This window comes from Crinia signifera, chromosome 2, assembly GCF_055691185.1.
Source record: "Crinia signifera chromosome 2, ASM5569118v1, whole genome shotgun sequence".
NCBI classification, from domain to species: domain Eukaryota; kingdom Metazoa; phylum Chordata; class Amphibia; order Anura; family Myobatrachidae; genus Crinia; species Crinia signifera.
Window position 1 is genome coordinate 117,653,191 of NC_139218.1, and position 576,716 is coordinate 118,229,906.

The 576,716-nt window shown below is 42.7% G+C and overlaps 2 protein-coding genes and 1 long non-coding RNA gene across 5 annotated transcripts; 1 reads left to right on the forward strand and 2 right to left on the reverse strand.

Moving 5' to 3' along the window:
• Window positions 1-18,311: 18,311 nt before the first annotated feature.
• On the forward strand, window positions 18,312-418,342 carry SYT6 (synaptotagmin 6). Of its 2 annotated transcripts, none has more exons than XM_083172753.1 (7): window positions 18,312-18,861; window positions 246,737-247,088; window positions 288,060-288,618; window positions 376,197-376,317; window positions 398,166-398,337; window positions 401,570-401,720; window positions 408,602-418,342. In XM_083172753.1, exons 1-7 carry the CDS (start codon window positions 18,702-18,704, stop codon window positions 408,671-408,673), a joined length of 1,587 nt encoding a protein of 528 aa, XP_083028879.1. In that variant the 5' UTR covers window positions 18,312-18,701; the 3' UTR covers window positions 408,674-418,342. The 2 variants fall into 2 exon arrangements, with proteins under 2 accessions (XP_083028879.1, XP_083028880.1); XM_083172754.1 differs by having other exon boundaries at window positions 246,797-247,088.
• Window positions 418,343-474,005: 55,663 nt separating this feature from the next.
• Window positions 474,006-478,075, reverse strand: LOC146058848 (uncharacterized). Its single transcript, XR_014470001.1, has 3 exons — window positions 477,646-478,075; window positions 475,361-475,480; window positions 474,006-474,478 (listed from the first exon to the last, which is right to left on the reverse strand). It is a non-coding gene; the product is annotated as an uncharacterized LOC146058848 (long non-coding RNA).
• An 83,998-nt stretch (window positions 478,076-562,073) lies between these two features.
• Window positions 562,074-576,591, reverse strand: OLFML3 (olfactomedin like 3). 2 transcript variants are annotated; one of them, XM_083172755.1, is made up of 4 exons: window positions 576,354-576,591; window positions 569,280-569,559; window positions 566,688-566,756; window positions 562,074-563,841 (listed from the first exon to the last, which is right to left on the reverse strand). In XM_083172755.1, exons 1-4 carry the CDS (start codon window positions 576,459-576,461, stop codon window positions 563,054-563,056), a joined length of 1,245 nt encoding a protein of 414 aa, XP_083028881.1. In that variant the 5' UTR covers window positions 576,462-576,591; the 3' UTR covers window positions 562,074-563,053. The 2 variants fall into 2 exon arrangements, with proteins under 2 accessions (XP_083028881.1, XP_083028882.1); XM_083172756.1 differs by lacking the exon at window positions 566,688-566,756 and having other exon boundaries at window positions 576,354-576,590.
• Window positions 576,592-576,716: the final 125 nt, after the last annotated feature.

Genomic DNA, 576,716 nt, shown 5'->3' on the forward strand with positions numbered 1-576,716 from the left:
TGTTCATGGTTCTGAAAGTCCAAGTATGGGCTTTGAGCTGCACTGTGCATGTGTGAAGCAGAAAGCCTGGTTACGTGCACATATTCCCTGAGAAGATTCTGGAAAAGCTGGAAGAGAAACCTTACTGCTGCCAGTATAATTTTCCTGCAGCCATCATAATCAAGGCGACTGTGTATCACCTATTATCACCATCATTTATCAACTAATATATTGGTTATATCTTAATATTAATACTGCAATGTGGTTGCTGTGGTCGGGAACCCTATACAAACAACTAAGATGGTTACATTACATAAGCGGTCTTGCAGCGATGCCATCAAAGGGAAATATTGGGGACAAATGTGTACTGCAAATGTTATGCACTATGTACATTTTGAATACATGCTAAGGCCATGTCTGGTTACTGCGCCACCAAGGAAGTTAATTCTCAACGCTGCACACTTTCATTATTTGGAAAATACTAGAAAATGTTGGGAATTGTTTTATTGTTTTTAATGGGATACGGTCATTGGGTTACCATCAAGTAGGTCGACACCATGAGGTCAAAATGCAGGTAGGTCGACAGGATTTTAAGTGGACATGCAGAAAGGTCAACATGCCTTTAGCTCAACATGGGTTAGGTCTACAGGGTCATTAGGTCGGCAGGGTCATTAGGTTGACACCGGGATGGTTGACATGGGGATGGTCTACACTCAAAAGGTTGACATGGGGGTTTGTACTGTTTTTTGAGCTGACTTGCCGACAGGCAGTATTTCATGCCCTACCATCCACTAGGGCGTGGTGGGAAAAAAAATAGTGCGCTGAGTGTAGCGAGGCACCGTGCCCAAAGCATGACGAGCGTAGCGAGCCATGCAAGGGGACGCGGTGCTACGTTTTAGTTTTTATGTTGACTGTGTCCACATTCGGGTGAAAAAACAAAGCCACATCGACTTTTTCACTGTCGACCTTACCCATGTCGACCTAATGACCCTGTCGGCCTAATGACCCTGTTGACCTAACCCATGTTGACATTTAGTCATGTCGACCTTAAGCCATGTCAGCCTAGTGGTATCAACCTAATGTTGTCGACCTACTTGCTGGTGACCTAATGATCCATACCCGCTTTTATATTTAATGTTTGTTTCTTCTGAAATGGAACAGTTTTGTTTCATACCCAGAAGTAAGCAGTGCGGGTGCAAGTGTAGAAGACTGGGGTAAGTGGTTCTTAATGCCGGTCTAGGAGCCTGATGGAGAAAGCGAGTTACCCACCTACAACGCAGTGTGAGAAATTAGAATCTATATGGCATAAGATGAAATAAGCTCACTCAGGTTGCTCTAGGAAGCGCAAACCTAGGTGAAATCTGTGATCACCTTGTAGAGTGAGGTCAGCCAATAACAGCAGAGATAACAGACTTCTAGCCACTTTGACAAGTGATGACAAACAATCATCAAGGCTTTTTAATAAATAAGCCAATAAGGAGGACATTTTAGATTTCAATCACAAACTGGCTACACTCCTGTTACATCAATTATTGTAAATAGACCATAATTTATTTAAATCAATTCCCATAAAAAGTTATTTGGTTCTGTAGTTTTAATTAAACTCAAAAGGGTTACACCTTAAGGCTGTCATGTTAATTTGTAAGTCATCTGTAGGCATTTAACTTATTGATGTGCAACGGGCTTATGTACTTGTTTACTATCATGGACTGCCCTGGGGACTTTGTAAACTGGGAACATGGAAAACGAAACATGGAAAAGTGTGCATGTCTTCCGGATATGGCCTTAACCACCATCCAGCCAGCCACTTTCTGAGTGATGCAGGTAAACCAGACCAACAGTGACACAATTTGTGCCAAAACACATTATCATAGCGGCTTTTCAACGCTGGAAATATCCCCCAACTCTGCCTCCTTTGCCGCATCATGCTCCCACCTGTCTCCTTTACCAAGCCACACACCCCACACCACCGCTAGTCGCTCCCAGAAATTCGACAATCAACTAAGCCTCATTGTTTGTTTTTTTCCCCACACTTCCAACCTTATTTTTATGTCTCTGTCTTGTTTTTTTGTCAGTCCATGAGCTATATTATGAACCTGATGCGCTCACCTACGTTAAATGATAATTTGCAGTGTCACCACCCTTACAGGTCTGTAGGCAAGGTAGAAAGTTGAGTTGGATACCTTCGTTATGTTGTTGTAGCTTTAAGCATCCATAGGCGATATGCATATTGTTGTTGATGTTCGTGCATGGATGGATTAGTGACACAATACAGGGTCCCTTTATAACTAACATTGAATGCCAAAATTTATGTTTTTGAGTCTTCATCGATTCATTTACATAGTACTAGTTTAACATGAAACTAAACTTGTCATAAGCAGATAGAAGGTTTACATACAGAACACATAGCACTGTAAATCACACCAGGCAACAGGGTTATGTCGGAGTAATGTTGCCGGTCTATTCCCAGCAAGAATAGAAAGGTTGCTTTATTTCTTGAAGATTCAATTGTAATAGCCACTGCCAGCAGTTTTGTAATTGGTTAGAAATGAAGAATAGGGAGTGTATTGTACAAAGCTGATCGTCCTTCCCATGGGCAAGGAGTGAGGTGGATTTTTCTCGGTCTCCGAGAAATTTAAAATGAATTAGGTTAAAAACCTAATAAGTGATGGCATGTCCATAACACAGTTTGCAGAATACAGAGCTTTATGACTGCTGACAGTTCTAGACTAGTACCATTGGGAAGTACTGGACTCAAGGCCGTATCGCATCAATTATTTTCTTTATATGGTGGAGGGTCCCTAGTGACTCATTGTAAGTGAACAAACTGTAATGAGAAATGTGTGAGGGTAAATAGAAAAAAATAGTTTTACATTGATTTTATGATACATTTTGTTTTTTTTTCTTAATATTACTTTCAGAGGTTTATTGTAATACTTGGTAATACAGGAGCATAAGCCGTTTTAGACACCAAGTAAGGACTGATCTCATGGCATGTACAAATTCCTGTGGGCAGCATTGACCACCAGAGTACCCGATGAAAGCAATATACTGTACAGTATTTCAGTGTGCTGGGCTGCTTCACATTATTGTTGCTTATTGTAATGTGGGGAGTGGAAACCCTGACTGTCTCCACTTCAGGGAGATGGGCAGGGTTAGGGGGGTTCGAGAAGATGGCGGGGACCAACGGGGAGGTGGCGGAGAGCTCAGTTGGAACGGGGTGCACAAGCATGTCATGCACATGTGCCCCCTTCCGGCAGATTGTGGGGCCTGGCAGCTGGTGATTCTATCTCCAGCCCCTGGCTGAATAAGCTGTGCTACATCGTAGCCACCTAATGCGGTACACATAACATGCATGTAAAATAGACATTGTGTACCAGGGGGTAGCAGTCAATTTACTGTACCAACGGACATTTAACCAATGGTCATCATACCGACAACCATTGACCGACAGTCAAAATATCAACATGTTCAATATACCAATATTCGTTATTATTATTCATGTTCAAGTGACTGACCTAGTCAAAATACCGTCATTTAACATGCCGACACCCATTTAATTTTTAAATTTTAGTAAATGTGTGTTTTAGCCCTGAAGACCAACATCAATAAAGATTGATGTGAAATTAATGAAAATTGGCTGCTTGAAACAAAAATCTGGTAATTTCTGGGAACAATTTACAATCGACCATTTGCTCCCAAAAGTTGGAAAATGGACAAAAATACAGTCATTTGCATAAATGAATTTAACCAATTTGTGGCGGTTTTCCATGTTTGGGAGCAAACGGTCATTTGCTATTTGCTCCCAGAAATGACCAAATTTTCATTCAGATTACAAAGATATTATAGGGTGTATTATCTCGGTCGTCAGGAGGGCTGTGAGTGGGGACTATATATTCATGTGTGTTATAATGACAGAAATCCCACTAACATGATTGGACACACCAGATCACAAAACTGTGTATTTTTCAGCACAGTTGATCTCATTTTAACTTCCAACTAGGGGTGTGCACCGGCCACTTTTCGTGTTTGGTGTTTTGGTTCTGTATCTCTGGCCGTGTTTTGGATCGGGATCTCTTCCAAAACACCACCCTTCCCTGTTTCATGGTTTGGATTTCTTTAAAAAAAAACATAAAACCCGATAAAAAACGCAGAATTTGGAGAGGGTTTTTTTTTGTGCTCCTATGCTATTATTAACCACAATAACATGTATTATAACTCATTACCAGTCTATTCTGAACACCTTATTTTGTTTTTAGGTCAAAAGGTTGCACCGAGGTAGATGGATGACTATGCACAGCAACACAATTAGGCTGCACAAATACATAGCCCATCTAGTAGTGGCACTGCAGCAGCACACAGGATGGTAGTTTTAAAAACTGTGCCATAAAATACTCCAAAGAGCACATAATGCACAGGAAATGGCTACACGATGGAATTGTCCTTGGGCCCTTCCACCCATACTTATGTTGCATAAATATGACATGCACACTTTAACAAACCCATCATTTCAGAGACAGTGTCTGCCACATGACCGTGGCTGAAATGATTGGTTTGTTTGGTCCCCCACAAAAAAAGAAGCCTTTTCATCAATCCAATGATGGTCTCCACCATTTGCTGTATGTCTTTTCTCTCATCACTCTCTCTTCTCTAACCCTGGAATATGCAGATTTCTGTCTGTTAGTGGGCAAGAGGCAGTTGCCATGTCCTCTGATTGCCCTTTTTTCAAACATAAAGATTATATAGCACAGGGAGAATCACTTTCAGTACCAACCAATTTTTAGACAATCTCCCTGAAGAAGGCCCTAAGGGCTGACACGAGTTGGAGGACACCTTACACTCGAGTCACCATCTGCTCTCAAACACCAAGTCTCCTCGCTTATAGAGGAGTTGAGCACATGGCACCCAGCAGAGGTCGTGGGCACACGTTATCCTGCAATACCAATCTGCTATATGGCCACACCTAAGCCCTGAGGCTCTGTGGGGACATGGAAGCACGTGCAGCGCACACCGCTGAAAGAGGACACCGAGGGACGCAGGAAGACAGGTAAGCATGTACCGCGAGCAAGACGGGATGCCAGCCTCTCGCGACACGGATACCTGCTGCTGTAAGAGACTCAGTGACATTATCCCCCACTCAGCCACACTGCCCCACCACCAGTCCCATCCCACTCATGCGCCCCATACTCCCAATTACCCCTTCCCCTATCCAGCATTTTAGCTTTCGTTATTAGAGAATAAGGATCGTTCTACAAAACCACATATTATATTTTGTTATTTCACGGATCAAAGAGGCGGGATCCCAGGGCCATTCAGTGGAGCCAGCTGGGGGTGGCTTGCAGAGACTTTCTGTTCTCCTGCTGTCACCTGCACAAGTAAGGTAGTCATTTTTCAATATATATGGTTCTATTTATTTTTATGTGTGTATATATATATATATATATATATAAAATGTGTGTGCGCATATATGTAGAATTTGTGTGTGTGTGTGTGTATATATATATATATATATATATATATATAATGTTTGTGCACATACTGTATATGTAGAACGTGTGTGTGTGTGTGTGTGTGTGTGTGTGTGTGTGTATGTATGTATGTATGTATGAATGTGTATATATATATATATATATATATATATATATATATATATATATCATACCGCTGCACATCTGTATATCGTTGGAACCCGCCGACTTGGTGAGGGATACTGCACACTGTGTGCATGGCCACAGTGGACTGTATTCAATGCTCTTTTGTGAGCGGTGACGGCAAGCAGTGCTGACTGCTTGTTGTCACAGCTGCACAGTCAGTATTAAACTGACCCCCTGCACACGCCGTCTCTACCTTGCTGGGTTTTTACAGCGATGTGGAAACACTGTGTGCGACTGCCAAAACAGCAAGTCTCACAGCTAAATGCAGAGGGCTCCCTGCATTAACCATGAACCTCGCCATTTGGTGTATTAGAAGAAATTGCCAAATATGAAGTGGAGCACCTCCAACTCAAGACACGAGCCAGGACTGGCTGGCAAAACTCAGTTATCGGAGGGATCTGGTTAAATTCAAATGAAACAAACTCTAAATGGTGACAGAGGATTACGAGCGGAACCAGGTCTATCGGTGGCTTAACGGTGGAGAGGACAAGTGCAGACCAGCTGCTAGATCTTCCCAAAGCTGGCGCAGGAGAAGAAAAGCCAATTTAGGCCCTGGCGTATCCTCCAACAGCGACACAGATACCACACACATGGACTCCGAAGAGGCTTCCATTGCCAGAGAACTTCCTATAGGGACCTCGTAGAAACAAGCAAGGCATACAAAAAAGGCAGGCTGGCCACCGTAGGGGAGGCCAGAACAAGAGGGTATACCAAAAGCCCAGAAGCCCTAGTCTATAACCTATCGCACAAACATCTTACAGATATCGAACTGTCAGTCCTTGATTAAGGACTCTCTTTTGTCCCCACCACTGGATTCAACGACCTAGGTTGGCAAATAGAGCTCCACCGTTTCTCTAGAAAGCTCAGACTAGGGGAGTACTTTCAAGACAAACCGGACCTTAGACCACCAGAAGCACACCAGCAGTTTATCAACTCCAGGTCCGCTTCCCAATTTGATCCAGTATCCCAGAACCCCTCCATTAAGTCCTTTACCCACCTACTGGATGACTCAGTCAATAAGTATGCAAAGGCAAAAACTAATACACACTACAATCTTACAAACTCCGAATGGACTGCCTTGAAACGTCTGAGCAATTCCAAAGAAGTGATTATCCGCCCTGCCGACAAAGGTGGGGGGGGGTAGTGGTCCTAGATTTCGACTACTACAAAACAGAGATACAGAACCAATTGGCAGACACCAACACATATGCCAACCTACCCAAAGATCCAATGCAAGTGTATAAGAAAGAGTTAGATCTTCTTTTGGAGCAAAGTCCAACACAACGGCATTATCATGACCCAGCCCAAGAAAGCCTATATTTTTCACAGTGCCAAAAATTCACAAGAACGCGAGGGCTCCACCAGGCAGGTCTATCATCTCGGCCCAGGGCTCCATATACCAACCTGTATCACAGTTCCTGGACTCCATCCTCCAGCCGCTAGTAATGAGGCAGTCGGTTTTTATCAAAGACTATGCAATATAACGCAGGTATGTAGAGATAACTGGGGAAATTTACCAATATGAAAAACCTAGTTTCCCCTACGGTTGCATACGACTGTTTAAGTCGTATGCAAACTCGTGTTCCGGAGGGTCAGTAACAAAGCAGTCAGATACGACTGCTTTGTAACCCTCCGATGGTGTAACCATCCGTATTAGCGGCCGTATATACGGCTGCTAATACGAATTATTTCTAGCAGTCTGCACGGATCAGTCAGATCCGTGCAGGCTGCAGTGTTTAAAAAAAAATAGAAAAATAAATAAATGAAAAAAAAAAACCGGCGTGGGGTCCCCCCCACAGCTGTAACCAGCACCAGGCTGAAGGAGCCGGGGCCGGTAATTAAAAATCAGGGAACCCGACAAATAGGGGATCCCCGATTTTTAACAACCAGCCCCAGGCTCCAGGTCCGGGGCTGGTTCCCAAAATACACGGGACAAAATGACTAGGGGTCCCCCGTATTTTAAGAACCAGTCCCAGGCACAACCAGCCAGCAGGGTAATGCCACAGCCGGGGGGAGACTTTTTATACAAGTCCCCCTGGCCAAAACATTAATCCCCTGACCGGTCAGCCTGGCCAGGGGCCCTGGGGGAGTGGGGACCCCCCCAATAAAGGGGTCCCCCCCCTCCAGGACTTACCTGACCAGGCTGAAGCCTGGTACTGTCCCCGATGCCCCTGGGCGGTGGGCATCGGGCTGATAAATGGTGTAAAAATAAGGATAAACTATTGTTTTTTACTGTGGCACTACAAGTGCCAGCAAGCTGGGACTTGGAGAACCACAAGTCCCAGCCTGCTGGGCATTAAAGGGCCCGCTAGCACTTGTAGTTCCACAGTTAAAAAAAAAAACAAAAAAAAAACCAAACACACCGAAACCAGCCGGACACGGAGACGCACGGTGTTTGTTTACATCGTGCTGCTCCGCCTCCCGAATGCCGCTATTGGCCGCCTTGCGGCCTAGCGGCTCCTGATTGGCCGCTAGGCCGCAAGGCGGCCAATAGCGGCATTCGGGAGGCGGAGCCGCACGATGTAAACACCGTGCGGCTCTCTGTCCGGCTGGATTCGGGGTGTTCGGTTTGTTTTTTTGACAAGACCCTTACCTGGACTACGTCGCGCTGGGACAGGTGAGTATGGTTTCCTTCCACAGCTTCCTCCATGGATTTCGTCGGACCCGGACGCCATCACCGACAGGGACGTCGACTTCAAGAAGGACGTCGACATGAAGAGGAACGCCGACACAGGACCGGAGGACATCAGGACCAGGGCTACCTACGGGAAGAAGATAGGTAAGTATTAGTATGTGTGTAATGGATGTATTAAAGTTTTATTTTAAAAGTGTGTCTGTGTGTTTTGTGCACTATTTTTTTAACTGTGGAACTACAAGTGCCAGCGGGCCCTTTAATGCCCAGCAGGCTGGGACTTGTGGTTCTCCAAGTCCCAGCTTGCTGGGGAGGCTTGCTGGCACTTGTAGTGCCACAGTAAAAAACAATAGATTCATCTATTTTTTACACCATAATCAGCCCGATGCCCACCGCCCAGGGGCATCGGGGACAGTACCAGGCTTCAGCCTGGTCAGGTAAGTCCTGGAGGGGGGGACCCCTCCATTGGGGGGGTCCCCACCTCCCCAGGGCCCCTGGCCAGGCTGACTGGTCGGTAGGGCTGAATGCTTTGGCCGGGGGGACTTGTATAAAAAGTCTCCCCCCAGCTGTGGCATTACCCTGCTGGCTGGTTGTGCCTGGGACTGGTTCTTGAAATACGGGGGACCCCTAGTCATTTTGTCCCCCGTATTTTGGGAACCAGCCCCGGACCTGGAGCCTGGGGCTGGTTGTTAAAAATCGGGGATCCCCTATTTGTCGGGTTCCCTGATTTTTAATTACCGGCCCCGGCTCCTTCCGCCTGGTGCTGGTTTCGGCTGTGGGGGGGACCCCATGCCGTTTTTTTATTTTTTTTTATTTAATTTTTCTATTTTTTTTACACTGAAGCCTGCACGGATCTGACTGATCCGTGCAGGCTAAAACGCAAATAGAACAGGAAAATGGTGTTCTATTTTCCTGTCGTATTTGCGTGGGTGTTTCACACCACTTAGCAGCCGTATTGTCAGTACGGCTGCTTAGTAAATCAGGAATCACCATTCTTTTTAATGGTGATTTCTGTCGTATCCTATCGATGGTGTAGGACATTCGTATTTGTAAATACAAATACGAATGTTCCATCTTTAGGACTACGAATTGTTGTATTTTTGGGATTGTAAATCCCGAAAATACAAATTCGTAAAAAAAAGGTGTATTTCTCCCTACGAATACACCTTTTTTCTACGAATCCATTTTGGTAAATGTCCCCCAACGTTTCAAGGCCCTTTTAATGCCTCTTCATCAGATCACAAAAAAACACACACAAATCCAGCATATTTATACTTACATACCATCAGCGAAAGTGCATCCAGTGCAGGATGGAGTCTTCCGCATCCATCATCACAGGGCGTCGTAGTGCTTCACTCCGCACGGACGTAGATGTGGGGCGACGTCCTGGCAGCCCCGTTGCCAAGGTGCACTATAAACAAAGCAGAAAATCACAATTGTATTACATATAAAGCACCACACATAATATATCAATATGAAATATAAAAACAGCAGAAATCTGATAACTAGAAGATAGCAGACTACATAAGAAAGAGTTACTAGCTAGTTATAGCATCACATCTAATACACTTCTAATGCACTGACAACGGACTCGTCACTAGGCAACGGGGATGCCAACCTCGGATAGGCGATACACGTCCCAGCCGTCACTAGGCAACAGGGATGCCCATAGAGAAAACAGGTCTCAGCTGACCGCCACTTCCGGATGTGACATCAGACGCCGGCCGCCCGCTCTGTGACCGGGACTCCCTCCCCCCCACGGTACTCCACGGCACTTGATACAGGTATTTAGGTATGTTGTTTTATTCACTTCTGTTGCACCTTGACAAAGGGGTTAGCGAACCCCGAAACATTGGATTTTATTCTCTGCCACTTAAAGTTTTTTCAAAAGTCCTCCTGAGTGCTTCTGCCTGTTTCTTGGACCATCTAGTATGCACTTCCCGAGAGGGAACCGGGGCAGTTGTTTTATTTAGGGATTGAGTGCCGGGCTGAAATATATATATATATATATATATATATATATATATATATATATATATAAGTATATATATAAGTATATATTTTTTTCTTTTTAATTAACCTCTGTTACTGTGATGATTGCTTTCTCATGCACCCTAGATAAGCTCATTTACCTGAAACCTGTGACAGCTGCCCCTTTAATAATTCAGGTGCAGTGTTTGGGATTGTCTCACCTTTAAAAGCCATAAGGTACTTGGCAGTTGAGCTTTAACCCAAGAAAAAAAACACATGTTCATTTTAACTATGATGTGTCAGTAGTTGCCAGGTTCCTACCGTAAGTAAACCAGTTGTTAGTGTAGGACTTGCAGTGAAATGGGGTCCCTGGGCGATGGGCTGCAAGCTTAAATGCATTGATCAATTCATGAACTAAAACCCCATTATTTATTTAATTGATTATTTGAATGTTAAGGTGAGTTAGTTTGTTGTAGTGAGTGCTGGGCCCCCTGTGTTTGTGCGTATATATATATATCTATATATATATCTATATATATAGATATATATATAGATATATATATAGATATATATATAGATATATATATAGTCCAGAAATCCACTAATGGAAATGAGCACTCCCCTCCAAGTTTTTAAGATAAAAAAAACTTTTTCATTTATTCATCAACAGAAAAAAGATTTTTAGGTTTAACACATACCAAGTGAGTTGTCAGTTTTTCCAAAAACTGTCCCAACGTTTCGATCCTCATCTAGGATCTTTATCAAGGTGAAGTCAACAGGATATCACAGCCTTTGAAGGGAAAAAACGGAGTCAGCAGTCCAGAGGTCCTTCTGCTACAGTGAGCAGAGACCTACTGAGTAGCCGCCCTGTCCCGGGTTTATATGCACAGTTAATTGACAATCATTGTTGCAAACCTCCTCCCCGCGCCGACAGGTGTATTAACTCTAGAATCAGAGGCGCTTCCTGCCCGTGACCCGCATGCTCCACCCAGCCCTGTGGCTGGTGGAACGCATGCCGTGTCACTCAGTTTCAGTGTTACGATAGGTGCTGGGCTCTGGCTGGGGGCGGTGTTTGCTATCCGTACTGACGGACTGCTCACTGCGTGAGGCTGTCAGATCCTTACCGTGCGGGTGTCTATACACAAATAGCGTGTTGATCGCCAGGTGATGCGGGGTCTCTGAGACCCTCAGTGTCTTGCTGCGCAGCGGTGGCTTACTGCGCAGCGGTGATTAAACTGCTGGTGCCGTGGAGTGGGGTTACTGTGACCCTTGGTGTCATGTTCATGTGACGATATTCTATACAAGTGGTGCCGTGCGTCCTCACTTCTAAGTGAAAAAGCAAGGTGCGCTAAAATGGTGAGAGATAAATTGTGCTCAGTGCAAAAAAACTGTGAGGAAATAAGGAACCATGGTGTATTATCCACACCTAGGGTGTCTATTAAAAGTGTGTGTTATATACATGTGTGACAGCCCTACAGTGGAGGAAATTTTATCATTGGTGCAAATGTATAATGCATGAAGCCATTACGGCTATCATGTATTCGTGCAAGACCGGGACCTAGGCATGCACACATCTGTGTCCACTATAGTGCTGGGTCGGCTAAAGCCGTGCAATTTCTAATAAATGTTCATGATGATGGTTTCTCATGCCCGCTATAGACATGGAGCATCAGTATCACAGACACCTTATCGTGTCATCGTGCTATAGTTCCGTAAATCAATGTGAAGAAATAACATTTACATCAACAATCGATACAACAATTAGGTGGGGAAATCGATGTCCCTTCCTATGTAAGCATGTGCCATCCTCGTCCAATGTCATATTATCCATAGTCCAAGTATGTATCCTCCTCTGGATTTCAAAAGTCACTCTGTGTTCAAGGTGGTACTCTTGGCTCATAGATATATATATATATATTATGGTACTTCCTCATCTTTGCACCCACCGCTTATGCCAGTTACGTTAGTTGCTACGTGAATCGCTATAAAAGGCTTTGCACAGCCCATTTTCTTAGGGGGTGCACTATTTGAGGTATGTGTTCATCACTGCCTACTAGGCATATCCATCACCGCCTATTGGGCATCAATGCAAACTAAATTGCACAGATCTCTCAGCACACATTGTCGGTGCATCCCTTACGTGCCACGATATGTGTTGAGTGATCTGTCGCTCAACGCGGAGGCAAGCGTCATCCCATGTGTACAGGGCTTTAGAGTTAGACTTAGGGGCAGAGGGTTAGGCCCTAGTGGGGAGGGTAAGGGTGAGGCTGCAGGGTGAGGTGGGGGGTAAGTATATTCACCTCATCCTTTTGGATGCCAGCATCAGCATTATAATTGCCAGTCATCCATAAGGAAACCAGTACACACAAATATATAGCATGCTGTAATGACTGGCACTCCCAACTGGGGAAGAGATACTGGGCCATAGTAAATGCGGGGGTTAAACTGCGAGGATCTCCAAAAACCAGTGACCCTCGCCGTTTAACCCCCCACGCCGGCCGCTCTATTCAACATTTCGGGGGAATCCTTGCTGTCAGAGGAATGTGCATGCTATAGGTTTTTTTATGTTCTTCGTAAATTATTTGTGTTGTTTTTTTTTATTTATGTGTGTGTGTGTGTGGGCCGAATTGCCAAGAAACAGTCCTGTTTGTTTTACGAAAAATGGGAGGGGGCGCCAGATTTTTTTTTTGTAGTTACGCAGGTTTCCACTGCCTTTTGTTCAAATTTATAGACAAAGAGTACAATCACAAACCTGTGAAACAAATACTGTATGTATAGATGTTGTACAGCCAAAATAAACAGATGACTTTTCTCATCAAAAGATCATATGCAAGTAAAAGACATGCTGTACTTAGTTTAGGAGAGAAAGGGATTGGCCTTAGGTGTTGAGCCTTTGAAAAAGCTACTGAGTGAAATGCGCATCAGGCATTCACTCTGTGACTCTGTAGCAATTGCTTAAATCTGTATTTATCTGTCTGTCTGTTTGGTGTAATTTATCATGTGTAAATAGCCTAAATTGTGTACTAGATACGGGTGCGTAGCGCACGCTAGCTGAAGGGACTTAGTCTCTGGTATAAGAGCAAGAGACACGGACTGCCGTGACTGTATATTGTGGCAAACAGCCGCTATCACGGTACACGGTGTAACTGCAAACCCCGATATAGAAGGAGGGTATAGCACACGGTGCAAGACACCACTGCCCTAGATAGCAGCGGCCGCAGCATATAAAAGTGAATATACACTGTAGCAGAGAGCTGCCGTTATAAGTACGCAGTGCGGGACATCACAGTGTGCATCCAAAACAGAGCACACGTTACTAACAAATCCCCACTGCCTAACTACTAAAGTGCCTGTAAGCGTGGTCTAATGTACCAAAACATCCGCAAATCTAAGTATTCTGACACCTCGCGGCTATTGTTTAAAAGGTGTGGAAACACTGTGTTGTATTTAACCACCACCATTTCCAAGCTACCCTATATACAGGCAGTGGAAATAACCATTGCTTAAAAACAAGTCCAATTTAGGAACCAATTTCAGGATTGCCCTGTGTGTACGCAAGATGTGATGAAATTAATAACATTTACAAAGTGAATCATACTGATCAATGTGCATATGTGAGGGGAATTAATCACAAAGCAGATACCAGTACTAATAAGACCTGCACAAATATATGACACATAACCGCGATCCAATCTAGTGATCTCCTTGTGTGTATGCAGAAAAATTCACACTTTTTTGCAATAATTAATAAAAATATCTAATATTGATATGTGATATACCTTTGAGAATATGACTCATCTATAGATTGCAATAAAAGTATCTAGTCCTAGCGTCTACACACATGTACATCCCTGAATAAAATCGCAGCCGTGCACCATATTGTACTACCACTTATACACACAAGCAGCTGTGACCCTCACACACTGTGCGCACCCCCATGGGAATCTTCCCTGATCTTAAACATTAAATAGAAGAAGAGTGCCAGGCTGAATGGCAAGCACCCCTCTCACATGATGTTTGGGATGCACTATTGTATCTGAGGATACTAGGCATATAGAGACTTTTGATGTGTAGGTGAAAATACAAACGCACACCTGGAGACCAAATAAATACACCAAAGCTTGAACAGAAATAAGACGATTTATACACAATTAAATACTCCAATGAATATTACATTTTTTTGACATAAAGGGTCAAAGGAGGAATGTAAAAATCGAATCTAAACAAGAAACACAGCAGACTTGGAAATTCACTTTATTATAAAGTAAATACAGATTTGGATACATTTGCAACAAACCTAGCAAACTCAATACAGCAACAAACAGATCACAGAGGCACTTTTAAATCTTTATTAAACCCTTTCTTCTATATCTTTACTTTGTTTTTAATAATTTCGCTACTTATTATCCCCTGCAAAGGGAACATATATATAAAGGTTACATACAATTAATAAAATTGAGAACCTCGAAAATAAATGATGACCGGTCAGGTCAATGTGTTAATTTACACTAATAAAGTATACACCTAATTGTAGGTATGTTTTTATAAAAAGTCTAAACAGACATTGTGGGTGAGGAGTGCGTCCCGTTTAAACTGATTTCTTTTCTTTCTCTTTGTTTCAAGTCTGTACTTAGTTTAACAAGCCACAATCATACAAATTGTGATTACAATATAGGAATATACTACTTTAGGTCCAGGATCTCAAAAAGATCCTTAACAACAAACCAGATGTGTCACACCTCATGATGCTAACCAGTACCCAGACGAGAAGAGAGGCGCAAAGTGAAAAGGCACTGGGGGTTTTCACCAGGGCGCCCTAAAAGAAAGTTTGGGCTTTGCTGTGCCTGTTACGCATGTCTCAGCCCTCTGTATAAGCTCCTAAGAATAGGGTGGGTAATTTACCGTGAGGTGAATAGTCGCTGGGTTGGCACTGAATAGGAAACTCAAGAACAGTGAAAGTAGCTTGGAACAAAATGCAAGAGTAGCAGGGATAGGAATAGAACACAGGGATGGCAGGAACCAGGAACGGGACACAGGAGAACCAGGAATCCGGAGCAATACACAGAGGGTTGGCAGGAAACGATAACAGAACATCAAGATCATTTGCATAGGGTTGGCCTAGGCTGTAACAATGAGGTCATATTTTTGAGACTAGTCTCTGACACATGTCAATTCTCAGAGACTCCCTTTAATTGGAAAGAGATACAAATTTTACATCAAACCACACATTTGGCATGTATACCCCTTTACAGTTTAAACCAGTCAGGCAATGTCCTATGTGAGCTGTTGCAAACTGACACACAGCAAGTAAATATACCAAAATAGAGAAAGCCTGCCACCACCATTCACTGCGGTGGGAGCCGATGGAACAGCGTGCTGTAAAAAGATGTCATATTTAAAAATAATAAACTTATTAAGAACCACATGAAACCCAGACAACTGACACAGACCACACTAACCGAGAATAAACTGAGAAGATGTTTCTACTTTTATGGAAGAAGCTCAGGTTGAAATCCACTACCTAAGACTAATACTAAGAGCAAAAAATAAATTTTGATCCACTTACATAGGCCAAACATTCAAAACTAAACAGGATATACATTATCCTGCAAGATTGTTGGGTACTTATGTAATATCTGGGCTCCCGTTTTCTTATGAGGCCGCGTCCCCTCGCCACCCTTCGGGCGCGGTGGCTCGCTGCGCTCGCCACACTATATAAAAACAACTCCATGCGTAGTTGGATAGTAGGGGTATGAAAAAATGGGGTGCATTTAACATGGGAGCCCAGATAATACATAAGTACCGATTGTTGTTTACTTACTAAGGGGCCAATGCCGACTAGATTGCATAGGAAAGCCAACCATCCATTCAAAAATAGACTATATGAGAATATTAGGAACATAAAGATTGGCCACAATAGTGCATCAAGGCATTATGAAGAGATACACAGATCAGAGACAATCTTTTGGGACTTTCCAGATATAGAGCAAGCAAATTGGTATCTTGAAATCCCAAATGATGAATGTAAATGGATACACACCTTCAAAACCTTGACATCACGAGGACTGAATATATAGTATACTATGGGTACTTTAATGAGACATCTGACGATGACTTGTGACCTTGAACACAATGAACTTCTCTCTATTACTGTATATCTCAAATGACCCTCAGTTATATCCTGATCACTTCCGCATGAAGTCAGTGCCCCTGAACTTCAATATATGATTTGCAGCATGGTATAGCAGGACTGGGATATTACACATTTCCCACCTTGCCCCAGGTCACTCCCCAAAGGTACCTCAAATTCTTACACATGATTATGAAAAGAGTCGGCAAGCATGTATCACATTTTGCCTGTATTTACATGACATGGCAACAATCTTTAAAAGAGACACATCCCAAGTCAAACTTTACATTCCAAGGAGCATTAAATGCCTGCTTTTAGCAGCTGAATAAATGCTACGTTTAACCGCTGTATTTTACAGAATACAATAACAACCTTTGAAATGCATAGAATAATAGCTGTATGATTTAAAAGGTAAAGCCTACCTCACATTTTATAGCTAGAAAAGGGTGAAACAAAAGATACATTTAAACTTCAGATCACTGAAACATAGGAGTTATTTTGGTTCACTATTTCTGACAAATTCCTTCTTAGATGGACAAAACAATGTGCACTGCAGGTGGGGCAGATGTAAAATGTGCAGATAGAATTAGATTTAGGTGGGGTTTTACCTCAAAGTGAGATCTATTTTGCAGTGTAAACATAAAGCAGTCAGTATTTTCCTTGCACAGAAACAAAATAACTCACCCAAATCTAATTCTCTCTGCACATGTTACATCTGCCCCACCTGCAATGCACATGGTTTTGTCCATCTAAGAAGGAATTTGTCAGAAAGAGTAAACATAAATAACCCCCAAATTTCTGTCTGCACTTTTCAGTACTTAATCCTTTTTAAAATTGTACATAGCACTTCAATCACTCTATAGAGAAATAAAATAAATGTATTTTTATACCAGCTATTTTATCACCTTTGATGTATTATGCCTACATAAGCCATGTATTACAGGAATTTCAAATACTTAGAACATAGTGAAATCCTTATAGGAGTCATTTGCTTATTTGAACCTTTTTAGCTGGAGTGTATGCTACCACAGGGCAGTATATAGTTGCTTCATAAGTCATCACAGGCAGTGGCCATTATTCAGATCTGATCGCAGTACAAATTTGTTCTCAAAATGGGCAAAACCATGTGCACTGCAGGTGGCACAGAGAGTTAAATTTGGGTGGGGGGTGTTGAAACTGAAATCTAAATTGGTGTGTAAAAATAATGCTGTCAGTATTTACCCTGCACAGAAACAAAATAACTCACACAAATCTAAAGGTGGCCATACATCTACAGATCGATTGTCAGATTGGGCCGGTTGGAACAAATACCTGGTAATATCTGAATGACAGTTTTTGTCCGGTTTCCAGCAATTCAAAGCAAATGGTCAACTGTCATTGGCTCTCATCCATTACCAGGATTTTGTTCCAACCAGCCCAAACTGACAATCGATCTGTAGATGTATGGCCACCTTTACTCTCTCTATACATGTTACATCTGCCCCACCTGCAGTGCACATGGTTTTGCCCATGTCGAGAACAAATTTGTACTGCGATCAGATCTGAATAAGGGCTAGCGTCAGAGGGGAACCTGCCCTTGCAATTCACACATTTCATGGAGCGTGGGAAATGCCATAGAAATTAATGGTTTGCATAATAGTCAATAAAATATGACATTGTAAAAGTGATTCGCATATATTATTTTTAAAAGCAGCGCAGGCAATATAATTAGGACATTATGGAAGACAACACACAGATTGTAAGCTATTTATTCCTAATGCCACGTGTAATTATTCTTTAGTGTTGTACTACCCTAATCAGATAGACAGAGCATCAGTAATTGCAGAATATTACTGTTCCCTCTCACTGTGCAGCCCTGTTATCTCGCTGCCCAGCACAAACCAACAGAAGAAGAAATAGCTTAGTAAAGGATTCATAAGCCTGGTTTGTGCACAGCTGTAAATGGTCCATGTGAAGCCAGCAGAAACATCTGGGGGTAATAAGAGGTTAACAACTCTTTGCTTTGCTGCTTCAGAAAAAAAATGAAGCATTATAGAATCAAACAATATAATATAGTAGGAGGATCTCATGTGAGAACCGCCTCAGCAGTAAATGAGATATCTGATCTCAGGCAATAAGACAATCAGGCTCTCTGTGAACTCCAATAAACGCTTCAATAGCTGAATTCCCTGTGGATGTTGCAGCCATACAGTGCAGTATTTGAAAACCCTGACACTAGTATGTTCTATTTTTTTCATACTGTGAATTGTTGATTTTTTTTTTCTCCCGTTATCTTTTGGTTGGTTTGGAAAAAACAGAGGGAGAAGCCAGAGAAGAGAAGGATGCTTTGTGGGAAATGAATACGGCAACAGGAGAAGATGCAAACTTGTGTCACAAGGCTATCCACATTATCAAAGACCTCTGCAAGAAACAAGTGGCAGACTTGGAACAGAGAACTTGCTCAGAGTTTCTCTTACTCTTACCAACGGACCAAAAGCTTCATATAACTGACCCAGGTAAAGGGAAATCTGTTTGTTACTGTATACAGTATGTGTTTGTGTATAGTAGAGTAAGCTGAGAGAGGGTTGTGAGATATATTGCAGTGGTGTGCTTACATTAAGACAATAATAAGCAATCTATGTCACTAAAGCTGAGAGAGAACTAAAATCTCCTGTGGTGCTGAGGCTGGACGGATAACTTACAAGTAGTAGTTCAGCAACAGCAAAACAATATGTATACAGTACATTGCTAGAAGACTAAAGTAAAATTGTCTAGCAGTTCATTAATTTGCATGTGGTTCAGATATAAAATATGCACAGATTTCAAATGAATATATTAAAGCAATGAATTATTCCAACACTGTGGTAGGATGACTTGTATTATCCTTGGGGAATATGGTGTCCATGATTATCCATATTTCTGCATTACTATCCGGCAAATCAGGCATTCCCAACCTTTATCCTCAAGGCATACTGATACCGCTTTTAAACTTGAATGCCCACGTCTTGGGATTTTTGTATACGTGTTCAACCTGGGTGAGACCCAGATAAAACCCCTTTAAAAGTGGTGGCTGGACCTGGCTTATTGAGATCATTTCATAACGCCGCCACTTGCTATGTACTAAACTGGTCCTGGGTCGCATCAACCCAGCTTAACCGTTTACACTGCACTGCAACAAGGGTCTTCCTTGGGACTAACCCTGCAAGTTAGCCGTGTTAGATTGCCAGGTCACTGGACCAGGGTTAGCTCTTTTCCAATTAACCTCTTCCAGGTTATCGCAGCAATAACCCTGTTTATAGCGGCTGTGAGAAAGGTATATAGCAGTGCAGGCTTACTGCTATACAGGCTTCAGCACAGATGGTTTAATCAGAATCATTGAGGTAACTAAGTGCTCAAGGCTGGATATTAGTAAAACCCGAACTGTTAGTGTGCTTGGGGACTTGGGTTGGGAACGACTGCTGCAAATATTGCAAACACGTGTCCAGGGATTTTTTCTTTCATGCTTGGCACCTATTCACACAAGTGTCTTTTAATGCAACTGCAATTTACCAATATATTGTGCTAGACATTTGCAATGTGAGAAAGATAGATAGATAGATAGATAGATAGATAGATAGATAGATAGATAGATAGATAGATAGATAGATAGATGTGTAAATAGAATATAGCCCATGCAAACACTTACATGTGTCTTCTAGTTAATAAGTTGCAGACTAATGCTGGGTACACAATGGGCAATATATTGCTGGTCCATCGGCCAGTGTGTACCAGCAATACGTCTGTGAACTAAGTCATTCACAGACATAAGTGCGCCGGCTGTGTATCTAATGATATATCGGCGCATCATGCTGTGTGTACTAGCAATCTGGTGACCGCATGTACTGTACACCTTCTGCACAAGCTGGCGAGGATTGATTGTGCAACTGGGTGGGTATATGTCCGCAGAGTCATGACGCCAGCATTGCGTATGCAGAACACACTGCCCGATCTGTCTACAGATATATTTGCAGATCAAGTGATCTGCATATACATCTTTAGGTGTGTATCTAGCTTAAAGCCCCATACACAATAGACAATTTTTAAACTCACTTTGGCCATTATCCTTTAAAAAATCGTTTAGTGTGTATGTTCAATATCTTTAACAATGTGTCCTCCCGCATATCGGTAATGCCCACATCATCTGTACTGCATGCTTAATGTTGACTATATCGTCAACAGGGCATGGTGTCAGTGTGGGTTGGGTGACACAACTGACGATATCGGTTACCGCTATTAATCAGTGTACGCACAATATAATTTGCCCATATCGTTCGCTCGTAGGTCTAGTGTGTATGTGGCATAAATTTCACAGTGATTCCTCATGATATTGGAGCATGTACAGAACTTGGTTGGATATTGATCTGACTGAAACCTGAACTAATGTCTATATGAATTGCATGGGGATTTACCATGCAACACAATTGTAATTTGCAGTTGCTTAGAAATCATCTGTGTGAACAAGGACTAAACAGAAATGCCTGAAAAAAACACTTTTATTGCCCAATTGTTATTTTATGGACCCACAACCTAATTCCAAATGCAGATGTTAGCAATATTAAATCTACACTGTAAATTATGATATTGTCTCATTATTGTTTTGTCAATGACAAGGTAGAGAACAGTTACAGCAGATTAAGCATACGTCTTGCATGATTAAACAATCAACAAATGGGAGCATTGGAGTAAGAAGAGACGACTACTAGACTGTTTATGCAACCTATGTATATACAGTATATAGTATATACAGTATACCACTTCCCACTGTCATTAGTTCAATTCAGTCATGCTGCAGAATTTAATAGTCACATCTAGGATTGCACTGCCATTTTTATTTTATCTCATTTTCTATTTGTTTTGAGCCCTTTATTTTATATCAATTTTATAACATGCCGTGCCACAGATTTGTCTGTTACTCTATACATGTTAACCCAACACATACTAGGGACAGGACAAGTAATAATTGTAATAGTAAATAGTCAATAATAATAGATTAATGGGTACTTATGTAGTATCTGGACGCCCGATTAAAAAATCGGGTCCATCGCATCACATCGCATGCGACCAAATCGCATGCGATGCGATGGACCCGATTTTTCCATAGGATTCAATGGGAAAAAGGGTCCTTTTCATTTCCCCACTATCCAACTATGCATGGAGTTGGATATAAACCTGTGGCGAGCCCGAAGCGTGGTGAGCGCAGCGAACCCAGCGAGGGGATGCAGAATACTTTTTAACGAATCCGCGTGCGCTCGCCACTCTTCGGGCTCGGTGGCTCGCTACGCTCGCCAAAGGTTTATATCCAACTCCATGCGTAGTTGGATAGTGGGGAAATGAAAAGGACCCTTTTTCCCATAGAATCCTATGGAAAATCGGGTCCATCGCATCGCATCTCATGCGATTTGGTCGGATGCGATGCGATAATCGGGCGTCCAGATACTACATAAGTACCGATTAATGTATTGTGATTGGAAACAGTGGCATATCTGTCTTTACTGGTGTAGGATTAGCATATTGCCCAGAACACTTCTTACCTTTTTTATTTTTTTATTTGATGCTATTATGTATCTTTCATTTTATTAGTAAGGACATACACTGCTGCCCCAGAGTATTGTGGGCAAAAGCAAATTCAATAGTTTTTCATTTAGAAAATAAACCTTATGGTAAAAGGTATTTATAAGCATACCCTAATAGATAAAGCACCCATGTTTATAGGTCTGTAGTGTCATAAGGTGCTATCAAAGCAAGATTTTGATAGGATGTTAGCACATAGTGGTGGCAGCCATTTTATGGGATGAACCAATATTGATGAGACTGCAATCATTTCACAGGAACTAAGGCCTTGTGAACAATTGGTTATGACATGGCTACAGTAACATATGTCACTGATAATTTGAAGCAGATTCATCAAAGCTTCGAGAGAGAGAGAGAGAGAGAGAGAGAGAGAGACATTTGTCGGGATGTAATACAGTCCAAGGTTTTTTTAAAGTGCTAATAATTTATAAGGCAGGGATAGTCCAAGTCCAGCCACATTCCACATCTCCCGCGAATTTGGACAGCATTACATGCTGCCGATAAAGTGAAGAGAGATAAAGTGCCAACCAATCCGTTTTTACCTGTTATTTTTCAAACTCAACCTGTAAAATGATAGAATCTGATTGGTTGGTATGTCATCTCTCTCCACATTATCATTCTCCACAGCTTGATACATTCCCCCCAATATCTCTGCAAGCTTTGCTAAATCTCCCCTCTAATGTATTGCTAGACTGCAGTTTCTAACTAAATGGAAAATCTTGGAAAATATACTGCTGATGGGTTTGCTTTAATCATGCAACTGTGTCACTAGTACTTATCCTGCAAGCTCTCTCATTAGGAAATTCTAAAACAGACTTTTTGGTAGCGTCAGTGAAAGTGTAGGATAAGAGAGAGGGCTGTCACACATAGCACATTAGAATGGGTAAATTTACTAAAATAGGAGCTCCACTAAAGATGGTATGTTGAGGATCAGATTTTATTTATTTATTTAGCACCTTCTAGAAGATATTAGATTGAATCTAACAGTGGCGTAACTATAGACCCGCCGCCCCCGCGGTGGTGGGGAGGCGCTAGGCAGGTGTGGGCGCCTGGGTGGTCTGCGGGACTATAGTTACCACCTGGTCCCCAGCTCCCGACTCCTGCCCTCCCCCTCCTTACCCCATTGCCGCCGGCGCCGCTGCCTTTAACCCGACACGCAGATCTGTGTCGGGTGACGGGCGGTCCCCGGCTGCAGTGCTAATATAATAAGAGACACTCGGAAAATGGCTGCCCCCATAATGCTGTATGGGGGCAGCCATTTTCCGAGTGTCTGTTATTATATTAGCACTGCAGCCGGAGCCGGGGACCGCCCGTCACCCGACACAGATCTGCGTGTTGGGTTAGAGGCAGAAGCGCCGGCGGCAATGGGGACGGGTAAGGAGGGGGTTAATATTTCGGGGGGCGCCCGAAATGTCCGGCGGGGGGTCGCAAAAAAAGTAGTTACGCCTCTGGAATCTAAATAGTTGCTATGGGCAACTCCCCATCTTCGATAGAACTACCATCTTAGTAGATTTATCCCACAATGTTTTGTCTCACTATGGGCGGGATGTACTAAAGGAAAAATGCGGTAGCCGGGCTCTTCTTTGCTGGCGAATCGCCAGAACGTCACCGACGGCGATCCGCCAGCAGCCCGGCTTGCCATCTAACTGAGACGCGTGTGCGTCTCACGCGCACGCACGTCTCAGTGTCCGTGCGCCAGGGAAACGGGATCCTGTCCGTCTCTGCTTCAGGGAGAAGGACAGGGTTGGGGGGGGGGGGGTGCGGGGAGGTGGTGGGGACCCCGGGTGACCGGCGACAAGCCAGCGGGGACCCGGGGGAAGCCGTTGGAAGGGGACGCGTGCGCATCTCGTGTGCGCGTGTCCCCTTTCGCAAAAACAGATGGCGGGTGGTCGGGGATGGCGTCACCATCGCCATCCCCTGCAAAGAAGAGCCCGGCTCCATCTGTATGTATCTTTACCCGTCTGTCCCGTCTCCGCCGGGCAGGGTTTCGCCACCTCTGGGTGGCGATACCCTATAGAAGCCTATGGGCTTCTATCGCCGCCCGCTGCCTGCCGCCCGCTGCCTGCCGTCCGCGCGACCCCCCCTCCCATCCTCCATCGATCTCCTCGGGGGGAGGAGGAGACGCCAGGGACACTGACAGCCGCCGGGATGTGACGGAGACCCCCTCACACCACATTACAGGTATCACGGGGGTCTCCGTCACTGCACCCCGATGCTAGCGGCAAATGTTAGTACATATGCGGTAGCATCACGGCGAGGGGCGGCGATGTATATTAATACATTCCGCCCACTATGAGAACATTGCAGTGCTCCAGATCGGGATGTAGTCAAATCTGAACAGTCAGGATGCCACCAGTCACAATATCAGCAGCGGCATACCAGAATCCAGACACATTACACCGGTAAGTATTACAGCTATCAATATGGTTAGTCTGCTGGGGGAGAAAGGGAAAATGTTAGGGTTAGGCCCCTTGATGGCTAACCTTGACACTAGATGTTGTTGAACTACACATCCCAGCATGTTCTGCATCAGATTTAGCATGGTCAAATAGCAAAAGTGAAGCAGAGCATGCTGGGATGTGTAGTTCAACAACATCTGGAGTGTCAAGGTTAGCCATCAAGGGTTTAGGCTGTGGGAGGGGTAGGATTTGGTAAGGCTGCAGGAGGGGTGGGTTGAGGATACCTATATTTTTAATCACAGTTGAAATGCATTTGTTTGTCACTAGCAGAGAGATCAACCATTGCCACAATGGTAGCTTTATGGTGTGTACACCAGGGGTGCCGATTTCCTTTTTTACCGGTGGGTGCTCCCACAGACTATCACCCCCCTCCCCCCCCCCTCAGGGTGGGTCCTGGCAGCGACAGCGCCGCAGTGGTGTCCCAGCAGCGTATATGCCGTCAGCAGCAGGGTCCCTTCGGAAGATGGGAACTAGCAGCGGTATTAACCCCTTGAGTGGTGGGTTTTGCTGGGGCAGGACAAACCTATCAGGGCAGGTTTGTCCTGCCCCAGCAAAACTCACCACATAAAGTTGTAACACCCCCCCCCCTCACCTCCGCTCCGGTGTTAGTACGCCAGAGCTTCCCTGCAGTGCTGCCGCTGTCCCCCCTGCCTAAGCCGCCTGTCACATTCAGCAGTGACGTCGGCGGCAGGCTGGGGGATGTTCGCGGCGGCTCGGTAGGACTCGGGAGGACACTAGAGACGCTGCGCCAGTAGTGCACACCTGGACACCGCTGGCGCACACCTTTTCTATATTAGTAATATACCCGGAAATTTTCCGGGACAGCCCGCTGCGGCAGCGCAGCTGAGCCCATAAAATTTCCGGCCATACCACTCAAGGGGTTAATACGGATACTAGTTCCCATCCACCGCAGTGACCCCCGCTGCTGACGTCATATCCGCTGCTGGGACCCCGCTGCTGTGGCCCGTGCCATGGGTGCTCCTCACTTTCCGTGGGTGCTCGGGCCCTGGAGCACCCAGGGTTTCGGCGCCTATGGTGTACACACGGTACAATCCAGCATGAGATTTTGACTATATAGTCAAAATCGCATGCAGATTGCATGCCGATCGCACATCAACTCACATTACAATAATGAAAATTACCTTTTACATTTAGTAGTGATAGGGAATCTGCAAAAATCTTCCACAAAAGTTCTGTGTAGGTGCAAGGATGGAAGCAAAGTGATAGCATCTTCAAAAATCACTTCAAAATGCTGTCTTCTTTCCTGGGCAGATGATAACATCAAGCATGCGGCATCCATGGCATTTTCCCAGTGAATTTTGCTACTGCACTTCTGGCGCCGGACCGTCAGTGAGAGCCCCCTGAACCTAGGGTCCCATGTACATTCTACATTGCACCCCATGCGACCATTATTTAGATAAGCCAGTGGTCAAAGTATACTATGCTTAACTTGCATAACCTTATTTGTGCACAATATAACACCTGATGAATTGGCACTCAATACAGTTATTAATAAATCAAAAGTCTAAGTATCCATATAAATTGTAAACTCCACACCTGTCACCACTTTTAAATAAAAAAGTATTTTCCTGCAGTAATCCAAATATAAATGTCAAGTCATGCAAATACTGTACATTTATGGGACTTATATTTGGATTATGTGCCCATGGCAGATTGTAGTTTAAGACTGTGTCTAACTACTTTAGTTTTAACAAAGATGTATTGTTTTTTTTATATATTACTAGTTATGCAGTTGAAACTACCTTCATTACAGTATCATACCCTCCAACATGACCCATTCCATTAGGTACAAAATGCTCTGTTTCTGGACTTCCCTGCCAGTGGCAGTTACACAAGTGGGACTGCACCACTGTCCAATATTCAAAAGGGAAGCCACACCTACTGCCACCTCAAACATCACTGTCCTGGACTGACTGGCAGTTGAAGTGAAACTCCCCCTCTTTGAATTTTGGACTGTGCTGTAGTCCAACCTCTGTAACTGCCTCTGGCAGGGAAGTCCAGGAATAGAGCATTTTGTACCTAATGAAATGGAGGGTATGCAGTATCTCAGTAGCACCAGTGAACTACTTTACAGGGTACCACAACATTGTTGTAATAAACTAAAAACTAAAGCCCTATACACATTAGAAGATAAAGTGAAAGATATCTTGCAGAATGCCTGTTTTATCTTCTGGTGTGTTCCCTTGATTTTGTTAACAATGCGCGTCATTAACAACCCCCTCCCTTGTCCAGCATGTCCAGATGAGGGAGGTCCTCGTTAATGATGGCCATGCCATCATTATGGCCATATCTCTGCCGGGGTCGCCTAGCATGTGTGGAGCTTTACAGTAGTTGTGTCTGTCTGCCAAGACCAATGGTAGTGAATTAGGAGGAAGGAGAATGTCATAGTGGTGCGTGATACAAGTTTTTGGTGGCTTGGTTTTCTTAGTCAGGTGCTGGTTATTATACAGAATATCATTAGATCCAACCTATTGAGTATATTGAAATAAAACAAAAGTTTTAGAATGAAAAGTATTTTGGTGTGCCTGTAATATATTTGATACATTTGAAAACAAGAAACGGATTCACTGCGGTGCCATAGTAGTGTGTAAGGCTGCATGAGCTATATAGAGCAAACACTAGAGGGAAATGCTAGCTCACACACAGGCTGCTCCAGATGTCACTGTTGCTTCTGTTTGTAAAGAGCAAAGACCATGTGGGCAGCTTTACTGCTACAATATTTACAGTGTCACTAACTCACGCTGCTTGCTGTATTAAAGTGTAATATGTCTCTGCTGTATATTGTACAGACGTCTAGTATGGCTCTGCAGTATACTGCACTGAAATATTTTGTACTGTTAGATGTTGAATCAAGTTTGAACAGTTTGAATCAAGCTGCAAGTTCAAAATCAGAAAAATATAAAATATTTAGATTTATTGTTTGCATAGTTTGGTGTGCTTAACCCAGGCATGTCCAAACTATGGCCCTCCTGCTGTTTTGAAATTTCACATCCCAGCATGCCTTGCCATAGTTTTAGCATTAATACCAAAACTATGGCAAGGTATGATGGGACTTATAGTTTCACAACAGCTGGAGGGCCATAGTTTGGACATGTCTGGCTTAACCCTACTGCCCTTTCTTCAAAGCCATGTGCCTTCATGCAGTCTAAACTGAGCTGCAAGCTCAAACAAGAAAAAAAAATATAGATCTATTGTTTGCACTGCTCTGTGCGCAGTACCTCAGTAAGCTGTGGCAACATTTCATAGATGTACTTTTATGTGTTTGTGCCGCTGCTATGTCGCTTAGTAACCAGACAGCTTGCTGCAACCTTTGGGCAATATTGGTGAAAACAATATTGTGAGCTGTGAGGTGATCAGAATTGACCTGAATTAACTGAAAATTATTATCATTGAGGTTAATATTACTCAAGAAACAATAAAATGCCCAAATTATGTGTTTCTAGTTTTTTTGCCATTTAAAAAAAATCCAAAAGCCGTCACAGTTGTTTAGCAAATCCAAAACTGGATAAGGGATCAGCAAAAAAGATGCACATCTGTAGTATAAAGTGCGTTGTCATTACTACTGTACATGGAGAAAAAGGTTGCAAGAGAAAGGGATAGAGGTGCTCAGAAAAGACATCAGGGGGAGCTGTGGGGATCAGATTCCTGAGGCTGGGCAGACAAAGGGTTCCTGGGGGTCAGCAGTGTGCATAGGCACCGATGGGTGCTTCCGGTCCCAAGCATCCTTGGAAAATGTCCAGCACCCATAAGCGGGCCAAACCCACCCATGCACTTACAGTTGCGGCAGCACAGATCTACTGATGTAATCTCAGGAGCAGTGTACAGGATTCCTCTGCACCACAGGCCTGCCACTGTCCTCCAGGTCAGTACATTTTAATGGATTTAGGGCCACATCAGCATGTCTGCCTAGAGTGTGTGCTGCGCCACTGCTACCTTAATTTGAAGGAGGTGGGGCAGCAGCAGACACCTCCTCCCTTCACATGTCCACATCCCCGTCAAATGATTTTTAGCTTCTACTGTGCGATGTAATGTGTTTTTTAGCTCCTACTGTGCAGCATTATGTGATTTTTGGCTCCCACTGTGTGGCATAATGTGATTTTTGGCTCCTACTGTGCAGCATTGTGTGAATTTTGGCTCCTACTGTGTGGTATAATGTGACTTTTGGCTCCTACTGTGCGTTGTAATGTGACTTTGGCTCATACTGTGTGGTTTAAGGTAACTTTTGGCCCATACTGTGTGGCATGATGTGTTTTTTGGCTCCTACTGAGCGGCATAATGTGAATTCTGGCCCATTCCATGGTAATTGTGGCTCATTCCATGTGGCATAATGTGATTTTTGGCTCATACTGTGCTGCATAATGTGGCATAATTGAAAACACATTTTAAAGAATGTTCCCTGGGAGTGCATCTATACATTTCCCTGTATCCCTTCTGGGACAATCCGACCCTGAGCAGATGTAAATCCAATTTCAGGACCACACCCCCTCCCCAAAGGACACATCTCCTTTCACAAGGTCACACCTCATTTCAACAGGCTTGAGCACCCACCAGCAAAAACATAAACTGGCACCTCTGGGCGTGTGCATCGTCAGCGGGCATCCTTGGAAACAGCCAGCCGGACTCCCAGGATGCACATGCAGACAGGATTTCTTGGCAGGTTCAACTCATATTGCCATAGCAGAGCTTTTGTGCTTTGCGTTCCGCTGCAGAATGCAATCCGGAGGCTGTCAGCTGCTCTGGCTAGTTGGCACATCCTGGTGTCGGCCGCTAGCCAGGAGCAGCACTGAAGCAGCAGTGATTATGCACTAATTGATACCCACTACATTGTAGCAATTCCCACCACTGGCCCTCACCTTCCATCTATGCTCCCTGGGAGAGGGGGGGCCCTGACAGTTTTCTGATGGCAGACCTGGAGCTGCTCCTACTTACCTATACTCCATGGTCCAATTTAACCCCTGTGCCATTCAGTAACTCACAATGAATGCTGCAACAGGTAACCAGTGACAGGAAGGTGGTGGCACCTCTATAATTAGCTTTTAGAGGAAATTGTATGTGGGCACCTTTAATACTGTGTTTCTGTGCTGTTAATGTGTACTAAACTCCTCAGAACACTTTCTTGGGCTAACTAAAATGATCATGAACTCAAGACAATCTCATTAAACATTTAGAAAACCCTATATTTACAAACAAGGGCCTGCTAGAGGAGAATTTTATGTGCACCTACGAGACCAGTCTTTCAGATTTCATTATTGGCTGTTAAGCAATTAATACATGGATTAAAAAGGAACTAATGTTCATCTGGACAGTACGGATGGTTTTATGGTTAGCATTACTGCCTCACAGCACTGAGGTCATGGGTTCAATTCCCACCATGGCTCTAACTGTGCAGACTTTGTATATTTTCCCTGTGCTTGCACGGGTTTCCTCCCACAATCCAAATATATATTGGTAAGTTATTTGTCTCCCAACAAAAAAATTTACTCTAGAATGTTTGTATGTGTATGTGGTAGGGAATATAGGGGCAGATGTATTAAGCCTGGCAAAGAGATAAACTGGAGATAAAGTGGAGAAAAAGTGGAACGAGATAACGCACCAGCCAATCAACTTCCAACTGTCCTATGTTAAACACTGCTGATTGGCTGGTGCGTTATCTCCTTCCACTTTTTCTCCACTTTATCTCCAGTTTATCTCTTCGCCAGGCTTAATACATCTGACCCTTAGATTGCAATAGATATAGATTGTAGGCTCCACTGCGGCAGATACTGTGAATGTTCAAATATCCTCTGTAAAGCGCTGCGGAATATGTGCCCTCTATACTATATAAATAACTGTTCATAAATAAATAATACTTTAATTACCTTTAAATAGGTAAATAATAACCATACTGTGAACAAGTACATGAAGTCGTGGTTGTTAAGAGTGATGTCATTAAGTTATAGGGGTATCCTATTATACTGTATGCTGTACTTTCCGCACGGAAAATGTGGGCTTTTTAACCCTATAGTACTACTGGTTATCCAATTACAGCTTATATTTATGTGCAGTGAATGACTGGTATCTGGTGATAACACATAGGATCTGGGATAAGTTTCTGGACACATGTTTTTGGCAGAAAAACTGGTCTCCTGGGGCTGCTTATTGGGGATCACCGATAAGTGCAGGCCTACAGGACTAATTGAATAGCCATTATGGGAACCATTAACATAGAGGAGTAACTCTGGGAGGCAATGGAGTTATCTGCCGCCGGGTTCCTGGTCCCAAGGGGGCACCTCTCCCCTACAGCAAATTTGAATCTGTTATTACAAAGCTTCCTTATTGCTTCATTGGCTGACTCCCCCTCCTAGCAGGACCATAAATGTCATACTCTCTTTATTTTAAACATAATATCCATAACATACATATATTTATATAAGGTGGTGTGTGTCTGAGGGAGGGGGGGGGGGGGGGGGGCACTCATTTTTATCTTGCCTCCGGGCAACTGGGACAAACTTACGCCACTGCATCAACAGCAGTAACAAAACGCAACTAATAGGATACTGCCTTAAGGTTTATTGCTGGGATTTTTATGTGATAATAAACCTTCTTTTAAACTACATCCTGGGAAATTGTATGGCTTAATTGTAACTTTATAGATGTATGTATCTATACTTGTCCAAAACATTATTTGGTTATACTTCAATATTCAACCTCAGCCATAGTATATGTTATCCTTCTTTGAAAAAAAAAAATTAAATTGATATTTCTCTTGAAACAGAGTTACTGTAATGACACTGGAAATGTATTTGTGCATTTATGGTTAGACGGTCAATTGTTCCAGAACAGTCCTTATAAATATAGACCACTTTGCATTGTGAGCTAATTAAACTTCAGTCATATTCTTCCACATACTTGCTTATACTTTTAATTCTTGTTGAGGGATAAATAGGGGGGACCTTCCTATGTTGTAAAAGAGACCCGAGGAAGAGGGTATAAAGGAGAGTAATAAGAGTGCAGAAAAAAATATCTTCCTCATTTTCCACTTTCAGGTAACGTTTCACGGAACCTGTGATAAACAATACATCAAGGAGGACTGTATTACACTTATGTTGATAATAATGGAAATAAAGTAAGTGGATGCAAAGCAAATGAAGAGGGAGTAACTGAAAGGAAAGAGAGGGTGCCAGGAGCCAGGGGTGGGCTGGGCGCCATGTGCCCCCTTGGCCGCTTTACCAGCTACTCCTGCAGGCCGCGCTGGATCCAGCGCATTGTCAACCTTCTCCAGCCCTCCTCCTGTAGTAGATGCTGACTGTGTGCCCACAGGGTAAATGTGCTGTGGGCTAAGCATCGTCTGCATAGTATTTTGTATTGTAGTGTTCCTGAGAACCACTAATAAGCTTTGCTTTGCAAATGTTGTTAAATTTCACACTTGTTAAAATATACAGCTTGAACCAAGTCATGACTGAGAGCTATTCCATAATAAGGAATATTTATTTGATGAGATGTAATCATTTTCTAAATAATTAAAATTAAGTGTGTCAGAAGGGTTTAATAAATGATCCCCTGTGTTTTTAGAAATTAATTGCAATACAGCAAGCTGTTACTTTAATTAAATGTACCCTAAGTACCCTTAGTTCCAACATTAAACCCCAGGATAAATATAACCTGGGGTTTCCTAATCTTTTTCTTTCCAATACCCCCCATGATTTGAATTGTTTACTGAGCTCTAACTGATAAGATGTAAAAATATATTTTCTGTGGCTTATGAAAACAAAATACAAATGTGTCTGCTTATATCACTACTGCAGTCACCCCAAACAGGTCCCATGAGACTCTGCTAGCGCTTCACATTATTATGGCAAAAATGCATCTTAAGCTGGCCATACACTTACTGTATGTGGCCTCTCACATGGAGAAGTAGTATAAGATTTCCCTTGAACCGCCCGGCAACTTCCCAGTCAGATCAGAGCTTAAATACATCTGCATTGCCAGTTTTCATCTGGTTTATCAGTCTGATGAAGTTGTTCTGATGAAACGTGTTGGGTTGGTTTTTAATAAAGAGCTACGTCTTTTGAACGAAATGTACATTTTTATTCAGAGACTCAACAGAAGTCTATGATCATAATTGTGACAATTTGATGATGTGTTTATTTGTATTAATTTGTGTAGGCTTGGTGATTCCCATTAGAGCGCACTCCGATAACCCCCTTATTTGCTTTCTCTATCTTTGGTCTCTCACTAACAGGAGAGTCTCATCGGAGGTGAAGCTTAGTAATCGGTGGACACCCTGATCAGCTCCTATGGTTTTCATTACCACCTTTATGCTGATGATACCCTAATCTATCTCTCCTCCCCCGACCTATCCCCATCACTCCTGTCCAAGGTCTCAGAATGCCTCATGGCCATCTCAGCCTGGATGACCCAACGCTTCCTGAAACTAAACATGGCTAAAACTGAACTTCTAATCTTCCATCCCCCGAACATCCCCTCTTCTCCCACTATCTCCATCAGCATTGGTGAAACCGAGATCACCTCAACCGACCAAACGCGCTGCCTCTGTGTCATCATTGACTCTCCCTCTCTTTCACCCCCCACATTCGTGCTCTCTCACAGTCTTGCCGCTTTCACCTATGCAACATCTCACGCATCAGATTATTCCTCTCCACTGACGCGACCAAAATTCTCATTCATTCTCTTGTCAACTCCCGCCTTGACTACTGCAACATCCTTCTCTCTGGGCTACCTCTCACCCGCCTCGCACCTCTCCAATCCATTCTTAACACTGCTGCTAGGCTCACCTTCCTCTCCCACCGCTCTACCTCCGCCTCCCCCCTCTGTCTATCTCTTCACTGGCTCCCCATTCCTTTCCGAGTTCTCTTTAAACTCCTCACCACCACCTACAAGGCTCTCTCCTCCTCCACCACTCCTTACCTCTCTTCACTGATCTCTATCCACACTGCCTCCCGTCCTCTTCACTCCATCGCTGACCGCCGACTGACCTCTCACCTAATCACCTCCTCCCACTCCCGTGCCCAAGACTTCTCTCGCGCTGCCCCCCTGCACTGGAACAACCTCCCGCCACCCATCAGGCTTTCTGATTCCCTTACCTCCTTCAAGCGCTCCCTCAAAACCCACTTTTTTCGACTAGCCTATCCCTCCTCCTAACCTCTTTTGATCCTCCTATCCTGCCTCCGTTCCTACTTATCCTATTGTTTTTCGTTCGTCCACCCACCTATTTTTAGTATGTTAACTCTTATGAGTAGGGTCCTCCTTCCTCACGTACTCACCCTACCTCTTTACCTCACCTGTGCTCCTGTCCTGTTCTTCCCTTCCTCTACTTCATCTTCAGTGTTCTCGACAACTTTGACACCTACTTCTGAACTGATGCTGATTTTAGTTCTACCAGCTATACCCCTATTCATACTGTATTTTTCAACACACCCTGTACGTTACCTTGTAATTTGTTTTTTGTTTGCTATGTACGGCGCTGCGGACACTTTGCGGCGCCTTATAAATAAACGTACTACTACTACTACTGAATAGGGCACAATGGAGGCCACACTCCTTTTATTAATGTATCTGTGTCAATATTTTGCCTGTTGGCATTGCGGTTGCATCAGTGTTTTGTAAATGTCGGTATTTTGATTGTCAGTATTTTGATGTTGTCGGTAATTCAATTGTGGCGTTCTGTACCTGTCAGTATTTTGTCCATCGGTAATTGGTTGTGAGGATTTTGTCAATTGGTATTTTGTCCGTCGGCAAATTAACTACATACTGATACACCAGGAGACTCTATATTGTATGTGTGCAACTGAGTTTCTAAATCTGCAGCTTTTTTCCCTACCAAATTCTGTTGTGTTTCGTATACAAACTCATTTGAATACAAATATACAAGTGTTGCATATTAAATTAATCAGCATAATCTCCTGGTGTGTCCTAGTAACATCATGCTGCTCACTTACAGTAGGCATATTGCACTGAGTTGCATATTGAGGCTTGATATATGAGGACACATCTGTATGTACAGCATGTGCTGTCTGTTGGTAGAAATAAAGCACATGACTTTGTTTAATGCATACATTTATCTTCGCGAGCATCTTGAGATCTTTTATCAAGCAAATGTGAAAAAGTCTGATTTCATAGCCAGTCTTCCTTATTCTAGTTGTGGCCAGAATTCTACTCTATTCCCTACACTACCATTTATTCATGAAGTTAAACCAATATTTTAGAAACTCTGTATTTTTACTGTCAGTACACAATTTATTTAATTTACAGATTTATTTATTAACAATCTCAGTGATTGAGAATAGAGTTGAAAAGTTCTAGAATAAATGGGTGTGGGGGGGGGGGGTGTTATTGGAACACTAGCTACGGAGACACAATATTATGTCATGAGATTCTTTGAGGCAACTGGCTGGTACTTATATAGACAACTTGATGAAGATTAATGACAAATACTACTGTAGGTTTCATCCTTTTCAAGATTTGAGGAACTTTAATATAGATTGTACTGATTTGAAGACACTGTATCTTTATTATATGCCTTATTTTTTTACACTATTTCCTGCTCCCTGGGGTCTACCTAAGCTTTTTTTCTACGCACACACACACACACACACACACACAGCGGTCCCAGGCCCTGGCCTCTGGAAAGGCCTGGGGGAACTCATTATGCCCAACCCAAACCCCCCCACCCCCCCAACTGCCTCCGCTGTGCTGCCTGCGCTGCACTCAGTGCACTGAACAAAGCACAGGCATCTTCAATGTAGGACGCCGGTGGCCAATTGAAATACTGCACCAGCTTTTGAGACAATCAGAGCTCGTGTACCGTTAGCTAATGAGAGCGGCTGCCAGTACACAAGCTCTAAATTGGCTCACCATCCAGTTCCATTTTAATTGGCCACAGGCATCCGGCATTGAGGAAGCCTGTGCTTCGGGACCTGAAGGGCCAGGAGTTGGGCGGTAAGTGAAGGGAGGCTGTGGGGAAGTGGGGAAGGGGAGATAAGGGAGGAGTCTGGACTGGAAATTAGTCCCGGACCACAAAATTCCTAGTGGCAGCCCTGCACACACGCACACATACACATATATAACCCTGGTCAGATCTGGGTTTTTTGTGTGGTGTGAAAGGTGTAGAAGTAAGAATTTGGTAAAATTGATGGTGTCATAGTTAGCATTACTGCCTCACAGAACTGAGGTCATGGGTTTGATTCTCACCAATGCCCTAACAGTGTGAAGTATTTTATATTCTCCATGTGCTTACATGGGATTTCTTCAGGTACTCCGGTTTTCTCTCACACTCTGATGTGAATGGCCAAATAGTCTCTGTTAAGCGCTGTGTAATATATGTGTGCGCTATATAAATAAATGATATACATGAATTATTGGCTAACAATTATCACATCAAAGAAAACAGTGTATCGTCACATTACAGATAGATTTAATTTGATTTGCAAATGGCTAACTAAAAATCAATATATTCAGTTAAGCTTTGTATCCATTCACCCATAATCGTAACACTGAAATTATACCAGCGCTTCCACTGAGCATTGACTATTGAAAAATGGTTATAGCTTTATATTCTACATCTACGTTCTATGGGAACAATTTTAGCAATTATTTCAGCGAGCTAAAAGGAAGGACTTGGAGCCAACATTGAGTGATCACAGCTTTAGTCAAAATTAGGATATAACCGATTATTATTTATTCATATTTTATTTATTGACAGTTTCTTATATAGCGCAGCAGATTCGGTTGTGTTTGACAATTGTAAACAAAGATAAAACAAACTGGGTAACAACAGACAGACTTGGAGGTAAGAGGGCCCTGCTGCAAGCTTACAATCTGTAGGGATAGATATAATACATACCTATGTATTATATGTAAGATATCAGGTGATTAATGTAACAAAGTAAATCATAATACAAATTTGAAATAAAGGAGGAAAGTGTATGGTAATATCAAGGGTGGAATATAAGCTATGAATTATTTTAATAAAAATTTCAGTATGTGCTGAAGTATATGCATTGTATGCCCCATTTGAATAACAGCAGGCTATCAGAAGTATGGATGGTCTTAAGTCACGAGACTGGGGGCAGTCTTGACCGATGGTCACCGATTATGCCATTACTAATAGTGATTTTTGTGGATTGTGGTGTTATTTAATACCATGTCTTCAGGCCTCAGACGCCCTTCACTGATTTCTCACACTCTCTAATTTTTTTTTGAGGTTGTACTTGTTAATTATTTTGTTGGGAAAGTATGCCTAATCTTCAGTACAGAAGTAAGAAGCTTAGTGGGTGCATTATCCTTCATTGGGATTGTTTGGAGTGTCTGGATCACCCTCAAAGGTACAGGAAATTCACCTTGAGCAGAATACGTGTTGAAAGGTTAAGTTGGATCTCCTACTTTTTCACATAAGACACTCCTTTGCTATGCAATTGTTTTTGTTGGCTTTTCTTTATATATTCATTATAAATAAATAGGTTAGTTTTTTAGCTCACCATTGTTTCTTTATATCTAAGTTTAATTAGGAGTAAACATACCTACACAAGACACACCTTAGTGGGAGTGGCATATCCATAATTGGTGCAGTGTGTCCAGTACACACAAGCCCCTAATTCAAGGGGTGCCTACATCACACAGTCTGCACCCATTGTTGCAATACTCCTCTGTATGGAGCCCTCAGTTGCCAGCAGCACCTCTCTACAAATCAACAGGAGAATGGTGATCTGGCCATTTCCACAGGGGATCTGCACATGCATTAAAAAGGCTGTGCCCCCTAGTGTTCAGACTCTTTTGTGTTCTCGAGGCCCGGCTAGAGGGGAAGGGGCCCAGATAGATCTCTCTGCAAATCTAACTCTCTCTGCACATGTTACATTTGCCCCACCTGCAGTACACTATGGTTTTGTCCATTTGAGAAAAATGGGTGTCTTGGGATCAGGTCAGATTTACAGTGGGCCACAGGTCTGCATATCCTGAATTTGCATCAATTCCCTAATTGAATGTTGCTTGCATGAAAATGCTCCATTACAAAGAAGTGGCATCAAAAGTATAGATACAATACATGTGCAATCTGCATTTAAGTGCACCCATTGCTAAAGCATGCAAAATGTAAAGTCACATAATTTACCCTTTGTTTATGGGTATATGTTCAACTTTGCATCAGTCTCAATATTTATTAGAAAAAGACTACCTACCCCCCAACCAGCCCCAGAAATAAGTTGATAGCATTCCTATTTAGTAACGGTATATTAGTTGACATTCAAAATGTTGATAAGGGAATGTGCAAATCATCATTATGTCTACATTGATCATATCTGCATCAAACGTAGGAAACCACTCACCTCTCTCGCAAGGCCATAATCTGGCTATTTTACAAGTACAACTATATTTATACAATCCTTATATGTATGTTCTCTCACAAGTGGGAAGTAACAGTGAGTTTGCCAGAGGTGCAGGATGCTGGGATGAACATGGACGTTATTTTTGAATTAGCAATTATTTACTAGGCAAAACAATGCAGATTGACGCTTACATTTTTTTAAAAAAATTTCATTGTGGCCAACATACCGTACCTTTGTTGAACTCAGACGCTATAACATTATATATATCTAACCAACGAGATGAAATTCTGTGGAATGTGCATGTGTTATCTAAAGTAATTACTTACTTTTCTGGCCTATTGAAAGTTATTTTCTAAGAAAACAATTTGCTTTATGTTATCCCTTTGAGTGCCAAGTGAATTTGTTGAAATTGGTGTGATAATTGCCAAGAAAACATTTGTATTTATCATAATGACCTGTAATGTTACCTTATATAAGAAATACAACCTTTTTTTACATAACATTTTTATTTGCATTTATATAACAAATGTGAGCGACGCTGGCACTTTTAGCCAATATTTTGCGTATCTCTCACAGACCAGTTGGCAGTTTTAGTGGATATTTTGTGCATCTCTCACAGCGATGTTGGCATTGAAAGGATTAATAAAGCTGAATCATCTACCATGCATAAGGAAATACCTTATAGACTTTACATTGGGGGAGGTATACTAAGCCCTGGAGACTCATAAAGTGGAGTGAGTAAAACAGCCAATCAACCTCTAACTGTCATGTTACATTCTGTGGGCTAGATGTACTAAGCTTCAAAAGTGATAAAATGGAGAGTGATAAACAGCCAGCCAATCAGCTGTGGCCACACCCCCATTCCTATCCTGAGCACCTCAAACACACACACTATATATATATATATATATATATATATATATATATTTATAGACCAATATAATAATATATAGTGGGCTATAGAATGGGTATAACAACCCCCTGTGCAGAGAACCCTCTCCCAGTTATGCATTGCTGAGGGTCTCACCGGCTCACCACAGCCCGCAACCCCCCCTCCTTTGGTCTCCCTGGACTCCTCTCCCCTAGCTCCCTCGCTGCAGCATTTAGATCCTGGCTCAGCTCTTCCATATCCAGCGGTGCGCAGTGCATGTGTACAGCCTGGCCAGCATGTGAGCAGCCATCGCCTCGGAGTCCTCCTATTACCGGGACGGGGGGGGGGGGGGGGGACAGTGACACTGACCAACCATTATACAGCAGTCAGTGCTGTTGTCACCGGGACTGTCCAATCAGAGGCAGCAGCACTGTGACTGACACAGCACCGGCCAATCACACGGACAGATTCACTGCTTCAGGGACTCCGACTGCCTGCTGGATGGAACCTAATTAGTACAAAAAAAGGTACATTGGTTTTAGCCGGTACAGACCATAAAAAAATGGTACTGTACCGTCTAAAATGGTACAGTTGGAGGGTATGTAGTCATCATCATATGGTGATCTAATCTTTATGCATCAAGGTGAATCTCTGTCATATGAAGGGAGCACAGTAAATTGGCTCCTTAATTTACTGCTACGGTTGTACCACATGAAGAACCCATGCATGTCGTCAAATCACACTTCCTGCTGATGACAGAGAAAAGAAGTTAAAAGGTATTGCTTATATTGTGCTAATCTATAGTATGTCATCCTCTCACTAGTTGTCCCAGTGTCTGGGCAATGAGTGGACCTAAGTGATTGTAGGATAGTTATACCCTATATAAATGAATTCATCTCATGTTACCTTTGAAGTGTGCTCTTTGCTGGAGAAACCTTCTGAATCACTTAAGGCTTTTCTAGATTCTAGTGCTAATGGTAATTTCATTACGGCAAGAAAGTTCAGAGACACGTAATCTCTAATATGACCACTCTCTCTGTATAATTGTTGTGAATAGGAATATAAATCATACAGACACCATTCTTTATCAAACGCAGAATCTAAACATGCAGGTTGGCACTCTGTTTATGGAGGTAATCTGCTTCTACAGTATGTGCTCCCATCAGCTATTATCTTGGGCATAACATGTTACATTTACACTGGGGTGAACAAAGGAGGCTCTTAGAATGGAGCAAGCTTATTAATTTAGAAAATGCCTCCTTGGGAAAGAGTCCCTATAATTTCCAGTGATCTATCTGAATATGTAAAAAAATATATAAAGAAATATCTCAAATGAGGGTTTATCAGGGAGTCTATCTAAGTCATCAGCTGAAGCTGGACACTTTTTAGTTAAGAAGGTCAAGGTGCTTAGAACCTTTTATGCTTACCAGGGCCTGAATGCCGGTACCATAGAAGACCAATGACCCTGATCTCTGAGCTCTTAGATAGTATAAAAGGATCAAAGGTCTTCACCAAACTGATCCTTCACATGGCCTATAACTCAATCCGGTGACATATGAGGGCTGATGTAACATGTGCATATGGTTTTGTCCGTTAGAGAGTGATTGTGCCTTTGCAAGTGAACCAGAATAACCCCCCTAGTCTATGGATGGATCCAGAGAAGCTTTGTGCCATTTCCAAATGGCCTCTTTAAAATTGACTGCAACTTAATCGTTTTTAGGATTCTGCAACTTCTATAAACAGCTCATCAGAAAATAGTAATTGTTATTACTGTGCTTACCCGAATGGTCAAAATACCCAGGTTTGTCCTCCTGAAGCTAAAGATATGTTCTCCCATATAAAAGTGTTTAAGTCCAGAACCTATTCTTAGGCAAATCAATTTCGATCAGCTGTTCTTCCTGGATGTAGTCTAGGGTCGACTATGATTGGGCCTCCTCCTCTCATGTGACATGTGCTGGTCTCCGGGAACATGGTGTCCATAGCCATGTCCCTTGGCCCTTTCCCCAGTAATAATTAAATGGCTGGAGGGTTTGAGGTGTAGGTCTTCTGGGTCCAGTGGCCCGTATAACTTGCATCCATTATAGATACGCCAGTGACATTCACATTTCATAAATATGCCTATAAGTCAAATACTAGATTAATAGATTAATAAATACTGTAGGTGTGTTTCCCCTAAGCCACCTTTAATATTCAGCTAATGACATTCACACTTCCCCATACGAACAACAAAATTAATTTATTATTACTCTCATATATCAGAAACCCATTTGCATTAATAACCCCCACAACATATTTCTACCCACAAAATCACAGTGTATCAATAGTGCATATCAGCCACACACACACGTGTTACCAACCCTCTCTAGGGGCCAGATGCACTAAGCTTCAAAGTGATAAAATGGAGAGTGATAAACAGCCAGCCAGTCATCTCCTACTGTACCTGCCATGTCTCAGACTGTGTTTAAAAATGTCACACAGGAGCTGATTGATTGATTGTTTATCACTCTCTATTTGATGGCTTTTGAAGCTTAGTGCATCTGGCCCTAGTTCTGTTAGTATGTGGCTGTGGGTAATATATTATAGGTACAGCAGTTTTGCCAGCCAGCACACTTCTTGGGTCCGATTTGTGGGAGTGTGCGCATGTGCATAGTTGCTCATGCGCATGTGAAAACCCCCAGTGCGAATGCCTTTAGCAAGTTTTTCACTCGCCGGGGTGTTTGCAAATTGAGTGACTGGCAAGGGGATTTTGCTGGGGTCCGCCCAGTGTTTCGTGGGCGAGCGCACAAAACGGTGGGTGCTCCCATGAAAATGTTGGGCGGACACCTGCAAACATAGGCGTGGCCCAGCCTAGGGGCGAGTGATAACATCACATGACATCAGCGCCCGCCACAAATTCATTCAGAAGTGTCCATCAGAAAAGTAAGTCTAGGCTTACTTTACATTACGAACATAAGTGTAAGTGTACACATCTGCTCGCAATCGTTGTGAGGGGATGCGGGTGGCGGGGTGGATGTGCATTTTAGAGGGGCAGAGTTTGCCTGCTCACTAGGCAGTGAATATTCGCAGCTTAGTGAGCAGGCTGAATTACCCCCTTTATTCACTGAAATGGAAGGAAAGGTAAGGGCAGGCCGAGAAAAGAGAGGATGGGGAGAGGTAAGAAAGAGTGAGGGGAGAGGGAGCAGGGATAAGTGAAGCATTGTTTAGTGTATAACAGTGCCATGATGCGTTGATTCATTGCAAAATGCATATTCATGCCCAGGGCAGCCAATAGGGGGGTGCTGTGGGTACAGCTGTCCCTGCCCCCGGCCTCTGGAAGGGCCCGGGCAGCTCATTTTGCCCACCGCAACCCCCTGACTGCCTCCGCTGTGCTCCACTCAATGCGCTGAACAAAGCAGGTCCCAGAGCGCAGGCTTATTCAACCCAGAACGATAGCGGCCACACCGGCTTTTGAGCCAATCAGAGCTTGCGTACTGGCAGCCAATCAGAGCGGATGCCGGTACGCAAGCTTTGATTGGCTCACTGGCTGGTGCTGCATTCTAATTGGCCGCCGGCATCCTGAGTTGAAGAAGCCTGCGCTCCAGAACTGGCTGCAGCTCAGGCTACACGGGCTGCAGCTCAGTGGATGAGGAGATGAGGGGGCGGGACAAGACTGGAAATGAGTCCCAGGCCCGAAAATTCCTGATGGTAGCCCTGTTCATGCCACACTTCACTGGAAAGTGGACATTAATCAGGAGGAACGTCTTCTCTAACAGAAAATTGGGATTCCCCACGGCTCCCCAAAAGAGTGCCCATAGTATCCTTGTATTTAAAGGCAAGGGCACAGATAACCAATAAATGCCATAGCTTTTTGTTTAATTGTAAATTGTAAATACCTATTGCTATTGACAATAGTATTCATCAGCATTAGAATTTTTTTTTTCATAACACCCTATATAACAAATGTTTACCTCCTGTGATAATATTTAAATGACTGTTTAAACTGGTAATGGCTTCCGATGCCAAGATTTGAAGGGCTCCAATATTTCACTTCTGTTGTCTGTATCTGTAATAATAGACAAAACTTTTTTTTAAATAGTTATAATTTGAATAAAACTTAATTTATTATCTAAAGGGTTTTACATTAAGGGTAAAATGTAATAGGATGAGAGATTCAGAAAGTGAGAGATTTAGTAAAAAATCTCCAGTTTTTTTTAAAGCGGCAATCATTTACATGGCACAACCAGTTTGATTTTGCAGTGTAAATGATTGCTGCTTTAGAAATACCAGAGATTTCTTACTAAATCTTTATCTTTCTGATTTTCTCATCCTATTACATTTCACCTTATATTTTATATAATCTTAAAATATATTAAGATTTTTTTTTAATAGCCCAAGTATGCACAGTCAGATCTTCTGTGAATGAATGAAAAGGCTAAAAGGGTTACAAATGTACATATTTGCAGAAACTACTAACCCTTATTTGTTGGCGCCATTATCTACTTGTCTTCCCCAGAAATCTTTAAACAAACTGCTGTGATGAAGAATTCCTTTAATTTTATTTATTGTTTACATCAGCCTTATCCTAAAATTGGGCACCTACTGATAAATAGGAGATATGTGTGCTTGTTTAGAATTGACAAAACCCTGTGAGCTAATACTGTAGGTGACCTTATCAAAGGCATTTTCAGTACATACAGATATCTATTGCTTTATGTTGTTCTGCATAATATGAGAAAGATGAGTGATAGAAGGAGGAGGGGGGGGGGAGACAAACCTATGTACTTCAAAGGCGTTAAAGGCCCCATACACTTGTCTGACTTGTCCTAAGGACAAGGCGGGCCCGATTTCCCCTGAGCTCCCAGTCAGCTCCCCGCTGACACTTGATGTGCCATTTTTCCTAGGTAGCTAAAAGCGGGAGGCAGGAGAATTAAAAAAACACATTCAAAAGAATGGACGGCCACTGATTGGCTGAGAGTCCTCTAAGTCACTAAATAGCCACCCAATCTTTTGAATGAATTTTTTTAAAATTCTACTGCCACTCGCCACCAGCTGCAGAGCAGGGCATTTCCATGCTCAGGGATTGCTAAAAGTCAGGCAAGTGTATGGGCACCTCTAGACTGCTGTAGAATTCATTCCTCTTCTACATGTGGTCACTCCCACCACTGACCATGTCCATGTCCTGATCTCCAAAATTAGGAGCAGATTGAATTGCAAAAAGTGGACTTCTGTGACACAGGAGTTCTCCAGCAGTTAAAGCACTACTGTACATTATTAACTCTAAAGGGCATCTGTGTGATAAACAATTGTAGCATGCATTGGTATTGTATTTGTAATTGTAGCTTACTATGGTAGAGATGTATCAAGCCTTGGAGAGAGATCAAGTGCAGAACTCATCAACCACTAAGCATCCGCAAGCTTACACAGTGGTCTGTGTATAGTGTATAGTTACACCTACTGTATGACCCATTCCCTACACATTGTGCTATTGAAGGTGAGAATAGTCACTTTTTACGTATGCATTGCGGGTAAGCTGAGCTATCCTGCATCTGTAGTGAAGATATGGACAATATTAATGCCCTAGTTCATGTTATATCACATTGTAGGGCTGCCAGTATACATTACAGTATGCAACTCAGTTTTCCAAATTCACATTATGTGATACAGTGGGGCAGATGTATTAAGTCTGGAGAAGAGATAAACTGGAGATAAAGTGAAAGGAGAAAAAGCACCAGCCAATCAACTGTGTATTAAAATGACAGTTGGTAGTTGATTGGCTGGTGCTTTATCTCCTTTCACTTTATCTCCACTTTATCTCCAGTTTATCTCTTCCCCAGACTTAATACATCTGCCTCATTGTTCCTAGTTCATAATGTGCCATCTTACAGTACCCTGCTTCATATTATGCCACATTACAATGTGCAGGGCTAGGGGCATAAATAGATATATTGCAGGCCCCCCAAGGCAAGGTTTATAAGTGCCCCTATGTATCACCCAATGGTATAAAAAGGAATACAATCTTGTGGGATCCATACCACTTGCACTCCTGGCACATATGGTAGCACTTGTTTATTAGTCTACGGAATAACAGAAGCTGATTGGTTGATTTGGGTAACTTGTCCACTTTATCTCACTTCAAATTTTGATACAGCTCCTCCCATATGAGCAGAAACCCCAATCCCCTTTTTACGTGGTTGGAATTCATGAACTGATGATGTTATGTAATACTGTAGATTACTGCACACAAGCACTTTATTAGGATGTACCCTGAATAGTCTGCTTCTTTCTAAGACCTTACATCAGTAGGGAATCACTATAGCAATTCCAACTTTCAGTATATGAGGAATAACTATGCAGCGAAAGAGCTGTACAAAATGACAAAATTTGTATGTTTCACTGAACACGTACAGAAAGAAATTTGAAAAAAATAACTCTACTGTATTTGTAAATAGGGCATATTTTCCCTTTCTGGATAATGATGGAGGTCGTACCAGTGGCCAAATGCATTAATGTTCTGAGTGAAGTAACCCAATGCTTTAACAGAAACATCTGCCTTTGAATGCAGGCAGTAAACTCTGAGGCCACGTGTTATGCTTTATTTAAGCTTACTGTAGCAGATTTAACTCCCTCAGAAGCTTTTTGTTACTGGCTATCGCAAAGCTTTCTTTCTTTCTCTGTGCTGGAAATGAAAATATGACTGGGATTCCTTATGGCGGGTAAGTGACCATGATGAAATATTTAATTTATGTTGGTATTAATGCAGAAGCAGATCAGTTGTAAGAGTTGATTATGTGCCTGAGACAATATGATGGATGGGGGTGATGCTGAGGTAATGAGGTGAGGTGTTTCGTTTTTCTCTTATTCGAAATGACACACACTCACAGGCACACACACCAACACACACAAATATATGAACTCTTGTTACACAGTAAGGGGCTGTGGCATTGTTTGAGTTAATTCTAAGTGACTAAAAGAAAACGTAACAGATCTCATGATGACATGTATTGTGTAGATGAAACTGAATGAGTGATTCTCATTTGGAAAATGGGAGCTGGATATTGTTTGCAATTACCTACTAGAAAAAAAATAGCTTTTCAATATTTTTACAATACATTCTATTAACAACACATGTTATGCAACAGTACAGTACAGCATCTATAAATCATGAGTTAGTGTGTTTGCTTTCATTTGTGTATTCTACAAAATACACAGACCATTCACATTCTCCTTGCTGATTGTATTTTGTTTACAATTACATGTCATTAGTGCAATGTTTTTTTTTTAATTGTATCAGTTTAATTGATTTAGAAAAAAGTTAGGTTAGCTTGTGGTCTGTGAAAGGGATGTCTATTCATCCCTGGGGTGCTATTAACTATAAGAATGTTCTTAGACTGAGAGACGTGTCTAGTGGTGGTTTAAGATCGGTAATAATTACACAGAAAACTTAAGATTGAGAGGATAATGTAATGTTATATTTTATAACTCTGAATTATGTACTCTCCATATGTAAATCTAGCACAATCACTTACATATTTATAAACATAACCGGCCTTAAGTATTTATGGTTCAAATAAATTTCTTATAGGTGTAAAACACAAGAAAATTAAATTGTGTCATTATAGATGGCTGCACTTCCCTTGAGAGTTTACAAATGTCTCCTCTCAATGTCTGACACTAAGATATTGTCATGTGTCTGTTTGTCCACAAGTGGGTAAAAATTTCCCTTAATAACCTATGGTAACCGAATCCAGTTGATGAAAATGCGTTACGACAAAACTGTGGAAAATAAATGTAAAATAATAGTAATTTAAAGGCAAATTGCTAAAATCTCTTGGCTGATGCCATTTGTAGGTTACTACCCTTGCCTCTTCCCCTGTGATCTGGTTCTGCAGCATACAATGTCTACACCTGCCAGCCTAAAAAATATGTTCAAAAAGTGATAAATGAAAAGTTTAGGGCAAATCATACCTCCCTGGGGTAAACTAACAACCCATAGAGCATTGTAGTCAGAATGTAGTGCTACACTGAAAATACACCATAAGAATTGTATACAGTATAACAATCCACTTTTCCAGCATAATATTTAGTCTCCTGTACATTGTCAGATCCAAAAAGTAATTTGCAAAGAATGGAACCATTATGCAGCCCACACACGCGCCGATGCCGGCGGTGCGATGCTGTACGATGGGGTGCGCGCTCCCGCGGCACCTCATCGTACAGTACAAAAAGTATGTGCTGCACATACTTTTTGTACTAGCTTTTTCTAGCACAGCATCGCATCGCATCGCATGCACATCGTATGCACAAGGCATACGATGCGATGCTGTGTGTGCTAGTTAAGCCCACAACGCACGCTGGAATCGGTGCGTGTGTGGGCTGCATTAGTTCTCCATGGACCTCTATTTAAACAAAAATAAATAACTTTCCAAAAAATGTAGGACATAATAATCTTCCTTTCCTATGCCCCCTTGATCTGTTGGGCATTGAGATGCCCACAATGGTCCAAGATGAAGATCATGTTTCCTAATAAAAGTAGTTTTTTATAGATCTGTACTGTAGGTTGGAATTTAATTGAGAGCGAATCCCATTGCCAAACCGAAGATAGCAACACTTTGGGCAAATTTAGCATTTAGCTGGGTAAAGGGGGTATGATGGGGTGTCATTGCTGATGTTTAAATTCACACCCTTTGCGTTCATGTAAACCTTCCCTTCGAGCTGCATTGTGTTTAACATTTGTAATCCTATGAGAAGGACCACTGAGAACGCTGATAATTAATTTAATAAATCCCATAAGGATAAATTGCTTGGTCAGTGTCTGACATCACAAGCACTGTCTGATAGGAAAAGCTCATAAAAAGTATGTACAGTATTTTTTAAAATTTACCTCACCAGTTCCATCTAGATCAGTTTTCCATTTTAGGTAGAGGTATCCATTAAAAATAATGCCCTTGAGGCATTTTGCTACTTATCATATTTTAGACCCTATCATTATAATTTTGTATCGCTGCTGTTCGTAGCAATAAGAAATTAAGGATCATCTGAATGTATTATTAATCACAACTAGAGATTGGGGCTCTGAAAAAATGTGTAATGCAGTTGTTTTATTACTCAATCAGGACCCCAGTGCGCCACTCTGTATGGATGGACTGCATGTGTAGCATCCATTATTAACCTGTTACCTATATTCTACATCAGCTGACACAATCTTGAGCTTGGTAAATCCAAAAGTCTAGCAGCCGCTGCTGTCTGATATTGAGTCCCCACCTTACATTCCACTTATCCATAATCATTATGGATAGGCCCCTAACATTAATCTTGTATTTAATTCCTTACATACAAATTAATATGACATGCGAAACACAAATATTAACATTGGCTATTTGGTTAGATAGTTTGGGTGTGGTGTATTTTATTTAACTTCACACTGTCAACATTCATTAGATCAACATGTGAACGACGACACTGATCAGCATATTAGCACTGATGTAATGTTGATATTGTTGAAATGTCAACAATGTCTTTTGATTCTAATTCTATCCCTAACACTGCATGACCTTAAACCTTTCAAGGTCTACATTTTACAGATGCCGCTGTTAATTACAGTATGTTAACATTTTAACCATGTTAACATCATGTATGTTGACTTTCTGCTGTCGACATTCGGAATGTGGACATTTAAAATGGAGACTTATAGTTTGCATAATTGTTCATTGTTGTGCGGATTCATGTGATGAGAACTAATGCAAGGTATAAGACAAGAATATGGAAAATATAATCTGAATTCACAAGAATAACCTAAAGCAAAACACATTTAGCATAATCGTTCATGCCAAAATAAGCCCTTGCATTAACATTGCAAATTGTAGAATAAATTAAACGTATGTTACTGTATTTAGAGGCTGTATTCGATAAAATGTAAATGTCTTGCTAGATACTGTAGTGCTGTGTTTATTGTTCTGCATTCTCGTGAAACGCAATACTACAGAATAAAGTAAATAATAAAATGCAGTGACATGTATTGCTCATAATTTAGTTATCTGTTAGGCTGAGTCTAGACTAGCTGAGAACATGAGAGAGGTTGGCGTAGCTGCCAATATAATGTCTTATGTCAAGTTCCAGGACAGAGTTTGCCAGTCATGCAATCTAGAAAGTAAGCAGTGAAGGATTTTACTCTCACTGCCTTTAGGCCGCAGTCTTGTGAGAAATGATAAACCCTGGTATTATTCCAACAAAGTTCCATGCCCTATATTCCAAGTTGGATAGACAAAAAAAAAAGTCAGTGAGAGATCTCCCTGGCTATATATAATGAATTACCCAGTTGGCATCCCCTGTTAGGAGAATCGCGCTAGATGCAATCTGCATTGCCCTTGTTGTACTCACACCAGCTGTTCAGTAGCACAGTGAGAAAACTTATACAATTACTTTTACCCATTCCTTTATTGTGCCCATCTGAGTTCTGGGTGCAGATCGGTAACATAAATATAATGGTAGAAAATGACTTAACTTTACCAGCAAGATCAGAAAAATTGCTGTTGCACATATACTGTAAGTAATAGCTTCCATTTTTGCACAGGCGATTCCTTTCAATGGAACTACAGTAGCCCCTAAACCTAAATTTCAAAGGGTGTAGTTTAAATAGAGATTAACTAAACAATTAACCCTTTGAGTGCCATCATCTCTGTGAGAGATCTTCAAAATATCTCCAACAAATGTCAGCATCGCTAAGATTTGTTAAATAAATTCAAATAACAAAGGTTGTGTAAAAATAGATTATATTTCCGGCATCAGGTCAACATGCAGGTCATTACGGTGCATAAAAATGTTTGCTTGCCAATTTTCACACTTATTTTGACAAATTCACTTGGCGCTCAAAGAGTCAAACATCAGAAAAATATTTTATAACAAAATCATATGAAAATCTATTATTATTGTTATTATTTCAAACTTTAAAATAACTCAATTTGACAGTATTGAATATGATTAAAACGACAGTATTTGGTGCTTGTGTATTATCACGGCGCCCATCGCATCACATACCACTAAATAGGGTATGCGATGCGATGCGATTTTCACGTGAAAAAGGCAAAATGTACAATTAAATATTGCATCGCTCACTGCGTTCGCTGAGCTCGCCACGCTTCGGGTTGGCGTTGATAGTGGGGGTGGCGTCGACAATGGGGGTGCATTTAACATTGTAAGCACCCATCAGGGTGCTTGTACAATTAAAAACTGGATTGCATCGCATGAAGCTATATCGCATGCGATGCAATGCATGCGATGTACTAAGATCAACATCTTGTGCGCCGTGATAATACACAAGTACCATCTATTTTCATAAACTGAACAAACTTATCTCCTGATTTAATACTATTTTTTTCTGATGATTATTGCAAGAGAATGATGCTTAAATGTTTGCTACTGTATCTGTTAGCAATGTCTCCCTGATTATCATGTAGGAGATTTTTAAGAGTCACCTGGCTGCTTTCCAAGTCTTGCTGTCCGTAGTAGCATTTTTTTCCCTGAGAGCTTAACAAAGAATAAGCTTTTACAAATCCAGCGGAAATCACATTTACATCCTCCACTGAAATATTTGGATTTGTAAAACATGATATTTCATCAGTGAGACACATTATCAAATTTGATGGAGAGCGATGTGTTTATTTACTGTTTGCAGGGAGTTTACTGTTGGGAAAATAATTTGTGAGTTTAAGTTCTGTTACAAAAGAATTTCAAAAGATATTCAATTAACAAGGTACTGTAGATAAGTCATTAGTTAACTAAATGCACATGATTTCATGTATTGGGAATGATGCAGGGTTGGTAGTAAATGGCTATAATTTATGCTAAAGATAAACATACAGTAAATATAGCTTAAGTACACACACATGCTGAGAACAAAGCCACAACCAATATGTGTATTTTAGCCCCTGTAACAAATAATCTCTTTACATCAGGTTTATATCGCATATGTCTACTAACGCCATTGTTGTAACCATTTATTTTGCTTGCAATATATACATTTGCTATTAAGCATCAAAATACCTGCGTTTCGCATCAAAAAACAACTCTCCGTCTCATGCGTTAATTAAAAAATATTGCAAAGATACACAAAACAAAAACCAGAATCACCCTTCCCTCCTCTTCAGGTTTGTTTTTAGTTCATGTATGTGTTAGTTAAAATGTGTGACTGATGGATATGAGAAAACACTATTTTGTAGTTTTTTTTTTTAAACAATGTGATCACAAACAACTGCATTTGTTCTATTTACATTTGGGCAATACGTAATTAGCTGTGGCAATTTACCATGGCTAATGGATTTGCCGGGTCTATCCTATTAGCCCTGATGTTGGCACTTATCCCCCAATGCCTCGGAGTGTGGTTGCGTCTGCCTTGGGCAAAATACATCTTTTTTTTGCGGCTCTTATGAGATAAGGGGAAATATTTTAGTCACACAAATGGGGCCCTAATTGTATATGGCAAAACAATAAATTGTAGATTAAAAAAGAAAAACACCCTGTGTTTTGCAGTGTAATATTTTTTGGGACTTATTGGACATCAGTCATAATTATTCTTCCATATTGTTTTGATAGTTTTAGCTGTTTAAGATCCTTCTATGCCTTACTTCAGAGATCTTTAAAAGATTATACTGATAAGGGAAATCTATAAGTGTTTCTTTCATTGTTAAGCAGAACATGAAACCTTTAGTCATTTAATAATGATGTGGCCCAAGAGCATCTCATGCAGGTATAATAAATCTGCCGTTTCCCATGTATTTCAATGACTTCTGGATTCCAGAATAATCTCCTATGCAGCCCGCCCCAGACACAACAGCAATGAAAGCAAACACATCATGCATTATGTATTAAACAATATAAATAAAAATGTCCGAATGACACATGAACACTATTCCTTGAAATGTCTGTTATAAATTACATACTGAAATCTACAATGAATGAAACACTACAAAGATATTTATAAAAAGGCCTTTTACAATGGTGTGGGTCATGTATTGCATAGGCAAATAACATCCAAACATAGTTAGTGTCAAGTATAAAAATGCTGGACACCTCAGAGTGTTTATAATTATGACATAGGTACAAGAGAAGACCTCACTGACTTTAGAATGATTGTTGAGGCCCGTTTTCCTAGAGCTCAACTTGTGAATGTTTCACAAATAAAAGGTTCTCAGATGATATTGTCATTGGAACTCTAAGAAAAATAAACCATTAGCAAAAGGGCAACATTGGACTAAAGAACACACAAAATGAAAACCACAGGATTGTGACATCCAAAAGTACAAAGTAAGAAAAAAGTGCAGATCATCTCCATCGACTGACAATTTGTGGCGCAAGCAGCCAGTTTCCTCCAGAAACGGCTCAACAAGGAGACCATTGAGCCAGATGTTATTGTTGTGTAGAAGATAAATACTGTACATTGGCAGTGCATACAGTGTAGGAAAGTTTGGTGGTGTGGAAAACAACGACTGAGCAATGGTTTGTGCTATATCACAATGAAAAAAGAACAAACACTAGAGATGATGATTATTAGTTCCTGATTTCTTATTTTACTGTTACTTTGTGAAATTAATTGTCTTTTCTTTTAAATAAACTCTATAGACTCAGTACTTGTTTCCAATAATTTATGGCCCTGGTGGTTCCAGGTGCATTTTCCTGGCATGGTTCTATCTATCAACCAACCAACCGATCAATCAATCAATAAATTGATGGATCTATTATATTAGATAGATAGATAGATAGATAGATAGATAGATAGATAGATAGATAGATAGATAGATAGATACTGTATACAGATAAGTCTGAAAATATTCCAGAGTGGTTACTTACCTGACTAGAATGTTTTAATTTCAGTTTTTGTGCCACTCTGTAGATAGAGGTTTTTTTTGTGTTGCTTTGCTTTCATCTGCAGTAAGAGCTCACTTCAGTTTATCTATCTGTGTGGCCAGAGGGTAGTGTAGTCTGAAAAATGGTATGGTGCTTTGAATTCAGTGCCATCTTAATGACTCTATCATGGCAACTCCTTCGCCTTAGCAATCATGTGAGCTAATTTGTTTCACTGCTGTGTACAAATATCCTTCTTTCCATTCAGCAGTTGAAAGTTTTTGAATCCCCCCAAGAAATTTATATTTATTGAACCAGAACACACAAGCTATGGTAACTACTTTATACACTTCTGTAAATAATGTCTGTATAAATAGTGAGCTCTGAAGTCATCATTTCATTGTTTACTGAGAAAATGTGTATAACAGTGGAATTAAGATATTCAGTTTTTTTTTTTAAATGTTTACTTTTGGGCGTCATTTTTTCCCACCTCAAATTCGCTATCTGACATCTTTTGTGATGGTCGAGTGTGCTATTCAAATGTTTTTTCTATAGACGTCTAATCTGTTGTAGTTAATTATCACCCCCATTTATTCCCCTATTTCAATCTCACACCCATTGAATCCCTTTTTTTGTTAATATCACAGATTGCATATATTGGGGGAGTATTCAAATGTTCATTTTTGGATGACAGTTTTTTCACACCTTGGAGTGATGATTGGGTGCGCTATTCATTTGTTTGTTTGTTTTTCCTTTGGTCGTCTAATGTGGTGTTGGTGGGCTGAAATATCACACCAGACAAAAACATATAAAATTGCGTTGGGAACAGGTTTATCACATCCTGAATTTATTATTCAAATTATTCACTGGCCAGTGAGATTTCTAAAAAAAAAAAAAAAAACATAAAAAATAATGACAAATGTATATACAATATATTAGTAATTTGTTAGTAGTTTTTTTATGAAGAAAAAAGTTTTTTGTTTTTTTCTAGTGTCTGATAAAACATGTTAAAGTAAGTAGTATTTCCATTTTTTTCCTATTTACTTAAGGCCCCCATACATTATGCGATTTTCGTCCGATTTCACCCGATTTCGGCACTTTGGGCCGATAAATCGGGTGAAATCGGACCAAAATCGCATGTTTGTGACATCTGATCCAATCTGATGCGCGTTCCCGTGCTCATCAGATTGGATCAGGTGGTCGTACCTGCAGAACATAAGATATATCGGAATCTGAGCCATCGTGGGTGCTTTTTAGCACCCACGATGTTTCAGATGCGATATATCTATATGTAGAACTCTAGGTACCTCCTTTAGGTGCGCGGCCATCCCCCAACAGTGTCAGTGACAGTAGCAGCAGCCGGCGTCACAGGAAGGGGCAGGCGCGATTGGAGGGAAGAGGGCTGAGGGGGCGGCAGTGACACACTCTTCGTTCTCTGCTTCAAGCTGGAATGACAGTGCCCGGACTCTCTCTCCTTTCTCCTGATTGTCTGCACGGGCTTTAGAGCCCGGACCTCTCCCCTGCTGCTGGACGAATGATACCACGGGCAGCAGAGCAGAGCCCAGACCCCCGTCTCCCCTGCTGAATGAATGAATGACACCACAGGCAGCAGAGCAGAGCCCGGACCGCCCTCCTCCTTTCCCCTGCTCGTGTAAAAGTAAATAAACTTTAGCTTGTGAGAAGTGTCAGACAGTGGTGTCTGTTATCTAGTACCTGTTTGGGGGGTGACACTGTCACTTTCTCCACACTGCCGCTGCCCATGTGTCCGTGTGTATAATGCCCACATGTATGTGCCACTGCCCATGTGTCTGTATGTATAATGCCCACATGTATGTGCCGCTGCCCATGTGTCCGTATGTATAATGCCCACATGTATATGCCGCTGCCCGTGTGTACAATGCCCACATGTCTGTGCCGCTGCCCATGTGTATAATGCCCACATGTATGTGCCACTGCCCATGTGTATAATGCCCACATGTATATATCGCTGCCTGTGTGTATAATGCCCACATGCATATACTGCTGCCCGTGTGTCCATATGTATAATGCCCGTGTGTACAATGCCCACATGTATGTGCCGCTGCCCATGTGTATAATGCCCACATGTATGTGCCGCTGCCCATGTGTATAATGCCCGCATGTATATATCACTGCCTGTGTGTATAATGCCCACATGTATATGCCACTGCCCATGTGTTTAATGCCCGCATGTATATACCGATGCCCGTGTATATAATGCCCACATGTATATATCGCTGCCTGTGTGTATAATGCCCACATGTATATGCCGCTGCCTGTGTGTATAATGCCCACATGTGTATATACCGCTGCCCGTGTGTGTAATACCCGCATGAATATATTGATAATTTTTATATGGCCCCCGAAGGATTTTATAAATATCGAAATGGCCCTTGGTAGAAAAAAGGTTCCCCACCCCTGCTCTATGCTCTTTTTGTACGAGTGACGACACCCCCGAACTACATATAAATATACCGCCATTCTCCTTTCCTCAGAACAGTAATACCTGCAAGGTATAGCCCTGTTCAGGCCACTCCCTAGGGCCACCCCATCAGATAAATCTCATGGCACATCCAATTTGCGTCAGATAAATCACGTGATTAATCACATGTGATAAATCATATGTGATTTATCTGACACAAATTTGATGTAAAAAATGGCACATCAAGTGTCAAATTGTATGTAGGCCTCCTGGGAAGCTGCCAGGGAAATTCAAGGGAAATCAGATGCAATTTTACAGGTCAGATAAATCTCATAGTGTATGGGGGCCTTTAGTTTTATGAGGCAGGCATTTGTTAGTAATAGTCATTTGTTAAAATGAAAAAGAGAGAGAGAAAAAAAAACTTGTAAGTCTCTTACTCAGATCGTCTGGCCAGACAGCTAAAGGTCCTCTCTGGGTCCTGGTTAGTGGTGTCCTTTAGCCATTTTGTATATTACAGTTGTGGTGCAAAAAATCTGTTTCCCTGGCTGGGACTTTTCTTTATAGCATAGAAATATAGAATTTGACGGCAGATAAGAACCACTTGGCCCATCTTGTCTGCCCCTTTTTTAAACATGTTACCTCAAACCATATTTTATCCTTATGGTATATTTTAACCATTTACCTATGGTCTCTGCATACAAGCACAAATATTGGCATCACCGAACAGTTACATTATATGGTAACAGTATTGTACAACATTTATTAATAACTTACGTCTATTCACATATTGGTACTAGCCCTACTGTAGTACTATGTCCAGCAGAGAACATAATGCCAAAGAACAATACTGAGTGCAGATACTCAGAGCTATCACACAACCACTTGTACAAATGCAGCACACAAGCTAAACCTCCAGAATCAGAAGAGAAAGGATGTCCACTTAACATGGCCAACCGACCTCCTAATCTGACTGCGGCAGAAGCATTTTATGCCATTTATAAACTAATGCTCCTCTAATGTATCACACTATACAATTATAGTGCCAAATAGAGACATGCCTGTTCTGACTGATTATTGTATAGTGTGTATCCACCTTTTAAATAGAGCTGTGCATTTTAGTTCACCAGAAATCTAAATAAACTAGAATTTTGTCTGGATCCATTAAGAAGATACAATACGAACATAGGAGCTGATTCAGACCTGATCAGCTAGCCCCCTCCCCGCCACAGCGGAATCTCTTCAAAGTCATGCGAAGAGGCGGAAATCCATTCGCAATCATCCACCATTGAAATTTGAGTATGCACATACAGTTTCCTCAACACCAGTTACAAATTGTATTCTGATACCTTATGTGTCAAAGGTCCCTCACAACTCGTAATATCATTATATAATAGGCTCATATGTGATAGACCACCTTTACCTTGTTTCATGTCATTGTACATTTACAGTATCCTATAATCAAGGATAATAAATAATAATTATTTTTTTCCCTCTAGTTTTGATATAGTACATAGTACTTTGCTATAAATATTCAATATGATGACAAAGCCTCTCAGTGTGTCTGCTGGGCTACATAAATATTATATATACCATATAAATAATATAAATACATAAAGATGGGCTGTGCGATTTATTTCAGTTTTGTTCAGTCAATTATACTTTCTACATGTATGCCAGCTACTGGGATTTTAAAATGCATTTGAAATTTTACTGACTTTGTAATAGAGAATATTTTCAGTGTTTATTTTTACAACAATTCTGGTTTTATTAGTCCTGTTTCTGTTTATTTATGTTTATTTTTTATGTCACATTTGGTGTTTTTCCATACTTTCCTACTCTAACCGAATTCCCAGCAACCTTTTGATATTTATGGAGCTTTCCCTACTCTTGGAAGAGTGGGTCAGCCTCTATGATGATCATGGTGCAAATTACATCATTATGACTTGACCTCCCCTGCTCGATGATCCAAATAATGTAACCACCATGCCCTCTCATTTGCCCTTGGGACCTCCTCTCCCTTACTGTTTGGAGAAGAGGGACAAAAACTTGGACAGTCTGCATTATTTTTATTTTTTTTGTATTTAGCAATGAAGACAAGAGAATGCCTAGGAAGTGGTTACAGCTGGGTACCAAGGAGGACAGAAAGGAGTCAGAGTACAGAATCCCAGGGGAGCAAAGAAAGAATCCAAGGGAGGAAGCAAAGCTGAGTAGAGGCCTACGCCCACTGTGCTACTCTCAGACAATTTTCATATGATCCTTGAATTTTCCTCTTTTTTTACACCAGAGTTTTTCACCTCTCTAAAATCCCAGGTTTTGCTCAAGGCCTACATCTGATTGGACATTCCTGGGCCATCCCTTTTCATACATTAGCCTGGTATTCTTCAAGCCATGGCTGTCTGGCTGCTCTCAAATGCACACATATGTGCCCCCCCCCCCCCCCCCACACACACACACACACACATGGCCACTTGTGAAACCTTTGTTTCTGTAAAGTCCTCCCTTTATAATAGAATTGTATAATAAAATCCCTTCGTCCTGGAGTGTTCTTCACTTTGATCGATGTTGTGTGTTCTTTTCTTGCCAATGGAAAGGATCCTGTGATCATCCACTACTGTTGTCTTCCATGTATATTCAGGGATTTTTATGTTGCCAAGCTCAGCAATAAGTTTTTTCTTTCTCAGAATGTACCAAACCGTTTATTTGGAAACGTCTAAGGTTCCCACTATTTCTCTGATTGATTCCTCTGTTTTTGCTAACTAATGGGTCAATCAAACTGTCTGCGATCATCTAGAAGGTGTAAGTCATCGTAGCAGCAGCCACACTTTATGGCTGCCCAAATTCGCACAAAAGTCCTCCCTTTCACATAATGCAGCATCAGCACTTGCCCCTTTTGCACACAATAGGAGCGACCCCAAGTATAACATGTAGCACTAGCATTAAGAGCTTCTATGACCACATATTGTGCATTCACAGCACTAACTTCCAAATGCAATGCCACACTTTTGAATGTTTTTGTGTGCATATTTGATGATGAAATAACGAGGGAATAGGCCAGACCCCATGATAGTTTTTTACTCAGTTGTCATATTTACTTATAGTTCCTTAAAAAGAGTTGGCTACACATCAAATGTAATTCCTAAATACTTCTACCAATTTAGATGCAAATAGCCTCAAATTAAAGCTGCATCTTTAAACCATATTTATTATATAACTGTAACTTAAATATATTTTGGTAAAATAAATTGTGTAAATGTCCAAATATGTGTGGACCAAAAAAAAAAAAAAAAAAAACAACATTTTTTGCCTTTTTTTTAATAAAAACTAAAAAGTAATCTCTGTGTATAAATACTATTTTCATAATAATATCAAAAAACACAAATGTAAGAAAGAAAAAATAGTGGCACATTATCCTTGTAGATAACTTATTTGTCAGTAAAAGAAATATACCAATGATCTACTTGTATATATAAAATCAAATACCAGCGGATAAAGCATCTTTTATAAATCATGTTTTTTTACCCCAGACTACTCATTCCTCTTGCTGAAGGTATCTTTCCTATTGGAGAAAACCTTTGATAATTTTATTAAGTTGAACAGTTTAGCTTTATTGAATTGCTGTCCTCTGATGACACATGGCAGTTATCAGCTGGGCAAATACAATAAGAGCAAAGTTCTGCCATAGATTCAGTATGTAGTATGTAGTAGTCCGAGCACTAGCAGCACAGGACTCAGGAGCTATTGTGCATGCAATTCACTCCAGAAAAATGTTGCAGCAGACATTTTCCCAGAGACTTCTTTACTACACATGCGCAAAAAACCATTGGGAAAATAGCCAAGGCATCTTTTCCCAGGTGATTTGTGGAGAGGGTCTGCCACTGATGGTAGACTTCAGAGAGGTGATAATTGAAAGGACTGAAAGTAGGGAGTGTTGTGTGGGCCCTATTGCACTTAGGGGCCCATGTGCACTGTACATACTGCACCCACTATATATATAAACCACTGTCTAGCTTGTCTGTATGTTTTTCTGGACAAGTTTACACTGAGAAGAGATTTATTTGAATCTACTGTGACTGTCCATGTTTTTGCTAAGAAAGCAAAGTGATTGTACAAATGTGACTACAGAATGAAAATAATAAATAAAATGTACAACTTGGATATGCACGTGGTTAGATTGGAATAGTAAATAGTGAATACAGTACATGGCCTTATTCTGGTTCACTTGCAAAGGCAAATTCCTTCTTAAATGGACAAAACTATGTGCACTGCAGGTGGGGCAGATGTAACATGTGCAGAGAGAATTCGATTTGGTTGAGGTTTTAGTTCAAATTGAGATCTATATTACAGTGTAAAAATAAAGCAGTCAGTATTTTCTCTGCACAGAAACAAAATAACTCACCCAAATCTAAATCTCTCTGTACATCTGCCCCACCTGCAGTACACATGGTTTTGTCCATTTGAGAAGGAATTTGCCTTTGCGAGTGAACCAGAGTGACAAGGAGAAAAGTGCCAGCAGGGCCTAATTCAGTGAATCTGTCAGAGGGAGTGCAATGCTTGTATAAGCAGGGCTATTTTTCAGCAGGCTCCAGCAGGAATTGAGGCCCTTATTCTAGTTCACACTGCAGTGCACATGGTTTTGTCCATCTAAGAAATATTTTGTCAGAAAGAGTGAACTAGAATAAGGGCCACAGTTCCTGCTGGAGCCTGCTGAAAAATAGCCATGTCTATAAGTAACATATTTATTCCATAAAATAGCTCTACTGAAGTCCAGAAAGTTGGTGCAATGCACCTATGCACATACCTCCCAACTGTCCTGATTATAGTGGGACAGTCCCACTATTTGGAGACTGTCCCACTGTCTCTCCCGTGGGCAGGGGGCAGTTGGGGGGGGGGAGCCGTAGATCAACGCTGTTCTGCAGAGCAGCAAGTGATCGATACTGTGCACAAGAACACGGCATCTCTTCAAAGCAGGGAAGGAGGGACTGAAATGAGGTAGCTTGGGGCCGCAGCAGGTCCCGAACTGAAAATGACAAAAGTTTGGAGGTATGTATACAGTCTTACATGATTCTGCCACTTACACCCTCTTGTATCTCACAAGGCAGGAAAGCAATGGAAGTAGTTCTTATACAGGCCAAATATAGAAAATGTGTATTTATTATTTATTTTTTTATTTATCAATTTCTACAGAAATATGCATAAAAATTTGTTACATATTGTTTGCAGCTGCGATAGGGCAGGTACAAATACACCTTATACCCCTTTTCCACTGATTTCAAAATGAACATGAATTTGCAAAACTGGGAATTTTAGTTAGTATAAAATGCAAATGTCCCAGGTCCCCATCCCTTTTCCTGACCAGAGTCACATAATGGAAACCCAGAATCTCTTGAAATGAGAGATATTCGTTTTTAAATGTTAGTAAATGTGTTTGTAGCCCTGGTACCACAACATCAATTTTGATTGATAGCTTGGACCTGGGATCTCAGCACTTTCATATTAAACCCGGGTCGCCCATCCCGGGTTGAACTGCGGGGTTGGTCAACATGGGATATAAGGTTTGCGCTTTCACACCGCACATTAACCCGGTTTTGAGTTGTGGTATGAAAGGTGTATAATTTTTATTTATTTGAAATGGATATAAAACAACGGAGGAAAAAGTAAATAAATGTAAAAAAAAAAAAAAAAACTATATATAGCCCCAATGGTAATGACGTATGTGATACTAATGCGGAAGCAAGTGTATCCGTATAAGGACAACTCTATGTACAGAAACACTATTTTATTTTTTCTTTCTTTTCTATCTTTCTTTCCTATTATTATTCACTATATTTAGTCACCGGCCCAAAACAAGCTTTTAATTACAATACACCACGGCATTATTATGTCTTGAAGACCATCAATATGCACTTTTGTTCTATTCTGTGCTGTGACAAGAATGTTAACATGCATTTTTATTACACAACTTGATAAAGCAATATTCTCCCTTTCTATCAATATCCACTAAGGTGATTGCAAACACTATAATCTTGGGCTTATTTACAATGGACAATAAATAGTCGGCCGCAGTAAACACCACACAAAATTAAAACTATTTCCATTTTAGCACTTTGAGCAATTTATATCTGGCTTCACCGATTTGCAACTGACCCTCTGGGAGTTAAAATATGTACAGGAGATGCGGGAGGACAGGAAATAGATTTATCAAATGACTGGAGATATCAACGTTCCCCTCTGTCACTGGTATAAATTTATCATCACCTTTACACTAGTCAAGAGATGGCAAACACTGGAACCTTGATTGAAATTCTCACCACAATCCAATATCATTGCCGTCATCTGATTAGAATGTGGGGGAACTATTGCTCACTTGTGGGCATCTCATAGTGCAGCTGCACTTCCCTCACAAACAGTCACTGCAGAACTCCATAGAAACAAGCAAATACATTGCTGTCTCTGATAACTGTGCGCAGAACAAGCAGAGAACAGAAGGAAAGAGGCAGGGGGACAGTAAACTGCAGGGTAAGCCTTGTTTAGGAAACTTCTCTTTATAAATGCAGTAATATTGAGTTGTGTTGCAAAGATTAGCTCGTGTAAGCTGCTTATTGCTCAGTATTTTTCAGTGCAGAGCATCTGTAAGATTTGAGCTCTGCACCATTAAATCTCCTACTAGCATGTGTAGCTGAAGCTTTTACCTGTCATGCTGTCATTATTCTTACAGGTAGCTGCAAGCGATATCTGTAATCATTTTTTTCATCTGGAATTTTAGCATTAAGGGGCTTAACTTCTAAAAACATATGTTGCTTTTTCTTTCAGTTTTCAGTATAGAACTAAAATGTGATGTATCTGTGTTCTGTGATAAACTATGTATTTGTAAACTATCATTATCTGTTAAACTATTAGTTTAAAAAAAAATATTATGCAATAATGTTATTGCTGTAATGTATATAGTTTATAAACTGTATTTTGAAAGTTTTGAGGAAAAATGTTACTCAAGGCAAAGTCACTCGCTTCAGTAGCCCATAGCATGCAAGCCTGTTTGGGGTCCTGCATGTTACAACTTTGGTGAAGGGTTGAAAAGTATCTATATTAACAAATAATAATCCAGCACACAGCAGTTTTAGCTGTCAATGGATAAGAGGCTATCTTTGATAGGACAGCAGCTTGTAGCTTTGTTCCCAATTATTCTCTGTGCTTTGAAACTATCCCTTGTACACTCTCCACAGAACCTCTCCATCACCCTGGAAATTACAGTCCTCCTAACACTTGTTTCCGCATTATTCTCCTCACATCTCTTTGCCTTTGTTCCTTTTCTCATTAGTCTCTCCTCCCCGTTCATCTCTGCACTACAGTATGTCTCCTACTCATAGGTTTACATTAACTAAAGCTTGCAAAAATGAAAAGAGGTGATGTAGCCCATACCAACTTATCAGATTATGTCATTTTCTAGGATACAATAGCAAAATGATAGACAGAATTGGCTGATTGGCTGCTATAGGCCACACTACATATTTTGCATTTTAGGAAGTTTAGTACATTTACCTCATGGTGTGCCTCCAATTTGAAAAAGAGATTGTCACTTTGTCACTAATGGCCAGATGTATTAAGCTTCAAAAAATGATAAAGTGATATATTTTTCAGTTCCATATGCATAACCCTCTGAGGCACTTATGTATCATATAGCTTCCCTTCTGGACCTACAAGCTATGCTATTACTGGTGCCTGTCCTTGTGTTTCCCTCCTATATCCCTATAGATTGTAAGCTTGCAGCAGGGCCCTCCTACCTCCAAGTCTGTCTGTTGTTACCAAGTTTGTTTTATCTCTATGTACAATTGTAAATGGCAACTGAATCTGCTGCACTATATAAGAAACTGTAAATAAATAGATAAATAAGTGGAGAGTGATAAACAACCAGCCAATCAGCTCCTAATTGCCATGTTACAGATTGGGTTTGAAAAATGGGAGTTAAGAGCTGATTAGCTGGTTGTTTATCACACTTCACTTTACCACTTTCTAAAGCTTGATAGGCATCTGGCCCTATGTACTCTGTTGAGCTCACTCAGAACTCAGCTGCCCATCATATAATCTGGAGTTGGTAAAGACTTCCTTTATGCTATCACAATACTTTGCCTTCATGGTCACTCACTACTCTGTTGTGCATTATCTGTTATGCACTAGTGTGTCAGCAGTGCAGCAGTGCAGCTGTACAGTGCATGAAACAAATCCACACTGCCAGCCGTCATTTATAATAACCGGTGTTTTCTTCTGTGAAATAGGATGCTGCCGGTACTCGGAAAAATGTGTCAGTACCCATCTAAGGTTACAGTTGATACAAGTGTTATAGTAGCTTCCACACTCTCGACAAGGCATCCATTGTATTATAAACCGATTTCTTGCTGTTTACAGAAATAGTTAAAGGATTTAAAAGTTATCTGCAAGAAATAAAAGTGCCCCAAAATATACTCCATATTTTGCCCACAATACAAAACATAATTGTTAATTGGCTTTTGACAAAACTGGACCTAATGAGGTTTTCTGCGTGCTAAAGAATGTAATTTATATGACTGATTCAGTATTAGCTGAAAAAACAATAACAATAAGGATGATGATAAATAATAATAATAATAATAATAATAATAATAATAATAATAATAATAATAATAATAATAAATGCATTTGCAGTCTATACAAGAACATCGGACATCTGAGTAACCCTCAGGTATCAGTGAGGCTGGTGTGATCACACAACTGAAACTGGGAATTCTGAGTCCGAAGTTGCAGGCCCTAGTCTCAGCATGCCTGCAAAATAGGTGCTATATGCCCGAATTTAGTAAGATGGCCTGGTCGCTGCCCTCTCTCCACCCTGACATGGTTGCAGTATGTCATTGTGGTTTATTTACTAAGATGGGAGTTCTATTGAAGATGGGATGTTGCTATGGGCAACAAATCTATTATCTTTTATAAAGTGCTAAACAAATAGGAAGTAGATTCTAATTTGTTTCCCATAACAACATCCCATCTTCTATAGAAATCCCATATTAGTAAAAAAGCCCCACTGAGTCACATGTAAATGTGCATACAGTGACATCTATGGTGGTCACCTGACTGCGAGTTTATGAAAATGGTCTAATTCTTCCCTTGTGTATGTCCAATACATCTGTTATTCCAATGGGTGCATCCTATCCAGTGCCTTCTTCATTGAAGCTTTTTTCCATTGCCTCTATGCATCTGAGAATGCAGTCACTTGCACTGACAGGCAGATGACACTAATAATCACCTCATAAGCACTTTCAAGGATTTCCCACCTTTTTGCCACCACCTCTCTCATCTGAATGGTCTACAGAAGTACCTATGTGAGTACACTATATATACACATGCACCATGCCAGCTTTCAGAAAATACTGTGCAATAGCAAAAGATTGATAACATCGATCAACTCATTCTGAAACTTTTAGTAAAATGGTTCCTAAGATTTCGCTCCAGATCCTTCCATTGGGAAACATAGGATGTTGCCATGGGCACACATATCTGAGAGGTGCCTAAAAAACAGAATTCATTTTCACTCAAACAATGATTTTATTGCCCCGTGACTCCGCGCATGGAATTCCCAATACTAACAGGGAGAAAAAGCTTCTTCTGATCTGTCTATGGCTATTACTGTATGTCACAACAAGAGGAGATTAAGGTAAACCACAGGGGCCTCCATTTCTGAGTGAGGTGGGTTGCTGCCTAGTACTGGCACAAACTTATTCTTTATCACGTATCCCTGTAATATTGAAGCATGACCAGACACCAGATGGGGATAAATCCTAATGGGTGATGCAGAAGGGTTTCAAGCCATGAATCATGCCCCAGCACTCAATGCACAGTGATGTTTTTCCTAGAATTTCACAATTTGGGGTGCAGCCATTTTGATGCAATGCATTGAAGATAACTTAATGAAGCACTGAAATGCCCACTTCATTGGGAAAGTATTTTAATTCGGAAGGCTGGTCTATATTTCAGGGACTTTATATGGACGCCCCAAAACTCATAAGCTGACATTTTGGGAGAGCCATCAGGTGTTGCTAACATTTCTGAAGTTTAAATACATATGAACATGGAAGTCCTATGACTGGAGATTATCATATTTAACAATAATTTCCTAAAGCTAAGGATGAAGTCTGTCTTGTCGGTAAGAAGTACAGTTATACAGTATGCACTTTAAATGACATGCAAAGCATATACCAAGTGCAAGTATGCCATGCACACAATGGGTTAATACCTTCCCTAGTTTCCTGTCACATCATTAATTATATAATAATTTATTTTATTTGCTGGGGGAGAAACTTGACAGGATAAAGGCTGTGCTTACATTACACTCAGACAATACGGTGTAATGAAGGCATCTGTGTGTGAGCAGATAGCGCTACCTTTTCTCCAGAAGAGCCCAGTGCTCAATTACATTCATAGATTTCATTATTGCTGCATGCAGGGATCAGAGAGAGAAACATTCTGTCCTCTGTGAATAGAATTTGACATGAGACTTGTGCAGGATGACTGCACAGGTTATACATATTAATACTGCGGCTGCCCAAAATACATGCTCCCTGTTAGACACTGACATTTTTCTTTGCTCACAATTAATCATCAGCTTGGCTACCCTATTCACCCACATACACATGTTTTATTCAAGTAAATGCGCAGTCCAATATATCCTATGTGAAAAAAAGCATTGAAAAGAAAAACCTTGCAGTTATGCAAAGGAGAGTGATTATTTGGATACATAAGTAACTTCATTCCTATGACTTCCCTGTGGTATTTGGGAATGGAATAAATACTGTAACTACAGTGGTTAATTTGTATATAGTTTTTGTTATACTAGGAGTTATTTCTGTATCTTTAGATGTCCAGTGCAAATAGCTAGTGCTCCTTAGACCGGTCGGTACTTGTTTCCTAGCATGGTGCCCAGATTTCCTACATATGTTAACTCATAGTTGCCGACCCTCCCGCATATCGCGGGAGTATCCCGCTTTTTGATTCTTTCTCCCGGTCTCCCGGGAATCTACTGGATCCTCCCGGTTTTTAGGCAAAAAAATCAGTGACTGCCATGCGCAAGTCACAAAGCGCAGCTCCGCCGGTAACCTCTGTGCGCCGCGGCTGTCCTATTAAATGACAGCCGGGGGCCGGATGTGGTCACCATTATAGCGGCAAGCCGGCAGCAGCAGCACAGCATGGGGCAGACGCGGGATCATCACCAGCGCACCAGCGCACAAGCGAGCAGCAGAGGAGAGGAGGCTACAGGACTCAGGAGCAGCAGAGGAAGGCCGGCAGCACCGCAGATGACAGTAAGGTAGCGGCTGGCTGCTTCGGCACTTCCCTCCTGCTTCTCTCCCACTGCTCCCCGCTGCGCTGTTTACAGAATTAGGCTGTATCCCAAACCCCCGCCCCCCTCAATACAGACACCAACGCTTCATAAAAATTGTTCCCCTCCCCACTGCCTTATAACTTTTTATGAAGCAGTAATGAGGGTGCAGGAGGAGAGGAACAATTATTTTTATAAAGCAGCAGCAGCGTGGAGGGAGGGAGGGAGGAAACGAAGGATTCCAAGTTGGAAAAATTTAAATAGCGTACCATCTGAAATGTACTTTGGATAGCTCCGCCCCATTTACATGCCGTAAATGGGGTGGGGCCATGGGCGGAGCTATCCAAATTACAATTGAGTGCTCCCACGCCCCCACTCTCCCGCAAAGACCAGCTAAGAAGTCGGCAAGTATGTGTTAACTTAGTGAAATCGCATCGCATCGCATGGGCTATTTTAGTGCTGTGCGATGCGATTTTTTAATGTAATCTATTCACTGCTCTGCATGCTCCAGGGAATCGCATCGGATCTCCCGCAAAATCTCATGTGATCGCATGCGATTTTATAGGTTGTGCGATGCCATTACATTAGATATACAATAATATGATTGTATGACACACAATGATGTTTTACGCACCCCCCCCCCACTATCCACGTGTCCTCTGACGTTTTCATACCCCCACTATCCACGTCGGCGTGGAGTTGATTTTATATAGTGTGTCGAGCGCAGCGAGCCACCACGCCCGAAGCGTGGCGAGCGCAGCGGATTACTTTACATGTATTCCGCGTCCCCTTTGGGCTCGCTGCACTCGCCACGCTTCGGGCTCGGTGGCTTGCTGCGCTCACCACACTATATTAAATCAACTCCACGCCGACGAGGATAGTGGGGGTATGGAAACGTCAGAGGACGCGTTCCGCCACCCCTTGGGGGGCTCGCTGCGCTCGCCATGCTTCAGGGTGGCGTGGATAGTGGGGGGGTGCCTAAAACCTCTTTGTGTGTCTTGCAATCATATTATTCTATACCTAATGTAGTGGCATAGCACACCCTATAAAATCGCATGCGATTTTGCGGGATGTGCGATCCGATCCCCTAGGGCATACAAAGCAGTGAATAAATGACATTACAAAATCACATCGCACGGCACTAAAATGGCCCATGCGATGCGATGCGATTTTCCTATGCAGAATAGCCCACTAAGCAATTAGCTTAGTGGGTGCCATTCTAGGAAACAAGTACCGACTGGTCTCTATTAAAGCTGCTGCCGGTTGAACTGATGTGTTGTATGTTCTGTCCTTTATGATCAATTGTTATTACAGTAGTGCATGTATTTTAATAAATGTGCAAAGGCTCCTTTTTCAACTGGTTGTTACAAAGACACAAAATTGTGTTTATGGACCACTCGACTGATGCCAAATTGATCGCAAATCAATTTTTTTCAGCTATCTATATGCGATAATCCTAGAAGACAGGATCTGTGAGGTAATATTGAGGTCTTCCATAGCCATGTAGAAATGAACTCTACGTATCCAATGGGATCAGGGCCATATTAACGTATGGGCTTACTGGGCAGCTGCCCTAGGGCCCCACAGTTCTTTGGGCCTTCGAGCATGGGGTTTGCTTGTGCCTCCAGAGTTTCTTGTGAGGCTAATAGAGATTGCTGCCCGGCTGCTTTGGCTGTGAATTAAACAAAATCAGAGCTGCTGGGAAACATGCTATACCTGCCTGCAGCCAAAACGTTACTGGCTGTAAGCATGCTAATTGCGGATGGCTGATAGCAGGTGGAGAGAAACTGCAGGAAGTTATGATTTTTTTTTTATTTAAGCAGGGGCCCTAGTGCATTGTTTTGCCTAGGGCCCACAATGTGGGATATCGACAAAAGCAAGGTATGGCTGCCCTAGCTGCATTCACTAAATGTTGTAGCAATTACTTTTTATATTGGGAAAGTGGTATATCCATTAAACTAAGGAGCCAGAACTCAGGAGTTTCTGGAACTGGGAATCCAGTGAGCTCACGATCAATCTTGTGGACTTGTTGCCAAAAAGCAGTCACTATACCGCTGTGCCACCAAATGTGAAGAGGAGTGCCCTGCGATTTTTCACAATACCAGCAGAGGGCAGGTGTCAAAGTTTCTTTGTGTTGAGAGGACTGAAGCCAGTCCACCTTAAATAGCAAGATTAGACAAGAAGTAGTTGTACAAATAATTTTATTTTGTAATTGAAAATATTGTTTCCTTTAGATGCAAAGTTCAAGGGGGTTTAAGCTTGCTCTAGCTGGTAAATGTGAAAACGATGTACAGCACCTTTGTGTTGCTTTTCTCAGGTCATCCTTTGCATAGTTAAAATAACTAATTATGGGAAATTGATTTTGACAAGCTGGTGGGTAGAGTGAAATGTGTTTAATTTACCTTCCAGAAAAGTTCTGTTTTCTAAGACAATAATTTTAAAATGAAGGTGGCTGCACAGTATTGTGTGTATTATGTATATGGAATTGCTTATCAAATCTAAAATTAATAACTTAGCTCAGTAGAGAGAACAAAGCATATTTTATTACCTTATTTTTGCTCTTGTGATTATAATACATGTTTTTGAGAGAATTTATTATAGAAGCTAAACTAAACTTAAGAGTTTCCTCACTTATACAATATTATATGTATAATCAGATGTCTGGTTCATAGGGGAATTTTAAGAACAGTGATTTTGGCAGTGGGATTTAAAGCAATGACTTCTTTTTATAGAAAAGCTGGCCTGATTCTTCCATTAAATAACCCATTCATTATGGGTCACTGTAACTGTGTATACTTAGGTTTGTTAACGTTACTTTGTTAACGTTTCAAGTTCTTATAAAACTTGTGGAGAAGTTTCTTTTATGTCCTGTCCTTGACATGAAATGGCCCAATTGGTAAAAATTGCAGAGATATAGGGTACAGCAAAGCCATATAGGAACTGCATGCAAACCAGCATGGAGCATGCTGGTTTGCATGCAGTTCCTATATGGCTTTGCTGTACCCTATATCTCACCTGAAAACGCTCCTTGATAAAGGTCCATTATTGACGGACCGAAACGTCGGAGTTTGGTGATGTGTCTAACCTCTTTGACCTGCTGGCTCATTTGAGAAATAAACTTTATTTGTTTTTTACCAAAAATTTGAGTTATTTTTGGATAAAGTGGCGAGTGCCTGTGTCTCTGCTTTAGAGAAACCACTTTCTCTATATATATATATATATAATATAAAAAGTCCACCCACCACTTATGCTATTGGTGCAGTGTGTCATATATACTGTATATCCAAATCCTCCATAACGGCAATCAAACTATAAAAACACTGGTGCTGATTTGCTAATGCACTCCTGTTAGCAATGATAGTAATGTTGCTATTAAAGAAGCCATAGAGTATAACCGAATTTAAGAGTGTGAGGTTTATGTAACAGTATATAGCCATCTACTGTATATTGATTTAATGAATTTGCACTGGTCAAGTGCCCAGATAAGTTTGTTATTTTTAAGTATTATACAGTATGTTTGCATTTATAAGTATTCCCTCAGTTCTAAATCACATGGCTGATTCAGAGTCTGGGCCAGATGCACTAAGATCAAAAGTGATAAAATGGAGAATCATAAACAACTAGCCAATCAGCTCCTGCCTGCCATGTCACAGACTGTGTTTGAAAAATGTCAGGTAGAAGCTGATTGGCTGTCTGTTTATCACTCTCAATGTTATCACCTTTGAAGGTTAGTGCATCTGGGCCTTTATGTGATATGTCTCTTCTTATATATAGCTTGGAAGACTACTGATTTTGCAGAAAGTCCATAATTGGCAGAAAATATTGAATTGAAAGAAAGCTGTCATTTGAACTTGTATTGCTCAGTCCAAACTCCTACATATGTTGCAGTGAAGAATCTGACTATTAATTAAACAATTAATATAAGGTCAGACTCTCGTAAACTATATGTTCAGCTATGCGTAACATGCAATGCAGATTAACCAAAAATAAATGTTTAGATTAAGACAAATATAGGTAGCAACATTCTGTAAATGTATAAGTTACAGACCATTACACCACTTCACAAATGTATTCTAACAGGACACCTTCGACCTGCAGCATATACAGTGGCCATTTTTCAAATAGAATTTTCTTGATGCTCTTGAGGAGCTGCATTACATAAGGGGGATGTACTAAGACTAGGAGAGTGATACAGTTAAGAGAGATAAACTACAAACCAATCAGCCCCTTACTGCCATGTTACAGGCTGTGTTTGAAAAAAGGACAATTATGAGCTTATTGGTTTTGAGTAAGAAACTTTTAACAGAATACAAGACCAAAGAAAGTTGCCAAAGTTTTCTAGTCATTAACCAGGATCTTTAGAAAGAAGCCTGTACCTACATTATACTTGGACCAGATGTAGATGTAAAAGTTGACAGGACTGAGGTACAGTATGAACTGTGTGAGGTCAGTACTGAAGGATTTTTTATGTTATGGTGAGATTTATGAAATGTAGTCTTTGGACTACACAGAGATTTACTATTCGCACAGGATCCTCATCTGTTGGAGGAAATAGGATGGACCCCCAATTGGTACAATGACTTATTGAATGTCAGTTATTGTCGGAGGTGTGCTACCACTGGACATCGAAGTTGAACATGTACAGTAAAGAAAAAGTATGTCCAAATGTGATGCACCTACTTGAACTCACACGAGTAAAATGTAACTTCATCATTAGACTGGTTTAAATTTATCTGTGGTTATTTAAGGTGTTTTGGGTAGACTGCAAATTATTACTGACAGTCCACACCTCAGGTTGTCACCCCAAACTAGGCTTATTGGTGACAGGCGCACATATATTTAGCGCATTGTGACAATCACCAGCCTCTACATATTTGTTTGGGAATCAACACTCTTTAAGTGACGATTTCATTGTCGATACTTGTAAGGGTTATTCACTGTGATATACAGCAGTCTAGGCAGACTTCCAATCATTTATTGAAACTTCTAGTACTATCTGTCAACCTACATATCCAATTATTTTATCTAGGATTACTACACTGTGCACCTCTACATAGGGAATGTGGCCAACAATACAGTGATACTACACTGAGATACTTTATTACATTAAAAAGTTATTGTGGCCACTCATTCCTGTATCTGAACTTATGGTTAATTAGTACCGTTGATAGGATCAGAGAGCCACCGCCTTTTAACACATTGTGTATTTGTTGTATGTGTGTTTTTATATTTCGCTTTCTTAAATTGTCAATAAAAGTTACATTTTACTCGTGTGAGTTCAAGTAGGTGCATCACATACGGACATACTTTTTCTTTACTGTACATAGTCTTTGGACTAGCATATACATTTGGAAGTACATTATTTTCTTTCTTTATGTTTGAATAAATTTTATTGGTGAGAAGTCATTGAATACAAATTAGAAGCATTTCAATTTTACTAAATTTAGATAAGCTGACAATCAGAAATAATATTTTATGGACACCTTGAAAACTATCATATTCAGATATGTCTAATGTCTTCTTAAAATTCAAGCATATACTTTAAATGCAACAAATCCATGTTCAGTACAGACAACTCATTGAGTTATTATATAAAAATGTAGAAGAAATAAAAATAGAGAAGAAAAGAAAAAGAAAAGTAGGTGAAAGGGAAGGAAGAGATAGGAGACCAACCTGGCTGGTGCTTGAAATTCTTTCTTTAATCTGAATATGTATTACTTCATTTGAAAAGCAGTCCCTCATCAAGATTAGCTTCCAGAGCATCAAGTGTAGAATTTGGGACTCTTGCTTGGGTCTAGGCTAATGGATAGCTTGTGTGGAAGGGCCCCTGGATTACTCAGTAACTGTTTAAGGCTAATATGAAGCAATAATTAAAACAGTATTTGTTTCCCTCTATATCTGACCGTTTTTGTAGAAAAACACTTGCCTATTCATATTTTCATATTCTTGAAAATGGTCTCTGACTATCCATTCCTGTATGTAGCAGTCCCACTTTTTAGGGCATATGGGTAGGAAGACCTCAGGATTGAACTCCCAGTTGTGTTGACATAGAACATTGCTGCATAAAATTAACTTATACATTTTATACATTTGATTGGAAATTGGACTGCCGTAAGAGAACTAGATGTTCCTCTGTACTATTAAAAATGTATCAGGTAACACTATGGTATTTATTTGTTTCCCAATCTAGTTATACAGCATAACATTAACATATTGTCCATGAACAACTAAATGCATTTGGCAAATTATATAAATTTAAATTCGCTAAAAGAATCTCAGCAGCTTTGGACTAAAGATAAATATTTTTTAGAGAGACCATTGGCTGTGAACAGGGAGTTTTAGTGAATGTATCCATATAATGACCCATGATAACTTCATAGTAAGATAAACATTTCACATCCTGAATTACCCACAAATATTTGCTCTGGAAGGAAAACTACACATTAGTTTTGTTTCCCAGATAACAATGAGATTATATCTAGCGAATTGCAATATCTGCTTCTTAAGACACTGGGCAAGTTCCATGCAACAGGCAGATAACTGTTAGGATAACTGTATATAACAGTATTCAAGCTGTGCATTTGTAATGCCGCTATGTGGGGCACCACAGCCTTTAGATCAGACAAAAAGGCTAAATTAAAGCCACATGAAGTGACAATGACACAAAAATAATGGTACAGTACTTGTTTCCTAGCACGGCGCCCATAACATACCGTACTTAATGGTGTGCGATGCGATGCAATGTGATATTCCCATTAAATTAACAGGAGTGCTTGTACAATGAAATATCGCATAGCATTGCATGCCAGAAAATGGCATGCGATGCAATGTGATTTTTAATTGTACAAGCACCCTGATGAGTGCTTACAATGCACCCCCTTGTCAACGTCACCCCCACTATGATTGCCAACCCGAAGCGTGGCGAGCGTAGCGAGGGTATGCGTACTCCGACCTTTTCATACCCTCACTATCCATGTTGGCGTGGAGTTGATTTTAGATAGTTGGAAGCGCAGTGAGCCACCAAGCCCGAAGCATGTCGAGAGGACATGGAATACGAGCCCGAAGCATGGCGAGCGCAGCGAGCACCGCGAGGGGACATGGAATACATGTAAAGTAATCCATGTACCCTCGTGGGGCTCGCTTCGCTCGCCACGCTTCGGGCTTGGTGGCTCGCTGCGCTCGCCACACTATCTAAAATCAACTCCACACCAACGTGGATAGTGGGGGTATGAAAAGGATGGAGGGCGCGTACCGCCACCCCTCGCAGGCTTGCTGCACTCGCCATGCTTCGGGTTGGCATTGATAGTGGGGGTGGCGTTGACAATGGGGGTGCATTTAACATTGTAAGCACCCATTAGTCTGCTTGTACAATTAAATATCGCATAGCATGCATCGCATGCCGCTATATTGCATGCAATGCGATTGTATAAGATGCACTTCGAACAAAATCGGGGGCGCCGTGCTAGGAAACAAGTACCAAAATAATACTGTATGCCACTTACACACAGGGTGACTGAGCATCTGTGCTCAGAGATACACCACCGATGTGTACTGAGGGATCTGTCACAGCCAGTGTTCTCTGGTGAGAGAACATTGGCGATTACTAGATATATACTGCATGCAGCAATAGCGACGCAAGGGACCGCGCATCGCCATCACCATGAGCCATACACATGGAGTGATCCGTGCTTCATTTCTAACCGATCTTGTAAGATCGCTTAGAAATGGGGCTTTAAATCTCCCAGTATGTATGTCCAATTGTAATTGATGATTTTCAGTTTTCAGGTTGATTTTTAGGAGGTGGGTTTTCTCTTTCATTTCTTCTCACCAGAAATTTAAATCCAAGACAGACCTCCTGAAGCTTTGTAAAGTGTAAATGTATTTTGAAGTGGTACCAGATCAAATGGCTTTCAGGTCTAAAGTATTGCAGAAGTATATCAGTCTCTTTCATTTACAAAGGGAGCTTTGAACAGACATGTATCGTCATTCTTAATCCTTTGAATGACAAGCTAATTTGTCAAAATAGGTGTGAAAAACATATATATTATTTCTAGAAGGTGATTTTTGCTGATGATTCCTTTTTGTCCCTTCATACTTGATAAGTGAGGTACCATTTTAAAGATTAGGTTCTCCACTTCTGATGAATTGTAAATTTAGAATTGCACATTGTATTGTTTGTTTTAAAATTAACTTTTGGCCCTAGGGTTCTTTCCCTGGATGGGTCCATACGGCATGGCTAATTAATAGGGCCTACACATTTAGCCATTTAGGAGCATTTTCTAAGTGATCTCACTAGATTGCCTAGAAAATGCCCCTACATCGCTACATGTATAGGGGCCATAGCGATAGTGATGCACTTCTGTTGCCTGGTGATTAATATCCAGCATACTGGATATTAATCGGTCAGGGCCAGTGTTATCACCAGACAGATCGCTCAGCACGCATTGTTGAGACATCGCTGTGTGCTGAGCGATCTTGCTGAAGCATTCTCCACTCCTGACTAATTGCTCATTTAGAATTTCACATTGTATTGTTTGTTTAAAAATCAAAGTTAAAAATTCACTTTTTGCCCTAGAGTTCTATCCGTAGATGCGATATGGCATGGCTAAGATGATCAGTTTTATTTGCATGCAGCATTCCTTTGGACAAGTACTGTATAATGTCACCTCCCTAGGATGCAGGTGTAGCCTATTCTTTGATATACAGTAGTAGGAACAGCTGTGTGCAAAACAAAAATTTAATATCAATTGTGCATTGTTCTAATAAATGTGTCTGTTTTTACCACATCACTGGCTAATATTTTTTTAAGTAAACACTCAGATCCCAACAACTGGTCATTTCTGCAGGGTTGGGGTGGAGGTGCCACCAGGGCACCTGATCAGCAACACGGCAGGCACTGAGGGGGAGGAAACAGGAAGCAGGGGGAAGGGAGGTCCCTCTCACAGTGGCAGCTGCTGGGTGTTTCTGATTGGTTGCATCAGATGTAGCCGTGTCAGGAAAAGCCCAGTCTGGTTTGGTTGCATTTGATGTGTTGAAATTTTTGTGACACATTGTAATGTACCCCTACATCACTCCGTGTGTATGGGCCACAGCGATATGTGGCCGTGCGCATCGATATCGCCCGGCGAGTAATATCCAGCATGCAAAACTACTTAATCGCCGGTAAGGGCCATTGTTCTCATGGCAGAACACTGGCCCTGACAGACCGCTCAGCACAAAGGGCTAACACATCACTGTGCAGCGCTGTGTGCTGAGCGATCCTCATTGCTCAGACAGCTCAGCAGTCGCCCCATGTGTAGTCCCGTTCAGTCTCAATATTCTTTATTAAATGTATACAACCTTGAAATCTAAAATTATCAGAAGCAAAACTTTTGAGCTGCTCCCTGCCTTTCAGCATGTATAATCTGTTACCTCAGAGAGAGGTCAGCATGCTGGGCTATTCAGGAACTGGTTTTAGTTCTGCAGACATTTTGACAGTTTTTAAAAACCAAATGAAATTCTCTGGATCAAAGCCTCCAACAGCCGGCTATTCCAGTTTATCCTCTGGATAACGGAAAACATCAGGATCAATTCTTATCTCATGCTCTGAATCTGAAAAGACAATAGGCAAATTATGCATGCTTGTCAGAGAGTGGCCTCTTTTATGAGAGGAGCCTTGCAGAAAATCTTTAGTCACAGGTTCAGAAATCAGAGCAATCATTTCAGAAGATCAAGAAGGGTAAAAGCTAGCTGCTTCTCTTATGCAACCGTCACACATCCTTATTGCATATTATTACCTTCTGCTAAGACACAACATGTTTGTGCATGATTTATGATTATGCTAGTTATCTTTCTTCCTCTTTGTGTACAGTATGTAATGTCTTTCCTCACTAATAAGGAAAGAAATGGAAAACGTATCCATATACATAGAAATGAGAAAATGACCACATTTAAAAAAAAACCCTCCCCTGTGACTTCCAGGCTGGGGCAATGATCTCATACCACAATTCATATACTGTCGGGAGTGTCTTTGGTCTTCAGACGCCACCTACAGCTTTAGAATATTTACTCATCTTTGTAGCGTCCAAAGATACAGCAGCAATGAGAATAGCATCCAAATCTAAGTCTCAGTCAGACTGCCAATAGCCAAAGCCATGTCCACCTCTGACTCAGGCCTACAGAACAATGGGGCAGATGTATTAAGCCTGGAGAAGAGATAAACTGGAGATAAAGTGGAGAGAAAATGATCTCCAGGCTTAATACATCTGCTCCAATGTCACCAGTACAGACAAACCAAATGTTACCATAAATATCTAAAACGCGGTAAAATGGAATTAGCCCAGTGATCCTAATTTTTTTGAGCGCAATGGAATATACTGCCATTATAGATGCCATTATATAATACATTTAATTATTAATAATCATGATATGTCCAATAAAAATGGTATGTGTTGTATCTAGAATGATGTTCTCAAATTGCCCAGAATAATGCACCTGGATGAGTCCAGTTTGTGCTATATGCAAAAAGAGGCCCTCAAGTCACTTCCTACTGACTAATGCTGGGTATACACTGAAGCAGATGTACTTAACTATATCGGCAGTGCCGCTGGTATAACGATATCGGCCAGTGACATCACCCATCCCCTGCTCCGTACATGCAATCGCTGACCAGATTGAGCTGCATGTACAGATGACGGAGTGAAGGGGTTGGTACAGTGCCATCAGCCCCGTGACTCATACATGATTTTATCATTTACCCCCACTCTCATGGAGACAAATGTGGTGGATTTTACTTTTAATATTATAACGAATGTTGTAGATCTTTGGGCTTTCTGGTACTAAACTATAATAATAATAATAATAATAATAATAATAATAATAATAATAATAATAATAATAATGATAGTCTAATATAACAGAAGTATCATCTTTAATGAAATATTTTTATTTCATTGTTGTCATTGTTGTGTCTAGGAAATGGAATTGGTTATGTAACTAGAAGACTGTAAATTGTCATGGAAATACCGCTAAGTGAGCTGGTTTTCTGGCATATCATGTCAATTAAACATGTGCACAGCGATTGCTCTGACAGCTCATTAAGTTGAAAGTACAACCACTCTTTCTCTCTTACTATCATAGGAAAAACAGAGCATTATCTGAACTCTCCAATGAGACATTACTCTTCCATCAGTTTCTCTAAAAGGTCACATCTCATTCCTGGAGTGGGCAGACATAACACAGTGGTTGTCACAAAACACCAAGGGTGTTCGCTGTATTGATTAATACATCCAGGCATATTTTGTGGGGTTTGATGGTAGTGCTTAGCTACAAATCATTGTAATCATGGTGGTGGCATAATTACCCACTACAGAAACAAAAGCAGAATGCAGCTGTGAAGAAATGCATTCACTATGGCACAAAAAGTTCTCTAAAGACAGAAATAAAACAATGGTTTCAGATTTATGGTGTACCTACCATACAAAAATCATTATTTCTATACAGTTGTGATATCTTATCAGAAGATTTATTTTTCTTCAACTGCATGACACTCAAAGGTGCTCTATATAGGTTATGTCTGGCCAGGATAGTTAAATGCAGCCAATGTAATATAAAACCAGATCACTCCCAGAACTCTAATATTGCATCTAGTAATAATTAGCTCCCAAACTTTCAAGTGTTCACATAAACTTACCACTTCATGGAAGCTTATTATATTCAGGAACTTCCAGAATGTTTAGAAGAACACACTTAACTTTTTCTGTCTGTCCAGCCCAACTGCCACCTCTCTACACAGTTTACACAAAACTTATGTGTTCTTTTTCTATACTTCCTATATTCTCCCTATACTCTCGGGACAACCCAATGACCCTGTGGGTAAAATCGAGATTATTGCCTGACTGGATCATATATCACACTAAACAGTTTTTACACTGGCTGGAACAATATACCTTATATAACACCTGGGCTCATGTATTAAACCCCTATTGTTCTTGAGATTATACATTTGTACTTTAAGCCCTTTTACCCAGTCTACTTTTTTTACTGAGTTTTTTCCCCAATTTTTTTAAATTGGTGTAAAGCACTACAAAATATACATACATAAATGTTAATACATATAGATTGACTTCGTGGTAAATGGACTGTTGCTGTTTTTAATGTAATGTCCCAAGTATTTCATACACAAAAAATGGAATTAGTATATTTGTTACACTAAATTACAATGCATTATTTTGACGGCCCTGAAGTATTTGATATAATACTGTATTTCCCAACTTGATTTGCTAAAAATGTCTCTTAATAAAGTCTTCTGCTCACCATTGCACATCTCCAGCATTAGCATTAGACCTGTGTAACTATTTCCTTGGTAAGAATTATTAATATTAGTTTTTTCTTTAGCTTGATCTATATAACGTCTAAAAAATACTTGCTGACTAGCTTAGGGCACCATTTAAGCATTACTGATAAGGGTAGAGTGGAAATATGTTTTCCACATCATATATTTTCTTTAAGACCAGTGTGAGGTAACCTTCGGCCCAGCGGCTATGGCTGAACTGTTGCTGAACTACAGATTTTATCACCTCCAAGCATATCATACTGTTATTAAATAAATATATAATTAACAATATAACAGTTCCCTTGCTGGAGTGATAGCAGCTTTACGTTTTGTAAAGTGCAGGTAATTACATCATAAATGACAGCCTAAATAAAATATTACTTTTTGTTACTTAGCAGTGTTTAGCTATAAGAGCCCAATTAATTTTAATTGTTGATTTATTTATTATTTATCTGCTTAATTATATATTTCTTAAGATTTATTTAAATAGTGCTGGCATAATTTGCCTATTGTCTGTTGCACTTTCCATTTCAGAATATAAATACTGATTTGAAAATTAATCAGCATAAGTATAATTGAATAATGTTTGTGTGTGTGTGTGTGTGTGTGTGTGTATGGATGTTTCACGATAACTCCCGAACGCTTTAATTAATCGTCTTCACATTTATACACTATTTTATCATCTTAATGGACAATCTAAGTTCGAAGATGGGTTTAATCGGACGACCCCTTTAGGGTGCTGTCATAAGGGTCAATGCTATTTCTGTTGTTTTCAAGCATTGTGATATGTCATTGAAATTCTTATGACTTTCTGAATAAAACAAGGTGAAAGCGCCACCGGGCCCCGGAAAAAATGGGCATGGTCAATAGGGGGGGCATGACCAACAAAAATTTGCAGGGGATGTTGGCTGTGTGCTGGCTCCCAGGCTGCTGCTGCTGCAACTGCACCTGGCACTGAGCAGTATGTGCTGAGCAGGTGAGAGAGGCTGTGCTGCTGTGACAGCCTCTGCTCTACTCCTACTGCACAGTCTCTGCAGTGGGGGAAGGGGGCATGGGACCCAGGGCCTCCATCAGATCTGGCCTGGATAAAAAGTACCCGGCCCCTTATCCCCCTTTCGACAGCACTAAATACAACACAATAAAGTCTCCTTTAAGTGGACCCTTAACCCCTTGAGTGGTGGGATATTTGGGGGCTGTACAAACCAACCAGGGCAGCTCACAGTAAAGTACCTCAGCCTAGTTTAATCAGATGTTGTTAGGCTGTTAAAACTATTTATCTGAAAGCACTCCCCCCCCCCTCCCCACTCATCCCAAGTCCCCCGCTCCCATTCCACCCCCCCTCCCCCTCCCCCTCCACCTGACACATTACACCAATACTGTGAATGAAAATAGAGTGTGCTATCCATATCTCTGTATAAAATACTAACAAAAGGGTTTTTCTGGACAAACCCTAGGATAAGCAGCACCACGTACACATCAGGTAGAGCGCGATATATCCAACATTTTGAAAGCAAATAAACCAGATACAAAAAGTCCTAAAACTGAAACAATTGCAGCATATATGTATCCAAAATTCATGAACAATAATTCAGCTTAGTAATTTGACTCAACCATGTGAATGGTAGTAATGTCTGGACAGGGACAGATACACGTAATATGGTTAAGTAAGTTGCATAGCTCATATGAGACAAGGAGTCCGTTTTTAATGCTAGATGTTAATAATGTGTCAAACCTCAGTGTCAAATTGTGATACCTGTGTATCTCTCATCGACCTTATATATTGTCAGGTTCTGATTGATCAACACATGATGTGACCTCCTCCTAACAATTGCTCTTGTTTACAGTGATGTAAATTATATAATTTAGGAGCAATATGTACTGTATGTTCCTAATATCATCCTAAAGATATGAGTAAATAAATATGATAATTATAATGGCACTTGATATGCACCCTGATAATCCGCAGCCTGGTATAATGTCAGAAAAGAGCAGGTAAGTATTGAGAGTATCAATGTGGTTGGTTCAGGATATAAATTGTAATCTCCCCTAGAGCCAGTGGAGATTGTATGGTATAATGGGGCAGATGTATTAAGCCTGGTGAAGAGATAAACTGGAGATAAAGTGGAAGGAGATAACGCACCAGCCAATCAGATCCCAACTGTCATATTTCAAACACAGCTGATTGGCTGGTGCGTTATCTCTTCCATGTTATCTCCACTTTAACTCCAGTTTATCTCTTCTCCAGGCTTAATACATCTGCCCCAATGTATCACTGAATTGTCTTAGCTAGACTGCTACTGCCCACTTTATCTACCATATGCAAGGAATGGACGTAGGTTTTCCAGAATGGTCACCCCTTTTGTTACTCACTGAGACCAATACATGCCAGCTGCCATTAAAAAGTGATGGACTTGAAGGTATTGAGGGTGAGAGTGTCTTTTTTGCATAGACGTCATGGATATTAGAGAAATGAGCATTGGCTGTCCCGACTAGACCGGGGTAACCCTGAATAGATAGATGAGTTCCACAGTGATCCCCTAAAATTGCCGGAATGAGAGTACTCAAGGGGGAGTGAAAAAAGGGTGGGAGAGTAAAGCAACAGTCACTTGTCAGTAATGGATGTGCTGCTGTCCTCCACATACAAAAGTTTGCCCAGGTGGAGGGTAATCAGCAGTGAAGCTTTTAAAGTGCAGATGAGGTCAGAGGCATTACCTGTTCCCCTTGGCGCTCTGCTGTGGTAGTGAATGCCTTGTGAAAGGGTTAGAGGGAGGTGAGATGGTACCTTCCTTGGTCAGGGGGATACTCTGTGTGTGTCTCTGCTGTAAGGTGCTGCTGCAGGGTCCGCTGCCAAGTGGAAGCTGCTTTCAGATGATCGTTTCATAATTGCTTCCTCAGTGTGCGTGTCACTACATTACAGCACTAATATATATATATATCTACACCCTCAGGTGAGGGCACCGGGTCAAAGAAAAATTACTACTATGCCGGGTGAGTGCCAGATACCCTACACGTCTATATATATATATATATATATATATATATATATATATATATATATATATATATATATATATATATTTAACTTGTATTTATCTTATATACAGAGTTGTCCTCATATACCTAGCATACTACTCTATCTTGTTTCAGTATAGGGTGCTTTAGTGATGAGGGTTTTTTAATTTGGTAAATTATGCCTCATGTGTCTTAAGTAGCTTAAGTTTATTAGAGCAATATGTCAGACTTCTCACTGACAAAAAATGTCTGCGAGCTGGAAGGGAATTAGGAGTATTTATGTCATACAGGGGGCCTGTGGGGTGTTTGTGGGCTGGTGAAGCATACAGTAGCCTGTCATTGCTCTGATTAAAGAGTTTAAGAAGGTCTGTACAGTACCAGAGATGTCTCAGATAGAACCATTGCCAATTACATGACTTAACTGGGTGGCAATTTCAAAACTTCCAGACGTTTAGGAGTCTACATCCTCATCTATGTCTGGCAGTTTAGGTTTTCCTAATCATAATGTCTGTGGAAGGTGAATGTGGATACTGAATGAAATGGATGTTGTGAGTGCGAGGGATGAGAAGCCAGTACAGAGTGGAATGGGTGTGCCACATAACTGCTACGGCCTTCAGTGTGTATTCCAGGGAGCACACAAAAGTCTGTGAATTAGCATCTGCACCATTTTGAGTAGCATCCATGAGTCCTGCATCTGCATGCAAGCACAGGGTGTGATGGCGTACCTTGTGTATATACACTGCTGTTTCCTTCTACAGCCTTGCTGTGCAGCATAAGCAGCAAAACTGCCACCTGAGATTCACAGGTGCAAGCGTACGCACGCACAATCCATTCACCTCTATATGAAAGCTGTGGCTGCAGCCTCATAGTGCTCCCACAATTCATGCACATCACAGCAGCAACCGCTGCAAGGCAACTGCAGTGATATCACAAGGGCTGCACCCAAGTGTCACCCAATGATGGGTGACCCAACGTACCGACTCATGCTCAATGACAGGAGCTAGGTGCTGCACATAATGTCATAGTATAACATCTGGGGCTTAGTTATAAAGCTACAGTACCTGTTATTTGATCCTTGGTCTGTTATTATTAGTCTTTGGTATCCTGAAACAGGACATTTTGCTATCAGTTTCCTATCCTAAATGCCTGATACCAGTATTCTAACATACAGTACTGTATGTTCTAGACATTCTGTTACCCAAGTGCAATAAGAGTTAATGACATTATGCTACCCATGTGCAATGCTGAGTTATTGGTGCTTTGCAATCTGTTTGCTATCCTGAGTTCCTGCCACTCCACTATCATATACCCCTGCTACCCAAAAGCAATGCCTGACATTATTATTCTGCCATTTTACATTTAAATGTAACTTTTAAACATCATTTCTGATGTCTCTTGACAAAGCTTATGCCTGATACACTATGCCGTAATGGATCTATCTAACAGTAACATAACTGAAGGAAGAGGTGTTATTTGACAGATCTATCCTCCAAGTAATCTATGTGTAAAAAGTTGACAAATGCTGTATACTTAAAGCTTATACTTTGGTAGCTCTTCCCCCACCTATGTTATTGTCAAAGTACAGTTGATTATGATTTATACTGTGTAATTATTTTCTATCTTTAGCAGTAGAGTTACACAAATGTATTATGCACTGTACCTGTGTGGTAACTGTCAGTCATTTACTTCACAAGGTGTTTACATGAGTCACTTTGTCTTCCCAGTGAAGTTCTTGTTACTGTCCTTTCTGATTATTTGTTATAAATTAGAGACAGTCTAGAAAGATGTTTCTGCAGTAACGTGCTTTATGAAAAGAAAATAGAGTGCATACATTAGAGATTTAGCAATATATTGAGTAAGATAGTGTTGTGTTTATGATATGTTTTGTAGATGTATGTAACATGATTTAGATACAGATTGAATGTGGAGAACAAAGGTCAGTTCAGAGTCGAGGATGACCTCTAGGCAGCGAGCTTGTGGGGTAGGGTAGATTGTTGAGTTGTCAATAGTTATGGAGATACTGTATCAGGATGGTAACTGTTCTTGGCTCGTGGGAATATAATTAATTATGTTTTGGAACTGTTGAGTTTAAGGTAATGAGAATACATCCAAGATGAAATGACAGAGAGGCATTCAGAGACTGAACTAAAACCACTGGTAACAACTCTGGGGTTGATAGAAAGATTGATTGAAAGATGAAATGACAGAGAGGCATTCAGAGACTGACCTAAAACCACTGGTAACAACTCTGGGGTTGATAGAAAGATTGATTGAGTATTGTCCACATATAAAAGTGATACTGAAATCCGAAAGAGCTGATTAGTTTGCCAAGAGATGAGATTTTAGCCCTGTATACATGCATACATTTTTTCCCGATTTTCGATTCGATTTTGGTTATAGAAGCAAAATCGAATTGAATCCTAAATGAAATCGAATGGTTTTTGTGTCACTTTCGATCTACATTCGGTCTGATGCGCGCTCCCGTTTTCACAAAATCGAACAGAAAAATCTACTGTGCAGCCAAGGAAATATCAAATTCGATCTAGTAAATCAAATGTGTACAGTACAATGTACCATGAATGTATATCGAATTCAATATCGAATTCAATATCTAATGCAAAAGTACAGATCTAATGCCAAATCGAATGGAAAGATCTAATGCCAGATCTAATAGAAAATCGAATCTAACATCGAATCAAAAGCAAATCGATGTGTGTGTACAGGGCTTTAGACTTTTCAGTGACTTAGCATGAATGATATGGTGGCCGACCAAGGAGTTCAGAGGGGATCGCTAGGCACATATATACATACATGTTGTCATGTATGTAATATATATGATTGAGCTATCGCTCAGCGATCGCCATCTCTGATTGCATTATTATAAATTCCCAATTATTGGGAAATTGATAATGTGCAGGACCCATTCTGCCCCAAATCATGTTGTTGTTACAGATCTAGCGCGGGAGGCTCTTTCCTTCCTCTAAAAAAATGTGATTAATCTTCCCCTCTGAATACAAGTTGCTTAATTTGCAAGGCAAAAAGCTATGATTGGACTGTGAAACGGGGAGGATACGATTTCTTATTGCAATTAACCTGGAAGGAAATCACAGTTATATCTGGACTCTGCCGCTCTGGTTAAATCAGTCACTGGTTACATTGCTCACCCTCTCAGTACTACTGCACTGTATGGCAGCAAAGTAAAATGTCTTAGCTTCAAATTCTCTCAATTATTCTAAATCATTCCCTCAATAATCACACTAAAATATGTCTATCTCATCTTAACAAGCTCTGTCCAAAGTTGTTCAACCCTTTGAGTGCCAAGGGAATTTGTCAAAATAGGTGTGAAAATTGGCAAGCAAACGTTTTTTTTTTCATTAACCATTTGAGTGCCAACTTTGCTGTGAGAGATCCTCAAAATATCAATTAAACATTACAGTGCCGCTCACAGCGATTGTATTTTTGGGTGCAATATTTAACTTAACCAATTAATTGACTTGGCTGTATTTGTATTTATTTATATAAAAAGAACAGTCGCTGTGGCATTTTTAGCAAATATTTTGAGGATCACTCACCGCAACGATGGCACTGAAAGGGTTTAATTTATGCAGCAAAACATCTTTTAGATTTTCAGTTCTACCAGGTGTATTCCGGATCTGTAGGTTATTGCATTGGGCTTATTATCAATATCCTCCAGTTACTCTTAGGGCTGTCAGCAGATACTCTGTAATTCATGTATATGTCCGTGAGTCTCCGAAACACTGTCATCTGCTGGCAGAGAGTGAAACTACATCCCTTTCTCACACATGTACAAACACAGAAGGTAGTAAACTAGTTTTTAAAGCTTTTGTTTTGAGCAGGGTTACTAGTTTTACATGTCGAGAGATGTGTGAGACCATGGCCATAATGCTGCTATTAATTAGATGCAGTCAAAACTTTACCTTTTAAAATAACTTAAAGGCAGTTTTTACCTTTATAGAAATGTAAATCCAAGACATAGGGCCTGATTCAGGTTTGGATGCAATTTTGCTTAAAAAAAAGGCATGTAAAGTAGCACTCTGTGATGCGTTCACATTCTAATGGCCACCGATACCTGGCTGAGAAGGCAGATGGAGTGCCTCCATTTTTAGGTTCACAGCTGCGGCGTGTGACATCACACAGATGCCCTAACAGCCCCAAAAATGGTCGATCACACCTGCGTTGTCCAGACTGTACCCCTTCCGGGATGCCACTGCAATCTGATACAGAGGTGCAAAAATCGATTCCACCTTGAACCCCCAAACTGATTCCAAAGTGGGACTAAATTCGATTTAGATCCCCAAGGTATAGATAATGCACAACTCTAGCATACTGTACACAGTACTAGCCTTTTTGTATGTGCAGTTTCAGGATCCTAAAGCTATAAGGAGAAGGGTAAGTGACCTGAGCACCACTTATGAATCTACTAAGTTGATATACTGTATACAATTTTACCATTGTACCAGGAGACATTGCTGGAAATTTGGAGGGACATCATCAAGCCCCACCCCACTTGCAATGCAAATGATTTGTGGGTATGTGTCTTTATAGCTTTTCCTGCAGACCTGCACTTGCCAGTAATTATCTCTCCATCCTGCCTGCATCACTAGGATGTGGGCAGGGTGAGGGAGAACTGCATGCCCTTCTGGGGCTGTGAGGGCCTACCCGAAAAAATCCGTGAGGCTTCCACAACCAGGAGGGGAGACAAGTATGAATAAGTGTAGCAAGGTACCAACATACTGTAACACATCACAAAGCTTAAAACATTGATAAAGTGGAGAGTGATAAACATCCAGCAAATCAGCTCCTAACTGTCATTTTACATGTTCTGTTTGCAAAATGGGGTATGTGTCATTAAGTAGACAGTGTCTAGGTCGACAGTGAAAAGGTCAGCCACTATTGGTCGACAGTCAAAATGTCGACATACATTAGGTCAACATCGTCAAAAGGTGAACATGGCCAAACAGTCGACATGGAAAAAGTCGAGATAGAAAAAGGTCTACATGAATATTTCATTTTTTTTTGTTTGTGTATATGCTGACATAAGTCCTTCAGGGTGTGTGCAGCTCTACATATGGTAAATATACTTTATGTGCTTTTTCTGAGGGTGCTTCATTTGTGCAGTATACTGAGGATTTACCCCCAGCTCTATATCATGCCACTAGATCAGTGGTTCTCAAACTCGGTCCTCAGGACCCCACACAGTTGACGTTTTCCAGGTCACCCAGCAGTAATGAATGCACCTTCACCCGACAGTAATGAATGCACCATTCATTACTCAGTGACACATTTTAAAAGATACACAGGTGGACCTAATTATTTCACTTAATGATTCTGTAAAAAGACCTGCAAAACATGCACTGTGTGGGGTCCTGAGGACAGAGTTTGAGAACCTGTGTACTAGATCTTATTCTAGACTCAAAACACAAATGATGCTCCATCTAACAAAGAAATTAAGACTAACCTGGAAAAAGGTTACTGTATATACGAATGAGAAGCCATGGATGAATAGGGAGGTTCGGCTTCTGCTAAGGGCTCGTAATATTGTCTTTAGGAAAAGGGATGCAGCAGCCTATGGTATAGCTAGGGCGAATCTGAAGAAAGGCATTATTGGGGCTAAACGTTGCTATAAGCTAAAGATAGAGGAGCATTTGCTAAGATCTGACCCTCGCTGTATGTGGTAAGGCATCCGGGTTATCAGCAACCATAAGGCAGATAAAGCTAGCTCAGTACTTTCTATGGATGTCTCTTCTCTAAATGAGCTGAACCATTTCTATGCACGGTTCGATAGAAATGCCCTCTACAGGCCAAACTCTTGTATTAAACTCTACAGGCCAAACTCTTGTATTAACATACTAGACTGCCCTCTACAGGCCAAACTCTTATATTAACATCTACAGAGGTCCTAGCTGTATTGAGCCAATTAATGCAAATAAGTCGGCTGGGCCAGATGGTCTACCGGGACGGGTACTGAAGGCATGTGCTGGGCAGCTGACAGGGGTCTTTACTGACATCTTTAATCTGTCCCTATCTGAGTCGACTGTCCCTGCATGCTTTAAGAGTACTACTATTATCCCGGTGCCAAAAAATTCCAGGCCGATGAATTTGAATGATTATCGTCCTGTGACTTGCACACCGATAATTATGAAATGTTTTGAATTGTTGGTGTTAGTATATCTATAGGCTGGTCTTTCACTGACCTTGGATCCATTTCAATTTGCTTATCGCAGCAATAGAAGCATTGATGATGCAGTCTCTTTGCTGATGCATTCTGTATTGTCACATCTGGATAAAAATAATATGTATGTCCGACTGTTGTTTGTCGACTTCAGTTCGGCGTTAAATACGGTGATACCAGCTAAACTAGTTTCCAAACTTCTGGACCTGGGGATTGATAAATATATGTGTAACTGGATTGGGGACTTTTTAAGTGACAGGCCACAAGTGGTTAGAGCAGGGACAGACAGTTCAGGCTCAGTTACGTTGAATACAGGGGTACCGCAAGGTTATGTATTGAGCCCTTTCCTTTATTCTATTTTTACATCTGACTGCAACCCGGTTCATAATTCCAATATCATTGTTAAGTTTGCTGACGATACAACGGTAATAGACCTCATTGATAATAATGACGAGACGGCATATAGGGAGGAGATTCAGCACTTGGCTGAGTGGTGTGGTGCCAACAATGGGCCTTATTTTGGTTCATTCTTTCTGACAAAATCCTTCTTAGATGGGCAAAACCATGTGCACTGCAGGTGGGGCAGATGTAACATGTGCAGAGAGAATTAGATTTGGGTGGGGTTTTACTTCAAAGTGAGATCTATATTGCAGTGTAAAAATAAAGCAGTCAGTATTTTCCCTGCACAGAAACAAAATTACTCACCCAAATCTAATTCTCTCTGCACATGTTACATCTGCCCCCCCCTGCAGTGCACATGGTTTTGTCCATCTAAGAAGGATTCTGTCAGAAAGAATGAACCAAAATAAGGCCCAAACTCTTTCTTAATGCCAGTAAGATGAAAGAGATTGTTGTGGATTTTCATAGGAAAAAAAAACAACCTGGTTATGCCGCTACAGATCAGTGGAACAAATGTTTATCGTGTCCCTAGTTTTAAATTCCTTGGTACTTATATTTCTGAGGACCTAACATGGTCAATACATATTCAGTGTCTTGTAAAGAAGGCCCGTCAACGCCTTTATTTTCTTAGGATACTGAAGAGACAACAACTGCCATTACGTATATTGTTAAACTTTTATCGTTGTGCAATTGAATGCATTGTGACTAGTTGTATCTATGTTTGGTATGGGAACTGTACCTCTGTGGAGCAGAAGTCAATACAGAGGGTAATTAAATTGGCACAACGGATAATAGGTACTTCTCTTCCAGCCGCTGATGATATCCAGAGGAAGCATTGTTTGCGTAGGGCGCACAATATCATAAAGGATAGGACTCATCAGGCCAATGCATTGTTTGTGTTACTACCTTCAGGTAGACATTTTACTTGTATGAGGAGTAGGACCAATAGGATGAGGAACAGTTTTTTTCATAGGGCTATTTTAGAATTAAATACTACTTTGGATCATTTAGGTTTTATTGCTGTTTACTGTATTTTGGATGATGCAAAACTTGAATTTTGTTACCATTATCTTAGGGTGATGACAATAAAGTTGAATCTAAAAAATAAAAAAAGTTAATAGAGATTGGATCAGTTGTCTGTAGACACCACAGCAGCCATTCCATTATTTTGTGTGCTTGCTTGCGGGATTTTCAATTAATACAATATATAATTTATATTTGTGCACTCTTATATTTTCAGACTGGGATTCTTTGTAGCAGAGTAATGCTGGGCATTTGTTATGTTATTCAGCTTAGTGCCTCTCTGAAATGTTATATATAATTTTTGCAGCTAGAGGGAGAGGTTAGAGGGTTATATAAATATTCTATGTTGACAAGCCGCACAAATCTCTAAACAGCGCTTGCTATTAAATCTTATACCTAGCTGGAGTTGAAACGTTCTTGGTAATTATCAGAATGGACAGTGTGCTGCATGCAGGCATATTTTATGTTATACTGTACATAGCACACAGATATTTCTATCTGCAAAATATCTATATCTATACTTTTCTGAACATATGTGGAAGATCTAGCCTGATTCCTCACAGGATACTTATATAATTAATGCGAATTGTACTCATAGGAATTCAATGCCTCTGAAAAAGCTGTATGATACATGGAAATGTGTTAGCCTGGTGTCCACTGCTCCTGGATGAACACTCTCATTTGGCTGTAATTATTTTCTGCTGCTAAAATATTGGATTTTCCAATTATCCTCATAGAACTTTTTCTGGCTCCACAAATTCTTCATGGGGATTTTCAAACACCAGCATGGGACTGTACATAGCTGCAGGGAAGTGTCCACCTCATCTGGTATCCCCATTTCATGGTTTGTAAACACGGAACTCTTAATTAACTGTAACGTTCTCTAACAAAGGAACTTTATTTTCCAGAGACTATTTTATATGACACACAGCCTCCTAGCTCATTGAACTCTACCACAAGAGATTGTCTATATTACCATAACTATGGAGTTATGGGTTTAATATACATAAAATTATAGTAATGTTTGTCCTTAGATTTTTTTATATCTTGTATAAATTCTAATTAATTATAATGAGTATATATTACTTTTTCTGTTTGCACAGCAATTATACTGATATTGTTGCCTTTCTAATAGAACTTTAAAGCATGATTTGTGTGTGTGTTTGTGTGTGTGTGTGTGTGTGTGTGTGTGTGTGAATGGGTGAAGTAAGTGAGCAGAGTGGAATAGAATGGAATAACAGAGATATTTTGAGAAGGGAATGTAGTCAGCATTCCGGCTGTCACAATATTGGCAATGAGAAATTGAAGTGGCAAGAACGAGGAGCATGGTTAGGTTGCCGAAGGGGTCAGGCTGTGGGAAGGGAGCGTTAGGCTGCAAGGCTGAAGAGATTAGGATTAAGCTACTGAAGAGGACAGTTAAGATTAGTCTGCAGGGGTGGGGATGGTCAGGGTTGGGATGCAGGAGGGGTAAGTGATGGTTGGGTATAGCTGTAGAATACTTACCAAATGTTGCTATCATTTCACTGTCAGTATCCTGATTCTGGCACTCTGACGGTTTGGATTCTGACTGCCAGGGTTCCATACCCAACCCATAAGAAGAGTAGAGATGCAGGCAGTTCGAGAAATCGGAAGATGTGAGGTTCTTGATTAGGAGCTACATTTGCAGGGAGATGGCTTGAATACAATGGAAGGGCATGTATTTACTGTATATAGCGCGTACATGTACTCCAATAAAAATTCTTGGGAGATGTAAAGTAAATGAAAATGTTACTCTAAAGATGCTAAATCAATTAAACAATAAAAGTATTTAACTAAAGATTTCAAAACAATCACTTTATATATCATTATTGATATACTGTATGCCATAAAATAGGTGATGATTCCACTTTCAAAGGCATTACATATTGATGAACTAATTCCAATCTAATTTAGCCCAAAACAAATTCAATATAAATCCATATTTACATAAAAAGCAATATATGAAATAATATGTTTACTAAAATAGCCAAATTAAGTGTAAAGAGTTAGAAAGATACTAAGACAAAAATAATAGTCATTATATTATCCAGTTGAAGTTTTCAAGTGTAATGGCTAATTCTACAAGACATGAGTGATTCTTAGATCTACCAAAGTGGAACCAGTCATAAGGAAAGAGTCATGTGAGCCACAAGGCAGAAGGAGAATGTTAGGCACTCATGCAAGTCTGAGAAAATGTGTATTGGGAAGGATAGCTAGAGCTTGTAATTAACAATTATGCAGCTGTTGTCTTCTCCATACATTATTTTCATTCTGTGGGGTTATATTTTTCAAGAGATTGTTTTGGTTTAATTACATTCATTATTTTATTCTCCTTTATATTCTTACCTCCATGGCTCGTATTTAAAATATTTATTCATAATACTTATATTATATTATTATATTTTCTTTATACTTTTCTATAAGGACTTATTTAGTAACCTGTATCTAGGCTAGCAAATTGGAGAGTGACTAGTAACCAAAAGCATTACCAGGAGGAGATGTCATAACCGACTGTTCATGCACCTCTTTATTATTCCTCAAATACAACCATGGTTGACTTAATGAGATATTTTACTGTCGGAATGTCCCAACAGACAGAATCACAGGCCATTTTTAGCCAGCTCGCCTGAAACTCGTCATGCGGAATTAAATTTTCCGCTTGTAGAGTTGCAAAAAGTGGGTGTGCCTAACAAAACGGTCGTGAATTGTCAAGAAACAACCGTGAATTCAACAATCCATGGCCATTTCCGACAAAATAGATACGATTTGTTTTTGTGTTAATGTCGAAATCTGCCTTCAAGGCTGTCACAAATGGCTGCATTGAATAGGCGGCGAATGCTATTTCCCCTGTCGTAATGGGTGGGTAGGCTTAGGCTGTGGGAGGGGATTGTTAGGGTTAGGCTGTGGGAGGAGATGGTAAGGGTTAGGCTGCCGGAAGGATGGTAAACTGTGGGAGGGGTTGGTTAGGGCTAGAGTTAAAATACTAACTGTGATCCATCAGCATTATGACCATTGAAATTCTGACCATCAGTTTTGTGATACTAACCCATATCTGAGTAACAGCATTTGTCATTTAGCATCAGTGTGATACTTATCAAAATGCTGTAGGCATTTAAGATGACTTACCTGTCTGTGAGGTCCACTGGTATTCACTCCCTTGGCAGTGTCTTCTGCCAAGTTGCTGGCAGCCTACCCCTAATGGTTATGGGACACTGAGAACTGTGGATGCATTTCGAACATCTGCACATTATCCCAGCTTGTACACAAAAAAGCCTGTAAGGTTTTTCTGGTGTCTGTACCGCTAACTTCATCTATATATGTTTGGTGTAAGTGTTACAGTCAGAAACAGTGGTAAACAAGCTAAGGGGTTATTATGACTGGATGGAGGTCTGTTAGCGATGGCAGATCAGGATCTGTGAAGTACACATTTGTAAATTTGAGGGTCATTGGAACAAAGATGATAATTAAATCCCAGATCTGATTGATATTATAAATTATTTAGAGGAGAGAAAATAATAAAATGGACTTGACAGTACAATGAAATAAGGTAAAGAGGACACTAGGAGGCTGATTCTGAAGTGGATGCACTGCCAATGCCATATGTAGTGGGGGCATGTTTTGCTACTGTGCATGCATCTAATTCATTCTGATTATGCTTCCCAATTGTATCCATATAGTGTTGCACTTAAAGTTTCAGACAAACGCATGGAGATGGTACATCTTATGGGTGTGTTATGGTAGTGTCAATTGTGTGTCAGTGGAAGAGTACACTGATGCTCATCAGCTTACATAAGAGTATGAGTATGTAACCCTATGAAAGGGTTAATAAATCAAATACTGAGTATCCCTTGTCTGAAATGCTAGGGACCACAAGCATTTTGGATAAGGGATTTTGGCGGATTTCTGAATTTTTTTTCATGCATACCTGGTCCCTTGGAGGTGCCCCAATGGTCCCCCAACATCCACGGTGTCCCCTAGCATCCACAGCAGCCATCGGAATCCTCTTCAGGGCAATGGCGTAGCTATAATATAAGAGCCCCCGCTGATAATTTGGGAGTGCCCCCCCCAGCCGCCCATGCCCACAACCCCTCTGTGCCCTCTGTGCTTTACCTCTGTGCGGGGTGCCAAGCAGCAGGCACCCGCAGATCTTGTCTGCGGTGCGGTCTGGCTCCCCTTCTGGCTTCTGCTATGAAAAACGGAGCATCACAAAATGTCCGCCTCCATACATCAGACAGTTTCATAGAACTGTCTGCTACGTATATGGGGGAGGACATTTTGTGATGGTCCGTCTCCATAGCACCAAAAGAAGCCAGGAGAGGAGCCGGGACCGCAGCGACAATTAAATCTGCGGGTATGAGGCGGTATTACAATAGCCCCGCAGCCCCCCAGCACCCGCTCTTACACAGCGCTTCCCTGCAGGGCTATTGTTACCCCACTGGTCCAGCGCCAGTCCAAAGGATGCATTGTGCAGGTGTGCCGGTGACATCACCAACGCGCTCGCGTAATGCATCCTTGGGACCAGGGATGATGCTGAAGGATGCCACTGAAGAGGGTTCCGATGGCCGCCATGGACACCGGGGGACGAGGTAAGTATGAAATAAGGTGCGAAAAAAAACAACCTCATAAATACTCAATATTTAGGTTTTTCGATGTACGGATAAGGGAGACTCAACCTTCAGTTGAAAAATATATGCACTTTTTTTTTTAGGTAATTACCCATTGTAAAGTCATATATATACACATAGGTAAAATGAGTGGATGTATGTCAGAAAATGTATATTTAATTCATATATGTATATTATAAAGTTAATATATATTTAATAACACATTACATTTCTGTATTTAATTAAACAACACTTGATGTTATGTACACATTGGTGGTGCAGGGGATAAGACTTAGGGCTAGATGTACTAAGCTTAAAAAGTGATATAATGGAGAGTGATAAACAGACAGCCAATCAGCTCCTATCTGTCATATCACAGACTGTGTTTGAAAAATGTCAGACAAAGGCTGATTGGCTGGTTGTTTATCACTCTCCATTTTATCACTTTTGAAGCTTAGTGCATCTGACCCATATACTGTATGTTTATTAAATGCAAGATATAGGTGCTAAACAGTGGTGGCCAGTGTAGTAAAGAAAGTTATGGAATCCCCGCCCTCCTTCACAGCTGGCAATCTCCACAGCTGACAGAAGAGTGTCAGTGGGTGTGTTTTCAGATCAGACCCCTTCCGCCAGAGGAAGGGGTCAAGTGACACTGCTCTACAGGAGGAGCGCATCAGCATTTTATAATCCTTACTGAGTACATGATATAAAACGCTAAAGGCTCCCATACACTAGTGTGAGTTATTGCATGTATGCCTTACATCATGCATTACCATGGTAACTTACTCTGCACTCCTAGGCGATTTGATCGCATGCGATACATTGTATGTGGTTCTTTCGCATATAATCCCATTCACTTTCACTGCTACTGGATGTGACAAATCCTTACTGCAGCCATGACAATATCCGTATCGGATGTGCACAACTCTTTTCACGCAATTTATATGCCCGATGCATCGATAGCGTGTGAAAAGGGCCCAAATCGCACTAGTGTCTGGGGGCCTTAAGTGCATAGGAAACACTTTTACCCTTCAAATCCCACCACAATAGCCCTAAGCATCTTCATATTGTTTTATACCATCCATTCGTGTACTATGAGATGTCCTTCATCATCTAAAGGTATGCATTAGTCTTATGCCTAACTCTTCATAACATGCCTAAAGGAAGTGAAATGGTCTAGAAAGCTTTAATCTTACTATTCCCACTTATCCAGTAAATGTGTTTATTACACACTTATTTCGTATTTTATCTACCGCTTATGTTGTGCTACACTTGTTTTCTATGCAATCTATTAAAGAAAACATTATCATAAAAGACGATATCTGCATAGTAAATCTGATATGTCTGAAAAATATTTCCATACCTTTCTAGAGTAACTTATTGATATTCACGATTAATCAAAAATGTAGGAGAGTTTTAAGTATCAAATTTATTTTCGTATTTAAAAAAATATATTTGTAAGCTTTATTCTATTTTTGCATGATAATTACACTATACAGTATTGCTAATCTTAATTGCTTGTATAATCTAAGTAATGTAATGGCGACCTCATAGAAAACCAAAAATGCTATGGATCTGAAATAAAGATCTATTTATAAATGGCTCTAAGATTAGGCTAGCGGGGTAGGGAGGGTTAGGGAGCGCATCAGTGTAATAACGTGCAGGCCGTGGGTGAAGAGCATGTCGGTGTGATAGACTAGCAGGGTAAAGGAGGGCACCAAGGGCACAAGCCGCAGGGTGTGGGAGTGCGCAGGTATGATAGAACACAGGCCGCATGTGACAGAGAGCGTCGGTGTGATATATATCACACGTACAAATATACACTAGATGTATCCTGATGAGGGACACGGACATGGGGAACATATATTTACTGAGCTGCACAGCACCCAGGCAGCCATTCACCGGCGCCACTTGGTGATTGCACCAGCCAGATAAGTAGACAAGTAAAAAACAGTACAGATATAGGACACATAGAGAAATGCACTATATGTATCCTGATGAGGGGCACGGACATGGGGAACATGTATTTACTGAGCTGTACAGCACCCAGGCGATGATGGGGGGAGAGTCAGTGAGGCCTGGGAGAGTCATTGATGCCTATGGCCGAAGTTAAGCCCTCTCTGGCGCAATTTCTGGAGTCATACCTCCTCCATGGGGGTCCTCCCGGGCAGCTGAGTTCACCCGGAGATGGGACATTCCGTGGGGCCGAACGGGCTTCCCAGTCCACCCTAGAGCTTTCAGCCAGGGCCTGCATGCCGGGAGCTTCCACTGCAGTGCAGGCCAGCATTATCCTCCTCTGTAGGCTGGGATCCTCCACTGTAGGCCAGGATCCTCCACTGTAGGCTAGGATTCTCCTCTCTGCATCGGCGGTGTAGCGGCCGGTGTCCTGGTGGCACAAGGTGTTCCCAAGGACCAGCAGCGGTTCCTCAGGCCGATGCTATCACTGCATCAGACGGTCGTCCTGGGGCCGCGGCTGTGGTGCTGCTTGTCTCCACCTCCATCCTCTCCATCACCAGTCAGGGGACGCCGTAACCAGCGCTGGGGGAACACAGCGCTCCTCTGCACTCTCCATCTCTCCGTCTCCCCCACCATTCTCCCTCGGCATCCATGCTGAGCTCCCCTTTCTCCGTGGGATGTGCATCAGGGGTTATAGTGTGCAGGCTGCATGGTAAGGGTGTACAGCAGTGTGATAGAGCCCAAGCCAAGGTTTGAGGGAGCGCATCAGTGGGACAGATCACTGTCCGTGGGTGAGGGAGGGCATAAGTATGATAAAAAAGCAGGGTGAGGTAGTACGTCGGTGTGATAGAACGCAGGCTGCATGATGAGGGAGTGCATCGGTGTTATAGGGCCCAAGCTGTGGGGTAAGGGGGCGCGTCAGTACTATAGAGTGCATATTCCGCAGCTCTTTACAGAGGATATATGCAAACTCGCATCAGTCCCTGCCTCAGTGGATCTTACAATCTATATTCCCTACCACATGTACTAACACACACACACACACACACACATTAATTCCAGGGTTAATTTTGTTGGGAGCCAATTAACCTACCAGTATATTTTTGTTTTGCGGGAAGAAAAAGGAGTACCCAAAGGAAGCCCACGCATGGATGGGGAGAATATACAAACTCCACACAGTTAGGACCATGGTGGGAATCAAACCCATGTCCTCAGTGTTGTGAGGCAATAAAGCTAACCATTGGACCATCCATGCTGCCCCAATGTATTGCCCCCCACCCATGACCCAGGGCTCCAGGTAGCAGCCTTTCAGCTTTTGCTTAATCGGGGCCAGCTCCACCTCCCGATGGCATTACCCACTAGCAGCCTATGGGTAACTTATTCACATTTGTTATAGAGCATGAGCTAACAGCAGTGCATTTGCAGGGTGTGCCAGGGACCGGAAGCAGGCAGGAGTGTGATAATGTATATTTCACTTTGTTAATAAACCAGAATGAAAGCTCACGGCAATATGCCGAAAGGTGAGGTGCGCAGTAGTCTACGGAGACCTTCACTTGACCTTAAGGAATTATGGAAAGCATTAGGCACCTCTAGCCTCTTGGCAACAGCAGAATTCACTGTATTAAAAACAACTTTTAAATTAAGGCAGTCATTTCTATAAAAATAAAATTTGACATTAAAATGATTAAGAATAGACTGCCTATTATTATTTAATTCAGTCATATCACAGTTTGTGCTTCTGACCATTGAAATTGACCTCTTTTTATGCAGTTGCTCTCAAATTATATTTTTGTCTTCCTAAGGAAATTGGAAAAATTAAATAATTTGTACTGTAAATTAAAGCTGCTTTGACATTCAGTAGGGTGCAAAAATGAAAAGTATGTTCAAACTTTCGAGTCAAAACAGTGCAGTCTGCTGCTTGAAATGATACCTATCTACTGTTCATACGTTGACCTCATCTCTATATCCCCTTGGCTCGCCTTGACAGCCAGAAACACTGTAAATGCCTGCTGGTAGTATCTGAACGCACCACAGATAATTGGATTTTCTGATCTTTGGCAAATAATCTTTATGCTAACATTAGCTCTCTATAGTTTTCCTGTTGGAGAGGAAATTAATCTGTGCACTTTATCTGTTACAGTACTGTCTGACAGGCTAGTAGTCCTGTCTTTATCTTCCTGGATTCATTTATTTTTAAAACGCTAATGAGTTTTCAGGCTGGGTGACCCTTTATTTTGGATAAATTATAACTGATTGTTACATTGAAATCTACCAGGTACTTGTCCAGGATATAACAAATCATTAGCAGTCTACTATAAATGTTACTTATTTATTAAATATTAAACTCTTTTTTTTTATTGAACATAATGGCAAGGACAGTGGCAGCTCGAAGGTGGGGCAGTAGAACAGTTCAAATTCAAAAGGGGGAGTGGCACCAACTGCCACCAGTTTCCATTACTAACTGACTGACTGGCAGTTGGTGCGGATCCCCTATTTGAATTTTGAAATGTGCTGCAGCTCCACCTCTGGAGTCGCCACTGGCGGGGAGCCACTGTAATATAAAAGTGGAGATCTGGGCTTTTCCTTTACCTTCTAGCCATGCACGCTCAGCAGAAACTTACTTTATAACCCCAAAGGAAGAGATGTAAATCAAGGATTTCAGGGCCCTACTCATTGTCCAGCAACACTGCTGCACTAGGGAGATATTCTGCAGATCATTATATACAGAAAACCTTAAAATATACTACAGTATATTATTTATAAAATATTAAATAGGCCATGAATAGCGTTGGACTGGGGCTATAAAAGACCCACGAGGAATGAAGTTCTAGAGGCCCACTTTAGTAGTAGTAGTAGTAGTAGTACGTTTATTTATAAGGCGCCACAAAGTGTCCGCAGCGCCGTACATAGCAAAGAAAAAAAAAAAAAAATTACAAGGCAACGTACAGGGTGTGTAGAAAGATACAGTATAAATAGGGGTATAGCTGGTAGAACTAAAATCAGCATCAGTTCAGAAGTAGGTGTCAAAATAGTCAAGGAGACCAAAGATGAAGTAGAGGAAGGGAAGAACAGGACAGGAGCACAGGTGAGGTAATGAGGTAGGGTGAGTACGTGAGGAAGGAGGGCCCTGCTCATAAGAGTTAACATACTAAAAATAGGTGGGTGGACGAACGAAATACAATAGGATAAGTAGGAACGGAGGGGAACGGAGGCAGGATAGGAGGATCAAAAGAGGTTAGGAGGAGGGATAGGCTAGTCGAAAAAAGTGGGTTTTGAGGGAGCGCTTGAAGGAGGTAAGGGAATCAGATAGCCTGATGGGTGGCGGGAGGTTGTTCCAGTGCAGGGGGGCAGCGCGAGAGAAATCTTGGACACGGGAGTGGGAGGAGGTGATTAGGTGAGAGGTCAGTCGGCGGTCAGCGATGGAGCGAAGAGGACGGGAGGGAGTGTGGATAGAGATCAGTGAAGAGAGGTAGGGAGCTGTGGAGGAGGAGAGAGCCTTGTAGGTGGTGGTGAGGAGTTTAAAGAGAACTCGGAAAGGAATGGGGAGCCAGTGAAGAGATAAACAGAGGGGGGAGGCGGAGGTAGAGCGGCGGGAGAGGAAGATGAGCCTAGCAGCAGCGTTAAGAATGGATTGGAGAGGTGCGAGGCGGGTGAGAGGTAGCCCAGAGAGAAGGATGTTGCAGTAGTCAAGGCGGGAGATGACAAGAGAGTGAATGAGAATTTTGGTCGCGTCAGTGGAGAGGAATGGTCTGATGCGTGAGATGTTGCGTAGGTGAAAGCGGCAAGACTGTGAGAGAGCACGAATGTGGGGGGTGAAAGAGAGGGAGGAGTCAATGATGACACCGAGGCAGCGCGTTTGGTCGGTGGACGTGATCTCGGTTTCACCAATGCTGATGGAGATAGTGGGAGAAGAGGGGATGTTCGGGGGATGGAAGATTAGAAGTTCAGTTTTAGCCATGTTTAGTTTCAGGAAGCGTTGGGTCATCCAGGCTGAGATGGCCGTGAGGCATTCGGAGACCTTGGACAGAAGTGATGGGGATAAGTCGGGGGAGGAGAGATAGATTAGGGTATCATCAGCATAAAGGTGGTAATGAAAACCATAGGAGCTGATGAGGGTGCCCAGAGAGGTGGTGTAGAGGGAGAAGAGGAGAGGGCCAAGGACTGACCCTTGGGGAACACCGACTGGCTGGGGGGTAGTAGGAGAGGAGGAGCTCGGAGTGGATACGGAGAAGGAGCGATCGGAGAGGTATGAGGTGAACCAGGAGAAGACCGTGCCAGTGATGCCAAAGGAGCGGAGGGTGTTGAGCAGGAGAGGGTGGTCAACAGTGTCAAAGGCAGCCGACAGATCAAGCTGGATGAGGATAGAGAAGAGGCCTTTGGATTTAGCCGATAGTAGATCGTTAGTGACTTTGGTCAGGGCAGTTTCAGTGGAATGTAAAGGGCGGAACCCGGATTGGAGGGGGTCTAGAATGGAGTTAGCAGTAAGGTGGCTTAGGAGACGATTATAGGTCAGACGTTCTAGGAGTTTGGAGGCAAAAGGGAGGAGGGAGATGGGCCTGTAGTTGGATGGAGAGTTGGGGTCCAGATTTGTTTTTTTGAGAATTGGGGAGACAAGAGCGTGTTTGAAGGAGGAAGGGAAGATCCCAGAGGATAGGGAAAGATTAAAGAGGTGAGCCAGGTGAGAGCAGACTGATGGACTGAGACGACGGATAATATTGGAGGGGATAGGATCAAGCGGGCAGGTGGAGGGAGAAGCGGATTGAAGGATAGAGTGGACTTCAGCAGCAGTGGTGGGGTAAAATGAGGACAGGGGTTGGAAGGAGGGGAGTGGAGATGTAGGAGGGGAGGAGGGAGAGGGTGAGGTCATGGCAGCAGTGATGGCAGTCCTGAGAGAGGAGATTTTGGTTGAAAAGTAGGTAGCAAAATCAGCGGCTACGATGGAGGATGGAAGAGCTGGAGGAGGGGGGGAGAGCAAGGAGTTGAAGGTGGCGAAGAGCCTGCGGGGATTGGATGATTGGGAAAGGATGAGGGACTTAAAGTAGGATTCCTTGGCCAGAGCAAGGGCAGAGCTGAAGGAGGAAAGAATGAATTTGAAATGGAGATAATCCGCAAGGGAGCGTGATTTCTTCCAGAAGCGCTCAGCAGTGCGAGAGCACTTTTTAAGGAATCGGGTGATAGGTGAGTGCCACGGTTGGGGGTTGGAGCATCGAAGGGGGATAGAGGAGGGAGGGCAGGCAGAGTCCAATGCCGAAGATAGGGTGTCATTATAGAGGGAGGCAGCGAGGTTCGGGCAGGACATGAGGGCGATTGGGGCGAGAAGAGGACACAGCGTGTTTGAGAAGGCAGCAAGATCAAGTGTGTTGACGTTATGCCGTGAGACAATGCGCTTGGGAGGGGGGGTGGGAGAGGGGGAAGCAGTGAGGGAGAAGGAGATGAGGTGATGGTCAGAAAGAGGAAAAGCTGAGATAGTGTAGTCAGTAAGGGAACAAGAGCGAGAGAAGACGAGATCGAGGGAGTGTCCTTGGATGTGGGTGGGAGAGGTAGTCCACTGAGATAGGCCAAGAGAGGAGCAGAGAGAGAGGAGTTTGGAGGTGCCAGGATCAGCGGGGTTATCCAAGGGGATGTTAAAGTCACCAAGAATGACAGATGGCAGGTCAGAGGAGAGGAAGTGTGGAAGCCAGGCGGCGAAGTTGTCAAGAAATTGGGAGATAGGGCCAGGGGGGCGGTAGATTACAGCGACACGGAGGTGGTAGGGGTAGTATAGACGGATAGAGTGAGACTCAAAGGAGGAGAAAAGGAGAGAGGGTTCAGGGTGAATGACACTTTAGAGGTGTTGCCAGTCTCCACAGGGGATGTGGCCAGCTGCCACAGAAGTTTGGCTAACCATTAGAGAGTAAATTGTACAGTATAGTAAATATTGCTAGTGCAGATATGATAATGTATCAGATAAATCACAGTAATGCACTGTAGAAGATACACAATAGTCCAGTGTGCTGTAATATAATATATGTACAATGCATAATTCATGTGCACAGCCTGCAACCTGATCCCCATTAAGCCCTGTGAAAACACTGGGCGTTCCCATGTAAATGTGCCCATAATGCGGGTGCAGGGGCAGGCAACTGCCCGCTCGCTTCCCCTATAGAGCGCCTGCTGATGTAAGACACCAGAGAGGTGTCTTACATCTGCAAGTGCCTGCAAAATCATTTGATAGTCATCGATTTTTTCCCCACAACAAGGCTGCTTTATGCTAAACATCCATTCCCATGTGTGCAGGGATATTCGGCGTGGGGGCATGTCAACCAGAATTACCCCTAAGTGCGGTGATGCTTGTGTGTACAGTAAGTCAGGTTTGCAGATACCGTGTTTGGGCCAGGCTCCTATGGAAGTTCAGAAGAGTGGGTACTCTTAGAGGACAGGGGTACATGTATTAAGACTGATGAAGTGATAAAGTGGAAGGTGATAACGCACCAGCCAATCAGCCCCTAACTGTCAAGTAACCACCAGAATTTGAAAAATTACATTTATGAGCTGATTGGCTGGTGCTTTTCACCTTCCACTTTCTCATCACTTCACCAGGCTAAATACATCTGACCCATGGACTTGATTCATTGCCACAAGCAGCCTCAGATTTTGCTATGGTGTCCAATGATTGTGTGATACACTGGTTATGTGGTCATAAAGGATCTAAAGGAGCTAAGTTACATACTGTAGCTTTCAGGCCACTGAACGTTTTCTTATTCACAGGTTTATGTAATGTTTACTGTATGTTTGTTATAAGAGGCCCTGAAATTAGCATGAGTCCTAACAGCTAATCCTTGGTAATTTCTTGCACCCCAGTGGGACATCTCGGGATATAGGTAGTAATTCAGTAAGGATGCAAAGCAGAAAACTTTCTCTGATGGGCAAAGCCATGTACACTGCAGTTAGGGCAGATGTACCATGTTCAGAGAGAGTTCGATTTGGGTGGGGTGTGTTCTGTGTACTGAAATCTAAATTGTAGTATAAAAATAAAGCAGCCTGTATTTACCTTGCACAGAAACAAAATAACAAAATCTAACTCTCTCTGCACATGAGAGAAAGATTTTGCTCTGTGATCCTTACTGAATTACCTCCATAATGTGTCTAATAAGTTGCCTTGTGCAATACATTCCAGAACACTCTATACTTCATCCAGAGAGATTCTGTAGCATTTTCAGTTTTACCTCTAGTGGTCCTCATGATTCTAGCAGCAGATGTAGGAAGTGGTATTACTGAATTTGTATTTTCATGCACACGTCATGTGAACAGTTACACCGCTGCCTTGCATGTAATAATGCAGGGAAGTTATAAGAATGACAGGGGTTGTAAATCAATTTATAGTACATGCAAGTGGTTCTGTATCTCAACCTTCACCAAGATAATTGGTAAAGCAGGTCCAGTCATTAAACGTTCTGTAGCCACATGAAATCAGGGGCGTAACTAGATATTCATAGGCCCCATAGCAAAAGTTTGTAAGGGCCCCTATTTAGCAACTGATGGTTATAAATATATGTAAAACATATTACTTAAACAGCAAAGATGGGCTCCCTACAGCTCCGGGCCCCATTGCAGCTGCAGCCCTTGCACCTATTGTAGTTACGCCCTTGCACATGATAATACATGTCCCAGTAGTCATTGATGAGGAGGCTTATGTTCCTTCACTTAGACCTCTACCATGATGAACTCCATTCAGCTATCACCAGAATGTGTGCCTAAAAGCCTCCACTCCTTATGGGTTGATGGTTAAAAAGTATAAGATTCTGTATCACAACATACTGTAAGTCTATTGGCTTTATGTACTTCACATTGTTGTAACTCCATTTATTGCTCAGTCTTCTCCCCATCCTACAGTAGTGGCCAGGCTTTACAGACATTTGTAGTGGTGAAGATATTTGTCTTATGCAGATGATCTTTTGCTATTCTGTACATTATTTTTTTGATCTGGTAAATGTCCTTTTGCTTGTGTTGAGAGTGACAGATCAATTATTTTGATTAAGAACTGAAAGTGTGTGGCCTGTATATGGTCTCCTGCTCATCATGGGGTGACTTTCCAAGCAGAGGGTTGATATCAAGCTAGCTTTATTGAAATTATGTCCTTGCCAGACTTACTATATATATTGTCATGTTGGTTCTATGCCAACAAGTTTCTTCTACACTATCAATATAGTCTCATTGTTGCATCTTCCTGACCTCAATGTTCCTTACAATGCTAGTTATAACTCTTATCTCCAGACACCTCATAGAGTGTATCACATACTTTGGCACACTCCTAAATATGTTGCCAAGTCCTTGCACCTTACTCTGGACAGCTCTTTCGAAATTCAGGTAGGCATGGCAGCTCCCCTCTTTGTGACATGGGATTTATTCAGTTGCCTGTTTTATACAGTAATTTAATAGCAGTTTTTATTAACCTGTTTTCTTTTGTCAACCATATAATCTGACCATTTTATGCACTTTTGTTAGCACATTCTGGGCCTTATTCTGGTCGATGCGTAATTTTCCGAATTCTTTCGGATGTTGTTTTTAAGCCGTCTGCGCATGCGTAGGCAACGCAATGCGCATGTGCCACGCACGGTCTCTGTACTCGTTCTCACTAATACCGTACAGAAATGTGCACCGGATTCACTCTGGAAATATGGGCGTAATATGGGCGTCATTCGGAACTACACAAGGGCGTAGGTTCAAAGTGGGCTAAACTGGGCGTAAATATGGGCGTACACGAGGGAGTGCACTAACTCTGGTAGGCGTGCATTCGGACAGAACACCGACTGCAAATGAACCAACAGTCAGGAAATATGCGGTCTTCATAAGCAAGTATTACTTTGCGGACACCACTCGGTCATGCGCTAGGCATTCGGATCGCCCAATTAGTATGGCCGCACCTGAACCACTGTCAGCTGAACACAATACAATCCACTCCCCTACTCATTACTCATTAATTACACTCTTTTCATTGCTTCAATTGGAACCATTGCAGCCTAAATGGACCATTACAAAACACAAAAATATATGCTAAAAGAATGGTAGCTTCCCGTCCGTTCTGACGCTGTAAGACCGTGCAGTATTTGTGTGTGGCCACCGCACACGCACGGTTTGGATGTAGTCCGTAAACACACCCTCTTCTTAAAGAGTGAGTCCGTCCGAATGCGGAGGACCTGTGGGCGTTTCTTCTTACGATGTCCACACAGCGTGGCGTGCGGTCCGCTCCGAAAGATTTCGGAACGGACCGCACCAACCAGAATAACCTCCTCTGTGTAGATATTTTGTAATAAACATGCTCTTATATGTTAATGCACCAGTCCGTTGCCTTTTTTTGTAGCGGCTGTTAGGAAACATAACAAGATAATGGGGAAATTTACTAAGATGTGTATTCTACCCAGTCAGAAGTGACTTCTTATTTTTGCACCGTCTAGACGATAGTAGACAGGCTATTATTGGTTGCCCATAGCAACATTACATGTGAAGTAGATTGTCTCTTGTACTTACACACACACACACACACACACACACACACACACACACATATATTTTCTCCTTTACACCTACACATTTTATATATTTGCATGCACCACATAGATATCTATAGGTATTAAGCAACAGGAACAGTTTGCAGTTAACTTGCTTCTCTAAGGCTGATATTATATGCGGGTCTTCGCAATACATTCCCATGGATACGGGGTATCTGTGCTTTACAGCCCTAAAGCAGTCCTTATTTTCTTTATTTTTCTGGACTATTGTATAATCTCCTTAATGTGCAGTTTCTATGACAATACAAGAGTGTTTCTACCTTATCATTCCGCTGGCTATTGCTTCAGAGATCTAGTTCACAGGCGAGAACAAAACATGTCACCATATGGCTGACAAGATAGTCTCTAGTCTGAAATTGATTTTTTTCCCCCTACTGCATAAAATTATATTCCTGTCCTATAGGCACACAGAATCATTGTGACATCCATCTTACATATTACCATGTTCTGCATGAATGAATGTATTAAACACTTTAAACTTAAACACTTGTTACCTATATTGCGATAAAACAAGTTATCCAGATTGTAGTAAATACTTTATTGTTTTTACGGTTCCAAAGGAAAGCACCATTTTTCTACAGTGAAAAATCCACCTAGCCCAACAAGTAAATCGAGGAAGACCTCTGTTCAGGTATTACGGTGAGGTCCTGAGAAAGAAGTGAATGACATATTGACAATTTACAAAGATGGGAGTTATTTTGAAAATAGGATGTTTCCCATAGCAACTAGATCCTACTTCTTAATTATTTAGCACCTTCTAGAAGATAATAGACTATGATTGGTTGCTATATACCTTTAATAGAACACCCATTTTAGTAAATTTACTCCATTCTGTCCAATTACATCCGCATAACGGGTGTGGTATAAATCCCTTACAGTCGGGATTACAACAGTCTTTTCTCCGACATCAGAATCCAGACTGTCAGAAGCCTGACAGTGGGGCGAGTGCATTGAAGCCCCTTGCAGGCTGGGTGGCGAGCTGGGATAGCCACCTGTTCTATTCTAACCCTATATGGGAAAATAGCCTGTGTAAGTCAGAATTCTGAATGTCGGGCTCCTGACAGTAGGGATTCTGATGTCGGAGAAACGACCCCCAGAATCCTGACGGTTGGTCACTCATCCAGCACCCCTGATGACATACTGTAGCTGCTATTTTTTTATTTCATTTCAAAAGATTGTAGGAATGAGAGGAAGTTCCTTCTCTGTGGTAGGATAGTTACATTATGCTGGATGAAGCTTTAAGCCATGCAGTACAAACCTAGCAGTGTAAAAATGCTGCTCATTTTGGCAAAATGCCTTAATTGTATCTACTTATTCACTAACTACATCAAGAAGCTGGTTGGAGGTTGAGTACACAATTGTCTTTTAACTCGTGTTCCCTTTGATCCATGTTTTTGACACTGAGAGCATGGGGGATGCGGCTTCCATGTACAATGCTGATTAAGCATCCTTGTTCCATTATCCGCTTTAGTGAATCAGGTGTGCATACGTAAATTGGGAATGGCTGATGCTTACTTCTATGTAACATGCTGCCTGGCACGGACATTATACTTATCTGGCAAATGTAAAAAAAATCAGATGGAGGGGATGTTGATAGATATATGTCTAAGGTCAATATATGCTTTATCTGTCTAGGCAAGTAGTATAAAAGTTCTTCAGAATGAATTATTGTAAAACAAAATAATTAAAAGTAAAAAATTCGACCGAAAGGCCCTTTATTTTATTTTATTGAATTGCACGATAGATAAATGGATGTGAGCAGTACACTGGAGATAGCAGAGACAATAAGGGTACATTTACTAAGATGAGAGTTCGCCATAGCAACCAATCAGATTCTACTTCTTATTCATGTAACACATTTTAAAAGATAATAGATATCATTGGTTGCTATGGGCAACATCCAATTTTCAATAGAACTCTCATCTTAGTAAATTTCCCCCTAGGTGTGTGTTAAATTCCCTGTAAAATCTATAGAGTGGTTGTATTAAGTATCTGAACAATACAGAACGAAATTGCATTGTGGAATATCAGGCACAATAGAAACAAATGACCATTTGCATATTAGTTTCCTGAAAAACACTACTCTGCATTTTCCTACTTCTAAGTCACTCCCAGAGGTCAAACAAAAAATGCGGTAAAACCCCCTTTTCTGGGTTTTTACCACACTTTTGAACTCACTAAAGCCCCTCTAGGCGGGGCATTGCTGCGTGGGGGTTATGCCAGCTTTAGCTGGCGGAACCCCTTAGAGGCCTATGGGCTTCTTTTCGCAGCGCTGCTGTGTGAGGGACCCAACACGGATCCCTCCCAGCATGCCCCGGAGTAGCGAGGTACTCTGCGTGTGCGCAGTGTGACTTCCCCGTTAGAAACAAGGAAGGCCAGGCTGCACATCACATCTGTCAGTACATATGCGATGGGTGCGATGGGCAGCGGGAAGTATCGCCGCTGCTCGGTACATCCCGCCCAGAGTCATCTATGTTTAAAAAAATACATGCTGTTTAATATGGCTTTAATAATACAGTGGTTGGTGCTTTTCTTTATTTCCAGACCTGGAGGTTTATGTAATAGGGCACGAGGTGCAGTATGCTGGCTGATCCTGGACGTTTTTTTTTAAAAAGTGAACTCATTCACAAGGCAAAATAATTCATTGTAAATGATTGCAGCTTTAAAAAAAAAAAGTCAGAGATCGACCTGCAACTCACATCTCCATTACCTATGCCCCCGGTGGGCCATGATTACAGGGCCCTTTACCCATCATGACAAAAGGTTTGCATAATATCCAGTGCCCAAACAAACTGTAATTATTACATTACTTCCCATAATTACTGGTATAAGTACATTTATGACACACATGCTATTACAATAAATAAATGTCTTCATCTCTGCTTTGTAAATACAGTACCTGGTTATACTTAGCACTGTTTTGCTGGTTCATGCCATTTACTGTATGAATTGAACAAGTTGTAGTGAGCCTGAGAGTAATGTCCCTCATAGGACCATATGAGCTGTTGTTCTGCTTCAAGTTTCTAATTTAAAAGCTGAGAAACATTTGTCATGTGGTATATATTGCAGCATCGTCTAACAACCACACTGGTTTAGCATGACTTTGCACCCTATGGGTTTATGCAGAGTTGAATGCAAGTCAGCCGTAATTGCTTATGCATTGGGTGCTTGGAAGTAACTGCTTTTGTATGCAGAGCTGTGTGCATCTTTGCAAGCATACCTTTAATGCCTGCTGTCATAACACTGTCACCAGAGTCTCTGAGAACTGTGCAATAAAAGCCAATCTATCTAACCTTTCTAAAATCAAAAAATGTTGCCAATTAATATCCAATACAGTACGTACCTTTATGTATACTATTATGCCAATACTGAGCAAACCTCCCAACTTGTCCCAGAAGTCCTAATGAAAGGGGGTGCCACCTCATGTCCAATAAGTAACACCCGCCATGCATGACATTTTAGGGGTGTGACCAAAATGTCACACCCCCATTGATACTAATGCTGGGGGCTTTAACAGAATATTGACATCTGCTGGGCTGCCTCCAGCTTCTCTCGACACTGAATTGACGCCAGGTGTGTGCCATTCATTCAACACTGCCCTCTACCTCCTCTTAGGTCTTGGCTGATGCATTTATTCACTTAATGCATAGGTTCTCAAACTTGGTCCTCGGGACCCCAAGCAGTGCATGTTTTCCAGGTATCCTCACCAGGGCCACCGATAAGGGGGTGCTATGGGTACAACTGTCCCGGGCCCGGCCGCTTTGACAGAGGGTTGGGCCCGGGCAGCACCCTGCTAGCACCCCCATACACTGCAGCCACCATCCCCCACTACACAGTGGCGGACATAGATAGTCCCCAGGCCCGGCTGGATCCTCCTACTGCCCACTGCCCAGGGGCATTTACAGGCAGTGCAGTGGGCAGCAGGAATGCTGGGCGCCCGCACTGTAAGCCATGTGTGGTGTGACGTCATTGTGTGGCTTACAGTGCGGGTGCCAAGCATGCCAGATGCCAGAGGAGGATGAGCCTGAGAAGCCGCTGCCACCACTGCAGTTATCATTTAGGATTTTTTCAGCCCAGGGCCCCACAATTTCTGATGGCAGCCCTGTGAAGTAGTGAAATAATCAGCTCGACCTGGGGGATCTTTTTAAACGGGTCAGTGAGTAATAAAAACATGATCTGTTTGGGGTCCTGGGGATCCCAAAAATCACTCCCTTGGAATATATTAGCAAGTTCCTTTTAAGATTTTACAAAAGCAATGTAATGTCAAGCAGCTTTGATTATAGAGTGTTATACAATACTTAATTATATTGTATAACTAGATTGTAACAGTCTTCTTGACAAATAAGTACAATAAGATGTTGATCATTCCATGCACATTATGCTAACAAGTGAAACCATCACCTTAAGTAATCTATTTATCATGCCTACAGGTTTGGGTTATTTGATTTTAGTATATTTTGATGATGTTTTTAAATAGGAGTGGGGACCTATTAATGTGATCTTAGTGGCTCTGATTACAATAATCATTACCAATCAATCACATTTATAATAAGTAGAATATTATTTTGATCATACACCTACAGTAGTATACATAGCGGCATTAGAAACATATTAACTTACTAATGGAACTTAATAAAGCTAACTATTTAGTATGATGTTATTAAAACATATTTTTAGTTAAGACCATTTTAAGTTAAGCTAATTTTAGAGTATTTTTATCAATATACTTTATATTATACTTTATATTACTTTGTTAAACACCTCTCTCTCTCTACTGTATTTTGCGGGTCTTTACAGAGCATATTTCATCATTTTCAGTGGTCCATGCCCCAATTGGGCCCACAATGTATGTCCCTAGCTTCAAAAAAACCTAAACAAAGATAGGCCCTAGATCAGAGTATTGGAATAGTCACACTTTGTCAAACACAAATAGACATTCATTGTCTAACTTACATAAGCAGCCTACTCAAACCTGTTGGATGACAACCTTTCTATGCACTTTACCTGCATTGAAGCAAATTCTATGAATTTTGTTTTATACATATTGAATTAGTGGATAAAAAAAAATATTATCAATAAAATCTGTGAAGTCAAATATTGGGGTAGATTTATGAAGCAGTGATAAGGGAGGAGAAGTGATACAGTGCATGGCAATTTATCACCGGCCAATCAGCTCCTATTTAAACCCAGCCTGTAACTTAACAGTCAGAAGCTGATTGGCCAGTGATAAAGTACCAGGCACTGTATCACTTCTCCTCCCTTATCACTGCTTCATAAATCTACCCCATTGTTTCTCAGGGATTTTAACTGTGAAGCAGATCTAACTAGTGCTGCCTACTTTTATAGGGATTGCATCACGACCCTAACAGATCCCCAAATTGAGTATGAGAGTCTGGGTTAGGGTCAGGCATTATAGGGAGAGATAGAGTTAGGAGGCAGAGGGGTTAGGCGGTGGAGGGGGTAGTTAGGGTTAAGTGTCTAGAAGGAATGGTAAGGGTTAGGGTGCGGGAGGAGATTATTAGGCTAGGGAGGGTTGGTATAGGAGGATTAAGATTAGGATCCCAACCCCTTCCACAAGCATTATTCATTCTACATATTGGAAACAGTTGCATGTTACCTCCTCTAAATAAACATCTCCTTCTACCAATGCTATCTGTAGGGTCTCAAATTCAAATACAGTTCAAAGGAATTTTAGGCTGCCTCTGTATACAGCGTCCTCTACCTCCAGCCAGCCCAGCAGCACCCTGTTACTCTCACTGCAATGAGAGGCAGCTGCCGGCAGCCAAACAGTCTGCTTGGGGCTGTGTTTTAAAAAAAAAAATTGTCAGCTGCAGCAATTGATCGGTGGGCAGAAGGGTTTCTAGATACATGGAAAGCCCCCTGCATGCGCGGGTGGAGGGACAGTAGCCGCCACTGCTCACAGTGGACTAGCGATACTGGGATGCTACTTTAACTACATTGAAATTGACTTTAAACACCTACAAAGTCGCAGACAGTATGAAGCATAATGGAACTTAGAATGAGGAGAAGCTGTTAGCATCGGAGCCCTTTTTTCATAGATTCAGACAAATTTGCAAACAAATATACAAATGTTGCAAACCACAGTGATCAATGTTTTCTTTATGGACATACGGTCAGCACGGAAGGTCTAATGGTTAGTATTCTGCCTCACAGCACTGAGGTCATGGGTTCAAATCCCACAATCCCCACTCTGTAGAGTTTGTATATTCTCCCTATACTTGAGTGGGTTTCCTCCGGGTACTTCTTCCCACAATCCAAAACTATATTGGTAAGTTATTTGGCTCCAAACAACAATTAACCCTAGAATGTCTGTGTGTGCGTGTAAATGTGGTAGGGAATATAGATTGAATGCTCCACTGGGGCAGGGGCTGATGTGATTGTTCAAATATTCTCTGTAAAGAGCTGTGGAATATGTTTGCGCTGTATAATTAACTGGTAGTAAACTAAACTATCTATGGGAATCTATGGACTAAGACTGGGGAGGAATGTAATGCCATCAGAGTTTGGCGGCAGTGCAGGATGCCAGCCCAACTCGGATGTTTTTTTAAAGGATCAATCACTTACAAGGCCACACCATGCTTGTAAGTGATTGCTCATTTAAAATAACGTCCGAGTTTGGCCGGCATCCCGCCTTTGAAAAGAGATAAAGTGGACAGAGATAAAGTGCCAGCCAATCGGTTCCTAACTGTCATGTTGCAGGCTGTGTTTGGAAAATGGCATGATCTGGTTGGTCGGTACTTTATCTCTCTCTAAAGCTTAGTACATAGTCCCCCTAGTCTTTGGCAGGTTAGCAAGCAGAGAAAATGACAAGTAAACTGCAGACCATCCAGACACAGTATGAAAAAGCAAAACTTCCAATAAAACATAAAGTGAATTATGCAGGGAGTTACAATCTAAACTGTCTGCCCTAAGCTCAGATAACTTAATTTCAGGTAATAGCTTTCTCGTAATGTCATCAGGCATTCCCTTTTCTATGTTATAATAGTACATAAGATGATTTGGCAATCAGCAATATCTGTCAGCATTCTGTTATTAACCCACATTGACAGAAATGTAAATTAACCTTTGAAAATTGCCAGAATTGTCTCATTATAGATACACTGTAACAAGACTATTGTAAATGTTCTTCTAGTATTATAGATTTTTTTTTACAAAAAGAGGTATTAGTACCATATGTTGGCCAAAGCATATAAGCTGATAAAGTCTCCAATGCTGTGGTCTACTTCTGTATATTATACCACTGTTCCACCAAAATCCTGGGTCAAACCCGAGATGTTTGACTACGGATTTTTTCTGGTCTCCACACTGGGGTCCCCGTTTCCACTGCATTGTTTTCCCAGGTTTATCCCAGGTAGACATGGTTTCTACTTAAGGGAAAACCTGGGAAAGCAGGGGAGTGGGCAAGGATCTGTAGGCATCGTGGGCATTGGCGGGGACCAGAGGGTGTGCAGTGGGCATCAGTGGTGATCAGTGGGTGGGGCCAGCAGGAATCGGCGGGCAGCGGGGACCGTCGGGTAAGCAGCAGCAGCCAGTGGGCAGCAGATGGTGGCTACACAATGGCCAGCCTCAATGCCCTGGTCAAAAATTGCATATAAGAGACATTTCTACAGGTCCAGTATGGGATTGTATGTCCTTACTGCCACAGTGCTTGCCCCACTACGGGTACTATTTTATTTTCCCTCTATAGGTGTCGTGGACACCTATAGAGGGAGAATATGTTGGGATTGTGGCGGTCAGGATTGTGCTGTCTGTATTTTGACCACCGGGATCTTGACCACATCCCATTTCTACTGCTCGTTAACCGGGTTCTACCTACTAAATGCCCTGCTTGGTTCCCTGTTAAGAATCACATTTCACCATACACGGGATATTTACCTTGTACCCGTTTCCACTGACAAAAATCCAGGATAGGTGAGCATTCATGTGCAAAAACCCGAGATTTTTATGTCACTGTAAAACGGTATTAGAAAGCTGACTGCATGACACTTTTTAGTAAAAATAGTATTTAAATATATATAATTAGTAATGCAAAACCTATATTTTATTGTTTTAATGTAACATATAAAGAGCCTGATTCAAACCTGATCGCAGGGCATTTATTCTCAAAATGGGTAATACCATGTGCACTGAAGGTGGGGCAAATGTAACGTGCAGAGAGAGTTAGATTTGGATGGGGTGTGTTCACACTGAAATCTAAATTGCAGTGTAATGGGTGATTTAAAACCTACTCACAAGATCGTTTAGATTATTTTTAGGCCAAAAGGTTGCACCGAGGCTGGATAACTATGATAAGTGTGCGGCACAAACACTAGACTGATATGGCACACTTAGCATCACCCCTGGACTGATACGGAACACTTAGGATCACCCCTGGACTGATACCGAATACTTAGAATCACCCCTGGACTGATACGGAACACTTAGCATCAGAGCTGGACTGATATGGAACACTTAGCATCACCCCTGGACTAATACAGCACACTTGGTAGCGCTCCATGAATTATACGGCAGACTTGGCTCACCCCTGGAATTATACGGCACACAAGCGAGCACCTTTAGACTGATGTGGGACACATGCGGGCACCCCTGGACTGATACGGCACACATGGCGGCAGACATGGAAATATACGGCAGACATGGCAACATTCCTGCAGTAAAAAAAATAAAAACTTTTATTCTTTTAATGTAAAAAAAGAGCAGCACACCTGCAATTATACGTCAGACTTAGCAACACCACTTGAATTATACTGCACTCTTGGCTCACCCCTGGACTGATACAGCACATTTAATAGCCCTTGCAGTAAAAATAAAAAAACTTTTTTTTATTTCATAAAAAAATACGGTACACATGGGGGCACCCCTGGACTGATACGGGACACATGGGGGCACCCATATAATTATACAGCACACATGGGGGCACCCGTGGACTGATATGGCACTAGCAGACAGGTAGTGTATATAGAGAATGAGATACGGCAGTACTAGGCACCAGACAGGTAGATATGGCAGTACTAGGCACCAGACAGGTTGATATGGCAGTACTAGGCACCAGACAGGTAGATACGGCATTACTAGGCACCAGACAGGTAGATACGGCAGTAGTAGGTACCAGCCGGTAGATACGGCCATACTAGGCACCAGCAGAATGATTTTATAATAATTATATTGCAGTAGGTACTGGTTGGCAGGGCACCAGCAGCCTGGAATTAATTACAGTTACAGCACTGCAGGACAGGTATTATTTAGTAATTAAATATAATGGCCTAGTAGGCAGGTACTACTAGGTAGGCAGTAGCACTGGCAGTGGCACCAGTGGACTGAGTAGGTACTGGCAGCCTCTATTCAGTGCAGGCACTAGCAGGCAGCACAAGTGGACTATATATATATATATATATATATATATATATATATATATATATATATATATATATGTATATAATAGTATTATATGATATTATATATATATATATATAATATATAATATAATATAGCACAGCACCAGAGGTAGGCCCAAGCACAGAGGAGACAGTAGTACTACAAGTACACAGTTACACACACAGCAGAATCAGTTATTATCACTTTTACACAGCTGACTGTCCTTGCTGGGGTGATCCCACCCTAAGCAGAGAGGAGGTAAGAGTACACAGCAGCACTGTGGTGGGAGCGGGAGCTGCTATTTAAAGACTCGTGAAATCTGGTGCCGGGCGATAACATTTTGCCCGCGCGCCCGGATCCGAGTCAGGTGGGAAACTCCGAGCGCTGCTCGGAACCGGGCTCGGATTGATGGCGTGCGTGGGGGCTTGGATCTCCGGAATCCAAGTCCACACATCTCTATTAGAAATAGTGCTAAAATTGCCCATACATGTAGGCCCCATAAAAATAAAGCAGCTAGTATTTACCCTGCACATAAACAAAATAACTCAAAACTTACTATTAGTGTGTACACACGGTGCGATATGGCTTCCGATGTTGCCGATATAATGAACATCGTATCGGGACTCGCATAGCGTGGCATATCTACCGTGTGTACACACCTTATCTCTGCACGTGTTACATTTGCCCCACCTGCAGTGCACCATGGTTTTGCCCATTTTGAGAACAAATTTGCCCTGGCAATGTATGAAATAGGCCCAAAAGCATGCATTTTTATGCATTTTATATCATAGCTATTAGATAACATATATTTTGAATATATATGATATTAGAATAATTCCAAATTCTATTTACATTGTTATCAGTGATTAATACTATATTAAGTATGCTATATGTATAGTACATAAATTAAATATGAATGCCCAGCTGCTTTAATCAAGAGTAACAAATGTTTGACTATAAGCTCATTATGTTTAATGTCTTTAAAATTACTGATAGGTCCCATAAACACTAAGTGATATTGTGGACAGAATCACTGAGGAACGGCTTTCTGAGCGATATTGTTTATAATATTGTCTAGTGTGTACACTCAATATTGTTAACAACGGTCAAACGAGGGAGATCCTCATTAATTGTGGACATGATGCAGCTGCAGCATGGTCATCGCACCACGCACCCCCCAGCCATTGCTAGCTTCCCTGCCGGCCCTGGCAAGTGTGTATGTACCTCACACGGTTCCCGTTGCCGCCAATATCAAGGTCGGCAGGGAGTCGGCTAGTGTGTAGGGGGCTTTAGAGAAATGATTGGCCCACTCTGAAAGTAAAGAACTGCTTTGGTGCAACTTTGAAATGCTAATGCAGGCCATATATCTACGACCCCTATCCACCATGCTGCTGATCCAGTCTGTCGGGGTGTCAGGCAAATTCAACATGGTAAAATTCCCAAATTTGGTGATCCTGACCATTTCTTTGGTCGGAATCAGTGAGAGGGTGCAATCCAACATGTTCGATTTCTCCAATTTCTGTAGAACGCATGATTGCAGTGATCAGTGGCAGACCCTGTAAGATGTGAAAGAGATGTTGGTTACTGGATTTCAGCACAAGGTGTGTGTCATGTGTGAGTTACACTATTACACTACAGAATAAAGAGTAAAAGTAGCCGCATATCGCAAATTCCTTCTTTCTTATTCTCTAGAAGTACAAGTACATGTATATTGCAACTCAACTTCCTTGAGTTAAACTTGTATTAACTGGGAAATCTCTGAAGCTAGGGACTTGGGGCACTCCCACCAGCCCAAAGAGTATGCAGAAAATAAGCGGTATGGCTTGCAGGCACGCATTTTAAGTGAGGCCACACCCTTGCTGCATGGCCCCCTCTTCCGCAAAGTTTGCATACGGTCACTAGGTCTACAAACATTAGGTTGACACCATTAGGTCGACATGCATTAAGGTCCACATGGGTTGACAGGGTCATTAGGTCGACACATGCCTTATGTCGACATTGGGTTTTTCACCTTTTTTCAAGCCGACATGTGCCGACAGGCGGTATTTCATGCCCTACCATCCACTAGGGTGTGGAGGGAGAATAAAATAGTGTGCCGAGCGTAGCTAAGTATCAGTATCCATGTCGACTGTGTCGAAATGCGGGACAACATTTTTTGAAAAACCCACATCGACCTTTTGACTGTGAACTTTCCTCATGTCGATGCTTGTGTCGACCTAAAGACCCTGTCCACCTATCCCATGTCGACCATCGGTCATGTCGACCTTCCTGCACGTTGACCTTAATGCATGTCAACCTAATGTGTCGGCCTACTGCTTGTCGACCAACATGCTGTATACCCAATGATCCCAACCCACCCACCTCAATGAAACCTCGGGATGCAGGGTTTTTGGGGGCTTTGGATGTTTAGTGTATACCTATTGTGAAAGTACACTGTATGTGCACAGCAATTTGGACATATTTTACATATTGGACCTTATTCTGGTTGACAAGCAGAGCTGCAAAGTTTGCAGCGCTGCATGGCTTTTTAAGCCCGCCCACCATTCGCATTGCTGCCCGCCCCCCTTTGCAGGGCGAATTTGCGAACCAACCCGCACAGCTGAACATGGATGTTTTGCATAAACATCCATTCGCCGCCATGAGTGCGTGGACCAAATCATTTCTTGGTCACCGACCATCGAATAATGTGGAACATGCACGCAAAACGAAGACACTCTCAGGTGTATTAGCTTTGCCTGTGTCCTGTACGTGGACAGGGCGGGCAGGTGACATCCGGTGATGCCAGCTGCCCGCCCCCAGCACCCGTGTCATTGGGGCATTATCATGAGAAAGCCCAGCATTTTCATTGGAATGCCCATGAAACACTGGGCGTTCCCATGGGTGCATACCCTGGCCTGACGCCCCCCCTCACCCACACTGTTGTGTGCAAGGGCCCAGTGAACTCTGTTTGCCATGGCCGCTCGCAGAAATGCGCATGCACAGAATAAAAACATAGTGCTCCCTTGCGAATTTGCATGGGATCATAGACCTGAATAAGGTCCTTAAGGTGTAGTTTTTTACCTTTTCATTGATTTGCTAACAATAAACTTATTTTTTATGTTTTCAAATGACTATTTTTGCTTTTCCTCTGAGCGAAATTTCCCTTCCCTTCATGAGTGTTCCGATACAGTGTTGTCAGTGTAGATAAACAGTTATGCAGCTGGACTTATTAATAATGCATGGACCTGTTATCAGTCCGAGCACACTTGGCCGTTAACAATGTAAGATCAGTGTTGATATAAAAAGACAAGGGGGTGAGATGTAACCTTTTGTTTAATGCTTAGATGGATGATACTCATATTCACATTGATTCTGATGTACCATCCCTGTCCTGGAAATGCATTATCTATGCTCTTAGTAGATCAGTCCAGTTTTGAACTAATTTAAATGAATGAAAATTGTATGTATCCTGTAGTTAACTGTGAAAGTACTTCATGTTTTTGTAACAATGGGTATCATATATGTGACCGGTTAGAAATAATGTTTTGGTTCAAATTGAGCGCTCCAGGATGCTGCTCTTTTATAAAAAGTCTAACCCTTAAGACAGGGGTGGGGAACCTTTTTTGTGCAGAGGGCCATTTGTATGGGGAAAAAATCCTTTGGGGGCCATATACTATAGATTGTAAGCTTGCGAGCAGGGCCCTCCTACATTTTGACTGTCTGTAAATACCCTGTTTTGTTGTATCACTGTCCCCTTTGTAAAGCGCAACGGAATATGCTGCGCTATATAAGAAACTGTAAATAAATAAATAAATATGTAAAAATTTCCCTTACAAATTGTCCTGCTGTAGCCGTCCCACACTCCGGCAGCTGCCGTTGAATAGGACTGACAGTCTCCGGCTGCTGTTGATTAAGAGGAATCTTGCTAGAGCTACCGACCGTTGCGAGAATTCCCCTGTACTTGACTACCGGCAAAGCCGCCAGGTGGGTGGGAGGGCCACTCAGACCGGCTACGGGGGCCGCATACGACCCCCGGGCCTGAGGTTCCCCACCCCTGCCTTAAGACGTAAATGCAATACGTGTGATAAGAGGGGGTTATCTGACACAGTGGGCGCATCCTTTGTTATGGACAGAAAGGGGGGAATAGAGAATTGCGGTGATGGAAGAGAGGGTACTCTAGGACAGTGCTCAAACTCTCCGTCACTTCACTCTGACGGTTTCCTCAGGAAACTGTCAGAGTAAAGTGAGCACTGTCCTAGAGTACCCAGCGATACACCTCTCTTGCATCACCCCAATTCTAAAGGAGGCTGACCACCGCATCACACCTATGTTATCTTCATCCCTCCACCAACCTAAATTGGGACTGCGCCAACCTCCATCCGGTACCCATCAGGTAACTGGCGTGCGGGGACAAGGTCCGCGATTTGCAAAGCGGTTCACGGAGGTAGATCCATCTGTGCCACCATCATCCACCTCCACCTCCTCTCTCTGTGCGACCAGAATCATTGAGCTTCAATAAGAACTGCTCTGATTACCATTCTACACCTGGGGGGCAGAGCAGAGGGAGACCAGTGTTGTGGAACTACAGGTACAATAATGCCACATGCAGCTGCTTGACATAATTTAAAGTTTTGGATTGCACTGTTTATGAAAAAAAAATACATTGTATTGAGACTATTATCTAAAGCAGGGGTTCCCAAACTTTTTGAAATCACGGCACCCTGGAGTATCAAAATTTTTATCGTGGCACCCCAAAGCCAAAAGTTTCTTATTGATTACTTAAAAATATATATAAATTGTGTTTATATGTGATCCTTAAGTCCTGTTATGTTGTGAGGGACCGTATTCACTCTGGTCTGTTCACATATTTTATGATTGGAAGCCACAAGCAATGATTTTCCCTATTACATTGACCATAAATAAAATGAATTCTCCCTAGACCACCATCCCAGGGCACCCCTGCAAGTGCTCTGAGGCACCCCAGGGTGCCACGGCACACAGTTTGGGAACCACTGATCTAAAGTGTAATACTCACTTCACTTGGATACAAATTAATTATTATATACTAAATGGACACAATTGCTTCAATTGATTAGAGAGGTGAATACGCCACCTGTGAGTATAATTCAGATATATCACAGAGATTGGTACATAAGGACTATGCTCATAAGTATTGTTTATGTGTATGAAATATATGTGTCACCCTGAATATTTTTTAAGTTGTCATTTATTATAAATTAGATTTTACAAATACATTTTTATAAATGGACTAGTAGAAATGTGCTCTCTTTAATTGTGTCTTTAAAAGAATCACTGGTGAGGGAAATGGAGGCAGGAGGATAAAATTGCTTTGGTAACAGGGATAGTGCTGGGAAGAGAAAGAATGAGGAAAGAGGGTCTCTGCCCAGATATAAATATATACTTTTACAGTATTATTATTATTATTATTATTATTATTATGCAATTCTGTTTATTATTATTGTGTTGTTTTTTTTGTGTAACTATTTATTATAATGTCTATATACAAATACCGTATTCAGACCGCAAATGCCAGGTCACACCCGGGATTAGGACACGGGTCCCATCCCCTGAGCGACACGGCATTTGCAGTCTGAAAGCACCGCGTCCTACTAGGCTTATTGAGCCGTGGCGCATCATCGGGTGCTTGGGAGGAGGCAGTACTTGGAGCTGACAGCTCTGCCTCCTCCATCTTGTGAACGGGACCCAGGCACCGGTTCACACTGCACTTGACAGGGGTCAGAGCCATGTCCAACCCTGGTCATTACCAGGGTTAAACACCCATGTTGCTCGACTCAAGGTGGCCCTTTCAGACTGGACCTTTACCCATGTTGGGGCCACAAAGACACGGCAATAACCCAGGTCTAGAGTGTGGTCTGAAAGCGGTATTAGTTAACTGAATCCAAAGACTCCATAATTCCCCAAACATCATAAAATTCAAAGAGGGTAAATAAAAAAAGGAAAAAATAATTTGGCTTATTGGTAATACGCTTATCGGTTTATAAGGTACGGTACTGTAACTAAACATTCCATTACCCTGTGTGAGAGGGAATACCTGTGTCAACTCGCCCTCACCATTTCTCCTCCTGACCTGGGACCAAAAAAATATTGTTGATTGCTAAATTTATATTACCAATATGTAAGCAGAAATAATAAAAATATTTAGAACTAATCTATATTAGAGTCGGACTCATGCGGTGATGGTGTGTTTATTTAGCTGATGGGATATCTGGAGAGGATAGGTATCAAATAAATGGCCTAAGCTGAACCACATAATGACAGTTAAGGTGCATCTGAAAAGTTTTCATTTTACATAAGGAGCAGATGGGGGGATTATTGCACATAAAGTACAACTGAAGTGGTCTGATGGCACATAATGTGTATCAGGTACCACACAAGAGGCATCTGGAGGTGACCGATGACATAAAAGTGTCATGTGGGAAGGTCTGAGGGTCAGAAAGAGATGTAAAGTCTGATCGGCCACAAAATAACTAAAGAAGCCCACACACGCACCGATCCCGGCGTGTGTTGTGGGCTTAATTAGCACACATAGCATCGCATCGTATGCCTTGTGCATACGATGTGCATGCGATGCGATGCGATGCTATGCTAGAAAAAGCTAGTACAAAAAGTATGTGCAGCACATACTTTTTGTACTGTACGATGAGGTGCCGCGGGAGCGCGCACCCCATCGTACAGCATCGCACCGCCGGCAACGGCGCGTGTGTGGGCTGCATTAGGCAGAAACCCATATTGTTAAACTTTATTAAGAAATACATAACAAACATAAACCCTGAAAGAAAACAAAGTACGATTTCACTCTGACATCTCTGCGCTTTGTGGAATTGATCTGCTTCCTCAGGCAGTTAGCATTAGTTATGGTCCATGATTATGAAAATCATTTCTCCAGGATATTTATCATGTCATGTATCTGAGGATTAGATTTTCAAATCCATATATTGTTTTAATACTCAAAATAAAATAATTTTACTGTTGCTATATTACATTGTCATTCTTTCAGCTCATTTATGAGGGGACGTACTATGCTCAAAAATCTAGTCAACCCTCCCTCAAACTACAGTTTTTTCAGATTGGCTGCAATCCCCATATACAGACGTACATACATACAGAGATATCCACTGCGGACCACCGGCACTGCGGTCCCATACAGTACTATATGGTTTTGAATGGCGTTATGCATAAAGCTTTGGGATGCAAAACTTAACCAAGATTGTTCTCAATACAACTCTATCTATGCACTGGCAGACAGATTACCTTGGGGCCACCCAAACTTCATCCATGCTACATGAGTAGAAACAATTTCAATAAATTAACATCATATACTATGTTTTAGAATTGCTTCCTACATTTTAATGAAGCTATATGTTTCTGTTGCAAAGTTTGGCCTCTGACTGACATAATGGGTGAGATTTAATAGGATGAGAGATTCAGAAAGTGAGAGATTTGGGAAGAAATCTCCAGTTTTTTTAAAGTGGCAATCATTTACACTGCAAAACCAGTTTGATTTTGCAGTGTAAATGATTGCCGCTTTAAAAAAACCTGGAGATTTCTTCCCAAATCTCTCACTTTCTGAATCTCTCATCCTATTAAATCTCAACCAATGAGTTCTTATTTATGAAGCTGTGAAAAGTCCTTTATTAATTCTGACCTGTGATATCAAGGGCTGTTCTCAGCTTTGGGCATAGCAGGCTACTTCAGAGAAATCTCATATTTATTCCATGGTCACCTTATTTTTGGCTTATTTTGCTTAGTTTTGTGAAACCAATTTAGATGAGCAAATCTCGGTAAGATTGATTTCTTCCAGCTTCCTTGCCATTCTCAGCGTGTTGTTCCATTCCATTCAGGGCACAGTGGCCAGTGACTATTGCTGTACAATGATGTTCCTTCTAATCCTCTCTGTTGTGTGCTGATCATTGTACATTAATAAACCATTATCAATAAACAAATTAATAAACCATATTAAACTAATAAGCCCAAATATGTTGGAGAAGATAGGGGATAAGCATTAACAATGTCCACTAATGGAAAAAAATGCTAATGTTATTGAATTTGTCCTGCATGTGTGTCCAAGCAAACCACAGAAATACTGCATTTTCATACTTTAGTGTACTTGCATGCTCTATGTCTCTATTCTCCAGTCTGTATTAGCATCCCTGTATTGCAGTGTTTGGGATAAGAAAAATATGTTATATCAGAGGCATCCAGGGACGGGATGCGGTCAATATGCCGGCGGTCGGAATCCCGATGGACAAAATATCGACGCCGGAATCCCGACCACTGCAATGCACTTTGTCCCTCTATGGGTTTCCACGACACCCATAGAGGGAGAATAAAATAGTGTGTCGAGCGTAGCGAGGCACCTGGCCCGCTGTGTGGCCTGCACGACCCCCCCCCCTTGTCGGCATTTCGGCGGTGGAGATTCCGGCCGCCGGCATTTCATACCGAATTCCCAGGGACAATATAGAGAAATAGAAATAATTCCAACTCTCCCAATGGGCCAGATGTATTAAGCTTTAACAAGAGATAAATCTAAGGATGATAAGAAGAGATAAACGTCCAGCCAATCACCTGCTAACTGCCATGTTACAGGCTGTGTTTGAAAAAAGTCAGTAAGGAGCTGATTGGCTGGACGTTTATCTCTCCTTATCACCCTTGCATTTATCTCTTGTTAAGGCTTAATACATCTACTCCACAGTGCTTTGACCACCAATACAGAGCAAAGCTATTTGTGGAGGCACCAAGGCAACTAGTCTGTGGGGACCCCTACCAATAAAATAGCATTATTGATGACACACTGTGCCCTCATTGTGCACATTTTTCCACAGCGTCCAAGTATAAACATAATACCCCCAGTATTTCAGCATTTCACATAGTGCCCACAGTATATCACACAATGCTTCCAGTATTAATATTATGCAGCACAATGCCCCCAGTTGGTCACATAATGACCCAGCATTATGAAATAATATTTGACCCCATTTTTCAATATAATGCCGAAAATTGCCCCCTCCGGTGCAAATATTATGCCCCCCGTGACAGAGTGACAGAGCCCCCAAGTACTTATCTTTTGTGTAGTGCTCCATTCTTGATGATTGCCAGATATCCAGATAGGGTTATGGCTGTGCACCAGATAGGGTCTGGCTGAGTACACAGCCCCGGACATTAATGGGCTGTTCTGTGTGCACTACACATTCAGAGGCATGGTGGCAGCCCTATGACCTTCTGGGAGCAGGTGATGCTGGGCACCTGTTCTTGGCTTTTGTTAATCGGTCAGGCATCTGCCCCTGACATCACACAGTTAAACCTACCCCTGGAGGCAAATCAAGCTCCCACTGTGCAGAAATGGTCATATAAGTATCTGGCACATAAGAATCAATGGAGGAGGTAGGGACACCCCCTTTCATAATTGGCACCCTTAGGGCAACCATCTCCATTATCTCCGATATTTCTGCCATTGTGTTGTGTATCACTGTCTATAATTGTAATTTATGAACAGCTCCAAAGAAGGGAAAAATATATTTCCCATGGTTCTATATCATAGTACAAGGAAAGTGTGATCTCTATGTACTCTGCATTATGGGAAGCAGCAGCTGCAGTATGCTGGGAGGTCTTTGGGAGCTCTCTGTTAATACCAATTGAAGGAACTTTTAGCCTCTGTCTCAAGAGAAGGCAGCACCAGCTTCCAGGCCATGAATTTAATTACAATGTTATGTAGTCCATATTGCATGAGACCTTGGATGAGGATACCAGGGAAGTAACTAATGTAGTTAAGAAGCATTCAATAAACAAGAATTTATGTGAGCAATTATTTAAGATGTTGTATCAGCTGAATACAGAGTATGTATTAACGTTTATACAGTATATGCCTTAACTAGCTGCTATCCGGGATGTGATGAATCAGGAACTTCAAGTACCTGCTGCTTCTGCAATGTGGGGACGCATAATGATTGTAATTAGAAAAATAAATTGGCTACAAAGAAACACGTTCTATATTTTCCAGAACAATTTCTTCATTTTCCAAACAGTGAGAAGATAGGTGCATAGCTTATTAAGCCAAAAGAATATTCTCTCACTATAAGGTATATTTACACGTGCAGCATTTGGGTACATTTGCCTTCTGTCATGCTGTGATATAGTAGATAGGACTTTTGTTCTATAGAGAGCACATTAGCAATGCTGGTTAAAGGATACAGGAAGCCTTATATAGGGTAGTAGTAGTAGTTTGTTTATTTATAAGGCGCCACAAAGTGTTCGCAGCGCCGTACAAACAAAAAAAACAAATGACAAGGTAACGTACAGGGTGTGTTGATAAAATACAGCATACATAGGGGTAGAACTAAATTCAGCATCAGTTCTGAAGTAGGTGTGGAAATTGTCGAGGAGACTGAAGATGAGTACACAGCAGAACGGTCATGATCAGATCGTATGATGTGTTGAGGAACACGATCCGATCACGATCTATACCCAGTTGAAGGGATTGTTTTCAAATCCTGACTGCAGCAGGTAGGAACTGCAAAATGACCAAACGACCAGCGGGGACACTCATCGGATCAGAATCGGATCTCAAACATGACAAAACATGCCCAATTTACATACAATCAGTCAAGATTGTATCGATATTTGGGAAATTGAGGCCAAATCTACCCTAATAAATAACCCTTCACAGGCTCAGAGCAATAGGTCCTATACATGGGGAGATTGACCTGAGCAATGCTAAATTGTTTAGATCACTCGGCAAGATAGCTCAGCACACAGCAATGTGTCAGCGCTGTGTGCTGAGCGATCTGTCAGGGCCAGTGTTCTCTGGGGAGAACACTGGCCATGACCGGCGATCTACCTAGATTTATCCAGCATGCTGGATCTTAATCGCCGGGTGATAGCGACACACAGGGATGTGCATCACACATGGAGCAATGTAGCAGCATTTCCGAAGCGATCTAGTCTAATTAAGTCAAATCGCATAGAAAATGCACTGAAATTGCCCTGTGTATAAGTTGCACAAGGCTCTGCATCTTCCTATACACTGTGTGCAGCAGAGTATGGGTGGGGCAGACTGTGATGTCATAGTCAGTGCTGCTGCTGATTCTGCAGTTGCTGCTCCTCCATGTCAGAGACTAGTTAGAAAGGTTGCTGTGATATCATTGTGCAGCATCAAACTATCAGCATATCGCTAATACAAATGGTCAGCAGTTGGCAGCATCCCATACAAGATTGGGAGCATCAAGGTTGCGCCCACATTCAACCAAATACACATTTCGATTCCCAACAGTGCAGAGGCAATGAAAAATTCCCACCAAAAGAGAGAGCAGAGCAGCAGCAGGCAGGGGGACTACACTGCAGTAAACTGACATCTGGGCAGGATGCGGGACAGTCCCAAAAGATATGTTTTTTTCCCCCCAAGAAAATTGTGACAGTTGGGACATTGGGCCGGCTTGGGCAGAACCCGCTGATGTCTGCAGTTCTCATACGATTATATTGACCCCTTAATTTTCACTGGACCTACATTCATACCACTAACATCATTCATTCTCTGGAAACATATTATTTTTACAGATACAATGCCTTTTCCCATTTTATGTACTTCAAACAAAACAAAATTGCTTTTACTGGCCTGATTTGGCTTTTTACTTGTGCACAGTACTATTTTAGTTCCTAAATAGTATAGCTTGATGTCCTAGAGAGCCTTCCATTCAAGAAGAAGCTTTTTTATAGAGAAAAGTGCCATGAGCGGTCTCAGCACACGCTGCAACTTCCATACATTTAGGTTTACTGCATATTACTGTACTAGTACTTTTTGCTCTTTCATATGTTATTTTTAGCTTTGCAGTTGCTTTTATTCTCCCTCTGTTGGAAATTGCCCAGAGAGGGAATAAAACAGCCTGCAGCAGTCTGAATGTTGAATTGTGCTCTATTATTCATAAATGTGACATCATACTCATAAATATTTTAAGAAAAAGTATTAATCACGGATGACATCACAGACAATAGGGTTGTAATCCACCAGTTATTATGAATTTCCAGATGTGTACATCTACACATCAACACGAGGATTAGAGAAATAGGAACACAACAGACCACTTGCCAGTTCATAAAATAAGGACTGGTACACTGGGAAAGCATACTGAGGATTAAAATTCTGTCCCAGAAACAAACTGTTAATGGGGGTTATGTATAAAAGAGGCTTAGATTTAATAATGTAAATGAAAAAAAAAAAGAGTTGCTTATCTACCAAAATAGTGAAAGATTTACATACTGGACAGCGAGTAAATGAATCACATTGTACAGTATTGATCATTCATTTAGAGGTGGTTTATGCCTTCATATTGTGCAACTAGCACCCGTTAAAGGATAAAGAGGTCTCTGCTATGCCCTAAAGTGGATGGAGATAAAGTCCCGGCCAATCACCTCCTAACTGCCATGTTATGGGCTGTGTTAGAAAAAGCTGGTTGGTACTTTATCTACATCACCTTTATCTTTCTCCAAGTATTAGTACATATGGTTTTATTCACTAAGATGGAAGTTCTAGTTTAGATGGGATGTTGCCCATAGCAGCCAATCAGAATCTACTTGAGTTTATAGCACCTTCTAGAAGATAATAGGTCAATTCTGATTGGTTGCCCATAGCAACATTCCATCTTCAATAGAACCTCTTAGTAAATTAACCCCATTGACCCTGAATGTATTTTTCTCTAAGGCTTAGTAAATAGACACCAAAAAAGACTAACAGTAAAGCTGCATACACGCTGTGCGATAAAGGAAGCAAACAATAGTCATAGGCAAAACTCTACTGTATGTACAGAGGAGGAAGGAGGAAGACAGCAACCCACGGGGTGCGCATTGTTATCTTTATCATTCATACACCCTGAACAATATGCACAAAAACATCATTAAAGACATCATTATCTCGTATATTGTCTGCCTTTATCGCATAGTGGGTGATGTATACTAAGCCTTGCAAAGTGATAAAATAGAGAGCTATAAACCACCAACAATTAGCCCCCAACTGTCATTTTGGACACACCCCGTGGTATGACAGTTAGGGGCTGGTTGGCGGTGGTTTACAATTACATTTGATCACCTTTTAAGCTTCAGTACAGTACATCTGGCCCCGTGTGTACAGGGCTTAAAGCCATTAAGCTTGCTGCATTCAATAATACAGGCATGGCCAACCATTGTTGTGAAACCACTAGTCTCAGCATGCCCTGTCACAATTTTTCTATTAGGGAACGCTAAAACTATGCTAGGGCATTTTGAGATGTGTAGTTCTACAGGTTGGCCAGGCCTGCTCTAATATGAATTTTTTTTTTACAATTTACTACAATAATAGTACAAGTAGGGGTGTATTAGGAGAGGAAGAGGCCACCTGGCAGTGCTAAGCACTAGTAGAATACACCTGAAAATGGAGCAGTGGCCATTTTTTGAGAATATGTCGATAAATGTCTGATATGTACCTTGAAAAATGACATTTGTTATTTTCTCCCCTCCTGCTATCCATCTTTCTGCAAGGAACATCTCACTTTAGATTGGTAATCATTGATTTTACAGTCAAGAGAAACATTTACTATTTCTTAATTTGTTATACAGCATGTTGTATCTGCTGTAAGCCTACAATTCTTCTGAAGTCTTTAACAAAAGTAACAACTGTTATTGTACACAAACAAAATTTATTTAATACGGATTCCAGTACTGCAGATTATTTTTTATTGTTATTGAACAATCAGACAGGTTTTGACAATAAGGGTCTTTTGCTGTTATCATAATAGGCTTATAAATCTTTTCACCTAAGATCTCATATTACAAATGCAGTATTCTGCTGTTAGGAAAACACACACAACTATTACATATCCCAAAACTGGAGAATTATACTGTACAATAAACAGTTCTGACGGTAGTGACATTTTATATTTCTTCTGTCAGAATGGATATTTTGAATACACGTTTTATATTAGTATTGACATTTCTTTGCTGTCTTTGCCTACAGTACATTCATAGGCAAACACAGGTAGGGGTTTCTGGTTGCCCAGAAACCCCCCTCCTCGTGGGAAGTACTTTAAATTATGACAATAGCATTGATATATAATATGATCAATAGAGTTGCCACCACATCATGCAGTGGGGCAGATGTACTAACTTTTTTACGTTTTGGTGAAATGTATGAAAGGGGCTTTTAACCTCCCCCTGAGGCAGCCCTGAACTTAACGTTCAGGCGCTGTCCTCTGGCTTTTAGTTATTGCTTTTTACGTCTCAGGCAATGTTTATTGCCTTGGGGGAGGGGCCCTAAACTGCACACCCTGGACATATGAGGTGCTACCTGCTGAGACCTGTAGTGCAGCAAGCAAGAGGAGGAGTTTGCAGGTGCACACTAAATATAAATGCTAGACCTTTTAATATCATTGCTATAATTGCATATATTAGCATAATGATGGCCATTATTATGGGCTTGTCCACCACGTCCAGGTTACCTCAATAGGATAAGTCCCTAACACTACTCTGAGACAGGTCCAGGGCACAGGACCCCCCAGGCCAGCCCAGCAGAACCACCCCATGGCATCACATTAGTGTGAAATTGAAGTGATAGTAAAAGGGATAGGGGAAATTATATGTGATAAGACTTACCTAGGTAAGAGGTAATAATAAATGTGGAGGGTGCTACATATATACTAAACAAACTAAAGGGGTGATGAAAAGTGTACGATATGATGCCATGGAGCAGCCCAGCAACAGCAGCCCAAAGAGCCCTGCGCCCCAAATACATGTTTATTGCCTTCCCAGACGTAAAGCCCACTCTGTCGTTTTTGCCAGCCCTGGGATGGCGTTGCATTGATTTTGATTTTTTTAAGTGTTTTTTTGCTTTTTAATTAAAGAGTTAATTAAAGAGTCCCCCTTCAGGGGAACGGGTGGCGGCTGCTGTGGGCATGGGAACGGGGGTGGCTGCCGTGAGCAGGGGGATGGGGGCAGCTGGCGTGAGCAGGTGGACGGGCACAGCTACAGCTACCGCGTCTGGGGGAAAGTGTAGGACAAGATAGATGGAGTTACTTGCCTTGGAAAGTGTGGGAGATGCTGCGGGCAAGGGGGGGAGGAGATGCAGCAGCATCGGCCAGGGGGCTCGGGAAGCTGATAGCTAATGTGTATTGAACTGTGGCGCTCTTTATTTGTACTCTATTTTTGTTATTTATTCTTTGTTATGCCAAGTTTTGTCTCCCTGTCTTGTTCCTTTGTACGGCGCTGCAAAACACTTGTGGCGCCTTATAAATAAAATGATAATAATAATAATAATAATAGCAGAGAGACGTCCCTGCGGTGCTGTGTATTAACTCGGCGGGTCCCTGCACTGCATTGGAACTAACTAGTGCTATCCAGCGGTAGCAGCTTCTTCTATCACATTTACTACAGTATATGTGTGGATCTGAGCCCTTAAATATCGCAATGGACCAGAGAGTAGCTGCCAGGAGGAAGAGACAGGAGCTTTACCATGAAGTGGAGGATTGTGAGCTTAGAAAGTGCAGTACTGTTTCTATTATGTTTGTGTATTTATTTATATATTTTTTACCTTTTCCTGACCACTTATCTTATTTAAATGTTTGAAACAACCAATACTACAGACCATCTGTACTGTTAAATATTAATACTCTATTCCATACAGTATCCAGTGTATAAAAAGACAAATTTTCAGGTCTGTTATTGCTTGCCCAGACTCCCGTACTTACTCCAATGCCCTGCAGAGTGGGAGATTATAGGTTACATTTGGAAACCCCCCTCTAAAAATCCTGCGTTTGCCACTGACATTGGGGATGATTCAGAGGGGAACGCTAAATTGATCTTCATGCTATTCTTCAATGGCTTTTGTTTGCACATTAGTGGGAGCTGCACAGCACATGTGCATATCTGGTCATGCAATGACAGTTGCAGTGCTTGGAAAATGGCAGTATGATTGATAAGTTACTGCCATTTTAAGGAGCAAAGCAGAAAAGGGGAGGAGTGTGTTTCACTAGCTCCAGCATTGTGGTTTTGCTGGACATCCTTAAAATGTCGACATGGGTTTTCATGTTCTTTTGACCCAAATGTCGTCACAGTCGACATGGACACTGTATCGGTGCACCGCTTCCCCTTGCATGGTTCACTGTGATTGCCATGCTTGGGGCATGATGAACAGACAAGGGACAGTCACTGGTGTCCACCTGAGAACACAGGCGTGGCCCTGTCTGTTGGGGGGGGGGTGGATGATGTCACATGACATTAGTGCCCATCCCGAATTCAGACAAGAGCGGCCATCATAAAAGTAAGACTAGGCTTACTTTTGTGTGAAGAGAGAAAAAATCATTTGATGGCGTGTAACCATCAAATGATTTTCCTCTGTGCGGCCGCATGCGAGCTGATGTATAAGTGTACAAATCCGCTTGCATTGTATCCTGGGGATTCGATTGGTGGGGGGGGGGGGTGCATTCGGCGTGATGGCTTTTACCTTCTCATTAGGCAGTAAATATATGAAGCCTAGCGATCAGGTCTGAATTACCTCATAAATCAGATTGTGCTTTTGCTATACAAATGGTTGGTGTGGCTCTGAGTGTAGATATCCTCTGACTATGATAGGGGAATACCTATCTGCAGGGGCGGATCCAGGATAAAATGACAGGGGGGCACCATGATAAAAGAGGGTTTGGGTGGGGGAGGGGCAGTGTTAGTGGTGCCAGTGTACATGCTAAGAGAGCGGCAGAGAGAGGGTGGGAAAAGGATTAAAAATAGGCCCTGGCATTTAAAGTACGCATGCTCACCATGGCAACAAAAGTGAAGGACGTAGTTGTGGCGCGCCGAAGGCACAACACCATATACAACTTCTACACATTATGCAACAAAATACTAGACGCACTTATACTTGCCCATTACACATGATGCCAAATGGATTGAGCCAAAATTCACATAATGCCACACGGATTGAGCCAGAATTCACATAATGCCACACAGATTAATCCAAAATTCACATAATGCCACATGGATTGAGCAAGAATTCACATAATGCCACACAGATTAAGCCAAAATTCACAATATGCTTCATAAACAGGGACATTGTCCACCAAAGGCACACATTAAACATTTACACCATAATGTCCATTACACGTTAAATTACACACCATTATGTCCATTATGTATTATGCCAAACACCATAATGCCTACTAAAAATTATGCTACATAAGTGCTGCTTATCTACATGCTCATTGCCAAGGGTTCCATGCCCATTGCCTGAGGTTCCATGCTCATTGCCAAGGGGGAATACATGCTCGCGGTAAATGGGTGACATCCGCCGCCAGGCAGAAGTGATAGCCACTGACAGTGGCAGGTCCCGGCTATTTGAAATAATACCACTTTCACACCAGAAAATGTATTCCCAGGTTGGCCCCATTTTACACCAGCCTAAGCCCTGCATTTTCTGGTGTGAGGGGGAGAGAAAACCACCCCTCCCCCCCCTTTAACCAGTTATCTCATTTAACCGGCTATATCTTCGGAACCAACAGACCCATTCACATGAGACAAGTATCATATTGAAGAACTTTTGAGTGGGCTTTGAATGATTTTGGTCCAGTGAAACTGGAACATTTGGTTCCAGAGTAATCTGCCCTCAAAGAACATGAACAGCTATGAAATTACATTTCAAAAATAAAAAAATCGGTTTATCCGCAATATCTCTGGAACCGATTGACCGAAATTACAGGGGGGCATGTGCCCGGGTGCCCCCCCCCCCATAATCCGCCACTTCCTATCTGTATAACTGCCGGTATCCCGACGACAAGTCTAGGTCAACAGTCATGAGGTTAAACACTAATGGTCAATAGTGATTGAATTGACACCTAAAAATGGTAATCAAAGGTATTTATAGACAGTAGTTTGACACAAGCAAAAGATCAACGTGAATATGGTTGACATAAGATAAGATCGCCAAGGTTTTTACACGGTTTTTGATGTCAACCATATAAGTGCACCTTATTGACTTAGAGACTATCGACCTAGACACTGTCAACTATCATACAGATAGTGGTAGATGCTCAATTAGTTCAGTAATATTACTCAGATGCATGAGGGAGGGGTTAATACTGAGTAAGTAAAAATATTTCCCCCCCCCCCCAGCTCACTGAGCAGTATTAGTAACCAATCTTGAACACTACATGATAATAGTATTCAAAGATATTGGTTACATATACCAGCGCAGGTGTATGATATGCCCCCAAGCCACGTCAAGGCTTCTTCTTCCAAAACTAGGTGCCAACCTTGATTCTGAACTGTCCTTGGTTCCACCACATTCAACCTGTCTCAAAATCATACTACATGCATCTAAAAACATATCCATAAATATGCCTTAAAACAACAAGACACTGCTAACACTCTAATTCCTGCTTCATTATCTCCCACATTGATTACTGCAATATACTCCTTATACTGTATATACTCTCGGATGCAGCTATAAAGCTAGTCTTCCTCACTAGATGTTCATCATCTGCAGAACCATTCTTTCAAGCCCTTCATTGGATATCTGTATTCTACCATATTCAACTTAAAAAACTTTTACTTACACACAATGCAATTAACCAAACTACATCAACATATATCTCTTGTTTTTTCTTAAAATATCTCTCAACCTGACCTCTTTGTGCTTTACAAGATCTACATCTCTCATCCACACTCTTTATACTCCCATTCATGACTGCAGGACTTTCTTCAGGCTGCACCCACTCTGTGGAAATCCCTCTAATGCACAATAAGAGTCTCCTCTATTCTTCAAACCTTCAAGCATTCCCTAAAAACTCCTATATTCAGGCAAGCAAGTAGCCACCCACATAACTTTCATAAACCCTTCCTATATAATGTATTCCCACTTTACAGTCAAAACATACTGTATACTCACCTATCTTTACTTTCTCATTCTCCCAACCTTAGTTCAATATTGCTGGATGACCATATCATACAGATCACCAAGAACTTTTGCAAGCTGGCAGACCATTATGCAATATATAACACCTATACTTGTGTATCAATGCCTACAGTATATCAATATAGATTGTAAGCTTGTGAGCAGGGCCTTTTTACCTCTCACTGTCTGTAATTACTAAATTGGTCTAATCACTGTTTCCAATTATAAAGTGCAATGATATTTGCTGTGCTATACAAGAAACTGTTAATAAAAATAAAATACTTCTGTAACACCTGCATTCTGTGAATATAGACAGGGAGAGAAAAGGAGAAATAGAGAGGTAGAGAGAAGAAGAAAGAGACAGGGGTAGAGAGAGAAGTAGAAGGAGACGGGTAGTGCGAGAAGGAGAAAGAGACAGAGGAAGTGAGATAGGGAGAAAGAGACAGTGAGAAGGAGAAAGAGACAGGTAGAGAAGGAAAAAGAGACAAGGAGACAATTAGTGTAAGTATGATCCCCATTGACGCTCTTACCACAGCGGCAGTGAGTCTCGACTCCTCACTCTCCGGTGCAAAGATGGCCGCGTCTGGGCCTCTCCTCTCTTAAAACACCCCTGCACGAACTGATTGGTTATTACTTTATCTCTATACACTTTATCACTCTCCAAGGCTTAATAATTTTTACCCATATTGTGGCATGTACATATTGTAAAAATCCCATAAAATAGGCAAACTTTAATACATGATTGCCCTATTTCATTGAAAATTTACCATAGCAAAATAAATATATTATTTTACCTTACTTTGTAAGTTTTTAGAAAAATCCAATATCCAATAGTCAGTAATTAAATTTTAAAAAGGATATTACAGTACATTGGCATTCTTGGTTCAAATTACAGTAGTTCTCTCTGTACAACATTACAGTCATTATTCAACATTTGGCACTGTCAGTAACACATTAAGTTGTGTTTTGTGCAATCTCTGCCTTGGACCTTTTTTATTAAACAATGTTAATATTCCCGGGAACTGCTGGTGCTTGCACTACAGGCTGCTGCCAGAGCAGAACAACTGTACCTACATCAAATATTTAGTAACATGACTGCTTGCCCTCATTGTAATTCTGTCTGGTTTATTCATAAACAGATATTTAAATACTTGATGAATAAGCTGTACAGTCTATAGCAGGTATACATCTTACTTAATTTGAAACCAATTCATAGGAACATTTAAAAAAAATATATTTCAATATTGTGTGAAGTGTATATATTATTGTCAAAATTATGATTAACACAGCAATCCAATAAAACAATGAAGGAAGGAAACAACATAAATCTCTGTAGCAGGTTGTAAAAATAATGTTTGTATTTAACATGTTTTCCAGAGTTTGCTTCTACAGGTTGCTATGAATGATTTATGATTCAACAGTGTCATGAACTACCATGGAAACCTCAGACACATGGCATTTATTATAGTTAAAAGGGTCTCACCAGTACTGGATATTGGGTGAAATTTAATAGAATGGGAGATTCAGAAAGTGAGTGATTTGGTAAGAAATCTCCAGGTTTTTTTTTTTTAAAGCAGCAATCATTTACACTGCAAAACCAGTTTGATTGTGAAGTTTAAATGATTGCCACTTTAAAAAAAATCATACCATATCTCTCTCTTTCTGAATCTCCCATATCCTATTAAATTTTACCCTAAGTGTCAGGCCACCCCCAGGCACCACATTTTTGACCCTCCCCCTGTACCTATTTTTGGATTTTCATTATTAAGTTATAATCCCTAACTTGGCAATTGCCAGTAAACTGTATCAGTAAAATAAATCTATCAAGAGAGAGAAAGGGAAGTAGAGAAAGAGAGAGAGAAAAGGAGGGAGAGAAATAAAGGGAAAGGGAGAGAGAGAGAGAAAGAGAGAGAAAGGGAGAGGAAGGAAGAGAGAGAGAGAAAAGAAGGTAGAGATACAGAAAGGGGAATGAGGAGAGAGAGAGGGAAGGAGAAAGAAGGAGTTATGGAGAGAGAGAGAGAGAAGGGGAGAAAGAAGGAGAAGGATAAAGAGAGTGAGAGAGAGAAGGGGTGGGAAAGAGATAAAAAGGGAGAAAAGGAGATAAAAGGAGGGCGACGAGAGAAAGAAAAGCAGATTGGAGAGAGAGAGAGGCAGCACAGAGAGGGAGAGAGAGAGAGAGAGAGAAAGAGGCAGTGCAGAGAGCATAGAGAGAGATGCAGTGCAGAGAGTGAGGGAGCACAGAGAGAGAGAGAAGGAACAGAGAGAGAGAGAGTGCCTAGAGCGAGAGAATGCAGAGAAAGGGAGCACAGAAATAGAGCAAGGCAGCCCAGAGAGAGAGAGAGAGAGAGAGAGAGAGAGAGAGAGAGAAGGAGCCTAGTGGGGAGTCTGTCGCTCTCTAGGGTTGGCCATTGATCATCAATGATATAGCAAGCCCCAGTAGTCTGATGGCAATTGTTAGTGGATTAACCATCAATGGCCAGCTACTGATGATAAAATATTGATTGAACACTCGCCATGGGAGCTGGCTGCGCATGTGCACACGAAAGCCATTGGTAGCTCAATCATCATTGGTTTCTACCCAATAGTTGAAAACCATCAGTGATGCTAAGAACTCTGAGCCTGTGGACTAAACTTAGTGTGTCAATATCAATAATAGACAGTGATGCAACCTGCTGCAGATAGACTTATTATTCAATCTAAAGAGCTGCAACCTTTGCCTTTTTTTCTAAAGGATTCAATTAAATGGAAGAAATGTTAATAAAACATGTCACCCCATCCTCAATGGCAACCAGCACTAGCACTGCTAGCCAAAGATGGTAGCATCAAAATTGGTGGGGCAAAAGGACTGGGGTTTTACAAAAAAGCTACTACTACCAGAACTAGCCTAAACCTTTCAGGGCTGTTGGTGCTATAGCAGGGTGAGAAAAAGTACCTAATTCAGTGGCAGACTCTATGGCGGTGTTTGTGGAGCTGAGTGCTTTTCGTTATCTGTGCAGTTTAGCTACAAATAGTGGTGAGAGAGTGAACATGGATGCAGGTTTATTGACAATTATTGTGCATTTGTGGGAGGTAATGGAGAGGGGGTGGCTAGTCATAAGGCATTCAGCATCTGCATCAGTGTATTCAATTATACTGGCCATAGTGCTTAGTTCATATGGACTTTGTAAGCAATCAGAGTTGCTCAGACATTCAATGGTGCACCCTTTGTGCACCCGGTGTTGCCAATGGTGCATCTTCATATGCAAGCAGCGGACTAGAGACATTAGACACTAGTGGCATTAGTATATTTTTTTACAATATTATTTATCATTTATTTATTCATTAACAGTTTCTTATGTAGCGCATACATATTCCACAGCGCTTTACAGAGAGAATATTTGAACATTCACATCAGTCCCTGCCCCAGTGGAGCTTACAATCTATATTCCCTACTACATGTACACGCACATTCAGACATTCTAGGGTTAAGTTGTTGGGAGCCAATTAGCCTACCAGTATATTTTTGGATTGTGGGAGGAAACCGGAGTACCCAGAGGAATCCCATGCAAGTACGGGGAGAATATACAAACTCTGCACAGTTAGGGCCATGGTGGAAATCAAACCCATGACCTCAGTGCTGTGAGGCAGTAATGCTAACCATTACACCATCCGTACTGCCCCATATTACTGTGTACAAATATGCACATGTGATCGTAGCTTACACCAGGTTCTGGCTGGCAACTTTCTCCTTGGGGAGCAAAGCAAGGAAGTGGCCCTGACTTTACAAAAAATAAAATGTTAAAAAAATGGGCTGTGTGTGTGTATGTGTGTATGTATGTATGTATGTATGTATGTGTGTGTGTGTGTGTGTGTGTGTGTGTGTGTGTGTGTGTGTGTGTGTGTGTGTGAGAACTAGCTCTATATTAACCCTCCTCTTCCTCTCAAAAAATAAATAAAGTGAATAAAAAATTGTGCACAATATGTACAACACCTTTCAACCACTATTTGCTCCACCCACTGCAAGAGTTAACTTACTTGTCTTGTAGCTGCAAATGCAGTAGGAGGCTCCTCCTGTCCATCTCACTTTAGCCAGAACAGATTCCTACAGGCAACACCAGGCAAACATGATGTTGTCTTACATGATGTCCCTGCATACGTATAACTAGGGCTGATGGCACCAGGGGCAAATCCAAAAATGGCACCCCTTGAAAACTGTTCTTCAAAATTCTCATAGGTAAGGCTATTGTGGTGGGGTTTCATGATCTATTTCTATTAACATATGTTGTCACAGAAGTATGATGATGTACAGAAATAAAGCAGTTGACGCTATCAGGTTATCAATCAAATCATTGTCCAATTTGCGGCTGGCCCTGCATGTTCACTCAGAGTCGGACCTAGCGTATTAATGAAAGGAAAATTACTCATATTAGAAATGGTATAACTCCACACTGTGACCAGCCAACTATATAAGTATTTGTGTCTGCATTGTCTCACTCATGCTGGGAGTAAGGGACAGTCTGCAAACTGCTTGCCACCATACAAGTATATTTAAAAGTATTTGGACAAACTTGTTAAGTGTTAAGTAGCTTGTAGATCATCCCTTACTGCATGTGCTGTGGGGGGTTCTGGGAGTGATCAGATTGATCCATCTAAGTGAGGAGTCACATTAGAAGTCAGTAGGCTAGTATAGGGCATCACCTTCTAAAGATAGTGGCTCCCACCTCATTCAAGCTCCAGAATCTATCTCATTCTGGCCACATATTTCAGCATGGTGCATCTTACTCTTAATGTAGAATGTTTTTAGTTAACAAGATGGTATGTCAGCTAAACAGTGCATTGAGATGCTGTAGGCAGACCTGCAGCTTGAGGAGTGCTGGGCATGTCCCCATAGTGATGACAAACTGGGACATGGTATATGGACACACCACCGTGACAGAAGACCATGGGGCACATTTATCAATGAATGATAAAACTTGCTGTAAATGATAAATGGTGTCCCTCGTGATTTTAACATATCCCCGGCATGAGTTTTGTGTTCTGGGCTTACTCTCCCAAATGTTGGGAGGTATGAGTATTCCTTATCTTTCATCCTGAATATTATAACTTCTTATTCCATACAGCATTTTGTCTGTCTTTAGTTTTCCAGTTACAAGAACTTATATTTTGCATGTTGCTGTTTGTGATAAGTTCCATGTACTGTAAGTGTAAAATGGTTTATTATGGACAAGACACAGCTAAACCACACATATGACATTGTACTAGCAGAGCTACAATTATGGGGCTATACAGAACAGACAACATTGTAATGTATATATGGCTAAGCTGCTTCCTTTGCAAAAAGATTATAGGTTCCATTTTTCATTACACCTAACAGCTGTATCATTTTACGGGTAATTGTTTTCTTTGTTTTAAATCTTAACCCACCACTATCCCACTGACAGGCTAGCTTTGCAGCCCTTCTCTAATTATAGTTTTGCTGTTTATCTTATTCTCTAACAAAAAAAACACGTAAGAGACTTTACAGTAGCAACAGAACCCAAACCTCCCATTCCTTTGTAAAATATTGTACTTGTGAGCTTAGCATAGTTACTCAGACTGCACTAGTAATACATGGAATCTCTGGGAGTATACAGTAGGTCAAGAACTCTACAATATGATGCTACACGCAAAAGTACAAAGCTGCAGAAGGCAGCACAAACAACAGTTTGAAAAATCATACCTCTAGCATCCAAGAGGGCCATATTACCATAAAGCTGACCAGACTGAAGCATAGTGGCCCTACAGGGACTAGGGGCCCTTCAATTTTTAGAGGCAGTTGACCAATAGCACAGCAGACTTTATTTCAACTGGGTATCAATGTCCATGTGAATACTGCAAGCTCTAGCTCGGCAGCTCAAGTGAGGTGAAAGAAGTACCTGAAATACAAGTGTCCTGGCTATTGGTTAATACAGCCCTGACATCTAGACTCCCCATACTGAGTATATCATGTACAGTATTGTCTACTGTTCTGCTATGCATAGCAGTGGTGACAGAGCACAGCACAGTAGTGTGAGGCCTGCAGATCCCCCTTGGGACTGTATGTTTTATGAATTTTTCCACTATTCTTTTCTGGGTGTAGTGTGGAAAGTGCTTTGCTGCAACAACCTAAAACATGTATAATCAATTATACATATCAGTAGAGCCTGAGCTACTGGGTGCTATACCAAAAAAGTGCTCCTCAAAGCCCTGAGCCTGGTTCCTGTGATGCCACTGGAAGTAACAATATATATATATATATATATATATATATATATATATATATATATATATACACATATATATATATATATATATATATATATATATATACATACACACACACACACATGAGCTTGTTTTTGTTTGTATCCTTCTTCTGTAAATATGCTTGTACTGTACATATCAGCTTGAACACATAACTTCAAATTGTATTTCTTGAGTGAGAACTATACTATATCTGATAACATGCAACTATACCTCTCCTGACCTCTCTCCCACTGCCATCTCCTGAGTATCCAGGTGCCTCTCTGCCATCTGCGCCTGGATAGCTGAAGCTCATCTTGGACAAAACTCATCATTTTTCCTTCATCAAAAGTCTCTGCCACCCCACTAAATGTCTCCATCACTGTTGAAAACACCATCATCTCTCCCGTCTACCAACTCTGCTTATTGGGTGTCATTCTTGACTCCTCCCTCACCTTTGTCCCCCAAATCCATTCTCTGGCTCAATCCTGTCAGTTACAGCAATTCAACATCAAGCTGGTCCTCTAACAGAGTGTTACTAAATGCATTATTCACTCACAGGTCATCTCATGAATCAACAACTGCAACATTATCCTCACTGGCCTTCCTCACTCCCAGCTTGCACCCCTGCAGTCTGTTCTTATCTCTTCAGATAAACTTAGCTTCTACTTGCACTGCTCTACTGGCTCCCATTCCCCTACATAATCCTCTTGAATCACCTCACTCTTACATACAAGGCCTTCTCTAACTCAACTGCTCCATACTTCTCCAACCTCATTTCCAAACATACTCCCTTTTACCCACTCCAATTGTTCAATGAAAGTCACCTCTCCTCTACCCTGTTCAATGCATCCCATGTATCCAAGATTTTGCCTGTTCTGTCCCCTACACTGGAATGAGGTCCCTCGCTTTATTAGACTCCACCCATCATTACAAAGATAGGAACTAAAAACTCACCTGTTCATCAAAACGTACCCTTCCACATTACCTGGTACCAAGACCAATCATCCTCCCTGCCACCTCATGTCCTGGCCATCCCTGCCATGCTCACTTCCTGCCTTCAGGCCTCCTTGCCTGCAACTCATGTCACCTCTCTGTTTCTTCCTGCCTCTAGATTGTAAACATCTTGGAGCAGGGCCCTCTTCCCTCCTATTCTCACAGTCCTATTCTATTGCACTTCAATTACAGCACACTCATACTCAGTGACCATCTTTAAATGCAGCTATTCTAACTCAGAATAATTAGTCCAACAGCAACCTGGCCCAGGTGGTACGTGGACAACTGATTGCTTCCCTACATGTCAGCTGTATTTTGTACTGAGAGTGGTGATAATTGCCACCTGTGCTCTGTTGTAGTTTCTCAGGTACAGTAATGTTTAGTTCTATGTAGCTTGTATTCTTGTAATGTGTGCCAAATGTACGGCAATGCCAACCACTTGTGGTGCCTTATGTGTAAAATATAATAATAATTCTTAGAAAACACCCCATACTGTACCCTAATATACAACAATATAACATCAGAAAGAGTCGAGTGGAAAACAGTTTTTTTGAGTATAATATTACATTGCAGCCATTACTTGTTTTATGGGGGTCTCTCAACTTTGATGGTGGGTTGCATAAGTTAGAAGTATAATCCAACCTACTGTTACATTCATGATCACAGCAAAAATGTTTAAAGTATGTTTCTGTTCCCTCCCCTGGCATGTTGTTGGGCTGATTGGCACAACTACGAGAGCAGATGTCAGAGCCAACAGTGCCTGAGCTCTTCTTGCATACTCACAAATCAGTTCCTCTGTTCCCAACAGTATGCTGTACATATACTCACATTGTAAGCCAGTTTCAGACTGTGGTAGAAAGAGAGCAGGTGTGTATGTGAATGGGGGCGGGTGTTTGGTGGGGTGGCAGGCGGTGTTTAACGCAGGCAGGCGTATATGGCAGGCGAATATATGCACACTAGCATACAGGTTAAAACCAGGCCCATTGTGTTTAAATGAATTAATTTCATTCAGATATATTGAAGTCTCAATTTGGAATCTTAAATAGTATTACAAAGCTATAAATGTGCCAATTGTGTTGGAACATTTATTGCCAAATCTACAGCATTTTCTGAATGTTAATGAGAAACATTAAAAACACATTAAGTTGTTTTGTAAACATATCACATTGCTTTGATTCTCGATAGACCAGCTATGTTCCTGTGCAGTTTATGGCTTAAAACAGTAAAATGAGCAAAACTACAGTATAGTCTGCATTTTATATACAAATTGTTTCATGACATACAGTATGTGTAGAATTATTATGTATTATAATCATCAGGGGCGGATTGGGATGTAAAAACAGCCCGGGAAATTTATGGAAGCAGCCCTGGGAGGGGGCTGCTGAGGGGGTGGAGTCTGTTAAGAGGGGGCGGCCCCTAATAATAGAATCTGATTTATAGTTGCATGCAGTTGCAGCCTGCCTTGTATCTTTTATGCAGTTGCATATGCAACTTTATGCTAATGCTGTTACACTGCCACCATTGGCTGAATTTTTGAAACTTTCACCAGCAACCGCAACAGGTAACAAACATACTGGCCCCCAATATAAAACCCCACAGAAAACAAAAACATATGCCCCCACACAACTAAAAAAACACACTGGCCCCCGAAGAAAAAATAAACATTGTCCCAAACAGAAAACAATACACATTGGTGGCCCCAACAGGAGAAAAACTCATGACACCAGACAAAAAAAAAAAAAAATTAAACGCTAGCCCCCTGTAAGGCTTCTCAGCACCCTAGGCAAAACATCAACCTACTGTACCCCCCCCTCCCCTTCCTTCTATACTGCCAATACCCACTTTTCAACCCTTTAAGGCAGTGGTTCCCAAACTGTGTGCCGTGGCTCCCTGGGGTGCATCGGGACACTTGCAGGGGTGCCACGGGTTGGTGGTCCAGGACCAATTCAAATTATTTATGATCAATTATTTATGGACAAAACCAGTGCTGGTGGCTGCCAATCATAAACTATGTGTACAATCAGAAGCAAATCCTGCCCTTTACCACATAACTGAACCTAACAAGTACATATAAACACAATCTACTTAATTTTATATATATTTTTGGGGGACTAAGGGTGTCGTGGAAAAATTCTGATACTCTAGGGTGCCATGATTCGAAAAAGATTGGGAACCCCTGCTTTAAGGCATACTTGCTTAACGATCCGGAATAGATGCTCCCAAAACTCGGGTGGTCCTCCCAGCCCCCTGGGAAGGTCGGCACGTTCCCTGGAGGCCGTCAGGAGAGGGCAGCAAAGTAGGAAAGTATGCCCCAAGGGAAAGTATGGAGGCTAGGCCTTAGAAGTTCCACAGCCATCACCTGAATTAAGTACAACAAGGATCCTCATAGACATCCTTGATTTATGATAGGCAGAATTGGTGGTGCCCCTCCAGATTCCAGCGCCCTAGGCAGCTGCCTAAAGCTGCCTAATGGTTGAGCCAGCCGTGAACCCTGGTCATATGCTTGGCTCTAAAAAAATAGTTCAATATCTATATCTATCAATCTATATCTATATATCTATCTATCCATATATGTGTGTGTGTAAGACAAGAACAGGCGCTCCTTGGTGCAATTACGCTTTTTCAAAAACTTTTATTCCATTTAAAAGACACCGATAAAGCTGCGAGCTTTGCAGCTTACCGGGTTGGCTACAATGAGGGCCAATATGCCGTAATGCCCATTACACATTATGCCACACATTGGCCCTTATTCTGATCTGTGCGGAAATTCCCGCATTCTTACGGAGCGGTCCGCACGCCACGGTGTTTTGCCGCATGCGGCCATCGTCCGTAGAAACGCCCACGTGTCCTCCGCATTCGGACGGACTCACTCTTTAAGAACAGGGCGTGTTTACGGACGACATACAAAGCATGCGAAACACTCCGATTCGGCACGGTATTACTGAGTATTACAGAGTATGCTCGGGAATACCGCATCCGAACGGGAGCCAAGCGGTGCTACCGCACGTAAGCGGAGTATTTACGCCAAACAACCCACTATGAAGTCTCTTCTGCAATACATCACATGACCCACTTATTCAATTACCTATCCTCATAAAAAATTTATTAATCTAATAATATAATCATATTATTTATTTTGCAGCATTCCTGCCATGTTGTTTATTGTTTGTATGTATTATTTTATGGTCTTTGCATCACACTGGCATTGAGTGTGACATGAATATAAATAAATGTGTTTACTTTACCCAAAATGTGTGGTTTCATGAGTACATGTCGAATACACATGTGTATTGATAGTATTAATATTCAGTCATGTCCATTGTTAGCAGTTTTTAAGTTTTTAAGTTTTTAAGTGTGGGACAAGTACAGCATATGTGGGGGATTACTAAGGTTTCCTTGAAGCAGCAATGGTTTCAATTAAAGCACTGACAAGCGGCCTATTAGTGAGTAATGAGTAAAGGAGTAGATTCTATTGGGTTCAGGTGTTAATGCTTGTAGTCATTAGGCGTACGTTCGCCTCCCGCATGAACGAGTGGTGTCCGCAAAGCAATAGTACACTTGTGGACACCGCACATTTCTGCCCTTTTTGATCGCGTGCATTCGGAGTGGTTTCCGAATGTACGCCCCCCAACATAAGTGTACTCCCCCGTGTCCGCCCATGTTTCCGCCCCGTTTTGCCCACTTTGAAACTACGCCCATGTGTCATTCCGCATGACGCCCATAATACGCCCCTATTTCCCGAATGATAGCGGTGAACAGTTCTGGACGGGATTTGGCCGAACTGGTACCGAGTCAATGCGTGGCACATGCGCGTAGCGTTCTCCACGCATGTGCAGACGCCGTAAAGACGCGATCCGAAAGTACGCGGTAAAGTCCGCGTCAATCAGAATAAGGGCCATTATGCTATGCGTAATGCCCCAAGTACTGTATATACACATAATGCCACAAGTAGTGCTCCTTACACAATGCCCATTATTGTCCCTTACAAATTACACCCAGTAGTGTCTATTATACATAATGCCAACAGTAGTGCATCTTACACAATGCCTGGAGTAGTGCCCATTGCAGTATGCCCCCATTACTGCAAACTGTGTAATCTAGTCTAGTCCAGCCCAGAGCCCAGCATTTGGCATCCCACCACCACCGCTGATGCTACTGAAGACGGGGAGGAGAGTACAGCCTGCAGAGGCGCTGAATTGATTTTTAAATATGGTGCCGGCTCCTGAGCCAATTGAAGCTTGTGATCTGACAGCCAATCAATAACTGCTGCAGCTGGACCACAAGCTCTGAGAGCAGTGGTGGCTGACAATCAGCAGTGAGTGGTCATGTAGGTGGTGTACCCACAGTGCAAATGGGCAAGGCACCACTGGCACACACCTAGTTAAGGTCCTGCACATCACTTAGTGCCCCCTATTCACATTACGCTTCACAGTAGTGTCCCTTACACTGAATGTCCACAGTAGTAGCACTGCTTATATATAGGGCCTTATTCTAGTTCACTCTTTCTGACCAAAATCCTTCTTTGATGGACAAAACCATGTGCACAGCATGTGGGGCAGATGTTACTTGTGCTGAGAGAATTAGATTTGGGTGGGGTTTTACTTCAAAGTGAGATCTACACAAAATAACTCACCCAAATCTAATTCTCTCTGCACATGTTACATCTGCCCCACCTGCAGTGCACATGGTTTTGTCCATCTAAGAAGGATTTTGTCAGAAAGAGTGAACTAGAATAAGGCCCATAATGCCCAGAGTAGTAGAACCCTTACACTTACATAATGTCTACAGTAGTGGTGCGGTTTACACATAATCCCCACTGTTAGCCACAGTAGTAGACAGTAGTAGTGCTGTGTAACGCCCGCACCAGTTGTGGACAGTAGTAGTGCTGCATAATGCCCGCACCAGTTTCTGACAGTTGCAGCACTGCGTAACGGCCACACCAGTTGCTGACAATAGTAACGCTGTGTAACGCCCACACCAGTTGCTGACAGTAGCAGCGCTGCATAACGCCTGCACCATTTGCCAACAGTAGTAGCGCTGCGTAACGCCCGCACCAGTTTCTGACAGTAGCAGCACTGCATAACGCCTGCACCATTTGCCAACAGTAGTAACGCTGCCTAATGCCCAAACCAGTTGCTGACAGGAGTAGTGCTGTGTAGCGCTTGTGCCAGTTGACGACAGTAGTGACACTGTGTAACACCCTCACCAGTTGCTGACAATAGTAGCGCTCACGCCAGTTGCCGACAGTAGTAGCGATGCGTAATTTCGATACCAGTTGCTGACAGTATTAGCGCTGCATAACACCAGCACCAGTTGCTGACAGTAGTGACACTGCATAACATCCTCACCAGTTGCCGACAGTAGTAGCGCTGTGTAACGCCCACACCAGTTGCCAACAGTAGCAGCGCTGTGTAACGCCCACACCAGCTGCCGACAGTAGCAGAGCTGTGTAACGCCCACACCAGTTGCCGACAGTAGCAGCGCTGTGTAACGCCCACACCAGTTGCTGACAGTAGCAGCGCTGTATAACGCCCACACCAGTTGCCGACAGTAGCAGCGCTGTGTAACGCCCGCACCAGTTGCTGACAGTAGCAGCGCTGCGTAACGCCTGCATAGTGGCGCCGGAACGGGGGGGAGCGAGGGGGCAGCTTGCCCCCCCCAAAATTACTGAGGCGCTAAAGCAGCTGTGCGGGCGGGCGGCTGATTAATCAGTAATATAGGCGGGCGGGCGGTGGGCTGATTAAGCTTGATCCAGCCTCCCGCCCGTCCGCCTATATTACTGATTAATCGCAGCCGCCCGCCCGCACAGCTGCTTTAGCGCCTCAGCAAGAATCCGATTCCTATTCGCAGCCGTCCGCCCACATGGATGACTGCTGCGGGGAGATGTTGAGAACCAGCGCCCGCCAATCACAGTGGCTGTGGATGTGATGCGTCCACAGTGATTGGCGGGCGTGATGCGGGCCGTAGGGAGGGAGACTGGTCGCGTGGATCAGTGCATGGGCGGGAGCCGCGGGAGCATCCTACAACAGCCGCAGCAGCAGCCATCACGCTGTGCTGCCACAACTAAAACTTAAAGGTAAATGCTGCTCCTCTCACCCTCCCTTCTCCAGTGACTGACAGATCCAGGGGTTGTCATTTACCCCTGGATTCACACCCAAACAGGTTTATGTAATTATGTCTGATTATCATAATCAGACATAATCACATAAATCTGTTTGGGGGTGACACTGCCACTTTTTCCACTTTTTACGAGTAAATGACAACCCCTGGATTAATGTCAGTCCTGGTGTCTCTGGCCACATGTATATGCCGCTGCCCAGTGTATAATGCCCACGTGTATATGCCGCTGCCCTGTGTATAATGCCCATGCGTAAATGCCGCTGCCTTGTGTATAATGCCCACGCATATATGCCGCTGCCCTGTGTATAATGCCCATGCATATATGCCGCTGCCCTGTGTATAATGCCCACGTGTATATGCCGCTGCCAGTGTGTATAGTGCCCGGGGGTAACATATAGTAATTTAGGGGGCGCCAAAATGAGATCCCTGTATCCCTGCGTAATGCCCGCACCAGTTGCCGACCGTAGTGACACTGCATAATGCCCTCATGGTGAGGGCCTCACCAGTTGGCGACAGTAGTGGCACTGCGTAATGCAATCACCAGTTGCCGACAGTAGTATCCCTGCATAATGCCCACACCAGTTGCCGACAATAGTGACACTGCATAATACCCTCACCAGTGGCCGACAGTAGTGACACTGCATAATGCCTTCACGGTGAGGGTCTCACCAGTTGGCGACAGTAGTGACACTGCGTAACGCCCTCACCAGTTGCCGAAAGTAGTGACACTGCATAAATGCCCGCACCAGTTGCCAACAGTAGTATCCCTGCGTAATGCCCGCACCAGTTGCCGACAGTAGTGACACTGCATAATGCCCTCACCAGTTGCCGACAGTAGTGACACAGCATAACGCCCACACCAGTTGGCGACAGTAGTGACACTGCGTAACACCCTCACTGGTTGCCGACAGTAGTATCCCTGCGTAATGCCCACACCAGTTGCTGACAATGGTGACACTGCATAATGGCCTCACCAGTTGCCGACAGTAGTGACACTGCATAAAACCCTCACCAGATGCCGACAGTACTATCCCTGCGTAATGCCAGCACCAGTTGCCGACAGTAGTGACACTGCGTAACGCCCTCACCAGTTGCCGACAGTAGTATCCCTGCGTAATGCTCACACCAGTTGCCGACAGTAGTGACACTGCATAATGGCCTCACCAGTTGCCGACAGTAGTGACACTGCATAAAGCCCACACCAGTTGCCGACAGTAGTGACGCTGCATAACACCCTCACCAGATGCCGACAGTAGTATCCCTGCGTAATGCCAGCACCAGTTGCTGACAGTAGTGGCACTGCGTAACGCCCTCACCAGTTGCCGACAGTAGTATCCCTGCGTAATGCCCACACCAGTTGCCCACAATAGTGACACTGCATAATGGCCTCACCAGTTGCCGACAGAAGTGACGCTGCATAATGCCATCACACCAGTTGCTGACAGTAGTAGTGCATAATGCCTGCACCAGTTGCTGACAGTAGTAGTGCATAATGCCCGCACCAGTAGTAGTGCTGTGTAACGCCAGCACCACCACCACTTTTTTTTACCTTAAGGCTGGCTGGCTGGCAGTGGACCTGCTTCTTCTTTCTTTCATTAACTGTGCTCCTGTGTAGCTCCACCCCCTTACACGTGTGTAGCTCCGCCCCTTTCACTCGTGTAGCTCCGCCCCTTCCACGATCTTCTGTCATCATGACTGAGTGATGATGAGTGACATTAAAGGGGGTTGGGGGACAGAAGGGAGCTCAGCTCTGTGCTGCCGGCGCTGCTGTCTCATGCAGTCAGTGTGACTGTGACAGTGAACTGGCAGCCGGCATCCACAGAGACTGACTGAGGGCAGCAGCGGCGGGGATATACAGCAGGGAGAGCTCCCTGCTCCATCCTCACACAGACGGCCGGTGAGGTGACAGTGCAGACTGCAGAGACAGAACTGCGGGAGCAGCTGCGTGCGCACCAGCCCTCCCGCGGACATCTTTACTCCAGTAAGAGCAGGCGCAGCCATTTTTGTTTGGGGAAAAGTCCGCGGCCAAGCCAGGGAGGGGGTGAGCAGCCCCTTAATGACTATTTTGGGCCGGCCCACCGGGAAACGGCCCGGTTTCCCGCTAGGCCAATCCGCCCCTGATAATCATTATTATTATTAATAATAATGTTGATTTTTAATAAGGTTTTATTTTTTTATCGAGCTTCGAAAACTAAACAATTACCAAGAGCGCACAGGTATGTAGACTATAGCTTGAGAAGATAGGTCAACTGTAAATCACCAGCAGGAAATTCAGCACATAACACAATGGGGTAAACCTTGGGGAGAGAGATAAAGTGGCCCAATTTAAAGTATCAGCCAATCGTCTCTTTATTGTTTGGTTGGTATTTTTCCCCCGTCCACTTTATCTCTCTCCAAGACTTAGTAAATAGACCCCTATATGCAGGGGGAAATTGGCCATAGACCTTAAAGATTCCCGGTAGGCTGATGCATTTATTAGGCCACCAGTAACCCAGTGACTTTTTTGTTAAGATGTTGCCCTGTGAAGAGTAGTGGCCCTGTCATCCTCCTGTCTCCCACACAAGTTACCTTTGCCTGTTCACAGAGCAGAGTACCCAACACTTCAAATACACATCTAAGTCGGGCACTCATCTATATCCATTGTGACATATATCCATTGTGACATCTGTTAAAGGGACAGGAGTGGGAGCATTCTTGTGGTGTAACAAATTCTGGAATAGGAGGGGAATATTTTGTATTGTTGAGTTTTTTGTCTGTGTTCAGTCACAGTGGAAGGTTAGGTATTATGTGAAATGTGGAGGTTTGTGGTATGTCACAGCAGCTTAAAGGTCTCTGGGCCTCTAGACTACCAAGCATATTGAAACCAATGGCTTCCACACAGGTGTAGTGATGTATCAGTCCCACCTATTTTGCTGTTGATTCTGCCTTGATTTGGTGCCAGCCACCTGAGGCCTCTTCTCAAAAAAAATTTCCAGGGCCACTTTTAGTTCCCTATCCGCCGCTGCCTATACATTTATAGCTTTCTCATTCCTTCATAGAGCAGTTGGAGGGGAAGAGAGACATTAACAGAGTTACTAAAAAGCGGTCACCCCAACAGCTTCAGACCGGCGCTGTAATGCATAGTTTGAGGTCATCCAATGGGATTTAATTTTAATAATATTTACTGTAAGTATACAGTAGTTTGTCTTTTCCTGTTAGTAAACCCTCTTGATCAATTGTATCATTCATGAGTGCCTGACTACCATTATGACTATTATCGTTTTACCAAGCCAGTTAATTTTCTATGTACTGTTTGCAAGAGTAGCAAGGCCTGATCAAGGGACATCCCAAAAATACACGTTTTCTGCTAATATTGTGAATACCCTTCATCACTGTAGAGAAACTAACAAATGAACTCTGGTGTAATCCCTTAAGATGTATGAGTCCCATACACACTGCATTTGGCATCTACAGTACCCTATCGAAGTGGCACAAGTTAGCGTCTACTCCTGGAGGTTGTGTCATAAGCGCCACTAAGCAAGATGTTCTATTTTTCATCAGTCCTTATACACTTAGTATTTGGCTCTAAGGGAATGGAGGTTGTCAGAATTAATAAATGGAAACATTTCTGCATCAATTAATATGGAAACAACAGTAATGTAAATTTCCATTTAATTTTAGAATTAGGACAGTTAATTAATATGTGCATTGAAATGGTAAAAATCTAAATATTTATTTTTTTGTAAACAGAGGCGACAACAGATATTTGTATATAAATAAATTCAATGTGTGCTTTATTTGTATTTGTGTCAATATTTCATTTAATTTTACATTGTACGTGTAACTTTTATTATTAGTTTATTTTTGTTTTAATTACACTGTCCAGATTGTATATTTTGCACATATTGAGAAATCGCATCTTTAAACTTTTTAACTTGTCATCATCAAAGCACATTTGCTACTGGCGCACATGCTGTTGTAGATGTGGGTGCAAATAGAGCAAACTGTATACATGTAATTGCTTTTTTCTTTCTTTTTTTTACAATTCAAGCTTGTATTCTTTGCTTCAAATTCATTGGGATAGGCCCGCCATTTTGCAATCAGAACATTTGTTCCAGTTTGAGGTAACTTGGGAAATATTTACATAAAAAAGCGACGCCCACATGGTATATGGCTCTACCCACTAAGAAGTAGTCATTCCTCCACCATGTTGAATCCATGTTTTGCTTCTTGACATACCATCAGACAATGGGCTCAATTCAGGCCTACTCGCTGGGCTGTGACCTTGCAGACCGAGCGTTTATCAAACAACCACGCAGGCACGTAGTCCGCAGTGTGGATTCGTAAATGAACCGAGCAATGGCTTCTTGACAGGTGCTAGGATTTTGGGAGCGAAACATCCGATTTTCTGGGAGTGCCCCGGAAAATGCAGTCATTGCTGACATCAGCAGCATCCTCTTCTTCCTACGGTGTTCGCATTGCGCTAAGTATAGACACTCAGCAGCTGCAAACAGGGGCACATCTATTCGATGGTGAGTGATTAAGAATGGATTCCCAATTGTGCAAGGCTGTGAATGCACTTGGGCAGGATTTTGCATGTTGCGGGGTGGCGTGGAGTATACCTGATCTCTGGTGATTAGATCTGAATCGGGCCCAATGTTGTGATATACAGATGGAGCGCAATTCATCTTCGCCCCCGGCAGCCACCAGCCCCAGCCAGGGGTGTGCACAAGACGGTTGCGTGACCCATGGCGATGGAGCTCCCCTCCACCGTCCGCTGCCACCGATGGTCCCCATCACTGCCCCGACCCCAACCCTGCCCATCTCCCTAAAGCGGAGACTAGCAGGGTCCCGCTGGCCAGCTGCCGAGAGACTGGGATGCGTGTGTGCGTGAGATGCACTCACATCCCAGTCTGATGGAGTCAGTCTCCGCCGGCTCTCACCAGCGGGAAAACGTTCTGGCGAGAGCCAAGCAAGAATAAGAGGAGCTCCATCTGAATGCACTAACTCCAATGATAAAATGCTCAGATGAAGCACAGCGCAACATTCCTACTATAGAAAAAAAATTGTCTTTAATGTACAGTATTTGTTATATATCTGGTGTATAGCTCTTTTCTTCTCTCATCTAAGCTGGATACAATAGCATCATCCTAACTGGCAATGAGATGCTTTATCATGCTGGAGAATTTATATGTACTGTATTTCTGATTAATTCTGGCAGAATGTTGTTAGTTTATTGTTACTGCCAGATACCAGGTCCCAGTAGAGGAGCCTGGCAGATGTTATAGTGCTTGAAGTCACGTTCACCACAAGTCAATGCCATTGGGAAAAACAGGTAGCCACATAGTGTAATCAACATCTGTGCTTGTCGGTATAAATTATTAGTGTTTTTAATGAGGTATTTGATATATGGCTTTAATTTTCAACCAAAGGATAGTAAAGAGGACCTTGGAAGAGACCTTTGGTAGAATCCAGGAGCTAAACTATGATGTATAATAGAAAATGAATGCTTAAAGGCTTAGTAAACCTTTCAGATATTCTTTAAAGTAGATTATGTTATAGATAAAGTTTTGGTAGTGATAGGAGATTTTCTTTCCCTGTTAACATCCAGTTGTGTAATCTCAGTGCAGGACACTGCAATCAGTCTTTAGAGAAAATGGCTAACAAAAGAAAATAGCCGTTTTCTTTCATCTCTTAACTGTACAGCAGCAACTGTAAGTGTATAAGTATTCTCCCATTCTGGCCAAGGTATGGGCACTTTCAATAAATACTTATTTACTGTATTTAACATGAAATTGTATTTTATTTTTAGTGATTATGCACACAGTTCAACAAAAATGTATTACTAAGGCAGTTGAGCAATAATCAGAGGCCCAGAGCAACATAATTAATTTACTGAGCCAGTTTTTACAAAAAGAGGATAATTCTTTTAAATATAGTTTAAAGAGGGATTGTAGCTTTATTTTTTAAATATTTTGTACTGTTACAGTATCTGATCTAATGATAACAGATAAGTTATAGTGGAGGTAATTATTAAGTAGTCTTCCCCATTGAAAAAGTTTGCCATTGACAGGATTAATATTGGAGAAACAACGTTCTTGCAGGGCAAAATATAAATAAGCCATATTGCAATTGAGAATACAAAGGTTTTGTTTGAATGGGTATGGGTTATTAGGTAGACATTATTAAGGCCAACATTTAAAAGGTCGATCCCTATTGGTCGACAGTCAAAAGGTTGACACAAGCAAAAGGGCAACATAAAAAAATTCAACATGGAAAAAGGTTGACATGAGTGAGTTTTTGTTAATGTTTTTTGGTGTCTATGCCTACATAGATCTTCCTGGATACCTTCTAAGTGTACCATGTCCTATCTCTACGCTTGGTTTGCATTCGGTCACAGAGCTTTGCACACACTATTATATTCTCCCTCTATGCCCACGTAGATGGTAGCATGAACAAAATTACTTTTTTTTTAATGAAAAACGCATGTTGACCTTTTTTCCATGTCAGCATTTTACTTGTGCGAACATTTTGACCTTGTCAACCTAATGCAGGTCATCCTTATTTATGTGTGACCTTTTGACTGTTGACCAATAGTGGTCAACATTTTGACTGTCGACCTAGACACTGGTGACCTAATAACCGCATACCAGTTTTGTCAAATACCAAAAATATATATATATATATATATCACTAATTGTAATCACATATGATAAAACACAAATGTAGTGTACTCAGCGTGATTCTGACTTTCTATTTAATTTTAACCACATATTCAAAATAAGAATAAGAATTGAATCAAAATCAAATGGTTTTCAGCCTCATTCAGTGTCAATTCGATCCTGATTCGCTACAATTTAGTGGACATCGAACAGAAAAATAGACCGTGCTGACTATGGGCGGTATTCAAGGGTGAGGTTTGTGTAGCGAGGATGGCTTGTTTTCGGCAAGTATTCAATATTCATTGGAAATCCTTGCCATGGGAGGACGGCGAGTATTCCCCTAAACGGCAATGTTTGCCACAAATGTAACAAGCCTGCTGCATTTTGTGATGAGCCCAGCCATTATGGTGGCCGCACTTGCCATTTCCACCTTGCTGAAATAAAACCAGTGAGGTGTAAATGGCGAGTGAAAAGGGGGCAGTTATATACTAACGGTGAACAATAATGGTGAGCTATCGGCACTGCTCATCATCATAGCTCGCCTTAAGGGCATGGACAGATCTGTACTATATAGTCAAAATCAAATGGGTTTTGTGCTATTCGATCCCAATTCAATCCCGATTGAATCAGGGTTGAATCAGGATCAAATCTCAAGGTAATCGCACCGTGTGTACCCACCTAATGTTTTAGCAAGTCCTTAGCAGACTGGACAGAGAGATTCTAGAATTTTGAAAAGTAGTTGGAAGTTGCAAATTTCTAGAGTTCATGGGTGGAATGAAATATAAATTGTACCCTACAAAAAAAATTGTAGCCACTGCAATGACTGGCTGTTTATTTACCTAACCATAAAAAAGTTATAATTCAAAGAGAAACTTAAAAAAAAAAAGGCTTTTTTTAAAGCAAATTCATGTTTTTTTTTTCTATGTAGTCATTATTTTATCATCTCAAAAAAGATGTTATTAATCACAGTTTCATTTAAAAAAAAACTCATATCCACGACTTCATTGGATTTAGAAATCTAATTAGAAATATGACAACAGCAAAATACCTAGTCAGACTGAAGGCAGCTACTGTATAGGAGCTTTAGCCAAACTCTGATTAATATTGTATTTCTTTTTGAGATACAGTATTAAACAATGACCACATAGAAATTATTTTTATTATATAACTTATCGCTAATAAATGTATTACTATTTGACTTCCGGTTACTCCCCTGGAAGATGCGGTAGTGGGAGAGTGGAGCTCCGCTAACCAGGCACCCCACACCGCTAACCACACGGCTTGAAAACCTCCAGATTGCCCGCCTGCCACCCCAAACCTCCGCACAAGCCTCCGCTGCATGAAGCGCTACCTCAGCGCTATGCCCAGCAGCACCAGCCGCCAGAAAAGAGACAAGACGCCGGGACCCAAGATGGCGCAGGACGCCATTCCCCGGAGAACAGCACCTGCCTCCCCAAGCGCCTCCAGCACAAACAGAGGAGCGCTGACCACTAGCAGCACTGATACACCCATGGAAGCTGACCTGAACCCCCACAGTGAGTACCTGTCCCCTGGGACACACCTGCCACCCTCAACTGCCCCTGTGACCTATGGAGACATGGTAGAAGCCATTAGAACTGCCATAGGACCCCTCCTAAAGGCACAAACAGCAGATATTAATAAGCAAATAGCGCAGTTGCAGCAGAGGGTACAATCCACTGAACAAACTGTGGGAGCTAACTTTGCAGACATCAGTGAACTTAAAGATTCCCTGCAAGCCTCACAGAAAGAAATAACATATTTGCACAACAAGGTGCAAGATTTAGAAAATCGCTCGCGCAGATGTAACCTGAGAATCATCGGTCTACCAGAAGCAGTCAGAGGGCAAGAATTATTTGATTTTATCCGAATTACCCTGCCTGAAATACTACAAGTCTCTGATAAATGTGAAGACTTAATCATAGAAAGAGCACACAGATTAGGCTCAATTCGCCCACAAGATGGGGCTAGACCCCGGGCAGTGATTTTCAAAACCCTCAATTTCCTACATAAGGAGCTGCTGTGGTCGGCGTCAAGAAAAATCAAGGACATAACATGGCAGGGAACAAAAATTCTACTCTTCCAAGACTTCTCGGCGGAATTATCCAAAGCTAGGAGATACTTTGCTCCCATATGTGCCAAGCTGATTAGCGACGGAACCAAATTTGCTATGCTATACCCAGCTAGGCTGCGGGTCTTCAAAGATAACACCTTTAAAGACTTTACCTCCCACCTAGACGCAGAAGCATTCTTGCAGGATGAAGCTGAATCCTGCCGAACACCCCATGACTGGGCTGATGAACAATCCTAAGGAGACGCGCAAAAGCTCCATTCAATGTTTTTCCTCATTGTGGAAACCCCCCCCCCCCCCATTCTCTATTTTCCCTGATAACCTAAAGCGAAAACTGCTTCTGTGAGAGGAAAACATCCCCCTCGTCAACCATTTTCCCACTCCTCACCTTACCCCCCCCACTTTCTACTCATCACAGATCCTTCCTTCGTGAAGACCAGCTCATAACTCTAATCGAATCCATATACTAAACTGGATTACACCCATTACTCCTCCTCCCTATAACCCACACTACTCAACTCCATAAGCTACCCGAGAACTTTAACCGTGAGGACAGAAGAGACGACATACCTCTCTCACCTCCCAATCCCCCCCTCCTATTTGGACCCTATTCCCTCCCCTCCCACAGAAGCAAAGGCATCTGAATCAATACACGGAGAAATGAAGCACACAGACTGCCTCCCGAATTAGAGACCTTAAGACCCATGGTCATTGGAACAACGACTTTTCTCTCCATCACCCCCCCCCCCCCCCCCCTTTACAGTTCTATTGTTGCCTGTGGCGGGCGATATGCTCAAGTTAACGTTAAGTTCAAGTTACTTGTTATATTTATTTGATGTTACACTATAATGTGTGTGTGGGGAAAGCACCTGGGTGGTGGTGTTGCCCCTAGTCTCCCCAACCCCCCCTGCCTGAGTGCCTTGGCTGATGGTCGAGACCCTCAGAATGTCTTTCTGGAAGTCATTGTTTACATGTTATCACCACCCCCCCCTTACTCTTCCCCCTCAAGCAGCAATGTTGTTGTTATAAAATGCTGTCCGCCAGGACATAAAACCTCGATGTATGTACCTTACCGACTACCCATTCCCAGTATGGACTCATGTCTGAGCTGACAATTGGTAGTTGGAATGTAGGCGGGATAAATTCGCCGCAAAAAAGAAAACGCATATTACTGTATCTTAATAAGTTGCATCTTGATGTTGTGTGCCTGCAGGAGACTCACCTTACCCAGCCTGAATCGGCCAAACTCTGGATGCTAGGATGGCATATTCTTTCTTCAGCATCCTTCAACTCAAAAGCCCGGGGAGTAGCAATCATAGCTCGAAGACAGCTACCCATCACAGCAGAAATACTCCAAACAGATCCGGAAGGTAGATATACCTTATGCCGCATCACCCACACACAATCTCAATACATAATAATCAATATTTATGCCCCTAACACATACTCCAGACAATTCTTCTTAAATATAATCAAAAATCTTACCCCCTTATTACATTTACCCATCATTCTCTGCGGAGACCTTAATCTAGTATCGGACCCACAACTTGACAAACAATTCCCCACTCCAAGAAACCTCCCTAAGTTAGGTGTCCCGGCACTGGCGAAAAGACTCAACTTGATAGATGTATGGAGAATTTTCCATCCCACTGAACGCGATTTTACATGCCTGTCCGCCTCTACCGGAACACTCTCCCGTATAGACCACATTTTGTTATCAGAAAACCTATTCCCAAATATTCTTTCCTCTTTCATAGAGCCCATCTCCCTCTCGGACCACGCTGTTATATGGGTTAAAATACGCCTATCCCACGAAAAAAGCCCCATAATAACGTGGAGATGCCCCTCATACCTGCCTGCCTCAGCCTCTTTAAAACAGGCGGTAAATGCAGCATGGGATGATTTCGCTCTACATAACAAACCCACTGAACAAACCAACCCCGCCCTTTACTGGCAGGCCTCAAAGGCCACCATCAGAGGAACCATGATCGCCCACACCGCATATCAAAAGAAAAATATTGCTCGCGAATTTGTACAAGCCCAAACCTCCCTGTCCGCCAAATATATCCTCTTTAAAAATTCCCCCTCACCCTTCACCAAAACAGAATACCAAAAGGCAAAATCCACATTCGAAGGTCTCTTCATTAAATCTGAATCCCTATACACTTTTAAATCAAATGCACGATTCCACAAATTTGGAAACAAATCCAGTAAGCTCCTAACTAACATGCTTAAGGGACACCAATCCCCTTCACTAATTCACCCCCTCAAGAGACCAGATGGATCCTTGACAACCTCAAACAAACAAATAGCCCAAACCCTACACACTTTCTATAGCTCCCTATACGGCCCCCCAGATTCAGACTTACGACAAGCCCAGCAATTCTGGGAGGGTCTACCCATCCCACAATTACCCCGGACCCTAACAGACACCCTCACGGCCCCTTTCACCTCAGAAGAAGTAACAAAAATAATATCGGGACTACAATCTGGCAAAGCCCCAGGCCCAGATGGCCTAACCTCAGATTACTATAAACTCCTTGCCCCGAAAATTGCCCCCACCCTAGCAGCAGTCTACAATCAAATTCTGCAAACCAATAGTGCCCCCCCCACTTTTTAATCTAGCCACCATCAAGGTCCTCCCAAAAGCAGGTCGAGACCTCACAGACCCGGGTTCCTACAGGCCAATATCCTTGTTAGATATAGATTACAAAATCCTCACTAAAATACTTGCAGAGAGACTAAAACCCCTGCTCCCTTCCCTGATCCATACAAACCAGACAGGTTTTATAACAGGAAGGAACCCAGTGACTAACATTAGGAAGGTCCTGACAGCCCTGCATGTATCCCAGTGGGCGGTGTCGGACGCCCCGCTGGCAGTTCTGTCTCTTGATGCGGAAAAGGCGTTCGACATGGTCCACTGGGATCATCTATATGAAACTATGCAAAGATTCTCCCTCCCCGAAAAATTCATCAATATTCTTCAAACCCTATACAGAAATTCAGCCTCTAGATTAATGTGTAATGGCCAGTTATCAGACCCCTTCCCAATAGCCCGAGGCACAAGACAAGGATGTCCACTATCCCCGTTACTCTTTGCACTAGCCCTCGAACCTCTTGCAATTGCACTACGACAAACCCCCTCCTTTACAGGCATAAAAGTGGAGAGTGTGGACCTCAGGGTCTCGCTCTTCACGGATGACATGTTACTATTTTTAACGGCACCAGAACACTCCCTACCTGAAGCCCTAAAGATTATCCAAACATTCAGTTCCTTTTCAGGTTATAAAATCAACATCTCAAAATCAGAACTTATGATGCTAAAAGGCCCCCCTCCGCTCTTTCAGGCAGGGACTGAGATGCAATCTATAAGAATGCAAACATCCCAATTAAAATATTTGAGAGTCCAAATCCCACCTAAATTGGAAAGATTATATCCATGCAACTTTGATCCCTTATTCACATCCATAAATAAGACCATGGATTCATGGACAGACTTACCGCTGTCCCTGCTAGGGAGAGCGGAGGTAATAAAATCAATCATAATGCCCAGGTTATTTTATGTCATGCAAATGATCCCCATAAAAATTAAGAACTCAGATGTGAGAAAATTCAATTCCAGAATAACAAAATTTCTCTGGGATGGGAAAAAAACTAAAATAGCCCTTCACAAATTACAACTTCCCAAAACAATGGGAGGCCTTAATATCCCCGATCTTAAGCAATACTCCAAATCTCTCCTATGTCGTTTTGCAGTAGGCTGGCTAACAGAATCTAATAATTACTCAGATTACTCCCTAGACTGCGCCCTCTTATCCCCTTTCTCGCCTAGCGCCCTATTACACACACCAAAACACAAAATCCCAAAACACATATTACAGAACACACTCTTCTCAGACATTCATGCGGCATGGTGGTCTGTCTCCCAAACGATGAATCTGGATCCCACGATATCCCCATGGATTCCCCTCTGGGGCAACCCATTATTCCCCCCAGGACTAGACAGTGCGGGCACCCAAAGAATCTTTCTTAAGGGACTGAAAAAGATCTCCCAGGTGTTTGACCCGGGAGGCAATCTACACTCCATCTCAACCCTACAGAACCAATATGGGCTACCCCCCGGCTCTCTTTTCCCCCTCCTCCAGATTTTTCACTATGTGCGCTCTCTCCCCTTGCCTAAACTCAAGGAGCCTGCCATGCTGAAGTTATCCGGAGTGGCCTCCAAATTCACGCAGGGTAAGTTCAAATCTAAAATGTTTTATGAAATTCTTGCTACCACACCTGCTCAGAAATATATGACTCAGACCAGTGGTCGAAGTGGGGCGGTATACGGGGGTATGGCATACCCCCACTTTAATCTGAAGATAAAAAAAAAAAGTTTTTTCCCCCCCTCAGGATGCTCTCTGATCACTCAGCAGCACATATTGTGCTTTTGTAATACCCCTGTACAACGGGGCAGTCTGGCAGGGGACGTTGATGGACAGGGGGGTGTCCGAAGGTGCGCACTATATTCACTCTTTACTTTTCCATACCCCCACTTCAAAATTTCCATACCCCCACTTCAAAATTTCCACTTCGACCACTGACTCAGACTATGTGCTCGTGGAAGAGGGACATTCCTTTATTGAACGATTCAAACGAAATCTTTAAATATCACAGCAAAATTATAAAAATACTGAAATCCTCTGTACTGCAAGAGGTACACACAAAATTTCTACATAGAGCATATATTTCCCAGCACCAGAGGAGTTTCTTTGTGCTGGAGGAGGATGGCTCATGCCCGAAATGTAGATCACAAGGGGCTTCCTTCTTCCACAATTTCTGGTCCTGCAGGCACATAACAAGGTTCTGGAATAAATTAATATGCCATATTAGATACACATATAATTTCCCTGCACAGCTAGCCCCCCTCCCACTCCTGTTCGACAATTTTGAATCTTGGAACATCCCTCCCTCCTCTAACAACCTTATACCCATACTTACGCTCACAGTCACTGTTGCAAAAAAAGTCATCCTCAACTCATGGATAAAACCCCATATCCCAACAGTGAATGAGGTCGATTCCCTATTATTGAAGTACCTATATTACGAAAGGTATGACATTATAAGAAACTCCCTCCCCTTCTCCCACGAGAAATTTTACAGAACCTGGGGACCTTTCATCAAGAGCCGCCCCCAAGAACAAATATTGGAAATATGCAAATTGATAGAACTACCCCTTGAAGCCTCATGAGTCAACTATAAGCTACCATAAAATCACCTTGACTCAACAAACAACAGCTGCCCCCCTTTCCCCCCCCTCCCCTCTTTACCCCCCCCCCTCCTTATATCCAACAGTTTACCTTTTACAAATAGAAAAATTGGTTTGACATTGTGAATTAATCTCCGCTATATGAAGGCTGCGATCACATACAATTTAGCTGCAAGACGGTATTACAGCAAGAATAAGCTAATATTTATCAGCCTCCTGGAAGGTCTACGTTTGTAAACCTCATACTTTTATGATGATGTTATGTTTTGTATTTTCTATACCCACCTCCCAGGTGGAAGTGATGTTAATATTTATAACCACTTGTCAAAACCTTAATAAAAACAATTTAAAAAAAAAAAAAATGTATTACTATTTTGTCAATTTTTATATATATATTTTTAAACAACTGTATCTGTGCAGAGTTTTCTACAGGTTTTTGTGCATTAACTCAGGGGGAAAAAATGCCTAAGCAGTAACTTGTGAATCAGAGAACCACTAAGTGCAAAATTATGGGACAAAACCATTTAATTGCAGAAGTTCCAATGGCCATACATACTGCAGAGTGGAAATTCCACATACTGTAGTTACTGACTGAAGGGTTAATTGTGAATGACTTTAAAGTGCTCACAAAATGAAGCTGTTCACAAAGTTGTATTTTTAAAAACGAATGCTGCCAGTACCAGATTACCTTAATATGAGTGAATCTTGAACCAGTTAACATCTAAGTGACCATTGTAGTGTCCAGTAACATGGGTGGCTTTAACTGTTGGGGACTTACCCTTGACGGAACTATGGAACAAAGGAAGCATTCATTGATCTTTAATGCTCTATGAAGTTGGTTGGGGAGTTTGATGTTACACCCAAACCAACAAGCTCTATAAGCTGTAATGTCTCGAAAATGAAACTTGGTGCGCAAACACTAATACATGATTCAAAGTCGTTAATTCATTTGCTTTATCAAGTGGAAGTTTGCAAATTAAATATGCATTTTCTGCCTCAATTTCCAATTTGAAGAAAATCTTTAAAGACATTGCTATGCAGAAAAACAGACCGTCACTGTGAAATGGTTCCAGGAGCTCTACATGAATATGTAACAATTCCCTGAAGTTCCAAATTAATTTTTTTGCATGAATATAGATGCAAATTGAACTTTCAGTTGAACATTGTAGTTCACACCTAGCAGTGTTTGTATTAATGTTTATTTAATTGGAGCTAAAACAGATGTTTTAAACAATTGAGGTTCGAAAAGGTTAAAGGAATGAATCTAAGATTACAAGTAAACTCAGACTAATATTTAAACATATTGACTACAATTTATAGATAACTTCATAGATTAGTTGTCATGGGTCAAAAAACAAACAGTTAATTCAATTGTTTATGCCGACCTGCACGCAACATCAGTTCTACTCACATCCCCCTGATGTGGTAAGTAAAAATGTTCTAAAAGCGTCCTGTTTGGGCTCCCAAATGGTATTTTTCACATCACGCCCAGTATTTTGCAAAGGGTTTAGCCATTAAGTGGTTAAGTAGAGAAATTCTGGGCATGACAATTGTATACCACCCCACCTAAATAATGGGGTAAATGCAGTTAGGGGCACCATTAAATTATTGAATTGCCCATACAAAATTGTTAACCCTATTAAAAAACCTGTAAGATGAAAAATACAGTATTGAATCAAATCATGTTTTGTTATTGCTCTGCAATTTATAAAAAAAGCATAATATTTTGTGTGGAATAATTAAAAATACGTCTGAACTAGAAAGTTGTGAACTGGTGAGGAAAAAAAGCAAATGAAAAATAAATTTAACATAGATATAAGCTATGGTAAATTTATTTTTAATTTGCTTTTTTCCTCACCAGTTCACAACTAGCTGGGTCATGTAAACACATATGTATCCGTTACAAAGCAAAACGTCAATCTTTGTCTAACATTGTGGTTTATGTCCTCACAATTCTGCATTGTTGTTTCACCGGTTTGAGTTACAGCTTGAGAGATTGGGCAAGTTGTAAATTTCAATTCAATTTTATTTCCTGTAACACTGGGAAGAGTGACACTACAGAACCCTTATATTAAACCCTCCCGTCCTTCCCTCAATCAGCCACTGAAAAGAAAGCTGGCACTAGTATGCCAAAAATAACTGCAGGGTAAAATCAATGTGATTAAGCAATTACTGCTCTCAAACAAGTCAGCAGGATGATAAGGAGAAGGAATAATGCAAAACATTTTTATTCACAACAAGAAATATTTTATTGCTGTAAAACATTTTCTCCAATTTGCCCTGAAACTAGATTTAAACATTTCTTCTGTGGATTACAAGTAGTACCATCAAATTGAACATTGTAGCAGATTTGTTGTTGTTTATTAATGTAATTTTCATGACAAAAAAAAGACATTAAAAATGTCCTTCAAAACTCTATTTTATAGACAAAAGTGCAGATATATCAAGAACATTTTCCTTACACGTTTAAGAAATTACTTATCTCATAGTTTTCATGCTAACTTGTTTTACTTGATATGTATTAATCTGTTCATGTAGTGGTTCTTAAACTCGATCCACAGGGCCCTACACAGGCCATGTTTTCCATATTTCTCTTGTAAGCATAGACCTACAAGTGAAACAACCCAATCAGCAGAAACGGGATACAGTCACTAGGTCACCAAGCATTACTGTAGGTCAGCATGCATGAAGTTCGACATGACTTAAGGTCGATATACATGAAGTTCGACATGGGTTATGTTGACAGGGTCATTAGGTCGACACAAGCATTAGTTTGACATGGTAAAGGTCAACAGTCAAAAGGTTGACATGGGGTTTTTCACTTTTTTTGAGCTGACATTTGCCAACAGCATGCCCTACCATCCACTAGGGCATGGTGGGAGAATAAAATTGTGTGCCCGAAGCATGGGGAGTGTAGCGAGCCATGCGAGGGGACCCGGTGACCTTTCTTAGTGTCTACAATTGGGACAAAAAAAGGTAAAAAAACCCATGTCGACCTTTAGGCAGTTGACCTTCTTGTGTCAACCTAATAACTCTGTCAACCTCACCCATGTCAACCTCCCCATGTAAATTATTATACAGGGGGAGCAGCCTGTGGTGTCATGGCATTACTTATATTATACAGGGAGAATAATGCCCCCTGTAGCGGCCTGTGGTGTCATGGCATTATTATATGGCATTATTATTAATAATGCCATGACATCACAGGCTGCTTCCCCTGCATAATAACATGATGTCCACACCCAGCATTTGAGGCATCAGAGGGAACCTCCTCCACATAGACCTGGAGGCAGGCGGCCATGTTCCTGTAGCCGCGGCCATGTTTTAAAAGCCTACAGGAACATGGCCGCCGACAGTGGAGGAGAAGGTGAGGGACCACGGCCCGCAGCACTCCTTTTAGAGCTGCTTCCGGTCTGATTTTGCCATAACCCAACGGGCCGCATAAACATCCTCGGCGTGCCGCATAAACGTCCTCAGAGGGCCGCATCTGGCCCGCGGGCCGTAGTTTGAGGACCCCTGGATTAGACCATGACAGATGGCTCTCTCAGCCAATCAGCAGCTGCCCACTGATTTCAATAGGATTTTTTAAACTGGCGAATGAATAATTCCTTATGAATAAGGGGACTATTGTTTATCTTTAACACAGTTTGCCAAGTGGCAAATGTAGTCTAAAATGATCTTTAGGACTGTTTCCATATATTTCCCTGACAATAACAGTCATTAAATTATTATGTTCCTTCTTGTGTGACACACTTACTGTGTAATTGTGTAACAATTATGGAATGAGTACTGTATATTCTTTGTGTGGCACAACAAAAAATATTTATGCAAATTCTCCCTTTAATTTATATTTTATTGTACAAAGTTTGTTATTTACAGTATCTTATTGTATGTCTTGTATATTTCACGTTAAGCAGTTTTAACATATAAGAAATAAAAGGTATATTTTATCTTAAGCCCACTTTGCTACAGATATTTCTCATTTCTAGTGTGCCAACAAAGAGACAATCCTTTTCTTTCTTCTTTGCATTTGATCTAACTTATTGTCCATGGCGGCATCCCCTCTTTTGAAATTATATTGATCTACAGTTTATAATCTGGGCATTTTATCTGATATCCTATCATTTATACTAGTGCAGAAGTCTCCCATTCCCCTTTTACTTTTACAAATACAATTTCATAAAAACACCTTGACTGAAAGCTGGCAAGAAAGATTATCTTACTTTATCAGATAAACTGCTTTTGGATTTTTCAAATGTACAGGCAATAAATATTTTTTATTTGAGTTTAATTAAAACTTATTGAAATATATCACACTGTGGGTGTATATTTTCTTGATACTGTAGTTGTCTCCTTGCATAAATAACCTTTCATAGTAAAATCTAGAAAAGATCAGTAGATTAATGAGTTTATCCCAGTTCAAAGTTGGTATGCAGTAAAGGTGCAGCCACTTTTACCCAGATCTTTCACTACAGTAAATGATCTTCCTCACTGCATCGATGGTGCCTTTTTTCTTTTTTTTATACGCTAATATAGAGTATATTTACCTTCTTGTGAAATTTCTCTTTCATATTAAGATGGGAAACAACAGTAAAACAATTAGTTATTAATAATGATTCATCATTTTATATCTTGCTTTGTAAGTTTCACTATCTTTAGAAAACCAGACCTAAGCTTTTCAATACATAGCTGGGTAATTACCAGAAGCCTATTGACACATGTAGAACAATGGCATAAAATATGTGCTTTAGTCATTGTAATTATACAAATGCATTGATCAGCATACTGTAATTAAAACTAACCTCATAGTTGCCGTTCATTTGTTAACAGTGAAGACAAAGAAGAACGTGGGAAATCAGAATGCTTGGAAATAACTAAATATGGCATCATGGGTAGGACGGACTGGCTCATTGATATGTACTGTACTGACAGTGTGCAGGCTGGCAAAAATCAAACGTATTATTGTAAGACATCAGTCAAAACAATATTCCCCCAAACTGTGAATGTGATTCATGGAACTATTGTTTGGAAAAATGCTACCATTTAAACATTAAACTTGCAGTATCCATGAGAACCATATTTGGTTGGTTGGCCATGACCTTTATGTATTTGTTAATAAACCAATAGCACATTCGGTACTTATGAGTTATCTGGGCGCCCGATTTTTTGATTGTATGCCTTAAGTTAAGGCATACAATCAGATGCGATGCGATGCGATATCGCATCGCATCGCATGCGATCATCGGATGCGATGACCCGATTTTTCCATAGGAATCAATGTTAAAATTGACGGAGTCCATTTTAACATGGAATTCAATGGGAAAAAGGGGTCCTTTTCATACCCCTACTATCCAAGTGGGCATGGAGTTGGATATAAACCTGTGGCGAGCGTAGCGAGCCACCAAGCCCGAAGCGTGGCGAGCGAAGCGACGGTATTCTGTGTCCCCTCGCGGGGCTCGCTACGCTCGCCACGCTTCGGGCTCGGTGGCTCGCTACGCTCGCCACAGGTTTATATCCAACTCCATGCCCACTTGGATAGTAGGGGTATGAAAAGGACCCCTTTTTCCCATTGAATTCCATGTTAAAATGGACTCAGTCCATTTTAACATTGATTCCTATGGAAAAATCGGGTCATCGCATCGCATCGCATCCGATGGTCGCATGCGATGCGATGCGATGTGCCCGATCCGACCCGATTTAGAAATCGGGCGCCCAGATAACTCATAAGTACCGCACATTCTTATGTAATGGTCATTTCTGTCTATATAATGGGCTTGATTCAGATGTGGCTGCTTATATATATATATATATATATATATATATATATATATATATATATATATATATATATATATATAAAAGCAGCATCAATAGCACACACCTTCTGTTGCATTAATTATCCGGTGCAGCATTAGATAGTCTATGACACCATCAGCCAGCTGCATGACCCATGGGGATGCACAAGCCAGCTGTTGCAGGTCTTACCAAGAGGCCAATGGAGACACTGGCCTTGTTCTACCCCAACAATGGTGGAGACATGTCTCCGTCTTTGGAAACAGAGCCCAATGCTGCCCACTTCCCTCCAGCAAATGGCATCAAACTGTCAATCAATGGCAATCTGCTGCAGATCTGCATACTACAGTATATCACAGACCTGTTCTGCACATGGTTACATCAGTACTTTGCAGTATGCGATGCTATTCCAGTGGAATGTTAATCAGTCCCAATGTCAGGTTGCTTGCCTCATTGAAATAAGTAAGGCGGGGTAATGCTTTTTAAACTACTGGCATTTCTTCAGCTATTGCGATGGAATGCATATTTTAAGCATGATAAAGATATTCTGTAATCTTCCAGCTCACTCAAAGCAAGGTTTATATGCAAATGGGAGGAGATGGATTTCACTTCGCTATAAAACATAGATAAATCTGCAGAGAATCTTTAGATTATAGACTACATGCAGCAGAATTTGGAGAAAGTAGTCAGAGCATACAGATGGAGCGGCTCTTGCTCAGTGCCGGGGCTGGCTAGACCGCTCCCTCTGGCGAACCGGCACTCCATCTGACTGGGATGCGCAAGCCTCCCACACGCTCCCGCGCTGCCCAGTTAGCATGCGGGCTGTGACGCGAACCCTGCCCATCTCTGCTTCAGGGAGATGGGCAGGATTAGGGGGAGAGCGTGGAGGTGGGGGACAGCGATGGGGGACGGTGATGAGGTGGTGGGGATCTGGGGGGAGCTCTGGTCGAAGGGGATGCACGTGCGTCTTGTGCAAGCGATCCCCTTCTGGCGGCTGGCAGGGCCTGACGGCTGGCGACTCCACCACCAGCCCCCCCTTATCCAAAATGCTTGGGACCAGAAGAGTTTTGGATAATTATTCTGTATTTCAAAATATTTTTATATTTCAATGAGGTATTTGAGGTATCTTGCATTTATGTTGTACAAACACATCAAACACATGAAATACACATAATTATATTTTATTTGTGCATAAAACAAGGTTTCAAAACATGTAGCAAAGTTTGTGTACTATCTTAGATACTGAAATTAAAGCCAATCAATAATTTTTCTTGTACATATTTAGTGCCAGTTACATATCATGTTCTCAGTAGTGCTGTTACAAATAGTGGTTTTAGCAACCTTTCTGGTATGTATGGTTTTTCGAATAATTTGGATAAGGGATGTTTGGATAAGGGATACTCAACCTGTAGTTTACAAAATTATAGATAGTAGAAATCCATAAAGAACAAAATAAAAAGAAATCCTCTATGTAAAAAATAATAATAATAATAGCTAAACAGCTCAAAGATCATATAGCAAAGGCGTTTCTATAATCAGTGCAATGTGTCTGGTGGCCCAAACCACCTACACTGCATACATGTTTTAATACTTACCTCTGTGGAGTTTGGCATCGCGTGCTGCAGCTGCGCCAAAAAATGCATCCAAAATGCATGTGCAATAGTACAATTGCCTTCTGGAACATGGCATGCGCCATGTTTCCAGACACCTGCGCATGCGCAGTAGAACTACTAAACCGTTGAATGGAGGTGATCCCTATGGGCTTCTTTTCGCCTCCTCCGCCGCAACCCTGCCGCCTCGCCGACCCCCCCTCTCCCCCTCCCTTGGGCTTACCTTCCTGAAAGGTCCTCCCGGAACCCGGAAGGTAAAGCCCTCCTCCCCCTAGCAACACATCCAGACATCCTTCCGGCTGCAGGGGGGAGGAAGAGGCTCCGGGGACAGCCATGCTGAGCTGTCCCAGCAGCAGTGGAGAAGTCGGTGGCTGGGAGGTGACAGAGTCCCCCCCCCGCACACCACAGTACAGGTATCACGGGGGGCCTCCGTCACTGCACCGCGATGCCAGACGCATATGTTAGTACAAATGCGTTGGCATCACGGGGGGGCATGGTGAAGGGCGGCGATGTATATTAATACATTCCGCCCATAATCATTTTGTAGTAAAATTTCAAACAATACATCTGCTAAACTCAATAAACTATCGTAATGTTTTCAGAAGTTCTAGCTTCCAAAAGAATTGGACAAGAAGAAATTTGGTAGGAAATGTTTTTCATGCATATACTGTATAATATACTGAATACCTTAGTATGTATAAAGTATATCTTATTTCACCTTAAATGTCAAAACAAATGTCATAAGGTCTTCTCTGATCCTACATTTAGATGCAGAGATTACTATACATTATGTAGTGGATGTTAAATATCATATATTTCATTTAGTGAAAACTTTTCATAGATTTGATTTGACAGGTGTATTTATCAAGCTGTTATTACAGGTCTGACCCATTAATCAAATCTATAAACCAGAGTCGCATGAATTGTTTTCTTAATCTGTCCTTTTCATATGATCAGTGGGACAAAGCAAGATTCCCATTGTCACCTTTGACCTCTGACCCGGATATTGAACCATTTACTCAGGATATTAGAAAGACAAAGAAGAATGAGAGTTGAGTTATTGGAGGAAGACAATACAATGCATTATCTACACTCTCCCACACTTTTACAAATGAATACAGTAGGTACGGTTTTGGGCAATATACAGTTGCAATTACACACAAATATAGGCATGACACATAACATTGTACGTGACTGTATGTGAATACTAAATAATGTTTGACTGACAAACACTGTAGCAGAAAAAATTGTATGCAGATACAATCGCTGTAACATACAGAATATAGGCATCTGCATCTAGTTACCATATTGATGCACATAAGTTACATTTAATGGGGAAAAATTCAATCTATAAATGATATGTAAAGTACATGAGCTATTTTTAAGTATATTTTACATTTTTAAGGTTAGAAATATATTTTTTTAAAATGTAATTGGGGCAGATTTATTAAGCTTGGAGAAGAGATAAACTGGAGATAAAGTGGAGAAAAGGTAAAAGGAGATAAAGCACCAGCCAATCAACTCCCAACTGTCTTTTTCAAACACAGCTGATTGGCTGGTGCTTTATCTCCTTTTACCTTTTCTCCGCTTTATCTCCAGTTTATCTCTTCTCCAAGCTTAATAAATCTGCCTCTTTGTCACAAATGCTGTAATTGTGTACTTGTAAGTGGGGGGCATTCAAAGGCAGACACCCTACATTTCCTAGGCATACCCATGAAAATGCTGGGTGCCTCCAAGAAAACTCTGGGCATCCCCCTGGCTTCCCGGGGGCAGGTGGCTAACGTAACTAGATGTCAGCTGCCCGCCCAGTTCTGAGAGCATTATGCCGCAAATCTAAGTCAGCTGAGACATTGTGAGCACTGTAGAAATGATTCCATGGTCGGCGACCATTGAATGATTTTGGGGCCACATGCTGGCCTGCCAATGGAACTATATGCAAATCATCCATTTGCACTGCGATGCGTAGATTTGCTAGGCGGCGTGCATTCGTACGCCCGGCAGATGGTGTTACACGGCTCACTAAGCAGCGAACTAAAGCTTGCTTGCCAACCATAATGCCCTCCCTAGTTCAAAACATATATTTATATATTGTATTGTAAATAAATATTGTATTAAAAGTGGCCTCCATTACATCCCGGCAATGGTGTGGACAAGTGTAAATAGAGTTTGTGTACATTTGGCAAAACCATATCAAATGATAACAAAGGAATAGAGGAGTGTCAATGTACCGCTAGTCTGATTGTAGTGGGAAAACAATGATTGATCAGAGAGAATGTAAAATACAACTGCATGGAAGTTTGATTTCTCTGCAGTTTCCTAGATTCATGCAGTGATCTGATTAATGCTCTGGAAACCAGGCCTGAGGCAGATCTATGGTTAGAGGCAAGCTCATAGGTGAATTCCAGTACAGATAGGAAAAATGTCTGCAGACAACAGAAAACTCAACACAGAAAGTGACAGATCGCACAAGAAGGAAACCATAGCAGGTTTCAAATACACCAAGAGAAATACAGGATGTACAGAAAGACTATTTCATATGGAGAAAAGACAATTAGAGACTTTCCATACACCTGCTTGCACTCTTAGGTACATTGAACTGATACTCTTGCAGTTAGGAAAAACATCATCTTTAACGCTGAAAATACCAAAGATTGGTAGTAGTATTGCTTTAAAAATTAGCTTCTCAAGATGCAGGACCAGGGTGGAACTGGTAGGGGGAACTGAGTTCCACCACTAGCACAGCCCTGAACAGTAATTCCAACTGAAAAGCTTGTCCCAGTGGTGGCTTCTTGCACGGCGTAAGTGATGTCATGTCATGGACAGTGAGCTGCTGGAGTGTATAAGCAGCACAACTGTGGGCATTATGTGTGTAAAGGGCACTACTGTGTGATTTAATGGGGTGTAATATGTATATGGTTATGCTACTGTGCGTTGTAATTTTTATTGGAGTTACTATTGTGTGACCACACTCCTTCCTTGTGGGACCATTATGCCTTTATGGGTGGAAGGGCACAAATTCCCTGGCACTGGTCTAGGCTCTACCTAATGAGGTGGTGGGTGGGGGAGGTGGGGGAGGTGTTAGGGGAAAGGGAGTTCCACCACCTCTCCAGGACCACTTTAAGCCCTGACTAAGGGGTATATTTACTAGGGTGTGGGTGTAAATGTTACCCATAGCTACAAATCGGACTCTAGATTCTATTATTTTCTAGAAGATGCTAGATAAATAATAAATATAATCTGATTGGCTCCACTATTATATGCCTGCACTTTAGTAAATATGACCGGGTACTAAGGATATAAATGCTTGAACACAAGTGACTTCATTAGCATCTCAGCTATATCCTTATAACATGGACTGTTGTGTGTGCCTTGAGGACAGAGTTTTAGAACCCCATGTAAACAATAAGGGTTAAATCAGACCTTGTGTTATCTATTTACTAAGCATTTGAAAGAGATAAAGTGAATAGAGATAAAGGGGGAAATTTACTAAAGGAAATTTGTAAAAAAAATAGGTGTATTTGTATCCAAAAATACACTTATTTTTGAGATTTACTATCCCGAAAATACGGCAATTCGTAGTCGTATTGATGTGCTATCAATACGAATACGAATTGCCGTATTTTCGGGATAGTAAATGTCAAAAATAAGTGTATTTCTGGATACAAAAACACCTATTTTTTACAAATTTCCTTTAGTAAATTTCCCCCAAAGTAACAACCAGTTTAAGCACAGCCAAAAAATGGAGCTGATTGGCTGGCACTTTGGGCATGATTCTGGTTCACTCGCAAAAAAGCAAATTCTCTCTCTAATTGGCAAAACCATGTGCACTGCAGTTGGGGCAGATGGAACATGTGCAGAGAGAGTTAGATTTGGGTGTTATTTTGTTTCTGTGCAGAGTAAATACTGTCTGGAGAGACAATTAGCTTTTGCTAGTGAACCTGAATCAGGCCCTTTATCTCAATCCACTTCATCTCTCTTCAAGGCGATGACTACTCAGATGCACAGAGAGTAGTACATCTAATGGGTGTGCTCTAGGAGTGTCACTGAACTCTTTGCATACAGAGGCATTTAATTGCACACATTGGAGGCTACTGTGTATTAAGATGGAAATCTGTAGTTGCCATTGGACTGGTAAAAGTTTAATGATGCATCCAATTATACAACCTAAAGGCCCACCAACTGGTATTACATCACCTATAGATAAACAAAGTGGGCATCTTAGTCCTTGCACATTGACACACGCGCTGGTACATCAGGGGAGGGGCTGATACTAGCTTTAGCATGTAATGTAGTTGCAGATGCAACTATTGCAAAGGGTATTTTCTATTAAAATCGATATGTCATCCTACTTTAAAGCAATATAATGATAAACTGGGGTTATGATATTCAGACTGTAACAAATTAATATTGAAGCATTATAATAATAAATACGTCTTATATTTATAAAAGATTATAAAATGTAATCATACAGTACCTAGGGGGTATCCAATTACTGCCCATTAAAACATTGGCTAGTTTTCCTGATGGTTCACAGTTTTTTTTTAATCAGGCTATCTGATTGGATCGCATCCTGTTTTTTGGCAAAAAACCTCACATGTTCAGTGAAACCTGTGTGTTTTGTTTTGCCTGGGCAGCTTTTTGCCAATTTTGCCTCACCTGTCTGAGGCAGGAGAACAAAACCCATATGGTGCATCGTGTGCTGGCTTACCGGTACTAAATAGACAGCTTTGAGGAAGTCTATTACCCGTCATCAGCAATCACAGGATATCAGCCCTAAGCTGCAAAAAGAAATGTCAGGACCCTGGACAGTAACATTTTGAAGCTTATACTGTACATTAAAAAGAGGATATTGAGGAATGAAGTGCAGATGCTTTAACTCAAGAACGGTTTTACTAGATAAACAGCAGTTTAAACAGTAACTCAGACATCTGTGATTCTTTTATTTAAATTCTGAAGAAAATTACAGGATTAGTCTGCATGTTTGATTCTTCTGAAGTACACCTGTGTTGGGCAATCAAAGCTAAGTTGGATGTTTTCATCTGTAGAAAAAAAGGGACTTTCTTCAGATATAGTTGAAAGATTGTCAAGATGTTTTTCTGCTTATCTGTTTTGCTTGCTGTATATTAGACGGTTTTGAGTAGCTGATGACGACAAAGCAAATCTATTTAAATAAACTGTAAACATATCAATTTATTCTGAGCATAGAATTTGTCCAAATGCTAAGGCTACTGCTGCACCAAGAAGTCTGTAATTGGTTATGTCTAGATCCACTTCTGTTTCTTGAGGAAACTGTGACATTAGGTGATGGCAGACTTTGGTATATGCCCTGACTGCATTTTTTTTGTTATTTGTAATTTCCGTAGGTGTAGGTTTTTTCTTTTATTGCAGCTGGATTGTACAATTGCCATGCACCATGCACTTAGCTTGCCACAGATTTATATTCCCCCTCCAGGTATACTGTACATGGACCCAGTGCATGATGGCTAAGCTCAAGAAACAGAAGTGGATCTAGCCGTAGTGTCTGTAATTGTCGAGGGATGTGGCTCTAGGGTATGATGTCATAAACAGCGCCACATTCACCAAAAGATGCAAACCTAAGCTATGTGGGAACAAGGTCACACAAGTAGTGGTGGATGGTTGTCACCCTCCCACTGCACAGCAGCCATTAAAGAAAAATCCTTTGTAAAACAATACTCCCATCATATATTAAATCTTACTGGGAGTTGGCTGTCATGATCCCCACTGTGTTGCCGCTGCTGCTGCCACTGATCCTTTACACTGCTCCTACTGAGCCTCCCCGCCACTGCACAGCCCTCTTACCAGCACTGAGCACCACACGCCGACTTGCTTAAACTGGCTAAGATGAGCTCTTCACTAGCAGTGTTCAGTGACCCGTGTACCAGCTGCAATACATTTCTGGGACCACTGCAGCTGCAGCAGGTAATTAAAGTCTTCATCTTCAGAAGTTGGTTGCGATCTATTGGCGGGAGCTGTCATGTAGACTGTTTCAAAGATTTATATATATATATATATATATATATATATGTTGTAACACTGTAGGGGAACTAGATGCCTTTTCCTGGGGTAGAAGGCAGCAAGCAGCAGCTGAAAAATCCTACAAGTCCAGTCTTTGGGGTGCAACTGGCCACAACCAGTTTTATTAGAAAATAAAAATAAACAACAAAAGAAAATACCTTGCTTGTCTGGCACTAACTAAACACAGGATATTCCTAACTATCTATAAACAAAACACCAAGTTTTCCGGTCACTACTGGATAGCTTACTTGCATCAGAAAGCTTGTTCCTTTCACAGAGATTCTGCAGCCTCCCCAGGCAGTCTGCACACACTGATCAGTCCAGCAGCTCTACATGGGCCTTGCACAGCTGCAAGTGCTGATTAGCCCTCTGTAAGTCCAAACACCTGAGCTGGGCCTTTACTCAGCTTTAACAAAAAATAAACATTCTCATGGAAGTTTTCCTGTTTCTAAAAGGTGTAAGACAAAAACCTGGGGCAAATATACCTGCCCTCAAATACTATTCCAGTATTTGAGGAGCTCCAGCCACCACTGGAGTTTTTCTCCTTCACGCCGATGATTATACTGAACCTTTGCTGACTAAGCTCCTTGAAAAAGGTCCATGTAGGACCGAAACGTCGGGGCATAAACTATATCTACTGGTGATTAATACCTGCTTGAAAAGGATTGAAAAATAAACCACCATTTGGATTTTATTACACCTCTCTCTCTGGAATTATTAATAGGCGAGTGCCTGACAATCCACAACTTAACGGAAGTGGATACCCCCTGGACTGTGATTGAATGCATGCTTACTGCATGCACTCTTTGTCTAGGCACCCCGTGCTACCTAACAAATTAAGTGTGAGTGCGATCTTTGCACAGAACTATATATATATATATATATATATATATATATATATTACCCCATTGTACCTTTTTTTTTAAGGGAAACCTAGGGTACCCTATCTGCTCTTATAGCTGCAATGTATAGGAGTACATGGGATGAATTTTTGTTGCTCTGCCAGCTCTATTGTTTTTTTTTTTTTTACTTTTTATGACATTTTCAATGCAATTTTCCAACATGAAGTTTTCCAACAAGAAATTTGTGTACGTTAATACTTAACACTCATTTAGCTATTGAACTTTAGTAAATTCCTTTTCCATAAGCATACATTGCCAATCAGTCTTGAAGGGAGGCAATTACATCGGAGGCAATTACATCAACAACAAAGTAGATTACGGAAAGAAGCACACATATGGGGAATGTGGGGGTGGGTGGGAAGGGGGAGATTGCTACGGTCATCTTTGCTGGGCAGCAGAGCATACAATATCCTGATTATCTTGTTCTGCTCTGTGAGCTTCTAGTATATATTGAGCCATAATGAAAATATGGTATATCGGTTTACTGGGGTTTTTAATCTGCATCACATTTCGGGACAATGAACTTTAATCTGGTCCTGGACCATCCGGGGAAGACGTAACGGGACTTGCACAGTGGCGTGGTGATATCCGGAAGGCTGTCTGTCACTCCAGGTGCATCCCCAGAACAGTGCTTTGCATTCCGGGTGGCACCAAAGACAGAGGTCGGTCGGAGGTGGTAGAAGCACGGCAGCAGGTGTTAAGTCTGTTAACCCTTCCACTGCCAAACTCTGCATAGTAACCCCACCCCTATGAGAACACTGCATAGAAACCCTTACCCTGACAGAACTCTGCATAGTAACCCCTCTGCTGTCAGAACTCTTCATGGTAACCCTTACCTTGCCAGATGTCTGAATAGTAACCCCTCTGCTGCAAGAACTCTGCATGTTAACCCATACCCTGTTAGAAGCCAGGTCGCAGATGTCACACAGGGCAGAGCAGTGGCACGCCATTGAGGGTCAGGGGAGGAGGCAGTGCTTGAAGCTAATGTAGTGTCCTCCCTATAATGTAAATTGGACTTCTGTTGTTCAACCCGGGTTACCCATCTACACTGCCACACAACCCGGGTCTGACTCGGGTAAAACCTTTCTTTTAACCCAGATCAGAATGCCGGGATGCTGGACCCAGGTTTTTTTTTTTATGAGAAGAAAAAAGGGAATAAGCTAAAATGCAAAACAATTTAATATAATTGATCAATGTAAATCTACAGTAATCAACAATAAATCAAACAAACAGAAAGAATGTTGTCTTGTCACTTTCACAATGCACAGAGCCCGGGTCGGACTAAGGTTATTTGTGTGGTGTGAAAGGGGTATAATAGAGGGCTGATACTATTTTGGGAGGATGGGTTAATTCTCTAGTATTAAAAAAACTTTTAAACCACTTGGTTCTTTATATGAAGATAACTTCAGAAATATTACTTAAAATGACTTGAGTGTCAGTAAAAGAACAGCAAAGAAACATTAAAGTGCAGACACGCATAGGATAGTAATATCGAGACAGATTCCTTGTTCTTTTAGAGCATAAAGTGGGATGACAGCTTATCATAGTTTCCATAAATCTCTTGCAGCTCACAGGCTTTATACACCTAAGTCACAGAATCTGATATAATTAGTTGGTTCTAGGCATTATCCTGTTGAAACCATGAAAGAATAAAATCAGCTGCAGTATTTGCTGATCTGCAGGGGATCCCCAGCATGAAACCCACATTTCTGCTAGATAGAAGGAGGACGAATATTTGTTAATATGACATTTTAGGTGCAGTTAGCATTCAACAGGAGTGGAACAAAGAAAAACTGGACTTGTTTGAAATTCTAAAACAAAGAAAAGTGTTTGTACTGTATGTCCTATTTGGGAGGTGTCCCATGGCCAGATTAAGGGGGTAGGGCATAGGGGATACTGTACCCCAGGGGCCCCTCTAGCAGAGGAGCCCAGGCCAGAGCATACTGAAATCAATAGGACTCCCAGTGTGTAAGTATTACAGAGATATTCTGCTATTCTTTGTCTTTGTTCCACTACAAGCAAACTTTATAAAATAGTTATCTCTCAACTAGTCGGAGCTACAGTATAAACAGTAACCTGGCATTAATAAACTATTAGTTTAAATGTAATTTACTGAAAGAGTTCAAATTTAATATACATAATCTATACCTCTCAACATGACCCATCAAGGAGGGATAAAACCCTCTCTACCTGCCATGGGTCATGTTGAAAGGTGGGGGTCATGCACAATCTTGACTCATATACACCCCCCACCCCACGCCCAGGCCTTAATCCAGTTATGCTTGGATGCCCATAATTGTATAGGTTAGACATTTACTAAATATTGTAATTCATTTTATATGTTGTCTGCTTGTAGGATAACCATCAGGTTAAGCTTGAAAAATGTCAAAAATGTCAAAGTCAGCTACAAACAAATTAATATAACAAATATTACAAAACACTCATAATGCAATGTTTTTATCCAATAACTTCAACATTTTATAATACATGCAACCATGGGCGTACAGTAACTATATATTTTTAGTCCCCATAGCAAAAGTTTCTAAGGGCTCCCAAATTTTAGAAAATATTGGAAAAATGATGTACACATGTAACTTTGATAAGGAATATGGGCCCCTTTCTGGTCTGGACCCCAGAGCAGTTGCACTACTTGCGCATATGTTAGTTGTGCCAATGAATGGAACCAGGGGCTGGCTGGCAACTTTTAGCCTGGGGGCAAGTCCAGCGCACTGGCCCATAAGTAACAGCGTTAAATGGAGGTTTTTCACATTAATAAAAAAATATTAGGACTGGAGATGATTAGACCGAATGGAGTGTGATATATATAGAAATAGATAGACAGATAGACAGACAGATAGATAGATAGATAGATAGATAGATAGATAGAGAGAGAGAGAGAGAGAGAGAGAGAGAGAGAGAGAGAGAGATAGATAGATAGATAGATAGATAGATAGATAGATAGATAGATAGATCTATCAGTCCGATGAAGAAGGCACACTGATAAGCAAAGTAGTTTTAACGATGAATTGTATTGGGCATTGCTCAGATAGCTTAAATACCAAGTGTTTTCGGGGTAATCCTCCCAATCATCAGGATAGTAGCCCATCAACAACAAGAAATTAACACACAGTGTGCATTATATATATATATATACACATATATATATATATATATATATATATACACATATATATATATATATATACACAGTCCAGTTTCCCTGAATAGGGAAAAATGGAGCACTCTCCGGTTTTTCAAAAAAACTTTTGTATTTTATTCATGAAAGAATTACATACCAAGCGATGCTTATCAGGAAAAAACAATCCTATAGCTCCTCCGACGTTTCGATCCACCACCGTGGATCTTTATCAAGGAGATTGTCACCATAAGAATAAGGAAAAAAGCAGTCAATCAGCAATATAGTCACCAGTTCAGGAGGTCTATCCGCGTCAGCAGCCAGAGACCTACTGGTCCGCCTCCCCGTCCCGGGTTTATATACCCAAAATGCGCGCCAATTCAAATGTGTACTAATGGGAACTCCCCCGCAGCGTCAGGCTGTACGGCACAGCCGGCGTCACTGTCAGTCTGTACTTTCCGGTCTGTGGAGCGCAAGCGGTGACCCGGCTTCCGCCGGGTGACACGCAAGCAGTCTCCACAGTAACCAGTCATCCAGCTGATCGTGCGTCCGTCGCCGTGTCAGCCTGGAGCGGAGTTACCTCATTCCAGCCTCAGCTATCACCATCCACTGCTACGCTATGTGCGCCAGATAGCGTGGCTGCTTTGTGTTATAAATTCTGTCAGGATATGCGATGTGCTGTCCTTTGACTTTTATGTGAGAAGCGTGGGCTGTACGTGATGTTTGCAGGCTATATGGAAGAGGCTATCTAATATATATATATATCAGTGTATTTTGAATGCGTGGGTAATACCGGGGGGCTCGAGTGGCATAGTCTAGGAAAGCACAAAAAATGTTACAGAAACTGACAAAAATGAGTCAGTGAAAATTGTCTATAGGGGTGTGTCCACTGTTATAGTGGATGCTCATTCGTTGAGTCAAATATCACATATGGGCATCTATGGACAGTCACTGAATAATCAACAGTCTTAAATGCGGAAAATAAGGGGAAAAAAGGAGGAAAAAAAAGGAGGAAAAAAGGGGGGGATTTAAACTGTTCTGTACATTTGAGCAGAAAAAATAGAAATGATAAATAAACATATATGAAAAATCATTGCAGGTGTCTTGACACCAAAAATGTATCTGTCCAGTGGCTCAATGTAGGGCCAAACAGCTAAGTACAGTGATATATACATGTATGGAAAAACATACTGAAAATAAATATGAATCAATGTGAAACAATTTAAGAAGAATCTTTTCATCTGTACAAAAACCGTTCGTCCATAAGTTCACACATGGTCCATAGGTCCAAAGTCCATACAAATGGTGGCGGACAATAATTGGGTGGATCAGGAAAGTCAAACAAATGAATGAAAAATGAAAAATTGTGAAAAATGTAGAACAATGCAAAAATTGCAAGAAAGACGCATTAGGGATGTCCAGAGATATATATCATGGGTTTATTTCAAAAAAATGGATAGCGGATTGTTTTCGTTCATCCCTCTCGGGGAGATGGTGTCTAGCTGGTGTATCCACCTGCTTTCACATTTGCGCAGTTGTAGTACCCGGTCACCTCCTCTTATGGGTGGTGGGACCCAGTCAATTAGGCGGCACCTTAGTGTGGAGGTTTGGTGACCCGCTTGCAGAAAATGTCGGGGGACGGGCTGGGCTGCTGACGCGGATAGACCTCCTGAACTGGTGACTATATTGCTGATTGACTGCTTTTTTCCTTATTCTTATGGTGACAATCTCCTTGATAAAGATCCACGGTGGTGGATCGAAACGTCGGAGGAGCTATAGGATTGTTTTTTCCTGATAAGCATCGCTTGGTATGTAATTCTTTCATGAATAAAATACAAAAGTTTTTTTGAAAAACCGGAGAGTGCTCCATTTTTCCCTATTCAGGGAAACTGGACTGTGTATATTTGACACACTAAGGTGTGTCTTTGGGGCACCCCAACATTGGCTACTTGTGTGAGTGCGAGTGCAGGTATTCCTTCGCTTATATATATATATATATATTATCAGATGCTGCTCCCCGTGTATAATAAAAAGAACAGGCCAGCGCAGGCTGCTCACCCTGTATAATAACACCACAGGATGCGCCACTTGTATTATAATAATAACAAGACATCACAGGCTCCGACCTCCTGTATGATAACAGGACCCCACAGGCTGCTCCCCCTGTATAATAACAGGATACCAAAGGCTGCTCCCCTGTATAATAATAATAATACCAGGACACCAAAGGCCTGCTCCCCCATCATAATAACAGGAGGACACCACAGGTTGCTCCTCCAGCATAATAATACCAGTACACCACAGTCCTGCTTCCCCTGCATAATAATAAGAGGACACCACAGGCTGCTCCCCCTGTATAATAATAATAATAATGGGACACCAAAGGCCTTCTTCTCCTGTCTAATAATAACAGGAAGACACCACAAGCTGCTCCCCCTGTAAAATAATAACAGGAGGACACAACAGGCTGCTTCCATCCCACCCCCCACCCCCCTGAATAGTAACAGGAGGACACCACAGGCTGCTCCCCCTGTAAAATAGCAATACCAGCACACCACAGGCCTGCTCCACCTGCATAATATTAACACATGCCTTTGAACTTTTGCGGGCCTCCGAATCCAGGTCCGTGTGTGCTACAATGCCACTGCTGCGGCTCACGGCTTTCCCGCGAAGCTGCCACAGCCTGGCTCAACCTCCATCGTCTGCCCGCCATCTCTTTCTCCGCAAGTCCACAGCAGATGCAGGGGTCGGTGTCATGACATCACCCGCACATCAACAGTCACTGCCAGGAGGAGTTAATTTAACACACAGGGACGTCCCCTATTTATCCTGGTCTGTTCTCAGGCATGTTACTGTAGCTGCGGCCATGTTCTGAAAGCCGCGGCTACAGGAGGAAAACAAGCAGTACCTGATAGAGTCTGAAACTGAATAATTGAACTAAATCAATCTCACATACACGTATTTCATTTCTTCCAGTTATATCCTCAAGATGATTTCTATCAAATCCATAATGTTCACAGTAACAAAGGCAGAATATGCACATGAATGAGACAGCTTAAAGCACAAAGCTTCACATTACAATATAGAAATGAAATGCCTAATGTCCTTTCTGAACTGCCTGGTTCTCCAGCTTATTGCTAAATGAGGTGCAATAATAGGCATTATTAATATTAAAGCTTTCTATGGGGCAAATAGCAGCAACATTCCACTTCAGAGGCAGCTCAATTCTAGAGAAAAAGAAACACTTTTTCGATGTAACATTGCATTTGTAGTTATTAAGGACCCCCTTCACTAATAGTGTAATACGGAGTTTGCTGTCATAAAATATATCAGTTATTTTTTATTATTGTTTATTTTCTAGATTGTTCATTGGTTAAATTTGCAAACAGTAAACAAGAAATGACCAAACTAAGTTGTTTCAGTGGCTGAATAATCGATTTAGCATCACCAGGAACAGTTTGGTATAAAACGATAAAAATGTGAATTCATGTGCTGTGAGGGGTTAGGGTTAGCACTAAATAGCTCTGGGGCATTTGCTGAAGAATAAAATAAGCAGTAATCCAGCTTGTGACCATGTGTTCTTTCTATCACTCTTTGGTCTGGGGAATTCATTAGCCACGCACTAGCTTATAAAATAGGTTAAATGCTGGTAAAATTGACAATTTGGGGCATACCCATGGGGCGATTTAAGGCCAATACTTACCAATCTGACTAGATTGCTTAGAAATGAAGCACAAATCTCTGTGTGTATGCCCCATAGAGATAGTAATGTGCGGTGCTATGGCTAGATATTACAAGCATGCCAGAAATATCTAGTGATCGCTCGTGTTCTCTCCATTGAGAACATGGGCAGTGACAGATCGCTCAGCACACAGCTCTGGTGCAGCTCAGTGTGCTGAGTGATACGTGCTGAGCCATATGAGCATATACAGTAAAGTATATGAGGCATACTGTATACAGACGTGTATAATGTGCATTAGAAAGATATTTGTGAAAGAATAGAAAGGTTAAGAACATTTAGGTGCAATTGTAATATCTAGTGGTTGTGGTCTTCCGACCTTTTCATACCCCCACTATCCACGTCGGCGTGGAGTTGATTTTATAAAGTGTGGCAAGCGCAGCGAGCCACCGAGCCCAAAGCGCAGTTAGCGCAGCGAGCCCCGCGAGGGGACGTGCATTACTTCACAGGTATATGCGTCCCCTCGTGGGGCTCGCTGCGCTCGCCCCGCTTTGGGCTCGGTGGCTCGCTGCGCTCGCCACACTTTATAAAATCAACTCCATGCCGACGTGGATAGTGGGGGTATGAAAAGATTGGAGGACGCGTACCGCCACCCCTCGCGGGCTCGCTGCGCTCGCCATGCTTCGGGTTGGCGTTTATAGTGGGGTGGCGTTAACAATGGGGACATTTCACATACTCATGACCCATAAGGGTGGGTATACAATTAAAAATCAGGTCTGGGGGGGGGGGGGCATTTAACATGGTAATAAGGCATCTGGGTGCCTGTACAATTAAAAATCGGGTGAAATTGCGTCGCATCGCATGCAATGCGACGCAATTTTTTATCGTACAATGCCCTGCGATGGAAAACGGGGGCGCCATGATAATACACAAGTACCATTTTGATTTAAATAATAGTTATTTTTAATGCCAAATCTTTTTGAAGTTTGAATATAATATTTAGAACTAAATAGGTCAAAACCACCTGTTAAATGGTGTTTTTGGGCAGGATGTACTAAAGAAAAAATGTGTTTTCAAGGTTTTTACTGCATTTTTAAATGTACTAAAGCCCCTCCTGGTGGATCTTGGCAAAATCCCATAGAAGTATTGTGAGGTATCAAACACGGATCTCTCAAAGCATTCCCTACGTCCACCAACATCTCTGCACATGCGCAGAGGGATTCCAGGGTCACAGACCCGGAAGTCCAGACAGCCGCAGGGATCACAAAGGGCAGATCTTATCAGGAGAGCTACCCTTTGCATTGCTAATCCCATATGTCAGTACATACAGATGGAGCCCCTCTCTTCTTTGCCCGGCTCTCGCCAGACCGGACAGGGTTAGGGGGGGTTAGGGGGGGTTCAGGGCGGCGGTGGGGTCCGGCGCTGGCAGTGGGGAAGGCTTCGGACGGCGGCTGGGAGCTCCGTCTCCATGGAGCACGCGAGCGCCTCGTGCGCGCCCGCCCCTGGTGGCGGGTGGCATCAGCCTCTGCAAAAATGAAATGTGCTCCATCTTTATGCAATGAGCATCGCGACGATGGGCAGCAGGATGTACCGCTGGTGCTTGTTACATCCCGCCCATTGTGTCTTTCATTTTGTGAAGATATTCTGGTTATCCAAAACGTACCCAGAGTCGCATTGCATGACCATAGTGTGACATCACGACATCACATGGACCTGCCCACGTTCCCAAAGTCATGTTCTTTGATAGTATACAAAATCTTTCGACACACATAATGATTTCATCCACTGTATGTTGGCAGTCCATTTACTTTAAATATGACACAGGTATTAAGGCTACTTCCCATAGACCCATATTTGTTTGCAATGCCGATTGTTGTAAACACACATTCCTTTTTTTGTTTTTGCTTGACCGTATATCCAGCGCATGAATACATAGAACACATCTAAGTGCTTTTGCAAGCCAAGCTTACTTATGTTATGGAGCTAATGGGCTAGGGATTATACATAGATCTTTAATGCTTATGTAATTTGTTATTTTGCGACTCAAAATAATGAAAGATGACATGCAGGGGATAGATGTAGGAAGGAATACGGAGAAGCTTTAATTAAGATGTTTGTTTTGCAACCGCCATACTAACTACAGTATTTTCATAAAGGTAATAAAAAGACAAAGGTACACACATCTGCGAACTCCAGAAAATGGAAAGAGAAGAGAAAATTAAGAATTTCATGTTCCACCTAGTTAGCTACTGATTTTTGTAGTTATAAAACTGAAATAAGACCAGTCATAGGACCAGTCAACTACCATATATTCGGGCAGAGGTTATATGCAGCCCTGCTAAGTCAAGCAATTTTGACTAGATCATAAACTATCATTAGTTAGACAAAATCACTTAGTCAAAATCTTCAATGCATTTAGCCAAAATTGCTTAGTCAAAATTGGACATTTAGCCAATATCTAACCATGTGTATATGGCTTAACTCTCTCTGCACATGTTACATCTGCCCCATCTGTAGTGCAACATGGTTTGCCCATTTGAGAAAGATTTAGCTTTTTCGATAGCCCATAGTTTCAATTGTCACAACATTTGTTAAGCTGACCAGTGCTACAGTCTTCCTTATCGGGCCAGTCCTACTACAAAAGCACTAGACAGTAGTTGAGATAAACGAGTTGCATAAGAAGATGTGCTCAAAAGATTCATTGAAAAAGAAATCAAATAAACAAAAGTTTCTCAAACCATCTTGAATGTTTCCAAATCCCATGTTTTTTGCACCCCTGATACTTAGCATTGTTCAGCAAGATCTTCCCACAATCTGAAGACTGTGTCGGCCATTCAAATAACCTCCATAAAGCATAATGTTTTGTTGTTGTTCTTGTAGATAGGTCTGACATAGCCTGGAGCAGGGCCATAACTAATATTCCGGTGTGGATTAATAGGTTGACAGTGTCTAGGTCAACACATGAAAATGTTCAACATAGTCTAGTACTCGGCATGGACAAAAGGTTGACACAAACAAAAGGTTGACACAGAAAAAGGGTCAACATGAGTTTTTCATGTTTATGGTCTCTATGTTGACCTTGGGCACCGTATTAATGTACCTCATCCACCTTGCATGGCTCACTGCGCTCTCGACAAGCGTCAGACCTGGTGCCTCGCTGCACTCATTACACTATTATATTCTTCCTATATGCGCACATGGACTGTGAAGTTAGAACAAGTCGGTTTAGGGAAAAAAATCATGAAAACTCATGTCGAGCTTTTTAACATGTAAACATTTTGCTTGTGTCAACCTTTTGTCAAAGTCGACCTAGACCATGTTGACATTTTCCATGTGTCAACCTATTGCCTGCCGACCAATAATAGTTGACCTTTTAACTGTCAACATAGATGCTGTTGATCTATCAACCGGATACCGCTTCATTCATGGTCCAGGCTAGCCTCCTGTTATTTTTACAGAACAGCTGTAAATTTCTAGCCCAATACTTGTTCCCTTGAAAAAGATAAATTAAATTTACATTCTTATTTCAATTATTGTAGCAGTTCATCACGTACCCTTGAATTGATTATATTTCAATAAGAAAATGGGGCTGTTATAAAACTTTTAGGGGGGTATTCAATCCCTGCCACTATTTCCGACGGGGGAAATAGTGGCGGGCGTCTATTCAATGCTGTCTTGCCTGACTTTAAAAGCTGTCAGGCCCATTTTGTCAATGTGATCAGGACAATCCACGGCCATTTATGTGGACACAACCCCTTTTCGACGATCACCAGGCAGGACATTGAATACCGCCTGGCGATATGGGGTCGTGCAAAATGAAAACGGGTCAGGGTCACGCCTGTCGGGACAGATCAACAGTTGTGACCCGGGATTGAATACCTCCCTTAATCGGTATTGTACAGTATTAATGATTTATTATTATTTCACGTTCTACTGTGTTCCTTCTTGTTGCGCATGATGCGTACAACTCATAGCATAGTGGGGTATGAGCTTCTGTATGTCTATGCGCTGCTGTACGTTGAAGTGAATATTGTAAAGGGTCACATCTGGATGTTGCTTGCAATGTAAGGATTTATTAGTAGCCCTTTGATTCAGGGCAACTTTGACATGTTTGACACAAGGCAGTCTAATATTGATGTCCAACATGTATTTTTAGTATTCCTTCCTGGTGCGTTTGCCTTATGTTGTGAGGCAGACGACCTCTTGTGAGAGAGACAGACACAGCTAGCAAGTCAGTTTTCCTGAAGCATGTTTAAGTACATTAAGGTCTAGCTTTAAATGTAAGAGGCGAAATAGCTCAAAAACTACTGTCAAACCATTTCCACACCCGAAGCAGTACATGAGCACTTAGAAAACGTGTGCCCTTTATTATGCCTCCAGAAAACGTGTGCCCTTTATTATGCCTCCAGAAAATGTGTGCCCTTTCTTATGCCTCAAGAACGGATCTGTGTTAACACCGGTGTTAAAACACTAATGAGATATTGCACTTAAACCGGTAACAAGTTTGTGCCAATCAAAACAACGCCTCTGGCTTCATTCTGGGAATATTAGAGGAACCCCTCCAGCTTTCAAACCAAACATTCCCTTCAAAACATGCATAATGTATTACCACACAAAAGCTGCATTATGTTGTTAAACAAAGATCCTGCCACTGCCTATTACAATGTACTCCAGAGCCTTAATTAGTTACACAGTTGTAATGTAGAGGACTCATGGGCCTTCATTACAGTCTAACTTTGATAACAGTTTTAAGAAAACTGTGATCACATTTCTTTTGCAAGAGAACTGGCTGAAGGTAAGCACTCATAAGTTCATATGTTGTTTCACTTGTCTTTTCAGTAAGCAAGCAAACGTTATCAAAAACACACTGGTTTCAGGTTCTGCAATTGTTTTGTTGTTGCTTTTTTTTTAATACTTAACATGTGTGTTAATAAGGGTGTTTTATATAGTATAGTATATTATAGTATAGTATGTGTTGTGAATTCACACAAAGTAAACACAAGTTAAGGTGCTACAAATTATTCTACACATTTTGTATCTTATTTTGTTTTGGCCTTATTTTTCATTGCAATTGCTGTTGTTTTTCCTGTTTATGTGAACTGTGAGTATGTTGTGGTGGTGTTGTAGTGAATAGGAAATTTTTTTAAAAGCATCATTCATAGGAAACTATAAAAATAATACTACTTCAGATGTTGGGTATCGTTTTGTAACTACACAAATTTTGGACAAGTGTCACATTGTAGTTTTTTTCATTATTACTTCCAGCAAAGTATTATAAAATAATATGTACACTTTAATGCAGTGGTTCCGAAACTGTGTGCCGTGGAACCCTGGGGTGCCAAAGAACACTTGCTGAGGTACCCTGGGTTGATGGTCTAGGATCAAAGCAAATTATTTATGGCCAATATAATAGGCAAAAGCAATGCTGGGGGCTTCCAATCTTGAAATATGTTTACAAACAAAAGAAGATCCTGTTCCTCAAACATTACTGAACCTTGGGATGAACCAACTTATTTAAATTAATGTTTTCTGAATTTCTCTGTAACAAACTTTTGGCCTAGGGGTGCTGTGAATTTTTTTTTGATACTCTGGGGTGCCTGGATTCAGAAAAGTTTGGGAACAACTGCTATATTGTAAAAAGAAGTCTAAACTGACAAATAAGCTATTTACTGTATATTCATACAGTAGGAAAAAAAACACATGATGGTGACTTCTCACCTTAGTAACTCCTGGGTCACTATGCCGGTGTGATATTGTAGCCTGTTGTAGCAGGCAGAGATGTCCTTTTCGTATATACAGTATTGAAAAGTGATATGTAGAGGGATTTTCTCAGTCTTTTTGTTTGGTTCCTTTATCTTCACCCAAAATCTCCATATAATAATAATTCACATTGGGTGCAGCAGGGTTTCAGAAAGTCGGTCCTCCACTTTCCTGTGACATTTTCGGGAATATCGAACTTCACAGTGAAAGCAAAGGCTCTAGCACTATACCAGAGTCTTTACTGTCTTTTACACCTGCACTATCCTCTCAAATATCACTGGGAAGATGGCGCTGCAGAGGAGGAATGCCCCATTTACCAGCATAAAGTAATATGCACTAATCAGAGGAGGGGACCTGCTGCAAATGGGTCCCCTTTAGAGTTAATACTGTATGGGGCTGACAATATCAGTTGTTTTGTGCGTGGTTATTATAGTCTCAGAAAATATTTTAACTTACAGAATGGAGAACAATTATGTAAATGCAAATGAGTCCATGTTTTTCTCATACTAGACTAGATGTATCAAGCTTCAAAAAGTGATAAAATGGAGAGTGATAAAAAGCCAGCCAATCAGCTCCTACCAGCCATGTTACAGGCTGGGTTTGAAAAAAAGCCAGCTAGGAGCTGACTGGCTGGTTGTTTATCACTCTCCATTTTATTGCTTGCTGAAACTTGATACATCTGGCCCACTGTAAGCTAGTATGATGACATAGTTATGAAATATAATTTTTTAATTGTAAAATCATATTGCTAGACCATCTCTCCTTGGAATTAACTGTAATACATGGCTCCAGACATTTAGGGCCTAATTTACATTTGTGTGCAGAGGCTTTTGCTACTAGCTAGCAGTCATGTTTCCATACCTCCCAACATGACCCATTCCAGGAAGGACACAATTCTCTGCTCCTGGACTTCCCTCTAAATGTATGATTGCCATCCCCTGTGTTGAACAAGTTCATTGATAAGAAAGGAGTTTCACCACACATTACAGCAATCATAAATTAAGAGGGAAGTCCAGAGGCAGCGCATTGTGCCCCTCCTGGAGACGGACATGTTAGGAGGTATGCAACTGTCAGTGCTGTTTCTGTGAATGAATTGTGACACCTGCTTTTGTCTGCAGATGTGTGATTGTATGAATGAAGTAGAAATAGATTTAATATTCTTGTATCAAATGTTGAAAAGTTGTTAGTAAGCAAATAAAAAGAAAAACGTGAATGGGAAGATTGTACTCCCAGGTACTGGAGTGCTAGTTTTTGACACTGGGGGCCAAATGTAATACTGTAGGTTGTAAAAGAGAGATTTTGGGAGAGTTTTAACATTGTCTTTAAAGCGGCAATCAATTACATAGCTGTTATTGACCTCCCAGTTTGTACCATTTGGACAAATTTAAGGATTTTTTTTTCCGAAGCTGTGCAGAGAGAATTCGATTTGGGTGAATTATTTTGTTTCTGTGCAGGGTAAATACTGGCTGCTTTATTTTTACACTGCAATATATATCTCACTTTGAAGTAAAACCCCACCCAAATCTAATTATCTCTGCACAAGTAACATCTGCCCCACCTGCAGTGCACATGGTTTTGTCCATCTAAGAAGGATTTTGTCAGAAAGAGTGAACTAGAATAAGGCCCCTTGTCCCTGTCTTTATTCCTATCAGATGCTGCACTCTGCAGAGGTGGGCTAATTTGTTACTACACCCCTTCTGTGCAGCGCAGCTTGTGCTCTACGTCTGCTTTGCTTTGCATGTCTTCAGATGTCTTACCTTATCGTTCTGAAATACTTGAATTCTTGTCACATAAATGTTGTAGTGAAAGATTATAGTTAAGTGAAGTACAGTATACCCTAAAAAACAAGCGCCCTATCTGTGGTATCTATACTAATATACATCTATCATTACAAGAAGACCATTGATCTTACCTGCTGGTGAGCCTAAACTTGCTAAGATTACTAACAAATAACCGTAATTACTGATGATATCAATGTAAGCCATGTAATGATCACAGATATAATTATTTTACTTAATGAGTTTCAATATTAAATATGCGGAGATACAGAACTAAAGCTTATGGGGCTTAGGCACTCACTTAATATTTCCATAGCGCCACTTCAAACATTCAACTTTGACTCCTGCGTATAGCAATATCTATAATAAGTATCTGCAGAGCAGCGACTGGCAGAGAATAAGGGAAGAGATAGGGAAATAAAACAGGGCCCCAAGCTACTGACTGTTGGCAATGTAGTAATGTGGGTCTATTTCTGGCTTTATGTTTGTTTTTAACACAAAATTGGATTCAGTGCTTCTGTTGACATCAACGATTTTTGTTTATCTGAGAACTGTCTGTTGTGTTTAATTGTAACTGGATTCAATAGATAGGATTTTGCACTTCCTTTTCTCGCCATCAATACCAGCTATGTTGTAGTCTATTTAAATGGAAAGTATTAAAAGAGAATTATAATTTAACTGAATCATTTTGTATCTCACGACCTCTGACTTTGAGGGTTATGCAACCCTAATGGGGCATCATGGATGGTGTAATGGTTAGCATTACTGCCTCACAGCGCTGAGGTCATGGGTTCGATTTGCACCATGGCTCTAACTGCTCAGATATACTGTATGTATATAACTGCTGTATATATATATATATACTCCGGGTGCTCCGGTTTCCTTCCATTATCCAAAAATATGGTAGGTCAATTGGCTTCCAACAAAATTAACCCTAGAATGTCTGTGTGTGCATGTACATGTAGTAGGGAACATAGATTTTAAGCTCCACTGGGGCAGGGTCTGATGTGAATGTGTTTGCGCTATATAAGAAACGGTACTTGTTTAGTTTCACAGCAGCAGCGTGCGCACACTATGAATCTTGGCAGCTTGCCAAACTTCCATCAGCTACGTTATCAGCGTAGCGCGTGTTTGAATTCTTGCAGCTTACCAGCTGCCTTACATCTGTATTCTATGTTATCAGCAGCGCATGCGGGAGACCAGCGCTGACAGGTCATTGTCGGACTTGTAGTTCCACAGTGAAATAGACACCCCGGCACACCGCTAACAACGGGGGCATCTCAAGTAAACACCCTGGCTCACCGCTAACAAAGGGGGCATCTGAACTAGACACTAAAGCGTCTAAATTTAGACTCCATGTAAACCGCTAAGAAGGGTGAACCTAAATTTTGATGCTAAAGCGTCTAAATTTAGTTGGGTATAGGGGTACATAGGGGTGCAGTGTGCAAAACACTATTAAACCTGTTCACAGTGACACTAGTCGACGTAACAGCTGTCGACCTTGTTTATTCCACCATCCACGCCATCCCGAAGCGTGGCTAGCGGATGCGGTACGCGTCCTCCCGACCTTTTCATACCCCCACTTTCCACGTCGGCGTGGAGTTGATTTTATATAGTGTGAAGTTATCCGTGAAGTTTATATGTGAAGTTATCCATGGCCCCTCGCTGGGCTTGCTGCGCTAGCCACACTTCGGGATCGGTGGCTCTCTGCGCTCGCCACACTATATAAAATCAACTCCACATCGACGTGGATAGTGGGGGTATGAAAAGGTCGGGAGGACGCATACCGCGTACCCTCACAGGGCTCTCCACGCTCCGGGATGGCGTGGATGGTGGGATTGTTTCAGGAACACATTCACACCTGACTGTTTTTTAGTGAAAGATAAATAAGTTGAATGAGGAAAAAAATGATTACATAACAATACAATTAATTTGAAGAACAATAAAAGACACAAAAAAGAAGAAAATCTAGTAAAAAAGTAATTATTCCAGAACTGCAGTGCTATCATCAGCACTTGAAGTGGAAGCATCTGCTGACGTGGACGCTGTCAACTCAGGCTCTGTGGTGTCGACTTTGTCGGCCTGGGGGAGCAGGGTCAGCGCGTGCAGAATGTGCTTAAAGGGGTCCTCCGCACCAAGAGTCTTCCTCCAGATAATCTCCTTGAGGTACGAGTCCAGGTGATGGCGCGCGGTCCCCCTTTGGCACTTATTCCGCCACTTACAGGATCCTCACAGCCGCTCCACAAAAAGGCTCTAATCGACCTCCACTATGGTGCCTGGGCAAGTCATCCTTAATTTTGGGCCGACCTTCTGTCAATGCCGACCTATGGTATGCCTACCATTTCCAAGTGTCAACCAGGTCATTAGTGGTCGACCTAGTGACTGTTGACCCAGGGACCGTATACCAGCAAATAAATCAGACTGGAGTCTATCAAATATAATTTGTGAGAAACAAAGTTCACATCTACCTTAAGGCAATGTAGAGGTTGAGTAGTGCGGTCAATGCTGCAAACACAGGGGAGGTCTCACCAGGTATACTGGAGGTTCAGGAAGGGGAAAGGAGGCCCTGCATATTTTTTAAATCCAGGGCCCCACAATTTCTGCGCACTGCGTCACAGTTTGGAATCACTTTGGGGTTTCCAGTAAAACTAATCCCAGCTCGAGTATTGTTTTGGTTTGAAAGTTCGGATATAAAATCCAAACTTTGGTTTTGGATTGGAAATCTTTTTGTACTGGGAGTTTTAGCTGTGTTATTGATTTTTTTTCTTTAATCTTTATAATTTTATTTTACATTTTTAAAGGAATCCAAAATGACTGAGTTAAGACGCAAATCTGTACTAAAACACTTAAAGGGATGTTTTGCCAAAAATAAAACACGACAATGAATTAGAACCAACACAAAAACCAAAAGACAAGGCCTGCGCACATCTCTAATGTACAGTACAGTATCTAGAAAACACAGATAGAATATGATTACACATTAAACAATAATGTATTTGAACAAGACCTCACTTGACTTCCATCTGTCTCTATAGATTATGTAGCTGCTTGATTTTGTGTGCAATAATTGCTTGGTCTCTGATCTCACTGCTCTTACCAAACACTTGTCCCTTTCACCTTTTGATTTTAACATGACCAGATTTGGTGGCCGTCAAGTGATCCAGACATACATGTTTTTAGCACGCAATAAAGCCTGTTTATCCATGGCTGGAAATTCGTCAGAGGTCATTTTTAGTTCATATCTTTGAAAATGTATTTATTAACAGTTTCTTATATAGCGCATACATATTCACTTTACAGAGAATAGTTGAACATTCAAATCAGTCCCTGCCCCAGTGGTGCTTACAATCTATATTCCCTACCACATGTACACGCACACAAACAGACATTCTAGGGTAAATTTGTTTGTTGGAAGCCAAATGACCTACCAGTATAGTTTTGGATTGTGGGAGGAAACCGGAGTACACGGATAGACTCTATGCTAATATAGACAGTCAATTAACATATTTAGAACTTCATAACTTATTTAATGAGCAACTCAAAAGCAACTCAAAACTATTGAGAAACAAATGGTATTACAGTATTGAGTTAAAGCAACAGAGCAAATGTAGTAGTTTCGTACAACAAAATACAAAGGAACATGTTTCATATTTTTGCAAATGCTGTCTGGCAGAATGTGCTTCAAAAAGGAACTACTGTATTCTGCTCCCTGATAATGTAATATAACTTATAAGTAGGGCGTGTACCCGGCCATTTTTCGTCTTTTGTGTTTTGGCTTTGGATTGTCATCTCCTTCGTATTTTGGATCTGGATTGGTTTTGCCAAAACCCCACTTGTAGGTTTTGGTTTTGGGTTTGGATCTTGATTTTTTTCTTAAATCATAAAAAATAACTAAATCACAGAATTTTTATTTTTTGTTCTTATGCTATTATTAACCTCAATAGTATTCATTTCCAATATTTTCCAGTCTATTCTGAACAGCTCACATCATTGTTTTTAGGCCACAGGGTTGAACTGTGGTAGCTGGATGTCTAACCTAAGTGACAGAAGTGGGTGGCACAAACACCTGGCACATCAAGGAGTGGCACTGCAGTGGCAGTCAAGATGGCAGTTTTAAAAACTAGGCGCCAAAGAGCACATTATGCAAAAGAAAAGAGGTCTGAGATGGAATTGTCCTTGGGCCCTCCCACCCACTCTTATGTTGTATAAACAAGACATGCACAGTTTAACAAAGCAATCATTTCAGCGGCCTGTGTTTATGACTGATTGTGGATTGCAAAATTTTGGCAATTCTCTCTTCGATTTACACAGGGCGAGTTTTCACTCTGTCCTAGCATTAGCTAACCACTTGCAGTCATCGTAAATTTGTAAATGAGAGATCAAGTCTGAATCAGGCCCCTGACCGAATTTGCATGAGCCCTTGTGGCGATATCTAGTTTAGACTGCAAACATCCTTTAAGGTATCTATAGTGTTGTGTGAATCATATGACTTCAGTGAGTGACTTTAGCATACGTCTCAACATTCTTGTATCCAGAGTCGGGACTCCTGCGCGGCCTTGCTATAAACATTTCAGAAAAGGTGGAGTGGCCAAGCGGGACTGTCCATGATTATGAGACCACTCCCACTTGTCGCTGTGCGGGTATGGGCAGTGCATAAAATTGTGTCTCATGATAATCGAGACAGTTGGGAGCTATACTTTAGCAACAATGCTTGCTTTGGGTAATAACAGCCCTGTTAAGATTATTCATTGGTGCAAGCTCTGCAGGTGCTGTAGCTGCGTGAGCAATACCACTGTTTTCCTCTGTATACTGTTCCTCTATGCAGATATGCTACAATATTTTTGATGCCACTAATTATTTGTCTGCATGACATTTATAAGGAGGTATTACTTGGGCACACCATCAATTATTATTATTTTTTTTTAAACTGACTTCAATGTTCCATATTACCCCAAATTAAAAATGAGCGCACCAGTTGATTGGTTACTATAAATCAAAGTGCATTTTCTTTTTCTTTTTTTTTTAAATAAGCCAATATTTGTAATTATAACCAAGTTTTACAATATCATTCGTTCCATGATTTTACATTGGTTTTAAATTGAATTAAAGTGAAGCCATTATTTGACATAAACATATACAGTAGCAAGGTTGGAATTTCTGTGATGAAATACTGTAGCCAAAATATTTAATGCCCAAAGATGAGGGGGATCTGCAGCTGTCAGTGATAAAGTAGGAAAATAGGCCCTTATTCTGGTTGGTGCGGTAATGTCCGCGTGCGGTCGGTCCGCCGATGCTTTGTGTCTGCGCATGTGCAGAGGCGTCTCTGCGCATGTGCGAACGGGGCGCACGTCCAAATTCCGCATGAAATGTGTACACTACGAACAGGGGGTGGAGAGGGGCGTGAAGGGCTGTTTGGGCTCATTACCATATGTTTACACCCCGCGTTTCATGGGCGTTCCCATGAAAACGCTGGGCGTACGTATGGTAATGCGGCCGTGACGCACGTGTAGGGGGCGGACATATGACATTGCCGGATGTCAGCTGCCCGCCCAGATACCTGCTTTTGCACGGAGAAATGCCCGTGTGGTCTGAGGTTGCAGGAGCTGCCTGACCACTCGGTCCTGCATTCGATGGTCTGCGACCAATGAATGATGGGGGAGGTTCCCTGAGATGGAGGAGGTGTATTCATGAGAAATACACTTGCGGTCCGTTCGGACAGCTTCTTACCGCATTCGGACGGAGTGAGCGATCCGTACGAAAGGCAGGGTTTAGTACGCACGGTCCTGGCCGCATATTCGGCTCCGTCCGCACAGACCAGAATAAGGCCCATAATGTTCATTTTAACAGATTTGCAGTTGTGTCAAGATAACACTAAAAGATGGTATTCTGCCTGTGTGATTCATATGGTATTCATGTGTGGAGGGTAACTGGATCTTTATGACTAGATGTAAAATAAAAAGGTCTAGCTAGCTGATGCTGATGCAGCATTGTACGGATGCATGTCAGTGGAGTATACTTTGCATGTCTTCAAACTGTGTATGCTCCAGACTGGAACGTACACATGCAGATTCCTACTCGTATAAGCCTACAGTACCTGCACACATATAGATGACAAATTGGAATAAACATCCTAATTTCTCTTTGTGATAATATAAAAACAAAAGTAAAATGAATGTGCCAACTTTCTGGCTGTGTGGCGCTGGGCATTGCCGTAGGTGGGTGGTACGGGGGCGTGGATGCGCAACAGTGTTAATACTGACAATGCCAGGATTGTAAATTGGGGAAGGGCCTATGATGACATGATACAGCATGAACTGCAGCATCACCAGGAATGCTGGGTGTGCGTGCCGATGAGGGAGGAAATAAGGAGGGTCTGGGCGGCTGACCTGCTCTGAGAGATTTGCTTTCTTTTGCAGGTGGCCAGAAGTGCCACACGATATTCAGGAGCCTCACAACCATTTTGGGATAGTAGGCAAGTATGAAACAATGCAGATAACTAAAACCATAAACAACAAAAATTCTATGATGATCGAACTCTCTCTGCACATGTTACATCAGCCTCACCTGCAGTGCAACATGGTTTTGTCTATTTGAGAATAAAGGTGCCTTGTGAAAAGGTGTGAATTAAGCCCATAGTAACGATTAAATAACTAGTATCAAATTTTCCAAACATATGTTTGCATGAGCAAAGGAATTAACTCTCAATTACTAAGCTAAATAACAAAGCTAAATAATAAAAACAAATTATGAAGGAAAATCAACATTTTAGCAGTTCTCAGCAAAAATAAAGTTTAATCAATCTTTCAAGGAATAGAAATCACTAAACTATGGATTTTCTTTAATTAACTGGATGTTTGTTAGTTACACTAATTGAGTCACGACTTACAAATCCTTTTTTAGGCCATGGGCATTTCAACTGCCACCACAGACAAACCCCTAGTGAATACAGTGGTTGCTGTTAAAAAAAGTAGCACAGTTTATTAGTAGAACAATGATTTTAAAGTTCGCAAGCAGAACCGTCAAACCTGTACAACAGACATAAAGATATACTTCCCAATTAGTTCCTGAAAAGGATATTAGGTGCACTGAGCACTAGAACTGGAGAATCAAAGAAGAACATTGACTAAAGCGTCTATCATTTTCTAGGATACGATCGAAAAATAATAGACAGAATCTGATTGGTTACTAGGGGCAACATCACCTCTTTTCATCTCTAGATACTTTAGTAAACTGAACCCAAAGCATTAGTCCTTTAAACAAGAGATGTGCAGGTTTGGATTTACCCAGATCTGAAAACGGGATCTTATTGGCTATCCGGCTGTCACCTGTTTTGGAGCCAAAACAGGTGACAGCCAATAGCCACAGTGGCGTAACTATAAATTATGCTCCCCCAAGCCGAAATATTTTTAGGCGCCCCCCCATAATGCCCCATACACATTACCTCTCTGTGGCTACCCATGTCCCTTGAAAAAGACTGGCCAGGCCGGAAGCTTCCTGTGGGGCCGGGCCGGAAGCTTCCCGCCCCACAGCCCCCCTATATTACATTATACACAGCCCTCCCCATATTACATAATACACAGGCCACCCTATATTACATTATACACAGCCCCCCCTATATTACATTATACACAGCCCACCCCATATTACATTATACACAGCCCACCCCATATTACATTATACACAGCCCACCCCATATTACATTATACACAGCCCTCCCCATATTACATTATACACAGCCCTCCCCATATTACATAATACACAGGCCACCCTATATTACATTATACACAGCCCCCCTATATTACATTATACACAGCCCACCCCATATTACATTATACACAGCCCACCCCATATTACATTATACACAGCCCACCCCATATTCCATTATACACAGCCCACCCCATATTGCATTATACACAGCCCACCCCATATTACATTATACACAGCCCACCCCATATTACAATATACACAGCCCACCCCATATTACATTATACACAGCCCCCCCATATTGCATTATACACAGTCCACCCTATATTACATTATACACAGCCCACCCCATATTACATTATACACAGCCCACCCCATATTACATTATACACAGCCCACCCCATATTACATTATACACAGCCCCCCCATATTGCATTATACACAGTCCACCCTATATTACATTATACACAGCCCACCCCATATTACATTATACACAGCCCCCCCATATTGCATTATACACAGTCCACCCTATATTACATTATACACAGCCCCCCCCCCCCACATATTACATTATACACAGCCCATTCCACATGATAAACAGCCCCCACACACACTAAAGTACAGATTCCCATCATATTACAGACCCCACTCCCCCAGAACACACACAGCACCACAGTATGACAAGGCACACATTACAGTAGATAAAACACAGCCCCCTCACTCCCCCACTATACAACACTCACCTGGCTTGCCCATTCCTTGGAGGTGCAGGGAGCTAGTAGTGTGGTGAGTGTTTGGGACCAGCATCAGGGCGGCAGCAGCAGCAGGTTACAGGAGCACTGTGCAGGGAGCCCAGCAGTATGGTAGGTGGGGCCAGCATCAGGGCAGCCGGAGAGCAGGGCTGAGCAGGGAGCAGGGCTGAGCAGGAGCAGGGAGAGCAGGGCTGAGGCCTGCTGCACGGAGCCCATCAGTGTGGTGGGCGGGGCCAGCATCAGGAAGCCCTGACTGAGTGACGGCTCTCCTGCTCCTCAAGCTGCACGGACTTCCTCTCACAGCGCGGTGGCCGGCTGTGTATAATTATCATGAGGACTGCTCAGCTTCCCAACTTCTCTGTCTGGCCTCTCCGTGCGGGAGCAGGCGCCCACGCAGCCCCCGCTCCCCCAAGCAGTGGCGGGGGCTGCCTTACACAAGCTACGCCACTGAATAGCCAGTAAGATCCCTTTTTGAGATCTTAGAAAATGCGGGTAAATCCGGACCTGCACATCTTTACTTCAACCTGTACCATTAAAACTTTATACAGCTTGGTTTGGCTTCAGAAGGTAAAGATTAGCGAAACTGCTGCTTAAGATCACACATATCAAGTTAATTTTGCAGAGTGTAAAAGTTTTGGTTATAGAACCTGAGGAGGACACTGGAGGGAATGAAGTGTGGGTTTTAACTTTCGTTCGTTCGTTCGTTCGTTCGTTCCCATGTGTCAAGAAGACTCATGAGTTTCAGGGAGTTCTCCCAGGTTGGAGAATAGACAACAAACCTCCAAGAATCTGGACACTTTGTAAGTGATGTAGTTGGAATACTGATCCCATAATTTGCAGTGAATTTTATTATCATGCCTTTATCTCCCACTGCACTATGGGCCTGATTTAGATGTGGACAGAAGTGCTATCACTGTTGCTTCCTTGCTATCCAGTGATAGCGCTGTATGGTAATGCAGCAGGAGGCATCTATTACAGAAGCCTTCTACTGCAGTGATCCAGCCTCGCACCTTAGGACACCCATGATGCTCCACAAAATGCCTGTTGCAGAGGCCAGTTAACCCATAACTCCAAACATACATAATGTGGCCTGTGAAACCAAAGGCACATGCCTGAAATTTCGGGGCATGGACTAGAGGCCAAATCACATCACTCCTGTGAGGCTGCACCCCCATTTTCAACACTGAGGAGGCATGGCCAACACTCTGAGAGCTGATGGCCATGCCCCCAGGCCACCTGTCTCCTGGAATAGAAGGTGTGCTCATGAGCACAGTGTCTATTCACTGCTGCTCTGCTCTACAGAGCAGCAGGGGGGACTCCCAACTGCCTCCGCCCTACCACGAGACATTGCCTGCCCCAGGCGGGATGCAAGACTGCCCCCCAAAAAGGATACAATCTCTGGAAAATCAGGACAGTTGGGAGGTATGGGTAACCTTCATCCAATGACGGAGATCCCTTGCTTCTTCCTTCCCCCTAAACTAAACTTTTCTTTAACATACGGAGGCTATCACCGACTACCCACGAAATAGCATCAGGCTGTCAATCACAAACAGTTTGATACCAGCTTCCTTACTACATCACAAGACCTATTTGGACACATGCAGAATGGGTCATACTGATCAGTACTTTTCGCATCCAATAGCAATAAGTACAGGATCTGAATAACCCACAATTCCTGATTCATTATATTGTACAGTGGGTGGAAAGGTAATTGGTATGTATTGCGCTGCTGAACCCAATTTATTGTATATATACTCTAAAATAGAGGGAATGACCAACGTGCAGTGAATGACACGGACACACTGCTAAAAAAAGTATAAATTTAATATATTATATCAAATAATACATAAAACATTAAGGGAAATAATCAGGAACATAAAAATTACATATATAAGGAAAATAAAAAACACACTAAATAATGACACTCTATTAAAAAATCTTTCATAGGATAAATATATCAGCTGGGTGGTTGTAGCCTGATAGATAGTAGTCCTTAAATGGGGCTAGAAATGGACGTTTGTTAAATTGGAGGCACTCCGCTGTTAGTAAGCCACATAAAAAATGATGAAATTTGTTAGATGGATTTTATGCGTCTCAGAAATGCTGTTAGTAGAAATAAGTTAATATGAATAATGGAATAAATGTCAGATGAAAAGTTATTATTTGGTAGGATGAAATGAATAAAGGTAACAGTCACTCTGGCGTGTAAGTGGCACGCACTATAGCAAGCAGATGGTTGATTTTGCAAATAGCAGGCAGTAGGTATGCAGCAGTGATGGTATGCAGTGATTGGAAACAGGGGGTTAATGGTTTTATCTCACCCACAGATAGCGTTTGCCAAGTCTGATGGTTGCTCCGTTCACCGTAAGGAGGAAAATGTTAGGGGCCGGTAGTTTTCCTCTGTGGGTCGCCAGATGCACTGGCGCCGGCGGGTGGTGTTGCTCTCCTGAAAGGACGGAGCGTCCTAATGTTCAGACGGCGATACTGCTGCTAACGATGATTGCGCTGTTCTTCCGTGTAGCGCTAAAAGGCTGTGTATACAGCGGGACAATAGGTGGCGGCGGGCGGCTCCAAACGTCTCAGTGGTATGACGTCAATGCGTTTCGTCTCCTACGTGGTAATGGAGACTTTTTCAAGACGGAACTCAATCTCTGGAAAATCAGGACAGTTGGGAGGTATGGGTAACCTTCATCCAATGACGGAGATCCCTTGCTTCTTCCTTCCCCCTAAACTAAACTTTTCTTTAACATACGGAGGCTATCACCGACTACCCACGAAATAGCATCAGGCTGTCAATCACAAACAGTTTGATTCCGGCTTCCTTACTACTTCACAAGACCTATTTGGACACATGCAGAATGGGTCATACTGATCAGTACTTTTCGCATCCAATAGCAATAAGTACAGGATCTGAATAACCCACAATTCCTGATTCATTATATTGTACAGTGGGTGACTCTGTTGTCCCCTCCTCAAAGTCCCCTCCTCTCCCAGAAGGAACATATACTGTATAGTAAAATCTGAGTATGAGGACAATCTAGACAGCACAGACTCATATTACAGGATCTGTTCACACAGATGAAGCAGAGTTTATTATATTGAAGAGAAGGCCTGATTTAGCTTGGATTGATAATTAGAGATGTTTCAGTTGACTGAGTAAAAAGCCACCACCCAGACAGAAAGTGTAACCTCCCATGCAAATTTTCAAATTAATTGCAAATGGATCACTAACCACTATTCACTTGCAGATCCATACGCAAACCCCGGAACATCGAAGAGACTTTGCCGCCTGTGCAACTCTGAGAAGGTCTGAAGCTCCTACTAATTTGCGACTGAAACGGGCTAGAAGTGGTCAGTACTGACACCAGAGACTATCCTCAAATCCCCCCTGGGCATGCCTGTGTTTTTTTCAGACACACCCTAAAAATTGTCAGGTTCCAGCCCACAAATTCTTGTCAGTCCTGTCAGTCAAACCGTGGCTACATTGCATTTACGATCCATGCGCTTTTTAGTCACTATTTCACCTTGCCGATGTGCCAATCTATCGGTACTCATGTGCAGTTAACCTCTCAGTTTGAGAACTTTCTAATTACTGATCCATCTGTGAATTAGGCCGAGAGCCAAAACGCAATTACTCTACATGATAAATACCACAATATTTACAGCTAATCCACCAGATATTAGTTTCTAGATGAAAACATGACACGTAGCATAAAAAAAACCATAAGTATATTCAATTATTTTTACACTCCTTAATGAAGTTTCAATAAAGATGGGAGAATATGTAAGACTTTTATTACTGTACATCTACCTCAGCAGCACCTTGCTGAGTAATGCTGTGGAATAATAATAACCAGTGAGTAGTGTTACTATCTTGCTGATGATTGGCTCCCCATCCTTATGTCATTCTGCCATTTACTCCTTGATCCAGTTTGGACTAATAATCATTCCTGTGAATTTACATGTTGCATACCAAGGCTTGTTTTTCTTTGACACCAATTATCTCTTGTGTGTAGAGACAGTTCAGCTTTTCAGTAAATAACAATTCTCTCCAGGGACTGTAATTTAACCATATCCATGTAACATCTGTGTCTCTGCTATATTCCCCAGTAGGCCTCAGCTGCGGTCTTTTATCCTTGGCTTATACAGTATAATGCACCTTCTTTTGCATTTTCACTATAACTTTTTAGGGACCTAGGAATTATTCATGGTTATGCTCAGGGCTATATTTCTGCCGGAACGGTCCGGAACGCCGTTCCTGAAGTTCGGATAACAAATGACGTCATCAGGAACGGGGTTCCGGAACCTCTAGACTTCGGCATAAATGCAGAGAGCTCAGCCTCAGACTACTACACACCTGTCTAGCCGAACCACAGCCTCTCTGGGAACAACCCCTTCACCATTACACGAGCAGCGCCTGTCCTGATAGGCTACACGGAGCCTGGCTGCGCCCCCTCACCGCAGCAACCAAGTTGATGGACAGACAGTCTCTTTAAGTTCTCACCCCTCTGTGGTGAGCTGCGCTCTGCTCCCTCCTCCTTCCAAGCAGGACTTGCACGGCACAGAGAACACATGTTGCTGCCTCTGCCCCCTCCTTCCGTCGGAGCAGGTAGAGGGGGATTGTAAATCATTCTGGAAGGATCTTTAAACACTGGCTGTTCCTTCCATGTAGCGTGCAGGCAGCCCTCCCCCCCTTCCTGGGAGAGAGCACACAGGTGGGGACTGGCCTGTCGTAAAATGTGGCCTGCATCCACAGTGCACAGTATCACACAGTGCACAGTATTTAACTTGCGTGATTTGTGCACAGTGGGGTCCTGGCAGTGCAGCAGTGAGATAGAGTAGGGTAGGGGGTTGGCATCATGTTGAACTACACCTTCCATCATGCACTGCCACACATTTGCTGTTCGAGTATGCTAAAATGGTGGCAGGGCATGGAGATGTAGTCCCTCAGCAGCTGGAGTGGCACACCGTACCTACCCCAGAGAATGGGTCATTGTATAATGCCACAGACTAGGGAGCATAGGTGAATCTAGGGGGTGGTCCGGGGGTGCACCGGACCACCCATTAGATCAGGGCTGGGCAACACCGGCCCTCCAGCTGTTAATGAACTACACATCCCAGGATGCTTTGCATTAGTTTTGCTATGTGGCCATGCTGAAACTGATACAAGGCATGCTGGGATGTGTAGTTCATCAACATCTGGAGGGCCGGTGTTGCCCAGCCCTGCATTAGATTGTCGGCAGCCGCAATTTAAAGAAATGACAGCCGGGCAGAAAAGTAATCACTGGCTAACTAGCAAACCAGCAGCTCTGTCCCTGTCTATACCGCTGGATCGCAAGCCAATAGGAGTTCGCGGTCCGGCAGCCAATCAGGAGAGGCCACCAATACTACTAATACCGCTCCAGATTGGCTGCCGGCCGCGAGCTCCTGGCTCGCGGGAGTATTGAATAAAGATAGCGACGGGGACAGAGCCAGTGGCGTGCTGGTGCAGCGTGCCACATCATGCACCCCGGGCCAGTATGTATTCGGTATGTACAGTGTTATCATCAACTCCCGTGCATGCTTGAGTACCCTGGTTGGTTGTCTGCTTTCACATCCAGGCGACACTCTGAACTGATCCGGCGGCAGCCGTGTCCCCTTGATGCCCAGTGGACAATTCCGTGGGAGACAGCGGCTCATATACATTAACGGTAACAACCTCAGTACCAGCTATGTGTGAGTGACCCCTGACATAATAATTGGAATTTTACAATCTGTTGGTTCTTTGATGTCCCATAACACTGGATAACTTTGTTTCCCCTCTTTTTCTACATATACAAGGCACCATATCCCATAATATTTACTATCAATTTAAGTGCTGGCCTGCCGAAAATATAAGGGAATATTAAGCCATTATCAATTAACTGAAAGAGGATCGATTGCTTACTTCTGGTGGAGATAGTGGTTGTTTTTAATTATATGTATATGTATTTTTATCTTTGTCCTTTATGAGGTGGTGTTTTATTTATTTTTATTTATTCTGATCTTTAATTAAAATAAATTAGCAATAATTATCCATTGCGCTCTCTGAGGGATATGTCTCCTAATTTTTTTGTGTCGGTATGTATTTGGACTGGCCTGGCCAGGGCCGTAACTAGGGGGGAGCTGGGCGCTGAGAGACCCGGACGCTGGAAGCCGCTGCAGCAGCCGGCAGCCACAGACTGAGTTGCATTATGTTTAATTGGAATTATGGTGTGTGGAATTATGTTTAATTGGCATTACGGTGTTGGCATTATGTGTATTGGGCATTACAGTGTGTGGCATTACGTTTAATTGTCACTACGGTGTGTGGCATTATGTGTAATTGTCATTACGGCGTGTTGCTTTTTGTAATGGGTATTATGGAGTTTGCTAAAATGTGTAATGGGCATTACGGTGTGTGGTCTAATGTGTAATACCACGCACCTTTTTGTGATGGCACGCTTCCTTTCCATGAGGACACACACCTTTTTCGCCGCGCGGCTTCGCCACGCAAAGGTCCGCACTGCTGCATTGTTTGGATCTGGGACCACCCATTACCATATTTCTAGATTCGCCTATGCTAGGGAGCACTGGCTGGGGTGCATTGTTTATCTGGCACTGCTGTGGGGCATTGTGTAGCTAGCACTGCTGGTCGGTATATAGGGCATTACTGGTGGCATTATGTGTATATATGGCACTGCTATATAGGGCATTATGTGTTAAAAAAAAGTTTAAGCACCAATTTATGCCCCGCCCCTTTGGTAGCTCCACCCACATCACTGCCCACTTCTGTCCCGCCCACAGTTCCTGAACCTCTTTTACTACAAAAATAGCACTGGTTATGCTTTATAATTACATTATTATTAATTCATAGATTCTGGCCTACTTTGGGGTGTATTCAATGCTTTTTGTGAGCTGTGACAGCGAGCAGTGCTGACTGCTCGCTGTCACAGCTGGCACGGTCAGTATTCAGCTGACCTCCTGCACACTCCGTTTCCACCTCGCTGGGTTTTTACAGCGACATGAAAAAAACGTTTGCGGCCGCCAGAACAGTGAGGCTTGCGGCTAAATGCGGCGGGCTCCCTGCGTTAGCCACGAACCTCGCTGTTTGGGGGAATCCTTGTTGTCATCTTACAGCGAAGGTTCCCCCGGAACATTGAATACGGTGAGCAGCTGGCGAGGGGGGTTAAAAGGCGAAGGTCACTTGTTTTCGGCGATCCCTGCCGTTTAACCCCCCTCACCAGCCACATGGATTATTGCCCTTTATGTTGCACACATTTTAAAACCAGACAGTCACATTTTTTCACAGTTCATCGAGCTGTCCAGACACTCAGGCCTCCTACCTAGTTACTAACAATAGTTACTCCTATCACACTGTGACGGCAGCCAACACTGCAGATCAGACAGACCAACAATGGTGATTTTGGCCATGAGGCCACACCGCTACCCGCAGGGCCACACAGACAACTTTTGACAGCATCTTTTTTAGGTATACAGTCATTAGATCTAGTGTCTAGGTTAACAGTCAAAAGGTTGACAACTATTTGTTGTCAGAATGTTGACATGTTATAAAGGTTGGCATGGAAAAGATCTACATGAAAAAGGTCGACAGGGGTTTTTACTTTTTTTTTGAGCTGGCATGTGTCGACAGGCGGTATTTCATACCACTATGGTTTGGTGGGAAAATATAATTGTGTGCCCGAAGCATGACAAGTGGACGCAGTACACTTAGACAGTGTCCATACCTACCTATGTTGACATAGACACCAAAAAAACACGAAAAACTCATGTCGACCTTTTCCATGTCAATCTTTTGCATTTTGACCTTGTGACCATGACGATCTTTTGAATGTCGACCTTGTGACCAGGTCAACCTTTTGAATGTCGACATTTTGACCGTGTCAACCTTATGACTGTCAAACTATTGACCTTGTCGACCTTTTAATTGTTGAACTTTTGACCCTGTCGACCAATAGTGGTCGACCTTTTGACTGTAGATCTAGACATTGTAGGTCTAATATACCTTGACCCTTTTTTTTATTGTTCTACTGACACCCTCCCGCTTTGGTTGTAAAACCGGCTAGGGACACCACTGACAATGACTCTTACTAAATGCGCCACGTACCGTAAATGTACCACACACAGTAAATGTACCACATACAGGGCCATCTTAACAGCAGTGTGGGCCCCTGGGCAACGCAATGCACTGGGGCCCTTACCCATTCTCCCCTCCTAGGAGTGGGGGGTGCTATCATGTCCCACGGGTGGCAGGGGGTGCTCTATCTTCCATTCAACATGTAGGACCTGGAGCAGTAACTTCTGCTAATTACTCCTTTACTGCAGAGGTAGCGGGAGGGAGAACACTAACGTGTGGAAGGGGGCACTGAGCTGAATGAAGGGTCCCTTGTAAATGACTTCCAGGGAGGTAGGGGGTGTTTTATACGCAGGGGAGGGTTGGATAATGGAGTGGACTTAATATTCGTTATTTTCTGGTAGAAGGGCAGCTTGTTTGACTGCAGATATCGCCATTATCAGGAAATAGATTTCTTAGCCTTCAATAGTATAAAAACCTAGAGTCCCAACTTTCAGGAGGTGCTGGGAACTTGGGGATCAGAGATCAGGAGCCAGAGCAAAAATAACAAAAATATAAAACTGCACACCAGACGTTTGGAGCTGGAGCAGGGACCAGCTGCTGGAAAGCTGATATCTCTGGTTCTGGGCATGACAGACACAAGCCCCTAGTGTCGACAGAAAGGGGAGAGTCCGAGCTTTTGGAATATACTCTCAGAAAAACTCTAAGTCAGAGAGAATCTGAGAAATATGACTGGGAATTGCATTTAACAGGTCGGATGTGGACTGCTGCTTTGAAGTTGGATATCTCCAGTTCCCCAGGGCCCATTTTCAAAATTCTGGTATCCTTGGAAAAAGGGGATCCTCAGCTATCAGCATAGGGCCCTAATACACCTGGGGCCCCTGGGTAAGTGCCCATTAAGCCCATACGAAAAGACGGCCCTGACCACATACAGTAAATGTAACACATACATTACCATCCTTGCCTAGATCTCCTGCATGCTCAGACAGTCTATCAGCCTCTCGGGTCAGTTTCCCAGTGAAGTGAGCAGTCTGGGATCCTGAAAGGGCAATCTGTTTAATATGCAGCAAAGAGTGTTGCCACAAGAGTGCAATTCTTGGTGCCACGCTTCCCTCTTATTCCCTACCTAGACCGCCTCCTTCATCTTATATGGCAATACCATCCCCTTGAAGAACAGAACAGCTGAGACTAATCCCTATGTTGTTAGCCCTATTGCAAAATCACTCAAGATGACATCAGCTTTACAGTGGCTTATAGCAGGGTATGTAATAAGAGAGAGACACCCAGATTTATCATTAGCAAAAAGATAATATTACAGTACCTGGCATTCTACTTACAGAGTACAGTATTTTAAGTGAGCAGATATATACATCCCTTACTGTATGTCAGCAGTAGTTATATGCTTGATAATAACATAACTGTTAAGTATAAAATAAAATAAAAACAAGCTAGAGGTACTGATGCTGGAATTTCTAAACCATCATAACCAGACACTGGGGCAGATGTATTAAGCTTTAACAAGAGATAAATTCAAGTGTGATAAGGAGAGATAACATCCAGCCAATCAGCTCCTTACTGACTTTTTGGTACTTATGTAATATCTGGACTCCCGTTTTTCTTATGAGACCGCGTCCCCTCGCGGGGCTCGCTGCGCTCACCACGCTTCGGGCACGGTGGCTCGCTGCGCTCGCCACACTATATAAAATCAACTCCATGCGTAGTTGGATAATAGGGGTATGAAAAAATGGGGTGCATTTAACATGGGAGTCCAGATAATACATAAGTACCGACTTTTTTCAAACACAGCCTGTAACATGGCAGTTGGCAGGTGATTGGCTGGGCGTTTATCTCTCCTTATCACTCTTGCATTTATCTCTTGTTAAGGCTTAATACACCTGCCCCACTGTCCTTTAAGCCCTGTGGTTCATAGCCCTTCATGTGTTACGATGACACGCCAACATTTTTTTTCTTACCATACCTGTATTAAAATAGTGCAATTCATGTGTTTATAAAGCAAACAAAACAGCTTTCCTGTGTCATTTACAACTAACATACACTGCACATACAGTTTTACAGATTTCCTCCATTACCATACTTACTCATACTGTTTCCAACCCAGTATTGTGTTGTGACACACTGATGGTTGTGAATCACTACCACACCATGAACCGAGCAGTCATTATTCACTATATTTGTATTTGCAGCATACTGTATCCTATTATTATTTATTACACACTACACAGTGCATTGATTTGGAAACAATTAATGTTTTCCTTCATCATAGCTATAAAGAAATAAATCATTCCAATGCTGCCTATGTGACAAGTAACAAACTGCCCCAGTTTTGTCTTTGTTTAGTAGCAGCCCTGACAGTAATGACCAGATAAAGTGAGCATCACAGATTAAGGACCTTTGTAATTATTGACTGAGTGTAAATCAATAATCCCTTCTGCTGCACAAAAAAACATCTGTGTTTAAATTGTAGTGTTAATGCTGACATTTCTAACGTTCATTTGGTAGGATATCAGTTTAAATGTATCTCTTGCTTAAAATTCACCAGTGCCAATGACTTGGTCTAGAAAATGTAATTATTTACAATAATTTTTAGCATGTAACATAGGGATGACCGGGTTCGGATCTCTGAGATCCGAGCCCTCCCCAACTTCACGATCTCATGCGGGATCCGAGCCCGGCTCCAGTTTTCCTGCCAGACTTGGATCCCAGATCAAGACAAAACATCATCATCCTGCTTTTTGGATCCTATCGAATCGGCGCCATCTTCACTCCAGCATTGTAGAGGGTAGTGGAAGGAGCTGTGTGTCTGCAAACTTCTGCATATACAGTAGGTCCAGTGGTTCTGCTGTATAAGTCCAGCGGTGGTGTCCTGTGCTGTGCTGGCCTATGCTGCTGTATAAGTCCAGCGGTGGTGTCCTGTGTTGTGCTTCCCTTTGCTGCTGTATAAGTCCAGCAGTGGTGTCCTGTACTGTGCTGCCCTATGCTGCTGTAGAAGCCCAGCGGTGGTGTCCTGTGCTGTGCTTCCCTATGCTGCTGTATAAGTCCAGCGGGGGTGTCCTGTGCTGTGCTGGCCTATGCTGCTGTATAAGTCCAGCGATGGTGTCCTGTGCTGTGCTGCCCTATGCTGCAGTATAAGTCCAGTGGTGGTGTCCTGTGCTGTGCTTCCCTATGCTGCTGTATAAGTCCAACAATGGTGTCCAGTGCTATACTGGCCTATGCTGCTGTATAAATCCATTGGTGGTGTCCTGTGCTGTGCTGCCTTATGCTGCTGTATAAATCCAGCGGTGGTGTCCTGCGCTGTGCTTCCCTATGCTGCTGTATAAGTCCAGCGGGGGTGTCCTGTGCTGTGCTGGCCTATGCTGCTGTATAAGTCCAGAGATGGTGTCCTGTGCTGTGCTGGCCTATGTTGCTGTATAAGTTCAGCGGTGGTGTCCTGTGCTGTGCTGCCCTATGCTGCTGTATAAGTCCATTGGTGGTGTCCTGTGCTGTGCTGGCCTACGCTGCTGAATAAGTCCAGTGGTGGTGTCCTGTGCTGTGCTGGCCTATGCTGCTGTATAAGTTCAGCTGTGGTGTCCTGTGCTGTGCTTCCCAATGCTGCTGTATAAGCCCAGCGGTGTTGTTCTGTGCTGTGTTGGCCTATGCTGCTGTATAAGTTCAGCGGTGGTGTCCTGTGCGGTGCTGCCCTATGCTGCTGTATAAGTCCATTGGTGGTGTCCTGTGCTGTGCTGGCCTACGCTGCTGAATAAGTCCAGTGGTGGTGTCCTGTGCTGTGCTGCCCTATGCTGCTGTATAAGTCCAGCGGTGGTGTCCTCTGCTGTGCTGGCCTACGCTTCTGAATAAGTCCAGTGGTGGTGTCCTGTGCTGTGCTGCTCTATGCTGCTGTATAAGTTTAGCGGTGGTGTCCTGTGCTGTGTTGCCCTATGCTGCTGCATAAGTCCAGTGGTGGTGTCCTGTGCTGTGCTGGCCTACGCTGCTGAATAAGTCCAGTGGTGGTGTTCTGTGCTGTGCTGCTCTATGCTGCTGTATAAGTCCAGCGGTGGTGTCCTGTGCTGTGCTGCCCTATGCTGCTGTATAAGTCCAGCGGTGGTGTCCTGTGCTGTGCTGCCCTATGCTGCTGTATAAGTCCAGCGGTGGTGTCCTCTGCAAATAGAAGTCAGTGTGTATGCACGCCTCCGCTGTTGGGGATTCTTCTTTTTTCCCCAACACTGAGGAGAGCGCGGCGCGCGTATGTGCACCACTTATGTCAGTGCACCATGGGAGAATAAACGGAGGGTGTTCCAGGGGCCATGGGAGAATGAACAGAGGGCGCTACAGGGCCAGACAATGCAGCCCACCCAAAGTAAACCAGTAGGAGCCACGACTTTTTATACATAAAAGAAGTACAATGGTACATAGGGGGGTCATTCAGACCTGCTAGCTAGTCTGCATATCTTCGTAGCATACGAGCAGGCACACGCCACCCCACCGAAAGCACTCACCCCGTCGCCCGAATTTCCACACCACAATGCAAAACACATATCCCCTCGCATGTGTCCGCACATATGAAAAATCATTCAATGGTTGATCAACATCCAATGCTTTTTCCTCCCTTCTCATATAAAATAAGATTGGACTTTTATACTGCACAATGATGGCTGAATTGAGGGCAGGCGCTGGCATCATGTGATGCCTTCCGCCTGCTCCGACCAGGCTTGGTCATGCCTGTGTTCGCAGGGGTACACCCAGTGTGCCCACCATTTTTGTGTATTGCTTTTTGTACACCATTAGTATACTGTATATTTGTTTAATAAAAATTTTGGACATAATCGTAAGGTATCATTCATCTCTATTTATGTCAATAGTAATTCTATAAAAGCACATTCTAACCTTACATTTATTCCTGAGTATATTAATTTGATATAACTTTTATAAGTCCTTGATATAACTTTTATAAGTCCTAATGATGTGCTACTTTTATTTACCAAGAACATGAGGCCCCTATACACTTACAGTATATGATATGGCCCTTTTCACATGATTTCAACCCATCGGGCCAATAAATAGTGTAAAAAGTGCTATATGTGTTTTATATGTGCGCAACAGATCTGGAGATCATCATAGCTGCCTTAAGGATTTCTCTGACCCCACAGCCATGACTGGGATCACATATGATACACCGTATGCAAAATGTTGTATCCTATGCGATCCAGCTGAGCAGGTACAAATGTTAACAAGTGGAATGGGAACCGTTCTGCAGCGCTGGACAATATGAATAAATTTACTGGAAATCCCAAAGAGAAGCAGTCCACTCCGTAGTTTCAAGGTAAAAAAAATACTGAATGCTTTATTAAATAAAAAGTCACATAAAAGGAAGAAACTTTCCTTAAAAATCACACAAAAAACAGTCTAAAAGTATATTTAAAAAAAAGGATTCAGGGGCAGATTTATTAAGCTTGGAGAAGAGATAAACTGGAGATCAGGCAAAAGGAGATAAAGTGCCAGCCAATGAACTGTGTTTGAAAATGACAGTTGGGAGTTGATTGGCTGGTGCTTTATCTCCTTTTGCCTTATCTCCAGTTTATCTCTTCTCCAAGCTTAATAAATCTGCCCCTCACTCTCTTCTTTGCATAGGAGAGAAAACAATTTAAAGGTAGCTCACCAGATTCTTGGAGATGCAAGTATCCCTGTATGATCCAGACTGCACTATAGGTCCTTATGGTGGGTACACCTATCTGGGTGTATGGGGTGTTTCAGGGCTGGGAGGCCGTTCTGCCACTACGGTTACCTCTCTAGTCCTTATGGATTCCCCAGATCTCAGCTCCACCCGGACTCACGGTATTGCGCTTTGGGTTCTGGAAGCCGCACTGCCACTACGGTTATTCCTTCCTACTTCTGCGCTCACCTGCAGATCTTTACTGTGCAGTGTATCTGGATGGGTACTTTCAGGACAAAGGAACCGTACAGCCACTTGGGTCCTAAGTCCTTACTCTTCCCCAAAAGGGATCCCCGGTGTCTGGTATAACACGGAATGGAGGGCCGCACTGCCACTGCGGTTTATTTCCCTTGCGTGGTTCCCCGTCCCGGGTCCCGTTTAAAGAGTGTCCGGCTTTGATGTAAAGTGCCGGCACACTCCTCCGCCTCTGCTGCCTGCGCTTGCAGCGTTTGGCGGGCACACAGGTCCAAAAGTTCTTAGCTGGATACTGTGTGATAATACAGGGGACTCTGGTCTGTTTGGAGTCTGGTCTTTCTCCTTCTCTCCACGAGCAATATCGTCAAGCTGCTCACCAACTAGTTTCTACCAATTATGGTCTTTGTCAAGGTAGTTGCCGGGGTATAACGTGAGGAGTTAATTCAATACCTTGCAGTAGAATATGGGGCCTTTAGCCATAATCTTATCATGCTGCCAATCCATGTTGTTTTTGAGGAGTTAAAAAAAGTGAAGACATTGCTTATTTACTTGCATTTGGCAGGCTCTGTGCAGAGCACTACTTAATATGAAAATGAATATAACTACCAAATTTCCTAAATTCTTCATTACAACCACTTAAACTTAATGAAGACATTACAGGAAAAAAAACAGCAAGTACTTGCAATAGATTATTTTGTTTTTGTACTTACTTTTCATAACCACTGGAGAATATCCAATTTTCATGCACACATTAATTGTGTTCTAATCAAAACATAAGGTCTTTGTGTAATATAAGCGATGGCTTTATTTTTGTTTCCATGACGAGCTGCAATAATTATCCTGTGCAAAACAGAATAATCTGTAGCACAAACAATGACTCTTGTTCATAAATTTCAGCATCTTTGATGCTGTTTAACAATTTTAAAGCTCATGTCGTCCCTAATTAAGCATCACTGTATAATTATACTGTAGGTTTTATATTCATGGTCATTCATTAATTTATTAGCTTAGAAAGATATACCATATTTATACTGACACCTGGCATGCCATACATCTAATCGTGATTTTTTCTTCACATTATTTGATTAAGTATCCCAAAATCATTATTTTTAACTTGTAGTACTAGTATGAGCCACTAGGGGGACACCTATCAAACAGTGCAAAAGTGATTCTTTCATAAAGCTCAGCAATATTCTTAATTTCTGGGATTTTTTATTTGGTTCAGTATTTTAGATTAAACAAATTACTGTAGGGTGACATTCAGGAAGTATAATAGGGATTGCAGTGCCACAAAATCCACTGAGACAATGGGCCTGAGACGCACACAAATCGCAAACAATGCCAATGTTCACATGAATGAATGATTGTTTGCCACTGCGTATGCATAAAAACACAGGAAATCCCTGTTGTGCATGTGTTACTTTGAGTGTTTGTACAAAGGTGCTATTATGATCAATTCAGACAGTGGGCCATATGCACTTGAAAAGTGATAAATTGGAGAGTGATAAACAACCACCAATAAGCTCCTGCATGACATTATTCAAACACAGTCTGTGACATGGCAGGTAGTAGCTGATTGGCTGGCTGCTTATCACTATCAGAAAAGTGTCATGTGGGTATACTGGGGTGGTGATTGTGAGGTGGCCAGATATTAGCACAAAAAAAGGCTGTTTCCTGGGGTGTTATAGGAGTGCTGGGGGAGGGGAGGGGGTGTCTGTGGAATCGGCTGTGTTGTCAGATGCATATGGCAGCTGGCACCTGGGGACACCCCCCCCCCCCCCCCCAGCACACCCCCTCGTTACCATATGCTGGTCCACTGCTGTGAAGAGATCCAAAGATTGTGAAAAGCAGCCACTTACCTCTTTGATGTTTTACTTTTATCTCTTTTAACGCCAGGTCTTCTCTTTAGTTTTTCTTCTGCCTGCACCTCAAGGCTATTATGTACAGGATGACTTGGAGGATGTCTTGTTACAACATCCAATGTTTAGGGGCAGATTTATTAAGCTTGGAGAAGAGATAAACTGGAGATAAAGCGGAGAAAAGGGTAAAAGGAGATAAAGCACCAGCCAATCAACTCCCAACTGTCTTTTTCAAACACAGCTGATTGGCTGTGCTTTATCTCCTTTTACCTTTTCTCCGCTTTATCTCCAGTTTATCTCTTCTCCAAGCTTAACAAATCTGCCCCAAAGGGGCAGATTTATTAAGCTTGGAGAAGAGATAAACTGGAGATAAAACGGAGAAAAGGTAAAAGGAGAAAAAGCACAGCCAATCAGCTGTGTTTGAAAAAGACAGTTGGGAGCTGATTGGCTGCGATTTATCTCCTTTTACCTTTTCTCCACTTTATCTCCAGTTTATCTCTTCTCCAAGCTTAATAAATCTGCCCCTTAGTCTTGTTATGGCTTTCAGCCATAAAACAGGCACCAGCTCATAGTGTGGCAGCGCGTTGCAGTGCACACTTCGATATCATTGCGACAGCCAGACTTCCAATGTCTCCAGTATAGAGCTTGGCTATAATACACAATTCAGATGTATACACACCAGCCTCTGTTTCATATAAATAAGCACAAACAATATTAAATTGATTTGTGCCCCGGAGTCCGTCAGTTCACTGCAGTGCACCTTTTAGAGCAGATCAGGGTTTGGGCTGATATACTGAGGTGCACACCATATACAATCAAAATCTTTGTTTTAAGTGATAGCAGTGCACATTATATAAAAATGCAATCAATCTACAAAAGTAATCCAGCAGTGGACAGGGAGTAAATCACTTCAAGGTATCTAATTATACAGTAGATACATTGTATTTTAGTGTACAAATAGAACTTAAAAAGCAACATTGTTCAATTTTGGAAGCTGACTGAAAATAAACCAGACAAGATTGGATGGAACAACTTCTATTGTGTGCCATTAACATCCTACTTCTAAGGCAGACATAACATAATAGTTGGCTAACAATTCCTGTGATAACATACATTTATGGAGGAAGGAATAGAATAAACTACAAACACAGTGCAATATATTTTAACCACATTATTTCCATTTCCTTGCACTTATATATGTTTGTCTATACTTCGCTGGCTTTCAGCAATTTTAGATAATGCTAATAATAATTTGTCTGTGGATACTCTCCACGGGATCTACTACAATATATCAGTCGTGAGAGGGCCCTGAATTGGGAATCTTTTTTTCTTCCTTTTTTTGTACCAGTAACAATTATTCCTGGGAGCACCTCCAGAATATAATAACGAGTATAATTTAGAAAATCTGGAAAAGACTGATCTTAAATAAGATAATAAAAGTCTTTGCGGATACCTACAATCTCTCCTAAAAAACAGAGTGATGCAGGGAGCTCAGGGTCTTAGGGGTTTATATACTAAGATAGGAATTCTATTGAAGATGGGATGTTGCTATGGGCAACCAATCAGATTATATCTATGATCTTCAAGAAGATGATAAAGAAGTAAATAAACAAGAAGTAGATTCTGATTGGTTGCCCTAAAAACATGCCATCTTTAATATAACTCCCATCTTAGTAAATATACCCATACATCTCTTTCCATTTCCCCCTGCAGCTCCAGTCAGAATGATCTGATCAGAAGCAGCATTTAATAAATATCCAATTACTCCACATTGATATTAGCTTGAGCATGTCCAGGTGCCCCTAGGCATTTGCCTGTATTGCCTATGGCTATGGCTGGCTCTGACTGCATGCAAATTGGAACCAGGCCCAGATTAAAAAGTGATAAAATGGAGAGTGATAAACAGCCAACCAATCAGCTCCTCCTCCTCCTCCAGATGTATGTTCAGCTCCTCCAAGCCGTATACTAACCAATTTAGGAAATATTTTCATGGTAGAAGGTTTTTTTCTTTATTTTTCTCATACTCCAGTGTGAATTACACATATTTTAGAAGGAAAGGGGTTAAGCTAATGGATCATCTCCACTAAATGATATTGAAGAGCAGATGTGCAGGATTGTAACTTCTCTGCTAATAAGTACAGCGGCATGGGATAGAGGCCTCCGAGACTGGATATGTTGTGCTTTATTTGATTTAAGCTCATTTCATTATCTTCATTTTCATCCCATCTGCCTCTGAAAACTTGTATTTTGCTTGATGCAATATGGGTAACATAAGGTAACAAAGTGATGACTGCACTGCCCTATTTTAATTAATTACTGAGCTCATTGATAACATAACACACCTCAATCACTTTGCTGATGGTATTGCAGGGCACCTTTACGGCATAAACAGTAAGCTCCAGATTATGATGTGTAATGTTTAATAATTGGATAACGCAAAACACAGAACAATATAAAATACTATTCAAATGTAAAATAGTTTTGAGGTTTTAAAACTGCATTGCTCTTATGGCCACCTGCTATTTCAGATAAGTAATAAATGTACAAGTTTATCTTGTTCAGATAAGAATTGTCCTCTACCTTGGCGGGATGCAGAATCATACACATGTTTTGGTGTGGGGCGGCGGGGATTGCGAAAACAAGCCCATAGGCTTCTATGGGGTATCACACTTTTATTGGCAAGCTGCACAATCAGAGGTAATGTCATTCAGGTGCCAACAGGGAGGGGTAAATCTGGTTAGGACAAAAAACAGTTTGTATCCCAATTGCACACTGAATGAGAAATATCTATGGGGTATCACCAGCTTTTGCTGGCGATACCCCCCCCCCCCCCCCCCAGCGAAAACCCGTGGGTTTTACTGCATATCAAAATGCCGTAAAAACCCAGATAACAGGGTTTTTACCGCATTTTTCGCATAGAAAAAAAGGGGATTTGAGACCGCGCTCGCTAGAAATGCATGCAACAGGTGTAGTTAAAACATTTATTAATGAAAAAATACATATAAAAACTGTATAATAAAATATCAAATAAAAGAAATGAAATTATCACAGATAAATATAGAGAGCAGGGATATTCACCCACAGTCCGGTTGGAAAATTGTCCTGTATCCGTTCCTGGGTTGCCTCCAGGTGAGTGTCCTGTACAGAGGATACCGGTATTGGGGGTGTAAGTTGGGAGAGGTGGTTGTCTCCAAACCAGGGAGCTCCAGATGTTGAGTGGTGCTCTACCTGGTGGGAGCTCCCTGGTCAGGAGATAGATATCCTTCCTACAAGGCATCCAAGCGGCTACAACACCAAGCCCACCAGGTAGAGCACCACCCACCAACAGGAGCTCCCTGGTCAGGAGACCAACATCCTCCTCTCTAAGGAACCCAAGCGGCAATAACATCAAAGCCCACCAGGTAGAGCACCACTCAACATCTGGAGCTCCCTGGTTTGGAGACAACCACCTCTCCCAACTTACACCCCCAATACCGGTATCCTCTGTACAGGACACTCACCTGGAGGCAACCCAGGAACGGATACAGGACAATTTTCCAACCGGACTGTGGGTGAATATCCCTGCTCTCTATATTTATCTGTGATAATTTCATTTCTTTTATTTGATATTTTATTATACAGTTTTTATATGTATTTTTTCATTAATAAATGTTTTAACTACACCTGTTGCATGCATTTCTAGCGAGCGCGGTCTCAAATCCCCTTTTTTTCTATTTACCTTTCCTTGGGTCAGACTTCCCAAGTTTCGAGACCGCTGCTCCAGCCAAACAACTCCTCTCAGGCGCCCTTGGGCCACCTTGGTGACCCTCCCAATTTTTCGCATAGAGCATACCGCCCCCTGTAACAGGGGCATAATAAGAGAGGAGATGCCCATTTGCACGCACCATGTGGCCAACATCTTTCTGAGCGCAGCAGACTCTGTGCATGGGCAGGTCTCAGGAAACATGGGTTTACATTTACTAAAGCTTCTAAAAATGAAAAGAGGCGATGTTGCCCATAGCAACAATCAGATTATGTCAATTAGTGTCAACAGATAGTAGTGCAATAAGTATGCAACAGATAGAAGATAGACAGAATCATTTTGGATCACTGCTTTGTCCATCATATTCCTGTGACAAATCTCTTCTGTGCAGGATTCAGTTAAACAATGAAAATACTCTTAGTAATGTACGTTACACATTATGCCACAAGTAGTCAAGCAGTAGTGCCCCTTATAAATTATGCCATACAGTAGTAATTCCCCTTAAACAGTATGCCACACAGTAGTAATGCACTTTACATCATGCTAGACAGTAGTAATGAACCTTACACATTATGCCCACAGTAATAATGCCTCTTACACATTATGCCACACAGTAGTAATGCACCTTAAACATTATGCCACATAGTAGTAGTGCTTTTAACACAATATGCCACAGTAGTAATGCCCCTTACACATTATGCTGCAGACTAGTACAGGTTGAGTATCCCTTATCCAAAATGCTCGGGACCAGGAGAATTTTGGATAACGGATTATTCCGTATTTCGGAATATTTTAATATTTCAATGATGTATCTTGCATTTATGTTGTACATACTGTATACTTCAAACACATGAAATAAACACAAATCTATTTTATTTGTGCATAAAACAAGGTTTCAAAACATGAAACAAAGTTTGTGTACAATCTCAGGCAATGAATTTGAATGCCAAGCAATCATTGTCTTGCACATATTTAGTGGCAGTTACATATCATGCCCTCAGTAGTGCTGTTGCAGATGTCCCCAGTAGTGCCAGTTACATATCATGCCCTCAGTAGTGCTGTTACAGATGTCCCGAGTAGTGCCAGTTACATATCATGTCCTCAGTAGTGCTGTTACAGATGTCCCCAGTAAGTTTTTATCAAAAGAAAAAAATTTTGTTCACTTTCTGGAATGTCTGGTTTTCGGAATAATTCGGATAATGGATATTCGGATACGGGATACTCAACCTGTAATGCTCCTTACACATTATGGAGGTTATTCTGATCGTAGCGGCCAAACGTGCGTACGTTCACTATTAACGTACGCTATACGTACGCGGCCGTTGGGGTTAAGTCCACCCACAAATCAGCGCATACGTACGGGCATAAACAACGTAGAAGGGGAGTGGCGTACAAATGAGCGTACGCCAACGTACACGGACGGCCCAGCCCTTACACTCCGACAACTGGCGTACAATTGAGCGTACACCACCGTTTACGGACGTCTCTCGGCCGTCTTCCCACTGACTTCTTGCGGCTATCTGAGCGTACGCCAGCTTGCTCGGACGGGTCCCTATTGTTTTCAATAGAAAAGTCAGCTTATGTCACCGCTCGTGAGAGTGAGCGTACGTCCGTGTACGCTGACATACCCTTCATATATATGGACCTGAAAATCTTGCCTTTCAACTATAATTATGAAAATTAATTAATTGATTGAATTAATTCATGTGCAAAATAGTGGCCATGGGCTTAAAACATTGCTGAAACATCCTTTGTAGGTGTTACATGTGGTTTATGTTATTGTATCATAAATACAAAACCTATGTTTGTATTAGAGTGAACACGTTGACACATGTCGACTTGTGTAGATTGAGTGTGCTACTGTGTAAAGTCTATGAAAGCACGTAGTGAATGTGTCTAACTGTTTAACAAATACCTACCTTAGCATATATAAGCAGGTCTTACAAAGATTCTTACCTTAAATTAAACAAACCTTTAAATGTAGAGAAGTATAGAAAGATAAGCTTCCAATGTGTTAGAGTGCTGTGTGTGGCTTGCAGGTAGTGAAATAATGGTTTGGACTTAATAGACTGCAGCATTGGTTATTACATTCAGGTGTATGTGTTTGGTAGTAATCCGCGTAAATTAGCTAACCCAGGCGCACGCTGGCATGCGGTATCTGTAGGGGTGGTTTGAGATGGCGGTTGGCGGACGCCTGTTTTGTGTCCGAAATGAACGGTGCTTTAGTCGATCGTGCGGTAGTAGCACCGCTCATTTTTGGTGCACACCCCCGTGTACGCCCATATTTACGCCAATTTTCCCTCATTATTTCGGCCGCTCCCCTCATCACGCCCCTATGCCGCCCCCAATGCCCGTACACTCGCGTATAGGTTTTTTCGCACGTAGAGACCCGTCCGTAAGCGTTGTGGAGTGCTCGCGCCTGCGCATTAGCGAATGTACGCATGCGCAGATCATAAAAAACCCCGGGACGTACGCGTACGGCCCGGCCGCTCCAACCAGAATAAGGCCCAATGTCACATAGTAGGAATGCACAGTAGTAATGCTCCTTACACATTATGCTTCAGACTTCAGGCCCTAATAATCGTGACTGTCCCGCTAAAATCGTGACTGTTGGAAGGTATGTCACTAGGTTGTCTGTTTAGCATTTTGGGTGGTAAAAATCCAAGTCATGTCATAAATAATCCCTATGTCACAAGATGCTGCAAACCATTTATAATTGCTTACAGCTATTGAAGATTTTTTGTAGACCAACTTGCCGGACATTATTAATGAACCTGCTTATGCAAAACCAGAGGAAATGTACTGGAAACAGTGTACAGTGTTTTCTACAGTACATGGGCCCTTATTCTGGTCGGTGCGGATATATCCGCGTGCGTTCGGCCCGCCGATGTTTTGTGTCTGCGCATGTGCAGAGGCGTCTCTGCGCATGTGCGAGCGGGGAGTACGGCCAAATCCCGCATGATATGTGAACACTCCGAACAGGGGGTGGAGAGGGGCGTGAAGGGCTATTTGGGCTCATTACCATATGCATACGCCCCGCGTTTCATGGGCGTTCCCATGCAAACGCTGGGCGTACGTATGGTAATGCGGCCGTGACGCACGTGTAGGGGGCGGACATATGACATCGCCGGATGTCAGCTGCCCGCCCAGATCCCGGCTTTTGCACGGAAAAATGTCCGTGTGGTCTGAGGTTGCGGGAGCTGGTGGAGCACTCGGTCCTGCATTCGATGGTTTGCAACAATCGAATGATGGGGGAGGTTCCCTGAGATGGAGGAGGCGTATTCCGTGAAAAATACACGTGCGGTCCGTTCGGCCAGCTTCTTACCGCGTACGGACGGAGTTGGCGATCCGTATGGAAGGCGGGGTTTCGCACGCACGGTCCTGGCCGCATAATCGGATCCGGCCGCACCGATCAGAATAAGGGCCATGATTATCAAGGGTATGGATCATTGGGTCACCAGCAAGAAGGTTGACAAGCACTAGGTCGACATGCAGGAAGGTCGACATGGCTTAAGGTCGACAAGACTGAAGATCAACATGGGTTAGGTCGACAGGGTCATTAGGTCGACATGGGGAAGGTCGACAGTTAAAAGGTCGACATGGGGTTTTGCACTGTTTTTTTACCCGAATGTCGACACAGTTCACATGGACACTGATAATTAGCACCACGTTCCCTTGCATGGCTTGCTGCGCTCGCCATGCTTAGGGCACGGTGTCTGCTCAAAAAACAGTCAAAAACCCCATGCTGACCTTTTGACTGTCGACCATCAACATGGTGACCTAATGGCCCTGTCGACTTTCAGCCAAGTCTACATTCCTGCATGTCGACCTTAAGTCATGTCGACCTTCCTGCATGTTGACCTAATGCTTGTCGACCTAGTTGGTGGTGACCCAATAACTATCCCGATTATCAGCACACATTTGCTACCTTACACACTATAAACCTACAGTATGTTAACATCGTATTAACCTACAGTTTGAACAGCTCCAACTCAGATTTGTACATCTGTTAAAACATGTGTTAGTTACTTCTCTTAATTATATATATTATATACTGTACTTGTTTTATATATAAATTCATATATCTATCTATCTATCTATCTATCTATCTATCTATCTATCTATATATCTATCTATCTATCTATCTATATATCTATCTATCTTTTACTTGCCTACTTTTAGTGCTCATATACACTACTGTACAACATTGCAAGTAACATGCTCTCACAACGTGATATACTGTAGCATAATAAAACCAAATCAATTTATTTTACACATTAATGCATATAATTAAAACCATACAAGAAATACAAATACAGATGTAGCTGCTCTTGTACTACTAAAGGTGCTATACAGTACTGTGATGTATGGCAGCAGTGTATGGGCAATCCGACCCCCTTAAGCCACCCGGGATCGTCTCGGTAGCAGGATCGCATGCAATACATCTTGCAGTCTGTGCATAGCCCAGGAATTTCTTGGTGGCTACAATAGAATAAGCTAGAAGGAGCTGACGTCAACCACATTTTCCCTGACACTCCTAGAAAATGGCCAGTTACCACATCCAAAAAGCCGATTGATTCTGCCAACCAACTTGTGCTTGGCCAGTGACCAAAAAAAAGTAGCAGGATTTTATAGCAGAGTGACCTCACACATGCGTACTACAGGCCATACACATGCGCAGTCTATCAATAATCACTGGCCCTGCGAATCTGCTGCCCTGCAATCAGGTCTGAATTAGGCCCAATGTCTTTAATGTTGTTGTTTACAGCAAGACCACAAAACGTCAAGGATCAGAGCCTTACCTTCTCTCTGGGCCTTAAATAATCCAACACATCCTAATACTCACTGCCTCCTCCACCAACCCCTTGGTTCCCTTCTGCATCACCAATTCCACCTTCAGATGATCTAGAAATTTTAATTACAAAGGCATTTATTATGATTGTCCGTCTCAGCCATATTCGCCTTCAATTTAGCTCAAGACAGTACACTCTTGCCTAATAATATGCTTTTCTTTTGAACTTTAACTGAGATACATTAGCAATGATGATCCTTCCGATTAATAATATCAAAGTAATAGCCTAGAATGTAGAAAATCTTCTCATTAAGAGCAATTATGATAAATCGATGAGAACAATTTATGATTGCACTAACATACTCTACTGCATAAGGGTGGACTGAAAATACAAATGGCTGCAAATACATATAAAGGTCTTAATTGGTACAGTAGGCAGAACATAACTGTAGTACCAATTATCTATACAAGTATGCCATGTAGTGATCAGTAAACAGCAGCTACCTTTTACTAATGGCAATTATACTATCTCATTATCACGAGATCCCAGCTTTTCAGCTTCTTGCACTTGGATAATAAAGTCATTACTCTATATTATCTAACAGTACTTTAGCTTTTGCATAAAACATCTTTGTAACCTCATGAGCTATATCTTAGAGGTGATGAAGGACAGGCAGGAATATATTTAAGAGAATGATGGAGCTTTTTTACATAATGCTAAATCTTTTCTTGCACAGATAATTTTGGACCCAGTCCAATCCCCCTGAATGAAATAAAAATAATCATATCATTTAACATTATGTATACATCATCCACAAGGTATAGACAGACATATTAAATACAGTATTCACCTAATCTCCCAGGATTTCTTGGACATTCTGGGGAACTCTCGCGGGTTCCTGAAAGAGTAGGTGTTCCTACCTTCTTTGTGAATTTGGTAGGAAGGATAGAATAACACTGTCAATTATGGGTCTATGGGTAGGAGGTTTGGCCAATATCATGTCATAATGATAATTGTGTTATTTTGACCTAGCCCTCTCTTCACTGAGCTCTGATTTGTGGCATTATGCCACAAGTAGGTAGAGTCTAACGATGGAAATAGTCCAGTCTAGTCTCTATAAGATGCCAAGTCTAACTATGTTAGACTTAGATGGAGTCTAACGATGGAAATAGTCCAGTCTAGTCTCTATAAGATGCCAAGTCTAACGATGTTAGACTTTGATGGAGTCTAACGATGGAAATAGTCCAGTCTAGTCTCTATAAGATGCCAAGTCTAACGATGTTAGACTTAGATGGAGTCTAACGATGGAAATAGTACAGTCTAGTCTCTGTTAATTGCCAAGTGACTTCGCTAGGAGAGATCACTAAAGTAGGCAATAATTATGCACCATATACCTACAATTTTCACCTGTGCTCACTCCCCATCTGTTTTGCGTTTAAGCTTTTAAACAAATATATTTACAGATGTTTATCATAGGTATAGATGGAACATGATTTATTAAAAATAAAAATAAAAACTTATCATTTTTTCCCTCTTGGAATTGTAACTGCTTTCACATAACATAGGAGGTTATTCAGATTGGTGCGTAAATTTCCGAATTCTTTCGGAGCGGTCCGCATGCCACGCTGTGCGGACATCGTACGAAGAAACGCCCACCGGACCTCCGCATACGGACGGACTCACACTTTAAGAACAGGGCGTGTTTACGGACGACATCCAAACCTTGCGTGTGGTGGACACACACATATTCTGCACGGTCTTACAGCGTTTGCACGGTCTTACCGCGTCAGAACGGACGGGAACCTGCCCGTACGCACCGATCTGGTTTATTTTCGCAAAACTCACCACTATTATCTGAACTCCGAAATGACCCACTTATGCAATTAGGCAACCTCATTAAAAAGTATTTGTTTGGAATTGAAATCAATTAAATCCTAATACATACTTAAACACATTACTACCACATTCATTACAGACATTAACCCTTACATCATGTGAAGTGCTATTTATTCATTGTCACCCCTTTATCTAGGTTTTATGTATGCATATTATATCATAATTGCACGTGAAATGCAATATTATACAATGTACTAATTATTACTAACACATACTAAAGGAAACTTAACAACAGTTATGAACACAGTGTGTGTGTGTGTATTTTGTTGTTTGGATAATGTTAATTGCTCTACAATTATAGTACATTTGTGTATTGCAAGGATCTGCACACTACAATAACATACATCTATATACAGTATGTACCTTTTGCTACTTAAAAATATTCTAAACAATTTACACATATACTGTTTAATGTAAAAAAAAACACACAGACAACTTCTAACTGTAATCAACTATTTATTTTTTAAACAAAATATTTAAATGTAAAAATGGGAAAAAAAAATTCAAAGCAGCAGGTCAGTTAGGTCCTGTAGATCTGCCAGGACCAGGTGCAGGTGTTCCCTGAGTCTCAGGAGGGCCCCACGTACACCCTCATCTGCTTGGGTAGGCTCATCTGTGGGTATGCTAAAGGGGGTAAAATTAGTAATGATAATCATGAATACATTTAACATAGTCATACATAAATCTAATAAATGCAAGGTGACGTGTGAATATATATATATATATATAGACATATATAAATATATATGACACATACATCTATACATACATGCATACATACTAAATGTAAAGCCTGTTTTTGTCCCTCTACCCTTTACTCTGTAGAACACCTCACAGTCATAGTGCTCCTTCTGAATCCCAACCCACCCATGACTAAGCTATGAGAAGCATGTAATGAGCTCCACCAATAACAACTCATCAAAAACCGCTCAGTGTCTGTTCTCTGATGCAACGTGGCATGGGACTTAGTCAACTCTCAGGAATGCACAGTACATTTGTGCAATCATGGATGGCTTGGCTGCTGATGGTCTGCTCCATAAATCATTGTCATAATGGGGTTTATTCTAGTTCATTCTTTCTGACAAAATCCTTCTTAGATGGACAAAACCATGTGCACTTCAGGGGGGCAGATGTAACATGTGCAGAGAGAATTAGATTTGGGTGAGTTTTTTGTTTTTGTGCAGGGAAAAAACTGACTGCATGATTTTACACTGCAATATAGATCTCACTTTGAAGAAAAACCCGACCCAAATCTAATTCTCTCTGCACAAGTTACATCTGCCCCACCCGCAGTGCACATGGTTTTGTCCATCTAAGAAGGATTTTGTCAGAAAGAATGAACTAGAATAACCCCCAATGCCAGGTAGGTGAAGCTGCAGCACTAACCCACTCCCATGCACAAAATCATTATTAAGACAAAATCAACCAACAATTATGTTTGCAAAAATACATGCAAACCACAGGGGGTGGCTAGCTAGAGGAGGGCCCAGGGGCACTGACCACTTGTGACTCCATTCTAAGCCACGCCTGTCCATACTCCATTTATGCCATACTTAATCTAGTTTAGAAATATCAATCAACTGTAAACTCTATTCACCTATATGAGGCTACAGATTGTACGCTTGCAGCAGGGACATGTAACCCTTAGATGAGCACGTCATCCCTTTAATCCAGGATACAGATTAACTTCACAGGTTCAGTGGCAGTTAAAATCGAGCTGAAAGCCATCCCCAGAACCTGTGTAATTAAGATGTGTCCAGGATGAAAGGGATGACTTTGACACCCTATCTAACCCCTAAGTGTGTCTGTTGGTACCCAGTTTGTTTTATGACTTTATACTATAGTAAAACACAATTGAATCACCAGTGCTACATAGCAAATAGTAGTCTAAAAAATGAATAATGATGCATTATGTATACATACCACTTTCTTCCGCCTGCACCACCTCACAGGCCTCCTCCAGCTCCACCTCCTCCACTTCATCCCTGGCCTCCTCCACCGCCACCACCTCCTCCTCCACTTCCTCCACTTCCTCTGCCACCACCTCCTCCTCCACTTCCTCCGGCACCTCCTCCGCCTCCACTTCCTCCGGCACCACCTCCTCCTCCACCATCTCCTCCAGCACCTCCTCCCGGGCCTGCCCCGCCTCTGCCTCCTCCCGGGCCTGTCATGCTCGATCCCGTGCTGTGTTGGAGAAAATAAACATTAGTGCCAATTAGGGGTCATTGGGGCAGATGTATTAAGCCTTAACAAGCGATAAATGTGAGGGTGATAAGTAGAGATAAATGTCCAGCCAATCAGCTCCTTACTGACTTTTATCAAACACAGCCTGTGACATGGCAGTTATGATGTGACATCTGGCCCATTGTATGCATCACAATCAATAATCCTATAGAATTACATATTATATCCACATGACTGCATGTCAAAGAGGTTAAAATCGAGCTGAAAGCCATCCCCAGAACCTGTGTAATTAAGATGTGTCCAGGATGAAAGGGATGACTTTGACACCCTATCTAACCCCTAAGTGTGTCTGTTGGTACCCAGTTTGTTTTATGACTTTATACTATAGTAAAACACAATTGAATCACCAGTGCTACATAGCAAATAGTAGTCTAAAAAATGAATAATGATGCATTATGTATACATACCACTTTCTTCCGCCTGCACCACCTCACAGGCCTCCTCCGGCTCCACCTCCTCCACTTCATCCCTGGCCTCCTCCACCGCCACCACCTCCTCCTCCACTTCCTCCACTTCCTCTGCCACCACCTCCTCCTCCACTTCCTCCGGCACCTCCTCCGCCTCCACTTCCTCCGGCACCACCTCCTCCTCCACCATCTCCTCCAGCACCTCCTCCCGGGCCTGCCCCGCCTCTGCCTCCTCCCGGGCCTGTCATGCTCGATCCCGTGCTGTGTTGGAGAAAATAAACATTAGTGCCAATTAGGGGTCATTGGGGCAGATGTATTAAGCCTTAACAAGCGATAAATGTGAGGGTGATAAGTAGAGATAAATGTCCAGCCAATCAGCTCCTTACTGACTTTTATCAAACACAGCCTGTGACATGGCAGTTATGATGTGACATCTGGCCCATTGTATGCATCACAATCAATAATCCTATAGAATTACATATTATATCCACATGACTGCATGTCAAAGAGGAAGTAGCACACATATAGTGTATGGCATGTTAAACTCATGATCAGCCAGTTTACCTTATTGACTTAAAAAAGTTCATGTAAGCAATCATGTAAAAATGTCCATTTATTGTGTAAACACTCACATTGAGCAATCCTGCCCCTGATTTGCTGGAGCAAATCTGGCTGTCGCCTCCGGAGGTCTGACCATCGCCGCTCCAGCTGGGCGATGCTCCTCCGCACCTGGGTGCGGGCGAATATTTGGCGGCGGGCCGCTGCATAAGCATTACGCTTCTGCCTATTTGTGATGAAAGGCCCCGCACGGCCCAGCCTTCTCTCCATAACGGAGACCAGTGTCCTGAGCTCCGCAGCTGAAAATGGGGCTGCTCTGCAATAGGCCGCCATCTTAGCAATGGCACAATACAACCAATCATGTCCTGTAATTGGTTGTTCACAGTGAAATTTTATAATAACTTTATTGATCATTTTAACATTAACAGCGTGTATGCGCCAGTAACAAACGGCTAAAACATTGCATAGCCAAACAACACTTGCTGTAGGTTGGCATCGCTGAGCTAACCTTGGCAGTACTTAGTATATTCAAAACAGACAGGGTGAAAGAAGTTTGAAAACCAATGTAATCACCAAACATGGCAGAAAACAACAGGTGAAATAGTGTGCCACAATATACAGTTACACATATCTGTAAAAGGTACTACATTAGTCAGCCTTAGTGGTCAGAAAGCAATACACCACTAACATACAAAACAGTGCTTTACCTTTTCCCTTTCCCATGGTGCCATTTATGTACCTAGCATCAAGACAATATTTATAGGCCTATCACATGTGATTTGGATGCAAGCAGTGATTACTAATGCATGAGTTGTGGACTGGATGAACATATGGAATGGGTTAGTGTCATTTGTTGTACATACCAAACAAGTGCACAGTAGAAATAAACATTCACATATAGATTTTATGTCTGGCCAAAGTTGTAGGTGTTTATTGGTGTTCAAATCTGCCAAGTACAAAATCAGACTTTGAAAGTATGCCTGGTTTTGTACTTTTGTTTGTCCGCTGGTATGGGCGTGGCCTAAGCGCCGCACGGTGTACACTGCCGTACGGAACGCTGCCGTACGGAACGCTGCCGTACGGAACGCTGCCGCAAAGAATGCAGGGTGTGGCTGATGTACGCCAATGACAGAAATTTGTATATAAAGGTGTGCTAGAAAAACAAAATGGTGTTGCAAACATGTCTGATTCTCAATCAGAGGGAGAACAGGAGTATCAGGGCCTCCTAGCTCGCCTGGACTCCAGCACCTCCTATGTGCCCCTCACCAGAGACCAGCCATTGGGAGGTGAGCAGGCAGCTGGGCCATCAACAGCAGGCCAATCGACAGATGCCCAATCTGCAGCTGGCCCGTCTTCTGCCTCAGCAGAATCATTGGGAACACAGCAGGTGGCTTCCCAAGAGAGTAGCCTGGCCAGCACTTCAAGTACAGCGACTGGTGGCCGTGGGCGTGGCCTAAAGAGGCCAACAGAGGAACCAAGCAGCAGGAACATGGCATTCGAACCACAGGAGCTTGCCATACTGGTTCCCCGTGCACGGGATTGGATAGAGTGTCCACAGGAGAGGTTGACACACACAAGGAGATGGAAGATTTGGGAGGACATAACTGTCGAGATTAATGCGGTAGCTCCACAAGTGTGTGAGGTGGAGCATGTGAAGAAAAGGCAAGTTCAAGTGTGTTACATTTGAGCAGAACAAGACCAGTAATGTTTTTAATAGATGTTAGATGGAGTTGGTAAATGGTCGGTCACGTTGCTAGGAGCAACAGACATGATTGCCATGTCACTTAGTCTATAGTTATTGTAGGGTGAGTGTGAATGTATCTTCTAAGGGTTGGTTTTATAGTTTAACATAATGTAAGTTATGTGGAATGAAGCACATGTTGTAATCTGTAGCAGATTGCAATGGCTGCTACATCAAACATCAGGAGTGACATATAGTAATATGTAAACTTTGGTTGCAGGTGGCATGACTTCAAAACCAACCTCAAGAAGAAAATGACCAAATGGTGGGAACACAGCCACACCTCTGGGGCTGGCCCCATGCCAGGCCACCTGAAGCTCACCCCCCTGGAGGAGATGGCTGAGGGCTGTATAGCAATTGAGGAGGTCCGGGGGGGGGTGAGCAACATGGATAGTGAGGCCCCAGTGAGGCCCCAACATGGATAGTGAGGCCCCAGTGAGGCCCCAGTTTTTGCTGCTGTTTTAGAAGTTAATTTGTTTGCATGGCATAAGTAGTTTGTACTAGTTTTCAAGGAATGTGTTGTAATTGTAAGTTTCTCTTTCAGCAGCATCCCCACCGTTTGGTCGTGAATCTCTTGAGGAGGCGGAGGAGTCAGTGCCACCTGCCACCAGTGGCAGCCATGTGCAGCAGCAGCAGCCAACGGCCCTCCGGATTTGGACAGGTGGGTGCAGATGCTTGGGCAGATTCGCCAGCAGGGAGAGTTAGCATCAGAGCGGCTGCGTAGGACCGAGGAGGTCATGCAGGGTATTGTCAGCACCCAGCAGGCAATTGCTGACACCCAGCAGGCCATGGCTGGCACCCAGCAGGCCATAGCTGCCAGCCTGCAGGTGCTGGCAGATCAAGCCCTGCGCCAAAATGACCTCCTCCTCCACCATAATGAGCTTATGGTGGAGCTAGTTACCACCAATAGGGCCCTATTGTCAGTCGTTTCTGGTGCATTTCCAACACCAGCACTCCCTGCTGGCAGAAGGGGAACACCATCCCCCCCTTCAACAGCATCTGCTCCACCTGCCCCACCATCCCAACGTGGCCGTGGCCGAGGAGCTGCTGCACGTGGCAAGGGCCCTACCACGGCCAAAAAGTCCCGCAAATTAACTTGTGTCCGCATTAATCTCCACCCTTATGTCTTCCCAAATCTTTCATTTAGCTGTGTGTGTCAGCTTCCTGTGTGCAACCCAATCCCGTGCACAGGGTACCCACATTTGCCCTCGGTTCGAATGTTTTGTTTGGTTCCCCTGTTGCCCTCTTTCGGCTACCATTACTGTCTGCTGTACTTGAAGTGTTGGTGCTATACTTTTGTTGTGAAGCCACCTGATGTGTTCCTAATGATTCTGCTGTGGTTATGTATGCAAAGAATACATTATTTTTTTTTATTTTTTTATTTTGATTTAAAATTCCTGTTATGGTAACTTTAATTTTTGGCATGTGCCAAAGAACATGCTTTTAAAATGTTATGTTTTAAATCTTCCTGTAATAAATTTTTCATTTTATCCACAAATGTGTGCTGTTATTGGTGAATGTAAAAGTGACATATACATTTATATTAGTGATAGCAAGTTCTGTCCATTGCTTACAGTGTAAATGTGTGTAAAAAATGCAGCTGTGCTTTCAGCATATATTTGTGTGTTTAGTAATGGTCCATTTAAGCTGCAATGGTTCCAATTGAAGCAATTAAAAGAGTGTAATTAATGAGTAATGAGTAGAGGAGTGGATTGTATTGTGTTCAGCTGACATTGGTTCAGGTGCGGCCATACTGATTGGGCGTTCCGAATGCCTAGCGCATGACCGAGTGGTGTCCGCAAAGCAATACTTGCTTATGAAGACCGCATATTTCCTGCCTTTTTGTTCGTGTGCAGTCGGTGTTCTGTCCGAATGCATGCCTACCAGAATTAGTGCACTCCCTCGTGTACGCCCATGTTTACGCCCAGTTTAGCCCACTTTGAAACTACGCCCCTGTGTACTTCCGAATGACGCCCATATTACGCCCATATTTCACGAGTGAATGCGGTGCACATTTCTGTACGGTATTAGTCAGAACGAGTACGGAGACCTTGCGTGGCACATGCGCATAGCGTTGCCCACGCATGCGCAGACGGCTAAAAAACGCCATCCGAAAGAATTCGGAAAATTACGCATCGACCAGAATAAGGCCCATAGAGAGATGACGTCAGTACAGCAAAGCCACCTCCATGTAACCATCATCTGTTTAGGATGATTGGTGCAGCCATACCACAAGTGAACATACAGTATTCCATATGGGAAAACAGTAGTAAGTCACCACACATAAAATATATTCCAAATTAAAAGCTAAGTGAGTCACATTAGGATGGGATTAATAAAGTGATCCGTAGCCGTCCCTCAAAGGTACTGAGCTAGCCTTTTCTTTTGATTGCATTTCTGCTTAACCTAGCTAGATTTCCCTTTTAATAATACAGATGTCCTCTACTATTTGTAGGGATTAAATGATGGGTGAGCAAGATATAGCATAGGACTTTAAACGGCAAATTTCCCTGCTTTGCTCTCCCTGTGCAGATTTATAATGATAACATCAGGCCTTCAAAAGCAGCCAGAAATTGCATTTTTTAAATACATATTGCTTTTTCAATTCCTGGAAGCAAATAATACAAACAGTGTTAGTGATATGTTTGTCTTATTGAGCAGAGCAAGAAAAATAGTGTCCCTTACACATATTGAGGATGCACTGAGGTTGCAGCCTGATTACAAATCAGCAGATCTCTTAGATTCCGCTCATCAGGTTGCATTAGAAAGTGTTCCAACTTCTCAATTGCAATGTGTTCTTTGTTGAATATTAATGCGAAAACCCCAGGTGATTTTTTTTTCTCTTCTATTGATTTTGAGGCCGAGCTTCAGGGTCTAATAAGAATCTGAGTGAAAAATGTGGATATAAGTTAAAAAGTTTAACAAGGCTGCGCAGTATATTGTTATAGATTACTTTAAAGACTTTCGGGAACTCGGTGTTCGGTGTTTACAAAGCGGGTAGACCTAGGGGATCTGTTAATAGCACTGTACTGTAAACACACAATGTAATACAGTAAGCCCAGACATTGTATCATTTACCATATTAAGTATTAAGTGTATGTGTGAGTGTGTGTGTGTGTGTGTGCTGAACTGCAGCAACTCGAAATGGTATTGATTCCACAAGCGAATGGAAGACCTCTGGAGAGATGTTGATCAGCAGCGAAGGCAGCACTGACCATTTAGTTCCGGGGGAGACCACTCAGTAAAAATACATGTGATCATGTATGTAATATACTGTATGTGCAAGATGGTTCCCATGGGATCAGTAGCGCTGAATACAGTGGGCAAAATGTGTTGTTTGGGAATCGGCGTGCTTCAAATACCCTTAAGCCTGACCCTGGACTCACGTCGACTAGTTTCACAGGAGTCTTGGGGAAGTCTTAGAAGTGCATGTGAAGCATGCAGATTCCAGGGCATAATGCTTTATTCAGCTCTACCGATCTCTGGGGAACCATCTAACACATGTATTATCAGCGGCGTAACTATAGCACCGCAGCCCCCGCCACCGCGGGGGGGGCGCTGTGCATGTGGGGGCGCCGGGGGCTGCGGTGCTATAGTTAAACCCCCCCTCAATCCCCCGCAGACTTACCTATCGCGCTGGTCCCGGCGGCTCCGTTCTTCTGCTGAGGACCACCACAAAATGGCCGCCCCTATATAGCACACAGTTCTCTGAAACTGTCTGCTGTATGGGGGCGGCCATTTTCTGGTGGTCCTCAGCAGAAGAACGGAGCCGCCGGGACCAGCGCGATAGGTAAGGCTGTGGGGGATTGAGGGGGGGTTTGCATGGGCGTCGGGGTAGGGGTGCTTGGCGGGGCGGCGACGGGGGGGTGGGCGCCCCCCCCTAACGGCGGGGGGGCGCCCAAAACGTAGCTACGCCACTGTGTATTATACATATGTGATCACATGCATGTTTATATGTGCTAAGTGGCCCCCCCTGCACTACATGACACTATTCATTGGCACTCTCCAGAATCACCTTGAACTGATTGTGGACAACTTTGGTTCGATGACAAGTCAAATTATTCTGCTCGATTGTTCCATCATTGTTTGGTTACATGAAGTCCATGAAGGGCTGCAAATGATTACTAAGCAATGCAATATAGCAGTAAACCAATCAATGATGTGCTTAGTGTACTGTACAAGTGAACCCAACACATGCCATGTGAACACACCCCACACCATTAGACAACCAACACCAGCATGCATATTGACTTGTTTACCACTGGGGACCATGTTACTTCAATGCTGTATGGTTTAGCCAGAAGTATGTCTTATGGGGCCAATGGTGCATCCTCTAAGAAAAATGGGCTGCCCACATCTACGATTTTCACTTGTGTATTGGTTGTTATTGCAACTATGATATTTTTCAATAAACCCATATTCATGGCCTTCATAAGCAAGGGAATGGTGAAGAACACTGTTCTGCTATTAGGAGAGGGGCGGACATAAAGAAGCAGAGTTTCTTCTTTACCTTTGCCTGTAATTATCAGAGGCACCCAGCCAATAATTTGTATTGTTTCTTTCTGATATGGTCTGAGTTATCACGTGTGCAGGTCCTCAGGAGGGAGAACAGCAGGGGATGCAATGTACAGTTCTTATTTCATCACCAGACACACGCTACAAACCTTATGCTGTAAAGTGAAAAACATAGTAGTGGAGACAGACAGACCAGTGGGATTATCAGGATTTTTCTGTCTTGGTATAAGATATATGATTAATAACCAATAATATTATGGGTATATTTGTGAGTCCCTTTCCCTTACAAACCACATTAAAAAGATAAAAATATTAATAAGAAGCTTTGTGTTTCTTTATTAAATCACTGCTTTTGTCATTAGTTAAGGGATTTTTTTAAGTAGTTTCAAATGCAGGGCTGACGAGAGGGGGGGTGGCAGGTACAGTTTACCCGGCCCCAGTCCTGTCAGGGGGGCCTGGGTCCGGACTTACACACACAGGTTTTTTTTTATTAATTTGGTGGCAAGTGCACCAGGTCTGATTGCACCAGAGCTATGTAGCGAGGGCAGAGGGAGCACGGTCATGGGCTGGCGTGGGGGTGGCAGCATCACAGAGGTCCTTTTGAGCACCATTCTGCTCTCTGGCTTCAGGGCCTGTTGAGAGTCCGCCACATGACTCGGGAGTTTACCGTGGCTTGGCGACAGGAGCATACTTGAATACTTCGGGTATGTAGTCCCTGGGTGCCGGGAGGAGCTGTGACAGAAAGAGGCCACTTCCCATGGGAATATCGCCCACTTCATAGCATCCGGCCTGCCCCGCCCCGCTCCCCACATTCCCATCCCAGCTGCTGCCAGCTACAGCAGGTGCCAGTGCCATGTCTCCAGCCCAGCAGTCCCAGACCTGGTTCCCCACCCATGTCCAGGTCACTGTGTTCTAGGGTGGCCAATCCCGGGATCGGGATCGGCGGGATCCCGGGATTTGGCCCCCAAAACGCCGGGATTTCAATCCCGGGATTGGAATTTCCAATCCCGGGATTTCGGGATTAAACTGCGCATGCGCAGTTTAATGCCGGGCAGCGTCTGAGCACTCAGACGCTGCCCGGCTTCTCCCATACCCCGCAGTGCGCAGCGTGACGAGGTCACGCTGCGAGGTCACGCTGCGCAGGGCACAGCCGCACATCCACGGCTGCCCGCCCACCCAGCGCTGACGCCCGCCCGCTCACCGGCACCCAGCACTGACGCCCGCCCGCTCACCGGCACCCAGCGCTGACGCCCGCCCGCTCACCGGCACCCAGCGCTGACGCCCGCCCGCTCACCGGCACCCAGCGCTCGCCCGCTCACCGGCACCCAGCGCTCCCTGACAACCGCCCACCCACCCAGCGCTCGGGCGCCCATGGTGTTTTTTTATTATTAGGGAAGCCAATCCCGGGATCCCGGGAATCCCGGGATTGAGCATTTTTCAATCCCGAATCCCGGGATTGAAAAAATGCCCCGGGATTGGCATCCCTACTGTGTTCCAAGGTGGAAGGTGGGTCGCTGGGATCTCTGGGGTAGATTTATGAAGCAGTGATAAGGGAGGAGAAGTGATAAAGTGCCTGGTACTTTATCACTGGCCAATCAGCTTCTAACTGTTAAGTTACAGGCTGGGTTTAAATAGGAGTTGATTGGCCAGTGATAAATTACCAGGCACTGTATCACTTCTCCTCCCTTATCACTGCTTCATAAATCTACCCCTCTGTGTCTGTTGCCTCCCTGCATGCTGCTGGGGCTGAGATCCAACTCTGGAAGTCAGCATGTAACCCCTGACAGTGCATGTACTGTAACTCCATGGCAACGAGCATGTTAACCCCTGGCAGAGAATGTTAACCCCTGGCAGAGCATGTAACTCCGGGCAGAGCATGTAAACCCATGGCAACAAGCATGTTAACCCCTGGCATCAAGCATGAAACTCATAACAACGAGCATTTAGGTAAGCAAAACTTATTTGCCATAAAATTTGTGGTGTTATATGTAATAGGCATTAGTGTGTTGCATAATATGTAACGAGCATTACTGTATGGTGCATGAAATATTGTGTAATGGGCATTACGGTATGTGTTAAAATATGTAATACATATTACAGTGTATGGCATAATGTGTACTGGGCACTATGGTGTGTGGCATAACATGTAATGGGCATTATGGCATGTAGTATAATATGTAATGGGTGTGTGACATGTGTAATAGGCATTACGTAAATTTTTAGTGCCGGGTCGGCTTGGGGAAGGCATCACCGGCAGAGTGTGCAGGGAGCTCTGTCCATGGGGGCCCCAGGAAATTGTTTTACCAGGGCCCAGGATTTCTCTTGGCGGCCCTGTTCAGATGTATTAAGGGCCCGATTCAGGTTTTCTAGATCGGTCTGAATTCGGCCTGCGCTGTGCTTACGCCTTCGTTTGCATGGGCAGGGGAGGGAGGGGGCAGACAAGGTGCTGGTGCAGGGATACATCTGCGTTTTATGGGCATCCCGTGAAACCGCTGGGCATTCCGCTGCGAATGCAGGCATGTTGATGCCTGCTCAGGGAGGGTGGCTAATGTCATATGATGTCAGCTCCCACCCCGAAAGTTATGTCAGCTTATGGTTACTTTTTTCGGCGGTAGGTGGCATTTACCTATTTACTAGGCTGAGGAACAATGCGCTTGTATTTGAAATGCTGCTGTGTTAAAGAAACCCTTTATTGCAACTACATTACGACTGGAGTGTCACAGTATTCCACAAAGTCTATTATCTACCCTCGCTGAGGGCACCCGGACAAGCAATTGTATCGGTGGATGTGCCAGACGTTAGCATTTGTATATATATTTATCAAGGTGCACTGTACACCTTGATAAAGGGGCATTCACACCCCAAAATGTCGGTCACTAAAATTCATCACCTTCAATTCGTGGAGTGCCGCTGTTTGGTTATTTATTGTCCGAGATATATATATATATGTCCTGAAGACGAGCCATAAGGCTCGAAACGCCGTAGGCACACAGACGCATAAAGTCTTTTATTTGCAGCAAGAGCCTGGAGTGACGTTTTTTCCATTACACAGTCTATATATATATACATATATACAAAGTCCAGTATCGGCACTCTCCCCTCCAATGATAAGTATAAGCCAGGTGCCCTCCAAGGTATTCGGGATAAGTAGCAGGGTGTAGGCGGCGGCACTCACGGCGATGGAAATAAATCAAGCAACTACAAATGGAATCTTAACGTTTCAATTCTCAAGTGGAATTTTCATCAGAAGCTTCTGATGAAAATTCCACTTGAGAATTGAAACGTTAAGCTTCCATTTGTAGTTGCTTGATTTATTTCCATCGCCGTGAGTGCCGCCGCCTACACCCTGATAGATAGATATATATATATATATATATAATATATACACTTAACATCGGCACTCACCTTTCCTAGTTTTGGGGTGCCCTATGGCTTGTGACCACATTGTTTAAACAGACATTGGAGGGGCTCTGCACACACTAAATTAACTGATAATAAATAGTGGAGATTTGGTTCATGAATTGATCAATGCATTTAAGCCTGCAGCCCCCGTCAAGGGACCCCACTGTTCTGCAGGTCCTACCACTATCGCTGAAAATGGCTACAATACACATAGCTATCACATCAATGTTTGATACCAGGCATGCTATCTGGTCTGAGGCTCACAGCAGACTCTGCTTTTGTAGGTGAGCAGCTACCAACACACCTGTCACTAATCATCTAGGGAAATGGCTAACATAAGCTATGGAATCTTAGTTAAAACATGGTGCATGAGAGAATGTGACCACAATAAGACTAATTAAAAAAATTAATCTAATAAACAATATATACACTTAACATCGGCACTCACCTTTCCTAGTTTTGGGGTGCCCTATGGCTTGTGACCACATTGTTTAAACAGACATTGGAGGGGCTCTGCACACACTAAATTAACTGATAATAAATAGTGGAGATTTGGTTCATGAATTGATCAATGCATTTAAGCCTGCAGCCCCCGTCAAGGGACCCCACTGTTCTGCAGGTCCTACCACTATCGCTGAAAATGGCTACAATACACATAGCTATCACATCAATGTTTGATACCAGGCATGCTATCTGGTCTGAGGCTCACAGCAGACTCTGCTTTTGTAGGTGAGCAGCTACCAACACAATTTTTTGCAGAGTATATAATATATATATATATATATATATATATATATATATATGCGAAAAAATAGGAGATGCGCACAATGAGCAATAAATTCAATTCCTTTATATAATAAAACAATAGCTCACGTACAGATAGGTTTTTAGTAATCAGCTTGCCAGCATAAATAGCAGCATAGGGTGCAGTCTCTTCCACGTTGAGTCAAAGCCGCAAAGCTCTCGATCCACCGTCGATAGGACCACCCACGCAGACGTCACTGGACACGCCTCTACGCGTTTTGTCACTTGATTGGACTTCGTCAGGAGGTGTGACGAAGTCCAATCAAGTGACGAAACGCGTAGAGGCGTGTCCAGTGACGTCTGCGTGGGTGGTCCTATCGACGGTGGATCGAGAGCTTTGCGGCTTTGACTCAACGTGGAAGAGACTGCACCCTATGCTGCTATTTATGCTGGCAAGCTGATTACTAAAAACCTATCTGTACGTGAGCTATTGTTTTATTATATAAAGGAATTGAATTTATTGCTCATTGTGCGCATCTCCTATTTTTTCGCATGTACTGTATTGTGCCGTGGGATCGGCCATTGGAGGAGCTGCACCGTACAGCTTGAATACATATTGGAAGTATTGAAAGGACTAGCGCGGCCTATATCTCTTCCTATATATATATATATATATATATATATATATATATATATATATATATATATATATACTTAATACATCCCTGCAGGTGAACAGAGAAGACCAGCACCAGCCCATATTATGATTTTTAAATATGCAGCTTGCAGTTTAAATATGCTACAACGTTAAAGTGCGAAATAGTGCATTACAATATTATTTACAATGATCGCAACAGTGATTTGAAAAAAATCTAAATACATGATATAAAGATCTAATGCCAAATAATCGCTGAACCGTGCAGCATCTGCTGCACCACAAGAATAATCAATGGATAATATAATAAATACCACGCAAAGCCACATAGGTCATAGGCTCTATTCAGTGAGCTATGGTAAGTAATTATATCCAATTGATTATTGTATCAAATCGATGAACACATACAAAGAAAACAAACATACAAACAGACAGACAAACATCGATGCAGTGTGACTTGCTTATCAACAATCTGAAACTAACGCAGCAGTATTAGATAAACGGTACCATGGTAAATTCCTCATTTAACCCGTTTGGCTGCATGGCACTTAGTTCATATATCCAGAAGTTCTCTTTCCTCAATAACATTTGTGCCTATCCCCTCCACGTCTCATAGGGGGCACATGATCTATAGGCATGAAAAGAAAGTCTTTGATGGAATGTCCTGCCTGGACGAAGTGCCTTGCTACTGGCGGGGTAGTTGACTCTATTTTACTGTACACCTTGTTAATGGACGACCGGTGCATGCCAATCCGCTCCTTGAGCATGCGGATGGTCTTCCCGATATAGATTTTGTTACAGGGACATCTAATTAAATAGACCACATATTTTGATTCACAGTTCATGCGGTATTTGACTGAGTATTCCTTGCCTGTATTGGGGTGTAAGAACTTATCTGCCTTAAGGATGTAATGGCTGTTTACACAGCCCGAACATTTGAAAGAGCCAGGTTGTTTAACAAGCCAATGTGCAGGTTGGTTGACTTTCTGACTTACGTCGGAGAATGTAAGGTTTCGACTCCGTCTGTAGCAAAAGAGTGGTGGTGTCCGGCAGGTAGTTCCCAAAATTGGGTCAGTGCTTAATATATGCCAGTGCCTCATTATTGATGCTTTTATGGACTTTGAAGCCACTGAATAGGTGCTGGCAAAGTGCAACCTTTCACCACCCTCTTCTTTCTGCTTGGGGGGGTCAACAACTCTTCCCTGCTCAATTGTAAGCACTTGTTTTTAGCTTCAAACACCTCTTTGGGGTCATATAACCGATCAATGAACCCCTGGCACATGTCATCCAGGACCTGATGCAGGTCTTCAGCGCATGATGTGATGCGCACTGCGCGTAGAAACTGTAAATATGGTAACCCTCTTTTGAGGGGCTGTGGGTGAAAGCTGGTCACCAATAACAAGGTATTTTTATCAGTTGACTTTTTGTACAGTGAAGTTTTAAATGAGCCCGCAGATATTTCAATATGTACATCTAGATACAGTATGCTGCTGCTACTGTGGTTGCAAGTAAACCTAATGTTTTCTGGAATCGAATTCAGGAAAAACACTAATTCCTTGAGCATATCCTCAGTGCCAGTCCAAACAAAAAACAAATCATCTATGTATCTAACATAACAATTAATGAATTTCGAATATTTCAAATTAGACATAATGTGATGTTTTTCAAATTGATACATAAATAGATTGGCATACAATGGGGCCATGTTTGACCCCATCGCCGTCCCACGGCGCTGCAGAAAAAAGGAATTATTAAATAAAAAATAATTCTTATTCAAAACCAATTCCATTAACAAAATTAGAAATTCAATGGGTGGTCCTTTATAACAAGGACTGGCACCAGTGGCGTAGCTACGTTTTGGGTGCCCCCCCGCCGTTAGGGGGGGCGCCCCCCCCCCGTCGCCGCCCCGCCGAGCACCCCTACCCCGCCGAGCACCCCTACCCTGCCGCCCCGCCGCCCATGTAAACCCCCCCCTCAATCCCCCACAGCCTTACCTATCGCGCTGGTCCCGGCGGCTCCGTTCTTCTGCTGAGGACCACCAGAAAATGGCCGCCCCCATACAGCAGACAGTTTCCGAGAACTGTGTGCTATATGAGGGCGGCCATTTTGTGGTGGTCCTCAGCAGAAGAACGGAGCCGCCGGGACCAGCGTGATAGGTAAGTCTGTGGGGGATTGAGGGGGGGTTTAACTATAGCACCGCAGCCCCCGGTGCCCCCACATGCACAGCGCCCCCCCGCGGTGGTGGGGGCTGCAGTGCTATAGTTACGCCCCTGACTGGCACTGAGGATATCTCGCACTGCATGGATGCCCTCCCCGTGACAGATGTTTGTGTATAAACTGGTGACATCAAGGGTCACCAGTATACAATCCTTGATTGGCCGACCAAATGCTTGTAGTTTGTTCAAAAAGTCAGTGGTGTCTCGTAAAAAATACGGACTTGCTTGAACGACAGGTTGCAAGAAAAAATCTACGAATTGAGACACCGGCTGACTCAATGAACCCATAGATGAGATGATTGGTCGCCCTGGTGGGGAGACCAATGACTGTATTTTCGGGAGACAATACAAGAGTGGAGTGATGGGAAAATCTTGTATGAGAAAATGCATGGTAGTTTCATCCAACCATGCATTATCGTACCCCATTTTTATAATGGAATCAAATTCCTTCTTATATTTTTGAGTGGGGTCATACGTTAATCAAAGATAACAATCACCATCCAATAACTGACCTTCAATTTCTGAAATGTAATAATCTCTATCCAAGATCACAATTCCCCCGCCTTTATCGGTGGGGCGAACTATGATTTCTGGATTATCACGCAATGCTTGCACTGCCAAGGTCTCATCTCTTGTAAGATTGGAATGATATTTGCAAGGTTTTTTCAGGATGGGCATAACATCTTGTTGGATTCAGTATGAACTCCCGGTGGTCGGGATCCCGTCGTTCAAAATCCCGACCGCCGAAATCCCGTCAAGGGGGGAACGTGGATCGCCCCCCCCTTGCGGGCTCGCTGCACTCACACGCTAATTTATTCTCCCTCCAGGGGTGTCGTGGACACCCACGGAGGGAGAAAGTGTCGGGATTCCGGCGGTCGGGATTCTGAACGCTGGGATCCCGACCGCCGGGATTTAAACTGCATCCCATCTTGTTTTACCAATCTCATAACTGTCTCGATGGAGGCATTGGGAGAAGGGGGATCAAACACACTTTTAGGTTTGAAAGGTAAGGTCGAAGTGGGCGTAGGCAATTTGGGTTGTCGGAGGAAATAGTCATGAATACTCAGTCAAATACCGCATGAACTGTGAATCGAAATATGTGGTCTATTTACTTAGATGTCCCTGTAACAAAATCTATATCGGGAAGACCATCCGCATGCTCAAGGAGCGGATTGGCATGCACCGGTCGTCCATTAACAAGGCGTACAGTAAATTGAGTCAACTACCCCGCCAGTAGCAAGGCACTTCGTCCAGGCAGGACATTCCATCAAAGACTTTCTTTTCATGCCTATAGATCATGTGCCCCCTATGAGACGTGGAGGGGATAGGCACAAATGGTTATTGAGGAAAGAGAACTTCTGGATATATGAACTAAGTGCCATGCAGCCAAATGGGTTAAATGAGGAATTTACCATGGTACCGTTTATCTAATACTGCTGCGTTAGTTTCGGATTGTTGATAAGCAAGTCACACTGCACCGATGTTTGTCTGTCTGTTTGTATGTTTGTTTTCTTTGTATGTGTTCATCGATTTGATACAATAATCAATTGGATATAATTACTTACCATATGTCACTGAATAGAGCCTATGACCTATTTGGCTTTGCGTGGTATTTATTATATTATCCATTGATTATTCTTGTGGTGCAGCAGATGCTGCATGGTTCAGCGATTATTTGGCATTAGATCTTTATATCATGTATTTAGATTTTTTTCTACTGTTGCATTCATTGTAAATAATATTGTAATGCACTATTTTGCACTTTAACGTTGTAGCATGTATATGCAGTATCTAGATGCGTAATTGGCACTTTTTTCTATTAATATATGCATATGTATTGTGCGAGTTGTGTTGTGGTTTGCAGCCTTTATGCGCATGGTGATTGCTGTGGCATCGGGTAACCATAGCAACGTGCACGCTGTTGAGATGACAATTTCCGGCACCCTGGAACCACTTTCTTGTCCCCCTCGCATTGCTCTGAAGCTTTGGTTCCGTCTGCCGTGAGGTACTTCCGGTATGACGTCACCGAGCAGGGAGCGTGTGTGGACGGGCGGCGGAGCGTGGGTCAAGGCTGCCGGTAATCAGAGATGATTGGATCAGGTGAGTTGGCGTGGTGAGGCCATATGTAAGGCATCTCTAGGTGCTATTAGGTTGATGACCCCTCTTGACAAAGGTGCTGTGGGCACCGAAACGGCCGTCGAGGACTACTAAATGAGGACAACTAAATGATGAGTATCTGCCTGTTGGGTGTCATTTTTACTATGCTGGAATATTGAGCATTGAGATGTCCTTCTTTGGACAATAAATCTGCATATTTGAAAATCATAATATGGACTGGTGCTGGTCTTCTCTGTTCACCTGCAGGGATGTATTAAGTATTGAATTTGGACCTGGCACAGTCATCCAATAATTTCTTAAAAGTGTTGTGCGATCATTTCTATGGTCTATATATATATATATATATATATATATATATATATATATATATATATATATATATATATATATATATATATATATATAGAGAGAGAGAGAGAGAGAGAGAGTATACCAAGCACAAAGTCCTTAATGCAAGGAATAAATCCACAATTTGTCCACCGTGTGTGCAGTCTCTTCAGCAGATCCTACCACAGATCCAAGGAAAAGTACTTGCAAAAAACAAGAAAGAGGCGCACCAATGAGGCAAATATATAAAACACTTTTTTACTTGTAATAATGCTCACATACATGGGGGTTAGAGATAAAATGCATGGAATCAACCGCAGATGAACCGGGGGAGATACAGCTCAGCAGCCGACCATATGGACCACGAAGTCAGTGCTCTCACCGCTCACAGGATACAGCTAAGGACCATGCAGGATCACCGGTGGAAGAAGGATGTCACTACGTCGGACCAAGCTTAAATTTAGTAGCCTTTGATGATCTTGTACACGTTTGCTTCTATCTTCTTCTTTTTTTTTTTTTAAAGAAAAAAAATAAAAAATATAAAGAAAAAGCAAACGTGTACAAGATCATCAAAGGCTCCTGATGTTAAGCTTGGTCCGACGTATTGATGTCCTTCTTCCACCGGTGATCCTGCAAGGATCCTTGGCTGTATCGCGTGAGCAGTGAGAGCGCTGAGTTTGTCGTCCATCTGGTCGGCTGCTGAGCTTAATGCATAATGTTCACCCTTATTATGTCTTAGTTGGACAGATTGCGGATACCACCTGTAATGAATTTGGCAACAGCAGCTATTGGCATTTTAGCTTCCAAACCAAAAAATGGGCCTGTTTCAGCATTGATTGTAAAAGCCAAATCTAACTCTCTCTGCACATATTACATCTGCCCCACCTGCAGTGCACATGGTTTTGCCCATTTATAGAAAGATTTTGTTTTTGCGATCCATGCTGACTCAATACAGGATTCAATAGTTTGGACAGAAAATGAAACGCGACTTATTGATTTTTTGGTATATTAAGAACATAACAAAATCCCCTCTGCCTCATCCAAAAAATGAACCAATTTTTCACAAATTAGCTTTAGGTAAACCATGCAGCTATTGGCTACCGATAGAGTTCAGTGATGTCTCCGGGTCTGCAACTGTGCATGCAGTCTCTGATGATATATTTGAATTGATGGGGTGGGGGGTCGTTAATGATGCATGGGAGTGCGCATTGTTAGCAACATTGAGCATACATACTAGACCATTTTTTAAAAGATATCGCCTAGATGGGCCTTTCTGAGCTATATCTTTTAAAAATGTGTCAATTGTAGAATAATCACTTAAGTAAAATAATTCATAGCTGAATGCAAATTTATTTCATTTATTAAAATATGTTTTTAAATAACATATAGTGAATAGTGTACTTGAATTTTATGTGTTTCTTAATTGTTTTAGGAATACATAAATTTTATTGAATACTTGGAGAGCACCCTTGATTTTTGAATCCATATAAAATGGTATTCTAAATCATTAGTCATAATCGATATAAAGTACTGTAACATTAATCACCTTGATACACCAGTTTCTGTTCAGCGAATATGTTTCAGTGTTTATGGGTTAAAAACCTCAATGGATTTGCTAAGTCATTAAGTCTATACAATAGAAATCATGTTTCGTAAAATCCTATTAGCACAGTAATAAAAGAAAAATCAGCGAAAAAAGGAAAACCAAAGCTGTCTCTTTTAGCAGTTCAAAGGATAAGTGTATTAAGAATGTTGTTCTCCATAAGGAAATGAGTCTCACATGTGTAGTTTACAATATAGCATAGAAATTGGATTGTTCTGTGATGACATAATACCTTTATTTCACTTTCTAATGTTGCCAATCATAGCTCTAAAGGTCCAGTGAGTTTTTTCAATTTCCTATAATTGCTATACCATTAAATGGGAAATATAATGTACAGCGATTTCTCAAATTCGCACATTTTCATACATTTTTTGCAGTGAGATTTAAAGCATCAAATGTTAAAAGACAAAACCAGTTTGTTTTTTTATTTTTAAAAATCTCTGCACTGGATTGTGCTTCTTAGATCAGGCCCTTCAGATTGAAAATTCAGTTAATGTAGCTTTAATTTAATTTATTGCCTATAGATGCAGTGAAGGTTATCCATTGATTAACTTTTATTTATTCCATGAAAACATTGAATAATATAAAATAAATCTAAATATTAAAACTGTTTATTGTAAGTGTTCTTACACTTAACAGTGTTCTTACACTAAGCACTGCTCATTGTCTAAAGTACTTTATGCAAGTTATTCTTAGATACCCAAACAGTATATTTTTAAGAACCAGTGTACAAACAGATTTTAATTGTTTGCTTTATTTTGTATTACTGTACATTTGAAAAGGAGTAAATAGAATTTCATTTTTAAAGTAATTTTTTGAATGGATAATCCTCCATTTAACACTGTGGGGGGTATTCAATCTAGGATCGTGGCTGTCGATTCTTCCCGACAGCCGCAATACTGGCACGTTTGCGTTCAGCCCGACAGCTGAATGACAGGCTGGATTCAATGTCCCACCTGCCGATCGGCACAAAGGGGTGTGGCCACGAAAAAGGCTGTGGATTGTTGATCTGCGGCTGGGATCTCGGCAATCCTCTGGCATTATCGGCAGAACAGGCCTGACACCTTCTAAATTCGGGCCAGTTCCGCCATGATCCAGCTTCAATGCTGTCGCTAAAGAAAGCATTGAATATGGAGCTGCCGCTATTTCCCCAGTCACATTGAATACCCCCTGTGTCTAATATAGCTGGGAAATTAAAGCACATCACAAACCCCACACTGACAATTGGCTTTGCAGTCAGATATGCCCCAAAATGTAATAATTTTCTCTCCTCCTTCCACCTCATTGTTACTTTCATGTAGCATGGGCATGTAATATGATCCACATTAATATTACCAATGAAGGACTGTGCTTTCTATAAACTGTCCTCATTACTCCCACCACAATGTTGCAAGAGAAGGAAAGATTAAATTATTCTGGGTTTGAAATTCTTATTAGTTCTTTTTCTAACCCACATAATGTATAAACTTGTATAATAAGTATAAAACAATAATAAATGTGAATTATTAGATTAATAATCTAGAAATTACTCTTAGCAGAACTGAGATATTATTTAGGGCAGAACCACCAACCCGTTGACTCATATAAATTAGCGTTCATGCCATGCTCATAAATAGTTTGCATTGTCTTTTTCACACACGATTTGAGCACTCAGACACCCACTTAGCTAATCTTGATAACTTAGTTTTGTCATCTTTTTGTTTTCTTCAAACCTTGCCGCTTTTCTCACAACCATTCTTTTTTTTCTCCCCCTTTGTCTCTCCGCTTACCCAATGTTGTCTCATGTCCTTTCCCTCTTGTCTGTCAATGTCACTTCCTGATTTTCTGCTCCTGTAGACCTGTCCGTCAGCCTCCTTGCAGTGATAGTTATTGTGTGTGGGCTGGCCCTGGTGGCAGTTTTTCTCTTTCTCTTTTGGAAGCTGTGGTGGGTGCCCTGGAGGAACAAGGCAGTATCGTCTAATCCGTCTGCACCGCAGAGCGTCTCTACCTTCAGTGGGGTCACCAGTGATAAAGAAGCCATGGCAGACAAGCTAAAGGATGCAAGCAACTTTGGCTTCCTGGAGGCAGCAGTTAAAATCAGCCACACCTCACCAGATATACCAGCAGAGGTCCAGATGTCCATGAAAGAGCACATCATACGTCGCACAAGGATACAGAGGCAAACAACTGAACCAGCTTCTTCAACAAGGTTAGAGTTTCCTATTAATTTACAAGCATCACACTCGCTGTCTTAAACTGACAAATGCTAATTATAAGTACATCTTCTCTACAAATATTTGTACTTTTGAATGCCTCTAATACAGATTTGCTTGTTGTTTTCTTCAATAACAGGGAAGTGTGAGCATAGACACAAAGACCCTAACAATTTCTTGATCCTTAAACTAAATTTGCCATGGCCAACCATGATCTGTGGGTTCATTATTGAACTTCTATTGTGTAAAAGAGCGAACATCTGTAACCCCAGCACCCATCCACACCATCATGGACTAGGCGGTTAGAAAGGTTACAAACTTCACAACTATACAGGTCTTATATTTCATAGTTTAATTCTCAATACAATCTCTGCTCCAGAATTAGATAAGGTAGCAAGTTGTAGGGATCTGAAGGTTCCTCCAAAATTTGCCTCTGGAAACCCTTACCTGATTCCCTAAACAAACAGTTGTAAGAACACACTCATTCACAAGTAAAGTGAATAAGCCACTGGTATATCAATAAAATAAAGGCCACTACAGATTGTAAGCTTGCGAGCAGGGCCCTCCTACCTTTTGACTGTCTGTAAATACCCTGTTTGCTGTATCACTGTCTCCTTTGTAAAACGCAACGGAATATGCTGCGCTATATACGAAACTGTTAATAATAATAATATCAATAGTAGTTTAAGGCTTAACACATTGTAACAAGTGAATAGTATATGTAAACAGTTATAGAAAAAGGTATTTCTGCAATATATCAATAGTTTTTTTGCAGGAGAAGAGTTACGAAAGCAATCATTTGGAATTGGATTCAAGTTGGAAAAAATATTATAAAAGGAATGTCAAAATGGAATAACAATGGAATACAGAGCCATGATTTTAGATCTGATCACTCATCAGCAAGGTTGCATATTATTGTGAGTGGCTAGCACCAATCACACAGATAGAAACCCCCAGCTTTTACATTTGCAAGTGAATTGTGAATCACTTACCCCTGAATGATTTTTTCAAGGCCAGTGCTGATGTCACAAATTCTTTCTTATAACATCTGGTCATGTCTGCATTTTTCAGAGACTCACAGAAAATGGCAAGTTACCACCCCCAAACGTCGACATCCTGTCAGTGAAATTGTGATTAGATCCATTCGATATTTTGTTGCAATCTTGGCTTGCTAATGCATGCTACATTCTATGTGTGCTACAATCACACATGCGCACCCATTCAATAATTGAATGGATTGCAAATTTTCATGACATTGATCAACTCTAAATAACTCCCACAATCCACAGTAAAATAGACAAAAACAGAATAATGAAACAAAAACAGTAGACCAGTACAGGTAATATTGTAGTTTACTGATCCATATGCAATCACAACCTGCATGAAGTTAGGTCAAATGCATGTAAGAATATTGTGAATAAATTTCCGTACGCATAGAAGTCACATCACAGTGACCGTTTTAATGACAGGAAGTCATAGAACATGTCCTTTTTTGGATGTTTAGAAAAAGGTACCTGTGCCAAGGTTTTTCAAGGTGGGTCTCTGACGTACGCGATGACCACTTTCAACTTGTTTTTTTAGCAGACTTGTGGAAGCCTCAGACATGGAAAAAACTGTACGATGTTTCATTTTTTGAAAATGGATCTGCAAATGTATCGCAATTTGTGATGGATTAGCAATTTAGCAATTTATACCTTCTTTCTGGGCAGTAGCTTTTCAATCGCAAGCAACTGCTTAACTAGCAATCCATGCTGAATTAGGCCCATTGTCTCTAAGAGTGTTGAAGTCTTTATTACTAAACTGGTAGATAGATTTATATTCACAGTTGTCAATGTAAATTTTCTTCTTGCAGAGAAGAACATTGGGCTGAAAGCTTTGCTAGGTAGAGCTGGCCCTAACCAATTTGATGCCCTAGTAAAAACTTTGACCCCAAGCACCGCAGTAAGTTACACTACTGACCCAGCGCCCCTCACCCATAGCAATAATGTTATTTGGAATTATTCTATTTAAATACAAATAAACACAAAGATATCTTGTTAGAACTGTCTTATAAGATTAAATATGTATATTGGTTAAGCTGGGAAGCCAATGCCTACTTTGAGAGGATGATACAATATACAAATTATATCTGAAAAATATGACTTGTGTAAAATAAGATACAGTACCATTTACAAGCTAGGCTGATGCATTACTGAATTTTCATTAATTAATATGAATTCATTAAATACAAAAATGAATATTTGAAAAAAACAAAACCTATTTGCCAGTTACTGCCCTTTGATCCAAGTTTTCAAATCTATACAATAAAGGATACATTTTAACTATCTTATTGAACAATTCATTTGTAAGAATGTCCTCATTGAAGATTCTTTTCTTTCTTCCGTTTGCACTTCAGTGCAACAACAGTTTGTCAACATCTAACATTTCACAATCTGAAAAGGTTCAATTTATGAAACGTTGACATAGCAAAAAAAATATATCATTAGGATTAGGGTTAGGCTTAAGGTGCCCATTCACTAATCTGAATTGGGGCAACTTCACCTGATCCTGATGAAAAATTGGCCCAAATTGGAGATGTTTGACTCCCCCCTCAGGTCCGATGCATGGTCCTGTGCGCATCAGACCTGAGTCGGAGGTCAGACCTGCTGCCCATCTGACCTCTGACTCACTCACCTTCCTGGTGGTAGGATCGGGTCATATGCGATGCATCGCATATGAAAGGAAGGTCCTGGGTAGCTCAGGGGGGTAGGATGAACATGTTTTTGGCACAATTTCTCTCCTGCAGCTCCCGGGTGCCGGGTCTCTCCTTGCAGCCCCTGAGCGCCGGGTCTCCTCCTGCAGCTCCCGAGAGCCAGCGACGGGTCTCCTCCTGCAGCAGACATGGTGCCGGGTCTCTTGCTGCTCCCAAATGCAAGGTCAACTACATTTCTACCCAGGTCTCCTCCTCCTGCACACCAACACAAGGTCACCGGCTCCCACTACCTGGTGCGGGGTCTCTAGCTCACGCTCCTCGGCATTGGGAGTCAATTGTGGAAGTGGTGCAGGGGGAGAGCAGAGGAGATGGAGAGGGAGAGTGGAGAAGATGAGGAGAGGGGGAGAGGATCAGGGGGAGGCACAATTTAAAAAAAAGGGTACCCTCTGTAGTAATGCCACTGACTTGAAGATGATCCTAGCTCTCAGAGCTGCACATTCTGGACGAGGTGCCTTCAAGGCATTAAAAACCATATTGCTTTTTGTATAGAACATTTTCAATTTAAAATATATGTAGTAGCTGCAGTGGCGGATATTAAGTGCCAGATGTATCAAGCTTCAAAATTGATACACACGGGAAAATGAGACTAGCACTGACTTAATATTTTGTTCTAATTTCTATGAACCAACAATCACAATAATTATGGACTTTTAATGTCCTAAAGCATTCCATAAGTTGGTGGTGCTCCCATGAGTCATGATACAGATACTTATATACAAAAGAAGAAAAAGATGACTCTCTTTGTTGGGGCACAACTTTAGTTAAAATATGTAATTTTTAATGATATACGTTAAAATTTAGGACTCACTGAAAGAACCTCCAAAACTAGTATGATTTATAATAGTCTCTTTAGGGAAGAGCAAGTGATATATTTTATCCATGTATATATGACAAAGCAGAAAAGAATAGTGTGACGGTATGTCAAAGTGTCAATGAAAAGTGAAAAAGGTAAAAATATATATGTGTCAGCCTCGGTCAAACATAATCTCAATATGGGGATATTCTCCCATGAGACACATAGATAGCCTGGCTGATTTTTTTTTTTTTTATTTGTTTGTGACAAAAAAAGAAGTGAAAGAAATTTGTGAAAAAAGACTTTAATTAAGTCTTTAATATTAATTCTAAAAGAAGAATATCATCTGGGACCATACATTTATGGCGAAATATAACATATTTGTTAAGGCTGTCACGGTGGGTAACCTCAGTATATGTCACTGTGGTACCGGGTGGCTTAGGCTTATGTTTGATTTATACACAGTTATACAGATATGTGCAGTGCTTAGATAATGCATTAATGGACTGAATACAAGTATAGAGTGGAGAGTGGGAATGAATACAGATTGTTCTCTCTGGTCTCAAATCATTCCTGCTTTTCAGCCGTGTGTCTCTAGGACAGTGAACGAGCCGAATGAGGGGGTGATCTGTATTGAGACCAAGGTAATGAGAACAATTTTGAAGGAAGGAAAGTGTGGATCTGCTGTTGATTTCCAGTATCCCGTGTCACCCCTGTTGGTTAGAACCAGCGCAGGGGATTAAGCAGTCACTGGATTCAATGAGAGTCCCCTAATAGAAGGAGAATTAATTCTATCCAAATATATATTATAGTGGATTTTCATCAAGCGTAAATACGTATTATACAACTCCTCTCTACATATATCCCTCCTTGTTCAATTTCCCACATAAATGTCGTGAGTCTATATTTCCCACTGCACAGTTTCAATACAGGTGCAACGAAAAGCATGGATCCACTCTATCAAATAACAGCCAAATGTCATCCAAAGTTACTTATCATATGAGAAGCTCTGCATCTTTTATGCCACAAATGGCAGCCTCCCCACCGTGTCAGCCACTCCTGCCTGGACGCGCGTTTCGCCTGTGCTTGTTCACCACTTTTTTTGTCACAAACAAATCAAAAAAATAAAAAATCAGCCAGGCTATCTATGTGTCTCATGGGAGAATATCCCCATATTGAGATTATGCTTGACCGAGGCTGACACATATATATTTTTACCTTTTTCACTTTTCATTGACACTTTGACATACCATCACACTATTCTTTTCTGCTTTGTCATATATACATGGATAAAATATCACTTGCTCTTCCCTAAAGAGACTATTATAAATCATACTAGTTTTGGAGGTTCTTTCAGTGAGTCCGAAATTTTAACGTATATCATTAAAAATTACATATTTTAACTAAAGTTGTGCCCCAACAAAGAGAGTCATCTTTTTCTTCTTTTGTATATAAGTGAAATAGAGAGTAATAAACAACCAGCCAATCAGCTCCTACCTGTCATTTTTTAAATCCAGCCTGTAATATGACAGGTAGGAGCTGATTGGCTGTCTGTTCATCACTCTCCATGGTAGGAGCTGATTGGCTGGCTGTTCATCACTCTCCATGTTATCACTTTTTGAGGCTTGATACATCTGGCCATAAGTATTAAAATATTTACTGTAATTATTTTGTTTTAATTATTGAGAGGTAGTTGGTCCCATATTAATTACTGCCTTTGTAAAAAAGGGAAACACATTATAGATAAACATATATTGTTACTTTTTTACTTGTTATATTATTGTAATAAACCAAAAACAGCAGATGTTTAGAGAATGAAACAAACACACTATGGTGTCAGTGCACACAGTAGAGTTTATGCGATAGATTCTGATTTGCAGGTACCTGGCTGAGTTAAAGCTGCAATTTCTTTTAGGCATAACCAAGTTACTTTTCCCTTAGAACAAATGACTGCTTTAAATGTAGTAACTACAGTATATTACCAAAATCACTCAGGTTCCTTCAATCAGAACATATACCACAAGATGTCTTTTATAAAGAACACCCAATTTTACCACAAATGTCTTGGTTTTGCAGCAGTACAACCCAGTAGTCCTACAAGAAACATTTAGGGTACACACCTCCCATTTTGGAAGCATTTTGCACAAAGTAAAAGTGTGTTCATATGCCAGTAGAAGGAAAATCATTGCACATGCACTTTGTAAAAGTGTTATCTGTGCAAAAATGCTGTAAAAAAAGTGACACCCCCTAGCCCTCAAATGCCACTCATTTTAAATTAAATTAAACTTCTCAAATAATTCTCAGTTTAGCCTCATGTACTGTGTTCATCCATATATGTATTATAGCAGGAGTAAATAAACTCAGCGGGTGGGATGTACTAAGCCTTGAAAAGTGATAAAATGGTGAGTAATAACCCTCCAACCAATCAGCTCCTACCTCTCATTTTTCAAACCCAGCCTGTGACTTTGCAGTTAGGAGCTGGTTGGTGGTTTATCACTCTCCATTTTTTTACTTTCCAAGCTTAGTACATCTGGCCCATTATGAATTAATCAGATTTGTACTAAATAAATGTACAGTATTGACAATAAAATACATTTCCTATAAGAACCATAATCCCGATAATAGCAGAGATTGGACATAATAATGCACCTAAGTACACTCACTTAAATTCATCCAGACAATTACTGAGGGGGGGGAAACTATTTTTTTAAACAGATATGTCCATGATTTAATGCATATAAAACATGTTTTTGATGGAGTATAGAAAACACATTGTGGTTAGGAGGATTACAATCTATAATAATGCTCTTTGCTTTTCTCATGTTACGTTTAACAGAAAAATCTTCCATGTAGGGCAGCCTCATACTACAGTAATTGCATATTCAGCAGATCTTACCACTTGCTGTAAAAACGTGCAGCCAGCCATTGAGCTCTTCCTATACCAAACTGTAATCCAGTTTGTCAACTCAAAATGCTTTCTATGACACAATGATACAAAGATTTCTCACAGACAGGTTGGCAGCCCACAGGAAATGTAGGCACTATTAAACATTTTTTACCATAGAGGAAATATGCTCAATCCTTGAGGTGAAATTTGATAGGATGAGAGATTCAGAAAGTGAGAGGTTTGGTAAGAAATCTCCAGTTTTTTTTAAAGTGGCAATCATTTACACTGCTAAACCAGTTTGATTTTGAAGTGTAAATGATTGCCGCTTTTAAAAAACTGGATATTTCTTACCAAATCTCTTACTTTCTGAATCTCTCATCCTATCAAATTTCACCCTGTATGTTTCCTCAGAAATGTGAACACCGAGCTTCTCCTCATTCCACACAAGTTGAGCAGATTCACTCTGAAATGCCCTAGCATCCTTATTAGCAGTGAGGCACACAAAAGTTGTATCTTCTGCAAACTTAACAACTGAATTAGGCCCACAAAGTATTAGGTTCACACCGTACAATTTTTATTTTTTATTTTTTAAATCACCCACCCCTTCAATATTTAATGAAACTCTACCCTATTCCTGGCAGGTTAGTGGTAAAGGTTAGTGACGGAAATAACCTATGGGCTGCAGGACTGGAGCTCCACCAATAAAATCTGTCCACATGAGTGATCTCATCTGTGCCAGTTGCAGTCTGAGGGCAGTATTCAATCCTAGCCATTTTTGGCTGGGACTCGCCTGTGCAGATTCGGCTTTGTTTAACGTAACATCTGCATTGTCGAAAACGGCCGCTGGATTGTCGAATCGGCAACCGTTCTAAACTATCATCGGATGTTTTCCCTGATCCACAGACTTTCTGACTATTCCAGATTATTTATTCCAACAGTCGTAAAATGAATCGACATTAAATAGGTTGAATGTCAGTCACTCTGACTGGCAGTGACTTACTATTGGAAGTGCTATCTGCCAGTCACCCACAGGACAGGCAGTCCCTCTGGGAAGTTTCTTCCATTTGGGACAGCTAATACAGACTGTAATTAGCTGAGAGCTGGCTGCCTGTGGGATGCCACTTTCTGCCTTTTGGACAGCCCCTATGAATGCAATCTATAGAAGCCATGGTTTTGCATATGTGCAGTCAAGTCACCGCTTGTTGTTCATATGCTGGTTCCGGCACCTGCCAGATGGATTGCCCCACATCTCCAGGCATGGATAGCAGCAGCTCCCTTACCCAGAATAGATATGAGCCTCAACTGATAAAGATTGATTCCTACATATAATGAGTAAAGCAGTGGCGTAACTAGAATTTGTGCGCCCCCCGCCGATATTGGCAGCGCCGCCCCCTCTCCCTAGCCCTCCCACCCACCTTCCCAAGTGAAGTTAAAACCCCCCTTACCCCTCCGTGTGCCGCCGCCGCATTCAGGGTCCCGCAGCCGGCTCCGTCTCCTCCTGCAGTTCTATAATGATCATCACAAAATGGCTGCCCCCTAACAGCAGACAGTTTTTAAGGATGCTAGAGGAGGCCCGCCCCTCCTCTAGCATCCCAAAAAACTGTCTGCTGTTAGGGGGCAGCCATTTTCTGATAGTTATTTTCATTAGAAGTACTGCAGGAGGAGACAAGAAAAGATCTGCGCTGCGGCCGGGGCCCTGAATGCGGCGGCACTGGCGGCGGCATGCGGAGGGGTAAGGGGGGTTGTTATATATAGTTGTAACTATAGCCCCGCAGATCGGCGCCCACAGCCCCTCAGCGCCTCCCCGCCACCGCGGGGGCTGCGGGGCTATAGTTACGCCACTGGAGTAAAGGGTGATAGAACAAGAGTGCATTCATTTGGCGAGGCAGCTCTAACCTGCTTACTAGGCAGCGAATATACGCAGCCTAGCCAGCAGATCTGAATCTGACTCAAATTCTCTTAACTCTGAATCCAAATGTACATTTGATGTTTTTTTTTTAGATTCCAGCTGTACTAAGGCCTTTATTCTGGTTAATTCGCTCGGATGTATGCGCAAGCAAACCCCACCTTGCAAATGGTTAGGCCGCACCATCCATTTGCACGCCGAATTCGCTTGCAAGGCTTGCAAATGGATGTTTTACATGAACATCCATTCGCATGCCAGTGGGAACCTCCCCCATCATTCGAAGGTTGCTGACCATCGAATGATGGCAAAAGCGCATGCATATGTAACGGTGATCCAGACCACTCATACATTTGAGCAAAAAAAATCAGGGAATTGGGCAGGCAGCTGTCCACCCCCTGCACATGCGTCATGACCGCATTAGCATATGTATGGTCATCATTTTCATGGGAACACCCATGAAACGCAGGGCATATGCATATGGTAATGACCCTGGCCCTTCTTCACTCCCTGCTCGCAAGGCTGGGAGCATGCACACGGCGGTCAGATTTCCCGCCGAGTTTGCACGCACCCAGCGTATACAGATACGCAGAAATGTTGCTGCACATACGCATATGCAAAAACACTGGTTTGCAGAAATCTATGACCTGCAAACCGGATTTGTTCTAGGGAACAGGAATGCCACCCAGCAGGTGGGTTAGGCAGCAAGCCTCCTGAATTTGCTGAGGGTAAGAAAGTGAAACATTTTTCAGTTACCTCTCCCTATACAGCTACAGCGCCACCGGGGGCACATGTGCACGTGTGCGCATGGCACGTCCCGTGTGCGTGTGTGCACGGTGCGTCATGTGCACGTGCACACACACGAGCACGCCCCCCTTTCCCCCCCCCCCCCAGTGCTGTTCAGCTTTCTTCGGAAGCTTACTGGTGATAAACCTGTCCTCCAAGTATATGAGGACAGCATTATGACCTTCTAACTTAGTTTACTCCTGGCCCAGTCATATGAAAGGAAAAAGACAAACCAGTAATGCCTTGAAACCAGGAAAGGTTTATTAAACTGAAACAGGCAACCCTTTTGGGTAACTGGGCTAACTAGATGGGTTAACGATCTTTATGTAGGAAGGAGTGGTCTCCTTAGAACTGAACTTAAAACGGGTAATGTCTGGTGAAGGATGAAGATTAACAGTTAACCGTAGGATGTAGTTTACTTCTGATTCTTACTGGCAGCTGCTTGCAGCTTCTTTTGGTCTCTCGGTGCGCCTTATTATAAATTTCTTAGAGGAAACGCCAGACCAAGAACAAAACACTGGTTTGCAGGAATCTATGACTATGCAAACTGGATTTGTTCTAGGGAACAGGATTGGCACCTAGCAACAGCTCCCACCCATCCCACCCTTGGTTTACACCAAATGTTGCTAGGTGCCAATCCTGTTCCCTAGAACAAATCCAGTTTGCATAGTCATAGATTCCTGCAAACCAGTGTTTTGTTCTTTGGGAGGCTTGCCACCTAGCAACAGCCAGTGGGCAGACTACCACCTACCTCGTGGTTGCTCTGAGAAACTCTATATTTTGAAGATCAATTGATCTCCAATAATGTTTTGCAAAGGTAAGGGCGGAGGACCATATTGCTGCTTGCATAATCAATTGCAGGGGAATGCCTTTAGCAGCTGCCCTAGTCGCAGCTGCTCCCTGCAGAGAATTGCTTTTGAATTGATCTGTATTTATACCCGCTTTCCTCATAGAGGCTACTATCCACCCTTTGATGGTAGAGGGTCTAGCGGGATGATAAGGTTTCCTACAGGTGATGAAAAGCTGAGAGATGTTGCCTATAACAGGTGCCGTTAAGGCAAGGTAAGATGCTAAACATGATGGTACACATATACTGGGCTCAGTGGGATCTTCTATGATGTCAAATTCCAGAATTGGGGCATTAAAAGAAGAGGTTTTTGTATGCCCTTTAAGGATGACATGGTATTCCGTTGGGGTGCGGGACAACCATGAATCAGCGATGTGGATGAGGGTTATTTCAGCCCCTCTTGCTGCTATAGCCAGGGCTAGTAAGGATGCTAGTTTACAGGAAAGCGAGCTGATATCCTTAACTGTTTCCTGGGAGGAGCAGAAAGTAAAAAATGGCTCAATGTCCCAGGTATTGGAATATTTTGGTGTAATGAGCCTGGAAAGGTGGATGCCTCTAAGTAAGCGGAGGTAAAGTTTGTTATCTGTTAGGTTAGGAATCATAATGGCCAAAGCTGAACCATATGACCTTATGGTATTTGAATGCTAGGAAATTCAGGGCTAAGTGGAGTGGTGAGCCCAGAGTATGTGAGTTTCGTTGGCCTCTCCAGAGATCAAATTCTTTAATGATTGTGCAGTATCTGCATCTAGTGCAGGGATCTTACGGTAGCATTAATTAGTAGCATTAATTAGTGCCCAGTTATATTGCCATCCACATGCACTGGGGAATGATCTCCAGTATGTCCGGAGTTCCCTGCAAGCATTCCCTGGATAGTCCCAGAGGAATCTTGGGGCCTTTCCATAATTAGTTGACTAGGGGAACCACACTCTGGATGGCCAAACAGGGTATACCAATACTATTTGGGGTACCCAGTCTTCCCTGATCTTCTGAAGGACTTTCAGGAGGAGGGCTGGGGGAGGGAAGGCGTACGGTTGAGGAAGGTCTGTCCATAGGAAGGACATCGCATCCATCCTCCACACTCCTTCGCTGAATACGAAGCATGGAGTTTGGACATTTGTGGGACTGGCGCTATTTAGTGCCACTGAGTCTAGGGAAATTTTTTCGCGAGATAGCGAGTCTGCTAGCTCGTTTAGCTGGCCTGGGATGTAGGCTGCCACCAGGATGATATCCCTCTGGGCTGCCCATTCCCAAATCTGTAGGGCTTTCCTGCAGAGGGAAATGGATTTTGTTCCACCCATTCTGTTTATATACGACACCGCTGTCATGGTGTCTAGGCACAGTTGTATGCAGGCATTCCTTATGTGATTGGGAACTAGGGCTTTCAAAGCTAGTTTCGCTGCCCGCAATTCCAAGATGCTTATAAATATCTGGGCTTCTCCCCGGACTGCTTTCTTTTGTGAGAAGCCCCCCATCCTGTTAGGAATGCATCTGTAGTTATTGTCATAGACAGTGGGGGATCTATAAGAGGACGAGGAGGAGGGATAGGAAGAGTGTTCCATTGGGACAGCTCTGTCTTTGCCCTCCTGGACTGGAATATCGTATCTGTCTAGGTATAATGTGCATGGATTAAAGACCTGAGGAGTCCCTGCATCTCTCTGCACATAAGAGGGACATGATGAAAGCCTGGGGACATGGCGACCATCTTACCAATGACTGTCGCTAAATCTTATAGGGTTAGTCTGCGTTTGTTTATTGTGTTGTGAATGTAGGTCTGAGTATCTAACCATTTCTCTGGAGGGACCGCCAGGGAGAAAGAATGGGTATCCAGGTTGGACCCCAAGAATGTTAACATTTTGGTAGGGTTGAGGATGGACTTCTGGGTGTTTAGAGTGAAGCCAAAGGATAGAAGAGAGATAGCTATGTCTCTGTTTTAGTATGGTATTGATATCCTGGTGCATCAGTAATATGTCTAGATAGACACACAGGATGCTCTGCTGACGCAGGTGGGATATAACTGCTTTCATGACCCATGTAAATGTGTAGGGTGCACATGAGAGGCCAAATACCATGACAGTCCACTGATATATACTGTCTTTCCAGGCGAATCTGAGAAACCGCCTGTGGTTGGGATGAACCGATATAGAGTGGAAAGCCTCTTTCAGGTCTATTTTTATGCAGAAGCAGTCCCTCGTGAGAATGTATGGAATGTCCGATATGCCTTCCATATGGAGGCTTTTGGTTTTTAGGAACCTGTTTTAGGCCTTTGACGTTCAGTACTAGTCTAACAGAGCCATCTTGTTTTGATATAGGGAACAAGTGACTTATCCAGCCTGAAAGTGCTGGGTTCGCTGGTTCTATTTTCCGCTGATCCAGGGCTAATTCCAAGACCTCGTCTAGTTGAGGACTGCAATTCCTTGAACAAGGAAAGCGACAGAACTGGTGTGGCAACTGAATTAGGGGAAGGTTCAGCGCAAGCTGAATTATTTTTACAAGCATTTGACTGAGGAAATGTTTTCCCATTCTGCATAAGCATGGCCGAGTATTGTGAGATGTAGGGTGTGTGGGTATGCTTACTGTAATTGCGGCCTCTTTTGAAGTTGTTCCAGTTGTTTCCAGATGATGTTCTGGGAGTATCACTTGATCTGTTACCGAAACCTCCGGTCTGGGTTCTACTCGGGCCGTGGAATTCTCAGGACGGACCTGCGGCTCTCGAAGTCTGACCCCCTTGAGGAAAGTGCCTTTTGAAATGTTGATTCCCTTTTTTGAGGTCAGAAAAGGATTTACGTGCTTTGTGGCAAATTTTTACCTCTTCTATAAATTGGGGGCCGAAGAGCTGGGTGTTATTTAGGTTCGGGAATTGTAGTGACTTTGGAGCCAAGTCTGCCAGGCCCGCAGTAGTGAATCATCTGGATCTGCAGGTATTAGTGATATGATTAAAAATTTGGCCTATAATCAGCGTTGCTCTACTAATTGCCTTAAAAAGAGCAAGTTTGGATGCTACCAATGCATCTAGGGCAGGCATGCCCAAAGTCAGGCCCGGGGGCCATTTGCGGCCCGTGCTGTCATTTCAAGTGGCCCGCAGCCTTCAGTCGGCAGAGCATCAGATGTGGGAAGCACAGCACAGGACACTAAAGGTGGGGCCCCGGCGAGCACGCCTTTAACTTGCTGTCTGCTGCAGTGAGGAGGTGCCACCGCCACAGTCAGATTTGTTTGGAGTCCTACCCCTGCTGCTGCAATTGTATATCACCCTACTCCACAATCACAGTGACAGCAGTGTTTGGGGAAGGTGGGCAGCAAGGGGGAAGCTTGCTCCCATAACCTGCAGAGTGGAGGAGGGCGGCAGCGGGAGCCCAAGCATCTCCTGTCCTTGCAGTTCCTGCTTTGCCTCTCCTTCCTCTGGCTCACACAAGCGGCTGGGAAACATACAGAGAAGGGAGGGAGCAGAGTGGGGGGACATACAGTGAAGGAGGGTCAGGCTGGGGGACATACAGTGAATGGAGGCAGTGATGGCCATTCAGAGAAGGGGGAGCAGGGTCAGGCTGGGGGACATACAGTGAATGGGGGCAGAATAGGGTACATAGAGAATGGGGGACATACAGGGAATGGGAGTCATACAGTGAAGGAGGGTCAGGCTTGGGGACATACAATGAATGGAGGCACTGATGGACATTAAGAGAAGGGGGGCAGGCTGGGGGACAGAGTGAATGGGTGCAGAGTGGGGAACATACAGTGAATGGGGGACATACAGTGAAGGAGGGTCAGGCTTGGGGACATACAATGAATGGAGGCACTGATGGACATTAAGAGAAGGGGGGCAGGATGTGGGACAGAGTGAATGGGTGCAGAGTGGGGAACATACAGTGAATGGGGGACATACAGTGAAGGAGGGGCAGGCTGGGCGACACACAGTGAATGGGGGCAGGCTGGGGGAAATACAGTGAAGGGGCAGGCTGGTGGACATAGAGTGAATGGGGGCAGAGTGGGGGACCATTCTGATGTGATTAATGATTCAAAGAATGTCAGGCTGAATGGTCGGCCCCCACATTTTCACCTCACCAAATCTGGCCCTCGTCACAAAAAGTTTGGACACCCCTGATCTAGGGAGATGCTAGATTCCCCTTCTCTCTCTGCTTTATCCAGCACATATAAAAGCGGGCCGGCTGCGTCCGTTATTTTATATTGTATATTTTTTAGAATACATTCAGTGGGGTCTTTTTGTCTCTTTTTGCCCACTATGGACATTAACGCTGGGTCGATACCAGACGCAAATAACGCAGGTACAGTACATCTGGTAACCCTGTATAAGAGCGCAACACTAGCTCATCTTCTTTAATCAGTGTTGCTGTGAATGCTAGCTGAGCAAACTTCTGGACCTCAGAATTCTGTTTTAGTGCCCCGTGGGTAGCATATAGCTTAGGTGGAGGGTTTTTCCTGCATGGGCCACTCTAGCCATTTGTATGTCACTGTATTTACCACGCTTGGAGGAAGCTGATGTTCTGGTTACTTCTTCCGACTCCCAATCCACTGGGGGAGGGGGACTATGTTCCCTATGGGAATGATGTGGCTGTTTAATAGGTAACCCTCTATACTGGGAGCGGGTACCTTCAGGCTGCCTGCTAAGGGCAGGGAAATTTTGCCAGTTATGGGCAGGGGAGGTGGGCTTGCTCTGAGCACTATTAGGTTGCCTGCTATGGGCAATGCCAGGAAAGAGGGGTATATCACCTGAACAGGTCCCCTTATTAAAATACTTACTTTTGTCTGTATTTTTTAACCTTTTCCTGAGAGGAATGGGGCTTGCTGAGGTGGAGGGTGACCCTGCCTTTTACTGAGGAAATTCTTTTACCTCAAAGTCTGGTGAGTCAGTCTGTATCACACTCCTGACTGACTCTTTCTTCTTTTTATTAATAATAATATCCTCAGAATAGGATGAAGGGGAGTGAGGCATTGCCCTTTTGATGGCTCTTTTCCCCTTTACACTGTCAGGCATGGAGGACATATACAGTGAATCTGTAGCTGACACTGTCCTCCATGCTGCCAGAAAAAATCTGACCAGCGCTGAGTGGGGGGTGCGCACTCATGTGTGCACGCGCCCCCGGCGGCGCTGTAGTTGTATAGGGAGAGGTAAGTGAAAAAATGTAAATTTCTCTCCCTCAGCAAATTCAGGAGGCTTGCTGCCTAACCCACCTGCTGTTGCCCGAAGAACAAACATTGGTCCCTGTGGGAATTCACGTCCGAATGAATGAACCAGAATAAGGGTCTAAGTGCTGAACATGTAGCTCCCTTGTGACTGCTGATAGCTAGGAATAAGCGTTTACTGTATTGTTTCTGTCTCTGTTGCATCTTTGAATATAAAAACAAAAACGCTGCACCATAGTCATTGCTTTGAACGTCAGAAGTGGAACCCGTCACTATCGCATTTCTAGCAGCTTGACCTGTCGACATGCCTACAGTCACATTAATTTAGTTCCGTTGCAGGGAGAATGTTGTAATATTAGACCTGGGGAAAGCTGTCAGATAACATTAGGTGCCACCACGTTCTCTGTCAGGTAGATTCTAGCAGTGTACACAAGTGGAAGTGACATTTTCTCTGCTCAACGATTCCTAAACAAGTTGGTTTTCTAATCTCTTCAACATTGTAATTGAATGTCTCCTGGAATATGCTTATAAATCCCAGCAGCACTTTTTAGACTAGCAGTTTAACTGTTTGAGCGCTTGTGTATATAAGACAATTCTTGCATGTTTCTTGTATCCCATCAGTAGGTGAGCAACACAATGTAAACTTAATCCCTGATTAGTTATAGGACTAAATCAGGGATTCTGTCAGATGTGTGTAAATGTACACATAGGACCTTTTGTACTGTTGGACACAATTGTATAACAATGTGGGCCACAAGCATGTCACTTTTGCAGTTATGTTGTGATGCACAGGGGTGTAACTAGAAGATTGCAGGCTCCATAGCAAAATTTTGAAAGCCCCCCCATGAGAAAAACACATCGACCTACACACGGAAAAAAAACATAGTTAGCACTGCAGACTCACCCCATTCACACCACAATGTGGTGCAGAGCAAGGTTTTACCTGCTGAAGGGGAGAGAGAGGTGTGGGGTAATACAGAGGGACTAAATTTACACAGGACAGTAGAGAGGGGATAGGGAGACGCAAGGTTCTAGGGACGTAATAAATAGATAGATGGAAGGCGAAAGGGAGCAGGACGAGAGAGGTAGGATGGGAATAGATAGAATTAGGGCAGTAGGGAATAAGAAGAGAGATGCCGTGTGGTAGGATGGGGATAGATAGACGCAGGATGGTAGGCAGGGGATGGAGAGATGCACAACGGTAGGATGAAGGGACCGTAGCGCACAAATGATCCTGACAGAAGCATTTCACAGGTGGATTAATTTTCTTTCTACGGGTCCCGCTGTGATCCCGAGCATGGCACAGTAGTACCGGGTCTACCTCCCTCATGGCGGCCCTGGGTGGAGGGGAGCTGTGGGCCCTAGAGGCAGCCAGGCCCCATAGTAGCTACATCCCCTGCACCTAGGGTAGTTACGTCACTAGTGCAGGGGATGCAACTATTATGTTACTTTATCTTTAATCATTGCTGCCACAGGCCCTTTATTGTGCCCCCTTCTCTATATTGCCTCATACTCTAAAAGATGTTACTATAACTACTGCTACAATCTGGGTTGTGAGCCCGGCATGTTACTTATTGGGAGATGGGGGAGGGATTATGGAGAACGGAGGATGGAAGACAGAAAACGAAGGTAGGAACTGAAGCTGTGTCATGTGCAGAATTCAGAAGCTAGCAGCGGCACCGAAAGTGTTCAGCAGGTGCCCATTTATTATGCTTGTACAGTCTGCACATGAAGCTGCTTTGGCTTCTACATCTGTCCTCCGTCCAATAAGTTACATGCTGGGCTCCCAACTATAGAGGGTGCAGTGGGTTGCCTTGGGGCCCTCCAAGCCGCCAGGCCCCATAGCAACTACATCCCCTGCACCCTCTATAGTTATGCCACGGCGATTCATATAGTTTAAGACCACACTCCACGATCAACGGCATCTCGCCTTCATCCTGGATACAGAGGGTCTGATACAAAGATGTATGCTAATGCCACCGCAACTACAGATGTATGTGTAGCAACTGTACAAAAATAGGCAATTAACTAGAGATGTGCAGGTCTGGATTTGCTCGGATTTACACGGATTTACCTGGAGCAAAAACATTTAACAGCATATAGCCAATAAGATCCCTTTATGAGTCCCGGGTAAATCCAAGTAAATCCGGACCTGCACATCTTTACAAATAACACCACAAGCTGGATTTGTATTGCTCTGCTCATCATGTTTTGCCAGTCCTAGCAGTTAATGTGACACAAAGCATTTTAAGGTTAGATTTAGGGCAGTATTCAATGAGAATTTTCTCCTTGCATGGCGAGAGGTTTTTTTCTCTCGCCATGCACTCGTCGTGTTTTTACGGAGATTCTCCATGTTTGGAGATTCTCCGTCACGAGTCTTTAGACACTATTCATTGTCGCAGGGGCTCGTTGCCCCTCGCGGTGAATCTTAACCCCTGCAGCGGATGAGCGTCCACTGCAGGGAGCCATGGGACGGTGGCAGGCAGGGAGATTGAAGTCTCCCTGCCTGCCCCAGAACGTATGTGGAGGGGAGGAGGGCTCCCCGGGACCCAGGCAGCACAAGCTGCCCCACCCCAGAGCCAACAGGGGACCGGGTATATTCACTGCTCCTGATCATGCATATGTAATGATCAGGTGCAGTGAATATATGAATATCTAATGAGCAGCTCTCGAATCCGGCCCCCTGCTGGCTGTTATGTGTAAAAAATTAAATATACAGGTTGAGTATCCCGTATCCGAATATCCGTTATCCGAATTATTCCGAAAACCATACATTCCAGAAAGTGAAAATTTTTTTTTTTTTTTGCTAAAAACTCACTGGGGACATTTGTAACAGCCCTACTGAGGACATGATATGTAACTGGCACTATATATGTACAAGAAAATGATTGCTTGGCCTTCAAATTCAATATCTGAGATAGTACACAAATTTTGTTTCATGTTTTGAAACCTTGTTTTTTTAACAAATAAAATATATTTGTGTGCATTTCATGTGGTAATAAAATATATATGTGTGTATTTTATGTGTTTATACAGCATAAATGCAAGATACTTCAAAATACATCATTTAAATATTAAAATATTCCGAAATACGGAATAATCCGCTATCCAAAATTCTCCAGGTCCCGAGCATTTTGGATACGGGATACTCAACCTGTATATTAATGTGCTATAAGCACATGAATAAAAATAGCATGCCCCTTCCCAGAATACAATTCCTGACTTTTTGACTTATTTTAAAAGTTCACATTCCACTTCTCCATGAAAAGATGGAGAATTGCTACATGGAGAGACATGGCGAAAATTACTTAGAAAGACTGCGAAAATATCACATTGAATAGGGTGGTTCACTTTTTGAGACCAAAATTCTCCGTCCGACGCGAAAAAAGCACAAATTCGCCATAAAATACAGCAAATTTTTCTCATTGAATACTGCCCTTAGTGTACCCATAAGTTATTATTCTTGATATTATCACTGATGAAGCATGATAAAACTATGTTGACCCTTAGGGGGGTATGCAATCTGGGATCACGGCTGTCGATCCCCACCAACTGCCGTGATCCTGGCCCATTTGCGGTCAGATCGACCACATAGTGACAGATGGGATTCAATGTTCCGTCTGCCGATTGGCGCAAAGGGGGCTTGGCTGCAAAAACGGCCGTGGATTGTCGATCTGCGGCCTGGATTGAGACAATCCACGGCCGTTATTGGCAGAACCGGCCCGACAACTTCTGAAGTTGGACCCGTTCTGCCGTGATCCTGCATCAATGCTGCCGTTAATGACAGCATTGAATAGGGAGCCGCTGCTATTTCCCATGTTGGAAATAGCGGCGGCACATTGCATACCCCCCATAGTCGGCAACTGATACCAAAATAAGGCACCAATAAGGCTGCAGTGGCATACCATTAGCTCAGTACTTGTTTTGGGCAAAGACAGGATCTGCAATAGAGGTAAGATCCAACCAAGTATATTGAGATATTAGTAAAAGTCACTTTTCTACATTATATACAGTAGGTCTCATAAAAGTTCAGTTATTCTCTTGCAATGAATTAGATCTTGTTTCTTTCATGTTACAGATCTTCTCAGAAGGTACTGTACTTAGAAGATCAAAAACACAATTCATAGTGTAAAATGTGAAATAACAGATACATTACTCTAGTGGTCATGTACTAGGGGAGTAAGTAATACATTCTAAACAATATGTGTGGTGCAAGCTATAAACCAGTGCCAGATCCCAATAGGGATCTGAAGATCTTCAATATCATCAACTAGATCCAATGTCAGGTGTCCACATTTGAATATTAGATATACATATACTGTAACAATATTAACTGATCCGAAAATAGAGGGGTACGTGTAATATTACTGTTCATTCCAAAACAAATTACCAAAAAGTAGTTTAAATGATCTTTTGCTAACTTAGCCCTTGTACAGCAAGCATACAGGCAAGGCCGGAACAAGGTTTCTCGGCACCCTAGGCAAAACTTCAGTTACTGCCACCCACCACAAATACCAATATTCACTTTGCAGTCCCTAAAGCTGCCTAATGGTAGAGTTGGCCCTAGCATGCAGGTATGTCACACAGCACACCAACATCCAGAACTCAACAGGAAGTTCCACAATCTAAGTCCCCGAGCCTGTGCATTTGAACTCCTAAGGATCTTTTTCAAGACAATGGCAACTTCTTCTTTGCTATAAAGTGTTATTGTTACTGTATATTGTCGATATTTGGAGACATTTATCTCATCCCAGTACTGGAGAACTAAACAGTGTTTGATAATTAAATGTTGCTTTGCATTATGAACTAATTCAGCATTAGTTGCAATTTTGCTAAAATAGCAAAACTGCAACTACAGTCTTTCGCATGCTGGGGGCCAGACAGAAGTCCAGAGAGGAGACACTAATGCCACACATCTGGGGGCGGGGTCTTATGTCATGAAGCTTCCTGCTTTGTGTCATTTTAGTCCCATTCCTCCCCGCAAATTCCGGTATTTGTCTCAGAGGTCGAGGGGGTTGCATCAGTGCATCATCTATATACAGTGTATATACAGGGGTTAAAGTGAGGGGGAACAGGGTGGAACTGAGTTCAACCACCTCCAATGGTGAGGTGGAAAATGTTAACCTCCACATTGGCCCTGCACTGTAATTCTCAAAGAAAAGCATTCTAGTTTGCAGGGGGATGCCAAAAACCCGACCACTGGCCCCATCACCGCTTAATGGGGGAGGGGATGGGGTGTAAATAGGTGGCATAGAGAAATTAGTTCCCCCACCTCTGCATGACCATTTTAAGCCCTGTATATATATATATATATATATATATATATATATATATATATATATATATGTTCCACCACGGACCACTAGAGGCCACTCAATGGACCAAATGACTCCTTTGGGTGCTACAAGGTGTCATAACAGAAAGTGAAAGCAATTTTTGCAAAGACACGATCTGTTTTAAACTTGTTGGATATGTAGAGAAGAAGCTGTGAAGACTGGAGCAGATAGGGACTGGGGGTGGGGTGGAGAGGTTGTGGGATAAAACTGTCAGCTTAAAAGTGAAAGTAAAAACGGTCACAGCTCAAAGTGAAAGTACATTGCAGAAGCCGTTATTTTGACAGGCTTTTAACTAGTTTTTTTTTTATAATCTTGTAGTGCATGGGTCTTCAACCTATGGCCCTCCAGATGTTGTGAAACTACATGTTCCAACATGCATTGCCACATTTTTTTCCTATAAGAGCATGCCAAAACAGTCAGGGCATGCTGGGACATGTAGTTCCACAACATCTGGGGGGCCACAGGTTGAAGACCTGTGTTGTGGTGTGTTCTATCAATAGAGATGGCTAACAGAAGCACTGTGTGTCACTAATTCCAGCTTGTTTAATTACTTACAGTATGAGGCAGGTTCATTTTGCCCTATGGGTCTTGATGGGTGGCTTTTTTGTTTCATGTACAGCAGCATTGTTCCATGTTCTGATTGGTAATTTAATTATCTTTCCAGGTGTCGATTGATAAATGGTGCCTTTGCAGGCATATGTTCAGGTGTATGATTGTGTAGAACTCCTTGTTAAAGGCACTGAAACAGCTGTTGGGTACAGTATGAAAAGAAAACTGCTCAGCAGTGTGTTAATCATGATGGAATAATTATTTTCTACTGTATATCACTGATGTGGTGTGCTGGCTACACTGGGAACCAAAAATATTGCACTATGCGGAGCCTCCTATATTTCCCATTTACAGAATATACGGTACATGCCAGCGTGAATGGCGGGCTTCCTTAGGGATCGATGTCCGCTTTGTTTCTATCAATGGAGTACTGTACAAAAAAAGAACAGAAACTTCCCAGTGACACTGATTTAAGAAAGTAGCAACACAACTTTCACTTTAGTTGCATTATTTGTCAATGGTTGTGCCACCCAATTTCAGTAACAGCATGAAGTTTGTGCATTAGTTTATATGCAGGATTATAATGGGATCTTACTGATAGTGCTATAAATATACATAGCAGAAACACATTCATGCAGTACTGCTGTATCTTTCAGCATTACACTTTGCAGTTCAGTAATATTGTGGTATGTGTTTATTGATTCATTAGTTATAAGAAAATGCAGTCTATTTAAATATAGTCTTAAAACATTTGTTTTTCTGCAGCATGTCACACTGCCATCTGGTGGTATAATGTGTAGCAGAAAAAAATACATTTAGCGTTACATTAGTTAGTATACCTTAGAATGGAATTCAGGAAACATTGCAGTACTGAAAGAAAAGATAAACAGCAGAACAATTTAAGACAAACTGAATTTCATTCTCCTCTTTTCACTTAGTGAAAAATTTGTTTTAAAAATAATAGTACAATCCTAGTAAAACAAAAGTGGTTCTAGAATAGGTAAGTGTAAACTGAATACGTAAGACAAGATTCCTGCAGAGATGTGTGAAAAGATCCAAATGTAAGATGAAAGAAACTACTCATGGGGTCTCTCACAAGGTTAATATTTGGGATTACTAGAATTGTCGACCTTGTAGATCAGTTGGTGACAATCTCTTATCATATGTCTAATGGTGTGTACACACGGTCAGATATGCCGTGCTATGCGAGTCCTGATACAATCAGATCGTATCGGGACTCGCATTGCACGGCATGCATGCAGTGGCACAATTTAGACTATATAGTGCAGATCTGCACTATATAGTGTTGCCTGCCCTCTCTATATGACGGCCAACTTACACTCACACGGGAGCGCACATCGGCAGCGCATCGGGCTCGCAAGCCCTAAAAAAGCATGCGATCTGCATGCGATATATCTTCCAATGTTCACTATGTCGGCAACAGCGGCAGCCATATCTGCCTGTGTGTACACACTATAACCCTAACTAGATTCTAATCTTAGTAAAGTTAAAAAATTGCAATAATAATAACAATAATAATCATCAGCTGTCAACATTCTGTTGTCGGTTATGGCATAAAGGGCCGACAATATCTAGGTCGACAGTCATTAGGTTGACCACTAATGGACGACAGTATCTAGGTCGCCATATGTCGACATGTACCCCGTATAAGTGTACCACGTCCCCTCTCATGGCCTGCTGCGCTCGCCATGTGCTCGACACACTAATATATTCTCACCCTATGCCCACTTGGATGGTTAAGTTTGAGCCAAGTCGGTCTAAACCAAAAAGAGTGTAAAACTTATGTCGACCTTTTGAGTGTGAATGTCAATGTTGACCTTAAGCTTGTGTCAACCTTCTGTCAATGCCAAACTGTGATATGTCAACCATTTTCAGGTGTTGACCTAGTCACTGCCATCCATTAATGGTCAACCTAGATATTGTTGACCCAGGGACCGGGTACCCTATTGTCAACGTTCACAATTTAATAGACTTCTAAAAATGAAAAGAGGTGATGTTTCCCATAGCAACCAATCAGATTCTGTCTATTATTTTCTAGGATGCAATACAGAAATGATAGACAGAATCTAAATTGGTTTCTATGGGAAACATCACCTATTTTCATTTTTAGAAGCTTTTGTAAATTTCCACAATGTCTTTTGGCATTTTGGTATTGTGGAATGTCGAATGATGATCATGTTTTGCAAAATTTAGCTCATCCCACCTGCAACTATAGAGTGTGCAGAGAGTATAACGGTACCTGACAGTCTGCGGATCGCTGCTCATTATCCTAATAAGGCAGTGTCATAGAATGAAGCATATTAAGTACGTTATCACACATTATAAAACATATTAGTAAATTACATTTATTCTGTACCTCCTGGCTTATTCGCCATGTCTCATTAGTGCTCTGTGCACAGGTCTATATTATGGGGGTGTTGGTCACATTCACTTGCACTACCATAAATAAAAAGCACAGACAGTGAACAATTAGTTAGAATTAATAAGTTAATACTTCAACAATAAGAATGTCTATTATATGTGTTAATATGTTATTGATATTTTGCAGGCATTTTTAACGGATTCTTGGCATGGATTTAATTTATTTACTTATATGTTAAGTTGTCATCTCATATCAAACCCGAATATGCAGCAACTAGTTATTCCGCTCTGTTGCTGATTATTGTATTCTAGAACATTCTTTGTTGTACTGTATATACCGGTGTGCTAAGCTACTGTAGTAGAGTTTTCCGAACTTTGTTTCTTGAGATTTTCATTGAATGTGTTGCAAACTATCCAGAAGGGCAGGGGTCTATGGTACCTTAACTCTGAGCTCCTAGAGGAGGAGAAGACAACACAAGTTTTCTGAGAATTCTTTGAAGCACAAGATTCACTATTGGAGTAGATCAGAGTGACGGGAGTTCGGTAAAAAGAGAGCCCGGAGTTTGTTTATGAGGCTGGTAAGAAAAAAAGCTTGATAAAGAAAGGTACATCTACTATGCTTTGAAAAACTGGACTTCTTGATTTATGAATGTGGAGATATTGGGGAAATCCCAGATGAAGCAGATCCAGTATGACTGAATGTCATCTTGGAGAGATATTATGATATTTACCACTCTTCTGATCCTACCAAAATTGATCCAAAGCGATTGAGGTAAGAGAGGTAAGAGGCCTGTATGACAGAAGGGGTGGACTTCTGGAGGAGAAAGAAGGCATTGTGGAAGTTATCAAAGCATAGGAAACAGAAAACAAAAAGGGGAGAATCGGCGCTCAAAAAGATGCTAATCCAAGTACAGGCATCAATTCAATAGAAAATGTTTTTAATATGATCAATAATCACATATACAAATATACAATAAACATAATAATAAAAATATATATATATATATAATGAATAATCTAAAAACAATGAATGATGAATCGGCTGCTCTTCTAAGGAATAGACTCATATACAAGCGCTTTATCAGATTGACCTAGGTCAGTCTTTTCCTCCTTCCAAAGCATAGGAAACACCTGGTCTTGTGAAGCCATATTCCTCTTTTGAGTGTTTAGACAGCAAATATCAGTTGAAGAAGTCAGGGAAGTAATTGACATATTTGCATCAAAAAAAGTGGCCAGGACCAGATGGTCTAACGTCAGAGTTATCACATGCTAGATGTTTTTAACTCTAGTCTAAGGGAAGGAGAGCTCCCTCCCTCTATGAGGCGATTGCATGGTTTGGAAGATTCTGGCAAAAATCTTTTTTAACAGGATAAAGAGTCTGCTGAATGCCTGCTTTCCCCCACTCAGCGCTGCTCAGTGAAAGGGCGAAGCACATCTAGTGCAGTCATGGGTGGCAGGGGCAAACTGATATGGTGTAGGGTTGGGGGGGTGGACAATTTCTACGGTTGCTGGTTCAGTCAAAAGTTTTTGATTGGGTTAACTGTGAGTACCTGTGGATGTTACTGCAACGTTATGGCTTCCTGGTAAGAATGGTAAATTGGCTCAGAAGTTTACAAGAATGCTGAAAGTTTCCCACTTGTTAATGATTGGCTAGGGCCTGCTATTGGGGTTGAATCATCAGGGGTGTCTTTTAAGCCCTATTTTGTACGTTTGCAATTAATTCTTTCATAAGGAGAATTGAGTGCAGCATGGTGGAAGGGGTGCAGCTGAGCCCTGGGTCTTCCTAAAAGGTACTGTAGTAGCCTATGTAAATGAGGCAAAGGATGTGGACCAATTATCTGTAACTATTCAGAGGTTTTCGGGCTCCATAGTAAATCAGGATAAGTGTGAAGCTTTCTGGATGGGGGAAGAAGGCAAAGAGTTTGACCACTCAGACAACTTCCCCAAGGCCAGTGCAAATCAAAATATTTGGCATCCGATTTGATCATGGTGATTATGTCTTCCTAAAGTGAAGGAAAGCTACAAGATGCCACCCAGAAATAAACATTACTAACATTAGCCAGTATTTTTTTGAAGGTTATATGTTGTAAAACATTTTTTCTATTTGAGTAACAAATAAAGTGCACATTAGTAAATTGTGGGTAAAATTCCTGCTTTAAGTAATGTCCTACTTCTTCTGGTCCTAATGTGTATATACAGTGAACAGGGAATGAGAGACAACCATTTTTTTCATTTGAGAAACCAATAAAGAGTTGGCCAAATATAAAGTGTACAATAGTAAATAATAACTAATGTCCTACTAATGTTCCTTATGTGTATATACAGTATGAGGGAGTCAGTGCATCTAAGAATAATACTAAAAAGGATAAATTGCAGCGCCTGCTTTTGAACAGGGATTGAACAAGGATTGAGTTTACCCACATTGTTTAATTAAATCATGTTATATAGTATAGTATAGAAAAACAGTTTATATTGTGGTGGTCAATATCCATAGCTGACATGTTATGTTAAATAAAAGTGCAGAGTAGCATGCTGTAGGGCCTCAGTGTACAGGAAAAAGAAAATTCAAGATGACACTTATCCGTTAGATTTTCATGTGTATTTTAAACTTATAGTTGATAACAATATTACATTTAGTGAGCAAAATAGTATGCAGAAATAACACCAATCTATGTTTGGAAGCCAAAAGAAGTATAGTGCATCCAGAAGGGTATAAAGATGCTATTGGTTATGAATAAAGGTTATGGTATAAATTATTTTGGTGATACATTGTTCTAATATCAAGAAAACATTGCCTTAGCAAAAATAATTCAGAGTAGTTATTTATTTCATTGAATAATTCTGAAAGGGCAATGGTATTTACTGTAGTAAGATCTTTTTTTTTTCTCTTGCCACAAATGTTAAATCATTACAGTGTATCTCCACCTCTATTTTACTTTCTAAATACAAAAGGCATTTAAGTACAGTTCCTGTTGTTATTATTATCATGGTGTCCAATTGGTCTAATTTTATTACCGTATATACTCAAGTATAAGTCGAACTGAATATAAGCCGAGGCACCTAATTTTACCACAAAAAACGGGGAAAACTTATTGACTCGAGTATAAGCCTAGGGTGGGAAATGCAGCAGCTACTGGTAACTGGTAAACCGCATACGCAGCATTACCGCATATGTATGGGAAATGCTAACGCTACACTTGCAGTAACAGTGCGTACACGCAGCATGTATATTAAGAGCCCTAACACAGGCTGCTCTATGCATCCCCTGCATGTTACATGATTTATTTAATTAATGTGCTCATAACCAGACAAACCTTTTTTTGTGAAAAAATATCTCTGATGTACTCTGCTGCTGTATGTTAGCAGGCACGTGTCTCTTCCCCCTTACACTGAGCTGCTGCTGTGGTGTGCCACCTACTAGAAGCTAATATTGCCCCCCTCCTCCCAGCTAATATTGTCCCTCCTCCTCCCCTGGTGAGCTGGCTTCCCCAGCGCTTTGCCTGCCCCCTTCTCAGAAATGCTGGCTGCCTGTCGCTCTTCGGGCAGGCTAGATATTACAGACAGCCGCAAGAGATCCAATGGAAGTCAGGGGAGGGGAGGCGGCAGCTTAGTGACCTGAGCCGCACAAGATCCAATGGGAGCCAGGGGAGGTGAGAAGCCAGTCTAGTGACCTGAGCCGTGCTAGGTAACAGACAGCCGCAAGACCCAATGGGAGGCTCAGCATCTCCCTCCCCTGGCGCCGGGTCCCGCAGCTGTCTGTTACCTAGTGCGGCTCAGTAACATGGAGACAGCCAGCCGACCAGCTGCATGGGATGTTAACTCTTCCGGCGCTGAGCTTCCAGCAGCCAGGGAAGCAACGGTCATCACACGATGGGCAGTGTCAGGTCTTAGATTTCATATGCACTGAGCCTCCTGCTGGGAACAGAGGATGCCACTGTGCAGCGCAGGGGTGCTAACAGGTAACACACTACTGCCCCAGACCCACACTCGAGTATAAGCCGAGTAGGGCTTTTTCAGCCCAAAAAAAAGGCTGAAAAACTCGGCTTATACTCGGGTATATACGGTATGTCACATGTTGCTGTCACATGTTGCTTGCCCACGTTTCAATTCATATTTATTAATTACTTTGTTTGCCAATGTGTTTTTGTTCAGTAACAAGTGAGTTACAAGTGAGGCAATAATAATAAATGATGACAATCCTGTATATACAGTATAACACAGCACAGACGGTGTAATTGTCAGCAGTACAGCACTGTAGTTATGGGTTTGAATCCTGCCATGGCCCTAACTGCGCAGAGTTTGTACATTCTCCCTGTGCTTGCGTGGGTTTCCTCTGGGTACTCCGGTTTCCTACCACAATCCAAAAATATACTGGTAGGTTAGTTGGCTGCCAACAAAATTACCCTAGAATCATACCTCCCAACTGTCACGATTACAGCGGGACAGTCCCGATTTTCGGGTCCTGTCCCGCTGTCCCACCCACGGCAGGCATTGTCCTGCTGCGGGGGGTGGCAGTTGGAAGACCCCCCAATCTAATAGAATAGACGCTGTGCGCATGTGCACAGCGTCTATTCTCGTATGAAAATGAGGTAGTGGCTAATTAGCATAAGCCGCGCCCTCATTTGCATATGCCCCGCCCCTTTTCAGAGTGTCCCTATTTCCCCAACACAGAAGTTGGGAGGTATGTAGAATGTCTGTGTGTGTGTGCGTGCATCTGGTAGGAAATATAGATTGTAAGCTTCACTGGGGCAGGGACTGATGCGAATAATCCAATAATATCAAGAAAGCGCTGTGGAATATGTGTGCGCTATATAAGAAACTGTTAATAAATAAAATAAATATATTGACAGTTTTTACAGTGTCTGTATTGAAACGATCCCTTTTTATATTTCGTGTTGGGTTTTCTTCATCCAAAATAGCTATCTGTCTTTAAGATTTCTGATGCTACTCCAAGTGATATTGATTCCCTAGGTATTACTCTTGCTGAAAAGTGTGCCAATGTCACAGTAATATATTTCTGAAACTTTTCCATTCCTCACAAAAGGTGCCTATAATAAAACTGATGTACTGTACTTACTAATGTCTGATCATGCTTTCTAAAATGGATTAAGAAGTTATACTTTAGTATGTGCATTAGATGTGTATATGTTTTTTAAGAGGTTTTTTTTTTTCAAAATACATTTGGTGTAACTATTTTAACTTTTTAGTTTTTACTTTTTTTGATTTATTTTAGTTTTATTGCCCTTGTTTGAAGGTGGTGTCATTTAAGCAGTTATGTCTGGTCTATAGATATGCTGCTTTTGGTACACTTTTTTATGTTGTAGTTGATGAGGACTGGCATTCTTTTACAGAAAATGCCTGTTATCTTGATGTGAGGTCCAGGAATGTAATAACATTTTGGATTAACTTTTTAGAGTTAGCTTGAAGTGTTCTTTATGGTATCTTTCCAAATTATCAGGATATCATCGATGTATCTCATCAACATCCATATATCCTTGGTGAATTCTTAATTCTGTACAATAAATACAGTTTCTCCCTCACATAAGTACAGCCATAAATTAATTAGTTTGGAGGAGACGTTGGGCACAAAGTTGTACCCCTAATATGAAAAAGATGATGGTGAGCATGAAGCTAATAATTTGGATTGTTGTATTTCCTCTCCTTATTTTAATATAACAAGGATAAAAAAAAAAAAAAAAAACTTTTATGGTTTAATATAACAAGGATAAAAAAAAAAAATCTTTTATGGTATGTTAAAAAGCTATGGGTAGGAATGTGAGGTACTTGTGTAGTACCAGGGTGCCCACTACGCAATTTACTTAGTGGGCTATTCTGTGTAGGGAAATCGCATCACATCACATGTCCCATTTAAGTGCCATGCTATGCGTGCGATCCGATGCGATCTTCCCAAGTAATTTATTCACTGCTCACTGGCTCAGGGCTTATTGCATCGAATGCCATCGCACCTCACGCAAAATCGCATGCGATCGCATGCGATTTTATAGGGTGCGATGACATTAAGTTAACTACATTGCAATGACATGCAATGAGATTTTTAGACACCCCCCCCCACTATCCACGCCACCCCGAAGTGTGGCGTGCGGCTGTGGAACGCATCCTCCAAACCTTTTCATACCCTCACTATCCACGTTGATGCGGAGTTTACTATACTATATAGTGTTGGGAGCGCAGTGCTCATATCCAGCCTACTGAAGCTGCTCCGTGTTGTAGGCCCTCCAACAATCCGAATAGTAGATCATCGATCCAGGAGCTAAAAATTTGTTGATGCCGGCCATCAACGTAGTGGCATCTCACTTCTCCACTGCAGTGACAAAGCTGAAGCAGCATCCTTCCCATATGACTTTTGCGCTTCACAAAGAGACTTTCGTCCACTTCGACCACCATGCCGGGACCGCCAATTTTCCTATGGGGCTGTGAAATTAAGTCCATAGTGCATGCCTCCCGCATCAAGCCCTTGTACTGCACAGTGGTTTTATTTGACATGTGCAGCTCCAGGTCACAATATGCCACACTTGTCATCTCCTCCGCCCACAAGTAGATAAAGCGAACAAGGGTGAGGAAGAGTAACCGGCACCCAGGGAATCAGTGCACCGCCCTGAGGCTCACCATTTTGTGGCAGGCCTTAATGTGGCAGCGCCACATGCTTTCCTTCAGGGATAGCCGCATCGGGTGCCCGTTTACACAATTTTGCATCACCGGCAGCAACTGGTGGTGCTGGAAAAACATTACAGTTTTACACCTCCTTCTCTGTATTTGGCAAGGTGAACATGGTGACTGGTTCACCTGCCATCAATGTGACCTCTGTCGCATTCTCAGCTCTCCTTGATGCAGCCATCACTGTCAGTTATTCACCTCAGACTGAATCTGACAGTGACCGGGAACACTTACGCAAGTTCTGACTGACTACGCTATTTGCGCAGCCTACGCTTATTCAGAAAGCACAGCTACACTAACCGCCAAATGTCCATACCATATTAACTACTGAGATCGCATCGCATGCCACTAAACTGGGCCATGTGATGCAATGCTATTTCCTTACTCTTGCGTACGTATGTTAATTGGCGCCCTGGTACTACACAAGTACCAAATGTGACACAAAAAAAATTTGAACTCTCATAAATCTTTATTCATATATTTTCTAGATAATCCAGAATTCAAAGTAGGTAGTTCACACTATCCATACAACATATGGAGAGCAGGAGGGATTCTGAATCATACTTGCCTACCTGACCCTCTCTATGCGGGAGAAAATGCTCTGTTTCTGGACTTCCCTGGTAATGTATGATTGCCATCACCTGTGGTGAAACACCTTTATCTAGCTCCCCACAGGTGATGGCAATCATACATTACCAGGGAAGTCCAGGAACAGAGCATTTTCTCCCGCATGGAGAGGGTCAGGTAGGCACGTTTGTTCTGAATACTGGGAGTTTGCTTAACGCTCAGGAGCCCTGATGTTCCAGGAGGCTTAAAGGTTTCCGCATTGTTTTAAGTTCACCATTATGTTAGCATTACTGTACTGGAACTGGAACCTTTGGCTAAGAAAGCATCTCGATAGCTTATAAAGACTTCCGAATGAATTTAGATTATTCATCAAGATCGGTGGGTTTAGCTGCCAAGAGAAAATATTTCCCAAACATAGAGCTGGAAGAAATTTTAAAAGCACTTACCAGAGGATGTAAAATTATTTATTCTTCAAGATATAAAGAAATGTGACTAAATATACTTCATAGAACATATCCTCTCCTCATAAACTATTCTTGATTGACCTCTCCCATTCCCAAAATTGCTGGAAATGAGGTGAAGCTCAAGCAGACCTTTATTACTGCCTTATTACTGGTTATGGTCTTTAATTAGAGGCTTTTGGGTACAAATTTATAAGCGTGTCACAGATCATTAAGTGAATTACTGTACTTGCATTTGTCACCAGAATGGGCACTCTTTGGCATTTTCCCTGAAGATCATGCTATATCAGACGGCAGCAAAAAACTACTTTTAGCCTGAACCTCCATCACTGCCTTTATTTAAAACAAAACAGTTTTACCTTGTTTAGAGTGGAGAGGGTGGGAGTGATGTTGGAGAAAGATGCAACATGGTTTTGTCCATTACAGAAAAAATGTGCTTTGCGATACAGTCTGAATAAGGCCCTAACTGTAATAAAGACTTCCTTTATAATAAAACTCACTTAATTCTTACCGGTTAACATTCTGAAGCTATGCACATTATTGCTAAAGCAACCAATCAGCTTATTGTTCTCATCTATCAGGACCCTTCTACAATATGGCAAAAGTTTATATGGGCAACTGTAGGATACACAGAACTCAGATTTTTAAGAAATACTATTATTTTGCCAGCATTTTTCCATATCTACTGTATTTTTGTGGTGTATTATAGTTTTTATGATTGGATATGTTTTCTCTGCACATTTTGCTACATTGTTTACACTGGGTTGGTCAGCACTGCTCAGTAAAGTACATTTATAACAGTATTTGAAAATATTTCATTTTCTTTGCCATGTAATCCACACAAGTTGCAATGTTAGAACAATCATGGAATGAATGCTGTTGCTTTGCTTGGAGTTTTGCTAGCTGAAAACCATAGTATAGTGGTATCAGATTGGTTTGATCTTACAGTACATGGTTACAGCTTGCTACCACCCTACTTTTATATGGGGAAAGGACTGTAAGGTTCAAAGTGTAATGTTATTTAACAATAGACTCATGAAAGATATATTTTCCCTTTTGCATTATTTATGTTTTGTATGAATTGCTGCAAGGCAGCATGCTCTTTCTGCAAGGACAGCAAATTTTATTTGTCTATACATCGTGTCTGAAATATAAATGAATATCATTTTTTTGGTGCAGCACTGAGCTAAATGATGTTTAAAAACTTTCACAGTACCAAAACGACCTTTAGCAAATAAGGTTATTACTGTAATTTGGATAGAAAAATTAGGAGGTATAAACATCAGAGAATGATAATAACTAAAAGATAAATGGTATTTTAATGGCAATAAGTTTTGAAGTGTTGCCATTTAAATTAAGGGAAGACAATGTAAAATACAAGATAATCTAATATGCAAAAATATGTAGATTATATATATCATCTATATATATATATATATATATATATATATATATTTGAAAAGAAAAGGTGTAGAGGTGCGCTTAAATGTGTTTCACCAACAGCAGACTTCTTTAAAAATAGAATATATTTATTCCAAACAATAAAAATATAAAGTACATAATACAGAGATTTTATAAAATACAAGGTACAGAGATTTTTCAGGTGTATTGATTCCTGATTTGACCTTGGATGTATAGTGGTCTGAGAAACCCTACGCGTTTCGTCCCTTAGGGACTTCTTCAGGGGAGATCTCTCCTTCCTGACTGCGGACACCCCACTCAATTTCGATACTGATTATACCGTAGAATTGGATAGGACATCACGGGAAAGGTGTTCAATTATTTTTACATTTCCGACCATGCCAATATTCACGTTATAGTGATATGTGAATACCAGCCATTTCGTGACTTACCAGCTTCGGCCATATTTTAAAACTGTACATCCCTGAGGTTTCTCTCATAATCTATGAGTGATAACTGCATAAACCGATTGATCTCGGTGTATTACCCCTGAAGAAGTCCCTAAGGGACGAAACGCGTAGGGTTTCTCAGACCACTATACATCCAAGGTCAAATCAGGAATCAATACACCTGAAAAATCTCTGTACCTTGTATTTTATAAAATCTCTGTATTATGTACTTTATATTTTTATTGTTTGGAATAAATATATTCTATTTTTAAAGAAGTCTGCTGTTGGTGAAACACATTTAAGCGCACCTCTACACCTTTTCTTTTCATCTTTTTTCATTGGACCTCTATTAACAGCGAGGCCCTAGAGTAGTGCAGCTTTCCAAAAAAGCGCAGGACAAGGTCACAATCCCCTTTTTTCTGAATATATATATATATGTCTAGTATTTGTGAGTCTCCGAAACACTGCCATCTGCTGGCAGAGAGTGAAACTACATCTCTTTCTCACACATGCACAAACATAGAAGGTAGCAGATTAGCTTTTGAAGCTTTTGCTTCGAGCGGGCTTACTAGTATATATAGATAGACAGATAGATAGATAGATAGATCTATCTATCTATCTATCTATCTATCTATCTATCTGGAATCTGACTTTCCTCCTTGTGGTTGACAGAGCTCCAATTTAAAAGCTGTGTAATGTGGAGACTTACTTCTGGAAAAGTTGTGTATAAGTATATTTCTCTTAGGTGATTTAAAAAAAGATATTTGGGGATATTTCTAATCCCTGAGGGGACACACTAATCCCCCATTAGAAGCCGATTCGGACAATATTCTATTCATATAGTTTTTTTTTGTATAAATGGGACCATAAACAAAACTTTACCTCAAATGTCCAAAAACCCTAATTTAAAGGTATATATAGTTGTTTTTGAAGAAGTCGTTTTTGATGAAACGCGTTGGTATTGTATTGTTCTGCTGATGGAGAACCAGACTATACGTTTTATACCAATACTGGAAGAAACCAATAAAAACACATTGTTTGGATGAACAACATCTCTTGATAATTTTTCTTATATAATGGACATTCCCGTTTAAAATCTATGGTCTAAAGCAGTGGATCCCAACCTGGGGTACTAGTACCCCTGGGGGTACTCTGCAGACCAGTTGGGGGTACATGAAAATAATATTGGTAATGGCGGAAGATGAAAAAGTATTTTGATAGCAGAAGAAGAAGACCCATTGCTATGGAGAAGAACCATGTTGTGTCACTTATGGTTCTGTCTTCAGCGTCATCAGCGTCATCAGCGTCTCATTGTGCTTTTGCCTGACCAGCAATACAATGGGAGCTACCCATGCTGCCCTCAGACATCAGTGATCATCTGCCCTGCACTGACACGGGTGGAAGAAGCAGCGGCATTAATCCTACAGGTGTAAGTGGGAACCCTTGAGAGAAAACACACAGCCAGCGGTCAGACACGGAAGGGCAAGATTCCTGTCCGCTACTCCTTAATATAAGGACATGCATAAGGATACGCATACTGCTCACTTCCACTCCACTCATAAGTACTGTCTATATTTTAAATTGAGAGGAGGGGTACTCATCAATGAAAAGCCTAATCAAGGGGTACGGGAGAGAAAAAAGGTTGGGAACCACTGGTCTAAAGTGACCATTGTTAGGCATCACAGGTCTGGCACTCGCTCCTCCAAATATTGCTGCGCCCGGTGCTTTCACGAATACAGAGTCAAATAGAAAAACACAGTGTGTGGCACTCGGAGCAAATAAGACAACTTCAGTTAGGTGACTTCAAAGCATAGTAACGTTTCATTCACAGTTGAATTTCGTTATATCCTGACGAAATTCAACTGTGAATGAAACGTTGCTATGCTTTGAAGCCATCTGACTGAAGTTGTCTTATTTGCTCTGAGTGCCACACACTGTGTTTTTCTATATATATCTATATATAGATATATATATATATATCTACATATATATATATATATATATATATATATATATATATATATATATAGAGAGAGAGAGAGAGAGATAGATATTGATATATAGATATTGATATATAGATATACAAATGGTGGGGGCTGGCACGCCACTCTTTTGATGAAACAATACCTGCCCGGGTGCCCTCCTGGGTGCTTTGGCAGGCCAATTCAAATAAAGGATGGGGGTGCCGGCACTCACAGGACTGAACAGAAAAGAATCAAGACCACTCTGGGGTTCCTTTGCAGTTCAACATTTCAGTCCTGTGACTTTTATCAAGAACTAATGCATGCAGGGAGATGCTGGCTTCACTGGGTGAATTGTCACTGACTACTGCTATATATATTAGATCACTAGATATCAACTCTGTGAAAACATCAGTCGGAAAGTTATCTGTACATGTTTTGAAAATATGATGCTTTGACAGCACATTCCAATACCGGTTTCATTTTCGCATTCCGATAGCGATTTTATTCAACCCATGGTTCTGTCCATCTCGCATTTTTTTACCACTTGAAAGAACTAGTGGTAGACTGATACCTTGTTACCCCTGAAGAAGTCCCGTTTGGGACGAAATACGTAGGGTGAGCTCCGGAAAACATATATTCAAAGCAGTATCAAGAACTGGACAAATCATTGTGAAATTCTTTTATGAAAATTTATTGTTTTTACTGTGTTATACTGAATACATTTTCTATATTTTTACCAATGTGTATATATCTCCGGTGAAACACCGATTAGCGCACCTCTATACCCCATCTCTCTTCATCTTTATTCCGTACCTTTATTAACAACAAGGTACATAGAAGTGCAGCTATCCCAAGTTGCGCAGAGAAGGTCACAAACCCCTTTTGCTTTCAGTTTTCATCAGGGGTGGAAGGACTCCAGTTGAAACAGCTGTCGGTTCAGCCTTGATGTTCTTACTGCTCACCATGCTGTAACTTCTAATACAAATCATATTTTTCACCTACAATTGTGTGCTGGTCTGTTCCTTTCCTGCTGTCAGTTTGGGTAAGTGCTGCTATATATATATATATATATATATATATCACAGATGGTGTAATGGTTAGCATTACTACCTCACAGCAATGAGGTCAAGTGTTCAATTCCCACCATGTCCCTATCTGTGCAGAGTTTGTATATTCTCCCTGTACTTGCATGGGTTTCCTCCCACAATACAAAATATAGTGGAAGGTTAATTGTCTCCCAATAAAATTAACCCCAGAATGAATGTGTACATGAAATGGGAATTATTCTGTTGATTGTAAGCTCCACTGGGGCAGGGACTGATGTGAATGTTCAAATATTCTCTGAAAAGCGCTGCGGAATATGTGTGCGCTATATAAATAACATAATAAATAAATAATACTAATAAATGACACCATGGCCACAAACAATAGACCAGTTCTGCTTTTCTGTACAGTGGAGAGGCTTTGTAAACCAGCTTGTTTGCTGGTTTGTTTGCAGCCTGATGAAACTTTCCCAGTCAAGGTACTGTACGATTAGTTTACAAACGTCTTTGCCGATAAAGGGGTAAATTTACTTAAAGCTAAAAATAAAAAGATATGATATAGAAACAAATAAGATTTATATCAATTTCTAAAATGCAAGAAAGCCAGAATCCGGTTTCTATGGTCAACATAACCTCTTTTAATTTTTAGAAGCTTTATCCCAAAGTATCCACAATCCAGAATTCTCCACAGTGCCATCAAAGGATTGTCAAACTGCCCAGCCCGTCAATGTAAGCCACCTTTCTTCATAGAACAGCTATGACCCAATGGGTGGAAAAGTCATTGCTGAAATTGCCTTATTGTTTCCTCCCACTGCCTATGATCTGTACGCTGCCTCATCCAAGCTCTTAATAGGGTGTATGAACCCAAGCAGAGGTTTATTTGTATAAAATAGTCCATTGCTCTTTACAGACAGGCATTTTTCCTGAACCTAAAAGAAGCAGCTGTTAATGGCTTGGCAATATTAAAAATCTTTTAACAGGTGATAGCAGAGCTTGAAATCAAATGAGTTAGAAATGCCGAAGTACTTCTTTATGTACAGTGGGTTTCCCTAAAATCCTAAAATCTAAGACTTATGCTGGGTACACCAGAACGATGTGGCCTCAATTCCCCAATTTCAATACAATCTCGGCCAATTGTATGTAAATTGGGCATGTTTTAGATCCGATTCCAATCCAATGCACGTTCCTGCTGGTCGTTTTGCAGATCCTACCTGCTGCAGTCAGGATTTGAAAACGACCCGTTCAACTGGGTACAGATCGAAATTGGATCAGAATTGGATTGGATGCAGACCGTGAGCAGATGGTGTACTCCAGTAGATTGTGCAACCATCGTATCACGATCATGATCGTTCTGGTGTGTACCTGGCATTACTAGACTCCTAGATATATGCCAGTATTGTGAGGCATGCCATAGTATATATTAGCCTATAAATATACAAACTTTGTATATCTCAATTTGTTTAAATTGCAAACAAAACACATTTGATGTAATATGCACAGTTGCAAGGTAAGATACCTGCTCTGTAAATCGTGAGGAAGAAGTGGTTGGCCTCTGAGTATTCTAATCTTCACAACAGTTCTGAACATCCTTGTTACATGTCAGCATTTCAAGATTTGTCTATTTAGTATTTTATATCCTACCGTACTTAGTGATTTGCAGACTATTTGACCCCAATAAATTTGTATCTGTATAGTTCTCAGGGGTAAAACTAGAAGATAACAACATTTTTAAAGAGCCCCCCCCCCCCAATGTCAGTACACTGCCTCTTAGTGAGCAAGAGACAGAGAGAAAAGGCAAGAGAATTGTGAGAAAGAGAAGAAGAAAAAGAGAGAGAAAGATATATAGGAGCACTAGCCTGGAGTAGGGTATTTAGCTTTAGGCTGAGGTTAGGCTGTTGGGAGGAAGGTTAGGATTAGGAATTTAGAAGAGGGGTTAGGGTTAAACTACGGGTGGGGGGTTAGGTTTAGGCAGTGGGAAGTGGGAGTTAGGGTTAGGCACTAGAGATAAGGGTTAGGAGGGCAGGGGGGGGGGGGCTAAGTATACCTATCTTACCCTTGTTGGAATTCCCTCCTTCGGGATGCCAGTATCGGTATTCTGAATGCTGGCATCCCAACAATGGTGTTCAGCTTTATGTATTCTCATATAGGACTTGAAGGAGAGTTTTTGGCTAAAAAATGTCACAGCCCAAAATGAAAGTCAAAACGGTCACACCTCAAAGTGAAAGTACATTGCAGAAGCTGCCATTTTGAACTAGTAAGTTAATAAATATTTAAGGTTATTAATCACTGAAAGACTGTTTTTGAACAGTGCTACCTGTCATATGTCTCTCTAGTTCAATGGCAAACACAGCTAGCTCTACTTGCATCAATAACATTGAATAATAAATATAAATAAATAGGGCTCTTTGGCACAGCAGTCAGTGTTTGTCCACATTGCTGTTACAGTGTACAGAAGTAAAAGCTTTGTATATGATCAAAGACCTCGTGGAACAAAGGTGTTTTATTTTCCTGTGTCATCAACCCTTCTTTCATGCTCTCTACTTTTTCTTGTTCAACTTCTGTGCAACTGTATTTTATTATTCACACCTGTGCCCTGATGATGTACAGTAGTACATTCAGGAAGCCAATCCCTTTCATACAGCTGAGAGTGACTGAGAAGGAGGGAGATTAGTTACATCAAACTGAAACAAAAAAGTGTGCATGTACTGTATAAGTATGTGTTTGTACAGTATGGCCGTCACTCGGGGAGACTGTTCAATGAAATAAAGATGCTACACCTCGAGTACGGAGTGCAGTTCTGGGCCCCACACTATAAAAAGGACATCATAGAATTAGAAAAAGTCCAAAGGCGAGCAACAAAGTTTATTAGGGGAATGGAGAATTTAAGCTACGGGGAGAGATTAAGCAATTTGGTACTATTTACATTAGAAAAGAGATATTTAAGGGGGGACATGCTCAACATGTACAAGTATATCAAGGGCCAATATAAGGAACTGTCACACACCCTCTTTTCTACTAGAAAGGAATCTAGGACACGAGGGCATGAGTACAGATTAGAAGAAAAAAGATTTCATTCAGCTAGTAGAAAGAATTTCTTTACGGTCAGAACAGTCAAACTCTGGAACTCTCTTCCCAGAGAGGTGGTAACGGCTGGCTCATTAAATGCGTTCAAGGCAAAGTTGGACAAACATTTACTGGAGAAAAACATCCATGGGTACAAATAAGAAATATAATTTGTCTGTAAAATATCAGAACCTACCAAATCAGCAATGGATATCTATACCAGGTTGAACTAGATGGACGCAAGTCTTTTTTCAGCCTTACCTACTATGTAACTATGTAACTATGTACACCATGTGATCCACACGCCCGAATGGTGTAACATCTTTATTTCATTGAACAGTCTCCCCGAGTGCCGGCCTGGTCCCGCAATGGACCCTTTGGACCCTTTGGACTCTATATATATTATATATATATATATATATATAATCTCCAACAAAGAACAGCACTCCTACCATCAGATTACTGGAAAGAATTTAATAATACACAGCAACGTTTCAATGCTAGTGCATGTCTTCAGGCGATTGTATACTTTTGTGTGAGCGGGCACCCGCCGAAGAAAATTATAATTATTTGGAGTACCGGACCTTCCATCCCATATATATATATATATATATATATATATATATATATATATATATATATATATATATATATAGATATAGATATAGATAGATAGATAGATAGATAGATAGATAGATGATAGATAGATAGATATATCTAGATATATATAGATAGATAGATATATCTAGATATATATAGATAGATATATATATCTAGATATATATAGATATATATATCTAGATATATATAGATATATATCTATATATATCTATATATCTATATATATATATATCTAGATATATCTGTATATATATATATATATATATATATATATATCTTGATATATATATCTAGATATATATATATATATCTAGATATATATATATATATATATATATATATATATATATATATATATATATATATACACAGTATATATAATTATAAAGTTTTGCCCCAAAATTTTTAAACTAGTACCATGAACTATAATAATATAATAAACATGCACAGTGGAGGCCAATGTACATGCTTACAATGCATGTGAACACTGATATCTTCACAGTGTTTTGCACATGCAAAGTAGTATATTGCAGAGGAAATGGCCATGGCACCATATTCCAAGAGATCTGGGTATGTGCATTAGATTCTGAGCCCTCTTGTGCTCAAACTCTACATCTCTGCCAGCAGATAGGATGGGGCTCGATCACACAGTTAAAGAATGGAGGAAAGGATTGATGACAAAGGTAGAGGCAGGGGATAATAATTAGGTCACACCCACATCAGGACTTGAAGAAATGGTGGTGGAAAACTGAGAAAAAAAAACAAAAGAATAATGAGACAGAGGTGTATCATGGAGAAAAATTGGTATGGAGGATACATAAAAGAGAAAGGGTTATGAGAGTATTAATTGAAAAACATGAAGGTGTGAAAAGGTGAACAATGTGAAACCAGGAGGAAAGGACTGTATAGGAGTATAGTGAAAGGGTATATAAATAGCTGAGATGAAAAAATGATTGTGTGTGTACAGTATATGGGGGGAGGGGGAGGGGGATAGGACGCAACATAGGAACAACAAAGTATGAAAAGGAGAAAATATAGAGGGAGACACATAGCTATCAACTCAGCCAATGATAGGTCCAAAATACTACTACTACTACTACTACTACTACTACTACTACTACTACTACTACTACTAATGACAATAATAAGAAAGCACCAGAGGGAATTAATAAATATACAATGACATATCTAACAAAATAATTGTAAACTTTATTAGATTAGAATTGTATTTATAGTTAGCCATTGAGTTGCAATCTGTGCTGAGTTGTATTCTGCCACACACTGTATATGATCATATCCGTAGATTTCCTTACATTAGCAGATATACATTTATTTTCTCATGTTCATTGCAGACACATCTCCTTCAAAAGGCATTTGCCTCGTCAGATGCATGTATCGAGCGTAGATTTTGGGACTGACACCTTGCAAGTAACCGAGCAACCAACAAGTATTGGGAGGATAAAACCAGAGTTGTACAAGCAGAAATCAGTAGATTCGGAAGACATCAAGAAGGATGATGCTAAGACATGTGGAAAGATCAACTTTACCCTCAAATATGACTATGAAACTGAAACTCTTATAGTTCAAATCCTTAAAGCATTTGACCTCCCTGCTAAGGACTTCTGTGGAAGCTCTGATCCATACGTGAAGATTTACCTGTTACCCGATCGCAAGAGGAAGTTTCAGACACGGGTGCATAGAAAGACTCTTAACCCAACATTTGATGAATCTTTCAATTTTCCTGTTCCATATGATGAACTCCCCAGTCGGAAACTACACCTCAGTGTATTTGACTTTGATAGATTTTCCAGGCATGACATGATAGGAGAGGTTATTTTGGAAAACTTATTTGAGGATTCTGATTTGTCACGGGAATCGTCCCTCTGGAAGGATATTCAGTACGCCACTACGGTAAGAAGACTTCTCTTCATATATTATAGTATTTCATTATATTAAATTAAATTGTCTGTTGCGACTGTCCAAACTTGTTGATCTTTAACTGATTGATATATTTAAAATGTATTTAATCAGAAAAGGTGCAAATTTGCAATTGCATTTCATAATTTTCATCATTTATTTCACTTGGTTACTGAGTTTGAGTCATATGATAATGGTGGGCAGACACCAAGCATAGAAATGCTGTTACTCTGTACTGCACCCTAGGACTGCACCCTGTAATATGTATAACACATTAGTTTTATATGTTTTAAAGATAGTTACATACAGTAGATACAGTAGATAGATGGATAGATAGATGGATGGATGGATAGATACTGTATACACATTGTTGTCAAAGGGGCTCCAAAAGAAAGAAGACCAGCACACAAAGCCAATGCCAAACATTTCATACATTATTTCAATGAGAATTTTATCCAGCTATAGATTACAACCCTAATTGGAGCTGCAAAAACGATGCTTTACATCTGTTTTGCCCTTTCACAGGCTATGTTTGAAAAAGCACACTGGGGCAGATGTATTAAGGCTGGCGAAGAGATATGGTGAAGATAAAGTGGAAGGTGATAACGCACCAGCCACTCAACTCCCAAATGTCATTTTTCAAAGACAGTTGATTGGCTGGTGCATTATTACCTTCCACTTTATCTCTTAACCCGTCCTAATACATCTGCCCCACAAAGTGTTACAGTGGTGTCACAAGGAGAGTGCACTCTGTGTTCGCCGCACCCGGGTGTCACTCTCTGAGTGGGGATACCAAAGGCCAGCAACTGCACTGTAACATTACATGCAGCACTCAGGTCCTGTCACTGCTAGCAGTGCAGAAACACAAGTCTCCTGGGTAGCCTATCATCTCTGAGGAAAATTACTTCAGACCATGCCCCTTTTTCATAAGGCCAGATACACCAGGTGTCTGTGACCCCAGTGGCGCCCCAGCCAGAACCTCTACGGCACCCAATGAGAGGCTATTTTAATTTCCATTCTCCATCTGCTCTGTTTGCTCTATGATTAAAGGTGTGTTCTGCTTACCTGAAATCTCTGGACAGTACTATTGAAGTCATTGGTTAGTACTTTGTGATCTCAAAGGTAGCTGGATATCTTCTGCAGAACGCTGACAAGACAGGGAGAGGAGAGAGAGAGAGAGAGAGAGAGAGAGAGAGAGAGACAGCAGAGCCAGACTAAATGGGGGTTCAGGGGGTATGTACCCCAGGCCTCCTCACCCAAGCTATGTTTTGAGCAGTGGACAGTGTTAGAAACCATATTTCTCCTGCTGTCGCATGCACCATAGGAGATAGGAGAGGTGATGCTGCTGTTCTGGACTCACCAGTTGGGAATTCTATCAACTTGTAATGTCCTAGCCTCTACATTTACTTCTCATTATCTGAGGAAGCCGCTCAAAAGAGGCAGGGAAACACGTCATTTTGAATATTTTCATTGAGCAACCTTCCTTTTTGGAATACCTCCAAATATTCCCTAAAGCCTGTAACACCAGATTACTACAAATACAACTTCAATCAATAAGGCTGGGAGTCATACAGCCAGCAGGTAATGGGAGGGTTATCCCCTCTACTTTTACATCTAATTCTGTCTGGATAGACATAGGAATAGAGAGTGTCTACCTTTATCTCCCACTAAGTGGGCATAATCACTTACTATCCACCTTCTTATAGGATTATACAGATTTTGGGACACTTATATTTTCCTATGCAGATTTTTCTTTTAACAAGTAATCCTGTTGGAGCAATAATTACTGCAACTAAAAGCTAATCTAACTAAAGGCGCCCATGCCCATACACGGTGCAATGTGATGGGCGCTCCCGCTGGCATCTCATTGCACAGTACAAAAAGTATGTGCTGCACATACTTCTTGTACTACTTTCTAATCGCATCGCATGCAAATCGCATGCAAAATGCATGCATTGCGATGCGATCCAGCCCATAACGGGTGCGATCATCGCACCGTGTATGGGCACCTTAACTCCATAGGAATAATATCTGGTGTGGCAATTTGTATCATTATTTTTCAGTGTTTGTTTTGTATTGTTTGTATAACTGGCCTGTGAATTATAGCATACTATTATAAATATTGGTACTTGTTTCCTAGCACGGCCACACCGATTTACATCGGGGTGGTCGTGTCAGAAAAATCGGGTCGATCGCATCGCATGCGATTTGGTCGCATGCGATGCGATCGACGCGACCGACCGATTTTCGACCCGATTTTTTTATTGAATGCAATGTAAATCGGGTCCCTGGGACCCGATTTTACATTGGATTCAATGTAAAATATTCCCAACCCCCCCAAATTTCACGGCGTACACCCCACCCCACGATAGACGCCATCCCGAAGCGTGGCGAGCGCAGCGAGCCCACGAGGGGCGGCGGTGCGCGTCCTCCGACCTTTTCATTCCCCTACTATCCACGTCGGCGTGGAGTTGAGAATAGAATAGTGTGACGAGCGCAGCGAGCCACCGGCCTCGCGGGCTCGCTGCGCTCGCTCCGCTCGCCACGCTTCGGGTTGGCGTCTATCGTGGGGTGACGACAGGGACATCTATAATGTGAAATGGGTCATATTGGCCCATTTCACATTTTTCACATTTTTTCACGATTTCAATGTTAAAAAATCTTTTAACATTGAAGCCTATGGAAAAATCGGGGGCATCGCGTCGGGACCTATGTTAATGGTCCCGACCGACGCGATGCCCCCGATATTTTACCTTTCCCGACACGATTTCAATGTTAAAATATTTTTTAACATTGAAGCCTATGGAAATATCGGGGGCATCGCGTCGGTCGCGTCGGGACCAATGTTAATGGTCCCGACCGACGCGATGCCCCCGATATTGTCTCCTAGCCGGCAAAATGGACCTGATTTCAAAGGAAATCGGGTCCATCGTATGGATCGTGTACCTTAACTTAAAGGTACACGATCCATAAGATTGTGGCCGTGCTAGGAAACAAGTACCTAAATATTTCTTCTTTTTTATATGTGCATTATTTCTAGCACGGTTGTATGTAACTTTCCTACTACTTCTCCAAAAGACTTAACTTTTGCTTCTGGGAAAGGGTCAAATATGTAATGCAATGGTGGTTCCATGTAAATTTCATCTACCATATATACTCGAGTATAAGCCTACTTTTTCAGAACATTTTTTATGCTTGAAAATCCCCCCTCGGATTATACTCGAGTGAGGGTCCCACTTGAGTCAATTAGTTTTCCCAGTTTTTTTGTTGTAAAATTAGGTGCCTCGGCTTATATTTGGGTCGATTTATACTCGAGTATATACGGTATTAGCATTTATGAAAACTAAAGGCTTGTTAGGATAGGACTTATTAGGACTTATTGTGAGTCCCAGAATTGGGGGACAAGGGTATTCTTCTTTTTTCGTTTCAGATAAACAAGTCTATCTGTCACTGGAAACTGCACACAAAAGTTATGTATTACTAATTTACTAGCTCACTGGTGTGTTGTATTTATGGGAACATCCAAGGTAGCGCTGTGTGGTAATTCATTTACCTCTCCACTTGTTAGGATAATGGCAAAGCTGTATTTCTGAAAGTAACTCTTAGAAAAAAGTTTGGATTTGAAACAAGAAAGACTCCCATTGGTGTGTTGCAATATATTGCTTATCTGGGCTAGATGACATGATCATCTTCATCCTGCCTGCTTTACTAGGAAGTGGCAGGGTGCGGGCAGGATGTGGGAGAGCCACCTGCCATTTCGGGACAGCAGGGGCTATCTCCAAATATCGTGAAATCTTTTGCAGCTTCCGGGAGGGTAGGTAAGTATGCTTTATATCGGATGGAAATACAAAGCTGCTTACAAGAGGCTTAGCATTTCTGTCCATCTCTGAATGTGGATGTTAACAGCTCTCTATATTCATTGAATAATAATGAATGATAGATTTTTTTCGGAACAAATGTTTATTTTTGCTTTACTGGAATATAGACATCAGAAATAAATCTTTCTACATACTATTGATTTGGATTATTATTATTTTTTTTAATCATAATATGCTTTTCAAATAATTGTTTGTCTTTTAAACCAGCAAAGAGATGAACAAATGATTCAGCATAAATGAAATATAAAACAATTCGAAGAGATATCTAGACAGGTCAGGGAAAAGTCACCGTAATTCACTGCTATGAGACAAAAGTGGTATGGGATTACTATACAATAGTCAACATCAAGGATCTCTTGCTGTAGGGAAGAAAATAAATCAAGATGAGTACTCCAGAGGGTAGAAGCCTGTGAGGAATAAGAGCTTTTCTGTGATCTAATACACCAGGCCTCTTTACAAAGAGACATCACTGTCAAAGTCAAGGAGACAGGAAAAGACCAGAAATTACATTGCTGCTGTACTCTTGACAATAGTTTACCAGGCTGCAAAATAATAAGTTATTTCTTATTTGAGAGTTAAGAACATTTGAGTCTATTTATAAATTTTTACCAAATATAGACAATAGAACCCCTTGTAATACCATTCCTTATTATTATTACATTTTATTTATAAGGCGCCACAAGTGTTATGCAGCGCCTTACAGAGGGCATACATTAGAACAGTACAGGGAGACATAACTTAACAGCACAGTAAATAAATAACAAAATGAAGTAAAGGTAACAAAGAGCACCACAATACAATATACAATACTGCTTAGATGTATGAGGGGAGAGAGTAGTCAGCATACTACTATGCGCTGGCAGGAGATGGGCATTTACCAGCAGGAGAGTATGCAGTCAAATATTGTAGCTGATGTTGGGAGGTTCCCTAGGCGCTTAATGTTGAATTTTGGTTGAATTATTCCATATTAATGAAACCCAAAAAAGAAAAAAGAAACATACAATAGAGTAATACTGTTATGTTAAAATACTGGCAATTTAGTGGACTGGAATATTATTGACCCGTACCAATAAAATTGTCTACATTTGATAGTAGACAAATGCGCTTGGTTGAGGGACAATCTGTCACCAATAGATTCCGCTTCTTATCCTCCTTAGTGATGCTTTCAACTCAAAAGGATGGGAGAAGACATATCATGGTGCAGTAAATTTTAATAAACAGTAAAAACAGCAGGTTCAGGTAATTGAGGACTCAATTACCTGACTCAAGGCTTGAAAAAGACACTGTAAGGTGTCGAAACCGGTTGGCTTGCACAGCAGAGGAAGGAGTTTGTGGATACCCACCGCATGTCAGCATCCTGGGACGCCTGATTGTACCATTCTTATGCGATATTTGTCTGCATTTGTTTGTAGGCAAAAACATATGGTGAGAGTCCTCAAATACCTGAACCTGCTGTTTTACTGTTTATTACAATTTACTGCACCATGATATGTCTTCTCCAATCCTTTTGATTTGAAAGCATGATTTGACACGGAGGGACAAGTTGAACTTGATTGACTGTAAAGTTCCCCAACATCTTCCCTGGAGTGCTATATGAGATTTTTTACTTGATGTGCCATTTTTACATGCAATTTGGCCCAATAAATTGCATGAAATTTATCTGGCCAAATTGCATGTGTACAGATGGGAGGTTCTAGTGCCCAGAGTGCTAGCAGGGGGTGGCCAAAACTGTGAAATAAAAAGTCAGGACTGTTGTCCTTGGCTGTGATGTAAACAAATGTTGTAATTATATATATAAATACTGTGTAGTTGCCCTCATCAGCCTGTACATTTTTGGTTTTAGCTAAAAATCTGTGTTGCGCTAGGCCACGTCGCCTCCAGATGATTTCCTGCCCCTTTTAAGGCAGCAAGGTGGCTCCATCTGTATGCTCTGAGTATTTAAAGCGTATCTTATTGGTTATATTCTTTTGTCTATGTTACATAGCTACATAGTTACATAGTAGGTAAGGCTGAAAAAAGACTTGCGTCCATCTAGTTCAACCTGGTATAGATATCCATTGCTGATTTGGTAGGTTCTGGTATTTTACAGACAGATTATATTTCTTATTTGTACCCATGGATGTTTTTCTCCAGTAAATGTTTGTCAAACTTTGCCTTGAACGCATTTAATGAGCCAGCCGTTACCACCTCTCTGGGAAGAGAGTTCCAGAGTTTGACTGTTCTGACCGTAAAGAAATTCTTTCTACTAGCTGAATGAAATCTTTTTTCTTCTAATCTATACTCATGCCCTCGTGTCCTAGATTCCTTTCTAGTAGAAAAGAGGGTGTGTGACAGTTCCTTATATTGGCCCTTGATATACTTGTACATGTTGAGCATGACCCCCTTAAACGTCTCTTTTCCAATGTAAATAGTCCCAAATTGCTTAATCTCTCCCTGTAGCTTAAATTCTCCATTCCCCTAATAAGCTTTGTTGCTCGCCTTTGGACTTTTTCTAATTCTATGATGTCCTTTTTATAGTGTGGGGCCCAGAACTGCACTCCGTACTCGAGGTGAGGTCTCACCAATGCTTTATATAGTGGCATAATTACCCTTGAGTCCCTAGTTTCCATTCCCCTCTTAATACATGCCATAATTTTGTTGGCCTTTTTGTAGCTACATTACAATGGGCACTACAACCCAGTTTGCTGTCTATTTGGACTCCTAGATCCTTTTCAAGTATGGACTTACCCAGTTCCTCCCCGCTAAGGTTGTAACTTGCACACTGGTTGTGTCTCCCAAGGTGCATAACCTTATGCGGGGTACACACCAGGATGACCCGCTCACGATGCACATCGTGAGCGGGTCGTCAGTGTCTCGTCCGACCCGCTCACGATGACGCGGGGGGGCACGACCCGCTCACAATGTGCACCGTGAGCGGGTCCGATCCGATGGCGACCCGCACCCGGCTGTATGGTCGTCATTGAGATCCTACCTGCAGCAGGTAGGATCTCAATAACGACCGACCGACCCGCGGGACCGCGCATCGGATCAGTATCGGTCCACACCAGGTCAGAAAAGGGCCCAATCAGCACACAATCTACATCCAATTGATCGGAATTGGATCTAGATTGTGGGGATCGGGCCCTAGTCGTCCTGGTGTGTACCCAGCATTACATTTATCTACATTGAACCTCATCTTCCATTTTTTTGCCCACTCACCTAGAATTGCAAGATCATTTTGATGCATGGTGACATCTTCTGATGATTTGATGACTTGATTTGATACATTGCTAAGTAACCCTATCCCAATATCATTAATAAAAATGTTAAACAGAATGGGCCCCAAAACCGAACCCTGGGGCACTCCACTTAGTACCGGTATCATATCTGATACGGCACCATTCACAACCACTCTTTGTTCTCTATTACATAGCCAATTCCCTACCCATCTGCAGATATTTTCACCCAGTCCTAGGTTCTCCATTTTATTAATCAATCTCTTGTGTGGGACAGTATCAAATGCTTTAGCGAAATCTAGGAAAATTACATCTGCAGCATTTCCATTATCGAGGTTTTATGCTAACCTCTTCATAGAACCCTAGTAGATTAGTTTGGCATGAACGATTTTTCACAAACCCATGTTGGTTAGTACTGAGTAGACGGTGATGGTCTAAATATTCCTGGATACCATCCCTTAAAAAGCCTTCAAATAGTTTACCCACAATTGATGTTAAACTAACGGGTCTGTAATTAGCGGGATCTTCCTTTTTCCTTTTTTGAATATTGGTACTACCTCTGCTATTCTCCAATCTTTTGGTACTATACCTGATGATAGTGACTTGCTAAAGATATAATGTAGGGGCAGGGCCGGAGCTACCACTAGGCAGCATTAGGCAGCTGCCTAGGGCGCTGGCCGCTGGAGGGCGCCACTTAACCTTCATACACTAGGTGTGCGCCAGTGGTGTCCAGGTGTGCACCACTGGCGCAGCACCTCTAGTTCCCACCCCCCGCCACAAACCTTGTCCCCGTCCCCTCCCCGTCCTCGCCATCACCTTTTTGTCTGGCGATCCCCTGCCGCCCGCCCCGCTAGCCGCCCGTCCCGCTAGCCGCCTGTCACTCATATTACAGTGACGTCGGCGGCAGGCTCGGGGATGGTCGGCGCGGCTCGGGGGGACTCGGGAGCGCTCAGGCACCCGAGTCCTTCCGAGCCACCGCAATCATCCCCTAGCCTGCAGCCGACGTCACTGCTGAAAGTGACAGGCGCCGGCAAAGGCAAGGGGGACAGCGCAGCGGCGGCATGGAAGCTCCGGCGTACTAACGCCGGAGCAGAGGTGAGGGGGGAAGCCTACAAATTCCTGTGGTGGGTTTTGCTGGGGCAGGACAAACCTGCCCTGGTAGGTTTGTCCTGCCCCAGCAAAACTCACCACTCAAGGGGTTAACTGCCTGGGGGAGTGGGTTAAAATGTGTGTGCGCGTGTGCGCGCGCCCCCCCCCCCCCCCACCCCCACCCCCCCCCCCCCTCCCCACCCCCCCCCCCCCCACCCCCCTCACGGAATAAATAAATAATTGGGGGGGGGCGGGTGGCAGAGGTTTTGCCTAGGGTGCCATGGACCCTTGCACCGGCCCTGTGTAGGGGGGTAGCTAGTTCATCCGTTAATTCCATTAATACCCTCGGATGAATCCCATCTGGCCCTGGTGATTTATTTGTTTTGAGTTTGCTTAGCCTCAGTACTATTTCCTTCGGCGTGAAATCCACAATGAGATCTGGCTTATTTGTCCCGTTTGTGGTAAATGTTCGTTCCACAGTCTGCTCTCCCTTAGTAAATACTGATGAGAGGAACTCATTTAACAGTTTTGTTTTTCCCTTGTCCTCAGTAACACTTTTTCCACTAGTATCAGTTAGTGGGCCTTAATTAAACGTTTACTATTTATGTATTTAAAAAACTTCTTTGGGTTGGTATTGCTTTCAGTGGCTATGCACTCTTCGTATAATCTTTTAGCTGCTTTGATTACCCTTTACAAGTTTTGTTTGATTCTTTGTATTTTGCAAACGCCTCCTCATTTAAGTTATTTTTATAGAATTGAAATGCTCTAGTTTTATTGTTGATAGCTGACCTTACTTTTGTGTCCAACCATGGTGACTTTTTTTTTTATTGAATTTACCTTTATTTACTTTAGGAATGTATTCAATAGTTAGTGAATCAAGCACCTTTTTTAGAGTATCCCACATTTCCTCTGCATTTTTTCCCTCCATAACCGTTTCCCACCCAATTCCTGTTAGGGCTTCCCTGAATAATTAAAAGTTTGCTTTTCTGAAGTTTAGTATTTTTGCAGATCCTTTTTTATGTCATTTACTGAAGTTGATTTCCAGTGAAACCATATTGTGATCACTGTTCCCTAATTGTTCAATTACTTTTGTGTTTGAAACTAAGTCTGTTATTTGTTAATACTAAGTCCAAGAGTGCCTCATCACGAGTTGGAGTTTCTACCGTTTGTGTAATAAACTGGTCTTTAAGTAAGCTTAAGAACCCATTGCTTCTTGCTGATTTACCTGTTTCGTTTTCCCAATCAATGTCGGGTAAATTAAAATCCACCATAATTAATACCTGACCCTGATTTGATGATTGTTTGATTTGGTTTAAAAGAAGAGACTCTTCCCTTTCGTTTATATTTGGTGGTCTATAGCATACCCCTATTATAATTTTGTTTTTTGTTTTTTTATTATTGTCGGTTATCTCTGCCCACACTGTCTCCGAGTTGTCTTCTTCTAGGTCTGTGCTCATATTTTTCTCACATGATGTTAAGTTATTATTTACATATAGGCACACACCCCCGCCCCTTCTATTTTCACTGTCTTTCCTGTACAGTGTATATCCCTCCATGTTTAATACCCAGTCATGCGACTCATTACACCATGTTTCTGTAATACCAATGATGTCGTAGTTGTCCCTACTGATCACCGTTTCTAGCTCCCTGATTTTACTCACTAAGCTTCTTGCATTAGCCCGTAAGCATTTTAATTTATGTTTATTTTTAGATATGGCTCTAATATTGTGATTAGTTTCACCCCAGAACCCATTTGAATTATTTACTAGCTTCCTCTTTCCCCTCTCCCCTTCAATAGACTCTCTACAGCCCTCCCCACCATGCACACTGCTTGCCCTATTTATAGTTCTGGGAATTCATCCTCTGTCCTTCCCTCCTTCCCGTATACTAAGATCATCTGTACCTAAGAACTGTAATGGGGTAACGTGACTGTTACAACATAACATTTTATTACATGACATTCCTGATGCACTCTGGGAGTTACCCCCGATTATACCCTTGTTATGTCCCAGGACTTTGTCTGTGTCTCTGTCTCCCCCCCCCCATCTCCTTCCCCCATATGATTCCTGATCCCAGTCCGACTTCTCTCCCTGATGGTCCCATAATGTCTTACTGCCCCCACCCCCCGTCGCCTAGTTTAAAATCTCCTCCAACCCTCTAACCATCCTTCCCCCTAGCACCGCAGCCCCCTCCTCGTTCAGGTGCAATCCATCACGGCAAAAAAGGTGGCGCCTGACCGAGAAGTCCGCCCAGTGTTCCATGAACACGAATCCCTCTTTCCTACACCAGTCCTTAAGCCACACATTAAACTCCCTGATCTCCCTCTGCCTCCCTGTATATAAGATTCATTTATGCTTTGTGGTACAGGTATATGATAAAATCACCTAAAATTTTACATCAGAATTACACTCAGAACAGCCTCAAAATGTGCATATATTAAGACAAATTCTTGAGCATGTTTATTTAAAATGCATACTACTTCTACAAACAAGAAACATTGCTAGTTCCTGTTATATGTGGAATATTTTAGGCATTTCTAAATGCATGTTTTTGAATGTAATGTTTGCTTCCTGGTAGACTAAAAGTCACCTTCGATATACTTTCTCTGAAGCCATTCTTTACATTAGTGATAAATCAGTTGAATAGTTATTGTGTTTAAGCTTTCTGACTGTGGAGAGTAATCATGTTCTCAAATTGGTCCTAACAATATATGCTAATAACTATTAATTATTAATACGATTCAACTATATACACTTCATTTAGGAAATTGGTTTCTTTTGAATCTTTCCTTCATTTACCCCTTGCTGGGATTATCTTCCATTCACTTTATTCCTATTATGAAAGAATTTTGACTGGGTAAGAACCACTGGGACTTACAGTAAGCACCAGTCCCATAATGTTTTGTATATATCAGTTAGCTCTGGCTGTTTAATGATATTAGCAGTGCTGGTGTAAGGCTTCTCAGCACCCTAGGTAAGACTACATTTACAGCCTGCCCACCCCCCCACACCTGATACTGCCACCAATACCTACTTTCCAGCCCCTCAAATGACAGTGGCATCTTATACGTTTCACATCCGCTACCTGTATTAAGCACAAGGACATCTCCATCATAGACATCCTACATTTTGTGATAGGCAGACTCGGAGGCACCCCTAGATCCAGGTGCCCTAGGCAGCAGCCTAAACGGTCAATGGTAGAACCGGCCCAAGCAAATTAGTATTTAAAAATTTTGAATGATGTAAATAAAGAGAACATCAGTCTTCATAAAGGCTTACCAATGATAATTTACAGTACCATGCTTTCCAAACAGTATCACCCAAGCACTAACCAGTATAATCACACGGAACCCTGCTTTGGCAGCTTCCCATGTTCCACAGTATTTGCACATACTACTGGCAGTGAAGGTTGTGTTAGGAACATTTATAGATTAAAAAAGCTATTTATTAGTTCTTTACCATCTTTATTACCATATACAACATTAAGTTGAATGTGTATTTCAAATATGTTAATTATATACAATGGTTTCTCACCAAAATCTATTAAAGCTGCAGACAAAATCCCAGTGAAATCAATTAGCTCTAATTCAACATCATTTATTCTTCATTTGTTTCCTAGCACATGAGAAGCTCTGTAACATTGGTAGTAATTAATTAAATATCAGTTTTTTTCGTTTTATCAAACCTGTTGATTATTTTAATATTTAATCTCTACAAGTGTTTCAAAAATTAATATTTAGATATTCCTGTATTTTATTAGCATACCTTCAGTATAACCTATTTACTTTCCAAGCTCTATTAGGTGCCCTTGAGCACAGATAATTGACTGCGTGCAGATTATACCCGTAGGTCTCTTAAATGGACTCATTTTATGCAAATCACCTCATACATAAGCAATTAGGACGGCATGAAAACCTTTACTGCTGAATAGCTTCAACTGCTCCCTGATTAAGCTTTGTAACTGCTGATAAGGAACTTAAAAGCCTCACGGTTCCCCCTCATAAGGTTTCACTGTGATAGACTTCTCTGCACATATTGATTGATCTGGATGCAAATTGAAAGTCTGCATTGAACAAGGCTAGCTTTATTAATCTGAATACCTGATGTCTTTATAAAAAGTTATCCATTGGGGCTCGTTTTATTTTTTTCTTCCAACCAGTACTATGATCACTGGAGGATAGCAGGTATGCAGAGAAGCCTAATTACATATATTTATCCTTTTTCTCCTCAACTTATTCAGTCATACATTATGTTTGCACATCCCTTCCAACATCTTGAAAAGCAGAGTCTTGAAATGTTGGTGCACACTCCTGAAAAGGGGACATGGGCTAAATAAAATGGGTTATGGCTTTGTGACAAATGCGCATTTGCCGTCACTTTGTGGGCATGCGAGAAACTTACTGAGGTCCCAAAGTGACGACATGCCCTCTGTCCCTCTGAAGCCTGTGAAATGATGCTGTGCGCATGCACACAGTATCTATTCACCGTTGCTGCATGCTGGTGGGACAGTCCCACAAAAATGAGACTGTCCCATGAAAATTTGGACAGTTGGGAGGTTTGTCATAGAAACATGTTGATCATAAATTTGAGTGCTTCAAGAGGTTGTGTATTCTTTATTGGAAAAGTATGTAATGCAACAATGCATTTTGTTATAAGGAAAATGGAGCCTGATTCATGGAGGCATGCTATTGCTGCCACAGAAGCGCATTTTGTAGCTGTGGATGTGCAAAAATATACTAATACAACAGCCAATAGAACTTGTGTTAGACGGCCATCAGAGCCATTGCAACTGTCGTCAACTGGGTACACACAAACAGCAGACCAGACAAACAAAGACTTTCTGAGTGAATCTATGGTCATGCAACACGTCGCCATGACTGAGATACTGGAGCTATGTTATCTGTGTACAGGATCAGAGAATCTACAGTACATGAGATATGCCCAAAAATGGTATTGACATGCTTGCATTGTTGCTGTCACTCTCTGTTATATCACACAAAGCTGTTACTACCTGTCAATCACTTGCAAATTAATTTTCAATGCATCTTTAATTGCAATGTGTGGTTTGCTAATGTGACACATGCATAGACCACAAAATTCACTCATACAATACACGCACAAGTATCGTAAAAAAAGTACAATGTTGTATCAATCACAATGTAAAGTAGGAACATTGACCACATAAGTACAGGTATGTCTTAACCCTTTGAGTGCCAACCTTGCAGTGAGAGATGAGCCCGCATCGCTCAGTGACAGTTTTTTTTTTTGGTGCAATATTTAACAAAACTTCAGTCATTTGCAACTAAAGTGATTCATATTCCTCGACTTTGACCCTGGCATTTTCAGCAGATATTTCGCGCATCTCTCACATTGGCAATGAAAGAGTTAAAGTTACTTGAGTCCTAATTGAGGAAAGCGCATTATAAATAAAATTTTTATCAAACTTTTTGTATAAGAACTTTTAAGTACAATTCAAAGTCAACATATAAACGTAAGTAGGTATGACCTAAACTGGCACTTTTCCTGTCTAAATTTACCAACCTAATCTATAAAAAGTAAGGAATATCAAGTATAAGTGACATTGTTTCATTACTGGATACAGTATTTAAAGGAATGATGACAGATAATATTCAGAAATGTAGACAGCACAGTAATAACACTGAGTTATCCTGGCTTTACGAGGGACTGCTTATGCAAAGCTAATTTAATCAATAAGCAGGAGGTTGCAAGATGTATGAGGGATGTGCAATACGTTTCTGGATGCACAAAAAATATATTATTTGCAAACAACATAAACATTAAGTTTTTTAAATTATTCCCCAGAGGAGTCATTGCAAAGTTGCATTCTCTCAACCCACATGTGAAGCAGCTAGAATAGTGCAAGGCTGGATTAAGGTCTTTATTGCAGCTTCTGTGACTCTACATGAATCCCACTTATCTTGTGTTTGATTTGTGGAAACAAAAGAAGTAATAGGAGGCTAGGGCTGACTAATGCTGTGTACACGGTCCGATTTCCTTTCCGATGTTGACGATGTAGTCAACATCGGATTGGCATCGGATCAACATCGGATGCAGATCGCAAGGGTTTTAACCCTTGCGATCCCGATCTGATCCCGATGCGCGTTCATGTATCGGAAGCCAGAAAGTCTTGGCTGCCTTGTCTATATAGTGAAGATCTGCACTATATAGTCAAGATACAATGCAAATCGGATGTGCCTTAAGATCCTTTCCACGATCCTATCTGATCAGATCGTGGATAGGATCTTAAGGCACACGTTAGATGTGCCTTAAGATCCTATCCACGATCTGATCAGATAGGATCGTGGATAGGATCTTAAGGCACATCCGATTTGCATCCTATCTTGACTATATAGTGCAGATCTTCACTATATAGACAAGGCAGCCAAGACTTTCTGGCTTCCGATACATGAACGCGCATCGGGATCAGATCGGGATCGAAAGGGTTAAAACCCTTGCGATCTGCATCCGATGTTGATCCGATGCCGATCCGATGTTGACTATATCGTCAACATCGGAAAATAAATCGGACCGTGTGTACATCAGTTTCTGGATACATTCATTAGTCATAAAGTCCACTGAAGGCAGGGCATTGTTTTGATGGAGAAGAGCACCGCATGGGTAAGTTCTTGGGCAGCACCTGGAAATTGCTTCCAGTTCTTCCGGCAGGCATTGATTGATGTGTCAGTCCCCATAGATTGTACACAAGTTGTATGGTAGCACAAAACCTGCCATCATCTGCTTGGCCATGCTGTGCTCACAACAATGGGCAGGGACATTGTTGTGATGAAGCAGGACACCACAAGTGCGATTTCTTGGGCAGCATCTAGAGATGGCTTCCAGTTCTACTGGCAGGCATTAATTGATGTTACAGTCCCCAGTAATGGTGCACAAGTTGTATGGTGGCACAAAAACAGCTGCCATATGCTTGGCCATGTTGCCCTCTCTATTCGAGACCTCAAATTGGCGTTCACTGGCCAACTGTTGTTTGATCTCAGAGTTTGGACTCTAAACTGGTCCACGTTCACCCTGGTGACCAACTCATCTATAGTCTGCATGGCAGCAATATTTGTCTTTGTTGATGGCAAACACAGGTTGGCTGCAGCACTCCTAATCTTTAAGGGACTGTCTCCCATGCCAAATTCCTGCAAACCACTCAACCACATTGGTGGGAGATGGTGCTATCTTCCCAAAAGAATCTAGCAGTCTTTTAAAACTCTTCTGTCACAAACTACTCTTTTAATTGTAGAAATCATAGCTCTTTAGTGGCCTTTGTTGAGCTCCATACCAAGTTCATGAAGGAAATAAACATGCTGATTTCTTGTGTGTGCTGCGCTGTTCAATTGGCCAATCAATCAATCAATCAATAAAATAATCAGTTGTCACTACAACATTAGAAGAAAATGCATAAGTGAAATTAAAAATAGAAGAATACTTACATTTAGCACAATGATATTAAAAAATCAAACCTAAAATAACAGAGGGAAAGAAACTATTCCACAACCAGCTAGTACAGCATTCTAGGCACCTATAGCATTTCCTAGCATTTCCTAGGCAGAAGTGAGAAAAGCCAATAGCAAGGATGACTGGGATCGGAAATGATCTTATTACCCTTAGCTTTATCCCTCCTAGCAAAAATGTCAACCATCCTAGGCAAGGATTGCCCAATAATCTTTTCTTCAGCCTTATCTACCCTATCTAGGCAGTCAGGATCTTAAAGCTGTGAATTCCCATGTCATACCATGATAGCATAAGTCAGAGAACTCGTAATCACACAGCAAAAAAAATAAACAAGTATAGGCTGCACAGTGTCTCCACAAGAAGAAAAGGCAATGCTGAGCCTTCCCAATTGTAAATGAGACATGTTATAACCATGTCAGATACTCAGTAAGGTAATCCCTAAATACTTATTGCTACTAATCCTCTTTACCTCCACACCTTTTACAAACAAAAGTCCAATGATGGATCTCCTTGAGCTTCTAAAATCCACTGCCACCTCTTTAGTCTTTTTACTATTTAATATATATTATTCTCTTCCCATTTCACAAGATGCTGGACCACTGTTCTATAGCTGTCCTCCTATACATCACTAATCATACCCACTACCATAGTATCATCAGCAAATTTAACAATAAGATTACAGTCTAAACTTGAGAAACAATCCGAGGTGTATAATGAGTATCAAAAAAAGGACTCAACACACATCCTTGAGGGACACCTATGTTTAACACAAGTTCAGATGATAAGATGGGGCCCATACTAACTGACTGTGGATGATCAGCCTACTACATATGGGAACATTGTACCGATCTTACAAAGCTTTGTGAGCAACACAGCTGGCATTATGGTGTTGAAAGCAGAGTTATAATCCACAAATAATAATCTTACATATGAATATCTGTTCTCCAAGAGAATCCTATGAAGAATGGTAAGGTCAGTGAATCTATTGAACTTTTATGCAACCTGGTGATGGTCAAAATCCACAGGATATGGTCAAATGGTCGACCTAAGGATGGTTGACAGTCATTAGGTTGACACCATTGGGTCAACACACAGGAAGGTCAACAGGGGTCTAGGTCGACATGACTGAAGGTCCACAGGAGTCTAGGTCAACATGGGGCATGGTCGACAAGGTTCTACGTTGACACATGCGGTAGGTCGACATGGGTTAGGTCGATAGTCAAAAGGTCAACATTTTTCACAGTTTTTTTGAGCTGACATGTGTCGACAGGTGGTATTTAATGCCCTACCATCCACTAGAGCATGCAGGTACCTTGGACCCTGGTCATGTAGACCTTTGAAAGTCAGTAAGCCTATCTTGAAAATGATTCCCCATCTTATAGGCAGTCAGTGAAGGAAGTACAGAATGGGTGTTATGTGGCTGGAATGGGGCTGATCAGTTAATAGCCTGGCATTGTATTTTGTACCATCTACAAGCGGTGCAATTATTTTGCTGGGAGACCAAGGTAGAGGGCATTGCTGTAGTCAAGGTGCGATGATACAAATGCATGTATGACTTTAGGCCGATCTTCTGAGGGAATTAAGTGCTTGATTCTGGCTATATTCCTTAGATGATAGAATAAGGATTTAATTATACTCTGGTATCCTCCCACAATCCAAAAATATACTGGTAGGTTAATTGTCTCCCAACAAAATTTACCCTAGAATGTCTGTCTGTGTGTGTACATGTGGTAGGGAATAGAGATTGTAAGCTCCACTGGAGCAGGGACTGATGTGAATGTTCAACTATACACTGTAAAGTGCTGCAGATTATGGATGCGCTATATAAGAAACTGTTAATAAATAAATATACTGGCTACAGCAAATGTAATCCCATCTGTTTTACTTAAACCAATAATTACCAGTAAAGGAGTTAAAGCTATACTGGTGGTGCAAGGAGCACAGTTAGGATATTGCCATGAAAACTGTTCATGCATCCGGAAGTTTAAAAGTTAAATGTGGACAATGACATTGGGGATTTAAGGCACTTGGAGACAAGGTCTACCTAGAGATAGAGCCTGTGTTGCACTACAATCCCTCTCAGTGGTTGTGTAATCGGTAAAATGAGGAAGTAGCCACAACTGCTGGGAAGGGAACAGTGAATGGAGAGCTCCCTTTATGCTGACAAGGATATTAAGGACATTGGGGCTGTGAGTCAAGAGAGCTGGAACACTAGATTCATCAGGGAGTAGAACAGCCCGATGGCCCCTCCTTTTCTTTCTTCTTAAAGAAGCGGCCAATACTGTTTTGGCTCAAGTAGGACTGACCTAAGCAGTTAGTCTTGTTTACTTGAAATGCCAGGGACAATATTTTGGCCCAGTATGGCCCTTCTTAAGGCCAAGTACACAATACACTGACTTATCCGCTAACCACTGATTTGGTAAGCATACAATGCTATGCATTTGAAGTACAGTAAGTACAAAATCTAAGTTTCCCTTCATTTTCATCACAGGTAAAAGCTTGTAACCCATGATTGTGCCACATGGGTTCACAATCAACATCTGCACATACTTTTGGCCCAGGAGCATTTGGAATACTACGTAGTTTCATACCAATTGCTATAACAGTATGTACTCCATTATATCAAATTTGTGTGTAGTCCTTAAAACCACTGCATGCTCAGGAAGCTTGTTCTCAGTCCCTCAGCAATCACAAGTAGCAATATTACTTTATCCATAGAGCAGTCATGTAGAAAGAACCCAGCCTCTTTATTACCAACCATCCGCTAGATATCCCAGCTGTTACAACTGGGTGGGAACTTGAATTTGTCCACTCAGCTATGATGCCATTGGTCGTTGAGCTGGCTGTACTACAGGGCTAATCTGATACTGTATGTCTGTAAATGTCATTCATGGACAGTGTGTTCCCAGCTTAAGTCTAGTACACTAAAAGATATTTTGTCTACAACAAATATAACATATTAGTCTATATTGTTTTCAAAATAAACTGTTAAGCATTTAGTTTAGTGATGGAACAAATTTGCAAAGAATTCTAGTGACCTTTAAAATGTCCAACAATATTCTGCTGCATTCTGAAATCTTTAGAAAGAAAAGCAATTTGGGGTTTAATAGCACCTTGGATTTGTTTCTCTTCTGCCACTCCAGACTATAATGCACCGCCAGATTGTCCCTAACAACATCAAAGCATCAAATCAGTCTGACTGTGGGAATCATAAGGTTTAAAACAATTCATGTCATCTGACACAATTGTATTAAGAAATGACAGGGATTATGGAAGCATGAATCACAGTATTAAGTCTAAGGAGTCTGAGAACTATTTTCTGAGTAATCAAAGTAAGAAAAGAATCAGAGTATACAATAAACTTGCATAAGCAGATATTAGTGAAAGAGTTCTTTCAAAGCTATTATTTATTATTTATTTATTTCCAGTTTCTTATATAGCGCAGCAGATTCTGTTGCGCTTTACAATAGTATACAGTGATAAAAGAAACTGGGTAACAACAGACAGACTTGGAGGTAGGAGGGCCCTGCTGCAAGCTTACAATCTATAGGGATATAGGAGGGAAACACAAGCTATACACTATATTGGTTTGATAAACAATGACACTGTGTGCATGCAGAGATCATGATCATGATCTGCAGTACTAGATACAGCTAGATTTCATCTAAGCCATGGGTCTTCAACCTGTGGCCCTCCAGATGTTGTGCAACTACATGTCCCAGCATGCCCTGACAGTTTTCGCATGCTCTTATAGGAAAAAATGTGGCAATGCATGTTGGAACATGTAGTTGAAGACCCATGATCTAAGCTTTGATAGGCAATCTGATAAAATGTGGAGGTGCATTGAACAGCCTTCTAAACTTCAAAGAGGATGTGCATTACCCTTAGGGGGTATTCAATGGCTGTCGTGCTCCCGCAGCCATCTCCCGGAGCTTGAGTATTTTCAGCCTCAGCTCGCGGCCACGCCTCCTTCTCGCCGCTCGGCGGCCAGGACATTTACTCCCAACTGCCGAGCTCCAGTCGAGCAAAGCGAGGACAAACGGTAGCGCTAGCTTGACAGCCGTGCCCCTGACATTAAATACCCCCCTTAATCTCAGTAATGTATTAAATTATTAAATGTAATCAAAGAGATATAAATCTATACTAACTTATCAGGATTTTTTTTTAAACCCCAAGTAGTAATAATAATAATAATAATAATAATAATAATAATAATAATAATGTTATTTATATAGCATTATTCTCCTAATAGGACTCAAAGTGCTTGCATTAGCCTTTTATAGCACACAATACAAAACAAACTTAACAAGGGACATTAATGAAATGATTGGGTGAACAGGAAAGTCTTGAGTCTATTTTTGAATGTTTCCAGAGTGAAAGCTTCTCGAACTGTGTGGGGAAGTGAGTTTCAAGGAGTTGGAGCCACAGCGCTGGAAGCTCAACCCTCAGATGAATTCAGGAAACTTCTGGGTACTGTTAGTAGTCCTTCATAAAGCGATCGCAGTAATCCAGTGGAACAATAAGGGATCAGAAGCTGCTGCAGGTACCTTGGACCCTGGTCATGTAGAGCTTTGAAAGTCAGTAAGCCAATCTTGAAAATTATTCCCCATTTTATAGGCAGCCAGTGAAGGAAGTACAGAATGGGTGTTATGTGGCTGGAAGGGGGCTGATCAGTTAATAGCCTGGCATTGTATTTTGCTGGGAGACCAAGTTAGAGAGCATTGCTGTAGTCAAGGTGCCATGATACAAATGCATGTATGACTTTAGGCAGATCTTCTGAGGGAATTAAGTGCTTGATTCTGGCTATATTTCTTAGATGATAGAATGACGATTTAATTGTGGCTGATACCTGATGTTTAAGTGTCTACCCACTATCCAGGACAACACCAAAACTCTGTAAGGCCTGTTGGATGGCTCTTCTGCAGTATTGTCCTGTGACCTATAATAAACACCTGTGTTTTATCAGGGTTCAGTTGCAGCCAAATGGCACTTATCCAATCCTGGATCACAGCTAGACAGCCATTTAGGATTATTATTGAGTTCTGGAGCAAAGGACAGGTATAGTTGTGTATCATGTGCATAGCAGGGGTAAACCAGGCTATGATGTCTGATTATTTCACATGTAAACTGCAAAAAGCATGAGAGATAATATGGCACTCTGCGGAACACCACATGGAAGTGGCACTGGTGATGATGATGATGATTACACTCCAGATGAAACTCTCTGTGACTTACTGTACCAGTGAGAAATGATTTGAACCAGCTGAGAACTGTGCCATCCAACCTACAGAAATTTTTCAGGCTCTGAATTACAATATCATGGTCCATGGTATGAAAAGCTGCTGAGAGATCCAAAAGCATTATGTTTGAGCAGTCACCTCTGTCTCTTGCCATCAGAAGATCATTAAGCACACATACCAGAGCTGTCTCAGTGCTGTGTCTTCTCCTAAATCTTGACTGGAATTAAATATCAGGGGCTGACAGGCAATAACCTGTCCTAGAAAAGAAAGGTTTGATACCGATCTGTGGTTGTGTTTGCAGTCAGGCTCTAAATTAGTTTTTATTTAAGAAGTGGTCTAACAATTGCTTCCTTTAGTGGCTACCTGTTTGCAAAGAGCTTTGAGCTATTTTTGTAAATACAGGGCTAATTATGTCCATACACCCTATTAGCAGCTTGGTTGAAGCAATGTCCAGGTCACAGGTTGTGGGACAAAGCCTTTTGGTAATTCCTGCAATGTCTTTTTCATCCATTGGGTCAAATCTGTTCCACAAAGTCAGGTGGATTACAGTCAGGCAGGCTTGGTAGTTTTGCTCACCTTTGATGACACTATGGGAATTCCAGCCTGGATGGAAGATACTTTATCTGCAAAGTATTTTGTAAACTCATTGCACCTTGACTGGGAGGGGTGCAGTGTGGTGAGTGCAGAGTACCCGCAAGGTCCGGCCAGTCGGGATCACAACATTGGGCTAATGACTGTCGGGATCCCGACTGTCGGGACCATATACCACACTCGACTGGGAGAGGGCTTCATCAGTCTGCAGGCATGCTGGTTTGCAAAGCATCTCCACTGTACGGAAAAGCTGAGCTGGCCTGTTGCTTGCTGTTCTGATCTCTTTTGACATGAACTCTGTTGATTGTTGATTGATATTTTTCTGTTTCATTAGTTTTATCTTATCCTCTACCATGTTCAACTTCCTCCACTGCCTTGCAATTCTGCGACCCCTTTTCTTGAGTTCACTTACACTGTTGTCAAACTAAAAGGCTTGATGGCATGGTGTACGGGGTCCTATATATGTATAGGGGCTATGATATCCATTTCAGTTGTCACATCCCTGTTATAAGGATCTTTACAGGCCACCATTATTGCAGAGATATCCAGGTTTGCTGAAAGAGCCTGGGGAGTCACAACCCTCCTTTTGCAATATCTGGTCAACTCCATGGGTAAGGTTTTATTTTGAGGGGTTGCAACTGAGAACCAAATTGAGTGGTGGTCAGACCATGTTACAGGGTTTATTTTTAGGTCAGAAACTTCTAATCCAATCTGAAAGACAAGATCAAGAGTGGTACCATTTTTATGTGTAGCAGAAGTAATGACCTGTGTAAGGCCCAGAGCATTCATTGCACATAGGAGGTCTTGACCATGACATGAGAGCTCATCATTGACCCATGCATTGAAATCACCAAGAATCAGGCATCTTTGGTGCCCCAGAACAAGTCCAGCAACAAGATCTGCAAATTCTTGTAGAAATATCTTTCCATCTCCAGGGGGGTGGTAGATAAGAAACACACTGAAACCTAATTCTGTAGATCTCTGGGCAGCAATGCACTGGAATGAATGAGTCATTGGGTGGTTTAAATGTGTTTTTAAAGCAGATGGCCACTCCACCTCCTCTGAGGTTCAGTCTTACCGAATTATACATACTTTACCATCTCAGTGGATATGGAGGGGAAATATTATAGTGTGACGAGTGCAGCAATGCACTGTTCCCGAAGCACGGGGTTCATGTCGACCTATGTCAACATACACACCCAAAAAATTATGAAAAACATGTGTCTAATTTTTGACCTGTCTATATTTTAAATGTAAGTATTTTGCCCATGTCGGTATTTTGACCGTCGGTCAATTGCTGTCGGTATTTTGACCGTCAGGATTTTGATTGTAGGTAAATCATACCGAACCCGTTGCAGGAGTTCTAGGAATGTCATCACAGAGCAAGAATTTACAGATTTGTTCTTTCAAGTACAGGGCCAATTTTTAGGTACCGCTTCTATATGTCTCCTGTTTAAAACTGGTGAACTTGAGCGCACAGAACTTTGATGATTACAGGGGGTAAGATATTTTTGGCCTCGCTTCCCATGACTGCCCCTATAAAAAAAAATGTAAATGCCAAGTATGGAGGCTTGTGTTGGATTAATAGGAACTGTCAATCGTGTTGGGTGGAGTGATAGTATAAAGCTAGAGGAGTACATCATTGGGAATTATGGTTGGAGTTGTGAAGAGTCTAATTTAATTGGTTATTGCTATGTCCAGTTGATGTAAAATGAAAAACAAAAGTTTATTTTCAGTTGCTTATTTAGAGTCACACACATTCCAGAACACAGCAAGCTAGTGGAAAGATGTTAGCAGCCATTTCTATTATGTAGGTTTGAAAACCCCAGTGTGAAATCCCCTTTGAAGTTGATATTGCTTTCATAAGAACAGATAAGATATCTCCTGGAAATAAGCTTGGTTGTGTCCTGTGTTTTAAAATGAACAGACTTCCAGAGGTTCACAGGCTGTTGATATTGTATTTTGGAATATTAATGCAAGAAATCACAGTTATTTGCGGAGCAGAGAACAGAGGTTAATGATGTCTGAGAGATGAGCTGGGGAGTACCAAATATAGTTTGTTTTACACTGTACATTACTCTGAGGTGTCCGCTGCAGAGGTTATTCCAGTCTGTGTCCAAGTGGAAACGGCAGAGATTTTAATCCAATCCAATGTAAATCTCAGTGCAGGAATGCAATCCGTTGTTTCTTGAGAGATATCCACATAAAGTAGTACAAGATAAAGGTAAGTCCTTGGATATTTCTTGTTCTAATGTCAGTTGTGTAAAACTTAAGTTTTGTGCAGATTTTCAGGAGCATGTAAAAGGAGAGGCAGCCATTTTAGGTGCCTATAGCAGGGCCGAAACTAGGATTTTTGTCACATGTGGCAAGGCAGAAATTAGACGTCCCACACCAATAAAACACCCCAAACCCTATAAATAGTTGTGGTCCTGCTTTACTTAAATCCCTCCTATAAGTACTGTAGTTTTTTATCTTTTTGCAGAAGATTATTGGACATTTATTACAAATATCAAAAGTGACATCGTATAAAATATTACTGTACTTCCTCCTGCAAAGGCTGTTCAACATGTGATATGTTTTTCATGCGCTCCTTCAGTATCACTCCTTCAAATGTATCACTGGAGGTTACTCATATGACATCCCCCATATCCGGGTATTTATACACTAATAACACAATAAAAAGAAAAACCTATTTCCAGACATAGACTTCTATCTTCTAGTAAAACCCAAGATAGAAGTCTATGTCTGGAAATAGTTTTTTCTTTTTATTGTGTTGTTAGTGTATAAATACCCGGATATGGGGGATAAGTCTCTATGCCTTGATAAAGGACAGCTAGTCTGAAACGCGTTGGCGGAGGGGACTGATAAGCTCTGGACAGATCATCAGGACTTTAACACCTACCAGCATCCAGGGACACCTGAGGTCTTACCATTCATGCTGTGTTTGTCTGCTTTGCATAGTGGACATTGATTTCTGGTTAGAGTCCATTGTTTATACCCATTTGTGCAGTGTTTTTCTTTTTAACATTCATTAAAATTGGTATTTCACTATCTGGAGATATCTTCTTTAATATTTCTACATGCTGGATGAACGTGGAGAATCCAGGAGGATCCTTTGAGGACCTACTGTATTTTCCCTATTTTAATCACTAGCGAACATTGTCTACTCTTTGAAAAGTGGACAATTATATAGGGTACGATTCCCATCTTAAGGTGTTACATTTATAATCACCATCTATCTGACGGTATTATACTATATTGCTGTTTTTCTCCTTTTTTATGTCATATGAGTAACCTCCAGTGATACATTTGAAGGAGTGATACTGAAGGAGCGCATGAAAAACTGTCGGTATTTTCTTTGTGGGTTTATGTGTGGTGTGTGTGGTGTGTATGGTGACACACCTACCGTACAGGTCAGACTGCTATGAAGCGCACTAATTTATCCCAAAACCCCCATTTGTGTCTAACATGTGATATGTGTTGAGCATACTGCTTGTGACAGGATGTAGCAAGGTGGTTTGGAAATATGGTGGATGGAGAACTATTCAACTGCATACAGTACAATTTCTAATTATGTTTCACTGACAGTATCAACATGGGAAAAGAATGACATGAGAATTTTGACATGGGGAAATGTTGACTTGCTTAGCATGCCTACAGTGATTATACAGTGATTCTATCTACATGGATTAACCCCTTCAGTGGCAATCCCGAGAATTTTCTGGGCTGTGCCTCAGTGCCCAATCTGGCAAGCCCGGAATTTTTTTTTTTTACTAGGATGAGATTATGGAGAAGCTTATGAATATATATTTCGAGAAAGAGTTCCATACAGTATGTCCATATTGTTTATTCCCACTGATTATTTCTAAAAAACATTGCAGAATTTAGAGAGGACCAAAGAGATTGATATATTGGTTGTTTCTAGAGAAAGCACATTACAGCTTGAGATTATCTTATTAAAAAACAAAATTGAACCCAAAGTTGCGGTCAGCCTCATTTGCCGGTTCCAACTATAGGTCTCCATGTTAAACTGTTAACATAGTCCTATGGTAAGAACCGCCCATAGGCTTCCATGTTAAATTCATTACATGAAAGCCTATAGAGGAGCGCACAGCCTATCAGGTAGCAAGCTCCCCTGGAGCTCTCTCCTCTAAGGCTGAGGAAAGTCCCTTTGACTAACATCACTGGGATTTCCCTCATTCTCGGGGAGGAGCTGCTTGCGTGTCTGTATTTTTTTAAATCCCTAATTGCTACATGAACTGAAGCAGACTGATCTACACCAGGGGTGGTGAGTATAACTTTTTATATAGGTACCTATGGGATTCTACTGGAGAAGTGGATCGAACCTACAGGATCAAGAGAGATGAGTATGTATGGATGTTGTGTGGAATAAAGTTATATTTTATTTGTGTGTTTGTGTATTTATTGCTGTACTGGTTCTGTAGTGGAACTTGTAGTCCTCCAAGTCCCTGCATGCGGGGGAGGCTTGCTGGAAATTATAGCTCCGCTAAAAAATCCAATTCTTGTTTATTTATTCTTTTTTTTTTTACTTTTAACATCAGCCTTGCACCCACCGCCCAGGGGTTCTGGGGACAGCCCCGGGTTTCAGCCTGGGGCTGGGGTGCCCTAAAGGGGAAGGGGGTCCCTCACTTCCCTAGGGACACGGCCAGGGATGACCAGCCACGATTGTCATGCTTTGGCCAGGGGCACATGTGTAAAAACTAATAAACAACAAAGTAATAGTGCACAGGATTTAGACATAATGCTAGCTAGAGACCGATGAAAACCCAAAAGATGTCACCACATCTAAAGCAAAATGCCACAAAAATGGTATGGGAATTGATGTGGGCACAATGAATGAGAAACAAAGTGTAATATATAAATAAAAAGTTCAAAGGTTTATGGGGTGTGATAAGTCCTTTAGATACAAAGTATGAATCCTGTGGCGGAGAGATTGTGTGTAGATCCGATCCAACAGTGAATTGAACTGTATATTTTTGATCAGAAGATTATCTCATAAAGTGATTTACGTTACTCAAGACATGTGAAAAACACAAAAGAGAAAGAAAAACATGTGTAATACCTTCAGTTCTGGTCGATTAAATGTAAATGATTAGGAACAAGCCTTCTACACTGGCCAACTGGTTTGTGTTGCTAATAGCGTACCTCACTCACCTTTAAAAGAGCGATGAGGAATCGTATAAAGGTATCTTTATTATCTTCTTATGGGAAGATGTATATGAAATCAAGAGGGCATACCCCACTCACTATGAATGTGGTTTTAGCCACGCATGTAGCGGTTTCATTTTTACGATGTCTCCAAACGTTAACCCTTTATAGTAAGTACAGATGTATATAACCATTTTCTGTTATTATTCAATATATGGGATAGAGACTGCTCCTGACAGTCAGGTTTCCTGGGAGCCTTGTGGCACCCAATTAAAAAAGAGATGTCAATCCCCGGGGGATCGATCTAGCACAAATATTACATGCATGATAACATGCATGTATATATGTGCTGTGTGATCTCCCCCTACACTGGTTGGTAGGAGCTGCAGCCCAGCGGCCACAGTCACCTCTTAATATTCGTAAATTAAGTCGCCTATAAATATTATGTAGGAGCCATGAATTATTTACTAAGGTTGGAGTTCAATTGAACATGGGATGTTGCTATGGGCAACCAGATTCTAGCTATTATCTTCTAGAAGGTGCTAAATAAAAAATAAGATGATTCTGATTGGTTACTTTCACAGCATCCCATCTTTAATAGAATTTCCATCTTAGTAAATAAACCCCAGGGCCTAGATGTTTCTGAATATGTTACAGTTCTTCTAAACTAAATCTTAACTAAAATCTGTAACCCCCCCCCTCTCTCTCTCTCTACTGGTGTCTTTCCTTCTCTGTTCAAGCATGCACTTATTACTCCCATTATAAAAAAAACACAATTCTGATCCAAACAGTCTCTCTAACTACTGTACTATCTTTCAGCTCCCATACCTCTCCAAGCTACTTAAGAGACTTGCCTACACTCGCCTCACACACTTTCTTAACACCTAGAACTTATTGGACCTCAATTTAGTCAAGATTTTGCTATCAACACTCCACAGAGACAGTCAATGATCTGGCCACTGCCAAGTCTAAAGGCCACTTCTCACTTCTTATTCTTCTAGATCTCTCTGCTGCCTTTGACACTGTTGACAACTCGTTTCTCATACAAACACTACCATCCCTAGGTTTTTAGAACACAGCCCTTTCTTAGTTCTCACCCTACCTATCTATTTGCTCTTTCAGTGTTCGCTTCTCTAAATCCACCTCCTATTCGCTACCTCTGTCAGTTGGAGTACCACAAGACTCATTATTAGGTCCTCTGATTTTCTCAATCTATACCTCCTCTTGGCAAATTAATTACCTCTTTCAAATTTCAGTATCATCTGTATGCTAATTATACTCAAATCTATCTATCCTCCCTGGAATTGTCACCGTCAGTATTGCTCCATCTCTCTGAATGCATTTCTGCCATTTTATATTGGATATCATCTCACCACCTCAAACTCAACATCTCCAAAACAGAATTCATTATATTCCCATCAGCCAAGAGTAGTTACAGATGTAGCGGGCCTTATTCTTGCTGGCGATCCGCCAGCAGCATGCTGCTGGTGGATCGCCAGCAACACGGTGCCTCTATCTGACTGAGACGCGCGTGCGTCCCCCACGCACGCGCGTCTCAGTATCCGGGGCGGCGAGGTGGATGCAATACTGTCCGCCTCCCGCTCGACAGGGCTGGGGGGGACCTCTGGCCACTGGGGGGGTGCGGTCGCCCGGTGTGGGCACCGGGCGACCGAGGGCAGCACCGTCGGAAGGGGACGCGCGCGCACCTCGTGCGCGCGCGTCCCCTTCCGGCATACAGATGGCGGCGGGGCAGGGGATGGCGATGGCGACACCATCGCCATCCCCCGCAAAGATGAATCCCGCTACATCTGTACCAACCTGATATCTCTATCATTGTTGAGAACACAACAATCAATCCTACTCCACAAGCTGGCTGCCTAGGGGTCATCCTCAACTCTGAACTGTCCTTTATTCCTCACATTCAATCTGTCTCTACATTATGTTAAATAAATCTAAAAAACAAATCCAAAATTCATCTGTACCTTACACAAGACATTACAAAAACTCTAATCCATGCACTCATTATATCGCACATTGATTATTGCAATGGCCTCCTTACCAGTCTTCCTAAGAAAAGACTCTCACCACTACAATTCATTTTGAATACACCTGGTAGGCTAATCTTTCTGGCTAGACGTTCAACATCTGCTGATCCGCTCTGTCAGTCCCTCCATTGGCTGCCTGTATATTACCACAATCCATATAAAATACTTATAATTACATACAAAGCCATTACTCTGGATAATCAAAAAAGATGGAACCTGCGCTCTTTATTACGGTATATGCAATTTCCAATCTGTGTGGATTCAGTATTGTTCAATAAAGATCCTATTTCCTCAAAATGCTGAACCTCAAAAACAAAAAAAAAAACAGAAACGTTCATGGTGCAGATTTCAAAGTTATACTGGTATTAATATTCAAAAAACAGGGGGGTATTGCAGACCGTACCCTTTTTTGGCCTCACTTAGGCCAAGTTCAATTGCATAGACTTGGATTAAGGGATGCCAACCACCCCCCCCTGTTTTTTTAATATTAATACCAGTATAACACTGAAATCTGCACCATGGACGTTTCTGTTTTTTATTTTTGAGGTTCAGCATTTTGAGGATCAGCGAATACAACAAATAGTATCTTTACTGAACAATCCTGCATCCACAGAGATTGGAAAATGCATATAAAGTAATAAGGACCATGGGTTCCATCTTTTTTGATTATTCATTGTTTTGTAGGAGGTGTAACTACAGGCACCCAGCTGCACCTTAGTGGAGTGCAGTCACTTTATTGTTTTTCTTTACTCTGACTACAGTGATTTATATCTCTTCGCTTATCTCAAAATATATACCCACCCGACCTCTCCGCTCTGCACAAGATCTGCGTCTCTCATCCACACTCATTACTTGCTCCCACTTACACTTGCAGGATTTTTGTCAGGCAGCACCCACCTTATGTAATGCCCTTGCACACACATTAAGACTCCCCTCTAGCCTCCAAACTTTCAAGCATTCCCTGAAAACTCACCTCTTCGGGCAGGCTTATTATATTCAGGAATGCCCACACAACCTCTAGTAGCATTTATATCTAATTGCCTCCCATCAGGACTGTCTTTTAATCTGATGGGACTGCAATGCTTAGGAATCCTATCTTTATGTATCCCTCCTATTATCCCTATAGATTGTAAGCTTGAGAGCAGGGCCCTCCTACCTCTATGCCAGTTTGTTTGTACCCAGTTTGTTTTATCACTGTTGTTTGCAATTGTAAAGCGCAACGGAATATGCTGCTGTATATAAGTAACTGTAAATAAATTTAAAAAGCCAATTTTTTAAATACTTTTTAAGAAAAAAAATATTTTGCTAATGTAAATATTGAGTAATGAACAAGAGAACACAACACAGAATGGGAATGTAGATTGCCCAAATTTTTTGACAAAAGATCTGTTTGCTATTTTCCTTTAGTTCTACATCGTAGATAAAATAATCCTTTCTTATTTTAGTACTTGTGCATTTATGAATGTTCTAATATCTGAGTAATTCAATTGGTAGAACATGTAGCCTTATATTTAACACAAGAAAATGTGCAATACTTTCACAACTAGAAGTTCTTTGTGAGTTAACATGTTTATTGGCTTTTACCATGTCAACTGGCTAAAAAAGGAAGTCACTGTGAGGTGCTAAGAGAAAACATTATATATAACATTATTTATTTTGACTGTGAGTGTGTTTGAGTGCAGTGCATGACCTACTATGCAGTGAATACATTTTCATTAAACTAATCTCTTTGAACTATAATGGCTTATGAAGGAGTTTCTAATGAGCAGTCTAGAAATTAGCGGAAAGTAGCGAGATACTTAGAACCTGGAGAGGTTGTTATAGTTTTTCCGCGTATTGATTGACATAAAGGTAGATATTAGAACCAAATTATGACAGATTGGTGCCAGCTGCTAATTATTACCATCTTTAACATACTGCCTACTCTGCACCTGGGAATAAGGAAAATGACTGGCTTTTTGTTGAATTATAAAGGTATGAAATTGCATAATGAAAGTATTTTATATAAAGCTCTTTTTTTGGCCATGATTAGTTAATACATACAGTACTAAACAGCCAGGCAAACATGGTAATAAAAAAAGCAGCTTGCAAGCATACATTTGTGCACATAAAATAAAATGCAATGTCTTTAACCTGTATAAATATCTAGAATAAAACAAATCACAGAGGTGTAAAAAGCTTGCGTTTCTGCGATTTGCAGAAGATAGTAAACACTACTGTAGCACAAGAAATAGAAGACTTGGGTTGCCTTGTTAGAACTCAAAGGAGTAAATTTACTAAAGCTTCTATAAATGAAAAGAAGTGATGTTGCCCATAGCAACAAATCAGATTCTGTCTATAATTTTCTACGATACAATTGTGAAATTATAGACATAGAGGGGTATTTAGTCCCCTACAGCTATTTCCAATGGGGGAAATAGTGGCGGATGCCTATTCTATGCTGTCTTTCACGATAGCATTGAACTGGCATCTCGGCAGAATGGACCCGACTTTAGAAGCAGTCGGGAAGGTTTTGCCTAGAGCACCGTTGGATTGTTGAGCTCCAGACTGTATCTCGACGATCCATGGGCGTATCTCACAGCAACGCCTCCTTTTCAGTATTCACCAGATGGGACATGGAATACCACCTGCTATGATGCAGTCGAGCGGGCCACCGGGTCACGACTGTCAGGCTGGCCTGACAGCCATGACCCGGGGATACGCCCTTAATCTGATTGATTAATATGAGAAACATCCTCTGTTTTCATTTTTAGAAGCTTTAGTAAATTTACCACAAATAATCTGAGTGAGTATAGGGCTTGTCTGTAGAAGTGAGATTGTTTTGTTTTTATCTCCCTCCCTATAGCCAATAAATGACCTATGTGTGGGAATTTTACCACCCTCATACACCTATTTTGCTCTGACCCCCTTTCTTTCTCCCTCTTAACGTTCTGTCCTTAACCTCCATCCTTGTTGTTGGGTAATTTTGTTACTCACTTTTTCTCTTCTTATATTGAAAATGTACTCACCATATGACTGTAGACAAGACCAGATTTACGATGGGGCAGATGGAATTGCAGCTCCAGGCCTCCACATATGAATGCGCTCATCATCATGGCAGTGTGATTATCACCAGACAGACACCAGCTGGCCACATTGTTGGCCACAAATCATAAGTATTAATATTGCCTTCCTATTTTACAAATGTATGCAATATTTGTACTTTTATATATTTAGGGAGACATTGGGGAGTATAGTGTATGGGTTCTACATGCAATATTGTTTAGTGATGTCATCGGGACCCTCTGAACATGCGGGCCACTTGGATATATAGCAAAATTGACTTACATGTTTATCGGATATCAATGATTGTTAAAGACACGTGTGAGCACGTGGGAGTGTGCATTATTAACGACATTGAGTGTTCACACTAGATGACATATTGAAAGATATCGCTCAGAAGCCCCTTTATAAGTGATATCTTTCACAATATCCTCTAGTCTGTATGGGGCTTTATTTACACCCCAATAGGAGGAATGATAAACCCAGAGCGTGACTACAGTATATTTGTATAGTATTGAATTTTTCTATTTTCTTCTGTGTTGCACATTGAGACAGCTGCGATTTATTCTATGTGTTTAACTCATCAAAACCAATCTAGAGGAGCAGAGGAGAGGCTGGGAATTACACAGTAAACTCATAATATTATATTATAATATTTCATTCATAATTATATCTGTACAGTTTATAGCATATAAACAGTTATAATGAGGGTCAATGCCAGTTTTATCAGTACACACACGGAAATATCTTTATCTTTATCGAAACGCTGACTCACTAAGGTCGTGTCCTGAACGTTTGTACTTTGATGAGTGCCACCACCCACATGTATGTATCCTGGCTCCTTGCAGGTAGCAATTGGAGGGCACCGCACATTCCACCTGTTTGAGGAGTGCTACTCCCCTACCATTCATATATATATATATATATATATATATATATATATATATATATATATATATATATATTAGAAAAGGAAGAGTTCAGGGTGCGCTATGAATAATAAACATAATTAGAAAGGAATATATTTAATAAAAAATGCCCCATGGGCTACATAAAAATACAGAAACACATTCAATGTAACATGTAATAAAATCTTAATGCTTCGGTCTTTCTAACAGTACCATAGTCCCAACGGGTTTCGTCAGAAAGGTGACTTCATCAAGGGCTTTAGAAAGAATAGAATTTTGAAAACTGACCGGCACTTTATGAATGAGAAAATCTCATATACACTGTCAAAGTGAGGTCTGTGTTTCATAAGGGGTCGTAGTATATATGAATATGCCGCCAAAAAATGGAATGAAAACTTAAACACTGCCAGGACACACTCTGTCTCTGGGACTAGAAGCAATGGGGGTTTTATCAGCCCCAAACCAGTATAACATCCATAGTAGGGTAACAGTAGTAGAGTAACAGCCCATATATATCAGGACCACAGGAAGTGTACTCACTGGAATCCAAAATATCCAATATGTATCACTGCTCCTTAATCTACGGTATGATTACTGCATTGATAAATATAATGGCATTTTAGTTATTCATTATTTACGCATTATATGACATACCTCCATTATGTATTGTGATACCAAAAAAAAAAAAACAATTAAACTATGTTATTCACTGGAAAACAAATATCACTTTACCTCTATCATACACAGCTCTATTGAAAATACAGTACATCACCTGTATTGAGATCACCTCTGTAGTTAATCACTATGGGGAGTTATACAACATGGATCGATAATTAGAGAAAACACAAATCGAGTAATTATCTGCCTACTGTGCACATGAAGTGATTGCATTGTGCAAGCGTTACCTCAAATTGATAAAGAAAATGTGAACGCTTAGAAATCGTAATATATTTGCAGTTGATTGACAGGAAGCCATCATTTGGCTTGACAGGAAGCATCCAGTCCTGAATAAGGAGTATCACTCTCTGAAATGCATTAACCACATTTGGATGATTAAACTTCGCACTTCGCACTTTATGGCACCAGCACGTCTTGGAGCCATAACTCTTGAAGTGTAGCTCGGCCACCAACCTTCTGCGGTGGTGCTGAGCTACACTGCCCGGAACCTTCTTTGCTAGCCCACCACAGCTCCACCTTTTGGTGAGACCCACGACACTTTTGCAAATGCACAAACTGTGAAGTTGTTTGGAAATCATTGCTTCTATATGGTTGTAATTTTTATTCATATTTTAATAAATGTTGTTTTACTGTTCATTCACGTACCTGTAGCACGGTTGTCGAACATCTTTTCTTGCATCAGTCATTGTATTCCTCCCACGGTGCATATATTCTGGGAGAAGTGGTGTATATATTTTTCCATTATACACAGAAGGCTGCGTGTATTCAAGATTAATTGTGTATTCAACACTCTATTCCCTGTATTGACAGTAAGCTATCAAAAATACATGGCATTTTCTGTGTGTGGTTGAAAAACGCAGGCGTGCCTGGGCATTTTTAGGGTGGGTCTCTGATATCAGTGCTGACCACTTCCAGCTTTTCTCAGTCACAGATTAGTGGCAGCCGCAGACTTACTGAGATTTACTCAGACGGCGAGTACTCTTTGATGTTGCTGGAATTGCGACTGGATCTGTGAATGCACAGCCGTTAGTGATGCATTTGCAATTTTGCAAGGGCTGTTTATCCTTTCTGTCCTCACAGCAACTTTATGCTCGCAGGCAACTGCGTTTTCTCTATATAGCGATTCATGCTGAATTAGCTTCAATGTCTTCATTATTGTAACTCTGTTACTGTATATGCAGTTCCTTTGAAAAATAGTATTTAATAGATATGGCCAAAACGGATCATCAAGCTGAGCCGGGATCCGCCGGACCTCTCGGAGAAAAGATACGGATCTTTTAGACGAATCCTCGGCTCGCTTTAAAGAAAAAGGGGGGGGGAATATACATGACTGAGTAAAAACACTGATCGATGGCTGGGTGCAGAATCTCCATCAATGGCAACCATCGATGGTGTTTGCACCGATGGCCATCCCTGACAGCAGCAGCTAATCTTTCTATCACTTGTGGTCACAGCACTGTACTCAGTCTCCAGAAGTAGTACATCTCAGCTGCCACAGGTGGCAGCACTGAGATCAGGAAATACATTGTAATGGAAAACAAAACTGAAACGGATCACCTTTTTGGGATCGGCAGCTCACTCGTTCTTGAATGGGATCCGTTCAAAAGATCTGGTTCGTTTGCGAACGACCCATCATACTGTATACCATACTGTTGACATTTTAATTTATTTTTTTGTAGTTAATCACTTAGGGTTGTTATTCTGTATGGATTGCTAATTAGAGAAAAGCAAATCAGGTGATTATCAAATAATAATACATTCTTAACCGAGTGTGGAAAACAGTTTTAATTATGGTTTCTGTTTGTCTGTCTCTGTGCGAGTCCTAATATAAAATATAAGTTTTAACGGTACTTATATGTTAGTTGAGCGCCCACTATAGTTACTACGCTCATACCCCCACTATCCATGTCGGCATGGAGTTGATTTTATATAGTGTGGCGAGCGCAACGAGCCACCGTGCCCGAAGCGTGTCGAGCGTAGCGAGCTCCGTGAGGGGACACGGAAAACTATGCAAATAGCTTAGTGGGTGCCCAACTAACATATAAGTACCGTTTTAACTGTTGTTGAAGAGTGCCTCAGTAAAAAGAACACTTTTTTTTTTACTTGTGTCCTTACTCGTGCTCCTGGACCTCCTGCATTTCCTTTTAATTCCTTTATTTTTTTATTATGTTTTTTAAAAAATTATAATGTCCCACCATGAAGAAACAAGTGACCCAAACCTACACAGTACAATTATTGTATGCAATTTGGACTAGATTGCATCGCATCACATTCGTTTTGCAATGCAATAAGGTGCAGCACATACTTTTTGAGCTGTGCGATGGGATGTGCGCAGGAACACGCATCTCATTGCACCTGGCAATTGTACGGTGTATGGGCACCTATAGTTGTTGATGGGTTAATATGTTTTTGAAAAAACATGGTCCCTGGACTCCTGCACAGAGCATAACTGCATACACAATTCACTGAATAGTATATTATACAAATAACTTTAATTTGTTTGAAGATGATATGAGCAATGCCAAACTGTCACATCCTATTTGCCTCCTTCTGTACTCGTAAGTGTATTTATTTATCTGTTTAAATTTGTGCACTGACAAAAAGCAAATTATTGTCATTCAAATAAGATATGAAACATATCATACGAGCAATAAAAGTGTAATTGCAACTGAACAATTAGATTGACAATGCACTTTCAAAAATTTGCTGATGTTTGCCCAGTTAGGAATGAAAGAAAATGGGTTTTTATCTCATTGTTATTTATACATGGAACCTTAAGTCTCTCCCATTTCACATAATGGCTAAATAAGCTTTTGAGAGGTAATTCATTTTCAGAATTTGAAACAAAATAATTATATTTGTAGTGACAAACAAAATATAGGAGTGAATAGATTATGTGAGGTTTGGCGTCAGCAGATTAGGTTTGTGCAGGTAACACAAAAATGTGGGTGAAATTCAACTAAAATAGATAGTCAACATTCAGGAAACTTATATCATGGGTGTATATATCCAACTGTATTCAATCTGCAAGATAATTGCCAGGTCTGTTATAAAAGTATAACATTTAATGTGTCAACTAAAATAGATAGTTTGGCTCATGCTCAGACAGACGTTGAATCCAATACTGTTGCCACTGGGTCATCATCATCATCTAAAAAGTATTTCATCCAGTCAGCCGCTTACATTTTATTGCAGGGAATATAGGTTGTGCAGATTGTTTTAAATAGTATTGTACTAGGACCATATTGACTGCTGTGTGTTCTAATGTACCTGGGCTGCATTGATTCCTGAGTATCACAATGATTAAAGAATGAGGCTCAGACTGACAAAAGAGCACATTATGTCTGTCTTTGATCTGCTTTGATGGTATATAACTGGTCATGGCATGAGTAAGCTCTGGTATATATACGGGCATGAAGGGTCTCTTATGGTATATGAGTATGCTCTGATCCCATATAAAGCATCATAAGGGGGCTCTGGCATAAAGGGGGATGTGTTTAATCAATCAGTAAGAAAATTACCCGAAATCTGACAATTATAAAAAACATAAGGCTGAGACCTGTAGCTCTGGGTATGGTTTGGAAGAATGAGCTGTGCTTTAAATTGCATATAGCCCTACTACTATATACTGTTCAAGTAGTCTTACAACATTAAATATGCAGACATATACAGTATGATAGATACAAGCAAGATACTGCTATGCCCCCCCCCTCCCCCCCAAACAATCCATAGAACTATAATTTTGCTGCTGATTGCAGATGGCATAGAGACCTTGGCACGTACACAGTCTACCAATAAATGCTCAGATACGTGAACATCGTCAAATTGCTCTCTAGGTGATGTAAACACTGGAGGATTCCAAGGCGCAAAATAATAATAGAGGAGCAGCTCATTATACCCTACAGACTTGTTCAACCAAAAAACAAGTGAAAACAATAGAATACAAAACAATGTTTAGGATATATCCAGAGCGCTGTCTATGTTAATTTCTCCTTCTTCTCCAGTTCTCACAGATGGTGGTTACGTGGTTACGTGGAAGAATTAAAGAGAAGAATTAAATGTGTAGGATTATAAATTTTTCTTTTAAAAGGGAGATGCAGTAAAACTTGAATAAAATGTACCACACTCACAATAAAGTGTGTGTGTTAAAACTCATAAAGGTATCTTTATGGTGGTGTGAATAGCCTTCACCAAGGTACACCATGTGTTTGGAGAGTTAGTAGACGTACATTTTCACTCACTGGGATTATAGATGCACACATATAATGGTTTCTTTTTGATTAAGCGTACCGATAACTCACAGTTCTTTCTCCCTTGTGAATTGTGAGTTATCGGTACGCTTACCGTGAACCGTTGGTCATTAAGCGTCCTCACACAGACAGCCAGAGTGCTCTCCTGGCTTTCACCCTGCCTGCCACTCTGCTGTTTACCGTGGCCGGCCGCCGCTACCCCCCAGTGAGGACACTGCTTCGTGTAGAGAGCAGGATGCTCTCCTTCCAGACAGATAAAGGCTGCACAGGTACTGTTTATTCTGTACCTGCGCTGTCCCTGTGTGGGTGGCGCCAATTTTTTTTTGGCAGGGGCGGAGCTGTATTTCTAGCTACGCTGCTGATACAAACATATTGATTGATTGTACCTAAAGGAGAAACTGATGTCTTTTTAATAGTATGAACTATAGTTGCATGGTATGAGTTAATATCTCTAGCAAAAAAAAAAAAAATCCCTGTAGCTAAGAATAATTCTTCTCTGAGCTTTAATTATAAGGAATTATACTCAAACAGTCAATCAGCCTTTTTTGCCGAATGTATATTCAGTGCAGAAGCGCGTGGCTCGGCTATAAGGCAAGGCTTCCAGCTGGCTTTGCAATGTCTGATTCAGCATCTTCTTATTTGTACAGTGAACAATGATAACTATCCCAGTGAATACATGACAGTAGTAGAGCTGACTCTGTGACAGTGGACATAGTTATTAGTGATTAGAGTGAACAAATTTCTAGCTGGAAACCAGTACAGAAGTTTGTTAGCGGAGTGCTGACAGAGACTTATAAATTACAGTCACTTTAGGCTACTTATATGCGTTACAGCCATGATTTAAAGTCTGGGACTTTGAAATCCTACACTTATTATGCCAGAAATTCTTTTCCTTTTCTTTTTATCTGCAATTTGATTAAAATATCTTCTGCACTTCCAGCTTTTTTTTTTCAATACAAGTGGTATATACAGCAGATATTATGAAAATAAAAAGCTATACTTATTAATACATACTGTATATCCCTTGCAATATTTAATTAATAGTGATGGCGACCCCTGGAACTCCAGCTGTTGTTGAACTACACATCCCAGCATGCTCTGAAATAGTTTTGCTAATTGGCCATGCTATAACTGGTGCAGTACATGCTGGAAACACCCCCCTCCCCTCCCCCCCCCCCCCCCCCACACACCCTTCCTCATTAATCGGAGCCCAGGCCAGTTCCAGAGTTTTCAGAACCAACTGCAAATGATAAAGATTGTGCCCTACCTTCCATAGACAGTGGTCTCAGAAGGAAGGGGTGTGGTAACACAATAGTAGCCACAATCATAATTACAATAAACTGCATTTAGTGACCCTGATTCACATTACACCCCATAGCAGTGACCCTTATTCACGGTATGAGACAAAGTAGTGTCCCTTATTCAGGTTACGCAACACAGTAGTACTCCTTATACATGTATGCCGCACAGTAGCGTTACTTACACATAATGCCCACATTAGTATTGCTTATACACATAATGCCCACCGTAGTATTGCTTATATATACATAATGCCCAAAGCAGTAGTACCCTTTACACAAAATGTTCACAGTAAGTGCCCTTTATACACATATCTGTCTCTGTTCCTCCAGCAGCTTCCTTTCCACTTTTTTTCACTTCAGTGGCAAAGATTATATGACATCACATATGCCGTGTCAGAAAAAGAAGCTGCTGGGACAGGCTTTTCTATCAAGATTACTGTACAGGGCTGTGGTAGAATTGAATTCTAACTGCTATTACAGGTGGTGGAATTCAGTAACACCCCCCCACACACACACACACACACACACACACACACACACACACACATATACACACACTTTAACCACTGGCAGCACCTCAAGTTTACTATATGTTATATTGCAGAGTTTATTATGGCCCTTATTCAGATCTGATCGCAGTACAAATTTGTTCTTAAAATTGGCAAAACCATGTGCACTGCAGGTGGGGCAGATGTAACATGTGCAGAGATAGCTAAATTTGGGTGGGGTGTATTGAAACTGAAATCTAAATTGCAGTGTAAAAATAATGCAGCCAGTATTTACCCTGCACAGAAACAAAATAACTCACACAAATCTAACTCTCTCTATACATGTTACATCTGGCCCACCTGCAGTGCACATGGTTTTGACCATTTTCAGAACAAATGCATTCTGCGATCAGATCTGAATAAGGGCCTATATGTATAGCAGAGTTTAGTATTTATAGCGGTTGATCCTAATAAATTCAAAGAGTGTGATGTGTCTTTGCCGCAGCATTTAAATGCCTGCAACGCCACATGATCATGAACCCTTTGTGGACTGTTTTCAACCTAGATTCGCACAATTTTTTTGCAAATTAAGGCTGCCGTAGTGTGAATCATCGTGCCGCTGCCGCGATGATTCATGCCTACTACATCATTATGGCTAATGGGATCTACCAAATAGAGTGCACCTACATTTTCTCTATTTTTCTGATGCAGACCTGCCTGTAAAATGGTTATTAAGCATCAAAAATAAATAAATAAAGCAAATTATATTTAAACATACAGTACTTACAAAAGAAAATGTGGTACTCTTTACCTAGAACGGCGCCCGTCGTGCTGATCGCGGGTACATTTATGTGCGTCCGCGACGCGACCGACGCGATGCCCGCGATTTACCATTGAAACCAATGTTAAACTTTGAAATCGTGTCGGTCGCGTCGCGGCCGCACATAAATGTACCCGCGATGCCCGCGACGCGATGCTCACGATTTCCCATAGGAATCAATGTTAAAAGGCGCGATGGACCCGATTTTACTGTTAAATGGCTCAATCCACCCGATTTGGCCATAGGAATCAATGTTAAATGGGCCACAGAGCCCATTAACCCTTAAATGCCCCCCCAAATTTTTAACGCCACCCCACGATCCACGCCAACCCGAAGCGTGGCGAGGGGCGGCGATACGCGTCCTCCGACCTTTTCATGCCCTACTATCCACAAGGGCGTGGTGTGAGAATATAATAGTGTGGCGAGCGCAGCGAGCCACCGAGCCCGAAGCGTGGCGAGCGCAGCGAGCCCCGCGAGGGGACGCGGATACCTTCACAGTTATGCGCGTCCCCTCGCGGGCTTCACAGGTGTCCGTGGCGACGCGGACACCTGTGAAGCCCGCGAGGGGACGCGTCTACCTGTGAAGGTATCCGCGTCCCCTCGCGGGGCTCGCTGCGCTCGCCACGCTTCGGGCTCAGTGGCTCGCTGCGCTCGCCACACTATTATATTCTCACACCACGCCCTAGTGGATAGTAGGGCATGAAAAGGTCGGAGGACGCGTACCGCCGCCCCTCGCGGGCTCGCTGCGCTCGCCACGCTTCGGGTTGGCGTGGATCGTGGGGTGGCGTTAAAAATTGGGGGGACATTTAACGGTTAATTGGCCCTATTTGGGCTGTGTGGCCCATTTTACATTGATTTCTATGCCCAAATCGGGTCCATTGAGGCATTTAAGTGTAAAATCGCGGTCAATCAGGCTTTTTAACATTGTTCCCTATGGGAAAATCGCGGTAATCGCGGTCATCGCGGGCATCGCGGCCATCCCGATTTACCCGCGATGCCCGCGATTACCGCGATGACCGCGATTTTTACCCACGACGACCGCGATTTCAATCGCTGGCGCCGTTCTAGGTAAAGAGTACCGAAAATGTTATGCCCAAGCAATATAAAGATTACTAGTCAGCATCAGCAGAGAGGTCACATAAATGGGCAGTTACAAGTTTCATTAGTGTCAGCATCTGTCAGCATCTGCTATTTGCACTTGCCCCAATCACCCAACAGAATTGTTGTATCAGTTATACACCGTGTTGTTTTTTAGCAGGAACCAACAGGAACTCAGTTTCTGACCCTTTAACCCCTTCCCGACATTTGATGTACATTTACGTCATGGCCGGGATGTACTTCCCGACACATGGCATAAATGTACGTCATGACTTTAAACTGTCACTGCGTCTCGAGACGCAGTGACAGAGGGACGATGTCTGCTGTCCCTGACAGCAGACATGTCCCTGCATGCCCAGGGGGGGCTGCGATGTCGCCCCCCCGTCGGCGATCGCTGTGATTGGCTGTTCAGTGTGAACAGCCATTCACAGCATTTTCCTGTGTTACCAGCGAATCAGACGCTCGGTAACACAGGTGTCAATCACCGCCGGGCGTCAGGGGGCATGAGGGGGTCATCGGTGACGATGACACCTCACCCCACCCTCACCCCACCTGCCCCCAAGGCTGTGATTGGTCCGTGGGACCCACGGACCAATCACAGCCAAGGCGCGACATTTAAACTAACGGTGACTGCGCTGCAGACGCCATTCCGGTCTGGAATAGCGTGCAGAGCGGTCACCGTGCCTATCTGCCGTGATACTGACCTGATCCTTGCTAATACTTACCTGATCCTTGCAAATACCTTACCTGATTACCTGATCACTGCTTGTAGCGTGCTGGACGCTTCCTGGATCTGACTTCTTGGGACTTCCTGCTGCTGCTGCAGTGTGATAGAGAGATAGAGAGATAGAGAGAGAGATAGAGAGAGATAGAGAGATAGTGACAGAGAGAGCTATATTTTGTGTCTGCTACCCCCCCTTTTTGGGGGTGCAGGTTTTTTTTATATATAAATAACTGTCAGTGCTGCTGCTGCAGTGTCATAGAGTGATAGATAGTGATAGATAGTGATAGATAGTGAGAGATAGAGAGATTTGTGTCTGCTACCCCCCCTTTTTGGGGGTGCAGGTTTTTTTTTATATATATAACTGTCAGTGCTGCTGCTGCAGTGTCATAGAGTGATAGATAGTGATAGATAGTGAGAGATAGAGAGATAGAGAGAGATAGTGACAGAGAGTGATAGAGAGTGTATATTTTGTGTCTGCTACCCCCCCTTTTTGGGGGTGCAGGTTTTTTTTTATACATATAACTGTCAGTGCTGCTGCTGCAGTGTCCTAGAGTGATAGATAGTGATAGATAGTGATAGATAGTGATAGATAGTGAGAGATAGAGAGAGATAGAGAAAGATAGTGACAGAGAGTGATAGAGAGTGTATATTTTGTGTCTGCTACCCCCCCTTTTGTGCTGATCAGTATATCTGTGCTGATCAGCAACTTTTTGGGGGCGCAGGGTTTTTTTTTTTTATATATATACCTGTCAGTTGCTGCCAGTTGCACTGTCAGTTGCACCAAAGGTTGTGCACCTGCTGCCCCTCACTGGTAATCAGTGTTGCATCACTGATCACCTTTTTTTTTTTTGAGGCTGCTGTGGGTCTTTTTTTAATTTTTTTTTTTACACACACTGTGATTTTGTGGGTGTCCTGTGGCCACTGTGCGCTGATCAGTGACGTACATCACTGATCAGCTTTTTCGGCACAGGGTTGATCTATTTTTTTTTTTTTTGATCAAATTCCTGTTGCCTTTGAGCGCTGTTCAGTGACGGACGTTACTGACCAACATCTGTGCTCAATTTTTGGCGCAGGAGCTTTTTTTTTTTTTTTTTAACCCCTTCAATTTTTTTTTTTTTTAATTGGGTTCAAATTCCTGTATAAAGTATTTTTTTTTTTCTGCACTACATACACACTACACACTACATACCCCCCGGGTTGAAATAAAGTTTGTACCCCCCCCTACACTATACACGTGTTGAAACATTTCACTACCAGTAACACAAAAATAAAAATGGCATCCCAAATGTCATCCCAAATGTCATCCCAAATGTCATCCCAGTCATCCAGAAGAATGTATTCAGCGGAGGAGGCATATGCCATGCTTGCCTCTGATTCTGACACAGCCAGTGAGGCAAGCGGGGAATTTGAAGGATTCATCTTAAGCTCCTCTTCCTCCTCTAGTGATGAGGGACCCCCTCAAAGACGCCCCCGTAGAGCAGCTGAGACCCCCCCCCAATAATTGATCTCGTATGGACCCCACCACCAGACAATTTTGAGCCCCAGGTTCCTGAGTTTTTGGCCATCCCAGGAATCCAATTTGATTCCACAGGTCTCAGAGAAATTGACTTTTTCAAATTATTTTTCTCTGATGATTTTATAAATTTAATTGTGGACCAAACTAATTTATATGCCCAGCAGTTTATTGCTCAAAACCCCACGTCATCATTTGCTAGGTGGACCCCTGTAGATGCAGTAGAGATGATGACGTTTTGGGGTCTGGTGTTTCATATGGGCATAGTAAAAAAGCCAGAAATTAGGCAATATTGGAGTACAGATGTTCTGTACAGCACCCCATTTTACCGTATGGCCATGCCCCGGGCTCGATTTGAGACGATCCTTAAATTTTTGCATTACAACGATAATGCACAGTGCCCACCCAGAGATGATCCCACCTTTGACCGGCTATTCAAAGTCAGGCCGGTCATTGATCATTTCAGTGCCAAATTTGAAGAGATGTACATCCCAGATAAATTCATTTGCATAGACGAGTCCCTTATACATTTTAAAGGAAGGGTTAAATTCCGCCAGTACCTTCCCAGTAAGAGGGCAAGGTATGGCATAAAAATGTATAAGCTGTGTGAAAGCACCTCAGGGTACACCCACAGGTTTAGGGTATATGAAGGGAAGGATTCAAGAATTGAACCGCCAGAATGCCCCCCCTCCCTCGTAGGTGTTAGTGGAAAAATTGTCTGGGATTTAGTGCACCCCTTCCTGGATAAAGGTTATCACCTCTATGTGGATAACTTTTACACCAGCATCCCCCTGTTTAAGGCCCTTGGTTCAAGAGGTACAGCAGCTTGCGGTACTGTGCGCAAGAACCAAAGAGGCCTCCCAAAAACGCACATTGCCCAAGTAATGAGAAGGGGTGAAAGCAGGGGAATATGCACCGAAAATATGTTGTTGGTCAAATATAAGGACAAGAGGGATGTCCTTATACTGACAACAATTCACGGAGACAGTACCACCTCCGTCCCTGTACGAGGTACCAGTACCCACACCTCCAAACCTAATTGTATCCTGGATTACAATAGGTACATGGGCGGAGTGGATCTTTCAGATCAGGTACTGAAGCCGTACAGTGCCCTGCGGAAAACAAAAATCTGGTACAAGAAGCTGGCCGTGTATATCATCCAGATGGCACTGTATAACGCTTACGTGCTATTCCGTTCTACCGGCCAGAGGGGGACATTTATGCACTTTCAAGAGGAAGTCATAAAGGGCCTAGTATTTGGGAACCAGCAGGCAGAGGGCCCCAGTACTTCTAGTACTGGCCCCCGTATTGTACCAGGGCAGCATTTTCCTGATGAAATCCCCTCCACTGGAAAAAAGGGCAGGACACAAAAAAGGTGCAAAGTTTACTATAAAAAGGGAATAAGAAAGCAAACTATTTTCCAGTGTGACACTTGCCCCGACAAACCCGGCCTATGTATAAAGGAGTGTTTTAAAATATACCACACATCTATGGATTTTTAGGTTCATCATTTCACCGTGCTTCGGGGGTCTTGCTAATGCCACATAGCACCCACCATTCATTCCACCAGAATCTGAGCCGCAAAATCCAAAAATCACTCCTTCCCTTCTGAGTCCTGCCATGCACCCAACTGGTATTTTTTGGTCACATGTGAGGCATTGCCGTACTCGGGAGAAATTGGGGCACAGATTTTGGGGTGCTTTTTCTCCTTCATACCTTCTGAAAATGAAAAATTTTGAGCCAGAACTGCATTTTTGTGTAAAAAAAATGTAATTTTTCATTTTCACTGCCCAGTTGTATCAAAATTGGTGAAACCCCTGGGGGTTTGAAATGTACACTATAACCCTAGATGAATTCCCTGAGGGGTGTAGTTTGCAAAATGGGGTCACTTGTGGGGGGTTCCACTGTATTGGTGCTTTGGGGGTCTTGCTAATGCGACATAGCACCCACCAACATTCCACCAGAATTTGTGCTGCAAAATCCAAATATCACTCCTTCCCTTCTGAGTCCTGCCACTTTTTGGTCACACATGAGGCATTGCCGTACTCGGGAGAAATTGGGGCACAGATTTTGGGGTGCTTTTTCTCCTTCATACCTTCTGAAAATGAAAAATTTTGAGCCAGAACTGCATTTTTGTGTAAAAAAATGTAATTTTTCATTTTCACTCACCAGTTGTATCAAAATTGGTGAAACCCCTGGGGGTTTTAAATGTACACTATACCCCTAGATGAATTCCCTGAGGGGTGTAGTTTGCAAAATGGGGTCACTTGTGGGGGGGTTCCACTGTATTGGTGCTTTGGGGGTCTTGCTAATGCGACATAGCACCCACCAACATTCCACCAGAATTTGTGCTGCAAAATCCAAATATCACTCCTTCCCTTCTGAGTCCTGACACTTTTTGGTCACACATGAGGCATTGCCGTACTCGGGAGAAATTGGGGCACAGATTTTGGGGTGCTTTTTCTCCTTCATACCTTCTGAAAATGAAAAATTTTGAGCCAGAACTGCATTTTTGTGTAAAAAAATGTAATTTTTCATTTTCACTGCCCAGTTGTATCAAAATTGGTGAAACCCCTGGGGGTTTGAAATGTACACTATACCCCTAGATGAATTCCCTGAGGGGTGTAGTTTGCAAAATGGGGTCACTTGTGGGGGGGTTCCACTGTATTGGTGCTTTGGGGGTCTTGCTAATGCGACATAGCACCCACCAACATTCCACCACCAAAAATCACTCCTTCCCTTCTGAGTCCTGCCATGCACCCAACTGGTATTTTTTGGTCACATATGAGGCATTGCCATACTCGGGAGAAATTGGGGCACAGATTTTGGGGTGCTTTTTCTCCTTCATACCTTCTGAAAATGAAAAATTTTGAGCCAGAACTGCATTTTTGTGTAAAAAAATGTAATTTTTCATTTTCACTGCCCAGTTGTATCAAAATTGGTGAAACCCCTGGGGGTTTGAAATGTACACTATACCCCTAGATGAATTCCCTGAGGGGTGTAGTTTGCAAAATGGGGTCACTTGTGGGGGGGTTCCACTGTATTGGTGCTTGGGGGGTCTTGCTAATGCAACATAGCACCCACCAACATTCCACCAGAATCTGAGCTGCAAAATCCAAAAATCACTCCTTCCTTTCTGAGTCCTGCCATGCACCCAAATGGTATTTTTTGGTCACATGTGAGGCATTGCCGTACTCGGGAGAAATTGGGGCACAGATTTTGGGGTGCTTTGTCTCCTTCATTCCTTGTGAAAATGAAAAATTTTGAGCCAGAACTGCATTTTTGTGTAAAAAATGTAATTTTGCATTTGCACAGCCCAGTTGTATCAAAATTGGTGAAACCCCTGGGGGTTTGAAATGTACACTATACCCCTAGATGAATTCCCTGAGGGGTGTAGTTTGCAAAATGGGGTCACTTGTGGGGGGGTTCCACTGTATTGGTGCTTGGGGGGTTTTGCTAATGCGACATAGCACCCACCAAAATTCCACCAGAATCTGAGCTGCAAAATCCAAAAATCACTCCTTCCCTTCTGAGTCCTGCCATGCGCCCAAATGGTATTTTTTGGTCACATGTGAGGCATTGCCGTACTCGTGAGAAATTGGGGCACAGATTTTGGGGTGCTTTTTCTCCTTCATACCTTCTGAAAATGAAAAATTTTGAGCCAGAACTGCATTTTTGTGTAAAAAAATGTAATTTTTCATTTTCACTGCCCAGTTGTATCAAAATTGGTGAAACCCCTGGGGGTTTGAAATGTACACTATACCCCTAGATGAATTCCCTGAGGGGTGTAGTTTGCAAAATAGGGTCACTTGTGGGGGGGTTCCACTGTATTGGTGCTTTGGGGGTCTTGCTAATGCGACATAGCACCCACCAACATTCCACCACCAAAAATCACTCCTTCCCTTCTGAGTCCTGCCATGCACCCAACTGGTATTTTTTGGTCACATATGAGGCATTGCCATACTCGGGAGAAATTGGGGCACAGATTTTGGGGTGCTTTGTCTCCTTCATTCCTTGTGAAAATGAAAAATTTTGAGCCAAAACTGCATTTTTGTGTAAAAAAATGTAATTTTTCATTTTCACTGCCCAGTTGTATCAAAATTGGTGAAACCCCTGGGGGTTTGAAATGTACACTATACCCCTACATGAATTCCCTGAGGGGTGTAGTTTGCAAAATGGGGTCACTTGTGGGGGGGTTCCACTGTATTGGTGCTTGGGGGGTCTTGCTAATGCAACATAGCACCCACCAACATTCCACCAGAATCTGAGCTGCAAAATCCAAAAATCACTCCTTCCTTTCTGAGTCCGGCCATGCACCCAAATGGTATTTTTTGGTCACATGTGAGGCATTGCCGTACTCGGGAGAAATTGGGGCACAGATTTTGGGGTGCTTTTTCTCCTTCATTCCTTGTGAAAATGAAAAATTTTGAGCCAGAACTGCATTTTTGTGTAAAAAATGTAATTTTGCATTTGCACAGCCCAGTTGTATCAAAATTGGTGAAACCCCTGGGGGTTTGAAATGTACACTATACCCCTAGATGAATTCCCTGAGGGGTGTAGTTTGCAAAATGGGGTCACTTGTGGGGGGGTTCCACTGTATTGGTGCTTGGGGGGTCTTGCTAATGCGACATAGCACCCACCAAAATTCCACCAGAATCTGAGCTGCAAAATCCAAAAATCACTCCTTCCCTTCTGAGTCCTGCCATGCGCCCAAATGGTATTTTTTGGTCACATGTGAGGCATTGCCGTACTCGGGAGAAATTGGGGCACAGATTTTGGGGTGCTTTTTCTCCTTCATACCTTCTGAAAATGAAAAATTTTGAGCCAGAACTGCATTTTTGTGTAAAAAAATGTAATTTTTCATTTTCACTGCCCAGTTGTATCAAAATTGGTGAAACCCCTGGGGGTTTGAAATGTACACTATACCCCTAGATGAATTCCCTGAGGGGTGTAGTTTGCAAATTGGGGTCACTTGTGGGGGGGTTCCACTGTATTGGTGCTTTGGGGGTCTTGCTAATGCGACATAGCACCCACCAACATTCCACCACCAAAAATCACTCCTTCCCTTCTGAGTCCTGCCATGCACCCAACTGGTATTTTTTGGTCACATATGAGGCATTGCCATACTCGGGAGAAATTGGGGCACAGATTTTGGGGTGCTTTGTCTGCTTCATTCCTTGTGAAAATGAAAAATTTTGAGCCAGAACTGCATTTTTGTGTAAAAAAATGTAATTTTTCATTTTCACTGCCCAGTTGTATCAAAATTGGTGAAACCCCTGGGGGTTTGAAATGTACACTATACCCCTAGATGAATTCCCTGAGGGGTGTAGTTTGCAAAATGGGGTCACTTGTGGGGGGGTTCCACTGTATTGGTGCTTGGGGGGTCTTGCTAATGCAACATAGCACCCACCAACATTCCACCAGAATCTGAGCTGCAAAATCCAAAAATCACTCCTTCCTTTCTGAGTCCTGCCATGCACCCAAATGGTATTTTTTGGTCACATGTGAGGCATTGCCGTACTCGGGAGAAATTGGGGCACAGATTTTGGGGTGCTTTTTCTCCTTCATACCTCCTGAAAATGAAAAATTTTGAGCCAGAACTGCATTTTTGTGTAAAAAATTTAATTTTTCATTTTCACTGCCCAGTTGTACCACAATTGGTGAAACCCCTGGGGGTTTGAAATGTTCACTATACCCCTAGATGAATTCCCTGAGGGGTGTAGTTTGCAAAATGGGGTCACTTGTGGGGGGTTTCTAAATTTTAGCATCTTATGGTGCCTAGAAACCTACATGGTGCCTAAAAAATAATCTCATAAAAAGGAGGCTCCAAAATCAAGTAGGTGCTCCTTCTATTATGAAGCCTGTGGTTTGGTCAACGTGCACACTAGGGCCACATATAGGATATTTATGAAAACAAAAGAATTGGGGGAATCAATTTTTCGTCACATTTCTCTAGTAAAATGTACTGTGTTCCTTAGAAAAATGTATTAAAATTGCAAATCTGCAAAAAAAATGAAATTTTGAAATTTCACCTACACTTTGTTTTAATTCCTGTGAAACACCTAAAGGGTTAACAAACTTCCAAAATGCTGTTTTGAATACTGTGAGGGGTGCAGTTTTTGAAATGGTATCATTTATGGGGGTGTCTCACATACAAGTCCCTCAAAGTCACATCAGAACTGAACTGGTCCCTAAAAAAATCAGTGTTTGAAATTTTCTTGAAAATTTGAGAATTTGCTATTCATATTGTAAGCCTCCTAGTGTCCAAAAAAATTAAAAGGAAGTTGAAATAATGATGGCAACATAAAGTAGACATATGGTCTATGTTAGTTATTAACTATTTTGAGTGGTATGATTATTTGTCTCACAAGCAGAAAATTTAACATTTTGCAAATTGCAAAATTTTCCATTTTTTCACGACATTTTGGTATTTTTCACAAAAAAACACAGACTGTATCGACCCAAATTTACCACTAATTTGAAGTACAATGTGTCACGAAAAAACAATCTCAAAATCACTGGGATAAGTAAAAGCAAAAAAAAGTTATCCCCACTTAAGTGATACATGTCAGATTTGAAAAAAAGGGCTCTGTCAGGAACGCAAAAACTGGCTCTGTCAGGAAGGGGTTAATTAATTATGACATCATCAGGAACTGGGTTCCTGAACCTGTTCTGGGCCAAAATGTAACTTCCATAAGATGTTTTATTTTCAAGCCCCCTGTGATTGCCTTCATTTCTAAATACAATATATACCTATCTCTCTCGCTCTCTATTTTTATTTAATCGATTCACCCCCAGACCCGGAGTTCCTGGACATATTTTTCCAGAAAAATAGTACTGGTTATACATACATGTTTCATTCCTGGACTGCTTGGGGTAAATGTACTAAGATAGGAGTAATATTGAAGATGAGATGTTGCCCATAGCAACCAATCCGAATATAACTATTATCTTCTAGAAGGTGTTAAAAAAAAAATAGTAGAATCTGATTGGTTCATATGGACAACATCCCATCTTAGTAAATTTAAACCCATGTGTTCACCCTTCACTGTAGTTACTGTCTAGTTAATAATGTCTAGGAACAGGCTGAAATAAGTTGAATAATTACACAATTCTGCATGTGCCTACTGTTCTTGGCAAGCATAGTCCACTTTTACAAATGATGTGCCAACTTCTATAGTATCAACTCTGCATCAGTCCCACAGTGTGAAATTGGAATCTGCAAGAGTAAAGGCAGAACTTGAGGATCATATTGCTAAATGTTTGCCTCACTGTGAAATGAATAAAGAAATGGAAGATCAAATATAAAGTGAGCACAAACCTCCCATGCAGCTAGGTGATATAGTAAACAAATGACATCACACATTTGATTGGTAATACATGGAAAAAATTACAATACCACCACAGCGCTAAGAGGTGCCTATAATCAAACACACAAACGAGTAATTTAAATAGTTACTGTCCTTTTAGTAAGGAACTGTGGGGTAGATTTATTATAGTGGCGCTCAACTCATTAGTGAGGCGAAGCAGGAGGGGAGACCGACAAGATGTATGAACATCTTGCCCGCCAGCGGTGGAAGAGCAAACTCCCCCCTCCGGCACTATCCCCTCCTGGAGACAGCGCATCAGTTAAAACTGAAGTGTTGTCTTGAACTGGGCATGCACTGGATCTCGCTACAAACGCGAGATCCCCAGCGCAGCTCAGAGCCAGCTGCAGCAGGGACAGCGCTGTCCCTGCTGTGGGCATAGGGCATCGCCACCTGCAGCTGTCAAAGGCGATAGTTCATACATTAGGTAGGAGGCTGGTGGTGGTATTGTCATTTTTTCCATGTAACACTGTGAAATGAAGGAAGTTCAGTCTGTCGCAACCAAATGTGCCATTAAAATTACACAATCAATATTAGCTACATTATCATGAAAATATAAAAATATACAATTTTTTGTAAACTAGAATAAATGGGATAATAAATGAGAGGGTTAGACCCTGCTGCATGTTTTTTAACAGGTAAATGCCCTTTAAATTGTGATCTGAAATATTATTATCCATTAGTACTAATTAAAAAGGGAATGCAGTGATCTCCATATAATAAGAGTCTTCCAGGTCCAGCTATCAGGTATGCAGACTTCTGGATGATCTAGAGATGTTTCTTGCAATGTGAATATCAACAGGGTTGGATTGACCTGGCGGGAAACCGGGACATTTTCCAGACGGCCGGCCGGCCGGCCCATAATAGAGCAGAAACAGATGATCTCCCCTGTGTCTGGGCCACGGACCATGCCACCTCCCCACCGCGATCTCCGCTTTTAGTGCGACAAATCGGCAATGGCGTTTTGCCCTAATCAAAAATGGCCGCGGGAGCGCTGCTGTGCAAGCGCATCAGTACGCAGCTCCTCCCGCAGTGCACACAGTTACAGGCATGGATGCAGCCCCTACCATGGAGGGAGAGAGAGGTAGAGGAAAATATCTACCCCTGCCCGTGATAAGGTCCCCGGCTCCCGCTGTGAATGCGCCACTGCTGTGTGTGTGGGGGGGGGGGGGAGAGATCTCCTCTTGGGAGATCTCATCACTGCGGGCCAGCCCCCAAATGGCATTGTGACACCGGGCCATATAATGAAAGCAGGGGATGCAGTACACACAAAGTAGAACAGAAGGCTGAGAGGAATCCCAGGATGGAGTGCAGTAATACAGAGCATCCTGCCCACAAGCAGCCCATTTAAGGCCACAGGAGGATCAGGTTAGTAGTGACTACAGTGGGGATAATGTATTCAATCCTTCAGTGTCATTAGGAGCCACCTTCCTCTTCCCCCCCTCCCCCCAACTAACCTTAACCATACACCTTCATCACACCCATACCCTAGGTATACACCCCCCATCACCTAACCCTAACTATACATGCCCCGTAGCCTAGTCTTAACTACCCATCCCCCCATAGACTAAGCCTATCTATACACCCCCCCTACAGCCCAACCATTCACTTCCCACCTGAATTCTAACTTCACACATCCCTCTCCCCACAGCCTAAACCTAACCATACACTCCCGCAGTCTATAACCCTAACCATACACACACACACCCCACAGCGTAACACCCCCCCCCCCCTCCCTGGGTTGACCCATACCTCCCAACTGTCCCACTTATCTCGGGAATGACCCAGTTTTTTTACATGTTTTTTTGTCATCTGTGAATAGACGCTGTGCGCACAGCATCTATTCATTGCAGCCAAAGGGGCTGAGGGTGTGGCCTTGCGGCAGCACCGCAAGTACTGACTACACACCCTTTTAATAAGTCACGTCCCCAACATTTGGCATGCACACAGTCCCGCGTTGATAGAACCTGATGTTGGAAGGTATATGTTCCCTTGAGACCCCCCTCCCATTAGGGCTGCTTCAAGCTATTTCCTGGGCTGATTTTAATTCCCAATCTGCCCCTGAATATCACTCAGAGGCAGAGCTACCATTGATGCAGCAGGTGCATTGAGGACTAAGGGGCCTACTTCTGCCACCCAATGCTTTGTGGCATATTGAGAACTTGGGTTGATGTGGAGGAGTGAGACCAGTGGCGTAACTACCGAGGGTGCAGGGGATGCAACTGCTATGGGGCCCGGCGGCTGGGGGGCCCGAGGTTCCAGCAGGCCATCCCCTGCACCCTTTTTATTATATTTTTTATTCATGTTATTTTTTTTTAAATAGTTGGGGAACACTGGTGTCCGCAGGAACACTCTGTCTTGTGCTCCTTTTAGTGCCTATTACTCACCAGCGCCGGGGAATAAGAGCAGAATACCCGGCGCTGAGAATGGGAGCACTATGATGCCGGGCCCAGGGAGAGTGAGATCAGCGCTGTTTGTGCTCGGGAGCTGGCGTCCCGGCAGGTGAGGGAGCCCTCAGTCAGCGCTCAGTCAGCCCTGTGATGCCGGGTCCGGGGAGAGGGAGATCAGTGCTGCCAACGATTGTTAGCTGGTGCCGGGAGATGCAGTGTTGCGCTGGGATCAGGAGTTGAAAACCCGGCGCCAGTGAAAGTGACCGCTCAGACAGCCAGGCTGCAATGCTGGGGAGAGGGTATGAGCTGCTGGATGGGGGTACACAGCTGGAGACCCCATGCCAGAGATGTGAGCCCTGTGATGCCAGGGATAAGCAGTTTTGCGCTGCTGGCGCCGGTCACCAAGAGCTAAAGACCCGGCACTGGAGATGGGAGCCCTGTACTGCTGAAGGTACATCTCCTGCTGCTTGGACTGTGGACAGAGCACCCCCCCCTGCCATCATCTACCACCCTCCCCCCTCTCATCCTCTACCCCTCCTGCCATCATCTATACCCTCTCCCCCTCTCATCTTCTACCCCTCCTGCCATCCTCTACACCCCCTCCCCCTCTCATCCTCTACCCCTCCTGCCATCCTCTATACCGCCTCCCCCTCTACCCCTCCTGCCATCATCTACCCCCTCCCCCTCTCATCTTCTACCCCTCCTGCCATCCTCTACACCCCCTCCCCCTCTCATTCTCTACCCCTCCTGCCATCCTCTATACCGCCTCCCCCTCTACCCCTCCTGCCTTCATCTACCCCCTCCCCCTCTCATCTTCCACCCCTCCGGCCATCCTCTACTCCCCCTCTCATCCTCTACCCCTCCTGCCATCCTCTAAACCCCCTCCCCCTCTCATCCTCTACCCCTCCTGCCATCCTCTATACCGCCTCCCCCTCTACCCCTCCTGCCATAATCTACCCCCTCCCCCTCTCATCTTCTACCCCTCCTGCCATCCTCTACAACCCCTCCCCCTCTCATCCTCTACCCCTCCTGCCATCCTCTATACCACCTCCCCCTCTACCCCTCCTGCCATCATCTACCCCCTCCCCCTCTCATCCTCCACCCCTCCGGCCATCCTCTACACCCCCTCTCATCCTCTACCCCTCCTGCCATCCTCTACACACCCTCCCCCTCTCATACTCTACCCCTCCTACCCTCTCCTCACACTCTCATTCTCTATCCCCCTTTTCCTTTACGGAGGGTAAAGGACAAGTGGGATAGAGAATGAGAGTGTGAGTGCTTTACTACCCTTTCCCCCTCATCCTCTACCCCTTCTCATCTTCTACCCCCCTCCTAACACTCTCCCCATTTCTCTCCCTAACAACCTCTGTCTCCCTTTCTCTCCCTGGCACCCTCTCTCACACCTTCTCTACACATCTCTCTCCCTGGCACCCTCTCTCACTCCACCTCTACCCCTTTCTCTCCCTGGCACCCTCTCTCACTCTCTCCATCATTTCTCTCTTACAGTGAACAGCACTGCGAGAGAGCTCACTGGGGCTATTCCAGTAAACAGGATGCCAAGTCATAACTAGTTGATTTCGGCTTACAACCCACTAGAGGTCTGAGCAGAAATCTGACAAAACTATCTCAGCAATGCTGCTTTCTGCCCTAGTGTGGTGTAAACAGCATTGCGGCTGGGCAAATTAGTTGGAGAATGCCAGTACTTGCAACTAAACACCCGTGAGTACCGGGATCCTCCAATATAACAGCATGCTGATTTGACTAGCCATGGGAGCTCCCTCCTAGTGCTATTCATAGTGTGCTGAAATAAATTGACACCCCCAATAGGCGTTGTAGTGGCAATGGTGGGGGGGCCCTTTCAAAATTTTGCTATGGGGCCCACAATGTACTAGTTACGCCCCTGAGTGAGACCCAAATTATATGTTTGCACATGGGCCAATCTCTCACAAATTCTGCCACTAATATCACGTATCCCTACCCTTAAGACAGGAATAAAATCCTAATGCCTTATTTTTATATATATTCACTGATAGAAAAATGAAATTGCAAAAAAACTATTTTTATTTTCTTCATGTTGCACATCAGAAACAGTTTGCATTTCATGGCCTTACTTACAGAGAACTGGCCTTATCTGCAACACATCATAATTGCATGACATTTTGCATCTATCTTTTCTGTATATATATATATATATATATATATATATATATATATATATATATATATATATGCAGGCTTAGACCGACACTTAGTACATCCAGACAGCGAGGAGGTGCCTTCCACAAATAGATATAGTAGCGGTGTTCAATCAATAAAATGAAAAAAAAGTTTTTTTCTGCACACCACGCTTTGTTTGAATGTTACTGCACAGCCAGCAGTCTTGAAGAAGGAGCGAATGCTCCGAAACGGTCGACACTGTGATTTGATGCTTTAATACACAGTTACCTGTTTTATTGAGAGTGCCGCCTCCAGTTTTCTTTCATTTTATTGATTGAACACCGCTACTATATATATATATATATATATATATATATATATATATATATATATATATATACAACTAGGAGTGACTCTAGTCGCGCCACACAGAAGGCTGCTGCTCTAAAAAGACTCCCCTGTTAGTGGGAGACAATGGGTATGGATAGTAGAAAGAGTAGAGAGCGCCAGAGGTTTCCACCACCTTTAAGTGCAGTGCATGAGTCAGATATACAAATGATCAAAAAATTTTTTGAAAAATTGACATATTTTATTAAAACGTTTATGGAAAAACGTGTGATGTCTCAGTTCTTTTGAAGACGGTAACAACCCAACGCGTTTCGTCTTTAGAAAGACTTCATCAGGGGTTTTAAAATAGACACAAAGAAAGAATACAAGGGGATGCCTCAAAATATATGATGAAACTCAATAATAAGATAGAGGTCGCAATCTTAAATAGGTGTTACAACTGTATGAGAAAGTTTTATAGGTCCATGTAGGGTGAGACTGTTGTTGGTCCCATACTCTTCTAGATGTGGAGAATCTTCACAGGGTTATCGAATCAGCACATGCCGTATGATATAGGTAGAGTATTTGAATAGAACAGGATTGGATGAACGTTCTACGAGGTCAAACGACCGTAATTTCTTCCAGATGTTATCTAAGGTAGACAAGGTGGTACAGGTTGAAATAAGTCCGCATAAACAGACGTAGCTTTCAAGACACTTGTATGGTGGCTTTATGCTATAGTGGTTCTTCCAAATGTTAGCTGGGGTGGACAAGGTGGTATAGATGGAACTACTTCCGCACAAACAGACGTTGCTGTAAAGACACTTGTACAGTGGCTTTATGCAACAGTGGTTCTGCGCAAATGTAACAAATAGGGCATCAGCAACGTCCAACGTTGCTGATGCCCTATTTGTTACATTTGCGCAGAACCACTGTTGCATAAAGCCACCGTACAAGTGTCTTTACAGCAACGTCTGTTTGTGCGGAAGTAGTTCCATCTATATATATATATACACCCCCCTGACGAAGTGCAGGGGGGTGTATATATATCCGGAGCTGGGAGTCTGACTGAAGGGACGCTGAAGGCTTTGCAGCTTCAGCGTTCTGTGAGAAGACATCTACTTGTTGCTCCCTGCCTATATATGCTGGCAAGCTGTTTATTTTAAACCTACTATGTATGTGAGCTGCTATTAATTTATAAACTTTATTTGAACATATTGCTTATTGTGTCTCCTATCTTTTCCCATATATATACCGTATATACAGTAGGAGCCAGTTTCATCTTTGTTCCTTTGGCCATGGCTCACCATGGCTAGCCATGGCTATTATAAGGGTGGAGGCTTGGGATTTTTCTTTGGCATACAGTGGAATATGTATCAATCATAACTGATGTACTGTGAAAAGAAAAACGATCAATCCTATTATGGACATAAATGGCAGTGGCTCCCACTGTATATCAAACACATGGTGTCCGGCACATCCACTTAGATGCAGTACTTCCTGGGTGACCTCATCAATAAAGGTAGGTAGCTCGAATAGATATTCGGCACTCCATAATAATCCAAGACATTTCATTTAATGTAACGTTTCGATGCCTAGCATGGCATCGTCATCAGACATAAAGCAAGAAAACAATGAAAGTGAGTAACTTAAATCACCAGATACAGGAAGCCCGAGTCGGAGGAGGGGTCCCGCTCGCGGTGTCCTGGATCTCACTTCCAACCACCAATACCAGCACCAGCAACAACAGACCGGATCTCACTTCCGGTATTGACTGATGTCTGCAGCGCCGGCGTGTCATATGGATGCCATGTCCACTGCTCACAGCTAATAACAACACCCCTTTCTTCTCCAGGATAACAGTCACAACAAGAGATGTTGCTATGGCAACCTATACCAATACAAATAAATGCATATAAAAGAAAAAAGAGATTTGAACAGAGCAGGAAGTATGTGCACTTATTTGTATTGGTATAGGTTGCCATGGCAACATCTCTTGTTGTGACTGTTACCCTGGAGAAGAAGGGGATGGTGTTACTAGCTGTGAGCAGCGGACGTGGTGTCCATGTGACCTTCAGTGCATACTTCAGCCAATACCGGAAGTGAGATCTGGTCTGTTGTTGCTGACGCTGGTATTGGTTTCCAGAAGTGAGATCCAGGACGCCGTGACTCACACCACGAGCGGGACCCCTCCTCAGACTCAGGTTTCCTATATGGAGCCCTCAGACCATCTATGTCCTGTAAGAACAGTTATTTTTCAACCACTGTGCCATGGCACACTAGTGTGCCTTGAGCTGCCACCTGCCACCAGATCTAGAGATGTCCACATCAGTCCAATGGGTATGTTTTTATTCCTGTGGGGGGCAATGTGTTTTCCCTGTGAGGGTCTTATGGTATGCCTTGACAATTTTAAAATCGTGTCTGGTGTACTGGTTAAAAATCACGGTGTTAGAAACTACTATTCTGTGACTGGATACACATAGGAAGGCACCCCAACACCGGTGCCACATTGTTCTTAACAGCCCCTCACTTCAGGTTTATGACCTGTTTTATGTGGATTCCAGATATCTTATTGCTAAACCATGACATTTAATCCAAATTATATGCTACATAAAGAGAATATTGCTACTATTGAGATTTAAGAGCTGTCCACTTCAGGACATTGCTTGTGACTTCTCTGCTGATTAGCAAAGGGATATCGCTGGTCAGATGGTCAGAGTGGTTTAATACTAGCTGACATACTTTAGACCACTACTGTTGCATGTGTTGTAACCAGGGCCGTTTCTAGATGCGGACAAGACGTGCAGCAGCCCGGGGCACCGCACGGCTTGTCTGCCTCTGTTAAACAGCAGGGGCGCCCTGCAGTGTCCCCCAACAACGCCGCCGCCGCCTCCTCCCTTCCGCCTCCTCCCTTCCTCCTCCTCCGCTCTCCCCCGGCATCCACACACACACACACAAGCAGAGGCTGATTTCCCAGGGGAGGGGAGCGCATCGCGCGTCTCTCCTTCCCCTCGCTCACTGTGTCACTGGGCTGTCATCCAATCAGAGCTCGTGGGCCAGCAGCCAATCAGGAGCCAGCCCTCGAGGTATGAATGGCTGACGGCACAGTCAGGTACACAGTGAAGGGGAAGGAGAGAGGCGCGGTGCACTCCGCTCCCCTACCCAAGGAAGCAGCAGCAGAGGCGATGGCAGCAGGGGGAGACCCAGAGACAGTGAGTTTGGCACTGTGGGGGCATATGTGTGGCACTGTGGGGGCATAGCTGTCACTGTGGGGGCAAATATGTGGTGCTGTGGGGGCATATCTGGCACTGTGGGGGCATATATCTGTGGCACTGTGGGGGCATATTTGGCACTGTGGGGGCATATATTTGTGGCACTGTGGGGGCATATTTGGCACTGTTGGGGCATATATTTGTGGCACTGTGGGGGCATATTTGGCACTGTGGGGGCATATGTGTGGCACTGTGGAGGCATAGCTGTCATTGTGGGGGCATATGTGTGGCGCTGTGGGGGCATATCTTGCACTGTGGGGGCATATTTGGCACTGTGGGAGCATATATTTGTGGCACTGTGGGGGCATATTTGGCACTGTGGGGGCATATGTGTTGCACTGTGGAGGCATAGCTGTCACTGTGGGGGCATATGTGTGGCGCTGTGGGGGCATATCTTGCACTGCGGGGGCATATTAGTAAATGGCATCAGTTGTGCGGCAGCCGCGTGTGGGGCATAATGTGTAATGGGCATTATGGTGTGGGGAGTATTGTGTAATTGTCATCACAGTGTGGGGTCTAATGGGCATCATGGTGTGCGGCGTAATGTGTAATTGTCATCACAGTGTGCAACATAATGTGTAATTGTCATCACGGTGTGCGACATAATGTGTAATTGTCACCACGGTGTGCGGCGTAATATGTAATTGTCATCACGGTGTGCGGCATAATGTGTAATTGGCATCACGGATAAATAGTGTATAATGATTTAAGAAGCCTGTCATTGTTGGGCCTTGATCTGTGAGGCGTTCTAGGTCACTGTGTGGGCCTTTATATTTTTATGTCACTGTGTGGCCTTCAGCCCGCCAACTTAAGTGCGGGAGGACAATGACAATTCCTGCAGTAACCAATGTCTGGTCATGCAGGTTGCAAAAGTGTGATGTAAGGTAATTGTTTTCCTGCTAGACCATGCCCTTATATTAAGCCACACCCTTTTTATAAATTAAGCCACGCTCCCTATTTGTAATTTCTTCGATACCATGCTATGTATTTGGGGGGGGGGGGGGGCATTTTTATTTCTTCGCCCTGGAAGCTAAATTGCCTAGAAACGGCCCTGGTAGTAAAAGTAGAGAAGAGTTGAGAAGACATATTCCAGGCCTACTTACACCCATCTATTCTCCTAAATAAAATGTAAAAAAAAAAAGTATAAATAATGCAATGCCAGCCGGGCTGTGTGAAATTTGGGGATAAATGACATGAGAGTTCTGGTTAGTGAATCAAGGTTAGTGTTGGGTTGGGCCAAATAATGTCATGTACAGAATTCAGAGCTGCAGGGTGGAGGCTTGGGATTTTTCTTTGGCATACAGTGGCATATGTATCAATCATAACTGATGTACTGTGAAAAGAAAAATTATCTCTAAGTTATTACATTGCTTACAGGTCCTGAGATTGGCCATGTTACTGTACTTGTTCTAGTCCTTTAGATCAGTCTACCAGAATATATTGCAATGTACAGTATATCCCATAGACGGCAATTCTTAAGTGGGACCAAAATTCACATTCCAGATATTGTTAATTTTTTTTCTCAGTTTAGCTGTACCCATAGAAACCTATATGTCAGCACCGGGGTTCCTTGTGTTCCCGGCTGTGACCGTGGTGGACCAGTGGAGGGCGCTGGGTAGCAGGACGAAGGAGGTCAGAGGTAGCTGGAGCTCATGCACGGAGGAGAGAGGAAGAACTGCCGGGGACACAGAGGATTGGCTGAGACATAGAGCAGAGGCGCGGGGTCTAAGCCGACAGTGGTATTCACCAGGGACCCCCGCAAGGGGATATGGACTTCGCTGCAACTGCCGACCAGGTCGCGGCCCTCTGCCCAGGTTCCCCTGTGGCTTTGGCAGGGTTTGAAATACAAGAGTCTTTAGAGGGGTACTTACACCATCGATGGTGATCGATGGCACTGAATGCTATACAGCAACACGGAGGGTACTTGAGAATAGTGAGATGCGGCCTGGAAGCCGGGGATGACACGAAGGTATCACAGGGAGACGCTGGAGACAATGAGAAACACTGGAGCGGCTAGGGAGCCAATACTTGAGATCACTGGGGATCGCTGGAGCGGCTAGGGAGCCGATACTGGAGATCACTGGGGATCGCTGGAGCGGCTTGGGAGCCGGTACTGGGGATCACTGGGGATCGCTGAAGCGGCTAGGGAGCCGATACTGGAGATCACTGGGGATCGCTGGAGCGGCTTGGGAGCCGGTACTGGGGATCACTGGGGATCGCTGAAGCGGCCTGAGAGCCGAGGGGAGACGGGCACGGAACCCACGGATAACCGGACACTGAGTAAGTAACCTGGGCTGCACGAGAAGACAGGATCACACGGCAGATGGAAACACGTGGAGACTTCTGGCAGGAGTGGAATGACCAGGATGCTGAGAGTAACACAGGTGACAGCGGACTCAGGAAACCGGACCTCTGGAGCACGTGGGGAGTCTTGACAGGAGCTTAACGCTGGAGAACTCACAGGTAAACTGACGAGTTGTTCAAGACAAGGAGGAGACTGTGAGCTGGGCTTTTATCCTGCAGGTGATTGCTTGATTGTCTGCAGCTTGCAGCAGCAGACAGAACCAGGAAGTATGCCTTGAGTTACCTGGGATCATGTGACTGGTGCTGAACTCAGGGAGCTTCACAGGAGTTCTAATCACTGAAAATGCAGAGCAGCTGCAACAGCAGCAGCTAGGAAACAAACAGGCATAAAAACCTCAGGAAATAAATGTCAAATAAGTCAGGTTCATGACAGTACCTCCCCCTTTAGGGGTGGACTCCGAACACCCCAATGAACTTGGCAGGGACGGGAGGATCGGGCCCTTGAGGCTAGGACTCCACTATAGCTTAAGTTGCATCTAGTAAGATAGCCAGGGGCTTTTGGATAGCAACTTGTAGAATTCAATTTAATTTTTTCCTGAGGCAAAACATGGTTTTCATCTTCGGAACAGGTGGACCATCCATCATTGACAAAAACTGATTTTACTGGAATATCTTCCTGGAGAAAAACATGGTCGGGAGGGATAGAACCTCCCGGGAAGGGAGTTTCATCATGAACTGGGTCATAATCGGAATCTGAGTCCAATTCTAATGGACGTATATGATCCTTTCTCTTGGAAGTATCAGTTAGAAAGTCCTGTAAATAATGTAAAGCAGAAGAACCAATACAGATTGCAGACTCTGAATGATCAGTATACTTCTCTTTAGGGACAGAAGTGATGTTAGCTGGTACATCCATGGGACTAGAATTTCTTAAAGGACCTGCAGAAGGACAGAGTGAAATTACACCCATCTTTAAGTCAAGGGACCGGGGTTTAGAAATATCTTTATTTCTGGAGATATGTTGACTCTTAATATATAGATCCTGGAGAGCCTGGTCTTGTTCAAGTTTAGATACTCCAGAAAATTGAGAACGCTGATATACACTGGGACAGGCAGAGTCCGGGCTGGAACCGGAACGGACTGAATCCGGACATTCAGATGGTCCATCTTGGACCTGGACTTCACAGGGTGTAGACATAATGGCACAGGAAGAAGGCTGACCTGGAGTAAATGGCTTGGGTGCCATTTCTGGAACTGGAGAAACAGATACAGATGTTTTAGAAGTATTATGCATAAGAGCACTGCGGCATTGAGGCTTGTCACCCTTCCTGGATGTACAGAGGTTACAGTCTCTAATAAGGTGACTAGCACTACCACAATAGAAGCATAGGTGGAGCTGTCTGCGACGCTGGCGTTCAGCTTCCGAGCATTTGGAATGCGAGAATCTAATGACTTTGTCTTCACACTGCATGGAAGAGCATGGATTATTTCTAAGGGAGTTTATAACAGGAGATTGTTTCCTTGCAGTGGGTCGAGCAGAACTTCTTGCAGTAACTTGTGTACTCTGGAGGATTTCTGGTATTAGCAGAATAATAGTGGACAGAAGACTTTGCAGCTGTTCCAACAATCTATGAAAAACACTCAGAGGCTCAGAATCCCTTTGGCAAGGGAACTGGGAAATCCGTGGACAATTTATGGGTGACAGGGGACAGGAAACTGGAACAACCGGAGTTGAATTGGAACATGGACTAGAAGTACGCAGGAATTGCTGGAGATCGTCCAAACAGGAAGTGACAGCAGGTGATGCAAAAAATTTTTGGGCAGTCGACGCAGGAGGTGTCAACGACTGCTGTATAGTGTCCAATCGAGTGGATACTCCCTGGAGACTCTTCGTTATCCACTGCTGAGTGGCTTCTTGGATCTTCATACGAGCGGAGACATCTGGAAGAGCCGCTGGTCCCACACTTGGGTCGTGAGCCGAGTCCATCGGTCTTGAACAATCTGTCAGCACCGGGGTTCCTTGTGTTCCCGGCTGTGACCGTGGTGGACCAGTGGAGGGCGCTGGGTAGCAGGACGAAGGAGGTCAGAGGTAGCTGGAGCTCATGCACGGAGGAGAGAGGAAGAACTGCCGGGGACACAGAGGATTGGCTGAGACATAGAGCAGAGGCGCGGGGTCTAAGCCGACAGTGGTATTCACCAGGGACCCCCGCAAGGGGATATGGACTTCGCTGCAACTGCCGACCAGGTCGCGGCCCTCTGCCCAGGTTCCCCTGTGGCTTTGGCAGGGTTTGAAATACAAGAGTCTTTAGAGGGGTACTTAAACCATCGATGGTGATCGATGGCACTGAATGCTATACAGCAACACGGAGGGTACTTGAGAATAGTGAGATGCGGCCTGGAAGCCGGGGATGACACGAAGGTATCACAGGGAGACGCTGGAGACAATGAGAAACACTGGAGCGGCTAGGGAGCCAATACTTGAGATCACTGGGGATCGCTGGAGCGGCTAGGGAGCCGATACTGGAGATCACTGGGGATCGCTGGAGCGGCTTGGGAGCCGGTACTGGGGATCACTGGGGATCGCTGAAGCGGCTAGGGAGCCGATACTGGAGATCACTGGGGATCGCTGGAGCGGCTTGGGAGCCGGTACTGGGGATCACTGGGGATCGCTGAAGCGGCCTGAGAGCCGAGGGGAGACGGGCACGGAACCCACGGATAACCGGACACTGAGTAAGTAACCTGGGCTGCACGAGAAGACAGGATCACACGGCAGATGGAAACACGTGGAGACTTCTGGCAGGAGTGGAATGACCAGGATGCTGAGAGTAACACAGGTGACAGCGGACTCAGGAAACCGGACCTCTGGAGCACGTGGGGAGTCTTGACAGGAGCTTAACGCTGGAGAACTCACAGGTAAACTGACGAGTTGTTCAAGACAAGGAGGAGACTGTGAGCTGGGCTTTTATCCTGCAGGTGATTGCTTGATTGTCTGCAGCTTGCAGCAGCAGACAGAACCAGGAAGTATGCCTTGAGTTACCTGGGATCATGTGACTGGTGCTGAACTCAGGGAGCTTCACAGGAGTTCTAATCACTGAAAATGCAGAGCAGCTGCAACAGCAGCAGCTAGGAAACAAACAGGCATAAAAACCTCAGGAAATAAATGTCAAATAAGTCAGGTTCATGACACTATAGGGGCAGCTTTAAAGACCAAACCGGGGTCTGTAGTAGATTCTGTATGTGCTGTTATCCCCTGTACATACATCCTGGGGGTGCTTAAGAGTTCTGGGATGCTTAATTATTATTTTATACAGTAAGTATGCTCCACAGAAAGATAAGTGATGAGACAGATAACCATTCAAACACAAGAAGAGAGCATACATCCTGACATGTTTGAGAACAGATGTTTGTGCACAGTAATGAAAGGTCTCTGTGAGTATAGTATGCAGCATGTGTCTAATATATGACTTGTTATGTGCAGTGAGAGACCTACAATGACAGAGATGAGTTCTGTATATAGACCAGGGGTTCTCAAACTATTTTGCTCTGTGACACCCATCAGACAATAGTATTACTACAGGAACTCAGCAAGTAGCCGTAGAATGATCGCCACATATGTGTGGTCAGCAGACCACGCATGCATGGCAGAATTGTGGTGGCACAGTATGATGGGAGAAGTTTGAAGTAACAGACATTTGAAATTAATTTTCAGTCTCCTTGGATCACTGACTGAGAGGTTAGAGAAGTTGACAGACTGACAGCAACTAAGCTAATCAGGGGAATGGAGAATTTAAACTACGAGGAGAGATTGAGCACTTTGGGACTATTTACACTAGAGAAGAGATGTTTAAGGGGGGACATGCTCAACATGTACAAATATATCAGCGGCCAATATAAGGAACTGTCAAGTACCCTTTTTACTGCAAGAAAGGAATCTAGGACACGAGGGCACGAGTTTAGATTAGAAGAAAGAAGATTTCATTCCCTCAAAAGAAAACATTTCTTTACGGTCAGAGCAGTCAAACTGTGGAACTCTCTTCCTGGAGAAATATGTTCAAAATAAGGTTGGACAAACATTTATTTCATAAAAACATCCAAGGGTACTAATAAGAATCATATTCTGTCTTTGACAAGGGATAAGCTATTAAAACCTAGGTTGAACTCGATGGACGCAAGTCTTTATTCAGCCTTATCTACTATGTAACTACTATGTAACTATGACAGTTAGCAACATGGAGTCGGGCCCCATGCTGAGATTATCCAGCTCCGCTTTGGAGTCAGGACCCACAGTTTGAGAGCCACTGATCTAGACGATTGAGAAGAATTCTATCAATAAATCATAAATACAAGGGGGTAAATTGACTAAGATGGGAGTTCTATTAAAGATAGGATGCTGCCTATAGCAACCAATCAGATCCTATGTTCTATGTTTAAAAAGGTGCTAAATAAATAAGTAGAATCTGATTGGTTGCTATGGGCAACATCCCAGCATCAATAGAACTCCCATCTTAGTAAATTTACCCCAAGAGAAGATAAGTAGAGCGTGATAGTCATGTCTGTGTTGGTGTTAGCTATGGAATGGTAAATCAATACTTCTATATTTTATTCTAATGGACAGTATTTAAGCCTTTACAATGTGCTATCAAGCTGTTTGGCTGTGCATATTTAAAAAAAAATGGAAGACCAAAATCAGGGATTTTACTGCCCACTTCAGTGCAGTATCCTGACAAAAAATGTATAATGTACAATTGTTTTGTAAAGTTTTATGATTTTTTATGTAGTATTTTTTTGGTATGTTGTAAATAACATATTACACATTTAATAGTACAATAATTCTTAATATATATATATATATATATATATATATATATATATATATATTTTTTTTTTTATAAAGAAACTTTTAGAAATCTCGAAAAAATGTTTTAGTTAAATAGAAAGACCATAACATGTGATTTCAGTAGCATAGGGCCAAGGTTAGCACATTAATACTCCTTATAAATACCCAGTGCCTCTATTAGGGGGGGTGTTGCGGGTACAGCTGTCCTTGGTCTGGCCTCTCTGAGAGAGATGGAAGGGCCCGGGCAGCTCATTTTACCCATCGCAGGCTTCTTCATCTCAGAATACCGGCAGCCAATCATCCAAATGCTGCACTGGCTTTTGCGCCAATCAGAGCTCGTGCACCGTTAGCCAATCAGAGCGGCTGCCGGTAAGTGAGCTCTGATTGGCTTACCAGCTGGTGCTGCATTTTAATTGGTCGCCAACATCCTGAGTTGAGGAAGCCTGCGCTCCGGAACTTGCTTTGTTCAGCACACAGAGTGCATTGCAGGCAGCACAGCGGAAGAAAGGATGGGGGAGCAGGAGTGGAAATCAGTCCCTGGCCCCCAAATTCCCAATGGCAGCCCTGTAAATACCTGATATTGCATCTTGTATATCACAGATATTCTATTTTAGAAGTAACAGTGACTAAGCTTGTTGCTATAACTATTTACATGGCGTGGTCTGCCAAAGTTGGATTATGTTGATGGAAATGTGTTTCTTGAGCTGTAATCCTTCTTCCTTTAGGCATCCGTTAAAGGAGTCAGACCAAAAAAGAAGTTATTTTCTTGGTGCATTTTTGCTTTGTTTTAGAAATTAATATAAACATGAGCTAAACTATGCAACTTGTTCATAAATATAATTGCTTAATTGACCAATCTGGTATACAGTACGTTACATAGTATAAAGGAAATCAGTACATAAAATGAAGACTTATAATGCTGAAATAGGCAAATGCACATTTGTCTGAGCCTAGGAATTGATAGCTACAGTATGTTGGTGCTTGAACAGATCAGTACACATGAGTGCTATTCCTGGTGCAATCTATGAAAACAGACAGCTAAAATAATACAACTAAGTAATAAGTCTTCCAGTTTCAAATGACAACTTCTCCCTTGCATAATAGGCTTATAAAACAACATGAAATAATCTCCCACTTCTTGGCGCACCATATTACATAATAAAATGCTGCTATACCTTCTGAAGTCTAACAGTGAATGACTGTAAAAAGCATAATTGTCTCTTAGATGTCACTTTCTGCAATGCTTTCTTAGGGAAATAAGACATTCTGTTAGTCTACCTCTATTCTCTTCACACAGAATAATATTCTACTTTTATAAAAAAAACCAACTTGCTCATTTATTTGTAAAGAAAAACTCTTAAAACTGGCTCTGAGTATGATTGGCACATAATTGTTGCATTAAGTAAATCATGATTGCTTTTACTTAATGCCGTACAAAGAGTGGTATGGAGCAGAAATAACAATTCTGAAGACAAGTTAAAGAAATTTAAATACAGTTCCTTTACTTCTCCGTTATTTATCTAGCAACTGAAATATTCAGATTGGGTAGCTGGTTGGATATGAGGAATGTCAACTTAATTCAATCAGCCATAGGGTCAGTATATATCATGTCACTTATTAGAGAAGCCAATTGACAACTGTAACAGTAAATAGAGTCTGAAAATAGTATACTTTTTCCCATTTGCCTACAATATAAACATATTCTGGTCCACACAATGCTGCAAATTTAGCGTTGCGTTTGATTGTAAAGCCCATCATGCCTGCACCCCCTCGCACACTGCAATCCCCTGCAAGCATGTGAATGAATGCTATGCATAAACATCCATTCGCAGCCTTGGGTGCTGAGGAAAAATCATTTGATGGTCACCAACTATCGAATGATTTCGTCAGCGCTCGTAGATTTAAGACACCTCTATGTAGTCTTACATTTGCGAGCACCCTGTGCGGGAAGCGGATGGGCAGTAGACACATCCATTGACATCAGCTGCCGGACCCCCTCACCTGCGTCACCGGCCCACTACCATGGGAATGCCCAGCGTTTTCATGGGAACTCCCACGTAACGCTGGTCGTTTCCATGGGTCCGACCCCTTGCTGCCTCCTCACATCCCCTGCCAGCACTGCTAGGTGTGAATGGGACGGCAAACTAGAAGTTCGTTGTGCCGTCTCGCACCCAGCATCTGTGCAGAAATGGGCCAGCGCATGCACAGATGCTGAACATCGCTCCCCTGCGCATACATTGTGAACATTATGTTGACAATTATGTGTTTTTTTATATATGTATTAGACATAAACATTTACTCTAGTGTTCATTCTAGCATCCTGTACCTATCAAAATCCATGTAGTTCCTCTTTCCTGCCTGGGGTTCCACCCTCTGCTATGGTGCTTCTAGCACAGTTTGGTCTGCATGACTCTTCTAAAATATAAAATACCACAGCAGAGACTGACAAAAACACTTTCCTTCCCACAGTCCAAAAATATACAGGTAGGTTAATTGACTTTTGAATAATAAAAACGTTGCGTACATGTGCAAGTGAAAACTGTAGATTGTAAGATCCATATGATTCTTATTAGTACCCTTGGATGAATGAGAGAGAGAGAGCGAGTGATAGGTAGAATGAGCATAGCCTTTAAAATGACAAAAGCTTCTTGGCAACTTTGCGCAACCTCTCCACTTTATCTCTTTACAAGGCTGGATATATATTCGATATATTAGTAATGCGCTGCAGAATATGTTTTCTATATAAAAAAAAAACATTATTAATGAATTATATGTTTAATATGTCTGCAAATCATGGCCAATTTCATTATCGGTCATAGCAGTTTCATCCTTGTTATGAAACTGTCACAACAGGCAGTGGAGTGTGTCAAGATTTGTTGTCACAGTGGGGCAGATGTATTAAAATAACTGGCCCGCTTCTCCTTCATAACGAGGAGAAGCAGGCACTCATAAAAGCCTAAAATATTAACCCCCCTTGACGATAAGAAGAACCATTATGTCCTGTCTCCGTGGCTCTCATTATTGGCAGTTCCATCACCGTTGAGCATGCGTATTTTAAATGAAAATCCTTCTATCCCTCCCTCCCTGCCCATCTTACTGGGCATGCACAAGATAACGCTATTATTGCAAGATGTCTAGTGCAGCCCAGAGCCAGCAGCAGGGATAACATTCGGAGTGGCTAATGAGCAGTGTATGCCTAGGAGGCTGGTCATACATCGCCCGAGCCTTAAACAGCTGGGGGGTTTGAAGGGTACAGCTGTGCTGAGCGTTACTTGGTGGGCTGTCCCTAGCACACATTAGGTGTGCCAGCAATACATTTTAAAAAGCTTTATCGCCCAAGTTATCTAACATTAAATGGAGCATATGCACTTAACACTATTTTCCATATTTGTGGCTAAAGAACCACATCTCCTGCTCCTTACTGTCCATGTGTCATGTGAGTAGGATTGGATGGACTTGTGTGGTGCTCAGGAACTACACTCGGACTAGAGGTCACGGAGTTGAAATTAGCTGGTTTATTTAATATGAATATATATTTTCATCAAATAAACAGACTAATCCAAAACAACATCTTTGAGAAAAGCAACAGGATAAACTAAGAATATAAGCAATAAGTTCTTGCAGAAGCCAGGAGTCTCCAGAAACAACCGTCATGGAAGACTTTTGCACTGACACTGAATCAGCCTAGGCAGATCCCCTATATAGGTAGAGGGTGGCTGCCATTGGCTGGCTGGACATGGACATGTGAGTAATGGACCCGCCGTGCGCCAACGCGGCCATCTGTGACAGCATGACTATGGATCATAAAGGGGCCCAATATTTACTGGATTGTCTGCTTCTCCAATAGAAGCCCTGTACACTTTTAAACCCTGTACTCATTGGGCCTGATTCACATGGTGAATTGGAGGAGTTCTGCATACATGGAAGCAGCAGCGTTAGCTCTAATATAGTAATACAGCAGGAGGTATCATGTCTCGTTAGTGTAATACTGATCCAAGCTGCATTCTAGAATACATCATTGGATCAACATACAACACCATTGATCAGTTGTGTGGCCCATGGGGTTGTGCAAAGCTGTCGATACATGACCGAGCAAGAGGCCAGGAAATTGACATCCTCTGATGGTTATCCTGGCCTCAACCCTCCCCAACAATGGTGGGTACATGCTGTCACTACCCCCTTCCTGTGCCCAAACTGCATCGAAATGTCAGTCAGTGAAAGTCTGATGCTGTACAAACACCCTAGTAACTGGTAACATATATCCACCAGCATTTCATTTTGGGAGAATAACTACACAATTGTTATCCCACTAGAGAGTAATTCTGACACAGTCCTATATATTTTATCACTAGAAGTTCACTTCTATCAGTTTCATTATTCGGGCTATTTCAGCCTTGTAACAGCCACAGAACATTGATTATACATTTCTGTGTTCATAGTAGAGGCTTTTATTATATTGTCATTTTTATGTGTCATTTTATAAATTAAAATAAATTGTAATGAGGCTATGGTATAACACAGGCCCTGGTAGTTAACACCATATTCATATGGTGATAGTCATTGTACCCTACTATTTAGCTAATCGCTATCATATTGCAAATCCATACACAATTCCAAAACCAACAAACAGTCTGTACAATTGAGTGTCTGAGGCTTTCACTTTTTTGCGTGTGAAACAGGATCATCTCTGACGTCACAGAGCCTACTCAAAAATGCCTGGACATGCCCGCGTTTTTTCTGACACACCCAGATAATGTCAGGGTACCACCCCTAAATGCCTAAAAGTCTGCAAGAGGCTTACGTTTCCATATGTATTTTCTGTCGCTAATTCCCCTCACGCATTTGCGATGCAAATGTTACTGTATGCATGTGCAATCGATCCATAATCACTCAATTTGCAAATTCTCGAATTAGAGGTCAAGTCTGAATTAGTCACTAAGTTAGCTGTCTTGTGGACTGACATCCATAACTCCATTCATTAGGGTTTATTGTGACAGTTATTTATACACTCAAGCAACTCAACCCAAATGAAAAATTACAGCATTATATTGTAATTATTTTCTCATTATATTGTAATTATTGTCAAAAAAGCAACAAAAAGTGCATCTGAAGCTCATTAGAATATCTAACAAGTCCCTCACCTTAAACATAATTAATTTTATTGAGGTAACAATATAATTCCCAAGTTGTATGGGCCCTCAGGCAAACTCCTCAAATTTGAATTATAATTCTTCAAATTTTGTAAATACTTTTAAACTTGAAAGCTTCAATTTGTATAACTTTAGTTTGAGTATTTCAGTAAAGAATTGTTAATCATTTAAGTAATATACACAGTAATATACATTTATACAGCAAAAGGATATAAAATCATTTTAAGAAGTGTTTTAGCAATTCATTGTTTTTAACAGGTTGCAGCTCTATTGACCTGAGTGAAAAGGTCTTTATTGTGTGTAATTATTGAACCAATAAGCATCTGTATGGCTATCTGCACATGAAAGAATATTTTCCACTGGCATAAAATAGAATCACTGCTTCTGTTTATGTTTGATCATTTCAGTGCGTTCCATGCAAATCAGCATGGATTAGAATAGATTCAGCCTCTTTCTAAAGTATGGAATTTATATGTCAGGCTTTCAGGAATTGGGGTAATTTCAATTTCATAAAAAATGCTAGAATTACAGTACCATATGGGAGCTTATAAACGGCTTCTTAAGCTCACCTCAGGCTCTGCACATCTCCAACCATCTGCTTTTTGACTTTTAAAAAAAACTTTACCGACAACTTTTCTTATGCCTCTTCACAGTCCACTGATCTTGCTACAGATCATGAAAGCGCGGGTTCAAATGGAAATTTAGTGCTAGGAACCTAATTAAATTACATTTCTGCTTGATATTTACCACCCCAACATAACCCATAGAAATGTGATATGATATCAAATGCTATATCAAAACTATCCTCACATGTTTTTTTTTAAACTCCTATGGTCTCTCCACTCCAAACAGCACATTTTTCTAATAATAACTACAGCATTCATAATTAAAAGAAAATTTCAGTTTAATACAAAATTCTCTTCATATCTTTCCCCAGTAGCTTTACTTCTTGGTGTTGATCTAAGGATGCCCTAGCAGCTCCACAGGGATTCGGCATGAAAAGCCGGCGGTCGGGATCCCGGCGTTCAAAATCCCGACGCCGGAATCCCGAACGCCGAAATCCCAACAAGGGGGGGACGTGGATTGCCCCCCCCCCTTGCGGGCCCGGTGCCTCGCTATGCTCGGCACACTAATTTATTCTCCCTCCGAGGGTGTCGTGGACACCCACGGAGGGAGAAAGTGTCGGGATTTCGACGTTCGGGATTCCGGCATCGGGATTTTGAACGCCGGGATCCCGACCGCCGGGATTTAAACTGCATCCCCTCCACAGAGTACCTGCCTGGAAAATCTCTAGGATGCTTTTGGTAGCTCTGCAGTAGTGCTACTGGCTGTAGGGTGTAATTCCAGGGCCGACCATAGGACCCTGCGTGACGGCGCTGCTCACATTCCCCTAGTTACCGCTCTGATCATATTATCCAGGAAGAGAAAGATGAAAACTGATTAAATGGAAGTCAACGCACTAGAGAAGTAAGAATAATAATAGTAATAAGAAGTTGCTGGGCACATGTCAGGAGAAAAGCACATGAGGAGAGCAGAGAGAGAGAGAGAGGAGGCAGGTCAGAGACTGAGCACGCAAAAGAAAGGACTGTAGACACTTCTTCTTTCCTCTTCCACTTCCAGGATTATTCCATTGTCGAAGCTGAGAAGACCCTGAAGTATAAAACCCTTTTCCTTGCAGATCTCTTTTGTTTTTGCAATAAAGTTTTATCTATAAAAGAACAATGTGTTCACAAAGACAACATCCTTGAAAAAGTGCGCCAAGCCGCATGAAATGCGTTGGACAGCATCCACTAACAACTACCTCCAGCGGCACGCTGCCCCCACTACCCGCAGTAACTCTGTGCAACCCGCCGCGACAACTTCCGGCGACTTCCGGGTGACGGCAAAGACGGAAGATCAGCACACCGGCTGCCACGGACGCGTGGTCCAGCAATCCATCTCCTCTCTCAGCCAGAAACACCGCAGATCTTTACGGAAGACACAAGGCAGAGGTACATAGGGTGAGATAGGGACAGTGCGGCACGGAGCTGTTTGTTCTTGAAATATCACAAAAATTCCCCAAAAGGGTGTAAACATTGATATTAACACATTTCTTTTACAGGTACCACTCATTTTATTTATCTATCAATACTCAGTATAAATAACAGAAATAGCGCTTTTTTTTCTTTTTCCAGTAATAAGAAGTAGACGAAGAATTTTATTTATATACAGTATCTCTCTTTCTCAAATAGGAGTCACAGCACTTAACATAATTAACATAATACAGTATAGAAGCAACGAAGCACAGAAAAGCTTTTCAGAAAATAAAGAGAGCATGGACATAGTAAAGGAATGGTTATGGAAATGCTTGAATAAACATGAAAGTCTTGAGTCTGTGTTTGAAGGATTCTAGAGTGGGGGTCTCTCTAACTCATGGAAGTAAGTTCCATAGAGTAGGAGGTACATGGCTAAAATCTTAACACCCCCCCCCCCCCCCCGATGAATTACGGAGATTGGAAGCACTGCTAAAATGTCTTAGTCTACAGAGTGTTATGTGGCTGGAACAGAGCTAGTTGGATAACAGCCTGCATTAGGGGTCAAATGTAATAGGGTGTGAGAATCAGAAAGTGAGAGATTTTAGGAGAGGTTTCCCATTTTTTAAAAGCGGCAATCAATTAGATGGCAAAATCAACCTGGTTTTGCAGTGTAAATGATTGGCGCTTTAAAAAAAATAGGAGCACTCTCCCAAAATCTCTCACTTTTTGATTCTCACACCCTATTACATTTGACCCCAATCACTATTTTGGATATTGTACTGTGTTTAGAGATGCTTCTCCCCATTGGCCTATAAATTCAAACTCTCCAGAATGAAACTTAAGAGTTTTGCACATTTATGATGAAGATATTGTTACCATTGTAAGACTTTCCCCTGATGAAGTCTCTATGCGATAAAAAGTGTTGGGTATTGCTTCACCATTTGGGTATCCCCACTCTGTATGCTTTGGGTTTTGGGAAAATCGATCAAATTGGAAATTGTCTGTCATCATCATGAAATTACTTACTGTAGGTATTTTGATACTAGCGCCGGAATCCCGACTATTGCCAGGAGACTAAAGACAGAATACCAACACCCCCCCCCCCCCAAAAGATGTTGGTGCCATAAGGGTTTAGGTTGCAGGAAGTATCCCTTACTGCAGCCTAAGCTATTCTGTGTGTGTGTGTGGGGGGGGGGGGGGGGGGGGGCGGGGGTAAGTATACTAACCTGACCCCTGTCAGGATTCTTTTTTTTTTGAGAAGTCATCAATATTCTGACCCCAGGCATCCTGATCCCTAGTCATCCATATGTGTCACGAAAGAACACGTAGCATATAGGAATAGGAAATGACCACCATGCTGTACATCTGAGAATCCGGCCATTTTGAAACAAAGAATTTCCAGCTGGTTGTACATATATAAGACATTTCCTGATTGTTGAGAAGTACAGAGGACTTCATTCAGCATTCTTATAAAGTATTGATAATGCGTACTGTCCTATTAACGTAGCAGGTAGATGCATACTGTCGGGTTGTACTGTATATTCATGTTTAGATCTCAGATTGTGTTGTAGCCAGGGTGATATATGAGCAAAGGGAGTCTGCACAGCTATAAAGCATGCATCTTTTATTCATCTTTTTTTTTTAAATTGTATTACAACCTTCTTTATCAACATGGAAAAGGCATTTTATGCCTTTTTTGTTCTTTGGCAATGATTTGTGGAAAATATGCATGACTTTTACAGGCTTCACTTTATTCTGACAGCTGAAATACGCATATGCTGCCATAGAAGCTGTTATCGATGTGATACATGGCACATAAAATCAGATACAAGAATATTGCTTTGTGATCTTCCCTAGATAGTTCCACATGTATCTTTGACCAGGAATGGACTTCACTTTATCTGACATTCCTGAGTTTTCAAACATGTTTTTTGGGTTTACTTTTACAGTGTTCACTCTAATCTGTTTTCTATATATTGTTAAAGAGATATACAGTATAGAGCAGTGGTTCCCAAAATGTGTGCTATTGAGTGCCTCGGGGCACTTGAAGGGGTGCCACAGGTTGTTGGTCCAGAACTAATTTTAATTATATATGGTCAATGTAAAATACATAATCAGTGCTATTGGCTGCCAATGATAAACTAGTTATTTATTTACAGTTTCTTATATAGCTCAGCATATTCCGTTGTGCTTTACAATTGGAAACTATGTGTACAAACAGAAGCAAACCCTGCCTATCACAGTATATATATATATATATATATAATACAGCAATAGTGGCGGCACACGCTGAAAGCAGAGTCAGAGTCACGTCATAGATGTCAACGTTTCGAAGCTCTTTTATTACGCTTCTTCTTCAGGACAGGGATAAAAATACAATGATACATACAGACAATATATACCTGAATACCTCCACGCCCACACTTACCTGTTCCCGCGCTCAGTCAGCCACACCATCGACGTCATCAGCACTTCCTGGAGCCAAAACTCCGTTCACTAGGAGTCCCAGAACCTACATGCTCCTGGATCACTGACTTCCTGACTGAAAGGAAACAGGCGGTGAAAGCAGGCGCATTCATTTCAAACACATGCACAATTAGCACCGGTGCCCCTCAAGGATGTGTCCTCTCCCCCCTGCTCTTCTCCCTCTACACAAACGACTGCACCTCAGCAGAACAGTCAGTAAAAATTATAAAATTTGCAGACGACACAACGGTTATCGGCCTAATCATGGATGGAAACGAGTCGGCATACAGACGGGAGGTGGATCGGCTAACTAAATGGTGTAGCGGAAACAACCTTGACCTCAACCCCCTCAAAACGGTGGAGATGGTGGTGGACTTCAGAAGGAAACCAAATGCCATGAACCCACTCATAATATCTGACAGAGTAGTGTCGAGGGTCGACTCCTTCAAATTCCTAGGAACAAAGATTTCCTGCGACCTCAAATGGGGTCCCAACATCATTACAACTGTCAAGAAGGCTCAGCAGCGGTTGTTCTTCCTGAGGCAACTCAAGAAATTCAACATCCCGCAGGAGCTGCTGCTCATCTTCTACACTGCCATAGTAGAGTCTGTCCTTTGCTCCTCGATCACAATCTGGTTCGGAGGAGCAAACGAGAATGACAGACGAAAGTTGCAAAGAGTGGTGAGGATGGCAGAAAAGATCATTGGGGCGGAGCTCCCCACTGTCCAAGAACTATACCTAGCCAGGGTCAATAAGCGTGCAGGAAAGATCTTGGCGGACAAGCTACACCCTGGCCACAACCTGTTTGAACCCCTTCCGTCAGGCAGACGTTTTAGGTCCATCCCAGCAAAGACGACAAGAACTACAAAAGGCTTCTTCCCAATAGCTGTCCACCAACTAAACCGTATTGAACATACCAAATACTAACTCGAACTTTTCTAGATACATGTGAAATGTATGTGATGTATGTTTATGCCTCTCTTCCCACCCCCTTTGTGTTCCCTGATTGATGCTGCACTGTTACCACAAAAAATTCCAAGCATACGCAAGTATACCTGGCCAATAAAGATGATTCTGATTCTGATTCTGATTCTGATTCTGACTTGCCTGCAGTGTAAGCCAATGTACGCAATGCACACTGACAGCATCACTCATTGACAAGGCTAACGCACGTCTCATGGGCGGCACCAACGTCACGCCGGTAACTAGGATACTGGGTTAGTGTACGGAAGCTGAACATTTTTGTACCATCACGACAGTGCATAATAAACAGATATACAACAATACATAAAAACAACAATAACACCTAAGTGCAAAAAAATATATAAAGAGTAAGGAAGGAATAATAGCCAAAAAGACAGAGATCGCTGATGTGTCATAATAGAATATACCTGTCGACACATAAAAAAGTCGACATATAAGCAAAACAATAACAAGAGAATGCATAAACTTCAACAGGCTACTCTGATACTGTTAAATAGAATCAAATGAAGCAATGTAGCCCAGCGGACTCGTTCAGCCCTCTAGGCGCCAATGTATTTAATCTGTGAATCCAACGGGCTTCACATCTAAGTAGCTTCAAACCACGATTACCCCGTCGTAGACTACTGGGTACGTGGTCGATGATAATGTATTTCAACGCGGGTATAGAATGTCTAGCAAGTAGAAAATGGCGAGCGACCGGTTGGTCACTCCGCCCAGTCTCCAATGCTGCTTTAATAGAGGACCTGTGTCCTGCCATCCTTTCACGGAGGGTACGCTCAGTTTTCCCGACATAGTTAAGTCCGCAAGGACACGTAATAAGGTATACTATAAAACGTGTCATACAGGACACCCTATGTCGGATCTGATAACGTCTCCCGCTGAAAGGATGGCAGAAAGAGTCAGATACAGTAAGAGCTCGGCACGTAATGCAACCAAGACAGCGAAAGCACCCTGGCTGTTGAGAAAGAAATTGCTCGCTACCAGATTGCTGTAGACGAGCCACATCAGTTTTAACTAGGAGGTCACGAATGTTCCTCCCCCTTGTGTAGCAGGGCATAATGGAACAATCGCCCAAATGTACCGATGGATCAGACCGTACAATCGGCCAATTTTTCTTAACGATGTGATTAATGTCAGTACTCACTATATTAAAATGATTGACCCAAGGTAATTTACCTGCAGTGTCAGTGTCTTTTGGTTTATAAGTGAGCAAATCACTGCGCTGCTTTGCTAGAGCTCGATCTTTTGCTGCAGTGAGAATCTTAATATCATAGCCTCTCTGGATAAATCTTTCAACCATGGTATCAATCTGTCGTTCCGCTTCACCCGCGTCACTACAGATCCTCACGGCTCGCAGGAATTGGGAATAGGGTAACCCAAACTTCAAGGGTTTAGGATGGCAACTCCCTGCATGCAGCAGGGTATTGCGATCCGTATCCTTGCGGAACAATGTAGTTTTGATAGTACTACCCTCAATGGAAACCATCACATCTAAAAAGGGCACAGATACAGGATTAACAGAACAGGTAAGTTTGATCGGGCTCTCAGTTAGATTATGCTTATTGATAACGTCCAAAAAATGCTCCTCACTGCCACTCCAAATAAAGAACAGATCGTCGATGTATCTGGTGTAGAACACAATACATCCAGATACATCAACGTCTGTGTAAAAGATATCTTTCTCCACCATGAGCATATACGCATTGGCATAAGCCGGTGCGAAATTACTGCCCATGGAACAGCCGCTGATTTGGATATAAAACTGGTCATCGTAAAGAAAATAATTATGTGTCAAAGCCAGCTCCAATAAACACAAAACAAACTGCACATCAGGTCCATTATAATTGGGATTATCCACAAGTAATCGCTGCACAGCAATCAATCCCCCCTCATTGGGGATGACGGTGTATAAACTTGTGACATCTACACTACAGAGAAGAGATCCCACAGGGATGTCACGTATACCCAACAGTTGATTAATAAACGATGTAGTATCAAGAAGAAAACCAGGAGAAGCCTGGATGCAAGGTTGTATAAGGGCGTCAATATACGTGGCAACATTTTGGAAGAGTGATCCCCTGGCCGCAATAATCGGGCGACCAGGGGGAGACTCTAACCGTTTGTGAATTTTAGGGAGTGTATACAGCAGCGGTACAGTGGGGTAAGGAACAATTAAAGCATTTGCTAATTCTGTAGTAATTTGTCCCTCACTGACCGCATGCTGCAACAGTTCCTCAAGTTTAACGCTAAACACATCAGTGGGGTCAGCAGGAAGACGTTTATAAACATTGGAATCAGATAATTGCCGTACAATTTCAACTTTATAATCAATCAGGTCTTGCACGACCACGGCACCGCCTTTGTCGGCGGGCCGAATAATTAAGTCAGTATAGGTCGATAAGTCTTTTAAAGCCTTACGTTCACCCCTAGACAAGTTAGACCCAAAGTTCTTGTCGGGTAAAGAGGCAAGAACCTCATTTTGAACTTGAGTGTCAATCATGCGCGAAAAAGTTTTTATAGATGCATTGCTAGACACTGGATCGAAAGTTGATTTACCTTGCAATCTCTTTAATTGGACAGGAATACCCAGATCATCCGCAGAAGCTCGTGCAGCCTGGTTGGCAGAGTTCTTTCCAAAATGTTCTTTAAGCCTTAACTGGCGAGTAAGTCTATACTTCTCAATCTCCCAACTCATTGGATCAAACTGAGTAGTCGGGACATATGATAAACCACGGCTGAGCACACGAGTTTCATCGGCAGTTAATAAGTGTTTGGATAGATTAAACACTATCTGTTGAGAGGGGGTCTGCCACGTTTGCCCTGACCTCTTCCTTTTCCTTTTGCCACCGCGGCGCGTCCTCCGCCTCTTGGGATTTTTTCTTTCAGGCGGGTAGTCACCCCTAAAGGGGGCTGAGATGCAGATGTATTCGGGGTTTGGTAGACTTGTGAATCAGACTCACTGGTGGTGTGTCTCTCTGAGGAAGAGTCGGCAAAGGTGTCCTGTCGTCTCTGCTTGTAATGACGTCGCTGGAATTGCTGACCTCTGTACTGGGTGGTATTCTGGGTCCAGGAGTAAACCCTGTTTTGTTCGTAGTCATTATTCACTTTTTGTAATTTCTGACGCTTAAACTGGATAAGATCCCGTTTGTAGGCTGCCACCTGTGCATCAAGCTTCCCCAGCCAATTGATGTTGGTATCAGCAAGAAATGAAGCTTTATGCAATTCTTCAAAGGATTTAATACGCTCCTGTGCAATAGTCATTTCTCGACCTGATTCCTCAATGACGAGGAGCATCAGGTCGAGACTGCACTTGTTAGTAATGGCAATCCATTTTTGACAAAAGAGCGTGTTGAAGCGGCCAATTGTAGGTGAATTTTTCACTCTAAAACCGCGTGGTATGCGTTTACTGCGGTAATAGTCACTGAGGGAGATACTATGATATTGATAATCGACTTCTTTTTGTTTCAATCGGACCCAGTCCTTATATAAGTACTCAAGGGGTCTAGTATCTTCATCCTCGTCCAACTGTTTCTTAGACAAAATGCCATCCGCTTCAGACTCTGAATAAGAAAACATCTTTCCTTGAGTGAGTAAAGATAGATTAACGCTGTTGCAAGACAGCTCACCTCCACCATCGAAGGATTCTGCCATTGTATCTAATGGTCAGAAAAAATGTAAGTCCCGTAGGTAATGCAGATAGAAGGGGTGCTAGTACTCCTCTGTCAGGATGATTCAACTGGAACCACGTCTGCAGCAAATATAGTCTGTATGGAGCAGCACAATGGAAATTTCTGAGTTGAGAGTCTAGTGTAGGTTCTTATCAAGAACAATATCAGGACGCTCTCTGCAGTATCCTCCTCGCTCTGCATTCTCATTTTGAATGCAGAGCGAGGAGGATACTGCAGAGAGAGCGTCCTGATATTGTTCTTGATAAGAACCTACACTAGACTCTCAACTCAGAAATTTCCATTTAATTGAGCCCCATCAAGAAGGACTTGGTGTTATTTTATTTGCATCAGCTGTGATCAGCAGAAACTTCAAATAGGACCAGCCACACAAAATCCACTAACCCATTGGTTCTTACCCCTGATGAAGTCTTAGAGACGAAACGCGTCGGGTTTCTTAACCAATAAAAGAACTATTTACCCAGAGATGGACTGAGCTTATTCATTGGGAACATCCTCAAATACAAGAACACTATTTCAGAAATGTGTATTCTGTTTTGAAATTGTAATGTTTTATTGGGAGGTACAGTTTCTATACTAGGTAGCGCACCCCAATCACCCCCCACTTCCCTGATTACTACACCGTTCCTCACTAACAGGAGGAATTTTGGTGGTGCTGCACACACAACCCAGCGCAACTCAGAGTCAAAAACCCTTTCTTCTATATATATATATATATATATATATATATATATATATATATATATATATATATATATTTATATGTCTGTTTGTCCAGCACTCTCGTCGAAGGGGTTGATGCACTGGTGCCTTCCTCGGTAGGGTTTATACAGCGCTATTCCCTGGGTACTGCTACTCCAAAGAATCAGGCGGCACTCGGTTAGTAATAAATCAAAATAAGTATATTGTGCAAAGTTCACATGTTAAGCCATCAACGTTTCAAGACCGGATCGGTCTTTTCATCAGGATGCGTGAAATAAAGTGCTAGTGCTATAGAAGAAACAAAGAAAGAACAGAGCTGTGAGCTCTCTTACCTATAAGTAGCTGCGTGTTGGAGTGTCTAAGGGAGCCGGCGTGTGTGAGGTCTGCTTCCTGAAACCTGACTCCGCCCCGCTCTGCTCGGCCGTTGTCAAGGTGACGCTGGACGCTTCCTCCTCACCACCGCCCCGCTGTAGACAGACTGAGTACGACCAACAAAAAAGCTAGTTGGATAAAAAGTGACAACTTGTGAAAATATATCAAAATTATGTGATGAAACAAATATTAAGCAGCTACTAGTAACTAAAACGTGACTTGGTGCATGGTTAAAACATGGATTAATTATGCAAGGCATGCAATTATTAAATGCAATTTTTAAATGCTATATTAGCGAACTCATATATCTTAAAGTTAATAGAGCTATATAAGGTCAATATATAATGAGGGTGGTGGAGATGCCAGGAGGCTACACGATCGGTTGTCCCACTCAGGAGATGTGGCCAATCAGATGAATACATTCCATGCAATTTTTTCGTTCAATCCCAATGGAGACAAAGTGTTCAGTTTGAATATCCACTCTGATTCTCGCTGGTTTAACAATTTGCGGCGATCTCCTCCACGGCAGGGGGGTGGAATGTGGTCAATAATCCTGCTGCGTAGGTTTGCTAGTGTGTGTCCACATTGTTTGAAATGTCTTGCGACCGGCTGTTCAATTTTCTCACCTGCCAAGCTTGCATTTATGGCAGATCGATGCAGCGCCATGCGCTCTCTGAAGGTTCTTATTGTTTGTCCCACGTAGTACATGTTACATGGGCAAATGATTAAATAAACAATAAATTGCGATTTACAAGATAAAACATGTTTTATCTTGAATTTTTGAGCAGTTTGTGGATGTTGGAACTCGCTACCTGTGAGCATTGATGAACAAGTGGTACATGACGGACATCGATAACAGCCATTTTTCTTGTGTTGTACGTTGAACAGATTTTTTGGAGGGTCAGGTGTAATGTTAGTTCTCACCAACATATCTCTGAGATTTCTTCCACGACGATAACTGGGTAAGATGGTTTTATGAGCAAAGCAAGGCAAGGATTTGTCGCTAGTTACAATAGGCCATACAGCATGTGCCGCTCTGGGTAGTACTTGACTGCCCGGGGTATACGTAGTCACAAAAGGTACTTTGTTGGTGGTGGATTTTTTGGCGCTGGAAAATAATAATTGTTCTCTTGGGATGTTCATAACCTGCAGTTTGTATTTCTTTAATAGGGTCAGATCATAACCACGTTGTAGAAATTTATTTATCATTTTATCCAGATTCTCATCAAGAGTGGATCGATCACTGATAATCCGTGCAACACGAATCATTTGGGATTTTGGTAATCCTTTCTTCAACGAAGGGGGATGATTGCTACTGTATTGCAGTAACGTATTCCTATCGGTATCTTTGTGATACAGCGAGGTCACTATGCCATTGTCAGTTTTCTTCAGGGTCACATCCAGATAGTTAATGGTATCACTACTTATAGTGTGAGTGAATTTGATTGGATTGTCCATTTTATTGATGTTTTCAATTATGTTGATCAATTGAGCTGGGTCCCCGGACCAGATAAGAAGCAGGTCGTCTATATATCTGGTATATAGCACAATTTGGGAACTGATGGTTGCATCCATGAAAAAGAAATTGTGTTCCTGTTCAAACATATAAATGTTGGCTAGGGCCGGCGAGATGTTCGAGCCCATGGAGCAGCCAGTGAGTTGCAGATAGTAATTGCTGTTATGTATAAAATAATTTCTAGTTAAAGTAAGTTCCAGTAATGCCAGATATAGGGGGAAATCTAGTGCTGTAAAACTGACTCTCTCAAGAAAAGTTCTCATGGCAGAGATGGCTTGCATATGCGGTATCACCGTATATAAATTTTTTACATCCAAGGTACATAAGATAGCGTCTTGGGGCAGATTTTGTAAGTTTTGAAGTTTGCAATTATCCACCAATATAACCATTCGCCCCGCGGACAAAGGCGGGGCAATTGTTATACAAGACACTTCAACATACATTGCCAACATTGATATGCTTCTGGCAGACACGTCAACCTATCGAAAACTCCCGGGTGATCCTACTTGTATATTTAAAAAAGAACTTGATACGGTGCTCAAAAAAGCCCACCAGGAATCACTGTTTAGTGATAAAGTTTACAAAACACTCACCACAGAATTCCCAGTATCACCAGTATTGTATACAATACCCAAAATTCACAAGGACCCTGTCAATCCCCCCTGCCGCCCCATCATATCGGCGTGCAATTCTCTGTTTCAGCCTATATCCCAATTCTTGGATGTATTAATCCAACCTTTTGTGACCATTCAAAATACTTACCTCAAAGATACTACCCAACTGCTTTGCAAACTTCAAAACTTACAAAATCTGCCCCAAGACGCTATCTTATGTACCTTGGATGTGAAAAATGTATATACGGTGATACCGCATATGCAAGCCATCTCTGCCATGAGAACTTTTCTTGAGAGAGTCAGTTTTACAGCACTAGATATCCCCCTATATCTGGCATTACTGGAACTTACTTTAACTAGAAATTATTTTATACATAACAGCAATTACTATCTGCAACTCACTGGCTGCTCCATGGGCTCGAACATCTCGCCGGCCCTAGCCAACATTTATATGTTTGAACAGGAACACAATTTCTTTTTCATGGATGCAACCATCAGTTCCCAAATTGTGCTATATACCAGATATATAGACGACCTGCTTCTTATCTGGTCCGGGGACCCAGCTCAATTGATCAACATAATTGAAAACATCAATAAAATGGACAATCCAATCAAATTCACTCACACTATAAGTAGTGATACCATTAACTATCTGGATGTGACCCTGAAGAAAACTGACAATGGCATAGTGACCTCGCTGTATCACAAAGATACCGATAGGAATACGTTACTGCAATACAGTAGCAATCATCCCCCTTCGTTGAAGAAAGGATTACCAAAATCCCAAATGATTCGTGTTGCACGGATTATCAGTGATCGATCCACTCTTGATGAGAATCTGGATAAAATGATAAATAAATTTCTACAACGTGGTTATGATCTGACCCTATTAAAGAAATACAAACTGCAGGTTATGAACATCCCAAGAGAACAATTATTATTTTCCAGCGCCAAAAAATCCACCACCAACAAAGTACCTTTTGTGACTACGTATACCCCGGGCAGTCAAGTACTACCCAGAGCGGCACATGCTGTATGGCCTATTGTAACTAGCGACAAATCCTTGCCTTGCTTTGCTCATAAAACCATCTTACCCAGTTATCGTCGTGGAAGAAATCTCAGAGATATGTTGGTGAGAACTAACATTACACCTGACCCTCCAAAAAATCTGTTCAACGTACAACATAAGAAAAATGGCTGTTATCGATGTCCGTCATGTACCACTTGTTCATCAATGCTCACAGGTAGCGAGTTCCAACATCCACAAACTGCTCAAAAATTCAAGATAAAACATGTTTTATCTTGTAAATCGCAATTTATTGTTTATTTAATCATTTGCCCATGTAACATGTACTACGTGGGACAAACAATAAGAACCTTCAGAGAGCGCATGGCGCTGCATCGATCTGCCATAAATGCAAGCTTGGCAGGTGAGAAAATTGAACAGCCGGTCGCAAGACATTTCAAACAATGTGGACACACACTAGCAAACCTACGCAGCATGATTATTGACCACATTCCACCCCCCTGCCGTGGAGGAGATCGCCGCAAATTGTTAAACCAGCGAGAATCAGAGTGGATATTCAAACTGAACACTTTGTCTCCATTGGGATTGAACGAAAAAATTGCATGGAATGTATTCATCTGATTGGCCACATCTCCTGAGTGGGACAACCGATCGTGTAGCCTCCTGGCATCTCCACCACCCTCATTATATATTGACCTTATATAGCTCTATTAACTTTAAGATATATGAGTTCGCTAATATAGCATTTAAAAATTGCATTTAATAATTGCATGCCTTGCATAATTAATCCATGTTTTAACCATGCACCAAGTCACGTTTTAGTTACTAGTAGCTGCTTAATATTTGTTTCATCACATAATTTTGATATATTTTCACAAGTTGTCACTTTTTATCCAACTAGCTTTTTTGTTGGTCGTACTCAGTCTGTCTACAGCGGGGCGGTGGTGAGGAGGAAGCGTCCAGCGTCACCTTGACAACGGCCGAGCAGAGCGGGGCGGAGTCGGGTTTCAGGAAGCAGACCTCACACACGCCGGCTCCCTTAGACACTCCAACACGCAGCTACTTATAGGTAAGAGAGCTCACAGCTCTGTTCTTTCTTTGTTTCTTCTATAGCACTAGCACTTTATTTCACGCATCCTGATGAAAAGACCGATCCGGTCTTGAAACGTTGATGGCTTAACATGTGAACTTTGCACAATATACTTATTTTGATTTATTACTAACCGAGTGCCGCCTGATTCTTTGGAGTAGCAGTACCCAGGGAATAGCGCTGTATATATATTTATATATATATATATATATATATATATATATATATTACATTTTCTTTGGCCTAGGGGTGCATTGAAAAAGAACCTGAAATTTAGGGGTGTCATGTTTCAAAAGAGTTTGGTTACCATGGGTATGAAGGAGGAAATGTAAAATTCAGTGGGAGAAAAATTCTAATTGAAAGGAAAGGCCTAAATATGCAATTGAATGGGATCTTCATTCATACTTCAAAATAAATTTTATTCTTCTTGTGATTTAACCACTTGCCTGGCTTGGTCACATCGATCAGAGTTGATTGCTAACAACTGCTCATGCAAACAATAGTCTCACAGAAATACTGACAAACCCTCTGGCGCAGAAATAGAATAGAAACTCTTAGGGCTCTCATCGGTTGTACCCAAAAAAAAAGAGAGAAAGAGAACAACAATAGTGTAGTACAACCAAAACCAATATAATAAATTCTAAAATAGTTCCGTAGGTTGTGACTCGTACCATTGAGGTAAGTCTTCTTTTTAGGGTACACTATAATCGCATATTGGGGAGCAGTCACGTCACCACCAATCGTCAATTTTCAAATAGATCCAAAGGTCATATGCATGTAAGAAAAAAGCTGGTATAGTGAAAGTACCGCTTTTATTACAGATAAAATTTTACATTAAAAACGAAAGTGTATAAGCTGACTCTCACAGAGTGGTATGGTCTACCAAAGGTTCAGTAGACAAACAAGCAGATGTTAACAGTCAACCAACAGGCGTCCCTGGAAGTTGGCCACCCAGGTAAGTACAGCTGTCCACCTTGTCCTCCGCCAACGCGTCTCGAAACTCCTCTGGTTTCTTTATCAAGGCTATGTAGCAAAGGTGCCTGTTCCCATATTTATACTCCAATCTGGGATATCCTAATTCCAGACATAGACTCATCCTGACCAACTATTCCGGGATTCCCCTATCTAAGTAGTGTCCCCCTGTCGCCAGATTTTTAACAGTACTTATTATCCACGTGGTCTTAATCGCGGGAGAATATGCCGTGAGTTTTCTTCCGGCTTCCTGTTGTACCAGGAACCGGGAAGTGACGAATGCGGTTCACCGGCTTCTTGTCACTGCGTGTCACTGACGCTTCTATTCTCCGCTTCACATTTCCGACTTTTATAAGGGCGGAAGTAGATCTTGCGTTTCAGACAATGCAAGATCTACTTCCGCCCTTATAACAGTCGGAAATGTGAAGCGGAGAATAGAAGCGTCAGTGAATGGTGAGTCCCTGAGTGCCCATACACGTATGTTTATCAGTGTTAAGGGGAGGTACATGTGTATTAGCCCTGGGTATCTAAGACTTATAATCAGGCCCTGTCCCTGGTGTTATTATAAGAAGCATAAGCCAGCCAGCAGTACTCAAAGCCGTGCTAAGAACATAACTACAGCTTTAACACCCAAATATGACAAGTCTGAATAATGTTGTGACTCGCATCATTTTAAACTGAAGCATTAACAAGTTGTGAAACTTTAAATCTTAGTTGTCAGTACTGGAGATTTTCATCTTGACAGTGTTAAAACATTTTTTATGGGATGATTCATTATTTCATTTTATATCTTTAAGGAAAGTGTGGATCTTGGAGAAATCATGTTCTCACTATGTTATCTTCCTACTGCGGGACGTCTGACCTTAACCGTAATAAAGTGTCGAAATCTAAAAGCAATGGATATAACTGGTTATTCAGGTATGTGTAATCTTTAAAATCTCATATATGTGCTTAATGTCGCTGTAGCACTTAAATGGCTACTAAACCTGGCATTTCAGATGAAGAAATACATGTTATATCACTAAATCATATATATATATATATATATATATATATATATATATATATATATATATATATATATATAAAAACACCTTTTCATATGCTGTACTTGCAGTTGTCATTCCGGTATTTAAAAGTCAATTGGATGTGACCACATTACGGATACAAGTTCCTAAATTAGTGACAATTCAGGGATTTTGAAGGCTGAATTGACTTCATGAATTCTGTAATTTCGAGAAATTATACTAATTTACAGTTTGTCAATTTGGTTTACAGAGTTCATTACAGAGTCACACAATTGCATAGAAGATAAAATCAGCATTAGCAAATGTCACATCTGTCACTTCATAAAAGGAGTTTATAGAACTCTGGTACACTACAGTGCTTATTCTGAGGATACTACAGCATTCGTGATGTGAGGTCACTATAGGCAACAAGCATCGGAATATTTTTCACTCCACTGCTCATTGAGTAGATATTTTAAGAAGCTCAAAATGGCTCATACAGTATGTGACACCCCCCTTCCCCCCCCCCCCCCCAAAACAAATTCCGTGAACACTAGCACTTTATGGGAAAGTCTGACACCAGTCTCAACTGTAAGTGACACACAATATTAAAATGATTGACAGTTAGCTCTGGAATGGATGCTAGTCACTGGCCATGCCGAAAATGAATTCATATTTGTCAATCAAATTGAATAACTGAGTTGCTTATAAATGCTAAATTTGATCGAAAATTCAATTAAATCAATAGAACCCAAATTTCAAATTTATATACCTCTCAGTTTAACTGACCTTACATCCACCTTTTCGGGGGTAATATCACTCTTCAGAGCTTCACTACACAATCAATATCACAATACAGCAAAACACAATACTGAAATAAATCGATTACACAATTGACAATTTGCAAAGTGTCTGCATAAATGGCATGTATCATTTACAGCGTCAAATTATTTTATGCAATTTTTTTGATATCTTAGTTTTTAAAAGCTAGAATTTTGTTATAGTTTCGTTTATCTCAGAAAACAAATGAAAATTTTATATTTTATGTTTTCATGAAGAGACAAATAGTGCAAACCCGCCCCCCCCCCCCCCCATCCCATAACATAAAACAAATTTAGCAAACATTTAAGACTCCCTGAAATAAAATCTGTCTATACCAGCGGTTCTCAAACTGTGGGTCCTGACCCCAAAGTGGGTCCCGACCTTCTCAGCATGGGGTCGCGACTCCATGTTGCTGGCCATCAGGCTGATGATTTTTCTAATCTCAGTCAGTGATTCAAGGAGTCTAAAAAGTCTTTTGAATTGTCTGTTATTTTAGACTCCTCACACATCATTTTGCTGCCATGTATGTGCTGTCTGCTGACTACACGTGTGATGTGATGACCTTCTGCAGTCACTTGCTGGGGTCCTGTAATTAATTGTAATGTCTTATGGGGTCCCAGAGCAAAATAGTTTGAGGACCCTTGGTCTATACAATTTATAGGGTTAGTAAAAACATTCCTATTTGGGCAGTACATTAAACAATGCATACATAGAAAGCATCACAAGCAAGTTCTACTCATACTATATCTATAAATCCTATGTTTGCTTGTTTTTTGTAAACACACATAAAGCCCAAGCAACTTTTTTTTTTTGCATTTATTTGGCATGTGTTTTGCAGTATGCTAAACTTAAAAAAAATATGTGCATGTATTCTTACTGAGGTTCTGAGTCATATCTGTTCGCTAGGCTGCGTATAGTCATATCTGAGTCATATCTGTCACTAGGCTGTGTATAGGCTTGCAGCCTAGTGAGCAAGTAAACGTTGTCCGCCGAACTTCGTATTTTGTCAGCCGCCCACTCAAAGCTGGCCATTGCCATGCTTCCGCCCCCTTCCCTCGCATCCGGGAGTGAATGCCCTTGGGAGTTTGAAAGTCGCCAAAGGCATTTGCTCCAGGGGTTTGCACATGCACATATTAATGCAAGCACAAATCACTAAACAGGGCCAGACTGGGACCAAAAATCAGCCCTGGCATTTTGAGGACACAGGCCCACCCGCAGCAGACGGGACTCTTGCGCGACAGAGCCACGCGACGAAAAGGGGGCATAATATTACACATTATGAAACACACCATAATGCCCATTACACAAAATGCTGCACACTATAATGCCCATTACACAAAATGCTGAACACTGTGATGCCCATTACACATGATGCCACACAACGTGATTTCATTGCACATTATTTGACACACCGTGATGCACATTACACATTATTTTACACAAGTGATACCCATTACACATTGTGCCATACACCATAATGACTATTATACATTATGCCATTCCTTCACCCTGTGAGAGCAATGTCCCCCTCCCCCTGTGTCAGCCCTGTTCCCAATTCCCTGTGGCAAAGAGAGAAAGGAGTAGATAAAGAAAGAGTGAGGTAGGGACTGGAGGGAGTGAGAGAGAGAGTGTAGTAAGGGATCAAGGGGTTTGAAAGGGCCATGATAGCCTGACAGGCATCACTTTGTAGTTCATAATCCCATACCCCTTGTCCCAGTAGAGGTGGCACTGAATAACCTTGCTGCTCCCTCCCAGATTCCTATTCAGCACAACTACCTTGAGTAGTTGCTCATCTCCCACAAGGTCTTTGATGCACACAGCGTCTCCTCAGCTGCACTTTCACGCAGACAGTGCCGGATATCAGCGGTCTCAGGGCCAGGTCTCCAGGGAAACTTAGCTGGGACTTCAGGGGTCACTGCGCCGGGTCTCTGGATGGGGAGGAGAGGCATATTCCACCTCAAGGGGAAAGGGGTGGGCTACGGCCATGCAGCAGCACACACAGGGCAGCAAAAGGCCGCAACCACGAGCAGCCACTGCTACCCTGGCTGAACTGGCTGCACAAAATCAGCCCACAAGGCCATCTGTCCTTCTGGCATTTGCCAGAAGAGCCAGATGGCCAGTCCGGCCCTGCCCGTAAAATTGAACAGGGTAGTGAATTCAGCTCTCAATGAGTGAATCGCCTCCTGAATTCTTTTCACTTTACTTTATGTGGTCATTTTCGAAGTAAGCACCTGAGAATGTGAAATGTGCGGTGCGAGTATGATGCAAGATTGTACTGTAACTAACACCATGTAATAGGGTGCAAATTGCTAATGCATTGCTCACAGACATATTGGACAATGCAAATTTATTTGTGGGTAAACACGCACCTTTTCAGAACTCACACACGTTTATAACTAGCCACCTTGTGTTCAAATTAATCCAAGGTAATCATTTTGGCCCGATGTTTATGTAATGTTTTTTTATTGCTGTGCATGCAGTAGAGTTTGATTGTCAATGGCAGACACATTAAGGATTTATTAGCAAAGTAAATGACAGGCAGTGAATGTTTGTGGAAGGTAGCAGGGAATTGGCTACAAAAACTGGGTTTTGACCGTTTCGTGGGCATGTCTGGGCCTGCAACAGGAAATTCTCACGTAGTTGTAAAGGCACCAGCTGCTTACTTCTGGCGGACATTCTGAGCAACTATAGGGTTATAGAGGATGCTGGGAGTTCAGATGGTCAGACCAAAGTTTCTGGTTAGACCATTCGCTTTTGACTGTAAAAAAATGAGTAGGAATAGAATAAAGAATTTACCTTAATTCAATGGCTTATTGATTAGTAATCTGATGAGCATCTTCGTATCCTGATTAACTGATCGCTGTGCTCAGGTAGAAATCGAACTTTTGGTAGTAGTGCTAACCATTACACCATCAATGCTGTCCTGTGTTTCATTCTGAAATAGTGTGGTAGATACACTGTATACTGTTTTAAAACGTATTTATTATTATTTTTTGCTGCCGTCGTTTGGGGCGACCGTCGTTCGACCCAGCCTATTTGAGTAAAATTTCCTAAACACTTCCCCCGGCGCCATGTTTTTCCACATTGCAAACAGTGCTGGCGCAGCAGTTGGACTCTCCTTCTTGGCTCAACTTCCAGAACAACAACCTGGTATGTTTGCTCTCCCAATGCTCTCCTATGCATGCCCACTGATGCCACCAATGTATAGTCTGCTATTTCACTGTGTGCTAGGCCCCATTCACCTGTCTGTGTGTATGTATGTATATACATATATATATATATATATAATATATATATTGGTTGTAGGTATTGGCCGGCACTCCACTGATGATGTAAACAGGCCTGGGTGCCCTCCCAGAAGATGAGAACCTCACTCCAATATAGCAATAGGCGTCGCGGGTGGCACTCCAGGAGAAATAAATTCAGCAGACAAGTAATATAGACCAATGTTTCAAATGTATTGTAACATTTTTCATCAGGGTACACTGACTAGGTGAATTGATAACTATAACTATAAAAATAACTATATTAAACATGGATATAAATTTAACAACAAATATTTTTTTACTTTTTACAGTCACCATGTCTACTGCGAAAGAGCAGGAATTTGTGTAGGGTTTTATTTAACGGTATCATTCCCACAAATGCCTGTGGAGAACAAAGTCAAAGGAGTATTCGAACAAAATAAAAAGAAACCAAGGACTGGAGGATTTGGCACACTACAGCCTCCCTTTCCAACTGGAGACCAATGCAGAATGGGTGCAGAAACACATTCAAAATCTCAGGACAGTTTTCCTGAAGGAACACAAAAAGATGGAGGCTTCCAAGAAGGGCTATGAGGACATGTTTCCCATCAATGGCTCCTCCACAATTTGGGAAGTTCCATCGCTGTTCAAACTCCTCTGCGATGACTTTCCATTAATTCATGCTGGTAGGGAACTGAAATTAAAAGTAAATACAATTGATTAGTAACTGTGTTTTTCCATTTTTTTTTACAGCTGCACATTGGCGACGACCCGCCTCCAACCCAGGACCTGGCGCAACTTTCTGATACTCCATTCCCATCTAGTGAAGCTGCCACTCCGGCACCCACTCCATCACGCACTCTGAAACCAACTCCACCACTCCACCGTGCTAAGAAAATGCGTGGTAAAGGGACAAAAGGAGAAGCAGCAGAGGAAGAATTTTTGGTGCGGGCACAGCAGGTCCTACAAAGAATCCCTGAAAAACATGACAACTATTTCACTTACTTGGCCGAATGTGTACGCCACTTGGCTCCTGACCAGCAACTCTCATTTCAGAGATTAGGCATGGAGTTGTTGTATCATAGTCATTTAGGGTGTCTGCGAAGTGGCACCAAATTAGTTGGCATGGCTAGTACACCAGAGACACCACTGCCACCAGAAACACCAGTGTCTACTCCCCCAGCCACCGTACCAGACCCTTCTTGCACACAATTTCCTCTAACACCCATCCAATCAACCCCCTCACAGTCGCCTCAAACCACCAACTACTGTCACCTATATTCTTCTTTACTGGCGGATGATCCGGAGTCTCCTCTTTTTGAGGATCTGTAATAAAATATAGGCTATTTTGGGTACATGTGTATTATCACGGCGCCCGGCTACGCTATGTTTTCAATGTAGCCTAAGGTACGTTGTCAGCGTAGCCTGCGCCATAAAAATGTGATGTGTGTTGTGCTCTATACTTACCCTCCTCCGGGCCGGCCACCGAGTCCATCACGATCCCCGCTGACTCCACCGATGCACAGTCGCTCCTCAGCGGAAGCGTTCAGTCCCCCTCTTACGGCAGTCACTCCCCGGCGCCTGCAATGTACGTAATGGAACATGGATGTAATTCAGCGTAATGCCATTGGGGAGCATCATATGGTTTCCCTGCTCCCCCAGCGGCACTACGCTAATTGTGTACATTGTCCGCAGGAAGTGCCGGAGGAGGGGGACTGAAAGCTGCTGCCAGGGAGTGACTGCCCGAGGAGGGGGACTGAACACTGCCCCAGGGGAGTGAGCGTGCATCGGTGGATTGTGGGATCATGATGGATGCGGTGGCCAGCCCGGAGGAGGGTAAAAATAAAGCACAACACACACACAATGACAACATAATATCCCCAGTATCCACGTCATACCCCCAGTATCCATGTGGGTGTGGAGTTAATCTCATAATGTGTGGTGGGCGCAGCGAGCCATTGGGCCCAAAGCGTGGCAAGCAGATGCGTGTCCGCTCGCCATGCTTCGGGCTCGGTGTCTCGCTGCGCTCGCCACACTTTATAAAATTAACTCCACGCCCATGTGAATACTGGGGGTATGATGTGGATAGTGGGGATATGAATGAAGCATTGTGTATTATCACAGCTCCAGGACAAGTTATGTAGTTTACGTAGCCAGCATAGTGGTGTATTGGTATTCTCAAAATACCACTACGTAAAGTACGTAATGGGTGCTGTGATAATTCACAAGTACCCTATTTTGCCATTTTCAAATTGTTTTGGTACTGTGTGACAAACATTGTCTCACCTGCAGATATGTGAAGGCCACTGCTCACATGGCACATGGAGCACATCAATGGGGCCGGGCCCATTGCATCTGCGACATGCGCCATGTGTGCCACGGCCTTTACATATCTTCGGCAGACAACCTCTGCCACACAGTACCCCATACTTATTGGGAAAGTTAAAACTGGGTGATACTTAAATGTTATAAATATATATATATATATATATATATATATATATATATATATATATATATATATACACACATATATAGTAGTGTGATTTTTCAAAGATATCTTTTATACGGTATTATAATATATTTGCGTTAACACAATAATTATATATTTTTAAATATATTTGCAAATGTTTTATATATGAGAGGCCTAAAAAACAGTGTCTGTCCAAGGCCTAAATTATCAATAAAACAGATTTGTTTGCACAATAAAGTATATGGTGTATTTTTCCTACTTATCTTGCAATACTGGTACTGCAGCACCTTCACAATGGCTTTGCAGTTCTCCGGCATGATGAGGCCCAAAGCTTGCGTGGAGATGAGGGATCCAAACTTCAGGTCAGCAAGAGACCTTTCGCCAGCCGTTCCTCAGCAAGGATAGCCATGCGATACTTGGTATCCTGCTTCTCGATGTGGGGAGTCACCAGATGGAGCAATTCCTGGATGGTGACATCATCCATCCGCAAAAAATTCCTGTAGTCATCCGGGTTATTTTCCCTGATATCCCTGAGCAGTAGCACGTGAGACCATGTCTGACAACTCAGTAGCCACTGCTTTGTCACACATGATCTTCCGGGAAGTCCAAGGGAAATCAGTTCATGGTCGTCTATCGGTCGCGGGTGATCGTGGTCGTTCTGGTGTGTAGCCTACATAAGTCTAAAGCTGGACATACACTATGATGACTTCTCCCCTTGGAGAAATCACCCGTGCCCCCCCACCCTGAAACTCCTGCGATGTATCGCATGCAGTCCTTTTGCATGCGATATATTGCATGTGATCCTAGCCAAGCCTGCCCTGCTCGGAAGTAATCCAACAGATTGCTACTACAGCTTGTGCAACTCAAAGGCTCCATGATTTTTTAACAATAAAAACATATTGGAGGCGTGGCCTAAATGTATGAGGTGGCCATGCCTCCTGCGATTAGGCCACACCCCCAATATTTTACCGGGGTCCGGCATACCTCCTGGCGGCCCTGTTGTTAAGTACAGCAGGAGCTGATTGGTTGGTACTTTATTCCTCTCCAAGCTTTGAAAAAATCTCCCCCTTAGTCCAGAATTGTATGGAAGCAAAATACATATAAAGAATACTGGATTCATTTATAACAAAGACCATGGCAGACTGGCAAAGAAGCAGTGGTTTAAATCAATTTTGTTTACAGTAATCACTTGAGTTCCGGTACAATCACCTTGACAAGTGCAAGACATGTTCTCCCATTTAGAAAGTTAGTTGCTACTATAATTTTAGCCTTGCACAATGAGACGTTTACAGAAACCTATTTTCCCTAATTGAAGTATTTGGCAAAATCTAAAAATACTGTCCATTACCATCGTCTGCTACACATTGTGCCATAACATTCACTGATTTCTAGAACAGCTGTGCACTGAGACATAGCATGCATATTTTTATATTTTATACAAAATATAATTGTTTAAAGGTTAAGGATTGTTCACACACAGAATCACTATATAATATGATTAAAATAATATTCAGGTCTGCTAACTGTGACCAATAAAGCAAATCTAGGAGATGTCATGGACAAATTCTCAGCTGTTTTAATAAATAGCATTGGAGCCAGTTCTCTAAGGCTAGGTGGTGAGCCGCAAGCATTAATCTTCCCAGAGCTGGAGCTTTTCTTCCAATTTTTTTCCAATTGTCTCTCTATTTGAAAATGGGAGACTTCATTCTCAAATATTCAATTATTCTCAGTGCTGAGGAATATGTGTCCGCTATATAAGAAACTTAATAAATAAATTACCTTGAACAAAGTGATCCAGAAGTTTGCCAATATTACAAACTATGGCATGGTATGTATTGCAGTATGTGTTTGAAAAGAAATACAATGTGATATTTTTAGGTTTGTCTCTTATTGTTGATTTGTATTCGTTTATTGCTCATGAACATTGAATTACACTAAATATGTAATGTTTGCATACCAGTATATATACACGCAGGCCTTCCATGTATCTGCTCTGTTATTTCAAACTGCGTGTCAATGCACTTACATGTTTGACCCCTATATGTATGCTGATCTATAACTTGTAATTCTCTGCCCAATACCTTTAATAAAAAATGTAATGGGAAAAAAAGAAAGAAAAGAAATACAATGTAAAAATGTATCAATATATTAATAGATTATTTAACAAAGAGCTTGAAGCTAAATTACTTCTGATTTGGAATGATAACCTCCTAGGTGTGCGCAGCACATTTTATTAGGGGGTGGACGGTGAAACGGGTGTGCCGAGCACCAACCTATTGGGCGTGTCTAACTATGCCCATTGGGTGTTTCTAACACTGCCAGTCAGCCATGTCTACCATCATCTTTTGGCTACAACATAAAAGGTCTCTCAGCCACACCATAATCTCCTGCCTATTTCAGGTTTAATCTTCTAATTACTCTGTGTAACAGTACATGCAAATAAACTCAAAACATATATGGATGACGCAGATGTATAGTGATAGGACAATGGTCTAGTGCAAATAACAATGCAAAACACACATAATTGATGGAAGGGCTCTTCTTTTAATAGAATACAGTTCTAAATAGCAAAAGTCTTTGGTAAAAGTTAGAGGCAGTTAGGTGTTCATAAGGGTGGGCAAAGCAATTGGGGGTGCCTGTGCACCCCTAACACTTAATGTGCGCACACCTATGATAACCTCATTGTTTAACTAGCTGAACCAGTAACATGATCTTTTATAACATGGAAGTCTTTCTTTTATTCTCATGAGTTCAATCTCTTGGCTTTAATAGCACAGTTCTCTCATTGTTCAGCTCCTTCTACGTTTCTCCTTTTGTTGGCTCTCTTTACTATGCCTTTTACTATTCTCGCTTTATGTAGCTTATTTTGGTGAACTAGTACACACCTTTGTCACAACTACTACCTTAATGCAGACAGCATCCATTCTGTGGCCAGGATGTAATGAGAGATGATTTTAGTGACTCTGAAAAAGTCGCTCCAAGTTGGAAGCTGAAATTTTTTCCGGAACTCAGTAAATGTAATGTGTGCAACTTTACACTCTGTTTGCAAATCTGATGCGACTCCTTACAGCCTTTAAACCAAGAAGTGTCTGATTTTTTCAGACCATTAAATGCATCTTTTAATCTAACAGCTGCACATTGTGAGAAAAAGTCTACCATTGGCACTCAAAAGTAATATGACTGAAACATCCCTATATTAGCCCTAGTCCACAATTTTGTTCTTTGAAAGGTAGTAGACATTTTTGATGAGGAAGAGGTGGTGTATTGTTAGAGCGAGAGGTTGTTGTTTTGGTTGGAGAGATGTTGGAGATATTTTGAACAGGTATGGCACCCCGTAGAGGTGGCAGAGAGAGGAGGAGGCTAGTCAGGGCCGGTGCAAGCCTCCCCCCGCCCCAGGCAAATCCTCCGCCCACCGCCCGATGCACCCCCCCCCCCCCACAAACGTGTTCGGGGGGGTGATACTGCGGTGGGCACCCACACTCCGTGGGGGGGGGGTGTTTGCGGGCGATACTGCAGCACTTCCCGATGCACCCCCCGGGGGTGATACTGCGGCGGGCACCCGCACTCCGGGGGTGTGTGTGTGTGTGTATGCGGGCAATACTTCTGCCGCAGCCCCCGTGTCCAGGGGGGGAGGGCAGCATTGATTCACAGGCGGGATGGGGGGGGAAGAGGGAAGCCCTCTGTCTTACCTGCCCCGCTCCCAGCTTTCTATGGTACCTCTCCACGGCGGCTCATTAACGCCCTCCAGTGGCCGGCACCCTAGGCAAATGCCTAGTCCTGCCTAGTGGTGGCGCCGGCCCTGAGGCTAGTTGAGGAGGAGCAGGAGGCTAGTTGAGGAGGAGCAGGAGGCTAGTTGAGGAGGAGCAGGAGGCTAGTTGAGGAGCAGGAAGAAGCTGTCCCAGCAGCAGCCTGTGTCTGACACAGAGGCAAAAGGGAATGAGAAAGAGGAGGTGCAGGAGAGTGCTGTTGAAGACACTGATAAGGAGACTGCTGCATGTGCACCTGGTAGAGCCAGGTTAGGCTGCAATGGGCAATTTTCATATAAAGAAAACTGCACACCATTCCATGACATGGTGCAGGTTTAACCAATCCTGCTAGGTGCCCAGGCACAGAGGACCCCTGCTTCCCAGAAGCAGACCATGTGGAGGAGGGTCCTGGAAGCCCTAGCCTTCATGACCTCAGGAATGTGAAGAAGAGGTACAGCAACGTCAAACTCGCCCTGTGAAGGACAAGATAGCTGAGGATCACTGAGAGTCACAGGACAAAAGGGTGACACGCTGCAGCAGTCCAATCCATGGAGTACAAGGAGGAGCTCATCAAATCTGAATAGCCCCCTGTGTGGGCTGCTGTGAAATGCAAACCACTACAGTACAATGCATTGCACTGGCTTGGCGAAGGCACCCATGGTGACACTTTCAATCTGCCTTGGCCGCACTACCATTAATCCAGCACTGATAACTGGCACACAAATACTGTAGAAAACTAAAATACTGTATACAGTGTTACAGTATATTCATATAAAAGGGTAATGTATCAAGATTACAAAAATAGGGCTCTTCTAAAACCCCCTATAGTCTCCTCTGAGGTTAAATATTATACATGTACATTACACTCTCCCTACTTCATCAAGCTGCGGCCATACTGAGTTGTGTCCTTAGGTTGATTCCACACTTCCAGGGCTTTGTGCTGTCTTATCACTCTCCACTCCAAAACATTGAGGTAATACACCCCTTTTTTCACGCAGGACATTTCCAAAAAAAAAAAAAAAACTATTTTATTCTTATCTTCTGTCTTTATTTTTATGATTTCTCTAATCCAATTTACTGTATATATGTGATACTATATTTGTCTCTCACTACTTCACATCAGCTGAATGACTTTGCAAATCCCTACATTGGCTCCCTTTTTTGCATTCACCCACGAGAGATACAGTATGCGGTCAGACAGGTTTATGGCCAGATGCACTAAGCTTCAATTGTGATCAAATGGAAAGTGATAAACAGCCAGTCAGTCAGCTCCTGCCTGCCATGTCACAGACTGTGTTACAAAAATGTCAGGCAGGAGCTGATTGGATGTTTATCACTCTCCATTTTATCACTTTTGAAGCTTTGTGCATCTGGCCCTATATGAGAAATAGAAAGTGGTAGTATCGTATCGATGATGATACAGGCGCTACAGTGGGACTGCATTCTCAACCAGCAGCTGTTTAATAATGGGCTAGTCACTCCCAGAAAACGAAAGCAAAAACGATGTGAACAGCACTCCTTTTTATGAATTGTTTAAAAATACAAAAATATACAAAAATACAAACATTTTCACCAAAAGCAGTGAGTAAAGATAATGAAGATACAATTTATTATACTAAGGAGGTTATTCTGGTTGACTCACAAGGCTGCAAATTTGATGTTGTGTGCCGAGGTCCTGGTTCAGGATTCCTCAATTGGCAACTGATGCTGTCAGATGCAGTTGAGGTACAAGTAACTGATGCTTTTCACCGGCACATTCCCAGATTTTTGAGCCTTCATCTGTGCACATACCTCCTAAATGTCCTAAGTACAGCGGTAAAGTCCCTCTAATTGGGGGCTGCCCATTCTGTGGGACTCAATGTCCTACAGGCAGGAGGGACACATATGGGAGAGCCAATGATCACTGCTTGGCAAGCCCATGGAATGGGGTGTCACTGACATGGCTGGCTCCTTCTTATGTGACCCTGTCCCCTTTTAGAAAAGTTCAGATTCAGCTGACAGAAGTGATTTAAGTAAATGGTCAGGGCAGGTGGCTAAAGAACAAAAACTATGATCTAGGTCAGGGGTAGCCAACTCCAGTCCTTGAGAGTAAAGTGAAGTAATTAGCTCCACCTGTGGATCTTTTAAATATTGTTTAGGAGTAATGACTACAACTGTACATCTGCTAGGTGGTCTGGAAAACATGAAGTGTTGGTAGCTTGTGCATTGTAACTTAGCAAAAATCATGGCTGCTGGAAAGAAAAAGCAATCAGTGTGACAGGGTATTGTCATCCAGGGTAATCATAAACAATCTGATGTCAGGAGAAATGGATCAATCATGAAAGAATAAAGAACAAGAGACAATTCTGAATTCTGTAACTGGTAATATGAAATAACATAATGTTAAATACAATATACCCCTTTAAGTCAATCATGATCTCAGTCAGACTCCAATTACCACAATGAGAGATGTTTGGGGCAGTTATTACCAACAAAGAACCACACATTAATGATATATTACACTAATAGCACCTGACTAATAGGGTTTTAATGAGACACCTAAAGTATTTCCATGTACAAACCAAGTTAAAAACTTAAGCTGAGTACACGCCTAAAGATGTCTGGCGGCAACAAAAATCTATGGGATAAAATGACTCAATCATTTGCTCCTAAGCACTGGAAATCAGACAATGGTCATTCAACAGGGGTGTTTTGAGAGAGGAGGAGGTTTCCGTGGGAAGTTTCCTCTGGCTGGTAATAATCTGGTACTAATATATTGGAGCAAATGACAGTCAACCATTTGCTCCCAAATACTGGAAAACAGACAACAGTAATTAAGAAAAATGGTTGTCACGATCCGATCAGGCGATGGATCGAATAAAGCAGGCCTTCAATTATTATTATAGGTGAGATGAATGTATTTCTGCTATTTCTGGTATTGTTTATAAAATCATGTCTGCTATTATTATGTGTGAGATCAGGGCATGTCTTGTATTATGCATGTAAACTTGTGACCTGAAGGGGGCTGCCTGCCATTTGCAGAGAGTAAGCACTGTGGACATTCCTCAGAGTGACCATCTGTAGAATTCTCTGAAGTTTAATTGTCAGATCTGAGACCCCTCATAAACCATGGTCCAGAAGAGAGGTCAGAGATTTTCTACCTCCTCCAGTTCAGATCTCTTATCAGTCTTGGCTGTTGCATTTTACATGATAAAGGAATGTGTACAAACCACTTAAAAGCAGTGGACCAATTCTTCATGTAGAACAGGGGTGTCAAACTCAAATTCATCGGGGGCCGCATCTGTAGTTTGGTCACCCTCAAAGGGCCGGTTGTATCTTTAGGACTATGTGTCCACTCTTTATTAGCATGCCACCTCTATTAGATAATAATCGTCATATATATACAGCATCACTCTCGGACTCCAACAAAGTTAAATTAGTGACTTTAATAAGTAATTTATTTCTATATACACAAAATATCCTGGTACTCCCCTTAGGAAAAAAAAACCTTCCCTGGTTCCCTGGGCTGGCCATTTATTTACTAATATAAATATATTTTTGTGCCCCCTCATTCTTTTTTTTACTTTTCAGCCCCCTCCTATTTAATTTGACATTTGTGCTCCCTTTTTTTTTTTACTTTTTTTGCTCCAGCCTCCCCCCCTTATATTTAATTGTGCTGTGCGGCCCCCAGCCCCTGTTGTAGTTGAGGATGTTTTGTCCGTGGCTCCCCTCCCCTTAAATTTACTTACCTCGATACTGGCTACATGTGCCTGGTGCTCCAGTGACGAGTCGCTCCTCTGCTCCTCCTGCCGCGTGCTCAGCCTGACAGCCTCAGAGCAAAATCACTTCCTGTCGGTCTCATAGCAGCAACAGGCAGCCTTGCGATTGGCTGTCTGTTGCTAGGCTACCCGAGACCAGTCCCGGGCCGGAATGGATGCAGACGTGCAGGGTGCTGCGCCGCTGCTGCCGCTGCATTCATTACATTTCTGACACATGCCATTGCTGCCTACCAGTGCAGCCACCGCTACCCACCGCGTACCCCCCGCACGGCGCACATTGAAAAAAAAAAAAAGAGGAATTCCTTATGCCGGGCAGATGGCGGCGGCTGTGCGGGCCACATTAGCAGGTCTGGCGGGCCGGATTCGGCCTGCGGGCCTTGTGCTTGACACCTATGATGTAGAATATCAATTATCTGGGGACATTCACTAGTGTCCAGCAGGGAAATGGTCAAAATCCCAAGGGTGGGAGGGATGAGGGAGCCTGCAGATAAAACTGCTCTCTTGTCCATATTTTGGTGTTACTTCTTGGGGGAACAGCAAGCTAGCTGGAAGCGACCAGATATTTCATGTGGAGAAACCCCCCCCCCCACTACAGAATCAGTACTTGGGTGTAAGATACAGTTCTGTCTTTTTAATACCCTTTTATTTTGTTTGAGATGTATTTCTTTTGTGTACACTTTTAAAATATTTGTAACCATCTTTGTAACCATTTTTATCCCTAAAGCTATGTAGTATTTTCTTGGAATGAATAAAACATAATTCCAGTTTCTGATTTTGTGTTCTGAGGACTTTAAGCCAAAGAAGAGCGGGCAAAGTTACCTTTTTATATTGCATTGTGTGCTCAGGTGTGGCAAGGCGCACCTTGCACAATTTGAAAGTGATAAATCAGGCTTTGCTGGTGGCAGTATACCTCAAAGAGGGGCTCTCGTGTGTCCAAAGTGAACCCCAGGAACGGCCAGAGCTGCTCAGGTTGACGTATCTGTAGGAGCGACCGGTGGGTCCGTGACAATGGTTAAAGCTGTTTAATTTAACAAATTTATCTGACCAATAATTTGTACCCATTTTCCAAAAGGTTGACTGCCATGTGCTGCCATACATTACCAGATTTTTGTTCCCACCAGAGATATAGGACAGATACATCTTTAATGGTGTGTACACATTTTAAGTTACAACCCAAATGATATCAATGTATTTCCTCTGCAAGGCGCAGCATTAAAGCAATTCATGTGAATTTATAAAGTGCGCAAATTACCACTCAGTCAATGCCCACACCAAGGGCAATGTGATTATTTCTAATTTTATTTTCTGTAATGAAGCAGTAATGGCATAATCCAGGGGTGGCCAAAATGGTCCTTGAGATTTATGATTTGTTCAGATTTTCCAGACCACCTAGGTGGTGCACAGGTGTAGTCATTACTAGCTGTTCCATTTTCAAACATGCTGCATTAATTCCTAACCAACAACATCTACAGATCCAACATCAAAACTCGAACTGTTGGTAGATCTCAAAGACTGGTACAGACACCCCTGGCATAGCACTATAACAGGCTAAAACTGTTCCTCGTCTTTATGGAGTGAATTTAGTGGTCTTCTGTTTTGAATGTTACCATTGGTGGTGAAAGATATCTGTCTGCCTCTCACAAAACTTGTAACTTCATATTCTGTTGTTAGGACTACAATGAAAAGTATAATAATGCAATATAGACGATACAAATAATCTTTATGTTATATAACATTGATAGTGTAAAAACCATGTTTTAGGTCACATGACTCCAATTTGTCTGTTCAGTTTTAACCCTTTGAATGCCATGCAAATTTGTAAAAATAGGTGTAAAAAATTGGCAAGCAAATATTTGTGTTCATCATAATGACCTGTAATGTTTACCTTATATAGGAAATATAGTTTTTACACAACATTTTGTAATAGGACAGAGTTTTGTTTTTAAAAGATTACAATTTGGTCAGGACTATACTCATGGACCAAAAAAACTTTTATTTTGGCATGTGTATCTAGCTAAAACTATAAAAATATATGCTTATATTGAAGATAAGATTATTTTATAAATGTTGAGTGGGAACTGTTATGTTATCTTACACAAGGCCAGTTAATATCTTCTGTAGACTCTGAATAATGACTCCCTGAAAATTAACATGAGCTAAGTTTTTTTTTGGACAATATGGGGGAAATTTACAGTACTAAAGGAAATTTGTAAAAAATAGGTGTATTTGTATCCAGAAATACACTTATTTTTGACATTTACTATCCCGAAAAAAATACGGCAATTCCGTATTTTCGGGATAGTAAATGTCAAAAAATAAGTGTATTTCTGGATACAAATACACCTATTTTTTTTACAAATTTCCTTTAGTAAATTTCCCCCTATGTATTAAGCCTGTTAATTACAGATGTTAGCCAATACGAATAAGTTAGCCAACACTTCCCTCTACCATTGCAATTTTTCTGATGTACAATTTTTGGAATTTGATGCATGAACAATTTAAAAAATCAGAAAATAATGTAAAACCTATTTAAACCTTTGCACACAATAAAACAGTTCAGTGTTCATCTGAAAGCTTGTCGTGTTGATCCATGCGCTTTGGCCACATCTATATACTGATCTGAATGTCTGACTACTTGCGGTAACTCGGTGAATCAAGTGTTAACCAAAAAAAGTAATACATAATCTAACCAATGTAACCATAATCATTTGATATTTTGTTTTAGTGCAAGGTAATTGGCATACATGTTGTATTTCAATGTAATCATATATCTGTCTTGCTGAAGCCAATTAAAATAACATCCTTTAAAATGCAATTATGCCCCTAATTATACATATATTACTATAACAGATTAAAGGTGTACATTGACAGAAAACCCTTTTCAGAATTACATGTGTTTTCTCCTAAGTCAATACACCTAATAGGATAATTAACTGTAATTTGGAACAAAGTACATGCTGAATGGACACATAATAATTGCACATAACAGTTACTGTGCATTAGCAGCCAGAAGTGGCACAGAGTCCTCGCTCTGAATTGTACTGTAACTTTGTAGTTTACCTATAGTCATATATACCAATGTGAAATACAGACACAGCATGAAAGGAACTAGCACTTTGAAAGACAGATTATGGGTTTAATTTGTGTATTTAAGCAAACATGAAATCTGGCATTATAATTTTTGCTATCCTTTCACATTAATTATTAAATTAACGAAACTAGACATGCTGTCCAAAATATGTCCTACTCCTTGCTAAATACAGCATATTTATCCTGTTTCATTAATGGGATTATTAAGAGTTATATGTGGCTTTGAAACAATGCATAGAAGCAAGTTAAGTACATCCAAACATATTAATAGTCGCATTATGCTTAGGCACATTTATACTCCAGATACAGTAATGCAATTGAGGCACAAGTTAATACCAGTATGGCAAGTGTGAAGCTTGTACTTTTAATGTAGGTGGCAAACACGCACAAGCCACATGAAACTAGTCTTAAATCAAACCTCCCACTATATGGGAAATGAAGATCGGAACCTCTTCATGTGCCAGAAAAAGGGAAGTGGACACAAGGCCTTTCTGAAATTAAGCCATACCCCTGAAGGTGTGCCTTACACTCTGTGAGCTGCTGACCAAGGCCATACAGTAGTTCCTCTCTCCTGTGGATAGATGCATTCCAAACTCTCCTCACACAATGGGACATCGTGGGCTGCGGATGTTATGGCGGGACAGTGCCAAAAATCTAGACTGTCCTGCCAAAATTGATCTGACTCGGTAGGTTGAATATATGTGCAGCTCAGGATCAGTTTCTTGTGGTTAACTTGCACTTACACACCCCTTACTGTACTTGCACTTATGAACATAGGTGTGCGCACACTGAGTGTTAGGGGTGCACAAGCACACCCTTATCAATAACTCTCACTAGCAATACTTTTCTTTATCAAAGACTTTTGCTTTTTAGAACTGTATTCTATTAAAAGAAGTACCCATTAATCAATTATGTGTGTTTTGCATTGTTAATTGTACTAGATCAGCGGTTATAAAACTGTGGGTCCTGACCCCAAAGTGGGTCCCGACCTTCTCAGCATGGGGTCGCGACTCCATGTTGCTGACCATCAGGCTGATGACTTTTCTAATCTCAGTCAGTAATTCAAGGAGTCTGAAAAGTCTGTTGGATTGTCTGTTATTTTAGACTCCTCCCATCATGTTGTGCCTCCACAGGCTGCCATGTATGTGCTGTCTGCTGACTACACATGCGATGTGATGACCTTCTGCAGTTACTTACTGGGGTCCTGTAGTTAATTGTATTATCTAATGGGGTCCCAGAGTAAAATAGTTTGAGGACCCCTGTACTAGATCATTGTAATATCACTATACATCTGCGTTTTCCATATATGTTTCTGACTTTATTTGTATGTATTGTTACACAGAGTAATTAGAAGAGTAAAACTGAAATAGGCGGGAGATTATGGTGTGGCTGAGAGACGTTTTATATTGTAGTGATTACCAATAGATGATGGTAGACACGCCTGATTGGCGGTATTAGAAACAGCCAATGGGCAGTTAGACATGCCCAATAGGTGGTGCTAGACACACCCCTTTGACAGTGCACCCTCTATAAAAATATGCTGCGCACGCCTATGCAAGGGAATAAAGATATTCTCCTCTCAAAGCACAAAAGATGGTAAAGCTACTTAACATCTCAGTTCAAAATACTAATGCAAGTTGCACACAATCAATGTAGAATAAATCTCATGTGATAACTAAATTAACATTACTCAAATGCACGTGTGCTATAAATTGCATTTCTGTCCTCTTTACCTATGCTCACGGTACAGTAGAGCATTGCATACTCACACTACTGATAAGAGTTATGTTTGAAAATAATTTTCAGAAATGTATGTACATTGATGTGCAGTCAGGGACTATTCTATCAATGAGGGAAAGCAATTGCTTCCTGATGATCATGTTATTGAGAACCTGTCAGTAGAGTGACTGTGGGCCTTATTCTAGTTCACTATTTCTGACAAAATCCTTCTTAGATGGACAAAACCATGTGCACTGCAGGTGGGGCAGATGTAACTTGTGCAGAGAGAATTAGATTTTGGTGGGGGTTTTCTTAAAAGTGAGATCTATATTGCAGTGTAAAAATAAAGCAGTCAGTATTTACCCTGCACAGAAACAAAATAACTCACCCAAATCTAACTATCTCTGCACATGTTACATCTGCCCCCCTGCAGTGCACATGGTTTTGTCCATTTGAGAAGGAATTTGCCTCTGAGAGTGAACCAGAATAAAGCCCAGTGTATAGTATAAGAATATATATCATATATATTATTTCTAAAGGGTGATTTTTCGTGACGCTCCCTTTTTCTACCTTCATACTTAACCAAAATCGATAAAAGATTAGGTTCTCCCCTTCTGACAAATTGATAATTTACAACTTCACATTGTATTGTTTGTTTACAAATCAAAGTTAAAATCTGACAATATCCCCTTTCAACTTTTGCACTACAATGTATCAGATCAGTGTATGAAAAACATAGGGGATTCCATGCGCTAATAAGACTAGCAGCACTGTTACTTTACTGCCATTGCTGCTACCAGACCACTGTTCAGTCTCTGCCCCCCACCTGACACCTAAAACAGAGCCCGCTCACCTACTGTAATTCTCCCTTCATATTTAACCACAATTGATACATGAGGTTCCATTTGAAAGATGCTAAATTTTTCGCGCGGCCCATCTAGTATTAATTTATCCTATACCTCAACCCACCATTTGTTGAGGCAATGGTACCAAGTGCACATGATGCTATTGTATAAACTAGGTTGCATTTGCTATTGTGCAAGAAGGGTACTTTGCTGGAGAGACTAAGGTCTTCCGAGAATAACTACACATGGAGCGGGTCTCGCTCTCGCAGGGGATGGTGGAAGATTCGCGCGCGCACGAGATGCCGCCTCGCCGACAGTCGCCCCCGGGTCCCCACCGCCTCGCCGCACCACCCTAACCCTGTCCATCTCCCTGAAGCGGAGACGGACAGGCTTCCCGTCCCACCACCGACGGGAAACTGAGACGCGTGTGCGTGTGAGACGCGCGCGCCTCAGTCAGATGGGGCACCTCTCCGCCAAATTCTGGCGCATTGCCAGCAAAAATGAGAGGCGCTCCATCTGTATAATGTTAGCTGTGCTGCTTCTGCTTGTTTTGTTATGAAGCTGTTGCTCAGCAACCTGCACAGGGTTCTCTGTGCAGAAGTCCACCTGCACTGGATATCTCATTAGCTGGTTACCCTTTATTAGGGATTCTCATCAGCTCCTCCCCGTCGGTGATACTGTCCTGCTTGTGAGAGTTCAGCATTAAGCAATGCAGCTCCCTTGTGCATTTCCCAGCCTGAGGGGTAGATTTATTATGCTCTGTGAAGTGATAAAGTGTCTGGTTTTTATCACCAGCCAATCAGTTCCTACCTGTCATTTTTCAAACCAAGCCTGTAACTTCACACGTAGGAACTGATTGGCCGGTGATAAAAACCAGACAGTTTATCACTTCACCGAGCTTAATAAATCTGCCCCTGAGCTCCAAGCCATGTGTCGGCGGACCAGCTTCCTGTTTCCAGCCTATATTTATTGTCTGAGTTCCCAGTCTGGAGTTTTTACATCTGCTGGTATCAACTACAGCAAGCTGCATCTCCTGACAATCCTGGTCGTCTGTACCTCTGGTCCACGAGTCACTTACTCTGGGTGTCCTGAGTCCTGCGGGCCTTCTGCACATTGCGGCTAGGTCTTTGTATACTGCTTTTCTATGTATATTTTGCATCTGGGTTGTTTATTTTATGTTGTTTATTTTATGTTTATGTTATGTTAACACCTTAAATTAGGTGTTCTTATTTGCGATGAGATCGCTAATGTTCCTTTGTATGCATCAAGGTCGCTTCTGTTACTCGCTTATTAGCAACAAGGTCACCTCTGGATCTTGGTCGCTATGAGATCGCTATTGTTCTTGTGTGTGCAGCGAGGTCACTTCTAATTTTGTGTGCATTGTCATTACTCTCTTTTCCTTAGTTTTTCAGGTAGCCTTCTAGTTTTACTTAGTTACAGTAGTTTTCCTCTCGTCATCCCTTAGATTCCACTGGTGCCTTGTTTCCCTGTAAGACCTGGTGAGGCGGACCTAATTTGTCCCCTTCAAACATGGCTGTTAAAGGTGAAGCCTTAGCACCACAGGAATGCAGTGGTTTCTAGGGGATACAATACAGTTAGCTGTTAGAGCAGGGTGCTGTGACCTTTTCCTATACTGGTCACAGCTTGGTTTTTGATATTCCCGTATTCAATTCATATATCCATACCCTGGTTATGTGATTTGCATTCTAACCTCTCTGCTCCTGGTTACTGTCATTTACTTGTGTCAGTCCCGAATCCTATTCTGTTTAGTTTTACTAATTTGTTATTTCTGATCATCCTGCAACTGTTCCAGGTTCCTTATTGCTCTAGTTCCCTGTTCTATCCTTATAGAACAGAGGCTAATCATAACATACAAGACAACCTAATTTTTGGCCACCCTTACTGCTTTCAGTACTCCTTACTGAGCCAGAGCTCCAGAACATGTGGCCTGCTGTTGGGCTTGTGTCAATGAAGAGGCAGTTTAGAAACCAGCATACTGATGTTTACTAATTTTACCCTCAGGGCCTCAAAGTTTACAAATGTTTCCATGTCTCCTTATAGATCCATATGTGAAGGTGTCCCTGCTTTGTGATGGGCGCAGACTGAAAAAGAAGAAAACAACCATTAAAAAGAATACATTGAATCCTACATATAATGAGGCAATCATCTTTGATATCCCACCAGAGAGTATGGACCAAGTCAGCCTCTTAATCTCAATTATGGATTATGATAGGTAAAATGATCAGCCCAATTATTTTAGTTGATTTTGAATAGATTGTATATAATTCGGATATGTATTGTGAGTCTCCAAGTGTGATAACCAATAATAATCTGCTTGAATGTAATTAACCTGCATCTTATGTTAATTTTGTGTCAATGTCATTTTCTGGCAACTAATCTTATTTATTACAGTAAGTGATGTTTACATAATGCACGCTAGTTATGCATCGTTGTAAAAAAAAAAAAAAAACATTTCAATCATTGGTATTAGTTCAGTGGAGTTTACCGTCTATATTCCCAACCACATGGATATTCTTAACGTGCACCTGCTACCAATATACAGTGGATGCAGCCAAACACATAAATTCTTCTGTCATAGGGTGGGATGTATTAAGGGAAAAATGCAGTAAATCACTTATTTTCGGGGGTTTTAGCACATTTTGAAATGTACTAAGACCCAGCCGCCCCGTCTTTGCCTGGCAGGATATCGCCACCTTTGGGTAACCTATAGAAGCCTATGGGTTTCTATCGCCACCTGCTGCCCACCGCAGACCGCAGATGCTGACCTTCATTCTCCGTGAAACTCCTCCAGGGATAGCCGCTGAGTCGGGGATGTGATGGAGACCCCCTGCACACCACATCACAGGTATCGCGGGGGGCCTCCGTCATTGCATTTCGATACTAGTCGCATATTTTAGTACATCTGCGCTAGCATCGCTGCCGCAGTGCAGCGAGGGGCGGCGATGTATTTTAATACATCCCGTCCAAAAGATTTTTTGGTATTATTATTCAAATAAAACTTAAATGCAAAAGCTTATATAGGGCAAAAATCCTTTAAATATCCCAAAATATACTTGTCTGGGAAGGTTTTTTTACACACAACAGAATGGTGTCAAGATTAGGCACATATAATGCATTCTTTACTCAGATTTGTCCTCGTGCATCTAGCCTCAGTACACCATGCTGTGCAAGATGCCTGGAGTGAGCGAGCTGCCAGGTCCCGGGGAAGTGCTGATAGTGTCAGGCGTCTTTTTTTGAAGAAAATGCATCTAAGACACATGGTGCAACTACGGTGCATAAGAAGAATGTGCTGAATAATTTCACATATGTCACTGGTGAGACTGTAAACAGAGCACAATAGAACTTGTATTGGAAAAAAGCTGCAGCTGCTACGTTGTAGCCTTTAGTGTGCAGATTATAAAACTCAGGGGTAGATTTATGAAGTGTCGATCAGGGGAATATGGGCAATCCCCGTGTGTTATGGCAGGGGATAGCGCTTATAGAATTTGACGGCAGATAAGAACCACTTGGCCCATCTAGTCTGCCCCTTTTTTAAACACCTGATCTATGACACCCGCTGTGCAGGAAGTGTTATAGCAGCGCTATAGTGCCGCTATAATAAATCTACCCCTCAATCGCACACAGATATACAAGTGCCACATATCAAATTAATCAGCACACTCTCCTTGAGCATTCTAATAACATTATGCTGCATGCAAGCTTTTTTGGCAAAAAAGAAGGCAAACATTTCTGACACTAGAAAATTCTTACCTGGCAGGCAGCGTTGCTTTTTGTAGTGACTGCAGCAAAGATTAATAAGGACACATCTGTCTGGTAAATGTTCCCACAACTGGACAGGTACTATGGAGTACATTTACAAAGATGGGAGTTCTATTGAAGATACAATGTTGCCCACAGCAACCAATTAGAATCTACTTCTTATTTATTTATTTATTAATGTATCACTTTCTAGAAGATAATAGATAGAATCTGATGGGTTGCTACGGGCAACATCCCACCTTCAATAGAACTCTCATCTTAGTAAATGTACCCCTATGTCCTATTCCATCTGAGATCATATAATCACTGTAGCTATTCTTTCTGAATTTATTTTGGTCTCCTGAGTCAATACACTAAGCATTTATCACTGTGCTTGTGTTCATTGAATTAACATTCAGCATTAGAAGCATTTTCCAGTTCCTTTACAGCACTTCTTTTTTGCATCTATTTTCTTTACCTGATATAAGCAAGTTTTCAGACTCGGCATTCTACCCCTTATCAGACTTACTTGGAATTTACTGGGTCTAAAAGATTTGAAATTCCCAGGTTTCAGCCTCATTCTGGTTAAGAGCTTGGTCGGGGACCTGGGATTTCATCATGGATAGTTTGCATTATATTGAATGGACACCTTCAATATACCACCCCTAGCTATCTTCTTTTTTTTATAAAGGTTTATCAGCAACTGAACACTGGTGACATCTGCGCGTACTGTATATTTAACACACTTGAAAATAATAGCTGCTATATCATTATATGGACTAATAAAGATAACGTTGGTAGTTGTGGCCCCAGTGTGTGGCACATAGGCGTGCCAAAATTTACACAGTAATCCCTGTTACCGTCACACACCCAATACATATGACCCATGCCATAATGCCCGTTACACATTATGCCCCACACCATAATGCTCACTGCACCGCTGCCGCACAACTGATGACCATTACTAAAATTCCCCCCCACACACATATATGCCCCCATAGTGCTATGTATGCCCCACACATATGCTCACACAGTGCTAGGTATGCCCCCCCAGTGCCAGGTATGCCCCCATAGTGCCACACAGTGCTAGGTATGCCCCCACAGTGCCACACAGAAATGCCCCCACAGTGCCAGAATAAGCCAGCAGCACAACTCACCTTCCTGCAGTGCTGCTGGCTCAGGCTGTCTCCGGGTCTTGTCTCGGTTGTCTCCACCTCCGGCCTCCAGTCCCCCCCCCCTCCTGCCGCCGCTGCTGCTTTCCTTCGGAGGGGTGCGCATCACACGTCTCTCTTTCCCCTTCACTGTGTCCCTGACTGGGCCGTCAGCCAATCATACCTCGCTCCTGATTGACTGCCAGCCCGGGATCTCTTATTGGTTGACAGCCTAGTCACAGTGACACAGGGAGGGGAAGGAGAGACGTGCGATGCGTTCCCCTCTCCTCTGATGGGAATCAGTTGTGGCGGGGGCGGTAAACCTGGGAGAGGCCACACCCCCCCGCCATTCACATATGCATGCATGTGCAGTGAAAGCTTGAGGGGGTATTTGTTATGGCGGTTAAGTCAAAGCTTATTGGTTACTGTAGACAACTTCTCCAATGGTCTGCATCTCTACTCTTTTCACTGCTTGATACATCACTCCCTATATATCAGTTTGATGAGTTGCAAATTTTCTTTGCTAAAATCTTTTTTTTTGTCTGTTCTATTCAGGGTTGGGCATAATGAGATTATTGGAGTGTGTCGGGTAGGTAATAGCACAGAAGGTCTTGGAAGAGACCATTGGAATGAAATGCTGGCATACCCACGAAAGCCTATAACACATTGGCATTCTTTGGTGGAAATGAAGAAGTCATTTAAAGAGGTTTGTGGGCTATTTACTGCATTTAAATGTTTTTTTAAATCTTTTTAATGTATATTCGTTGTATATCCATGTTTATTTTAAATAACCTTTTAGAAACAAAGCTAGCATAAAAATATATGTATCTTGACCTAGTGGTTCTCAATGTAGCTAACATAAATCAAACACATATATGGTCACTTGAATTACATTGTCTCCAAGCTTAAAAGCACACGGCCCAGACCCCACTCTTACTAGCCACCCACCTAGAATGACCTGTTCTGGTGGGAACAGGATCAAAATAATTAGCCCTAGGATGGACACCATAATTAAAAAAGAAGGGAGACATCTTGGTGACCATGTGCCAACCATTATTGTATGCAAATTCAGCAAACGGCAACTTATTCACCCAATCTCGTTGGGACTTCGAGACATAGCACAGAAGAAACTGCTCCAGGGTCTGATTGACTCGTTCCGTCGATTCCCATTTGATTGAGGATGGTAGCCAGAAGAAGGACTAAGCTTAATCTGGAGCGCAGAGCAGACTTGACCTCCAAAAACGGGCAACAAACTGGACCCCCCTGTCGGAAACAATATCCTCAGGCAGGCCATGATGAAAGACATTAGAAAGAAATAACAAAGCCAACTCTTAAGCCGAATGGAGTCCTGTCAAGGCAACAATATGTGCCATTTTGCTGAACCTGGGAAAAAAGGGGGTTTAAACTGCGCTAAGCTCATAAACATGCAACAGGTGTAGAAAAATAACAAATTTATTGGACCAAAAACTTTTGGTATTAAAAAGGCATTATTAAATTGCTTGATAATATCACTAGCTGTCACCCAGCTAGCAGCACATTAGCACAGAGCCTAATGCCCTGTAAACACGTCTGCCTGCAGCTCACATGTTTCCCACAGACAGAGCTGGCTGCTACAGGACAGTGCTGGGTGCTACAGTACTTGCGTGCACTGGTCATCGCCAGCTGTTTTGGAACTACACGTCCCAGCATGCCCTGCCACAGTTTTCGCAATCCATTATATAAAATCTGTGGCAGGGCATGCTGGGATGTGTAGTTCCACAACAGCTGGAGGACAGTACTGCGGTATGTACTGCTGGACACCACTAATAGAATGAATAACTCTCAATAGCATATCCAGTAGACTTTGTTATTATTTTCAATACACACAATAAATCTGATTTTAGAATTCTGGCATGACAGTTGCTGTGTCACATTTTTGCATAGCATATGGGTGTGGTCGACAGTGACCAAGTTGACGTTCAGTATGTCTTCATGATGAACTGTCAACAAACCATCCCTGGTTGAATAGTGGTCTCTTACCATTTCTCATTAGCGGCTCCAGCTTCTCAGTAGACCTCTTGCATTCCAATAAATATCTCTACCGCAGTGCCAAATTGCTCTTCCGGCACATGATCCCAGCAATGTCTTGCCGGAACAGAAGATATTGGCAAAAATTTACTAAGATGTGTATTTACTAACTAATCAGAATCTACTTCTTATTTATTAAGCACCCTTTAGAAGATAGTAGACAGGATCTGATTGGTTGCCCATAGAAACATCACATGTGAAGTAGAATACACATCTTATACCCCGTTCTCACTGCAGCCAAATTACCGGGTCTAGCATGTAGACCCGGGAATTTTCCTTTTAACGCGGGATTTTTGGCAGTGTGAACGGGTCGCATATCTGGATTTCATACATGGGTAAAACCCTTCTTTTTACCCGCGTCTGAGATCCGGATATGCAGACACGGGTTGACCCGTTCACACTGCCGAAAAACCTGTGTTTAAAGGCAAATTCCCGGGTAGAACCTCTTCACCCAGGAATTTGCCTTGCAGTGAGAACGGGGGTCCAGCGCGTCAGTCCCTGGCATTTTAATGCCGGGTAAAAGCCGTGTCTTTCTCACTCGCAGTGAGAACACGGCATTAGTAAATTTCCCCAATTGACTTAGAGCAAAACACTTTTGCACATTTCTTAATCAGGTCAAGTCACAACTTTTCCACACTAGCTGATTTTGAATATCTCAATTTCAACTTTTTCACTCCGCTCTCATGCACAGGTTGCTTAATCCATTTTGCTAGCCTATTAATTATCCCACCTGTTACAACAGATAGAAATCATGAAAACATAACCTGCTGTGGGTAATTAAGAATTGGAGTTGAAAACAACTAATTTTTTTCACAGATATTTAGATCAGCACTTGATAATGTACAAATATGTAGCTGGTTATTCCCCTCAAAAATCTGTCTAAACACAATACATAATTAGAGATCCAATAAGAAATCTAAAAATGTACCCATGAAAAGTCCTACAAACACCAAAGATCTTAATTTTAAAACGTATTCTGCAACATTACAGTAAGTAATAGTAGTAGTACAGTTCTTCCCTTGCTCCACCTTACTGCATATGATATTTATACGTATCATATATAATAACGGACTAACACTGTTGCTTATTGTACAGTACCTCTATGGGGGGAATTCATGTGTTGTGCACACTGGTGGTCATTATATGGTGGCCACTGGAGCAATTCAAGTGTTGCTTCATTCCGGGGCATTTTATGTTGTTCTGTATTTTTGACAGGTTGGTAACTAGTTTGAATATAATTACAACCCGTGTTTTCTTAATTAAAAATTATTTCTTAAAAATAATTATTAATTACCATTAATATAATTAGTTGAAATCACTCACTGTAGCACCTAACGTCTCAGTTTCCTTTGACATCAACTTACAGATAAATACAATTTGCAATAAAATCCCTGTTATGCTGACTATATTATATGTAATATACTTAGAGGGCAAAATAGTTTTTTTATACAGAACTATCTACAGTACTTCCTGCCAATTTTAATTAACAGAACTTCCCCTGCAGAGAGCTCAGTGACAACAGAAAATCAATTGTGCAAACGGACAGCTACAGGTGGGATTACTGTCGTGTCTATGATCGATAGTCCTTTCACTTGTAAATCCTATTGGAGTGATGACAATTTATTGTTTAGTGTCCCCTAAACAGTCCAGGTTTCCTAGTTGGTGCACAAGTGTTTCAATTCCTGGCTGATCCGTTTTAAAAATAATTTAGTATTGTCCTACTTATTTCAGTTGTGATATTGAGTTTATTTGGACAAGATTCACTGTTAGGGGACCCTGAGAACTGAACAGAAATTATACTAACCCAGATATGTCTACATTGACATTGGTGCCCTAAAAGAGCTGATAGACTTTTCCTGGGATATTAGAACAATGTCATACTAACAGGGCCGTCTTAATAGCAGTGTGGGCCCTTGGGCAAAGCAATGCACTGGGGCCCTTACCCATTCTTCCCTCCTAGGGGTGGGGGGTGCTATCAGCAGCAGCTTTGATGTCCCACGGGTGGCAGGGTGTACTCTATCTTCCACTAAACATGTAGGACCTGGAGCAGTAACTTCTGCTAATTACTCCTTTACTGCACAGGTGGTGGGATTTAGAACACTAACGTGTGGAAGGGGGCACTGAGTTGAATAAAGGGTCCCTTGTAGATGTTTTCCAGTTAGGTAGGGGGTGTTTTAGATGCAGGGGAGGGTTGGATAATGGAGTGGGCTTAATATTCGTCATTTCCGGTGGAAGGGCAGCTTGTTTGACTGCAGATATCGCCATTATCTGGAAATAGATTTCTTAGCCTTTAATAGTATAAAAAGCTAGAGTCCCAACTTTCAGGAGGTGCTGGGGACTTGGGGTTCAGAGAATAGGAGCCAGAGCAATCCATTGACAAAAATATAAAACTGTACACCAAATGTTTGGAGCTGGAGCAGGCTGCTGGAAGGCTGATGTCTCTGGTTCTGGGCATGACAGACACAAGCCCCTAGTGTTGACAGAAAGGGGAGAGTCCCAGCTTTTGGAATATACTCTCAGAAAAACTAAGTCAGAGAGAACCTGAGAAATATGACTGGGAAGTGCAATTAACAGGTCAGATGTGGACTGCTGCTTTGAAGTTGGATATCTCCAGTTCCCCAGGGCCGATTTTCAAAATTCTGGTATCCCTGGAAAAAGGGGATCCTCAGCTATCAGCATAGGGCCCTTATACACCTGTGGCCCCTTGGCAAGTGCCAATTAAGCCCATACGAAAAAACGGCCCTGCATACTAACTTCCAGTAGGTATATTTCAAGTGCTGGAATTATACATTAATTTGCTCATTATGTTTGTATTACATATGGCAATCCATCAATGGAAATTGCAGCTGATTATTACAGATTATCAGAGATCAGCTGCATTTAAAATGCTTTTTGAAGTTAAAGCTATAATTGCTTAAGAGTAATGTCAGAACTGCAATGCTATGAAACCTGTTAATGATCACCAGTTTCTCAAGATAATGTGCTGCTTTTAAATGCTGCACTGTTATATGCATATCTATTACATAGGTCTACATTTGCCATCCCTTCAGCTTGTCATGTAAATTCTCTGAGCTAAAGTGACACCTATAAGATCAAACATTTTATTTTAAATATGACAATTTAAGAATTAAATATTATTGCAGATGCTTTAAATGCATCTCAATTTAATATATATATTAACGGCGTGTGACGGACGCGCTCCCAGCACTTCCCCCACCTAACACTGGCTTATATAAGGTAAACACTTTATGTTTTATTTGTATCACCCACACACCTTGAAAAAGGGGGACCACCCCCGAAACGTTGGTTTTCTGTTGCTGTGAATACAACACGTTTTGACAAGACCCCAGAGTGCCAGCCTGCTTTTATTTACTACAAACTCCCCCCAGAGGGGCACCAGGGCAGTTGCCAACAGAGTGGAGAGTGCCGGGCCGCATTAAACTCTAAACTCTATATGTATATATATATAGATATATATATATATATCTATATATATATATGGATAGAAAAGGGTACCCCTATCTGCTTACACTACTAGAAATAGAGCAGCACCTCCGTGGGGTCCCTGCCGCCGCAGGACCGATAGGACCAATGGTTCAGAAATGCAGAGAAAGGCACAGATTGTAGGTGGGAAACGCACACTTTCCTCCAAAAGATTTTTCAGGGTGCAAGGGCTAATAATAGATACACCAGGTCAAACCATAGAGACCCTGAGTCCCCTGGAACGACAGGACCAGCACACCCTTTTTGTATAATGCAAAGAAGTTTTAATAGAGCAGTGTGTCAATCATAACATATAGCCATTGTTTGTCATACTTATCAGTGACTGGCATAAGACTGAAGACAGCAGCATCAAATCATGCAGATTACACCTTGACGGGCCATTTCGGTAGTCATCTACCTTCCTCAAAGGGCATCGATGCCACTGGCCCTAGCTCTGCCTAGTGGGGGGAGAGTAGGGGGGTAATTAGGTGGCAGAAGGAAAGGAGTTCTCCCACCTCTCCAGGACAACTTTTAGCCGTGTGTGTGTGTGTGTGTGTGTGTGTGTGTATATATATATATATATATATATATATACACACACACGTCCCTGATGATGAGCAGATACTGCTCGAAACATATGTCAGAATAAACGTTGTTTTTCACTGCTACAAAGTCTCTTTGAGTGCCGCTGTTCACAAGAAACGTATAAGGACACTGCAGTCACGGATGGCACCAGATGGCACCAGAGCACGACAGCCACTAATAATTTGGAGTGCCGGGATATCGTGGAATATATATATACATATATATATATCAACACAATATTGACGATAGCTTTACAGTAAACACTGTTGCCTACAAAATTATTTCCATTTGACTAAGGTTTTCTTATGACTTAATTCATGTAGCCTTTGTGATCATGTCATGTCTGCATTTTTGCTGCTTGAAAGGCTTTTCATAAATGTGTCACCTTAATAGCTTATTGACTTTCTCTCATGCATTTTATATACCATGACATGTATTTAACGTTGCAATGCTGCAATCAATTGTCAACATTAATTTTGAATACAAACTGCATACTAAGTGTATTGATTGAAAATAGATTTAACACTTTGTTTTACAGCATTGACAATGGCTGCATTTAGGTTTTAATTTGATAGAGTGAAATTTTTATATTTGGGAAAATCGTGTGGCACCTAAAATATAGAACATTTTAAAATATCTACAACACAGTATGTCCTAAACAGGTACTGTAGGTTTGCTTGTTTTTTAGCCATTGAATGTCATCCATTGCTGCCAATATGGTTAAAAAAATCATTCTAAGGGGTAAATGTACTAGATCAGAGTTCTACTTAAGATGAGACATTGCCCATAGCAAACCATCAGATTCTACTTATTTATTTAGCATCTTCTAAACAATAATAGATAGAATCTGATTTCAAGTAGCAAAGGCTGCAACATACTTTTCTACATATCCCTCCTTCTCTCCGGGAGAATGAAATGTACAAGGCCAGGCTCTTTGCCTTATTAAGACCTGACCGTGTCACTAGTATGGTTATAATCTGTGGATCCAGAGGTAGAGAACAGGACCAAAGTAATGTGATTGCCATTGAATAGCATCATATCGTCTTTGCCCCTCCTATGAATCCCACAATATCTGTATCATCCCACCATCATACCTACCTCATTAGAGGGTGGTCAGAATACTGGAGCTCCACCCACTCTTCTGGGGATTCTGGTGGAGCTACCCTATAAACTGTGAGTCGTATGCACCTTCTGGGAGAGTAGGTTAGTATACTGTAGATAGCAATGCCTTTAAAACATAAATGGACTGATACAGAGTTGGAAGTAAACCAAGAGTACATTGTTTCCAATCACACTATTTTTTGAGCAATGTGTACAGTATAACAATAGAGAAATAACACCTACTGTATATGGAGCCTATAGCTCCACTCTTCTCTCTGCTTGATAGATAAACCCCACAGTTCATAAATCCACTTTGTTTCTTTCTCTAAATATTTTGTTTATTTTCCACAGTGGCAAGGCCGAGCAGCTAGCTTTGACAGCCAGGGCTCGTGCCCTTCCCCAAAACCACCACCTACTCCTTGAAAGCAGCCAATGTAAGCACCTGAATTGCCACAATACCCTGGAGGACTTGGTAAGAATCCTTAACAAGAGCTCTCACCATCTTAACAGCAAGTCATAAAAACCAATAAATCAACTGGTCTTTGCATCGAGTTCAAGACGAGAGCTGGACAAGTGAATAAGTGGTTTGGTTTTGTCTTGGTCTGTTGTATGTTAAAATGTCATATGTTGGTGTTTTCTCAATTTAAATCAGAAATTGGACATATAACAGGAAGATATAAAAGCAGACTGGAAGATTTCAGCATTGCAGAAAGGAATCTAATTTTAATGTGCAAAATATTTATTGTTATGTGGACAATGAATGTACATTGAAGTGTTCTTCTCCACAGAAAACCAGGAAGATCTAAAGACAGTGACATTACTGCTGACGTGTTCCACTATTGGTCAGTTAAACGATGATACTATACATCAAGGAACAATAGGGAATTGAAATAGCTATGATTTATATCTGTGCTCATGCTCTGGTATGTTCTTTATATGTGATATGAGAACAATATCATCAATGTGTTTTGTCTTTAACGCTGTTACTTTTGTGTAAAATAACAATAGAATGCTTTTACATGTTGAGCTTGATTTATGCTTACAATAACTGTCACAGGCAAATTAAGTTAAAACTTTTCGTAAGAGTTGGTCTTTAAACACCCCATTCACTGGAATTTTAAGGGTGCATGAGAATGCAGTTCACTTCATGCTAAGGCAATCCTAAAACCCTAACATATGATGGATGCCTTATGCAGTACTCAGGAAGTCAATACAGACAGCATTGACATAAAATACAATGTTCACAGCCAAGTAAACATGCTGCATGTCATCTGTAGCTCTCTGCTTGTGAATGTTTTTTGGATCAGCACTTTTTACTATGCTCCATATACGGTCTAAGCACCTATCCACATGTGCTGCTGCCATGTACAGTATGAGCAATTTCTCCATTCTCACTTAGTAATGCACATCACCTTAAAACAAATACATAAGTGTATCACTGCCTTTTGTTCAACCACGTTTATGCAACACTACACACAACACTACACGCGTTCTTTGATTTAAGTTCTTTGCACACTTAATGTGCTACTAAAAATGAAACATGCATTTACCAATGTATAAGACAGACCATCTTCTGTAATCACCAGAAAGTGAATTCTGTGGCTCTGTGGTATATTTAAACAATCTTTCAATGATAGTCTGTACTTGTGGGATCAAAGGGTCCGGAAATCCGCAATACAGGAAACATGCAAAATAGTACAAAATAAAAAAAAAACAACAACAAAATTCCCTGCAGTGCCATGTACAGTTTGAGTGCTAACATATCTGTGAGAGGGGATTGATATGTAATCCCGGCGGTCGGAATCCCGGTGGTCAAAATCCTAATGCCAGAATCCCGACCGCCGAAATCCCGACATGGGGGGGCATGGATTGCCCCCCTTGCGGGCTCACTGCGCTCTTCTCCCTCTGTGGGTGTTGTGGACACCCACAGAGGGACACAGTGCTGGGATTTCGGCGGTCGGGATTCTGGCGTCGGGATTTTGACCGCCGGGATTCTGACCACTGTGTGAGATATTCAAAATATCCGCTAAAAATGCCAGCATCGCTCACATTTGTTATATAAATTCAAATAAAAAATGTGTAAAAAAATATTATATTTCATACCTAAAAGTAAACATTACAGATCAGTAGGATGAATAAAAATGTTTGCTTGCCAATTTTCACACCTATTTTGACAAATTCACTTTGCACTCAAAGGGTTAATCACCTCTGATCCCATCCATCCAAAAATATATACAGTATGTTATAGCTTGTAGATAATATTAGTGAACATATAAAAAATCACAAAAAAAAACCTGTTTCCATTAGTGTTTTACATTTGCCATTCTCTTGTCATGCTTCTACTCCTGGTCTAATATATTGAACGCATTTGTATTCTACACATAAGATATTTCTTATCCCAAAGATTACAGTATCTGTGCTTCAGGCTTCATCATTTAAAAATAAAATGTTTTAGTTTATATATATTATTGTCAATATTAGCTCTTTCAGATAAAGCAACTCTTTTGGAAGTCATTTTTCATCTAAAGTCTATGGCACACTGGCAGAGGCGTAGGGAGGGTGGAGCCACCGGAGCTCATGCTCCGGGCTCCGATTGGTGGAATGGCGCCGCCGGCCCGCCCCCCCTCCGCAAATGATCCCCTACAAGTATCTCATACTACACTAATGGCGGGCAGCGTGTGCCGGCGGCTGCCCTGCCCGGCGCCTAGCTGCTGGTCCTGTCACTCAGCGTCAGTGGCGTAGATCCGAAGTGGCACCGCTGCAGCTGCCCAAATAGCTGATATTAGTTAGGGATGCGGAGGAAGCCCTTGCATCCCTGACTCCTCCCCCCTTCGCTACACGCCGCCGGCGCCGCTCGGCAGAACGCAGCGGCGCGCACAACAATCTACCAGCACTTGTAATGGACGCGGCGGCCCCTCCACTGCCGCGCGCAGCAGGTTGGCAGGTGACCATGCGCTGGGAACAACCCGCAGCGTCTGCAACCAGCCGGAACAGCAACCAGCCCGACACCTCCTGCGCCGCTCCCCGGGGCCCCAGGCACCGCACCTCCGCACTGTTAGAAGCCCTCTGCCTGCCCCTCTCCTCCTTCCATGGCCCGCTGATGGGAGCTCCCTCTGAAGCTGCCCCAGAGACTCCAAACCCGGAGACAAAAGACCCTGGGGAGACAACAAATCAGCTGCCTGCCCCTGGAGCGCGCCAGAAAGGCACCACCGAAGGGAGACCCGGTGCCCAGCTCCAAACAAGCCGCAGAGATTTCTGACAGGCAAGGTGAGCACTATATGAGTACACACTAGGGAAAGGGATTTACATGTCAAAAAAAAACGCAGGGGGGGGGGGTGGATGGGTTCAACATCCAGAAAAGCCCATTGCCCCACAAAGCCATGCTGCACCAACACCCCACTGGAAAGGCAGCCTCCTGCAGAGCTCCGTCACTGTCCCTGCATCCCCCACGTCTCTGTCTCCACATCCCCGCCATCTCTGTCCCCACTGCCCCCCGTCCCAGCATCCCCTCTTCTTCTGCCCCCACATCCCCTCCACCCCTGCTTCCCCACATCCTCTCTGAGTCATCGCCTCACCCAAACTCCGGCCCAATCTGTGTGCCACAATGCGAACCCTGGCTCAATCCATGTTGCACAATGCGATTCCGTTATAGGGTCTTATATAGTGCCGCAGATTCCGTTAGTGTCTTATAAAGCGCAGCAGATTCCGTTATAGCGTCTTATATAGTGCAGCAGATTCCGTTACAGTGTCTTATATATTTCAAATGTAACATGCCAACACATGTTAGCCACGCCCCCAATTCATTACCGGGAGAGGGGGGGCGCGAAATATGCCCTTGCTCCGGGCACCATGGCACCTAGCTACACCGCTGCACACTGGTGATCTTTCCCTCGCCTTATTTATAGCTGGTGCTAGCTGATTGCATTTTGGAACTTAAATACAAGCTCAAAAGAATTAAAGAAAAATATTAAAATGAACAAGTTTGAGTAGTTTAATCGCCCTAGCCAGCTATCAGTGGTTATAACTTTGTGTAACATTGTATTTACTCTTGCATTCTCTCTCAGTGATTTTCTAAGTCTGTTAAAATGCTGCTCACAGTGTTTTTATAGTATTCGGAGCATCAAAATCAGTGGAAGACATTGTTATTTTTAGAATAAAATGATCAGATAGTTCAAAAGATAAATAATTCACATTCACTTTTAGGGTTAGAGTTAAGGGCTAGGGTGGGTAAGGCTGCCAGAGGGGATAGTTAGGGTTAGGCACTTGGCAGAGGATTAGGATTAGGCTGTAGAAGGGAATGGTTATGATTAGGTACCAAGTGGAGGATTAGGATTAGGCAATACGGGTTGCGTTAGGTCAGGCATTCACAACCACGGTCCTCAAAGCACACCAACAGTGTGACATCCAAGCAGATTTTTGTGACATCCAAGCTTGAGCACAGGTGACTTCATTTGTACTTGAGTTATTTTGAATGAACCATCTGTGCTGAAGCATGGATATCACTAAAACCTGCACCATTTTCCTTGTTGACTAGTTACATGTCAACTTTTTCACCCTGATTATTATTTAACCCTGTCGACCTATGCCCATGTCAACCATTTAACTGTCAACCTTTTCACTTTCTTGACCTTTTCACTCACAATTTCCTCCTATTGAATGTCAAAAATCTGTTTTTGAAATATTAACTATCTATATACTGTCAATCTTTTCATTTAAACCCAGTAATAACGGACCACTGATCTCTAAAGAGACTGTCTATCAGGATGATAATTAAGTATAATGTAGGTCACAGAAATGTAATTGCTCATTAAACAGACAAAATCGTATGTGCAATGATTATAGATGAAATTAAACCAAGACTCGAAGACCCAGATTTAGTGGACAATATACCGTAGTTTGATACTGATCAAAATTTAACAGAGATGTTGGTACAAATGAGCAATGGTCAGGAAAAAACTTGATAGATTCTTTGCTATGGCACAGCAACACTTCTAGCCTTGCTGGTATTATGTATCTGTCTGTTGGCTGTGCAGGAGACATTTTTGCAGAAATAGTAATTTTTTCATTGACTGAAAGATAAATATAATGTTCTTATCCTTACTGGCCTGTGGCTCTACATTATATATGACACATTTGGAAAAAGATGGCGTCATTTTAAAGAACAGTGATATACTCATAGGACAACGATACTGTATAATGACAAGATTTTTTCAGTGGTTCATACTGTTGATACATGCACGGTCATACAGACTTTTCTGGGAATTCAGCTATATATAGTATTTTCTCTTTTTATACACTATTACTAGAAAAAATTAGGCGATTCACCTTAGTATACAATATATTTGTAAACCATTCGATATTATACATTTTATGACTATTTGTACATAATATAAACAAATATGTAATGTATTAAAGTAATGCAAAACAATTTCTATTTTTATTGTACATGACTGCAGAATAAAGCTGGCCATACATCTACAGATCGATTGTTAGATTGGGCTGGTTGGGACAAAAACCTGGTAATGGATGAGAGAAAATGACAGTTGACCATTTGCTTTGAAATGCTGGAAAACTGCCAAAAACTGTCACTCATCCTTTACTAGGTTTTTGTTCCAACCAGCCCAATTGTCACGTTTCGTGAAGCACCAGCTGGAGTGTAATGGAGGCTGGGTGCTTTGATGTAGGGCTGTTGCATTAACGACAGAAGGGAGTGAAGCAATTGAATAAAGTAAACCGTATTTAATGAAGATACTGCGGTACAGAATATGAATGATGACACAATAATAAAACTGTAGTTTCTGATGAATGATAAAGTCAATAATATACAATACTTATGGAAGAGCTTTGGGGATGATTGGTAATTGAATAATTGAAAAACTGCAAGATTGGATGATTGAGCGATTGGAAGAAAGATTGGATGATTGGTTGAAGAATTGGATGATTGGATAAGGATTGGATGATTGGTTAAAGAATTGGATGATTGGATGAGGATTGGATGATTGGTTGAAGAATTGGATGATTGGATGAGGATTGGATGATTGGATGGTTGGAAGAAGAATTGGATGATTGGATGAGGATTGGATGATTGGAAGAAGAATTGGATGATTGGATGAGGATTGGATGATTGGAAGAAGGATTGGATGATGAAGTCCGAATGAATCTGTGCTGAGTAGGATCGTAGCTGCAGAAGCAGGGGTGACCACAGAGATTAACCGTCAGGAATGAGGGAGAAGATATTACCCCTTTGAGGGGTTAACCTTGTCCTATCCGTATAGGCGGCAGCGGGTTCCTTGATGATATGGTACATGCAGTGAAACAATCAGCAGGAGACTTGAAGGAGACTTCAACAAAGGCATAAGAACTGTAGTAGCACCTACAGACAGCCAGGGAGGATCAATGATGCGTGCGGGTAGACATCATTGTACTGACTGCCGGTCTTGCCCAGCAAGTCAGTATTTGAAGTGTGAGTTGCGCGGTGATTAGTTGCCACTTGACCTCACTGAATGGAGCCGCGCAGCATAGGCTGAAGGATCCCAAAAGATGGCAACCGCCAGAGATGGCGACGGAAACCAGCCGGCGGTGATTGTGCGTGGAGGCACTGCAGCCGACGTGTCCAGCCAGAGGCCTGACCTGACACGGATCCATCATGGCGGCTCATGTCTCACGCTATCCAGAGCCCGTCTGGCACAGGAGCACACACCACCACTGTCACCCAGCGGTGACAGCGCGACAGCATGCACTCTACCAGCATGGGAACCAGCAGCGGAGGTGAGCGCCAGGGCAGAGGACCTGTCAGAGGTTCTTGGGCTAGGGACAGCACAGAGGGACCGGGTAGCTGACATGGTGGTCATGACACCAATCTGACAATCAATCTGTAGATGTATGGCCACCTTAATATAGTATCCCAAAATACAGTAAGTATAAGGCTAGGTACGCACTAACATTACCTGTCTGCAGCCTGTTATCAGGTGTATCATGTGTATACACCTGCCATATCTCCAAATGATACATTATCCATTTCATAGAACAGATGATATATCATCCAATTTGCACCCTGAATAATGCTACTAAATATCAGACTAATTTGAACATCTCCTGTGACTGTTCTTATTTATTTATTTTTTTACTAATGAATTATAGTCATCCTTGAAGCCTACAAATACTAAAAGCTGCCTTATATAAAAGAGCTATTTAAAAATGTATGAAAGAATATAAATTGAATTTCCAATACAGTGGTATAATTTGGGATGTTGCACTTTGTAGTTAAAAGAAAATATGTGCAGCTATGTACTTACACACCCTTCTTGTGTGGCTGAAACAGTCTGCCATGTTGTTTAATGGGATTAATCACAGCAAGACTGCTGTCAATAGGAGACCATCTTCTTTATTTTCTAATCTGGAAAATTGGGGGTTATTCTGGTTTGTTTGGATCCTCCATAGCACGCACGTTGGTCCAATGTTATGGTTGAGGGCACGGCGAACAGAGTGTTTGCCGAGTGCACGCACCCAAGACTGCGAGCAGGGTGTGCGTGGGGTAGCAGGCCAGGGGATTCGCCCATGCAAACTCCCAGTGTTTTATGGGGCTTCCCATGAAAACGATGGGCGATCCCATGGAAATTGCCCAGTGTTGCGGGTGCGGGGAATGGGCAGCTGACATCACCGGATGTCAGCTACCCGCCCAGTTCCTGTCCAGTGTGAACGTAACTCTAAGTGACCTGAAAGTCACTTAGATATGCTTGTACTTTCCACATCATTCTCTGGTCGACGACCATCGAATGATGTGGGTGTTTCCCCATAGGCTGCCGACAAACCCAGCATGCAGGGGGGGGGGGGGGCAGCCATGTGAGCAAAATATACTGTAATTCCAAATTATGACAGAACTTGAAATGTTGAAATGCTGTGAGCCTTTAATATGTAAAGAGAATGTCTACAGGGTCTTCCCTTAAACTTATGCTGATTTAAAGCTACTATAAATTCTCCAGACATTTCACTTTGTATTAATCGGGTGTGGATTGAAAATCATAAGGTCAATAGGTTGAACATTATTTGTCGGCATGCAGAAGATCGACACATGAAGAGGGTCGACAAGGTCCATACAAGCAAAAGGTCAACATGGATGACATGGAAAAAGGTTGACATGAGATTTTTTTTTTTTTCTGGTGTCTACTGTATGTTGACATAGGTTGACATGGACACCATATTAGTGTACCGTATCCACTCGCATGTGCTTCAGGCACACTATTATATTCTCCCTCTATGCCCACTGGGATAGTAAAGTATGAACAAGTCAGTGAAAAAAAAAAATCCTGAAAAACGCAAGTTGACCTTTTTCCATGTCAACGTTTTAACTGTATCAATCTGGTCCAACAGTGTCCAAATGCATTCCAAACAAACAGACAAATAACAGATGACAGATCTGTATGAGATAATAGACGACAAATATGTAAGAGATCATGGCCCTGGGAACTCTGCTCCTCCCACTATATAATTCTCAGTCTGTGGCTTCCTACTGCCTCCATTCCCCTCCTCACATCATGTCCTGCCTCTATCATATTCAGCCCTGTCATCACTAACATTTCACACCACTCCTAAAATACTCTGTGCTGCTGGGGTACATGCTCCTCTCACTATATAACACTCAGTCTGGGGCTTCCTGCTACCTCCACTCTCCTCCTCACATCATGTCACTGCTTCTGTCATATGCAGCCCTGTCCTCACTGATACATCCCTCATCTCCTGATATACACTGTGCTGCTGGAGATCATGCTCCTCCCTCTCTATAACTCTCAGTCTGTGGCTTCCTGCTGCCTCCATTCCCCTCCTCACATCTTGTCAATGCGCTTTCAGCCTTCTGACTGTTGTGATCCAGACTACCACTATATTGTACCCAGATCTAAAATGTGTTACTGTTGCACTATGGAATTGCCCATTTATGCTGAAAGCAGATTCTGAGAATTGCATCTTAATTGTCGAAATCCATTGCTACCTAAACTGTTAGCCATGTTGCACAGATTCAATTTGCATTTCAAATTTGTTTGTAATATTACTACTTTAGCACCTTCTTTCCAATGTCTTCAGTTTGTCTTTTCTGCGACCTGCCCAGCCTTTAATTAGAATAAATGCCTGCTCTGTAAAAATAGTTATCAAATGTACTTCTGTATAAACAAGTTTCATATGTCTAACCTATTCAAATAAACTGATTATATTTTTATAAACACACATTTTTAAATAAGCATCAGTTTTACGGACCCTTTGGTAAATTTAGTGCAATATTTTATAACCAGAATTTTAGGTTCATAAAAGAAAAAATAGCACTAGGTCCACAATTGGTTATGTGGAATGGGGTGGAAAATCTGAAGACAAATGAGAATATTAGGCACTTGTGTACTATCACGGCGCCCATCGCTGCGCTCGCCACGCTTCGGGTTGGCGTTCATACTGGGGGTGGTGCATTTAACATTGTAAGCACCCATTAGGGTGCTTATACAATTTAAAATCGTATAGGGGGCTTAAATGTCGCTGTGCATCGGGTGTATGGCATGCGTGGCATGCGATGCGATTAAAAATCGTGCGACTTAATATCGGGGGCGCCGTGATAATACACAAGTACCGAATATTATAATATTAACAGGACTAAGTATTTCATACAATACCCACAGGATCATTTGTAGAAAAAAATAAACTAGTTAATGTGAGAATATACATTTTAACAAGAGAATAGGCATGTAAAGACCATATTAGACAGGTGTGGTATCAAACATATTTCTATATTAATCAAATTCACAAATTTAACATATCAAAACAACAACCAGTTTTTCATTCCACTTGCTTCTTTATGACATGTTTCACAACACTTGTTGCCATATCACTTTAATAAGGCACAGCCCCATTGTAACAAACAAACACAGATTCTGATGTTTATAATTATTGTTTCCATACTTATTTCTCTATTACTGTGTTTATTAGTGTACTACAAAAGATGGAAAGAGAAGCACAATATACGTGGTTCATTGTGATCTTTGTCAAATGTGTTAGGATGGTATTTTACTAAGTAACATTTCTCAACAACTGAAATAAAGTTTTCTATGAGAAGTACTGTAAATGTGGTCTGTCTTGATATATTTCTGAAATATCTATTGTATCTGAAAATACTTCTACTACTCACTCATGGGCAGAAGCCGGGGTGTAACTAGAATTTGCAGGCCCCATACCAAAATCTTGAACCCCCCCTACCCCCTCCATGCCATTGCCACAACAATACCCCTCAGGGGAACAGTAGAGAGATAAAGGGAGGGTAGTGGGAGACAAAAGGGTTTCAGGGGAAGAGAGAAGAGCAGGAAGAGAGAAAGAAGGGTGGTCAGGGAGAGAGTGGGGAATTATTGTAAAAGAGGAAATGAGAGATAGACAGGGGGGAGAGAGAGAGAGAGAGACAGAGACAGAGAAAGATCAAAAGGGATTATAGAGGAGAGAACAAAAGAGAGGTTGTCAGAGAGAGATAGAGAGAGAGAGAAGGTAGAGGAGCCAGCGGGAGTTAGTTGTAGAGAGTATTAGGGATTGAGAGAGAGATAGGGGGAGCAAGAGAGAGTAAGGATAAAAGTCTCAGTGAGCAAAAATGAGAGAGAGAGGTAGAGAGAATAAGAGAGATGGCATGTGCCAAGGAGAGATACAGTCAGGGAGAAAGAGAGACAGAGTCAGGGTGAAATAGACAGTGAGATAGTGTGAGAGACAGTGTTAAGAAGAGAGAGATAGTGTCAGGATAATGTAAAGAGACACAGTGTCAAGTAGAGAGAGACTGTGTCATGGAGAAAGACAGTGTCAGGAAGTGGAGAGTGTCATAGAAAGAGGCTGTCAGGAAGAGAGAAAGACAGTGTCAGACAGAGAGGAGTGTCAGACAGAGAGAGAGACAGTGTGCAGTATTCAATGCCGGTGCGAGCGGCCGGCGAGGGGGTTAAACTGCGAGGATCACAGAAAACCAGTGATCCTCGCAGTTTAACCCCCGCGCCGGCCGCTCGCACTATGCAACGTTCCGGGGGAATCCTTGCAGTCACAGAACGGCGAGGATTCCCCTAAACTGCGAGAGCCGCGGCTAGTGCAGCAAACTCGCTGTAATTAGCCTCGGCTCTCGCAGCTTTTGGAGGCACATTCGCAAATTCCCCCTCGCTCAAAAAACGGAGCGAGGGGGAATTTGCGAATGAGGGGGGTCAGTTGAATACTGACAGGGTGAGTGGTGACTGCGAGCAAAAAGTCCTGCTCGCAGTCACCATTTGCCCACGGCATTGAATATATGCCATAGTGTCAGGAAGAAAGTGAGGGAGAGTATTATCATGGAGGGAGAGAGGAGCAAGAGAGATAGAGTGTCACTGATAAAGAAGCTAGAGAGAGAGGGTAGGGGAGTGAGCACTACCTGCACCTGACTCTAGCACAGGTCTCTTATAGGAATGGGCACTTCCCGGCATTAGGTACTGTTCCCTAAATACCTGTGAATCACAGCACTTAGACCTGGCTAGTGAGCCCTATGACCTCCTGCATCCTCTGTGTGGCTGCAGCCTCATGGAAACAGGGGGGTTATGCCATCAGCGGTGCCCATTTATAGCGAGGGTAAAGGGGAGCTATATGCCTTGGAGGCAGCCAGTAACTGTACATTTCCACCTCAGTACCTGATCAGGTCATTTTTACTTTCCGTATTAAGACTTGTATAATGACCGAGACACTCAGTATTATTCTAACAAGGTGATTCTCGATTTAACAGCGCTAATTTGACCGCTGATGGGTCGCTAACCAGGAGCACTGCTCCTATAGATACAGACAAGAAAAACAATATAGGGTAGCTGCCCAGCGCTGGTCTATTCTTCTAGATGATATCCTCCCATTAATTCAGGGTTATTTTGGGGTGTGTTGCTAATAGGACCACACTGACCTTGGTGTTGGTCCCTATATGCAAAACAAGGTTTCTTTACAAAGCTCCTCAGACCAAATCCTTCTGTCTTAAATGGAGAGGGAGGGGGTAATGAACCAATATGACTGACCTGATGACTGTTCCCTATATGCACATCAAAGAAACCATGATGAAATATTTCTTGGGTAAGTAGGGAGCAGCTGTTTGTACATAAGGATGGTGTATAACAGCACTTATTCAAACACTTTCATACACAGCGCTCTGCTTATTCTTTTCATCACTGCTTGACACTGAGTTTGACATTGCATCATGTTAGTTTCACGGAAGGGTTAAGTGCTTTGCTAATGCAGCAATATTAGGATGCCAGAATAGAAATAATTTGATGTTAATTTTTTAAAATTTGTTGGCTTCTTTTCATCTTTACCAAGCACTTATCCTGTTAAAAATAAGGGAGTAGTGGGTGTCAGAGAAAAGGTCATAAGCAATGCACAACTGATAAGTATGGCATTTCTACTCATAACACCTAGGGCACCACCAACTCAAAATACTGAACTTAATGTCAGACTGTAGTATCTGTCATTCTACCCTGCAGTGCAAGCCGGCATGACTAATCAAAGGTTCAGTGAGTGTGAAAGTGTGATTCAACATCAATGGCCATGATAACTGTACAGCAGATACTAGCAGTAGCTCTACAAGGAAATATTTATATAGCAGGACAGACAGGAAATAACACTGACATTTACAGTATATGAACCACTTTTCTCTGGGTGTCAGCTTTCTGTATGACGTAATAAGAGGTCTGTCTGGCTGTCCGATCATCTATTCCTTCTCTGTTTAGAAAGGAAACCTTTTAGACTTTAGTTTGTATGTGATTTACCCCTTGGCTCATTCTTCAGTTCCAACTTTCTTATTAATGTCTGTTTAAAAAATGTACAGGTCGAGTATCCCGTATCCGAATATCCGTTATCCAAATTATTCCGAAAACCAGACATTCCAGAAAGAATTTTTTTTTTGCTAAAAACTCACTGGGGACATTTGTAACAGCATCATTGGGGACATGATATGTAACTGGCACTATATATGTGCAAGACAATGATTGCTTGGGATTCAAATTCACTGCTGTGATAGTACACACATTTTGTTTCACGTTTTGAAACCTTGTTTTTTGAACAAATAAAATATATTTGTGTGTATTTTATGTGGTAATAAAATATATTTGTGTGTATATTATGTGTTTATACAGCATAAATGCAAGATACTTCAAAATACATCATTGAAATATTAAAATATTCCGAAATACGGAATAATCCGTTATCCAAAATTCTCCTGGTCCCGAGCATTTTGGATAAGGGATACTCAACCTGTATTAGAATTTATGTTTTATAAAACAAAATATGTATACTCAAACTGATTATTATTATTATTATTATTGTTATTATTATTATTATCATTATCATCATCAACATTATTAGGGTCAATTTAAAAATTTCTTTACATTCAGAGCAGTCAAACTCTGGAACTCAAAGACAAAAGAAGACTCTGGAACTCAAAGACAAAAGAAAACTCTGTAACTCTCTTCCTGGAGAAGTGGTGTCGGCAGACACTATAAATACATTCAAAATAAGGTTGGACAAACACTTATTGGTTAAAAACATCCATGGGTACCAATAAGAAATATAATCTGTTAAAATTTCAGAACATACTATACAGCAGGGTATAATGTAGTATAACAACCTAGGTTGAACTAGATGGACGCAATTTTTTTTTCAGCCTTAACTACTATGTAACTATGTAATGCCGGAAGCCTAGACATTATGATAAGAGGTACAAATAATAAAATAAACAAAACCCCATCAATATAGCCTTACCTTAAGAGACAAATATCCCCAGAAGGATCAAATACAGGGTTTACAAAATGGTCAGATGATCTTCCAGACACATCGCCACAAATGATTTTAAAGGCCTTTGTACATCTGAATAAAACTCTGGTTTCTGCCACATATACAGAGATGCAATATAATTTACTGCATCGGGCATATTATACAGGTTGAGTATCCCTTATCCGAAATGCTCAGGACGACGAGCATTCCGGAAAAGGGATTTTTCCGGATTTTGGAATATTTTTTTTTTAAACATACTTACCTGTCCCCTGGTGGTGGCCCGATGGTAACTTGGCATCCATGGAGCACTCCGGTGTCCATGGCAGGCCTTCAGCTTCAACTCTGGCGTCTCCAGTGGTCCCAGGAGTGTATTGCGCGAGTTCCCAGGCGCCGCGCTGACGTCACCAGCGAGCGCACACACTAATGCAATGCACTCCTGGGACCGCTGGAGACAACGGAGAGGATGTTGAAGGCCTGTCGTGGATGTCGGGGGACTTGGTAAGTATAAAAAAAGGGTTAGGGGGGTAAAAAAAATTCTAATTATTCCCAAAATCCACAGTTTTTGGAATAATTCAGATACGGGATGCCTGGATACGGGATACTCAACCTGTACTCCTAAACGTAGATGGCAGATTAGTATAGCATTTGACTCAGCTTGTTTTAAATGCAAGACATCTGACGCAGATATACTGCACTGTATGTGGCAATGCCCAGAAGTTAATGCCTTTTGGCAAGAAATTAGTAGATATGAATTGATTAAATACTATATAAATATTCTGCTTACATCAAAATGGGCCCTGTGGGATATATTCACTCAGACAAATATAATGGGCTTATCATATGGGCAGAGAACATTTTTGGTAAAGATATTTGCTGCAGCACGCAAAACAATTTTATCTCAATGGGTGACAAGTAATACTTTGAATATAAATTAACTATTGCACACCTATTCCAAATGGATTGGTTAGAAATGTCATTAAATAAAGAGAAGAAAACAAATACATTTTTCTCTATTTGGATGCCGTATGCCAAATCCTTATAAAGGATTCACTAAGACAAGCCATAAAATGAACCTCTTGGTATAACTCAGTGATGGTACGCTTAGGAGTACACCCGTTCTAAAATGTCTTGTAGATGGAATATAAATTGGTAATTAAAGATATAAATAAATGATGTGATGATTTGAAAGATATAGGTTAAGAATATAGACCTATGATACAGATCTAGTAAAATAATAAGGGGATATTAGTAGACCTTTTATTTTTGTTTAATAGATGTTATGTTTATTGAATGACATGTTTAACATAAATAATGTATAATGGAAAGAACATTATATTACTCATAACATATGTTCTTTTTTTATTTTTTTCTTGATTCTCTTTTTTTTATTTTAATTTTTTGGAAATTTATAATTGTACAAAATTGCACAAAAATTTATAAAAATATAAATTAAGAAAAAAAGGAAGAGGGCGCAGGACCAGCACTAGATCCAGGTCCCTATTCATCTCCATGCTCCACGTATGTACCATGCAGGGGTGTACCTGGACTCCCTCTCAACAAGTGGTGCAGCTTTTTATGCTCAACAGCAGAAAGCTTTGGAACTTATATGATCAGATGATTTGGAGCCTTTGCTGGTAGCAACGATGCAGTGTCTGTACTGCTTCGGGCTCGGTGGCTCGCTGCGCTCGCCACACTATTCTATTCTCAACCCCACGCCGACGTGGATAGTGGGGGTATGAAAAGGTCGTAGGACGCATACCGCCGACCCACGCGGGCTCGCTGCGCTCGCCACGCTTCGGGTTCACGTTTATAGTGGGGGGGTGGCGTGGGGGTGCATTTAACATTGTAAGCACCCATTAGGGTGCTTAACATTGTATAAGCACCCATTAGGGTGCATATACAATGTTTAATCGCATCGCATCGTATGGCATTGTATGCCATGTACAATGGCATACAATTTGAAAATTGTATGCCATCGTGCACTATCGTACGATATCGCATCGCATCGCATACCATCATATGCGTTATGGTATGCGATGCGATTGGCGACACTAAAATACACAAGTACCCAATATCTTTCTGATGTATGGCCACTTTTAGTGTGGTTGCAGGTTACCTAGGGTCTTTTCATGATGCCTATATCCTGCATCGCTCATCCCTGCCCACCCTTGAGGTTTACTGGCATATATATATATATATATATATATATATCATGCTAACATAATTGATGGTATGTAAATTGTTTTCAACACAACCCTTACTATCTATATGTGTGCTCGTTAACATGCTCTTGTGTGCTCTTGTTAACAAGCAAACCCCCCAAAACGTCAAAAAACATCTTCAAACTGTAACTCCTGCATCCCTTGCAACAAACACATTATTACAACCAAATCAAAAGTACCATTTAATTTATTCAAAATATTATATAAATTTTATATAAAAATTTACAATTTGTAAATAATAATCAACCTAAATTTGGTTTCTTTAGAATTAAACCAATATATCATACTGTGAAATGTTGCCTGGTTTACCTAGTAAACATTTGATATTTTACAAAACTGTGCTGTTTCTTCACAATAATCTTGTTGTGAATACTTTGTTACACATATGTATGGTAAAAATATTTGGGGTTACTTACCAGAAAGTGGCCTGGTTGCAAGCTGATCAGTGTTCTGGATGTGAATCCCCAGTAGGATCTCTGTGGAATCACTTGGCTAAGCTCTCTTCATATGCTGTATAATATGGACTGAAGTCCTAAAACCACTCCCTGTACTTTGAACTTCTTTCACTTATTTGGCCATTCTGGCTATTAAAACTCTTTTTATGTCATTAAGGCGCTTTTTGACATTTTTCACATTGTGCTTATAGGCACTAACATCATTCACTACATCAGTGATGTGGAACCACAAAGCCTTTTTCCTGGCCAGAGCAATATGGTGAGTCTGGTCCCCAAGCAGTCAGTGGAACAAAGGCAACATGGCTCTGACCACAGCACAATTTTCTTTTTAAGAAAACCCTACACCCAGTGCGGGTCCTCCCTTGCAAAGATGTTGGCAGGTCATCTTCTTCCACATCCTCCTTCTTGTCCACCTACTCCACCTGGGCATTCCTCCTCCTGCAACTCAGGCTGAAGAGCTTCTCCCTCCACATCCTGCTCCATCACATTCTTGCTCAGGAATGCCTCCTGCTCCTTCTCCAGCCCCTGCAAAACCACTGCTCTACTCTTTGCTATGCTGAAATACTCTCTCTCTCTCTCTCTCTCTCTATTTCTCCCTTACTCAGCCTCTTCCCAACCAAAATGCCTCATGCCCTATCTGGGGATAAAATACAGGGTGTGGGGTTGCTAATTTAGTGTACTTCTGTGTTCCTATGGGTGGTTTTTTTCATGGTGCAGTTTACCCATCATAAAACGCGCATTCTAATTGGCCTAAAAATTTGCATGTGTCCTGGTATAAAATATTGTAAGAGGTCACATGCCATTAACGTTTTTTCCTTTTAAATCGGACCCTATTACATCTTCGGTAAGAAATCACACATTAAAAAAGTGAGATATGGTGCAATTTAACATTCACCCTCAATCACATTCCATCCGGCCCAGAATAACTTTATACTGGAGCTAACTACACAATCTCTACTATAAACATGCATGTTCCACAACTAGACATGTAAATACATTCATTAGGAGTAGAGAAAGAGAGAGAAAATAACAACTTTTCCTTCAAGATATAAATAATCTCCAAGTATCCAGGTGTGTTTCTGTGTGTAAGATTATGCTTTCTTCTTTTGAGGACCTAAATCTGTGGTAGTGACCATTTTCAGTATGTGTATAAGGTATGTCTTTGAACAAAATAATAACTCCTATTTCACTATTGTTCCAATTAAAATGGTCAGTATCAATATTAATTAATTTGGTAATTATCAATCCCATTTGAATACAAGTATGATTTTTACTTGAGTAATGTATATCTTGTAAAATTAACTCTTTCAGATCTGTTGGATGATAAACTTATAAACAAATGACAAATCCTGAAACAACCTCATTAGATTTTGATTGTGGCTAAACTGGAGTGACCCCTTCTAGAGCCTCTTGTTAGAGGTGATAGAAGCAAAAAAGAATTTGAAGTGAATAATGTGGACCCATTTTGGCCAATTGTCTGAAAGAGGAAAGTGGATTTATGTGGACCATCAAAATTATATTATCTTATCATCTGCTGTGTTCAATTTGCTATCTCTCATGCTTAAACTGCATGTCTGTTTGATTTTAAATATTATAGTAAATTTGTAAAATAGTGAAAAATGGCCCCTGAAGTTGACAAAGCGCATGTTGTTACTTTTCTATTTTCAATACTCTAAAAGTGCCTCATAATTAAGACAAAGCACAGTTAATAAACGGGTGAATCACTGTTATTAGTAAATTTAAGATTGCTGTTAGTGGATCTCCAAATATAGGGCCTTATTCTAGTTCACTCTTTCTGACAAAATCCTTCTTAGCACATGAGTACGAAAAAATTGCATAGCAATCGAATCTTAGTCGATTAGCAAAGGAATCTCACCGTGTGTACACACCATTACAACAGAATGGTTAAAAAGGTAGTCTTCTCTGTTCCAGTGCTCTTCACATTATACAGTACATAATGTAAATTTGGGGTAGATGTATGAAGCAGTGATAATGGAGAAGAAGTGATAAAGTGCCCGGTACTTTATCACTAGCCAATCAGCTTCTGACTGTTAAGTAACAGGACAGTTAGGAGCTGATTGAAATACCAGTAATTTTATAACTTCTCTTCTTTTAGCCCTGCATCATAAATCTACAATTTTGTGTGGCATTGTTAACCTGGGATTAAATAATTATGACCTGAAGTAGCAACATCAGCTTATATGAACTACAGCCCTGGAAGACATACTCCTGATGGATCCACATCTGAGGGACATTAAATTCACTTTCAAACTATCCTGTATAATAAAAGGCTAATGGTGCTACTCACCTCTATAGGGGGAATTCAAGTGCTTTTGCACTTTCGAATATCAAATGGTGTCCGATGCAGCAATCCAAATGTTGCTCCATTTGGGCATGCACAGCCACCGTCGCTTATATTACTGTTATGTTGTTTCCAACATTTTGACTGCTGGTAAATAGTTGGGCAGCATTTTTCTTGTGTTAGGTAGAGTAATTATATAGAGTCCCTCACAATATAAAGAGCAGAATGAAAAGTAAATGAGATATATAAAAGGTTAAAACAGTAGAATATCTAATAATCATGATCAAAGGTCCGGAAAACCAAGTGTTAAACAGTGCGTTTCTGAGTGGAACTTGGGTGTGGCTCTTTGGGTCAATAGTAATTACAGTACTGTAGGTCAACAGGTTCGACATGTGGAAAATGTTGACAAAGCAAAAGGTTAACACAGAAATGGTAGACACATGAAATGCTGGGCATGAGGTTTTACATTTTTGGGGGTGTCAAATTGTAGATTAGAGCATATGAACCCCCAATTAGTGTACTATGTCCCCTCACATGCCTTGCTTTGGTCATTATGCTTTAGGTCAGGTGCCTTTCTCCACTACTTTTCTGCACGGCACCGTTTAGCATTCCAAATCGTAGTCTATACTCAGAGTAGAGTATTAAAAAAATTGTGAGAAACTCATGTCGACCTTTTGCTTGTGTTGATCTTTTGTCCATAGCGAACTAATGCATGTTAACCAATAATGGTCGAATGGTTGACTTTTGACCTAATGCAGGTCAACCCAATGTTCAGATCCTGTTGAACTTACATTTGTTATTTTGGTTTACTGTACATTCCATTTAACTTGTTATTAATGCAATCTGTTTAACTCGAAAAGGGATTTTAGTTCTTGCAGAGTAACATACTACTAATGCTCTGTAATGCTTCTTTTAGACCGCAATGCTGGGTCGCACCTGGGATTAGGACATGGGTCCATCCCAGGAGTGACCCAGGATTTGCGCTAAGTGCGGCTCTCAGCGACCAGGCTTATTGCCGGGTCGTTGGCGTCCTCTGGGGGGGGGGGCAGAGCGTTTGCACGATAGTCTGGGGCAGGGGAGGAGGCAACACTGAGGTGACACTACTGCCTCCTCCATAAAAGTGAACAGGACCCGGGTCGCTCAACCTGGGTTACCCATTCACACTGCCCAGCAATCCGGGTCTGACCCCAGTAGAACCCTTGTTTTGACCCGGGTATTTTTCAAAATGCCCTTTTACACCGCAGAGTAACCCGGGTCAACCCGGCAATAACCCGGGTTGGACCCAGGTTATTTGTGCGGTGTAAAGGGGTAAAAGGCTCTTTAGATATTAGTATTAACATTCCCTTGTGTGTACAGCAAAATTGATCCTAATTTATATATTTGAATACAGTTTCTTTTTATTGAAGTCTACAAAAATAATTGTATTTTGCTATCAGATCATAAACTTTAACATAACAGCAAAAGATTCTGAGCGCTATGGGTTAGTGTGTGTGTGCTGTGTGCAAATGGCTGCCCTCTAGGAGGGGGTTGCCGCCCCCAAAAAGCAAGAGTTTACAAAAGAAAAAGAGATACCAGTAGGCGCCTCTTGCACACAGATATACAATTTATTTAATAAACATATCATACAAACATTATTTGCATTATTCAAATTAATGAACACAGGATATACACAAAAGAAAAAAAGAAAAATAAATTCAAAACACAAATAATAAAAATAAAAATAAAAATAAAAATAAATAAATAAAAAAATGAAAAAGCAAAAGAAAATACAAAGATAAATATAAATATAAATATAAAAATGTTAGTTATTAAAAAGCATGTGCAATATTAGCAACTGTTTAAAGTGCAGTATATAGTTACCAAGTCCTGGTTAATTGATTTCTTTTCATATGCGCATATGAAGCCAGGAAATGATGTCCCAATTGGGGGGTAAATCGCCAACACTTCGTGGGGATAAAAGAAAGGCTGTAGAGCAGTGGTCGCCAACCCGTCGCTCGCGAGCTACCAGTAGCTCGCGGCAGCGATGCGGGTGGCTCGACCACTGCTGCCCATCCACCCAACCGTTCCTCCCTCCCTCATTCATTGCCCGCCGCTGCTGCCCGCTTCCCTTCTGAGGTGAGGAGACTCAGGAGAGCGTATCTTGTGCTTCTCCTTCCCCTCACCGTGTATCCCTGTGACTGATTGGCCGTCAGCCAATCAGAGCTAGCGGGCCGGCAGCCAATCAGGAGCCGGCCCGCGAGCTTTGACTTGCTTACGCCCAGTCAGTCACAGAGAAGAAAGTGAGGGGAACGAGAAGCGCGCCGAGCGAGCTGTGCTCTCCTGCCCTCAGAACGTCACCTGAGTGACACTGACAGTGAGCCGGACCAGCTCTGCACCGCCCGGACTCCGGAGTCTAGCTGCGCCGTGTGAGTACTTTTTCTTAGTGTAGCAGGCAGCGTGTGTAGCCAGCAAGCTCAGCAATGATGTTTGTGCTCAGGCGCTGCGGTGGGAAATGTGTGCGACTACTGTACACATACATTCCCCATGGGATGGTGGGGGAAGAGATCAGCTGGGGTGGGGGGTGGGCAGCAGGGGAACACTAGCCGGGCATCAGGGGGACACCAGACTCTCCTCCCTCCGCAGGATCAACAACAAAGGTGGGGGCATATCTGGGGCAGTGGGGGTATACCTGGCACAGTGGGGGCAGCATACCTGGCACAGTGGGGGCATAACTGGCAGCATGAGAGCATATGTGTTTCTGGCACTATTGGGGGCATATGTATTATTGGGGGCATATGTGTATCTGGCACTGCACTATTGGGGGCATATGTGTATTATTGGGGGCATATGTGTACCTGGCACTGCACTATTGGGGGCATATGTGTATTATTGGGGGCATATGTGTATCTGGCACTGCACTATTGGGGGCATATGTGTATTATTGGGGGCATATGTGTACCTGGCACTGCACTATTGGGGGCATATGTGTATTATTGGGGGCATATGTGTATCTGGCACTGCACTATTGGGGGCATGTGTATCACACCCCCATTTTCATTGGCCGCATTCCATGTGGCTACAGTGTACACCTATTTTTTAGCACATGCCTATGGTGCACGCACACAGCACCACAATCGGGCAGGCATTTTTTATCTGGCACTGCTGGGGGCATTGTGTTTATGGCATAACTGCAGTTATTGGTGGCATTGTGTAACTGGCACTGCTGGTGGCATGGTTTATATGGCACAGTGTCTATTCAGAGAGGCTGGGGGCATAGCCAGCAGCTCTCAGAGCGCTGGCCATGTCCCAATAGTGGAAAAAATGTGGAGTATCACGTGTGGGGCATATTTATAATCGGTATCACGGACTGCACTATTGGGGTCATGTGTATCTGGCACTGCACTATTGAGGGCATATGTGTATCACACCCACATTTTCCATGGCCGCACCCCATGTGGCTACAGCTCTTAGAGAGCTGACCATGCCCCCATAGCGGAAAAAATGGGGGATGTAGCCTCGCAGGAGTTCCACGGTAGTAGCTGAACCCTCTAATTTTTGGCGCGTGCCTTCGGCACGCGCAGATGTCTCTTCTCTACCTACAGTATATTTGTGACATATTGGACATTGCAGTGTGTGCCATATTATGTCTGGGGCATTGCATTGTGTTTTTTTTTTTTATATTATGCAGATTTTTTTACATTTTTTACTTTAGTAGCTCTTCGGGCGGTTTATTTTGTCGCGAGTAGCTCCCGACCCAAAAAAGGTTGGAGACCACTGCTGTAGAGTGACCCAACAGGGTATTTGTAATCCACAATGATGATTTTCCAAAAGCTTTGAAATAACAGCAGGATGGGTGGTGTGACACTGTGGTCGACACTTGTGTCGATGAAGGCGGCAGTTTCAGGTCTTGTATAGCGATAATTGCTCTGCAACAAATCCTAGTGAGGGAAAAATAGACCACGCCAAGTGCCCTGCGTGCTGTGTCAGATGTTATCAGAGCGGCTGTGCCGGCCAGACAGCCAGACACAAGCCGCTGGACACTGACGCGGGCAGAGGCTGTTTGGAAGTATCGGTCTCCTGCGCTCCACTAGAGACACGGGGCAGCTGTATGTTGCAGAAAGTTCAATAGCTGCTGCCGTCTTCAGCAAAAAGCCGCTGCTGCGCCTATAGGTGGTTACCAGGGACCGAGGTGGGGTGGATGTAATAGGGCTCAGTAATTGAGATTTACCTCTAGGTCCACTGGTTCAAAAGGCGGCAGCGGGGCTCCTGTCCAAGACGTGTTTCGCCGCACTACGGCAGCTTTTTCAATTGGGGATTGAAAAAGCTGCCGTAGTGCGGCGAAACACGTCTTGGACAGGAGCCCCGCTGCCGCCTTTTGAACCAGTGGACCTAGAGGTAAATCTCAATTACTGAGCCCTATTACATCCACCCCACCTCGGTCCCTGGTAACCACCTATAGGCGCAGCAGCGGCTTTTTGCTGAAGACGGCAGCAGCTATTGAACTTTCTGCAACATACAGCTGCCCCGTGTCTCTAGTGGAGCGCAGGAGACCGATACTTCCAAACAGCCTCTGCCCGCGTCAGTGTCCAGCGGCTTGTGTCTGGCTGTCTGGCCGGCACAGCCGCTCTGATAACATCTGACACAGCACGCAGGGCACTTGGCGTGGTCTATTTTTCCCTCACTAGGATTTGTTGCAGAGCAATTATCGCTATACAAGACCTGAAACTGCCGACTTCATCGACACAAGTGTCGACCACAGTGTCACACCACCCATCCTGCTGTTATTTCAAAGCTTTTGGAAAATCATCATTGTGGATTACAAATACCCTGTTGGGTCACTCTACAGCCTTTCTTTTATCCCCACGAAGTGTTGGCGATTTACCCCCCAATTGGGACATCATTTCCTGGCTTCATATGCGCATATGAAAAGAAATCAATTAACCAGGACTTGGTAACTATATACTGCACTTTAAACAGTTGCTAATATTGCACATGGTTTTTAATAACTAACATTTTTATATTTATATTTATATTTATCTTTGTATTTTCTTTTGCTTTTTCATTTTTTTATTTATTTATTTTTATTTTTATTTTTATTTTTATTATTTGTGTTTTGATTTTATTTTTATTTTTTTCTTTTGTGTATATCCTGTGTTCATTAATTTGAATAATGCAAATAAACTTTAACATGCATCTTATTCAAATGTGAGTCTATTAATTTAACTAAAATTAAATGAAATTTCTTAATATGGAGTGTTACTGTAGGGTAAATGCAGGAAATGTTTGGAACTATTACAATATAATTAAATTCTGCATTTTAGGTGTTAAGCCAGTTCAAAATATAATTGAAAAAATATTCCCATTTTAATTATGTGGTTCAATAAATAAGTTTCCTTAGAGAAATAAGCTAACACTGTCTAGCGTTTGATCTTACACCAGCATATTACGAATGGAAGCATGCTGATTCTGTATCTTAGTTTGTGTTTTTATTTGACTGCAGTCTTGACCAGTGGCGGCTCGTACCTTATTGGGCGAGAGGGGCTGCCTCTGGCCGCAGTGGGGGTACCGCGATTCAGGCACCCCCTGCCGCTGCCACTCTCCTATCGGTCCCCATTCCCCGGCGCCGGTCCTATGATGACAGGAGCTGGGACTGGTGCATGCGCAGTACAAACATATGTACTGCACATGCGGCCAGCTTCTATTGGCTGCTTGGCCAACAGTCCATAGAAGCATTCTTGGTCCCAGCGCCTGTATAATACAAATTACAGGCACCAGGACCAGCGCATGCACAGTACCGATATAGGTACAGTGCATGTGCAATCGCCATTTTTGCACGGCAGCCCGCACAAAGGTGTCCCGGAGGGAGGGAACACCCCCCAATGAGACTGCCTTTGTGACTGGCAGATCGGCCTTCCCATTGGAAGTCACTGCCAATCACAGTGAAGCCAGAGCAGTTTCACAGACTGCATCTGGCTTCACTACAGTGGCGGATTTTACCTGGGGGGGGGGCTGCAGCCCATAGGTAAAAACCGCCACTGGTCTTGACATATTTTTCTTTTTACAGTAAGAAATGTGTTTTAAGAATGACACTATATTTGGTATAAAATAAAGTGCGCATGGCTAGATCTAATTTTTCTCTGTGTGAAAGATTTTCTCCTTATTTTTGTAGGCTACTAAATGTCAGAATGCTATTTGAAGACAGAAAAGGCCTTGTTTTGGTCAAGGCTGGAATGCCTACACCAGTGTGGAGTCTGGCCACACCACTAAATATTAGTTAATATTAGGCCCTTCACGCTCCAATTGGTCTTGGTAATATAGAAAAGTAAATGGTACTTGTGTATTATCATGGCGCCCGTTATGCAATTAGCGTAGCGTCCCTGTCAGAATAGGCGTACTGTGCCCGCGGCAAGCGTAGGCATCATAGGCAGCATAGTCAGCATAGTTTAGTGTTCCTGCCAATTCGTGCCTAGCTGGAGCTTACATAGTCAGCGTAGTCAGTCAGGCGTCCCTGTTAGTATCAGCATTATGTTCCCGCCCGTTCGCGGCCAGCCGGAGCTTACGTAGTTAGGGTAGTCAGTCAGTGTTACGCAGTTAGCGTAGTCAGTCAGCGCTTATTATATTCTGTGGGAACCATTGACCATTTTAACCTGCCTGACATGACAGGTTGAATGTGTTCCTGAAACACACAAACAATCCATGCCAGCCCAAAGCGTTGGAAGCGTAGCGAGCCCAGCAAGGGGACACGTTATGCGTCCTCCCAACATTTTCATACTCCCACTATCCACGTCGGCGTGGAGTTGATTTTATAAAGTGTGGCGAGCGCACGCGGAATTCATGTAAAGTAATCCGCGTCCCCTCGTGGGGCTTGCTGCATTCGCCGCGCTTCAGGCACGGTGGCTCGCTCCGCTTGCCACACTTTATAAAATCAACTCCACACCAATGTGGATAGTGGGGGTATTAAAAGGTTGGGAGGATGCGTAACACGTCCCCACGCTTCTGGCTGGCGTGGATAGTGGGGGTTTCAAAAGGGAGGCATTTGCCAGTATGTAACATGGAGCACTGGCAAATGGTTCCTTTATTGTGCATGAAACGCACTTGTGGCCGCACCCCAACTTTGTGCAGGAGACGTACGTGCTACCAAACCCCTAACCATGTCGGTAGGGTTGCTGTATCCTGCCGCAATACTTGAAACGCTTCTACATCTCAGACAGACGAAGCACCTCTCTGCCGGCACCATTTTTATAGTTATACATAAACACCCAAAACATATAGGAGGGCAGTTAGGGCAACAATGTGCGAAAATTTTGCATGCAAATAAAATACAATTAATTTTATAGTGAGGTTGGTGGTTTGTAATAGGATAAAAGAAGAACCAATTCATTTGTAGCCATTTTGAGCAGCCAAGCAAAACTGATCATCCTAAGGGGCCCGCACACGGAAAGATGCTGAAGCGTTCTGAGCAATGCTAGATCGCTTAGCACACAGCCTTGTGTCAGCGCTGGGTGATAGCGATTTTTCTAAGTGATCTAGTGAGATTGCTTAGAAAATACCCCATTAGCCTACACTCAAAAGTCATTGAAAAATCTGAGCATTGTCAGTTTATGACTTTGTAGTTGCATACAGAAAATGTTGTCAATTCTGCATAGATATGTCATAGTTTGCCAGTAATAGAAGCAGATTTGGCATCATTACAACAGGAAATATGGCTTTACTAGAAGTAATAAACTTACATTATTTTGTGGAAATGCAATCTAGAATTTAAATCACAATACCTGTATTTCCATAAGTGGTTGTGACTTAGAGGCATTAGGCCAATCAGATATGGTATGTTGTCATCGTCCTCTGTTCACAATTTTCAATAGCTTTGAAGCACAAGCCTGTCCAGACCTACGAGATATTTTAATGACTATCTTGGTAGCAATTTGCACCAACAAATCCACAATGCACCATACTACTGTATTTTAAACATGTTATCTATACCCACTGTAACCCAAATCACTACCCCTTTATTGCAGTCAGTCACATATGCATGAAAACAAAGAATGGGAAGATCACTTGAATCTGTCTTTTACTATAATGACTTTAAGGGGGTTATTCATGGCATTTGCATGCTGGGAGATCTCGCCCTGTGCTGGCCAGCCCCCTGTATGCAAGAGGAGGCAGTTGCAGTTTTGCAAAGTTTAAAGTTGAATTATGCCCATAGCCTGCAACCCCAACGAATGAGAGAGGTTGCCAATTTTAAGATCCTGTCTAGTGTTATCTGGTATGCGACATTTTGCTTGAGAAGTGACAGCTCTATAGAAGATCAGGACCCACGACCAGTCAATCTAGATGGCTCTCAGGTGCCTTTTAAATATTTCCACGACGTAACAGAGAAAAAAAAACAAGTGAATTAAGTTTTATTTTCTTTTAGCATTACATTTTTAATAACAAGATTGTTGTACAAGTACAAATACATCTGTAATTGCTTTCAGGAAAAAGTCTTGGAGACATTTAAATGTTTGCTAAGTGCACATGTAAAGTGTTATGCCAAAAGAGCAAATTATGCGCATAAACCTGTAATTGTTGATTGTAAAGTCTCAAAGGTTAGTCAGTAAAAAAAGGGCCCAAAATGTTTACATGACAAACAACAAACCACCAATCATGTAATGTATGTATTCTGTGTATAATGATCGGGATTTACATTTCCCTTTTATCTATATACCAGCTGTTGGTTAGGATGAATTGCCAATACAGGCAGAGGGCCTATTTGGAGAATTAAGGAAAATCCATGATTATGTAAACAACACAGAGCAATAATATGATCTGCTGGAAAATTGCATTTCATTTAAAAAATTATTTTCGCCAAAATGTTGTTTTTAATTGTAAATAATTAGAGGCACATATATTTAACTATGAATGCAAGTAGGAAGGCCTATCCCATGATTGGGATCGGTGGGATTCCAGGATTTATGCCCAAATTGTTGGACTCCAATCCTGGGATTTCGTGGTCACTTTGCACATACCCAATTACTTATTTACTTATAAATAAACAAACTACTACTACTACTACTACGGCATCCAGCACTGAGCACCAGCAGTACTCAGATCAGACGCTGCCCAGCAACCAGGTTGCATGGCTGTGCAGAGTGATGTTAGAGATCGTGCTGCACAGCCATGCACCTGTCCACCCCATCTCTAGTGCCGGTCCCTTCAGCCACATCCACCCACTTAAGGACTGCTAAATAGCAGTTCCCAGCATGGAGTCTGAAGGACTAACCTGGGAATCCTGAGATCAATAAATTTTCAATCTTGAATACTGGGATTGAACAAATGGCGCAGGTTGGTTTCCCTAAATGTGTTTCTAACCTGCTACACACCTTCCTATACACTACAAAGCAGCTTTTTTATTTGTACGTGAGAACTCTATATTTGCTACATCATTTAATAGTATGGTAGATTAAAAAGCCAAAGTTAGGGGTAAATAAGGATCCATGTTAGATGGTGAGGTAGTACACAGTGTTAATATTAGTGTTTTAAAACAGTAAGACGCATGTTTCCATGTAAGCATATCTGAATGTGTATAAAATATAATTAGTAGATGTAAGAGTAAATATGAGTTAATTGGTAATTGCAAAGAGTGTATGCTGGCAAATGTGTTTCATTGAGGCTATTTGCATTCTGTATTGGTTTTAGTATAAATACACCTGGCATTACATAGCACATGATAGCATATTTTAGTTCTACATATGGACATTATTAAAACTTTACTGCTCTTCATGAAAATCATGTGCATGTAACTTAGGAGGTCAGTCAGGGCGTGAAATATGGGCCACAGAGGCAATGAGTATAAAAGGGGAGGGGCTAACCACCTAGGACATAAAAGGGGAGGGGCTAACAACCTAGGACATTTACTTTAACAAGTTTGCTTGCTGTACAATTCTCTTATGACAGTGGATATATACTCAAAGTATCTTCAACAGGTCATGTTTTCTACCTGTGAAAATGAAGTGATAATTATTGTCTAAGTTCCATAGACAAACAAAAAAATTACCTGTTGTGGGCACATGAGGACTGGACTTGAAAGCCACTGCCTTATGTGTTACAATCTCTGGATATTATGTGCCAGATGTACTAAGCTTAAGAATTGGTAAAATGGAGAGTGATAAACCACCAGCTCCAAACTGACATACTACAGGCTGTGTTTGGAATATGACAGTTAGTAGTTGATTGATTGGTTGTTTATCACTCTCCATTTTATCACTTTTCAAGGCTTAGTACATCTGGCCCTATTTGAGCTTGGCAGAATAATATTTTTACTTGAGGGTTTTATTATTTTATGGCAATATAAATCTATCTACAGTATCTATCTATCTACAGTATCTATTTATCTATCTATCTATCTACAGTATCTATCTATCTATCTATCTATCTACAGTATCTATCTATCTACAGTATCTATTTATCTATCTATCTATCTACAGTATCTATTTATCTATCTATCTATCTATCTATCTATCTAGAAACCAAAAGCCCTGCACTCTCATCTATAACCCAGGCATTTGCTGGGGTGCCGGTTAGAGAGTACTGTAATGAGTCAGCACTCCCAATTACATACCCAGACATCCCAAAAGAGGGAAAAATAGCTTTCACTAGTCTTCTCATTAAAGTATAAGTCCAGAGTTTAATCCAATCGATAGCCTGCTGACGTTTCGGTCCTGTTACGGACCTTTGTCAAGGCGATGGCAATACAAGCAACAGTGAACAGCAAACCAACAATCTGGTAGGGGTACAGGGATGGTGAATATACAATACATACACATAATTGTACTTATTTAGTTCCTATAAACTCTCTATTTTTTGAGTATTATTTAGCTGAGAAATGCACAATGTCATATTTAGGTTATATTTTCACAATAATTAGGGAAGTCGTTAAGAAATAGATACCACTTGATTGACAGATTAGTTGCATGCCTTGTTACATCAAATGTCTTCAGTCTAATTTTAGAACACTAAAATTGCCATGTCGCTGTCCCTAAACATCTGTCTCCCAAGTATTAGTTATGTAAAATACTGTAACTGAATTTTTTTGTTAAGGAATACTGCACTTTACACATCAGAACATAAAATTATACTTTGTTATTCAAACCCTGTAATCTTCTTAATGTTCTTGTAAGAGTAGGATATTGTTTTCTGTGTTAACTTCACATAAATAAATCCTTAACAATCTAGTAGATAGGGGGAATGCTACAATGACTGTTAATAAGCACAGCATTTAGTATATGTTACTCATTAATCAGTATGCAGAGGCAGAACTCTGGGAAGCAATGGAGTCATCTGCCGCCGGGCTACTGCTCCCAAGGGGGCACCTTTCCTACCCTGCATGTTTCAATCACTTAATTGAAAGCCGTCTATAATGGTTCTGTGGCTGACTTCCCCTCCTAACAGGACTATATAAGTCACACTCTCGTTATTTTCAACATCATATACATAACATAGTTATATAAATTGTGGGGGGAGGGTGCCAAATTTTATCTTGCCTCCAGGCAACTGGAACAAACTTGCGCCACTGTCGGTATGTACAGTATTGCACATGATTTGGTAATCATCAGACTGACAGAATTATGGACCAAATGTAATAGGTTGTGAGGATCAGAAAGTTATAGATTTTGGGAGAGGTTTCCTATTTTTTTTAAAGCGGCAATCATTTACACTTGATCATTTACAGCCATGTAATTGATTGCTGCTTTAAAAAAAAGGGAAAACCTCACTTTCTGATTCTTACTCCCTATTACATTTGGCCCGTTATTTCTTACTGTATTATCCTTATTAATAAAGGTTACCATTTTTAATTGGAGATATGAGGCATGAACTTGTTATCTTCTCTCCCACTGGTGGATCTGTCAGCAGCGAGGGTTCTTGTGTACTCAGCTGTGACCGTGGTGGGCCAGTGGAGGGCGCTGGGTAGCAGGATATAGAAGGTATGTGACCTACACAGGGAAACCAGGGCACAGTAACTCAGTGTTGGCAACGACCAGGAACAGGGGCGCAGCCTCCTGCTCTGGCCCTCTGGGTACAGGCTGGGACTGAGGCTGGAGTTGTGCCTTGAGACGGCTTGGAAGCCGAGGTTGACAGTGAACAGTCTGGAAGCTGCGGGAGTTGTTGACGTAGGATGTCGGCAGTCAGATGTGAGGCGACTGGAGGCACCGGTATAGCAACAGGATGGATCCTCTGATGAGACTGGGAAGCCGAGCAGAGCGAACCAGAGGGTTGGCGGAGACCAGAAGCAGGGGCGCGGAGTCTAACTTGCCAGCGGTGTTCACCAGGAAGTCCCGCAAGGAACTATGGGCTTGGCTGCGTCTGGCAAGCAGGTCGCGGCCCCCTGTCCTGGTCCTCTGGACGCGGGCTGGGAGTGAGGACACTGGAGAAATGAGGAAATGTCTTTGGAGACGGCCTGAGAGCCGGGGAAGATAGTAGACAGCCTGGGAGCTGTGGGACGGCCTGGGAGCCGGAGTTGTAGTTGGCAGCCTGGGAGCTGCGAGACGGCCTGGGAGCCGGAGATGACAGTTGGCAGCCTGGGAGCTGCGGGATGGCCTGGAAACCGGAGTTGGCAGCCTGGGAGCTGCGAGACGGCCTGGGAGACGGTGATGACAGTTGGCAGCCTGGGAGCTGCGGGATGGCCTGGGAGCCGGTGGTGATGACCTGGGAGTCGTCAGTACATGAGGTAGATAACCTGGAGAGAGTGACAGAACCTCTGGAGACACTTGTGAAAACCGTTGACACAGGATGTCGACAACAGATGAAGATGTGACAATGCTTGAATGCGGCAACTGATGGACGTCGGAGATGACACGGATGTTGTTAGTCACCAGGAGATGACGGAAGCACAGAGTCTCTGGAGGCCCTTTGGGAAACAGTTGACACAATGTCGACAATAGATGATAACGTGACAATACTCAGATGTAGCAACTGATGGATGCCAGGGATGACGCAGATGTTGTTAGTCAGGGATAGACGGCAGAAGCTGAGTGTCGACTGTGAGGTAGACAGTGCCTGTCGGCAGATCAGGACCGAGATGGAAGAAAGTCACTGATAGGTTTGAAGGTAGTTTGGCCTGGAAGCCAAGGGGTCTAGCCTGAGAGCTAGTGGAGATTGCTAGCCAGTGCCAGTGGTATCCTCTGCAGGGAATGGCTTGCTCACTCAACCGCAGGATGGAATAGCAGGAGTCTCTGGAGATGACCGGAACCAGGTAAGTAGCAGCAGAAGCAGCAGGACACTTGGAGATGGGATCACTGGAGACTGGATAACCAGGAGCCTTGGAACTCTCTGTCTCTGGGGTAACCACTCAGGAAGCAGAATGAACAGTTGTTCAAGGCAAGGAGGACTCTGGGAAGCTGGCTTATATTCCTCCAGGTGATTGCTAATTGTCTGCAGCTGCAGCAGCAGCCAGAACTAAGAATTATACCTTGAGTACCTGGAACATGTGACTAGTGCAGAACTCAGGAAGCTTCATTGGAGTTAATCACTGAGGAATGGAAAGCAGCTGCAACAGCAGCAGCTAGGAACCAGACCAGCATCAGGAAATAAATGTGAAACAAGTCAGGTTCGTGACAGTACCCCCCCCTTTTTAGGGTGGACTCCGGACACCCCAATGAACTTGGCAGGGGAACTAAAGAACTCACAACTGAGTTTTTCACAGATCCTCTTAGTTTTCCTCTTCGGAACAGGTGGACCATCCATCATCAAAAAAAACTGAATTTATTGGAGTATCGTCTTGGAGAAAAACATGGTCGGGAAGGATAAAACCTCCTGGATAGGGAGTTTCATCATAAACTGGGTCATAATCGGAATCTGAGTCCAATTCTAGTGGACATATATGATCCTTTCTCTTGGAGATATCAGTTAGAGAGTCATGTGAATAATGTAAAGTAGAAGAACCAATACAGATTGCAGACTCTGAATGATCAGTATTCCTCTCTTTAGGGACCGAAGTGATGTTAGCTGGTACATCCATGAGGCTAGAATTCCTAAAATAACCTGCAGAAGAACAGAGTGAAACTACACCCAACCTTAAGTCAGGAGAATGGGGTATAGAAACATCTTTATCTCTGGAGATATGATGACTGTTAATATACGGATCCTGTAGTCTCTGGTCTTGTTCAAGTTTGGATACTCCAGAAATTTGAGACTGCTGATATACCGTGGAGGAATTGCAATCTTTTAATTGAGATATGCCTTGATTCAATATAACTTGATCTTGTTCGGAAAATGATGGTGCAGTAGTGGATAAGCTCTCAGTGACCCTGGCGGAACCTTTCAAAGGAGCTGGTTTTGGAGGGAATTCTCTTTGAACTGCTTTTAGAAATGCCGGGAGGTCACTAAGTATGGGATCCTTAGATTCGATGAGGGAATTAGCCCATTCCAAGGCTTTACCTTTGAAGGAGAGTAGTAAAAGTCTAACTGCGTTAGCAGGAGTTATGACTACTGATGGATCAGAATCCATCTGTGCGAGGATTTTTTGGAGAATACAGCAAAACTGGGCAAAATCACCCTCAAAGTACAATGGTGAACTACTTACAGTAAAATCTTCAGTATTTAGGCTGATGGAGGAAGTCTCTGGGATTATGGTAACAACTTCATCCGTTGGGAGTAGACGGTCCATTGAAGAATTTGAACCTGAACCTCCTTTTAGGTTCATAATGGGAAGACCATTACTAAGAGGATTAGACTGAAGTTCGACACTGGAACAGGCGGAGTCCGGGCTGGAACCGGAACGGACAGAATCCGGGTATACAGATGGTCCGTCTTGGACCTGGACTACACAGGGTGTAGACATAATGGCACAGGAAGAAGGCTGACCTGGAGTAAATGGCTTGGGTGCCATTTCTGGAACTGGAGAAACAGAAACCTCTTCTGGGGTCAAAGCATCAGATGCCTCGCTGGAGGCTGATATTTTCAAAACACTTCCTTGGATTGTAGCTACAGATGTCCCAACACAAGCTACAGGATCAGGTACCTCATCCGAGGCTACGGACACAGATGTTTTATTTGGGACTAAGGAATCTGAGACCCTTTTAGTGACGCAAGACTTGTACATCCTCCTCTGGTTCTCAGACTTGGAACTAGGAATATGCGTGACTGAAGCAGAGATGGCGGGAGCAGATGTTTCAGAAGAATTATGCAAAAGAGCAGTGCGGTATTGGGGCTTGTCACCCCTCCTGGATGTACAGAGGTTACAGTCTCTAATAAGGTGACTAGCACTACCACAGTAGAAGCATAGGTGGAGCTGTCTGCGACGCTGACGTTCAGCTTCCGAGCATTTGGGATGCGAGAACCTCCTGACTTTGTCTTCACACTGCATGGAAGAGAATAGATTATTTCTAAGAGAGTTTGTAACAGGAGATTGTTTCGTTGCAGTGGTTCGCACGGAACTTCTTGCGGTAACTTGTGTACTCTGAAGAATCTCTGGTATTAGCAGAATTATAGTGGACAGAAGGCTTTGCAGCTGTTCCAACAATTTATGAAGAACACTCAGAGGCTCAAAATCCCTTTGATAAGGGAAGTGGGAAATCTGCGGACAATCCATGGGGGACCGGGGACAGGTTACTGGAACAACCGGTGTTGAATTGGAACGTGGACTAGAAGTACCCAGAAATTGATGGAGATCATCCAAACTGGAAGTGGCAACAGGTGACGCAAAAAATTTTTTGACAGTCGACGCAAGAGGTGTCAACGACTGCTGTATAGTATCCAATCGGGTGGATACTCCCTGGAGACTCTTCATTATCCCTTGCTGAGTGGCTTCTTGGATCTTCATATGGCCGGAGACACCTGGAAGAGCCGCTGGTCCCACACTTGGGTCGTGAGCCAAGTACATCGGCCTTGAACAATCTGTCAGCAGCTAGGGTTCTTGTGTACTCAGCTGTGACCGTGGTGGGCCAGTGGAGGGCGCTGGGTAGCAGGATATAGAAGGTATGTGACCTACACAGGGAAACCAGGGCACAGTAACTCAGTGTTGGCAACGACCAGGAACAGGGGCGCAGCCTCCTGCTCTGGCCCTCTGGGTACAGGCTGGGACTGAGGCTGGAGTTGTGCCTTGAGACGGCTTGGAAGCCGAGGTTGACAGTGAACAGTCTGGAAGCTGCGGGAGTTGTCGACGTAGGATGTCGGCAGTCAGATGTGAGGCGACTGGAGGCACCGGTATAGCAACAGGATGGATCCTCTGATGAGACTGGGAAGCCGAGCAGAGCGAACCAGAGGGTTGGCGGAGACCAGAAGCAGGGGCGCGGAGTCTAACTTGCCAGCGGTGTTCACCAGGAAGTCCCGCAAGGAACTATGGGCTTGGCTGCGTCTGGCAAGCAGGTCGCGGCCCCCTGTCCTGGTCCTCTGGACGCGGGCTGGGAGTAAGGACACTGGAGAAATGAGGAAATGTCTTTGGAGACGGCCTGAGAGCCGGGGAAGATAGTAGACAGCCTGGGAGCTGTGGGACGGCCTGGGAGCCGGAGTTGTAGTTGGCAGCCTGGGAGCTGCGAGACGGCCTGGGAGCCGGAGATGACAGTTGGCAGCCTGGGAGCTGCGGGATGGCCTGGAAACCGGAGTTGGCAGCCTGGGAGCTGCGAGACGGCCTGGGAGACGGTGATGACAGTTGGCAGCCTGGGAGCTGCGGGATGGCCTGGGAGCCGGTGGTGATGACCTGGGAGTCGTCAGTACATGAGGTAGATAACCTGGAGAGAGTGACAGAACCTCTGGAGACACTTGTGAAAACCGTTGACACAGGATGTCGACAACAGATGAAGATGTGACAATGCTTGAATGCGGCAACTGATGGACGTCGGAGATGACACGGATGTTGTTAGTCACCAGGAGATGACGGAAGCACAGAGTCTCTGGAGGCCCTTTGGGAAACAGTTGACACAATGTCGACAATAGATGATAACGTGACAATACTCAGATGTAGCAACTGATGGATGCCAGGGATGACGCAGATGTTGTTAGTCAGGGATAGACGGCAGAAGCTGAGTGTCGACTGTGAGGTAGACAGTGCCTGTCGGCAGATCAGGACCGAGATGGAAGAAAGTCACTGATAGGTTTGAAGGTAGTTTGGCCTGGAAGCCAAGGGGTCTAGCCTGAGAGCTAGTGGAGATTGCTAGCCAGTGCCAGTGGTATCCTCTGCAGGGAATGGCTTGCTCACTCAACCGCAGGATGGAATAGCAGGAGTCTCTGGAGATGACCGGAACCAGGTAAGTAGCAGCAGAAGCAGCAGGACACTTGGAGATGGGATCACTGGAGACTGGATAACCAGGAGCCTTGGAACTCTCTGTCTCTGGGGTAACCACTCAGGAAGCAGAATGAACAGTTGTTCAAGGCAAGGAGGACTCTGGGAAGCTGGCTTATATTCCTCCAGGTGATTGCTAATTGTCTGCAGCTGCAGCAGCAGCCAGAACTAAGAATTATACCTTGAGTACCTGGAACATGTGACTAGTGCAGAACTCAGGAAGCTTCATTGGAGTTAATCACTGAGGAATGGAAAGCAGCTGCAACAGCAGCAGCTAGGAACCAGACCAGCATCAGGAAATAAATGTGAAACAAGTCAGGTTCGTGACAGGATCCTTGTGTATCAATGCCTATTTCCCTATAGATTGTAAGCTTGTTAGCAGGGCCTTCCTATCTCTATGACTGTCTGTTATTAACCAGTTTTGTTTTATCACTTTTGTTTCCAATTGCAAAGTGTGACAGTATTTACTGTGCTTTACAGGAATCTGTTAATAATAATAAATGATGAGCCACCTCAAACAAAGATGGCGGACTAGCCGGGAAAGGCCCAGAAACCCAATCACCAAAGGTGTGATCTACAATCCAAATACGACAATTTTCCTCCTGTAACAACAAATATTACAAGATAGTTAAATCAAAGACTTTGGCACTCTAAAGTAAAGGAGGTAGAGGAAAGGGAGGAAGGGGATAATTTGTACTGAAATAAGACCCAGAAAAACCTACTTCAAGTTCAACAGCCACTATTTCCAAGGTTCAGGGAAAATCAGGGCAAATGCTTCAAGGCCCCTACCAATAATGATGATGAGTGTTGTACACTTACAATACTAAATGTAAAAAAAAAATGGCTATCCGAAAATAGGAAACAGCAATCTAAGCCTATGACTATCTGATCTAACACTTAGAAACATCAGACTTTCAGTGCACTGGGACCTTATTACCAAATACTGAAAGTCCAAGGGATACATAATTGGTAACAGGTCAAATGCAGAATTACCCTCCTGAAATTTAGGATTGTTAATTAAGGGCAGAAACCAATTCTGCTTGGTACGGTGGGACCGTATACGGGTGGATCAGGGTTTTTTTTCATCTGTGCATGCGTAGCTTTCGCTATGCGCATGTGCGGCGGCATCACACCGCTCACGGACGGGTCACTCCGTGCGAAAAAACCTGTCCGCGAGAGTATGGTCATTGTGGGCAGCATGGGGGCGTTTTTATGGGAGCGGCCGGAATAATGAGGAACACTGAGCGTAAACATGGGCGTACACGGGGATGTGCACCAAAAATGTACGGTGCTACAACCGCTCGATCGGCGAACGCACCGTGCATTTTGGGCCAAAAACAGGCGGACGCCAAAAATAGCTCCAGACCACCACTAGAGATACCGCATGAGAGCGGACACCTGGGTCTGCTAATTAACGCTGATTACTACACCTGAATGTAATAAGCAATGCTGCAGCCTATTAAGTGAAAACCATGATTATTTTACTACCTGCAAGCCACACACAGCCCTCAAACACATTGGAAGCATATCTTTCTACACTTCTCTACGTGTAAAGGTTGGTTTAATTTTAGGTAAGATTCATTCTAAGACCTGCTTATATATGTCAAGGTAGTTATTTTATAACCATCTACACCCATTCAGTAAGTGTTTTTGTATACTTTAAAAAGCAGGACACTCAATTAACAGAAGTTGACATGTGTCAACTTTTTCACTGTAACACCAACATAACTTTATTTAAAAGTAAAACCAATGTGGGGACACATAGATAGTGATTAAAATGCAACATTATAACATAATAAATATACATGTAATGTATGTTGTTTTATTAGGGTGTTTATTAAGGTAGACAATTGAGTTAATAGAAAACAATTATTGAATAACAGTTAGAATAATTAATTAAATGTCTTATTTATAGTTCAAAGGCAAGATTTGCAGTGCCATATATGTGAAGGGTATGCCACCGTGCACGGACATACGCTCACTCTCACGATCGGTGACACACGCTGAGTTTTCAATTGAAAAAAGGTAAGACCCGTCCGTGCACTTTGGCGTACGCTCAGATAAACGGAAGATGTCGGTGTGAAAACGGACGAGACCCGTCCGTATACGGTGGCGTACGCTCTGTTGTACGCCAGTTAACGGTGTCTAAGAGGAGACCCGTCCATATACGGTGGTGTACGCTCAAGTGTACACCACTCCCCATTGTCTGTGTTTGTGACCGTCCGTATGCGGCTGTTCTGTGGGTGGACTTTCGCTCACCGCGAGCGTACGGTGAAACGGACCGTACGTACGTTTCACCGACCTAACCAGAATAAGGCCCTATGTCTCCAAGTCAATCCAAACCATATCTGTAATTAGCAGCCATTGTGTAATCCTCAGAACAGGGCAGATTAACTCCAAACAATGTTGGGGTTGTTGTAATTTAAACAATTAAATTCTCAGACATTTATTTGCCCATATAATTTGGCAAGTGCTGAGTTTAATGAACGAACATCACATTTGTTTAATAGAAAAGGAAGCATTTGGAATGGGTATAAGAGTTGCGGTAAGGAAACCATTGTGTAGACATGCCATCTCCCCAAGTAAGAAATAGGTAGACAATGCCATTTCGCTAAATCCTTTAGAATTTGACTAATCTTGAATGTAATATAGCTATCATAAGAATCAGTAAAAGTTTTTGATATGTGAAGTCCCAACTATATTTAATGATCTCAAGCTCAAGTAAATGGGAATAAAGTAGCCCAGCATCGCATCTGAGCCTAAAGCCAATGCTTCAGATTAGCCATACTTAATAAAAAAAGCTTGATATAAAATTAAAATCATGCAAGATTTTTATCAGAGTAGGAAAAGTTGATTTCGAGTCCCTAAACTATAGTAGCAGGCCATCTGCAAATGCAGACACATCATGAGAGTTCTGTAGAAGAAAAGTGAATATCTAAGGATTTAAGGCTATATTAAAGAGTAATAGTAAAAGAGGACACCCTGCCATGTTCATCTATATATCAGGAAAATAGACATTTTGAGAATGTTGTGTGGCGGAGACAGCATCTCCCCACATGAAAGTAATGTGGAGGATCCAGACCATGTTTTGAAGCAGTAGAAGAATCCCAGGGGTGTAATCAGCAGCACCTGAGATTTCCTGATATAAGGGTTTCCAGGGCAGAGTCGCCTTGCTCTTGATGGTGGATTAGCTGCCCAAGTGATAGACCAGGTGTGTTGTATCATAGGGACCCCTGGAGCCTTTCAAGAGTCTGCTATGCTGAGAGTGCCTGTCTACTACTTCCTGCAATATTGACTGCATATGGATTTACCCTGCTATGCTGTGATCTGCTGCTAAAAATAAACAACAAAGACTTTATCTAAGTCCCCGTGTTTCAGAATCATAATCAGCTTTATTGGCCAGGTATACTTGTGTATACTAGGAATTTGTTTTTGGTTTGCTGTGCAGCAGCCAGGTGGGTAACAAGTAAACAGCATACAGTGTAAACAATAAACAATATAAACAGGTGGGGGAACATGTACAGTCGTGCAAAGGGTTATGGAGCAACTAGACAGTGAGGTGTTTATGAGTTCACGTGTCAACAGGTGAACCCTTGAGGGAAGAAACTTTTTAGGCTTCTGGTGCATCTGGTGGGAATAGCCCTGTAGTGTCTGCCTGATGGCAGCAGGTTAAACAAGCCATGGCTAGTATGTAGTTGGTCCTTGACTATCTTTGTTGCCCGCTTTGTTGCTCTGGACAGGTACAGGTCTTGGACAGAGGGAAGGTCCGTCCCGATTATCTTCTCCGCAGTTCTGACTACCTTTTGGAGTCTGCATTTGTCTCTCTCGCTGGCGGAGCCGTACCAGACCGTATTGAAGAGCACAGTACAGACTCCACAATTGCAGAGTAGAAGAGGAGCAGAAGCTTCTGTGGGATGTTGAATTTCCTCAGTTGCCTAAAGAACAATAGCCTCTGCTGCGCTCTTCCAACACTAGTATCAGTGTTGGTCCCCCATTTAAGGTCCCGGGAGATTGTGGTTCCTAGGAGCTTGAAGAAGGCCACTAGCGACACCACACTGTCAGCAATTGTTAGTGGAGGGACACCAACAGCCTTCTTCCTAAAGTCCACTACCATCTCAACGGTTTTGAGTGGGTAGAGCTCTAGATGGTTGCTGCTGCACCACCGGGCAAACTGGTCCACTTCTTGTCTGTAGGCTGATTCATCCCCATCCTTGTTAAGGCCAATGATGCTAGTGTCATCGGTGAATTTGATTATCTTTACTTGATTGCGTCTCTGAGGTGCAGTCATTGGTGTACTGGGAGAAGAGCAGGGGTGACAGTGACACAGCCCTGGGGGGCTCCTGTGCTGATGGACTGCACTTGGGAGGTGAATTTCCGCACTTTCACAACTTGTTCTCTATCAGTCAGAGAGTCCACAATCCAAGAACACGTAGCTTCAGGGACTCCTAGGCGGAGTAATTTGGGGTGGGGTGTGTTGGGGATGATTGTGTTGAAAGCTGAGCTGAAGTCAACAAATAGGACCCTTGCACAGGTTCCAGGTATATCCAGGTGCTGCAGAATGTAGTGCAGGCCCAGGTTGACTGTGTCTTCAATGCATCGATTAGATTGGTAGGCAAACTGGAGGGGGTCTAGCTGGTGGCCAGTCACAGCTTTCACAGTTTTCATGATCACAGACGTCAGAGCTATCGGCTGGTAGTCATTCAGATTTGTAATAGTGGATTTCTTGGGGACCGGAACAATAGTGGAGCTTTTGAGGCAGGAGGGAACCTTGCGTAGCTCCAGTGATTTGTTGAAGATCCTGGTGAATGTGGGGGCAAGTTCACCCATAAATACTCTCAGGGCAGATGGTGACACACCATCAGGACCTGGTGCATTCCTTGGTTTGGACCTTTTGAACATCTCCTCTACTTGGGTGACCTGGAGTGACTGGAGTTGACTGTCGAAATTTGGGGCAGCACAGAGGGTATGGTTTGGTTCACAGTGGACTGCAATAGAAGTTGTTCAGCTCATCAGCTAGGCCTTGGTACATGGCGGTGGGTTTGGATGTTTTCTTGTAGCTGGTTATAGGATTGCATTCCTTTCCACACAGATACAAGGTAATTAGTGGACAGGTCATTTGTCATCTTGTCAGAGAACTGCTTTTTTGCTAGCCTGATTTCATTTGTTAGGGAGTTCCTGGCACGGATGTATTGTGCTCTGTCACCGCTGCTGTAGGCCTCCTCTTTAGCTCGGCGGAGTTGTCTGAGCTGGGCGTTGAACCAAGGCTTGTTGTTGTTGAAGATGTGGTAGGTCTTGGTGGGTATGCAGATGTCCTCACAGTAGCTCATGTAGGATGTGACGGTGTCAGTCAGGTCGTTCAAGTCAGATGCAGAGGCTTCAAAGACCCCCCAGTCCGTGCACTCCAGACAGGACTGGAGTTTCAGCTTAGCCTCGTTAATCCATTTCTTAACTGTCTTGACAACAGGCGTAGCCACTTTCAACTTCTGCGTATAGGTAGGGAGTAGGTGAGGTAGGCTAGGCAGTGGTCAGATAGAGATTGTTGTCAGTTTGCTGTGCAGCAGCCAGGTGGGTAACAAGTAAACAGTATACAGTGTAAACAATAAACAATATAAACAGGTGGGGTAACATGTACAGTCATACAGAAAGTTATTCCGAGGGGACACCGTGTTAGATTCTGTGCAAAGGGTTATGGTGCGACTAGACAGCGAGGTGTTCATGAGTTTACGTGTCAACAGGTGAACCGCTTGAGGGAAGAAATGTTTTAGGCTTCTGGTGGGAATAGCCCTGTAGCATCTGCCTTATGGCAGCAGGTTAACAAGCCATGGCCATGATAATCCTTGTCACAGTTGATAGTTAAAAAGTCCATTGGTTGAGTATAGAGCATACAAAATAAACTAATAAATTACTGTAGGTGTCAAACTGTTGTATATGTAATGAGTATGTGAGACCAGGAAACACAATCAAAATAACAAAAAGAGCGATTTGGAGCTGCTTCCAAGATACATCATGGTACTCCCTTCAGCTCATACAAAACACTCCTCCTATTGCTATATAATTTGATCTTCAAATAATATTTTACATTGACCTTCCCCTCACTTTCCTTACCTACTCCATTCTCCCTGTCTTCCCTATCCCTAATTCCTGCTGATTGGTTGGATCTGTCCGTGGATGGGCCGGGGACCCGGGTCGGTTGTTGGGCAAGTATTTTGTTCTACTATTTTTAAGTCACTTTGGGGCAGATGTATTAAGCCTTAACAAGAGATAAATGCAATGGTGATAAAGAGAGATAAACGTCCAGCCAATCAGCTCCTTACTGACTTTTTTCAAACACAGCCTGCAACATGGCAGTTAGGATCTGATTGGCTGGATGTTTATCTCTTTTTATCACCCTTGCATTTATCTCTTGTTAAGGCTTAATACATCTGCCCCTTTGTCTGCTTTTGACCAGGTAACTTACTTTCATATTTTTATTTTATTTTATTGTCATGTTTTTTAGTTTTTATTTTAACACTATAGTGTATACATGCTCATGCTGAGTGTACTGTTTAGAGATATTTTCTCCTTCTAGTTCCTTGGAAGCTGTGGAAAGCACATCCCGTCTTTACTTCAATTAGATAGGAGATAATTAGTCCATATATTTCATAGTGTTATTTGTTTAGAAAATGTTGAAAATGGTTTTTGATCCTCATTCAATATTCTTTATATTATCATCCACTGTTTGATGTACTGTTTCTGTTTATTGAGGCTCAATAAAATATATTTGTAAAAAAAAAATAACAATAAGTTATTAACTAAGTGTAAATTGTTAAGAGCGATATACTGAAGCCATGAGCATCCATATGTTGTGCACTGAAGATCCATTCTCAACAAAACCATTCTGAGCAGGATGGAAAGTCATCTGGAAACCAATTTTGCAAACCATTTTAAGTCTTGATTTAACAACGATATAAGTCGATATGACTGTTCTACTTGAGGATCTTTATTAGGTTTAGGAAACACAATTATTCTGGCCTCATTAAGACCTGTGGGTGGTGAATTACTTTGTAGTATTGCATTAAATAAGGATGTAAGATGAGGAATTACATGTAAGGCAAGTACGTTATATTACTCTTACTCTTCAAAACTGTGCAAACCAAGGGATTTTCCATTTTTTAATGATTGTGTGCAATTCTGTGTCAGCAACAGGCTCTTAAAGACTCCCTTTCCTCTTCTGTCTCCCTTGTACACCAATGGAGGAAGGAGCTAAAATATTAAAATAATGCATTCGACATAGAAGAGCCCATAGGCAGGCATTTATCTATATAGGAAATAGAAATGTGTATGAGACAGAAATTTGTGCGCGCTCAGATCAGCCAATCAGATATTATTTCCTAAAAGGTGTCCTTTATCCTCCACTAAAACATTAAACTCATAACAACACGTAGGGGGAAAAAAACTGCCTCTCTCTCTCTTTAGTAGCTTTCATCAGGTACAGTATACAATAGCGAGCAGGTAAACACCGCCCCACAGAATGCTAGCCCACCCTGTCGCCCGGATCCCCTGCGTGTGGATGTGTACACTTATACAATACATCCGATTGCATGTGCCTGCACAGAGGACAAATTATTTGATGGTTACTCACTGCCAAATAGGGGATGAGCACTGATGTCATGTGACATCTTCCGTCCACCCCAAGCAGGCTGGGCCACCCTTGCATTTGCCAGGGTCTGCCCAGAATTTCTAAGGGTGTGCCAACCGTTGAAACTGTGGGCACAACCTTGAAACGCTGGTTAGACCACAGTGAACACCCCCTGCCCAGTGAATGAAAATTTCACAGAAGGTGCTCGCTGCGGGGGTTTGCACATGCGCATAAACAGACCCTCACCATTGGGGATGGGGCCTAATTTGGACCTGTACAACAGGTCTGAGTTGGCTCCTTAATCACATACATTTACACTAGGTGATTCATCACACCCTACGGGCGCTCTTCCCACCGTCGTAAGGGGCTGCGCCCACTTAACATGTGAACGACTTTAGTGTGTGAAATGTCTTTTTTATTATATGGAGGATGACCTGTATTGGTACTTTAGTTAGAGGGCAAATTTTGAAGCTGAAAAGGGTGTTTGATTGTGAAGGGGGTGTAGGTTCTTTTGTTGGTATAAAGAGTGAACCAAATGGAAAAGATAGTAAATTTGAAAATACAGCGCCCAAAGGTAACTATATTCCAAGGTGGACTTTATATAGGATTATACAAAACCAAACACAGCCTGATTGGGATCACAAATTGGTAGATGGATTGTCATGTAATAATCCTGTTTATTCAGATCATTCCTTTCTCCCCTATTAAATATGCAGGGGAGACAGAATAGAACACAACATAGTGCAGGTCAATAAAGTTACAAAAAAGTTTAATACATACAGCGCACTTACAATAAAGTCACTATGTTTAAGAGCATGAGACAAGTACTCCTTAGGCAAACAGTCTGAGGAGGATTTCAACATCTTTTGCCTGCTGTTTGCCACGGGTGAGGGGGTGGCAGGTGCAGGGTTGCTGAAGGTGGAGGAGGGTGTGCGGTGGTGTTGTGGGTGTGGGAGGGGTGGGTACGGTTGTTTTGCAGGTGGTGGAGTTGCAGGTGTGGTGCGGGGGTGAGGGTGCTGCATTAGGGTGTGGGGTGGTGCCGATGTTAGAGGGGGGGTCGGGTGTTTTAGCGTGGGTTATGGTATGGGTCTGGGCGTGCTGTGGATGTGTAAAAGGCCGGTATACCGGTGGTGAGGGAGGGTCGGGTGTGGGTGTAATGTAGGTGTGTGAGGCGTGCTGGAGTCCCCTGTGTGAATGCTTAAGCTTCCCTACCTTGCGGAGGCTTGGTAATGTGGCTCTGCAGCTGTGTAATGGCAATGGGTTCTGCATATGCGGTGGCGGTGGCTTATAGAGGATTGGGTTGGTGATATGGAGGTGCTTCCTTCTGTACCCTTTAGGCAGCCAGTGCTGGATGGGGGTGATACTGTAGGTGCTCCTCGCTGTTCAGTGGCAGTGTTCAGTGCTGGAGGGAGCGGCAGGGATGTCACCATTTGGCGCTGCTCCTTCAATGAGTGAGGGCCCAGGGAGAGGAATGGCAAGCCCTGTGGAATCTTTGGGGGTGTGGCTTAATCGCGGGAGGTGTGACCACTTCCCACGATTAGGACATGCCCCCAAAGGTTTGCAGGGGGAATAAAAAAGACCTGTAAAGTTGAGGGTCAGTGGTATTGTGCCCCCCCCCCCTTTAGCAGCAGCACACAGGTACAGCATGTATTGTACATGTGTGCTGCTGCTGTCCGGGAGGGAGGGAGGAGTGGGTGGTCGGACCATGGACCATGGAGTGAGTGGCAGCAGGCATCTCAGTGGCTGGCTCCCTTCCGTGTGCGGCAGCAGGCAGTGCAGGATGCCGCTTATGGTAAGTGTCAGCAGGGGCGGGCTCCCCACTATGTGGGGAAGCGAGCATAGCGGTATTGAGCGGAGTGGTGGGTGGCATCAGGGGTGGGTTCCTTTCTATGTGTGGCAGTAGGGAGTTCGGCATGGAGCGGCAGGGATGTAAATATTCACCGCCGGTCCATGACTGACAGCAGGGGTGGGCAGTGGCAGAGGCAGGATGTGGAGCGCATCCTTAGTGGCAACTAAGTGCTGCGCTGATAGGCCAACTCTGTGGCTGATGCTGATAGGCCAATCTGTGACTGACTCCATCCAGTGTTATACACACACAGTCACAGAGTGACAGATCTGGCTAAATATATAAGAAATAAAAGTACAGCAGCCCAATGGAGCAGCAGATAATGACAGGAAATGACCAGATCAGCAAGAACCATTGCCAGTTCTTACAAGGGCTTTGATAGAATGAATGGAATCCCAGACATTCCATCCACTCCCATAAAGATTTCACAAGGAATCTTGTTTGTCACTCTGAGAAACACCCTCTGGTTATGCTTTAGGTCCAACAATGCGTTTCCACCTCTTGCTGGGATCTTTTTCAAGGTGCCAGAAAAATATCAATGTGCTGTAGTTTCTTACTGGAATCTATAAATATAAAGTATCCCCTAGCCATTCCTCATCCTGTGGCGCAGCTGGGTCCTATAAACATTATTTCTCATCAAGTTCCATAACTCTTTGCTGTATCGCAGTCATCATGGACAGGACACATTTCTGTGTCCTCCATGGTAACATTAGCACCCAGTGTCCAATCGCAGTGGGGTGCCAAGTGCAGTGACTTCACTTCCCATCTCCTCTCAGTCACTTTTGCTTTATTACAGGGCATACCCAGTATTAAAATCCAATTGTTTGTTGTTCCTACTGTAAATGGTTTTAGTGGTGATCTCCATTCTCCTATTTGATTCAAATTTACAAACAGATGAACCATCGTTTTAGCATTAATCCTTTGTTGTGTATTGTCACTTTCGATGATGTCAGTGTAAACTTCTATAAGGTGGAGATCATCATTTATCTATATAAAACCCAGTTACTACAATAGTCCGGGTGGAAGAGCAACAAAAAATGGCAGGCTTCACCTAAGCCTTCCCCTTGAAGGCACCCAGATCAATCAGTGCACCAGCCTCTGCATCAAAAGATTGAGGGCAGGATTCTCTAAACCAGAAATGAAGTAAAAACCCCATTATCTGGCTTTTCACCTCATTTCTGTATTCTCTAACCCCCCTCCGCAGTGTCAGCGCTGCAGAGGGAATCGCCAGCAAAAGCTGGCGATTCCCTGCAGAAGCCCTGCAGAAGCCGTGATGGATCCCTCCCAGCATGCCCTGCGGCTGGCTCCGGCGCTCTGTGCATGCGCAGACGGACTCCTGGGTCTCAGACCTGGAAGTCCAGCACCGTGGCCGCATCGCAAGGGACAGCTCTTATCGCAAGAGCTGTCCCTTGCATTAATAATCACATATGTTAGAGCATAACTTATTAACAATGCGGTACCCGGCGAAAGGGGGCATTAGAGAGCTGTGGATGTTAGAACATCTTGCCCTCAAAGAGAGACTCTTGAATGGCAACATTCACTGATGCTGTATAAAATGATATTTCCCCTGCATTTTCTTAGGGATTACTTTCCCTCTGGACAAGAGCAGATCATAAAAAGTCCCAACCATTCAGGTCAACTAAACCTCCTTCCTAATCATAACGTCTTTCAAATGTGTGGAAACTCAACAGCCAGCCGTAAGTTCCTATGGGAACCTCCAGCAAAAACCAGGATCAAGATCCCCTCGGTAATGGCCTACAAATACAATTTATCATGGTTTGCCAAGGGTACTAACCTACCCATTTAAACAAACTTGAGAGGATTATTTACTTAGAACCCTTGGGATTCCTAAGATGCTCTGTCAATCATTTTTTGGCAATTGAAAAGAAACCATAAAATGTATAAAATCCATAGCCTCCGCCTGGTGTGTTTCTATGTAACATGCTGAGAACATGTAAAACCTGTTCACCCAGTGCACATTTGAATGATAAATATCCTCTCTGGCATGCACTCCTTCTCAGCAGTGATAAGAGCTTTCCATAGAGGAAAAACACACTCTCATATTTATCCAAGTGTATGCTTGAGCCTCTTCTGCAGGAAAACCTGGAGCACCACAGTATTGGTGAAATGGGATTGCTGTTGAACTCCCACTAAAACTGCACTGGAGTGGAGAAGTTGCCTATGGCACCCAATCAGCTGCTACAGTACATATAGTTTTACAGAATGCGTTTAATAATTGTAACTTAAGCTTATTAGTTGCCATGGGAAACTTCTCCACTGGCGCACATCTCCACTCTATTCACTGCTTCATACATCTGCCCCTGAGTGACTGTGACGTGCTTCCACAGTAAGTCTAAATCATGCACACTTCAAGCCCCTGCTTTCAGACAAGGACACACATTTCTCAACCACAGTAACACATGCAAAGCGCTCACCTTACTAAGATGTGTATTCTACTTCACATGTGATCTTGCTATGGGCAACCAATCAGAATCTACTTCTTATTTATTTAGCACCCTCTAGAAGATAGTAGACTGGATCTGATTGGTTGTTCATAGCAACATCACATGTGAAGCTGAATACACAACTTAGTAAATTCCCCCCCAGAGACTAAAGCAAAAGGCACAGAAGAATAGTAGAGTGGCTATTCATGTAAATTGTCCATCACCTCACTGTTATCATTAGTTATTGTTATCTGAAACAGAGGCCTTATTGACACTTTATGTGGCAAACTACATCCAAAGTGAAACGTCTTGATTTTTATTCTTTAACTCCCATAGCATCAGGGAGCCCAGTTGGAGCCTTTTGCCATCTGGCAATGAATTATAGAATGAAGATGTGTATTCTTGTGTTGATATTACATCTTAACAACATGAAAAATGCTTTCTCACTGCACTAGTCTAGTAAACCACTGTATCACAGCTTATTCAGAGAGCACATTAACCATTTCAAAGCCTTTCATGTTACAGCGTTCGACAATAATGGAAGCCATTAGCCAGACAAACCACTAGATATAACATACAAAAGCTTTTAACAATTTCTTTAAGCACTTGATAGACACCTATTGGAAGCACATTTCCAGTTGACTGAATTAAAAATCTAATGTACAATGCATATAAAAGGTCTACACGCCATTGTTAAAAATTGCAGATTTAGTGATCAAAATACTGAAATCAAGTTTAATCAGTTCAGACTTATTTCCATAATTCATGTTACACTGTATCCAATTCAATTCAAAATGAAAGAAAACAGACACATTTTAGGAATCATCGCATCCTGTAAATTAGTCTGCTCCTGATATACCCCATTCCAAACACTTAGAGAATGCGCCTGCCTGCACAATCAGTTATCAGTGGTAACGACTTTTGTGTTCCTTCTGAAAGCTTTCCACTTTACGTATGCCACATTCAAACTAAGTTTCATTTTTTTCCCATGTCAGCCTTAAAAAAGGTGGTCCTTTACAGGACCATTCACAACCACTAATAACCTCTCCTCAGCTGCTAGAAAGAAAAGAGTATTAAGATGTAAGGAGACTTCAGAGAATGAACAAGAATGCTTGACAGCTCAGGGACATGAAATCAGCAGCTGCAAGACAAATATGTCAGTCAATCAAGGATGCAAATCAGCTACACTCAGAGTTATGGAGTCCCCATCTGCAAGACAAACCTGCCAACCAGCCAGCCAATGCTGTACATCCTTAAGATCCATGGAGTCTCCAGTAGCAACATACTGTACATTTGACAATTTGCTAATGCTACAAGAACTATAGTTCTCAGATGAACACCATGGCAAGACTGTAAACATGGTGCATTTTACTATGATGCAAATATTTATTATGAGATGCATCCTAGGTAAATATTGTGAAGCTATCCAGGATATGCATGAAAAGAAGAGGATGTGTTCATTCCTCACATTAGGGCAGATGTATTAAGCCTGTCGAAGAGATTTACCTAAATAAAGTGGAGATAAATTGGAAAATCATAACACACCAACCAATCAACTTCCAACTGTCATATTTCAAACACAGCTGATTGTCTGGCGCATTATCTCCTTTCACTTTATCTCCAGTTTATCTCTTCACTAGACTTAATACATCTGCCCCATTATGTCATACCAAAGACATACCATTTGAATTCAAGAGATTGCAATTTCCAATCCGTCTCCCTTTTGCAATGGCCATCAATAAGGTCCAAGGTCAATCTTTAAAGGTAGCAGGTACTGATTTGAAAAGAACTTGCTTTCCCATGGACAGTTGCATGATTCATGTTCAAGAGTATTGGCCCTATACAGGTCAATAGAATGTGTATATATATATATATATATATATATAGGTAGGAAGATGATCGGCACTCCTGTTAGTAGCGTATGATAAATGATGCCCAGGTGCCTTGTCTTAGTGCGGGGGGGCACAGTACAGTAGACGATGGGTAGATAACCGGCACTCTTAGGACTTGTTCAATGAAGGAGGCAGACACGGAGGTCCTCAGCTGAGGACCTCCGTGTCTGCCTCCTTCATTGAACAAGTCCTAAGAGTGCCGGTTATCTACCCATCGTCTATATATATATATATATATATATATATATATATATATATATATATATATAGATACAGAAGTACCAACACACTCGCCATTCCAACACCCACATCCCAGGGTGGGGTGCGGTGGCCTGTGACCACACACTCTAGTAAATACAAACACAGGGGGCCCAGCACTCACTACAACAAACTAACTCACCTTAACATTCAAATAATCAATTAAATAAATAATGGGGTGATAATGGCAGTGAAATGGGGTCCCTTGGCGATGGGCTGCAAGCTTAAATGCATTGATCAATTCATGAACTAAAACCCCATTATTTATTTAATTGATTATTTGAATGTTAAGGTGAGTTAGTTTGTTGTAGTGAGTGCTGGGCCCCCTGTGTTTGTATATATATATATATATATATATATATATATATATATATATATATATATATATATTACCATTACCTGCAGTTTGGTCCAGTGCTAGGCGGCTGTGAGATTCACTCAAGGAACCAGTGGATTCACTTGATTCATCTTGAATCCCTCCCCCTTTCCTTTTTTGCACAAAAAAAAATTGAAAACCACACTACATTGTATAGGATTAAAGACCTTATAAGGACTTATCCATTGTATATGAAGTCAGAATTCTGAAGGCTCTGTATACACTCCTGAGCTACGTTTGGATAAAATTAACCCCTGAGGAAGTCGCCGGGTCGACGAAACGAGTTTGGGTTATTCCATTAACTGACTGAAATGAATATACAGATGAAAAAAAATGTTTTATTGTAATTTTTAAATCATTTGTATTAAAAATTTCTGTAAAAGAATCACTACTGTATTCTATCATTGATCTGGTGGAGGATACTTCAACATAGGGCGCACTGGGATAATTTCTTTGTTACATATATATATATATATATATATATATATATATATATATATTCCAAAGACAAAAAACCTTACGGTTTCACACGTCCCATTAAGGCTTCTTACACATGATCTGGCATTTCTGAAACCTGTTGTAACTCTTCCACTCAAACGCCAAAAAGCAATGAAATTACGATCATTAAGGCTAACGCCTTAATGGACGTGTTCCTTGCGCAATACAGATATGGTACGCCATCACAGCCTGTGGGTAAGTGCAGATTCAGCACTCTCACAGAGTGAGATTGCTGTCACTCACACAATGGTGGAGCTGCTAATTCACAGATTTGTGTGCTCATTGGAATACACACATGCAGTCTATGCAACTGAAGGTCTGAGCAGTAAACAGAGCCGAGAGGATGGGGTAAAAGTGGTGTTGATTGGGGTAGGAGACAGTGTGGTGCGGGTGGTGAGCAATAGAAATGCGTAGATGGTAGGAAGGCTAAGCAGCACTGATGGGGGACTAACAAAGCAGATGGGTGGAAAAGAGTGGCACAGATTGGGGAAGGTAAGAGTGATGCGATTGGGTGGGAAACAGAGGAGCAGTTGGAGGAAAGACAGCACTGATGGGGGAGGGGGTTCAGAGCAAAGGGGATAAAGGGAAAACAGAGCAGCACAGATGGAGGGAAACTGTGTCATGGATGAGGCGGGCAGAGCAGCATGGATGGAGGGGGAGACAGAGTATCACTAATAGAGGGGAAGCCAGTGGCATCTGTGTGGAAAGACAGGGCAGAGCAGATGGGGAAAGACACATTGGTGCAGAAGAGGCAATACACACAGCAGTAGGCATCGGGGAAGACAGAACAGCATGAAGGCGTATAGGAGAAGAAAGTGTAGATGCATAGTAGTTGGGAGCATTATCGTTTTTGCAATTATAAAAGATGTTTTTGGTAACTGCATGTGAATACTAAATTAAATGGATATATGTAGTGGGTGTAAAAGATGTTGGACCCTCAGTGGGATAGTTCTAGTAATAGTGTTTATTCTAGCACCCGGTATCTTTTAAAACCTATGCAGTTTCTCTAACCTGTCTGGGGTGTTGCTGTCTGCTGTAGTGTTTCTAGCAAAGGTCTGGTTTGCAGTGCTGATATACAGACCACACTGTGCTAGAAGCACTACAGCAGACAGCTACACCCCAGACAGGGAAGAGGAACTGCATGGATTTTCAAAGATGGCAGGTGCTAGAATGAACACTATAGTAACTCGGAGGTACAGTATAGACAGTTTTAGATGATTGCGGGTAATTACAGTATTAGGATGAGTGCGCCACATAACTGCTCAGACCTTCAGTTGCATAGACTGCATGTGTGTATTCCAATGAGCACACAAATCTGTGAATTAGCAGCTCCACCATTGTGTGAGTGACAGCAATCTCACTCTGTGAGAGTGCTGAATCTGCACTTACCCACAGGCTGTGATGGCGTACCATATCTGTATTGCGCAAGGAACACGTCCATTAAGGCGTTAGCCTTAATGATCGTAATTTCATTGCTTTTTGGCGTTTGAGTGGAAGAGTTACAACAGGTTTCAGAAATGCCAGATCATGTGTAAGAAGCCTTAATGGGACGTGTGAAACCGTAAGGTTTTTTGTCTTTGGAATTTCATTGCTTTTTTTCAATTTATTTTTTTAACTCAAATGTAAAATTGTACTGTAAGAATAAACATTGGATTTTTAAAAATGTTTAACAATAACGCACCCTTGTCAATGAGCATTACCACTGGCTACAAGCATTACAAACCCCTGGCAATGAGTATGACACCCATATGATTATGGGTGTGTGTGTGTGTGTGTGTGTGTGTGTCTGTGTACAGGGTTAGGATACAGGTGCCAGAGTCAATGATGCCTACCTATACATGGCACGCTGACCCTACCAGGTCATGGAACTCCACCAGGCTGAGTGTTCCTCCCGGGGATGGCGATCAATCTGTTCCTTCTGTGTAACTTGATGGTTTCCGCTCCAGCAGTGAGTTCCAGGCAGCCGCTCCCCTTTTCTCTGGTGTCTGCAGATGCTGAGCAGGAACACAGAGCCTCCTCCTTCTGGCATGGCAGTGGTGCGGTCTCCAGACTGGATCGCCGGAGTTAAAGGAAGTGTCGATGGGGGGCTGCTGTGCATGTGCCTCCTTTTATGGTCCTCCCTGCAAAGGACCGTGGGAGGAGCTACACATGACTGTGCATTCGCAGCAGCCTCCCGGAGCCATTTTGGCTTTGTGCAATGATAAAATTTGTTTTTTGGTTACGATCAAATTCTAATAAGAGGAATGTGACCTATTTCAATCTAAAAAAAATGGAGGGAGGTAGTGAGTCACACCATACCTCTGGTGCTATTTTGAATAAAACAATTAATAGCCAAGGAAACCCGCATATGATAACAAGCAAACCAGCTTGTAAGAAATAAAAGAAAACATTGGAAAGCACACACAGCATTAGCAATTATACCTTTGATTAAAGTTAAAAATTGAATGTAATATAGGTCCCCCTTTTCAATAATAACACAAGTCTCAGTTCAATTGAAATATCAAAAATATTTTATAAACACATAAAATATACAAAAATATACATAAATCACAATTAATGGTAAAACAATGTAACTTAAGGTGCTGTCGTCCCAATTAATTAAAATAAATAAACATAGGAGCAGCAGACCTCACTTGAAGCTCAGGCGATGGAGCCGTCGGAAAAGAGCTGGGTGTATGTATGGTTAGGGTTATAGGCTGCAGTGTGTGTGTGTATGGTTAGGGTTATAGGCTGCGGGGTGTGTATGGTTAGGGTTATAGGCTGCGGGGGGGGGGGTGTATGGTTAGGGTTATAGGCTGCGGGATGTGTGTATGGTTAGGTTATAGGCTGCACGGTGTGTATGGTTAGGTTATAGGCTGCACAGTGTGTATGGTTAGGTTATAGGCTGCACAGTGTGTATGGTTAGGGTTATAGGCTGCGGGTGTGTTTATGGTTAGGGTTACAGGCTGCGGGGGATGTGTATGGTTAGGGTTACAGGCTGCAGGGGGGGAGGTGTATGGTGAGGGTTATAGGCTACGGTGTGTGTGTATGGTAAGGGTAATAGGCTGTGGGGGGTTATATGGTTGGGGTTATAGGCTGCGGGGTGTGTGTATGGTTAGGGTTATAGGCTGTGGGGTGTGTGTATGGTTAGGGTTATAGGCTGCGGGGGGGGGGGGTGCATGGTTAGGGTTATAGGCTGCAGGGGGGGCATGGTTAGGGTTATAGGCTGCGGGGGGTGTGCATGGTTAAGGTAATAGGCTGCGGGATGTGTACATATGGTTATAGGCTATGGGGGATGTGTATGTTTAGGGTTATAGGCTGCAGGGTGTGTGTATGGTTAGGGTTATAGCCTGTGGGATGTGTGTGTGTGTGTGTGTATGGTTAGGGTTATAGGCTGCAATGTGTGTGTGTGTGTGTGTGTGTGTGTGTGTGTGTGTGGTTAGGTTTATAGGCTGCAGGTTTGTGTATGGTTAGGGTAATAGGCTGCGGGGTGTGTGTATGGTTAGGGTTATAGGCTGCGGGATGTGTGTGTATGGTTATATGCTACGGGGGGTGTGTATGGTTAGGGTTATAGGCTGCGGGGGGTGTATATGGTTAGGATTATAGGCTGCGGGATGTGTGTGAGTGTGTTTAGGGTTATAGGCTGCTGGATGTGTGTGTATGGTTAGGTTTATAGTCTCTGCAGTTTGTGTATGGTTAGGTTTATAGGCTCCGGGGTGTGTGTATGGTTAGGGTTATAGGCTCCGGGGTGTGTGTGTATGGCTAGGTTTATAGGCTCCGGGGTGTGTGTATGGTTAGGGTTATAGGCTCCGGGGTGTGTGTGTGTGTGTATGGCTAGGTTTATAGGCTGCGGGGTGTGTGTGTGTATGGTTAGGGTTATAGGCTCCGGGGTGTGTGTGTATGGTTAGGGTTATAGGCTCCGGGGTGTGTGTGTGTATGGTTAGGGTTCTAGGCTCCGGGGTGTGTGTGTGTATGGTTAGGGTTATAGGCTCCGGGGTGTGTGTGTGTATGGTTAGGGTTATAGGCTCCGGGGTGTGTGTGTGTGTGTGTATGGTTAGGGTTATAGGCTCCGGGGTGTGTGTGTGTATATGGTTAGGGTTATAGGCTCTGGGGTGTGTGTGTGTGTGTGTATGGCTAGGTTTATAGGCTGCGGGGTGTGTGTGTGTGTGTGTATGGTTAGGGTTATAGGCTCCGGGGTGTGTGTGTATGGTTAGGGTTATAGGCTCCGGGGTGTGTGTGTGTATGGTTAGGGTTCTAGGCTCCGGGGTGTGTGTGTGTATGGTTAGGGTTATAGGCTCCGGGGTGTGTGTGTGTATGGTTAGGGTTATAGGCTCCGGGGTGTGTGTGTGTGTGTGTGTGTGTGTGTGTATGGTTAGGGTTATAGGCTCCGGGGTGTGTGTGTGTATATGGTTAGGGTTATAGGCTCCGGGGTGTGTGTGTGTGTGTATGGTTAGGGTTATAGGCTCCGGGGTGTGTGTGTGTGTGTATGGTTAGGGTTATAGGCTCCGGGGTGTGTGTGTGTGTATGGTTAGGGTTATAGGCTCCGGGGTGTGTGTGTGTGTATGGTTAGGGTTATAGGCTCCGGGGTATGTGTGTGTATGGTTAGGGTTTTAGGCTCCGGGGTGTGTGTGTGTGTGTATGGTTAGGGTTATAGGCTCCGGGGTGTGTGTGTGTATGGTTAGGGTTATAGGCTCCGGGGTGTGTGTGGGTGTATGGTTAGGGTTATAGGCTCCGGGGTGTGTGTGTGTATGGTAAGGGTTATAGGCTCCGGGGTGTGTGTGTATGGTTAGGGTTATAGGCTCCGGGGTGTGTGTGTGTATGGTTAGGGTTATAGGCTCTGGGGTGTGTGTGTATGGTTAGGGTTATAGGCTCCGGGGTGTGTGTGTGTATGGTTAGGGTTATAGGCTCCGGGGTGTGTGTGTGTGTATGGTTAGGGTTATAGGCTCCGGGGTGTGTGTGTGTGTATGGTTAGGGTTATAGGCTCCGGGGTGTGTGTGTGTGTATGGTTAGGGTTATAGGCTCCGGGATGGGTGTGTGTGTGTGTGTGTATGGTTAGGGTTATAGGCTGCGGGGTGTGTGTGTGTATGGTTAGGGTTATAGGCTCCGGTGTGTGTGCATGGTTAGGGTTATAGGCTCCGGTGTGTGTGTGTATGGTTAGGGTTATAGGCTCCGGTGTGTGTGTGTATGGTTAGGGTTATAGGCTCCGGGGTGTGTGTGTGTATGGTTAGGGTTATAGGCTCCGTGGTGTGTGTGTGTGTGTGGTTAGGGTTATAGGCTCCGGGGTGTGTGTGTGTGTATGGTTAGGGTTATAGGCTCCGGGGTGTGTGTGTATGGCTAGGTTTATAGGCTCCGGGGTGTGTGTATGGTTAGGGTTATAGGCTCCGGGGTGTGTGTGTGTGTGTATGGCTAGGTTTATAGGCTGCGGGGTGTGTGTGTGTATGGTTAGGGTTATAGGCTCCGGGGTGTGTGTGTATGGTTAGGGTTATAGGCTCCGGGGTGTGTGTGTGTATGGTTAGGGTTCTAGGCTCCGGGGTGTGTGTGTGTATGGTTAGGGTTATAGGCTCCGGGGTGTGTGTGTGTATGGTTAGGGTTATAGGCTCCGGGGTGTGTGTGTGTGTGTGTGTATGGTTAGGGTTATAGGCTCCGGGGTGTGTGTGTGTATATGGTTAGGGTTATAGGCTCCGGGGTGTGTGTGTGTGTGTGTATGGCTAGGTTTATAGGCTGCGGGGTGTGTGTGTGTGTGTGTGTATGGTTAGGGTTATAGGCTCCGGGGTGTGTGTGTATGGTTAGGGTTATAGGCTCCGGGGTGTGTGTGTGTATGGTTAGGGTTCTAGGCTCCGGGGTGTGTGTGTGTGTATGGTTAGGGTTATAGGCTCCGGGGTGTGTGTGTGTATGGTTAGGGTTATAGGCTCCAGGGTGTGTGTGTGTGTGTGTGTGTGTGTGTGTGTGTGTATGGTTAGGGTTATAGGCTCCGGGGTGTGTGTGTGTATATGGTTAGGGTTATAGGCTCCGGGGTGTGTGTGTGTGTGTATGGTTAGGGTTATAGGCTCCGGGGTGTGTGTGTGTGTGTATGGTTAGGGTTATAGGCTCCGGGGTGTGTGTGTGTGTGTATGGTTAGGGTTATAGACTCCGGGGTGTGTGTGTGTGTGTGTGTGTGTGTATGGTTAGGGTTATAGGCTCCGGTGTGTGTGTGTGTGTGTGTATGGTTAGGGTTATAGGCTCCGGGGTGTGTGTGTATGGTAAGGGTTATAGGCTCAGGGGTGTGTGTGTATGGTTAGGGTTATAGGCTCCGGGGTGTGTGTGTATGGTTAGGGTTATAGGCTCCGGTGGGTGTGTGTGTGTGTATGGTTAGGGTTATAGGCTCCGGGGTGTGTGTGTGTATGGTAAGGGTTATAGGCTCCGGGGTGTGTGTGTATGGTTAGGGTTATAGGCTCCGGGGTGTGTGTGTGTGTATGGTTAGGGTTATAGGCTCTGGGGTGTGTGTGTATGGTTAGGGTTATAGGCTCCGGGGTGTGTGTGTGTATGGTTAGGGTTATAGGCTCCGGGGTGTGTGTGTGTGTATGGTTAGGGTTATAGGCTCCGGGGTGTGTGTGTGTGTGTATGGTTAGGGTTATAGGCTCCGGGGTGTGTGTGTGTGTATGGTTAGGGTTATAGGCTCCGGGATGGGTGTGTGTGTGTGTATGGTTAGGGTTATAGGCTCCGGGGTGTGTGTGTGTATGGTTAGGGTTATAGGCTCCGTGGTGTGTGTGTGTGTGTGTGGTTAGGGTTATAGGCTCCGGGGTGTGTGTGTGTGTATGGTTAGGGTTATAGGCTCCGGGGTGTTTGTGTGTGTATGGTTAGGGTTATAGGCTCCGGGGTGTGTGTGTGTGTGTGTATGGTTAGGGTTATAGGCTCCGGGGTATGTGTGTGTATGGTTAGGGTTATAGGCTCCGGGGTGTGTGTGTGTGTATGGTTAGGGTTATAGGCTCCGGAGTGTGTGTGTGTGTGTGTGTGTATGGTTAGGGTTATAGGCTCCGGGTGTGTGTGGGTGTATGGTTAGGGTTATAGGCTCCGGGTTGTGTGTGTGTGTATGGTTAGGGTTATAGGCTCCGGGGTGTGTGTGGGTGTATGGTTAGGGTTATAGGCTCCGGGTTGTGTGTGTGTGTATGGTTAGGGTTATAGGCTCCGGGGTGTGTGTGTGTGTGTGTATGGTTAGGGTTATATGCTCCGGGATGTGTGTGTGGTTAGGGTTATAGGCTCCGGGATGTGTGTGTGTGTGTGTGTGTATGGTTAGGGTTATAGGCTCCAGGATGTGTGTATGTGTGTGTATGGTTAGGGTTATAGGCTGCGGGGTGTGTGTGTGGTTAGGGTTATAGGCTCCGGGGTGTGTGTGTGTGTGTATGGTTAGGGTTATAGGCTCCGGGGTGTGTGTGTATGGTAAGGGTTATAGGCTCAGGGGTGTGTGTGTGTGGTTAGGGTTATAGGCTGTGGGGTGTGTTTCTGTATGGTTAGGGTTATAGGCTGTGGGGTGTGTGTGTATGGTTAGGGTTATAGGCTCCGGGGTGTGTGTGTGTGTATGGTTAGGGTTATAGGCTCCGGTGTGTGTGTGTGTGTGTGTATGGTTAGGGTTATAGGCTCCGGTGTGTGTGTGTGTGTGTGTATGGTTAGGGTTATAGGCTCCGGGGTGTGTGTGTATGGTAAGGGTTATAGGCTCAGGGGTGTGTGTGTATGGTTAGGGTTATAGGCTCCGGGGTGTGTGTGTATGGTTAGGGTTATAGGCTCCGGTGTGTGTGTGTGTGTGTATGGTTAGGGTTATAGGCTCCGGGGTGTGTGTGTGTATGGTTAGGGTTATAGGCTCCGGGGTGTGTGTATGTATGGTTAGGGTTATAGGCTCCGGGGTGTGTGTGTGTGTATGGTTAGGGTTATAGGCTCCGGGGTATGTGTGTGTATGGTTAGGGTTATAGGCTCCGGGGTGTGTGTGTGTGTGTGTATGGTTAGGGTTATAGGCTCCTGGGTGTGTGTGTATGGTTAGGGTTATAGGCTCCGGGGTGTGTGTGGGTGTATGGTTAGGGTTATAGGCTCCGGGGTGTGTGTGTGTATGGTTAGGGTTATAGGCTCCGGAGTGTGTGTGTGTGTATGGTTAGGGTTATATGTTCCGGGATGTGTGTGTGGTTAGGGTTATAGGCTCCGGGATGTGTGTGTGTGTGTATGGTTAGGGTTATAGGCTCCGAGATGTGTGTATGTGTGTGTATGGTTAGGGTTATAGGCTCCGGGATGTGTGTATGGTTAGGGTTATAGGCTGCAGGGTGTGTGTGTATTGTTAGGGTTATAGGCTGCGGGATGTGTATGGTTAGGGTTATAGGCTGCGGGGGGGGGGGGTGTGTGTATGGTTAGGGTTATAGGCTGCGGTGTGTGTGTATGGTTAGGGTTATAGGCTGCGGGGTGTGTGTGCATGGTTAGGGTTATAGGCTGCGATGTGTGTGTATGGTTAGGGTTATAGGCTCCGGGGTGTGTGTGTGTATGGTTAGGGTTATAGGCTCCGGAGTGTGTGTGTGTATGGTTAGGGTTATATGTTCCGGGATGTGTGTGTGGTTAGGGTTATAGGCTCCGGGATGTGTGTGTGTGTATGGTTAGGGTTATAGGCTCCGGGATGTGTGTATGTGTGTGTATGGTTAGGGTTATAGGCTCCGGGATGTGTGTATGGTTAGGGTTATAGGCTGCAGGGTGTGTGTGTATTGTTAGGGTTATAGGCTGCGGGATGTGTATGGTTAGGGTTATAGGCTGCGGGGGGTGTGTGTATGGTTAGGGTTATAGGCTGCGGTGTGTGTGTGTATGGTTAGGGTTATAGGCTGCGGGGTGTGTGTGCATGGTTAGGGTTATAGGCTGCGATGTGTGTGTATGGTTAGGGTTATAGGCTGCGGGGTGTGTGTGTATGGTTAAGGTTATAGGCTCCGGGGTGTGTGTGTGTGTGTGTGTGTGTGTGTGTATGGTTAGGGTTATAGGCTCCGGGGTGTGTGTGTGTATGGTTAGGGTTATAGGCTCCGGGGTGTGTGTGTGTGTGTGTGTGTGTGTGTATGGTTAGGGTTATAGGCTCCTGGGTGTGTGTGTATGGTTAGGGTTATAGGCTCCGGGGTGTGTGTGGGTGTATGGTTAGGGTTATAGGCTCCGGGGTGTGTGTGTGTATGGTTAGGGTTATAGGCTCCGGAGTGTGTGTGTGTATGGTTAGGGTTATATGTTCCGGGATGTGTGTGTGGTTAGGGTTATAGGCTCCGGGATGTGTGTGTGTGTATGGTTAGGGTTATAGGCTCCGGGATGTGTGTATGTGTGTGTATTGTTAGGGTTATAGGCTGCGGGATGTGTATGGTTAGGGTTATAGGCTGCGGGGGGTGTGTGTATGGTTAGGGTTATAGGCTGCGGTGTGTGTGTGTGTATGGTTAGGGTTATAGGCTGCGGGGTGTGTGTGCATGGTTAGGGTTATAGGCTGCGGGGTGTGTGTGCATGGTTAGGGTTATAGGCTGCGATGTGTGTGTATGGTTAGGGTTATAGGCTGCGGGGTGTGTGTGTATGGTTAAGGTTATAGGCTCCGGGGTGTGTGTGTGTGTGTGTGTGTATGGTTAGGGTTATAGGCTCCGGGGTGTGTGTGTGTGTGTGTGTGTATGGTAAGGGTTATAGGCTCAGGGGTGTGTGTGTATGGTTAGGGTTATAGGCTCTGGGGTGTGTGTGTATGGTTAGGGTTATAGGCTCCGGGGTGTGTGTGTATGGTTAGGGTTATAGGCTCCGGGGTGTGTGTGTGTGTGTGTGTGGTTAGGGTTATAGGCTCCGGGATGTGTGTATGTGTGTGTGTGTGTATGGTTAGGGTTATAGGCTGCGGGGTGTGTGTGTATTGTTAGGGTTATAGGCTGCGGGGTGTGTGTGCATGGTTAGGGTTATAGGCTGCGATGTGTCTGTATGGTTAGGGTTATAGGCTGCGGGGTGTGTGTGTGTAGTTAGGGTTATAGGCTGCGGGGTGTTTGTGTATGATTAGGGTTATAGGCTGCGATGTGTCTGTATGGTTAGAGTTATAGGCTGTGGGGTGTGTGTGTGTATGGTTAGGGTTATAGGCTCCGTGGTGTGTGTGTGTGTGTGTGTATGGTTAGGGTTATAGGCTCCGGGGTGTGTGTGTGTGTGTGTGTGTGTGTGTGTGTGTGTGTATGGTTAGGGTTATAGGCTCCGGGATGTGTGTGTGTGTGTGTGTGGTTAGGGTTATAGGCTCCGGGATGTGTGTATATGTGTGTGTGGTTAGGGTTATAGGCTCCGGGATGTGCGTGTGTGTGTGTGTGTGTGTGTGTGGTTAGGGTTATAGGCTCCGGGATGTGTGTATGTGTGTGTATGGTTAGGGTTATAGGCTCCGGGATGTGTGTGTGTGTGTGTGTATGGTTAGGGTTATAGGCTCCGGGATGTGTGTCTGTGTGTGTATGGTTAGGGTTATAGGCTGCGGGGTGTGTGTGTGTGTGGTTAGGGTTATAGGCTCCGGGATGTGCGTGTGTGTGTGGTTAGGGTTATAGGCTTCGGGATGTGTGTATGTGTGTATGTGGTTAGGGTTATAGGCTGCGGGGTGTGTGTGTGTATGGTTAGGGTTATATGATGCGCGGTGTGTGTGTGTGTGTATGGTTAGGGTTATAGGCTGCGGGGTGTGTGTGTGTGTGTTTGGTTAGGGTTATAGGCTCCGGGGTGTGTGTGTGTTTGGTTAGGGTTATAGGCTCCGGGATGTGTGTATGTGTGTGTATGGTTAGGGTTATAGGCTCCGGGATGTGTGTATGTGTGTGTATGGTTAAAGTTATAGGCTCCGGGATGTGTGTATGTGTGTGTATGGTTAGGGTTATAGGCTCCGGGATGTGTGTGTATGGTTAGGGTTATAGGCTCCGGGATGTGTGTGTGTGTGGTTAGGGTTATAGGCTCCGGGATGTGTGTATGTGTGTGTATCGTTAGGGTTATAGGCTCCGGGATGTGTGTATATGGTTAGGTTTATCGGCTGCGGGGTGTGTGTGTGTGGTTAGGGTTATAGGCTCCGGCTTGTGTGTGTGTGTGTGTGTGTGGTTAGGGTTATAGGCTCCAGGATGTGTGTATGTGTGTATATGGTTAGGGTTATAGGCTGTGGGGTGTGTGTGTGTGGTTAGGGTTATAGGCTGCGGAGTGTGTGTATGGTTAGGGTTATAGGCTCCGGGGTGTGTGTGTGTGTGTGTGTATGGTTAGAGGCTCCGGGATGTGTGTGTGTGTATGGTTAGGGTTATAGGCTGCGGGGTGTGTGTGTTTGTGTATGGTAAGGGTTATAGGCTGCGGGGTGTGTGTATGGTTAGGGTTATAGGCTCCGGGATGTGTGTATGTGTGTGTATGGTTAGGGTTATAGGCTGCGGGGTGTGTGTGTGTGGTTAGGGTTATAGGCTCCGGTGTGTGTGTGTGTGTGTGTATGGTTAGGGTTATAGGCTCCGGGGTGTGTGTGTGTATGGTTAGGGTTATAGGCTCCGGGGTGTGTCTGTGTATGGTTAGGGTTAGGGTTATAGGCTGCGGTGTGTGTGTATGGTTAGGGTTATAGGCTGTGGGGTGTGTGTGTGGTTAGGGTTATAGGCTCCGGGATGTGTGTGTGTGTGGTTAGGGTTATAGGCTCCGGGATGTGTGTATGTGTGTATGTGGTTAGGGTTATAGGCTGCGGGGTGTGTGTGTATGGTTAGGGTTATATGATGCGCGGTGTGTGTGTGTGTGTATGGTTAGGGTTATAGGCTGCGGGGTGTGTGTGTGTGTGTGTTTGGTTAGGGTTATAGGCTCCGGGGTGTGTGTGTGTTTGGTTAGGGTTATAGGCTCCGGGATGTGTGTATGTGTGTGTATGGTTAGGGTTATAGGCTCCGGGATGTGTGTATGTGTGTGTATGGTTAAAGTTATAGGCTCCGGGATGTGTGTATGTGTGTGTATGGTTAGGGTTATAGGCTCCGGGATGTGTGTGTATGGTTAGGGTTATAGGCTCCGGGATGTGTGTGTGTGTGGTTAGGGTTATAGGCTCCGGGATGTGTGTATGTGTGTGTATCGTTAGGGTTATAGGCTCCGGGATGTGTGTATATGGTTAGGGTTATAGGCTGCGGGGTGTGTGTGTGTGGTTAGGGTTATAGGCTCCGGCTTGTGTGTGTGTGTGTGTGGTTAGGGTTATAGGCTCCAGGATGTGTGTATGTGTGTATATGGTTAGGGTTATAGGCTGTGGGGTGTGTGTGTGTGGTTAGGGTTATAGGCTGCGGGGTGTGTGTATGGTTAGGGTTATAGGCTCCGGGGTGTGTGTGTGTGTGTATGGTTAGAGGCTCCGGGATGTGTGTGTGTGTGTTTGGTTAGGGTTATAGGCTGCGGGGTGTGTGTGTTTGTGTATGGTAAGGGTTATAGGCTGCGGGGTGTGTGTATGGTTAGGGTTATAGGCTCCGGGATGTGTGTATGTGTGTGTATGGTTAGGGTTATAGGCTGCGGGGTGTGTGTGTGTGGTTAGGGTTATAGGCTCCGGTGTGTGTGTGTGTGTGTATGGTTAGGGTTATAGGCTCCGGGGTGTGTGTGTGTATGGTTAGGGTTATAGGCTCCGGGGTATGTCTGTGTATGGTTAGGGTTATAGGCTGCGGTGTGTGTGTATGGTTAGGGTTATAGGCTGTGGGGTGTGTGTGTGTGTGGTTAGGGTTATAGGCTCCGGGATGTGTGTGTGTGTGGTTAGGGTTATAGGCTCCGGGATGTGTGTATGTGTGTGTATGGTTAGGGTTATAAGCTGCGGTGTGTGTGTGTATGGTTAGGGTTATAGGCTGCGGTGTGTGTGTATGGTTAGGGTTATAGGCTGTGGGGTGTGTGTGTGTGTGTGGTTAGGGTTATAGGCTCCGGGATGTGCGTGTGTGTGTGTGGTTAGGGTTATCGGCTCCGGGATGTGTGTATGTGTGTGTATGGTTAGGGTTAGAGGCTGTGGTGTGTGTGTGTGTGTGTATGATTATTGTTATATTCTGTGGGGTGTGTGTATGATTAGTGTTATATGCTATGGGGTGTGTGTATTGTTAGGGTTATAGGCTGCGTGGTGTGTGTATGGTTAGTGTTATAGGCTGCGTGATTAGTGTTATAGGCTAAACCTAGGCTAGATTATGCTGCGGAGGGGAGTGTATGTTAGGTTTAGGCTGTGGCGATGGGTGGGGTTAGGGCTGCAGGTGGGAGGAGAATGGTTGGGATGTGGGGGGGGGGGGGTATATAGATAAGGTTAGTCTATGGAGGTATGTATAGCTAGAGTTAGGCTGCAGGGGACAGGGATGTATAGTTAAAGTTAGGATGTGGAGAGCGGGATGTACAGTATAGTTAGTGTTAGACTGCAGGGAGCGGGATGTATAGTTAGTGTAAGGCTGGTGGGGAGTGGGATGTATAGTGAGTGTTAGGCTGGTGGGGAGTGGGATGTATAGTGAGTGTAAGGCTGGTGGGGGGCAGGATGTAGAGTGAGTGTTAGGCTGGTGGGGGGCAGGATGTATAGTTAGTGTTAGGCTGGTGGGGGGTGGGATGTATAGTGAGTGTTAGTCTGGTGGGGGGCGGGATGTATAGTGAGTGTTAGGCTGGTGGGGGGCGGGATGTATAGTGAGTGTTAGGCTGGTGGGGGGCGGGACGTATAGTTAGTGTTAGGCTGGTGGGGGGCGGGACGTATAGTTAGTGTTAGGCTGGTGGGGAGTGGGATGTATAGTGAGTGTTAGGCTGGTGGGGAGTGGGATGTATAGTGAGTGTTAGGCTGGTGGGGAGTGGGATGTATAGTGAGTTTCAGACTGCAGGGAGTGGGGTGTATAGTTAGTGTTAGGCTGGTAAGGGGTGGGATGTATAGTTAGTGTTAGGCTGGTAAGGGGTGGGATGTATAGTTAGTGTTAGGCTGGTGGGGAGCGGGATGTATAGTGAGTGTTAGTCTGGTGGGGGGCGGGATGTATAGTGAGTGTTAGTCTGGTGGGGGGCGGGATGTATAGTGAGTGTTAGGCTGGTGGGGGGCGGGATGTATAGTGAGTGTTAGGCTGGTGGGGGGCTTGATGTATAGTTAGTGTTAGGCTGGTGGGGAGTGGGATGTATAGTGAGTGAGGCTGGTGGGGAGTGGGATGTATAGTGAGTATTAGACTGCAGGGAGTGGGGTGTATAGTTAGTGTTAGGCTGGTGGGGGGTGGGATGTATAGTTAGTGTTAGGCTAGTGGGGAGCGGGATGTATAGTGAGTATTAGACTGCAGGGAGTGGGATGTATAGTGAGTGTTAGGCTGGTGGGGAGCGGGATGTATAGTTAGTGTTAGGCTGGTGGGGAGTGGGATGTATAGTGAGTGTTAGGCTGGTGGGGAGCGGGATGTATAGTGAGTGTTAGGCTGGTGGGGAGTGGGATGTATAGTTAGTGTTAGACTGCAGGGAGCGGGATGTATAGTTAGTGTTAGACTGGTGGGGAGTGGGATGTATAGTTAGTGTTAGGCTAGTGGGGAGCGGGATGTATAGTTAGTGTTAGGCTGGTGGGGGGTGGGATGTATAGTTAGTTTAAGGTGCCCACAGACGCATCGATCCCGGCGTGCGTTCTGTGCTTAACTAGCACACATCGCATCGCATCGTATGCCTTGTGCATGCGATGTGCATGCGATGCGATAAAAAGCTAGTACAAAAAGTATGTGCAGCACATACTTTTTGTACTGTACGATGAGGTGCCGCGGGACCGCGCACCCCATCGCATAGCATCGCCGGAATCGGTGCGTGTGTGGGCACAATTAGACTGCAGGGAGCGGGATGTATAGTTAGTGTTAGGCTGGTGGGGGGGGGGGGGGGTGGGATGTATAGTTAGTGTTAGGCTGGTGGGGAGCGGGATGTATAGTTAGTGTTAGGCTGGTGGGGGGTGGGATGTATAGTTATAGTTACGTGGGGGAGGGGGGTATACAGTTAGAGTTAGGCTGGGGGGATAGTGTCAGCATACCTTCCAACTGGCCCACAGTGTCCCGTGGTGGTGGGGGCAGTTGGGAGACAGCCGGGCGCGCAAGGTGTCCCTCTTAATAGCAGGTTTGGGGAGGTAGGGAGGTGTGGTGTTAGGCTGCAGGGTGTATGTAGTAGCTACTAACCTGGCCCACTGTGCTTCAAAGGAGGCTGCTTTTGGGGGACACTCTGGATGATTCACCTCTCTGCAACTCTTCATTCATCCTGTCCGGACCTCTGGTTCCAGGTTCCCTGCAGCCTTCTTCTCCCTCCTCTGCTTTTCAGTGCACTCTCCTGAGCTTCCTAACCTTCTGCTGCTGGCACCGCGCGGTTCTCCTCTTCTGCTCCCTCCAGCAGCCAGCACTGGGACTGGAACGGCACAGAGCAGGCTAACACGTGTCCTGTGAAGGAGAAGAGACAATGAAGATATGCCACCTCTGTGCTAGGTATGCCCCCACAGTGCTAGGTATGCCCCACAGTGCCACACATATGCCCAGACAGTGCCAGATATGCCGTAAACAGTGCCAGATATGCCCCCAGTGCCAGCCATATGCCCCCACAGTGCCAGACAGTACCAGATATGCACCCAGTGCCAGATATGCCCTCAGTGTGCGATATGCCCCCCACAGTGCCATGCCCTCCACAGTGCCAGATATGCCACCCACAGTGCCAGATATGCCCCCCCCCCCCCACAGTTCCAGATATGCCCTCGACAGTGCTAGGTATGCCCCCCACAGTGCCATGCCCGCCACAGTGCCAGATATGCCCCCCACAGTGCCAGACAGTATCAGATATGCACCCAGTGCCAGATATGCCCTCGGCAGTGTCAAGTTTGCCCCCAGTGTGCGATATGCCCCCCACAGTTTGCGATATGCTCCCCAGAGTGCCAGATATGCCCCCCCAGAGTGCCAGATATGCCCCCCCACAGTGCCAGATATGCCCCCCCCCCACAGTGCCAGACAGCATCAGATATGCACCCAGTGCCAGATATGCCCTCGACAGTGCTAGGTTTGCCCCCAGTGTGCGATATGCCCCCCAGTGCCTGATATGCCCCCCCCCCACAGTGCCAGAAATGCCCCCCCCCCCCCACAGTGCCAGATATGACTCCCGTGTGCGACATGCCCCCCCACAGTGCCAGATAGGCCCCCCAGTGCCAGATATGCCCCCCCTCCCACAGTGCCAGATATGCCATCCACAGTGCCAGCTATGCCCCCCACAGTGCCAGCTATGCCCCCCCCCACAGTGCCAGATATGTTCTATTGGTGTAGGTTGGGTATACTTACATTAGACTGCTGTTGGAATAGAAGAGGCTCTGACCCGACCACTCACTGGAGGCTACAAGGTGCAGTTGCCAGGGGCTTTCAGGGCTGCACTGTCCGGGGCTTTCAGGGCTGCACTTCATGCTGCGGGTGACAGAGCTCCCCAGAGTCAGGCTGTGGGGTTGGGGGTATATATTTAGGCTGTAGGGGTGCGGGATTATAGTTAGGCTGCAGGGGAGGTGTAGAGTTAGGGTTGGGCTACAAGGCAGTGTATAGTTAGTTAGGCTGTGGGGGATGTATAGTTAGTTAGGATGTGGGGGTGGGGGCTGTATAAATAGTTAGACTGTGGGGATGGGGGTTTATAGTTAGGCTACAGGGGGTGTATAGTTAGTTAGGCTGTGGGGGTGCAGGGTGTTAGGCTGCGGGGGTGGTGGGGTGTATAGTTAGGGATGCGCTACAGGGGGTGTATAGTTAGTTAGGCTGTGAGGATGCAGGGTGTATAGTTAGTTAGGCTGTGAGGATGCAGGGTGTATAGTTAGGCTGCAGGGGTGGTGGGGGTGTATAGTTAGGCTGCGGGGGTGGTGGGGGTGTATAGTTAGGCTGCGGGGGTGGTGGGGGTGTATAGTTAGGGATGCGCTACAGGGGGTGTATAGTTAGTTAGGCTGTGGGGATGCAGGGTGTATAGTTAGGCTGCGGGGGTGTATAGTTAGGCTGCGGGGGTGGTGGGGGTGTATAGTTAGGGATGCACTACAGGGGGTGTATAGTTAGTTAGGCTGTGGGGATGCAGGTTGTATAGTTAGTTAGGCTGCAGGGGTGGAGGGGGTGTATAGTTAGGCTGTGGGGATGCAGGGTGTATAGTTAGTTAGGCTGTGGGAATGCAGGGTGTATAGTTAGGCTGCGGGGGTGGTGGGGGTGTATAGTTAGGGATGCACTACAGGGGGTGTATAGTTAGTTAGGCTGTGGGGATGCAGGGTGTATAGTTAGGCTGCGGGAGTGGTGGGGGTGTATAGTTAGGCTGCGTGGGTGGTGGGGGTGTATAGTTAGGCTGCGGGGGTGGTAGGGTGTATAGTTAGGGATGCACTACAGGGGGTGTATAGTTAGTTAGGCTGTGGGGATGCAGGGTGTATAGTTAGGCTGCGGGAGTGGTGGGGGTGTATAGTTAGGCTGCGGGGGTGGTAGGGTGTATAGTTAGGGATGCACTACAGGGGGTGTATAGTTAGTTAGGCTGTGGGGATGTAGTGTGTATAGTTAGTTAGGCTGCAGGGGTGGAGGGGGTGTATAGTTATGCTGCGGGAGTGGTGGGTGTGAATAGTTAGGCTGCGGGAGTGGTGGGGTGTATAGTTAGGCTGCGGGAGTGGTGGGGGTGTATAGTTAGGCTGCGGGGGTGGTGGGGGTGTATAGTTAGGCTGCGGGAGTGGTGGGGGTGTATAGTTAGGCTGCGGGGGTGGTAAGGGTGTATAGTTAGGCTGCGGGGGTGGTGGGGGTGTATAGTTAGGGATGCACTACAGGGGGTGCATAGTTAGTTAGGCTGCGGGGATGGTGGGGGTGCATAGTTAGGCTGCGGGGGTGGTGGGGGTGTATAGTTAGGGATGCGCTACAGGGGGTGTATAGTTAATTAGGCTGTGAGGATGCAGGGTATATAGTTAGTTAGGCTGCGGGAGTGGTGGGGGTGTATAGTTAGGCTGCGGGGGTGGTGGGGGTGTATAGTTAGGGATGCGCTACATGGGGTGTATAGTTAATTAGGCTGTGGGGATGCAGGGTGTATAGTTAGGCTGCGGGGGTGGTGGGGGTGTATAGTTAGGGATGCACTACAGGGGGTGCATAGTTAGTTAGGCTGCGGGGATGGTGGGGGTGTATAGTTAGGCTGCGGGGGTGGTGGGGGTGTATAGTTAGGGATGCGCTACAGGGGGTGTATAGTTAATTAGGCTGTGAGGATGCAGGGTGTATAGTTAGTTAGGCTGCGGGAGTGGTGGGGGTGTATAGTTAGGCTGCGTGGGTGGCGGGGATGTATAGTTAGGCTGCGGGGGTGGTGGGGGTGTATAGTTAGGGATGCACTACAGGGGGTGTATAGTTTGGTAGGCTGCGGGGTCGGTGGGGGTGTATAGTTAGGCTGCGAGGGTGTATAGTTAGGGATGCACTACAGGGGGTGTATAGTTAGTTAGGCTGCGGGGGTGTATAGTTAGGCTGCGGGGGGGGGGGGGGGGAGGGGGAGAGAGAGAGAGAGAGAGAGAGAGAGAGAGAGAGAGAGAGAGAGAGAGAGAGAGAGAGAGAGAGAGAGAGAGAGAGAGAGAGAGAGAATGAGAATGTACCTTGCTTCAGCTGCAGATACCGGGTGTTCAGCTCTGGCAGCACAAACATCCCCAATGTCACACAGATCACAGGGCTGCCTCTCATCCCAGCCTCACTCGATCCACAGGCGCTGCAGGCACAGTTAAGGAGGCTCTTCCTGCGCGACGCAAAATACACTAATAAATAGTGTCACAAGAACATCACGCCGCTGCCCGTATGCCGCCTGTGTCTCCCGCTGTTCTGCTGCGCCCCCGCCTATTAGCGTGGTGCTTAGTGCTGGGGACAGCAGCACGACACCTCTCCAGGGCATGTACAGCGGCCGTAGCCCGGCTCAGGCTGATAGGATGATGCCTGCTGGGGACGGGGGTAGCTGCCGGGGGACTAGTGGAAGCTGCCGGAGGAGGACTTACCCGGCGCTATGGGGTGCAGGCTCCGGGACCAGGCGACTACAGAGACAGTGCCGGCTCAGGGGATGGAAATAGCGCATCTTACCGCTGGTTGCTACATGGGGATGGGGAAGCTGGCGGGGACGGCCACCGCACGGAGGATGCTGGTAGGAGTGTAGCTCTGCTCAGAGAGCGTGGGTGATGTGTCCTGCAGCGGCTGGAAATAGCGCGGCTTACTGCTGGATGCTGGTGGGGACGGCCACCGCACGGAGGATACTGCAAGGGGTCTAGCTCTGCTCAGAGAGCGTGGGTGAAGTGGCCTGCAGCCACTGGAAATAGCGGGGCTTACCACTGGTTGCAGCATGGGGATGGGGAAGCTGGCGGGGACGTCCATTGCACTGTTTGCGAGCAGGAGTCGGCCATGTTTGTGCACCCAACTGAAGCCACTGTACACCTCCTGTAGGCGGCTATGTACTGCGCATGCGCAACAAGTTGGAGCTCCTATCTCTATAATGGGGCATGTTTCACTAAATTATAAAAAAACTGTACCTATCTGAAAATCCTCAACCCCAAAAGGCACTCCACTGGGACAATATCTACCTAATAAAACAAACCCCAAGTCTCAATTGTTCCTCTACCCCGAGTTATGCCTTCCCAAAAAAACCCTCATAGACTAACATGGGTGACAAAGTGTCATTTCGCGAGTGTCAGAAAAAAACTGGCAGTTGGAAGTTTAGATCGCTCCCAATTGCTCATTTTTTAATATTTCGCCCTGAAATTTGGCACGCAGCACCGGTTGACGATTCTACGCGTACGTGCCAAATTTCAGCTCAGTACGCCCAGTCACTTTTGAGGTGCAGTCCCTTAAACACCATGCCCCCATCCGAAAAGTTCCCTATGGGAAAAATCCGTTCGTTGGATTCAGCCTTAATATAAGGGCACTACCGTGCCCTTATAATATAGATGCAAGTCGGCGGCACCCGGAGGCAATAAGGACAAGACACTGCAGTTCAGTGATCAAACGTTTTCGATGTATTAATTTCACATCGTCATCAGGATGCAGTACAAACATAGTGAACATATCTTTATAGGAAATAACCCTCACCACGTGAAAAAACCCGAGAGGCTGATCAGGTGTCAGAGCGCCCACTAGTGACGCGCTCACCTGGTTACCAAGGAAACCAGTAAGGTACCGTGAAAAAGTGACATGAAGTGTAATATACAAAGATCGTGAATAATGATATATACAGTGTAGCAAGAAGGATAATATGTACAATGTATCAAAGTACCGTGAGGAAGTGACAAAAAATGTGGCTAAATAGAATGTGGCTAAGTGGAATAATAACATATAAATTGCAACAACGGCTATTTGCATACGGCAATGCACAAATAAATGGTATAACCTGTCAAGGTGGTTGAACGCGTAGGACTGGCTACACAGGCGTACATATTACAAATATATAAATGGCACAGATAAATGGCATGAAGATTGCACAGATAAATCGCACCGATAAATTGAATGACATGGTAAGTACACACCAGGCGATTAGTGTGTAAAGCAAGACAAAAATGATGGTAATAAAACAGGTATGCTAGAGGAAGCAGTGAAGACCGGCAGACTCATTGAGCCCTTTGGGGGCTAGCGTACCCAATTCATGTATCCAGCGAGCTTCTCGCCGTAGCAGACGGAGTGAACGATCACCTCCTCTGATGTTGGCAGGCTCATGGTCAATGATGGTGTAACGGAGTGTAGGGAGACCATGTGCTCTCTCGATGAAGTGACGCGCCACTGGTTGGTCACTATGGCCACTGGCTAAGGCAGCTTTGATGGTGGATTTGTGCCCTGCGATGCGTTCTCTAAGGGTGCGATCGGTCTTGCCGACGTGTATATATATATATATATATATATATATATAATTTATGGTTATATGTAATATTAAAACTTGTATAATGGCTTGGGACTTGGAAAATCATATAAAAATAAGGTTTGGTGTTAAAGCAAAGGAATTTAGGGTAAATACTGCACACTCAAGTAGCTGCAATCCTGACCAGGTAAATGGTGTATACCCAATATATACCTCTCTAGAACGACAATACAACAAACTTTTTTACAGTCAGTAAAATTCATTTTTTGAATTTGTATCTGTGTACTTCACTCACAACAAAGTGCTGTGTCATGCCCATAAAGATATCTTTTATAGCGTGAGTTGGGAGTGGAATGTCCTATATGGTTCACCATCCACCAGCACTCAGTGAAAATGATGGAAAAATAACTTATAGTTTGGATAGATGTATCAATCACATCAAGGTTTCTTTTCTGTTGGGCCCCGAAACTTCTCTATGGTGGATTTCTCATACATGAAGATACATAGCGCCAGAAAATAAAAAATTAATGGTATTATGGGTTTTTTATTTGTACCAGATGATAAGGGACACATTACAATTAGTGCTCACTAGCATACCATACTTACACCTAGGTGTATAGTGTAGGTCAGGGAATGAAGCGGCACTCACGAGGCTTTGTGCAAAAGTAGAAAAGTCTTTATTTATCCGACATGTTTCGGGGGGTAACCCTCCCGTCGTCAGGGATATACATACAATGAAAAATCAAGTGCATTTATGCAAAGCGTCAGGTACATCTTGACCAATCAAGTGAGTTTAATTTCAAAATGACACTCCCATCACACCTGTGGCCTTGGCTCCCCACGGAGACCATGACCAGTCAGGATAGTGGTCTGGGGTGACGTCAGTAATCACACGTGTTAAGAATCAACAAACTTTCTTATATATATAAAAAAGAATAAGTAAAATAAATCAATGTTACAATAAATATGGTGATATACAAAAAATTAAAAATAAGAAAAAGAGGGGGAGGAAGTCAATAAAAATACATGCAGACATCTATATTGTTAATTACATCGATGTTTTTCACTATACAAGAATAAGCAAAACGGTATAGATTAATTGCACGAAGTTATCCCAACTCGGTTAGAAGGTAAAAATGAATGAACATTTAGTTGAGGAGACAATATATGGACCAAGTCCACCAAAAGTACTCAGAATATTAAATAAACGCATTGGTCATATCATAGAAAGCAGTGTAACCCCAGCTGCTCGTTTAAGCCACGGGGTGACATAGCTTCCAATTTCATGATCCATCTACTTTCCAATCTCAATAGCATTTGACTTCTATTGCCACCCCATCGGGGTTCAGGTATGTGGTCAATAATCTTAGTGCGGAGGCTAGCTACTGAATGACCTGCCGACAGAAAATGTCGTGGTACAGGTTGGTCGCTAGCTCCAGTAGTTAGGGCTGAACGTATCGCCAATCTGTGATTGGCCATGCGTTCCCTAAAGGTGGTTTCTGTTTTGCCTACATATATAAGTCCGCATGGACAATATATGAGGTAAACAATGAATTTAGATAAACAATTTAACACATGTTTGATAGGGTACTTCTTTCCGCTATAGGGATGCAGGAAAGAATTTCCCGTAAGCATTGAACTACAGGTTGTGCAGCCGACACACCTGTAGCATCCTGGGGTTTTAAACAGAAAATGAGCTGGGGGTTTAGGTTTTAAAAGGTCGGTAATGTCAGTTTTAACCACATAATCCCGCAAATTTCTACCCCGTGAATAAGCTGGCATTAAACGTGTATTGTGCAGGGCTGGCAAGTCACAATCAGAATTAACCACGGGCCACATATTTTTAACATATTTAGTTATGGTACTACTGCTCTCTGTAAATTTATTAATCCAAGGAATGATTTTGTCAGTCTTCGCATTAGTGTCTGCCCCTTTAAGGCAGTCGTCTCTAGTGATCCTCAAAACTTTAGCTTTAATGGCCAATAAGTCTGTTAGGTGGTAACCCCTAGCAACAAAACGATCCACCATAACGTCAAGGGTTTTTATAGTGTCGTCAGGATCACTCACAATCCTTCTTACCCGGAGCATTTGTGAGAAAGGTAACCCCCGGCGTAGTGGTAACGGATGACAACTGTCATGCATCAATATGGAATTGCGGTCTGTCTCTTTAACGTGCAAACCGGTAGATATTCTACCATGACAGAGTTTAATTTGGACATCCAAATAGCTCAAAGAGGTATGGCTGGTAATACAAGTAAATTTCACAGGGTGATTCTCAGCATTATGCATGTTGAGGACCCCGAGAAGCATATCCTCCTCGCCCGACCACAGAAACAAGAGGTCGTCGATATATCGAACATACATGGATAAAAATCCACTCTGATGTAAAGGGGCGAAGAGGACCTTCTCGAGGGCCCACATAAATGCATTGGCATACGATGGGGCCACTGAGGACCCCATCGCACACCCGAGGAGTTGTAAATAGTAAACCCCGTTAAAGAAAAAGTAATTTTTAGTCAACACTAAATTTAGTAAAGACATGAACAATGAAACATCAGGACCATCATAAAGGGGGTTATCGGTGATGAGCAGTCTGACAGCCTGCATCCCCATGTTATGTGGGATGCAGGTGTATAGGCTTACTACATCGGCCGTACACAGCATTAACCCACTGTCGGCCACTGGTAGACTCTGTAACCGTTTCAATAGGTCATTTGTATCTTGCAGGTAAGCTGGTGTAGCTTGCACACATGGATTATGGAGGCAGTCAAGGTACACAGAGATCGGCTGATACAGGGACCCCCTGGCAGATATGATCGGTCTGCCAGGGGGATCAACCAATCTCTTGTGCACCTTGGGCAACGTGTGAAACAAGGGTACCTTAGGAAAAGGAACAGTTAGGGCTTTAAGGATAGGTTCTGATAAATTGCCATCATGGAAAGCCTTTTGTAACAACGTATCTAATTCAAGTTTGAATGAATTGGTTGGATCACTGTCCAACCTGGCGTATACCTCAGAGTCATTCAACTGACGTTGACACTCTGCGGCATAGGCCAGGGTGGTCTGGACCACAATTGCGCCCCCCTTGTCTGCCATACGTACTATAATATCACTGCGTTCACTTAGAGCTTTGAGCGCCTTACGCTCACTCACAGATAAATTGCTATGTTTTTTGTTAGAAGACATACAGATGTTAGGAGCTCCAAGTAAGATGCGTGAAAAAGCTTTAATAGAATGAGAATTAGTGGGGGGATCAAAAGTGGATTTTTGGGCCAATTTACGTAAAGGAACAGGTACAGTATTATTAGGAAGTCCCACATTTTTCAAACGGCCAAAATAATCTTTTAAACGCAAAGATCTTGTAAAGCTAAAACAGTCAATTTGCCATTGAATAGAGTCATGAAAGTTAGTGGGTATAAGTCAAACCTTTGGAAAGGACTGTAGTCTCAAGGTGTATAGTGTAATATTCATAAAGGTATCTTTGTGATGTTATATATGAACCATGAGTATCTCTCAGTCACCAATTATTCGCATGTGATAACATCAATCGTTAGGCGCACTTAACTTACGTAGCTCTCAATGGTACCATTCTTATCACAGTTTCTTTGTGGGGATCAGAGTCTCTCTCCAAGGTCACAGTCTGCCACTCGTGTGCCAGGTGGATTTTATGACCGAAACACAAACAAAGGGTTTCGCGTAACAGGGGTATAATTAACAAAAAACTTTTAATAATTAAATATAACGGTAATAATTTCCCTTAAAATGGGACAAATGTATAGATGTTACTGGTGAGTATATGAAAGTCCAAAACAAACACTCTCAACTTATGATAGGTAGATCTTCCTCAGGGCATCTGGGCATGTTGTTGTTTGGAAATCCCCTGAATATATGGCTTCAGGGATATGAGGTATTTTATCAATCCCACATCACAATGCAATCTACACACATATTGTAGCTGAAAGAATAGAAAATACTGAGAGCAAATCACATTTAAGGTACAGTAATCCTTATGACAGAAACAGGAATGCTCTAGGTGTAGACTATGGGATCAATTTATGCGTTGATGTTCACTGCATTTCCCAACATTCCTCACTAACAGATTAGGCTGTGTGCCAATTGTATAAGTTTTTATTTTTCATTTGAAATTTCAATACATGTATGTAACCTGCAAACATTTTCTTTGTAACATAAATGTTGATAAGTAAGCATTGTCATTTCTTTATTTCATTTACTTTGTATTATTCTAAGTCAAATATACACCAAAGTCCTGTCTTTAAAGAAACTATTTAGACTGCTAATCTTCTGCTGATCTGACATTGATAGTTATATGCTGGGAGAGACCAAACTAACTGAATGAGAGACTGTGTCATTGAGCCTGCGCAATTGTGATAAATGATACGCTACAATTATATTTATTGCAGAAGGGGCAACCAAGACAACTGCATTGGTGTTTGTGTCACCAAGTCTGTGTAACTGTTATAGAGTATTTGGGAGACCGGTGACCCTTTGAGATATCCTCGTCAGTGGTGGCAGTAAATTCTGTAAGGTACAGTCTAGGTAATCAATTTACAGCACTATGACCATAACTGGGTGCAACCCATCATAGATACTTACACCGCTTCTACACCTACATCCGGGTCCAGCCCAGGACACTGAACACGGGTTTTGTCAGGGCTTGCCTCTGCTGGTGCTTGGAGATAACACCATATCGCCTACATAGGACAATCTGTGTAACATGTTTACACTGCCCTATAACCTTCATCCTTTCCAGACCAAACCGGGTAGCTAGCCAAGTTGAACTCTTGGTTCATTGGACTCCGTTAAACCTTTTTTACATAACACAGGTTTACTCGGCAATAAACAAAGTGGAGGTGTAAATGATATATTACTGAGGTCTCTGACAAATACTAATTATGTCGAGTGAGTAATTAAAGAAGAATAGTGTCAAGTTAATTTGTCTAGATAGGCTTTAATTAGATTTTTTTAATCTCCTTATAGCTCTATTTAGGTTCATCTCTAAAATTGCATCTTTTTAATAGCATCACCATCTGTAGCCTTTTGATATGGACAAAAATTCTATTGAAGAAAAGTACAAAGTACAGTACATGAGATGTGATCATCATATTAATGTTCCAGGTGTTTCATAACTAGCAAGGCTTAGAAGGCTTACATCTCTGGTAACTCAATTATTAATAATAGCAATATCAATGAAGTCTTCCCCTTAATGTATTTTTTGTTATTTAGTATTAAATATTGCAGTTGGAATGTGATAGTATCACACCCCATTTCTCTGGTAACTCAATTATAAATAATAGCAGCAATATCAATGAAGTCTTCCCCTTAATGTATTTTTAGTTATTTAGTCTTAAATATTGCCTTTGTTATGAGATTGTATAACACCCCATCAACCATATGAGCTCTCATTTGCTAAAGAGATTTGGCTGCCATTTTATTTGATTATTGCGATCTAAGTAAATTAATTTTTAAGTGCTTTCTTTCTGATTTTCTAAGTGCTTTGTACCCAAATATTGGCTATAATAGCAGCACTAAACTTAAGTAAATTATGCCCCAGCTTGAAGCCGGGTGCGACCCGGCATTTGGTCCCTTTTACACCAGCGCTCCCCCCATCCAGTGCAGGCGGTTCCTCCAAGCGTCAATTGCCACTGCCGGGACCCGGACCACTGTGCTGGGGGCAAGCCCAGCACTAAGGTAATCTGCTGGGCTGCCCCCCAGCCCCTGTGTACCCCCCCCCCGCGCTTGTCTGGGAGATGAATGGATGCCGCACACAGGCATCCATTCACCTCCTCCGCTGCCGCTTCTGCTGTCTGCAGAGTATAGCAGACAGCAGCGCAGGCTGTCTGTGCCCCCCGTCCAACCTGCGTACGCTGCGGTCCCCCATTGTTGTACGTCCCCCATTGATGTAAATGGGAGCCGGGTCGGACGACCTGGTCTTATCCGTTTACACCACCCTCTACCCAGGTCCTAGCCATGTTCTACCCAGATCAGGACCTAGGTAGAATTCCCCTGTAAAGTGACACGGCGTGACCCATTTACACTGCCGCGGACCCGGGTCTGACCCGCCGATGACCCGGGTTTTTGTGGCGGCGTAAAAGGGGTATTAACATCATGCTTACTCTATTAACTGATTCCTTTAACCCTTTGAGTGCCAATGTTTCTGTGAGAGATCCTCAAAATATCAGCTAAATGCCAGTATTGCTCACAGTGACTGCTCTTTTAGTATAAATTAATACAAAAACAACCAAGTCAATCGATTGAAGTTTAGTTCAATATTGCACTAACCTGTAAGCGAGGTTGGCATTTTTAGAGGATATTTTGAGGATCTCTCACAGCAACGTTGACAATCAAAGGGTTAAACAATGCAGATTTGCAGCAAAATAATGGAATATAGCTGACCTACACTGCTTCTAAGCAAGTGGAGGATTCTGTGCATGTTTGTTAAAACTTTGTCTATTGTTCTGTGCTTTGCAGTAAAATATTGCCCTGCCACCAGGGCTCACCAAATGTGCTGCTCCCTGGACTCTGTTCTGCACCCAGATGTCAAGTATTTGATGATGCAATTACCAGCATGTTCTACACCAGTTTCATGGCTACTAATTCTGGGTCCCTGATGTTTATGTGTTCATGTGTTCTGGACATCATATTTTGCTATGCTATGAAAACCTGTACTGTCAAAGTATTCTGTTTATCAAGTTTACCTGCACACGCCTGCCATTTTAGCTTCCTACAGTAAGGAGGTGCTTTCCTGTCCCTCTGGAAAGAGATAAAAACCCTTTTAAAAGTGTTAATAGGATCTAATTTCAGGGATGTCTAACTCTAAATGGGCACAGCACCCACTTGCTAATACAATTATGTTGCACATTTATGTTTAATATTGTTATAATAACAAACATATTTTGATAACACCATTGTTGTTGTAAGTGTGGTACACCATCTTGCTGTATGTATATCTAATCTACATCGATAAAGATGCCTTTATATGTGGCAAACTCATTGTGTGTGAGTTGGGCATACTGTACCATTTTATTTCTATTTGACAATAACACCTGGCGACGCTCCTCTTCTACTGTACAGTAATGACTTTATCACAATATTTTCAAACCCTTTGGGCCAGATTCAGCAAGGCTCGCTCAGCAGCAAAGATTCACAGCTTAGTGAGCTGTTGAATGCCACCAGCTGGGCGAGCAAATGCCCCCTCCCCCCTTATGAAAGTCGCACCGCAATTCGAATGGATGTGTTCGCATACACATACATTTGCATGCGGGCATATGGGGGGAAATCGTTCAATAGTTTGCCAACCGTCTAATGATTTTTTCGACATTCGCAAATAAATTCAGTCTGTACTGACTTTAATTTGCCACGGCTATGGGCGAGAAAGGGGCGGGCACTGATGTCATGTGATGTCAGGTGCCTGCCCTGTGAAAATACCTTCTCACCAGAAAAAAAATCCCCTAAAAAGGTAAAATGGCAAAAAGCTACCAAATATTCTCAATGATATGGTGGTTTCAACATAATTTGCATAAATAAAAAAAAATCAGTATCCACAACCAGTACAGGAGAGTATGGGAGAAGCCTTCTTCCGCATTGTTCAGGTGTGAGATCCAATAAGTATCCTCCCTGAATTGGACAATGAACTTTGAATTAATAAAAACCCTATCCTGAGAACTTCTTCAGGGGTAGGTATCAAAATACATCGAAAATGTAGGTCATTTCTGTCCAATATCACTTGTCTGACAGACGGGTTTTTGTATCTAAAATTATAGATGGACACTACACGCAGGAACAGATTAAGCCTTCAGGGGGCCAGGGCCACTTTAGACAGAGGAGCCTCCACCCTCTTATCATTACTGGCCACAAACTGCACAGGAGAATATTACACTGTCAAAACACAGAGTAAAGGTAGTATAAAATTGGTCAATGGGTAACTGTAGGGGAGATTAATAAAAACACACACACACACACATATATATATATATATATATATATATATATATATTATATACACTTAACATCGGCTTAAATGCATTGATCTATTCATGAACCAAATCTCCACTATTTATTTTCAGTTAATTTAGTGTGCAGAGCCCCTACAATGTCTATATATATATATATATATATATATATATATATATATATATATATATATATATACACACAAACACAGGGGGCCCAGCACTCACTACAACAAACTAACTCACCTTAACATTCAAATAATCAATTAAATAAATAATGGGGTTTTAGTTCATGAATTGATCAATGCATTTAAGCTTGCAGCCCATCGCCAAGGGACCCCATTTCACTGCAAGTCCTACATTAACACCTGATTTTCATGGGAACCTGGCAACTGTTTGCACATCATAGCTAAAATGAACATGTGTTATTTTCCTAGGTTAAAGCTCAACTGCCATGTCCTTATGGCTTTTAAAAGGTGAGACCATCCCAAACACAGCACCTGAATTAGTATTAAAGGGGCAGCTGTCACAGGTTTCAGGTAAATGAGCTTATCTAGGGTGCATGAGAAAGCTATGATCACAGTAACAGAGGTTAATTAAAAATCAACCCAAATATATAGATACAGAAGTACCAACACACTCGCCATTCCTAAGAATGGGGTGCAAACAGCACCCACTTCCCTGGATGGGGTGCATTGGCCTGTGACCACACACTCTAGTAAATACAAACACAGGGGGCCCAGCACTCACTACAACAAACTAACTCACCTTAACATTCAAATAATCAATTAAATAAATAATGGGGTTTTAGTTCATGAATTGATCAATGCATTTAAGCTTGCAGCCCATCGCCAAGGGACCCCATTTCACTGCAAGTCCTACATTAACAACTGATTTTCATGGGAACCTGGCAACTGTTTGCACATCATAGCTAAAATGAACAGGTGTTATTTTCCTGGGTTAAAGCTCAACTGCCATGTCCTTATGGCTTTTAAAAGGTGAGACCATCCCAAACACAGCACCTGAATTAGTATTAAAGGGGCAGCTGTCACAGGTTTCAGGTAAATGAGCTTATCTAGGGTGCATGAGAAAGTTATGATCACAGTAACAGAGGTTAATTAAAAATCAACCCAAATATATAGATACAGAAATACCAACACACTCGCCATTCCTAAGAATGGGGTGCAAACAGCACCCCACTTCCCAGGATGGGGTGCATTGGCCTGTGACCACACACTCTAGTAAATACAAACACAGGGGGCCAGCACTCACAACAACAAACTAACTCACCTTAACATTCAAATAATCAATTAAATAAATAATGGGGTTTTAGTTCATGAATTGATCAATGCATTTAAGCTTGCAGCCCATCGCCAAGGGACCCCATTTCACTGCAAGTCCTACATTAACAACTGATTTTCATGGGAACCTGGCAACTGTTTGCACATCATAGCTAAAATGAACATGTGTTATTTTCCTGGGTTAAAGCTCAACTGCCATGTCCTTATGGCTTTTAAAAGGTGAGACCATCCCAAACACAGCACCTGAATGAGTATATTAGCAGTGCTGCCTATATATACGTGCCCACACCAGTTGCCGACATTAGTAGCGCTGCCTACATATGTGCCCACAACAGTTGCCGACATTAGTAGTGCTGCCTACAAACGTGCCCACATCAGTTGCCGACATTAGTACACTTACACTTTACAATGGTGGCAGCTCATCCTCTCCTGTTTCCTGGTGTCTTCAGTCAGCCAGCCTTGCTCCCTTGTAGCTCCGCCCCTTCTGGTCCCTGTAGCCACGACCCCTCCGTCCGTGTAGCTCCGCCCCCGTTCGGATCCTGCCGATGACTATCTGATAATGAGCCAGGAGGGATCTCTCTGTGCCTCCGGCGCTGCTGCCTGTGATGAAGTGTGACAGGCGCAGCAGCAGCAGCCGGCAGGCATGGAGGACAGCAGAAGATGCAGAGCAGGGACAGTGGCGCCTCTCCTGCACGGCGCCTACCTGCTTTGCATCCTCTGCTGAGTGGGTAGCGCCGGCCCTGGCTGCCCCTTTAATACTAATTCAGGTGCTGTGTTTGGGATGGTCTCACCTTTTAAAAGCCATAAGGACATGGCAGTTGAGCTTTAACCCAGGAAAATAACACATGTTCATTTTAGCTATGATGTGCAAACAGTTGCCAGGTTCCCATGAAAATCAGTTGTTAATGTAGTACTTGCAGTGAAATGGGGTCCCTTGGCGATGGGCTGCAAGCTTAAATGCATTGATCAATTCATGAACTAAAACCCCATTATTTATTTAATTGATTATTTGAATGTTAAGGTGAGTTAGTTTGTTGTAGTGAGTGCTGGGCCCAGGGCCGGCGCAACCCACTCAGCGAGGGATGCAAAGCAGGTAGGCGCCGACCAGTAGAGGCGCTTTTCCTGCTCTGCACCCTGCTGCTCCTGCCGGCTGCCACTGCCTGTCACGCCATGACAGACAGAGGCGCCGGTAACATTATGCTCTCAGCCGCGCCGATGATGTCCTGCACGAGGGTCAGGGGAGGCAGAGCAGAAGAATGTGATCTGCAGAGGAAGGCTCTGCAGTACTTCTAGGAGCCACTAGATGCCCCCATGTGATCCCACTGTGTGGAACTGGGGCCTTATCAGTGGTGAGAGAGAGAGGCTGTCCGGGACGCTACAGAAGAGGAGCTGCCTGCCTGACTGACTGAGTGAGTTTGTTTTTATGTCTGTCTGTCTATAGCTATCAATCTCTCTCCCCCTCTCTCTCTCCCTCTGTCTATACCTGTCTCTGTGTGACACTCTCTCTCTGTCTATACCTGTCTCTCTCTCTCTGTCTATACCTGTCTCTGTGTGACTCTCTCTGTCTGTCTGTCTGTCTGTCTGTCTCTCTCTCTCTCTGTCTATACCTGTCTCTCTCTGTCTATACCTGTCTCTGTGTGACTCTCTCTCTGTCTATACCTGTCTCTGTGTGACTCTCTCTCTCCCTCTCTCTGTCTCTCTCTCTGTCTATACCTGTCTCTGTGTGACTCTCTCTTTCTGTCTATACCTGTCTCTGTGTGACACTCTCTCTCTCTCTCTCTCTCTCTCTGTCTATACCTGTCTCTCTCTGTCTATACCTGTCTCTGTGTGACTGTCTGTCTGTCTGTCTGTCTGTCTCTCTCTGTCTATACCTGTCTCTCTCTGTCTATACCTGTCTCTGTGTGACTCTCTCTCTGTCTATACCTGTCTCTGTTTGACTCCCTCTCTCCCTCTCTCTGTCTCTCTCTCTGTCTATACCTGTCTCTGTGTGACTCTCTCTCTCTTTCTGTCTATACCTGTCTCTGTGTGACTCTCTCTCTCTCTCTCTCTCTCTCTTTCTGTCTATACCTGTCTGTGTGACTCTCTCTCTCCCTCTCTCTCTTTCCCTCTGTCTATACCTGTCTCTGTGTGACTCTCTCTCCCCCTCTCTATTTCTCTCTGTCTATATCTATCTCTGCCTTCCTGCCTCGCTCTCTCTCTCTCTCTCTGTCTATACCTGTCTCTGATTGACTCTCTCGCTCCCTCTCTCTGGGGTAGATTTATTATCATGTCCCTAATGTTCATTATGCTGCTAGCCTCGCTTCACCACTTTTTCGTGGTGAAGCAGACCCCAGTTTGCCCGAATGTATCATACCTTACGTTTTCGTTATGGGAAGTGTGTTATCCCCACTCAACCAGGATACGCTGTCTCCCATAACGGATGTGCGCTTTTCCCCGGCTGTGTGTTCTGCCCATGCGCCGGTTTCCCTGACACGCGATGTGTCACCGGCACTGGGACAGCTTATGCTTAAAAAAAAGGTTTGCTGGCAGAGTAGCGTAGCGCTGTGAAGTAGCACTAGCGGGTGTCAGGTGTCAGGACAGCGGCAGAATTAGCATTTTTTTTATGGGCTATGGAAGGGAAGGCGCAAAATTTTAGGTTGCAGGGAGGCGCCAGACACCCTAGCACCGGCCCTGGCTGGGCCCCCTGTGTTTGTATTTACTAGAGTGTGTGGTCACAGGCCAATGCACCCCATCCTGGGAAGTGGGTGCTGTTTGCACCCCATTCTTAGAAATGGCGAGTGTGTTGGTACTTCTGTATCTATATATACATATATAGTAGTCTTGTCGGTCCGGCACTCCACAATCAAGTATACGGTACCGTGTGCTCAGCCCAAAGGATTGCATATAAACCAGGAGAGCTTAGCAATGAAGCACTGAGGCGGCACCCAGGAATTGAAGGATTTGCAAAGTTTTATTAACGTTTCGGGGAACGTCAGTCCCCGTCATCAGAACATCAGATAATACAAACATATAAATGCTCACCTTCTATCCCCACCATGAAGAGACACGCAGACGGAGACGGTTGATGGCCGGCACGCTTCACTGTTGCGTCGCAGTTGCTCCCGAGTGATGTCATACACTGTTGAATATTCATGCGGCTATACTCAAGCAACCCCGCAACCATGACAACGCGTCTCCGGATGAAATACAAAAATAAAAAAAAAGGCTGTTAATGTGGATTGCATTATACAAATTAGAACACAGGCAAGTAGACAAGATGCATCAATAATATAAATCTCTTTACTTAGTGCATAATACTATTCCATGAAATGCGTTCATTTAGACCTTTGGGGGACACAGTTTGAAGCGTATCAATCCAAAATGATTCATGTTTTAGTAGGAGGTTGGCTCTATCACCACCTCTAGATAGGGGGGGAATATGGTCTATGATTTTATATCTTAAAGTAGATAATTGATGACCAGCTTCTCGAAAATGGGCTGCTACGGGTGGTCCATTGGTTTCCCCATCAATGCGGCTTTAATGCCCGACCAATGAGATTGGGACTTCATCGGTTCTTCATTGATGTTCTGACGACGGGGACTGACGTTCCCCGAAACGTTAATAAAACTTTGCAAATCCTTCAATTCCGGGGTGCCGCCTCAGTGCTTCATTGCTAAGCTCTCCTGGTTTATATATACGTAACGGTTTTCAAACAGAAGAGTGGTCTGGGCTATAGACTCTATCGGAAGGAGACTGATCGCAATGGGCTTCTATATGCTACTAGCCATCATGCAGAGAGATTAAAGGAGGGGCTACCGATTTCGCAGTACCTACGGGTCCTTCGCAACAACTCAGACCCAGTGACAGCTGAGGGACAAATAGCTGAGTTGACCAGCAGGTTCTTGGCCCGTGGCTATAAAGGTGAGGTGGTCATGCGATGTCTTGAAAAAGCAAGATCAAGATTCCAGGATAAGACCAAAAAGGCACCCTTTGACGATAAAAGGATGATCTACTCAACCACATTTAACACGGCTTCCCACAAGCTACAAAAATCAATTAGAAAATCGTGGCCGATCATCTCGAGGGATCCCTCTCTGGGGGCAATCAGCAAGATACCACCTATGATCTCGTTCAAAAGAGGTCCTAACCTCAAGCAAATGCTAATGAGGCCGACACTGATGCCGGCCCATGAGGACAAGAATTGGATCCAGACGGGTAGAAATGGCTGCTACCGCTGTGCAGATTGCACGACATGTAGGTCAATGCTGGTGGGACCGACGTTCGCCCATCCTCATACTAACCAGAGGATCAAAATACAACACAGGGTTTCGTGTCAATCCACTTTCATTATCTATTTCCTGGTATGCCCATGTGGCTTTTACTATGTCGGCCTAACGACCAGAACGTTTCGAGAAAGAATGGCGAACCATAGACGTTCAATAAGAGAGGCACTGGAGAAGAAAAATTCGGATAAGCCGGTCGCTCGCCATTTTCTTCTCAAGGGACATTCCATCGCAAGCCTTAAGAGTATGATTATCGATCACATACCCGCTCCAACACGCGGGGGTGATCGCGTAAAGCTCTTGAAACAAAGAGAAGTGAAATGGATTCAGCAACTTGATACGTGTTCACCAACGGGTTTGAACGAACACTTGCCATATGGCGTATTTCTTTAATGGTGGACTTCCTCTTTAAATGTTGTTACTAATAGATCTGGACATCACCTGTATACTTGGAGGACTCTACGATTATATAGTCCAATTTTTATCCATTCTTTTGGGTAGGTACAGTGGAGCAGGGAGGGTGAAAATTATTTTTTTCCCCTCTGGAATAATAACACTACCTATGGGTGAATATACCTATGGGTTGATTCTTTGTTTTATGTATGTTTGTATTTTGTCTGTCTCTATTGAACTAGTTTAACATATGTTAGTGGTGATCGTATGGTGAACCTAATATCCATCCTTACATACCATGCAAATTTCGTATAATGTTCGTTTTATTCACCTGATGCCCATATCCTACCAGTCTTTATGGGTGCTAGGTATTAAAGTGCATACATCGCGCTGCGCACCATTAAGGGACTTGATATGCCTGTAATCAGCTACAATTGAGAGCACTCAGTATGATATTAGGTGTCCAATCACCATAGCCCACACGGTTGCTAGGTGCTGAAGCGCATACATCGCGCTATGCACCGCAATACAACCGGATATGTCAGATACGCGTCACTTCCGGGAGGACGCATTCACTATATGGTATATACGCGGCTATACGGACGATCGGTCCGATAGCCACACGGAATATGGTGGGGATTGAGGTGAGGGCACGCTTAGATTACATGAAATATAAGTCTGCCACTGATATGAAGTTGTTTGATTATATTTATACACTGATGACGGAAACAAAATGGCGGTGCGTTCCATTGAAATGGAACGCACGCCGGTATAGATATCGCAAGTGTATATTACTGCCGTTTTTCCTGCAGATTTATGGTGTGATTAATAATATCTTGTCCTACACGAGATCAATATAGCCTGATGGTTTATAAAATTGATGTATATCCTTAAATAGGTGGATTAGGAGTGATTTAATTCTTATTGGCTGGTGGGTGACATTTCCTGTCTGGATGGGTATATAGGTTCACCATGGGACCATTTCTCATTAGGTCTCTGTTGGAGTAAGATCTCTTGTTGCCCTAATGTCTGTCCTGATGAAGGTCTGAAATGCGGACCGAAACGTTGATGACTACTTGAGTTCAATATTTTAAATGAACTGAATAAAAAGAAAAATTTTTATCTGCGAATTGGTGAGTGCCCTCCTTTCAAAAAATTCTATTTGATGGTCTTGTGCCTTGGAGTGAGCACAACTGTGATGACCCAATAAATTGTGTGCGGATTCCTAAAATACATACATATATATATATATCCAATGTATAGCTAGTAGCAGCAGTCCTGTTTGATTAGATGGGTGCCTTCCAGGTATCCCACCAGGGGATCCACAAATACTGTCCACTGGTGAGGCTGCACTCGCACTAAAAGATGCAGTCGTAGGCATTCATTAGGGCATCAATGTTTCGAGATTTTATTTATTATCTCTTCTTCAGGATACCTGAGACATCACAGCAGCCCAGAGACAACTACAGTTTCCGGACATCTGTGACTGGGTCTGAATCAGGCCTATTGATTTAAACCCCCCCCCCCCCCCTGCAGTGAACCCCTGTCTGTTAATCTGAAAATGAAAAGGTGTTAATCTTTGGAGTTCCACAAAAAGATCAAGGTTATGGAGCCACAGCATAAAATACAGTTTTTTCATGTGGTTGCAGTTTTAGGAGCGTACAATCACTTTACCACATGAGCCCAGCTATACACATTATATGGCCCTCTGCATGATTTAATCCAGCTATGAGGTTTCACCTGTAAAATAATGTTGCATGTTAATGGTCATATAAAATATGCAGACCAACGAAGAGTTGGGAAAGGATCATGTTTTACAGAAGTTTATCACTAAATCAATGATAACATTTTACATGTAAGATACTTTCTGCCAAATGGTTTTGTGCTAGAATATTTTATTGCTACTTAGGGGAATGAATTCTATGTATAATTTCATATATATGTTTATATTTTAATGTTACATCCTTGCGGGCCCGAAACAATTACAGAGAAAAATAGCGTGCTGTGTTGTGTGCCTCTAGGCATTTACTGGGATCAGCAAGATTAAACTATGGGTCTTGGCTTTATGGTGTGTCTCCTGCTTCATCAGATCAAAGCTTCTGACAAGTTGTTGAGATTTGATGCATGGCCCCACACAGGCTATAATGAAACATAAAGGGAATTTCACATCTCAGCAGTGTGTGCATGATTCATTGGGTCTGAAAAATAATGTAATACAAAAAAAGATGCAAAAAAAATATTGGCATATTAGCCATTGGTATTCTCCTGTACTTCTCATTGGTATTTGATGTCATATTTTATATTGTCAAATAATAGTGATATAAAAAAAAAACCCAAAGCCTCAACATATCTGGGCTAACATAAATGTTGTAAACTGTAAACTGTATCTTCATCTTAACGTGGTTCATAATGCAAAGAAATACATAATTAGTGCACATTTATAAGCCATGGGGAAACCCAGGATGACGGCTGACGTCACATGAGTATAGTGTAGTCTTACAGTACTACTGTCTAGTTCCCTAGTGAGGGTGGAGACTGAGAAATATCAAAATCTGATAGGTTAATAGGGATTGAGAGGGGTAAGGCAAGCAGAACCATTGATAAGGCCCTTTGGTACAGTAGGTGCTATCCAGCGAATGGTTGGTTGAGTGAGCCAAGTTGATAGGGGATATCACTGGTTTGAAGTAAGAAGTGGAACCTCAAGTCTGCTGTTATTGGTAGTCGCCTGTTTGTCCCTGTTGGGGAATACAGTGCAGGGTGTTGAAGAGGGTCACCAGCACTGAGGAGATTGTAAAGAGATTATGGGCCAGATTCTCTAAGCTTCAAAAGTGATAATATGGAGAGTTATATACAGCCAGCCAATCAGCTCCTGTCTGACATTTTTCAAACAGTCTGTGACATGGCAGGTAGGTGCTGATTGGCTGGCTGTTTATCACTCTCCATGTTATCACTTTTGAAGCTTAGAGAATCTAGCCCATTGAAAGTTAATGAGTGATGGCAGAAAACATGGCACGTCCCAATGGTAGCTGCTATCCAGTCGTGAACGGCAGTGAACAGCTGGTTGAGTGTGCCAAACAAGGAAAGATGTTCACTGGGAGGGTGGTAAAGATCTCAAGTCTGCTTTTGTTGGATGAGACCTGGTTCCCCTTGGTAGTGGGAACCAGAGCAGGGAGAGTACTGGAGTAGGCCAACAATGAGAGCCCAAAAGAAATGTGAAAAACACACAGATGTCAGTATCGTAAGGATATGTTTAGATAATCCTTGGCTATGTAGTATTGCCAGAAGGGGGCACAAGTGTGGATCTCAGGTACTGGTCAGGCCCCTCTATGCATTTGCTGCTAAGATTGGACAAGATTGGGCACATCACATAGGGTGAGGCCATGGGTGTGTATATGTGTCCCTCTGTGGTCCACTTTGTATGGGTATATAGGCTGACACTACCAGATAGATAGAGGCTTCTAAAAAAGCTCTTACACATATATATCTCATTCATATATCATATATAGGGATATGAACAAGTAGCAGATTTTCTATCAAGACAATAATTACAGAAAGAGTCACTGTCAAGAACAATATTTTTCAGGACATCTATTTGCCTTTCCACTGAAAGCTCAGGCTTCAGGTCCCTCAGTTAGAATACAGAATGTGTGCACAAGATGCAAAGAGAATGGTTTAATGTGATTTAATTGGACACATTCTTCCCCATAATTACGCTTATTACACAATAAATCATAGTTTACAAAGTATTGCCATCCAAAATGTGGCTTGCTCTGATTTATCCTGATAGCCTAGCCAATACCATTGGTTTGCAAAGATTGTTTATAGGGTCCAATAGACATTCCACAGATCCTGCAAAATAATGTATGGATGGCAACGTTAGGGTTTCCTTAACTATAGCATTAAGTAATGGTTCTTAAAGACCAAGAACAAAGCTAGATATACTGTACAGATGTATAAATTAATTTGATTGATTGTGCTCTCAAATAAATTCTTACTTCTTACTTTTACAAATAAGTCTTGCTTGCTTCCCCAGTAAATACATTTGACATAGGAATAACTTCATCTCCAATCAGATAATACAGATCTGCTCTTTCTCTTCTAATCCTGAGATACACTGAGAATGAAAGTGACCTTTGCCTATTTAGAGATATTCTCCTTTCCAGGCCTATTTTTTGGGGGATAACTATTTTGCCAGACCATGGTGTTTCCATTATTATTATAGTACCCTCCACTTTCTTATGGTTAGATCAGTTTATGAGGTATTACAGTGCCCTCCAGTTCATATTTTGTCACATTACATTACCCACTTTTCCACCTCCACTGCATACTCTTTCACTAATAATGCAATGCTACACAGTTCATGCTGGACAATGGATCAGACCCAGTTGTTTAGCAAGCAATTCTGGGCAATTGGTATACAAAGTTATAAAATGGTCCAGGCCCCCTAAGCCTCTGGGCACCCTTTGCACCCACTATAGTTACACCCATCCACATATCCACAGAATGTAATAGTGTGAGCATGTCTCTTTTTATACTTAGGAGATTTCAACATCCCCATTTATTCTTGTATATCTTCACTAATAAGCCCGCTCAAAGCAAAAGCTTTGAAAGCTAGTCTGCTACCATCTGTGTTTGTGCATCTGTGAGAAAGAGATGTAGTTTCACTCTCTGCCAGCAGATGGCAGTGTTTCGGAGACTCGCGGACACTAGTCATATATATATATATATATACAGGTCGAGTATCCCGTATCCGAATATCCGTTATCCGAATTATTCCGAAATACGGACATTCCAGAAAGTGAAAAAAAAATTTTTTTTTTGCTAAAAACTCACTGGGGACATTTGTAACAGCATCACTGGGGACATGATATGTAACTGGCACTATATATGTGCAAGACAATGATTGCTTGGCATTCAAATTCAGTGCTGAGATAGTACACACATTTTGTTTCACGTTTTGAAACCTTGTTTTTTGAACAAATAAAATATATTTGTGTGTATTTTATGTGGTAATAAAATATATTTGTGTGTATATTATGTGTTTATACAGCATAAATGCAAGATACTTCAAAATACATCATTGAAATATTAAAATATTCCGAAATACGGAATAATCCGTTATCCAAAATTCTCCTGGTCCCGAGCATTTTGGATACGGGATACTCAACCTGTATATATATATATATATATATATATATATATATATATATATATATATATATATATATATATATATATATATATATATATATATATATATATATATATATATATATATATATATAGATGATAGCAATTTAATAAATATTTTAGAAAGGACCTCTTCAATATAAGTGCATTTGTTTGTGTATCTCTAACATGCCTTAGGTATCTTCATTCAGTGGCTGGCTGGGCCCGGGGGCAGGGTGTCATGTGCCTCCCGGGCCAGTGTATTAGGGCCAGTGCAGCATTAGGGCCGCTTGTGCTTTACATGCCTGACAGCCGGGAAGGCTGCCTGCCTCCCTGGCTACCAGTGTCAATATGTGGCTGCTTATTTTAGCTATGTGAGGGGGCAGAGCTTAGTGGGGCTCAGTGAAGGGGCAAGGCTTAGTGGGCTGCTGGGTGCAGACAGGCCAGCAGCCTTTGTGCGGCTCACTTCCCCGTCCTTTCCTTCCCTCCAACAGTAGCCACAAGACTCATACAGCTGCTGCCGCCCTGGAAATAAGAGGCGTCTTTTTCAAAATTGTAAATCTTTAACTGCATACATATTACACAATGGGCCTGATTTGTAATCGTACCACTACCAATTAGTAGACTGTGCATGTGCAATAGTTGAAATGTGCATGCAACCAGGCCTAGGGAACGAAGATTGCAACATTTTCCCTTTGGTGGCCGATCGCAAGATGATTGACAAGAAGTAGACATCTAGGGGGAACCGGCCATTTAGTGGGAGTGTCATGGTAAATGCTGGGCATGTGAGAAAAATGCTCGGTTTTCGCCCGGAGGATGTGTGACATCAGAAGCAGCACGGATGTGCCTGTATTCAGTCGGCAAGTAAGTAATCGCAGCCGCCGAGTAAGTGGCGGCTGTGATTGCTTGTGTCCAGTTTAAAAATCATTTGATGGTGAGCAGCTTCTGACGGCATATGGACATCGCTCTAGTGTGAACCTGTACACATTCATTTGTAAGGCGGGTTTTCACTGGAGCAGGGCGGAGGCTAAACTGATCGCTGGCCATGCAAACTCATGCCTGTGCGATCAGGACTGAATCCTTCCCAATGTGTGCACCCAGGCTAGTGGGGTGCCGACACACTTGCCAATATCAACGGCCCTATTTGGGTCATCTGTATAGAATAGAAGTTTCCTTGCTGGGACGTACTGTAGTAGTTGAGGATGTGTCTGTGAAATGAATTATGTCTAATTAATCTGTGTATCTAAATGTGAAGAAGTCTGATAGTATAATAGTGGCATGCAGAGGAGTATGGTGGCATACTAGTAGCACTTGGAAGAGTCTGATGGCATTATAATGGCGTTCAGAGGAAACTGATGGCATAATATGGGCATGTGGGATTCTAATGGCTCATTAATGGGATTCAAAGGAGACTGATGGCACAATAGTAGCATGAGGAGGACTCTGATAGCATAATAGTGGTGTGCAGAGGAGTCACAACAGGGGCATGTTAGACCACCTCAAGGCACAACATTACCAGTTGCCGCCCCCATTATGTAATTTCACCCTTTATGTTGGGGCCATCCAACTGTCAAAGCAACACCAACCTCACCCCCCACAACTAAATTAACTGACCATTGCCCCATACCTCCCAAACTAAAATAAAAGTCATAATGAAACATCAACAACAACAAAATTAGGTACTTATATGTTAGTTGGGCACCCACTATAGTTAGTACGCTCATATCCCCACTATCCATGTCCGCGTAGAGTTGATTTTATATAGTGTGGCGAGCGTAGCGAGCCAACGAGGCCGAAGCGTGGCGAGCGTAGCGCGCCCAACTAACATATAAGTACCCAAAATTACCTTGCCTGAAAGTGAGTATGTTGTGCCGACCCTCCATCTGTGACGCCACTTACCAGCCAGTCACCTATTTTTATGATCTGTCCCTGCCCAGAGTAGTGGCCCCATCCCCCTCCTATCTCCCACACACACAATATTTACAGAGCCAAGTACCCGATGCTGCAAATACTCATCTAAGGCAGGCGCCCATATATATCCATTGTGACATCTGGAGAGGGTGCTGCAGTATATGGGGGTTTAACAATTTCTGCTGTTTTTCTGGGCTCCAATGGGGAGGGAGGTATTATTTGAAATGTGGAGGTTTTAGGTTTTTCACAACAGCGTAACAGTCACTCGGCACCTATTATAGACACCCTTCCTTTACTTCTGTGATGTAAAATGTTTCCCAGTGTTTCTGTGTTAACACCTATTCTTGTTATACTGTATAGCTATATCAATTTAAGTCTTGGATTATAGAGGTATACTGTACTGTGACTGCAGGCCACACCCCACTGTGAATACAGTACTGTGAAAGCTGGCCATACTCCACTGTATACACAGTACAGTGACTGCTGGCGATAAACCCGCTGTGTATATGGTACGGTGACTACTGGCCATACCCCACTGTTTGTTAATGGTACTGTGATTGCTGGCCATAAACCACTGTGTATATGGTACTGTAACTGATGGCCAGAGGTTAAAGTGAGGGGGAACGGGGTGGAACTGAGATCCACCACCTCTAATGGTAGGGGGAACTGAGTTCAACCTAAACCACAGTCCTGAACAGTAATTTCAACAGAAAAGTCTGTCCCAGCGGATTCTTGTTCTGACACGGCATATGTATAGTGAAGATGAACAACTGTGGACATTATGTGTATAAGGGGCATTACTGTCTGATTTAATATGAATCATGGGCACTACATGAGGTGTAATGTGTATACGATTGCGCTACAGCGTGTTGTAATTTTATTTGGAGTTACTATTGTGTGACCACACCCCTTCCTTGTGGGACCATTGTCCCTTTATAGGGGATAGGGCACAAATTCCCTGGCACTGGTCTAGGCTCTAACTAATGGGGTGGTGGGGGGTCGGTGTTAGGGGAACAGAGTTCCACCACCTCTTCAGGACCACTTTAAACCCTGCTGGTGGCCATACCCCACTGTTGGTACTTTGACTGCTGGTCACAACTCCACTGTATGATAACGGTTCTGTGCAGTAACGGCTGGCAGTACCCAAATAGTCCAAATCGAATCTAAAATGACACTGAATCGACCCATGTGTACACAGCATTAGAGCCAAGTGCCTGCAATCTCCACCATCAACACCTTCATTGTCAGTATCCTCAGTCATGTTCAGTAGTCCTGCATCCAATTTCATGAGCATGACTGACTCCTCTTCTATCTGTGCTTCCCCAGAAGGACACTGGACTGCTATGATTTCTGCTGCTGCTGTTGTGAGTGGATCATCATCCCAGATGGGGACCATGAAGATGTAATTGAACAAAACAATCAATTGTTAAACAGTTCTTTTTAATGAAAACCAAGTACGACAGCAGTCACCTAGTTGCACAGTGCATTACTGATGCCACAACAGCTATGCTGGTATTAGATGTGTTTCCAGTATCCGCTGTTAATGCAGTGGGTTTTAACAAGTTAATTGAAGTCCTATGTCTCCGCTATCACATACCATCTAGACGGAAGAGTGTTAGAAGAAAGGATGTGAGTGGGGAATCGGATGGTGATTATGACATCTCTAAGTAGAGCCAGTTTCTCCACTGTCCATCAGCCGCTTGTTTTGTGGGGGCCCAAACAAACAATAATTTCAGCCACAGTCGTGTGTCAGTCCTTCTCCCTGCATTGATTGGTTTGCTAAACTGTGCAAGTCCTAGTTATGCAAAATAAGAGTGGGTAGGAGGGCTCAAGGACAATTACATTTTTCACCTCTTTTCTTTGCATTATGGGTCTGATTCAATAGTGATCGGTCAGCAGCATATTCGCGCTGGGGGCTGATTTATTATTATTATTTATTTATTTACAGTTTCTTATATAGCGCAGCAGAATCCGTTGCACTTTACAATTGTAGACATTGATAGAATAAACTGGGTAACAACAGACAGACATGGAGGTAGGAGGACCCTGTATAGCTTACAGTCTATAGGGACATAGGAGGGAAACACAAGGACAGGCATCAGTAATAGCATAGCAGTCCCAACAAGTTGCAAGTCCAGAAGGGAAGCTATATAATAAATAAGTAATTAAGAAGTTTATGTGTGTGAAACTTATTCTAAATATGACAGGCTTGCCTGAAGAGGTGAGTTTTCATGGAATGTTTAAAAGTTTGGAGTCTATTGGAGAGTCTTAAGAGCTCTCTCAGCCAATCAGAGGCCACCCAGAAGGCTTGTGCATAAATGGTAGGGATGTCAAAAACTCAAAGAAGTATACGTGACCCATGACAGGGCCATGGAATCTAACATGTTCGGTGGACTTCAATAAGAACCCCTGCAAGAAGGTTTGGAGTTTAATGATTCCCTCGCTGAACTGGCATGGACGACTGGGAAAAAATGCCCAGTGTGTATGAGGCTTTAAACTAACTACAGCCCATCCAATTTGCCCAAAGTTATGCACAGCATGAAACTATGTTTGCCTATGGATACATGGGACCAAATAAATGTAACAGGGCACAATTTCTTGGGTGACTAAAAAAAAATCACACCAAATGTGCATTTATTTCTGAAAATCGGTAATGTAACAGGGTGCGATCTTAAAGCATAAAACAAAAATTGTTTGTTATTTTCTGGCATTTTTTTGTGAAGGAAAAGTGTGTTTGAGTAAAAGGGCGTTTAAGTAAAAAAAAAGTTCAATTTTTTTTTTACAATATGGGAAAAGGCCATTTTACAGCTTTTACCAATTATTTTATAGAATGCACTTTATAAACGCTAGCTGGAAGGTGACTGGTTACTATGGCCAAGTTATTCACTTGCCTATTTCTCTGTATTAGAATGTTTGATACATTTTTCATTTATCTTTGAACATTTACATTTCGCTGAATTTATGATCTATAAACAGAAGTGGACAATGACAGTCAAATAAATTTGCTGTGTCATGAAGTTGGGGAAAGACTGCCAATTTGGCAACACTTTTGCGTTGGTGAAATGCATAAATAATTTCAGCCATATGAAAATTGAGGCAAATTATTAACATTTGTTTAACCCTTTGAGTGCAATGTGAATCTGTCAAATACAAAGGTGTGAAAAACGAACATTTACCTTTCATCATAATGACCTCTAATGACCTCTAATGTTTACATTATATAGAAAATATAGCATTTCTTTACACAACAGTTTTATTTTAATTTATGTAACAAATGTGAGTGATGCTGGCATTTTTAGAAGATATTTTGAACATCTGTTATAGAGATGTTGGCAATCAAAGGGTTAAAGATATCCCACCACTAATTTTAATGTAATTAAACTGCTAAAAAAGGCTATCAAAATTATTACAGAAATGATGCTTAGTGATTCCCAAAAACTTAATAGCACTATTCAAATGATCTTACACTGATACATTTGTGGTCAATATATAATAGAAATACATTTTTGCTAATAAAGTATATACAGTACTTTACAAAGATTATTTTATCCCTTTAAACTCAGTTTGAAATGTGTTGGGTACAAATTTGCAGCAGATTACCTGGGATATATGGCATAGCCTGCAGATGCAATGGTAACAGATAGGTCAGACTAATGTTTCCATGACAACTGGTTGACATTTTGCTCTTTGTGTGTTCATTTTCTATTTTAGGCATTTAATGGGGGAAGTCTGAACTCATTAACCTCTTTGCTACCAGAGGACAGAAATTATTATTAGCGTTGGAAAACTTTGTTTGTAGAAGCTTAAACTAATGCTTTTTGAGCAAAATGAAGAAATGTGTGTACTGTATCTCCTTAAGCAAAGCAGCAATAAACAGAGCTGCATCATTTAGCTGAAAGCAATCAGTTTAAGAAGCTCCTTGATAAACATGAAAATGTGTAACAAAAAAAAAAGAATTCAACTTTATGTCATACTTGCCTACTTTTGAAAACTAGTTTCAGGGAGATTATAGTTAGTAATAGAATTTTGCAAAGCGCACCATTGATGGGGTGTGTCATGCTCCACCCACAGGGCGTATCTAGTTCCATACATGGAGAGATTGTGAAAAGAGATTGTCAAAGAGGCATCTAGAAGCGTGGCTGTGCACTGGTACATCTGAGAGGAATCTTTTAAAATGACTAATATCCAAATGTAGATGAGCCCCAAAGCAGTTAGTAAGAGCTACTATTAGGGTTGCCACCTCATCCCTTTAAAACTGGAGACATATTAATTACACAGGTTCTGTGGCTGGCTCACTTCAAGACTCAATTTCAACTGTTTTTTTTTTAAACAGCCATCAGACTTCATTCCAACTGTATTCTTTTAATCAGCCACAGAACCTGTGTAATTAATATGTCTCCAGTTTTAAAGGGATGAGGTGGCAACCCTAGCTACTATACTTGTATCTATCTCTCATTCCTTTTTTCCCCAAAATGTCACAGTGTAATGTGGGCTAGATGACATGAGCGAGATTGCTAGACTAATGAGAGGGAGATTGCTGTAATTTCAGGGAGTCTCCTGTAGAATGCAGGAGGGTAGGTAACTATGCTTTATGTACATACTGCACTGAAACTGTCACAGTGGCCCTAACTCATGTTTGCAGGCATTGGTCACAGGATAGAGCGATTATTGCAAGACTACGCATGTGCTGTATCCTCACTGCACATGTACCAAGGTGCGCTGCGGTCCTGCTCACACTGAGGATAACTTGGAAAAGGAATTTAGAGGAAGAGACAATTAATAGGTTTACAGAGGGCAGGATGTGACAGCCACTTGTGGTACATCCGATTGCACCAATACTAATAATCACATACAGTATGTACTAATATACAATTAGCAGCGCAAATGGCAGCTCCAACGAGGGGGGTAATGGGGTCATGCTAACTACAGCTGGCTTTACCCTCCACAATGGAGCCCCACCAAAGGAGTTTTAATGCTTTTGGAAACTCTGAAAATTGGGGTTTCACAGCATTTATTCTTTAGTTCAGCCCGATCAAGGAGTGTTTGGAAAAAATGCAGGAGTATCATGGCAGTTTTCGGGGGGAATATCATCTGTAAACAATAACATGGCACCATAGGCGCACGCAGCACATTATATTAGGGGGGGCACCATCAAAGGGGTATGCCTAGCACCACCTATTGGGCATGTCTATCACCGCCCACTGGGTGTTTCTAACACTGCCAATCAGACATGTCTACTATCATCTATTTGCACACATTACAATATAAAACGCTGTGCCTGTGCACCCCTAACACTCAATGTGCTCACGCCTATGCATGACGCATGCATCACTACTGCTGTGTTTGCAATGGTCTGGTAGATTTTCATTTCTTGGTGGCAGCTTCACTTGCTAATATTAGCAGTTCTGTAGTCTAGAAAATAAGTTGCATTTGCCTTTGCAAACAAGCATGGAACAGGCCCTATTCAGCCTTGATCGCAGGCGGCAAATTCACAGCTTTGGCATTCATCAGGGTTTGGATCATTTGGTCTACAGCATTATGGTCGACAGTCATTAGATCGACACCATTAGGTCGACATGGGAAAAGGTCGATATGGGTCTAGGTCGAAAGGTCATTAGTTCGACAGGTCGTTAGTTCGACAGGTCATTAGTTCGACATTGTCTAGGTTGACAGTCAAAAGATCAACATCCGGTTTTTCACTGTTTTTTTTTACCTGAATGTCAAAAACAGTTGACATGGACACAGTTTAAAGTGCACCGCATCCCCTCGCATCGCACACTATTGTTCGCCCACCACGCCCTATTGGATGGTAGGGCATGAAATATCGCCTGTCGGCACATGTTGGCTCAAAAAACTGTGAAAAACTCCATGTCAACCTTTTCACTGTCGACCTAGACAATGTCGAACTGATGACCTGTCGGACTAACAACCTTTCGACCTAGAGCCATGTTGACCTAGACCCATGTCAACCATTTCCCGTGTTGACCTAATAGTGTCGATCTAATGACTGCAAATACACAAGACTCCGAACACCTGTGATCGCAAGTATCTTATTGTGTGATTAACAGCGGACGGCCATTTGGGGGCATGCTGCCAGCATTTCTGGGTGTCCCACAGAAAAAGCAGGCATTCCCCGGCCATTGGGAGGGAGGGCCACTGACGTCATATGTGGCCTCCTTCTCCCCATGGCCTTTGCAGCACCGAGTGGGTCTAGACTTACACAGCTCGGTGAGCAAGGGGAAAATCGGTGAGTGATTTTTCCCCTGTGTGCACTGCTGCGAACGTGTTCGCAACCATGCACAGGGGTCAGGGGCAAACACAGGATTTTCAGAAGGGGGTTTCCAGAGAGGGGTGGAGCAAAGCACGGAGATGGACACTTAGGTGACCCAGTATATGCCGGGTCAGTTAAAGTATTATAGATAGAACAAATGTATATAAATAATAATAATAATAATAATAATAATAATAATATACACATATATATATATATATATATATATATACATATATATATATATATATATACATAACAGCAGTGTAGACCCCTGGGCATAGCAATGTATTGGAGCCCCTACCTATCCTAAAGCGGTAGGGGTGGGGGGTGCTATGAGCGGAAGCTTTGATGTCCGGCGGGGGGTTGGGGGTATTATATCAACCGCTCAGCATGTAGGGCCTGGATCAGTAATTTCCACTAATTACCCCTTTACTGCACAGATGGTGGGAGATGGGGTGGGAGAAGGGGGCATTGGGCTGAATGAAGGGGTCCTGATACATAACTTCCAGGGTGGTAGAGGATGTTATATATGCAGAGGAGGGGTGTAAATTGGAGTGGGCTTATTATTCATTCATTCATTCTGGTGGGAGGACAGCTTGCTTGACTGCAGATATCTCCAGTTCCCGGAACTATATTTCTTAGCTTTTAATGGTACTGGGGACTAGGGGATCAGAGTTCAGGAGGCAGAGCAATCTGCCAACAAGAATATAAAACTACATACCAGGTGGGATTCAGTATTAAATCCCGGCGGTCGGGATCCCGGCGTTCAGAATCCCGACGCTGGAATCCCGATCGCCGAAATCCCGACAAGGGGGGGGGACGTGGATCACCCCCCCTTGCGGGCTCGCTGCGCTCGCCATGCAGCGGGCCCGGTGCCTCGCTACGCTCGGCACACTAATTTATTCTCCCTCCGGGGGTGTCGTGGACAAGTGTCGGGATTTCGGCGATCGGGATTCCAGCGTCGGGATTCTGAACGCCGGGATCCCGACCACCGGGATTTACACTGCATCCCACCAGGTGCGTGGAGCTGGAGCAGTAACCAGCTGCTGGAAGGTTGATATCTCTGGTTCTGGGAACAGTGGAGACAAGCTACTAGTGTCAATCAAAGGGGGAGAGTCCCAGCTTTTGGAATATACCCTCAGAAAAAAAGTCAGACAGAACCTGAAATATCTGACTGGGAAAAGCAATTAACAGGCTTGGATGGGGACCACTGCTTTGAAGTCAGATATCTCAGGTTCCTCAGGGCCGATTTTTAAAATTCTTGTACCCATGGAAAGAGGGGACCCTCAGTCTAGGTCACTTAGAGTCTTGGGGGGTTTCTGGGTACTCAGAAACCCCCCCTGCTTGCACCACTGGGGTGGGGGGTGGGAACCCAGCAGGGCGGTGTTTACCTGCTCGAACAATCACAGCCCAGCAAGCAGATTTGGACCAGACCCTGTGTCACTTACAAGTAGCAATAGATCAAAATTTCAATGCAAAGAATATTTTGTTATCTCATATACACACTTTGCAATTGCGATCACTATGAATATTTTAATTATTGCTTAAAAAATTGATGCTATTTACTAAGGGCCAGATTCAGACCTGATTCCTGGGCTGCAAAACTTCGCAACCCAGCGATCAGGTAAATGCTGCCCCATGCTGCCCCACACATGCGAATTCCCACCCATTTGCACATGAGGGGAAAACCATTCTCTTCATCTGCCATAGCATAACATACAATCACTTGGGGTCCGGTATTCTAATTTTGGGCAAACATAGAGATAGGGTGTTTAAAATAAGTGGGACCATTGAGCCTTATTCAGACCTGTTAACAAGGCTGCATTGTTTGCAGGTGGACAAAACCATGTGCACTGCAGGTGGGGCTGCGCAGAGAGAGGAAGATTTGGGTGAGGTGGGGTGTTTGGGTAAGGTGTTCAAACTAAAATCTAAATTGCAGTGTAAGAATAAAGCAGCAAATGTTTACCCTGCACAGAAACAAAATAACTCAACTAAATCTTACTTTCTTTGCACATGTAACATCTGCCCCACCTGCAGCACAGCATAGTTTTGTCCATCTGCAAAAATTGCAGCCTTGCTAACTGGTCACTCTGAAGAATTTTACAATGCATACACACCATTCAGCAATGCAACTGTGCGTGAGTGACACAGAGGTCTCAATGCTAACAGGACTCCTGTGTTTAGTCCAGTGCTCCAACAACATATTAGATATCATGCCATTTTTAAAATGTGACAAGGAAGGAAAATATAAGCATCAATAGCCTATAAAGTGTGTCATGCAGCCTCTGTTATGCAAAATAAAGTGTTATAGCAAGTCATTAATGTAACTATGTTGTCTAAAATGAAATATAAAGATTAAACTTTTAAATACACTGAATTAGAATATGTACCTAACATCTCTGTGGAAATATATAAATCAGATACAGAAGCATGGTTTTTATTTTGACGATAAGCTTAAGATATAAATGTACATTTATAAACGCTACATGAACATGTGATAGTCATACCTCCACTTGCATCAGTCACAGTGGCGGATTCAGGGGGGGGGCACCCGGGCACGTGCCCCCCCTGTAATTTATTTTGTAGCTGAGGACCAGGGCTTTCCAACGAGCCCAGCCCTGTGTCTCTAGCCCCCCGGGAACCGGAGATTTCGCCTGGCAAACCTGTAACGTTTTTTCCCCATAGGATAATATGGGACCCGTCAATTCCGACCCCCACCCGGTTCCGACGGCTGCCAGTTCCCGCCCTGGCATCACAGAAGCTTGTGGTTGATATCATTCAATTCCAAATCGCTGGGCCTTCAATATGATATCAGGCTGGTCCAAATCGGTCAATCGGTTCCAGAGATAGTGCGTGTAAACCTATTTTTTTATTTTTAAAATGTAATTTCATGGTTGTTCATGATTTTGAGGGCAGATTACTCTGGAACCAAACGTTCCAGTTTCACTGGACCAAAATCATTCAAAGCCCACTCAAAAGTTCTTCAATATAATACTTGTCTCATGTAAATGGGTCAGTTGGTTTCGAAGATATAGCCGGTTAAATGAGATAACTGGTTAAAGGGGGGAGGGGTGGTTTTCTCTCCCCCTCACACCATGAAAATGCAGGGACTATGCTGGTGTAAAAGGGGCCAACCTGGGAATGCATTTTCTGGTGTGAAAGGGGTATTATTTCAAATAGCCGGGACCTGCAGTGCTCGGAATACAGCCAGGCTCTGCCACTGTCAGTGGCTATCACTTCTGCCTGGCGGCGGCTGTCCCCCATTTACCACGAGCATGTATTCCCCCTTGGCAATGAGCATGTAATCCCACATGGCAACGAACATGGAACCTCTGGCAATGAGCATGGAACCCTTGGCAATGAGCATGTAGAGAAGCAGCACTTATTTAGCATAATTTTTAATAGGCATTATGGTGTTTGGCATAACACATAATGGACATAATGGCGTGTAACTTAACGTGTAATGGACATTATGGTGTAAATGTTTAATGCGAGCCTTTGGTGGACAATGTCCCTGTTTATAAAGTGTATTGTGAATTTTGGCTTAATCTGTGTGGCATTATGTGAATTCTGGCTCAATCCATGTGGCATTTTGTGAATTTTGTCTCAATCCGTGTGGCATTATGTGAATTTTGGCTCAATCCATGTAGCATTATGAGAATTTTGGCTCAATCCGTGTGGCATTATGTGAATTTTTTCCCAATCCGTGTAGCATTATGTAAATTTTGGCTCAATCCGTGTGGCATTATGTAAATTTTGGCTCAATCCATGTGGCATTATGTGAATTTTGGCTCAATCCGTATGGCATTTTATGCATTTGGCTCAATCCGTGTGGCATTATGTGAATTTTGACACAATCCATTTGGCATTATGTGAATTTTGGCTCAATCCGTGTGTGTTATTATGTAAATTTTGGCTCAATCCATGTGGCATTATGTGAATTTTGACACAATCCATGTGGCATTATGTGAATTTTGACACAATCCATGTGGCATTATTTGAATTTTGGCTCAATCCATGTGGCATTATGTCAATTTTGTCTCATTCCATTTGGCATCATGTGTAAGGGGCAAGTATAATGGGGTCTAGTGTTTTTTTGCATAATGTGTAGAAGTTGTATATGGTGTTGACACGCCCCCTGTTGAGTGGCCGCACACCCTTTTCTGGAGCACAACTACATCCTTCACTTTTGTCGCCATGGTGGGCCTGCGTACTTTAAATGCCAGGGCCTATTTTTAATTCCATTCCCACCCTCTCCTGCCGCTCTCTTAGCATGTACACTGGCACCACTAACACCGCCCCTCCCCCACCCAAACCCTTTTTTATCATGGTGCCCCCCCTGTCATTTTATCCTGGATCCGCCCCTGATCAGTCAGGTCTGTTCTACAGATAAAGCCACGATATCCAGGTCTTTCCCAGAGAGTCAGTGTGTTCACAAAGCTGAGCTTGGTGTTGGAGCTATGCAGGCTCTGACTGTCATAGATGGTGTAGCATCTGTGCAGCCATATTTGTGGCAGAGATACCATATTGAAATCACACTTATAAGCAATATGTACTAAGGAATTGGCTAAATTACATACATACAACACATTTGTTGGCAAGCTGCTCAATCAGAGGTGATGTCGCTCAGGTGCCAAAACCTGCATGTTGGGGGCCCACACCCCAGACCCAATATTAGGGACCCCCAGTGACACAGAGACGCCTTGATGTACGGCCTGGGGGCTTAGCCCTATCTCTCCAGATATACAGTATGCAACAAAGATTATCTGATTATTATGTGTATATCTCTCACTCAGTGTGCAATTGGGATACAAAATGTTTTTTCCTAACCTAAATTACATACTTCCCTTTATATGGGTTATATACATATTTGAGAAGTATTATGTAATTAATTGTTAGAATACATAAGCAAATAATGAGATCTGTAAAAGAGCTCACAATCTAATGCTGACTAGATTTTGTATATGTATGTATTCAGTATGGGGTAGAGCCATCTAGTGGTAAGAAGTAGCATTGTGATGGAAAAACAAGGATACTGTTACCTTATAAGTAAGTACAAGGGGCATAATGCAGACATAATTAATCGCACAGCAAATTTGTTCTCAAAATGGACAAAACCATGGGCCTTATTCTGGTCTGTGCGTACTTTCCCGAATTCTTACGGATGGCGTTTTTTAGCCGTCTGCGAATGCGTGGGGAACACTATGCGCATGTGCCACGCATGGTCTCCGTACTTGTACTCACCAATACCGTACAGAAATGTGCACCGCAATCACTCAGGAAATATGGGCATATTATGGGCGTCATTCGGAACTACACAGGGGCGTAGTTTCAAAGTGGGCTAAACTGGGCGTAAACATGGGCGTGCACGAGGGAGTGGACTCATTCTGGTAGGCGTGCATTCGGACAGCACACCGAATGCACGCGAACCAAAAGGCTAGAAATATGCGGTGTTCATAAGCAAGTATTGCTTTGCGGACACTACTCGTTCATGCGCTAGGCAATCGGAACGCCTAATCAGGACGGACGCACCGCAACCAATGTCAGCTGAACACAATACAATCCACTCCTTTACTCATTACTCATTAATTACACGCTTGTCAGTGCTTCAATTGGAACCATTGCAGCTGAAATGGACCATTTTCTAAACACACATATATGCTGCAGTTTTCATACACATTTACACTGCAACCAATGGACAGAACTTACTATCAATAATAGAAATAGACATGTCACTTCTACATGTATCAATTAAACCACACATTTGGGGATCAAAATATACATTTATTACAAGAACTTCAAAAATAAAATGGAAACCGTAACAAATTAAAAGGTAGCATGCCAGGAATGTAAAAAAATAATATATAATAAATAAATTAATTTGTGACATACATAGCCACAGCAGAATCATTATGAAAACATCAGGTGGCTTCACAACAAAAGTATAGCACCAACACTTCAAGTACAGCAGACAGTAATGGTAGCCGAAAGAGGCCAACAGGGGAACCAAACAAGACATTCGAAACGAGGGCAAATGTGGGTACCCTCTGCACGGGATTGGACACAGGAAGCTGACACACACAGCTCAATGAAAGATTTGGGAAGACATAAGGGTGGAGATTAATGCGGACACAAGTTCATTTGCGGACATGTTTGGCCCTGGTAGGCTCCTTGCCACGTGCAGCAGCTCTTCGGCCACGGCCACGGTCGGATGGTGGCCCAGGTGGAGCAGATGCTGGTGAGGGGGGGGGGATGGTGTTCCCCCTCTGCCAGCAGGGAGTGCTGCTGGTGGTAATTCACCAGAAACGGATGACAATAGGACCCTATTGCTGGAAAATAGCTCCACCATAAGCTCATTATGGTGGAGGAGGAGGTCATTTTGGCGCAGGGCTTGATCTGCCAGCACCTGCAGGCTTGCAGCAATTGATTGCTGGGTGCCAGCCATGGCCTGCTGGGCCTCAGCCATAGCCTGCAGGCTCCCAGCTATAGTCTGCTGGGTGCTGACCAAACCCTGCATGACCTCCTCGGTCCTACGCATCCGCTCTGATGCTAAGTCTCCATGCTGGTGAATCTGCCCAAGCACCTGCACCCACCTGTCGTATTCGGGGTCGGCCGATGGCTGCTGCTGCTGCACATGCCTGCCACTGGTGGCAGGTGGCACAGACTCCGCCACCTCCTCAAGAGATTCTTGACCAAGCGGTGGGGATGCTGGTGAAAGAGAAATTTACAATTACAACACATTCCAAGCAAATTAGTACCAACTACTTATGCCATGGCAAATAATTACCTTCAACAAAAGCAGCAAAGACTTCCGCCGGGGCCTCGCTATCCATGGTGCTCACCCCCCGGACCTCCTCTACTGCAATGCAGCACTCTGCCATCTCCTCCAGGGGGGTGAGCTTCAGCCGGCCTGGCATGGGGCCAGCCCCAGAGGTGTGGCTGTGGTCAATTTCTTCTTGAGGTTGGTTTTGAAGTCGTGCCACCTGCAATCAAAGTTTACATATTACTACATGTCACTCCTCATGTTTGCTGTAGCAACCATTGCAATCTGCATCTGATTACAACATGTGCTTCATTACACCAAACTTACATTACATTAAAATCGAAAACCAACCCTTAGAAGATACACTCACACTCACCCTACAATAACTATCGACTAAATGACATGGCAATCATGTCCGTGGCTCCAGGCAACGTGACCGGCCATTTACCAACTCCATCTAACATGTAATGTAAACAATACTGGTCTTGTACTGCTATGTAATTGTTTGTATGATTTCTCATGCTGTAGGTACTTAGGATTGACTGTACAAGGTGTACCTGAGTAGCATAATTAATGTTGAACCCCCTTTAACATGCCCACAGATGACCCAGAAGAAGCCAAGGGTGTCAGAGGGGCCCTCCTAAGGCTGCGGCAGGACCTCCTCAGAATGGCGGCACATGTGCAGGATCTGTGCGACCTCCTGCTGTAACAAGTTTAAGTTTTTGTTGTTTGTATTATGTAAATAAATTTTTCAGTTACAGTTAGAAGTGGTCTGTGTGTTATTGTATTAATTTACAGTATAAGTATAAATATAAGGAAATAAGTATAAATAGTGATGTTTATTTATGTAAGGTGCAAAAGGTATATACAGTAGATATATGTGTTTATTGCATAGAAGTGATTTAAAGTGAAGGGTAATGTAAAGATGTACGTAAGTGTGTTGATGTGTATGTGTGAGTTTGAATGTGAAGAAGAATAGATGATGTAATATGCATACATAGCACATGGGCTTCAAGGGGCGAGAAAGAATGTGGTGAACTTAGCATGATGTGAGGGTTAATGTAAAGTGGTATTAAAGTGTTTAATTATCAATTAGATAATTAATAGATGACCAGGAAAAACAATCCCTTTTCAATGAGGTTGGCTAATTGGCTAAGTGTGTCATGTGATCGATTTCGGGATTCAGATAAGAGTGGTGGTGATTTGTGCGTAAATACACCTCATCGGTGCGTACAGGCAGGTACCCGTCCGTCCTGACGTGGTAAGACCGTGCATACGCTGCAAGACCGTGCAGAATCTGTGTGTGTCCACCGCACACGCATGGTTTGGATGTCGTCCGTAAACACGCCCTCTTCTTAAAGAGTGAGACCGTCCGAATGCGGAGGATCGGTGGGCGGTTTTACGTACGATGTCCGCACAGCGTGGCGTGCGGACCTCTCCGAAAGAGAGAGGAAATATACGCACAAACCAGAATAAGGGCCCATGTGCACTGCAGGTGGGGCAAATGTAACATGTGCAGAGAGAGTTAGATTTGGGTGGGGTGTGTTCAAACGGAAACTAAATTGCAGTGTAAAAATAAAACAGCCAGTATTTACCCTGCATAGAAACAAAATACCTTACCTAAATCATGTTACATCTGCCCCACCTGCAGTCAGCGCTGGTTCTCCTATACACCCGGCGCCAGGTCTCCTGGTTCCAGCGCAGGGTCTCCTGCAGATTCAAGGCTAGGTCTCCTGCAGACATGGCAGCAGGTCTCCCGCAGATGTGGTGGCGGGTTTCCCGCGGTTGTAGTGCTGGGTCTCCCATGGACATAGCGCCGGGTCTCCGGCAGATTTAGAGCAGGGTCTCCTCGTCACAGAGCTGGCAGCAGGTTAACTTCATTTTTTGCGCCGGGGTAGGTCACTAGATTGTGATGTAGAGCCCAAGCAGCACCACCAGAGAGGGAGAAGGAAAGGGGAGAGCCTGGATCAACTGGCGCTCCTCCCCCTTCATTGCGCAACCCATCGCTGCTGACAGACCAGGTCAGTACAAATTCAAGAGGGTGCAGGGGATTTCTTGCTTGGTCCTTGGGCCCCCTCAACCTGACGGGCTTCATAGCTGCTGCCTCCCCTTCACCCTCTATAGTTATGCCAATGCATGGTGTATGTGAGGTCATGCCGTCTCCGTCGCTGAAGTGAACAAGAGAGGAGTGGAAGCTGCTAGAAGGATAGAGATAGATAAGTGCATAAAGGGCACTTACTGTAGACATTTTGCATAAGGGGTACTACTACTGCTGTTAAAATTATGTGTATAAGCAATACTGCTGTGGGCATTATTTGTAAGCGACACTACTGTGTGGCATACATGTATAAGGAATACTGTGTAGTGTAACTTGAATAAGGGGCACTGTTGTGTGTCATAACAGAAATAAGGGGCACTACTTTATGACATTATATGAACCAGGGTCACTACATGTGGTGTAAAGTGAATATGATTGTGCTACTGTGTGGCATCATTTAAATTTGGGGGTCTATTGTGAGGCCACTGTCCCTTTAATGAGTATGGAAGGTAGAGCACATATTTTGTAGTTTGCAAGGAGTACTGAAAACCCTGGCCCAGCACAGTTTCCTCCTATTGGGTGGACTGGGGATGGGGGTGGCAGGGGAAATGAGTTCCACCACCTCTACAGGATCACTTTAAACCTTGGGCTGCAGGAAGGAGAAAGTTAAATCCACCATTGTAGTGAAGCCAGAAGTCTGCAAGACTTCACTGGCTTCACTGTGACTGGCAGTGACTTCATATTGGTTGTCCGACCTGCCAGTCACCCAAGGCAGTCCCATTGGGAGGTGTTCCCTCCCTCTGGGATCCCAGTATGGACTGTTGCGCAGCAGCCCATAAACTCCAGGGTGATTTAACTTTTATGGGCTGTTGCCGAAGCAGCCCAGAGAAACTGGTCGCATACGCAGTACAAAGGTTGGTACAGCACATGCGCCAGTCTTGATGCCTGTCATCATTGTACAGGAACCAGGATCGCTGCAGCAGGGACCAGGAGGAGTGGTGGTGGCAGTGGGATGCCAGCATTTCGGCCAGCGGCAGCCCCCCTCCTACCATAAGGTATTATTATTGCTTATTTATATGGCGCCACAAGGGTTCTGCAGTGCCTGACAATACATAGATGAGCAAAGAACAATACAATAAAGATTGTGATTTACAGTACAAATTAGGACAAGTACATAGTAAATAAAAAAAACAATGGCAACAGTGGACATTGATGCAATTATAACAGTGGCAGAGATGTATTCTAAGAAAAGCACACGAGGAGAGAGGGCCCTGCTCATTAGAGCTTACAATGTAAAGGTAAGGGGCAGACAAACTGGGGTGACACAGCTGGGATAGGAGCGAACATAAACATAGGGTTAGGATGAGTAGAATGAAATAGGTGCAGGATGTACAGTGTGTGGGGCCCCCTGGACCCAGGGGCCCATGTGTACCGCACACCTTGCACCTACAGGTATTATAGATATGCCAGTGGGGATGGTGAGTGTTGCTGGCTGCTGCTGGGATCTGTACTGCTGGGTTATGGGTGCTATGGTGGGTGATGGATGCTGGGTCAGAGGTGGAACTAGAGGCAGTGCTAGGGGGCACCAGCCAAAATTTTGCCTAGGGCATCAAATTGTCCGGGGCTGGCTCTGGAACTGTCCCTGTTAGACATAGTTACGGCACTCCATCCACTCAAAAAAGAAGCCCACTCTATGAACAACACAGCAACGTTTCAACACTAAGAACGTTTCCCCATCAAGTCTGATGAAAATACATTCTTTGCACTGAAACACTGCCGTGCCGATTATGGAACAAACCTCCCCCTTCCAAGTGGATGGAGTGCCGCAACTATGTCCAATTGTATGGTTGCTGGATTATGGGCACCCTCCCCCATACTATTTAAAGTGGCTGTGCTGGACCCAAGTGGATTACATATTGTGACTGGACGCCTGCCTGATGAAGTCTGCAAGACTTCACTGGTTCACTGTGACTGGCAGTGACTTCCTTTTGGAAGTCCGACCTGCCAGTCACAGAAGGCACCACCACTACATTTATGAGAACCTTTTTTACAGGAGACACCACTGCATTTATGAGAACCTTTTTACAATAGCATGAATTAGGGCTGAACTACAGTATAATTCCCATCACAACAATGTCAGTTGCAATGTTCTTGCTGTATAAAAGTCACTTTGGGGCAGATTTATTAAGCTTGTGAAGTGAAAAAGTGTCTGTTTTTTATCACCGCCCAATCAGTGCCTAACTGTGAAGTTACAGGCTTGGTTTGAAAAGTGACAGGTAGGAACTGATTGGCCGGTGATAAAAACCAGACACTTGATCACTTCACCGAGCTTAATATATAATTATATAACCCTTTGTACTTTTGTCAGGTGACGAGTTAAAGTTGCTGATAGCTGTAGCACTCTTACACTTGTATGATAGCAATATTGCAGGAATATATTAGTTAAAGGCTTACTCTTTGATAGGAAAAGATCAATACCCTGGAAATCTTAAGCACTGTGTTTTCCTGTAGCTTTAGCACATGACAGCAGTGAGTACACAGCAAAGAGAAGTCAGCTTTTGGCTTTAAACCATGGATACTCTAATAACCACACAGAGAAGCTCTAAATCCTGAATGAAATGAGATGCCTGTGTGACTGGAATTCTGTGTGCTACTCTCTGTAGTTATGAGACAAGTGCAAGAATATAGAAACATAGAATTTGACGGCAGATAAGAACCATTTGGCCCATCTAGTCTGCCCCTTTTTTTATCCTTCGGGTAATCTCAATCCTTTTTGATCCTTATTTCTTTGTAAGGATATTCATATGCCTATCCCAAGCATGTTTAAATTGTTCTACTGTCTTAGCCTCTACCTCTGATGGGAGGCTATTCCACTTATCCACTACCCTTTCTGTGAAGTAATTTTTTCTAACATTTGCCGTGAACCTACCTCCCTCCAGTTTCAGTGCATGTCCTCGTGTTCTATTACATCTTTTCCTTTGAAGAAAATTTCCCTCCTGTACTATGTTAAAACCCTTGATATATTTGAAGATTTCTATCATGTCCCCCCTTTCCCTTCTCTGCTCCAAACTATACATGTTAAGATCTTTTAGTCTTTCCAGGTAAGTTTTGTGATGTAGACCATGCACCATTTTAGTTGCCCTTCTTTGTACACTCTCTAATGTATTTATATCCTTCTGGAGATATAGTCTCCAGAACTGAACACAATACTCTAGATGAGGTCGTACCAATGACCTATACAGTGGCATTATTACTTCTTTTTTTCTTCTACTGATTCCTCTCCCTATGCAACCAAGCATCTGACGTGCCTTCCCCATTGCTTTGCTACATTGCTTTCCTGCCTTTAAGTCCCCTGAAGTAGTGACACCTAGATCTCTCTCTTCCTCAGTAGTTTCCTTTATAGTGCCATTTATACTATATTTAGTCTTTGGATTTTTGAGACCCAAGTGCATGATTTTGCATTTTTTAGCATTAAACTGTAGTTGCCATGCTCTTGACCAATTCTCAAGTTTACTTAGATCATCAGTCATTTGATTTACCCCTCCTGGTGTGTCTACTCTGTTGCATATCTTTGTGTCATCTGCAAAAAGGCACATTTTTCCTTCAATACCATTTGCAATATAACTAACAAAGATATTAAAGAGCACTGGTCCAAGTACAGATCCGTGGGGTACTCCACTGGTAACATGTCCCTCCATAGAGTGCACTCCATTTACTACAACTGTCTGTTTCCTATCCTGCAACCAGGTTCTTATCCATTTCATTGTTTTATAATCCAACCCCACACTTTCAAGTTGATAGAGCTACAGATATGTACATCTGTGTCTTTGCTGCATATAGTAGCGTCTCATAGCACTGCTGCGATGGGTACGCATCGCAGCATTGCACCAGGGGGCTTTCCATTCAAAGTGTAATCCCCTGGCAAGCATTGCAGCAAAGATGTAGATGAACACTTTTGTAAACTTTCTGTTTGATGCTATAGAGATAATACATAGTATTAAAACTCACAATACAGCCACTAATGCAAGGAATGCAATGGAAATACTCAAAACCTGTACATATTATCGTGTGTGCTAATAACATGTCAAGATTATTTGAAGAAATGGAGATGTTCTTTGGGTAACATTTATTTTAAAACAAAGATACTGCAGAGGCATAACTTTGGGAGGCAATGGAGTCATCTGCTACCAGGCTCCTGCACCCAAGGGGTCACCTCTCCTCCCTGCACGTTTGAATCAGTTAATTGAAAGCCATTGATATTGCTTTCAATTTTTGCAAGTGTCACACCCTGTATTAGAACCCATGATCTGTGTTACGGGAGATAGAAATCTTAGTGATTGAGCTGTTTGGGGGACACCAATATTTATCTTGTCTCCGGGCAACTAGAACAAACTTTTGCCACTGAGCTAATGTATTGTATTTAGCCAGGAACAGCAGGTTCCTTTAAACAGGGCCCCCCAGGAGTAGTACTGTATGCAAATGCAAATCGCATGGCTCTGGTGTTGGTCAGTACTCCAACATCCGAATCCTTATGTTTAAATACCCAACAGTCGGGGGATCCTGACTGACAGGAGCTATTCTCCCTTGTGGGGGTCTCATCTGTACTAGATGGCATATCTGTAGCCAATGCCACCCACTGTATTTATGTAGCCCATAGCTTCTTAAAGAACCTCAAAAGGCTGTCTGATATCCTTTGATACAATTTATAATACCCGGCCGTAAAGCACCAAGATGAAAAATTAGATCTAATACTAGAGACTCTACTGTTTTCTAACATTTGCTTAGAGTAAAGGATAATTGAGTTATTTCTAATATAATAAGACACCTAGTATGCTGCATAAGGTAATCCCATGGTCACTAAGTGCTCAGAGTTAAATATGTTATTTAGGCAGAGTAACAGTACCTTGTATTATTTTACAAGCAATTTGGAATGAACTAGGCTTACTGTACATCATTGGTGGAGATTTTTCCCCTCAGGGAAATTTACGGGAACATATACCCAGGCTGTCAACATTTAAACTATTTCCAAGAAAAATTGAACGGCAGGGATTTCTAATAAGAAGTTAGAACTATGCTGCAATGCTTGCAGTGAAATTGTTCAGTATACAATGGCACCACCTACAGGCTTTATAGTTAATGCACCATATCAAAACTGCCAATATACAATTGTACAAAGAAAAAAATTGTATATACTGTATAAAAAGCTAAGAAAATGTACTGTGTGATATTCAGAAGTGAAGGGTTCTTTCTTTGGGGGAAATTTACTAATATGGATTCGTAAAAAATAGGTGTATTCGTAGGCAGAAATACACCTATTTTTTACACATTTGTATTTTCGGGATTTACTATCCCAAAAATACAGCAATTCTTATTGCTAATGATGGGACATTCGTATGTCTACACCATCGATAGAATACGACAGGAATCACCATTCAAAAGAATGGTGGTTCCTGGGTACTTGTTTCCTATCTGGGCGCCCGCTAAGTTAATTGCGCACCATGCTATTCTCCGTAGAGAAATCGGATCGCATCGCATCGTACACATACACGATATTGAACGATGCGATGCGATCCGATTCGATTTCCCATAGGAAACAATGTTAAATGGCTCAATTTAGCCAAATTATCATAGGAACAATAGTAAATGGGCCAAAAACACCCCTGAACATTGAAATGTCCCCCCAAAAGTAGTTGACGCCACCCCGCCATCAACGTGAACCCGAAGCGTGGCGAGCGCAGCGAGCCCGCGAGGGGCGGCGGTACGCGTCCTCCGACCTTTTCATGCCCTACTATCCACGTCGGCGTGGAGTGAGAATAGAATTGTGTGGCGAGCGCAGCGAGCCACCGAGCCCGAAGCGTGGCGAGCGCAGCGAGCCCCGCGAGGGGACGCGGATACCTTCACAGGTAAACGCGTCCCTTCGCGGGCTTCCCAGGTGTCCGCGTCGCCATGGACACCTGGGAAGCCCGCGAGGGGACGCGTATAACTGTGAAGGTATCCGCGTCCCCTCGCGGGGCTCGCTGCGCTCGCCACGCTTCGGGCTCGGTGGCTCGCTGCGCTCGCCACACTATTCTATTCTCACTCCACGCCCTAGTGGATAGTAGGGCATGAAAAGGTCGGAGGACGCGTACCGCTGCCCCTCGCGGGCTCGCTGCGCTCGCCACGCTTCGGGTTCACGTTGATGGCGGGGTGGCGTCAACTACTTTTGGGGGGACATTTCAATGTTCAGGGGTGTTTTTGGCCCATTTACTATTGTTCCTATGAGAATTTGGCTAAATTGAGCCATTTCACATTGTTTCCTATGGGAAATCGAATCGGATCGCATCGCATCGCATCGCATCGTTCAATATCGTGTATGTGTACGATGCGATCCGATTTCATTACGGTGCCGTACGTAGAAAACCTGGGCGCCCAGATAGGAAACAAGTACCGGTTCCTGATTTACTAAGCAGCCGTATTGATAATACGGCTGCTAATTGGTGTAAAACAGGCACCAAAATACGACAGGAAAATACACTTTGATTGTCCTGTCGTATTTGGCTTTAGCCTGCACGGATCAGTCAGATCCGTTCAGGCTTTAGTGTAAAAAAAAATAGAAAAATAAATAAATATTAAAAAAAAAACAGCGAGGGGTCCCCCCCACAGCTGTAACCAGCACCAGGCTGAAGGAGCCAGGGCCGGTAATTAAAAATCAGGGAACCTGACAAATAGGGGTTCCCCGATTTTTAACAACCAGCCCCAGGCTCCAGGTCCGGGGCTGGTTCCCAAAATACGGGGGACAAAATGACTAGGGATCCCCCGTATTTTAAGAACCAGCCCCAGGCACAACCAGCCAGCAGGGTAATGTCACAGCCGGGGGACACTTATTATATAAGGTCCTGCGGCCAAAACATTAACCCCCTGACCAGTCAGCCTGGCCAGGGGCTCTGGGGGAGTGGGGACCCCCCCAATAAAGGGGTCCCCCCTCCAGGACTTACCTGACCAGGCTGAAGCCTGGTGCTGTCCCCGGTGACCCTGGGCGGTGGTCACCGGGCTGATAGTGGTGTAAAAAAAATAGATGAAAAAACTATTGTTTAAAACTGTGGAACTATGAGTCCCAGCAAGCCTCCCCCGCAAGCTGGGACTTGGAGAACCACAAGTCCCAGCCTGCGGGGCATTAAAGGGCCCGCTGGGTCTTGTAGTTCCACAGTTAAAAAAAATAGTAAAATAAACACACACTGACACATAAGAAAAATAAAACTTGAATACATCCATTACACACATACTAATACTTACATATCTTGATCCCGTAGGTAGCCCTCTGTCCTGGTGTCCGGTGTCCTGTGTCGTCCTCCAGGTCCATGTCGGTGGTCCGTGTCGTCCTCCAGGTCCATGGCGGTGTCCGGGTCCAAAGAAATCCATGTTGGAGCTGTGGAAGGAAATCCTACTCACCTGGTCCTGTGCTGAAGATGTCTTGTCTTGGTCTGACGTAGTCCAGGTAATCTTCATGCTGTCACCGGTCCCCGTACTGTCCGCATCGCACTGAGGAGAGATGCAGAGATATTTCATACTCGGCGCCTCTCCTCAGAATGATTCCATTGGCCGCCTAGCGGCCAATCAAGAGCCGACTTTCTTGGCTCCTGATTGACCGCTAGGCGGCCAATAGAAATCATCCTGAGGAGAGGCGCCGAGTATGAAATATCTCTGCATCTCTCCTCAGTGCGATGCGGACAGTGCGGGGACCGGCGACAGCATGAAGATTACCTGGACTACGTCGGACCAAGACAAGACATCTTCAGCACAGGACCAGGTGAGTAGGATTTCCTTCCACAGCTCCAACATGGATTTCTTTGGACCCAGACACCGCCCAGACACAGTTTTTTACTGTGGAACTACAAGACCCAGCGGGCCCTTTAATGCCCCGCAGGTTGGGACTTGTGGTTCTCCAAGTCCCAGCTTGCGGGGGGAGGCTTGCTGGGACTCATAGTTCCACAGTTTTAAACAATAGTTTTTTCATCTATTTTTTTTACACCACTATCAGCCCGGTGACCACCGCCCAGGGTCACCGGGGACAGCACCAGGCTTCAGCCTGGTCAGGTAAGTCCTGGAGGGGGGGGGACCCCTTTATTGGGGGGGTCCCCACTCCCCCAGGGCCCCTGGCCAGGCTGACCGGTCAGAGGGTTAATGTTTTGGCTGCGGGACCATATATAATGTGTCCCCCGGCTGTGACATTACCCTGCTGGCTGGTTGTGCCTGGGGCTGGTTCTTAAAATACGAGGGACCCCTAGTCATTTTATCCCCCGAATTTTGGGAACCAGCCCCGGACCTGGAGCCTGGGGCTGGTTGTTAAAAATCGGGGAGCCCCTATTTGTCGGGTTCCCTGATTTTTAATTACCGGCCCGGCTCCTTCAGCCTGGTGCTGGTTACAGCTGTGAGGGCGACCCCACGCTGTTTTTTTTTAAATTATTTATTTATTTTTCTATTTTATTTACACCGTGCAGCCTGCACGGATCTGACTGATCCATGCAGACTACCTGAAAAATTCGTATTAGCGGCCGTATATATGGCCAGCTAATACGAATTATTACACCATCGGAGGGTTACAAAGCAGTTGTATATGACTGCTTTGTACATTCCCCTCCGGAACACGACTGTGCATACGACTGAAACAGTCGTATGCAGTCGTAGGGGAAATACTAATACGAAAAACTAGGTTTTTCATATTAGTAAATTTCCCCCTTTATGTTTAGAATTGGTCACAATTGCATTAGCTGCATACTGTAGTGTGTAGAACTAGGGTTTTAGCCATTTTTTGGGACCAATAGCAACATTTTAAAGAGGCTTCTTGACCTGTCCTCAATAGTTGTTAATGTTATGCCCCATAAAAGTGTGCTAGTTAATGTTCTGAACTATAGTAGTGTCTTATAGTATGTACACACGGTAAGATATGCCTTCCGATGTTGATGATATAGTCAACATCGTGTCGGCATTGCATGCAGATCGCAAGCAGATCACAAGGGTTCACATATTGGAAGACAGATAGACAGGGCTGCATTGACTATATAGTGCAGATCTGCACTGTATAGTCAAACTTGTGCCACTGCATGCATGCCGTGCGATGCGAGTCCCGATACGATCTGATCGTATCGGGACTCGCATAGCACAGCATATCTTCACCATGTGTACACACCCTTAGTTAATGTTAGTGCCTTAGTTAATGTTATACCATACTTGCCTACTTTTGAAAAGTAGTTTCAGGGAGATTATAGTTGGTAGCACAATTTTGCACAGCTCCCCATTGAGCGGGCATGTCATGCTCCACCCAAAGGGCGTGTCTAGTTCCATATATGGAGAAATTGTCAAAAGAGATTGTTAACATGGCACCTAGAAGCATGGGTGTGTACTGCTACATCTGAGAGGAATCTTTTAAAATGACTTACAGTATATCCAAATGTAGAACAGCCCCAAACAAGTTAGTAAGAGCTACTATACTTGGTAAAGTGCTGGGAAATGGTGCTGATGATTCAGTGTAAATGTATCTATTTCTCATTCCTTTTTTCCTCAAAAATGTAACAGTGTAATGTGGGCTAGGTGAATTGAGGGATATTGTTAGACTAATGAGGGAGAGAGGGAGATTGCTGCTATTTCAGGGAGTCTCCTGCAGAATTCAGGAGGGTAGGCAACTATGTGTTATACTGTCACAATGATGTCTGAATACTGTGTATTTGGCCTGTCATTCTGCTATCCACTTCTGTGTATTCCAGCCAGCTGCAATTAGATAGAACAAGGGCTGCATAGGCTCGAGTGATTTTAAGAGCCTGTGAATTTGTAAATAAAGCTATTGAAGATAGTACAAAGTGCCCAGGGGAAATCTCAGGTTGAGTGGCAGTTAGATCTGGTAATCAAGTAGCATAGGGGCGTCAGCTTAGAGATTGTTATATTAGGTGATGCTGGTAGGAAGCACTTCCTCTTTGAGTCTGGATCCCCACCCTCCCTATCCCTTACATTCTTTGCTGCTACCTGGCCTCCGAGCCTTCACCAAATTGGCTTCTATAGCTTTTATTATAAATTGACAAGAAGGCGCTCTCGACCGGCAGTCAGGTGGGGTGTCAAGTGGTCGCTGTTCGGTATTACCCCCCCCCCTTGCCATGACGGTGGGCGAATCCCGACTCAGGCGGTGGGATGTTGGACACATGGAAGTGTCCTCGCCATGCTATAGAAGGGGTGGTATGTCCATCACAGCGCGGGCTGTACCCCACAATAAGGGGTGTTGTCGAATTGGGGAACTTCAGACGCTACCATTAGTAACACCCAGGGCTGGTGCTGGTCTCAAGTGCTTTCTTTGCCATCCCTTAGACAAATAGGGGTCATACCATTACAATAAATATTCATGACCTGTTTAAACTTACGCAGTGGTTGTCTGTATCATTATTTATAGAATAAGGTGTGTTGTGTGAGTTATTTCTAGGCATAAGAGTTAAGTAATGGTAAAGGCCAAGCAGCATAATTCATTAGGTGCCTTAGACTGCAATCATGCTTCCTAAAGAGACTATGCTTGCTAGTAACACCTGTGGTAGTCCTAGCTCTGTGTGAGATATTCTGCTGCAAATCATGTGTAGTCTAGTTCCCTGTCATAATTGCCCAGCCAATCCCCGCTTATCAGTGGATATATGTATGCTGGAAAATCCAAGACACATTGCTAGTGCTTCAATTGTCTCCTGTGATTCAGTTGTGGCTTTCCAGGTATTCCAGCTCCTGTGTTCCTGAGTCCAGCAAGGGCTACTCACCTCAGTAGTCTCCAGCTTAGCTCATGTCGATGTACCACCATCGTTCCGCATTCCAGTCGATGTCTTAAGATCATTCAGCATTCCAGCCGATGTTTTACCATCATTCAGCATTCCAGTCGATGTTCTACCATCGTTTCATATTATAACTTGCATTCCAAGTATTCCACAGTTCAAACAACTCCACATAACTTTTTACCACTCTGTGGTTATTGGCTCATAGACTTTATGGACTTCATCAGTGCTTTTCACTGCAACCGTCATCTTGCTTCCATTATTGTCGTTGCTTGTTACCAACTGCATACGTTACTATATCATCAGTTGCCAAGTACAACCTTCTGTTTCCAGCTTCCATAATAAAACTAGTTGTACTTCTACCTCTGCTTGTTTACTGCCTCTGGGTGCACCTCGGTGCTGTTCATGTACAAAGGTCTGATCAAACCTCCCCGATTTGTACATTGGTCCGAGCCTACGCCTGAGTCACGTTGACTCAGACCCCAGGCGTAATATATATCCCATAGTAGTGCCTTAGTTTATTTTACGAACCATAGTAGCGTACTAGTTCATATTATTTCACATTGTATATCTGCCAGTACATATTATATAACAGTACATCATTTTATATTATATAATATAATGGCCCAGTTCATATTTTGTCACATTACAGTGCCCATACCCTCCAACATGACCCATTTCATTAGGTAAAAAAATGCGCTGTTCCTGAACTTCCCTGCCAGTGGCAGTTACAGAGGTTGGATGAACAAAAAAGGGTGCCAATCGCACAGGACAAAAAAATAATTATTTTAATACAAAACTGGACCCTCTATTAGAATGTGACAAAAATTTTTGTCTATATTTTAAGAGAAAAGACAAAAAGTATGTCCTTGATATGGTGCACCTAAATCTTTAAGATGTAACTTTTATTAATTAATTGTAAAATTAGTTGCGAAATATAAAAAACACATTCAACATAAAGTGATATGAAGACAAAGACAAATAAGTGTTTAAAAGAAGGTGGCGAGCAGGTGGCACACTGTAATAAAAAATTTTAATTCACACAGTCATATTGACCGTTTTTTGTTAGTTGTGAATTTGCTTGATGTATAATTTGTCGTGTTCAAACGTGTTCCCTTTAATAAGGGCTAAATAGCCTGGGAATTTTTTGCAACATTTTAAAACATTTTATTTCATTTTTATCCCAGAGGAGATTTGTAACAGTCTGTTGGAGGTGCTGGGTTACAAGAGTGTCAGTTCAAAATGAATCTAAATCTACTACATTAGAGGTTTTTATCACTAAATTTTGATTTAATTAGTAGAGAGTGGGCTGATTTTAAGAGGCGGTTAGAGGTTATTTTCTATGTTAATGTATGTCTTGTATTGGGTATAATATGAATTCACCAAGTAGGATTGCTGTGAATGTTAATCCCAGATCGTACTGGGTTCACCTTCACCCACTATTATGCTGCTGTGTGTGATGCAGCTATGATAACGGTTATTGGTGTGTATATATTAGTCAGTCACCCATCCGGCAGCGTTATTACATCCAGAGCTGCCTCATGCCACATTACAGTGCCCCCAGTTTATATAATGTAACATTATACCATCCAGTTCATATAATACCATATTACAATGAGCAGGTCCAATGGAATAACTACACAGGGATGGCTTGAGGCACGTCCCTTAGGAGGGGTGTACAGTATGTGTAACTTGCAGCACTGTGGGGGCAGATCTGTAACTGTCACCATGGGGACATACAATATGTGTTATAGTAAAGCTGCAAGCAAGGCCATGCCCACTTTTCCTAATAAACATAGTGTACAGTATTATGTGTTATAGTAAAGCTGCAAGGCTTCCCCACTTTTCCAAAGCGTGCGTGCGTGCATGGCGGAAAGGAGGGTTTGTGAAAAATGTATTTAATACATATAGCAGAGAAGGCTGCACTCCCTGCACATACTGTATGGTAACTACATCCTTTTGTGGTTAATATACTGGTATAATAGTATACAGTATGATATCTTACAGGTTCTTATGCTAAATATGTCACTAACCCCCAAAACGTCCTTAAAAATCTAATAAACTTGGGTACTTGTGTATAAGCAGGGTGCCCAATTAGCATACGTACGCTAGCGAAGGGAAATCGCATTGCATTACATCGTATGGGCCATTTTAGTGTCATGCAATGCGATTTTCCTATGTAATGGTGTGTACACAAGGTCAGATGTGCCTTAAGATCCGATCCCGATCCGATCAGATCGGGATCGGATCTTAAGGCGGCATCTGATTTGCATACAATCTTGACAATATAGTGCAGATCTGCACTATATAGTCTTGGCTGCCTTATCTATCTGATTTATGATTTCAGCTGACACGGGGGCGCGCATCGGGGTCGCAAGGGTAAAAACACTTGCGATCTGCATGCGATCTGTGCACGATTCCGATGCGATTTTGACTATATAGTCAGAATCGTAAAGAGATTGTACCCGTGTGTACACAGCATAATTTATTCACTGCTCTCTTGGCCCCGGCGGATCGCATCTCATCGCATCTCACCTCCTGCAAAATCGCATGCGATCGCATGCGATTTTATAGGGTGTGATGCCATACATTAGCTATACACTTGTATGACATGCAATGAGGTTTAAGGCACCCCCCCCCACACACACTATCCATGCCACCCCGAATCGTGGCGAGGGGTGGCGGAACGCGTCTTCCTGACCTTTTCCTACCCCCACTATCCACGTCGGCGTGGAGTGGATTTTATATAGTGTGGCGAGTGCAGCGGAATACATGTAAAGTAATCCGCGTGCGCTCACCACGCTTCGGGCACGGTGGCTCGCTACGCTTGCCACACTATATCAAATCAACTCCACGCAGACGTGGATAGTGGGGTTATGAAATGGTCGGGAGGATGTAATCCATCTTCGCTCGCCACGCTTCGGGGTGGCGTGGATAGTGGGAGGGTGCCTAAAACCTCATTGCATGTCATACAAGTGTATAGCTAATTTAATGGCATCGCACCCTATAAAATCACATGCCATCGCATGCGATGTTGCGGGAGGTGCGATGCGATGCATCTTTGAGGAATTCAAATGAGAATCTTAACTTGAACAGGTGACCTCAAAATTGTCATTATGTAAACCGTAATGCAATAATGTGTTGACACCACAACAGTGTATAAATGCCAAGGTGGACTTGTATTTAAACATTTGGCTTATCTCAGGTTCTTGTAATGATCCATAAATGTTCCTTCCAATTTATCACCACAAATGAGGTACTGATTTGATTAGATTCTATATAGAGTATATGGCCAAAGAGAGAATTTAGCAATGTATGTTATATGTATGTACTCTAGGAGATAAGACAGCAGAGTTATCGTACATAACAGCAGATGCCCTGAAATAATTGAACTGTACTGTGGATGGGTTTATTTAGCGGTTACCTATGTGTAAACCAGTATTCGTAGTTTTGCATGTAGCAGACTTTCAGAATGGAGCATACAGACCACCATCAGAGCCTGAATAAAGCATGCAGACCACAAGCCTTCCTTGCGTATAGGTAAGAAAATCATTGTATGCAAGGGCATTACTAGCATAGGTCCAAGGGGTGCAGCTGCTATGGAGCCCATAGCTGAGGGGGCCTCCTTTCCTGTGTAAGTTATATGTATGTGCTGTGTACATTTATCATCATTAGTTGGGACATAGGGGCCTCTACAAACGTTTGCTATGGGGCCTATGGATATCTAGTTACTCCCCTGGTTGTATATAATCTTCAATGTAATACAACAGGTGTTAAATGAATACTTATCAAAGCCATTTTGCATGGGGGAAAAGGCTTTAAAAATGCAAGATGATTAAATTAGTAATGTGTTGGAGAAATTACCAATAAAAATATTTGTCTGTGCAAAATATTACCCCTTGTCATTACATAAGACCTGGCTGCATCGGGGTCGGAGCGGGCGGCCCCAGGTGAAGCCTAGCTCCGCAGGGGTTTGCCATCTGCCTCGGGGACTCAACAGAGTGAGTGTAGTACCCGCTGTGGCCGTCCTAACCGGCGGTCCCGGCTACGGGCTCACGCCTGATCACCTCGTCTTCTGGAACCAGCTATTGTCTCCAGCGCCAAGGCCAGGGCATCGTAACACAAACGACCATAAAAAATATATTGATTAATTTGATTGACTGATTAATTATTGTGTAGTAATAATTGTTGTGTAGAAATAATAAAAGGCCATAAAAGTACAATAATGATTAACTGATTTATGAATTGATCAATTGATTAAATTAGTAATGTGTTGGCGCAATAACCAGTAACAATGACTATTCAAAAAAGACCCTAATGCCCTTCAAAAAAATCTAGGTATTCTAATGAGAAAAGCAGTTCAAGAGGGAATTGTCACTTTTATGAAGGTGATGCACAGTATAACAACTTAAGCACTTCAGCCCCAGGGACTTACATTTATTTGGTTGAAGTGCTTAGTTTGTTCGAGCCCTCACAAACCAATTTTTTTTACTATCGTGAGCTGACAGCAGGCTCAGCATGAGCTCTCACACTGTCAGTTCATGCTGAGCCTGCTGTCAGCACATGCTGTATGTGTGTGCTGATGCTGCCACCCAGGAGGGACGGAGGGGGAGGTGGTCGGACCAGGGGCCCCGCAGCCCTAGTTGTACAAACAGAAGAAGTAATATTTTTTTTACTTATTTTCAAATGAAAACTCACACTGTGGGAAGTCACATTGCTGATATGTATGAAAACAAAGTTGCAGTGGAGTACAGTCGCAAACAAAAAAATTTTAACAGTTTTTTAAACTTTTTCCACAAATGACATCTCACTCTAAGGAGTCGCAGTGCTTTTATTATTTATGTGAAAGCAGTGGGATATGGAATTCAGAGTCATAGGGCCTTATTCTGCTCGATACGGTGGGACCGTATACGGGCGGATCGGGTTTTTTTTCAACTGCGCATGCGTAGCTTTCACAATACGCAGGTGCGGCGACCTCACACCGCTCACGAACGGGTCTCTCTGTGCGAAAAAACCTGTCCTCAAGAGTACGGTCATTGTGGGCTGCGTGGGTGCATTTTTAGGGGAGCGGCCGGAATAATGAGGAAAACTGGGCGTAAACATGGGCGTACACGGGGTTGTGCACCAGAAATGTACGGTGCTACAACCGCTTGATCGGCGAACACACCGTGCATTGGCGTCCACCAAAAACAGGTGGACGCCAAAGATAGCTCCAGACCACCCCTAGAGATCCCGCATGAGAGCGGACGCCTGGGTCTGCTAATTAACGCTGATTACTACACCTGAATGTAATAAGCAATGCTGCAGCCTATTAAGTGAAAACCATGATATCACTACCTGCAAGCCACACACAGCCCTCAAACACATTGGAAGCATAACTTTCTACACTTCTCTACATGTAAAGGTTGTTTTAATTTTAGGTAAGATTCATTCTAAGACCTGCTTACATATGTCAAGGTAGTTATTTTATAACCATCTGCACCCATTCAGTAAGTGTTTTTGTAAACTTTAAAAAGCAGGACACTCAATTCATGGAAGTCGACATGTGTCAACTTTTTCACTGTAACACCAACTTAACTTTATTTAAATGTAAAACCAATGTGGGGACACATAGATAGTGATTAAAATGCAACATTAGAACATAATAAATAAACAGGTAATGAGGGTTAAAATGTTGTTTTATTAGGGTGTTTATTAAGGTACACAATTGAGTTAATAGAAAACAATTATTGAATAACAGTTAGAATATCAAAGGTAAGATTTTCAGTGCCATATATGTGAAGGTTATGCCACCGTGCACGGACGTATGCTCACTCTCACTATCGGTGACACACGCTGAGTTTTCCATTGAAAAAAGGCGAGACCCGTCCATGCACTGTGGCGTATGCTCAGATATACGGAAGATGTCGGTGTGAAAACAGACGAGTCCCATCCGTATACAGTGGCGTACGCTCTGTTGTACGCCAGTTAATGGTGTCTAAGAGGAGACCCGTCCGTATACGGTGGCGTACGCTCAAGTTTACGCCACTCCCCATTGTCGGTGTTTGTGACCGTCCATATGCGGATGTTTTGTGGGCGGACTTACGCTCACCGTCCGCGTACGGGAAACGTACGGTGAAACGGGCAGTACTTACGTTGCACCGACCGAACCAGAATAAGGCCCATAGTGTAGTACCAGTGTGACACAAAATAGGTGTAACTAAATTCCTGCTATATGAAAAATAATAATGACTATCTGTCTGTACTGTAATAATTCAGCTCGGACAATATTAACACCTGAAAGGAATTGAGTGAACAGATAGGTCAGCAATATAGATGGATGAACAAAGTAGACAAATAGGTCAAGTCAACACAGCAGCCACTGGAGTGGATGAACACAACATGGAGTCAGCACATGAGTCACTGGAGTGGACAGACACAGCAGTATATAGAATTGAAGACTCCCAAGACTCAATGCCAAGAAGATTATATTTGCCCCAATTTGGAGTCCAAACAAGTAATAATTGTGTCCATAGTCACACTCTCTTGTATTTTTGTATACACAGAAGTGAAGAACATATCTTATATCTCTGCATCATTATGCACAACCAACATTTCTGTAATTTAGAGGAGTAACATTTTCAGTTTCACATTTTTATAATGCAATGCCTCATAAATATTTGGGAACAGATCTCCCTCTTGTTAGCACCCAGCTGTTGTGGCCTGATTCCCTGTAACTCACAAATTCAAATTGTGACCTTTATGGCTTATATTTTTGTGAAATTCCAGTCTACATTTTTACTTTTTGATGTAAGCCACTTGGTTTTAAAAAATATTCAATTTTCTTGTCCACCACAGCAATATATTGATTAATACATTTATATTATTTTAAAATACTTCCATTTCTGTGTTTTCTTATATAAAAATCTATGAGCTGTTCTGGTAATCTCAGCATGGGTAAACTAGCCTAGTTATAGCTAAATGGTTTTGTCACGCAAATATGCACTTCCTTTTTAAATCTTGATTGAATATACTGCACTGTTGTTTCTCTTTCCCAGGTTCTCACCAAATTTTAAATATGTAATAAAATCTGTAATATATGAAATGACAAGATCCAAGACTGAACTTACTGTAGTTGGGGCGCCTTATCAATGGAATTGTCCTGCAGTAAGCCTACAGTGTATGACCTTGAGCAGTTCACTTACACAATCACTGTCAAGGTTATTAATATTACAATATCAACACTATAGGCAGCGGTTAAAGTGAGGGCGAACGGGGTGGAACTGAGTTCCACCACCTCTAATGGTGAGGTGGAACATTTTAACCTCCACATTGGCCCTGAACGGTAATTCTCACAGAAATGGGGGTAGGGGAGGGGGGTAATTAGGTGGTATAGAGAAATGAGTTCTCCCACCTCTGCATGACCACTTGCATGACCAAGCCTTGACTATAGGGGAAATGTATGGTAGCTAAACCTTGTAAAGAGAACAAGCAGGTAAGTAAGGCACAATTTCGTCTGGAGGGCATTGTTATTTATCTGATCTGCTCATTGTAATAGGGAAGGTACTATGATATTTCGGGGGGGGGGGGGGGGGCGATGACAGCTTATGGGTCAGCTATTTACAGTAGGCTGTAAATAGATTATATAATGTCTGTCACAGTAAGAGGGAATTTCTTCTCTACATTATAAGGTACTTTGTTAGGTATTCTATTAGTAGGACTATATTAACTATAATTTTCTCCAAATCATCACCTGTAACCAAAACTCAAAGATATTTACATTTGGGCATCTATAGATACCTTTTAAAGGTACAAATTTCATATGCTACAATAAATTATCGCATGCTGTATATCACTGATTTACAAACCTTTTTAACTCATTGCACACCAAACAGAATTTTAAAATTGCCAAGGCACACCATCAGACCCCACAGGAAAAAACACATTGAGTATTAGCATTTTATGATGACATTGAGACAAAGAGGGTATCTCAGAGACAGCTTTAGTGGTGAAACTGCTATGAATTAAAGGCATGTGTAAGTATACAAATACTGTAAGAGCTGTTCTTGTACCTGAGGGAAATTATGTTGCTGCCTAAGGGTTCTTGCTTAATAAGATATGCAAGTTTGTATTTAGAATATATAAAAATAACTTACAGTTCCTGAGTGTTTAGCAGTTTGACTCCCTTGCCTACCACCAACTTTTTTTTAAGGGAGATTTATCAAAGCTTCAACAGAGATAAAGTAGAGATAATGAAGTACCAAACAATCAGATCCCACCTGTCATATTTCAAACATGAGCTGTACAATGACAGTTATGTGCTGATTGGTAAGTACTTTTTCTCTCTCCAAAGGTTTGATACATATTCCTCTTGATCTGGAAAAAAAATTTTTATAGAGCAGTTTAAAAGGTAATTGTAAAACCACCATTGATGTGCTGTGTTCAAATATTACCCAACATTGCTGCTAAACTCCACACAAGAAATGCTGGAAGGCTATCAGGCCAAATAATCAGCCACCTAGGAGGTGCAGTACATGTATTATGCAGTCAGTATGAATTTACAAAAAAAATACAGTTTGAGTGCATTGTTATTTAATGAATATATTAGCTTTCCAAATTAATGTTTAATATAACAATTAGAGAGAAATGGGTACAACCCATTTCAATATATAGGAGGGCGTACCCAAAAGAAACAGGAATCATTTTCTAGAGGGTGGGACGCTTGTAGTATAGACTTCTGCCACTATGTGAATGCTTTCAGAACCTTTCTGAGTCTGTGGCCCTTATTCAGATCTGATCGCTGTACAAAATTTGTTGTAGAAAAAAGAGTGTTAAATGTCGGTGGGGTTTGTTGAAGCTGAAATCTAAATTGCAGTGTAAAAAAAATGCAGACATGATTACCCTGCACAGAATCAAAATAACTCAACCAAATCTAACTCTCTTTACATAAATATTACAACTGCCCCACCTGCAGTGTACATGGTTTTGCCCATTTTGAGAACAAATTTGTACTGTGATCAGATCTGAATAAGGGCCTGTATTCCTACCAGCGATGGAAAGTAGCGTTTGACTTCACTGATTTTTGTTCAACAAATTATTCAATCTTCCACCTATTTTTGTCATGGCTGATTTACATGAACAACGTGCTGCTGTGAAGTTGTGTTTCCATTTGAAAAAATTTATTCGCAATATGCATATGTGCATGTGCAATGTAGATGTTGCACATTCGAAGTCATCAGAAAATTGTCTAGATTGCAAATTCTCTAAAAAAGTGATCCATGCCCAATGTACAGTCAGTTGTTTAATACAGTAGCATATAATGTACTAGAGGTTGCTCATTAGTATACAGCAGTGGTTCCCAAACTGTGTGCCGCAGCTCCCTGGGGTGCCTCAAGACACTTGCAGGGGTGCCACGGGTTGGTGGTCCAGGACCAATTCAAATTATTTATGAACAATTACTTATGGACAAAATCAGTGCTGGTGGCTGCCAATCATAAAATGTGTGTACAATTAGAAGCAAATCCTGCCCTTTAACATATAACTGAAGCTAAGAATTAGGGCCGGCGCTACCCGCTCAGCACATCCTGCAAAGCAGGTAGGCGCCGGCCCTGAGAGGCGCCCCGAGTCCCACCCACCAGCTTCCTATGATATTACTGCCAGGAGCGGCAGCTGGCACCTGTTAAAATTTATGACAGGCAGCGGCTCCGTCTGCAGGCTCAGCGCGCCCACACAGGCAGCACAGCGGAGCGCTGAGTGTACCACTGTGAGCCGCTGCTGCCTGCTGGTTAGTGAGAGACTGAGAGTGGTCAAACTCAGCCAGGAAGAAGCAGGTGCAGGACCAGGAAGTGACTCCTTGCACTTGCAGCAGACGCACGCAATGAAGACTGGAGGTGCTGACTGCTGAGCGAGAAGAAGGTAACTGACCACTAATGGAGGGGGCAGGCAGGCTGTGCATCATCCCAGCCACTCAGAGGCAATATCATTTTGGTGCCCCCCAAATTATATTTTATATATATATATATATATATATATATATATATATTTATATATATATATATAATGTGTCCAGTCGGCCAGCACAGCTTTTCTGGCTGTATTATTATACACATTATTATGGGACTATGTAAAAACCGGACCCGGACTAAACTCCGGACCTCCGGACAGGACATCAAAATCTGCAGTCCGGAGCTTGTAGGGTCCGGTCCGGGGGGTGTTCTGTCCGGGGGGTGTCTTGTCCGGGGGGGTCCCTGTGATAGATATCACCAGGTACATGGGGGAGGGGAGATTACAGCCTCCCCGGATGGTCCGGACCGTCCGGTTTTTGCTACATGCCGGACCATACAGGGAGGCTTTATTCTACCCCTCCTCCTCTACCTGGTGACAGGTGTGACAGGCAGCACTGTCGGCAACAGTGGGCATTATGTATAAGCACTGCTACTACTGTGGGATACATTGGGCATTATGTATAAGTAATGCTACTATTGTGGCCAACAGTGGGGATTATGTGTAAGCGGCGCCACTACTGTGGACATTATATATGTGCATGTTCAAACTATGTCACAGTTTTCCTATTAGGGAATGCTAAAAAATATGGCAAGGCATGCTGGGATGTGTAGTTTCACAACAGCTGGAGGACTTCAGTTTGGACATGCCTGGTGTAAGGGTTCTACTACAGTGAGCATTATATGTATAAGCAGCGCTACTACTGTGGACATTTTGTGTAAGGGGCACTACTGTGAATAAGGGGCACTAGGTGCTGTGCAGGGCCATAAATAGGTGTGTGCCAGCGGTGCCCTGTCCATTTGCACTGTGGGAATACCATCTTCAAGCACCCGTCACCGCCATTTGCCAGTCGCCACTGCTATCAGAGCTTGTGGTCCGGCAGCTGCAGTTATTGATTGGCTCATGAGCTTGTGTCATATTTGAAAATCAATTCCACGCCTATGCAGGCTCTGCTGGGCTCAGCACTAGACTGGACTGGATTACACTGCAGTACTGGGGGCATACTGTGATGGCCACTACTGGGCCATTGTTTAAGGGGCACTACTGGTGACATTATGTGTACAAGCAGGAGTACTTGGGGCATTGCACATAGCATAATGTATAAGGTGCATCACAATGTGTGGCATAATTTGTAATTGGCATTACTGTGGCATAATGTGTAATAACGGTGTTATTAGTATGGTTATGTGGCCTTGCCCCTACATTTTTTTGTGCGCGCCTTCGGCACGCACTCTCCCTGTTTCTCCGTGGTGGTGGTGGGGTCACAATTCCGTTTCTGCCAGAGTTACAGCTCTGGTGCTGTGTAATGAGAACAAGATTGTGCTACTCTGTGTCATAATTTTAATTGGGAGTACTATTGTGTGGCCATGCCCCTTCCTTGTGAGACCACACATCTTTTTTTGGTGTGCACTGTCCCTTCGTAAAATGGGGGGCGCAAATTTAAAGTTTGCAGGAGGGCGCCAAACACCCTAGCACCGGCCCTGCTAAGAATCACATATAATCCCAATCTACTTCATTTTATATATATTTTTTGGGGCCTAGGGGTGCCACGGAAAAATTCTGATACTCTAGGGTGCAGTGATACGAAAAAGATTGGGAACCCCTGGTATACAGTATACTGGTAGCTGTTTAATAGCATCTAGTGTCCTAGTGCCCAATGGATGCTGAACGTACAGTCAATTCAATAACCTGGCACTTTTAACAAAGAAAATCTAGAAATAACCCTTGCAGCTGTTTGAAAGGGAAGCTCAACCCCTAATACAACAGGCAAAAAGAAGAAAATATACAAACTGCAGGAGGGAATGGAAAATAAATGTATATAAACAATTAGTTAATAGAAAATGCACTGGCTACTACAACAAAATATAATAGCAATTAAGTACCTAAAGGTTATTAAAATAAACAATCTAAAAGCAAAATAAATCATGCACATCCATTTCGTTGTTGTTTTTTTGTTAGTGCTGTTAGTGTTCATAGTAATAAATTCCAATATAGCAGATGCGGATTTTAGATGACCAATATTCTCACTTTCAAAGTAAATGTTAGTTCAGATGTTAGTTATTCAGTTTTATAAACATATACAGTATCAGTAAAAGTATTTCATTCCACCTATATTAAGGTCTGGCCAGACATATTATTTGCAGCGCCCGGTACGTCTGTTAACGACTTAGCTCTTGCTCTGTCAATGTCACCCAACAGCTGGTGCCAATCCTGTACTTTGCAGCTATCTCTGGATTTCACCTTAATATCAATGTGGGCTTCCCCGAGTGGATACTAAGGTCAGGTAACTTTCACGTTAAAAGTGGGAATATTGGTCGCCTTAATGCGTATTTGCTATATTGGAATCGATGAACACTAATAGCACTAACAAAAGCCAACAAAGAAATGGATGGGCATAATAACAGCTTTATTTGAATTCTATGTGAATGCAGTGGCTTTTAGATTGTTTATTTTAATAACTGTTAGGTTATTGTCAATGTGCATTGTTGTACAGGCCAATATATAATTGTTTATATTAATTTTCCATTCCCTTGCACAGTATACAGTCAGTTGTTTAAATTATACCATGCACATTTGGATCTTAAACAGAATGATATTAGCACGGGAGGGCAACAAGATCCTGTGCGGGCTTGCTGTACTTGCCATGCTGTGGGCACTGTGGCTCGTTTTGCTTGACACAAGGTTCTATCCCCCCGCAATGGGGAGATTAGACCGTATGTGCCGGGATTCTGGCTGTTGATAATGTTGGCAATCGGGTTCTTGGCATTGGCATCTTGACATCTGGAAACCATATTGCTGGCATATTAACTACATCATACCGGATGGAGTAAAAATCCCAGCGGTCGAAATACCGCCCCCGGAATCCCAACCACTGCAATGCCGGCAATTTCTCCCTCTATGGGTGTCCATGACACCCATAGAGGGAGCATAAAATAGTGTGCCGAGCGTAACGAGGCACCAGGCCTGCTGTGTGGCGAGAGCAGCGAGCCCACAAGGGGGGGGCGATCTACGCCCCGCCTTGTCGGTATTTCGGCGGTCAGGATTCCGGCGTCTGTATTTCGACCGCCGGGATTCCGATCGCTGGGATTTTGTACTGAATCCCGTCATACATTGTACAAGTAACTACATTCAACTGCATACAGCGGGTAAGGCTGTTTAAGATCACACAAGGATCTACATCCTGATGTGTAAAGTACAGATGTCTAGTACTTTTTACAGGACCAGACCATTGGGAGGTGGGGAGGAGGCAGCAACAGCCTCTATCTCTGAAAACAGAAGCATGCCATTGACATTTAGGGGGAGGGAAGAGGCCAGGATTGCTATCGTTGGACGGGGATTTACTGGCCTCTTTCGAGGATCTGTGATTGTTGACTTATAAGAGCCAATGGGTGGCACAAGTTTCCTAGTGGTGTTGCAGCAATCTGAAGATGCTTCCAAGGATGCAGCTCAGATCACTACTGCAGCAGGCAAAGGAAAGTTACACAGGTATGGTCGACATCAGTGTCAACTTTATTTAACAAGAATCTCGCATATGCAAAAATTGACAACCTCTTTGGCAGACTCCAAGACGATTATTATAACATTACTCTTGGGTATAATATTTGTCTGCTGATACGGTGTATATACATACACAAGGTGTTCACTACACGATTAACCACATCTTTGTCAGGTCTGTGCACTTGCGCATAGGGGTATTTAGCAAATAAGACACCAGGATATTATAAATTAAAAATACAAACCTATTATGGTTAAGAGTGTCAGCTAATAATACCTGTATTGAAATAAATCTTTACACTAATACACAGTCAAATAACCGTGTGGAGTCTGAGAGTCACTGTTTTTTAAAACACATTTATGTCTTGTCTGTGTTTTTTTATATTTCGTTCTCTTAAAAATTGTTAATAAAAGTTGATTTTTATTAGTTTGAAGTCTCTATAAGGTGCACCACACCAGGACATTCTTTTTTCTTTCTGTCAAAGTGTGCATATTTTGTGTCCAGTGGTAGCACACCCCTTATATTTATCTAAAAATACTCATTGTATACATTACCTGGGGGTCCACCCATTATCCTCAATATTTATGAGGGTCCTGTGCGAGTAGCAACTGTCTATCTGCTCTCCTGTGTATAGGATTCAGCTGTGTGCGGCAGCGCGGCGCGCGAATATGGACACTATTTAAAGCCAGCAGCTTGTCACATCATTTGAACAGCATCAGGACCTTGAAAAAGACCCCTGTAACGGGTTGAAACGCGTTGGTTGATGAGGCAGTGGACGGACGGCAGATCCAGCTGATTTTGCACAGAGCACGGGCACTTTACATCAGGAGCAAGGAGAAGCAGCTATCACCCGGGGTATTCTGCAGATCATATGCTCTACATGAACTGTGTTTTTATACCAGTTCACACCCTCTCTGGTAATCTCACTAGAAAGCCATCCTAGCCACTGTCATATTTGATGTGATGAATTTTTTTATTTGTATCAATGTTTTTAATGGATGTTTTTAGATGTTGTGATTAAATACTTCACTATATATCTTTTTCTTCATTTTTCATCCCGGAGACATATACACCTCTGGATTGATGTATGCTTGAACCAGCGCAAGCTAAGTGATACCTGTGTAACTTTCCTTTGCATGTACACTTTGTTGGTGGAGGTTTGGGAGAACTCCACACTCATAGGAGTCACTGGCATTGCAGCTCACTGCGCACTCATAGTCTAGTACACTTAAATCCCTTTTGTATACACTACTGCAGCAGGGGCCATCTGGATTAGCCTGGATTGGCTGTTCACTTGCACACAGTGAAAGATTCACAGTTGTGGTTGTACATACTGGAGTTAATTTTGGTTGTCATTTAAACACCGCCTGCACAAATACCCCCCCCCCCCCACAAACCCCCCCACACCAACACGCATGGTGAATATCCCTGCACACATGCAAAAGGATGTTTAGCAAAAACATCCATTTGCAGCCTTGCGTGCGGGGACAAAATCATGTGATGGTCGCTGACCATCACATGATTTTGCAGGCACTTGTAAATGTAAGATACCTCTCTGGTGTCTTACATCTGCGGGTGCGCTGTAGGGGAAGCGGGCGGGCAGCTGACATCCGCTGATGTTAGCTGCCGTCCCCACGTCATGGGCAAATTTACATGGGAACCACCAGCATTTTCATGGTGAAGCCCATGAAGAGCTGGAGTTCCCATGGGGGTAGCCCCTTTCCTTTGATGCCCTACGAACCATGTCCGCACTGGTAGGTGCAAACGGGGCGGCTTATTAGAATGTTTGCCACGCCCACTCGCACCAAGCGACTGCACATGCGCATAAAAGTATATAAATACTTAAAAGTAGTTGCTCACCATTGCTCCCCTGCGCGTACACACAAGGGAGCATTATGAGACGCCCGGGAAGGTGGGCAAGTCTCCCACTTTCTGCTCATAGCCCCCACTTCCCCCTTGCCTGCTGGGTAAATTACCGCAAATCGTGGGTCCATGGTGAGGGGGCAGGGCTTAAATTATGCGTACGCGCCATTTTGCATAATTTAAGCCCCGCCCCCTCTCCGCGGCCCACGAATCACAGAGTTTTCCAGCATAGGGGTGGGGCCAAGTGATGTCAGCCTTGCTCCCGCCCACAGACGTGTTGCCTCTCCGGGCTTCTCCCGGAGAGGTGAAGTTTAAAGTAGGCAAGTATGTTTATACTGAGCTATGTGCCATTAAGTGCCCAGCAAAATGTTCATAAAATAGAAAAAACGATTGATATATGAGCTGTGCAGCCACTCGTTCCTGAGCAAAGGCCTCACGCCAAAGCCAATCCTGCTCTGCTATGTTTATACTAGATGTTAACTCATTGCTAAACTATACTTATTTAAAGTGGAAAGATTGGAGCATCGGTTTCTGCTGTTCTACTTATTAGTTGCTGGCGAGTGTATAAATGTGAGAATTATCTACTAAAGCTGCAGCTCAAGTGTACAGGTAGACATCTTATTCAGCCTTGTACTGCCCTTTGTAAAGTGCCTCACCAGAGAAAAGAACTCTGCATTCTGGAGCTTGTAATCTCCCTCCTGGGGGTGCCTGTCCACAAGGAGTCCTGCCCAGAGGGTGCATGTGACAGCTGTCACCTGGGAGCTGTGGAAGTAGAGATTACAGCACCCCTGTATGGTCTGGACCATTTCTGTTCTTAATATATCCACAGAACATACAGGAAGGCCTTAATCTTTCACTCCTTGTCTTCCTGCTGACAGCAGTCACAGGCATCTCCACCGGACAGGACAACCCCAGACATGCACTCCGAATGGGACACTACGAGCTCCGGAATAGCAGTTTCATAAATGGAGTCTGTCAGTCCAGCATTTTGGGGACCGGTCTGGTTTTAACCCATTCCCCCACTGTAAAAAAAACAGTTTGTCATGAGAAAAGCTGAAAATTTATATGAATGTTAATGATAAAAATACCCACCCTGCAAGCAAGCCTAGGAGCAATGCTATCATTTTTACTGGGTGGTTCTAATTTTAAAATGTTTGTCAAAAGTGTATTTTAAAGAAAAAGTCCACAAGGACTGTCTAACCTATTTATATAAAGTTTACTATTAAACTTTTTACAGTAGTTCAGGTATGTCCAAACTATAGCCATCCAGCTGTTGTGAAACTACACATCCTAGCATGCCTTGCAACAATTTTGCTATTAGGGAATGCTAAAACTATGGCAAGGCATGCTGGGATGTGTAGATTCACAACACCTGGAGGGCCACAGTTTGGACATGCCTGCAGCAGATGGTGCTGCCTCAGTGACACTGGCAATATGACATCTTATTTGGGGGCTTATTATTCACACTCCGCATCTTCATTATTTCATTATCCAACCCTCCCCTGCATATAAAACACCCCCTACCTCCCTGGAAGTCATTTACAAGGGACCTTTCATTCAGGTCAGTGCCCCCTTCCACACGTTAGTGTTCACCCTCCCACCACCTGTGCAGTAAAGGAGTAATTAGCAGAAGTTACTGCTCCGGGTTCTACATGTTGAATGGAAGATAGAGCACCCCCTGCCACCCGTGGGACATCAAAGCTGCTGCTGATAGCACCCCCAACCCTAGGAGGGGAGAATGGGTAAGGGCCCCAGTGCATTGCTTTGCCCAGGTGCCCACACTGTTGTTAAGACGGCCCTGCATACTAATTCATAACAAACTACCTAGAGGATAAAGCTGACCTCCTTATGCACCCATAACTGCTTATAAATCAATTTTGGCAATTACAAGCAACTAATCCTAAACTACTAAGTGCAGATTAATTTTTCAGCACTTATTGCCATTTAGTGACGCTACCTATCTTTGCTTGAAGGGCGCTTTCACCTAACCATAATTGTTATTATGTCTTATTACCTGTTTTTTTTTTTATTTCATTTATTTTATATGTACTATATTGTGATTGTGTCATGATTTTATAATAGAGTGGCCACCTATTAGCTGTTCAGTTTATGAGAATATTATTGGTTATATTATGATAATATTATTGGTTATATTATGATAATATTATTGGTTATCCTAATGACACTCCTGAACCCCCATTTTTGTCACTCCAAGGTACCAGAGATATTGGCTGCCCCAGGGGATTGGGTTGTCTGCAGTGTAGGCTCCTACACAGTAACAGGAGTCAGGTAATGTTCCAGTGCAGCACCCGACTCTTGCTACTGAGAAGGAGCTAGCATTTTGGTGTCAAAATTTCACCCCTTGGTGGGTGTCACCCGGGAGTGGCATGCAATTCTTAGTGGTGCCACTGCATGAAAACACCCTTAAATATATCCTTTGGTGTCTACATATTGCCGATCCTGAAAAAATTTAACAACTACAGTACAGTACTTATCATTTAAGGTTCTATTCGTAATTGCCCATGTGGTTAAGGGGAGCTTACCAATAGCTAATTGAAAGGGTTTTATTATATATTTGATTACCTGTATATTCTTTATAGGAGTTTTGCCAACACTAATAATAATAATCGTTTTCTTTACCACGAGCTGGAGAGGCAACGAGGCCTCGCCGTATAGTTTCTAGTGTGTTTTGAGTTTGAGTTACTCATTGTTCCCATTGGATGTAGATTTTACTGCATTCACTGTGATTGTTACAGAAGTCCTTACTTATTATGTGTTTAGCTATAAGATATAAGTTTTCTTTTCCCCTGTCCTTGTCTTTGTCTTTGTATTTGTGTGGTATCTGTTTCCTATTTGTGTTTCCCTCTGTACTTCTCGGATGCTATAATAAGAGTACTCCCTAAAGCGGGTAGAAATCTAGGTTTAGCAGGTCCTTACTGTCCAATCTCTCGGCTAAATGTGGACTATAAATTATTTACAAAAATTTTAGCAGAGAGATTGAAACCTATTTTACCAATGATAATCCACAAAGACCAAACAGGCTTTATCACTGGACGCCATTCTGTAACGAATGTTCGCAGAGTATTAGCAGCCATCCAACTCTCGAATGTCCTTCCAGATTCTTGTGATACAACACATATGGTGCTTACATTGGATGCTGAAAAGGCATTTGATATGGTACTCTGGCCTCAAAACCCTAGAACAATTTTGTTTCCCCCCTCAATTTATATCAGTAATATATACATCCCCTTAATCAGCAATAGCTTGCAATGGACTTCTTTCACAATATTTTAAGCTTGGGAGAGGCACCCATCAAGGATGCGCCTTATCACCATTGCTCTTCGCAATTGTAATTGAGCCTCTGGCAGTTCGAATTAGAACCTCCCCCTTATACATGGTATAAAAATACACTCAGAATAATTAAAAATTGCAATGTTTGTTGATGATACCCTAATATTCCTCTAAAAGCCATTCCACTCTATCCCTGCATTGCTACATCTTATTGATTCATTCGGAGAGGTATCGGGATATAAGGTGAATTTATCTAAATTGGAGATATTACTCCTAGGTGGAGCAGGGCCGTCGTCTCTACAACACCTGAAAATCCCTTTCGCCTTTATCAAATCACATTTTAAATACATGGGGATCCAAATTAGTGCCAACCTATCTAAATTATATTCTTTGAACTTCTCCCAGACTATAACTGCCATATCGACTAAACTGACAGCCTGGAAGGACCTCCAGGTTTCCTTATTGGGGCGATTGGCGATCATTAACTCGATTATTTTTCCAAAGATTTTTGATTCTATGCAGATGCTCCCTATAGCACTGACGCAACCAGATATAACACGTCTCTAATCCATGTTCTCAAAATTTATATGACATGGAAAGCACCCTAGGATCGCTAAATTAGATAAGTGGGCACATGATGTTCCATATATAACCCAGTTAGATGATATAACGGGATTACATATAACGTCAATGAAAGCCCTAAATTCCATGTATCTGCAGTTTATTTACGCACTGTACACAGAGCATATATAACACCTTATTGATGCAAACTTTTGGTACAAGAAGAGTCGGGTAAATGCCCTAAATGTGGAGCTGCAGTGGCAGACTTCGCACATTGTATGTGGAACTGTTATAAAATTAGAAGATTCTGGTTGAAAGTTCATAATTTTCTTTTTGATGTGTTTCATGTTAGACTCACTACGGTACCTTTAGCACTTATGGGTTTGTCATTTTGTTTATGGCCAATGGACAAAATCAAAGGGAATGCTCTTTCACTGCTTATTATAACACTTGCTGTTGCAAAGAAATTCATCCCAAATCATTGGACTGGGAAGACAGCTCCACAATTGACAACTCTCCAGCAGAAGCTCATACAAATCTTGTATTTTGACAAGAAATATGCTAAAATGGATCGTCATAATGGAACTCGAAAATTTCTTCAAACATGGTCTTTGTTTATAGAAACTCTGGACACTAAGACTAAAACTCACATTCTTTCAATATTTGATAATGCGTAGGATACTAACTTCTGACATGTCTACCTGTGTTCTACCCCCTGCTGCACTACCTGTGTTCTACCCCCCTGCTGCACTACCTGTGTTCTACCCCCCTGCTGCACTACCTGTGTTCTACCCCCCTGCTGCACTACCTGTGTTCTACCCCCCTGCTGCACTACCTGTGTTCTACCCCCCTGCTGCACTACCTGTGTTCTACCCCCTGCTGTACTACCTGTGTTCTACCCCCCTGCTGCACTACATGTGTTCTACCCCCCTGCTGCACTACCTGTGTTCCAAGGACTGAAGTAAAAAAAATGTAAATGATGCACTAGGGCTTGTGTATTCATGTCCAGCTATGTTTTTAAATGCTTTTGATTTTACCGCACTATCTCTCTCTCCAGCTGAATTTAGAATATTATTATATAAATATATATGTATAAGCCTAAACAATTGGTCATTTGAAATAGGAATGAAGGTATGCTGGTAATTGTTTCTATTTATAAGATATCGAGAATCTACTAAGCATTCCCACCCCCACCCCCCACCCCCCCCCCCCCCAACTCACTCCCTTTCTATTCTCACCCCCCTAATCTTATGTTGTATGTCCTTTGTCTTGTGTTTGTCTTTATCTCTGTTTACTTTCTTCCCTTTTAGCACCGTTTAATGATCTATTGTGCACTACTTGTGTATTGGTTCCTAATCTATATGTAACATATTGTGACACATTTTAAATCATTATAAGAGTTAACTAGTGACACATTGTTTATTATTCAGGATAAGGATAATATGCTACACTCATTTCATATTATTATTCCTTAAGACATGCTCTTATATCTTAAAGTATAATGTGATATTTGATTCTCTTCAGTGGTTGTTACTCCATGTTTGCATGTTTGTGCAAAAAAAATTCCAATAAAAAAGCATTTAAAAAAAAAAAGTTCTATTCGGAATTACATTTTAGAACTTTGTCCTCTTTTTGTATGAAAACCATCATTGTCCATGCCTGTACCTGGTGTTATCATAAATGTACAATGTGGACAATGATTCTTGCTTCATCCACCATAACCCTGCCTGGACATAGTGTATGTGTTACCTTGCTTGTAAAACAGAAAATAAAGCATGTCACAAATTATTAGTAGTAAAGCACTTACAAACATATGATACAAAAACTGTACTGACAGAAGCTCAGACCAGTTTACACATGTTACTCTGATTTCCTAAAATCACATGACCAAATACAGTAGAAATGTTTTTTTTGTTTTACAATGTCTGAGGCTAAGATATAGCAGGCTTTGTATTATACACAAGTTGGAAAACATGACACTTTGGGGGAAATTTACCAATATGAAAAACCTAGTTTTTCGTATTGGTATTTTCCCTACGACTGCATACGACTGTTTAAGTCGTATGCAAAGTCGTGTTCCGGAGGGGGATTTACAAAGCAGTCATATACGACTGCTTTGTAACCCACCGATGTCGTAGGAATTCGTATTAGCGGCCGTATATACGGCCGCTAATACGAATTATTTCTAGCAGTCTGCACGGATCAGTCAGATCCGTGCAGGCTGCGGTGTAAAAAAAAATAGAAAAATAAATAAATTTAAAAAAAAAACGGCGTGGGGTCCCCCCCACAGCCGAAACCAGCACCAGGCTGACAGAGCCTGGAGCCGGTAATTAAAAATCAGGGAACCCGACAAATAGGGGTTCCCCGATTTTTAACAACCAGCCCCAGGCTCCAGGTCCGGGGCTGGTTCCCAAAATACGGGGGACAAAATGACTAGGGGTCCCCCGTATTTCAAGAACCAGCCCCAGACCAAACAAGCCAGCAGGGTAATGTCACAGCCGGGGGACACTTATAATATAAGGTCCTGCGGCCAAAACATTAACCCTACCGACCAGTCAGCCTGGCCAGGGGCCCTGGGGGAGTGGGGACCCCCCCAATAAAGGGGTCCCCCCCCTCCAGGACTTACCTGACCAGGCTGAAGCCTGGTGCTGTCCCCGGTGACCCTGGGCTGTGGTCACCGGGCTGATCTTGGTGTAAAAAATAGAATAAAAACCATTGTCTTTTACTGGTGAACTATGAGTCCCAGCAAGCCTCCCCCGCAAGCTGGGACTTGGAGAACCACAAGTCCCAGCCTGCGGGGCATTAAAGGGCCCGCTGGGTCTTGTAGTGCCACAGTAAAAGAAAGAGTTAAATAAACACACTGACACACGTGAAAAATAAAAGTTTAATACATACATAACACATACATACTGATACTTACCTTTCTTGATCCCGTAGGTAGCCCTGGTCCTGATGTCCTGTGTCGTCCATGTCGGCTGTCCGTGTCGTCCTCCAGGTCCATGTCGACGGTCCGTGTCGTCCTCCAGGTCCATGGCGGTGTCCGGGTCCGAAGAAATCCATGTTGGAGCTGTGGAAGGAAATCCTACTCACCTGTTCCTGCGCTGAAGAAGTCTTGTCTTGATCCGACGTAGTCCAGGTAATCTTCCTGCTGTCGCCGGTCCCCGCTGTCTGCGCTGTCTCTGCATCGCGCTGAGGAGAGATGCTGAAGTTTCATATTCGGCGCCTCTCCTCAGACTGAATTCTATTGGCCGCCTAGCGGGCCAATCAGGAGCCGAGAAAGTCGGCTCCTGATTGGCCCGCTAGGCGGCCAATAGAATTCAGTCTGAGGAGAGGCGCCGAATATGAAACTTCAGCATCTCTCCTCAGCGCGATGCAGAGACAGCGCAGACAGCGGGGACCGGCGACAGCATGAAGATTACCTGGACTACGTCGGATCAAGACAAGACTTCTTCAGCGCAGGAACAGGTGAGTAGGATTTCCTTCCACAGCTCCAACATGGATTTCTTCGGACCCGGACACCGCCATGGACCTGGAGGACGACACGGACCGTCGACATGGACCTGGAGGACGACGCAGACAGCCGACATGGACGACACAGGACATCAGGACCAGGGCTACCTACGGGATCAAGAAAGGTAAGTATCAGTATGTATGTGTTATGTATGTATTAAACTTTTATTTTTCACGTGTGTCAGTGTGTTTATTTAACTCTTTCTTTTACTGTGGCACTACAAGACCCAGCGGGCCCTTTAATGCCCCGCAGGCTGGGACTTGTGGTTCTCCAAGTCCCAGCTTGCGGGGGAGGCTTGCTGGGACTCATAGTTCACCAGTAAAAGACAATGGTTTTTATTCTATTTTTTACACCAAGATCAGCCCGGTGACCACAGCCCAGGGTCACCGGGGACAGCACCAGGCTTCAGCCTGGTCAGGTAAGTCCTGGAGGGGGGGGACCCCTTTATTGGGGGGGTCCCCACTCCCCCAGGGCCCCTGGCCAGGCTGACTGGTCGGTAGGGATGAATGCTTTGGCCGGGGGGACTTGTATAAAAAGTCTCCCCCCGGCTGTGGCATTACCCTGCTGGCTGGTTTTGCCTGGGGCTGGTTCTTAAAATACGGGGGACCCCTAGTCATTTTGTCCCCCGTATTTTGGGAACCAGCCCCAGAGCAGGAGCCTGGGGCTGGTTGTTAAAAATCGGGGAACCCCTATTTGTCGGGTTCCCTGATTTTTAATTACCGGCTCCAGGCTCTGTCAGCCTGGTGCTGGTTTCGGCTGTGGGGGGGACCCCACGCCGGTTTTTTTTTTAATTTATTTATTTTTCTATTTTTTTACACCGAAGACTGCACGGATCTGACTGATCCGTGCAGGCTAAAACGCAAATACGACATGAAAATGGTGTTCTATTTTCCTGTCGTATTTGCATGCCTGTTTTACACCACTAAGCAGCCGTATTATCAGTACGGCTGCTTAGTAAATCAGAAACCACCATTCTTTTGAATGGTGATTTCTGTCGTATTCTATCGATGGTGTAGACATTCGTATTTGTAAATACAAATACGAATGTTCCATCTTTAGGACTACGAATTGTTGTATTTTTGGGATTGTAAATCCCGAAAATACAAATTCGTAAAAAAAAGGTGTATTTCTGCCTACGAATACACCTTTTTTCTACGAATCCATTTTGGTAAATTTCCCCCTTTGCCTCTTGTTCCTTGTATTGCTCAGTTTACAGTACCTGTCAGTCTCTGCACACATCCAAGTTGTTATTTTCCATTGTCAGTCTCCACAGATATAACATATCTTAAAGGCAGAAATCCAACCGCTTGTTCCTTGTTTCATGCTGACATTTCTGTCCTTTCCTTGAACTTTGTATCTGGTAATCCGAGTCTTTAGCCCATTAAATGTACAATGCCTCCAAGGATCATAGTGAACTTTGCAAGTGGCAGGTAAGATCAAGATGGTCCTCTTTATTTTCCAAAATGTGACACCTACTGTAGTAGTATCTTAAACCATAGAAATGATTAATTCATGATACATTGTTTGTGTGGGGAACGTTGAAGACTGGTTATTATGTTGTAGACAGTAAAAGTGGCATGTAAACATTTGAAAGGGTAAAGGAACATATCTACTGTTGGCAAACTGTGTATTGGCTATAATATTAGTGTTCATCACTACCCATAGCCAGCTATGGATCACAGAACACAAAGGTACTATCATAAAAATAAGGGTTCCTGTTATAGGTTCCCCTGTTGTGTCCCGTAGGATGATGATGATGGTGGTGGTGGTGTTGCAGGACAGCCAGAAGATGGCTAGAAACTATTCACTGGGGTTTTTCTATATTATGTCTAAATTATATCTATTGGAACAGAAAATAACATTCCATTCCAAGGGCTATCAGGGTGTGACAGCTTAACTAAATGTGCCCTTAATGAATTGCAATGGCTATAAATTGTAATCAGGTAATCTGTAAGTAAAATCAAATCACCTAAATACAGAACAGTCTTAAGGCCCATAGTTACTAGGTGATTTTAACCTCAGAATAGCTCACTTTTCCTGATTTGAGCTACTTTGAGCTCAAAACTACCTAGTGTGTATGGGTGGGCGGTGAGCACTGATGCATGCTCCCACATCATCGCCGCCACCACTGTCTGCCGACCCAGTATGACTGGAAGATTTGAACCACTTTCCATAGTCTCCTACCACTGAGCTGGGTGAAACTCTCTTGTGTGAAGCTCAGCTGGAGCTAATTGTTTCACTTGTTATACTGTGGAAAGATGTGGAAAGTGTGCACTGTTGGGGGGGTAATTGAAGACCATGGTTGGGAGCCACTGAACTAGATCAACTTTCATCCAACCATCCAAGTAATTATTTGGTTGGACTGAAAATTTGGAACTGTATGGGAGCAAAATGGACAAAAACATTTAGTCAAATAGTTTAAATCAAACAGATTCAACTACAGCACCTTGTCCAACCCAGTGGCATCACTAGGGGGGTGCGGCCTACACCCGGGTGTCACCTTACTTACTTCAGCATGGTGGGAGACTAAAGTGTGCCCAGAGTATTGAGGCCCCGTGCCCGAAGCATGGCGAGCATAGCGCACCATAAGAGGGGATGCGGTGGTACGTTTTGGTGTCCATGTTGACAGGTGGTATTTCATGCCCTACCATCCACTAGGGCGTGGTGGGAGAATAAAATAGTGTGCACTGTGCACGAAGCATGGCGAGTGCAGCAAGCCATGCTAGGGGACGTGGTGCTTCATTTCAGTGTTAATGTTGACTGTGTTGACATTCCGGTTTAAAAAAAAATATGTTGACCTTTTCAATGTCGACCTTACCCATGTTGACCTAATGACCCCGTCGACCTTCCTGCATGTCGACCTCAACTCATGTGTACCTAATAGTGTTGACCTAATGCTTGTCGACCATAATGCTGGTGACCTAATGATCCATACCCCGCACATCCCCGCCAGCAAATTGCAGCATGGGAGGAGAAGCACTGGTGTAATCAACCTAGTTATATATTCATATAATGCAATTTTTCCTCTATTTCTCATTAATTTCAATGTTACATGGCAGCCATTGTTAAGGAGTTTTTGTCTCCAATTGCAAAGGGGTACATTTTTTGAAATACAGATTCATATTTAGTTAAAATTGAAAAACAGCCAGCTCTCTGCAACATACAGTATAAACACTATTAAGGATAGGCATGCGCAGGCACACCCTATTGTCTGCCACCCCCATTACCAGGTCCGGGATTCTCACTACTGCTGTTCTGTTGATGCTGGCGCTGCACCTGTCACAGTGTCTGGCAGGCAGCAGCACTGGCAGCTAGAATATCCTCGCATCCCCCTGTGACTGTGACAGAAGGGGTGGAGCTACCTGCACAGAAGGAGATTAGCAGAAGCAGAGGTGGTGAGTATTATCTGGGGCATTACATATATGGGACTATGGGGGGCATTTCATAACTGGCACTATGGGTGGTACTACATTTATGACACTATGGGGGGCATTGTGTATATGGCACTATGGGGGCATTGTGTATATGGCACTACATGGGCCATTCCGTGAGTAAATGGCACTATGAGGGCATTGTGTAAATGGCACTACTAGGGGGATTACATAAATGGAACTGTGGGCAATATGTACATGGCACTATGGGTGGTATGTATATGGCACTATGGGGGCAGAACATATATGGCACTATGGGCAAGATCATATATGGCACTATGGGGGCAGTACAAATATTTGTCACTATGGGAGGCAGTACATGTATGCACTATGGGGAAGCATTACATAAATGGCACTATGGAGGGAATTATGTGAATGGCACTATGGGTGGTATTACATATATATGACACTATGGGGGGCATTATGTACATGGCACTTTGGGGGGGCAATGTATATATGGCACTACATAGGGAATTATGTGAGTAAATGGCACTATTGGGGGCATTGTGTAAATGGTACTACTAGGAGGGAATTACGTAAATGGCACTATGTGTGCAATATGTATATGGCACTATGGGTGGTATTATAAATAAGACACTATGAAGGGCATTAGGTGTATGGCACTATGGGGGGGCATTATGTGTATGGCACTATGGGGGCATTATGTATATGGTACTACTGGGGACATTATGTATATGGCACTACAGGAGGCAGTATGTATATGGCACTATGGGAGGGCAGTACGTATATGGAATTATGGGGGCAGTGCATATATGGCACTATGGGGGGCAGTACAAATAGGTCACTATGAGAGGCAGTATATGTATGCACTATGGGTAAGCATTACATAAATGGCACTATGGGGGGTATTATGTATATGACACTATGGGGGGCATTATGTATATACCTAGGGTGGGTAAGCCTCCCGCATTTAGGGGGGTCCTCCGCATCGGCCCCACACCCCATCCCTGTAACGGTCAAATACCATCATTACCAACTCTATCAGGAGGGGGCGTTGCATCATTTAGTACCACCTCCTCCCCGAAGAGCCAGGGATAGTGGAATTTTCCGGGATGGTGGTGGGGCTTAATGGGGGCAGGAGTTACTGACAGTAAGCACCGCTCCCACCAGGAAAGCTACAGAAAGTCTCCTCTCTGGCTTCTCCCAGTGAGGAGAATCTCAAGGTAGGCAAGTATGAGTTACACCATATAATATAGAATTACACTTTACAATAAAACTGGATGGTAACATCAAAGATGTTATTTAAGCAGATTTGTTAATACCATGTGTCTATGAGGATATCTATCATTGTTATTATAACAAAAATAATATAGCTACATACCTCGCAACTTTCAGTGTGTTGGGAGCTGAACATTTGCAAGCCCCCGAAGTTTGGGGGCGTAACCTGCTGGAAAGGGGGCATACCTACAATTTGCGTCATTCCGCAAGGCCACACCCCAATTTTGCTGCTGTGGGGCATAGCCCAGAGGCTCTGTGATCTTCTAGCCATGCCCCCAGTCCCTCTGGCTGCGGGAATAGATGCTGTTCACATGCGCACAGCATCTATTCAGCGCTGCACAGCAAGTGACAAGGGGACTCCCAACTGCTCCCAAACCGCAGGACACTGCCGGCCCCAAACAGGATGCGGGAACATCCCCAATAACTGGGACGTTCCTGTGGAAAGCGGGACAGTTGGGAGGTATGCTACTATAGACTATTTTTTACAGCTCTCAAACAAGTTTTATTTTAGTGCTGTTCTCATACTGACAAGTTATGTAACATTTCTAGCACAGCTTGCACAGTTTATACAACAGGCTCTTCGTCTGGCACAAGCCTTCAGTTTAACATTTGTTTTCTATTTTATCTGCACTGCATCCAAGAACACAGAAAATTCACATTAAAGGACCAATAATATAGAAAAACACACAATGTGCTCCATGTCCGCCTATGTAAAGTCCTGGATGGACCTAGAAAAATCAGTTTACTCTACAAACTAGAATCCTCTTTATTAAGTCTATGTCAAGATTGATCCCCAACCTGAATATTTCTTACTTCACTTTTGTTTTCCCCAGATTACATTTTCCCCAGCACGAGATTTTGCAATGTGCCGGCACTTTACAGCTGCCAGCACTAGGCTGCACAGGCCTCGCCAGGCCCCTTTCCCGACAATGTGATCCCAAAAAATTTCAGGCACTCCAGTAAAGTGTGAATGACTCACTCCACAGCGAAGGTCTCAAACATGTTCGAAGGAACCCAAGTGCTTCATACAGTAGTAGCAGGAATATGCCCATGGGTGTATACACTATGGAAAACGTGAAAGGAGTGGGGTCCCGAGGACCGAGTTTGAGAACCACTGGATTAGAGGATGAGGAGATGTAAAGGCAGGAAATGTGAACAGCCATTGGCTCACCATTTTAAGGAAAAGAGACACATCTCTCCAATACAAACTCATAGATTATCTTCCACCCAAAGTGCTGGGGGTTGACAGAGAGAGAGTGTAAGCTCCTACAGTTGATGGCATGCTGGATTTGCCTCAAAACACTATACTCATTTGGCTGCAGAAGCACACCATTTTGCTTGAGCAGGGGTGTCCAATTACTGTTGTCTTCATAGTGTATATATACTAGTTCCCAGCCCATTAAAATGATGGCACAAAATAACAGTATTGTCAGCGCCGGCATCTGTGTGCATCCGAATGGAGCAACACATGACTTGCTCCGTCGGGTACAATCTAGTAACCGCTGGTGCACAAAACACTTGAATCCCCCACCCCACATCATAGAAGAGAGGAGCAATGTTAACCTTTTATTGTATAGGGTTTCTTTTTTTGTATTATTATGCCTGTGCTTCAGTTTTATGGAACCCTTGTAGTGCCATAGAAATAAAAGATAATTATTATTATTATTATTGGTACTTGTTTCCTAGCACGGCCACACCGATTTACATCGGGGTGGTCGTGTCGGAAAAATCGGGTCGATCGCATCGCATGCGATTTGGTCGCATGCGATGCGATCGACGCGACCGACCGATTTTGGACCCGATTTTTTTTTTAATGAAATGTAAATCGGGTCCCTGGGACCCGATTTTACATTGGATTCAATGTAAAATATTCCCAACCCCCCAAATTTAACGCCGTACACCCCACCCCACGATAGACGCCAACCCGAAGCGTGGCGAGCGCAGCGAGCCCGCGAGGGGCGCCGGTGCGCGTCCTCCGACCTTTTCATTCCCCTACTATCCATGTCGGCGTGGAGTTGAGAATAGAATAGTGTGGCGAGCGGCGTGAGCCACCGAGCCCGAAGCGTGGCGAGCGCAGCGAGCCCCGCGAGGGGACGCGTATACCTGTGAAGTTATACGCGTCCCCTCGCGGGGCACGCTGCGCTCGCCACGCTTCGCGCTCGCCACACTATTCAATTCTCAACTCCACGCCGACGTGGATAGTAGGGGAATGAAAAGGTCGGAGGACGCGCACCGCCGCCCCTCGCGGGCTCGCTGCGCTCGCCACGCTTCGGGTTGGCGTCTATCGTGGGGTGACGACGGGGACATCTATAATGTGAAATGGGTCATATTGGCCCATTTCACATTTTTCACATTTTTTTCACTATTTCAATGTTAAAAAATATTTTAACATTGAAGCCTATGGAAAAATCGGGGGCATCGCGTCGGGACCATTGTTAATGGTCCCGACCGACGCGATGCCCCCGATATTTTACCTTTCCCGACACGATTTCAATGTTAAAATATTTTTTAACATTGAAGCCTATGGGGAAATCGGGGGCATCGCGTCGGTCGCGTCGGGACCATTGTTAACGGTCCCGACCGACGCGATGCCCCCGATATTTTGTCCTAGCCGGCCAAATGGACCTGATTTCAAAGGAAATCGGGTCCATTGTATGGATCGTGTACCTTAACTTAAAGGTACACGATCCATACGATTGTGGCCGTGCTAGGAAACAAGTACCTTATTATTATTATTAACCCCTTCACGACATTGCCTTTTAAGGTAATTTTTTTTTTTTCCTCCTTGCGTTCAAATAAGCGTAACTTTTTTAATTTTCCGGCTATATAGACACATGAGGGCTTTTTTTTTGCGGGACAAGTTGTACTTTTTAATGGTACCATTTACTATACCGTATAATATTCTGGGGAATCAGGAAATAATTCAATGTGGGGTAAAAAGAAAAAAAAACGCAATTCCACAATTTTGCGCTGGTTACGTTTTTTTTGGAGTTCATAGTTCGTTTAAAATGATTGGTTATCTTTATTCTATGGGTCGTTACGATTCCGGTGATACCAAACTTATATAGTTTTCGTTACGTTTTACGACAAAAAAAAAAAATAGAATATGTTACGGTTTTTCGAATTTGCGTCACGTCGCCATGTTCTGCGGCTTATAACTTTTTTATTTTTCCACCTACGGACCTGGGTGAGGGCTCATTTTTTGCGGGCTGAAGTGTACTTTTTAATTAATACCATTATGGGATATGGGCGACTTTCTGATCTCTTTTAGCTATTTTTTTTTGGGTAGGCGATGCGACCAAAAAACGTAGTTTTGGCGTTGGGGATTATTTTCCGTTTACGCCTTTAACCGTGCGGGATAACTAATGTTATATTTTAATAGATCGGACTTTTAGGAACGCGGCGATACCAAATATGTTTATTTTTTTATTTTTTATTTATTTTTATTTGGGAAATGGGGAAAGGGGGGTGATTTGAACTTTTAATATTTTTTTTTTTTTTTTTTTACTTTTACTACAAGGCCCCCTAGTGTACTTGACCACTAGGGGGCGCGATCGCCTGTACTAGGTTCAGCCATAGAGCTCTATGGCTGAACGTAGTGATTTTATGCACTTCCTATTACATCCTGCCTGAGGCAGGATGTAATAGGTATGCATACACGGCCAGCACAGGGGTCTACATTTGACCCCTGGCTACCATGGCAACCGATCGGCACCTTCCGATCTCGCTGCGGGGGTCCCGATCGGCGCCGGAGGGGGGCGCCCCCCCTCCGATCAGCTATTTAAGCACTGCGGGCGCTTTGCCCGCGGTGCTTAAAGGGTTAAACGGCCACGATCGGCGAACTCGCCGCTCGTGGCCGTGAGAGCAGGGACCTGGCTGTAATATACAGCCATTACCTGCTCTCTTTCAAGCCAGCTCACTCCGTGAGCTGGCTTGATTCCCCCGCAACCGACATATGACGTATATATACGTCATATGTCGTGAAGGGGTTAATAATAATAATAATAATAATAATTAATAATAATAATAATAAAATACACACACCTGCAGAGAAACACACAGATGCAATTTGAGAAGCCAAGTAACCTATTAGTATGTCTCTTAACATTACTTTTTTGATACTCTCTAACCAGTGCTGCCCTGAATATGGAACTTGTAATTTAGATGGTAAAGTGACCCCGCAGGTGCTGTTTCCTCAAGGAAACTTGATGCAGTTTTCTTTTCTATTTATGTTTCACGTTATCTCTTGTGTTTTGCAAAGGAATGGATTATTGGTACCATTTCCCAGGGGTTATGCTACATTTGGGGGGGGGATTATTCTGGTTCACTACTTCTGGCAAATTCCTTCTTAGATGGACAAAACCATGTGCACTGCAGGGGGGCAGATGTAACATGTGCAGAGATAATTAGCTTTGGGTGAGTTATTTTGTTTCTGTGCAGGGTAAATACTGACTGCTTTATTTCTACACTGCAATATAGATTTGAAGTAAAACCCCACCCAAATCTAACTCTCTCTGCACAAGTAACATCTACCCAACCTGCAGTGCACATGGTTTTGTCCATTTAAAAAGGAATTTGCCAGAAGGAGTGAACTAGAATAACCCCCTTGGTCTTTAATTGCATTTCTATAGACAACAAAATGTAATCCCGATTTTAAAAATGTTTTAAATGGTCAATTTTGACAGGTCTCCACTAGTTTATTTTATACATGCAGTGAAGTAAAAATATGTGGTCTGCACAGTTCATAAAAAGGTTATTATCTCACAAGGCTTTTGTTTTTTTGGTTTGATGAAAACCACATGTATGTGTACTTTGAAGATTAAAATGCCTCCAAATTATGAGATGATGTTTCCTCCATCTGTGATACACATGGACCACAGCAGAATCTAATGTGAAAATGTTTGCAAGCGACAAGAGCAAAGCTAACATGCATAAATACTGTACATAAACGGTCATTTACAAACTGTAAATTGTGTGAATCCTTAAAGGTCCATACACACTGGCCATTTTTGTCCTGTGCGTATGGATAACGATAAAGTGGAAAATCGTTGGGCTGAAATAGCTCAGTGCATACACGCTAAGCGTTTTTCGCCCGTCTTAGCAATTTTCCCAGGAAGGATGACTTTCCAAAGCAGGACACTATGGAAAGCCGTCCACTCCCTCACTTATCTGCTGGTAATACCAGCAGATGAACGGCAGCCAGCAGCAATGATGCAGAAGCACCCATCAGAGCTCACCACTCATCGCTGCACTGTACACAACAAGTGTCTTTCGAGCATCACACACAATATCAGGCCCCACACCGAAGACCAGCTTCTGCTAACCTCTCAATTGCTAATTGCACATACAGTAGCTCAATTCCTGTTTTACAAGTGTGTATCCAACATTCATACCGAAGACCAATTATGTCCCTGCGGCGTATGTGAAGTCAGCGGCGGGGTCCCTGCAGCAGATGGGAACTAGTTAGTTAGTTCACATATGCCGAAGGGACCCCCTGCCCGCCAGCGCTACCCACTCTGCGCTGCTAGACCCCGCTGCCTGCCACCTCAGCAGTGGGGTGGCAGGTGTGGGGGCCCCCAGATGTGTGGGGGCCCCGGGGCGACCGCCCCTATCGCCCCATGGCTAATTGACCACTGATGTGATTGGACTTCAATGTTTCCTTAATAATCTTACTAGCTATACATTAAGCTATAATATGCAGTTTGTGATCACTTCATCATGTTTATGATTTCATAAAGCTTTCTACTGTATGTAGAAAATGGTGCCATTACTTCAATGGTGGCCTTGTGTAGGACCAAGGCCACCAATGAGGTAATGGAATTTGGCATGATCTACACAGTGGCTTAGGGAAGCATTACAATTGTGCAAAATCCTGCATAAGATAAACAATTTAGCTTTGGGTACTTATGTAATATCTGGGCCCCCGTTTTTCTTATGAGACCGCGTCCCCTCGCCACGCTTCGGGCACTGTGGCTCGCTGCACTCGCCACACTATATAAAATCAACTCCATGCGTAGTTGGATAGTAGGGGTATGAAAAAATGGGGTGCATTTAACATGGGAGCCCAGATAATACATAAGTACCCAGCTTTGATATAAAAATGACAAATAATAAAACCACTTTAAGCAGCCACTCCATAAAAGAGACTACTATTAATTCCAATATACTAGAGTACAAAAAGAAAAAAAAAAGGTACAAAGATATGGCACTAAATGTGTCCTACACTGTCGTTCCAACATTCCATGCAGAATAATCAGCGATAAATATGTCCCCCTATTATCTTTCAGTTTTTCCCCCCCAGATTTTCTATGTATGCCCCTGGTAAAAATAGAGTAACAACTTGAAACTGGAATACAATTTGGCTGAGACCTTTGATTGTAGGAATAGCATCCATTTTGGCAAACACAATGTGTGCATTGCCTTCCCATGATATCAAATTTCAAGGAGATAAGAAGGTCCTTTTATACCTAATATAAAATGACTGTATATACTGTATTAAGATAATTCCAACACCACTCCAGGTGGCTATGCAGTAAGCAGTAGATCAGTGGATCAGTGGTTCCCAACCTTGGGTACTCGTACCCCTGAGGATATACTGTAGACCAGTTGGGGGTACCTTAAAAAATTATTGGAAATGGCAGAAGAAGAAAAAAATTCTCCCACTGCAATACAGATGAACCAACTGGTATCACTTCTAGTTCCATCTGCAGCAGCATCAGCACCTCTTTGTGCTTTTGCTCGATCAGCAATCCACTGGGAGCTACCTGCGATGCCCTCAGATATTATTATTATTAACAGTTTCTTATACAGCGCACACATATTCCGCAGCGCTTTACAGAGAATATTTGAACATTCACATCAGTCCCTGCCCCAGTGGAGATTACAATCTATATTCCATTCCACATGTACATGCACACTAAGAGATTCTAGTGTTAATTTTGTTGGGAGCCAATTAGCCTACCATATATTTTTGGATTGTGGGAGGAAACTGGATTATCCGGAGGAAACCCACTCAGGCACGGCAAAAATATATAAACTCTGCACAGTTAGGGCCACGATGGGAATCAAACCCATGACCTCAACACTGTGAGGCAGTAATGCTAACCATTACACTGTCCTTGCTACCCAACGTTCATCTGCTTTGCATTGACATGGGTGGAGAAGGCAGTGGGAACCCTAGAGACAGTACATAGCCAGTAGCCAGGCACAGAGGGACCTAATTCCTGACCGCACACTACTCCTCATCTACTCCTTAATATAAGGACACTCATAAGGACACACATACCGCTCACTTACACTCCACTTGTAAGTACTTTGTATATAAAATTGAAAAGCCTAATCAAGGGATATGGGACAGAAAAAAGGTTGTGAACCACTGTATTAGATGGTAAATTATACACTTGAAAATTCCAATTAAGGGACACTGAAATAAAGATAATTTAGAACTCCTTTCACTCTTTACTTCTATAATAGAAATGGGGAGGTGTTAAATGTCACAACCTCCTTTTTTGTTTGTTTTACCACTTTGGTGTTCCAGCTTGTAGTTGATACACTTTGATGTCCTTTTCCTTTGTCTTGTTTTTTTTTTTTTTTTTTTACAAGCATGCCCGGAACATCTTATGCAAAGTAATCTATTAGAAGATGAAGGAACCATGCTTAATTTAGCTTGGAATTTCCGACTGTGTTGGACATTTTTACTGCAATATGTAGTACCCTTTTCTGTTACCGCTAGTACTGTAGGTGTGCAATAACATAGGAGCAATGTGATAAGAAACCATAAACTTTCAGATTGGCAAGTTTACAGGACTGTTTATGTCTGGCAACATACAGAATGCTTCCTGTAATACTGAGCACTGTGGTGTATAACATCATTCTCCATAAACGGTAACTTTAGAACTCCCTGTTTCTACAGATATTATTTACAGGCGTTTTTAAGTGGAGTAATATCACTTGTGAATTATACAGTATAACAATTCAAATATTCTTTTATTAGTGTATTTCCATAATGGGTAGATCACTTCACAGTAGATTTGTTGCAAAACTACAAATCTGCACAACTACACGGGATAAAGTATATTACAGTGTTAAGCCCATAATAATTTTATTAAGACAGTAATAATAAAATAAATATGTGGTGAAGATCAAATACACAGTTAAAAACCTTAAAAGTTAACTTAACCCCTTCACTGGCACTCCTGAGAATTTTCCGGGCTATGAGACAGTGCCCAGACTGGCAACCCCGGAAAATCCTTGGGAGTGCCATGGTCTGTGCTCCCTTCTTCCGGGCAGCATCGCTGAGCGCTGAGATCAGCGCTGCGCTCAGCATCATCCGCTGCCCGGCCTAGGCTCCTTTACCCCCAGCTGTGTGTGGCATGACCTTGCTAACATCACACCTCACACAGCCAGGTTGCCGGGGCAGGGCCGGGCAGTGGATGAACTAGTGGCAGCGCGGTGCTGCCCGGCCCCTGCAGACACAGTGGGGTTTTTTTTTTAGGGAGCGCTCCCAGTGGGGAGAGCTCCCTAAAACAAATGCCACTGTAGGGGTTAAATCACTTAAGTCCACCAAACCAAAATGATTTCCTTTATAAACACGCTACTAATTACATTCATTAATGTATAAGTAAAAGTATCCATCCTATGAAGGAATATGGTAGTGCTGTTTTCTCTAAAAGGGAGATAAAATAGACATGTTGTACTGCAATATATTCTAATGGGCTTATTGCTGCTTGGTCTACAGTGGGTAGCAAAATACCTCCATCTTAGTTACAACACATACACAGCAGCATTGATGTTTATAGTTATGCAGTATTATCTAAAGTAGGTTTTATAATGCCAAATATATAGCAATGTGTGCATTACCCAATACCAGGTTATACAACATGTTAGAATCATTTAAAATGTTAACGAATACATGAAAGGAACATGAAAGGAACATCCTTAGCTCTTTCTAATACAGTTCTTCTTTAGGTTTCATGCTCAGTTTATATAAGATCTGATAGCCATCATCCCAAGCATAGATTTGCTTGTCCTTTGGGTTGTACTTCATGCTGGAATGAGAGCCATATCTTTTAGGAAAGTAAACAATTGGGACATTTTCACTGGATATGGTGCCACTGACATCAAAGACACACTGGATACGAGAGCGACTTGGGAGCTTGGTGTTGTACACTACATAAAGGGAGCCACAAACCACAAAAGCACTTTCAGCATTTTCTATCGGACATGGGGTATCCCACATCTGCTCAATACCAAGACTACTTGAATCTAGCTTGGCTAAGCAGATGTTCTTTTCATTGTCCTTTGTAGCATAGATGACCCATAGGCCTTCCTCATCTGCAGCAATATCTATGTAATTGAATTTGGATAGACCATATACTGGTACTTGGTCTTCTATTGGCAAGACGGCGCTGTCAACCACTGTTTTGTTTGCCAAGTTGAATTTTATGACCTGGAAATCATCACCCTGACGGATGTAATAGAGATTGCCTCCATACACAATATGGCCAGTACCAATCCATGGAAAGGGGAGCTTGATCCGTGCTGCTTTACGTGTCGAGGAGGAAAGAGTGAATTCCTTCATACGGGAAAACACAAATACAGTATCATTACCAGATCCATCAAACACATAGACCTTTTCTGAATTTCCAACAGGGTCCTTGGTCCACAGGCCAGCACTGCCCCCATAACGCTTCAGTATTTTCATGGCATTGACTTGGGAAATGGTGTCAGTGCAGTCTACATAGGTAAAAGGATTATAAGATAATAAGTCACATTACATCATGCAATAAGTACAAAAGTAATCAAAGACAGACATAAGCCAGACTGTAATATTAAGGGACTGATATTATAAGGACATAGCGGTTTACTGAATAAGGAAAGCAGATACTGCTCATTACACTACAGAAACAAGGAGTTAAGAGCAATCTATTAACTATTGTTTTTATTGGCTTTACTCCGATTTTGATACATATTCAGTGTATATCTCTGTGACAGATTTTGTTACAATAACCACACTATACTGCTTTCGGCTTCTATAGGCAATAAAATAGTTACTGTATAAGATCATGTGCTCATTAATCCTGAGTATCTCTCTCTTTTAAAAAAAAAAAAGTGTACTATAATATTCCTTAGAACTTAACCAGCAATATTTCTAAATTTCTTTTTATTCTATTTTACAGCTAACGATATACAGTATATGTTCTGCCACACAATCATAAGGTAGTGAACAGTTGTACATTGGGAGTGTCCATGATTTTGAGATGAACCATATGTATACACCAGCTATAGATCATTATTATAACAATATACATAACTAAACATAAACACATTAGAGCTCATTTATAGATGGAACAAATTTTGTTGCATAATATGCTAATTTCCATGCCAAGTATAAAATATGGTTGTATACTTCAGTATATTTATTTATTATTTATTTATTTACAGTTTCTTATATAGCGCAGCAGATTCCGTTGCACTTTACAATAGTAGTATATAGATGTCCTCTCATAATTGTGTTGTACTCTCTGACAATTGAATAGCAGATGCGAGTGTAAAAGCCTAGGCCAAGTACTAAAAGTAAGCAGGTGTGCCAAGAGGGGTGTTAGGTACTAACTATTAGGGCATAGGTCCAGGCTTCCAGACCTGCTGCTGTGGGTGATAGATGTTCCCATTTGGCAGAGAACGTTGCCACTACATGATGGTGGGTATATTTATTCTCCTCTTTATTTTTCTTGCAGGGAACATGGCCATTCATCAAGAATTTGGCCATGCTCTTTCAGTATCTGGGGTTCCTAACATCCCTCAAACTAAGGGCAAGGTCTTGTAACTGGGAGCTTTTTAGATATAGACAAATCATAAGCTACACCTTTTATGATGTGTATGTCATCCAGGTGCTAAATGGTTGATGGACTTTCAACAGCACTACAGTATCTGGCAGGTTGTGACTGACCTCTGGCTGATATTACTTAAATAATTAGCTTCAGTGCCCTAACTATGTGTGCATGAGTGGTGGAATTGCACAGGGCACAGAGGCCACCTGGGTGCAGCACTGTTGCACAGCCCCTGCATCTGACTAGTAGGATATCAGCCAGTATTACTGCTATGGATGATCTGGGCAAACACCATGCAGCCATAAAACCTCTCAGGGCAGTGCCATACTCTCACCTCCGGCGACCTTGTCCACCCGACCCATCCCCTCAGGTGTGATTTCATGATGAGATCCACTCAGGTGACAGAAGCTTCACAACTCACTGCTTTCCTGTCACAGGGCTGTTTAGCTTTGCTACTATATTATACCAAGTCGTGGCAGTCTATTTGCTTTACTTAATTTCCATCTCACCTATTAAATTCTATATAAATTATGTGACTTTTGCTTGTACTTTTTAACTGTCAAGACAATATATTCGCTCTTGTTTAAATAGAACTTTATTATGTCCAGTGGCGGTTTTTACGTATGGACTGCAGGGCTGCAGCCCCTCCAGATAAAATCCGCCACTGTAGTAAAGACAAATGCAGTCTGTGAGACTGCACTGGCTTCAGTGTGACTGGCACTGACTTCCTATTGGAAGTCCGATCTGCCAGTCACCCAAGGCAGTCCCATTGGGAAATGATCCCTCCCTCTGGGATGCCTCTATGGGCTGCTGCATGGCAACCCATAAAATCCAGGGCCTGCACATGCGCAGTACCTACGGCAGTACTGTCCATGTGCTGGTCCCTATATTGTACAGGCTCCGGGACTGTGATTTCACCTCTAGGGCTGTTGCCGAAGCAGTCCATAGAAGCTGGCTACATGAGCAGTACAGAGGTTGGTACTGGGCATGCGCCAGTTCATGTGCCTGTCATCATTGTACAAGCACTGGGAACAATGCAGCGGGGACCAGGAGGAGCAGCGGTGGCAGGGGGGAGCCGGCATCGCAGCCAGCGGTAGCCCCCCCCCCCCCTCCTACCATAAGGTAGGAGCCACCACTGATTATGTCATATTGTATACAAAAATTTAGCATTAGCTTTTACTGACACTGTAAAGCCCCATATTTGTGCTAGGAGAAAGCATTCACAGTGATGTACTCCTAGGGGTAACGTTACTAAGGGGCTATTCAATCTGTGCTGATATTTCCGGCAGGTAGAAATATCGGCACTCGCCTATTCCATGCTGCCATTTCCAACAGCATAGAAGGCTGTCATATTCCAACTGTTGGTAGCGTCCCTAAAAAAGAGGAGATGTTGTCCATCAAAAAGACCTTTTCTCTATTGCATCCTAGAAAATAACAGACGGAATCTGATTGGTTGCTTTGGGAAACATCACCTCTTTTCATTTTAGAAACTTTAGTAAATTTACCCCTAATGTTTGGTAAAACCTCTGGTAAAAATACCACCAGTGCAACTTGAGATATGTCTGACATAGATAAATATATATTTTTTCATTTATATGTTTTCTTTTTCTTTGTAACATGGGCATACAAATGTCTTCAACTGTAAGTGAGCCCCAATACACTATATGAATAGATATATATTAATATGTGATATATAAAGCTAGAAAGAAACGTTTTACAGTAGGTCGGATGGGGTTAATGGAACCCACTTACATGATTTCCGGATGATAGGAGGACTCAGCATCACATCTGGCTCCACAGGGATCTCAGCAGTGGGGCAACCTATTATAACATGAGAGGTAGGTTCCACTAACCCCTGTGAACTTACAGTAGAATACACATGCAGATATTTCTACAAACAGCAAATGCTAATCAGTAGGGACGAGCCGTGCCAAACTGTATTACATGCAACTGTAATATCAAGTTATTTGGGGTCTATTTACTAAGCCCTGGGGAGAGATAAAGTTTCAGAAAATCAGCACCTAACTGCCATGTTACAACAGTCAGTTTTAAAAATGACAGGAGATGTTTGGCTGGTACTTTATCACTATCCAATTTCTCTCTCTCAAGGGCTTATTCATTTGAAATTGAGAATCAGTTAAGCAAATACGGGCCACTACAATGCTGATGAAATTGCAGCCTGTGAATAATAACATTACTAAGGGTGTGTTTAGCTTGACAAGGATTAGTTTGTGGGTCAGCATGTTTGGGAGGGTAGCATGCTGTAATTGTTAGCACATGTTTTGCTTTGCTGAGTCAGCCATGATATTCCTGGCTGCTGAGTAAGATGTTGCTAAACCATTCATTATTTTTTTTCTAAAATATTTATGAAATATTACTGATGGCCACTAATCTTAACTAGCACACTACAGACATGCAAAACATACATCTGCCAATGGGAGTATTGTATGCTACTTTTTTGGCTTTGCAATGCATACAGTAGGTCCCAAATTCATCATAGATATATTGGGAGGTATGGGCAAGCTCCTGTTTTAACAGGGAAGTACAGGATTTGCAGGGCAATATTGGAATATCTGCAGGGAGCAGGGGATGCTTCAGAAGTTGGTTGCGGCACAGGTCAAAATTCAAATAGGGGGGCCATACCAACTGCCAGTGTAAAATGACTCACTGGCATTTTGCATTTACCCCGTACAGGTACAATTACTAACATTGAATGGGTATGAGTGCAGCCATTCGTACCCATTCAATCTAAAACACGGCCGGGACCAAGTGCCGAGCTAATTTACAATCTGTTGAATGCGGCTGATTTGCCATATGTATATACAGCAAGGTCAGCCAAATTTGTCTGGAATGAAAGTATACACCATGGATAGAACATGGCCGTATTGGCTCCATAGTGTTCTATATGATCAACATATATAAAGTCATTGGTCAAATTGGTGAATTCAGATACAAATTTACCAGTATATCCAAATGACAAATGTCATAGACAAATAGATCATATTTTTAAATCATATTTGGCTGAAGCTTGTGCAGATCAGTCAGATCTGTGCAGGCTTTTCAGTGTAAAAAAATAGAATAAATGAATAAATCATAAAAAAAAAAAAACGGCGTGTGCCCCCCCCCCCCGCCCAGCAATAACCAGCCCCGGGCTCATTGAGCCTGTCCTGGTTAAATACCGGGGGGGGGGGGAAGCTGGGGTCCTCCTGTATTTCTATAACCAGCACCAGGCTCATGGCCTGGTCCTAGTTCCCAAAATACGGGGGGAAAAAGCAGTAGAGGTCCCCCATATTTCAGCAACTAGCATTGTGCTCAAACAGCCAGCTGGCTAATAACACATTTTGGGGAACACTTTTTGTACAAGGTCCCCCGGCCAAAGCATGAGCCTGTGGGGAGGTTCCCACCATAGACAACCATGTTAATCTTTAACATAGGTGTCTATGGAGCTGCAAACAGCCAATCGGCCATGGAGCACCCCCAGAGCCTACTCCTGATTGGATGGGGAAGACCTGGTGAATGACATCACCGGGAAATCCCTTAGTTCGGTGGAGGAGCTACAAGTGTAAACACCCTTGCGGCTCCTCAGTCCATATGGTGTCAGGACTGTGTTTTATCACTCGTGGATGACTACTTTGGAATGAAGAGGATGCAATCTACACCAGAGGAGCTGGTGAGTATAATTTATTTTCACAGTTACCCCTATGGATTCTGCGGGAGAAGTGGACACTGTAAGCAAGTATGTATGGGTGATTGTAGCATGTATCAAAGTTTTTCTGGGGGTGTGTGTCATTTATTTGGGCATTGGTTTTGTTGTAGAACTACAATACCCAGCGGGCCCATTAATGTCCCACATGGTGAGACTTGTGTTTCTCCAAGTCCCTGCATGTGGGGAAGGTTTGCTGGGACTTGTAGTTCCACAATAAAAAACTAATGTTTATTAGTCTATTTTGTACACTTTAATGCCATCAGCCCGGTGCCCACTGCCCAGGGGCATTGTGGACAGCCCGGGCTTCAGCCTAGGCCAGGGGTGCCCTGGAGGGGGGGAGCATTTACAGCCAACCTTACTAAATTACCCCACAGTGTCCAGACTCTCCCCTGATACTAGATACTTCAGCATCGGTCTGATTCTGACCTGGATGCAAGGCCGAATCTGATTGCATAACATTTTTTGGGAGGTATAAATCTTAGTAAATAAACCCCCTTGAGGGAGGCTCTGAGTATTTCTCTAGTTCCTTGTAGTGAACATTGCTGGGGATCAACTTGACGGCCATCATGTGACTGTGCAAGCGCTCTTATTGTAATGTGAAGAATTACACATTAAAAAAGTTTCAAGGAAACGCATACCTGTCAGCTTCTCATATTTTTCATTTTTCTTCTTCTTGTTAGTGTGTAGCTCTGTCAGTTTCTCATCTATGTCCACACATGGTGGTGCCGGATTCTGAGTCTCCAGGTAGTCCACCTCCCTCTCTAGCCGGTCAACCCGAATATTAGTGTTCTCCATCTCATTCCTCACGGTGTCTCGTTCCTTTTCTATGTTTTCCAGCATTTTCAACACTTGATTCTTGAAATCCCGAAGTTCTGAGCTGTAGCGATTGCTGTTATCATGCCATTGTGAAATTCTTTCCTGCAGACAAACGTTGTATTAGTCAGAACTAAGCTTGTGTGTTTACCATGGTATCCAGATGTTAGGTGGACAGTAATTCAACATCATATAGTCGATTTGGCAATTGTTGACACATGAAAAGGTCAACATGAGATTTTTAAAAAATATATATATTTCTTTCACTCTTAAATAAATTACCATCCACATAGGGCACCTGGCCTTAGGCATAGAGAGTGAAGCTGTAAAACTTGGGATCTATGTGCTGAAATCCATAAATTGACACAAAAAAAAGTTAAATAACAAAAACAAAACATCATGCCAATTGTTTCATGTGTCGATCATTTCCATGATGACATTTTGTCTGTCTATGTCAACCTTCAGCCTGTTGACCTTTTGGGATTGACCTAGACACGGTCAACCCCATGATCTACATCCCTTAAAACAACCCTTATTATTACTAGGGGGAATTAGGAGCAGGACTTACCACATGGGGGGAAAACTATGCCATAAGTCTGCAGTTTCCATGCACAGTAAACACTGGGATCACAAATGGATTCTGCCCAGATTGCAGGAATCTCTCCTGCTAAATACAGAGGGGGTATCTAATTCAAATATCAGGATTTTTCCCAATGTTTTGCCAGTTTTTTTTTTCGTTTTATGGGTTATCCAATTAGGTCTCCTGTAAAAATAAAATTCAATGCGAAAACACACAGGCTCAGTGTGGTTTCACCACCAAAGCTCTGAAAAGCTGGTACTTTTAAAGAAAAGTTTGCACTGCACTCCACCTGGGGGAAGGGAGGGGATGGCTGAGGGGGGGTTAGGGGGATAACCTGGCAGGATTGAGGGGGGAGGAGTTGGGTATGTGGAGTTAGGTAGGTTGGGGGTGGAAAATTGAGAAGGGGAAGGGAAGAGAGGGTGATGGGGGCATGGGGGTGAAGCATGTGGGGGTAGCGCAGTGTTACTCTGGGGGGACCTCAAGAGGTCTAAGTTGATCTTTTAGGGATCCTTTTTTGCCATAGGTTCCTCACCTGGGGCCTTATTTTGGTTCACTCTTTCTGACAAAATCCTTCTTAGATGGACAAAACCATGTGCACTGCAGGGGGGCAGATGTAAAATGTGCAGAGAGAATTAGATTTGGGTGAGTTATTTTGTTTCTGTGAAGGGAAAATACTGGCTGCTTTATTTTTACACTGCAATATAGATCTCACTTTGAAGTAAAACCCCACCCAAATCTAATTATATCTGCACACGTTACATCTGCCCCACCTGCAGTACACATGGTTTTGCCCATCTAAGAAGGATTTTGTCAGAAAGAGTGAACTAAAATAAGGCCCCTGGAACCTATGGTTTCTTGAGGTCCCCCCCCCCCCCAGAGTAACACTGCACTGACCCTCCTGAAAAGCTGGTGCTTCTCTGGGACTTTGCTTTGCCTGCCTCAGGCAGGTGAACAAAATCCCTGATAATCCGTGGCTCGTGCCAATTTATTGGGGCTACTAGCAAAGCAATAACCAACAATCAGTGATCGCCCGTATTGATACCCCCCATTGTCTGCTCCTAAAGCTCCATATATAATCAATGATTTCCCTTGACTTCCTGGCCAAACAAAATACTGCATTACACTGACCAATATAGAATACGATATTGTTCAGTTACGTCATTGCATCCCCACTCCATACATGCAGTCTTTGAAAACGTTGAGCTATATGTACAGACTATGGAGGACATTGTTAACGGCACGTGGGAGCAGGTTAATGATATCATTTAGAAGGGTCAAAATGAGCGATATCATTTGTAATATAACTAATGTGTATGGGGCTTAAGGCTGTGAGGTAAAATTCACCACCCTCTGGGGCTTAGTGTGCTGTATTCCCACAGCTTTTTGAATTCAGCAACGCAATCACAGCTTGATTCAGGCCTGATTGGAAGTGGCTGAGTTCAGCCCCGTTCCGATGGTGGTGGGTCTGCGTATGCGCATATTTGCACATGTGCAGACACATGCCTTTGGCAAGTAAGGGCTGTAACAGGGGAATTCCCAATGTATTATGGGCATCCCCATGAAATGGCCCATGGGAATGTAGGCGTGGCATTCCTTGCTCGGGGCGGGCGACTGATGTCACATGTTGTCAGCACACGCCCCCCAATCGGCGAACAGTGGGCAAGGTTAAAGTCAGTTCAGACCTTATCTGCATGCTACAGAGGAAATTCGGAACGGGGGGGGGGGGGGTTCGTCGGGGTGGCACCTACGCGAATATACACTGCCTAGAGAGCAGGTCTGAATCAGGCAGTCAGTTAGCTGTGGGATAAATTTCATGCTCTATTAATTAATTAATTGCTCTCTACCTAGACTTTTTTATTTGTATACTAACAGCTTCACACTATTGCATAAAGATAACGTGTAGAAATAGAGAGGTTTTTTTATTGTTATAATGTGCAACTCTTAAGAATCTGACTTATACAGTAGATACATAAATTTAGCTCAGCAGCTGTGTGGAAGTTGGCCTTGGATAAATTGCGTGATGAACATAATGATCTTTGATGTGGCTGCAAACATTTTGTCTCTTTGAAATGCATTAAAAGGGCAGATAAAGAAGAAGAAAAGGTCATTCACACAGACAGCCTGCAGGGTGGCAAGATCAAGAGTAACTTCTTGAACAAAAGAGTAAAATCTTTTCTGTGGTGCATAGAAAGTGAAATACACAAACTATTTCTGAAAATTAATAGCAAAAAGGTAAAACTTTGATGATTCTTTTGAATAAATGTTTTTCTAATAGCTTTTGTTTAATGCTAATATTGAATATAGTGGCTGATGCAGAGAGGAGGATATGCCGGTGTGCGTAATGCATGCTACAGAAGTTAGTCATATCTCCATATGAAACCCCACAGAGGGAGAATAAAATCGGTGGCATGTTCAGCTTGCCACCGAGCCCGCAAGGGGTTTGAATGCGCTCATCCACCTTTCAGGTTCCTGACAGTCGGGATTCCAATGTCGGAGAAACCACCGTTGGATTTCCGAAAGTCAGTTATAGCATACCGAGTATAAAAGTAATGTTAATGAACATTGATGGCAGTTACCACACAAAGAGTACATATAGGCCCAGTCAGCTCACAAACATACGTACAGCTTTGCATGTAGCCGAGAACGCACTTTAGTTACATGGACATAAAGAGGGAGTAATTGCAGTTGATTTTGCATGCAGATACCCATACATTGTATACTAATACCCCTTTTATACCAAAATGCTGGGTCGCACCCGGGTTTTGGACCCAGCTTCAAGCCGGGTGCGACCCAGCGTTTGGTCCCTTTCACACCAGCGTCCCCCCCCCCACCGGGACCCGGCCTGCTGCGCTGGGGGCAAGCCCAGCACTACGGTAATCTGTTGGGCTGCCCCCCGTGCACCCCCAGTCCTTGTCCGGGAGGTGAATGGATGCCGCACACATCCATTCACCACCACCGCTTATGTCTGCAGAGTATAGCAGACAGCAGCTCAGACTGTGTGCGCCCCCCATCCAACCTGCTGATGCTGTGGTCCGCAGGTTGTACATCGCCCATTGATGTAAATGGGAGCCGAGTCGGATGACCCGGCATACCCATTTACACCGCCCTCTACCCAGGTCCTAGCCTTGTTCTACCCAGGTCAGGACCTGGGTAGAATTCCTGTGTAAAGGGACACGGCGTGTCCCATATACACTGCGCTGACCCGGGTCTGACCCGCCGAAGACCTAGGGTTTTGCGGCGGTGTAAAAGGGGTATAATTCTGCTCACAGATCAACTTTTCAAAGAGGTGTTATTTCTCTTTACACAATCTCATTATTACTCATCTTTGAGAATAGTATTCAGGTGGAATACTCATTTCTGGCCAAAAAAACATTGGGCACGGCCTACTAGCAAGTGGTATATTTGGTTTCTTAGGTAGCTTAATTTTTGATCATTGCCTTAACAATATATTAATATTAATAGATATGCATCTAATGCAGTGGCTTGCAAAAGATCCCAGACCACTAGAGTGTTTATGTTACAAATAAAGGCTAGATTGTTCTAGACAGTATTATTTTTTTATTGTGAACTCTTAGGCTATTACATTTTTGGGGGCTGCAGATAATTTTCCAAAATTGAAAACTGAAAAATGTTGGATGCATAAGTAATCAATCAATCAAAGAGCCTGATTCAGAGTTGATCGCAAAAGCAAAATCTTACGCAAAGCCATGTGCACTGCAGGTGGGGAAAATGTAAGATGTGCAGAGAGAGTTAGATTTGGGTGGGGCGTGTTCAAACTGAAATGTCAATTGCAGTGTAAAACTAAAGCAGCCAGTATTTACCCTGCACAATAACTCACCCAAATCTAACTCTCTCTGCACATTTGCCCTAACTGGGTTTTGCACAGTTGAGAACGATTTTGCATTTGCGATCAACTTGGAAACAGGCCCTAAATCTTATCCCACATTTTATAGTAGCTGGGTTCAACTGAATGTTTTTCAGGCAAACTCCAGATGTGCTTTGATGTGGTTTTTCTTAGTAACGACTTATTTCTAGCCACCCCCTACCCAGGCAGTTGTATGCAGAGCTTTTGATGTTATTGCCTTGTCACCTTCACTCCAATCTCAGCCAATTTGCTCCTTTAAGGTAATAGCTGGTCTTAATGTGGCTTCCCTTACAGCCTTCATCTTGATCTGATGATGAGTGTTAAGGTGCCCATACACTGGTGCGATTTGGCCTCTCACTTGATTCAGATGGAATGGGCCAATAAATCAGGTGAAAAGTGGCCTACATGCAGCACATAGCATAAATCGGATGGAGAGCATCAGGTGCATATTGCAGGTGCTTTTTAGCACCTGCGATATATATCACATCTGATCTTCCTTGAACTACCTGGCAGCTCCCCAGAAGTCCTTTCACATGTTATTTATTGCATATACAAATGGCGCATCAAGTGCCAAGTCGGATGAAGGACTCCTGGGGAGCTGCCAGGGAAGTTCAAGGGGAAACTGGTCCAACTTGTGCCTCAGAGAAGTCGGACCAGTGTATGGGGGCCTTTCCGATGCCGGCCTTGGCTAGGCAGTGCCTGAGTGGTATGATGAAGCTTCCATTGAATATAACCAAGAACTTAGATAGATAGTTTATTATGTAGCCTTAACCAATCTTGTGCATTTCTACAACTTTAGCTTTCATTTTCTTAGAATGATCTTTGTTTCCACAGATTCAATATGGTCATTGTTATTTAAATGAAGGGAACTTATATCTGTCAAAGCTGGCCATTTTTAATGAGACACAGGTAGAGGTTTATTGGCAGACATTTATTAAGGTAATACAAATCAGCTGTGTAAACTTGTAACTTCCACAGCACAACATTTAGTAGTTTTTGTTTTGTTTTTAAATTTGCAGACGAATGTTATTTACCAAGATGGGAGTTCTACTGATTTTAGATAGGATGTTGCTACGGGCAACCAATCAACATCTACTTCTTATTTTTTTTGTACCTTCTAGAGCAGGCTTTCCCAACCACGGTCCTCAAGGCACACCAACAGTGCAGGTTTTAGTGATATCCAGGCTTCAGCACAGATGGTTTAATCAGAATCACTCAGGTACTGTTTAAGTCACCTGTGCTAAAGCCTGGATATCACTAAAACCTGCACTGTTGGTGTGCCTTGAGGACCGTGGTTGGGAAAGCCTGTTCTAGAGGATAATAGAATCTGATTGGTAGCCCATAGCAACATTCCATCTGACATATAACTCCCATCTTAGTAAATAAACCTTTATAGGTTTACAGTCTACAGGTCAGCAGTACAAATACTGTCTCGAACAATCTGTGTATCAATTATAATGCAGGGTTATATTACTTTTTAGGGGTCTGAATACTTTTACAAGCCACAGTTTGATACTTATACAGTACAGAATGGACATAATTACATCACTTATGTACCCTGAAGTACTGAAATTTACACAACTGTTATTTACACAACCATAAGGATAACCCAGACATTAAATATGTCTGGTTTTAGTAAATATCTGTTCAGATTCTAGCACCATATGTTATCCTCATAAGGATTCTATAGCTAACTACAACAGAGCTCAGTTGTGCTCTACATGCTCCAGTATAAAAACATATAGTATATGCATTTAAATGAATGTATAGAAAGGACAATCCAGTAACTCTCTCTCCACCCCACCCCACTCCCCTTACCCCCACCTAACCACAAGTGCAAGTTCCTCTTTGTAATCGCATTTGACAAATGCTGACACAGTGTCATTAAACACAGTGTCAGCAGGTAACTAGCCTAAGAAAGTGGAGTACAGGAGAGCACAGGAGCCTAAAGCTGGTAATAATGTACAATGTCATGGATTATAAAATTAGCTGAAATCAACAAATGGATGGATTCTAATAACTGGATAGATAAAGTAGTGAATTTAAGCAGAATGTTAGTCTTAAAGCTTTTCACAAAGTTCTATTGACAGATAGATAGATAGATAGATAGATAGATAGATAGATAGATAGATAGATAGATAGATAGATAGATAGATAGATAGATTTCAAATAAAACTGTAGGTGGATATTTTGGATGTTTGTTTTCTTTTAACTAGCTAAATAGGATTAGATTGTAAGCTCTTAATACCACATTACTCTGTACATTGCAATTAAAGGCGTTTGTACAGTAAGCTTGCATTGAAAGCTCAGCAAGAGTTTGTTTCCTTTAATTAGTTATTAGTATATTAAAGATAAGCTATAAGTGTAAAACGTGTTTAAAATTCAGATTTTCTACCTTTATTCCATAAAATAATATGATATTTCTATAAATAGTTTTGGAATAGACTCACTTACCTCTAAAACTCCCATCCTTGATTGCATATACTCCACAAATGCTGTCTGAACTTGAGAATTAACTACGGTGGCAAAAGAAAGAAGGATGCAGGCCACAATACAAGCCATCTTTGGCTCCCGTCGTGGCTGATTTGTAAGAGATTCTTATTCCAAACCAATTGTTAAAAGACTTTGGGCAGAGTTTTGCTCTCATGCACTGTGTCCAGCTCACGGCTGTGGAATGCCTGGCTACTTTTCCTTGTGGGAGGGATTTCCAAACAGCTTCATTCTCCTGAGTTTATTAAATCCAGATGTAAGACAATTGCAATGCCAAGTACTCTCAGCAACCCCTTCATTACCAACGATCCAAACTACTGTACATAT

Bases quoted from the DNA above. Each gene is read 5' to 3' on its own strand.
- OLFML3 (XM_083172755.1), bottom strand. From the start codon at position 576,461: ATGGCTTGTATTGTGGCCTGCATCCTTCTTTCTTTTGCCACCGTAGTT. The intron at 569,560-576,353 runs GTAAGTGAGTCT...GTTTGTCTGCAG, and splicing joins CAAGGATGGGAGTTTTAGAG to GAAAGAATTTCACAATGGCA. The intron at 566,757-569,279 runs GTATGCGTTTCC...ATGTTATAATAG, and splicing joins AAAATATGAGAAGCTGACAG to GTTGCCCCACTGCTGAGATC.
- SYT6 (XM_083172753.1), top strand. From the start codon at position 18,702: ATGAATACGGCAACAGGAGAAGATGCAAACTTGTGTCACAAGGCTATC. The intron at 247,089-288,059 runs GTTAGAGTTTCC...TGTTCATTGCAG, and splicing joins GAACCAGCTTCTTCAACAAG to ACACATCTCCTTCAAAAGGC. The intron at 288,619-376,196 runs GTAAGAAGACTT...TATATCTTTAAG, and splicing joins ATATTCAGTACGCCACTACG to GAAAGTGTGGATCTTGGAGA.